The 461591-nt window shown below is 39.7% G+C and overlaps 4 protein-coding genes and 1 long non-coding RNA gene across 8 annotated transcripts in view; 2 read left to right on the forward strand and 3 right to left on the reverse strand.

The window, feature by feature from the left end:
- Positions 1–13554, forward strand: part of LOC121943589 (solute carrier family 25 member 36-A) — a 20355-nt gene extending 6801 nt beyond the window's left edge. Inside the window, exons 3-7 of the mRNA XM_042487150.2 lie at positions 165–242; positions 2141–2241; positions 6105–6171; positions 8264–8553; positions 9745–13554. Coding sequence (XP_042343084.1) covers positions 165–242; positions 2141–2241; positions 6105–6171; positions 8264–8553; positions 9745–9938 — 730 coding nt within the window. The 3' untranslated portion in view covers positions 9939–13554. The remainder of the gene's footprint in view (positions 1–164; positions 243–2140; positions 2242–6104; positions 6172–8263; positions 8554–9744) is intronic.
- An 11467-nt stretch (positions 13555–25021) lies between these two features.
- On the forward strand, positions 25022–88055 carry LOC121943083 (SPRY domain-containing SOCS box protein 4-like). 4 transcript variants are annotated; one of them, XM_042486465.2, is made up of 4 exons: positions 25022–25305; positions 44161–44253; positions 64537–65426; positions 86678–88055. In XM_042486465.2, the coding sequence occupies exons 3-4, from the start codon at positions 64718–64720 to the stop codon at positions 86803–86805; spliced, it is 837 nt and encodes a 278-aa protein (XP_042342399.1). In that variant the 5' UTR covers positions 25022–25305; positions 44161–44253; positions 64537–64717; the 3' UTR covers positions 86806–88055. The 4 variants fall into 4 exon arrangements, with proteins under 4 accessions (XP_042342399.1, XP_087934721.1, XP_087934720.1 ...); XM_088078595.1 differs by lacking the exon at positions 44161–44253; XM_088078594.1 differs by lacking the exons at positions 25022–25305; positions 44161–44253 and adding an exon at positions 55430–55578.
- An 18883-nt stretch (positions 88056–106938) lies between these two features.
- LOC121943375 (calsyntenin-2-like) lies at positions 106939–410027 on the reverse strand. The gene is made up of 17 exons (XM_088078593.1): positions 409577–410027; positions 308312–308434; positions 247557–247752; positions 233597–233805; positions 221856–222005; positions 200497–200682; positions 197453–197710; positions 195436–195557; positions 167373–167535; positions 160635–160801; positions 157836–157984; positions 149360–149571; positions 118958–119128; positions 118593–118738; positions 116722–116845; positions 110705–110889; positions 106939–110506 (listed from the first exon to the last, which is right to left on the reverse strand). The coding sequence occupies exons 1-17, from the start codon at positions 409638–409640 to the stop codon at positions 110285–110287; spliced, it is 2847 nt and encodes a 948-aa protein (XP_087934719.1). The 5' UTR covers positions 409641–410027; the 3' UTR covers positions 106939–110284.
- An 11236-nt stretch (positions 410028–421263) lies between these two features.
- LOC121943044 (lysophosphatidic acid receptor 4-like) lies at positions 421264–441434 on the reverse strand. Its single transcript, XM_042486415.2, has 2 exons — positions 441173–441434; positions 421264–423870 (listed from the first exon to the last, which is right to left on the reverse strand). The coding sequence occupies exons 1-2, from the start codon at positions 441200–441202 to the stop codon at positions 422986–422988; spliced, it is 915 nt and encodes a 304-aa protein (XP_042342349.2). The 5' UTR covers positions 441203–441434; the 3' UTR covers positions 421264–422985.
- A 7-nt stretch (positions 441435–441441) lies between these two features.
- LOC148189309 (uncharacterized) lies at positions 441442–448680 on the reverse strand. The gene is made up of 3 exons (XR_015776770.1): positions 448537–448680; positions 446495–446631; positions 441442–441557 (listed from the first exon to the last, which is right to left on the reverse strand). It is a non-coding gene; the product is annotated as an uncharacterized LOC148189309 (long non-coding RNA).
- Between the last annotated feature and the right edge of the window lie 12911 nt (positions 448681–461591).

Raw genomic sequence — 461591 nt, forward strand, 5'->3', positions numbered from 1 at the left:
TTGACTTGTTACCGCCACCTGTTGATAAATGGACTGTACTTAAAATCAACAGAAAATGGACAATAGAAAAAATGAGTATCCATGACCAATAATAACTTTAAAGCACGCAAGTTGTCTCTGTGTTAGACTCATAATGTACATGTTTGTGTGTGTTTTGTATTCAGGTTGATATTAGAAAAAGAAGGACCTCGCTCTCTCTTCAGGGGCCTGGGGCCAAACTTGGTGGGCGTGGCACCTTCCAGGTAAGCTGTCTCTTCCACCTGTTATTATCACAATGTCATCTTCATCATATTCTCAGCTATGGTTACCTCTGTTTCTCTGTTTGACTTGAAAGACTATGAAGCTACAAGAGCTGTCTTAAAGTAAAGACATTCCAAGTTCACTGATAGTAACAGTATCTCTTTGACTATGTAAATAATCAAATGTAAATCAGTCAAATTGTGTTTCCAGTGTTATTATTCCTCTGCAGATGAAATCCAGAAGGATTTCCTCTAGTGTTCAAAACTACATAATGGATTGGATTTTGGATAGATGAAAAAAAATACCGTATTTGATGGATTTTTCTTATGCCACCACACTGGTGCATGGCTGAAACAATTTCTACAACTCTTAAACAAAAAATGTAAAATATGTCATACTGTTTTCGGGGAAGACAGATTATTGGCCTGGTCGATTAATAGGGCCGATATTTGGCATTTTTCCAATTATCTGTATCACCATTTTAATTGTAACGGCTTTTAGCATTGATTAAACATTTGCGAAAGACATTTAAACAAAGTTTTGTGTTGGGTTTGTTATGTTCCAATTTCTAAATATTAACAGGAAGATTTTCATTTTTTATTGTAAATGCATGTCATAATCAATATTGGTTATCAGTCTTATTAACTACTAATAATCAGTATTGGTATGTAAATTATGCCATTTGGCAGAGTTTTGCTGTTGGGGAGAGGAGGGATATATAGACACTGGTTGAATGAAGGGAAGTCTACCACAGTCTATCTACTCATACTACCCACACGCATTTGATACAAAGCTGGTTCAACATTGGCAAAGTATCCCTTTAACATAAACAAACTGAGATTGATTTGATAAAAAGGATCTAAACCAGCAAAGTGCAGTTCCTATCAGCTGTTCTTATTCTTTGGTAGCTGATTTAGTGGCATTTTATGCAAGCTCACATGAGCACAGTATTTGTTTTTCACTGATACATGACTGTTAGATACTGTGGTATTACGTAACCACCACAGGGCTCTTTGAGGTTACTTGGTGATAAAGAAGCATTAGGGTTACATGGTCATTTAGGTCTCATTCATCTTCATGGCTTCCTCAGCAGCTTCTACACTGAAACATGGCAACGGCACATTTAAAAGTGTTTGGTCTGTGTCTTGGAAATACTGTAATTAACTGCAGTTAGGTAATAACAACATGATCATAATCATTTATCACCCTTACTTTTGATGATTGGAGCAAAGTGTGGGCTAATGGCAGAGGGCAGCAGCGAATGCTGCAGCGTGCAGGTGCCGGTGCTAAGCATATGTGGAGTGTTTTGTTAACATTTTCTCTGAATGAATGCTGAGGAGTGAGCAGTGGAGGTGAAGGCAACAAGGCTTCCTTAGCTGTGACGCACATTTAAAGAAGAACGTGTACACAAACACTGTCTCACAATGTGACTGATGAGCTTTCAGCATCATTAGCAGTCTGACTAAGCACATTTTATAAATGAGCCTGACTGCACATTGTGCTGTTAGAAAGAGAAAGCAGTTGTACAGTATTAACACATGAACATGATTGTTTTGACCTTTTTTTAATTAGTGAAAACAAGATAATTAGTGAAAATAAATGAGGACGTGCTTTTTATACTGAATAGCCTCTTTATCCAACTAGGCTGATTTGCTAAGACTGTTGGTTCTGCTCTCGGCTTTACACTTAATGAATTTTTAAAGCTCATTAAGCTGAACCTGACATGGAGACAGTTTTACTTGTTGATGTAGTGTAATTAATCAGCTGCATTGCTACCAGAGGCACACAGTTGACCAGAACTAATGAGCTTTACACTGAAAACATGGCATGTATAACTTGTTCTGCTATGTACTGGTGTAACATTCTTACCTTTTGTACCTTTTGTATTTTCTTTCGACAGAGCGATATACTTTGCTGCTTACTCCACTGCCAAAGAGAAACTGAATGCTGTGTTGGAACCCGACTCCACACAGGTACACATGGTGTCCGCTGGAATGGCAGGTAACTACGTATGTGCGGTAAAAGGTTGAGTTTTCTTGCGATGCAAAGCTTTATATGCCTCCACGCTGGCGATAGCGGTGGCCGGAGGTATTATGTTTTTGGGTTGTCCTTCTGTGTGTCCCATTCTTGTGAACCCAATATCTCAGGATTGCCTTGAGGGAATTTCTTCAGATTTAGCACAAACATTCACTTGGACTCAAGGATAAACAATAAGTAGATTGTTGCGGTCAAAGTTCAAAGCCACCGTAATCTCGTCTGCCTCATTCATGTGAACACAATATCTCACCTTAAGGGAATCTTTAAAAATGTGGCATGTGTTCTCTTGGATTCAACGATGAACTGATCATATTTTGGTGGTCAAAGGTCAAGGTCACTTTGTCCTTGTATACATCTCATTTATTTGAACGCAGTATCTCAAGAACCTCTTAAGGGACTTCCCTCATATTTGACACAAACATCTACTTAGACTTAACAATGAACTGATTAGAATTCAGTGGTCAAAGGTCAAGGTCACTGTGACCTCGCGTCTGTCTCATTCTTTTGAACGCAATATCTCAAGGAAGCCCTGAGGGAATTTCCTCAAATTTGGCACAAACGTCCACTTGGACTCTAAATAGAACTGATTAGAATTTGGTGGTCAAAGGTCAAGGTAACTGCAACCTTTTCTGTTTTATTCTTGGGAACAAGATGTCTCAAGAATACCATTAGGGAATTTTTGTCAAATTTGGCACAAAGGTTCACTTGGACTGAAGGATGAACTAATCTTGGGTCGTTTACATCTTCTGTACATAAAGATGGACAACATGACAGCTCCCCCAAAGTGCAGCTTTTCAGTCTGGACCGCCCCCTGGTGTTTAACTGCAGTATAGGTCATAAAGCCCGCCTCTCCATGTTAATGAATGGGAAATAGACCAAACTAAAAACTTAAAGTACATGCCAAATTCATTTTTCCAAAGATGGTTTCTGTCACTGAAGGTAGCTCTCATCATCCTAACGTTTGTTCTAATGAGTTATTAAATTCTACAAAAAGGGGATTTTCCGCCAAGTGATGGCTCTGTTTCTCAATGGAGTTGCTTGCGATTGACATCCATGTTTTCAACGACATGGTTGTTAACCATAAGTGCAACCTGACTGGTGCAGGGAATTCACTGCGTGGCTGTAATGGTCGTTAACATACTGTCACAGTGTGTACATTTCCAGCATGCTTGTCAGAAATGCTGAGTCACTTATGTACTATAGGGCTGCTGCTTTTCTCTCCATTGAATCTTCTGAAGTGAGTAAGCAGTGGTGAACTAGTTTTTGTTACTTGTTCTTTGACAGTCTAAGGACATGGCCCACTTTATGCACACGAAAGAAGTTTGGGGAAGGAAATCCCTTTGGTGCAGAAAGCCCTCTAGGCAACTTCTCGAAACAACCTCTGCTCGTGAGGACCCTGTGTATTTAAAAACAAGCTCATCATGTTTCTTTCACCTTTTGTCTAGATATACTGCCAACTCAGTGATCTTAAAACAGCTTAATTAAAATCATTACACGTTAAAAGGCCAGATTTAGATACAGTGTCATTATTCTCTGATGACTTCTCTGTCAAGGGAAGGTTATCTGCTCCGGTGTCACACTGATCCAGCAGGGAATGCCGAACCGTTACAATGTGGGTCAGTCACAGCTACAGTACACATGCCTGTGTGTGTACGTGGGTCAGTCTGACAGGTTCACCGAGGTGCCACTTTTAGCACACCATGACTCAGACTTTTCAACAGCCCGGTCAAGGTCAGCTTTATGAGTACATTTCTCTCCAGTGGCAATTCACATATTCTGCAGACCTGACTAAGCTGAACTGACAGGTGATGAGGAGTCGACAGCGCAAAGATTATTCTTTTCTGAATGATACATGATACCTACAGCATGGGTTAGCGCTGGCTGCCATGGATGCCAAATGGATGTCCACTTGGTAGAAAACGGTGAGGTTTTTGTTCTTTTTTTTCTTCAAAACAAGGTCATTTTTTTTCTGACCGCTCACACAACAAATAAAGACATCAACATATCATACTGTGACGTCACAGTGTCATTACAATAGTAGACCTGTTGCAGCTGTCGCAAATTTGCATCCCTGCTGTTATGACTGTTTTTGTTGTGCAGTATTTGCAGGCAGGTTTTTGCATTTTCATGATGTTTAGTCATGCCCTTGGTTTGTAAAGCCCTTTACCACTACATTCGAATTTTTCTCAGCAAACATCATTCTTGTCGCTCCTGTCCAAACTTTTAAATTTTCTAAAGTACTCTTTCTGCAAAAGAAATGTCCCCTTATAGATTAAACATATAACAACAACCCCCCCCACCCCCCTCAAAAATCCACTATTTCTTTGGGCTGTAATGTGCATACATGTCAGAAACAGGCCTTAAAACCTGTTGTCTCATGTCGTGCTTTGCATTTCTGAAGTTTTCACGAGGTTGGAATATGCTTTGTTAAATCCTTTGGGATTATGGCAGAAAGGGAAGTAAAATGGTTGCATGCCAATCATTTTGCCACACACAAGCCTTTGTCTGTTTTAGGCTTTAACTCTACTGTAGCACCTGCTCTCGCAAGGGCAGGAGACCCCCCATCTCCAGGGGTCTCTAGCTGCATCTGTGAGGAGTTACTTGGGGCTGCGTGAGTACTCACCACAGGTCTGTGCTTCTTTTTATAGCTGGTTCGTCTCTGTCTTTGTCTGCATTTCTGTTCTCTACATCTAGGTCAGTGGATAAGAAGTTCTTTTTTTTTTTTTCGGCATTCAGTTTCTCATTTACCGGCACACAGAGGATAGTCTATTGACAGGCTAGTTTGTTCCCACAAAGTTGCCTTTGTGACTTTACATTTCATTTTTATTTGTATTTTTAGAGAACATTATGACACTGTTTTACTGGGTTTCTACATATCATGAAAACCTGAAAAGTCATGGAATTTTACAGTCATGTTTTCCAGGCCTGGAAAAGAGTAAATTGGCTTGATATCTTTCAAAAAGGATAGAAGGCAATGAGCAACATATAAAGAAATTACCTCAAAATCTGCAAAAAAAAAAAGAAAAGAAAAAAAACAAGAAAATCTGCAAAAAAAAAAACATTGTTATAACTTAATCAAAATACAAATATGTACATATAATTATGATTTTATAATTTTATATATATTTTTCTCAGCTTTTTCCCTTGTTTTTTTGTTGTTGTTTTTTTAAATATTTTATAAATTCTTGCAATTTTTTTTCACAGTTCTCACTTCCTCTTTTCCTGTGTTTCTCAAAAGAGATCAAACCAGTTTGCTCAGTGCTCAAAATACCTGTGAAAGGTGTCTGAACGCAGTACAAGAAAATCCAGGTCGATGCCAGATCGATCCAGGTCTCAAGGGGTTAAAAATCACTGAAAGTTTTGGGAAAAGTCGTGGAAAATTGCTGTGTGTAACTGAATTGCCACAGTAATCTTTCATGTAAAGTTACATAATGGCACATTATTTTTTCTGTAGCTGTGGATATAATGTAGCTCTAATATGTGTGTGACACATATCAAGCCACCTTAAATTATGTTTGAATGTGATATGTTTGAAAAATGCTGAGCAAGTGGCGCAAGAACTTAATTTATCATGGATCCTTGAAAAGTCATGGAAAAGCTTTGAAATTTTGTCCATGAATATGTGTGGGAACCCTGGTTTTAATTTAAACACCATGAATGCAGCATAAAGAATACTACACCTTATGTGCTGTGTTACCTTGTTAATATTTGATTGTCCCACTGGCAGCTGGACACGTAGGCTGACAGTAGTATTTTTAGACTTTGAACAAAATGTAATTCTGTTGTTTTTCTGTTTTTTTTTTGGTTTTTTTTGTTTTCCTCCACAGGTTTTACAGCCATCACAGCAACCAATCCAATATGGCTCATAAAGACCCGTCTCCAGCTGGATGCTAGGTAAATATGACACCAGGGTGTGAGCTTCACAAAGTCCAGTTCCCAAGAGTGGGGACTAACAGTTGTTATAAACCCTTTGACGTGGTTTTGATTATTGCAAATGTCCATAGCTACCTTGTGTGCCAGGGTGTGTTCTGTCTCTTGCGACCGGGAAGTTGTTAAACAGCTTACAAAAGCTCCTATTTGTAGGATCTGAAATGGCTTTACAGACTCTGAGTGGTAGTATAAAGAAAGGCACTGTTTTCTATGAGCCAAAATGTTTCCAAGATGTAGAATTTATGTATACATTGCTATAATCACATAGAAATTCTTTGCATGAGAGCTTTTAAGTTGACAAGTTCCTGTTAGTGCTTTCGTTGGTAATTTTGTCCCTTGGGGCTTACTGTACTCAAGCCCTAAAGGACAACGTTACCAAACAGAGAAAACAGGGACCTGATAACACTGACTCTGATGTTATTTACATAAAGACTGCAGGGAAGTGACTGTAGATCATCAATTGTGTAAGACAGGCTGCTGTTATGTCCTTGTGTTTGTCCTTCTTCTACAAGAGCACAGCTTTTCATGCACACTCATGTTTTAAATGCAAACATTAACAGTGAGCAGGTGCAGAAACTAGTTTTGTGAGTGCTATGCATTTAGGTGTTACCTTAGGCTTCATGACTTTACATCTACATGCATTATTACACAATGGAGGGCATCATGCCTCGGGGCTGTGTGTCAGCAGCCAATCATGCAAACGAATGGACCCATCAGCCTGATGTTATTTTGTGCACATTTGTCATTGTAAGCTCAAGAACCTTTCGTGTTTGTGGTGATTCACTTTGGTCACATTTGTTGAAAAAAAAAACTGTCAAAATGTTTAATTGACTATTTTATAGTCATTGACTGTTCAATCCTCTAAAACCGACCAGTGGGAACTGAAAGTCGTCAACAAAATCACGTAGAAAAAGGCATTTACAGCAACAGGCTGAGCTAAAAACAAGCCTTATGCAAGTTTGGTCTCTTCTTGAAGCAGAGATCAGCAAATGAATTTCGTAGTCAATATTTACTTAAGTTAGGCTCAATACAAGGATTATACGTTTCTGTTGTCTTTGCCGCCATCTTGACTGTAGGGGAGCCAGGAGGGACAATTGAGTGAGATTCAGCTCTTCTTTGTTTGGGAGGGGAGGGGGAGGGCTTTTATTGGACATTTTGTCTGAGGATCGTCTCCATACAGCCAGTCTACCCCAGTTCCACCCTTTACATTGCATCTTCAAGGGGGAATTTCATACCGTTATTCTGCCTCGCCGCTCTATTTAAAAGGTACAGTCGCGGAATTGGGGGACAGAGTTGTCTGGTTTTCAATGCGGCATTGGAGGTAGCACCAAAATCAGGTTTGTAGAAACGGGACAGCTGGTTGCACAGGATCATGGGCAGAATGGGTGCAGCATTTTGACTGTTTGTCACGCGTGCGATCCAGCGCGGGGAGATTTAAAAAGCAACTGCTAGCAGTTAGCAGCAAACTCAAAGAAGAAGAACAGAAAAGCCCACAAATTTGGAACCAGTGAGATTCGGGAGCTCCCTGTCCTCTGAGCAGAAGACAAGATCAGCTGCCATTAGCAGAGAAGGTAAATGAGTGTTTTGACGTATTATACCATTGTTATAGTTTAGCCATGGCTGCAATATACAAATGCTATATGTCACACTAGTGGCCGACGCTGTGGTGTTACACGTCACGCCCGTCACTCCTTTTGCTTCTGGGTTTCTGGCACGTTGTCTGAAATGACACACTGGGTGGAATGATGCTGCCGTTGTTTAGGTTTGTGTAAGGCGGCATAAAGAAGGGACTTAGTAGTGGCCCTAAAGTGTGATCTCTGTGGATAAAGGTGTCTTGATAATGAAACCCGCATATTTTCTCACCTTCTATCCACTACTGCGATAAATCCACACTGAACGCACAGCCTGTCATTCACTCTGTCCCCACCCACATACCCCCAGAAACACTTGGTGGACATCTGCACTCAGTGCACACTTCTAGTCGCAATCATGTTTAGTTGTTTCTCTCTAGTCCTTTTAATTGTGGCTTTAAAAAATATTTCCTGTCTTTTCTCAGGAATCGGGGTGAGCGAAGGATGAGTGCGTTTGAGTGTGTGCGACGGGTGTATCAGACAGACGGCCTGCGAGGCTTCTACAGGGGTATGTCGGCATCCTACGCCGGCATCTCAGAGACTGTGATCCACTTTGTGATCTATGAAAACATCAAACGCCGCCTCTTGGAGGCCAAGGCACCGCAGAACATGGACGAGGAAGAGGAGACGTCCAAAGATGCTTCAGACTTCATCGGGATGATGCTTGCTGCTGCCACCTCCAAGACCTGTGCCACAACTATTGCTTACCCTCATGGTAAGAGTTTGTGCTTAGCAATTAGCTGATAGCAGCTGATTTTGGAGGATTATTAACACATGGATCCATGTGTGTTCTTTTGCAGCCTTCAGCTGCCGCGTTAGTTCAGTTTCGAAAGTTGCACAATAACACAACAACTAACCAAACAGAGACCATTTACCCCTTGTGCTCTGCAAGGAAAAAATGCAGTTTCAAAATAGTCTGGTGGCTGAGGACGGGGGCCGCAGCAAAACAGATATGAGCCGTCTGAAATAAAGGGCCACCTACAAAAATCAATATCAGTTTAATTGTACGCTGATCATTTTACCTTTAAATCTTGCCGTCAGGCAGCTCTTTCCAACGGAGAAATAAAGACATTGCATTACCTTTTTCAAAGCCACCAGACTCCATCGAACAGTAATGTCACCCTTAGTGCTTGGGTTTGCAGTGGGGTCCAAAAATCCACGTCTAGTCAAGATCCTCATTACAAATGATAAGATCACAGGGTTCCCACGGTCATAGAAATCCTGGAAAAGTCATGGAACTTCATGATCTCATTTTCCAGTCCTGGAAAAGTAAAGGAATTCTGTTGTGTGTAATGACATTGTAACAGTGGATAACCCTCCACATAATGTAACATGACAGAAAAAGTATTTTCCAAAGCTGTCCATGTGACAGAGCTCTGATATGCATCGATGTGTGATAGTTAACCATCTCATACGTTTCTTCATTTGCTCCCCACGTTCCCATTTCCCTCCATGTATGCCAGCCAGCTAAAACAATTTTTAAATCTGATATGTTTGAAAAACGCAGGGCAAGATGGAAAAGTTAAGAAATGTTCTCCATGAAAATGTGTGAAACCATGATATCAGCTTAGCAATTTGAGTTTTACATGAAAATATTAGAGATTTTCTTTGTGACCTCAGACTTTTTAACGCCAATGTTTTTGTAGCGACAGCATCATGCGGGAACCTACTATGTCAGGTCACATGGGAAAAAAAATTCAGAAAAGTATTTTGATGGTAAAACATACATACTTTGACCAAAACTTGAATTTTGTAACACTACTGGAGAGCTACAGAATGATAAAAATAATCATTATTGTAATACATCAATTGATTTTATTTCTTGATTTACAAATACATACATAAATAGATACATAAAAATAAAGGAGATAACCTCAATCCCTTGTTTTTCTTCTCGACTTTGCAGAAGTGATCCGCACCAGGCTACGCGAGGAGGGCACCAAGTATAAGTCTTTCTTCCAGACTCTAACAACAGTGCCCAAAGAGGAGGGCTACCGCGCCCTGTACCGCGGCCTCGCCACCCACCTCGTACGACAGATCCCCAACACCGCCATCATGATGTGCACCTACGAGCTGGTGGTCTACCTCCTGAACCGTTAGAGTCTTCCCCCGCCACACATAGACAGTATAATAACCCCGCCCCTGTTTGGAGACGGAGGAAAAGAGAGCTAACTGCACGGCAGCCAGCACAGCAACCTGCTCGCCAGAGGAGGACAGAGACAGCACCGTGACCTTTGTCTCAGAGTGGTTGTTAAAAATAAGTTTTGTTTTATAACCAAGGCATCTGGCACAGGGAGGAGGATTTTGAAGTTGCTCACATTGGTTTGGGGATCTGGGGTTTAGCAGTGGCGAAGAAATGGTTGCCCTAATTTCATTTTAATTCCATCCTTTTCTCCCTTTGGTTATATGCGTTGCTTCTGAAAGCTCTGATTCAGAGTGCTGAGGAAAGAGTTACAGTATATTCTGCCTCTAACAATACTAATGATGGATTAGAAGTGCAGTAATTCCAATCCGTACTACCTACTGGATATAAAACGCCCCCTGGCAGTTGCTGTCATACTGATGATCAGTTCTTAAAAAATATTTTGTCAGCAGTATTCCCTGCATCTATCAGAGCAGCAGTGCGGTATCTGACGAGGGGCTTTAGAGTTAGGGAAGAAGTCATCGGTGCGTGGAAAGAACAGAGGGAAAGATAGGGAGAGAGATGAATGGGAAACGTGCCTTGTGTGTAAACGTGATGTTCGACTTAGATGCACAACGGCTGTAAGGGGTTGATCTGTCACAACAGAGTCGTACACTGGTGTCGCGTGATTACAGGTGTCCTTAGTGAACCTTTTTCATATCGTGAACATAGACACACTCACCTAAAATTGGTCGCAAATGTATCTACAGCTCTTTACACTAAATACCTACAGGGTTGATATCTACTCGCTCAGTGCAAATGAAGTCTACGTAATGACGTCGACCTTTGTGTTTGTGTTAACAATGTGTGGAAGAAGAGCATTCACTAAGATGAGATGGAGGGTGAAACATCCCCAAACTTAACCACAAAATAATCACCATTCTAACCACTGGAATGTAAATAAACAGGAGGATTAACTTCACAAAAGGCAGGCAAGTAAAACACTGACCCCATGTTTTGAATTAAAAATAAATATGATTAACACATTTTAACAAACTGTAATATTGATTGAGATATAAAATTCCCTCATAGTAGGCTTGGGTGGTATCTACTTTTTCATACCTTCCTGACATTTAACTGGAGTATACAGTATATGACAGTAATTGTGTAAAAAAAAAAATGAGAAGCTGAGCTCCTGGTGATAAAAGTTTTGTATTATGGTAGAAAATAAGCGATATGGATTTTTTTGCCGATATCCGATATGCCAATATATAACAACTCATTTGGCTGATATCGATACCAATATCGATATATCCACATTTTTACCTCGCCTTATTTTAGTAATCGTCAAGTCTCTTCTGTAGTGAAATTTACATTATAGTATGCATACTCTTATTGTGATGGCCCACCAGCAGATGGAGACATAAAATACAATGCTTTCAATGTACAGAAATGTTAGCATTCATTGAGCAAAAGTAGAAGAAAATTTGACAAAAAAAAGGAAAATAAAGTCAAAACCAAAACAAATTAAAAACAACATAAAGGAAATGACCTAAAAAAAGTCCTTAAGAAATATAAATCCTGTAACATAATAAAGATATAAGTATAAATATATTTTTCTGTACATTTTTCTGTAGCTTCTTAAAACAATTAAATCTCCTCTCTTTTTTTGCAATTTGTGTGACATTTCTTGGCAAGTTACCTATTGTCTTTTCCCCTTTGTTTTCAAAAGAATTCAAACCCGTTTGCACATGGTACAAAGGTTTAAATACTTGTGAAATGTGTCTGAATGCAGCAGGCGAAAGTTATGTGTATCCAAGTTTCAAAGGGTTAATAGAAAGTAGAGCTGTGTTTTTGACAGTATTTAAAATGATACCTTAAGGAAGTCAAAATACCCTGGTATACCATTATATCTTGATACCACCCAAGCCTTCTTCATAAGGTGATCAAGTTGAATTTTTTTGCCCAGAAAAGGCAAATGCAAACATTTAGTGCTTTTTGTTTCTTTTTTTGAGGAGGAGGAGGAGGAGGAAAGGGGATTAGCCTGTTAGTTGTTACCTTTGTCCAAATCGCACTTTTTCTCTTATTTTTTTCACAGTTGCAGAATCCAGGCTAGTTTTACAGGCGAGGACAATCCTCTTGAGTTTACTCTGGAAACTTGTACAGTTCAGCCAGTGTGTGAAGGAAGCGGCCAGGATTATGTTCTTCATAAGTGCACATTAATTCAACACAGACCAGTACATTAAAAAAAGAATGGCCACTATTTTGTTGATTCCTTCCCCGTAGTCACTTGTTTTTGAAAAAAAACTGCATTTCAACCAGTGAAAAAAAAAAAAGAAACAGCTTTCTTTGTCCTTTTGTCAGTGTTTTATGTGCTCTTGGATGTCCCTGACATGGAATAGAAAGGTACTTAATCTCTTCTTTGGATGCATTTGGTTTTTGTGTCATGTTTCAAACTGTACAACAGACAAAAAACAGTATTTTGCTGTCACCTAATTTATCCTATTAACTAGAGAAGTAAATTCACCTTTCAAACACGTGACACAAGAACCTTGTCTGTTGATTAATGTGTGCATTTCCCCCCAAAACTGCAAACTTTAAGGGCACGGCTTAGCCCCAAAATACTAACACAAATGATCATCTCACTTTTAACTGCATCAGCCTTGCCGTCATCCTGCAGTGTATTTTATCTCACAGTGCTGGTGTGCAGCAGTGGAGCGTGCCCGGCTGCTGTGATGTGGAGGGGGCTGTTTTGGCGAAATATGCAGCTCAACTATGCTCTTTTTCTCATGAGGCACAGTTGCACTTGAGATTGCAGAAACAGCTTCAGTGTGTAACCCCCTAATCAGCCTCAGATGCTACTCTCCGCTGGAATTATTGATGTGATCCTCAATGTGAACAGTTTTCAGTTTTACAGCACACATGAAGGATACATTAGATTAGCCTCATTGTGCAATTTTATCAGAGATGTATTAACACGCAGTACCATCAACACACACCATCGATGCAGAGATGTAGAGGGCTGCTTTTAGTGAATTTAGTGGTTTTAAAACAAGATGGACTGACAGCCTGTGCAGATAGTGTGAGTTGATTGTTCTTAGCCGGTTAAAGGGTCATTTCAGTCAAATTCATCCCTAAATATGAATATTTGGTTGAAATGACCCGTCAACTGTGTGGTTAACTACATGTCTTTCACTTGTATCAGTGTCTGTCATATGATGCATTATTCCCTGCATCCCATGGTTATTTTTTTGCACCAACATGTTTGCATCGTGTGCCAGTAAGTGTGTGTGCGTGTGTGTATATTTGTTCCGCGTGTGCTTGCTTAAATGACAATCGTGTGTCATTGGGTGGTGTCTTGTGTGTAAGAGACCATAAGAGTATGTGTGTATTCAGAAAAATAGCTGCAAACAGTGTTGTTTTTATCTTTTTAAATAAATTGTTGCCTTTTCCTGACGCCCTTTGTTTTATTTTTGGTTTTTTTTTCTCCATGTTGTCATCGATGAGCCCGCTGTGAGTGTGGCTCGGCCTATGCATTCTCTTATACCTGTTTTTGTAAAACAAAAAGCCAATAAAATGGAAAGTGCAAGTATATTTACGTGTCAAGAACTCTTACTGAGAACACAAATTTTCGTTACTTGGTGGTTGATATCAGTGCGGCACAATCCTCAAATGAAACTTCTCTCAAAAACTGTTTCAAAAACTTTGTTTCCTGCATTCAGGTACTTATCAAAAGGTAAAATAACATAAGTACACTGCATCAGCATTTTGATGTTCAATACATTTTAAGTTTTTAGTTCATGACCCTAGCATGCATATGACTCATTACTTTTAAGTAATGGGTGTCAGATATTATTTGTTAGTTTCAATAATTTCATCAAAAATGGGGTGATTGTAAGTCAGTGTATGCATTTATTAACACAGTTACATAAAATGAAAAAAAATGAAAAAACGCAATATTGGAAGCGCTAACTTTTGAATTGTCCATGGTTACCATGGAAACTACCAGTGCATCTGTCAAACTTGATTGAGTCTGACACACGTGAAGACATCTGTTAACCTGCAGCAGATGATCAAACTTCATTCACATGTTAACGGTTAGAAAAAAACAATATTTCTTCAGCTGTTTCATTTGTATATGATAATATATAGTTTGGAAGAGTGTTTCATCAAGAAATCTCTAATCTGGACAAACAATCCAGGTTTGGCTGCTGGAGTTTGACTGGCAGATAGAGCACATTTCGGTATTATTGCTTATTCATTTCACTCTATAAAACTTATGTTGGTATTTAGAGAAATCCACTGATTAGTTCATTCGATGTGTGACAGGTTGTTTCAGGAAGTGGATGCCCTCCTTTCTCTGCAATAAAAGACTGTTTTATTTTTATTATATATATATAGCAACAAACAAAGTATTTCTCTTGTGGCCATTTTTGTCTCATCAATGTTGTCAAGGTCAAGGTTTTTTTTTCAAAATAAAAATGAATGTTTATTCATTTGTTTTATTGTTATTTCTGTTATTGCAGATGGAAGAGTACCTGTCAGAGGAGAGGAGTGACACAAGCAACAGGATGAGCTCATTGCCAGAGGTAAGTTACTTGACACTTTTAAGTGACTGTATAGAATTTGAAAATTTCCTAATTTTAATTCCCTCCATTGTAGTAAATGTAAAAGCAGAAAGTCACCGTAGCATAGCCTACAGTGAGATTAAAACACCGGATTATGCGACCCGCTTTCGGTTTGTCTCTCCGTTCGTATGTTCGTCCGTGCATCTGTCCATGCATGTGTCACATTCCCGTGAACGTGATATCTCAAGAACAACTTGAGGGAATTTCTTTAAATTTGGCACAAACATCCACTTAGACTCAAAGATGATTGGATCAGATTTCTGTGGCCAGAGGTCTGTCCATCTCATTCTTGTGAATGCAATCTAGAGTGCATGGACCTTAAAATGTCAAAGGTCATAATTCTACAAAAACCCTTTTTTTGCCATTCTTCATCGTGATAACTCAACAGAGGGGGAGACATTTGGTCAGGTACTGAATTACTAATCTTGAAACTTTTGGCTGTATCAATCTAATAGTGCTGTCAGGTTAAAGATGTGTGTGAAGCATCCATGTTTTAGAATATGTCCCTACTGTGCTGCACCATTAATATTTTAAGTATTCAGTTATTAATAACCTATGTTATAACTAAACGTAAGTTTAAGCTTGATCTTATAAACAGCTCCTGGTTGGGGGGAATCACTGTCTGACAGACGGACTGAATTCTGGCCAAAACTGAGCGGCCCACTGACTTATGCAGGGGTGACATGAAGTGTAAGTGCTGCTGCGGGCACATGCATTGGCATTGCCTTTTCTGCCTCTTTTGTTTTTAGTTTAGTTTAAAGATAAACGTAAATGTTATGTAATAGCTGATCGAGGCAGCAGTAGATCAACAACTCCATCGCTGGGTGGACTAAAATGGTTATTTTTCTCAACAGAGAGTGGTGTTTTTGATATTATGGCTTCAAATTGTAAGGTAAAGTGGCCAAAAAAATCTACATATAGCACATGCGTAAACGGATATTGATCTTTTAAGGTGGTCATTTTTTAAAGTGTCTCAAAACTAATCAGTTAATAAAAAAGGTTGCTCAGCATCATTTGATTATACGTACATGTGATGTAATAGTTTCTTAGTCAGAAGTTTATGTCAATAAAAATTGTGATTTGGTCCATAGCAGACTTAAAATGTGCTGTGTGTTTTTTTAAGGCACAATGTGTAGGATTTCAAAAATATCTACATATATTTCCTTATTCAGGCATCACCCTTAGACTAAATTTTACATTCTGTGTGATTGAGTCCAAATGCATTTTTTAGGTTTCATTACATAGAAGATAGTAGACTTGACAGAAGAAATCCCACATGTTTTGGGGGGGGTTTGTCTATCACGTCCAGCTTTTACTTGTACATCTCTTCCCATGTAATTAGAAATTAGGATTTGCCATTTTATATCCTTTTGTGACTGCACCCTCTTTGTCTGTCCATTCGTTTTTTTTCTTCATAGAGACCAACCTGCAAAAAGCCAGATGGACCTCATGGTGAGGGTGAGGAGAGCAGCAATGGAGAACAGCTGGATCAACATCAGCCCATCCACACAGTGCAGAAACCACACCGCTGTGAGCAGTGTCGGAGGAGTTACAGACATTTACACAGTTTGAAGTTTCACCTGTTTATCCACACAGGAGTTTGAGGCTATCACGTGTGTTGAAGTTTCATCATCATATCCACAGCGGAAAGAAGCCTCACATCTGTAGATATGTGGAAGAAGTTTCAGGCACTTACAGACGTTGACGGTACATCATCGTATCCACACCAGAGAAAAACCTTTCCACTGTGACCAGTGTGGGGAGAGTTTCAGATACTTGGAAACTTTGAAGCATCACGGGCATATCCACACACTGGAGAGAAGCCTCACCACTGTGACCAGTGTGGGGAGAGTTTCAGACACTTTGGCACGTGGAAGAGTCACCAGCGTATCCACACCCAAAAAGCACTGCCAGTGCACTAACACCGTTTAGAAAGTGTGGTAAAACACAGAAGAGTAAGGTACTACGTTTACATAGTGATACATGAGCATGCTGAAAGTAAATTAGTCTGCATCCAGAGACAGGCCACAAATACATCAAGAAGTATCTAGTAACCAGTTACATATATTTGCTCGTCAAATACATCAAAATAAAATATAAAATACTAATATGAGAAAAAATATTTAATTAAAATGCATAGGGCCCCTATGCACAGCAAGTGTAGTATCCCTGTCCTGCACACTGGACCTTTAACTTCAGAAATCCTTAATATACTCTGTTAAAAAGTGTAAGTATAAATGTCTGAGTCATTGTGTGCAGTGAAGCTCTACTTTATAATTTTAATTCATTTTGGTTTTTATGTTTTGAGTGAGTGCTTTTTGCTTTTGCTCTTTGCAGGACAGATAAACCGTTTTGCTTCTCTAATTGTTTCCAGAATCGTAACTGCGTACTGAACAAGCACTTGATGTACAGCAGCTAGATGTAAGTAGATTTCCAACCACCAGATGTCAGTGTTGCCCTGCTTAGCTCCAGTTTATGACTTCCTGCAGCACACAATCAGCTCGATGGAGCAGATACTGAAAGATGTCAGCTTACTGCCGCCTGATCCTCAAACCAGAAGATGGAAGAGTAAAACAAAAACAAAGTCCCACCACCAAATGTTTAAGTGATTTTTTCAGCTTTAAAAATACAGTTGTGACGAGTAGTGAGGCAAAAAAAGCTATATGTACAGTAAATTCTGCCAACTAAAGCTGTACTGATCACAAAAGAAAGAAAGATTGACAAAAAGATGCCAGCTAAACAATGACATAGCTTCAGCTGAAACACACTTAGCTAATTCACAGCTCGTTTCCTGGCACAAACAACACAATCACATGAGCTCCAGCAGGACCAGCCTGAGTCAGACACCATACGCATTTATTTTGTCAGACTGAGAGGAAGGAGTGTGTTCCCAAAACGTGCTCCACAATCTGCCAGCAATACCAGTGTTCCTGGGATGATACAAAATGCCATGGGGTGTTGGTTGTGCCTTGTGTTTAAATTAAGCATTGGGGACTCACTGGGGAATGACAGTAAAAACCCTGATGGAGCCGGCAGAGTGTTATGACTGACACCTTGTTTACCTCTGAACTGGAGTGGAAGGGAAAGGAAGGCAGAGGGAGATAGAAAAAATGTTGTTTTCCATTTCCTCTGACAGGCTTTTGGCTCTGTGCTGTGGTGCTTTCTGTTGCCTGGCTTTAAAAAGGGGAAACTGGGCACTAATCTGTATTTGGGTTATGTGTAAAGATTAAGGTTTCTCTCTGTCTTTACGTATATATCAGGCTTTTCATCTTCTTGCTTTTGGCTTCTTTTCTGTAGCCTACTGCTTTGGCATTCGTTTTCCAATTTCCACTTCCACTGAAGTGATTTCTCATTTCTGAGGTCCTACAGAGGGAGGCAGCATGTGTCTGTTCTTAAAGGGGCATTCCCACCATTTAGCACTACACTTTTATTTTGACACATAAGAGGCATATTAACAGTTGTCAAAACTGAAGCTTTCGAGGCCAAGATATCCTGACTTTTAGACCCAATATGGGCCAAGCTCCAAAAACACTGGATGCTGCATTTCCCAGCCAGGTAAATCCTCACATCTTTCAAAGTTCACTGTAAAGTTCTTAACACAGCCTGGTTATAAAATAGTTAAATTTGACATCTCCCAGCTGGTAGCAGGAGTCGGTAAGGCTTCAGAAGGAAGTTGAACTGTTATGCTATAAATTTTGGTGGGAATGTAATTTGGTTTGACAGTGTTTTAAATGTCTATGACATGTTGCGTGGACATGAACATTATGACATTTTTCAGACGTTGGGATTTGTTATCTATACTTTACAACTAAATGTCGTTATTCTCAGCCTGTTCTCATTCCTACTCATAAACTACTGACGCTTTGACAGTGCTTTCGGCTTAAAATCGCAGTGTGAAAAGCCAACATTTGTGTTTGTGCAGGAAATGCCAGACAGACTGTTCGTGTTGTTATTATACATCAGTGGATGGTCGGATGGCACCTGCTGCTTCCGCATGATACGTACACGGGCGGCGTCACTTGAGAAAGTGGCTGGATGGAACCTTTATTATTATAAACTTTATAACCTGTGTTGTCTAATTAAAATCACATGCCGTGTCGTCTCACCATGTGCATTTGTTGACATCATGGTAGCGCCATCATGGAACATCAACAGCAGATGCAAAAGGATATGTTAAACGAAATATGTAGTCGTGGAATCACAGTGCAAAGTGGCAACATGTGACGATTTGGGATTAGAAGGTTTTGTTATTCCACACCAAAATTATGTTGGATTTTGGTTAATTAACAATACAACATACATCTAACAAAATATTACCACCATCTGTTGTCACTTTTCTGCATTAAACTGACGTTGATATCACAATGTAAATTCAACCAAATTTCAACATCTAGCAATGTTGGTGGCCACCTACATTCTTCTTATTTTGTTATACTTTAAAGACACCGTGTGGGGCGCACAGTAGCTCATCTGCTAACAGCTGAGGTTAATCCTGGCCCTTTGCTCCATGTTGCCCACTCTCTCCCCCCTTTCACTCAAATACTCTGTTCTATCCTATTAAGCTAAAAATCCTAAAAAAAAAAACAAAAAAAACAAACTTGCGAAGACTCAGTGAATTAAATATGAGAAAACCTACTCTGAAAAACTGAATGCAACTATAGTGAATTCCAAACAAAAATTAAAAACAAAAATAACAATGAATGAAAAATACAAAATTGTAATAACTCTGGTCCTTTCTCACTCTTGCAGACTCTGTATGGCCACCCTGACTCTTGCACTGCTTCATTCTAACCCCACGCAGTAATTGGAGGCTCTCTGTGGTGGCGAGAGACAATTTCCTGCAGGTGAGTCACTGACTGGCTAAACACATGAACCTCAGACCGAGCCAGAGCCGTCTGTGCAGCGCACGACTGTCTGTCTGCTGCAGCTATAGCGGAGGCTGAAATAGTCAGTAGCTTGGATTCGTGAGCAGCTAGGCTCCAGACTCAGACCAACAATCCTTGTTGTTCTTGCTGCAGATATTTACCATGGCCCGAACTGTCAAAGTGGAAAACAGCAAATATAGCGTATGGCAGACATGCACAACACATTGCAGGCATGGATTAAGATTTCAGATTTCTCTTGAGCAAGATTTGATCACAATGTGAGCCAATCAGAGGCAAAAACAAGCACTTTTACTGAACGTAAATTGATGGTGCCCATGTGCCTGTATGGATCACATTGTAGACTGTTTTGACACTTTTTGCTGCTGCAGTTTCTCTCAATACTGGACCAGTTTGTTTGTACTGGATCTGTTGTGTTCATTAGTCACTAAGAGACAAAAACATGGGAGAATAGATTCCAAGTTTTAAAAAAATACAGACATTTCCCTTAAATGTAAGAGGAAAATTTGTAAATTGAATGCACATTTTACAAACTTGATCACAACCAGACACAGAAAGTATGAAAATCTGTCGGTCTGGTGACTTTGGACTAAAATTTGAATTCAAATGTATCCACAAAACACATGAGCACACTTAACTTTGGCTTTGTTGGAACCCTCCGCCCACTGTGGTCGGCTGTGAAAAGCACACTGGCTCGGGTGAATTCAGGGACATATCTCTGCGGCACACACACGCACAAACACACAGACAAATCACCTACATATGGGAGGCAAAGTGAAGAGAAGTTCAGCCAAGTTGGGACTAAGTACTCTCCTCTATTTCCAAACAAGCTGAAATCCTCATGGTGACTCGGTGACATTGACAGTCAGTACACAAAGAAATTATGACCTGTTCCACAACCGGTCTGGGCAGAGAGGGACCCACAGGATGAAGTCGTGACACCTTAGGGCTGGATAGAGACAGACAGCTGGGGAAATGGAGGAGAAAGAGAAGGAGAGAGAGAAGGGTAGATGCAGGATGTTGCGAGGCAGATGACATAATAAAAGACTGAGAATGAAAACATCTGATGCAAAGTGTCTGTCGGAGGACTTGGGGAGGATTCAGTGTGTGCTGGTGAGAACAGCCACGGCAGCTTTCTCTGAAGTCAGGCACTGAAAAGCAAGCAGACGGGCAGATACACACACTACAACACACACACACATCCTAACTGACACTCGCACAGCCTCGTTCACAGACAATAGATATGTACAAAACTCGCTCTTACACAACTCCAAATCCACTGCATACGCACTCACAGACACGTGCACGGCATGGGAGCTCTGAGTCATGGTTAGTTGGAAGCGTCTCTGTTTCACTGTGATCAACTTTCTGACTTTATGACTAACAGACATTTTACTTTCTGTGGTGACACTTAGAAAGATAGATGTGGTTTGATTGCTGTCAAAAACACTGGAATAAAGGCAATGGATGAGAAATGTTCCAGAAATCGGTAGATTTAGAAAATGTTTTTTTTTTTTTAGAAAAACTAAGGGAAAATGTCCAGGAAAAAAAAGTATATAGAGGAAAAACTATATTTATAATTAGCATAATGACATATTTGAAATTATGTTATGCCTACAGAATTATTATATCTTTTAAAACATGTTTTCCCAATATTGCGTGACTTTTCTTTTAATTATGTATTTCCTCATTTATGTATGTAGGTATGTATTTATGTATGTATGTATTTAGTTAGTTCGTTAGTAACCTTTTTTTATCTTTATTTTTTTTTTTTTAATTTTCAGGTTCTTTTCTTGTATTTTTCTTTACTTTCTTTCTTTACCAATTTCATGCTAATTTTTGAGCCATGTCTTCTTTTATTGCTTATTTCCTTCTACCCATATATTTTTTCTAGGAAATCAAGCCAACTTGCTCAGGTTTCAAAGGGTTAATAGAGATGGTCTATTGCTATTTTTGCTTATAGTGATGTCATTTTTTAAAATTTCTTCAAATGCCTCATATTTCTAAAGTCCATACAGTTGATAAATGCTGAGCTAAATCTGATTTTACAAAATACAAATCAAAACATATTGATCCAAAGTACTTTTAAATCTAGAAACACAAGGTAATATTTTTAACACTCCACAAGTAATTGCAATGATTATTTATTTTTTGAGATATAGTCATTTTCATGTGATGGATGATGGATTCATCATTCATTCCTCTGAAGCGTAGTTTTGCACTGCAGGAAACTTAGCCCAATGACGTTATTATGAGTGTACAACATAAAGAAACAGAAGCCTTAGCCTTACAGAGTGAATGCTCTAACTCTTGTGGTTTTTATTTTAGGTTGAAATATACAAGATTGTGCAAACAATGATCTCAAGAGGCCATTACAGGGAACTCCTGGGGAAATTGTGACACCATTCTGGTGAAAAACTGCATTCGCACCAAACTGCAGTTAAGGTAACTTGAGGTAATGACAAGATGACAGGGAAGAAAAAACCTAAGCTCTCTGCTGAAAAAGAATGAATGCTTTTGCTAGAATGGTTGTTATTTTAGAAATATTTAATCATTTGAAGCCTGGGCAAATTGGCTTGATATCTTTCAAAAATGTGGGAAGAAGAAAATGAGCTTATCAAGAAGAAATTCCCCAGAAATGAGCAATAAGCTAGTTTTAAAAAAATAAGTACAAGAAAATTACCTTAAGTTTTGCACAAAAAAATTCCTAAAACAAACTAACAAAAAATAGAATAATTTTAAATATATAATTATGATTATGAATTATAATTATGATTAATCTTAGGACATTTTTCACACACTTTTTATTTATTTGTTTTCTAAATAAGGTCTTTTTGTCATGTTTTTAAAGTAAATCAAATGGTCAAACAGAACTATGCAAACAATGACCTGTCCATTTTTAAAGGGTTCACTGATAAATGTGCAAAGCGTATTCTCTCATTGTTTATTTACTTTTGTTATTTGTCACCAACATTTATTATTTGTGCTGATTTCTCATTAGTTCTTGTTAATAATAAATACTATTTATTTTTTCTTTAAAATACTTTGAAATACTAGACTGTTAGCTTAGCATAAAGACTGGGAACAAAAGGAAAAAGCCAGGCTGTTCAGTTTGGAACAAATTCTGTTTAACAGCAACTCTAAAGTTTACTAATGAACATCCTGTTCGTTTCATTTACACAAAAACTGGAGTATAAAAACGACAAGTTTACTACAATTTGTTTTTATGTTTCAGTTTTTGTCTGGATAAGACAAATAAGACATAATGTGTTAATTTGAAGTGAGTGATTATTGATCTACTCCTCTAACTTCCGGCAAGACAGTGAATAAGCATATCTGGCAAAAAGTTCAACTATTCCCTCTATGACTCACCGCTCAGGAGCGAAGAAAATCAACCTGAGTGTTTCACACTGACAGGCAAGTGATCCCTGCTGTGTTAAACCCATCAACTTCAATTCTCATGTTCTCTTTGGAATTGATTTGAGGCCAGCTGCTCGGGGAGCCCATGGTCTAGTTTTCACAATGAGCCTAATTTCATCCAGGCCTTTGTAACCGGCCGAGGCTGTTTGCTCATAATCAAATCAGCTGATACAGGTGTGATGCAAATAGATGGAATTGGGCTGAGACAAAAGGCAAAGGAGTTTTTATCGAGAACCTTATAATACAAGAGGTTATCAGATCAATGTTCTGTTTGAAAAGACTCGCTATAAACTTGCACAACTGTGTACATTATGCTGTGGGTGGAGTGAAACCTCTGAGCACTAACCTCTTGAGCCCAAACAAACCTCAGTGTTAATCTCATGGTTGTGAGCTGGTTTTTGTTGCAGGTGGCTTTAGATGCAGGGAAATAAGCTTTTTTACGCATTAGCTTGGGTTTAATCCACAAACACAGCTGCACCCATTTAATGACAGCTTAAAGGTATTCGACTGAACATCAGTTATATTAAAAAGTGATGATTAAAATAAACCTCCCCCTCAGCATTCAGAAAATGTGAAAATAAAAACATGAAAGGAGCAAAGGACTTTTGTTTTGAGAAAATTAAAGACATCTACATTATAAATATATACAGAAAATGCACATAAACATTTGCCAGAATGCAGGAAATTAAGTGTTTGATGCTCAAAAATCTCTGGTGGAGGAACTCAAAACTCTAACTTTAATGTGTGAAATGTGTGCAATGAAGCCAATGTGCTTGTGTGGAAGTATAAAAACAAAAAACAAATGAATTCTGATAATTCAAGTACACATATCTCAAAAATATGCCTTCATATATTTCTTTTAAACAGGGTAAATACTGGTAAAGTGGCTCAATGGGTAATGCAGGACAGTTAAGCTTTACCATTTCTAGCTTTACATCTATATACTCCTACTTTTATAAATCAACAACCAGTTCATCATTAGCAAGAATGTAATTAAAAAATATAGGTTTGGTGGCTATGACATCACTTCTGGGGACATGGCACAAAATATTCAAAAATCTTACTGTGAAAACTAAAATGACATGATTAATCTGATTTACCTGCACCCCTTCTTAAAAAAGCATGTTTATTGGTATCTTCATTATTATCATTGTGTATATAATTAATTAGGTCCACACGGAAATAGCAACAGATTTTGTACAAAGTGTCAGTTTGCCAACAAAGAGTTATCCGTCCTGACTCTCATGTTTCTTTCTTTTTTCTTCTGTTTTCATATACTTTATACAGGGTGAATACTGGTATACTGTGAATACTGTGTGACAATGGGTAAAGTGGGACAGTTAAGCTTTAAAATGACATAGTGAATTTGCTGTACTTGCAGCCCACTCTTCTTTTGTTTTTGAAATTAATGTTTGTTGTTTTGTTTATTTGATTACTGTGTATTTAATTTATTAGGCCCAGAATTAAATAACAACAAAATCTGTCTGAAGTGTCCGTGTTTGCCACTAAAGGTGACCCACTTTGACAACAGGTCACCAGGCAGAGGCATGAAGAATAGTATGAAGGGCAACAACATTTTCATCATAATTCAAAAATATTGCGAAACGTAAATTGTCTCACTTTAACAGTATTCCTGCTAATATGGAAAAAAAATATGATTGTGTCTTGGCTAAGTATAAATTGAAAGTTGACCAATGAACTTGTTTCCAATTTCTGAAATAATATTTTGACTTATGCTTCAAGTGCGAGAAAATAAACAACAAGCAGAAGCAAACATGTTAATTATACTCTGAATAAAACTATGTATGGCACGAAGTAGCCTCCACCCTGCGTCAAGTTCCTTAATTTTAGAAATTGACAGGAAGTGTGGTAGTGATACATACAAAATAAAAGCATAGAATCAGCCACATTTAGGAGTAAAATATCTGTGAGCAGCCTAAAACACACGATCGCGCTCTGTGAAAACGTTTAATAAATCGTGACGCAGCATTTTCCTTTGTGCTAGATACAAAGCCACAGAATACAAAAATAGCTTTTTAAAAAATTTTGATTTGACCGGAAGCTGTGTTGTTATTCTGGCTAACTTTGCGTCAGTCACCTTTTCTTGATCCCGACTCTCCAGCCAATCAGCGGCTGTCAGAGACTCATGAACGGGCTAATATCCGCGGAACTGGCTGCAGGCAGCAGGAACAAAGAAAGCCGCCTGCTCAACGTGAAAACGTCTCCTCACTCCGTCTGCACGGACTAAAATCCTCTTTGCAGGAGCTGCTTTTTGCTCCACTTTAAACACTTTTAAACACGCTCCGTGTCGCGAGGCCGACTGGCTGTTTTTGCTGAGGAAAGAGGAAAGTTGGCGTCGTCGCGAGAGGTTTGCGGGTCGCCTTTCTCCAAACCTTGTTGCCTTGAATACGCAGGTACGTTAAGTTTGTTTGTTTTTTTCCGTAAGACTAAACAGAAATGTCTGTAGCCTAAATTAATCGCGACTGTGTTGTGTTGTCGCTTTACACTGTGGGGACGAAGAAAACTCCCGTTTCAAACTTTTCTCTTGTGTTTTTTTTCGGGGGAAACGATAGCGATGATAAATTCGCACCGCGCCAGGAAAACACAGCTTTCACCAAACTCTGTTAAATATTTTTGTTATTTTAGGGATTTATTCGTACTTGACAAACACACTTAGAGGGACTAGACGTTTATTATTTTCTGACTGTTTGGTGTCCGGACAGAATTTCGGCACAACTCTGTTAAAGGTAGTCGCGTATTTGATTTGTTTAAAACAGTTTAATTTGTTGAATTTATTTGTCACTCGCTGATCTTTAACAGCCGGGACTGGTGTTGTGTATCATCCGCTCATTCATTATCCAATTCCTTCTGGAAACAAACAAACAAACAAACAAACAAACAAGTGAGAAATTCGTTTGTTTGTTTTCTTGTAATAAACCAAATATTGAAAAAAAGACGTTTGTTTTCTCATTATCTTCTTGAAATGAAAAAATAAAAAATAAACGAGGAACTAAAAACAAAATAACTAGTCAGATTTACGTTGTTTATTTATCTTTATTTATTTACTTAATTCTGATTGTGTCATTCTGGTGCGGCTTCGCGCATGCGCCGTCAGAAGAGTGACGCTCAGAATTAAGGAAACGATGATGGAGAAGATTTCAAAAATATTTACTGTATTACCAGAGCCTTGGTCACCAACTTTGGGAACGCCTGGGTGTGACTTTTACGCACAGTTTGGAGCAGCCGTAAGCTTTAAAGTGAAACAGGTATCCATGGTAACGAAAGCAACACACATCCAAAAAAAGTGAAGAGGGTGGCAGCGCGTGTTTTGTATCTAACTAATTGAAAATGAATAAATTTCAAGTGTGGCTGTATGAGATGCTTATGTACAGTCAGTGTGTTACATAGGCTACAGTTGCTGTGGGCGCGCTCCTGGTTTGCAGAAACAGAGGAGGCGCGCACCCCACAGAGGTTATTTTGTTTTAGCCACTTACAAGAGGCCAACCTTAAAAAAATCAGTATCAGCCTAAGCGGATGTTACATTTAGAGTATTTTAACTACTTTAAACCCACCGTCTCACAGTGTTTTCCTTAGGCACTACATTTCTCATCCGCCGCCGGTGTCGTGCCAAAAAGTGATCGACTGCCAGAAACTGACTGCCGTCCGCGGGAGCGCGCACAGACTGTTAAAGAGTCAAACAGTCGTAGCATGTAAATACACATAACTTTGTGTCCGTGGTAAGAGCATAGGTATGTCTTTGTGAAACCCAATTTTCACGTGTTTGCGGTTTATATCTTGATTAGGCATGACATTTACGCGACTATAGACAATTTTGTTGTTCCTGTTGTTTGTATGAGTTTAATATTTCTAAAATCTTGTTTACATAAGTAGTCTATCATACTTAACAGATAGGTAATGTAAAAATAAAGGTATTATCTGCTCTGTGGCCGAGATTATAACCACTCCAGTCCTTTTTACCTGTTGAATTACCTTTTTGAAGAGCCAATAAAACTGCCAGAAAGCGATTGCAGCTCTTGTCTTGTCAGTAAAAGGTTGTTTCTGCCTCAGAATGACTTGATTTCATTCAGTGATATATGTATGACAGATTATAGCTCACCCAGATTTTACTTGTGTAAATACCTTTAAAGGGCCAATGCAATGCATAAAAATGCAATTTCTTACTTGCCAAAAAGTGATTGCAGCTTCTATCTTGCCACTTAAAGGCTGTTTCTGCCTCAAAATAAGTTGATTTCATTCATAGTGATTAGATTTGACAGATTCTAGGTCACCCAGTCCCCTTTTACCTGTGTAAATACCTTTTAAAAGGCCATTGCAACAAATGAAATACAATTTTCAACTTGCCAAAAAGTGATTGCAGCTGCTATTTTGCTACTAAAAGGTTGTTTCTGCCTCATAACCCCTCGATTTCATTCATAGTGAATATATTTGACAGACTGTAGCTCCTGCTGACGGCAATAGGTTTCTGGCAGACAATCACTTTTTGGCACGACACCGGTCAGCTGTTTGGGTCAGAAAGTGCTGTTTGTGGCTGTTACAGGATCTGAAACCAAACTTCAAGTTGAAAACACTCTCAATACAGCGTCATCTTAGACTGATATTGTATTTTTTAACTAGGCCTTTTTAAAGTAGCTGAAACACGTTTTGATGTCAACAAGACGCGCTGCCCTCCTCTTTTCACTTTTCTTGGTTGTCTGCTGCTTTTGTTACCATGGATACTTGGATACAGCCAGCCAACACACGCAAGCCTTCAGTCTAACTGGTCTAAAATAAAGAACAATGTAAATGTATTTTGTTCTTGTTTCCTTGTTTGATTTTTACTTTTAAGCAGATAATGAGAAAACTTTCCTCAATATTTGCTTTTTAGTTTTCGAGATGGAATTGAATAATGAATGAACGCATGATAAACGGACCGTGTTGCAGCAATATGCTGCTTGTTTGGAAGTCTCTCATGTGCCAAAACATCAAGAAGGCATATATAAAATCTACCATGTTGTGTTATAATGATTCAACGTGTAGGCTACAGATAATGTTAATAGAAAAATGTCAGGATTTAAAAGGAGTTGTTTATTTTTCCATTTTAAGAGAGAACAGTTTACACGAGGCATGTTTGCTGTTGCAAATCAGTTGGCTGCCTTCAAGGGAACACTTGTATTTATTCCTTATTCATGCATGAATCGAGTGATAGTTTTCCCAGGAATTCATTTCTCAGTGTGTGTGCTGGAGAAGTGAAAAACAGAGACATGATTCGGTTGCCAGCATTTTTAAGTTGCTTCTATTTTGTGGTGTTTTCAAGTTAACAGAGGCAGGCTGCTTCCTCTTCAGAGCTTTGCTGCTATGCAAAGGCTGACATTATCATAATCATTATCACCATCACCTTAATGCCCAAGAAGGCATAAAAAGTGGACTATTTGACTTCGTCCAGCGCCCATTTGATTTGAAGTGTGCCTGCTATTCAAAGGCTAAATACTTTGCCTGTAAGCACACCATCTGCTTTGCCCTCCTGGGCATTGGCAGGCTACTGTCCAGATAGTGTTATGAGAGATTTGTGTGGGTGGACCACAGCAGATGGTGAGATGGAGAACATGGCTGGCTGATGTGGTAGCTCGGCTCACTGTTGTGGTTGTTGGTCTCATTTTCAGTTGTGGTTGCTGCAGTAAACAGAAACCCAAAATCTTGTAACATGTGAGCAATTTTTCCAGGACAACTCCAGTCAGCGTGACCAATGGTTTGGGTGTTAATTAGCTTTCATGTCGTGTTGAAAGCCAGGTCATATGCTCCCATCAGAGGGGAACAGTTGACCTCTGCACTCTGGGGGTTGACCCTGTGACCACTGTAACATTAGTCGACCTCCCTGTTACCACAAGCTCGGGTGGCATAAATGTGCCCATGTTCACAGTTTTCAGAGGTCAGCAGTTTACTCTTCAATTCTGCAGTCTACCATGGAGAAAATAAAGGTACATTAGTCACTAGGTGGGTTTTCATTACAGATTTGCGCAAAAATTAACTGATATTTTCAAAATTTCGATAAAACACAATTACGCCATGACTGCGTCTCCATCGAGTGACGTTATGTGACTTTTCTCGCAATGTTAAGCACTTCTCCTCTCGCAATAACATTCCAAAAAGCATGCCGATGGATGTTCAAAACATTAGCAGGTTTATTTCTATTGCAGCCGTCATTATTTCCAGTGGAAATGTTGTGCGAGCGATAATGGAAGCCCCTCATGTGGGAGCGACCTCGTATTAGGGATTTCTGGGAGGTGATTTTTGCAAAAAATACCCTGTATATTGCAAAAAATAAATAATTAAAATGTGAGGAGAAAATGACCTAAGAATTTAGCTGGGTATGATTATGAAATATTATCAAAGAAGGAAAAAAATAATAAAATTATACATACAAATATTATAAAACAAGCATATTTTTAAATAGTTCTCTGTCTCTCTCTCTCTCTGTCACTCTCTTTTTTTGTGCATTTTTCGTGTTTCTTTTTTATTTTTTAAATTAATGTTTGTTATTATTATTAATCTTTTTGTAATTTGTTATTAAATTCTTGGTAATGTTTTGGCCCTTCCTTGTCAAGTTGTCTTCTCCTCATGCTTTTAAAAGAAATCAAGCCAATTTGCTGAGGTTTCAAAGGGGTGAAAATTGTCCTAAACCACAGATTGAAAACCATTGATTTATCGCCCAGCCCGAGTAGAAAGGCGCACTGAGCTGGGCTTTCCTCTTAAATTTAAATGCCTTCTGAATTGATGAGACAGGTCCCTCCTACTTAAGTCACTGCCGTTGCCTCATGTGACTTGCACAAAATACGAGATTGATCGTACATGGCTGAAGGCGAGCGCACTAATGACTTTTACACCAGGTAGGGAGTTGGCGCATTGTCTTCTATCTCCTACCCTCAGTCAGCTGCAGTAGCCTGACGGAGTCGCTGGTGGCACCTGTATGATCCGACTGTTATGCTCACATCGCTGTCAGGCTATTTGGTGAATTTATGTTGACAAATGAGGTGGGTAATGATTGCCGGGCCTCTCCGTCGTGCCTCTTGTGTCAAGTAGCAAATTAGTTGTAATGACAGCTGTGGGTGACACCCAGGTACCGACTGCTGACTCTCCTTCAGCCCCCTGCTGCTGCCACAAACCCGCTCCTAACTCTGAGCATGAAAATGAGGTTTCAGCGTGTTCTGCTTGTTTTATACACTTATTTGTCAAGTTTTTACACCCAAGATGCTGCAGTGTTTTTGATCACAGAATCTGGCTACTATGATGTTAGCTCCTGCTTAAGGCAGCACGTTGTTTATTAAAACAGTTATTAATTTTCTGTCCCTTGGATAAGCGATCGGTCACGTAACTGCTTCAGATCTGTGCTGCGTATCTTACTAAGAGGTTCGCATTGAAAGTCTTTCCCGTTTGGCCGCTCACATTTATGATGACTTATGACGTGAACGCAGCAGTAAAATGATCACAGAAGAATAGCTGAGCGTGAGATGGACACTTTTTTTAAAGAGATACTTAAGTGATTTTCAACTAGCTTCATATCAAATCACTGTGGGAAGCAGGGGTCGATAGATTATTGGAGCCGATATTTGGCATTTTGCAGATTATCTGTACCAGCGTTTTATTGTAATAATCACAGACAAAATTAATTTATGAAAAAATGCAAAGAAAGTGTCAGCATGGGAGGAATTTTTACTTTGTAAAACCTAATGATGTTGAAGGTTTCAGTTTTTATTACCAAACCTGTGTAACCACACAAAAATAGTTTTGATGGTTAATGTTTAACTGTCGACATCCCTACCTGCACACATGCCGCCAGCGCGGACACAAACAGAATGGAAGCAGCGCTTATCCCCCCAAATAAATAAAAGAAACAAAGCTCATTTGTCCCACAGTGAAATGCATCCAGGAAAGATTGACAGAAAGGGCAGTGTCCAGAAAAATGATGACGACAGAATGGCATTTAACTGCTGCTGAAGTCGTGAATTTCACTCAGCTGCATCACGTCAGGAGATGTTTTTCCTTCAGATAGAAATGTTCTGTGTGCTGTAGTTATTTCTCAAAAGGGATTCCACTACAGTCAAAGCATGTCTGATAACTGTCCAAACCTTCCAAACACCTCCCCACTGCACTCATTTTCCCTCACACACACACACACACACACACACTGGTACACACTTTCAGAGACGAGGCTGTTTCAGCGGAGGGGCACTGCAGCCAGCGTGCCCGATGCTGACTCAGTGGAATGTTAATGTTGTGAAATCCCATTAAGAGCAATCCGACGCTGAGCAGGGCAACGCCTGGGCTTTACAGGACAGCGGGTCATTTTAAAAGGCCAGCAGTGCCCTTGTGTTTGCACTGTGTAATAGAATCTAATCACTTGAGTGGCTCACACTAAATTGAATTGCTCTTTTTAAATCGCCGCCACTCATGTTTAGTTGCTCTTGAAGGCCATTTAAATGATTTTGGATGAGTGTCAGTGGTTGGAAATAATTGTTCTTAGAGCCACAGCTGTACTTTGGTGCCTGTGGTAAATACCACCTAGTTTTGCCCAATTGCTTCTGTCACTGCTGTGTTGGGAGATACAAAAAAATCCATCAGTTGTTTTCATTGCCCTGTCCAGATGATAAGGTTGATTGAACAGCGGGGACTGCATGCAAAGTAGCAGCATTTCCCAACGGGTTCAGCTGTGAGTGCCGGCTGGTATCAGATTTTGTGGGCTTTTTTAACTGGAAGGAAAGACAGTGCTAAGCTCTAACTGCCAGCCTGTCACCGGTATGTCTCCGATTGTCGCACATTGCCACTGGCTTCAGACTGTCACTATTGATTAGATAGGACATGAGACCTTACTTTCCAGCACAAGAGTTTCTATAATATGCTCACCCATTTGAAGCAAATCCTACCCATGGTTTCCCTGCTTTAGGCATGGTGTGCGTGATTATAACAGAATAGGTTACTGCACATGCCAGCCAGTGTTGGCTGTCGCTGCTGGGTGAGTGATGTGTGCTGAAGATTGGATTCTCATCCAGCTCTTCAGGCAGATGATGGATGTTCCTCCCTATAGACAGAAGTGGAGAGAGAGAGAGGATGTACTGCACAAGTTACTAAGGCTGTTTATCTTTCACATCTGAGAAGGATGTGGCGTAAAGCTCTCCTCCTGGAAGAAGCTTCCACCCACATGTTTCTATACTGGTACACCGAAGCGCCGCATTATATGCTGCATTGAGCTACAAAGTCCTGTGAATGAAAACTCCTCTTGACAGTGGTTTATGCTCACCACGTCTGCACTAAATGCACCATATACTCAACATGGCACTTGAAATTCAGACCTCAGTAGCACTCTGCTGTGTGTTAAAGGAGAGAAATACTGAGCAGAAATGAGCTAGCAGTGATTTAGAGCTGCCGCTGAGATTGTTTTCAAATGGAGCCTACTTGTTCTTGCATTTGCATGTCACTTTGGCACTGGAGTTTTGCTGATCGAGTGATGTACAACTTTGCCAGATCTTAGAATTTTAAATTCTAGAAGGGCCGTTGCAACAACGGCAATATTGCAATATAGTGCCATTGACAGATCAATAGCAGGAGATGGCAACTGCCACAAGTGCAATATTTGTGTTTTTTATTTTTTAAGGGAAGCACTATGTATATACATTATGCTACAGATGCTAGTAGCGTGACAAGGAACTGAGTGGCTATTTTGTGCTGCAGGTTGCTGTTTTTTTTTCTTGTCGCAGAGAGTTGAAAAATAGTCAGATTTGGGTAAAACGCTGCGCTGCACTTTTACTTTATGTGGCCGTCGAGTCCACAGTGGAGGAAGGGGGGACAAATAGCCTACCACAAAGACCAGTTGTCACATTGCTCAAAAACTACTGTAGATGAGAATTTATCACACTGATGTTTTTTTTTAATCCGTGGAAATTGTGTATAATAGCAACCAAAGGATCTCAGCTGATAAACGCTGAGCCCCTTGTTGCACCTCGTTGCCCTTCTGTGTTCTTCATTTAACAGTGAACAAGTTTTTAAGTTGTTTCAAAACTGTGATCTTTGATTAAAAAAGAAAAAAATAATAGTCTAATAAGTAAACTTAATTGCAAAACACTAAAATCAGGGTAAATTAATTAATTTGCAAAAAATAAAAAAAGGCAGTATCACACTTGGAAAAGAGCGCTATAGTTTAAACTTCCCACCAGTTTTATAAAGCAGGCTTTGCAACTGGGGATTATTGGCATATATGTCAAAAACTGTCTAGCCATTGTGGTACATTCAAGTGCAACTTTTTTTATAGAAAACAGTAGTTTATGCATCAGTTGGTCTTTGCGTGGGTTCTTGAGTGTTTGGTTTGTCTGATAAAGTAGGACTGACAGCAAACACAGAGACAGTTTTTGACAGTTCTGATATTGCTGTTTGCACACACAGGCATGCTGTCTTTACTCAACAACTGGTGTCATGTTGCATGTGTAGAGAAAAGTGCAAAGCTGTGGATGCTTTCCGTAAGTCTTTAAATGTTTATTGCTATATTCAATCACTGCACCGTAGCCAGTCTTTAACCCTGTTTGTGAATCTGGCTGTTCTGGACAGCTTTGCCAACATTGATGGATGATATGTCACATCAACCAGTTCTTTTCAAGCATAATTTGGCCCTCAGAGTGGCTTCGGAGGGTGGCCAGATACAGTGAGAGTCAAACGGCATGTAAGGACACACAAAGATTGAGGTGGTGGGGTGATGAATAGCTGAGGGATGAGGAGGGTTAGTGTAGTGATTGCCTTGATAAAGTCGCACTCTGTCAGACAGTAAAAGTTTTAGAAAGCCTCTTGTAACTGAAGCCAGTATTCCAAGCTCTTAGAAGCAGATAAGAGACACGGTTACAGTGCTAGTGGTAATGGAAACAGTGTGATGTCATTAATTTTGGTGAGAATTTAGAAAATTTGTCGAATCTGCATCAATTGGATGTGCTAATTTCATATTTTTTTATTCAACAAAGTTTTCCAGATCCACACAACATCTCATTATTGTTTTAATGCAGTAACAATGTGACGGCCAGACTGTAGACTCCAACATCTGGACTGATTATTAGTTCTTAAAATGTGAGCTATTCCCTATTCTGCCCAAAACATGCTTTTAAACCTTTAAAGCAGATATTTTAAATGGAAGCACCAAACAGGATAATTAATGACTGCACAGTTGTCTTAGTTTTTTTTTTTCATTTTTTGAGCAGAGTCCTGGTAGTTGTTCGCCTTTTGCTATTATCCACTTTACAAAGAAAACCTGGAGTTCTGTACATATTAGACCATAAACCACACATACCATAAAGCTCACAGCTCATCTTTGCTTTCAACCATGAGAGAAAGAGAAGCTTAAATCTGACCTGGAAGCAGGAAGTTTCCTCTTAAATGTTTTACTGCCAGACATCCTGCCCTTTCCTCTATGCCGTCTCCTCCTCATCATCTTTATTTTTCCTGCTATAACAATTCGCTATGCAAAACCGTGTACCCTAACCACGGGGTCATTGTAAGGGCAGAGTCCACATACACACAGCTGTGGTGAATCATCTCACCTCAGGTGACCTCCTGTGCAGTGTTGTTTATATGTTGGTGCAAAAATGCAGTCATACATGGTTCACCACTCTGCTGTCAGAGTGGTGAAGCTGAAATGGAGGATAAGAGGAGCGCGGCATATGCACATGTCAATATGCTGAAGCACAGTAGATAAGGAGTGTTTTCATAAGCCACGAGTTAAATGCTTCCATTTGGGATAAAGTAAAGCTTTGCAGTATTGTTTCAGTCAGTCTCTCTGCGTGTGTTTAAGGTGTAGGTGTGTGTATGATAAATCTCGTAAGAATAGAATATTGACTTTAAAGTTTGCGGCAGGTGAAAGACAGATGATCTGTGCAGTGTAAGTGTTTCCTCTTATCCAAGATGTGCTGCATCATTCCCATGTATGTATGTGTTTATGTATGTGTGTGTTTATGTATTTATTCATTCATTCAGTCGTTGTAATTGGTGGCAGCATCATATCATCCTGTTAAAGGGTGGGTGATACAGCCCTAAAATAATATCACTATGTTTAATGGTATTTTTGCAATAATATCTGTGATGATAAGACAAAAAAACAAGCAAAAATGTTTTTAATTAATTTCAAGAATATACAACTGCAACAAAATGAGTAAATTATTAAAAAGTCACAACATATTCTAATATCTTTCCCTTCCTTCCTCCTTTCTCTTTAAAAAAATTAAAACATTAAACAGTTTTTTTTTTTTTTGCACATTCACACATAGTGTGTTTCTTAAAACTTCATGTGGGCTTATATTTTGACAACAGCAACCAAATGAACCGTTAAATAAAAAAAACAAAGATAAATAAAGATAGCTCTCTGAGGTTTTACAAAATAATGCCGACCCTCTCTTTGCATGTATTTGTAGACTGCCTTTCCAGGTGTTGGCTGAGTTTAATATGCACAATTTTTCATCAATTAACTTTACTGGAAATCATTAAAATAAATTGCTCATACAGAAAATTGGCAAAATGCGGTATATTGGCTCTGATAAAAGTCCAAGCTGATAATCGATCGGCACCTGCTGCAGAGCCATTTGTCGCATCAGCGAATGCTGATTGTAAACTTTGACGGTAAATACTAAAGCTAGATGTGTGTTTGCAAGTTTTTTGTCCTGTGGGAAAGGGTTTACTCGAAGCAGCAAGTCACTAAAAGGGTCTGAGAAGTCTGGGGCTAATTTAAAAACGTTCTGGGCTGCAGGGCAGGCCTAACAATGCCACTGATGCCACGTTACGATCCTCCGTTGTGGAGCCAGCAGCCGTTTGCTTTCAGCCTTGCTTGTTGTTGCTGTGCATAACAGCATGACATCTTTGTGTTTACACCATAAAATATTGCAGCTGTCGTGATGCAGTTTCTTCATATTAAAAATGATACTACTATTATTGTAAACCACCTATGGCCCATCCCTAATCCTGTTTCATGCTTTCTCTGATGTGACTTGAACATGCTAATGCATACACCTCCAGTTTCAACCAGCCCATGAGCCTAGCCAATGTTTCACCACATTGCACTGACATGAATAATTGAGTTGTCCTACGTGCTCATAGATTTGCTCTCCTAGAATCCTATTGCTCCTCTGACGTTCAATAGCTTTGTTGCCTGCTGGGTCCCCCTGCAAGATGTCAGGATCTTTGTTCACAGCAGTCGGCTCCATCTGACGAACGCTTGTAATCTTTTTCTGTTTCTCTATATTTGTGCATGAACAGTTTAAAATTATGTAGGTCATGTATTCTGTTGAAGGTGTATACACAAAGTCAAAGATAATGTAGAAGTAGCAAATGACATCTATATTTGTTTTAGATGTTGGCTTGAAGATTTACCGCTCTATTGATTACCTATTTGTTCAGATAAGCTGCTGCGCCAAGGTGCACTTAACGAACCATCGTCCATTACTGTGTTGCAGAGTTCTCCTGAGGTTAGAACAAACTAATATGTCTTTGAGGCCGAGTGTTTCTGGGGCGTTGGGAAAGGAAGAGGTTAGATCAAAGCAGCACAAAAGCGGAACAGACACTTTTCACACCACTGTCTGCCCCCCCCCTTTCCAAATTTTGTGTAGCATTTTTAATTAGAACTCAAGTCAAGTGCTTTAGCACAGCAACCCACGGAGCCATCCAAGTACATGCTCACCGTGTTTGACTGTAACTAATGACTTTTTTTTTTTTTTTTTAGAGGGGTAGATGAGGCCACAAGCTCAACAATGGCACATTAAGCTAATTTAGCTGCCAAAGTGACATGGCACTTTTGATCTGCTAACATGCCTTTCAGTTAGGCTCCATGTCATCAGAGCCATCCTGTGGCCTACATGCAGAACATGTCAAGTCATTTTTGAGCATGGCCAGTTACACTGTTAAAATATGCTGCTAATTGGCTGCTTCAGTAGACAAAATATGTGAAGGAGTGAGGCAGATTCTGTCGTTCTTGCTCTGCAAAGATGTCAAAGACAGGGCTCCAGAACATTTACTTGCCATTTTTTACCTTTTTTTTTTTAGATGGGGAGTGAAATTTGCAATCAGGTTTACCAGAACTTGTCAATTTAAAAAAAAAAAATTATGACATACCTCTGACCAGGAAGAAGAGAGGGCATTGGTGTGTGTTTGTTTGAGAAAGGGGGAAACAACAAACAGCCTGGAGAACCAAAGAGGCAGAATGCAACTGCCTATATGCAAACTTAACAGACCTCTTTGATATTAACCCTTTGAAACCTGAAGCGACCTGAATCTCTTTTCTTGTGCTGCTTTCAGAAGCCTTTCAACAGTATTTAACCCTTTAAATCCTGATCAAACAGGTGCGAACTGTCAAAAACATTGGCGAAAAAAAAGCAATGAGCAACTTGGTTAAAAATGTCCCGCAAATTGCAAGAAATTATTTTTAAAAAGCTAGGGAGAAATAGCTATGGAAAAAAAATGCTACAGAATTACTACAGTTGTTGGCACCTGGTCATTTCCTTGTTTGTTTGTTTTCTTCTTTCTTTTTTTAATTAATGAATTAATTCATTTATTTATTTTTTACAAATGTTCAGGTACTTTTCCCGTTTTTTTTAAGAAATCAAGCCAATTGGCTCAGGCTTTTCTGCTTGTATTTATTGTTGTAACCATGTTCTTTGCTGCCCTCTTTGCCAGCTCGCTTTTGAAAAAGAGATTTTATATTTTGCCGAGTCTTTTCCCTAGTTAAATAAAGCATATGCTGTATGTAAACCAAACACTGGACCTTACTGATATATCAGATTTTACAAGTGGGATTACAGCTTGGATTTTGCACTTTGACGCCACCAGCACAGGTGGCCTTTTTACTTTGTCTACTTTTGTCATGATGGAAAATGCCAGTTCAGCTGGTTTGCATAAAATCTGACCAGTTTAAGCCCGTACACTAGATGGGACTGGCAAAACCAGAAATCACCCCAACTCTGATGCGGCCCAAAAGGAAATCTTGGCCCAGATAACCATTATCAAGATATTCGCAGGTCATGCTGGAACTCCCCAAATATTAGCCATTGCACCCAGAGGCTTAATCGTTGTAAAAGTCAATGGATTCTGACATTGATCCTGTACAGATACGTGCATAGGTACCTGCAGATTGTCTAGCCATTTTAATTTTTTTAGTAAGCTGGTAATTGGTTTTCAAATGAAAAGTTAGACCTTTCAAAGTCACAGCAGTCCAAAAGTACTAATAAGGGAAAAAAGACAAAAAAATGTTTTTCTGATATAAAGAATCGATTTTTCTCTTTCATGTTGCAGCCTGATTTACTAGCTGTCAGTTGAACAAAGGGCTGCACATCATGTTCAGGGAGGTTTTGGGGTGCACACATTCAGCAGTCTTGGGGCTGAGGTGTAGGTGTGCTTATCGTGAAGAAGTTGGAGTTTTATTTATGGTTTCTTCAGTGGCACTCAGGAAGGGATGATGGAGCGCCCGAGGGCTCCTAACAAGGTCATCCATCTTCACACCACGTGTGCACTCTGCACGTATCTTTATTGTACAATTTAACAGTCTCTTTGATGGCCACTATTTCAGCCCGGGCCCATATACAACTCTGAGTCAGACAATAGACGTGATTGGTCGCTTGAGAATGTTTTTGGATTGAAACACACAGGGCTGGAAGGAGAGAAGGTAGATGAGGCAGAAACGATTGAGGGCTGTAGTCTCCCAGGGGCCTCCTACTGATAAATGGTTCACCCCCTCTTCTCTCTAACCATCATTAAAACTGTCAAATCATTAAAAGCTGCAGTTCTCCATAATTCCCCTCAACACTGACGGCAGATATCTTCTGCCAGCTCAGCTGGCCCCTTCTTTCCTCTTGTGGAGCATGTCAAACTGCTCTCCCAAGTGTTTGTGAGCTAAATTGGAGTTATACCTCGGTTACTGTGCACTGATTGTCCTTTTTAATTATCAGTGCATGATAAAATTGCAGTAGAACAGATGCTAACAAATACCTGTGCACTCATTCAAATGCAGTAATTAGAATTACAGTACGAATATGTGTGCCAGCAATGGAGCAGTGATGGCCTGGCTTTTTAATGGAAGAGACCTGTGAAAGATTTGCTCCTCACGGGACAGAGGTGTGCTGGAGACTACGGTAGGACTATTGGACAAATATTTTGATGTTTGGCTGAGTACATTGCTGTTTATTTTTGCCATTTTTTTTCTTCTGCCTCCAAAGAATGACAGAGAGACGCTGCTCTGCCGTCACCTGAAAGAAAGTGGGGACATACAGAGTGTAGGTTTATTTCAACCAAACCAGTTTATTAGAGTTTGTGATTTTTGGGACAGTGGAATACCTAAACATGACAGTTTTAGTGCGTTTGTCTTGTTTTTGGAAACCCCCCTCCCCCCAGGAGAGATGACTACTGAGTTAGTGTTTTTGTCACCTAATGGTGTGTTTTGGCCGACAAAATAATAGCTTCTGGCTGTGTTGGCAATACACAGCTTCTAGGGACTGTAAGATATATTTGCTGTTATATAGTGTAACACTATAGTGTTTTTACGTTGTTTTTAGTAACACGGTGTACCAAGTTACTTCAGACGGCTTGGCAGGGGAGTTTTTGGGAGTTGAGAATTGGGATGAAATGCATCCTTGTACATATAGGCACTGCAATAACAACTGTGCAAAAATCCAGCTTCTCTGTCAGTGCAGCACCTACTAATGAATTTATTGTGTCATTTATTTGCCATCAATATCAAGTGGCAAAATTTCTCCTTCAAGGAAGCTTCACAGATAGGTTTGGTTCCTTCCTCAGACGTAATTGAATATTCTACGTCACTCAGAGCACCTTGACTTTTGTTTCCGCACCAGCTCGCTGGCTGTTAGTGGAGCTGTCTGTGGGCAGAGTGGGAGGAAACAGGTGGTGAGGAGTGAGGGGCATTGGAAAGAGGGCTACTGTGTAAGCCCCAGAAGCTATCCTGCTGTCTTGTTAGACCACATACTCCCCGGGCCTGGATCAGTTAGTTGTGTGTGTGTGTGTGTGTGTGTGTGTGTGTGTATGTGTATGTGTATGTGTGTGTGTGTGTGTGTGTGTTTACTTGTTTTTCTCTAGAATGTAATTCAGAAGAGATACACCCAAATGCCACCATATTAAATCAGTGGATCATTTCTGAAGCCATCATACCTGCAATTTAGCTTATTGAGACGATGTCTGTTGCTCGTCTGTCCGTCCTGAGAGAGGGATCCCTCCTCAGCCGCTCTTCCTGAGGTTTCTTCCATTTTTTCCCCCCGTTACAGTTTTTTTGGGGGGAGTTTTTCCTTAGGCAATGTGAGGGTCTAAGGGCAGAGGGATGTCGTATGCTGTAAAGCCCTCTGAGGCAAACTGTTTTGTGATAATGGGCTTTCTAAATAAATTAACTTGACTTAACTTGTTTGAACTTGTTGCCTTTGTAATTTTATCATGGTTGTACTCTGGGTGATAGATAAATGGCTAAACAGCAACGGAGTGAGTGGCTTTAGTCTTTGCTCATTGATCTAGTGTTCATTAAGTTTTCATTAGCTGATTAATTGATGCACTGTAATGTTTCTTTGAAGAGGGAAAGTTTCCTAATGAACTTGATACCTTAGGGAACCATGTAATGTTAAAAGGGGTGCTGGCCACAAGCTCCCAATACTAGCACATTCACAACTCTGGTGCTATCCAAACCCACTCTGCACCAATCCAGCAGCACTCCTTTCTTTGCCAAGCATTCCTTCCTTTGCTCGTTTGAATGCATAATTATCAAGATAACACCCCTTGCTGAGTTGTGTTTTTGTGCGTAAAAAGCAGTGAAAAAGGGAGCTAAGACTGGCAGTTAATTTTAATCAGTGATGATATGTGGATCACTATATTTACCACTCATTCTTGAGAATTGGAATAAATCCTCACTTTTTTTATTTTTATTTTTAACTCTTTGGTAATGCTGGGAAAATATAATTTAAAAGATCAGAGTCTTGGCTATTAAACCTTTAAGGGGGATTTCTTTTCTTCTCAAACAGCATTTTTTTAAACATTTTTTTGCAGCTCAATCAGTCACACCAAAACTCCTTTTTAATAAAAAAAAAACCAAAATGTTCATAACTCATTATGAACATTTAATGACCAAAACAGAAACAAATCTGGCTGACTTTTCTATTATGGAGTTGACAGCTAACAGACAATGTTGATGTCATAAAACATAAAATAGTGCAAAAACATAAAAAACAAAAAAGGGAAGCGGTGAGAAAGCCATTTCAAACATGATTTTCTCTTTTGGAGTGTATCAAATTGTAACAGAAATTGGTTATTACATCAAAACGTTAAAAATATGAGGTAATGGGAGACTTTGTGAGATACAGGAAACCAGGTAGGAGTGTAACAATACCTGCATTAGTGCTTATTCATTTACATTTTTGATTTAGTATGCTGTGTGACCCAAATAATTACTGTCAAGATTGTCTATTTATGTCTACTACTTGCAAACGCCTAGTCACCTGTAGCACACTAGTGATCTTAGCCTGGTTAGCCACTTTAGTCAAGCTATATGGACAACCCTTTTGGCCTAAAAGTATCCCAACATTGTACAGCTGTAGTTGGGTGTATTTGTGAAAACACAAAATATTTGATCTACGGTGGCATCGCCCATAATTCAAGTAGCAGAACGAGACAAAAACAGATTGGAAGGCGAGTCCTTCTCCCTATAATAAACAGTAGAATGAATGAATGTTTAAACTTTTCAAAATAGCCTAACTGCAAGATTTTTTTTTTTTTTTACCCTGGTGTACTGAAAACATACCAAACCTTTACCTCAACAATAATGTGAATTTTGTGGACCCTTTAAAACACTAAAACCAGAATGGTAGAAGTCCAGTAATATTTACTGGATTTCTATTGATGATAAAACCTGATACAAGAAACTTTTTGTCATTTACATGTTTCAGAAATTGGGTTACTAATTTGATTTCTTGAATACATATAAAAACACTGATTGCTGCCAATTTCCTCCAGTGGCCTAAGTTTGGCCGACAAATACTTGAAGACTCAGCGAACAGAATTACGACTTGAGCTACACTTGTTGAGGAAAAGCAGCCAGCTCTTAGAGTGCTTTGCTTAGCAGATGGAGGAGTAAAGTAGTGCTTGACCACAGGGAGTAATGTTGGCACTGACGCCGCAGCAGCTCTCCCCCCAGTCTGTCACATGGCTCACTGGGGTGCTTTGATTTGCATTGCAGCGTCTTCACATGAAAACCCTGATTCATGACTAGGAAGTAGTAACACATCATTTCTACTTCTCAAATGTGTGTGTGTGTGTGTGTGTGTGTGTGTGTGTGTGTGTGTGTGTGTGCACCCCACAGAATAGTTGCATCAGTATTTCCCTGGCCTGATCACCAACATAAACTGCCAATGGCAGGCAGGGGACACCAGTCCCTGTGCCTTCAATGTTTGAAGAGGAGTGGTCTTAAAGTTTGATGAACATTAATACTGTGCAGGCTCGTGAATATTCAAAAGAGCAGAGGTCCCCTCCCTCTTCCTTCTTGCTTATTTATTCCCTCCTTTCTTATCTTGCTTTGTCGCTGTCCTCTTATTTTGAATTGCTTCATCTTGCCCTGAATTTGAACCAGCCACAAACCAACAGAGGCTTTCTCAGGAGAACATCCTCTAGTGTTCTTGTGGCACTTGGTATAAAACATTATCTCAGACCATTGCCTATAATCCTTTAGTGTGCAGTGTGTGAGCTCATTAAGAGGCTCCTCAAACTATTGTTGACCGGACCGCAGCATGCGGTCGCAGCGCTCCACATGGGGTTCTCCATAAGGGAATGAGTGAGTTGGCACCGTTGGTCAGTGTGACTGAGGATGTGACGTAGCTGTTTCCCTTTTGGCAGTTGTTCTTTCAAATTAAATGGGCGAAGACATGGTGGACACGTTGACAGACACTAACAGTCTGTGTTACGGTCACGTTATTCCTCATTCTCTGTAAGCAATGCAACATGGCAGCATGATGGAAAAATAGCAAGCTAGACAGCTAACGAGCCATCTGCAGTCGTTCTGTCAGTTGTGGATGGAGAAGAGCAAGTTTGTTTGTTTCAGGAACTGTCGTTTCCATTAGACACGAACTTACATTTATTTAAAGTTATTAACTAATATGGGTCACATTGTCTGAAAGGGTGTCACTGCCGTTATAAAGAGAAAAAGAAAACAGACAAACTGAAGTGAATATTACATGTTACAGTGTTGGACCAAGTACCACCGTAAAGAGAGAGTGTCTAAATGAACAAACAGTCAAATATTCAGCGCTGGAAAGTGATTTCTTTAGACTTCCACAGACTGATTTGTTTTAGTTTCAGGTTTACTCAGACTTTGGATGGAATTGTTTAGAAACACCAGGACTCATCGCTCTGTGTCTCATCCAGCTGCTCACGCTGAGCTCTCAGGGGCAGATGAAGTCATTTGGGGGCCTGGGGCCACAGGCACATTGCCATATTTTCAACTTTTCTCACAATTTTTTGAAAATATAGCAGTTACAGCAGCAGGCAGCTCGGCAGCAGTACCGCAGCAACAAAGCTGTCAGTGTGACCACCACAAACATGCAAGCTACAGCCGTCAGGCGTAAATCCTACCGTTTGTAATGTTACTTTTTACACAGAAAACAAATTTTACGTTGTAATATTTACTGGAAATGACATGCAAAATATTAAATATCAAGCAGGTTGTTAATAGCAATGGCAGAAACACTCTGATCTCCCTCCAGTCAGCTGCCATCTTATTTAGGTTTTTGTACTGAAATAAGGCGGTATTGTATAGATAATTCCTCATTCGTCACCCCAAAAAAACCACCAATTTTTGTGCGCTGCTTGTACCCCTCCCCGCCTCTACTCATGTTCTCCTACTCATCGCTAGTTGGCTTTGGTTAGGCAGTATATTGGGCAGAGGCAGGCAGACATTAGCAGTTCTTATTGTCTCTGTTTATAAAAGGCCTATTACGTTAGTCACATTGTTTGTCACATATTGCTTAATTTTGTGCTTTGATATCGTCGGCACAGGGTGCTGATATAAACGAGTTTATAGTTCTCCAGAAAGCGTCATGGCAAATGTGGGTTCAGCTGGTTTGCACAGAATCAAACTGGTTGAAGCTTGTACACTGAACCAGACCAGCAAAACCTGGAATCGACCCAAATCTAGTAATAGAGCCTCCTGCCAAAGAACAAACACCTTCTCACGTTTCTTAGTATCACCCTAATCAAACCTTTGCATCTTTTCTCAACAGGAAAAAAACAGAGCTTGATAGTGTGTCCTGAGACCTGTGGACTTGGCAGAGATGCACTTTTCTCAGGACACCTGCACCCGGATGGATTAAGAGGTGAGCTCCCAATCTGACAACCAAGTCTGCTCATCCAACCTCATTACATATGTCAGCAGTCTTCATTGTCTTTTTAGCTGGTCAAAGCCATGCACTGTTAGATGATACTGATGGTGATGAAAGCAGCAAATGATGTTGGTGGAAAGTACCTAAGTAAATAACTTAAGCATTTAACTTATGTACAATTTTGAGGTTCTTGTACTTGAAGTGTTTCCATTAAATGCTATTTAATACTTAAATTCAACTGCAGAGCAAATATTATACTTAAAACTTTATTTGACAACTTTGTCTACCCTTACTTTTAAAACTTAGACATACATAACAAAAACAATAACCTTCTAAAATACATTAAATAGATAAACCCAGTGGTCCGCAACTTTTTTGTCTTGTGACATCTTAAAAGAAAACTGTCCATTTGGGATCCCCTGTCATGCGTTTGATGTCCGTGAGTTGTTAGTTCCACCCAGGAGACATTTTCCCTTTAAGCTTTTCAGACGGTTTCTTTTAAATAAGTTCGACTTATCCTGCATTTCAAAAGAAACAAAGACAAGAAATAAAGGTCAGAAAAATGAATGCAGATTTGTGTAGCAGAACTTAGTTTTTTTCCTCTTTCATCTCCCATTAATCACTGTGTAGGTTGAAACCACCTAAACTACCCATCTGTATGTAAACCAGGTAGAACTTCAACCTCAAGCAGCTGCAACAGTAAAATGTGACTTAACATATTGATGTTTCAGTATTAACATTGTTAAAATGTAATATATAATTGTAGAATGTTATGCAGTTAATTGTCCCCTGTGGTAAAGTGCCTTTATTTTGATACTTAAAGTATATTTTACTGATTATACTTTTGTACATTTACTTAGTAGGATTTTAAAAGCAATAACTCACATTAATGCATTGGTACTTTTACCTAAGTAGAGAATATGAATACTTCATCCACCATTGGCAGGTCTTTGTTTGCAAATGACATATTATCCCACTGGTACTGGGAAGTGTTTGATGTGAAGACGGATATATGTCACATTCTATAACCCAGCTGTGGAAACCTGACCTCACTGGTTTGGGCTTACCTGTAGGCAAAGGAAAACTGATCCAAGACAACTGCTAAATATTGTAACAGGTCCTAACCCAAAGGCAGCTGATACGTACTACAGGCTTAGAGAGTTTTGGCTAAGATTTCAGCCTGCAGAGGCCTATGTCACTAACCTAATTGCTACAGTACACCTCAAAGTTACAGCGCATCATGGGTGCAGCTGACCCATGTGTTTGTATTTGTGAGAGAACTAAAGCTACAAAATCAACTCTGTACTAAAACTTATTGTTGATAAAGAAACTGAAGTTACAATACCATAAAGGCATAGTTCTGTGTTTGCTCACATACATACATACATACACCAGGATGATAACAGCAACTTGTGACCCATGTAGCACAGCAGTAAACTGTACACCTAAGGCGAACTGGAATTTTTGAGACAAAGTGAACACCTTTGGAATGGCTGCTTTATAAAATGAACATGCCGTGAGGGATTGTGTTTCCTGCAGATTACACACAACATTTCATTGGGCGCGTCCATGAGCCAGCTATGGCTTATGAGCCATACTGGGTCAGAGCCACTTTCTCTGCGATTCCAGTTTCTACTTTTTTTGTCGTGATTTGTTTTGTCTACTGCAAAAATGTGTCATTTTTATGAGCTTAACACTACTGTGTAGCAACAACAGGTCCTGTCTCTGCATGCTTCCTCTATGTGAATATGGCAGCCATAAAACTGTGATTTCACTGTCAGGACTTAGTTGAGGTGAACTCAATGACTCTTGATTCAATCAGTCTCCTTATTATCCACACTGATGTCTACTGGATTAGAGCTGATACAATGGATCTTGAATGACTAGAGTTTTTGTAATTTATAATATGCAGCCTATGTTTTAATAATCTGTGTGTGAAGTGATTGTTTGTGGGATCATGTGTGTGTGTGTATAACTTTATAAAAACATGACAAAGATGTGACCCAATGCTGAAGCAACCAGTAGGTCATTGTCCCAGTTTTCCAGTTGAACTTCACAGCTATGTTCAAACAGTAGACTCTTATGGCCACACTAGACTAATAAAGACAAAGACAATTTGCCCTGTATGCCGTAACGGCTCTGACTGAAAGATAAATATCTACACAGCTTTTTTTTATGGCTCTGCCAGGGTCTTAAATTCAGTTTTGTTTTTGCTGTCTGCCACTGTGGCAAGCAATTACTTTTATTTTGGTCTGCCACTCAGAAATTTTCAGTTTTATTCTTCAATTCTTGAAATTTTAGACATAATTTAAGTTAAAAGAATTTTATTGCATGTTGGATGTAAAAACAACAACAACAAAACCAAAACAAAACATTACAATCATTGTAAATTGCAGTGTTTGAATTACGCAGTGGCTTTCGGGGGAGCTCTGTATCTAACGGGAGGGTCGGATGGGAGTATGCAGGTTCCAAATGACTAATACCCTGATGTGTAACTGAAAGTTTAAACTTAGATGAGTACAAGTTGATCTATAAGGATATACATAGTCCAGCATTATTCAGCTGGCACGATTGTGTGTGAAGGCTCGAATATATTTTCAGATAACTACCTACTGGTATTGGTCACCCTGACGTGCATGTAACTCTGTGAGTGCATGCGTGTTTTTGTGCGTGTGGAAAAGAGAGTAGGAGAAATGGAGAGCCGTTGATGATCCGAGCTGCGAGTCTGGTTTTTGGAGCCAAACTCCTCCTGTTTTCCTCTGGGTATCTTAATAATAAGCTTAAGAGACAAGTATTTCTGGTGGTGATTAGGGAGGGTTGAAACATTTAATCAGCTAGTCAACTTATCATGTACATCCCTTGGTGGGAGGGTGCTGTACATGGGCTTATAAATGTGCCTGCCTAAGTGAAAAATATTTAATCAATACATGTTGATTCATACAGACTACTTGACAACTTCTCTGTTAATTTCCCCTGTGCTCTGATAACCAACATCTGCTCTGACCGCATCCCCCTCTCTTTCTCTCTGTCTCAACCTCACACTTGCTATGCACTAAGCTATTCCTGCAGATGAAATTGATATGCGAATTAGTGAAGTTAATACAGTAACAAGAGGGCATGTATGCAGGTGTGTGCACATCCTGGTATTGATTGTTATTGGTTAGGATTTTGTGAATTTTGACAAGCATAACGAATACGGTTCTTCAGCCAATAGTTTTGCTATTGGCTACAGCAACTTTCAAATGTGTAGCTCTATCCAATAGTCTCTCTGTTTGGCACAGGCGTCCAAACTTTATGTAAAAATTACCTGGGGTCAGCTGCTTCTCGCATCAAGTTGATTATTTTAAAACAAATTCCATACAAATTAGACTAACGCAACTGTTCATGGTTCAGAGAAAAAAGTATTTCGTTTTCCATTATTCTTGAAAGTGGCGGTCCTCACTGTTGACTTTACTCTTCTTTGCTGTGGCCATATCTGCTACCTCGCAGGCAATGTCTTCTCTTAGGGGCTGTAGATATGCTGCGTCATTAACCACCTGGAAAACAGAAGGCCGGGCTCTGTGTGCTACTTCACTCTGTGCCAGCTTTCATGAGTGGGGAGGTAGGTTGCGTCCGAGGTTGCTAAGCGACCACAAAGAGCCCTTTATCATGGCCCTCTTAACAAAAATCCGAAGTGCAGAGCTGATCTCCTTCCAGCTGTTGCTTACGTGTGTCTTGGGCCTTAAAAATATTGTCTGTGGGAAAGATATAAAGCTAACTTTATGACTAACTTTTCCTCCACATTCATTAGAGACTGATATTTACGGGAGAAAGGACAGATATCTGCTGGTTGTGATTGTTGTTCCTCGTCACATGCCATGCGGTGCAAGCTACAGCATTCCAAAAGTTGAACTCTGTTCATCTCAGGGTGCAGCCGTTGCACCCTAAAAAATGGACGCTTGGGAAGGCATGCAAATCGCGACAGCGTCGGCGTAGCTTATGAGCGTGGCCGCGCTGCATCTCCATTGAAACAATAGAAATGAGAGGGCAAAAAATACAGCATGTGTGCGGCCCATTAGGTAACCATCTCATTTGCTTGTTTTCTGTCTATTTATGAAAACACATCAGTCTGCGTAGTTCCTACTTGTTGTATGTCTACAAACTCTATGATGGTCCTGCCATTGTGAGGTACATGGAAAAAATATTGTGGAAAGTCTCATATAGTTTATTTTGAAAGTCAAGCTGAGGACCACTAAAAATTGGTTTAAGGGCCACAGTTGGCCCCGGGGACAGACTTTGGACATGCTGGCTGTTTAGGGTTACTCCTGTCTGCCAAAGTGGCACCTGGCCTGACGATTTTACCTGAAACTGCCAAGAGTTTACCTCATTTGGCTAGTGCTAATCTCAGACTCTGCAGGCTGCAACCAAGTATAAACTGATTAATTCTATTGTGGATTAATCTGAAAATGATTGTTTTGGATTAGGGTTATACTGTATACTATAAAACAGTGAATTGGTCATTACAATGTCCTAGAGCCACAGGTGATGTTATTAGAGGTCTTGTTTGGCTAATCAACAGTCCAACCCCCCCAAAATGTTAATTTTTTTCTAATGTTGGACCAAGAAATTCAGTAAGTTCTCACATTCTCACAGTTTGCTCAAGAAATAATTTAAACTGATGAGAAAAAAGGGTTGAGAATTAATTTTGTCATTCTAGTAATGATTTATTGATCAACTAATTGCAGCAACTCTAATTTTGTAAAAATCGAGGCATGATTATCCTTCTTGCATCCAGCCTGTTTATGCAGTTAGTGGTGTACACTGTTGTTCACTGTTGAAGCTGTGAAAATCTCTCCTCCTTTTTTGCCTTCACATTAATAATCTTGTTTTTTTTCGGAGAGACTTAATCGCCTACGCACAGTTTAAATTACAATATGGATGCACCATGAGTCATATAAATCTATACTCTTTGCCTGTGAAGTCCTGTAAAGGTTCAAGAAAGGCTTTAGCATATTCTAGTCACCAAAGAAACACAAGTCTAAAAGCTTCTAGCGATTTAGAGTTTCTGTTCACAGCACCTGCTTGTCATTGGACTATGGGGCGAAACCTGCGTAATCTGAGAAAATCCACACAATCACAAGGAGAACACGCAAACTCCACACAGAGGGGCCCTGATGTGTGGTATGGGTTAAAGGGCTTAGCAACAAAGCCACCCAGTGCTGAGGTATTGAATCAAAAATATTGCCATATGTGAATGTAAATATCAGCAAGCTTCAATTTGTGGATTTTGGGTTGTGAGGTGAAAAAAATGTGCTAAGTTTACTTGCTGATCACACTTCACCATGAAAAGATTTCTGTCTTTTCTCCAACACTTGGGAGACATTACCATGGAGGCAGGTTTACCTTTTATGTCTCTGGTGTTTGGATTGTGGTCTTGTGTTTGTGGACACAAGAAAGAACTGGACTCTCAGAGAGGGTTAGCTTTGGCTCCTACTTCCAACACGTGGTTGCCAGTGGATTCTTCTCCAGGGTAAACGGAGACATGGAGACGGCTAACTGCTACTCATCCTCAGCTATCAGGTGCGTCTTTGTCTGAGGAGCAGGAAGTCATTTGGACAAATGGGTCTGTTATTGACTGGCAGACTACCTTGGCTGACTAGACTCTTCGATCTGCATATTGTTAAGTCGTCTTCTTTATGAGGGATGACATTAGAGTGATTTTAATTTTCTTAGTCTGTGTGCAGTTTTTATGGTTAATGCATATGTTTTTACTTCCTCTATTATCTGCTCTGTCCCACTTTTGTTTTAATCCATATCTCATTCTTTGACTTGACCTATCTTTATGACCCTATTGTTGTTTTCTTGACAATTTTCCCGGTTATTAGTTTGTTCCTGCTAGGCTTGCTGCAGTAGATGGCATTAAGGCCCTGACACACCAAGCCAATGATCGGCTGTCAGTTAGCGTTGGGCTGTTGGTGAGTGTCTGTCACCCTGGTCTATGTGTTTGTCCCGCACTGTTGGACCTCAAGTCAATTGTCAGCTTTTTTTTTCAGCTTTTTCAGCACGTAGACAAATTTCCGAGTGATTGGACAATTAAAATGTCTATTTTATTATTGCCACAGTTTTATTGGCATTGTAAATATGCTCTGTTCTTTCAACATTGGATTGGGTTGTTAATGTGCGAACTGGCTAACTAGTGTCATGATGATCTTCCAGTTTCCCTTTTTGAATAGGGATGGTACTGAAACCCGGTATTAAACAAGCACCAGTGTTGAAAATGATTTAGAGATCGTAGTATCAATAAGCTCTGGCATTTATGGTTCTGCTATCTGTTTTGGAGAAATAAAGAAAGCATTTTTCTAGTTTATTTATGTTACATAAATACTATGTTTTACAATTTTTATTTCACCAACTCTGACTCTGATTTGCAACAAGATGAAGACATTGGTCTATAATGCATTTTCCCTTTTCAATCTAGAGGATTGAACACACACAGGCACATGCACATGCACATGCACACGCACACAAAACACACACACACACACACACACATACAGGAACTCTGCTCTCAGTGAAACAGGCAGTTGATGCTGACCCTGGTCGTCACCACAAAAAACTGTTTTGTACGTAAGGTCGAAAACATGAGCAATCTTTGAAAACATTTAGCAAAAGTGCATCGAACACTCCCAATAAAACTGATAAGAGCACAGTTGAAATACCAGATCGATTAGCAGTATCAGTGAGAGCAGTAGTACCGTTAAGGATACTCGTCCCTATGTTTAAGTCATGAATCCGATTGTCCGCCCTCTGCTGGTGTGGAGAGTTATTTCCTCTCATGCAGGTGCAGAATATGCACGCTGGCTGGTCGTGGGCTGAAGTCTTTGTGGTGTCTTCACGTGCAACTTTTCAGTCGAGACGGAGGTGACATGAGGCGACACATTAGTGGGCTTTGTTGCCGTTAGTTCGGTGATGCCACTCTGATGTGTTTGGGCCTCTAGTCATTTAGTGGACGTTACAGTTATAAACTGAAGGTGTCAACTTCGTACAGCAGTAAAGTCGCAGCACAATACTAGCTGGAGACAGATTTTGGATAGCACTTAAAGGGAGTTGACCAACAAGAGGATGGTGGAGGAAACAAAACAGCAAAGCATCCATTTGACAATATTTCGTGTTTAAACCCAATGCTTATGAGGAAACCTGACAACATTGATTTTGTTTTGTTTAATCTTAGGAAGCTTTCTGTTTCACCTTGGCCGAGGGACGACAGATAAAAAATAGCCTTCTAACACTTGCATTTTTATTCCTTGTGTGTTTATTCATTTGCAATGTCCGTTTTCAAATAAACTTAACCTAGGATTCAATTACATTGCTAAGAAGTTGGAAGTTTGCAGCCTGTCGCCTGCGGCTCTTCATCTAACAGCTGACTGTGGCTGCTTCTGACTTTTCCAATACTCCCTGCAATATTTCAAATGGATCCTTTGTCAGCAAATGACAAAAATACCCCATATCTTGCTTTTTAGATGCAATTTCAAAGAGTTAAAGCAGTAGTGATAATCTCACATCACATCACAACAAACACATCACATTTGCTGTGACTACTTCATAATAAAAGTAATTATGTTCTGATAGTTAAATGATTTTAATTTGAAGCTGCAGCAGTAGCAGTTAATGCTAATGCAGTTTGTGTTCACAGTAATTTAAAACATCTCTCAACAGATATTGTGCGTCCTTGAGATTGCTGTTGTGACTAGTTTATTAACCTGTGAAAAAACACTCACAGTGGCCTCTTTAGTTCCTGCCATCAGCTGTCTACCCAGTTCTTTATGTTGCAGTCAGTGACACAACTAAAATGATTTGTGCCCGTAAATGACTGTACAAATCCTCAAACACATGGATGCCTATTAAATGTAGTTCTGGCCCACTCTCTCTAATACCTACTGGAGGTCATTCACCTTCTTGCTGCTCACATATCAATACACTAGACCAAATCAAAACAAGGTAATCCTGCGGCAAGCAGCAGCAGCCTTCAGCGTGGGCGGCTGTAGTTGAATCTGTTATGAATGTGGTGACTGTGCATTTTTTTTTTTTTTTGCACAGCAAAAGCTCCAGTGTGGATTTCTTGCTTGAGTTAATTTTGATCAAGTCATATTGCATTAATGTATGCAAAATTCAGCATAAGACGCTCTTCAGACGGAAGAGTTCAGGCATGCAGAGAGGAATGCTGTTGTGCATTTGCTGAGGGGGGTAACAAGTGAGAGGAGGGCTCTTTCATCTCCCAGGGGAGAAAGATGAGAGGGAGAGAAGCATGGATACATAGGTAGAGGGAGGGGGATGGTGTCAGAGCCAAGGAGAGAGGAAGAGAGAGAAAGTGGGTGGGGTACTTTGTCATAACTGAGATTATATTACACACACATCGTGATATCAAAAAGCAACATTGAATTTTTCTGTTGGGCCTAACTTTCTTATTTGAAGTCTAACCAAAACATATGTTTAAAGGCACCAGAGAATGTATGCCTGGTGCACACAAGAGGTTTTTCCAAATGTTGACTGTTTTTCAAAACTTGGGAGAACAAAGCCAGATGTAACAGATATTTAATATTTTAATCATAAGTATGTACACACCAGAGGATATCGAAAAGAAGCAGGACCACAAACTTGGCATTTACACTAAACCATTTAAGAGTGGCGATTTCAGGGATATCACAGAAACTTGTGTGTTTAAAATTGAGTTAAGAAAAAAAAGGATAGCTTGTTTCATTTATGTGTAAAATAAAAACAAAAAAAACAGGAGCTGTTGAGTTGGAAATAAAGGGTTATTTGTTACACCCAGTCAGCTAGCTCTTAATATACTATCCATCCAATATGCTTATGGCTGCACCCTAAAAGTCAGAGAAACTAATCGTCAGTCGAAGACCCCTCAGTCGACTAATAGAGCTTCAAGTTGAGCAGATGTTTTTGGGGTTTTTTGCTTGTCAGTGTGCTGTGCAGTGGGACATTTGGTATCCAGACCTTGCTGCAGAGTGAGTGCTTTTGACTGTCACGCTACTCTTTGGTAGAGGCTGCAGCAGACACAATGAAGCGGCACAAAGAGAGACTCTGCACTGTAAGGGTCCGAGATAACATTATCTTCTCTCTGCTGCTTAGAAGTGGTGAATTTACAGCTCACGGCAACTTAATATGACACAGTCTCCTGCTTTTGTGTGATACCACATGAATGCCACTGTCACACTGATTGTCCCGCTGAGCCCTGTTCCGACTGAAAAACTTAATACGGAGAAACAAAACGTATTAGGAGATTCTGATCTGGCTGATTTCTTTAAGATAATGTCTTAAAACCCTTCACACTAGGATCGTTTAGGCAAATATACTATTCAGATCAGCCAAGAATTGGGAACACATGACTGCATGATTGCTGGGACGAATCTGCCCATTTGTCCCCTTGTGTTGGGCCAGAATAAAAAAACAAAAAAAAAATTCTGAATGTTTAATTCAACCTTGGATGGATATTTGGATATGTTCTGGTGAGCATCACATCCCCATTAGGTCACCAGATTGACCATGTGTTTTAGTCTTTTTTTAATGAGATGTGGTTTTAAAAGGACAAATCAGGACTGAAACGAACAAGCAAATACTTAACCTTTTTATCAAATAGCCTTCAAAATAAATTAAAGAAAAAAGGTGCATAGATGTTAATGTCCTCCATTAAGATGAAAAGCAACCATCTGAACTACACAAACCCCGGATTCCACAGTAAATGCAGGATTTCCCACGCATTCGTTTGTTTGTGGCGAGCCACCACAATTAAAACGTCTGCCACCACAAATAGATTTTGGAGTCTAAACTGTTAATTAGGTGTGCTATTGGAATATATACATACATGCATGCATGCACATGTGAATACATACATGCATACATACATGCATACATACCGTTTTGTTACTTAAAGTGGAACTGAGGTTTAGACAGTACAGCAGAACGCCAGGCTCTTTGAAAGTGAAAGAGTTCATTCTGCTTGGTCTAAAAGTTTGCATTCACTTACAAGCAGCTGCTCCTCTCATCCATCAATATGATCCAATCAGCTGTGAAAAGATCGACATATCAGTTATCCACCCTGCAGGTGACAAACTGCTGCAGGGGAAAAATAATAGTCATGGAGAACTCCGTCTGTGCTCACGGATCCACAAAAAAACCCTCATTTAGAAATAGGACACAAAATGATACAAAGCTATACACTGTCATTTAAAAGATGCCAAAAACAAAGGAAAGTAAGTCCCATACAGAATCATACAATATAATAGTGAATGAGTTCACATAAAAGATGTAGAAATGGAAACGAAGAGGAGCAGATCCACACTAGATAACAAAATCAGGCAAAGGCGTATCCACTGAGGTTAAAAGTTTCAACAAACGCTAAATTTTCAGTTTTCCCCAAGTTATATTAGCCCACTTATGCACAGAATAAGGAGCAGACAGGGTCTCTGTCTCAAGGAAAATACACTGAGTTCCTGGTAAATATAGAAATCAGTCTGTCTGAGCTGTCATACGGAGTCTGCTTGTTGTCACAGTAAACTTCTATACAGTCAGCTTGGAAAAAATCAATGGGCGGTGGAAGATTTCTGAAGATCAATACAAGAAATAAACTGACTTTCTGTTTGAATGCAGCTTGCTCTTGGTATGGACAGCTGTCTTGAAGTGAAAAAACACAGTCTGAGTTCATCATCACTTCACAGCTCTGTTTAGTTGATACTGCATTTCATATTCTTTATTGAGCAATATTGTGCTATTATATATTATTCAAAATTCATAGTTTTTCTCCACAATCTAATGTTGGCAATATTTACAACATCTAGACATTGACTGTGAAAAAAAAGTATTCCAAAGGGCGTCTTCTTTTTCTCAGTACTCCTCTTGTCTCCTGCGTAGCTCCGCAGAGCAAAGTGGAAATGAGCTGCAAATGTGGAAATGTGGGAGTTCTGCGTGTGTTTGTCCACATTTCTCTCCACCGTTTCGTGGAGGCGCCCAGTCGGTGCATCTGTGAGAGAGTGGGTGGTTTTGCACTGCTTGGGAAACACTTTGAGCGTGCTCCACACTAAGCCCTCCCCTTCTCCCTCATTCTCTATCTTTCCCTCTCTTCCCTCCTCCCTCCAGCAGCTGTTTTCCTGTCTTAGCTTGGAACTGGAGCCAGGCTGTTTTTCCCCATTCTCGCGTCACAAGCAGGAACTCACCAACTTACCGACACACACGCAAGGGAACACACTCTTTTTGTCTGTCTCAGCCCTGTCCCACACTCATCTGGCTGTTGACTGTGCACTGACCTCATTTTGGACTTCAGACTGAGGAGCAAGTATTCTCTCTCTTATACTTGGCTGCTGTGATTGCGTGTTCACATTGCTGTGCGAGAGCCGGCTGACTGTTTGGAGAAATGCTTTCATGGTAGGATACCTCTTCACTTTGCGCAGGGCGCTTAAGTCGCTTGACCTCTTGTTGGTGCGTCTTTCAGTGACATTTTCTCGGGTTTCCCTCGTCTCTCTAAGGTTGTTGTTGGGCTTATCCCACGATGACAGTTTTAAAAGTCTTTGTGCCTGCGTGCTACATCATTCTCTGGATGACCGTCCGTCCCAGAAAAATCTTGAAATGAATGAAATAAGTAATAAAAGCTGTAGCATGTCTCAATTTAAATTCAGTGTAGCATTATTTCTTTCAGTGTGTGTTTAAAAAGATTAGTTTTTTGTCGGAGCTCCTGCTGTAAAGGTGTTTAAAGTTTGAGATGTCCTTATATGTGTCATGCTTATTGATACTGAAACAGTGGCTTCTTAATTTAGCTGAAGTCCAGTTTAATGTCTGCTTGTTACATCTGAACGAGTTAAATTTCCCATGTTTTGGTCTGCATGTTGAAAGGAAGATTTGTGTTTCCCGTTATGGGTCTAGCTGCTAGCACGTTACCTTCAGTGTCGCATTTCGGACATGTGAATGACTGAGAGGTGGAAACGTGTCAAATGATTGAAAACTTTCTGGATTGTGTCACTGCCGCAACACCAGGCCAGCTGAGTCCTGACTCATAATTACACCTGACATAACCTGAGTCTTGGCTGAGAAGGTGTATGTCTGATAGGAGTGATTAGACAGAAGATCAGGTCAGTTCAAACACTTTAATGGGGACTGTCACAGGTCTGTAGTTTGGCCTGTTGTAGTTAAATAAAGCACTCTTTTAGCCCATTAAAAAAGTTATTTGGATCAGGGTTCTCGTAAGTCTTGATGGTGAAAATATATCTTGGTACTGAGAATAGTGTCGGTCAGAGGAAATGAAGTTGTTTGCCATTTGTCACTCTCAACTAAATATAGTTTGTCTAGACATGGCTACCTTTTTTGACCTCACATAATCTCACCTAACTGACAGAAAACAATCTTTCAATTTCACTGCATGTCCCACCGTGTGAGATGGGTCTAGCAAGATCTTGGTGGCAATCTGAGACAGACTGTGCAATATCAACTTGGAGGCATGTCAGATGGTGTGATGAAAGCCCGGTGAATCACTGTGGTGATGCAAGCAGAGACATGTTCCTAACCCACGTCAGCCGTCAGAGGACTTGTGTCACAGTTGGATCAGTTTTTTTAGATTGACTGCTACATATTTAACAATATAATGTTTTTTTGGGACAGCCCAAATTCACACAGTTTCAGGGGGCTTTGAGTCAACCTCGAAGAAATAATGCAGGCAATGGCTGACTGATGAATGCTGTGTGTGTCCTCTCTGTGCCTTACAGCAGCACTTAAAACAGACTTAAAAGCGTTGACCTGCTGACCATTGGCGCGTACATCCTGCGCCTGTGTGAGACAAAACACATTAGTAGTCTATTTGTTGTCCAAAAAAGAGAATTTGAAGACCCAGCATTTCTGAAAAACAACCTTTTCACACAACTTCTATTTTCTTCATTTCTTCTTCATCTTATTACAGCTTTTACAGTTTTCTTCTACAAGTTGTTGTTCGACTTATGGTTCAAAACCCGGTGTGCAGACTATGGAACATGAGTAGAACACCTAGTCCAGTTCAGGTCCGGTTGAGGTGTATACATGAAAGAGTAAATCAACCTCCAACCGCATTATTTATTATTTATTTATGTGCAAGTCCGACTTTGAGAAATTTGATGTAGTACGATCTCAGTCTTTTTTCTTTGCAACAATCCCTAAATACTTTATTGTTATCATCTTGTCACCTAAGGTTGTGTTTTCTTTTTATGTTAATGAATTAATGTCACAATTAAATAAATAATGGACCCTGCAGAACACTTTAATATTTTAGGACTAGTATTTTCAGACTAGTGGAAATGCAAGTGGCATCTGAAAGAGCACAAACTCGCTGAAAGGGAGTGTAAAGGTCACACATATTTACATACACAAGAGTTTCCATCTGTAAACTCTGTCCATTTGTTTATGCCTGTAATGGATAGCGTAACAGTTTGTCATTGACAGAGTCTGGGGTTATGTACATATGTACCTTTTTACACACGTAATTGCCCCCAGCTGATTTTCCAACGCTGATGTGCTGATAACTGTGGGTGTGTGTGTGTTTCTGTGCGTCTGTGTGTGTGGGTGACACTTCAAAGTCCCTGCATTTGTGTGCCCTTAAGCCGTGTGTGTGTCTGCGTGTGGGGGCTCTTGTGTCAAGACTGGCTGTGCATGTTTGATATGCTAACAATGGCTGTCACGCTACCAGCGGCCCTCTTCATGTCACTGCCTCACTTACTCAAGATAACAAGTTTGTGCTGTACATTCTGGTCCAGTGTCTTCTTAAACAGTCCCAGTCCCTTTTCCCTGCATCCCATCTTTCCTACACAGATAGATAGATGGATAATCCCTTCCACTAAATTCAGCTCTCTTAATCATATGAGGTGTACGGTTAGACTGCACACCCAGTCTTTCAGGCACATTTTTCCCGCTTTCAGGGCTCCCACCATCACCCATCACTCACCTGTCCTATCAGTGTTTCCTCCTCTGTCATCAGACCTCTCATCTCTTCGCTGGTTTGTTACGTCATCTCCTTTGCTGACTCTCTTCATCAACTTTTGACCTTCCCCACAGCCAGCTTTTTATTCTGTCCTTTCAATAACCTTTTCAATATTAAACCAAATTTTTCCATATCTTCCTATCTTCAACTCCCTCTGCTGAACAGTTTCTAGATGCTCATGTTGATGGGTAACTGTAGACATTAAGGGTGCTGTCACTCATTTGGTCCGAACCCAGAGAGAGAGAGAGAGAGAGAGAGAGAGAGAGAGAGAGAAAAAAAAAAGATATATTGTGGCATTTTAGTTATGGTCTGGTTCCTATTCACACTGACTTTTTAGAAATGAACCAAGAGGAGTAAACATGAAGTTATACTGAGTGAAGGTAACTGGTTGATCGGACAGTCTTAGCAATTGTCATCCTGCATTATCATGACCCACATGAGGAAATCAAATTCTGGTGACTGACAGAAGTTTATGCAGCACTTTAATGCTTCTGATATATACATTTAAGTTATTAGGTGTCGCAAAGAGTTTACAAAGAAATAACTGATTATGAGGATTATTAGTATTATTAGACTGCAGATTGGTTGCATGTTCTGAGTAATGACTTGCAGGTAGAGATGGGATGAAAATAGCTGTCTTGCACAGTAATGATTTAGGGTGGAAATGCTGTCTTGCACTTTTTAATGACCTAACAAAGAACTAAAATCACACATCTTCCATCACAAACAAACTGCACCAAAGTCCACATGGATGCGGACCATGATGCACCTTTTCAAGTGTAATTTGTTAACCAGCCCGAACAAACTGGACTAAAAGCAAACTGATCTCAGTTTGTTTTAACAAAACCAACATACACCCTCGGTAAAAGCACGCTTAGTTGTCGAAGATTCTAGAGTTTGCTCTTTCACCTCTTCAGTCTGTCATTTTATGGTTCTGCTAACTTTAGTGTGACTCTAAAACTATGTTGTCTTTTTGTCACATCATGATTGGGGATGCACAGATTTGTCATCCAAGCATCGGTATATTCCTGTATTGGCCTTGTTGACTGCCATCTGCCTGTCAGAAAATAAGATGACACTTACCAATGACCTTTATTGTGAGAAACTTGAATAAATACTTTTGAAGAGGAAATGTGTTTTTTGTCATAACAATGACTCATAAAAAGTTTGGTTATTAATTTATATTTTTATAATGGAGATTGCGCAAAGCAGAGAATAAATTACAACAAAAACAAAATAAACATCATTATAAAACTATTTGTATCTGATGTCAGTTAAATTGTTACTTTAAACATTGTTATCGGTTTTGCCCAGAATTTCAGAATCTGTGTATCCCTGACTATGACCTTGACTCCCAATTTTCCCCAGATGTCTTTTGCCATTTTCTCAGCGCTCATTGAAACAGAACTACTGGTCGCTTTGTTGTGACTGCCAGTGTGACCACAGGGTCAGTAGTTTATTTTGAGCTCTCCCACTTGCAACTGCTGTTAGTTTTGTGGGAAACATTTTTTGTTTTCCTAGGAAAACCATCATTGCTGTTGTTTCATGACAGCAGCATGGCTTGCCAAATGTGCTGAGTTTTTCAGGAAATAATGAAATGTCTGTAGGGTTTACACAGCTGTTTGTTGGTTGTTATTGTTTCTGCAGCAGATTCAAGTGCTGAAATGATCTCGGTGTACCCTTTGTCGGTTCATCAAGCAATTATTAGCTAGCATGTCACAATACTAGGGTACATATTAGGGTTGCTAAATCAATTACAATCAGCTGTGTTTGTGTGTGAGCGTCAACTCTCTGCACAGCAGGGCACAGGCACTCCTGCCGGTCAAGCACAGGGGTGAAGTTGATATGAAGTTTGATATTCACCAGCTGGAAGTGTCTTTTTGATGTCAGCAGCTCCATGTGGATGACATCAAAAATTCCCAAAGGGTTTTTATAGAGAGGCTGACAGGAGCACTTCTCTGCCTCTGCCGTCTTGCTCTCCAAAAACACCCTCTGGCTGGAATCACAAATCCCTGATGCAGCCAGGATCCAGCCGAACAAAAAAAATTGAACTTGATAGTGTTTTGTAGACTCTGCAGGACAGACAAGCAGATAATAATTAAAGTTTTTCCATGGTTAAAACCAATTATTTCTATTGAAGTGCTGCTGTGATATTTCAGTCCTGCAGGACACTCAGGCAGACAAGTGTGGAGCATCTGATTTCCTCAGTGAATTTTATTCGACCAGTACTACCCATCACTATGACAAGCTTAAAATATGCTGATAAAAACTCGCACGTAATAAAAGACTGGGACCCAGGCTCAGTGCACTCTTGGATACATAACACCAGATTGAATGACTTCAGACGTGTGTACAAGCCAGGCTAGACTGCTGTGGATGAATGGCAGACATCGTTGTATGTCACTGTGAATATGGAGGACATCTAAACTGATTTTTTCCCTTTTTTTTCATCACATTTTCCCTCTCCTCCCCTTCTAATTCTTATAAATGATCTCCTAATTGTTTGGCTCAGTGTCCCCAGTGACAGTTAATGCTTGAGGGATTGCCAACAAAGTGTGTGTGCATTAGCAGTAGGGCTGCACAGTATGTTGTAATTTTTTCATCATTAGTATTGCACAAGGGGAGTTTTTGAGTTTGTTGAAAGGAAGAATAGGTAGAAAATTTCTTTCTAAAATTAGGGAGGTGCCAATTTTTGAAATTCTGGGCTTACACTGATTTTTTAAAATAACATGGCCTGTACAGATAATTTTTATATTGTTACTTATTTTGTTTTGTTGTTATATGTCACCTGTTTTCTGCCAAAAGGGGGGACAAAGAAATCCACACTATGAAAAAATAAGTGACTAATGACTGTTCATTAGGAGTGCTGTTTGCATATATGTACTGTTTGGGCATTCACTGCACCACGCTGGCAGAATACAGAACATACCGTGGGTGCAGACAGAGCAGCAGAACATCTGCCGCAGTGAAAAGGAAACTTAATAGTTAATTGTACTGGGTTAAAAAGTTTGCTTTCTTTTTTCTTCTTCTTTTTTTTATATTATTTTTAAGATTTAAAAAATCTGATTGGATCAATGGGTCAGTTATCCACCCTGTGCCTCAAACTTTACAAACTGCTGCAGAGGAAAAAGCAGAACTTATGCGTTCACTGACCTGCCAAAACATCTGAATTTAGAGGCAGAAAGATAAAAAAAGTGAAACACGGACAGAATATTAAAAAACAAACAAACAAAAAAAAACTAACAACTCAGGAAGTTTAATGCCATTTTTTTGGTGCATCCCTATTTAAAATGTAATTATTACTTTTTTAAAAATGTCACAAACACTTAATAATGTCAACTGAGTGGTCGATGGCCACTGTGATTACGATCTCGCTGTCTGTGACAGCATTATTCTGAGAGATACATTTTCTCATTTTTCCCAAAATAACTTCATGCATCATGTCTGATATAAATTAATTAATATGCATATGTAGAGTTTGTGACTTTTAATGGGCTGTGATCGTGAGATACTGTTGGAAATGACTGTTTGCCAGCCACACAGTAGCTGGATACGTCAGTCTTTGTGTTGTTGTTTAAGCTGTCGCCCATTTATCATCTTGCCGATTGACTTCTTTCTTGATCTTGCATGTCCTTTCACCTCAACAGTTCGATTTGCATTTACTTTGTGACATTTAAACAGACTGTAGAAACATAAGATAATGGTGTGAAAAAGTCATGCTCTTCTATGTGATCAGAGGCCAAAATAATGAGTGCATGCCTTTTGTTGGTTTGTTTGTTGCCTTTTGAAATGCAAGCAACATCGACATGTTGTGCATACTTGATGAACTCGGGATGTGGCTGCAGAACAAGCTGAAGTTGTTTCCATTTATTGCCTTTTAATTTGAAATGCAACTCGTTTTATTGTTGTCAATTGTCAAGATTTTAATGTGTAAATCTTATCTTGTTTTTGTTTCATTTGTTCATTTCAAAGTATCCTAGAGTACACACACCTGCATCTATGTGTGTGTGATTCCAGCTTCCCCTGGTGGGTCAGTACCGGTTACTGTTCTGTACTTTCCTTGGAAAAGTCATGCAGAGTCTTTTCCTGAGAAACTATAGGGGAGGGAGGAAAACATTTGAGGGAGTTCATATAGGACAAAATGTTAGGAGTGAAGACAAAGAGTCAGCACATTTGAAAGCACTTTTCTTGACGTGGCCATACAGGGAAATATGTTCGGAAATAGATTAGTTACGTCTGTTTACTTGCTGTGAAAGCTCAGCATGTACATGATACATTTTCTTCTAAAGAGTTATAAAATATGGATTGCATCTCATTTGTTTGCTTGGTGAGGGAGGGATTAGCTAAGACGAGGGAGTACATGGTGCATGACTATTACTCAGAGGAAGTTGGCAGCAAGTTTGCATAAATCCTCTCTGTGTCTCAGTTAATATTTCATTATCGGAGGGTTGCACATAAACTCACCTAAAAGGCACTAAACCCTAAAAACCGTTGTTCAATATGCATTGAATTAAGGTATAAACTACTGAGTGTGTGTTTCTTAGCCAGGGGGGTAATTTGTATCTGCATGCAGCAAAACACAGAGCTGATGGGGTGGTCTATGAAGGAGACCATATTTTATTGGTTGATGTTGGTAGGTGTCATCCTCTCAGCTTGTGTAATTGTGCAGTAGAGAGCCAGCTCACACGTTAGTCCTGCTGCAGTCTTGTTGTTTAGTGCATAGCTTCCAAACAACTGTCAAGGTATCAAGTGACAAAAAAAGAAAGAGATACATTCTTGCACAGACTAATGTGTTTGTCCACACTCAAGACTGGTAACTGAAGACAGGAAATGGTTTTCTAGTTGAATGCCAGAAGTGAAGAGAAGTTCATCCTTCACTTCTCCTTGGCTGTCAGTCCCCCTCCTCTCTGCAGCTCTGGCTGGAAGCCAGCGCTGTCGATGCCATATTTCTGCCTCTGTTTCTGCCAGTGTCTGTGTTTGAACTGCATACTTAAGAAAGAACAACTATTTTGCTCATCACGTCTTGCCCACCAGCTATGGCTGCAGAAAACAAACATTTTTCAGGGTCAAGTATTTGCCAAGTGTTTTTACAATTTAACAGATTAATAAATTAGTCCAGCCATGTCCAAAGTCTGGCCCGGGGATTGTGGCCCTCAAGCTACCTTTATATGGCCCTCGGATGGACTTTCAAAATATAATATATGTGGCCTGCCATGCAATATTTGTTAATAAAGCAAAATCATTTTTAATTTTCTCCCTCACCTCACATTTACAGGACTATCATACAGTTTATAGACATGCATCAAGTAGGAATTATGCCAGCAGAATTGATGTGTTTTCATTAATGCACGGTTAACAAGCAAACAGAACAGTTATCTAACAGCAGACATTTCCTTCTGGGTAGCAGACATGGCCACAGCAAAGAGACATTAGGTCCACAGTGACCACAGTGATCTACTTTCGGAAGCAGTGGAAACATTGTTTTACTGAACCAAGAAACAGTTGTATTTGTCTGATTTGAATGGGATTGTCTTTAATAGCCAATTTAATATGAGGAGCAGCTGGCCCTCAGGTTATTTTTCATAATATCTAATTTGGCCCCCACTCAGAAAATATTGGACACCCTTGGTTTAGTCCATAAAACATCAATTAAGTGAAGATTATAAATCAGTATCCAAGGTGACATCTTACAAATGGCTTGTTTTAGCCAACCAACACTCAAAATGCAATGATTCAGTTTTACAAAATTACTACAGTATTTGGTTTTGCTAGTAAGGCTAAATTGTGTGAACAGACTTGCATGATGCAAATATGGTAATTGTATTACAAGAAAAACCATAAAGTGTAATAATTTGTCCTTTAAGTTCATAATATTTAGAAGGTTTCTGGCTGTCATGGGTAAATAAGTATTGTAAGCATTATGAATGCAGGGTTTCCAACACATTTGTTTCTGTGGCAGCCTGCCATGGTTAAAATATCTGCTGCCACGTATTAATTTTATATTTTTTAAGCTTAGACTGTTTATTATATGCACTATTTGAATATATATATATATAATTATTATTTATTGAAAATGCAAGTGGTCTTCATTGATTTTAAACTTGCATTTGACAACTTAGCTTTGCACTGGAGTACTGTATGACATTGATACAAGTTCCAGTCGAGTCAAGAAAGCAGTGAAGCAGCTGCGTCCGGTCTGCTTAGCAATGACTGATTAGCCAAGAGTGACTGCTGTTAAACTGTTTAAGACTGTACATTAGCTACATAATGTTTTTATTGTGTGTGTGTTTTAGGAGTGTGGCTCCCCCTTGCTGAAGACAACGTGTGTGTCCAACAGTACCTTTCCACCCAGGACCCACTTTGATGCCTTTGCGCCCAATGAGGTAACGTCAGGACCTACCACCCCCTCATCACCACCCTCGGTCCATCCATTTCCCTCCCCTCAGTCCCTTCTTCCCTTGGACCAACCCAGCCATGGGCCAGAAGATCTCTGGCAGTATCAAGTCGGTGGATGTACGCGGGGAGCCCTCTTATCGGCCAGTGCGCCGAGAGCTGCGGGGCCCGGATTTCTGTCGGCCCCCCCGGCTCGACTTACTGCTGGACATGCCTGCCGCCAGCCCTGAAACGCAGCTCCGCCACGCCTGGAACCCCGACGACCGATCACTCAATGTCTTTGTCAAGGAGGATGACAAGCTGACGTTTCACAGACATCCAGTGGCACAGAGCACAGACTGTATCCGTGGGAAGGTGGGCTACACCAGGGGCCTCCATGTGTGGAGGATTCACTGGCCGGCCAGACAGAGAGGCACCCACGCAGTTGTGGGCGTGGCCACTGCTGAAGCATCTTTACACTCTGTGGGCTACACAGCTCTGGTGGGCTCGGACTGTGAGTCCTGGGGCTGGGACCTGGGTCGGAACAGACTCTACCATGATGGAAAGAACCGGCCTGTTTCCACGTCAGCACCCACGTATCCATGTTTCCTGGAGCCAGACGAGTCATTCGTGCTCCCAGACTCTCTGACAGTAATACTAGACATGGACGAAGGAACACTGAGCTTCATGGTAGACGGACAATATCTGGGAGTAGCTTTTAGAGGGCTTAAAGGCAAGAGACTGTATCCCATCGTCAGTGCTGTGTGGGGGCACTGTGAAGTATCTATTCGCTACGTCAATGGACTAGATCGTAAGTGGTACAACACTGACACACACAAACACACACACATTTTAAAAACTCAGTGACAGTTAAATATTTGACAAGCGGCTCAACAGGGATGGTGCCATTTGTGCAGATATTTTCTTGTTTCACTATTGTTGAGTTCTTAGAGCTGTTTATTGACAGGCAGTATGAGTAATGATGTTTTGAAATGCCCAATTTTGAGGCGTTTGTGTTGTGCTCCTGTCATTGGAGATGTCTGAGTCCTCACATAAAACTAAGCAGTTTTTGCCGTAAAAAATGTGCAAATACTTTGGAAATTGGTGCTGCATGACCAGAGAAAATGGAGAACAAGGGTGCTTTTGCTCAAGAGGTAGAAAACCTACAATTATAGGAATGTATCACGCCTTACCAGACTGGTAAGGTGATGTGATGTGGACAACAATTACAACCAGTGATCTCATATTACACTTAAACGGCTAGCTAAAACATGTTTCTGAAAACATTTGAGGTGAGAAATTGGCAACTCTGTAACAGAATATTGATTTACATTTGATCAGCACTATTAAGTTTTACTGTCTGATCTTTGTTTTTTTGGCCTCCATAGTATGGTGCTATGGCAGCCACTTCCTGTTCACAAATGCCCGCTATTAGAGCTTAACAGGGTTTTTAAATATATATATAGTTTGAGTAACAGCCCAAAGAGCCAGTGAAACTCATTTGGAGGAGTTTTGCTGTAGGGGGAGGAGGGATATCTAGGTACTGGTTAGATGTTAGGAAGTTTACCACAGTTCATCTATACATACTACCCACACTGTTTTGATTCAAAGCTGGTTGAAAATCGCCAAAATAAGCCTTTAATAGATCCATATCAGCTAAAATAATGCGCTTCAAAATGCTATCTTTTTTTTTTGGTTCACCTCAGCCTGTTAGCCTTGCTCTCCTTGATAATAGCCAGGTCCTACGGGCAGCATTTTGCAAGTAAAAATTAGTATGCAAATATTTTTAAATTAGTTGGCAACTAATTTAAAGTTGACAACTAACTGATCCATTGTTTCAGCTCCAGTCAGTATATCTTTGATTAGATTAAAATACATTTGAATCTAATCTATTCTAATCTAATCTATTCTGACTGGAGCTGAGATGATTAATCAATTAGTTGTTAACTTTAAATTAGTCACCAACTAATTTGACATTTGAATATATTTGGGCTGTGGACAAAACATTTCAGGACATCACTGTTGGCTTTGGGAAACACTGATTTTTTTTTCACCACTGTCCAACAAGTTAAAGAGCAAACAACTAATCAATTAATCGAGAAAATAATCCACAAATTAATCGATGATTGCAATAATTGTTAGTAGTTCTGACACTCACGTTGGGAAAACACACGTGGCTTTGCTCACCTTAAATGGTGATGAGTCTGCCGTCTTTCCCTGTCTTCTTTTTGAGCAAAGAGCAGCGAACAAAACATTAAGCTTTTTACTTTTGGCCAACGCAGCGCGCTGCTGGTACTCGTTATAATGACAAGCGTCTGTGACAGCAGGTCATATCAGCTGACACTAATTAATGTTAAATTCGTGAGTGCTTTGATGGCTAAAAAAAACTCTTGGCTGTTGTTGAGTTTGTGTGCTCTCTGCAAGCCGATGCCTGCATTAACAGAGTTTCTATAACTTTTATTCATATCATGTCAAACATTAAATTATTTCAACCTCATGATTTTGAATCAGCACCAGGACTCTGATCAGGATCAGGGCCAAAAACAACTTGATGGGACAACCCCTTTGTGTCACATTTCTTTAAACTGTCTTCAACATCCCCTACTCCTTCCTCCTGTTTCCTGGCAGCGCTCAGTGTTTGAGCGGTATGATTTATCCAAATGTGTTAAATGGCATCGTTTAGTACAGTAGCCTAGAGTTTTTTTTCCCTCTACGAGAAACAGTGCAGCTAAAAGGCTCAGATGTCTTCCAAAGCAAGACATCTTTGAGCTCTGCAGAATCCTTTGCACCCAGATATGTTTGATGTCAAAATGTATTAACCTTTTCAGCCTAATCTGCATTTAAGTTTTGTATACTCCCTTATTCATCAGAACCTTTCATCCAGCTTTTTAAGATATGTTCATTCATGCACTGTGTGTAATAACTTGTATTACATCAAATGCCAAAAACCCAGAGCCCTCCACTTACCTTCCAAGTATGAAAACTTGTGCTTGTTTTAGTATGACGATGATAGTTTACATTTTTGTCAGAAATCTGGAAATGTGGATGTGTTAGGTCATTTTTTATAGTGTAGTGATTTTCTTAGTTTATTATAGTCCAGATAGCTTTAGATCCACTTATCAAGACAGTGAAGACCCGGGGTGAGATTTGCGCTTGTAGACCGGTGACAGCACAGAGTAGGACAAGAAGAGCGAGACAGGAACCAATTCAAGGGAAGACGCCTATTCACTCATAAGTTATGTGTGTGTCTCGTTGCATGACAAAGTGCAATTGTTTTAAAGATAGACAGAGAAAGGAGTCTGAGTCAGGGAGCTGAGTCATTTTGACAGCCATCACTAAACTCCTAACCCTCTGCCAGAGTCCTAGTCCAACACTCCTTAGTGTGGCTCAAATGGTAGCTTTAAAGTGTAAGATTTATGTAATATTGGGGATTTTAAAAGTATTTTAAACTTTGTCCTCAGGGAGTACTGGTGCGGATAATTTCCAAATACTTACACCGGGTCTTGGCTCTCCAGAAATGTACAGAATTTAGGGGTTAAGGCAGGAAGGCTCTACTTGCATTTGTCATTTTTTTCCTTCAGAGAGGATGGATATGGAGCGCACATTTCTGTATGCACCCATCTATAAAAAGCCCACAATGAAAGGGACCGCTGCTTTGTTTACCAATAGAGAGCAGCTTAAACATCCTCTGTGTACTATTTCTAGTCTGCCTGTCTGTCGCTTTTCAGCACTCTCTCAGACAGTCTTCCTCCAACTTTCACAGACTCAAAACTGTATCCAACCCAATGGGAATATCAGTTTCACCACTGTCCTGAACTCACCACAAAGATGTGTGTGCGTCAGCTTGTCTTTTTCACAGTTTCTCTCTGCCCTGCTGCTGTTTGCTGTTAAATGTCACTGTTAAAACTAGTCATCTCAATCAAGTCTGCCCCTCAGATTGTGTAATAGGCCTCAGTCCTCCCTCCCGCTCCAGCCTGCATGTTGCACAAAGAGCCAAAGCGGGCTGGGGGCGTTGCCGACAGCGAGGCACGGACACCGTGTCCGTGGCTGCGAGCCATGTGTGTGTGCGTGCTGGCTGATGGCAGCCAGTAGAGGAGGAATTCTGGAAGATGTCCCAGTGTGCCTCTGAGCTCAGTGTCTGGCCTTGCATAGTGGGAAGCGTCTGGTTAGGTGTGTGTATATCTGTTAAGCAGCTTACGTGCACATAATGTAGACTGGCCCATATTCATGTTTCACGAAAATATGGTCCAGTCCAAAATCTGTCATGCATTTGGAAGATCATCATTATTGCCTGTGGTTTATGGAAATGTTCTCACTGTTTTGGGTCCAGTGTAAGATCAAGCCGGAGTCAAAAATATGTTCTCGAAGTACCAATATTTTGGAGACATTTGCAATTAATGAACATTGATGTGTCTGTCCATTAATCTTAAATTGCTTTGGGTATTTTTTTTTGTAATAGCCAAGAAATAACTGGCTTTGCCTTTAAGTGGAAAAATAGCTGCAGATAACATTGAGAATCAACATCCTCTCTACAGTACTTATTGTATTCTCAGCTCATTGTTTTGATTATGGATCCAGTGATTATGGATCATATAAAAGCTGCTGTACTCTACCTTCCCTATGCAATATCAGAGCGAGTTGAGGACATGCCTTAATTAAGCGATATCACACAAGAAGGACTGCTTTTGTACTGTATATCATCACGGCTGTGATTTTCTCCAGCACGAGGCCGCCAAATCAGCATGACCTCGAGTGTGATATGCTTTTATACAACAGTTTTACAAGCGTCATTTATTAGTAACAGTAATAAGCAACAACAGATTATGATTTGTTACTTTTTTTAATGATTTTGCTTTTTGCTTCGCAACTGACAGCTGTTGCCTAGCAACACATAAACATTTTCCCGCACACTAGCTTGATACTTTGGGTGATCTAGGTCTAGCTGTTATGCACAGACCTGCTGCTTACTATCATGAACATTTATCTCTGTGTTTCCAGTGAAATCAGATTCTGTTATCAGTCACTTTGGTGACCTCTGTGATTCAGATGAGTTCGTTTGATCAGACAGGACGTCGTGCTAGCATTTGCTCACTCACGGCTATGATCTCTGTCACCTTGACTCCCTTATCAGAGAGTTTCTGTATGGCGTTTGCTCTCAGGCTGTTGTTGATGTAAGACGAGTGTGCCCTTGCCTCAATGCACATCCTAGTAATATCTTTGACAGCTGGTTTCCTCCCAAGTAATGGCGATATACCAAAACCCGCTTTTGAATCAGGCAGAATTTTGCTTAGGTATTTTTCGAGCAGTCAGAAGGGGATTTCCACGCTCTTTAAACATTGCTACAATCTATGTTAGTGTTAGATAAGTAGCGTACCATTAATGTATGCCTACATACAGGTTTAGAAAACCTGTAAAGCAGATGAATACTTACATATTAAGTCCCAGTGATGTTGTACTGTATATTAAAGGTCATGGAATGCCTCTCGACCAACTAACTGTTGTGTGTTTGTGAACAAATTTAAACAAAAAAAGCAGCATATTTTCCTCCTGAGGTGGAAGGAAGAAAATATTTGCGAAACTGCTAAAACTTAAGTGAGCGTTCAGCCTACTCAGCCTTACAGCAGGTGGTAAAAAAGAAGACTCCAAAGCGATGCCCACATTGTGCCAGATGTGTTGGGATTTGTTTCTGTAAAGGGAAACTCCACTGGTTTTATGCATCAAAGTCTGTTTACAGGTCTTGGGGAGTGCTGCTGCATATGTGAAGAAAGTTGTATAAAGCCTTTTGTGTCTCCAGAGGGAAGCGCGTGAAGTGTGATAAATAGCCTCGAGTAATGTCACTTGTTGAAAAAAATGTGGGGGTGTGGAGTAAGAAAAAGACAGACAGCATAACACACCCAAATCTTTGACCAAACTGGAGGTGCGTGAGTTGCATTGTGGGTAAATTAGGTGGCTTTTTTTTTTTGACAGTGAGGATTGATGCATGGAATCAAAAGACAATCTCTCTGGTTCTGCTGCAATGATTTTGATTTGTGACAGCTGCTCACAGGACAGTAAAAAAAACACTCTAGGGGCCCTCAAGCTCCGCTAGATACTGCCACCACCAGTGCTATACATATTAGTGGTGTTGATAGGTTTTCAGTGTAGTGAGACCCTGGGACCCTCAGCTGGTCAGTTGGGTGGGTCCTCAACAGGGCTGGGTCAAATATAAATATGTCAATATCGTGATATTGAGACTAGATATCCTTTAAACGTAGGTTTTTGTAATATTGTATTGTTTTTTCCTGGTTTTAAAAGCTGCATTGCAGCAAAGAGACGTAATTTTCTGAACTTATCAGTAGTGGTCAAGATATTATCGTACTGGCCCGTTATCGGGGCCAATATTTGGCATTTTGCCGATTATCTGTATCTGCGTGTTTCTTTAATGGTTGCAGATAAAATTAATTCATGAAAAGTGTGAGTATTACACTCAACCAACACCAGGGAAGTCAGTCTGCAATACATGAAAAGAAAAAGTCAGCATGGGAGGAACTTTTGCTTTGTATTTTCGACAGAAATATTTCATTTTATTGTAAAGGCATATCAGTTCCAAAGAACAGTTATTGGTCTCATTAGGTACTAATAACTGGTATCAGTATCGGCCCTGATAAACCAGTATCGGTCGAGCCCTACTTACCAGACTGTTTTACTTGTTCTGTTATTTGCTTTTATCCACTTAGTAATTTTATCCACATTACTGATGATTACTTATGACAAACATTGCGTTAATATTTTAAAGCACCAATAGTCAATCCTACAATATTGTCTCTATCAATACCTCAATATTGAGGTTTAAGGTCAAAAATATTAAGAAATTTGAATAAGAATAACTATTTATAGTCAAGTCAAGTTTTGTGATATATAAAGTTATAAATTTTTTCTTCTGAATTAACAAAGAACTTGTTAAATTTAGTCCATAAAAGTTTGAGTAAGCTTCTGTGTCAATTTTATGGTTCAACATTTTTAGAAATATGTTTATTGTTGTTTTTCGTTTCACACATTGAGATGAACAAAATGGGATCTCGTCTTGCACAACATATATGTGGAGATGGGAAAAAAATGACGGCCACCGGTGAAAATATTTTTTCAACAAACCACGTCCCTCTTTTTTTGGATAACAATGTTTCTTTTATTAAGAAAAAGGTTATATAGTGAGTTTACTGCATTAGTTGAGATTTTAATATGTCACAGATGCAGGACTTAAGCTAAAAGGGCAGAGGTGATAAGTTATATATCGTTATTATCCTCTTAACTTGCTGTAGAATATCTGTGCAGTTTATGCATTCAGAGTGATGCCTGAGAAGTGCATGAATAGCTTGATCAGTCTGTTTTGCTTCTCCAAGCTTCATTAGTCTGGCAAAACAACGTTTGCTAATAGAAACGGATAATGATGCTGACTTATGAGCCTGAACTCACTTCAATTACTTGTTTTTGTTTATTTCTTTTCCTTTTGCTTCATTGTAGACATCAAAGATAATACCACTGATAGATCAGTCAAAAATGATATTCAAATTCTCTTGACTCATACATATATAGCCTTGTACAATATATGAGATCAGTTGAGTTTGGGAGCTGCGAGTTTTCAAAGAGTTTGTGCTCTGACAGAATGCACATGAGAGATCAGTGTATGATATCATGCATAAGGCACGTCTACGCGTCGTCGTAATAAAGAGATGAATGAAAGCATCAATATGTATGCTTGGAGATGGCGGTGCCTCCCTATTCCCAGATCTTGCTTTTGTACATCTTCCTATAGCGACTCAAAAGAGGATTCACTTTTTGTTCACTTTCTGGGTTCTCGCTTTTTCACTTGTCTTGTAGTCTATTCACGTCCTTTTTCACCCCTCTTCTCCCGCCTGTTTAGACTCTTTCATTCTCCATCTCTCACTCCCTGGGAAGTGAGAAGAGATAAGTATCCTTATACTTTACTCTCCTGACTGTATTGTCCCTTAATACCCTGCATTAATGCAGTTTTCTCATCCTTTCTGCATGTCAGTGAACACTTTAGTCCTTTGGCCCTTGGTCCCACAGACACTTGAAAGACAACTCTACTGAGACATGATTTCTTATCAGTGTTCACAACTCTGACTTCCTAGCGTCTCTTAAGTTTTTTTTTTAAAGAAAACGACAATGGGGTTGCTGGAGATTGCTGTCCTCGTCCTTCTGTTCCTAGAAAGCCATCATTTGAAGAGCCTCTTTTCACCTGGTATTAGCATACGTCTTGGGTGATCTGATCACAAGTGGACTGCTCTAAGTCTGGCAGCTCATACCTGCATTAGAATGTGTCTCCATGTATCTCACCTCCCCGCTCCTTATGCACATAAACATGTACATGACTTTCGTTTGCAAAGACCAAAACACCTTTTTAACCAGCTGGAGGTTTGTCCTGTGTGAATAGGGTTAGATATTTTTCGCACTGAACCAATTGGTAGCCATACATGGAATTCAGTACTGGTACCTAATGGTTCCTTTTTTCTTTCTCTGTAATAACAAAAATTAAATCTTTGAACAAACTGCAGGGGTGATGTGGACTGCATTCTGCTCCTGTGCTTTTTTTTTAAATCTCACATTGAGCTGATGCTTCTGTCTCTGTCTGTCTGCTCGGAAAAAAATAGACCAGTCATTTTGGCTCGCTGGGAAAGCTGATGGATTGGCCACAGAGACCTGTGGCCAGCTCTCCAGCTTCAGGGCTCCTCTGTTTCCCGTCTGAAGTTGAACCCAGCATCTCTGCGGAGCCTTGGAGCTCCATAGCTGGTTTTCAGGCTTCGGGACTATTTGCGGCCCTTCCACATTTTCTCTAAAGCCGGCATTCTGGGCTCTCGGGTACTAACATTTAACACCATTAGATTTAACATGAATGGGTACTCAGTATCCTTAAAAGTACCAAGTTCAGTACCCATCCCTTCTGCTGAGAGGCTGCCTCCACACGCACAGTGGCAGGGCTAACTTTTAGTATCGAAGTCATCAGTGTTTGATTATTAATGGGATTAATAACTTTACCCATTTTGATGTTGTGAGTTTGTAGAGACTGTTTAAGGGACTCATCAACGTATACACTTCTGAAAAGAATGAGGCCATATGAGGTCCCGACCACCTCTGAATGTGGTGATTAGATCTTAAGACACACCTGTCAATAATAAGGATGCACAATATAGATTTTTTTTTTTGCTGATATCCGATATGCCGATATGTAACAAATCATTTGGCTAATAACCAATAGTGATATCGATCTATCTGCTTTTTTCCCCATCTAACTTAAGTGATCATCAAGTCTCTTCTGTAGTATAATACCATCATATTATGCATACAATTATCATGATGACCCACCAGCAGATGGAGACATGAAATACAATGCTCTTCAATGTATGTAATATTAATTTATTGTCAAAAAAAGAAAAGAAAAATACTTCAACTGAGGGTTGATATTTTGTATGTACTCACTTTTTCAATTAAAATAAGAAATCAATAAAAACTCGCTATCTCATATTGTCAGAAATCTGCATGTTGGCTGATAAAGCAAACATTGGCCGTTATCAGTGGCATAATAATATCATTGTGCAATTCCTAATTAATATCAGGTGTAAACAGGAATAAAATCTGTATCCACCACGACAAACTTAATGACACCACAGTGGTCAGCCAAATGGCTTCGAGCCGATCCAAACTCATTAACACCCGAACAAGACAGAGCAGAGAGGAAGAAGCTTTTCACACATGCCACTGACATGCCTGCCCTTCCCTTTTGCAAATGAACCCTGTTTGACTCCAGTTCATTGTGTTTCATCTCCTCCCTCCCGCTTTCTTGTCTACTGTCTTCCTTGTTTCCCCCTCCTCATCCTTTTCAACACAAATCCTTCCTTTCAGTGTTTACAAACCAATTGTGGTGACAGGTTGCTGTGGAAACAGTTAAGCTGACTTTTTGGCAGATAGGTGGGTGGTTAATTGTTGACCAGGCAGCTTGCTCACTAGTTTGTTGGCTAAGGGCATGCCCTATGCAAATGAGATGTCTTCCTTCTGCCTGTCTGCAGTTCAGGGTTGTTAGCAACATTCACAGCACAGATGCAAGCTGTAATTTGAGTTTAGACCTTGCATAAATTAAGGTTGAATGTGGGAAATGCTTCACAGAAGGCTACTTTGGATTAATAATGAGCCAGTCAGTGTGGTGGGGATGTTGAAAACAACATGATGCATTTAATGGCATTTATTCACCAATAGTGACTAAAATGCAACATTGATTATGGATATGTGAGATAGCTTGATTCACAGTTAACTGCGTCACGATTCACAGTTAACTGTGTCACGATTCACACTCGAATGCGTCATGACTACGTGGCAAGGTAAACAATTGATGTGAACTTACTTCCAGATACAAATGATTTGTCCTTTTCTTAGAGGCGTGGTGAAAATGCTGTTATGATTGTGATTATAGGTGATAACTTGGGGCAACTTTTAAATCATTATTATCTGTTAGTGTAGTTGAAGGTTTCCCTTTTAGACATGCTGCCCTTTAGTTAATCTGAATGCAATTTAACATGCGGTTCTAAGGTCAGAAGAAGCACTTTTATGTACTAGTCTGTCTTAGGTAGGATTCACATGTGTGAATTGACCCTTTCTAAAGCCCTAAACACACTGGCTCTGTCACCCTCGCCGAACCTGTTTTTTTTTCTTTTTTTTCTCGGTGCCCGTGTTAACAAGTTAGAGCAGCCACACTGGCTGCATGAGCAGTGCATCTCAGCTGCCTGTCTGCCGCAGCACATCTAGAGAAACGGTGGCTCGCCAATTTTTTCTGCATGCTGCACATGGCTGTCTATACCACCTGTCTAAATCCTGACTCTATCCCACCTTTTACTTCAAGTTTAAAAGTCTTTCTCTGTCACAGAGATGAGGAAATACAAAGATGTTTTTTTTGGGGTTTTTTTTTAAAGTACAGAATCCCATCAGTTATTGACACAAGATATTTATTTTGAAATATTTGCAGGACCGTGTTGCTATAAACTCAGGAGCTGCATGACTTTAAAAATGAGTGGAATTTGTGCTTATATATGTGGAAATGCAGTACTCATAGAAGCAGGCAGCTGCCGAAGCGTCAAAACAACAAGCGTGCAGCGCTTGTTTGGCCAGGATGCCATTACGCATTGCTCATGCAGCCAGTGTGTTTCTGGTGTATGTCCCAGTCCTTTTCACTTGGTGCTCTAATAAAACTTATTTCCACTCGCACATCGATTGGGTCAAAAGAAGTTAGAAAAACCCTCTTACCACAGAAATAACTTCAACAGGTTCTTCCCATAGCTTCAATTGTCATTAATCCCAACTGCATGGATGACTATGTATCTGACTAAACACTATAAAGCTGGTGAGCAAAGAGGAATGAAGTGAGATTCCCAAATTAACATCCTGTCATCCTGTGCTTTCTGACTGTTGGATATTGTTGCAGGCCACAGAGTTCTCTCTCTCATAAGGTTAAATAATGAAACTGATGTGAAAATGTATCCGTGTATTCACTGTGAGAAGACGTGGCAGGCATCCATCACAGCGGTCATCAAGGTTTGAACAGCAAAATAGCTTTAAAAAAAAAAAATCCATCAGCGATGCAGCCTGTGAGAGAACTGAACAGTCCTCCTCTGTGTATTATATACACTGCTGTTCTCTCTCTCTCGCTGTCAGGGTATTTGTACTCAATACCTTTAATGTATCAACTATAATAAAACAGTGCCAAGTAATGGCAGAACTTCTCCAGTTACACAGGGTCCCCTGCAAATCCTTAAAAAGTCTTCAAAGGCACTAAATTAATCCATCTAAAAATAAGGCCTTATTTGGTCTTAAAATGCCTTTAATTAATTCATAAGTCTTAAAAATGCAGACATGAAAGGTTTTTCTGACATTGTATTGTTTAATCCCAAAATAATAGGTAACTTTAAAAAAGAAACAAAAATCACAGAATATGACTAGAATCACCTAAAATCAGTGAAATCAGTCTTACATTTCATTTTGAGTGTCATTGAAATAGTCTTAAAAAGTCTTAAATTCCACTTGCTGTAAGCTGTAGGAACCCTTGACACAGGATGCCTGTGTCCTATCCAAATTATATTTGAATGATTTTGCTCGCAGCCAATCACTGCAGCATTCTTTTGCAATGTGTGGTAGGCCCACTACCACAGCAGCTACAATCTGCACAGTCTGGATGGTGAAGTTGAAAGCACTGTTTTTGACAAAGTTGGCAGTTCATCATGCTGAGATGCTGCAAAAAACATTTTATATCACTCCTGTGAAAGAGAAAAAGCTATGAAATGAAATATTCTATTGGTACAGGTATCAATTTAAGGATACTGGTATTGGTACTGGTATTGTAATTAAAAAAAAAAAGATACCCAGCACTAGTCTACGGTCAAAACCATGACTTCCAAAAGGTTTGTAGTGAAACCTCCCAGCATGTACTGGGGCTTTAGACTCATGGACATCAGTCTTGTTGACCATGTCGACCGTGTTGTTGACCGTGTGTTTGTATGCATCATTTGAGCGTGTCTGCAGCAGCTGTTAACCCAGTGTTAATAACCTCAAATTTATTCTCTGCCTGGTTTCTTCAGAATTAAGAGTTCTTGCAAAACACATTATCTGACCCTGCAAATATTCTCCCAATGAAATGAAACCCTTCCAAAATATCTCTGACCTGTTGCCAATTCTAACTGAATGTCCAGTACATACGGTACAGTATGTACCTACTGCAAGTACTTTTAATGAAGTTCGGTGTTCAAATATATCCCCCAGACATTATGTCATAGTGGAATGTCATGTTGTCTTCATTGGTAAATAGTCAGGAAGTTTAGTTTACTATTGTTGGGTTTCTCTTTTAAAATCCGATTAACATTTTTCACTATTCTTGTAAAAAAGGAGTCGTGTATGTCGAAAGTTGGATAATATACAAGGTTCACATGAAGTCACGTTCACGATCTGACTAATTGTGAATATGTTTGTGCTTATTCACATTTGGCCCGCTGACTTGTTGCCCTGACAACAGCTCCAGATCATTTTGAAGTCACCTTTTAAGAACTGAAAAATCTTAAAATGAACAATGATTAAAGAAAGCTAACACAGTTATTGATGTTTTGGAGAACAGGTTTACAGGATGATTATGTTCAGTCACACAGACAGTGTGAGCCAAGCTTTTGAACAAATATCTTGATTTTTTTATGAGCATTTTATTCCTAGAAAAAAATTCATAGGTAGAAATGTGATGTTTCACCTGTTATTTATCACAGGAGCCACACCGATAGTCGCTGTTTTTTTCTGCACTCATTTGTCTGTGTTTATATTCAATGAGAGCCCTCTGTTGTTTGAACAAGGCTGGTCATTTATTCATTTTCTGTCAGAATTACAACCATTTTGTTGCACTAAATCGAACCCCGTTGAACCTTTTCTGGACACGTTTTTGGAACAGTGATAATAAAAATTCAGCACCAGCGAACAAAAAAATGGGGATTGAATGGAAAAAAAAAGGTTTATTGTCTGGATGTTTTGAGTGGTTTTCCATCTTATTTTTATAGCCCACTTGAATTTATTCTTTGCGATCTGTTACTGTGTAAACAGCTCTCTTCAGTCATGTTTTCTCTGTACATCATGTTCCAAAACTACTCTATGACCCCAAATCTTAAAGTTCTCTTTTCTAAAAACAAACCAGAAGTTGCCAAACTACATTTAGTGAGTAAAATAAAAAAGCAGCCAAGAAAAAAAGAGTTTAAGCAATATTTGGTTTGGAAAAACAAGAATAATTTTAAATATTTCGTTTATGTGAAGTCATAGTCAAATTGACAGATTGTCAAAGCCAGTGTGTTTGTGTGTGCATGTGGCTGTTGAGTGTAATTTGTGCAGTTTATCAATGCATGCCGGTATTCCAGCGCTCCTCTTTATTATCATGTCTGTAGACTCTATCCTCAGCAGAGTGAGAGCAGCAGGAGGAGTCAAATTGTCGGCAGTTTGGGCTCCTGTCTGGAACTCCTTACCTCGACGGTGTGAAGTAATAGGAAGTCAGATATCTCCAGTGGAAGGAGTCACTAGTTCAGTGAGCAATTGGTTTCCGCTCTGAGTGGACGATTCAATTTGGACACCTGCGTTTCCAATCACATACAGAGCGACGGTTTGCTCTGTTGCATCCTCCCTGCCGCTCGCTCTCACTTTTCTGCTCCAATTTTCTTTTTTTTTTCTTTTTTTTTTTTTTTTATCTCGTACGTCATTGATCTAATTCTGTCCGTCCCGAAATATATTCCTCCCTTTTCTCCCCTTTGACCCGTCGGTGAGAGTGGACTGGAAATCTTTTCGCACCTTAAGGGCTGTAAATTTACAACACCAGTCATCTTAACTAGGTCAGACAGCCCCAACAGTTTTAATCTATTAGATAAGCATGGCTGGAAGTGTGCCCTTTTGCCTGTTACCAAGGTACATCTGTCGTAACAAAGGGAGTGCAGGAGGAAGTGGGTGGAGTTAAATGAACGGTAAATTGGAGCACTCGCCAAAAAAGATGGACCCGTCTTACCCTTTATATCTAAGTGGGACATAACTGGGCCGTGTTGTGACTCATGGTGAGCTGATGTATATGCTGTGCGCACACATTCACAGGGCTGTGAGCAGGAGGGTGGAGGAAACTGGGGGAAACCATCAACCGGTCGCATTCTCGCTGTCTCACCTCAGTGAGGGCAGACTAAATGACGTGCCGCCGTACATCTCCTTCCTCCACTTTGTTCTCGATTAAGTGTTAGGTAGTTGTGTGCGCCATCCAGCCCGGGCCTCTGTAGTCCAACGGTGCATCAGGCGCTCAGTCGTCCTTAACCACACTTTCCCACACTCCATCTCCTCTTTAGTGTGCCATGAATTTGTCAGAAAGTAGTCTCTGGCTATTATGGGGGAAAAAAAGAAAGAAAAGGACTTGAATGGTTGAGAGGGAACAGGCAGTGTAGAGATGGACAGGAGGAAGGATGAAGAATGAGCTAAGAGCTCCAGATAATTAGTATGGATTAATTATTAAAGCTACCTGTTCATTCTGATTCAGATTGATTCAAGATGACATGCTGTATACTGTAGATAGTCACACACAGTCAGACTTTGGTTTCGAGGTTCGTCATGACTTGAAAGAACATGAAATGTAAATCTGAAGAAATGATATATGTCAAGTTAGTGTTACAGCTCCCTTTAAAGGGAAAAAATGCCCCTAAGATCTTTATGAACTTCAAGAAAAAGGCCAGATCACAGAGTAACATTTCTCTTATTATTTATAACATTGATTTGAGCCGATGTGTTCAATTCAAAGCTGCTACCTTTAAAGTTTTATAACTTTTTCAGCTGTTCAAAATACTATTCACAACTGGCAGATATTGACCTCCATTGTTACCTCCAGCAAATTTTAAAACCTCACAGCCAAACAGAATGGACATATAATTCTCTGGGTAACAGAAAAAGAGTGCTATTTTATTTTTTAGATGAACATGTAATGTAATTCATGAAGAGCAGCCATGAATCAGGGCAATTCTGAACCGCATTGTTTTATCATTTAACTAACTAGAACTAGTCTGAAATTGCTTTTTAATCACAACTTCACCACTTAGCATTGTTGCTGATCAATTTGATCATATACTGAACTGTGTGCACTTACCATTGACGCTCATCACCACTGTCTGACAGGACCACTTATCGCCCCAGGCAACCCTTACCATGGAGACCAGCTCATGCCAACAGGGATTGGCTGGTTTTCAATGAGTTTGTACCGACGTCATGTCATCACCTCCCTTAGGAGAGGACTGTCAGAGAGTAATGCTGCTGTGCTAGCATCAACCTTATTAGTGCAGTCATGTTTTATTTTTGACTTCTACTAAAAATGTTGCACTTCATAAGTAATAATTCACATTTTTTTTTTATTCTTAGAAGGATGATATGGGTTCTGAATGAAGTAAACGCATGGTAAATATGCTCACTACTAAAATTGTCTGAAAAATGAAACTAAAAGAGAGTTATTTTCCACAGAAGGCAAATTATTGACACATTTTAGCAGTAAAATGTTTTAACATGCTAATATTTGTCAAGATTTTATTTTCTTGATATAATTTGGTGGAAGCTGTCTTATTGTTTTGGGATCCTGTGTGATACAGCTAATTTTAGTCTCTCTATTATGCTGCCTGATTAAGGCGGGATATTGCGCCGTTTTGCTGCCTTCCCGCCTTGCCGTTCTGTATAAAAGGTATGTTAGCAGAATGGCGGCGGGCTGAGTTGTCTCGCCTTTAAACTTGCAGCAAAAGTAGTAGCAGCGCCAAATCGCGCTCTCGGCCCTTATATATAAAAACCATTGAATGCGACAGCCTGCAGACAGAAAAGGCCACTACGAAGCAGCGTACAGTGTATGTGGTATCTACAGCCTGTAATAAAACGTAAAGCACAATGGTACACAGTATCCAGCTTCTCAGCAACAAGGCCTGCGCTCTCACAGTATTCTCTTGAAAAAGCTTTAAAATTTGCTGCTCTGTCTACTTGGAATAATTTACAGGAGGACTTTAAACTCTCTGAGCTGATCACTGTGGGGTATGGAGAAAATAGCACTCTTGGTTAGTGTCATTGCTACTGAAATTCTCACTGAAATTGAAAATTTGCTCATATTAATGTATCTGACTGTTCTGTGTTGCATTTTAACTGCACGCTGTGCTCACTCTTTATAATGTGTGATAGTTGCATTTGTCTGCCTGTATTTATTGTTGTAACTATGGTTCATGCTGCCCTCTTGGCCAGGTCGCTGTTGGAAAAGAGATTTTAAATCTCAGTGAGTCTTTTTACCTGGTCAAAAAAATGCCAGCATGTTATCTAAAATCACACGGCAGTTCTGTGTAAAAACCTAAAGGCGGCATAAAGAAGGGACTTCGCAGTGGCCCTATAGTGTGATCTCTGTTTAAAAAGGCTGCATCCTGCAGGAAATCACTTCCATCTCATACTGTATTATGCTTCATACTGAACAGCAATATTTGGTTCAGCATTTTAAATGACAACAAAACAGGCAGCACTTTGAAATCCAGCCACAATGCATAGTGCGTCTGTGTCAGTACAATGACATCACACGACGGTGGTGTGAGGAGCTGGTTGCTATGGAAACTACCTATATGCGGGCGCTGCGCTGGTATCGGTAAGACTGATTGATAGGTGCTGTTAGGCCCAACGGGTAGTAAATCCATCTCTGGGGGGTCCTACATTCCACAGAGGTTCAGCGTGCGCTTGCAGTGTGTGATCTCAGAGAGCTTTATCTGTGAGAGCAGAGTTCAGCAGGTCACAAGGTGCTGGATGAATGGAGACGTGATTGTACTACCGGTTGTATAAGTCTTAGTTCCTAATCTTGTAAGCTGATGTGCTAAAGCGTGGACTTGCCTTTGCAGAAAAGGGTAATAAGATGTTGGAGGGATGTGATTGCTCTGCCAAGTACTTCTCTTGCCGCCGTGAGGATTTATCAGCTGCACAGTCTCATTGCACACATCACCGCACATTGTCTATGTTCTGTCCAAGTTCAACACTCTGATATGGGCGCTTGCCGTGTCGATGTGGCTACAAATGGATCCACACTTTGCCACTCGTCCCCAAGGTGCTCCTACAAAGGCTTTTCATTAAGCACATGGCAGTCAAATAAATCAGGATAGCGGCGCTCCGTTTCTTTACACACTGTCAGCCGCTGTTCACTGGTGGATTTCATTATTTCCCCTCGCTGCTGTTTGCAAAGGTCACTTACCAGACCAAAGCGGAGGAATTCAGTGAGAGCTTCCTGTAAAAGTTCACCGCCAGTTGCTAAAAACAGCACAAAGCACAGGGATTTTCTCAACAGATTTAACATTAGAAAGTTCATCATTATTCAAACCAAGACATTAAGTGAATATTTCTGTGCTTTTAATTAGGATCTCAATGTAAGATTAGTCGATTTTTATTTGATTTTGTCTAATCCTCTCTTCAGACAAGCTCACATTTCCTTTTAGCTGTGTGTTTGTGTGTTCACCAGCCAGCGGTCATGTAGCCACCAGGGCTGCAGTTCACGGCCACAGGAACGCCCGGGGTCTTTCTGCAGGCTCGGTGGCCTCCAGTTCCATGAATGCACTTCTGGCTGGTCACATATTTGCTTCTTATTTGTTTGGCAGGGGGCCTCAGGTTGTGGTAATGTGCACTTTAAATAGACTGTGGAGAGAAATGGCTCAATCAATCACTGAGGAGGCTTGTTTGAATTGGTGTGTTTTTCTGTGTATATAATGTAAGGTGTGTGTCTTGAAGCAACTCCATCTGGCGTAACACTTTTTTCAATAGTGCAAAATAGGGAAAGATTCAACATTTTAAAAAAAAAATCAGTGATTCAATTGGCAGTCACAGCCTTGATGCTGTCATCAATTGATACAGCATTTTCAAGGTTTTCGCCCAGACAAAGGGCTTTTTTGTCAAAACGATGGCGCCGTCTTTAAATCACATTATCAAGGCCACAGGCAAGCGTGTGATTGATGTCTTTTGAATTTCTATGCAAACAGTCACGTCGACTTTGCAGGTCAGGCTAGTTCACGGAAACAGCGACAAACTTTTCTTTTCAATCTCCAGCCTGTCGACGAGTGTGTGTAGTATGTTTGTATGCGAGTGTAAACGCCCCTGCTCATGTCCTTCACACGGTGTGTAAGTGGACTGTGAACAGCAGGAATTCAGCCCTACCAGATGGTGCTTCCAGGTGGAGCAGCTTGACATCCGTAAAGGGACAGCAGTTGAGAGTCTCTCTGTCTGACATACACCGACATCACTTGCCTCCAAAGTAGGAGGGAGGGAAGTTGCCATGTTCTGCTGGCATATTTTGAAGATAGTGATGACATGTCTATGCATAAATATTGATTTTTTTTCTGCTGCTGCTTCCCTTTCAACTGTTTTTTTATTAACACACATTCATAATACCGTTACTCTTCTATAGCATTATGGACAAGTAACGGTAAATTCAATCCAAAGATGAAAATAATTCTTGGACTGTGATTGCTTTCACTTTTTTTTAGTGTAGAGATGACAATAATATCAGCACCTCATCTGTTCAGGTGGATATCACACACTGATATCTGAGTTGACGGGTAGAAAAAACATCAACCCGAAATTGAAGAATTTTTCCTATTTTGCACAATGAATGTATATTACATACATTAAAAAGCGTTGTATTTTACTTCTCCATCTGCTGGTGGACCATCACAATAAGACGATGTAAATTCCACTATATAAGAGACTTGATTGATTATCACTAAATTTAGGTTTGGATAAAAAGTGGATTCATCAATACTGGCTATCGGCAAATTGGATATCAGCAAAAACTCCAATATTGTGCATCCCTAGTCCAGTGTGTGGGACTTAGGGGGATAATTTGGCAGAAATTGATTATAATATAATAAGTATGTTTTTGTTCGTGTATAACCTACCTGCTTGAAGGTTAGTCTTGAACATGATAATGCCTTGTCTTGACTGATGACGTTTTAAAGCAGCGAGCTGATCCACGGCTAAATGTCCCCCATTATTTTTGCTGCTAGTGGTTTTTCATCACACAGTACAGCAGGTAAAGAGGTTTACCTGTTGGAGATGATCTGTTTGCAGAGGTGCAGTATGAGCCTGTTGTCTGCAACTCTTCATCTAACATCTCACTGTGGCTGTTTCTGCTTCTTCTCTTCCTCCCTGTGGTATTAGGAGAAATTTTTTAAATTGAATAAAAGTTGCAAACTATGTTTCACTTTTTTAGTGATGAACACATTTAATTTCCTATGAATTCTTTACAATAAAAGTCCCCATTTTGTGATGTAAAGGCTTTTATTGTGAAGCAGCGAAATAAAGAAATGTTGGGTTTTCGTTCAAAATAACTTAACATGACTCCCATATGACTGAAAGCTAACACAAAACAGTAAAAAAAGAAAAAAAAAGTAAAATAAATAAACAGGGCGCAGGAGATAAACTTAACTCCAAACCAAAGTGATTCAGTTAGAAGCTACAAAAGTATTGAAAGCTTAACACACACAGGCTATTAAAAATATCTTTCTCTGTGGTCTCATGCACAGAGAGAGGTGAAGGGGAGTCTCGCCACTCGTTTGTTGTGGGAGGGGAAGGAGGTTGCCGAGGGTATACTGCGGTTGGCTTGATGCCACCACTACCTGTCATACTCTTCCTTTGACCCTACTCCAGAGAAGTTACATCTCTGGCGTGGCTTGGCGTTGTTTGGCATGACAAAACTGACAAAGGAAACACAAATCAGTGCAGGGATGGCAGTGAATAGAGAATTTTAACAAAAAAAATGCTTTGCTTTGTCAGAAAATGCAACCCAGTCTAACATCAGTGAAAATAAGTGGATTCCTTTGCCTTTTGTCATCTTGCTCCATGTTGTCTTCGCTATTGGTCAGCACTGATGTCACAGAAAATTTGTAGCCGAAGCTGACAGATCTGTCAAAAGATCCCTTTCAGACATGCACCTCGTTACGGAAATCTGATGGTGGATACCATGTCTGTCTCACATCCAAATAAGCACCTGCGTCACTTTTCTGTACAAGTCGCAACTTCAGTCTTCCTTGGGTGGAGCTGGTTACATTTCTGTATCACTTCTGAATTGCACTGGTCTGAATTTAATGCTGTCAGATTAATGTGCAGGCAGCAATAGCATAAAGTTAATTCCACAGAAACTGAATGCATGTTTGCTTCCCCTGATGAGGATCACTGCAGTACAGAATCATGACAGATTACTCTATAAATACAGACAATAAAAACCCTCGTACAACCACAATAATAATCAGACCAGCTGTCTTAGTGTTTTTCATGCCAATTCAATGAATATCCAGCAAAACACTTCACATGCAGCATGTTTGCAAAGAGGAACTAAACAAAAGCCACAATTTTATGTTCTTTATCCAATACTTAGCTACTATCAGGCTTTTGAATGTACAGGTAACATAAGTCTCTACCTAATGAAGGATAAAATTGCTGAGATACTGTAATTGTTTATTCACTGTGAACACTGGAAGAGAGAGCCCTCAGGCTCACAGTGTTCATTAAAAAGGCTTGGATTTTGGATGTCCAAATCACTGTTTTTAAATCACCGGATATGAGAAAAGTAAACACCCTTTTTCCCTCATGTCGATAAATTTTCAATTTACCACTGGCACTGATTGCTCCCCCTCTGGCACACCTGGTGCCAGATATGACACACACATTGTTGCTCTTTCCTTAAATGTCTCATCACATCTGAATGAAGCCATAAAGTCTGTTAACATGAAAACACGTATATCTGAATAGGGCTGCCCTTTTGAAAGTCGAAGATTCGAATCGTCAGTCGGGGGAGACTCCTCAGTCCACTGAGGTTGCTTCAAGTCAAGCAGCCTTTTTTTTTTTTTTTTTGCCTGTCAGTGTGCTGTGCTTCTGGGGGATGTTTTGGTCCCCAGATTTTGCTACGGAGTCAGTGCTCTTGACTCTCATGCCACTCTTCAGAAAAGAAAGCTGTGGACATGCAGGCCGCGACAGAGAGGAGGAGAGACCTGCTTGGAAGTGGTGAATTTACAGCTTACAGCAGCTCAATACAATACACTCTCTGGCACTTTTTTGATATTTGGTGTTTGAATTTAATGTTGTCCTACATTTGTGACGCCATTACCTTGTTTACTATATAATGCAAATGCTGTTGTTACACTGAATTTTCTCCGAAGCCTGCTCAAACTTTAAAACTTTGTATGAAAAAACAAAACGAAATATTCATATCAAGCAGCGAAATCTAATTCCACTGCCATAATTCTGAGTCAAGTAAAGCTCTATGTCTGAATGACAAAAAAAGACAGATGAAGCCAGCAAGATCACATATCCCATGTTTGAGAGCGACTATTTGAGGAGCAACAAAAGCAGGTCGATGCGCTCTGGTCATAGCTGCCACAACGCTGGAACACATGGTGTGTAAATCAAGTGTAAACAAGGTATGTGAGGTTTAGCAGGTCTGTTGTAGACTCTTAACATGTCCCTCCTGTCTCTTGTCCCTCACAGCTGAGCCCCTCCCCCTCATGGACCTGTGCAGACGAGTAGCTCGACTGGCTCTGGGCAGAGAGCGCATCCATCACATCGACACACTCCCACTGCCGCAGACGCTCAAGAACTACCTCCAGTACCAATGACCGCACACACACAAACACACACACACACACATGGGATAAAACTATGGCCCATTCGTTCTTACGGTAACCAGCGTCCAAACTGAACTTAATTATAACCATCAGACATCTGCTGTAGATGCGGACGATGACATTGACCATGAACAGGTGGTGAAGTTTGCGCTACAAGGGGTTTTGTTTACGACAGTTGGGGGTTTTCCATTTTGAATGTTTTTATCTTCTGGTTTCTGCTTTTTTTCCCCCTCTGGACAGACGACGAGAGGAGCTGATGAATGAAATGAAGGGAGCAAGAGATTAAAAGAGGATATGGCAATCCTTTTTTCCTGCTAATCATTTGTATACTGTCCTTTAGTTTGACAGTTTACACCCGACATCTTTTCTGCACAGACTCTGCGAAAGCCTCCTCGGAAACATGTTGGTATTTATATTTATATTCCCAACAACACAGCAGGCTCTGTGGAGACGCAACAATCCCTCCAAGCCACAGGCGAGAGAGAGAGAGCATGAGAGAGAGGGAGAGCGTCCATACACAGATCTATTTTTGTTAGTTTGTACACAGCACACATGGATTGCATATATACTCTGTGTGTGTGTGTGTGTATGTGTGTGTGTGTGTGTGTGATGAGTGTACAGAAACAAAGCCCAAACTGTCTGTAGTACTAAGACAACTCACTGACGAGCAGGCAGTTACCACCTACAGGCTAAAAATCACAACAACTGCAGTGTGGTTTGAACGTTTTCAATCCCCCTCCTCTCTCCTGCCAGCTTCTCTCTCTATCTTTCTGTGTCCCTTCATCACTCGCTCCAGTTTGATTTAAGCCTCCCATCATGTTTGGTAAACTCAAAGGACCGAGGGCATCGTTTGTCGGCTCTCCAGCTCCTGTAACGCTGATAGAGATTGATCTGAAGGTGAAGCCGTGTTTTCGACTGCTAATGTGCCTGCTCTGAGACAGAAACACGCGAAAAAAAAAGCACACCACAACATTTCTGTCATAACAGAAGACCCCCTCAAGTTTTAAATGCTGCTTTTACATCTATTTTTTTTTATTTTTCCATCTACCCATCATGTGGGTTTTATTCCTGATTTACTCTTGAAAATTATGGTCTTACAATGAGATTTTTTTCCTTTTTTTTCCATTACATGGATCTTGAGATTTGTCTGCGGGACAGGTTGTCTCGTGGTATAGGTAGAAAAATGTGCTGCCATGGGAATCTTTTAAATGTGAATAAGAATAAACACGGCTAAACTCGCACTGCTTGTTTTTCTGTGCTCTTTGTCATCAATTCCAACACCTCTAATTTTTTTGTCCTACCTTATACCGAGTTCACACTGTACAACTGTAACCCTGATTTTTCACTTGCCAACAGTTTTTGGAGCTTTACCGTTAAAAACACAGTTTATAAAATGCTTCGACAAACAAGTCAAAGCTGAGGCTGTAAGCCCCAGAGATTAAAACAATTAAAGTTACTCAATAATGCCAACGAAGGGCAGACAAGAGTGAGGGCAGAATTAAGTAGGGGATTCGAGGCAGAGGCATATTAAAATACAGTAACAAAAAAGCAGTTTAAGAGACAGCATTAAAAAGCTCAGAGAAATCGCTAGCAGACGTGGAATTAAAAATTTGGCGGTGGAGCGGTGTGCTGAGGTTAAAAGGCAGTTGGGTTTAAATCAGATTAAATAAAACAGTTTTGTGATCAGACACACAGATCTCCTTAATAACAAAATTGCCAGTGCTGAGACCAGTGTAAGTCAAGGGTGTGACTGTAGGAATGAGTGGGCTCGTGAAGTGCCTGAGTGTGATTAAAAGATTTCAAGGTATCCGTAAAATCAGTGGTGAAAGTCTGAGGAGGGCAGCAGACATGTAGGTTAAAATCTCCTAAAATAAGAATCTTATCATACTTGGATAAAAAAAAAATGGGATAAAAGATCAGAAAACTCCTGGATGAAAACATTGTTATGCCTGGGTGGTCTGGAGATTATTTAAAATGATCACAGGATCTTTGCGATTTAAGAAAAAAATGTTTGTTGTTTAATGTTGTTTTGTTGTTGTTAGATGTTTAAGTGATGTAAAAGAAGTATGTAAAATGGGAATGCATTTTAAAAACTTTTCTATAAATAAAAGCAATGCCCCCTCACTTCAGAGGGGGTTACACTTTTCTTCAGTTAGCCAAGACTCAGTGATAATAAAAAAAGTCCAAATTATAAAAATTGAAAATAATTTATCATTAAGGTATCTAATGTTTAAAAGGCCAAAATTTACGGACTGGTTGCGAGAGGTTGCAGAGGGATTTGAATTAAATTGTCACGACAGGCGGATGAGGTGTGAGCTATTGGGTGTGTAATATTACATTTTTTGTGGGAAATGATATAATATAATATGTTATAGCACAGATCTGTGTGGGAGGACTGGAAGGGGTGCAGTGGGAGTGGGTAGTGGTGGTGATTTAACATGGGAATCTTTGTGGGAGTGTGATGTTGAGTTAAATTACTGGAGGGACCTGTGGGGGGAGCTGTGACGAGGACCATGTTGATGTGGTTTTGACGTAGAGGAAGAGGGTTGGTCTGAATGCGAGGGAAAAACGCAAACAGTCATGCGGGAGTGATTGTACTGCGCGTACTGTTGGTTAGCTGACAGCGTCTGTCTGCCGTGTTTGTTTGGGTGGATGCTGTCTCCTCTGAAGAGAGAGGGCCGATTTCAGAACAGATTCAAATTGTCAATAAAACACATCTTGTAAGATTTGGTGGTGTAAACAGAGCCATGAATGAAGATAAATTAATCTGTTAAAACAATCCACCTAGGATTGGGATGGGGCCAGAAATAAAAACAGATTTGACAGATTTTTTTTTTTTTTTGTTTGTTTGCGGAGAGGCCGGCCAGGGATCGGAGACACCGGGGACAGAAGCAGCGAGTGTAGGAGATGTGTTTTGACTGTAGCAACAACGCTTTCGATCAGCTGATCCTTTTCCTGATCTCGGTCTTCCGGCGGTGGATGTCTTCTGCTAACTGTGAGTATTTCAATTTGCAGCCGCAGTCCATAATCCCACGATCGTAAAATTATAGCCTATTGTTAAAAACAAATTTTGCCGGGACGCGTAAAGTGGCGGCCTGTCATCTCGCTCTTCCGTGTTGCTCCAGCAGATACTAAATCCACGTCCGATGACTAAAGACCTTTATCCAGATCGAAGTGATTAAAACGGCCAAAATATGGACCTGAACTAAAAAGATATTTCCGATAGCTCGATAAAAAAGGATAAAAGTCAGATCAAATCAGAGTTTACGCACAGAATCCGACGCATGCGCAATGAGTGATCTAATCGCCGAGCGTGTTAGTTTTTTTTTTTTAAATTTCGGCGCCCATGTTATCAAGTCAGAGCATTAAATAACAATAATAAATATGACAATATTGCATTGCACCAGAGACACAGGGATTACACTATAAAATTGGCTGGATGTGGTGATGCTGCTGGTGTCTGCTGCTTGACCTGCAGCTGGATTCAAACAAACAGTAAATCCAGACTGTTACACCTCTGCATTAAGTCTGTTGTTTAATTCTACTTCATGTTAAGCAGGCACTGTACAAATTCACTTTATCTAATTTGATTTAGACCTGCATTTAGTTTGTAACAATATTTAACAGTTTGTTATTATTCAGTACCAACAACAATAACAGCAGTCTCTCAGAGACCACAAATAATTGGCTAAATTTACTCGCTTCAGAGAGATGTGTAAATTGCAGAGTAGAAGGCCCTTCTCCAGCAGCTGCTGGGAACTTCTGCAAAAGTTTCCAGAGTGCATCTGGACAGTTATAGAGTACATTAGCTGATTACTGCACAGGCAAAAACATGTACCTGCAGCATACAGTGTAGGACAAACACCTGCTGCAGTGCATTCATTATTGGGCAGACGAAAGACTCAGATCAGAGCCAAATTGGTGTTCAAGCTCTATGTGTGAACTGTTCAAAGACATTGGCCATGGGGTTGCATACAGTTGACATTTGAATCAATACTGTTGCCGCTACCTTGAATAATTTACCCAATAGTACCATTTTTTTTCATCATTTTACTCTTTTTGTAATAACAAGAATACAATTTTTGAACAAGCTGGAAGTCAATGAGCAATTCTTCTCCTCAGCTTGTTTCTAATCACACAGAGCTGAGTCTGTCTGTCTGTCTGCTTGTGTATGTGTGTGCTTGTCTGTCTGCTTATCTTTCTTGCTCTCTGTTTAACCAAAACTGACAAATATGTGGAGTAAGAATGTCATTTAAAGTGGACCACCACAAACAGCAATGATACTATGCTATTTCTAAAAGAAAACTGACAGGAAAACAGACCACATCAACCTAAAATTTTGGGGCTGCAGTACTAGTTTTTGCTAGCTTGGAAGCCAGCAGAGTTCGACAGCTTCGAAACACTCTGCGATGTTTCCACCTCCTGTTTGAACCCGGCATTTTTACCCAGGTGCGCTCTTAGGTACTGAAAGTTGGCACTGATAGATTTTAATTTGAGCCATTCCTTGATTGTACCTGTGAAATTTGTTTTTTATCATTAAAAGTCTCAAGTTTGGTACTCAACCCTAACATTGCTGGTGCTCCCAAGACATTTAGCAATCTAAATATTTGGAGCTGTCAGGGTTGTCAGAACGTTACAACCAATGAGACCGCAAGACATCGGAGACAAGTGGCACTGCAACTCTTGCCAAAGTGTGTTTGAGTGATAGGAAGAAAGGGTGGAAGGTGGAGTATTGCATGCAATGTGTCTAACTGAATATTTTAGTAGGAATGCTGCTTTGTCACTTTTTGACTTTTACATTTTATTGTAATAACCCCCTGACCTTTGAGTTGAGGTTCGACCCATGCGTCCCATGACATCATACCTATCAGGGATTACTCATAGTGAAAGATCTTGTCGTATATGATGCAGATCAATCATGTCGTGTGAAAACTAAAAGATTCCAAGACAGACAGTCGTGCAGTTTGAACAGTACAATGATCTGGCGTCTTTGAAAGAAGCCTGCTTGCTATCTATAGCTGATAAAATCGTCCGTCTTTGGCTGGAAATGAGAAGCTGATTTTGTTTACTTCTGTAAGAACTCGAAGGCCTGTCATTTCAGAAATGACCGTGACCTTGGATTAGTAAATCAGCCGCCATTATCCTTGTAAACGTGCAATGTGAGAACTGTTATTTAAGTGATGCAAACATTTGTAATGGATGTTACTTTACCAACACTGTTCATTTCAATAACACAACTCAACAGCACATCAAGCTTTGGAATGGAACAAGCGTAGCTGCTACAAAGGTCCACCGTGACAGAAAATCCTTTGCTGCTGTCAAAGCCCCAGATGCTGGTTTTGGTGTAGAGTCGAGATGAGCCAGTTCTAAACCCGATTCCCATCATCCCAGTGCAAGCTTTGAACACAGAACAAAGCCTGTTCTGTGATCAAAGTTCAGCTCAGCGTGGCTTTCCCTGGCACCACCAACAGAAAATCCATTAGTGTTTTGCAGCAGAGAGCAGCCTGTGTTGATAATATCATAATCACTCTGAGAGTCATCTCTCTCTCTGCTTTTAGACGGAGATGACCGGCACTAACGCAGGAGAATTGATGGACATGGACATTTAATGCTTTAATAATGATGACAAAGACGTGTCTATAGAGAGAGATAGACTTTAATAACAATAACTGGCTGAAGATCGAGCTCTAGCACACATGTTTTTTTGGGGATTTTGTAACGCTTTGACATCAAAATAAATGCAAAGTTACTGAAATCCAAGTCACTCCAGAGAGATGAGATCTGCTGTAACTTCCGGTCTGCTATTGATCCCCAACTGTAGCATTCATCTGTCTCAGCACATATAGCGCTGTTCAATAGTGCAGGGACCGGCCCTTTAAAAGGATTATTGAACGAGCCTGAAAGTTAAAGCTGATGACTTGTTTGATCTGTTTAAAAGTGACTTGGCTTTGCTAGATCCATATTTAGCTGCCTCTTGACAGTGAGGCTTCACTTCAATTCATCTCGCTGTCTCTTCCTCTACCTCCTCTCCTCCACCGCACGCTGCCAACCTTCTCCTCTGTCTCCGTCTTACATCGCTCTGCTCAGGCTATTTAAATCCCTCCATCTCTGTTTCCCTTTCTCAAAAGCATATTTTACATCACAGAGCTTTATCTTCTGCCTCGCCTGCTTTGACTGGAGGTAAACGGTGTGTTTCAGCTCTGAGAAAAGTGTCGGGGAGAATAATTGTCCATCACGCCACTTTTCTCTAGACTTCCTTTTCTTATCCTTTCCCTCTATGCATACATGTTATACATATGCATATATGGAGAGTGGCAGAGTGAGCTGAGGAAGAGATGGATGGTTGGAGGCCGGCTGTCTGCTTCAGAGACGGGCAGAGATCCATAATTTATGGAAGAAAAAATCCTTGGCCTGCTTTGCTTGGTAAGTCATGTAAAAGCTTACATTTCTCATTTCTCCTCGCTTTTTTGCTCTTGCCTCCTGATCACATATGGAGATATCTTCAGAGGGCAAAAATCCTCAAAGTAAAGGGTGTTTCTTTGGCCTGCTTGAGGAATTTGTGCACAGTCACAGATAAGGATGTGACTTTAACCGTGTTGAGGTTCAGTTCATGTTCAGCAGCTACATCAAAGGTGCATCTGTTCCAGTTTTTTTGGCTTTTGTGGTTGTAGTTTGGGATTCATCTCAAAGAGTTTCAGAAAGAGACTGAACATGACATTTGGACTTTATATGATATTTTTTCACAGCTTAAAATCAATCTGCTAAAGAGAAATAAGTGTTTTGCTGTTAAAGCTATAGTTTTTTTTAAGAATAACTTGTCATATTTTCTAAAACTTTCACTGTATTTACACATCACCATTGAAGAAAGAAAAATATTGAAATAAATTGAACAAATGATACACAGAACAGATTATTTTCCATGAGAATGGTGGTGTAAGAAAAACTAGAAAAATTGCAGCCCTACTTACATTATTTTTAGTTTCCTTTATCACCAAATGCCTGATACTTTCTGATGATGTTGTGTTTGCATCTTAGCTACAAATAACAATGTGCTTTACTGTCTTTGATTGATATTCAGTTAGCATATAAACTGTAAAATAAAGTACAGATTGTCTTTTGTTTTTACCATTTTTCTGCTCTGTGATGCCTGCAGGTGTTCCTGTCAGCTGCATCGTGCCCCGACAGCCTCCAGCAGTAAGGTAGGACTGCCTTATGTAGACGTGACCCAGGGCAAAAAGTCCCCAAAACACAAATTGTAACTGAAGGCAGCTCAGATGTCTGTGGCTACATTTATATAGTGCTTTTATCGAAAGGTTTTTACAAGGTTTATGCTGCTCTTTTACCTATCCACACACACTCGCTCACCGATGGCATGGAGCTTCAATGCAGTCTGACCATAGGTAGCATTTTAGGGTTCAGTGTCTTGCCCAATATTTTAAGAACTACAACTGTACTATGGCAGCAGGATAGTAAGAGCACAATGTTCAGAGATAGAGAATATTCGAAAAGATTGGTAGATCATCAAAAATGCTACTATTTGATTTCCTGTTTCTCAACTATTATTTGGCTTATCGCTTCAGTTTACTTAATATTAAACAATCGTGTGTCGTGCACAAGTCTGAACCTTTTCAAGTTCACTTTTTACTGGCACTTATATAACATCCTGCTGTAAGTAAGGACACATATTAGGTGAACTTTATTTCTGCCTTCAGCTTCCTTCATCGGTCACCACAGCAACAAAATGTATTTTAGCCACCAAAAAGGGCTCACCTTTAAAAAAAAAAATCAGTAACCGTTAAAGTGTATGCTGTAGTCCCACTGCTGTAACTTGCTGTCAGACATCGCTTTCCGGCAGGGAACTGAACATCGAGTGAAACTTCTCTATAATTGCTTCATACCAGACTCATTTGACCAAAACAGTCATTTAAGCTTGCTGGACACAGAGCTACTGTTTTACTGCCGCCTCTAGCAGTCAGTTTGTGTTTTCTGTGCGGCTTTGATGTTTTATAGGGTTAGGATGGATTCATCAGATTCACAAACTAACTGAGGCAGTGGTAGACAAGTAGCCTCTGTGTTCAACGAAATTAAGTAACTGCTTTTGTCAGTGGAGTCTGGTTGCTTTGATGAGAGCGATAGAAAAGCTCAGTTTCTCAGGCTCAGGGCTTTCTGTTGGCAAGGGTAAAGCCATGAAAAAAATCTAAATATAGCATACATTTAAAGTGATGTTTATTAGCCTGGACTGTTTTTGGGGTGGTTGAAATACATACTACATACTCCAGCCTGTTTCTCTACAGTCGGGAGCACTAACTATAGATAATACGCCTTTGATAAGAACAACATTCAACCTTACTTTAAAAATGTGAAAATTAAGCCCTTTAAGCTCCTTCCCTCCTATATTCTTTTATTCTGTTTTTTTTTTTTAAATCACCAACAAGCACCCAATGATTTCATATTTTTTTGCTGTAGATTAAACTTATATTGTAAAAGTCAGAAAATAGTAATAGTAATAGTAAATGGTAAAAAAAAGAAAGGCAAGCAGAATTTTCACCTGGCTTATTTTGTTGGTGAATGGTCCCAAACCCAAAGATTTCATTTTCATTTATTTTATTTGTAAGGAAAACACACATTAATCAACATTTCTGTAAAAGTACCAGCGTTAGCTGTCAGGCTAATTTTTACCTGTAGTAATTTAGAAAGCTGTTTTGAAACATAAAATGATAAAATGATAAGATTCACAGCAGCAAGACACGATAAAGACAGAAACAGCTACAACAAAGAGGAACTCCCAAGACAGAACACAAGCCATGCAAAGCAACAAGAAACAGCAGAAACACCAGAACAAAACAATAGCACAACAACATAAAGCATTTTAGCACCAATAGCCATGCACGCAGCATGAAGCAACGACACACATTAAGCATAAAATGCAGACATGCAGAGCAGCAATGGCATCAAGAAACAGCAACAGACAAAAGCAAAGATAAGACACAAGTGTCATAACGCAGACCTTAATATAATGTTAAAAGATACAGTTACGGGTTAACAATATGCTAGTATGCACTAAAACACAGGCAGGTTGTGAATAAAACAGATTCAGCAGGTTAGCCAATATAAGGTAAGATAATGAATCAAATATTGTCTTCATCATTCACATCAAAGATGAAACCAACAACTGCCTGCTAGTTTGGACTGAGAAGTAAACAATGCATCAATGATCAAAGCAATATACTAAATATGAAGTTTCTTTTGAGAAAATCTGCTGTTTGACTTATTGTTGCAGCACCAGATTCAGCCTTGAATTGAATATGTGTAACAGCAGTTCAGCCGCAGTGACAGCACACTCTGTCAGTCCAGAGCTTAAAAATCTCTTTAAATGCTCCCCGAACAGCTTGTTCCCACCGGCTGGAAAATAGCACTGATAACTGGAGGAAACACACACACACACACACACACACACACACACACACACACACACACACACACGCGTGAATAAAAACACACACAAATAAAAACAGGAACTGAGGAAACACTACCATAAGTGAGGAAACACCAGGTAGTATAAAACCTATAAATAGAAATATAAAAATAAATAAAATAAACTAATAATAGTAATGATAAAAGATAAATAAGCAAAATACTTAAATTGTAAATAAAAGGTAAATTAAAGGATAACAGCACAAAGTAAAATCATAAATACATGTGTTAAAAATAAAATGATACAGGAAGTAGTAAAATTGTGAAACAGACTAAAATGTATAATTCAATAGACAATAGATAAATAAAGTTCGTTAAGTAAAGTAAAAGCCAAACTAAAATGGTTGATCCTGAGTTTGCTTTTGCTTTTCCATCATTAACATAACGGCACAGACATTTTTTTTTTTACTGCCGAGTGCATGGAAGAAGGCTTCAGAGGAGTAAAAATAAAACACAGTGGCACAAACCTCATCTTAAGGGCTTTTCATATTTTGTAAACAGCAGCTTAATGAGCATATAAATGGTCAGGACATCGACTTCTAATTTGAGCAGCACCCATTTTGAACGTTACCTCGAGTCTATGTGAAGGTATGCGTGAGTCATACTCTTATCTCAGTGTCGCACAGATACACTCACAGTAGGGGAACTCAGTGTGAGGCCCAATAATAACAGTACGATGCCTTTTCTTATCCATCCTTCATCTTTTTTCCCGATAACTCCCCTGTACCATCAGTGTCTCCCTGTGTATGTCCTTAACTTTTTGATTTCTGGAAATTTCTGTTTTTTATTTCTGTGTATTTTCTGTTAAACATGGGGAATTCAAATATAAGTGTCACTTTTTTAATTTAAAAAGGTGTAAATGAGTAGTAGAACAAGCTGGTGTGGAGTTCCATTTGGGTGCGCTTGTTTATATTGTCAGAGAGATCCAGTCGGACCTCCTGCCTGTTATCTCAACCTTTTCAAATGTCACCCGCTAGCTATTAGGCAAAACAAACCACCATACTGCAAGGGTGCATCTAAAATTAGTGATAACATATCCCCGGGTGCACACACACGCACACCTAGGTTAATTACCGGCCACATCCTACGGGCAAAACAACCGAATCATCTGTGTGCTACATGTGTGTTATTAGATGTTGTGGTTTTGTGTGTGTGGGGGCTTAAGCAGTTTCATCAAACCACTCGACTGAGAGCATGACCTCGTAATCTCATCAGAGCAACACACGCAGCCACTGCTGCCACTGACTGTGTGCCAAAAGTTTTTTTTTAAACACTGCATATCTGCGCACACACTGTTTTTGACGTCAGTGCACAGTGTACAATGTCATCTGTGCCCACCGGCCTGTTCTGTTTCCTTCGCATTGTGCCCACTGCACCATATGTAAATATACAAGCAGCCAATAAGAGGCAGGATTTGGAGTTCAAGACCTGTAATACTGATATCGCGGTTTTGATGGATTTGTTGCAAATACAAGAACACTATGTCTCTGTATTTCAAAGTGAGCCCTCCCTGACGTTTGCTTTAGAGAAGAAAAGCCTCTTATTGACTGTGTCCTGATGGATTTTGGTAGTGTCAGGTCTCATTTTGATTTATTGAAAATGGATGACACTCAAAATATTTTTTTTTCTGCTGTCTGCATAAATGACCCCACATGTGGCCCTGACTCAGGATTGATAAACGATCAGGGTCAGTATTTGCTACATCACTGCTGCCACCCTTTGGTCATCTTCTCTTACTACAACATTGTGGTTGTGTGAAGCTGTGTGTGAGAGAGAATCAAACCTCCATCAAAAGGGAGTTTTAAAGGGCCATTCCAGTGATTTAGTACTGCACTTCAGTGTAACTGGGGGAATCACAAAAGATAGAATTTAAAAAATGGTAAACATAAGGGTTGCAACATGTTTTAGTTTCAGTTTATCCTCAAATTTGGGCGGTAAAGAAGTGAAGTAGTAAGCAGTGTTGCCTCACATCAAGTGGATTCCAGGTCTGAACTTCTGTGATGAGATTCGAATTTTTTAAATTTTTTATGGGTTCTCTTGGCTTCTCCCACAGTCCAAACACATACAGGTTTGGCTTATTACTGACTCCAAATTGCCCAAAGGTATAAGAAATTTGAGGAATAGGTGTTTAATTTATTACGTTTTAGAAAAAAAGAAGAAAAAAAATGGACCCAGTCCCTGGCAAGCTTCTAAAACTCTAGATCCTTCATTTTCCATAACGCTATGACTGGGCCCCAAAAAATCAGGCCTGACCACACATGAACTCACATAGTTTCTGTCTATGTCTGACCTGAACCTGAACAATGGAGGCGGTTATGGACCTGAGCGCGATTAAAAAACCCAAATTTCCACTGTAAAAAAAAAAAAAGCCCCGGCCCAAACCATGCAAGTCAAGTTGGAATAAGCCAAATCAGGTTTGGCCAGAGCATAAAAGCCCTATTTCCAAAGGTACAATAGAACCGTTTTATTAGCCTCTCCCTGCTGATTTCCCACTTCTCTCAAACTCAATGCCCCTGTTTTTTTTTTCAAGAAAATAAATTCTTTTTGCTCAGGTTTCAAAGGTTTAAATACGTGCTAAAGGTGTGTGAATGCTGCACGAGAAGTGTAAAAGGGCTGGAGTCTATTTTAATAACCTGTGAGCTGAACTGGATTGTTGTTAACTTTCACACAAAAGTAGCTTTTTCCTGTGTTGATTAGCTTCATTTTTTTTAGAGTGGCAAACTCATTTTCCAGACACCACTCTTATGGTGGCCTCACAATTAGAATTAAGTGGATTAAGTTTGTCCTTGACAGTGAAGTGGTGTGGTGCTGCTGGCCACTGGAGTGTGAGGAGCTGTAATTGTTTGACAGTATAAACCAGACACGTAATCCTATGTTGGTAAGAGGGTTTGTTTATGAGGTGATTATGAAAGGGATTTTGTAAGCTTAAAAGCTGTGAATGTACGTGAATATTCAGCTGTAGAGAACAAAGGAGAGACACACTCAAAGTAGTTAACAAGATGATTTTAACCGAAGGTTCAAATACTTGCTTGTTGTGGAGCTTTCGCCTATATCACCATGTATTTATCAGCTCATTGAGTTTGCTCAGCTGTCATGGAAATCATTTTTTAGTCCTGCCTTCACCAAGCACCACTTAATGTGAACATGCAACTGTGAAAATCATGTTGTATGGGTTTAACTGTGACTGGCCAGTTTGAATGTACTCTGTTGCTGGAGAATTAATATCAAGATTTCGTGACCACAAGAGAAGTTTTCTTGCCCAAAATGTTCATAAACAAGGCAGCAGAGCATGGCCTGTAAGTGAGTTGGAAAATAAATTGTGATATTTAGGAGGTTTATACTAAGCTGTTAGGTATTTACTTGGAGGGGTGTTCTTATTTCTTAACTGTTGTTTTGTGTGAAGTTTTCGTCTCTGGCCAGCCATGATGTTTTTTTTCCAGTGTTTTTTCATTTCCTCCTGTTTTCCTGGGCAGCTGACAGGACTTGTGTTGCTAGGAAGCATTTTTGGTGAGTGAAATAATGTTGTTGACGATTGTGCCTAACACACTGTTTGATTCCAGTTATCTGAGAGTGCTACCTCCTACAGGTTTCTGTGCCAGCAGAGTGTTTCTGGCAAGCAGTGAGTGTTTCAGACCGTTGACGTTTCTGGAGAAGTTGGGAAGTACCAAGACAATGGTGAGTAAGCGAGAACACCACATCCATGCACAAGCAGTTAGTACAGTTTTGGTAACAAACCTTTATGAAATTCTGTCTTCCTGGCTATCTTGGTAGGTAAGCAGTTAACTAAGCTAAGCGGCTTACTTGATAATTGCCAGGTAATGTTACAAAACCAAGGCTTCATTGTTATGAATGTATTTTCTTTTACAAAATAAAAGTTTGCCAATAGAATCAGGGCACAGTGACACATGCAAAATTAAGCTAACCATGACCTCCAAGTTGTATGGAGATAAGCAACATCCTATCACTGAGCTGAAAATGAATAATAATAATAATAATACATTTTATTTGTAGAGTGCTTTTCACAATACTCAAAGACGCTTAACAGAGACAATGTTTTCGTAATTTTAAAACATTCACCACTCATTCAGAGGGTGAGCTTGATTGTATCCCAGGTGTCCTTCTTCTTGAATGAGTCTTTTTTAAAGATGTTCTATCAAACAGAAATGCCTTTTTTGTTTTTTTTATACCTCAATGATAAATCTCTCCACAATGTCATCTGGCATGCTGAATGCCCTTTTTAGAGTCAGATGGATTTCAATTGGCTGTCAGTGTCCCCACGAACATCTGCCTTTTTAATGCAGTGGAAAAGTGTACCATCAGCAGTCAGACCCAGGCTTAATGACTTTGCAGTAGTCATGGGTATTTATCGCTTGCGCCTCAGATCGGCATTGATGAAAACACAACAACCGGGTGAACATGCTAATTTTAGCCCCTTTATCGGCAAGACGCAGAGATGCGCTGCCACTAAATACTGTCCACTGTCCACCATTAAGACTGACCATAGCATAAACTTGTAGGAGTGTTTCATTATCAGGGAGAGTCTGTGTGTTTCTATGTGACAAAAACATTGAAGTCATTGTTAAGGCTTGAGCGAGTACGTATTAAATTTTGTGAGCTCATAGAGAAAATGTTAAGAGACGGCAGAGGAGTAAAACTGATTGAGATGTTATCATTGTACACTCATGTGGATCTAACAAAAACAAGTTTTCTTTTTACTAAAATTAAATTATTCTTTGCATGATATTTTTTTTACAGATTATAATATAGCTTAAGAGAAGTATATTTCTGTTTTCAAAATACAGCAAATGTGATGCCACAAAAGTTCAGAGAATCCCACATTATTAAAAGCTCTGAAGCCTCAGTTTGCCCACCTTGTCTGCAGTTTGTCCACAGCCTGAAGGTGAGTCTCACCCCTTCTCTTCAATATGTGCAACACATAAAAACACATAATTCTGCTTGACATGCACACGGATGATTTCTACTGGTATACCAACTCTTTATTTTCCAGTGAAATGTTCTAAACCAATGCAGCAGTCCTCTGCTCAGCATTGGTATCATGCTTCAGGGCACTGGCAGGCTTAAAGGCCACGGTTTGCTGCTTTGGCTTCGGACTCTCCGGTGTGCACGGGCTCAGTGGTCGAACTTTTCAAATCCTTTACACACCAGCCACCACTGTGTGACCATCTGCTGTTACTTTCAAATATCACATGACTGGTTGTATTTTGTTGTGGGAAAGCAGCTCTGCTTCTATCTCTGCTTCACTGTCTTTGCACATCCATGCTCACTTCTCATGCTCACTTTTTCCAAAGAAATCACCATGAGCTTTGGCTTTCTGCCTGTGGGTGTGTAATCAAACTGTCCCTACCTCAGTTGGTTCTCAAGGTTACAGTTAAGGCTTAATCATCTTTCTCACTGCTTTCGAGTGTAAAGAAACATAATGAATAATTTTTAAGAGAATAAATGTATTCTATTTCTGTTTCAGGCATGTTGGACTTTATTATTTATATTCTGCTGCATCAACTTCCACTTGCTGGATGCATCTGTGATTGACGGGATGTCATAACCTTTGACGGTGACTACCATCATCCAAGCAACAATGAAAATAAAGAGGAACCACATGTCCATCTCTCTTCAGGCTGCAAATAAGGTAAAATGAATATGGAATGGGAATGATAATTCAGTGGGTGGATATTTATAGTAATGCTGCAGTATACACACTAGAGTAGTTGAAGGCTTTTGCGGAATCTATTTTTGTTTGTGAGTCAAGAGTGAAGGTGACTGCCTGGGGCTTCCCCTGCTCCACTCGACACCGGGAAAAAAAAGTGAATATATTAATTCTTGTATATTGAGTTGATTTGTTTCCGCCAGTTTATGCAAGCAGTAAGCCTCTTGGGCCATCTTTTTTAAACAGATTTTTTAGTAAGTTAAAGTAACACGAGGATCTCAAAAATCCTGCTAATACCTAGTTGGCTCAAGGCTGAAATCATAAATTAGATTGTTAATACTGCAGAGTGTTCTCCCAAAAAGTGTGAAAAGCACAGAGCGGGATGCAAGGAGCTGAGGTGTGACTGTAAAACTGCTCAAACGTAACACTCACAAGTGTATCAGGAGCGCTGAGGAAAGCCTAGGGCTGAAACACGTCCTTTTCCTTCTGCTGCTGTGCATCATTAAAATTATTATATACCTATTTGTGAGCTGAGGACGTCATTTACCTATTTTGTTTATGTAAAACTGACAGAATTTGCCACCGGCTTGAAAATTATAGTATGTAGTTGTGCAGTATAGTATATTATCCACTAGGTGGAGACAGTCTATCAGTCATGGACCCAAAATCCCAGCAATCTGTGTCAGATGGCGACAGTTAATGGTTTGTTTGTGCAGAAAGGAATAGAGTCACTTGTAAGCTATACATAAAAATGCATTTAACATGGCAACCGCTGCACTACACACAGAAACTGTATTAAACAGGTATTAAAATGTTTAGAAGTAGAAAAAAATATATAAGTAGCAGTACAGGGGGGAAATAAAAAGGAAAACTGTTATTTTAATAAGGAAGTTATACACTTATGTATTGTTGAATTTGTGAAGTGTAATGTGCAAGTTAAAGCGCAAAAAGGATTTCATGAAGTAGTGGGACTGATGATGGTGATTAACAGCAGAACATAAAATGATAAAGTAATGTGTGTTTATAAAAGCAAACCACCAACTAATAATATAGATTTAGTATTATTGAAATTTGAAAAGGCATTAAGTTGTACTATAATGTACTACTGAAAAACATTTGATAAAATGTCATCTTATTTCCTTAATTATTCTAATAATAGCTGTCTTGCAAGCTCATAGCAAAACACTTCATCTATTTCACAGTTAAAGATGCTCCAAAGGAACCAAAATCCTGATTACTTTAGGCAAAACAACCCTTAGTCTACTGTCTGGTACATCTGGTACGTGAACTAATGTGCAGTCAGGAAGTGGTCTCTCTGGTATTATTCAACTTACGGGCTGCAGTTCAGCATGTACAGAAGTGTCGTGGGCAGTGAGTACAAAAGGTGGTATCGGTCAAGTATTTGGGGGTTTCTCATACTAAACTTTTTCAGTAGTAAGCACATACAGCAAGCCACTATGGGAACATGTGTCAGTCAGGCAAAGTTTGAAGTTGAACTTTGTGAAAGTGCTTGTAAGACTGTAAATGCTTTCACTTCTATGGCATGCATTTACTTTAGCAAATTATGTTAAAACAGAGAAGGCAAGAGCTTTTATCAGTGGAGAGTGTAAGCATACCCACTACTAATTTAAAGAATTGTTACAAAAGAATTGTTCATTCATGTTTGCCAGCACTACTGAGCTCAATACAACCACTACATGCCTAATACCCTACCCCCATCATATTTTGTTTGTTTGTTTGTGACACAATTGTCTTCTTGTCTCCTGAATTGTCATATACTGAATACTGAATTTTCACTGCCAAGGAATTAGTTGATTATCAGCTTGACTCATATATCAGTCGAATCTTGGATAGACGTCATTGCCAATACTGAATTTTACAACCTTTAAAAGTCACCTGTCCCAAGCAAGACTCAATCTCACAACCTCTGAGACACCAACCAGCCATCTAATCCACTGAGCCAAACCTCCTAACACTTTGCCTATGTCGGATGGTCTCTGTCACACACTCCTCTGTCTTAAAATTACTGAATAAAGTTGAATCTCACAACCTGAAACACTGTTATAGCTAATCCAACTGACACTTAGACTATTTTCGGCGTACTTTTTCTCTGTGTGGTTTGGACAGCTTTTCCAAAATTCACCAAAAAAAATCACCTGACCTGCATGGGATTCGAACCAATGAGCTCATGGTTTGGAGGCAAGTATCCTAACCAACTGAGCTAAACCTCCAGTCACTATTGATACTGAATTTTGCTTTTCAACTCCATATTACCTTTATATCAGCATAGTGGACAGATAAATCAGCCTATATTTTATTTTATTTATGCAATAAAATATAATTTGGCTGTACATTTATACTGTTAAAAAACTGATTGTGATACTGAGAACACATTAAGGCACGTAAAGTTGAGTGATATATCATTTTGGCCTATAAATCAGGTGAAGTGGTCCCAAAACAGGTAAAACCAGTATCAGCAGATGCGTCTGTCGAAATCAAGAAATATCGGCCTGATTCATGTATCAGTCAAGTTTTCAACAGACGTCACTGCAGATACTGAATTTTGCGTTTCAACTCTATATGACCCGTATATCAGCAAAGCAGATGGATATATTAGCAAATATTTTATTTTATTTATGCGATAAAATATCATTAGACTGTACATTTATATAGTTTAGACACTGATTGTGATACTGAGAACAAATTTAAGGACGTAAAGTTAAGTGATATATTATTTTGGCGGATAAATCAGTTGAAGTGCTCCCAAAACAGGTAAAACCAGTATCAGCAGATAAGTCTGTCGAAATCAAGAAATATCGGCCTGATTCATGTATCAGTCAAGTTTTCAACAGACGTCACTGCAGATACTGAATTTTGCGTTTCAACTCTATATGACCCGTATATCAGCAAAGCAGATGGATATATTAGCAAATATTTTATTTTATTTATGCGATAAAATATCATTAGACTGTACATTTATATAGTTTAGACACTGATTGTGATACTGAGAACAAATTTAAGGACGTAAAGTTAAGTGATATATTATTTTGGCGGATAAATCAGTTGAAGTGCTCCCAAAACAGGTAAAACCAGTATCAGCAGATAAGTCTGTCGAAATTAAGGAATATCGGCCTGATTCATATATCAGTCTCGTTTTCAAGAGACATCACTGTTGATACTGAATTTTGCATTTCAACACCATCTGACCGTTATATCAGCAAAGTGGACAGACATATATCAGCCTATATTTTATTTTATTTATGCAATAAATATCTTTTGGCTGTACATTCATACAGTTTAGACACTGATTGTGATACTGAGAACAAATGCAGGGATGTAAAGTTGAGTGATACATTGTTTCGGCGGATAAATCTGGTGAGGTGGTACTGAAACAGGTAAAACCAATATCGTCAGATGCGTCTGTCAAAATCAAGGAATATCGGCCTGATCAGTCTAGTTTTCGGTAGACGTCACTGCCAATACTGAATTTTGTGTTCCAACACCATATGACCCTTATATCAGCAAAGCGGACAGATATATCAGCGGTTAGTTTATTTATGCCATAAATGTTTGGCTGTACATTCATACATAAGAATATCTATAACCAATAAAAATTTGACAGCCAAGAACTTAGTTGATTATTGGCCTGACTCATATATGAGTTGAGTTTTTGACAGATGTCATTGCCAATACTGAAATTTATTAACCTTTAATCCCACTGATTTGATCCCACAACCTCTGAGACATCAACCAGCCATCTAACCCACTGAGCCAAACCTCCTGACATATCTACTGTGTTCAACGTTCTCTGTCAAACTCCAGTTTGGTCTTTAAAATTCCTGGATATAAAGTTTACACTCACAACCTGAAACACTGTGAGTGCTAATCCAACTGACCCTTAGACTATTTTTGGCGTACATTTTCTCTCTGTGATTTGGACAGCTTTTCCAAAATTCCCCCCAAAAAAATCACCTGCCATGGGTGGGATTCAAACTGATAAGCTCACAGTATACAGGCAAGTGCTCTAACCAACTGAGCTAAACATTTAGGCATTTCAAATGTGTTTTAAGTTACACTTCAGATTCTTCTCTGGGAAGCGGCCTATAAAACTATATAAATATATCAGTGCTTATTAGACTCAACCAGTAAAATATCCATTTATAAATCTTACCAGCTCTTTTACTCAGCACAGGGCTCCATCTTTCCTGAGGGATCTCCTGCTGTGGATTTACCTCAATTTATATTAATAATAACCATCCCCCGGCTGATAGTGTGTGCATGTATATTTATAGAATAAATTCATGATTAGTCATATCACTGCAGACAAAATCACAAATGATTGAATGCCCCCTTTAGAAACAACACAGCACTGAAGCAGCTTGGTATATATGGGAAAAAATGCATACTTTTAAGCATATTTGTACAACATGCCTGCTGATTCTACCATGCTTGTTTGGTCTTTTCATAAAGTACTGAGTCTTTTATAAAAGAATAAAAATAATCCAGTGGGGATCAGTGCCGCACCTTCCCCCCACAGAGGATAAGTAGTTTTGAGAGTGGAAGGATGATTGAATTCAGTAAAATTAGCGTCTTTAGAGAGATTTTCAAAATTGCCTGTGGCTTTGAGTAAAATCCAATACTGTTGTAAACAGACTGTATAAAACAGAACATCAGTATTGATGTTTCTTTTTTGTGCATTTTGTTTTCAAATTTAAAGGGGACAACATTTTTGACATAATATTGACATGATATTTCCAGCTTCACTAATGTGCAAAATATAACCGTGGTTTCAGTAAGAATAACAGACATTAGGCTGCACACATTAATTCCCCATTGATCACAGTTTTTCCACTTTCATTACGAGATTCTGAACTTTCAAAATCAGATAAAGGACTGAAGATTAAATTGCAGCTAGACGAATAAGGCAACAATGACTGAAAAAAAATCTCGATCTCCCACCAAGACACAAATACGAGACCCACTGCTAGATTCCAAAACGAGTTTTTATTGGCCAATTTACAGAAAGTGCTGTAGTGACCATTCCAAAGAAAAACAGACCAAAGAGTCCAGAGAAAAAAATAGGAAAACTAAAAAAAAACAAACTTTTACACATTATACAAGGTTGCCATGTTAATTTCACCGTCCTCCTCTTCTAAAACAAACGTCAGGATAACATTAGGGCTCGGGCCGAGGCAAAATCCACCAAAGGTTCCAAGAGGGGAAAGAGGGGTGCAAGGAGGGAGGTGACGTCACAAGAACAGGTGTCACAGTAGATGAGGAAAACTCTTAAACAACATATGGGATCTTTACATGAACATAGAGCTACAGTATACACATACAACAGGTTCTCCCAGCTGTCAGAGGATCACTAGGTCAGAGGAGGAAACTTTCCAGTGTTTGTGACTTTGATTTATCTGTGGCAGACTTCAGCCACGACACATTACATGCAACAGAACTGTATGTTGTTTGTGGAGTCTTTGCTGTCAAACGTAACAGACTAGATTCAGGATGGCCACAGCCAGAGATTAATGCCCTTTCACTTCAAAGTGAGGAAACCATCGACAGGGGTTTGTGATTACGTCAAATGTGACACTGTGAAATGCATAGACCTCTCTGCCCCTACACTTACATTTCTGTCATTAATGCTGCATTTCACCCAAAGTTAGAGACTGGAAAAGTTTATTGCGGCAAGTAGTCTTTGTGCAAGTAACAAGAAAGGTTTTCTTTGCCTGGTATGTTCTTCCCACATGAAACGGCTAATTTTCTGTCGTCTGCATTAGTAAGTCTATACTAAGTGAAGTATAGACTCTATTATCATGGAAATTACACAAAGTGTGCTTGGTAGACTGGAGATTAAAGTAATGCTATGTAGCTATTAAAGCGCATGTTTTTGAGTTGTATTTCTGGCTACCCGATAAGTGTAAGCCTAATATTAACTCCCCTTTGAACTCTATTTAAAAAAAAAAAAAAAAGAAAGAAAAAAGATTCAGCTCCTTAGCTGCTAAATGCTCCTCTGTGTTCCCCAAAACTTTAGAGTTGGGTTTTATAAAATGAAAACTGTGCTAAAAGACATTGAAAAGCTCTGTGGAGCTCAAGGGAACTGCAGAGTTGGTGATAATTCTCTGTGGGTTCATCACTATGAGTGACTCCACATTTTACACATTGTCATCCATTGTTAGTATAAAAATATTGATTATTGCAGCTTTAATATTAATTCATTATAGTTCTACGTACTTTATAACAGTTATTAAATAAGAAAAAATAAATATAGGTTTTTACACATTTTAGCCTTACTTTTAACTTCAACATTTTATTCTAATTTCTAGTTTATTTCTGGACTATAATATGTTTCACTGAGTACATATTCTGTATTATATTATATTATATTATATTATATTATATTATATATTCTCTTTGAAAACCAAATTTACAGGACCCCTGATTAAAAAAACAACATACATTTATGATATATAATTTTACATAAAACAAACAACAAAAATTATATATTTCTATATTTTTTATTTTAAATAACAATATTGCCTCAAAAATCCAGTATTTTTCCGTTGAGTATTTATTCATGACTTGTCAATGCAGCATTAATGACTAGCAGAAGTGAGAGGGTTGCATTCATAGTCATCTTTTTGTCAGTGAGTACCAGCTGATTAGGACCTCACTGCTGTGACCACACCTGAGACTAAGGGCCCTGACACACCAAGCCAGACAGTCGGCCAATGTTGGGCCATCAGTGAGCTTCTGTTGCCCTAATAGTTTACAGTGTGTTCTGCATCACTCTAGTCAGCTATCATCTGAATTTTTTCTTTTAGCATGTTGAATTGGCGTTTGTGAATTAAAATTCTGATTGGCAGTTCAGGTCAGTGCACAAGGGGAACGAAAGTGAGGAAAGTAAACAAACAGCTTAAATCTGACATTGAAACAGTTTTTCTATGGTAAGATTCTTTGTTTTTTTCAGTCATTGAGCTCTTTAGCATAAGTGGTTCAGGATTGTTTGGGTTATTGTTCCACCCTGTCTGTCCTCCGGTTTACAGACTACTGCTGCCTGCTGGTATGGATAGTTATTTCCTCTAATGCAGATACATAATGTAGTTGGCGGTTGTCTGTAATATCTATGGTGTGTTCAGTGCAAATTTTTGGCCCCACCAAACAGCCTTTGTTGCCAATAGTGCTTTGATGTTGGGTCAGTGTGCCTGGGCCTTAAGATTTAATTTGGGCAACTCTTGTGGAGTATAGATGAGCAGTGAGGGGACTCTCTTCTCTGTCACGTGTGATTTAGATGTATAAGATCGCTGCCAATTCCCATCAACACCTTGCCTGGTGCACCTTTAAATGACCCAGTCACTATGAAGGCATTGGCACATCCATCCTAACAAACTCACAGTCAGCTGGAATGATCTGAACACTGAGCTAGAAACACATAGAGGACTGAGGGGTCAGTTCAGTGAAGACTCCTGCAGGCTAAGGGCTCAGGGTATGCATACATACATGACGAGGTGGCATGTGTGCTGTATACAGGTGGAGACTAGGGTTTCTGGGTGAAGAAATGTGTGTTAGGGAGTGGGGTGGGGGATCACCTACTATACTCACTATTTACAAGAAAGGAGCGTATAAAAATTTACAAGGAGACTCCTCTGTCTTTCCCAAAAACCCCTCAACTAGTTCACCATGACTACACACAGATCGTCTTTTTTTTTTCTTTTTTTTCTTGAGTACCATTGAAAATATGCTATTTCTGTAAAATCACCTGGCTTTGCCACGTAGGCTAGAATAAAGACTGATAAATAACATGAAGTATACAAAACAAAAATAGTCAGTTTCTTTACGTTTGCAACTCAGTTTTCTTAAATAAAGACTGTTTTGCATCTTCGTGGGACATCAGAAATCTCACTGTGGAACACATGTGACAAACTCAATGTATGGTGCAGGGTTTCATTGACAAAATGAAATTCAAACAACTCTATTTCCCTAATGATTGTAGTTGTGGTGCAGACTGTAATGGGACAGAGATAACTCGAAGAAACACAGCTGTAAATTTGGCAAACTGTACCTTTAAGACGGATGAAAGTCTTTTGATTGACGAGCAGTTTTAGTGTCGTATTAATTTTTACCGGCTGTATAAAATGGGAGTTTTTCTGATAAGGCTAAATCATTGCACTGTGTGCATTTCAGTGGTGTCTTCCAGTAGGGGGCGATATAACCTCATTTTTAGAGCATCAACATCATATAAAGTCTCTTTGTATCAACCATCTGATTTGAGGTTTCACAATGGACATGTTGCAGAGTGTGTATGCATGTGAGTGAGCGTGAATGTGTGTCTCAATACGATATCGTTGTTTTGTCCCAGTTTTGGCCCCTCTTGCTCGGACGATGCATCCTGGGTAGCTGGACGTCCACTTCCTCCTCACTGTCGTCTGACTCAGCACTGGTGATGTCATCCTCCTCCTCTTCATCTTCCTCCTCCTCCTCATCTTCTTCTTCGTCTTCCTCCTCCTCATCCTCACTAGCCTCCTCCTCTGCAGCCTGGGGCTCCTCCAGGTTCTGTGGTGAGAAATTCAGAGTGTTTCAGAAACTAAATAATCAGAAATTAGAAGTAAAAGCAAGAAATCATAATTAATTCTACATATCTATTTTTATCTTGTACATTATCCAGTCACTCATACTTTTTATTTATCTCCTAATACCTCATATTCCCCTCCCTCAACACCTCTCCAATACTCCAGTCCTCCGCTGGCCTACCTCCATTGGGTTGACCGTGATCGTCAGAGCAGAGTCATCCCAGGTCATGTCCGCCTCCTTCGCCGTCTCTGCCAGCTTGACCTCCTGTTGGTGGGTCAAGTGGATGCGATAGATGCCCAGCACCACAACCACCACCAGAGCAGCGATACACATCACAATTACCACGGTGGCGGCACTTGGCATGGCTGCGGACGAGACGAGATAAGAGAAAAAGGTAAGAGAAATGGAATCATCGATTTTTGAGAGAAGGAGCAGGAAAAAGCATTGCAGTCATCCCAAAGTTGCCTCAATAACTCACTATATAGCCAGAATTTAATATCATTTCTTTTTTTTTTTTTAAATCAGAGAAAGGACCCAGAATCCAACACTGTGTTGGAAAACGTGTTTGGATTTTAACTTTTTAAACATGTAGAGGTCCACTGTGAAGGGTTTTGGGGTACATATTGGCAGTAATGGAATAGAATATACAAACTATCTTTTCTTAGTGCCTGATCACCTGAAAATAATTATCTTCATGTATTTTTAACTTAAGAATGAGCCATTTGTGTCTATATAAGGAGCAAGGCCTCATCAATGCAGTGCTTTTTCCCTTTTTTGCATTTTTGTGTCGGCAAAACAACTCTGTAATGAGCCAAACAGCATCAGAAAACACTACTTTTTGACGTGACACTGCTTTATTCAGTGTTTATATCGGTTTAAAATGCCCGGTCTGTTTCTTTGAGAGAGGAAGAGATCTCTGCAGATAATTCAACTCCGAGTAAAAAAACAAACACAAAACTCCTGAATGTTTGGATCTTATGTTATCAGAGAAAAAAGGCTGGTGGGCTGTGTGTGCAGAGCTGAACAGCATCGGAGAAACACTTATTTTTATTTTTTTAACATGTAGCTGTTTTATTTTGAGTTTTTAATTGTTTAAATCATGGGAACAGCTTGCTCTGGAGAGAAAGAGACCTCTGTGGATAATTCAGCTCCCTGAGAAAATCTCCCTTACACTGAATACTGAAGATATTCTAACCAGAAGTTTCAGCTTTTTGCAATCTGCAAAGCTCACCACTAGCTGCCGCTAAATCCTGCACATTACTGATTTGGCCCTTAGGGTCCGCTTTAATATTACACACACTTGTATCGCTCTGCACACAAAATACGCTTTTAAAATCAGGCTTTCAAAAAAATATTATACATTTATATGATTTTCTGTTTTCATTGACTTTCATTGACAACCAACATTAGCTCTTATCCGAAATATCAAATATTCATAAATTTTCAGAATTTTAACCCTTTAAATGCCAGGTTTTTGTCATGATGCTACTATGTTTTTTAGATGAAAAAAAGCTTATTTTCAATATACTACATGCAAAGTAGATTTTTTTTCTTGATGATCACAGCCTGGAATATGTCAGCGATTTGCAGCAACATTGACTGTGACAGTGCACCTTATGGAAATAGCATGTATTTTCTCCATATGCCAAATATGGTAAACAGATGATATAATCAGGTGGAAAATAGTAAAATTACAATTCCAATTCAAAAATCACACCTAGGAAAACAAAACAAAACAAAACAATGCATGTTTTTATGCTTTGAGGGCTGTGGGATCATAAATTGCAGTTTGAGTGGGTTTCAGTGGTGTATATTTTGCACTTAACAGTATGAATGTAACAGTTCTGTCTCCACAGTGTATTTTAGACTTATTATAGGAGATTACCTGGAAAATCCAAGATTAAACAAAAATACACGGTCTCCTCAAAATTTATGCCATATGTATAAACACAGCTAAAATTATCAAAAAAGGTAAAATGTGCAGTCCCTACAGATTAAAGAGGGACATTGATGTAGTATTACACTTGAACCATAGGGCAGTTGGGGTATGTGCAAGAGGCAGATTTAAGAAAACAAACTCCCCACATAAGAGCAGCAAAGGCTGATGTCCTAAGTTATAGTCCCTGACAAGGAGCAAGCTCAAAATTGTTGCTACACATCCCATAGTGCATCTCAATAGCATCTTGTCCATAGACTCTGCCCACATTTTTCACCCTTTCAAACTCCTCTCCCAGAGTGATAACATAGGCATTTCAGCCTGGCTATAGATGAGTCATTGTTTGCTTTTCATGATGTTGTAGCAGAGGCCTCTTTATAACTGTTTCTTTGGTTATCTGGTACCTTGGATATTGATTGCCTTTTTTGATAGCCTATTGATTTCTTTTATTCTTTCTCAAGTTATTGTACAAGCGGCCTTTTTAAACTTTAAATATGGTGATTGTGATCTTTAATTATGGTTGTGACAGCTTATTGATTTTCTTACACCATAATGTCATTTTTTGGCCTGTTTTCAGTGTACTTTCATGCCTTCACTGATCAATACCTGCAGCATGGCTCTAGGGATGGAAAATGTCAGTCTGTCAGTGTGCTTGTCTGTCCATCACTTTGGTCCTGACTGAAATATCTCAACAACTATTGACTGATCGCTATGAAAGGTTGTTCAAACAGTTATGACCCACTCAGGATGAATTGTAATAACTTCTGTTATCCCCTTTCTCATCAGCTTCCTCCTGCGCTGTGATACAGTTGGCAGATGTAGTTCAGTCGAAAAAAAAAGTTCATTAAACTGCGCACAGGTCTGAGGATTACAATGAGTAACTGGGTTGTTATTTTTGAAAAGAGACATTACTGCTGAGTTTAAAAAAAAATCCAATACCAGTGCAAAAGCCATATTTTTATAATGTTACCGGCGCCTAATCAGCCGAGCCAATACTTTCTTTCAAAATAAAACACAAAATGACGGTCTATGACTTTAAGGAACAGCCTTTTTTTTTTTACTGAAAAGGCAAGAACTTGACATATATATATATATATATATATATATATATATATATATATATATATATATATATATATATATTATTTCTTAACAGTTTAAAATGTACGCTTAGATATATAAATATGAATTAATACAAAACACTACTTACAAATTCACGTAAAACATTCAAATAATCAAAACTAAACCAACGACAAGTTGGGATTAATTATCTTATTCGTTATCTGGTAAAGAATTACTACAGTGAGAATAGCTCGTCCACCGTAACGGTCCATCTTAAGGAAGCCTGGTCAGTTTCTAAAATGAGGCTAACTTCAGGGATAACCCTTCTTCACTGTACTCAGCTGGTGGCAAGAATGACATGGGAGCTTTGCTTGGATTGAGCATTTGTTCACTGACAAAAAGCCCAACTCTCTGCTCTGGTCACTGCAGCCTCATCCTCACCGTAACTGTCACTGGCACACACCAGCAGACACACGTGTTCTCTCTCTTTCTTTCTTGGCTGCACACTTGCTGTGCACACAATCTGGCATGGAAATGACGCACCAAAATCTGCGTCAGGATTCGGTACAGTAGGTACAGCTGGAGGAGGAGATAGGAACCAGAGCCACTTTGGCACAGGGTTTCGGTACCCAACCCTATTGATAAATAGCATCACAGGTAAAAGGACAAATATGTGGTTTTGAATATGGAGTGAGCTGTCCCTTTAAGTTCCCTTTAAGCACATTCATTTAAGCCTGTGTTACTTACAGATTTTTTTCAAAAAACCTTAAACGCATTTAATCAAGGTCCCAGCGCAGTACATGGCTGCAAAGATGTATCATAAGCCCTATTTAGCAGCATAACCACAACACACATTGAGGGATTTCTCTTGATCTAAAATGTTTCTCTCTTCTGCTCTGATCTCCAGCCTACTGAAATAACACGACTTCTCTGTGCTTGCCCTTTCTGCACTAGTCCCAGCTGGTGTGTGTGTGTGTGTGTGTGTGTGTGTGTGTGTGTGTGTGTGTGTGTGTGTGTGTGTGTGTGTGTGTGTGTGTGTGTGTGTGTTTAATGAGAGTGAGACTCACAGTGGACTCCTCAGATGATCATTTGATTCAGTCTAGTTCCCTAGATTTTCACACTAAATCCACGGCCTTTGATCTTCCTCGCAGTGAAGCTGCATGCAGCCCCTTGGAGTAACTTGGGTCAGTGTGTACACACACACACACACACACACACACACACACACACGGGCATTTTCCCTTTCACTTTGTACTCTACATACAGCATGATATCATCTGAAACATTCACATGTGCTACATGCATGCCAGGGCTGAAAATGCAACTGCAAATCTATGTTTTTTCACACACATGCACACATACATACACACGCATGTGTGTAAGTCTCAGGGCTGCGAACAGCATTGGCCACTGAACTCTCCAGGACTCTAAGTAGAATCCATTAGAGTCTCATGAATAATTAAATCTGGTGTGGTAGATTAAGACCAATGTCTCTCCTCCTTACCATGTTCTCTTTACTTCAGATCACTCATATGCACTGAGGGAGGGCGAAAAAGCCCACTGCATCATTTGAGAGGGGTCCTCTTTATACTGCTCTCTATCTGAGGACCGCTGTACGAGAGCAGTAGTCAGACGAATAGAACGATAAACAAACCAGAAAGCGAAACTGAGCGTTCCCTTGGATCTAGCCGTGTTTACCCCGGGATGGATAGCTGACATAAACACTCTTTCCAGGCTCATTTCTTTTACAGCTGTGGCTCAGTGGTTAGCGAGATGCTCCTGGGTCTGATTCTCAGCACTTCTCCGTCCGTGCGTGAAGGCGTTCAAGTGCCCATCAGTGTTTTGTGTAGTCATCTTCTACATTTTCTCACATTAAGGCTTGTAAAACCCACCAACATAATAACAGCCCACAAACGTAATAAACCACAAACGTCACACAAATTCTACATTTTATGTAGAATTTGTGTGACGTAACAGAGTAATCCCACAAACACAATACACATCCCACAAACGTAATAGGAGTTGCCAACTAGAAATGTAATGCGTCATTTTCTGCAAATGTAATAGTTATTACATTTGCACAGATTTGTTACATTTGTGGGAAGGTGAAATTTTTCAGCTTTCAAAAAAGGCAATAACTTTCCCATAAATGTAATGAAAACTGATCTTTGTGGTCATTGTTGTTGTTTATTTACCTATACAGCTGCCAGTGGGCTCAGTCAGCTCATTACTGGTTTGGGCAGAGCGGGTCAAAACGTGTCAAAGCAGCACTCTGAGTTAAGTTATAAATAAGTTACAGAAACATTGCACGCAGTATCGGCTGTGCATTAACAAGTTCACCTTGAACCTTACGTAATACGTAGAGTTTGATTACGTATTACATTGTTCATTGGTAGTAGGCAACTGCTATTACGTATGTGGGATTATTACATAAAAAGCTACAGATTTGTATTAGGTTTGTGGTTTTTTTACATTTGTGGCCTGTTATTATGTTGGCAGGCGATACAAGGCTTAATCCCAGTGCAACCTTGCTCCCACCACTTAGCCTGTGCTCCTCCATGTTGCGAGTTTGCGTATCTGCTACACTGTCCTAATTCTTGTTTTGATAGAAGGTCAGGGAAAAATGTTAGGGCTACACAGCCCATCCAAATTTTTTTCGAGCCTGGTCTCATCCCAAGTCATCACATATAGCCGTTTTGTCAGTGGGCTTTCACTTCTACATATTACAAAGTGGAAGATTTCAACCACTACCACTTGTAACTTTATTCCACGGGGCAAAGGGGTTCTTGAAAATGAGGGGTAAGGGTAAAAACAAGAAATAAGACTGGGCCTGGTGTTCCCCAAAAGTGTCTCAACCAATTGGCAACTTTTGTGCTGAAAAATGAAGCCAATGCAGAAGTTGCAAAAACTGCAGCTTCTTGAATAGCCACTTGAGACTGGCTCTAAAACTGAGAAAATCCCTGTTGACTCCCTTGTTAAAATGCCCAAATTAACAGCAGAAATAAACATGTTTACAGCCTTGTATAACCTCAGTGTAGCTCTGCTGGTAAAACTGTATCTCACGGTAATGTGATGTAATCTGACCTGACAGGATGGGATATTAATATGCCTGAAGATAAGAACGGGACAAATGAAACAAGAAAGGACAAAATCAATCTAATACATTTGTTTACAAAGGAATTAGGCAGTGTTTTCTTACCTGAGCTATGGCTGGGGTACAGGTCATGAATCATAGATGGATGGTGGACCACCTGCATGTACTGAGGCGGGGCTATCATGTGATTGACATGCTCCCCTGCTTCCGAACTGTGCAGCACGCTCACCTGGTTAGGGACAAATATAGCAATAGTGATGATTTGTTTGGAGTGGTTACAGTCAACATTTTACATTATTTATCATTCAGTCCAAGTTTCTCCCACCTGTATGCCTAAACTAGCTTTTACTCATTCAGATGATAAATTCTAGACAGGATAAAGTAAAGATTTTAGAGCGAGGCCAGGAGAAATGGGAATGTAATGTAATGTATTTATGCCTTTTGGGGGGACAGGGTCAGCTCAATACAGGAAATTAAATGTAAACTAGATTCACTGACACCCTCCAAGGTTCAAAAGGAGTCTGTTGAAACATTTTGTTCCCTCCAACAAACACCAGAGAATGTATGAATAAGTCAAACCGTGTTCAGACCAGGGACAGAAACAAACCATGGACACATTGAGCTGATATTGGCACATCATCAAGAACAGTATATAACAGATGGAGTGTGTGTGAATGTTTCTGCCTGTCAGAGGAGCCGGATTTACTGATCCTTTTAGGAGAAGGTGAACTGTTCAATGTTGCAGTGTGCCTGTTATTGATATGTTGAACCAGTCTATGTTGGTGTATCCAGCCACTGTTACTTGTGTGATGATTGTGCAGAATTTCAAGTGCCCCTTTTAACTGAAATGTGGTGGGAAAGGAGCCTGAGCTAGTGCGCAAGGTTGAGAAGTTCTCACTAGATATAGTTGGACCTCACCTCGACACATAGCATGGGCTCCGGAACCAGTCTTCCCGAGAGGGGTTAGACTCTCTTCCACTCTGGAGTTGCCACTGGTGAGAGGCGCTGGGCAGGGGTGGCAATACTTATTGCCGGAAAAAGGTGGAGTGCCCTCTCCAAGTCGGGGATGAGATCCTGCCCCAAGTGGAGGACTTTAAGTACCTTGGGGTCTTGTTCACGAGTGAGGGAAGGATGGAACGGGAGATCGACAGGCGGATCAGTGCAGCATCTGCAGTAATGCAGACTCTGCGATCTGTCATGGTGAAGAGGGAGCTGAGCTGAAAGGCAAAGCTCTTGATCTACCGGTCGATCTTCGTTCCTACCATCACTTATGGTCACGAGCTTTGGGTAGTGACCGAAAGAACAAGATTGCGGGTACAAGCGGTCGAAATGAGCTTACTCCGTGGGGTGGCTGGTGTCTCTCTTAGAGATAGGATGAGAAGCACGGTCATCTGGGAGGAGCTCGGAGTAGAGCTGCTGCTCCTCCGTGTTGAAGAGAACCAGATGAGGTGGCTTGGGCATCTAATTAGGTTGCCTACCGGACGCCTCCCTGGTGAGGTGTTCAGGGCACGTCCCACCGGTAGGAGGCCCCGGGGAAGACCCAGGCCACGCTGGAAAGACTATGTCTCTCAGCTGGCCTGGGAACACCTGGGCCGGGGAGAGGGAAGTCTGGGCTTCCCTGCTTAGGCTGCTGCCCCTGTGACCCGACTCCGGATAAGCAAAAGAAAATGGATGGATGGATGGATGATGCTCAAGGCCTCAAATACTCTTTAAAAGTCTCACTGTTTTTTCTTGATTTATCAGTGTTTATAAAATGTCAGAAATTAGTAATAAAAGGAATAAATTTTGAGACCCCTTCTTCAAAAAGCTTGCTTTTTCAACCAACATTCTGACCAAAACCCAAAGATATTTGGATAACTCATATTTGATAAAGAAATTTGGCCAGCTGGACACAGTGAATGTTTGGAGTTTTTGCTTGAATATAGATTGAAACTATTAATTTATGTCACATCAGTCAAGCTGTAGTTCCAACTAACCTCTAGGTTGAACTCGTTGCTGGTGTAGCGTCCGTTGAGCTCCGAGCACGTGAGGCGAAACCTTCTCTCTGTTAGCTGTCCGGGCTGCCAGTTATAGTAACGCACCTGTCGGATTACTTGTTCGTAGTTGGACATGGAGTCCACACCTGTAGGATGATGCAGCAGAGAGTTGTCATAGTAGTTGTTATGCAGAAAAAGATAAGGGGAGAGTTGGACAATAGAAACAAATTTTAGATATGCAGAAAGCTGAAATGAATCAATAGATTTTTCAAAGAGAGGAATTGTTGCAATAATAGCAGTGGACCAAATGATGTTATCATGAGCACACCACATGCCACTTTGGCGTGGTTGCCATAGTAACCTACCATATATTGACATGCCAGAGGTAGAGTTAGTGGCGTCCAGGTGTTTTCCAAGTAGAGCGCTGCGCTGCAGTTGGAGAGATTCCTGCTCCGGCCTCAGCTCCTCCCCCAAGACCAGGATATCACAGTAGTCCAAGTTATGAATAATCTCCTCCAGCAACCCAGGTCGACGTGCTATACACATACACACACTGCTGTAATTTTCTGTCTCTAATGCTTGTACCAGAGAATATCAGCATCGGTTTGCCCTCACTACATTTTCTTATTCTAGGCTTTTCGAGCATGATGAGCTGTAGGCAATACTATTCGAATTTGGGATCATTTTCTATTTTCAGGTTCAGATGATGTTATCATTTCTAATGAACTGTGCTGCAGTTTTCTTGGAAGCCCGTTTTTATGTATCCCAGTGTGGTAACTTGCATTATCATTTCACTAAAACAAAGCCAACTAAATAGAATTAATTAAACGTAGTGAACTGAACATGACTATCATGACCTTGTCATAACATTTGTGAAAGAAAACCCTGAACAACTTGAAGAGCCATAGTTTAGGACATAACACACCTGCTCCTATGCCCACACTCCAATTATTCGTCAACTTTTTGAATACAGACAGCGCCGTGAGCTGCTGCAGTAACAAGTCCCCTCAGACAGCTCCCATCACAGCGGTGCTGGGTGGCTGCTAGGGCTCTTCGACAGTTTGCTAAGCACTAGCTTCCACCTCTCACTGCTACCCAGCCTTCTCCCTCACTGTACTCTCCCCAGGGAAGGAACCGGACATGCCCATTTAACAGCTTCCCAGCAGGGAAAGAAAGATATGTGGTGTGTGTGTGTCTGGATGGGCGTCTCTGAGGGGAGGTGGAGATGAGGTGTAGAAATGGAGGAAAGCAAAAAAAAAGCGAGCAAAACAAGTAGAAAGAAAGTTGGATTCATGGAAAGAAGATACTTCTGTATTGTTTTTGTGTATGAAGGCATTTCTTGAAAGGTGGTCTTCGGTTTGGGGTTGCTGTTTTTGGTGGCGGCTGTGGCTTGGAGGTAGAGCAGGTTGTCCTCTATTTGGAAGGTCAATGGTTCAAACCCAGGCTTCTCCATTCGACATGTTGAATTATCCTTGGGCAAGATGCTGAACCCCAAATTGCTCCTGGTGGCTGTATCATTAGAGTGTGAATGTGTTTGAATGGTTAAAAACTAAGTAGCAGGTGGCTGAGGCACTGTGTACAGTAGCCTCAGCCAGCAGTGTATAAATGTGTCAATTGGAGATTTTGACTCTTGATGTGAAAGTGCTTTGAGTGGTCAAAATGACTAGAAGTCAATACAAGTGCAGATCAGTTTACAAATGCTTTCACTGAAGACAAGATGTAGCTTTATGGCAATTTTTATCAACTGTTAGCTCATAGTTTTGGTTGAGCGGCTAGCAAGTTTTTCTACAAAAAGCAGCACCAAGCAGTAAACAGACAATGTTAGCGAGTAGCTGTTGAACATAATAGAACATTAAGCTGCTACAGAGACAGATATTTTCCATAATGATGCAGTGTTTCCCACACATTCGCTTATTTGTGACGGCCCGCTATGATCAAAACATGAGCTACTTTAACATATAACATTTAGTTAACTCTATCACCACACCCTCGGAGCATGGAGCGCACTTTGGGCACTAACCGAGTATTAGAACGTTAGACTCAGTGAAAGTGAAACTTAATCTTAAATTGTGTTGGGTCTAGAAGTTTGATTTCACTCTGCACCGGCTGCTCCTCTCAATTATCCACTCTGACTAAACTCTGACTCATGAAGAGTTTCACCTGCACTGCGTTCACAGACTTGTAAAAATGTCCAAATTTTGAAATGGTACTGTTGTAGCTGTTATTGTTGAAATGGATGCTAACATTGCTCTATGTTTGTTTGATGTAGCCTGTAAGTAAGCAAATATTAACTAACATGATTGCAAAAAACACCTTGTAAGGTGATGATGGGGTAGAGGAGTGCGTTTTTCTTTCTTCTACTCTCAAGTAGCATATATTGATGATAATTATATTAATAATGGTTATCAGTAATAAAAAAAATCAACATACTGTAATGCAGCATTAAACCAGCCTTTTTCTGTTGCTGCTCATTGACACCAATGCGACATTTAAAAAAAACAAGGGAGAACAAATTCTTCTATTTTAAGTAAAAGTTGAACTTGTAAGCAATAAAACATAGTTACACAGTCAATACACTTTGATTTGGCTTAGTTAGTCCAGTGTGGACATTAGCTTATGGTGGCTAATATTAGCTCGTGTTAGCAAACTTTATTTTTCTGTGTTGTTGAGTCAGTTGTCTGATTTTATGACTCTCATTGTGCTTAGTAAACCTACATTTAAAACATTTCAGGGATTTTATCACAATAAAATCACAGAATTATTAGTTAGTAAAACAGCAAGAAGAAAAGAGAAACTAGAACATAAGCATTGTTGCTTCCAACAAGGGTGAACTTAGACTCTGTGGGGGCCCGGGCAAAGAGGCCGATTAAGGCACCCCACTCCCAAACAGCCAAACAGTTCACCATTGTCTGTTAAGGAGCAGCTGAGATTGTCAATGACAATAGCTGGGTTGAAGGGAGTTTAGAGTTGTTATTGTAAAATGTGCCAATATGTGGCCATAGGGGACCCCTTTCCCATATATTTGGGGGGGGGGGGCTCAATCATTTGACCTCTTTTTCTCTCCTGACAGTGCCCCTTTGGCCCCTTTAGGTTCTCGGGTAACCTAAAAGCTACTAACTAAAACGAAATGGAGGGAAATTAACCGTGCCATTACCCTGTAATTACAACTTGGAGCTATGGTGGACGCCATTCAGCAAAAGTCACACTGTCTCACTTTAAAACTTACCTTGTCAAAAAATGTAAGGCTTTGATTTACTTTGTCACATTTGCAGAAGACATGTTGTTACTTGTAAAGTTGCAGGTAGGAGAGATATTATTAAAGTTTTAAATGTGCTTTTTCAATTATTATGTTGATTTTTTTTAATCGTTTCCCAACAATTTATGGTTGCACTTAAGGCTCGTCATAGCTACTTCCTCAGTCTGGCGTGTGCATGCATGTGCATGCTCGCTGCTTTGACATCAATGGAGAACTAAAAGAAAGTACAAATGGTAACACAAGCTAGTACATTCTAATAGTACAGCCTGAGTGCAGGACTGTCCCAGGAACAGTTTGGGTGCGGCTGCAGCCTGATCTCAGAGCTACAGCGTGACTATTCTTGTCTTTGTCATTCTTTCCTAGAAGTACGGCTAGTTTATTACAAAGACAAGAAAAAATATGTAAAAAGACTTGGAGAAAAAATGGAAGCAAAAGAACATCTCTAAAGCACAGCAGAGGAGGAGAGAGAGAACAGACAATGACCATCAAAGCAAATTAGTCAAAAATGTTGAGCATTAAAGGAGAGTTTAAGAGAGAATTGATGACCTTGACTTTGAGTAAAGGCATCAGAATGAGCCTTAAAATGATACTGTAGAAAAAGATGGAGAGAGGAACAACGGCGTGCTGAGCACGCTCAATAAAAAGACAAATGAATGACAGAGAGAGACAAAGCATAGACGAGGGCAAGGGGGTGATTAACAGGGTCAAAAAGAAACTTACTGCATGCCCTGCAAAAAAAAAAAAATGTGATTTATCTGAAATCCTTTAAGCCCCAAGAGAACACAAAATATGTTCATTATGGAACTTGATCGTGCCTCCCTCTCCCACACACAGTCTCTCCTCATCTCTCTTTTTGCTTTCTTTCCATTTCTGTCTTTCTCTGGCTTCCAGCTAATCTCTTCCCCCCAGCTGCAGTCTCTATTTCACCAGCAGAAAGAGCTCCACCGACTCCTGAAAGCAATGCCACTTTCTGCTCTTCTTCCTTTGCCGCATTACACACAATGGAGGGCTAAAACCTCCCTCTCACTCTGCTTATCTGCTCCTAATTGGCCGCGAGCAGCGGGGGCCCAGGCCCGAGGCGGGCTGTTCCTGCCTCGGTGGTCAGATTGTTGGACGAGACTAGAGCCGTCGGGATTTAAATGTCATACTCATTTTGGCGTCGGTCGCAATGGTGCGACCCTGAGAATCAGTCTTGTGGTAGGTGCAAGTCTTACTCAGCAGGAGGGCGTCTGCAGTCACACAGGGACAGATAGGAAAGTGGAGGGACTGTGCAGCAGGAAATTGACTCAACACATTGTCGAGGCCAGCAGAGCTGCATGGAACAAAAGGCTCTAGCTTACACTCTAGATTACTGCTGACGAGAAGGGCACATGTCCTCAACTGTTTCTGAGGGAGTCTTTACAATATATAGCTGTCTGTGCAAACCAGTGGTACATTTAATCAAGTATTGTACTTGTTTAATTTTGAGGTACTTTTCGCTTCTACTCCAGTACATTTTACAGGCAATATTGTACTTAAATTATCTAAAAACTAGTAAGTAGAGACTTTATAAGATTGTACATAGAAAAGATGTGGTCATTCTGTTAAAAAACAAAAAACTAAATTATTCATTATAAAAGAATACACTGCTCATCTGTATAAAAAGTAGACAAAGTATATTATTAAAATACTGATTACCTGATTACTGATTGTTTTATGCTGTTTTCAGCTGTTTTTTGGCCGTCATATTTTGACATTTTTTCTCCATACTATAGTATGGCATTTTTGGTCATTTTTTAGACATACAATATTATGGTGTTTTGGTCCAGTTTTGCAACAGTCTATGCAATGGTGTGTCTTGGCATGCTGTTTTATGCAGTTTTCAGCTGTTTTTTGGCCATGTCATATTTTGACATGTTTCACCATACTATATAGCATGACACTTTTGGTAATTTTTTTTGACATGCTATACTATGGTGTTTTGGGGTGTTTATTCAACATTCTATGCTATAGCATGTCTCAGCACGCTGTTTTATGCTGTTTTCAGCAGTTTTTTGGCCATGTCATATTTTGCCATATTTTCTGTCTTGTTTTCAACATTATAATAATATTATATTATGGTGTTTTGGGCAATTTTTACAACAGTCTATGCTATGCTGTGTCTCATCAAACTAATTTATGCCATTTTCAGCTGTTTTTTGGCCATGTCACATTTTGACATTTTTTTCGCCATAGTATACTATGGCATTTTTGGTCTTTTTCCGACACATTATATAACAGTGTTTTTGGCAATTTTATCAACATTCTATGCTATGGTTTGTCTTGTCACACTGATACGGGCACATCATTTTTTTCACCATACTACAGTATGGCATTTTTGATAGTTTTTTTTAACATGCTCATCTATGCTGTTTTGTGGGATTTTTGCAACATTCTATGCTATAGCATGTTTCACCATGCTATTTTATGCTGTTTTCAGCTGTATGTTGGACATGTCAAAATCTGACATTTTTGGGAAAGGTCATTTTTTCAACATGCCAAAATCTGCATTTTTGGGCTGTTTTTGCAATATTCTTTACTATGGTGTGTCTCGGCATGCTTTTTAATGCAGGTTTCAATTGTTTTTAGCTGTTTTTGGGACGGGTCATTTTTTGACATTTTTGCCTTACTTTTTTGCCTTGCTTTTTCTGTCATTTTTTCAACATGCTAAATTTTGTATTTTGGGGCTGTTTTTGCAACATTCTTTACTATGGCGTGTCTCGGCACGTTCTTTAATGCAGTTTCCAACTGTTTTTGGCTGGTTTTGGGAAAGGCCATTTTTTGACATTTTTGCCTTACTATAGCCTTGCTTTTTCGGTCATTTTTTCAACATGCCAAAATCTGCATTTTTGGACTGTTTTTGCAATATTCTTTACTATGGCGTGTCTCGGCATGTTCTTTAATGCGGTTTCCAACTGTTTTTAGCTGTTTTTGGGATGGGTCATTTTTTTTTTTTTTGTAAATATGTTTTATTGATTTTCTGAAATTTTTTATCCCACAGGAATACAGCACATGTACATGTTATATCAATTTACACAGTCATCTTCAAAACACAGGGTGCACTGTTCTTCAATTACATTGACCCATTGAGTTCACCCTATCTTTCTTATCCCACCCCTTCCACCCATACACCCAACACCCCATTGGTCCCCACCCCCCACCCATAGGGTCACAGGTTACAGAACACACTTAAGGAATTGGACCTTGGATAAACAAACAAATGAACTAAGAACTTAAGAAAACAAGAGAAAGAAATAAAAATAAATAAATAAATAAATAAAATAAAATAAAATAAAATAAAATAAGATACAATAAAATAATATATATATATATATATGTACACATATACACATACATACATATACATACACATACACACATTCATAGATATAAATGAAATAAAATAAATAGACATATACAAATATGAAATAATGGGAGAGGGAGAGTTCCATCAATGCAAAAGGTCATGTATGTGTTCTAGCCTACTCATTATCAAGGGGTTCTTGTAAAGAGTCATAATAATCAAGAAAGGGCCTCCATACCTTGAGAAATGATTGGGAAGATCCTTTAAGTGTGTACTTGATTTTTTCTAACTTTAAAAAGTACATGACATCCCTGACCCAGTGAGAAAAGGATGGAGGTGTGTGTTGCTTCCATCTGAAAAGGATCAAGCGTCTTGCAAGGAGTGTAGTGAAAGCTATGACAACATAAGCTTTAGTCGGTAGGACAGCTCGGGATTCCTCAGATGTTACCCCAAAGAGGGCACAGATCGGGTCAGGACCCAATCGGGTTCCAAACATCTCACTGAAAGCTTTAAAAATACTTGTCCAAAAAATGGAAAGGCTCGGACATAGCCAGAACATGTGTATTAAGTCTGCAGGTTGGCCTCTACATCGGGGGCATAGTGGGTCAAGGTTTGGATAAATCTTTGCCAACCTAGCGTTAGTGAAGTGAACTCTGTGTACGACTTTCAGTTGGATTAGACCGTGTTTAGCAGACGAAGATGATGTATGTATCAAATCTAAGACGGACTTCCACTGATCATCTCTGAGAACTACTCCAAGGTCAGAATCCCAGGCCTTCTTTAATTTTTCAGTGGGGTGTGGGTCAACTTTCTGAATGAGGTCATAGATCTGGGCAATCAGTCCTCTACTGTCTGATTTCAATTCTAGAATACAGTCTATATATGATTTTGTGGGCTTATCTGGAAATGAGTGGAACGTCTTTTGTACGAAGCTTCTAACCTGCAAGTAACGGAAGAAATGGTTTTTAGGTAGATTGTAGGCTTGGGATAGCTGTGAGAAAGACGCAAATGTGTCTTCTATGTATAAATTACAAATTGATTTGATTCCTTTATCAAACCATTGGGTAAATGTAGGGTCTGTACAGGAAGGAGTAAACATGTGATTTAACTTAATAGGAGAGAGAATAGAAGGACCTTGTATTCCAAAATGTTTTCTAAATTGAGCCCAAATTCTTATAGAATGGTTAACTATTGTATTTGAAGTCAAGTTGTTACAGACAAGAGGCAAGGCTGCGCAAATCACTGAGCCTAAGTGATATCGGCATGATGAGAGTTCTAATTGCACCCAGTCTGCCCTTCCTGTGATTGGTTTATCTTCAAGCCAGTGGAATAATTTTTGAAAGTTGCATGCCCAATAATAAAAAAGGAAATTTGGCAGGGCTAGCCCTCCTAAGTGTTTTGGTCTTTGGAGGTGGATCTTGCTGATACGACTGGGTTTACTCCCCCATATGAAAGAAACAATGATTTTATCAAGTGTTTTAAAGAAAGATTTTTTAATCAAAATTGGGATGTTTTGGAAGAGATATAGAAATTTAGGTAATACTATCATTTTGATAATGTTAACACGTCCAGCTACTGATAGTGGTAGAGAGGCCCACCTATTCATGTCCTGTTTACAATTGTTGAGGAGAGCAGTAAAATTTTTTGTAAAAGTAGTAGATAAAGTGCGGGTAATCTCAATTCCCAGGTATTTAAAGCCATTTTGAATCCTTTTAAAGGGGGGAGGGCAAGAAGGGGGTGCATCTGTTTCGGCTCTTAAGGAAAACATTTCACTCTTTTGCAAATTCAGCTTGTATCCCGAAATTTTCCCAAATTGTTTCAGAATGTCTAGAATGGAAGGGAGTGATGAAGCTGGTTGGGATGGGTCATTTTTTGACATTTTTGCCTTACTATAGCCTTGCTTTTTCGGTCATTTTTTCAACATGCCAAAATCTGCATTTTGGGGCTGTTTTTGCAACATTCTTTACTAAGGCGTGTCTCGGCAGGCTCTTTAATGCGGTTTCCAACTGTTTTTAGCTGTTTTTGGGACGGGTCATTTTTTGACATTTTTGCCTTACTATAGCCTTTCTTTTTCAGTCACTTTTTCAACATGCTAAAATCTGCATTTTGGGGCTGTTTTTGCAACATTGTTTGGTATTGCGTGTCTCAGCACGTTCTTTAATGCAGGTTCCAGCTGTTTTTAGCTGTTTTTGGAACGGGTCATTTTTTGACATTTTTGCCTTACTATAGCCTTGCTTTTTCAGTCACTTTTTCAACATGCTAAAATCTGCATTTTGGGGCTGTTTTTGCAACATTGTTTGGTATTGCGTGTCTCAGCACGTTCTTTAATGCAGGTTCCAGCTGTTTTTAGCTGTTTTTGGAACGGGTCATTTTTTGACATTTTTGCCTTACTATAGCCTTGCTTTTTCGGTCATTTTTTCAATATGCCAAAATCTATCTCTTTGGACTGTTTTTGCAACATTCTTTACTATGGCGTGTCTCTGCACGCTTTTTAATGCGGATTTCAACTGTTTTTAGCTGTTTTTGGGACGGGTCATTTTTTAACAGTTTTGCCTTACTATAGCCTTGCTTTTTCGGTCACTTTTTCAACATGCCAAAATCTGCATTTTTGGGCTGTTTTTGCAACATTCTTTACAATGGCGTGTCTCGGCGGGGTCTTTAATGCAGTTTCCAACTGTTTTTGGCTGTTTTCGGGACGGGTCATTTTTTGACATTTTTGCCTTACTATAGCCTTGCTTTTTTGGTCATTTTTTCAACATGCCAAAATCTGCATTTTTGGGCTACTTTTGCAACATTCTTTACTATGGCGTGTCTCGGCACGTTCTTTAATGCGGTTTCCAACTGTTTTTGCCTGTTTTTGGGACGGGTCTTTTTTTGACATTTTTGCCTTACTATAGCCTTGCTTTTTCGGTCATTTTTTCAACATGCCAAAATCTATCTCTTTGGACTGTTTTTGCAACATTCTTTACTATGGCGTGTCTCTGCACGCTTTTTAATGCGGATTTCAACTGTTTTTAGCTGTTTTTGGGACGGGTCATTTTTTAACAGTTTTGCCTTACTATAGCCTTGCTTTTTCGGTCACTTTTTCAACATGCCAAAATCTGCATTTTTGGGCTGTTTTTGCAACATTCTTTACAATGGCATGTCTCGGCAGGCTCTTTAATGCAGTTTCCAACTGTTTTTGGCTGTTTTCGGACGGGTCATTTTTGACATTTTGCCTTACTATAGCCTTTCTTTTTCAGTCACTTTTTCAACATGCTAAAATCTGCATTTTGGGGCTGTTTTTGCAACATTGTTTGGTATTGCGTGTCTCAGCACGTTCTTTAATGCAGGTTCCAGCTGTTTTTAGCTGTTTTTGGAACGGGTCATTTTTTGACATTTTTGCCTTACTATAGCCTTGCTTTTTCGGTCATTTTTTCAATATGCCAAAATCTATCTCTTTGGACTGTTTTTGCAACATTCTTTACTATGGCGTGTCTCTGCACGCTTTTTAATGCGGATTTCAACTGTTTTTAGCTGTTTTTGGGACGGGTCATTTTTTAACAGTTTTGCCTTACTATAGCCTTGCTTTTTCGGTCACTTTTTCAACATGCCAAAATCTGCATTTTTGGGCTGTTTTTGCAACATTCTTTACTATGGCGTGTCTCTGCACGCTTTTTAATGCAGTTTCCAACTGTTTTTGGCTGTTTTCGGGACGGGTCATTTTTTGACATTTTTGCCTTACTATAGCCTTGCTTTTTTGGTCATTTTTTCAACATGCCAAAATCTGCATTTTTGGGCTACTTTTGCAACATTCTTTACTATGGCGTGTCTCGCACGTTCTTTAATCTGATTTCAACTGTTTTTGCCTGTTTTTGGGACGGGTCTTTTTTTGACATTTTTGCCTTACTATAGCCTTGCTTTTTCGGTCATTTTTTCAACATGCCAAAATCTATCTCTTTGGACTGTTTTTGCAACATTCTTTACTATGGCGTGTCTCTGCACGCTTTTTAATGCGGATTTCAACTGTTTTTAGCTGTTTTTGGGACGGGTCATTTTTTAACAGTTTTGCCTTACTATAGCCTTGCTTTTTCGGTCACTTTTTCAACATGCCAAAATCTGCATTTTTGGGCTGTTTTTGCAACATTCTTTACAATGGCATGTCTCGGCAGGCTCTTTAATGCAGTTTCCAACTGTTTTTGGCTGTTTTCGGGACGGGTCATTTTTTGACATTTTTGCCTTACTATAGCCTTTCTTTTTCAGTCACTTTTTCAACATGCTAAAATCTGCATTTTGGGGCTGTTTTTGCAACATTGTTTGGTATTGCGTGTCTCAGCACGTTCTTTAATGCAGGTTCCAGCTGTTTTTAGCTGTTTTTGGAACGGGTCATTTTTTGACATTTTTGCCTTACTATAGCCTTGCTTTTTCGGTCATTTTTTCAATATGCCAAAATCTATCTCTTTGGACTGTTTTTGCAACATTCTTTACTATGGCGTGTCTCTGCACGCTTTTTAATGCGGATTTCAACTGATTTTAGCTGTTTTTGGGACGGGTCATTTTTTAACAGTTTTGCCATACTATAGCCTTGCTTTTTCGGTCACTTTTTCAACATGCCAAAATCTGCATTTTTGGGCTGTTTTTGCAACATTCTTTACAATGGCGTGTCTCGGCGGGGTCTTTAATGCAGTTTCCAACTGTTTTTGGCTGTTTTCGGGACGGGTCATTTTTTGACATTTTTGCCTTACTATAGCCTTGCTTTTTTGGTCATTTTTTCAACATGCCAAAATCTGCATTTTTGGGCTACTTTTGCAACATTCTTTACTATGGCGTGTCTCGGCACGTTCTTTAATGCGGTTTCCAACTGTTTTTGCCTGTTTTTGGGACGGGTCTTTTTTTGACATTTTTGCCTTACTATAGCCTTGCTTTTTCGGTCATTTTTTCAACATGCCAAAATCTATCTCTTTGGACTGTTTTTGCAACATTCTTTACTATGGCGTGTCTCGGCACGTTCTTTAATGCGGTTTCCAACTGTTTTTGCCTGTTTTTGGGACGGGTCTTTTTTTGACATTTTTGCCTTACTATAGCCTTGCTTTTTCGGTCATTTTTTCAACATGCCAAAATCTATCTCTTTGGACTGTTTTTGCAACATTCTTTACTATGGCGTGTCTCGGCAGGCTCTTTTAAGCAGTTTCCAATTGTTTTTAGCTGTTTTTGGGACGGGTCATTTTTTGACATTTTTGCCTTACTATAGCCTTGCTTTTTCGGTCATTTTTTCAACATGCCAAAATCTGCATTTCTGGGCCATTTTTGCAACATTCTTTACTATGTCGTGTCTCGGCAGGCTCTTTAAAGCAGTTTCCAACTGTTTTTGGCTGTTTTTGGGACGGGTCTTTTTTTGACATTTTTGCCTTACTATAGCCTTGCTTTTTCGGTCCTTTTTTCAACATGCCAAAATCTGCATTTCTGGGCAATTTTTGCAACATTCTTTACTATGTCGTGTCTCGGCAGGCTCTTTAAAGCAGTTTCCAACTGTTTTTGCCTGTTTTTGGGACGGGTCATTTTTTGACATTTTTGCCTTACTATAGCCTTGCTTTTTTGGTCATTTTTTCAACATGCCAAAATCTGCATTTTTGGGCTGTTTTTGCAACATTCTTTGCTATGGCGTGTCTCGGCACGCTTTTTAATGCAGGTTTCAACTGTTTTTAGCTGTTTTTGGGACGGGTCATTTTTTGACATTTTTGCCTTACTATAGCCTTGCTTTTTCGGTCATTTTTTCAACATGCCAAAATCTGCATTTTTGGGCTGTTTTTGCAACAGTCTTTACTATGGTGTATGGCGTGTTGATAGTTTTTTTGACATGCTCATTCATGGTGTTTTGTGGGATTTTTTCAACATTCATTGCTATAGCATGTCTCGCCATGCTATTTTATGCTGTTTTCAGCTGTATGTTGGACATGTCAAAATTTGACCTTTTTTGCAACTGTTTTTCAAAATCACCAAACACCAAAATATAGCATGGTGAAAAATGTCACACTTTGACATTTTTCACCATTCATTTAGTAAGGCATTTTTGTTTTTTGAGGGTTTTTTTTTGTCCTGCTATATCATGATATCTTGGGCTGTTTTTGCAACATTCTACGCATTTGTGTCTGGTCACACTACAATATGTTGTTTTTACTTATTGTTTTGACATGTAAAATTTTACATTTTTCAGCATATAGTTTGGCCATTTTGTTGACTTGCTAAATTATGACGACAAATTTTGACATGTCAAGACTGAAAATGACATATAGCTTGAAGACACACGTCGTAATATACAATGTTGAAATAAAGGCCAAAAAGTTTTAATTTGGCATGTCAAAAAAATGGATGTAAACGTCAACTATATGTTGGGAGACCAGCCGAGAATGCAAACTCGCACCCAACCAGGCTGCTGCAGGGAGATGAACTCCTTCATGAAAATGCAAGGGGGCACACCCTGGTTCATGAATATGTTCAACATGTTTATGAATCATCATCATCATCACCAGCAGCAGCAGCAGCAGCCGTTTGAACAACTGTTGATCGGAAACCACATGTGGAGGGGTGGAAATTCCCCAGCTGCAGGAGGAGGAAGCTTCTACCCAAACAATTCACATCTGGGCCAGTGAATGAGAAGAGACTAAAAGTGGACATAGTGGAGAGAGTGATGGCGCAACGGACCTCCAGATAAAAAAGAACAACAGATCACTGTGGGCTTTTTTTGCTCTTGACACTTTTGATCCATTATATGTGTGCTGTTTTCCTTATGTCGTAGACTCTGTGTTAGACGGATTATGTGGCTACTTTCACAGGGAATGAGGAATTTGTTTTGATTATGCTTTTGATATTTTTATGCTTCAATAAAGCCTGCCTGGAGCAGTTTTAACCTTTTTCTAATAACCCTGGGTGATTGCCTTTTTATTAATCTGAGAAACTGGTGAGTGGCTAAAAAAGACAAAACAACACAAAGAAGAAACAGGTTGTTGGACAACAGCTTGCTGGTTGTCTTCAGCACGCCACGAGTAACCAAAACCTGACAAAGAACCAAGAGCTATATTATTAGAGCTCATTTTTTCAACATGCCATATCAAGGGTTTTTGGCTGTTTTTGCAACATTTATTACTATGACGTGTCTCTGCATGCTCTTTCATGTGATTTCCAAATGTTTTTAGCTGTTTTTGGGAAAGGTAATTTTTTGACATTTTTGCCTTACTATAGCCTTGCTTTTTCGGTCATTTTTTCAACATGCCAAAATCTGCATTTTGGGCTGTTTTTGCAATATTCTTTGCTATGGCGTGTCTCGGCACGCTTTTTAATGCAGGTTTCAACTGTTTTTAGCTGTTTTTGGGACGGGTCTTTTTTTGACATTTTTGCCTTACTATAGCCTTGCTTTTTTGGTCATTTTTTCAACATGCCAAAATCTCCATTTCTGGGCCGTTTTTGCAACATTCTTTACTATGGCGTGTCTCAGCAGGCTCTTTTAAGCAGTTTCCAATTGTTTTTAGCTGTTTTTGGGATGGGTCATTTTTTGACATTTTTGCCTTACTATAGCCTTGCTTTTTCAGTCACTTTTTCAACATGCTAAAATCTGCATTTTGGGGCTGTTTTTGCAACATTGTTTGGTATTGCGTGTCTCAGCACGTTCTTTAATGCAGGTTCCAGCTGTTTTTAGCTGTTTTTGGAACGGGTCATTTTTTGACATTTTTGCCTTACTATAGCCTTGCTTTTTCGGTCATTTTTTCAACATGCCAAAATCTGCATTTTTGGGATGTTTTTGCAATATTCTTTACGATGGCGTGTCTCGGCAGGCTCATAAAAGTAGTTTCCAATTGTTTTTAGCTGTTTTTGGGACGGGTCATTTTTTGACATTTTTGCCTTACTATAGCCTTGCTTTTTCGGTCATTTTTTCAACATGCCAAAAACTGCATTTTGGGGCTGTTTTTGAAACATTCTTTACTATGGCGTGTCTCGGCACGCTTTTTAATGCAGGTTTCAACTGTTTTTAGCTGTTTTTGGGACGGGTCATTTTTTGACATTTTTGCCTTACTATAGCCTTGCTTTTTCGGTCATTTTTTCAACATGCCAAAATCTGCATTTTTGGGCTGTTTTTGCAATATTCTTTGCTATGGCGTGTCTCGGCACGCTTTTTAATGCAGGTTTCAACTGTTTTTAGCTGTTTTTGGGACGGGTCTTTTTTTGACATTTTTGCCTTACTATAGCCTTGCTTTTTTGGTCATTTTTTCAACATGCCAAAATCTGCATTTTGGGGCTGTTTTTGCAGCATTCTTTGCTATGGCGTGTCTCGGCACGCTTTTTAATGCAGGTTTCAACTGTTTTTAGCTGTTTTTGGGATGGGTCATTTTTTGACATTTTTGCCTTACTATAGCCTTGCTTTTTCGGTCATTTTTTCAACATGCCAAAATCTGCATTTTGGGGCTGTTTTTGCAGCATTCTTTGCTATGGCGTGTCTCGGCACGCTTTTTAATGCAGGTTTCAACTGTTTTTAGCTGTTTTTGGGATGGGTCATTTTTTGACATTTTTGCCTTACTATAGCCTTGCTTTTTCAGTCACTTTTTCAACATGCTAAAATCTGCATTTTGGGGCTGTTTTTGCAACATTGTTTGGTATTGCGTGTCTCAGCACGTTCTTTAATGCAGGTTCCAGCTGTTTTTAGCTGTTTTTGGAACGGGTCATTTTTTGACATTTTTGCCTTACTATAGCCTTGCTTTTTCGGTCATTTTTTCAACATGCCAAAATCTGCATTTTTGGGATGTTTTTGCAATATTCTTTACGATGGCGTGTCTCGGCAGGCTCATAAAAGTAGTTTCCAATTGTTTTTAGCTGTTTTTGGACGGGTCATTTTTGACATTTTGCCTTACTATAGCCTTGCTTTTTCGGTCATTTTTTCAACATGCCAAAATCTGCATTTTGGGGCTGTTTTTGAAACATTCTTTACTATGGCGTGTCTCGGCACGCTTTTTAATGCAGGTTTCAACTGTTTTTAGCTGTTTTTGGGACGGGTCTTTTTTTGACATTTTTGCCTTACTATAGCCTTGCTTTTTCGGTCATTTTTTCAACATGCCAAAATCTGCATTTTTGGGCTGTTTTTGCAATATTCTTTGCTATGGCGTGTCTCGGCACGCTTTTTAATGCAGGTTTCAACTGTTTTTAGCTGTTTTTGGGACGGGTCTTTTTTTGACATTTTTGCCTTACTATAGCCTTGCTTTTTCGGTCATTTTTTCAACATGCCAAAATCTGCATTTTGGGGCTGTTTTTGCAGCATTCTTTGCTATGGCGTGTCTCGGCACGCTTTTTAATGCAGGTTTCAACTGTTTTTAGCTGTTTTTGGGATGGGTCATTTTTTGACATTTTTGCCTTACTATAGCCTTGCTTTTTCGGTCATTTTTTCAACATGCCAAAATCTGCATTTTGGGGCTGTTTTTGCAGCATTCTTTGCTATGGCGTGTCTCGGCACGCTTTTTAATGCAGGTTTCAACTGTTTTTAGCTGTTTTTGGGACGGGTCATTTTTTGACATTTTTGCCTTACTATAGCCTTGCTTTTTCGGTCATTTTTTCAACATGCCAAAATCTGCATTTTTGGGCTGTTTTTGCAACATTCTTTGCTATGGCGTGTCTCGGCAGGCTCTTTAAAGCAGTTTCCAACTGTTTTTGGCTGTTTTTGGGACGGGTCTTTTTTTGACATTTTTGCCTTACTATAGCCTTGCTTTTTTGGTCATTTTTTCAACATGCCAAAATCTGCATTTTTGGGCTACTTTTGTAACATTCTTTACTATGGCGTGTCTCGGCACGTTCTTTAATGCGGTTTGCAACTGTTTTTAGCTGTTTTTGGGAAGGGTCATTTTTTGACATTTTTGCCTTACTATAGCCTTGCTTTTTCGGTCATTTTTTCAACATGCCAAAATCTGCATTTTTGGGATGTTTTTGCAATATTCTTTACGATGGCGTGTCTCGGCAGGCTCTTAAAAGCAGTTTCCAATTGTTTTTAGCTGTTTTTGGGATGGGTCATTTTTTGACATTTTTGCCTTACTATAGCCTTGCTTTTTTGGTCATTTTTTCAACATGCCAAAATCTGCATTTTTGGGCTACTTTTGCAACATTCTTTATTATGGCGTGTCTCGGCACATTCTTTAATGCGGTTTCCAACTGTTTTTAGCTGTTTTTGGGACGGGTCTTTTTTTGACATTTTTGCCTTACTATAGCCTTGCTTTTTCGGTCATTTTTTCAACATGCCAAAATCTGCATTTTTGGGCTGTTTTTGCAATATTCTTTGCTATGGCGTGTCTCGGCACGCTTTTTAATGCAGGTTTCAACTGTTTTTAGCTGTTTTTGGGACGGGTCTTTTTTTGACATTTTTGCCTTACTATAGCCTTGCTTTTTCGGTCATTTTTTCAACATGCCAAAATCTGCATTTTGGGGCTGTTTTTGCAGCATTCTTTGCTATGGCGTGTCTCGGCACGCTTTTTAATGCAGGTTTCAACTGTTTTTAGCTGTTTTTGGGATGGGTCATTTTTTGACATTTTTGCCTTACTATAGCCTTGCTTTTTCCGTCATTTTTTCAACATGCCAAAATCTGCATTTTTGGGCTACTTTTGCAACACTCTTTATTATGGCGTGTCTCGGCACATTCTTTCATGCGGTTTCCAACTGTTTTTAGCTGTTTTTGGGACGGGTCTTTTTTTGACATTTTTGCCTTACTATAGCCTTGCTTTTTCGGTCATTTTTTCAACATGCCAAAATCTGCATTTTTGGGCTGTTTTTGCAATATTCTTTGCTATGGCATGTCTCGGCACGCTTTTTAATGCAGGTTTCAACTGTTTTTAGCTGTTTTTGGGACGGGTCTTTTTTTGACATTTTTGCCTTACTATAGCCTTGCTTTTTCGGTCATTTTTTCAACATGCCAAAATCTGCATTTTGGGGCTGTTTTTGCAGCATTCTTTGCTATGGCGTGTCTCGGCACGCTTTTTAATGCAGGTTTCAACTGTTTTTAGCTGTTTTTGGGACGGGTCATTTTTTGACATTTTTGCCTTACTATAGCCTTGCTTTTTCGGTCATTTTTTCAACATGCCAAAATCGGCATTTTTGGGCTGTTTTTGCAACATTCTTTGCTATGGCATGTCTCGGCAGGCTCTTTAAAGCAGTTTCCAACTGTTTTTGGCTGTTTTTGGGACGGGTCTTTTTTTGACATTTTTGCCTTACTATAGCCTTGCTTTTTTGGTCATTTTTTCAACATGCCAAAATCTGCATTTTTGGGCTACTTTTGTAACATTCTTTACTATGGCGTGTCTCGGCACGTTCTTTAATGCGGTTTGCAACTGTTTTTAGCTGTTTTTGGGACGGGTCTTTTTTTGACATTTTTGCCTTACTATAGCCTTGCTTTTTCGGTCCTTTTTTTCAACATGCCAAAATCTGCATTTTTGGGATGTTTTTGCAATATTCTTTACGATGGCGTGTCTCGGCAGGCTCTTAAAAGCAGTTTCCAATTGTTTTTAGCTGTTTTTGGGATGGGTCATTTTTTGACATTTTTGCCTTACTATAGCCTTGCTTTTTCGGTCATTTTTTCAACATGCCAAAATCTGCATTTTTGGGCTGTTTTTGCAATATTCTTTGCTATGGCGTGTCTCGGCAGGCTCTTTAAAGCAGTTTCCAACTGTTTTTGGCTGTTTTTGGGACGGGTCTTTTTTTGACATTTTTGCCTTACTATAGCCTTGCTTTTTTGGTCATTTTTTCAACATGCCAAAATCTCCATTTCTGGGCCGTTTTTGCAACATTCTTTACTATGGCGTGTCTCAGCAGGCTCTTTTAAGCAGTTTCCAATTGTTTTTAGCTGTTTTTGGGATGGGTCATTTTTTGACATTTTTGCCTTACTATAGCCTTGCTTTTTTGGTCATTTTTTCAACATGCCAAAATCTGCATTTTTGGGCTACTTTTGTAACATTCTTTACTATGGCGTGTCTCGGCACGTTCTTTAATGCAGTTTCCAACTGTTTTTGGCTGTTTTTGGGACGGGTCATTTTTTGACATTTTTGCCTTACTATAGCCTTGCTTTTTCGGTCATTTTTTCAACATGCCAAAATCTGCATTTTTGGGATGTTTTTGCAATATTCTTTACGATGGCATGTCTCGGCAGGCTCTTAAAAGCAGTTTCCAATTGTTTTTAGCTGTTTTTGGGATGGGTCATTTTTTGACATTTTTGCCTTACTATAGCCTTGCTTTTTCGGTCATTTTTTCAACATGCCAAAATCTGCATTTTTGGGCTACTTTTGTAACATTCTTTACTATGGCGTGTCTCGGCACGTTCTTTAATGCGGTTTGCAACTGTTTTTGGCTGTTTTTGGGACGGGTCATTTTTTGACATTTTTGCCTTACTATAGCCTTGCTTTTTCGGTCATTTTTTCAACATGCCAAAATCTGCATTTTGGGGCTGTCTTTGTAACATTCTTTGCTATGGCGTGTCTCGGCACGCTTTTTAATGCAGGTTTCAACTGTATTTAGCTGTTTTTGGGACGGGTCATTTTTTGACATTTTTGCCTTACTATAGCCTTGCTTTTTCGGTCATTTTTTCAACATGCCAAAATCTGCATTTTGGGGCTGTTTTTGCAACATTCTTTGCTATGGCGTGTCTCGGCACGTTCTTTAATGCGGTTTCCAACTGTTTTTGCCTGTTTTTAGGACGGGTCTTTTTTTGACATTTTTGCCTTACTATAGCCTTGCTTTTTCGGTCATTTTTTCAACATGCCAAAATCTGCATTTTGGGGCTGTTTTTGAAACATTCTTTACTATGGCGTGTCTCGGCAGGCTCTTTTAAGCAGGTTCCAATTGTTTTTAGCTGTTTTTGGGACGGGTCATTTTTTGACATTTTTGCCTTACTATAGCCTTGCTTTTTCGGTCATTTTTTCAACATGCCAAAATCTGCATTTTTGGGCTACTTTTGTAACATTCTTTACTATGGCGTGTCTCGGCATGTTCTTTAAAGCAGTTTCCAACTGTTTTTGGCTGTTTTTGGGACGGGTCTTTTTTTGACATTTTTGCCTTACTATAGCCTTGCTTTTTTGGTCATTTTTTCAACATGCCAAAATCTCCATTTCTGGGCCGTTTTTGCAACATTCTTTACTATGGCGTGTCTCAGCAGGCTCTTTTAAGCAGTTTCCAATTGTTTTTAGCTGTTTTTGGGATGGGTCATTTTTTGACATTTTTGCCTTACTATAGCCTTGCTTCTTTGGTCATTTTTTCAACATGCCAAAATCTGCATTTTTGGGCTACTTTTGTAACATTCTTTACTATGGCGTGTCTCAGCACATTCTTTAATGCGGTTTCCAACTGTTTTTGGCTGTTTTTGGGACGGGTCATTTTTTGACATTTTTGCCTTACTATAGCCTTGCTTTTTCGGTCATTTTTTCAACATGCCAAAATCTCCATTTCTGGGCCGTTTTTGCAACATTCTTTACTATGGCGTGTCTCGGCAGGCTCTTTAAAGCAGTTTCCAACTGTTTTTGCCTGTTTTTGGGACGGGTCTTTTTTGACATTTTTGCCTTACTATAGCCTTGCTTTTTCAGTCATTTTTTCAACATGCCAAAATCTGCATTTTTGGGCTACTTTTGCAATATTCTTTACTATGGCGTGTCTCGGCAGGCTCTTAAAAGCAGTTTCCAACTGTTTTTAGCTGTTTTTGGGACGGGTCTTTTTTTTGACATTTTTGCCTTACTATAGCCTTGCTTTTTCGGTCATTTTTTCAACATGCCAAAATCTCCATTTCTGGGCCGTTTTTGCAACATTCTTTACTATGGCGTGTCTCGGCAGGCTCTTTAAAGCAGTTTCCAACTGTTTTTGGCTGTTTTTGGGACGGGTCATTTTTTGACATTTTTGCCTTACTATAGCCTTGCTTTTTCGGCCATTTTTTCAACATGCCAAAATCTGCATTTTTGGGCTGTTTTTGCAATATTCTTTGCTATGGCGTGTCTCGGCACGCTTTTTAATGCAGGTTTCAACTGTTTTTAGCTGTTTTTGGGACGGGTCTTTTTTTGACATTTTTGCCTTACTATAGCCTTGCTTTTTCTGTCATTTTTTCAACATGCCAAAATCTGCATTTTGGAGCTGTTTTTGAAACATTCTTTACTATGGCGTGTCTTGGCAGGCTCTTTTAAGCAGGTTTCAACTGTTTTTAGCTGTTTTTGGGACGGGTCATTTTTTGACATTTTTGCCTTACTATAGCCTTGCTTTTTTGGTCATTTTTTCAACATGCCAAAATCTGCATTTTTGGGCTACTTTTGCAATATTCTTTACTATGGCGTGTCTCGGCAGGCTCTTAAAAGCAGTTTCCAACTGTTTTTGGCTGTTTTTGGGACGGGTCATTTTTTGACATTTTTGCCTTACTATAGCCTTGCTTTTTCGGTCATTTTTTCAACATGCCAAAATCTGCATTTTTGGGCTACTTTTGCAATATTCTTTACTATGGCGTGTCTCGGCAGGCTCTGAAAAGCAGTTTCCAACTGTTTTTAGCTGTTTTTGGGACGGGTCTTTTTTTTGACATTTTTGCCTTACTATAGCCTTGCTTTTTTGGTCATTTTTTCAACATGCCAAAATCTGCATTTTTGGGCTACTTTTGTAACATTCTTTACTATGGCGTGTCTCGGCACGTTCTTTAATGCAGTTTCCAACTGTTTTTGGCTGTTTTTGGGACGGGTCATTTTTTGACATTTTTGCCTTACTATAGCCTTGCTTTTTCGGTCATTTTTTCAACATGCCAAAATCTGCATTTTTGGGATGTTTTTGCAATATTCTTTACGATGGCATGTCTCGGCAGGCTCTTAAAAGCAGTTTCCAATTGTTTTTAGCTGTTTTTGGGATGGGTCATTTTTTGACATTTTTGCCTTACTATAGCCTTGCTTTTTCGGTCATTTTTTCAACATGCCAAAATCTGCATTTTTGGGCTACTTTTGTAACATTCTTTACTATGGCGTGTCTCGGCACGTTCTTTAATGCGGTTTGCAACTGTTTTTGGCTGTTTTTGGGACGGGTCATTTTTTGACATTTTTGCCTTACTATAGCCTTGCTTTTTCGGTCATTTTTTCAACATGCCAAAATCTGCATTTTGGGGCTGTCTTTGTAACATTCTTTGCTATGGCGTGTCTCGGCACGCTTTTTAATGCAGGTTTCAACTGTATTTAGCTGTTTTTGGGACGGGTCATTTTTTGACATTTTTGCCTTACTATAGCCTTGCTTTTTCGGTCATTTTTTCAACATGCCAAAATCTGCATTTTGGGGCTGTTTTTGCAACATTCTTTACTATGGCGTGTCTCGGCACGTTCTTTAATGCGGTTTCCAACTGTTTTTGCCTGTTTTTAGGACGGGTCTTTTTTTGACATTTTTGCCTTACTATAGCCTTGCTTTTTCGGTCATTTTTTCAACATGCCAAAATCTGCATTTTGGGGCTGTTTTTGAAACATTCTTTACTATGGCGTGTCTCGGCAGGCTCTTTTAAGCAGGTTCCAATTGTTTTTAGCTGTTTTTGGGACGGGTCATTTTTTGACAGTTTTGCCTTGCTATAGCCTTGCTTTTTCGGTCATTTTTTCAACATGCCAAAATCTGCATTTTTGGGATGTTTTTGCAATATTCTTTACGATGGCATGTCTCGGCAGGCTCTTAAAAGCAGTTTCCAATTGTTTTTAGCTGTTTTTGGGACGGGTCTTTTTTTGACATTTTTGCCTTACTATAGCCTTGCTTTTTCGGTCATTTTTTCAACATGCCAAAATCTGCATTTTTGGGCTACTTTTGTAACATTCTTTACTATGGCGTGTCTCGGCACGTTCTTTAATGCGGTTTGCAACTGTTTTTGGCTGTTTTTGGGACGGGTCATTTTTGACATTTTGCCTTACTATAGCCTTGCTTTTTCGGTCATTTTTTCAACATGCCAAAATCTGCATTTTGGGGCTGTCTTTGTAACATTCTTTGCTATGGCGTGTCTCGGCACGCTTTTTAATGCAGGTTTCAACTGTATTTAGCTGTTTTTGGGACGGGTCATTTTTTGACATTTTTGCCTTACTATAGCCTTGCTTTTTCGGTCATTTTTTCAACATGCCAAAATCTGCATTTTGGGGCTGTTTTTGCAACATTTTTTACTATGGCGTGTCTCGGCACGTTCTTTAATGCGGTTTCCAACTGTTTTTGCCTGTTTTTAGGACGGGTCTTTTTTTGACATTTTTGCCTTACTATAGCCTTGCTTTTTCGGTCATTTTTTCAACATGCCAAAATCTGCATTTTGGGGCTGTTTTTGAAACATTCTTTACTATGGCGTGTCTCGGCAGGCTCTTTTAAGCAGGTTCCAATTGTTTTTAGCTGTTTTTGGGACGGGTCATTTTTTGACATTTTTGCCTTGCTATAGCCTTGCTTTTTCGGTCATTTTTTCAACATGCCAAAATCTGCATTTTTGGGCTACTTTTGTAACATTCTTTACTATGGCGTGTCTCGGCATGTTCTTTAAAGCAGTTTCCAACTGTTTTTGGCTGTTTTTGGGACGGGTCTTTTTTTGACATTTTTGCCTTACTATAGCCTTGCTTCTTTGGTCATTTTTTCAACATGCCAAAATCTGCATTTTTGGGCTACTTTTGTAACATTCTTTACTATGGCGTGTCTCAGCACATTCTTTAATGCGGTTTCCAACTGTTTTTGGCTGTTTTTGGGACGGGTCATTTTTTGACATTTTTGCCTTACTATAGCCTTGCTTTTTCGGTCATTTTTTCAACATGCCAAAATCTGCATTTCTGGGCCGTTTTTGCAACATTCTTTACTATGGCGTGTCTCGGCAGGCTCTTTTAAGCAGTTTCCAATTGTTTTTAGCTGTTTTTGGGATGGGTCATTTTTTGACATTTTTGCCTTACTATAGCCTTGCTTTTTCGGTCATTTTTTCAACATGCCAAAATCTGCATTTTTGGGCTGTTTTTGCAACAGTCTTTGCTATGGCGTGTCTCGGCACGCTTTTTAATGCAGGTTTCAACTGTTTTTAGCTGTTTTTGGGACGGGTCATTTTTTGACATTTTTGCCTTACTATAGCCTTGCTTTTTCGGTCATTTTTTCAACATGCCAAAATCTGCATTTTGGGGCTGTTTTTGAAACATTCTTTACTATGGCGTGTCTCGGCACATTCTTTAATGCGGTTTGCAACTGTTTTTAGCTGTTTTTGGGATGGGTCTTTTTTTGACATTTTTGCCTTACTATAGCCTTGCTTTTTCGGTCATTTTTTCAACATGCCAAAATCTGCATTTTGGGGCTGTTTTTGCAACATTCTTTACTATGGCGTGTCTCGGCAGGCTCTTAAAAGCAGTTTCCAACTGTTTTTAGCTGTTTTTGGGACGGGTCTTTTTTTGACATTTTTGCCTTACTATAGCCTTGCTTTTTCGGTCATTTTTTCAACATGCCAAAATGTGCAATTTTGGGCTGTTTTTGCAACATTCTTTACTATGGCGTGTCTCGGCAGGCTCTTTAAAGCAGTTTCCAACTGTTTTTGCCTGTTTTTGGGACGGGTCTTTTTTTGACATTTTTGCCTTACTATAGCCTTGCTTTTTCTGTCATTTTTTCAACATGCCAAAATCTGCATTTTGGAGCTGTTTTTGAAACATTCTTTACTATGGCGTGTCTTGGCAGGCTCTTTTAAGCAGGTTTCAACTGTTTTTAGCTGTTTTTGGGACGGGTCATTTTTTGACATTTTTGCCTTACTATAGCCTTGCTTTTTTGGTCATTTTTTCAACATGCCAAAATCTGCATTTTTGGGCTACTTTTGCAATATTCTTTACTATGGCGTGTCTCGGCAGGCTCTTAAAAGCAGTTTCCAACTGTTTTTGGCTGTTTTTGGGACGGGTCATTTTTTGACATTTTTGCCTTACTATAGCCTTGCTTTTTCGGTCATTTTTTCAACATGCCAAAATCTGCATTTTTGGGCTACTTTTGCAATATTCTTTACTATGGCGTGTCTCGGCAGGCTCTTAAAAGCACTTTCCAACTGTTTTTAGCTGTTTTTGGGACGGGTCTTTTTTTTGACATTTTTGCCTTACTATAGCCTTGCTTTTTCGGCCATTTTTTCAACATGCCAAAATCTGCATTTTGGGGCTGTTTTTGCAACATTCTTTACTATGGCATGTCTCAGCACGTTCTTTGATGCGGTTTCCAACTGTTTTTAGCTGTTTTTGGGACGGGTCTTTTTTTGACATTTTTGCCTTACTATAGCCTTGCTTTTTCAGTCATTTTTTCAACATGCCAAAATCTGCATTTTTGGGCTACTTTTGCAATATTCTTTACTATGGCGTGTCTCGGCAGGCTCTTAAAAGCAGTTTCCAACTGTTTTTAGCTGTTTTTGGGACGGGTCTTTTTTTTGACATTTTTGCCTTACTATAGCCTTGCTTTTTTGGTCATTTTTTCAACATGCCAAAATCTCCATTTCTGGGCCGTTTTTGCAACAGTCTTTACTATGGCGTGTCTCAGCAGGCTCTTTTAAGCAGTTTCCAATTGTTTTTAGCTGTTTTTGGGATGGGACATTTTTTGACATTTTTGCCTTACTATAGCCTTGCTTTTTCGGTCATTTTTTCAACATGCCAAAATCTGCATTTTGGGGCTGTTTTTGAAACATTCTTTACTATGGCGTGTCTCGGCACATTCTTTAATGCGGTTTGCAACTGTTTTTAGCTGTTTTTGGGACGGGTCTTTTTTTGACATTTTTGCCTTACTATAGCCTTGCTTTTTCAGTCATTTTTTCAACATGCCAAAATGTGCAATTTTGGGCTGTTTTTGCAACATTCTTTACTATGGCGTGTCTCGGCAGGCTCTTTAAAGCAGTTTCCAACTGTTTTTGCCTGTTTTTGGGACGGGTCTTTTTTTGACATTTTTGCCTTACTATAGCCTTGCTTTTTCTGTCATTTTTTCAACATGCCAAAATCTGCATTTTGGAGCTGTTTTTGAAACATTCTTTACTATGGCGTGTCTTGGCAGGCTCTTTTAAGCAGGTTTCAACTGTTTTTAGCTGTTTTTGGGACGGGTCATTTTTTGACATTTTTGCCTTACTATAGCCTTGCTTTTTTGGTCATTTTTTCAACATGCCAAAATCTGCATTTTTGGGCTACTTTTGCAATATTCTTTACTATGGCGTGTCTCGGCAGGCTCTTAAAAGCAGTTTCCAACTGTTTTTGGCTGTTTTTGGGACGGGTCATTTTTTGACATTTTTGCCTTACTATAGCCTTGCTTTTTCGGTCATTTTTTCAACATGCCAAAATCTGCATTTTTGGGCTACTTTTGCAATATTCTTTACTATGGCGTGTCTCGGCAGGCTCTTAAAAGCAGTTTCCAACTGTTTTTAGCTGTTTTTGGGACGGGTCTTTTTTTTGACATTTTTGCCTTACTATAGCCTTGCTTTTTCGGCCATTTTTTCAACATGCCAAAATCTGCATTTTGGGGCTGTTTTTGCAACATTCTTTACTATGGCATGTCTCAGCACGTTCTTTGATGCGGTTTCCAACTGTTTTTAGCTGTTTTTGGGACGGGTCTTTTTTTGACATTTTTGCCTTACTATAGCCTTGCTTTTTCAGTCATTTTTTCAACATGCCAAAATCTGCATTTTTGGGCTACTTTTGCAATATTCTTTACTATGGCGTGTCTCGGCAGGCTCTTAAAAGCAGTTTCCAACTGTTTTTAGCTGTTTTTGGGACGGGTCTTTTTTTTGACATTTTTGCCTTACTATAGCCTTGCTTTTTTGGTCATTTTTTCAACATGCCAAAATCTCCATTTCTGGGCCGTTTTTGCAACAGTCTTTACTATGGCGTGTCTCAGCAGGCTCTTTTAAGCAGTTTCCAATTGTTTTTAGCTGTTTTTGGGATGGGTCATTTTTTGACATTTTTGCCTTACTATAGCCTTGCTTTTTCGGTCATTTTTTCAACATGCCAAAATCTGCATTTTGGGGCTGTTTTTGAAACATTCTTTACTATGGCGTGTCTCGGCACATTCTTTAATGCGGTTTGCAACTGTTTTTAGCTGTTTTTGGGATGGGTCTTTTTTTGACATTTTTGCCTTACTATAGCCTTGCTTTTTCGGTCATTTTTTCAACATGCCAAAATCTGCATTTTGGGGCTGTTTTTGCAACATTCTTTACTATGGCGTGTCTCGGCAGGCTCTTAAAAGCAGTTTCCAACTGTTTTTAGCTGTTTTTGGGACGGGTCTTTTTTTGACATTTTTGCCTTACTATAGCCTTGCTTTTTCGGTCATTTTTTCAACATGCCAAAATGTGCAATTTTGGGCTGTTTTTGCAACATTCTTTACTATGGCGTGTCTCGGCAGGCTCTTTAAAGCAGTTTCCAACTGTTTTTGCCTGTTTTTGGGACGGGTCTTTTTTTGACATTTTTGCCTTACTATAGCCTTGCTTTTTCGGCCATTTTTTCAACATGCCAAAATCTGCATTTTGGGGCTGTTTTTGAAACATTCTGTACTATGGCGTGTCTCGGCACATTCTTTAATGCGGTTTGCAACTGTTTTTAGCTGTTTTTGGGATGGGTCTTTTTTTGACATTTTTGCCTTACTATAGCCTTGCTTTTTCGGTCATTTTTTCAACATGCCAAAATCTGCATTTTGGGGCTGTTTTTGCAACATTCTTTACTATGGCGTGTCTCGGCAGGCTCTTAAAAGCGGTTTCCAACTGTTTTTAGCTGTTTTTGGGACGGGTCTTTTTTTGACATTTTTGCCTTACTATAGCCTTGCTTTTTCAGTCATTTTTTCAACATGCCAAAATCTGCATTTTTGGGCTACTTTTGCAATATTCTTTACTATGGCGTGTCTCGGCAGGCTCTTTTAAGCAGTTTCCAATTGTTTTTAGCTGTTTTTGGGACGGGTCATTTTTTGACATTTTTGCCTTACTATAGCCTTGCTTTTTCGGTCATTTTTTCAACATGCCAAAATGTGCAATTTTGGGCTGTTTTTGCAACATTCTTTACTATGGCGTGTCTCGGCACGTTCTTTAATGCGGCTTCCAACTGTTTTTGGCTGTTTCGAAAATTTGAGATTTTCCAGCCTACTATAGTCTAATTTTTTTGAAATGCTAAAGTATGACGTCAAATTTTGAAATTTTGGAATTTTGAAAACGACATATCATGGTTTGACAAGACACGTCACAATATACAGTACAATGACTCAACAAATGTCAAAAAAGTTTTAATTTATCTTGTCTCTGTGTTAAATGATTTATTTGGCTCCTTTGACAGAGAATGAGGGAAGTGTTATTTTTGATTCATGCTTTTTACATTTTTGTCCTTGAATAAATCCTGCCTTGAGCAGTTTTAAGCTTTTTCTACCAACCCTGGTTGATTGCCTTTTCATTCTTCTGAGAAACTGGAGAGTGGCTAAAAAAGACATACAAACCTATTATGGGCCAAAAAGCAAACTACCTGTTTGCTGCTTGGCTTCATTTTTAGCCATATTTATGACATGTCAAAAAATGGCTGAAAATCACTAATTATAGCTTGTGATGAAATGTCATAGTATAAAATGTTGAAATAAAGGCAGTTTCAGCATGACTTAGAATGTTCAAAAATCTGGCCAAAAACGCCATCCTATAGTATGTCAAAAAATGACAGATTTGGACGTGTCAAAAAAAATGACTGAAAATGACATATCGTAGTTTGAAAAGACAAGTCATAGTATACAATGTTGAAATAAAGGCCAAAAAGGTCATAATTTAGCATGTCGAAAAAATGGCCTAAAACGACACAGTATAGTATGTTGATAGAGGTCAAATTTTGACATGTCAAAGAAATGGCTGAAAATTACATATTGTAGCTCGTAGAGTAGACTGTAGAGTCATGTTATTGTATACAATGTTGAAAAAAAAACATAAAAAAATGTCCAGAAAGCCCATCCATAACGTGCTGAAAACTGACCAAAGAAGCAAGGCTATAGTATGGCAAAAAATGACAAAATATGACGTGTCCAACAACCTGCTGAAAAACATTTAATACAGCATGTAGAGTTATGTTACAGTATTCAATTTTGAAAAAAAAAAAAGAAAAGGCAGAGACCCCATAAAATAGCAAGTTGAAAAAATGACCAAAGAAGCAAGACTGTAGTATGGCAAAAAATGTCAAAATATGGCATGTCCAAAAAACAGCTGAAAACCAAATAGTATAGCATATCGAGACATGTCATGATTTAGTGTGTCGAAAAAACATCCACAAACATTATAATATAGCATGTCTGAAGAATTACCAATGATGTCAAGTGTGTCAAAGTATAGCATGTCAAAAACACAGCTGAAAACCACATAGTATAGCATGTTGAGACGCGTCATAGAATAGCATGTCAAAAAAATAGCCAAAAACATCGTAATACAGCACGTTGAAAACTGAGAACGTTATAGTATAGTATGTCAAAAAATGTGAAAGTATGACGTCCAAAAAACAGCTGGAACACACACAGTATTGCATGTCGCAATACGACATAGTATAGCATGTTGAAAAAACATCCAAAAGCATCATAATATAGCATATAGGAAAAGTGACCAAAAACATCATAGTATGGTATATTGAAAAAATATGATATGTCCAAAATAAAAACATTTGAAAACCACATAAAATAGCATGTCCAGACACATCATAGTATAGATTTTTGAAAAAACTGAAACAAACATGGTAATGTAGCATGTCTGAAAAATGACCAAAAACGTCATGGTATAGTATGTCCAAAAAACAGCTAAAAACCACATAGTATAGCAAATTGTTTTTCAAAGTGGGGATAGCAACCCGCAAACTTTGAGGGGAAAAAGGGGGAGATATAGAAAATTTTAAAAATCAACTAAAAACACTATTTGTGACAATAATTATTCAATCAGTGTTTCCCAATAATAACCAGGACTATGGCGGGGTGGCGTAGTCTAATTTGTTCGACTATAGTCTCAATGAATGGAGCTGGACTGTTAATTAGGAGTAGTATTAAAGTATGTACATGGTTGGGTTATGTATAGCACCGTAGCGGCAGAGAGGAGCAGCAGAATGTCCAGTGCGTTAAAAGTTACTTACAAAAATCTGCAAATATCTTCTCTAATCCATTGATCTGATCAGAGTGAATGTATCAACAGATCAATTATGCGCCCCACGACTGACATTCAATTACGAAGGAGATAAAAAGAACTGCATTCAGGTGCCAAAAATCGCATCAGAATTTCAGACTATAGCACAGGGTCCAAATTCACGTCAAAAACTTGTTGTATGGTATGTGGTTGAAAATCGCGTCATAAAGTCATACTTTAGTATGTGTTCCGAAATTGTGACAAAAGTCATATTATATTATGTGGTCCAAAATCCTGTCAAAAATGTCACACTATATCACAGGGTCCAAGTGTGTGTCAAAAACTCATCGTATAGTATGTGGTTCAAAATCGCCCAAAAAAGTCATACTATAGCATAGGGTCCTAAATTCACATTAAAAAACGTCATACTTTAGCATGTGGACCAAAATTGCATCAAAAAGTCATACTTAAGCATTTTAACAACCTGGTGAAAGACCAGGCAGGAGAGAATTTGGTGGTGTGAAAAGCACCACAACTTTTGTTTTGTTGAGTTCATGGTGCATGCAGATGTACCAGATAAAGAAATGCTCACTGCTGCTGATTCACAGTTTTGTGAGGCATTATGCAATGTTTAGCTTTCTCTGGAGGTCTGTTTTCATAGGGAGACAGGTGGCACTGCATGGCTATGGGACTTCATGAATGAGTGAACACATTATCAATATGAAAAACTGCTGAAATATTTAGTCAAGACAGGTTTCTACCTGCAGGGTTGTGTATGCATCTCCCATGGTGTGAGGTACACTCAGACTGCTGCCTTTTGGAGCAGGAGCTTCTCACAAGGAACATACCCTGTAAAAGTATTTTAAAATACCATTCCCTCTTGCTATAAGTTTTAAAAATTCCTCCTTTCTCTCCAGTTTTAATGCTGCAATAAAATACTGATCCCTAACTGGCTTCCCACCCCTTAATATTTGTGTCTGAAGGGTTGCAAATTTATTGAATGTTACCAAGAGCCAATGGACAAAACGTTTAAAGCTTTATGTAAAGATTATCTTTCACTGACTTTAAGCATGATGGAACCAACTTCTATCATATTGTTGCCCTTGATAGCACAGTTGCCGCCATGTAACAGTCCTTACCTGTGTGATGTGTGGTGGCGTCTGCCCTGGCGACTGTGCTGATGATGTGGAGGTCCTGGAACAGAATTGTGCCTCCCTGCGCTCTGAGGTCGGAGGCTGGCCGATTCAGTCTGTCCACTCCACTGATGGTTATCCTGGGCTCGCTGGGCTGCAAAACCATGACCACTGCATCGATGTCTGGGATAGTGATACAAGTGTCTTCACCAAAGCACCTAGAAAGGTGAAGAAGGACAGGAGCATGAGAGCTGGAAGACAAATTGAGGCGTGAAAATGTGAGGTGGCACTGTTGGCAGTGTTGTGATGTTTCTTCATACTTCATAGGGTGTCTTTAGCCATGACTCATTTAATGAGCAATAGGTTATTAAAGTTACAAACACCCCAACACATTCTGGACTAGCATCAGGTGCGGCTCTAATGTTACCAATCAGAGTCAGACAAAGCAGCCATGTAAAATGCCTACCTAAAATACAATGTAAAAAGCCTGGTTTAGGTGATTTCAGGTCAAAATAAGTTACATTTTGTGGAAAAGTGCAATGTTTTTAAATGTCAAGGTAAGATATAACAGTTTCGACAACAAATTGTAGCTAGGACTTACTTTAAATTAGTCATTAAAATAATAGTCATTAAAATGCTGGTGAAACAGGTTACAGAGATGACACAAATTGTCATTTTTATATTTTGCCTCTCGCACCAGTCTTTTTGCTGACAAGCTGATCACCTGCTGGTGATAGCTTCATATTTAGTGTAAGCCTACATATACGAGTGGTATCAATCTTAAAATCTTGGCTAAAAAGCAAAGAAGTGTATTTTCTAAAATCTTTAACTATTCCTTTAATATTAAAGGGGCAGCTTGCCCCCAAAATCCAAAATATTTGATTAAATTAAATAATTATTAAATTAAATAAAAATTTAAAGTTTAATTAAAGCTTTGGGCAAACATATTTAGCCTCTTACCTGTAGTGCTATTCATTAATCTATAGACTGTTTCAGTGTGAGTTGCCGCGTTATGAAGAGGTACTAATAAGATAATCCATAGACCTTGTTGTGAGCAGTTTCATGTAGGAACTATTTTCTGTCTGTCGAATTACACATAGCAACCATATCACTAGGCAGAAAGGAGGCATGCATCTATCTCCTACCTCTACAGTAAACATTAATGGTCCTCTTTTTGATAATCTCAATGAAGTTTCTGTCTCCTGTGGATGTGTATGGAAGTGTTATTCCAGTAGATGGCAAAAAGTTCTCTCATTGGTGACTAATGTTGCTGAAACAGAATTATTTTGCAATACCATGACAATGACCACAATCTTCCATAGACCTTATAAAAGTTGCCCTTCATGAAAGTATGACTGTGTCAACAAGTGCATTTCTCTATTTTCATCCTGATTTCTCTTAACATGGATGAACCCTGTTGAGAGAAGAGATGGTTTTATATGAGAACCACAGACAGCACTGAAGGGCGGAGGGCACAGAGGAGCACTCATAAAGACATCTCATAAAGTAGCTCTGTTGCCAACACAAGAAGCTATTCAGCACTGGAACATACCTCTGGAACAGTACAGCAGCTAATAAAGCTTATCAATACCAACAGGACTTCTTCACTTTACTAAAGATGATTAATAGCACAGTGAGTGCAGTTATTCTGGGGTAAAATGCTCTGTCGGTAATCGGGCAGCAGACACAGACCTGCAGCAGTGTGCCCGCTGTGATTTCATACGTGCCTGCTTGCCTCCCTGCCTTCCTGTCAGCGTGTGTTAGCATGTGTTTAAACGTGCAGCATCCACTGGCAACCTTTAACAGACAGACAGAAATCGGCTCTCTAGGACCCAAGCTAGCTGGCTGTGAGCTCACAACACAGCCACACAGGAGAGCGTGCGCGCACACGCACACGCACACACGCACACACACACACACACACACACACACACACACACACACACACACACACACACACACACACACACACAAGGCCATACTTACATAAATGAACATCATTCTGATGCCTTGGTTGATGCACACATACACACAGCATAAAGACTGCAGATTACACATCAATCAAATGGAAAATAAGAGACATTAAAATGAGAAAAGCACAGAGGTGGGGGCTGGGGGTGGAAACGGTGATGGCACAAGCCGTGAAAGCTGAACAAACAACCAGATTTTTGTTTTTACATTTCACTGAAAGCCTGTCAAGCACACAAACATCTGTCAGTGGGAGGGACATCAATGCATTCTCTCCTTTTTGTGGCTCTGTAAGCAGCTACAGCAAGAAACCATAACAAGCTTATTTCCTGCATTGGAGACCTGGTGTATATATGAGATTTCACCTCTCACATACATTCTGATGTAAACTATGCTGCAATGCATAAATCCATATAGTGAATTCCTACATATTTTCTCATCTCTAGCTGGGTAATTTGATATGAATTTTAACGGGTATAGAAAAAGCGAAAGGAAACAACAGTAAAAATGAGCTCCTTTGGCTGAACATGAAGGCAAAACACCTAAAAAGTGTCTTTGGATATTAGACGTGTCGGAGAAGTTTCTGTTATGTATTTGCTTTGCATGACATTATACACACTGTCCCAGCCATTTACATATGACCTTTGGTTTGTACTACTTTGGGGGTATTTTTAAGCATAAACGAACTGGGAGAAATAATTTTTAGTAACTTATTTCAGATGCTCAGTCTACCCTTAAATTGTCAAATTGATTGTCAGATTGATGTCCAATACATTAATAGTTTGAATTCTCATATTAAACGTAAAAAAGAAAAGAAAAGAAAAGAAAAGAAAAGAAAAGAAAAGAAAAGAAAAGAAAAGAAAAAACTTCAAGCTACAATTAACGAAACTTCCTGTTTTCATATTAAAATCCAGCCTGTAATGCTTAGACTGCAAGACTTTTAAATAAAACATACCTGGAGGAAGTTCCACATGTGGACCACAATAACCAGGGATCCAAGTGCAGATCAGATCTACAGATTAGTGGACGACTCACTCTATTTCCTTAGTGTAACTTTTCTGGCACCTCTTGCTTAAAATCCAAAATGTCTGAAGAATCGTGAGGCCCCGCTTTAACAGTCTGTATCATATTAATGATCAGGATCAAGCAAGCTTTTGCCCTTCTCTCCAAACTCAATACTGAATTGATCTGGGGCAACAGTTAAACATGGAGGAAGGTTTGAGTTTGCATTAACTGGAGGATGGCCTGTCTAGTCTGGTTCTCTGTGCTGCTGAGGTAAACAAAGAAATTTATTTAAAATTTTGCCTACTTTAATGATTTTAAATTTTACTTTTAAACACTCAATAGTGTACTCTGAGTAGTAAATATAGATTTCGGACACTCATGACCAATTGTCATTTTGTGGCATCACTTATGGCTGGAGAGTAAAGTAAAGCACAATTGTAATTTCTGCCCTCACCTGCATTATGAAATAGTTAGCATGAAGTACCGTGCATGCAATGGAGACTACTTTTTCCATTCAGTTAAGGGAATTTTTGAACACACTTTAAAATGGTGACCAGTGAATATACCAGAACCTCAGTCCAGAAATATCAGAGACTGGGAAATGGAAAAGTCAAAGTTGCTTCTGCAGATTCTAAAAGCTGTTTGAAGGGCAAGTAATAGGGCTTCATGGCTAAGTTAGTGTACATTTATGATATGCCATATTATATGTGTATGAATAGATGAACTGCTATAAATTGCAAAAAAGGCTGGGAGGCAGAGTGGGCGAGGGGATCGCTCTTTGCCCCACTTTCTTTTCTTTTCTGTACTTACATTTGTATATTTTGCATTATTGTATGATTATACCACCTTGTGAGGATGGTGTAGAAAATTAATGAAAAGTTGGTCACGAAAGACAGGAACCATATAGAGATATGAACTACCAGGTTTCATATCCCTTTCATACCCTGTTTTAAACTGAGATAAGAGTAAAAATAGGGATACTAGAGTATATGTAAAGTACTTATCAACAGATTGTGCTTTGCAAATGAGATGACAAGGACCAGAAGTTGAGTAAAATGTAATAAAGTTGAAATATCTTTACTTTTCCAAGTTATACATATTTGAACAGAAACATATTCACTCAGGGCATCAAAACAAATGTGGTACTACCACTGGCCGATGTATGACAATCTTTCCTTTCGTCCTTAGATAGCACAAACTTATTAACTTTTTTCATGGATGCGCTTTTGGCATAGTTTATTTCTGACTTTTACTCAGCTGTTGAAAAAAAAATTCACATTTTGTTTTTTAAACATTAAAGGACAAAAATCCCTAAAACTTTGCCTGACAGCTAGATGGAAACTTATCTGTTGTCTCTAATCCTCCACAGTGAGTTGTCTGAGGCCACAGTTTGAGACAAAAACAGGTTTGGGGGCATCATGTAATCTCTCCTTTCCTGTGGCCGCAGCTGGTGGTGTGTGTCAGTTGGCTGCTCGGGCACTAAGCCATTGTTGTGAGCGGTGGGAGATACAAATTCAGTGATGCAGGGAGACGGCTGCTGCGTGGGCCTGCCGAGCTGAGAAAAAAACAAAAAGAAACAAAAATCTGGAGCCAGTCCAACTTAATTATAAAGAAATATGACAAGGGAGCCTAAAAGGGCTGTTGCAAAGATTAGCGCCGGTTACTTTTATTTTCTCGTTGCCTGCAGTAATTGCAGTTATTAGTCGTCAGCACGAAACAAATTTAATCGCATTTGGAGGAATTAATTAACATCTCTGTTTATTTGAAAGGAGTGATACTGTCTGCGGCAGTCTGGAGGGAGTCTTTTTTTTTCTTCCAACACTTGCTGATTTGTTGTGTTGGGGGGCGGTATGTTTCAGGCTCTCAATGAAACTAACTCAGTTGATGAGAATCTTTTTACTGCTGTGTGTTCTGGACGAAGTGCTAAAACAACACATTGGAGGTTAAATCACCCGTGTTATCAACAAGACTACACATATAAATTTGTGTCTGTGTAAGCACAGTTTGCACACGGGTTACACACACCCTTTAGCCAATACACTCACACAACCATGACAACAGGAAGTTCATCCAGCTGTCTGAACTGAACTTAACAACCCTCACTCTGACCCTACATAAGCTTAGCAGTCATAAGCAAAGCTGGTTGAAATCTATCTTAAACTTGTGAGCAAAGCTGTAGCAAACATACAACTAAGAAAATAATTAAGAGTGAAAATCACTCTGAATGTTAAACTGTGTACTGTGACAGTTTTGGTGCAACTTTACACTTGCACATAACAGGTGGAATACAAATCCCTAAGGGGTCCACTGTTCTCTCAGACTTGACTGAATATATTTACCCTGCTAATCACACATTTTAATTTTGAATTCTCTTTTATCTAGTGCTGAGGTGCAAAGAGCCAAAAATATCATGTATACAAACCCTTGTGAATGCTGCTCGTAAAATGTTATCAGACAGATTTACTGTCTCTGCACCTGTGCTAATATGCAGATTTTTGTAATTTATTTATTTATTTATTTATTTATTTTTGTAGCAGCCAACTTGCTATAGTAAATTTATATCTAATGTGCAGTATTTGTCGGAGCAGGTAAAAGTGCCTGGCAGCAGGTTACACATTAAACACACCCTGATTAAAGAAACACAATTTGACAGTCAAGAAAACCAGCACAGTTTTATCAGATATTTTGACTTATGACAAGAAAACCAGAGGAAACACAGGTCATTAATGATGGCTCAGTTCCATTAAATATCCCTATTAGATACAACATTCACAACAGCAGAGATGCAACTCTAGATCACATTGATAGAATGCAGCATTCACAGATATAATTGTGAGACAATCTGAACAGGTCTTATTTCTGCAGGCAAGTTCATGAATGGTTATTTAAAAACAAACAAACATACAAAGAAGCTAAGATTTCACAGGCTTCATTGATAATTACTCCTTTATTCATAAAGGTTTCAAAAGAGGCTTAAGAATAATTATTTTGCTTCTTTGCAGACAGGTGAATTGTCACACAACTGTAATTTGTGCATCTATAATGGGATGCAATGCATTGTTGAATTATTAGCATTAAGTGGTGTCTTTTTTTTCTTCCATTATTACATTTGCATAAAGAGTTTACATTGTATGCTATGTATTTGTGTGTGTATATATCTATACTCTAAGCATCCAATAAAACTTCAGTTTATATCCCTGGCTTTTATTTGTTTTAATCACTGAACTCAACTGGCCTATACTTGGGACACGCATTAAAATGGGATAGGCTTCTAATTCCTTTTGCATGGAACTTGTGCTCAGTAAAGATGAGAAATGCTATCAAATTATTATTTTTTTGTTTTTAAAACAATATACATATTACTTGTATACAAATTAGGCTATCCAATAACATATCAGATATGAATCATTCATTTGATCTAACTCCATGAGACAGCAAATTAGAGAGAGAAAGAAGGATTCCCCTCATAAAAGAAATACATGCAGTCTTGGAAAGGATTAAAATTGAAAAAGTTAACTGCAGCAAGAAGAAACATAACAAAGAAAAATCATGGACACTATTATTTTATTTTGTAGCCAGCAAGGAGTGGAAACATGCAACATCTAACAACATGGTGAAGGAAGCAGAGAAAATATTGTCAGTTATGGTGCGGCCTTGTCTGTGAATCAAAGTTAGCAGACAGTTATACTTATAACTTGGATTCATTTTTAATAAAAAAAAACATTCTGATTCTTTTGATGGGTGGAAACCTCACAGACTAAAGGAATATAATTATTGAAAGAAGTGAAACATATTTGGTCTTTACTGCTTCACAGTCACCACATGTTTGCCAGAAAATCTGAATGAATTACACCTGGGTTCTCATGATTTATGTAAAATAAGCTGACTGAGATTTCAATGTGTAACATGTCCATTTTGACAAAAATTTAAACATTTATATTTGAGTGAACAATCTAAGCTGCTTAGAAATAGCTCAAATGAGTAGCTGATTTCCTGCTTAATGAGTTTTATACTGATGCAATACCTCTATAATAATGGACAGCAATGTAAATGGCAATCATAGCATCTAATTAAGACCTGTGAAAATGTGTAGCCACACCTGGCTTGTGAAAGGGACTCTTATTGAAGTTTTATGGTTATCTATGAAGCACTCTGCAAGTGAAAAGTGGAATAACATTGTCCATAATAGGAAATATTACAGCGGACTCCACATGGGTTGTTAATTAGCACTGTTTGCTTAATTATTTTCTACGCCTGCAGTAATCGCAGTTACTTGGCGTCAGCAAGAAACAAGTTTAATTGCATCGGCAGGAAATATTCAACATCTCTGAGCATTTGTGAGGAACGATACAGTCTGTAGCAGCGAGGGGAGTTTATTCAGAGCTGTGACAGCAGGCCACGTTTCAGGCTCTCAGCGTAACTAACTTAGTTGAGGGGATTATTTTCCACTGGTGTCTCTTCTGGGGGTGAGTATGAAAATAAATTGGAGGCTGAAAAACTACACTTCATCAATGAGTCTTAACATGTGTTCTTGAATGGACGCCCTTTCACACATTTGCCATACATATCTGCCTGTGAGTAGTGTTTCACGCTGTTCCCATCCCTTACACACAGACACACACACGCACGCACGCACGCACGGACACACACACATGCACACACACACACACACACACACACACACACAGGCATGCACATAGCTATGGCGACCAGTCAGCAGTCTGCGAGAGAAACTTAATTTAAACAACATTTAGCAGTGACGCAAGCTTAGCCATCATTAGCATAATGTATTCCTTGATAATCGGTGTGCCTCTAGCTACGATGACTCTGCTTCATCACCAGGCGCCTGTGCAGTGCACACACAAACACACACACACATGCTCACACACACGCTCACTTCTGCTGTGTTAGTTGAAGTTCTCTAGGCCCACGGCCGTGCGTCGAACCCAACAGGAGGGGCGGAGAGTGAACCCCCTGGGCTGAGCTGCAGGGGTCTACATATATTTAAAACAATCATGAATTTTAATAGTAACCCACCGAGGGAGTCTGTTTTACCAGCCAGACTCTCTCTCTCTCTCCTCCTCACACACACTCTCGTTCTCTCTCTCTGTATATCTCTTTCTCTCGTTCCTCTGGCAAAATCCAGGCAGAATTATTAATACATGACATGAAAATGTAAAAACTGGCCCCCGGTGGCGACAGCGAACAGAAAATGGTGTATTAAAGGGAAGGGAAAGTGACAGCAGAGGAAAGGAGAAACAGAGAGGGAGGAGTGAGAGAGGGAGGGGTTGGGATCAATGCGGGAGAAGGGAATTCTGTATCAAGTCAAGCTGTGATATCTATTGTGTTGTCTGAACACTTAACAGAAGTGTCAAGGTGGGCTAACACGCCTTGTATCTGACAGGGGAGAACACGAATAAAACAAATATAGGAATGTAGATAAAAAGTCTAAAAATGTAAATAGTGAGAAAGACAAAAAGGGGAAGGAGGAGAAAAGAATTGTACATACTGGACGGCAGTGGAGATGTGCAGACGTCGGATGCCTGGTGTTGGAAACTGACGAGAGTTTATGTAGGAAACTTTCCTCACAGCAGCGTTCATGTTTTCCAAGTCCTCTCCCTCCATTACTAAGATAGACTGGGCTGGGTTAAAGTGGAACTACGGAGAGAGGAAACAGAGATGTTAGATGGATAGAGACCTGAAGCAGTTCATGATATAATGTCAACACAAACAGAGCCTTTATAGCTATAGATGTGGTAGATTTGTATGGTGTTATTGAGGAAAAAGATTTGCTGTCTTTTACTCTGAAACCAGATTTTGACGCAGGGATCATATACAATGATATGAATGATGAACAATTCAATTTCTATCCACAGAAAGTGCTTACTGTTGCCACTCACAAGCTAATATGTTTACTTTAAGCATCTGACAGTTTATAGAGAGTATTCTTACAGAGATAAACTTTTTAAATATATTTTATTAAAGAGTAATATCCTCTTTATGTATTGTTTGACTAGAAAAAAACCTCCATATTGCTATTTTCCAAACCCACATGACTCCATTGAAATAAACAGTGATTTCATCATTGTAAAACACATACATCATTGTAAAATAAAACTCACAAATGCCATCTTGGTTTGTCTCTCAAATGTTCCAACCATCACCAACTCTGGTTTGGTTGACATAAGTTAGATATGAAATTATGTTGGCTTTATACATGCTTAAATGACTGTTTCTTTATTGGAGTCTGGTGGAATAGGCAAAAGCAATTTCGGGGCTGCTTCTCATAAAACAAAAAGGATCTCACTCTTTAACAAAAGGTAGATCTCTGCAGGGTCTTTTTCATAAACTGCCAAACAGAATAACAATCTGAGCCTGACAGTCGCGAAAAGAAATACTTTTAGTGGATGGAAATTGATGGTGCAAACATGTCCTTTTTGCAGCCTGTCTTGTGGCTGCCAGCTGTAGCACTTTGGCTCATTACTGGACCATTTTAATAAATTGTTGCTCCCATTAGTCACTTAGACTCCAAAAAATGTGGGAAAACGAGGTCAAGGTTGAAAAAGGCCCAACATATCCTTTAATATGGAATACATCTACCACAAAAAAACAAAACAAAACAAAACAAAAAAACTACATTTTGCATCAACAAGAAGTAAAGACATATGTCATTATTTGTAACAGGCTGTGCAATGGCAATGGTTAAAATGTCCAAATATGTAGCAGAGGCTTTTATTTCAACCAGAGTACCTACCACTCAGCCATTGATTTCTATTCATTTCACTGCACATTATTATGAACCTCAGCTTGCAGAGACTTGTTTGAATCGGGTAATCCATCAAAATGAACATCATGTTTGTTCTGCATTACTATGAAACACCAATGTCACTTTGACTAAAAGCAACATGTGCACTGTGATGGATCACCTGTTTTAAGTTACTTTCAGGTTTTTGCAAATAGAATTGTGTACTGTACACAGATCAGTATAAAGAAGTGACTACAAAGATGACAAAAAAGGAGCATAATAGGGAAAGGATTATGTGTGTACTTTGTAGTAAATGACCTAAAACATGTAGAGAAGACTGGTATGGCCCTTTAAATCAAGAGACTAAAAAACAGCCAAAGGACTCTCCTTGCAAGTATAGTTTGACAGGTGTGTGCTCCCCTGCAGAGTTTGATGGTAGGGATTTGAAGCCCTCCTTACTTTTAAGAGGGTTTAGTGGTCTCCTGCTAGAACTGAAGAGTGCACTGAGTGTCTCCCATTTCCTAAAACTGCCTCTCAGCAGCAGGGCGACAGTACTTCAGCACTCCATGGGGCTCTCCCTGCACTCCCTCTCCCCTGTCATTTTCCCCTTCACACCTTCCCTTCTCTTGCTGTCTCCTCTCATCTTCTGTTCTCTGTCGCTCTACTTGCCGTCTATCTGCCTCAACCTCCCACCGTCTCTCCTTCCCTCCCTGTTATTCTCCTCTGATTGTGCTGTGCCAGCCCTGCACCTGCTTGGCTAAACTGTCCTTAAGCTTCCCATGGACTTATGGGAGCCAGACGAGTGTGCGGCTAAGAAGAAAATGAAATAGCTTTCAAAAGATAAACCACACTGGCCCTAAAGAGGTTGTCCTGCTCTCCTCTCCTCTTCTCATCCCAGCTCGTCGACTCAAAAGGCTGGTAAGGATCTCTTTGTTGCAACACAGCAGAAGGAGCTCTGTGGACTGAGCAGCAGGGGTGAGGGAGCGAGAGAGAAGAGGGCTGAAGAGGGTGGGTAGGGGGAAGGCTTTGAGTCTGCACAAACCCCTATCCATCTTGTTTGCCCGCTATCTTCCATAGTGCAGGGAGATGGATTAGCTGAGCTGGTGAAAGTTGGGTGGCAGGGTGGGGGGTGTCTGAGGAGTTTAGAGGAAACCACGTGGTGATTTAGGAATCTATGTATCAGATCCTCACTCCTCCACAGCTCTGACAACAACGATGGCCAATAGGCTCCAAAACGGCAGTCCAAAAACCAAAAAGTGACATCAAGGTAGCTATGTCCATTATTCATACAGTCCATGGGAAATACAGTTGTTGTGCTTGATGTTTTGATGAGAGTTAGATAAGACTGATACCACTCTCATGCATGAAAGATAAATATTAACTTATGGACATTTAGCTTAGCTTGGCATTAAGACTGGAAACAGGGAAACAGTTTGCCTGAAGGGTAACAAAATCCACCTTCAAGCACTTCCAAGGCTCACATAGACTTCTAATGTCACTATGTTATATCATGTTTGTTTAATCCATACAAAAACAAAAGAGTAAAATTAAAAGAATGAATACCTTTATGTTCTTATCCAGACTTTCGAGAGAGTTAATGTCTAGTCCCTCTTTGCAGGCCTGCAGACAGGAAATGACTTTCTGACTCTCAATCTTCCCCGGTCGGATGGTCAGTCCAGACAGGCTGCCCCGGAAGTACTGAGTGAACCTCGGCTTGGTCACTTCTCCACCTAAACACAAAATCGTACACACACATATAGTAAAACTGTTCATGAAATGCTTGTCTGAAAATTTATTAAAATTAAGTTTGTTTAAGGTTTGTGGTGACACCACTGGCTAAGCTGTATTTGCTTTGGCATTTATGCACCCATACCACTTAAAACACAAGAACAAAATCTTCTGTACAAAAAGTACTAAGAAGATCTACCAGAACAAATGGCTCTACCCCCCACCTATCTGTACACTCATTACAATAGGTTAAAACCTCATGCGGATATTTGTTTTGTGGGTTAGGGTTAATTTACAGTAATAACTATGGTGTCATGCTCATCTCTGCTGGTGCGTTTAAGTCCCTTACACGCCTCAAGATCACCAAATTAACAGTGACCTTATCCTCTCTGTAATTATGAGTCCTGATGATCAAATTATGGCTATAATTGGCCTTAAGATACATGTTTTGTGTCTCTATCCTGTAACTAAGCAGCAGAGTGCTGCTATAAAAGTGCAAGTGTTACTCAGCCAGCCCATCCAGGCGAGGTAAAGGTAAGGAAAAAGTCAACACATTTAAAATGTGTTCTCTGAACTCCATAAAGGCCAGTACCAGCCACAGAAGTCTCCGAACCACTCATTAGCTGAAAGGTTACTAGCTCTGGGTAGCAAAACTTCAACTTAATTTCTGCACTACCTCTTTCTTTCTCACTGCTTTACCCCAACTCTGGCTGTAATCCAACCAAAGCACTGAGAGTACAGAGCAGTCCCTTCATCTTATGACAGTTGTCAAAAATAAATAAATAAATAAAAAAGAAGGATGAAGTAAAGCAAAGACTGATAGACAAATATATAGCTAAGGTTAGGTTTATACTAACAGTCTTTCTGTCTCTCTGCTCCCAAGTGAATTGTTGAGGGCAGGCAGCAAAGAATGACTTTGAATATTTCACTAATTTCACCATTGGGAATGTGTGTACAGGAGTCATTGCTTTTTGAGCAATCACTTAGCTTATTGGGGACTATAATTTCGAAGGCCAAATAGTCCAAAAAACGTTCCATTGGACCAGAAGCCCATTTGTCCCAGAGCCTGGTATTGTAAAAACAAATGCACTAGCTCCAAAGGGGCACATGGCTAAATGGTATATAGAAAGATGTCATCAGACCTTTTGGGGCATGATCTGCCCTACTGTGCCATGTTTGGCTAGTATTCGGAACCTTTGTTGGTTGGTTGGTTAGGAGTGAGTTTGTTCAGGTTTAGGGTAAGAATATCAGGATTAGACAATCGGAAGCACAGTAGGTCAGTGGAGTTAATCAGAGCAATGGGTGTTTTCTTTTTGGAATAACATGCTGTTGGACAAATGGCCTTTTGGTCCAATGGGACATTCTTGGACGAATGGGGGTTCAGAATTATGAGATATTGGAATAATGGCATGGCCCCAGTTTATTGCCCTATGCATGTCTGTCTTTTTACCATAAAGGAAAGTTTCTACTTCTTATTGTATCTTACCTTATGTTGTAATGCAATTCATAAGTAGATGGAGCAAATGAGGGAAGTGGTCCAATCATCTAACTTCAGCCTCACTGTTGTAAACAGTAAATTCCAACATGGAAGTGAGAACAGCAGCACCCAATAACTCCAGTGACAATGCATTTAGGACCTCTGCATTATGGGTACATTCTCTAAGGGTCGCTTACTCAGCTGGGATGCAAGAGTATAGAGGAACTGGAAAGCTCACATGCTTTTCTAAAATACCCTCTAACATTCATCCACACCTCACTGTATACACTTTTATTGACCCTCCTACTTGGCTTAAGCATAACCGCAATTTGGAAAATGTAACTATATGTCCTGGGTCCTTATTGTGCATTGAGTGGCCTCCCAAATCCATGCAGTTGCAGGGAGAAATAAGTTTAGTCCTTGAAGCAGGTAATCCAGTCAGTGGCTGAAGAAATACTGTTATATTCTACAGCAACTGGAGTTGGGGGAGTCCTCAATTCAAAACCCCTTGGCTACACTTCATCAGACATTCCCAAGCTCTACCCAGGTAATTCCTTGTGGATGATGCAGGCACATGTATCACTGCCCTAAGGGATGTATTCAGGGTCTGAAAAGCTCAGTTAGTGCAGGTGGAGACACAGCTGACCACTACTGGATACATTTTATTATGCTCTACTTTCCCAGTGAGAAGATATAAATTAGAATGATCCTTACGTTTGCTGAACTGGAGCTACATCGTGCAAAACGGCCAGTCGAACAGAACTCCCTTGTTGCTACTACAGCAGAGTCGAACTGGTTGTGCAATCTGCGCAGATCATATCAACCCACTGGTTTGTCACCTCTCATCTGACTAGCAACCAAATCGGCAGAATATTGGCATTGTATATTTCTGCAACCGTATATAGGTTACATTTCGCATTATTATAGTAGATACCGCGAAACTTTATACTTCTTTTAAACAATGCTGTGGTTGGCATGTGCTTTGATGGTTAAGCAAAAAAAAAAAAAATCAAACAAACAACAACAAATAACCTGTTGGTTATGGTTAGGTAAAAAAGCACTGACATGTCTAAGTAAAAATCAACTGCTTAATGAGAAAAAACATTACTGGTTTTAATGGCACTATCACTGGTGGAGACACATTGATGGATTATTACAAAGCGCCAATGTTTGGTGGCTAAAAAGCCACTGGGAATGCAGCAATGACTTGCGACAAATAACCGTTTTTTTTGTTTGTTGGTCTCGAACAGTGGTTCAAAGTGGTATGCAGCTGGCAGGCATCTTGCCCCGATAACACACAATCCACCATCCCGCCTAATGGCAAAGTCAGCTTAAGAAATGTAGATAAGATACGCATGAAATGTACAATGTAATGTATACATGGTTTACAGAAATGTGCAATGGCAATATTTTCTTGCTGACTGAGCCGTAAATAGGGAGATGAAAATTTGGTGGCAGCTGTAGGAATTCTCACACCTGAACTCTCCTTCGCTGTGCCTTCTCATCATCACTCTTTCTTTGTTCCTCACTTAGTGTTTTCATATTTCATTGATTTAGGTCTAGCCCTCTCAGCATGCTTGTGCATCACTATATGCTCTCATGCGCCTGCTCCCAAATTGCTGCCAGTGCTTTGGGGAAACTAAGCAAGCAGAAAAAAAAACAAACTTTTTGATGGTGTTTTTTATATTTAGTCTTTTTGGCTTGTCAATAATTCGACCATTCACCAAACCCGTGTCTTGTCAAACTTTGTACAGCTGCATTACTACCAAATAAAACCAAAAGACCACATTTGGAAACCAAACTATGCCAAACCCATTCTTTCTTCTTTCTGTGTGCTTAACCCACACTACCTCCTCAACTTAGTTACTCTTTTCCTCCCATTTCCCTTCCCTATCTCCAGATGTCCACCTATCCGCTTGTTCTTACCCTGACAGATGTTATCAATTTAGGCCCCGGCTAGAAAAACCGTTAAGGGTCCCAGACAGGGACGCAGAGGAGAGGGGATTAGCGAGACGCTGCGAAGCAAGAATGATATGGGTGATAAAACCGCTGATCATTCCACTTTATAGAGGCTGGTTTTACGTGGTGTCAGCTCTCTTTGCCTGCTCTGTGCAGCTCTCCTTGCACTATAGATCTTCACTCTGCTCTCTCCTCAGCTTTATTTGCGTAATTTCCAAAAGAGCAACAGATGAGACCAAAGAGGAATGGGATGAGTGGGAAAAATGATCATTACTTAAGCGCATGATAGTCTCTCACTTATTTTGTGATTTATTGGAGTGTACCTGTATCAGTGCCTGTGCACCCGTGCATAGTCATTAACTGTATATACACAGATATTTATGGTTCAATTTGTGCATGTGTGTAATCTTCAATACTTCTTCCTGCACGCTTGCTGCTGTGATGAGGGGAGCCAGAGAGGTAGCGCAGCAGCGTGTGATTACACAGTCGAGGGAAAAGAAAAATGAGGTGAGATGAATGTGTTGCTCTTCGCCGCTTGACTGTTACACACTTCTGAACATGAACACTCGGTGCTGGGTCAGAGGGTAAATATAGGCTGACTGTGTGGAAACTGCACAGCCAGCACTTACTCTCAGAGGTGAAGGAAGAAGGACAGATGGGGGCAACCCTTCTGTTTAGAGGATAGAAGAGAATGAAATTGTAAGAATGTAGACTTTACAGCTGGACAATTTAGTACTTTGTTGTTGCAGGGAGTCACACTAACAAATGTATCGCATAATTCTTAATTAACAATGAATGTTGTAGTTTACCCCAGATGTGTTGTCGAGTTTATTGTCGTGCAGACACAGCTGTCCTGAAGCAACACCCTCCATGCATTCACACATAACTGAGGGCTTTCCAAAAGACTGGCTGTGCACAACTTTAACAGCCAATGACATTTACAGATGGGGAGATACAAACACTTTGGATACTGAACTGATTTCTTATAGTTTTTAGATTCTTTGACCAATTAATACTGTTTAATGTACTCATGTATACCCGCTGCATTTTTTTACCCCCATGCTTAGATGTTCTTGTAATGAAAGTTGTATCAGCTGTATCTTGAGTGTAAGACATTGTAAATCATTTGAAGGTAGGCAAACTGATCAGACAAATCATTCCTTCAATATTGCTATGACAAAAAAATACAAAGGTATGCAAAAAATGCTGCCAATTGTTTATTTATAAGTCAGGTCTAAGTCCTGGTCAAAGGCATGAAAATGGTTTTAATGGTTTTGGATTCAATAGTAATTGAGGGTTTTAACATATGCTAAAACTACACATCTTCTCTTACACTGTCCTGTAGCTGATCAGCGTTACTTTCACACCACCAGCAAACCACACTCTTGGAAATCGCTCAGTTGTTTAGTCCGCACTAGCGTTTAATTGACAGCTTTCATGCCAGCCTAAACACACCAAATTGTCAAATATACCAGAGTGTGTTGGAACCAAACCAAACACACTGGGTGTGAAAGATAATGAAAGTCAGCCTCAAGGTAAATGTAGAGGCAGAAAGCATAATTTGAGATTTATGCTTAGTCATTGCTTACAGTGCATTGTTGTCATGTAACTGTCATTGTCACCCCCTTTCAGCCAGTAGCTTTAATGTGTTACGGTCTGACTAGACTGATAACCTTTACACTAACACTGGCAAGAGTCCATACTTTTCACAGTATTCAGTACATTTATATGTGATTCAGTTTGACCAAAAAAGCACAAAAAAAATCCATCTATATTTTATCAGGGCTAGCTTCTGAGAAGTATTTATTCCAGATCATCATGAGGCACTAAAACTGCCCCACTAATAAAAAATGATTCATGTGTGGTAGCCATTCGCATTGGTAGTCTGAGGTAGGTTTAATTACAGATTTTACAGAATGAAACCCTAAAATCCTGCCACACCACACTTAAATGCTTTCTTTGGATAAAAATCTGAAATGTGATCATTCTAAATTATGCTCATTTGCTGTGACCAGGACAGAATTTATTTTCATTAGACAATGCAGACTGACCACTTAAATGTTATGAACCGTAAAATTATATCATGAAATTTAATTAAATATGGACAAAAATATCACAGTTGTCTGCACCCATACTGTTTGGCAACAACAAATCTTTTTTTTTTTGTTACCCTGCCATCCATCTGCACACAATCATGTTGTCCTGTTTGTAATGCCATTTAGCAGCCCAATATGAAATAAGAGACAAACCCTTTTCAAGGATGTCCTACGAATTCACTCAGAGCTGAGGTTTCAGGAGCCAGTTAGATAATAGATGAGTTCATCTTTGCAACATGTTTGCAATCAACACGCTGGACACTTAAAGCATAGTGCTTTGAAAAGGCAATCCGCTGTGGTTAATGTTACAATCTCAGTATCACTTTCACAACTCCTTACTAAAGCTTAGCCCACAACTGGAAAAAAAAAGCTGAAATAGTCTCTGAACCCCCTTTACTATTCAAGGCCCTTTTAATCCTCCTAACGGCTTGCAGTGTTCAATGAAAGTACTTGGAGGGGAGAAGGAAGTCGACAAGGAGGAGGAGGGGTTCACTGCCGCAGATGAAAGCGACACAAGATGACCTGCTCCTGCTCCCGGACAAAAAGATATCTTGACTCTTTATCTGTGGCTAAGCATCACTGAGCAGTCTCATTTGGGCTATCAAATCAACGGTTAGCTGTTCTGTGTGAAAAAGTGCCCTCTCGTCTCCCCTTGTGTAATTAGTGGCAGCTATCAGTTTGGAGGACAGTTTAATTGTGCACCTTCATTCACACTGGTTCAATCATTTGTCAAAGCAGTCTAAGTGCTCTCCTTAATAACACTGTTCATTTAAGGCCAAAGAACATGTTCCACATGTAATTAATGATATTACTTCACAAAATAGTATTCATGTTGTTTAACTTGATCACTATTTTCAATTAGCACAACACCCAGTATATCTCATCTTTCATGTTAAATTTGTTTAGTCGAGGACTTTTCAGTGTCTCATTCACCGTCATCATAGCCCCTATTCCCATCATCATTATCATCATCATCATCATCATCATCATCATCATCATCACCATCATCACCATTACCACCATTCAGCTGTACCCACTCACCTTGCCAGCAGGCACCGACTGTGAGCTGCACGTCGATCTGTGAGGGATGGATGGGCCAGTCATCCGTCACCAGGTAGGGGTCGTAGGTCACTCCGTCCACATAGAGCGTCACCACTGGGAACTCTACGTTGATGACGTAGTAATGCCACTCCTTGTCACAGATCTGTCAGACAAACAAAAAGAGAGAGTGACAGTTTCATTCATGGATATGCTGATGGACAGCTTAGAAAGACATACAAGTTGTAAGTAATCATTAACATATCGTGTTACACTTAGCTGCAGCGGTTATCCATTCTCAAAAAACACTTAATACACTTAATACAAAGGAACAGCCATGGATAGATAATGAACAGGGTCTACGGGCATGGGCCTGGGGCCCAAAGTACCAATTACCCTAAGGAGCCTTAAAAGGGGGACAGAGACACAAAACAACCATAAAGCATTACAAAATTAGCTCAAAAAGATACAAAATGACTACAAAGAGAGACAAAATGACCGAAAATACACAAAATTACATCAAAGAGACACAAAACAACCACAAGAGGATACAGCAACCACAAGGAGGCAGAAACTAATATTAAGAGACACACAAACAAACACAGAACAAAACGAAACAAAAAAAATCAGAAAAGGCACAAAATTAACTCAAAAATACACAAAATGACTACAGGGAGACATAAAAAACTACCACAAAAGTCATAAGTAGATGAATGACCAAAGAGGTCATTTTTTAAACAAAGTTTTAAAAAACGAAATGTCATTGGTCCTTGATCCGTCTAGAAAAGCCTGTGTATCTCAGTCTTATAGGGGAGGTGGTGGGACATTTTGCATGTCTGTGCCCAGGGGCCTATTGTCTCATAATCTGCACGTGGCAACATCCAGCGGTTAATTCACTTAGCTTAGAATAAAGACTGAGACGGGCAGAAACGGATAGCTTGGCTCAGTCCAAAGGTAAAAAAATCCTTCTACCAGCACCTCTAATAATTTAAAATCCTTTTGTGATGTGGTGTCACTGCATAAAAGAAGAAACAATCAAGGTTCTCCTTGTGAAAGGAAGTTAAAACAGCCTTTATGCCATAAGCTTGCGCCAAAAAATGACAAAAAGGCTGACAATTCAGAAAACCATTTTGGCCACGGTCCTCCTCAGGGAATACAAAGCTCCCTGATCCTCCAAAAAACAATCTACCAATGTCATTCTTATGTGAATTGGAAGCACATACGGCATGAAGGAAACAGCAGACTGACTGACAGAAATTAATCACTGATGGTGATGTAACAGGCCTCCATTTGGGTATGCAGGGTTTTAAATAGGGCCGATGAACTGCGTTTGTTTGTGTGTGTGTGTGTGTATGGACGTGTCTGGATTATTCTTTGATGCAGCACTTTCTGTTGTCCCGTTTTTTTAAACCTCCATAAAAACAAAAGGTCTGTGTTGGGCATCTCTGTCATAACAGCGGTCCCACACTTGCACAAGTGGGAAAACACACACATGCATGCACTTTATCTGTGAAATGATGATTCTTAGCTCTGCTATTCCTCTTTTAGTCCGTCTCAATTCATCATGAAAATGTGTAAAATGTGTGCTTTATTTGTCAGACCACTTGTAACAATGATAGATAGTGCTTTCTATCATTTTGACTTTAAGTGTTATCCAGAATTCCTGCTGAGTGGCATTATTAAATCAAATGTCTTGTCCTCTTAATGCCACTGATGTGAATCTGTGTTAAACTGTCTGAGTTGGGAGGGTTGTTTTTTATTTTCTATTGCAGCTCCACCTTGTGATTTATTGTGAAACAACAGCAGTATCTTTAACATTCATTCTTGGCTTGTGAAGTTTTAAAGGCAGAACCGTTTCCGCTGTGCTTAGCACTCACTGAAATGCTTTTGTACATTACCTGTTTAACCTCTTCTGGAAAATGTGTGACTGTGCTACTCTTCAGCATGCTTGACCATTTACCTTGCCTTGCTGAGTATTTTAATTGATTGCACCAGCCCACTCGTGCCTGTCTGTGTGTCATCTCTCCTTCCTCTTTCTCTGCTTTAGGCTAAGCTTTACCTCAGCTGCCAACACTCATCGGGCCGTACTTCACCTCTCTCTCAGCTCCTCTGATACAACCTGGGACTGCCTTTGAACACTTAGCCTTGGGTAACCTCCTTCTCTAATGAAGAGCGTTCTGCAGCCTGCTTATTAACACCATGCTAGCGCAGCAGATGGGAGTTCTAATCAATCCTGTTCATTTTCGCTGCTATTGAGGTGCAAGATACAACATCTGGGCTATTGGTGATCATTCCACACAGCTGCTTAACACATATGCAGCATGTCGATGTGCTGAGTCGGTGCTCCGAATCAATGGGGGGATAATCTCATTGTAGATTTGATGGTGCCGCAGATGTGTGTTGTACTGATGGCTAGTTGGGATGTTAAGACAAGAAAAAGCAGATATATAGGGGAGCCATGCACCTGCGGTTCCTATGCATTGTGTATGATAGGATATAAATTAAATGTATCTCCAGGATACATACTGAAAACATGATGCCTTGTTCTCTTAATCTGTAACGTGACAGTCGCATTATCAACTGGATCACGTTTACTTTCTTTTCAGTCTTGTCACATCTCATTAATCATGTGCCAAGTGTGAAACATTTGCATGCACATGCAGTAATCCCTCTGACATTTACACATGCAGACTATCTCCACCCATGCTCTACCGCTTCTTCCCTGTTTTTGCTGTTCAGTATTTCAAAGAGAACTCGGGCCCAAATGGGATCTGACTGCCTAGTGGGTGACTTCCTCATGCAAGCTTCAAAGGGGAGACGGCAAGGCATTCTTGCCCTAGAGGAGGCTGCCTCTGCTGGGTTGGGATATCAGTTGGAGATCTCTCTTAGGGAGTCGAAGGAGGTTGAGAATTATGGAGCCACACATGTCAATATTACTTTGGAAAGCTGAGGAAGAACTTGTGACAAGGGTGACACTGACGTGGGTATTTAAATAGTAAAGTGGATACCAGTTTTCTTGTGTTAAGCTGCTGATGCATAATATTTTGTTTAAACTTAAAATAGAAATCTTACAAAAATACTAAAAAAATAACAATTTAACTGACTTGTCATATATCAAGAACACTTTCAGCTCAGCCACATGACAAGCAACAGACAGGAACAGAGCATGCTGACATGTTTTGGCTTGAGTTTAACATTTTAAGCCTGCAGGGTATTTTGTTCTAATTGGCGAACCATACTGCCAATGTTTATTATGTTCATTTTTGGAGAGTTTCCCATATCTGTCACTATCCTTCTCAAGGAAGAGATGTGCTTCCATCTTGAAAACACAGGTGGATACACTTTGTCTGATGCAGAAAAACTTCGGCACAGCTGACAGTATAGCTGTGGACAGGGACTACTGAACTGAGGTTAGAGTTGGTGTGAATTAAATACATGAATAGGAGTGTGTGGTTATTTTGGGGTTAGCCTCAGTTTAGGCTCAGCCATATAAATATAGATATTTATTTAAGGTTGTCTACACGTTGTCTTGCAACAATAACCAACTAAGCAATATCTAATGTTAGCTGTCATTTATGCACTACTGTTGTAAATATCTCTACCCTCCTGAGTAGACCATACCTAGTTTTAGGACTCAGAACCTTGCCTGCAAACATTTTTTAAAGTTAGGCAGAAGCATAGATTTTGTAATACCTTCGGGCCAGACACAATTTGCCTAGCCTGGTCTCATCTTTATTTCCACTAACTCATTAGCTTAATTTCAACCAGCAGCTGTTTCTCCAGCACTCTAAAAAAAACCCAAAGATGACTAAGAACTTCACTCAGACAACTCAGTGACTAACAGGTGGACAGAAACAGTTAACTTGTATACTACAATGAAAATTAGTTTTAGTTTAATTCAGTTGATGGAGTGGGCACAAAAGTTCGGCATCTTGTCAGGAAAATGATTAGATCTTGAGAGAACAGGTGCACTGCTATGCATGGGAAGACGCCAGCTGGACACAAGTAGGAAAACTTTGTTGCGTGTGTGTGTGTGTGTGTGTGTAGGAGGTGGAATCAGTGTCCATTACAAAACCTCACAACTGGAAATAACTCAAAGAACCATCCACTTTGGAACAAGCTCAAAACTGTACACTGCTGAAAAAAGCCACTGCGAGTGTGTGTACATGTGTATATGGGGGTGTGTTTGTGCAGGAATGAGCAAGACAGCGATTCCACAAGGATACACCACTTGTAATAACACCTACCCACAAACAGTCATGCATACGTGAATGCACAAACATCAATCCAGAACCATTAAGTGTCAACTTCAAAAACTTCAAAGTTCCAAAGTTAAAGTTTAGGAGAGCAGCTCTGGCTTGCCTTGCTTATGAAAGCAAAGCGAAAAGTTTTCTATTCCCCAAACCCTCTACTTTCCTGTGTCTCTGCCTGATGCAAATTGACAGACGGAAGGAATGAATGAAATAAATAACCACACAAACAAAGGAGAGGGAGGACGTGAAACAACCAGAGGACAAAGAAAAGAAAGCGAAAGAGCGAGCGAGAGAGGCAGAGAACGGAAACATCACACATCAAAGATCCTTCGTCATCTCTTGGGGCAGTCGATGGCGAGAAGAAAACAAAATTGCTATCTGCCTCCGTCTATCTCACTCTCCTTTTCTCTCCGCAGTTTATTTGGTCCCTTTCTCTTCTTCTCCTGTCTCTCCATTAGAACCTGACTGTGGGAGTCGTTGCCTCAAGTCCTTTGGAGTTGAAAGTCTTTAAGAGATCTGTCACCCAATCCAACCTTCTAACTTCAAACAAGAGATGGAGGAACGAGATAGGGAAGGTAGAAGAATGAGGAGAGATGAGGTGATCTGAGATCGCAAGGGCGCAGGGCAGAGGGATGATAGCAAGTGAGGGTGGAGATGAAAGGAGGAACGGGAGGAAAAGAGAAGGTGGATGAAAACAAAGGATGAAAAAAAGACCCAAAGAAGAGAGCGTTGCCTTACGGAGCCACGAGCAAAGCTGTAGATTGTTAGTGTTGTTTATTCACAAATTCACAAAGAGTGAGATGCAACATTGTCCTTTTGCTGTGAACCAAGATGGACATGATAAAGGTCATTGTGGAATCAGTTCAAGACTGTAAGCTTACCTTTTTGCTGAATTTGTTATTAGATTGTACAGGTATACCAATGAACTGGTATGTCATGTATTGGAAAGATCAGACAAAGACATCAAATGTGGTGTATCCATAAACATTAGGGTTATTCTTAGCTTGAGTCAGGCGTGGTGAACAGAAATGAGGAGAGAGAGGAAAAGATGGAAGAAAGGACGTTAAAAAGGTGGAGGGAGTTAAGGGAGGGGAGGAGGATCTACAGGCTTGCTGAAGAAAGGATCCTCAACAGAGATTGATGAGCATTGGAAACAAGGTGACTTTAAGGAGGGGTGGGGAGGAGGAGCCAGGGAAGGAATGAGAAAGTTACTGTGAAGTCAAAGTGAAAGCAGAAGTGTAAACTGAAGGGATTGGATTGGTTTGGGGGATTGGATAGAAGGGTACCAAAAGATCCTGGAAATGATCACATTACACCAGAAGAGAGGTAGAGGGACAACAAGTTTTGTATAATTTCAGTAAATTCATTGTTGTAATTCTTTGTTAAGAGCATTGATGCGATGATACTCTTCTGTATGTGAATGTTATAAACAAAAGTAAATTTTAACAATTTATATGTTCATGAAAGTAGCAGCTTTGTGAAAGGATGTCCTGGTGGGAGTTGTGTGTTGGGAGTTTGTGCGAGGTGCTCTACTTTCATTGCCCCCCAAAAGATATGAATAATAGGAGGTATACAGACGCTCTTGCCAATGTCCTTGACCAAGGCTCTGGCCTTGAAAGAGATTAAAATCACTCTGAGATGATCAATGATGTGATCTACAAATGCAAAAAGATGCACTCTAAATATGAAGTGCTAAAATGTTATCCTGAGCTGCACACATTTTTTAATGTTTCCAACTTAATGTGCAAATTTTTTAACAGCAAACACGTAATTGGCTGTCTTATATATGATGATAACAGATGATTTCAAAAGTCTTAACTCCACCCTAAAGACATATTTCTACAAAATACCCCTGCTCATTTTGTTGTGAGAGTTTGATGAGAAGACTGACACCACTATCATATCTTCCCATTAAATAAAAAAGACTACAATCAGTTAGCTTAGCTTGGCATTAAACAGGAAACAGGGAAAAACTCACCAATCCCTCACCAACACCTCTAAATTAGCTCACTAGCTTATTTAGATATAACACCAGCTGGTTACTGTTTCTTTAATCCATACAGAAAAAACTAAGTGTAAAAACAACAACAATCCTGGAAGCCACTGCGACGCAGCTTCTAGCTGTAGCATCATATCATGTATATATGAGACTGCAGTGTCGATCTTGGCAAGACAGAAAATAAGCACAACATAACTGTTGGTTCATGTTTTCAGTCACAGCAGTTAGATCAACAACATTCATGAAGAGAAACAGTGAGGGGCGGATTGATTTCTTTCACAGTATCAGTCCCTTACAGTTGATAATTGCACTGAACCTTTTGAACTATTGTAATTTTCATACCTTTTGCAAAATGTAGTAGTGTCAGTTTATCCAAGAAACTATCAATGCATTACCCATCATTTTGTATAATTTTACAATATTTTCATTTTAATTCATTGACTCAACATCCAACTTGTCTGTATCCAGGCTATGAAAGCTCAATACAATGTTCCAGAAGTATTACTGACCAACAATCTGACATGACAGTAGCAGACATCCTAATTGCATCTACAGCCTTGTGTTGCATCTATATGGTATCCAAACACTAGAAAATTTGTTCCCAATCACATTTCATGATCTGATCTGTTTCCTTTGCTCTGTTATTTAAAAGCTCTGAGTATAACACATCTTGGTTGTGTCCACGTTGTTTCCGTATTACAAATTACATGAGCACACCTGAGCTGCAAACAAGTATCCGAGGGACACTTGAATGCGCCTTTGGCCTGGGCTTGAAGGGGGCTAGTCTTGACTTATCACTTGTTAATTCTTGACGTTGAACCACTATGTAACAACATCTTAAAGACTGACATAACTCAGGCATTTAACAGGCACACCAGGCACCAAAAAGTTGATCAAAAATACTTCAATAATACTGTTTAGTTTGTCTGTTCCTAGAGAGAAGTCCTCCCATCTCATTTTATTTTTTTTCCACCCCACTCTTGCATCAAAGTCTGTTGTTTCCCTCCCACACAATCCCTTAAAATGGCACTGTGTGGTAACATAACCAACAGGTAGGAAATTACAAATATGTTCTGGTATGGTTGTGACCATATTCATACTAGACAAAGAGGGGCTGGAGAAGCAGATAAAGAGTTATCTAAACAATGGTAAAGCTGGGCATAAAGCCATCAAAAGTATTGTGCTTTTTATTGAGATATTTTGTATCACTTAGCACTGACAGACACTCCATAGGCTAATGTAGTTCTAACATCAGATGTAGGCCTAATGTTACAAATTGTTGTCTTAACAGCTCAATGAATATCGGTATCATTAAAGCTAAGGCTCTTATCCAGTATACGTTTGTCTAGCCTCAGAAATAGTTAGCCTCAACATTCATTAACAAAAGTGTTTTTTGCTAACGCATAATTGCCATGAATCATCGTCAGCTCAGTGTCAACATGGAAAACCATTATCATGTCAATTGTTGTAAGCATCCAAAATTGGGTGTCTGAAAGCCTATAATTACAAAAATAGAAGAAACAATTAAAAGCAAGTGATAGTGGAGGAACACTCAATGTGTGTGTGTACAGGATGTACTGTATTCATGTCTATGTGTGTGTGTGGGAGAAGTACTTGAAGGTGACTATGAATTACCGGCTGGCAAAAGTGACTAATTAGAGCAGCAATTATCCAGCAGCTCCCGGCAGAGACTGGGAGTCAACAGCCAAATGACCTCTCCACAAGCTCATTATGGGCCACATGCACGCATGCTCATGCAAACACACACACACACACACACATATGTACACACATTCATAAACACACATACACACACTAATATCCACAGGGTTTTTAGGCTACATGGTCGTTTCAGTGAGACTGATCACATTGGCTTTCTCACCCTGTTGAGTTTATATAGAGCAACAGAATGGTTACAGTGTAGAAAATACTGTGTAATGTAACAAATTTGGTGGCATCCCAGTGGTACAATGGTCTAAGGTGCATACAGCACCATGTGATATAACGTCCTTGGTCTGAATTAAGCCCTGGTCAGTTGATTCCTGTCCTGTTTTAGACTGATATTTTAGATAATCCATTGGAGTGTTTTGAAGACCTTCTTGTATCATCAGGTTCAGGGGCTTGACTGCAAGTCACATAGCACTTATCAACCCTTATTCATTCGTCCATCTGTCCCATACTTGTGAACCCAATATCTCAAGAACGCCCTAAAGGGGAATCATCTACTTTGACTCAAGGATGAAAACTGATTCATCTAAATGATTAGATATTGGTGGTCATAGGTCAAAGGTCAAGGTTAACTCATATCTCTCATTCTTGTGGAGGAGATCTCAAGAAAACCTTGTCGTAATTTCTTTAAATGGGCACAAACATCCAGTTTGACAGTTTGACAAAGTGATTAGAATTTGGTGGTCAAAAGTCAATGTCATTGTGACCTTGCATTTGACATTTTCTCATGAATGGGATATCTCAAGAACACCTCCAGGGAGTTTCTATAAATCTGGCACAAGCGTCCCATAGGACTCAATGATAACCCAAATAGAATCTGGAGGTCAAAGGTCACTGTGACCTCACAAAACATGCTTTTGGCCATAACTCGGTCCAACTAATTATAAAAAAAAACAGTCTACAAATGTCTAATAAGATACCATTATGAAGTGATGATATTATACATGTAAAAGGTTAAAGGTCAACTTCACTGTGACATAGTGTTCTGCAAAATCACCTTTTTGTTCATTATTCAGTGCCATATCTTGAGAACAGAAGGGGGGACATTTGGTGAGATACTGTTTGGTGATGCTAATTTTGGGTGGCCACCTTGAAACTGCTGATTGTATAGATCATCTGTGCTGCCAGGATTAAGATGTGTGCGAAGCATCCGTGTGTTCACAGACATGGATGTACACCGTAAATGCGTCTTGACATTTTCACATAGGCAAATAACTGTGATGCAGTAGTTCTAGTTCTGACAGGACGCCTTTTATTTTCTTACAGCACCAGTTTTCTTGACATTTAAGTAGCTTAGAAAGAAAATATGTTAAGCAACAATGCACTCTTCACACATTAAACTACCAGGGAGTTTTAAGATCTGTGACTCCAAACTGTGGTCCAGTTAATAATCAGTGTTGAGTGCTCACATTCAAATTATTTTCATACACTTCATGAGCTTTATGTTATCAGCAGAAGATTACTTTGGGCCCTTCAGTGGAGCATAATTTTCTGTAAGTAACCAATATAAACTCTGCTTCAATTTTCTGCATCAACCTGTCCTATGGTGATTTTAATCAGTTAATTTAAAACTGTTGATGGACAAAGTGGAACCTGGAAAATTGTTCAGGTTAAAGCGGAAGTGTTCAAACTGTGAGAGATATGAAGCAAAGAGGTTAAAGAGACAGGTGCATGCTGGTATTCTAAAATACAGGATGTTAGTTATTGTAATTTGGCCTAATGGCAAACTCATCAACATAGTCAGCAGTTGGAGCTGCAGGCTATGACACACGGAAACATGGAAACAACTGAGGAACTTTGAAACCCTTAGTGCCCACCTGCCACAATTTGCCCACCTGCCGCTAAAAATAACACTCCTTCTTGGAGTCCAAAGATCAGTGTATAGACAAAAAAGACACTTCTAATAACTTCAGAAGTTGCCTGAGTTATTGTGTTTGTTACCTTTCTTTACTATCAAATTAATTTAGTGATAGTTGTCTGTACATCCATGAGGACACTGCAAACAGGAATTCCTAATAGCAAATATAAACTTGCCAACTATGGAATGCTCTTACATCTACCTACTAAAATAATGTACCAGAATTTGTATATAACCCCTGTAATGGTAAGGTTGCAATCATATGATCAATGCGCTGACAGGAGTAAAGAATGAAGTAGTACAAAGAGCAAAACTCCACATAAGGAGGCAGGCTGGGCTGATGGATGGGTCAAACAAACACAGGATTTTCCCCCATGAGACGGGTAATCATGTGAACTTAAAGTTCCTCCTCATCGTGTTTCTTTCTCTAAACCTAACCTATGTAACTATACCTGCCTAGACCAAACATACATAACATTATGTTAAGTAAGCAACATGACTTTGTCCAACCATGCTTGTTTTCCTCAACCAAACTCACATAACTTTACTTTCCTAAACCTAATCGACATAACTATACAGTAAGTACATTACTTTACGTACAAAACGTGTTGCTGCCCAACCATGTTTGTTTTCCTAAACCTATCTGACCTAATTTTACTTGCCTAAACTGACCCTATGTAATATTACGTTAAGTATGTGTTAAGTAATGTGACATTGCCCAACCATGTTGTTTTCCTCGTTCTAACCTATGTAACTTCACTTTCCTAAACCTAATCTACAAAACATTACTTGCCTGAACCGAACCTACATAACTCAACATTGAGTACATATCTTTATTAAGTAAGTAATGTGACAAAACGCCATTCATGGGGCGATAATTTATTAGATATCAAAGAAACCGTTACATGAGGATTCATTGCGTAACTCACTGATCCCTCTGTCCCCTCAATTTTGTCTGACAAATGGCTCACAGAGTCAGACTTTGTGAACTGAAGATTCAAGCTTGCATGCTCCTATTAATTGTGGACACACAAACTCAGGTTGATGCAGATTCCTAATGCCCTGCACCAGACTCAGCAGAGGTGTTGATGTGTGAGACAGCAGCTAATTATCTTTCAGAAGTGTTCATAATTACTTTGAATGTTTCTTTTGGAATTTACTATGAATAGAACATGTCCTTTGCAAATCAAGAACAAAGGGAGGGAACAAAGAAAACAAACATACGCAGCAGATCAGACGTAAGAAAAAAAACTGACAAGGAATGTTTAAGACCCAGGAGGGGGACATTTTCAGACTACCATAAACAACGAAGTAAAACAAAAGATATTGATCATGCAATTACTGCAGAATAGTTTGACGTCCGGGGGGGTGAATCAAATAGGAAGCCATAATACTTCCCTCTTGTATGGTTAAACATCTTGCCCAATGTTTCCACTGTTTATCTGCTCTATAGGTAAACATAGTCACTTGTTTTCAGAGTATGTCATTGCCTGACAGTGTCACAAAAAGAGTAAATACAAAGTAAATTGCTGCTATGATTTGAAAAATTGATTTGTGCTTTTTGTTTTAAAATTGCAAGACAGGTAAAGACGGGACTTTGTTTAATGCTGGAAACAGGAAATGGATAATAGGGATCATTTCTAACCAAAAACATGACAATATTTGAATTTTTAACTGCTGTGGTTTATATATTATGTAACTAAACCCTACACCTTCAGTCTGTTAGCACATACAGTTCTTTTCCTTTAAATGTCTAGGTGCCTAAAAAGACATGTTTTCTTAGTGCTACTTTGGGAACATTTTTTCCCAAATATTATTTTTTGGATGCAAAGCTCCCTCAAGGTATTTTGCTTTTTAAACAGATAATATTCAGTTACAGAAACTGGGATAACCTTATTTCACCCCAGTTGATCCCCAGTAGGAGACTCAGCTAAGCATGGCATCTCTGCAGCTGCACCACAGAGTCTAGCTGTGTTGTAGCTTGAGCTGTGAAATACCACTGTCTGTATCAGTATCCGGTGTTTGAGCACAAATAGTGATATCTATGGACAAGTTATAAACAGGCGATATTTCAGACTGTTCAGTATTTCTAGATTTGCATTGTGGCTGGATAGCTGGAATGGAGGGTTTCTTCCCTCATATCAGAGGTAGATCGTATTAAATAAACTATGTGTGTCCAATAATTAGTCAAATATTTGTCTGTCCTTATTTGTCTGAGCCTCTCTTATTCACAAGCTTCTCCTTTTACTCTTCAGTCTGTTCTGAAATGGTATACAAATGCAAACATGCTACAGCACTATTTAATCCCAACCATACAGAAACCCTCTGATCTGAGTGTCATAGCCACTGGTTTGGAATAGGATAGATATAATAGAGATATAACAGATAGAATTGCACAAATACAGGCACCAGGGGATCAAGTGAGTGTGCAGTATGTGCTGGGGTTTAAGTAGGATTTGTCAGGAGGGAGAGCTGGAGCCTTGAGGGTTAAGAGCCTGGGGGGTGTCTTCAAAAGTAATCACACTTTTGGGCTACATTCAGAGAAAAACAATCAAGTTATGGCTAGGTTCTGGATAAATGGCTACAAAAGGCTGACCCACATTAAGCCATCCATTATATATGAATCCACATGAACTAATTGTCTTTGACCTCATCTTCTTCCCAAATGATTATATTTGTGTGATTTTTGAAAGAGTCGTGTTCATACCAAATGAGACCTACTTCTGATTGTCTTAACATAGATCCCCATCATTTATAGAGAGTAGTAGTAGTAAGGTAAGGTAAGGTAAGGTTAGGTAAGGTAAAGTAGATTTATTGGTCATTTTTTAAACAAAGTTTAAAAAACGAAACAGTAGTAGAAAATGGGCAACACCCACTTTGGTGCCAATGGTTGGAGAAAATCTATGATGTGCCACAGCAACAGGTACTGTTGACGTAGGCATACTGTTTTCACGTAGGTCATATATGGTCTCTATTTAAAGTTTTGATTATGATTTCACATAATGTCTGACATGGTTAGGTTAAAGCACAAGAGGCACATGGTAAGGTGTAGGAAAAAAAACACACACACATGCACACCGGAAGCAAACTTTGGACTCCCGCATGAAACTCATTATCTCCCCATCCACCCATCCTTCCTATAAGTGCACATCTGCTCCTCAGATTATGTGGTTACCAGCAGCAGTATTACCTAACGCTGTTCGCCTTCAGTGTTTTCATCCGCATGTAACCAGTTCCATCTAGATGCGTTCTCAAGTGACACCACTCGTGCGTTTTGCGGATGTGTCTGGTGCCATCTGGCTGTCCGTCGGCTTACAATAACAACACTACTGGTTCTGTCTGATTTCATTCTCATCTGATTATAAAAAACATAAGTCAACACTGTGTATACGTAATGTTTTTCAGGATCGTCGCACACTGATGTCATTCAAATATTTACGTCATGTTACATTACATAACGAATGTACTGATGTTAACCCAGAACATGATCTTATTTTTAAGTCTAACCAAGTCGTTTTTGTGTTTGTGTTTTTAGTGTTGCCAAAAACCTAACTGTGAACATTTCACAATGTCAACCATGTGGTATGGTGTGTTTCAGCTTTGCGTCACATAGAGACACTAAAGGGTTTCCTGTGTATCTATGAGACGCTAATGGCTGTCTGTCTTTAACGACCGCGAAATGAGAATGTGTTGGGTGTTTCTGTTGCTGAATCGTAGTGGTGGGCGGCAGCGAGATCAGGCATCGCACAGAAATATGTAAGAGATAAAAGTGCTGATTTCCTGTATGGCCTAAATCCATTAACTAATGTGTGCATGATGCTGGATTTGTTTGATGAATCAGTCTGGCTGACACGGTGAGTCACTGTCCTCTGGAGCCACTTGGTGACTACTCGACATCTGCATGTGTTACTTTAAATACAGCAGTAGATAACACAAATAGAGGAAAAGACTGACAGTTAGGGAAGGTGGATGTCTGAGTTAAGGGAGAGGAGTTGGGTACAGGGAGAGAAAAAGAAGAGATTGCGAAACAACAGCAGCCTCAGCAAGAGAGAAAAAAAGTAAAACATGGTCCCACAGGTTTAAACTGTCAGTACAAACCAAGCAGTGGTGAAAGTTGCCACAGACCTTTAGCAGAGCATTGGAAGGAGACAGACTGGGGGGAGAAACATTGTGGCATCTCGCCTACTGCCACACTACATCCATCACACGCCTCCTCTTGATTACCTTACCCCTGACAACATGTGCACCGCTGGTACTCCTACGCCAAATTTACCAGCCCTCTACCGGGCTCACTCATTCCTCCGCCTCTCCGTCTCTATCTCTTCTTCAATTCGTCTCTCTTTCTCATCCCTTTCTCCTACCACACTTAAGGTCAGGGTGGGATGTGAACAATAAATCTTCACTGCAGATTCTGACAGCCACCCTCAATCCAGGAAGTGCTTTAGCCATTTCGGAGGGAAGGGCTGCACTGCACATAAACCTTCTCTCTTAAAAACTATTTGGGTAGGCAGAAAGTCTGGGTGGAGAGTTTTGGGAGTGTTATTTGGCCAGAAAGTAAGACAAATTGTTGTGGAAAAAACAAAGAAAGTGAGAGGGAGGAAAGGGCGAAGGGTAAAGGGAGAGATACGCTAGAAGAAGAGGGGATTCAGCGAACCTATTTGGTCCAGATTAATATGATGAATGGCACAGACCAGCAGCTTTTACTGTGCTGTTATTTTCTTTTATTTGGCTTTTGTGCTTCCTTTAACCAGAAAGTGAAATCAAAGGTCTCCAGTTTCACAAAAAACTTATACACAAACACCTACGCACATACTGAGGGCAACGAAATGTGCAAACAAGTGTATGGCTGTACAATGCAAACACTGGCCTTCTGCGCCCATAATACACACAAAAAACACACTCAGTAACACAGGAACATATTGCAAATATAATTTCACACACATATCCTGTCATTTACTCACACATATACAGACATACACCAAATTCAGAATTACCAGACATGAGAGATGTAGACTTCGGGTAAGACTTAAGTAACACGATGCAGGACTCAAGGCTTGACTTGGACTTGATTGCGAAAGACATGACCTGACTTGAAAGTAAAAACCCTCAACACCCAACTACTAAGTTTTGTAACATCCTGAAACAATACAAAATTATAAGGGCAACAGGCCAGACTCACATACAGTAGCTGAACATGTTTAATTATTAGCTCTAAGCATTGAAACGACTTAACGTTAGTTATGTAAAAAGGATTATTAACCTTGTTTCGAATGTTGAATCGTCCATTCACGTAATTGTCTGCATTCAAGATATTTGAAGGACTTGCAGTTGACTTGCATTTGTCTTCTAAAGAATTTTGACTTGTCCTTGGAGACTTGAGACATGACTGTATTCCTCTTATAAAATGGCTTGTCTCAAATGACTTGGGACCTGACTTGGACATGCCATGAATACCAGGAGACTTGGACACTCAACAAATAACTCAGGACTTGGACACTTCACAAATGATTTAAGAGTTGACCTGGACATAAATTAATTGAGATTTGACTTTAATTTGTCATGAAGGATTTGATATGTGAGATTTTCACAAAGAACTGAGCTTGAGCTTGTCATGGATGATGTGAGACTTGACTTGACCTTGTCTCAAATAATTTGAGGCTTTACTAGGGCTTGTTTTTAGGGCATTAAGACATGACTTGATGTCTGTTACTGAAAGACTTATCTCAAATGACTTGAGACTTGACATGAACTCTTCACTAATAAGGTCAGATTTGATTTGAATTAGTTTCAAATGACTCAAGACTGGCCTTGGTACAAAGGACTTGGAATTTGACTTTAACTTTATGATTAACTAAAGACTATTTTTGAAGTTGTCACAAATGACTTAAAACTTGACTTGAACCAGTCAAAATTAAACTATTAAAAGATGTATATGCATATGTATGCAGAATCTGTCAACAATATTTGGGTATCAGAAGCATAATAGTTTCATTTGTCATCCATTTGTAGTCTGATTACAAGTTTGAGCAGCATGTAAAAGATTCATAATGGAGAGCAAAAGAGACAAAACACACCGGCCGAAATGCAGTCTTGGAACCCATCGGCTATTGTCTTAGCCAAAATGACCGGTGACAAGATAAAGTCTTGGCCCAGTAATCTGCTGGCTATGCCTGAAGCCCAAAAATATTGGCTGTTGCCCCCAGAAGCTTATTGTCATCAGAGCGACAAACAATGAGATTCAAGACTGAGTCACAAATAATTTTAAACTTGTCTTGGGACAGTCACAAATAACTTGAAATATACACTAAAGCCCCTTTCACACATGCACTGCAACCCTGAACTTATGCATACATTACCAGAAGGAGCTGTACGTGAGAAAGCAAATGTTCGTATCAGTTGGAGTGTATCACGACAGCTCCCTAGTATAGTCCAATGTAAAGTCCACGTTATGTCTGACCCATGTATAAATAGAGCAGCTCACTGAGCATTTTAATGATGTTTCCATCATGCAACTGACCTAAAACCAGAAGAATACTAACATGTGCAGGTGAAAAAGTAGGGTCATTTACCCAAAGGCACAAAAAATGTGAACTTCTATCTGTAAAAGCAGAAATTTTATGATAAAGTAAAGGATCAATAGAGACTACTATCTATGACCACAATACAACCACCTTCACGAACAAGCGCCACAATAGCCAGTGTAATTTTTGCATCATATCCTGACACAGACAATCTCATGCTGTGTGCTACATGTTTGAAAGGGCAACTAGTTCACAACAAAAAACAATGCACAAAACAAACACACATGCACACTTACAGCAGTCTCACACACAAAAAGACATTGTACTCACTAACACATTGCTAAGAAATGCCACACACCACTATTCAGGCGCACACAAACACACCTATATATAAAAGCACTCTGCACGTCACTGATACTGTGTCTCTCTCACACACACACACACACACACACACACACACACACACACACACACACACACACACACACACACACACACACACACACACACACACAGAGTCAGAGTCAGCAAGGTAATAAAAGCCATTGCTCCTCCACCCTGTCATTTAGTGGCCTCTCCAGCACGATTTCTGCCTATCTAAGACCTACAGTTCCCACTCTCATAAAGGGAAGGTAATATTATCCAGGGTAAGGTGGGATGTGAAAGAAATAAAAATGATGGAAAACTGCATGGAAAGTGCATTTGTAATAAATGCTGATTTCATTTGTGAAGCAGACTGTGATAGTGGAGGTTGAGAGACACCTCCGCAGAATATGATAAGAGAAGATAATGTTGTCTGTGATGAATGCGTGATATCATATTAAGAGGATTGCAATGACAGGGTCTGCCTGCTCCGATTACACTTACAAACCCAATTATTTTGCATAGTATTTTGGCTGCTTACACCCTGGGTGACTGTATCGATCTCATGCCTGTCGATCATCCTGCGTGTCTCGTTCACCAAATTGCAGAGAGATTGTGTTTGAGTGATAGCAGCAGTAGGACTGGTGTTGTTCTACTGTTTGTTGTCCATTGTCTGTTTCTATTTCTCCCAGCTACTCCCACCAATGTTATATATTGGCATGTGTTTGGTCCAGTGGGAAGCCAATTCTGACATTTCTTTCCTTTGTTGCCTCCATCTCCATTTTTCTTCTCTTCACCTATTTTTCTCTATCAATCTCTGTCCCCTGAGGTGGGTCTCTCTTTCACCTGCCATTTCCATCTTTTTTCTTGTTCCTTTACTTCCTCTGTCCTCTCTCTCTCTATCCTTTCATCTCTCTGTGGTTATTGATTTATGCTGTCAATAAGATCCTCCACTTGAATACAAACAAGGCCATTTGCATAACTGCCAATCCATATAAAAAAAAAAGGGATGGCTACTCTGGTGTTTGCAATAACTCCAGAGTTTAAATAGGAATATATGCTGTGTAAGTGCCAGAGAGGGGATGGACAGTCTGATGACTGGACCACAGGGGGATTTTGACACAGAAGAATTGTATGCTCCACTTGGTGCAATTTTACAGCAGTGGTATAGATGACTGTGTACAAAGGCTGAGGTAGTCCGCCAAACACACTTGAGGTGTAGCTTGACAGCGGTCACAGTATTTATGAGCAAAGCTGTGAGATGATAGCCTCAAGCTGGGTAAACAGTGAGATCTTAGTCCTGACCCAGAGCTAGATGATGGCTCAGGACACAGACACAGAAAAACATCCGTAGGAACTTAACGCCTCTTGAAATTGTTGGCAAGGGGCTCAGACGGACGGACAAGACAAGAATCTGGGTAGAAACTGGATGAGGCTAAAATATGCATGCACTTCACATAGACAGCCAGAGACCCTTCAAAAGGATGGATGTGTATGTGTGTGTATGTGTGTGTGTGTGTGTGTGTGTGTGTGTGTGTGCCCATCGTGCTCTTTGGAGCCAGTTGGTGCAGCAGAGCTCTAAATTTAGCAGACTCTTTAGTGGGAGTCATCTATCATTCAACAGGGCCCCTCCCATGAGGAGAGAGATGCTGTGTGGGACTGTGTGTGTTACTGGCAGACACAGATAAGGTAAGAAACAGAGATTTTTTGCATTTTCATTGATCAATACTAGACACAGACTGCAGGATTTGTCAAAAATATGAACATCTATATGTTTTTCAGCTGTAAGGTTCATGAATGGAGGAAAGAATGAACAACTTTCCTTTTTAAGCAGGCACCATGAGACTGTCCTTCCAAGAAAAATGACAGCATCAGTCATTTCTGAAAGTGTGCCAAAATGATGTATGTTGACTCTGAAGTGACAAAGCCCTCTAGCGGCTGTGGTAATTATGACCGGAGAAAAGGAGGAAGTCAGGTGAGGGTTACCGTGGTCTTACTCCCAGCTGGTCAAATACCGGTGCTTGACTTGTAAAACAATATATATATATTATATCATTATTTTTATTTATTTTTTCACCTATGTTGTAAGTTTGTTTTGAAAAGAGACCATGCATTTAACAAGCTGAAATCACATTTCCAGAGAAAGCCAAATGGCAGACTGAGAGGCTGTAAAATTAAGTCAATGCGGAAGTGCCACAACAAAAACTGCAGTTCATCACATGGCCACTTAAGGCTGGCTCTAATGTTAAAATGCCCAACATTACAGCAGAAATAAAAATGTTTACAGCCTGGTACAAAAATCAGTATTTTAACATTTGTGTCAAAAGAGGGGGGCGTACCTGGAGCATCACAGTTTGACCTGTTGGGCAACTGAGCAAGCATCAGTATTTGATGAGGTGGGAGTGAGACTGTGTTAGTGAGGGTCTTATAGAGTGACAAAAGGATGCGTAGGGAGGTTGGGTGGTGGATCAACAACACATTTTAACAAAGGAGCCTGCTTGCTCATTTCCTGTTTCTAACTGACAATAAACCTTTTTTTTCATCACTACGATCATTCCTACACCTTAACCACATAGTTATTTCTGTAACCATGGTAACATAGGTCCCATAACCACAACAAAGTAGTAATTCTAACCTGCCTTAACTAAGGACTTATTTTGACTCAAACTGTGAACTTTCCCTAAACTAAATAAGGCTGATTTTGTACCTTAACCTAACCAGAACTTAGCTATAGAGTTGTCACATCATAAAAATTGTTTCAACAGTGGTTTGACAGTTTTGGAAAACAGACAAATGATGTTGTCCTGCTGTTGGAGGCATCAGATCAGACGACACTATGTATCCTTTTTAACGGCATGAAGAAACAATGTAGTTTGTGGTTTAATTTGGAGGACTTGTTGGCACTGCTGTTGTTTGGTGTTTGTTTGGTGTGGAAAAAGGGATATGAAAAAAACAGATTACATTTTTAAAAAAACAAAATCCAGATTTTCATTCAGTTATTTAGTCACTGAAAATCCGTCTCAGCTAAATGACTAAAATTTAAAAATGTGTAATACCTGTTATTTCACTTACCTCTGTGATGCGATGTTTACGGATCAAAATTGCACCATCCTCATTTGCACTTTAATTTGGTGCAAAATGAGAGACAGCTGCAGGTGCTATTATGCAAGCCTGTGTTAATGGTTTGTGCTCCTCAAAGCAGGTCTGGGCCTGAGAGACAGCCAGTGTGTGTGAATACAGTGTGCCTTTTCTCTCTCCAAATCTCTTTTCTCTCAGAGCGAGACAGATTCTGTGTGGACCTTTACCATTTTCTTGCAAAACACATCTTTTTTTTCTCCACTTCACATTAAAAAAACAACATAATTTCATAACCTCATCAGGTAGTGCGGTCCCTAAACATACCATAATTTACTAACAAGGAGTTTTTGATGACAGCAGTCAACAGCAGCACATCAGCAATTTGAAAATGCCAGATGCTCGACGATGAAATTGTGCTCAAGAGATGTTTGTTTTGACAATAAGCTTGGACCAGTTAGGAGGCAACTGTGGGGGAAGATCATGCCAAGTGGTTGGCAAAAAAATATGCTGCTCTCCATCTTTTATTGTTACCATGACTGAGAATGCATTCAGCCATTGTTGATGTGCACAATGGATGTGAGCTCTCCCTGAAATACACATTTGCACCCACATGTGAAGATAAAAAAGGGAACATATAAATCAATAGTGAAAGACAAAGGCACTTGAATTGGTATCATAAGCCTGAATTTACTGTCATAACACATCCTAAAGTCCATTATATCTTCAGGTTTTGGGTAGGAGATGATGTACAGGGCTCCCATGATCATGAAAAACATAAGAAGGTCGTGGAATTTCACATTCACCTTTTCCAGGCCTGGGAAAGTGGAATTTGTAAAAAAGTATTGAAAGGTTTGGAGAAGTTCTGGAATTTTGTTACGTGTAATGAAATCAATTATTACAGTAACAATCATGGAAAACCTTCCAAGCTAATATGTGTTGGTGAATTACAACATTTTGTTTAACATCATGTACATTTTTTCATTTTCTCCTGGTCTTCCATCTCTCCCTTCATGTATGCCAGCTAGCTGGAATTATGAAGGAATTTGCTATATTTGAAAAATATCAGGCAAGTACAAAAAGAAAAAAATACATATTATGGTTCCTTGAAAAGTCATGGAAAATATTTTAAACTGTATCCATGAAAGTGTGGGAACCTGATTTTTCCTTAACTTTAAAGGCACACTGGTCAATATTTTTATATGAACAATGTGTCAAATGACTATGTACAATGTGAAAGGGATTTTTCATAGTGATGAATCCATACAGAATTATCACCCAACTTTGCAGTTTCCCACAGCTCTATGGAGCTTTTTAGCATCTTCCAGTTTATTGTTTTGGTCTTATATAACTTAACTTTACTGTTTTGGTTCAGGCTTAACACTCACTAGCATATAGCAAGCTGTTGTCAGCGAAAAAAGCTGATAAACCACTTAAAAACTGAGCAAGTAAATGGCCTAGATTAACAGGCAGTGCAGTGAGTATGAGACTAACCATTTAAACAGTTTGCTGCTGTCTCACTTGCTTCACCCTCCCTGAGTCCTTTTAGGACACACAGGCCTTTAAAACTGTCACAAGCACTCTGTATGGACAGCAATAGGTTACATTTCATATTTTCCACTGCTGTCCACTTATAAAATCAGAGCAAGTCCCCCCTGAGAGTTGCATGATTGCTTTTCTGCAAAAAAAAAAAATACGTGTTTTCCATGGTGTAGCTGACGCCTTCCACATTCAATTTAGACTCCTGGTAGAAATATCACTTAGATCTCAGTTATCTGAGTCTTTTCTTTTTATGGTTCTTTTCTTAGATAAAAAGCTTAAGGTGACTTCACATTGATTTTCCCCTCTTGCCAAAGTCCCTCTGTCCCCTTGGATGAGGACACAATGCAGGCTTTGTTTCAACTGTACAGTACATGCAGCATTTTCCATTCATCTCTCTGCGTGGGACACATTATCCAACTCCATGGAAACATGTAAGCATTGAAACACCACAGTAAACTATTATTCACCAACCTCAAACAAAAATTGTATGATTTATGGTCCTGATGGGTAACTGGTCAGCATTTCATAACCACTGTGATGCAGCTCAAAATGTGGGACATGACCCAAAAATAGCCTTTGAAATGATTTGCCAATTCTAGTGTGGTGAATTTGAGGTGTAAATGTTGTAAAACTGGTGGAAATTACCAGACCTTCATTTGTGCTTGCAAAAGCAAGCAAAAAATGTCCTCCATTCTCAGTTTTCTTATTGTGGCCATTCTGACTTTAGGTTATGCTAACTTTGCAACTCCCACCTCCATCATAAAGAACTGGAATAGCCGCCAAAACAGCCAATAGTCTTTCAGGCATGAAGAGTGAGTCTCCTGAAGTCTGAGAAAGAAAAATCAATTTTACACGAATCCCCCCCAAAAAATGTTCATCTCTGAGTCCACACCAAAGTAAACACAAAAATTAGCCCCATGGTTTAGCAATTTTTGTTACCTTTTAGGATTGCCAAGGTAACAAGCCAGATAACCAAGCTAGTTGTTAGTTGCTACTGATTGATCTGTAATAAGTACAAAAATGTATTAGACTACTTATTGTTATAGAACAACAGAGTTATAGACTTCAACAGAGGTTAACAGATATTACAAAAATGTCTCAATAGGCTTAACCGCTTCTCACACACACGAGTAGATTACTATGTAGCCACATGGACGTATAAAATGAAGTGGATATAAGCTCTTCCAAAAAAAACCCTCCACTGAAAAAAAAAAAAAACCTCTTCCGTATAAAACTACCCTGACCTACCATATTATTGGGCCCTTAGAGCAAGCGCAGTAGCAACTTGCCTGATAAGTGGCTGGCGTCTTCCAGCTGTTAACTTCCCGTTTAGCCCTTTGTGGACTCAAATTGAGATACTGAGATACTGGGTCATGCTAACTTTGCACTCGCCACCTGTGTGATTGCAAAGTTAGCATGACCCACATTCAGAATGGCCAGAAGTATAGAGAATAAACATCTTAAAATACTATAATTTCTCTCGAAGCTGAGAAGATTTAAGCAGCTGCTTTAAATAACAGAATATTTTCAAATGTGCTATTAAGTTTTCCAAAGAACTCATCCCTTACAACTTCCTATGTATCCTTCATATAAAATGTGGATGATCAAATCTGTTAAGATGCTATCAACAACTTAATTTAGCACCCTTTGAAAAAGGCTTGGCTGCTTTGATTCAACTAAGTTTGATTTCTTTGGATCAATGCAATAAAAAAAGCTTCACATGCTCTCAATACACTGTGGAAGAACTTAAGTCTGAGTGTGGGTGTGTTACTGAGTAACTCTTTCAGCCTTTGAATTTCCTGGACACCTGTGTGAGCCAGAGGCTATTTTTTGGACCGTGTAGACTTGATCCAATTTTCTACATAGTTATAACATATGCAGGGGCTCACTCAGTACTGGCTCATGCAGAAAACAGCTTCAAGATTGACAGTCTCCTTTGAAACGCTTGAATGCAAGTCTGCATTTAAAGAATATGAAACCGCACACAAAAGACACGTTCAATACAAGCTCAATGCAAAGCGCTTCAGTGAAGTCAATAAAAACCTCAGGCCATCTCTCTCAACAATGCACACAGCACAGATAGCAAGGCTTAAAATACCGAATCACACTGAGCACAATGGGTCTGGACACATAAAGCCAAATATTCTTTGCCTGTTATTAACAGATAGTACACTCGCTTTTTTAGCAGGTAAAACTAATATCTGCAACCATCTCTCTGCCTCCATTCCAGTCATTATGTAGCGACTTGCAATGCCTGATTGGATTGTATGAGAAATTAATTGGACTTCTGTGATAAACCAATGTAGGGAGAGGAGGAGATTCTTCTGAGGAAGAAGGGTTCTCTGGGCTGGAAGAATTCAGAAGTTCATTTTGTTTAAAATATATTAGCAGGTGAGGAAGAAGTGGCGAGGAGGCGAACGGAGATAGCAACTTAATGAAAGTTTCCTTTCATGCCCCGCGGTTTCAGAGACAACTATTAACAAGCGGGAGGGAGATGAGAGAAAGGACGTAAGAAAGAGAAAGAGACTCAGAAGGTGCTCAGGAAACTTTATAACTTTTAACAACTATTGTTCACCCTGTTTCATGCAGCCAGTAAAGTCTGTAGAAAGTTTCATCATGTAGAAGTAATAAAATAAATAAATTGAGATCAATTTAGACAAGGCCATAGAATTCACAAACTCTGTAAAGAATCTCTTTATTAATTTTAAAACTGTCACAATCCAGCCTAATCTGTCAATTTAATTTATGTGGTTGCAATGTAGCATATGAGGGGACCAATTTAAATGTGTGCAGAGATGTAATGTGTTTTATCATGAGTGAATTACACTTTATGACACTAGAATTACCACAAACAAACAAGCTCATCAAAGAGAAAATTACTCCCTCTAGCCTCTAAACAGCATTCAACCCTGCAGGTGCACGTTGCATTAGCTTGATTGTTTAACGGCACATAACAGGGAGAGGGAGCTGTTCTTTCACTGCAAAGTGACACATTGTAGAAATGTGAAAGGCTGACTGTAAAATGACTTTTAAAACATTTATCGCCCAGAAAAAAGAAAAGGAGAACACCTTTAGCAAAGTATTTCTTTGTGATGTGAAGCAGTGGGATTTAAGAGAGATGTCGCAATTTGATGTTTAAACAAGATTAGGAGTTGACAACAAGTTGTGATGCTGCACAGCAGTGCGTTAAGCTGAATGCTAATGTCACTGTATACTAACATACTCAAAATAACAATGCTGATGTATAATATTTACCATGTTAGCCATCTTAGTTTTGCAACGCCAGTAAGCAAACATTTGCTAATAAGCACTGAACACAAGGTACAGCTGAAGCTGATGCTTTGTTTTATAACACTGTATTGAGTGCTCGATCCTTCAGTGTCATAATCTATCTTTAGCCATCTGACTGAGCAACTCTAAGGGATCTCAAATTACTAGCACAGACAAATAGTGCACAGGCCTATGAAACAGGAAGTCATCAAGGGTGCACCACTAACACTGACATTTTTCCTATAATTAGATTTTTTTCAAAAAAATCACAATATATCAGGTTACAGTATCATAATATATTGCAATGTAATGAATCATAACCCCTAAACCATGATACATATTGCACTGACAGATTCTTGCACTTCTAAAAGTTATGAAAATCTATTTAATTGCTGTTGAGAAATGTCACTAAAACAACAACAACAACAACAACAACAACAAAAAGTCTACCACATGGTGGCAATACAGGAAAAGTCAGATGGTCACCAAACTTATTAGGATTCATCCTTTGGGGACCATGCATGTCTGCACCAATTTTTGTACCATTCCATTCAGGGGATACTGAAATATTTCACTGGATACATGAGACTTTAACCTGTAGCAACCAGATGAAAAGTTATTGGATAACAAAGTCAGTCAGAATTATCCTCTGGGGACCATGATGTCAGCATGAAATGGCCACATAGTCCATCCAGTAGTTGTTCACATATTTCAGTCTGAAACAAAGTGGTTGACCAACTCACAGACCGAACTCTCCATCCCTCAAGTCATGCCGCTATGGTGGCTAGTAAAAAATCAAATGTTTACAGGGCTGTATCAAGGATTTTGGAAATACTGAGGTCATGAGTCTAAATTCCCCAAACATAACCTTTACCCCACACTAAAAAACTCTCAAAAGACCAGACACCAAAAAGAACGTCTACAAACTATGTATATTTTACATTTTATAAATGACGATGTTTCCCCCACGTGAATATTTTCTCTAAATCTTAAGTTCTTAAATGTAAGTTTTATGTTTTTTCCATACTGCCAGAAACAAACTGATTTTCAAACTAGATTCTCAGTTCAATTTTAATTTGTGTAATGCAACTTTCTTTTCATCTTTGCAAAGAAGTCTTGAGAACAGGTCAAATACACACAATAAATATGTATTCTTGGGAACTGGCATTAATCCATAGAGATCAGTTTCCAAAAATACCACCAAGTTTTTTAAGTCTTCAGTGCAGCATGATGTTCATTTTGTAAATGATGGTCTCATTTGGAGTGAAACAGATGATAGGGTGGCCTGCTAAGGACACAGCTACCTTGTGATTAACAAACTGCTACCACAGCAACCAGACTGGGATCTCAGTCAGATCAAAAGCTCACTCCTCCACACTTCCACGCTCTGGTCCAAATAAGGTCACTTCTGGCCACTTTGGCAGTCACAGATGGTGATTGCCAAAATGCTGAACTTGAGGCTTCAAAACATTGTTCCACAAGCCTTATATAGACCGCAATGAGAACCCTGTACTAAAATCTCTCCAGATTACATCTCACGCATGTCATGTGTCATCAGGAAGCTGACGGATGACCTCTTTCATGCCCTCAACCCAATCAAGGTTAGAGATGCGTCAAATCAGCCCCTGGTGCTGCATCTGGAGGTCCAGGCTCAGCTGTGTGCCCCCCCCTTCCCTTAATCAAATGTCCTTGCTGAGCAAGGGCTAGGTTTTTCATGATGAGGTGACCTGACTTTAAAGACAGCTTCCTTGATCAGCAGACAGCTATCCACACACACACACACACACACACACACACACACACACACACACACACACACACACACACACACACACACACACACACACACACACACACACACACACACACACACACTCTTGGTGTGGACATGTTCCTGCCTTTGTTTGCTTTGCCTGTTTCTTCATGTATCACCTCAAAATATTTTGAAAATTCAATGATGCTTGCACTTAATGGATTAAGTGTTAAATAAGAATTGCTTGTAAAACTACTGACAAAATGACATACTTCAACCCACGGATCATTGAATTAAAGCAATGACATATTTTAGCTGTATTTTTCTAAAAAAAAAAAAAAAAATCCAGTCTTGCTTACCTATACCAACAATTCTGTACCCAAAGAAAAAGCCTCTCCAAACAATGTTCGTAATCATTCCAAATCTGATCCCATGTCAGGTAACACAGTGTTTTATCTCTGGAAATTGATTCCTGAGAGAAATGTTCATACCACATGCCATGCAATGGCTAAAGGGAGAAAGTTGAAAAAAAAAAAAAAAACAGTTCTGGCTATAATAAAATATCAACAGGAAACACTTCATATCCATGGCAAATATTTATTGCAGGGTCACTAAATCCATTAAAAAAAACTACACGGTTATTAAGTAGAGTGAGATGAGAGTTTTCCAAATTAATCAGGGTTAATTAAAGTTTAGGGTTTTTTTCTGGATTACACATGCAAGTGCTTGAATGTACTGACAAACACACACAAAACCATGAATATATTATTGGCTCCTTATGGGCAAACAGTCAGTAAGAATCTGTGGACTCACTCCCTTATGAACCAGGGGTCAGAGTCAGACGTTTTGGGCTCAGGCCAAATTTAGGGGGGTGCCTGGCCATGCCGCCCCAGGGAGATTTTTATTTTTTTTATTTTATTTTTTTTTTTGCCATTGTGCCATTTGCAGTTTTTTGAGTTTTTCAAGCCATTTGAGATACTAGAGTTGTAAAAAAATCATCCTGTATAGCCTACATCCTTTTTTGTATCTTTTTTTCTCCAACTACCTTCATAAATCATAACTATATATATATATAGTTATATGTACAGCCACCTAAAAAGAGGCAAAAATTGTCTGATGTAACTTTTTTTTAAAGTTATATGACTAGGAAGGAATTTGGCACAATAAGCATTACTCATCTTAAAACCTTTTCTTGGTATACTATGCTGGAATATTACAAAATAAATATTGACAAACTGACAAATCAGCCACATTTGAAACAATGCCATGACAAATTGGGCTACATTAATTGCAACTCAAGAATCCCCAACAATAACGAGTACATGTGGTCCTCAGTCCTCTTGTTTACTTAATTGTGTTAGATTTCTTAAGGGAATAGCATAATAGGATAAACAGCATGGGCATAAATTATCTGTATGATGCAAACAGGAAGCTATTTTCAAAACATAAAACATTTGGGACTGGAGCTCAGGAAGCTACCTCCTGCTCCACCTCCGTTATGAACTTTATGCCACACTCTGAATGTTCCTCAGGGTGTCTTCTAATATTATTGCAAAATACAGACCAACATGGATTAAGCAAAGAGAGGATGTTTAATACAGGTTTAATCCAGCCTAGAGGCTTCATTCCTGCCTCTGAGTTTAGCCCAAAACACACAAGTTCCCCTGTCTGACACATACATCCCAAAGCATCCCCGTGTCGTACCTGCTCCAGTTTCCAGTGGAACTCGGCCGGTCTGAAGGTGTCCACCTGGGTGAAGTCTCTCCTCAGCAGGAACACCAGGCGACAATTGTGGACATACAGCGAGTAGTGATGCCGGTTCATCTCTGTGGGCGGAAGAGAGGGTGGGAGAAAGCACCAGGGACCAGATCATCACACCTACTCACTGTCATGGAAACCAGACATTTAGCTTTATGAGACCTCACTAAACTGGGGCAGCGGCACCGCTTTGAAGGGGGCCAACTTTGTCAAGGTCATGTCACATAATTTTTCACTGAAAAGTTCAAAACAAAATCATCCCTTTGAGCAAAGCATGCTATGATGTTTCTGAATTTGTTATGCTGGATCATTACAGGGCTCCAAACCTTCTTTGGTCTAACAGTATTTGAACAGACCTTTTTCCCCAAATGCATCACTTACAAAATATAGTCTGTATAAAATAAGCCTAAACAAATGAGGAAGACAAAAACAAACAGCTAAACTATCACCATTATGATATCAATGTGGATAATAAGATATTAAGTTAAATTTCACTAGACGTGTTTATATATGTATACATTTTTCTAGGAACAATTATGCATAGTATCCATAATTACTGGCCTTTATTGCCTCAGTTGGTGTTTCCCAACCATTGTGTGTAGCTAGTGTATGATGTACAATGGCTACAATGTTAATTGGTGAATTGACCCCCAGACACACAGTGCCAAAATCATAAATCAGAGGTTTGATCAGTGCGTCATATCCGCTTGGTTGATTAACAATGACTACTCTCAAGATTTTTTAATTTTAAACCATTTCAGAGACACAGCATCTAGATGAGCATTTAACTGACTGTGGGTAGTGTTATGGCCAAAAACCAACCAGGAGATAGTCCATCTCTCAATACTGTTTGACTTCTACTCAATGCACTCTAACCTGCTTATAGAACTCAGTCAGAAAAGCATATATGATCCCACTAAATCAATTTTTCAAAAATAGGTAACAAATATGGAGTTTAATCTAAAATAAAGTTAGTCAGCTGTAGTTTTTTTCTTTGGGGACTACTTTCCGCTGCGGATTGATACACATCTGGTATTCTAACATTCTCATCCCAAGTCTTCACAAATTGCTACTTTGTCAGTGGACTTTCATGTCTATATATTATGCACTGGGCATTCTCCTCTGTCTGCTGTTGACGCTAGGATGTCAACAAAAGCATGCGGTTAGGATTAGTCAACAAAAGCACATGCTTAGGTTTATAAAAATTCATGGTTTGGCTCTACATATATTTGGTAAGTGAACACCAGGCTACCAGGTGAACATTCGGAGTTTGTTGGCCCATTCACCATCCAGGGGACTTTCCAGCTTATATTACATCGTTACCTGTAGCGTTTCAACCAGACGCCATCCAGCGGTGAATCATACCACTACAACAGGTGCTGTTTGACTCCATTATAAACTGATGCCATCCATCTGTGCATCACCAGTTGACTAGCAGTGTGTCATAACACCACAAAAGGTTCCGTCCAGCCGCGTGACAAAGTGACATTTCCCGGCAGCGTATCATGCAGAAGGTGGCTTTTAGGATTTGTGTCTGATGCCGAAATCAATCACAAAGCAATGGTATATGCCTGCTACAAAATGAGAACGGGATGGGTATTCCAGTGAGCATTCACTGGAGCAGGATGGTATATTTTTGTAGAATTAAACACAAATTTACTACAGTGCCCATGTTCATTATAATAAAGGAATTTGTCACCCAGTGCAACAGTGTGGCTCACTGATGTGTTTTTATAGTTTCTGGGCAACAAGGAAACTCTCTGGAATGAAGGAAGAGGATATAACAGGCTTCAGCTACACAGACGATAGTGGGATCAACTCATTGTTATTGGCTTTTCATGGGATTTGTAGACAGTGAAAAAAATATATTGTAAAATATTGCCAGCTTTTTATAATTACTATATAATGTGATTCAATAAAATATAGTTTTTCAATATCAGTGTCAGTCCTTTCTCACACTCACCAGTCTTGTCGGAGTTACAGAGTAGTGTCTCCTTCTCGGCTCTGAGCCCAGGACTCGGTCCATGCTTCATCCAAGTTGCTATGGTGAACTGATCTGTCAGATTCTGGGGAACCACCCAGTCTGGGATTTTAGCCGCCTGATGTCCGTCAAACCTGAAGATTAAGTCACTGTCCCGGCCGCTGTCAGTCACCAGAGAAGCAGTCCAGTTGGTGGCAGTGCTGGGGGCAGGCAGAAGGTCAGTGCTGCCCGAGGAGGCCCCTGAGGTCATCACCATGGGAACAAATAAGAGGTGTGACAGAAGATGTGTCAATAACAATCACTGCGGATATGCGGTGTATATTGGCCTAACCTTGGCTATGATTACTTATGAGTGAGGCAGATGGCAGGGCTTAATATGTAATCAATGGGCCGAGATGGATGGAGGATGTGGGTATTGATTCATGGCAAATGAAACTGACTTTCAAAAGGAAAGACATGTGAGTCACGGTTCTCAAACTCAGAATAAAGCTCAACACTAAAACATGCCTCTATGGTAACAGAGAGGACATATTGACCGAGTTCTACGGTGACAAAAAGAGTAGACACAGGACAAGGACCTGATGAGAAAGATGAAGAATCAGCCAATCACATGAATGGTTTACAGCTGAGACATCCTGACACACCGATCACGACTGCGCCGCATTGAGCCATCCTATTTCCTCTCTCCTTTCACTTTTAAAAGCAACTTAATCATTCTGATGTTCTTATGAAGGCAACCAGGCCAAAACTTTAGTGCACTTGTTTGAAATGATCAGAATAAATTGGTGAAATGAAGATTCGTCAACTTTTTTTCTAAAAATCTGTGTGTGTACTACCTTTTTTACATTTGGGTATTTAATGTTGGAGCTATGAGCTTTGGTAAAGGCCTAGTCAAGTTTTCTTAAGTGGGATTGCATTTGCAATTCTCTGCTGTGTAGGGCTTTGAACAAAACAAAATTTTAATATCTAAAAAGTCCTGTCTAAACAAGTTAATATCATTTCGTGTATGTTACATTGAGAGTATTTTCACTGCTTTACCCTGTCTGACAGTGATTTCTAAAGCTGTTACATTGCAAAGCCAGACTCCATTGAGAAAAAACGTAATTAAACCCTTCGAAATGGTCCGCCATGGACTATATGGGTTTTTTTGCTTTTGTTTTGTCACTTCTTGAAATATCTTCAAATGCTTCATATCACTATAATCTGTAAGCTAATAGGTAATACAAGTAAATAAACCATAATAATTGATTAAAGTATTGAATTTGCATCATTAAAAATAAACACAAAAATTTGATGTTTTTTATTATTTTTAAATAAAACAAAATTAAAAAAAATAATAAATAAAACATAATTTTAAATAAAACAAAACAAACACACTGTTCTGGTATATATTTAAATGTAGAAACATAAAGAAAATATTTCTTAACACTTGACAAGTTATTCACACTATCCATTTCACTAAATTTTTGAGATATGCTCATTTTTATGAACAGAGTGCAAAGGTGTGATGGAGTCATTATTCTGCTGTTTGCTTTTTTTCCTTTTTATTTATTTTTTTCAAATAATTATCTTATATCTTTTTGCTAATTTCTTGCTATTTGGGGGGCATTTTTGCCTGTCACCCTCCCATGCTTTTGAAAGAAATACAGCCAATTTGGTCAAATATCAAAGGCATGCTTTCAAAGACCAGTAAGTATGACTTCATAATTCCCTTGACACAATAACGTCAATATGTAGACTCCTCTCTTTATTTTCCAACTGTCACTTTGACAAACCTTTTTTTTTTTGCATGTCTTTCACCTTGCTCCACAATTTCTCTGTCATGCCCTTGCCGATCTATCTCTGCTTTGCTGTGTGGCAGTGAAAAATGCATTTCGTGCGTTTAAACCACATTTATAAATAATTTGTAACAGCTTATGCATGGTAATAAATCAAAGCCAAACGGGAACCATGCTGTTCCGAGGAAAAATTGGCAATATCAAAATTCACCATGTCTCCCTTGTCCGACAAATAATTGCAACATGCATCTGTTCGTTTCTCCTAATAACACAGCGTTAGCACATTAATTGATGGTTTTCCCCCCGTCTGTAAAGCTCTGTTTTTCTCCACCTCATACTCATGCCAGTGTCGACGTTCTGACTCCAGTAATTAGATTCCCTCAGTAAATAAATACGCATCGACTTCTCCAGCACCCAGCTGCAGCCTTCTCTTTGCCCGATGTCTTTGTACATTATCTCAAATTGATTGTGCTTTAAAAAAGCAATTACAATTTATTCTATTCGCTATCAGATAACGATTATGAGGTGCCTGAAAAGGACTCTTTAGTGGTAAACCATGCATGGACCGGGAGCCAGGGGAGGCAGGGAGGGGACGTTATGCATTCAGATGAGCTGGAATGGGGCTTGTGAAGGCCGTTAGTCAAAGATGATGACTCCAGCCCCCCTGCTGGCACTGCAGTGTGGATGGGGAGGGGGGAGCGGGTAGGCTCGGCTGCTTTGTTGGAGCTCTGGGCACCGACACGGCAGCTCGGCTGCTCATCAGTCACCGAAGAGAGAGCGTGGCTGCATCTGAGGCAGCTAATGCCCTCGCTCTGTCACATCATTAGTGACACAGCTTTAAGTTGCTATTCTTGTGCCTTCATTTAGCACAGAGGTTTACCAGGGACACAAGCAGAGATAAGAAAGCAACATGGACCGGGAACTTTCAGATGTTGATTTAAAAAGGGCAGAGAGTGGTGCCTCCGGCCCTGTCTGACCCTGGTACTCTGACTGTGGATCCCACTGATGCTTTTAGCAGCAGCTTACTTCACATTCATTGCACTAACTTTCAGTTTGCCGCCTCAGTCAGGAGTCATCTTTGATCAGCCATCTACAGTATTTTCTACATATCCACCACGATCCTAATAGCCACAGGTCCAACTCTCATGTGATTTACTGCCAGAAGTGCACACTCAGTCTGAGCTGCTCATCATTCTGTTCACACATTGTGATATTCAAAACAGAAATGTCTTTGTTTGCAGAACCAACCACAGAGTTTCTGTAGGGATTTCTCCGAGTAGGTCTCACGATCGCAGCCTTTCCCGATGTGGCTGGTCTGCAGCTCCACCGTGGTCCTCACCGAGGACAGCGGCCCGCCACAAGTCTCCAGGTGCATTTTCGGAAACAGCTGCTTACTTCCTGTCCCTGGCTCATAGTCCACTCGCTTACTCCAATCTGGGAAAAGAAAAAAAAGATAGGGAGAGACAGTGTTATGGATGGCAGAGAGGATAGAATAAAGTGCAGTCTGTCATTGAAACACCAACCCTGCTGCCGATGATTATCTGAAATTATATCTGATTTTCACAAGTCCACTTGTTGCTTTTTGTTATTGCACTGTTTTTGGGGTTTTTTTCCACCTCATTTTGTCCACTTAGGCTACCATCAAAACAAGACTCCATTTCCAATTTTTCACTGTCACTGATATTTCTGGCATCACAACTCAATATCCTCCTGGCAGAATGTGCCCAGCTAATGAAATTTCTGCATTGTTGTTGGAGTGCAGTGCAGCGCCAGCATTAGCGGGAGTAGTCATTACGCTGTCACTGTCTGTCCTGTCAGTGTGCGAATTGCATTTTCTGTCCAGGCAGGCTATTATTTTGTGCAACAGTGATGTTTCTGCTTTTCCCTTAATTTTTCCTCAGCCTTTGTGTTGTGAATTGGTGATTGTCTACACAGTCTCTTTCCAGAGATAACAAGAGAATGAAGTGCAAAATTATATTGCTTGTTTTGTGTGTAGATGAGTTTTATTTACCAAGAGCTCATCTCAATCATTATCAGAGTTGTAAACTGCGTACCCAGCAAATGCTGTCAACACAGATTCCTAACATTTGCTCAGTCAAAACCTGTCAGTCCGTTTCTCCTGTTATACGCCAGCAACACTGCATCATCACTGTGCTAAACTCGTTCTTTACGAGCAAACCACCTGCATACCATACACACCTAATGAGTTCCTATCCAGCCATCCGTCTATCCATCTGTCTATCTATCGAGCTTTCCTAGGGAGGAGCTGGAGGCATGAAGCCGAGCTGACGGGAGAAGAAGAAAGCCAGTGTCTCTTTGTTGCTCACTAGCCTGTTAAATCTGCCATGTTCGCTTCCTCATACACTCACCACCTCGTGCTCCAACACATACACACACTGCATCTGTTTTGTACTTGTTGTACCTCCTCGAGTCTGTGGGTGCTGTGGGCTGCTGCAGCACTGTTACTATGGGATTGTCAGCGGCTGTGATGAGAATAGGCACAAACAATGGTGCACGCTAAGCGAGAACAAAAACGCATGCTTGAGCACTAAACAAGGACACAAACATAAAAGGCTCTGCTGATTTATAAAATTCTGTATCTTTCTCTCACACACATTTCTTTTGCACACAATTACTGCATATATTGTATATGCCGCTATGTCCTCTTACTAGTTGATAATCTTGTATTGTACCTGATTCTGCAGTCCCTTTTGTAGATTCATGGCTTAAGGCTAATAAAGTATAGCTGGCTGACGATTCAGGCACCAATTCTTAGAATCATTAGCAATGACTAAGGACCCACAATTACAGGGTAACTAAACTTCCTAACCTTTTTCAGTTGAAAAGTAATAAACAGTATATGGCTATTTAAATGTGTTGCTGATTGATTCAGGTCCAACAGTTAATATTTGAGTGCAAAGTATTATAATTCTACATGTAGTGTATAACTATGCAGGGTGACCGTCCTCAAAAGGTCGCTGCCATCACTTTTTGTGTGTGCTATGGGCAGGGAGGTGCTGTGGATCAAGAGGTGGCATGATTGGGTGACAAGGCGGGCCTTAACCTCCCTCCTAGCCCCGCTCATTTCTGAGACTTTAGTTAAATTCCAGGGAGGAAAGTGTTACTCTTAGTTACTCTTTAAAGCTCACAAAAATAGCAGACTACCAAAAGCTGGCTTTGTATGATGGAGAAAATAGCTAACCTCGATGTGAGTGATTTAAAAACATCCTGGTTACTTTTACAGCAAAGGTTTATCAGTTATTCTTCCATTGTCTCTTTTCTCCTTCCACCAATAGCCAAAGAGTACTGCAGGGATGATGTTTATTTTTTTGATAAGCTGGGTTTACATTACTTATTTTATACTATAAAAAGGGGGGTTGACATCAGGCTCAAAAGCTAGTGTACCAATCAGTGGAGCTGTCCACAAGTAGTGGGACAGGTGTATGGGTGGGAACTTGATGTGCAGACTCTGGCTCCAAATGATGTCACCAGCACAAGATGGCAGCAGCCCTATCCAGGATATTTTGGCTTCATTTTTATATGAGAGATGTGTTGTCTATCTGTTTATATAGTCTATGGTCTGCCAGAAAAAAACAAAAAGCAAACTGTATAACAGCAACTTGTTTTTTTTACTCCAGTTTTTGTATAAAACAAATGATATATCAAATAAGCTTGATACTGAACATATAGAAACGTGTTTTATCCTCTAATGTAACTCTCTACAAGAGAAGTGAAGATTGCATTTCCAAAAAATGTTGCACTACTGCTTTAAGCAATACAGCATTTTCCCTGTAAAATCACATGTAACATCACATCACGTATGTAAACTGCAGAGCAGATTTCAGAAGAAGCTTCAGTTTTCTCACTAATATCTCTGTTGTAGTTGTTGTAACACAGCAAAGATGACTCGATACTAAAAGGCTGCAAACTCCTTCAGAGTGAGTTATGTGTTTGCTGAATTGGTTTTCTGGCCTTTGTTTTTGCTTTGCCATGCTGAGTGAAGGAATGACGCTGCACCTTTTTAGATTTAGGTTGCTGTGAGGGCGTAGCAGATGCTGTGGTAATAGCATACTCTGTTGACAACTGGGAGTCAAATAACCTGTCGAGGACTTGGCTTTAACACTGCCAAGCTGCTTCCACACATAAAGAGGGAGGGGAGGACAGGGCACACCCTGGTAAAGGATGCATGAGGAGTAAGAGAATGTGGAAGGATATAAGAGAAGTAATGGGTTGAGGATGTAATGTGCATATGTGAGGAAGGGTTGGGTTGCGTTTGGAAGTGGGAGATTAAGGTTTATGGGTTAGAGAGCATTGGACAAACATGAGGGATAAGGGAAAGTGCTGACTGAGGTGGTTTCACTCTCATCATCCCTTAATAGTTTTTAAGCACATGGAGTAAACGCCTGTAGGCAATTTGTTAGAGGGGGTAGTGACCAGCGTCCTCTCACTAATCCTGGTACCTTCTGATATTTTAAAGCATAAAAGGTCATCTGCTACCAAAGAGCAGAGCACGCAAATTACATTCATACTCTGGCTGGGCAGCTGTCTTTTTTTGTGTCGCTCTCAGGATGGCAATCATGGTTGACTGGTCAGTTAACCAGTTTGGTCCTTATGAAAATATCCCAGCATTTTTTTTCAACATATTGGCATTCAATTTTGAATGAAATACATTCATGCACCCAAGAGGGCAAATCCAAATGATACACAGCACCACAATCTGGTTAGTGTTGTCAATTTTTCATTGTAATACCTCCACATCTATAAGATAAACTGGCCCAAAAATATTCATGTTTCCCACAGGATGCATCCTAATGATTTTGTGATCCTATGACTTTTCTTTCAGCAGCAGACTGAAATTATTTGGTTTAGACTGAAATGTCTTGGCAACATGGATTGTTATGAAATTTCATACAGAAGTTCATGCTCCCTACAGTGTGGATTTTAAAAAGTTTGATAACCCACTAACTTTCATTTAGAGCTATCATCAGGCAAATATTTTACTTGTCCAAATGATCCAATTTTAAATGGTGGTTTTTACTAAATATCTGCAATACTAATGGCATTCCTATCAACCTCAGGCTGATAACTAGCATGGTTCGAGCAAGCTAAAATGCTAAATGAAGTTGGTAAACCTGGTTAACATTACCTGCAGAACATCAGCATTTTAACACTTTAATCGTGAGTGTTAGGATTTATCTCATTACAGCCTCACAAAGTCACTGTAGTGTGACTCATGGATGGAGTACAGGCCCAAGGGCCAAAGGCGACAGGGCCCCCCTCGCCTATCTGCAAAACTGCTATTATTATAGCATACCGACCACAAAATTCTCAAAATTACTACAAAGAGACTCAAGATAACCACAAAGAGACAAAATCAACAGAAAAACCCCCAAAATAAATTAACCTCAAACAGACTCCAAGCGATAGCAGAGACACAAAACCAAAAGACTAGGAGAGTATTATAAACGGCAGCTATTATAGCAGTGTGTAAGAAGACACAATGCATAATTATAGAACTCTTTAAAATTCCCTATTTGTGCATTTTTATCAAAAATGTTGCCACTTTTTTTTTTACATTTTTTTTTTATCTGCTGCCATAGACTGTCTTGAATGCCACAACTTGTGATACCGCACTGATGCTCATTACACACAAAGGTGTACTGTAAAACACTGGGTTATTGGCCCATGAGTGACCTCACTAAGACAGAAGCTAATGATGAATGTTAACAGAAGTGTTCAAGTGCATCACCCTCAAATATAATGAGGAATGGGCTCACTGGTGGAGACACAAATGAGCTAAGAGGAGCGTGGGAGTAGCACATCGTGAAAACATATCGCAAGACAAAGTACATTAGCAGATGTTCTCTCACACCAAAAGACACATTTCTTTTTAAGAAACATCTCCCCTCCATGCTAAGGTCTGAGGTGGGGGGGTGTTGAAACAGTGTGCAACTACTGAAGTAGACATATAAGCTTTTAAGGAAAAGACAAGAAAATGAACAGAGATACACTCTCACCACAAAGCAAAAACAGTTTACTCTTCATTTCATTGCCTCTGTTTAGATAAGACCCATACAAATAGCTTCATACCACTGATAAATATTTGGCAGGCGGCATTTATCTTTAATAATGGGAAACACTGCAGCAGTGAAATGAAAAACGGTCATTTGCCAAAAACCTACTGGACTGCACTGAGGTGTGTTTACGGTGACAAAAGAAAGAAACACATCTCTTTCTTGAATCTGTGCCCTTTTTAAATGCTTCACAATGGCACCCACTTCAATGCTTTGAAACACCAAATCTTAAACATAATCCTTCTCCATGCCAAAGGTTTTAATCACCAATGCGCTCCTTTCACAGGTGGTTTTAAACTAATTTAATACCAAATACTTTCCAAAGAAACCTTAAGTCAGTTCATGAAATAATATGACCTCTTGCTCTACAATATTGATACTCTGACACATGTTTTGATACTTTGTCACCGAGGAAGATTGTAACTTTCCTGAGCCATTTAAAATGAAATAAAGGCATTGAGAGATTGACATAATAATTTTCATCTGACATTGTAATGACCGCATAGTGTTTAAGTCTCTATGTGGGATTTTTAAAAAAGCTCAAACTGACAAGCACAAACTTTCTATAACAAGGTGAATAAATGCAGGATAAGGTTGATTTTTGCCAAGTTGTAATATAACCATATGCATTTACCCAAATGCTGTACATAATAGTAACTTCTGCGTTTTCCAACCTGGATCCTATTTTCCCGTTTTATTTTGTCTATGTGACTAACAAACAACTTTTGAATTGGTTCAGTATTGAGCAACACCATCTGCAGTGGGGTTAAAGGCTACAATGCAGTTCTTTGCAGTCGATAAGCACCATCAGTTTTGCCACTGATGGGCTCAGATTGCTATTATAAGTGTCTGACAACATTATGGGAAGGATCCTTACAGATATCGACCTTTTAGCAAAAGAGTAGGGTTCTTTATGTTTTCACTCTTCGATCACTTCACCTTCACTCTTATTTCACTCTTCCAAGTGACCCTTCCAAGGGTCCAAGTTGAAAAGTACCAAAGTTACCCTTTAAAGATATACTATGCAGGAACAGAAAAACGTAATCCCAGTCAACCATCACTTTTGACCCACTACAGATGTGTATTGGTGTATTTTTCTCCGGACACTCTCACATTTATTCCAGTACATTCTGTTTTACTATACCACATTATGTGACTACTGCTACTACTGTAGTCCTTGTTGATACTTTAAAGTATATTCTGCTGATAACAAAAGACTTTGAATGCAGGACCTTTACCCAGAGCAGAGTGCCCTTACAGTGTGCAGAATTGCTAGTTTTAGAAATAGATCTGATTAATTCCTCTGCTACTGAATTCTCAGTCTTACATTGTTACAGTGACATTTTCTTTATCATTACTGCAAATCTTGCATACTGTCAAATACAATTTTGAGCAAGGTCAACATTTTGTGATAGTATGTGAGTTAACCTTTGAAATCCAGTCCAATTCACCATCTCTACAGACAGGTTTGTACCTTTTTGTTTCAGTCAACTGAAACCATCACATATGTTATACACTGCCATTCTGAGCAAGGCTTTCTACATGCACGCTCAACCTTCATAAAATGGTTTATTTCAAGTCTGCCTGTGTATGAAGCAGTGGTTTCTGTAATCTTTCAGAGCCATTACTAAGCTGCATTTGTGTCCCTGATTAATAATTTAGTCCTATTTAAGAGTCTCTGATGGACTCTGCTGCTACTGATGCTATCCCCCACAGGTGCAGCATGAGCTCCCAAATACACCTACTGAGCAAACAGGGCCAACACATTTACACTTTTAGACATGCGTCCAAAAATCACACAGAAAGCACTTGCACTATGTGATTTGGATGCCTACATACAGACACACAGAACTACAGACACATTCAGTGCACATGCACTCAGTACTGATACACAGGCACAGTAAAATACAGACTCGCTCTAAAGCCCAACTGTCTTAAAAGCAGTGTGGGTTTAATAGGAAGCTATTTGGTCTCTATTGAGTAGTGTGCTCGCCTGCAGTACACTGCACAGAACTCTCACAGCAGACCCTAGAGTTTCTCTCTGAGAAGGTGAGAGGAAGAAGAGAAGCAGAGGAAGCAAGGCAGACATGACAATAACTGTGTGGAGGAAGAAACTCATGGCTTTGATCTTTAACCAAAAAAGCAACAACAACATAAAAACATGTATGTATGCAAGCAAAAGTCAGCTGTTTGTTTTTTTTTTAAATGTTTCATAGTAACCTGCGTATGAAAAGACCAGCCCGTTTTCATTCTGAAGTTGTCAAATACCTCCACTTTTGTAGTGCTTTGATGCCAAAAGCCAATTTTAGCATCTACATGACTGGATGTCATCTGAGAACACTGCCAGATAGAATCATTTGCGGTGTCATTACATGCTGGTGGACAGCTGGACAGTATGATGCGCAGACGGTCAGCGTCGATTGAGAATGTGACCAGAAGGAACCTGCCATGTCCGCATGACACAGTGCTGGAGAGCGTCAGGTTGAAATAATGCTGGTAATGACATAATATAAGCAGCACAAAGGTCCCTATATGGTGGGCCAGATGTGCTGTGGATGGGTCTAACAAACCCTAGACTTTCATGCAGGAGTTTGGTGTTCGCTTCTTGTCTGAATGAAGTTTTTTTGTTTTGTTTTGTTTTTCTGCACCTTATTATGTGCCTCTTTTGCCCAAACTTAACCACCTGTGCCAACATGCATTTTTTCGATGTCCTGGCATTAGTTTTCATGCTCTTTTGTATGCTAAATGTAACCAAATGCGGCGTAATCCTACCATTTGCATATGTTGGCATCAGGGTAGAGCATCCCAGGATGTCAACAACAGACATAGAAGGATACCTAGAGTGTAATATGAGATGCGGAAGTCAAATGCAAAGCAGCAATATGTGACAATATGGGATGAGAACATGTTGGTTTAAGAATCATGCTCTAAATATTAACTTTGAGTTAATGATCTTCAGTTGTCACTGCAGTATATATAGACATGGTGCTACATTATCAATATCAGAAGTGAATTAATAACCATGGATACATAATGTCAAACGAGACAAAGAACTGCTTAGGTTGTCAGTATGGACTTCATAACTGTTTTAAAATGCAAAATAATGGAATTGAAATCATGTTATTTAAAATGTGATTAATTGCGATTAACTATTGAATTTCTGAGTTAATCCCAATTTTAAAAAAATATTAGTTTGACAACCGTTATCCCTTTAAGACTACAATTCCTACAGTTATACTCAGAATACCAATTGACTAACCTGTACACAATGCAAAAACAAAGAAATATGCAAATCAGGAGGGAAACTTTTGTTGCATTTTCTAAAACTTTCTTTGCAGTGAAGGTATTTTGTCTTCCCGCTAGATTGAGACTCACCAGCTCATGCAACATTGCCACGCAGGTGTTCTGTTTGCTTGCAGACATTTAGACACACATATAGTGTCCAGTTACAGTACATAGACATATCCACTGCTGTGCATGTACCTACATACAGCTGAGGTAAGTTTCCAACCTCTTCTTTAAAATGAAGGGTGTGAAAAGCAGAGAGTGAGAGACGGTGAGGAAGGGAAGATGGATAGAGGTGCTTAAGAAAATGATGCATCATCACACTTTCACGCTGTTCCCCGTCTCTCGAGGGAAGGGAAGAATGTGTGTGTGTGTGTGTGTGTGTGTGTGTGTGTGTGTGTGTGTGGGTGTGTGTGTGTGTGTGTGTGTGTGTGTGCAAGTTGTCAGGAAGTTCTTGCATGCTTTGAAAGTGTATGTAGATGTGTGTAGGATGATGGTTATGTGAACATATTGTGTGTGCGTGTGTATGTGCATGTAAAAATGCTGACACTATGCTCAAGTAGTCAGAGGGGGTCGTCATTACTCGTCCCAGCCATCAGTGGAAGAGCCAATTTCCATTTTAAAGAACACTCTGCTCCACTTCCCCTTCCTTTCCTTTGCTCTCCACCTCTGTCCTCCTCCATCTCCCTCCTCCAGTGAGTGCCATCTTCCTGATTTCTCCTCTCCTTTCCTGGTCGCCCTTCTCCCTGTCTCTCTCTCATACCCTACAATGCCCCAAAGCATTCATTTTAATGCGTTCATGCATGCTCTTTGTGTGCAACACAAGATACTTTTATTTTTTTACTTTCTTGAGTGCATTGAGAGCACTTACTTGTTTTGATGGTGCACAAGGCTTGGGACAAGTAAAACGAGGGGCTTTTAAAGTGGTTGTGAAAAAAAGAAAAGTCAAAAAACTGAACAACAAAATGAAGAGTGGTGAAGAGTAAATAATATAATCTATTTATCTAGATGGAAGATGCATTGTTCTTTTTGAGGAGTGGCTCTTATGGACAGAAAGACGACTCCAAACTAGTGTGATTGATGCTCCATACTTTTTGCTATAAGTATGTCATATCAACTCAGAGGGTTCATGTCAATACATCACTGCTATCTACAGCTTGTTTCTTCTGATCTTAAATGGACAAAAATGAGTTTATCATAATGTCTTGCTGCCATGAAGAAAATAAATTGACAAAGAAAAACTTGTGAGAATCATCCCTTGATACCAGAATCAGAAACAGAGCGGGAGCTGCATAATCAGCCAAGATGTGTCCCCATTCCATACTGTATAACCATTCTCAGCAGCTTTTGAATATGTGGTGTCTTTCCCTAAAATGTAATCAGCATAATGCATATTAAAAATGATTGGATTTTTGATGAACACCACATTCCCACATTGTAACACATAAAGGTAGTGGAGGCTCTACTCAAGGCTATAAATTAAAATAGCAGAAGAATTAAATTTGTGGTGGCATTTATAAGAAGCAATTTGATTGAATAGTGCACATATGATATATTACCTGGTAGAATAACAGAGTCAAATATTTTTGATTTCTTGTATACTAACTGCAAAACTGTGTACTATTAAGATTTCTAGTTTTAAGTAGTTAGCACAGTATGTGATATGGAATTGGGTCACCGTCAAAATGTTAGAAGATGATGAGTCCAAAGAAAGTGTGAAAAATGCCATTTGAAAACATTTACACATGAATTTGAAAGAGGTTTTATCTGGGTTAGATTAAAGATTATTGATTTCAAGTGTTTCATATCCCTGAAAGGACAGTTTAAAAAGAGAAGTACAAAAAAAAAAATTGTGCAAGAATCTGCAAAGCCAATTGGGCTTGAACAATATGCTCACCTCCTGATTGCATACATCACAATATGTGGATATTGATTTGATCTGTAATATAATTTTCAAGTATTGCAATTTGATATTATGATCTATTGCAATTTTTGGGTACTTTTTTTTAACACTAGACCATCAGAAAATGTTTCAATTCACACTTCTACAGAGTGTAAATCATTAGGCAGCTTTCATAAGACAATGCACATCAAATGCCAGTCAGCTTTTATAACTTTTAGTATAGCTACAACATTACAGTGCAAAGAAATAAGGGACATTTACCAAGAAAAGCTTCTTTTATTTAAATAAATGATTCAAGTGAAGCACTTTGTGACTTTACTTTGTGGGAGGTGCTATATTAAAGTCACATTGTTAACTTACCTGGTAAAATGAACATGTACAATTGAATGACTAAAGAAAAGTATTTCTGAAGTAAAATTAAACTGCCAGAGTTAGCTGTCCCTGCAGTATTTTCCATACACTGATTATTTGGATTATTTGTGGTGGCTGCCACACTATCAACATTGACCGTCACAAATTTATTTTCTAGTATTTAAAATTGCTAAAATCTTACTCTATTGCATGCTCCATTTGCTCACCCCCTTGCCCTGCTCTCTCTCTCTCTGGTCACAAATGAGACAAGAACTAGCTAGCTCATGCACCTTGCAGTCCCTCTGCCTAACTCCTCACCACTAGCAGACATTTTGCTAGTAAGATAGCAGGCAAAAGGTCCAGAAGACAGACTTTCAGTAATAGCTGTAGAAACTTTAAATTAGCCAGCAAAATCTGTGTAACAGCAGCAACAGAAAGTTTGCTAATCTGCCGAGTAGTTTGAGCTGTCTGATATCAAGTTACTGTTCTAGAGGGTGAAAGTCTGTGTGCTCACACCCGCCACCATTTGTACCTGCTCCGGCTTTGCTTTACTGGAAACTGATGTGACGTCATGTTACCTGTAGATCATCACAATGAAAGCGGCAATGCATTTGCATTTTAGCGATTCAGGTATTTTAAAAAATCTATAAAACAATCTATTTGAAAAATAATCATCTGACTTAAATTAATCATTTTCCTCAACCCTAATATCCCAATTTATATGTTATTAAAAGTTTTTTTTCCCTATAAAACAAGCTTGAAACCATCATAAATATGATCAATATCACCTGTCAGCACTGTCTGTTCTGTGTGGTACCTGAGGTGACAGAAACTATTACACTAGTTTTTTCTAAAAGTCTCTAATGGGATAATTTCTAATGAAATTGCACTTTTTCTCATTCTGCTGGATTCCGCGGAAAGCCTCCTAAAAGACCCCAATTTCATGTCTAGTGTAACTCTAATTCTTTTGCCCCCTTCGCGGATTGAGTGAAAATGACAATTTAATCCTGGGTGTTTAGAGTGGAGACACTGAATTGGCAAAAGTGAGCCAAAAAGTGTTTTTCTGAGGCCCTCCACCTTCTCTTTTTGCCGCCTTGATTTTCATCCTGCTCATGATGGCAGCAGACTAAGCGGACTACTCGAGACAGCCCACGTCCTCTATCTTCTCAAGGGGGATCCCGAGGGAATCCGAGGCTAGTTGGGATATTCGCTGTAATCCCTGCAGCATGTCAGCCCCCGGGGTCTGCTCTTCCCACGGGGAGGTTTTCCAGCATGTTGCTCTTTAGTCACTATCCAAAGCTCATCGCCATGGGTGAGGGCCGGAACATAACTGTAGATCGACTGGTAAACTGACATCACAGCTGTCCGATATATGTCTACATGATTGCAGCACATGCCTGACAAGACACTAACACTTTAAGTCTTTCCCTTGGGCAAGACCTTTACCCTAGTATTTTTTTATCTTTCTCTATAACTCCTCTGCTTTTTTTCTCTCCCATTCAGTCACTCCCTGCTGTTATATCCCTCTCACATCTCCCTCCCCTTCACTCTTTTTGTCTTTATAATCATGATCGCTCAATGTCGCCTTGACACTTCACTCTCACTATAAAAGAAACTCCAATCTCAACAGGCAGAGAGACAAGGACTGGAGTGTAATCACTTTTACATAGGTGTGTGTTAGTGTGCATCATCAAGCGTTTATGCTATGTCTATTTCCTGTTGTGCATGCTTTGCTGCGTACATCCATGTGTCAAAGAGGTTTGATTTTCTTAGCAGGTGCATGAGATTTTTCTTACCCCGTCTTCTACACGTCACCTTACAAAAATACACACACACCGACACACGCTTCCTTTTTATCCGGCTGTTACTCTCATTGACACAATAAGGTGAAATCATGCTGTCAGGCCCTTCTCTATCTTTTTACCCCTGCCACCATTCATCCATCCCTCCTGCCTGACACCAGGGAGGAAGGCAAGGAGGGTTCACATAAGTTGATCCCTGTGACAGCGTGTGTGTGTGTGTGCGCGTGCTTGTGTGTGCTTGTGTGTATGTGTGTGTGTTATGGCATAATGCAATAACAGTGAAAAGTGGAGCAAGAGGAGAATCTAGTGACTGATTTACACAGAAGACTAGTAGATTCCCACTTCAAACTGGATCAGAGAAGAAAGACAGGTGGAGAAAATGAAAGAAACATGAACACTGGGCAACCTGATAAGCCAGGTGGAGAGATGAGAGGAAAGAAAACTAAAGGGGACAAAGTAAGAAATAATCAAGCCAACAAAGGGAAGAAGAAAGAAGAACAAGAACAAAGAACAAAGTAGGGGGGTGTGTGTGTGGGGGGTGCAGGGCACAGACAAACAGGCAAAAGGCAAAAAAGGAAACAGCGAAAGTAATAAGGGAAAACAAGCTAATACCAGTGAGGGAATGAAAAGTGCTAAAGCAGAAGCCAGACAGACTTAGTCTGAGATTAGAGAGGAGAGGAAGCAAGAAAGGGTTGGAGGTAGGAGGTTGGAGGAAAATGGGAAAGGGAAGTGCCGAGCCATTTATTTTTCTTCTTCCTCTCTTTAATTCATCCTCTTCCTACTCTTATCAGAGATCAGGACCATTGGCTGCCCCACACACACACACACACACACACACACACACACACACACACACACACACACACACACACACACACACACACACACACACACACACACACACACACACACACACACACTAGCACACAGGAGAGTGGAGCAGAAAATGCAGCTCTCCGCCTCAAAGAGAGAAAATGCCTGAGAGGCTGTGTTGATTTCAGATACTCTACCGGAGGTTTGGCTCTCAACTTTCCACCAACTTTACTGCTAACACGCTGCACTCTGTCACTGAGTCTCTGACACCCTTTTAAGAAACTACCACTGGATCATATCTTAAAAGCCATATTAGCTTGCAAGTTTTGTTTCTGTCGTTCTCTCACGATGCACAGCTATCTAAAGCTAGCTGATTTAACTCGCAGAAGACAAAATAAGAAAATCTTTATCTTACAAAGTGAAAATCATAAGTAACAAAATGCAGGCTTGCTCAATACTCCAAGGTTTAGCTACTACAGCATTACTTGGTCTGATATGACCAGTAACTTATGGTGGCTCATATGAGCAGACAGCTTTAGAGATGGGTGATGCATATTACTGAGTCAGTTGAGTCTGCTAACTCTGATTACCTTACTCTACTCTACTATACTATAATTCTTTCCTTTGTATTATTAATTTGGCATTGATGAAAGTTTAAGATTTGTCAGACCTTTCCAGAACGAGAAAAAAAGCAGAAGAGGGTGCTTACATGGATGTAAACCATACAGATTGTGGGTAGATGGATGGATATAACTGTGTCAATTCTGCAACCCAGATGATAAATTGGCATTATGCATTTCTGCACTCATGGATGTGTTATATTTGCAAAGTATTATGAAGCCGATATGTTGAAACTTCAAAGACACTGTGGTTAATGGGCAGTTAGGTTTAAGTGCAAAAAACACTTAGTTGTGTTTAGAAAAAGATCATGTTTTGGCTTAAAATACCTCCTTTTCAGCTCAGCAGGAAACCCACCAATGTCTCAGTAAAAAACAACTGCTTTTCATCACGCTACCCCGTTGGAAAAACAGTGACCTTTCATTGATAGAAGACTCCCATTTGGTGGCTAAAAAAGCCACCGGAAACACAGATGACTCGCAAAAGAACAACCCTTTTTTTAATCTTGAACAATGGTCTGCAGCTTGGCAAGCATCTAATAAGTATAATTTAGTATTCATTTTAGAAACACTAATATGATATGTATGGAACGTACAAATGTAACATATTAATGGTTTGCTGAAATGTACAATACCAACTTTTTCTTCTGGCAACTGGACTGACTAGGAAAAAAGATTAAACTTTTTATCAGAACTGTGCAACAGTGAAGTTAAGTCAAGTTTCTTTTTTATGTGTCTCTGTCCTCTAAAAAGTGCTCTTGGTTTACTTTCTCCCTCTGATATTTGCGTTAATTAAAACAAGTACTTCCACTTGTGTTAATTGGTCATTCTTTACAACAGCCTGTGACAGCCTGTTCTTTGCTCTCAATGTTCGTATCAAACTAAAGAGAGCAACAGCTGTTAAGTTAAATAGCCCGTGTGTAGAAGTAAATCGCAGCATCCATCTCTCTCCATGCCTCTGCATCTTAATCCTCACTTCAAGACTGAGGTTCCTTAATGTGCATTCAGCAATTCCACGGGGAAACCAACTTACGGAAAAATCTTCCTGATTCTGACTGAAAAAAACAATTTTTTAGGGTGTTACGGCTGTCAATGTAATGTTTTATGGATTATTGGCATGGTTTATGTTCTATACAATAAAAGCATTTCTTTTATATATTTACCCAGCAATACAGCAGCACAGCCTCCACCATAAGGGATTGGCATTCTCTATTTCTGCAAACCACAGATATGTAACATTGTTTATTTCATATGTATGACACAGATCAGAGAAGAGCAGATGTTTCTAACCAGAGTTTGCAATGTCAGACCTAACCAAGTGGTTTTTGTGCCTAACCTGACCACACATCAACCACAACATTGTCACATAAATAATCATAAATTTGAAAATTTAAAAGTAAACTTTCAACATATCTGCTACATATCAATCCATCCATTTTCATCCATTTATTCGGGGTCAGGTTGAGGGACAGCAAGTTGAGAAAAGTGTTCCAGATCCCTCTCCCCAACAACAGTGTGGGATCCCAAAGCGTTCCCGGGCCAGATGAGATGAGAAGAGATATATAATCCCTCCAGCGTGTTCTGGGTCTACCCTGAGGCCTCATACCAGTTGGATATGCCCGGGTCACCTTTAACTGGAGACATTTGGGAGGCATCCTGATCAGATGCCTGAACCACCTTAGCTGGCCCATTTCAAAAAAGGACAAAATCTACTCTGAGCTCAGTCACCCTCCAGAGCAAACCTATTTCGGCCACTACTCAAAGCTCATGACCATTGGTGAGGGTTGGGATGTAAATGGGCCTGTAAATCAAGAGATTTGGCTTTGGGCTCAGCTCTTTCTTCACCACTACATTCTGGTGCAGAGCCCACATCAATGCAGATGCCATGCCCAACCGCCTGTCCATCTTACGCCCTATTTTATCTCACTAGTGAACAAAACCCCGATATACTTGAATTCCTTTGCTTGGGGCAGTAACTCTATGCAAACTCAGAGGGGGTGACCCATCATTTTCTGGCAGAAACCCATGGGCTCAGACTTGGAGGTGCTGACTCACATCTGGACCAATTAACACTCAGCAGGAAACTGCCCCAGTGCATGCTGGAGGTCACGTTGTGATAGAGGCAACAGAACTACATCATCTGCAAAGAGCAAGAATGAAATTCTGAGGCCCTCATACCTGACCCCTTTCTCCCATGGCCGCGCCTTGAGATCCTGTCCATGAATATCGCAAACAGAATTGGTGAAAAGGGGCAATCCTGTAAAGGCCAACATCTGCTGCAAATGTGGGAGTTGGCCTACATATGAAATGTACAAATCACATATATGTGGTTTGCAGGAACAATGCAATGCCAACATTTATTCTGTGGACTGGGTCAAATACAGAAAGTCCACAGATTATATTCGCCTTGCAGACCATGGAAATGTTTACAGTTGTCACAGATTTATTCCAAACATAGATCCAACCATTGTTTCAAAAAATCCTCTTTTCTAACAAGTCAAATTGACGTGTGGCACATGCATTTTTAATAACTAGTCACATCTTCTTCACAGCACATTCCAAACTTACTAATTTTTTATTCAGCTCTTTTAACAACACATTTTTTTCCTCCAGCATCACCAATACAGTGTCTGTCAATGAACTTCCCTTTATTTAAATTTTGTAGAGAAATAGAGACATCAAACAAATACAGTATGGAATATTTTTATACAACAGCTTCACAAGTCTCATTCTGTAAAGTCTATGGACAAAAATTATATTTTTGTTCAACTTTCCCAATGATATTATTTTGATGCCATGAAACACTGCTGATGTCAAAGGTAAATATTCAAAAGCACTTATTTCCAAATAAGAAATAATGATGGTGTCTCATTAGAAAGAAAGTGACGGTGAAATGCAAACATCTAAAACGTAAACACATCCTGTATGCCATATTGCTCTAATTATTCCCTGATAGTTTCAAAACCTGGTCTGCAGGCTGACGTTCAGACTAATTGCCTCAACTGACAATATCCATGAGGTCACATTTAATTAGGGACTGTTTAAAAGGTAATTCAGCATGCATACTACAAACATATACACACAGACACAAGCACATGAACACAAGTACACAAGGCTGAGCAACCACATTCAACACACAAAGGATGAATATGAATATGCTGATTTATTTTTTTCATCAGTGAGGCAATCTGTCACTCAATGCTCGAGCTTAGCTGTGTTAGTGTGAATGGCTTTGTACATACTGTGTGTGTGTTTGAGAGAGAGTGAGCTTTACTGAAGGGGAGGAGGCAGCATCAGTATTGCACCAAATAAGAACTTCTTTTTTGAGTTGGACACTTAAAAACTTTACATGCTGAGGGATAATTGCAAGTCTATAAGAGTGCATGTGTGTGATTGTGTGCGTGAGTGTGTGCGTGAGGGTGTGGGTGTGCGTGTGTATGTGACTACACCACCTGTTTTAGAGGAAATACATGACAGAAATGGCTCTGGCTCGTATTTTATTGGTGAGGAGAGCTTGTTGAGATTTAATGGGACAATAAGTACACTGTTTACAGACATGTAGCATAAACCAGTGGTCCATAGGGCTCTTGATCATCACGAGAATCTCTGCAATGATTTTCTGACATTTTGAACTGCCAAAACTCCCCCCTTTAAGTTTAAAAGGAAATATTCCTTTTTTTAAATACATATATATCATTGTTACGTCGTAAATTTTGCCTGAATGCCATGCAATATTGGACGATGAAGTAGATAAACAGGGAAAAAAATCTCCCAACCTAAAAGGGAAACTTTTTGCATCTTAATTGATGCGTTCTCCATTACCCAGCAGATGGGCGTAGAGCTCAGGCGCAGGCAGCACAGGAGGAAGCCAAACTGTTAATCCTCCCGTACTGCCTACACTGTGATGACACAGAGCTGGTTGAAAGTTGAAGGTTTCTCGAAAGATAAAACATGACATCAGTTAAATCTTATATCAAGTTTACATTATATTCTAGGTTTCAATGCTGAATTTTTCTTGTAATGTTGACATATGAACTTAATAATACGGACATAGTATGTGTGTCTAAAGGATGTGTAATAATATCATATTGTTCCCTGATCTTTGAGGGTTTATGTATCTCATTTCGATAACCTGATTAAAATTCACATTTACTGCCTAGTTAAAGATGGTGTTGCATGGATATTTTAAAACCTCATCCAAAGACCCAAGGCAACAAAAAAACAGAAGGATGAAGTTTTTTTTCTCTAAGATTGACCATTAAAGCTTTCTGTCAAACTGTCAATCTGTGGTGTGCGAAACAAACTGTATCACACCAAATAAAATTGATAACTAATATAAAAAAAAGAAAAGGCTCCACAGCAGCCTGCTTACTCTCTCACTTATCTTCCCTTCTGTTCACCCATTCCATTATTAGTTTTACGTGTATGTGTATGTGTGTGTGTGTGTGTGTGTGTGTTCATGTGTGTGTGTTTCTGTGTGGAGAGCAGCAAGCAGGGAGATGTAGGGACAGATAGGAGATGGATGGAAATAGTTTGGAAAGTTTGAAATGATTTTGGATTAGCAAAAAAAATGTTGATTACATAGTGTCAGCCTTTCTCTCTGTTGGCTCCAATTTTGTGACCATCCCAAATCCATGATGTAGTTTCCATTGATTCAAATGCTGAAGTACAAGAGTTCACTAACTGACAGTAACAGTTGGTTGAGAGGATTGATGTCTGAGGAAATAAAGAGCCATCCACAACTAAAATATAGCTGGTAAGAGCCAATATTATTTAAGCATTAAAAGTGATTCTTGACCTTAGGAGCAATATAGTTGTTATATCCAAAATATACTTTTTTCACTATATCTTTTCAGTTGGGTAGTCATCAACAACCACAGCCTTATGTCTATTTATGAAGTTTTACAGGACAAATAAAGTGACCACTGTGCTCATTGAAAGAGCAGTGTCGTGACAGACATGGTCTGGCAGAATTTTACGACTTTGCTACAACAGAGAGGAGATAGGACAATAGGAGATGGTTTTCGACCCCAAGTCTTTTGGTGATCATTCACCAGCGGTCATCCATGTTCAGACCAACACAGGTGGACTCCAACAGGTACCTGGGCATCGGCACTGACAAAAATCTGGTGTGTAGGGCTCATGTAGAAGTCATCTGTTCCAAAGTACAGCAGAGGCTGCACTTCCTGAGGAGGCTGGGAACCTTTGGTGTGACCCAGGAAGTACAGCTCCTATTCTATCACGCCTTACTGGAAAGCCTCCTAGGCTATGGGATCTCTGCCTGGTTTGGTCACTTGACAGCCCAGTCAAAGGCCCAAATCCACAGATTAATATGAAGACAGCTATGAAGATTATGGGAGTCTGTCAAAATCCAAGTCTTCAAGATAACTTTCAACAAACCATAATCAGACAGGCACAAAAAAATCATCTCAGATCCAACCTATGTTCTTCACCCCAAATATCAGCTCCTCCCCTCAGGCAGATGGTACAGAGTCCCCCTAAGCAGACACAACCAGTTCAAAAACTGCATCATGAAAAATGATGCAACTCAAGTTCCTTAGAAAGAAAAAATTGATATGGTGATGCATACGCACACTTGTGTGAGTGTGTGTGTTCGTGCAAGTGAACAGGTACTGGCAGTCAGTAAAAAGACTTTCCACAAGACAAGTGAGGACATGTGATTGGTCACAAGAGACACACAGCTGAGCCCTGCTGTCCCGAGCCAGAGACCATAGCTAATTTGAACAGACAGATTACTGTTTTTCACCGGAAGAAGGCACATGTTTGACTGTGTGAGTATGTGTGTGTGTGTGTGTGTGTGTGTGTGTGTGTGTGTGTGTCTTTGACATTCCCACAGTAGCCTGCCTTTAATACAGCAACCAGTGGCCCTATTAAATATCCCCTGATCTGTGGCCATGGCATTTACTTCCCCTCTCCATCTTTCCCATTCATCCCTGCTGCCAAACAACACTCATAGGGATGACTGCCCTTTCATCAAGGGAGAGCGTATCTGTGCTTGTGTGTATTTGTGTGTATCCTCTCGCCATAATCGTGTGTTGAAAAACCTAATTTGAAAAATGCACTCGTGAAAAAAAAAATATTGCAAACAGGCTTCAAAGACAGGATTATCTCTGAGAGCCTAGAGAGGGAGTTAATGTCACTCTGTACACCCACAACAGCCCTGGCTGTGTATGTGAATGCATGTGTGCTCAGCGCAGACATAAAACTGGCATATACTCCCACAGTAACCGTGTATTTAGAATATGTGCATCTTAGAAGTTTGTGTGCTTTTGATGTAAGAAAATTTAAGATTTCAGTGCACAACTGTGTGTCTACGACTATGCAAATTTCTTTGTGTAACCTGCTCTCTGGTGTGTGTCTGTATGCTTTTGTTGTAGATCCTAAAGTCTGTGATTCTACTTGTTATCATCCTTTTTTGTAACTTTGCCCCTTGGCATTAGGAACAAAATCCCACTACCCAGCATGCTGTCAAGTGCTGCCACAGTGACTTTGTGCTGCTTCCATTTATTCATTTTGAAATCAAGAACAAAGGGTGAAACTTTTAGCCTTTTTTTTTTAACTTTTCTTTTTCGTTGTTTGATTCGGTGACCTTAATTCATGTGAATTTTAACATTAGTCCCCAGTCTGGTAGAGCTGTTACTGCAAAAAATACCCTTCTCAAGAAATTATTTAGGCTAGGCGGTTCCTTGAATCATTTATTTTCTTGATGCAAAATGAATTGATTCGGCTTTTTCAGACTTGTTTTAGGATCCCGACCTTGTGCTTCCTGCCTCAGATCAGAAACTTGTAAAATTATCTAAAACCACAGGCATGTGTTGCAACTTGTTTTGAGAAAACACAGATTGGAAGATTGAATATGAGCCAAACAACTTAACAGTTTTTTTGCAGGGTTCAGTGGCAGCCACTGAGCTGCTGCCAGGGTCCTCGTTTACCGCTGTTTATCACCAGCCCGTCCTGTGGGACGTTAAATGGCTGGACGCCAAAGAAATCCAGCACATGAATCACCTTGTTAATGACAGAACAACACAGATTGCACATGGTTACATGTGGCGCACCCTGCGTGTGTTCGTCTTTTATCACACGAGCTGCTGCCCTCTCTGACAAGTGTAAATTGCGTCTGCAGTTATCCCGAGCTCCATTTGTGTTGCTGTTGTAGCATTCAGTGCAGACACTTGTCTTTGCATTACTCTGGGCCTTGTTAAGGCTGCCATGACTGCTTTCTGATGTGCTAAGAGCCGTGTTGGCTGTGTCACGGTGCTCTTAGAAAAGTGCTGTTGATCACACCAGCTAAACTTGACAGGCCAATTCCTCAGGGAGGGAAGGAAAGACAGACGGAGAAAAAAAGAGGCCTTAAAGGGGAAAGACAAACAAAAAAGTGCAAATGACAGAAATATAGAATGGTATTCAGAGAGAAAGGAGAAACCAGTATGATGAGCACAAATAGACAAAAACAACGTACACAATAGCAAGTACCACACATTCAAAGGTAAGCACACGCCCTGAAGTAATGACATTCAAATAATCCCATCTGTACTCCTGTGAGCATAAAGAGAACACACGGAGCTCTTACTTCATGATCCATCCTTGTGCACATGCTGTACAATACAGCCAGGCACACATATTGAACAAACTTCAAGTAATCACACGCAAATAATTGCACCTGCATTTCAGAATGTATTAACATCATTCAGTCAGACCTGCCTGAAATCCCTACACACATATTCATGTGATGAGGACCCACCTTGCCAGCCAGGCTTGCAGACAGGCTTTACGTCAATGCGGACAGGGACGCTATGCAGAGCTCTCTTCTGGCCGCAGTCCCAGGCCGTCACCTGGATCTCGTACTGCTGCTGCCGGTCGTAGCTAAGCTTCTCCGTGTTCCGGATGTTACCTTGTGTGGAGAAATACAGTAGCTCAAGGTCAAATTCAACCCATAAAGCTTAATTTTCTTATTATAATTCGTCATAGAATAATACAGTTCTCCCATCATTTTGCATAATGAAAACATTTTATACTGAGCCATTGGGCTCACTGACAGCCACAAATTGCAATGTTTGAAGTTATAAGACCTCAAATCAGTTAATTTAATTAGGAAATTAAAGGTCTAGTATGTAGGATTTTGTAGCGTATGACTGCGGGGGTTGCAGATTGCAACCAAATGAATTGTCTCCAGTGTGCTAAGTTTGTAGAACTACAGAACCCAAAAATTGTGAAAAAGTAATTGTCAACATATTCTCATCCCAACTCATTAATATCGCTGCTTGGTCAGTTGTGTTCATGTTAACATATCATGTGCTAGGTATCATCCTACATTTGTTGCTGACATTCTGGGGCGACATGTCAATTTATGTCTCTTGAATGCATTGTGTAATTTCAAAATACAGTTCCATTTCCACAGTAAATGTACAGTTTCTGCATCTTACATGCATGCAGTCTTTTTCAAAATAAACGTATGTTGGTAAAACACCTTGTATTTATGTGTATTTCCTTGTGCAATAAAAGCATGTGCTTAGGTTTAGATATTAAAAGCACATGGTAAGGTGTAGAAAAAAATATGGTTTGGTTCAACATTCATAAGAGAAACAAACACCAGGCTCCTGGGTGAAAGTCTTGGGTTTGTTTCTAGAGCCACTGTTTGGTTTAACGACTCACTCCTGGTGCAGTAATCAACAGCCCATTCCAAGGTAACTGAAACCTAAGACCTTAGTGAAACCTTAGTCTCGGTGGTAATAAATGAATGAAAACATACATTTAATTCAATTTCTGCCAGTAAATCTCCCTAAATCCTACATTCTGGACCTTTAACAAAACAATCTTCTTATTGCGTGGCGGGAGTAGCAGTTCAGTTATTGGTGTGTCAAACTACCTCTCAATAAAGCATTTATTCTGTGCAGGTTTTTTTATAATTTAGTACTTGGTTTCAGCAGGAAGAAACAACACCTGACATTAATTTATGCAATTAAGGTAAATATGATTAGTCTCATTAGAGGGGTGAGTTGGATGGTACTTATCTGGGGTATTGGCCTTTTTCACAGAAGACATGTTGGCATGTCACAGAAAGGAAAGCACAGGTGCACATAATGAAATAAAAATTGACTGAGTCCCATTCAGCTGCTTTAGTTTTAGGGTCATAAGGTTGTATTTATAAAAAGTGACTCCTAACTGGCTGAGTCAGGAGAAACTCAAAAGAGAAACTAGTGTGTGTGCACCACAGGCGCAAGGTGGCCACCATTAATAATAATAATAATAATAATAATAATAATAATAATAATTATTATTATTATTATTATTATTATTATCTTACATGCACAGGTTTATTTACATAATTGGGGATCATCAGATTATTATTTCATTATTTAACTTTCCTCTAATGATCCATGAAGCATCCAGTTTACTATGGTCACTAAGAGTTGAGGCTTATTATTAATTAGTAATAATGAATTCCTAGGTTATGCATATTTTGCATTTCTAGAGTTTTAAGTTCAGCCATTAATTTTTCTTTTGTATGTAACTTTTTTCCACATAAAGGAATAACAAAAGATGCCACAATCAAAAATACACAAACCAAAACAAAAGACCACTGCCATAACAGTCTCCAATCCGCGAACAAAAAAAGAAACATGATGAGCACAGTTCTCTGCAAGATTAAGTCCTTTATAGGAGAAGGTAGCTAATTAAAGTCCACTTAGTTAGTGGCAGGGACAGCTTAACTGGGTCTACCAAGCCTAGCGCTAGAATATTAATAAATCAAAACCAGACCAGGCCACATAAACAAACCAACTTAAACAGTCCAGCACTGTGAATTAGCCTATTAAATTAAGAAAAAGTAACTTACATCAGTCTGTCAGTGCGCATTCTGACATGCCTTGCACTTAACCAAAGATTAGCAGGGTTTTCAGTTCTTAGGCGGCTTCTTCTGGGGTTTTAAAGATGTGTTTATTTCCATCAGTGGTGACAGCGAGCCTTGCTGGGTGCAGTATGCCATACCGGTGCTCTGTGTGTCCCGGGGCTTTTTCCTGGTGTCCGCATACTCCGCTCGTTTACGTTAGAGCTCCACAGGTCTTTAACGACCTTTTTGTCAGTGGCAAACAGGTCCTCCAGTTCACCTACTCGTGTGCCGGCATTGCTGAGCCTGTTTGACACAGCGCGAGGATCTTTTTTTCATACTTTTGATAGAATCATTTAACACATCAAATCTGGAGTCGAATGATTCTTTACTGTTGTGCAGTAAAACTGTCGAAAACTGTAGCGCCCAGGCAGGTGGTTCTCCATCCCCCATGATTTGTTTGTGGCGTGGTCTGTGTTCCTTTTTCTTTGTCCTGTCCCCTCGTAAATTGTTCCACCAGACATCCACGCGACAAAAAAAGTGGCCAAAAACTTTCAGTAGAACTTGCGATGTTTAAAGCGACTGTTTGTTTCAGAGGAGGCAGTATTTAAGTTAGTTAAAGTCTGAAGTTGCGACAGGGTACGAGTGCCATCTAAAGACAAAGTTACGACACGCTTCGGTCTCGCCGTCACGCCGTCACGTGGTCTATGGAGCCGCAGGTAGTTCCAGCAGCCACTATATCTTCAGCAATTTTCAGCCAATATTAGCGCATGATCTGCATTGATTACTACGTTCACTACATTCACAGTCAATATACATAATATCATTTTATGGGGAGCCTTGGAGAGACAGCGTTAATGCGTTTTTCTGTGCGTAATTTTAGAGGGAATGACATTTGTTCTCAAGACATTTAATGTAAGCATTTATATTTCTTTCGCTTCTATGGTCGTCATTACTCACAACCAGCGGTGTAAAGTAACTTAAAACTGTACTTAAAAGCTACATGGTTCTCACAGCACAGCCAGGATACAATAATGATTTTATAGTATATGATGCATTGCTGTAGATTAGACCATTACATAAAGGATATAAAATGAGCACAATGGTAAATACCTACAGCAATAAAATGCAACATACATATTAATGCAACAGGAAATCAATTCAAAGATATCAAATATAAAAAACTACTGACTTTAAGTAGGCTATGTTTTGCTCATAAGTGCATACTATCATAATATTATGATCACTAATGAATATAAGAGCATCACTGTATGGAGTGTATATAGGCCCACTGTCATATTAACCTTTTGTTTATGATTCCATCCATTTTATATTTATTTCAGCACACTTTGCACTGTGAACCAGTGCACTGCTGTATTACTGTTTGGATTTTTATTATGTCAGTTGTTCACTTACCTTTTTTTCTCATTTAAATTGGCCTTTTTTGACCTTTTGGCCTCAGGATCAGTGAAAATAAATGGGGCTCAGCGCTGGAACTATTGGGAGCTCCATGACCCCCGTGAGACTTCTGCATTTTTAAAATTACAATTAAGGCACTTGAGAGCACTAGCACGCCATTCCTCTCCTGTCACGTGATACTCAATGATCCTGCAGGTGCTCATTTGTCAGCCTTTTGTAAAAATACAACAATGATCAACCGCTAAAGACATATTTCGACAGTGGGGGAGTTAATAACACCACATGTAGCCTACACAGGATCCAGCTGCATCATGTTTCATCTGTGCTCCAGCTAAGTCATGGCTCTGTCGAAGTTTCAGTATCAATTGGAGATGTCTCAGAAACAGAGCTGCATCTCTACATTAGCCATGTTTATAATATAAGTGGGTTTTTTTGTGTTTTACAAGCATATATATATGATTGCAGTTCGTTAAAATGTGCTAACGGATGCTTTTTGGCTGTACAAGAGTATGACAACCTCTTGTTACTTTTACCCTCCCTGTGATCACTCAACTGGTCAAGATGTTTGATGAGCCATGATCCAATTTCATGCTCATTAAAATGAGATAAACTTTACTGGGAATTGCTGCTAAAACACAATATATGTGAACACAAAGAGTAAGAGGGAGAACCTCTCTCTCTCTCTAAATACAAACACAAAAAAAGTAGTTCGGCAGTGTTCGCGTGGAGACAGACACAGACATAAATAAAATGCATCATTACAAATTCCTTTTAAGTCAACCGTAAATACAGACATTTATATGCATATACCAGGGAATTTCACTGAGCTGTGTGCACATACTGTACAAACTATACAAACCAATCCTTTCTGACAGCTTTGATCCTGTGTATATTGGCCATAAGGATTTAATCAGCTCAACATTGAATGCAAACAATCCAATAACACAAGAAATTATGGTTTGTGCAACTCTCTCCTAATGAGTCACTGAGTAGAAGCTCAACTATTTCAACTCAAGTATTCTTCAACAACAAATTGTTTTATATTTTCTTATCATCTCAGTTTTTTTTACACATTCTAACTACTTTTAAAAACAGGCTAAAGACTTTTATGCTCACGAAGTCTTTTGATTGAAATGCACTTCTTTTGCATTTAATGTCTTTTTAAACTCTTTTTTTAAACTTTATAATCTCTCATTCCTTTTACCTGTGTCTTTCTTAACTTGTGCTATGCCCTTTTACTTCTCACACCTGTGTCTTTTTTAACTTCATTAAGTAAATAATCTTAAGTTGCCTGCATGAAATGCTGTATAAACAAACTTGCCTTGCCTTCATTAAGCATGGGTTGCATCAAATAATCATTAACTGCAGTGAATACAAGCATAAGGAGACTAAATCTGATTCCATGGCCAGCACAGCATTACTCTATAAAATTGGCATAGTATAAAGAAATATCCATCAAAGGAAAAAAAAAAGTTTTGTCAACTGGAAAATAAAATAATACAAAACAAACAGAAAAGGTCCAAGTATAAACATGCATATTGTCTTTGATGCCATAGAAAGTCTAATTCATAAGTCAGATATTTTACTTTGTTTCATATGAATTCTGTGATGCAGTTTCTAAAATGTCTAATGTCTAAATGTCTTAAATGTCTAAAATACATGTATGTGAAATCAACCCCTATGTATCTATTTATATATATTTTTATATATTTATGTATCACTGTATCTCCCATTCATTGGCACAGGTCAACCAGGCCCAATTTGTTGGATTATAACATTTAATGTGTAATTTGAAAAACAGTATATTTAGATAAATAATTTATCTGTCACTCTAGTCAAAGCTAATTTGATTGGATCAATGGAAGGAGCAGCCGTAACCACAGAGAGTGAAAGCAAACTTTATGACCAAGCACATTTAATGGTTAGGTTTCACTTTCACTGTGCCTGGTGTTCTGCTGCTCAATCTGTGCCCAGAGTATTCACTGCCCTCCAAGAGGTGCAATTTATAACAAAACGGTACTGTATATACAATCCCGAAGACCTCCTCATGAATGGTCCAGCTCAAAAAATCAATACGTGGAGGGAGATGTTTTAATCATGGTGGGCCGCCATAAATAAATGAATGTGTGAGTGACCCTGCTGTTAATTCAGAACATTCTGTACAGACGATGTACCATGGAATTTGTAAAGTTAATACAAAATGCATAATGTTTTTGCGAAACCTTTTATTATGTAATAAATACCACCAACCAAAATCTTTGACTGTAGTAACTCTGCCATGAAAGATTTGGAGATAGACTTTATGGAGTCATTAAACCGCTGTGTGAGCTTTTACAGCTAAATGAGTTTTATTTTATTGTAGACATAAGCAATGTGCAACAGATATTTTTCCAGATTATAGTCTATATAACTAAAGAAAGTTAAGTATGCACTTTAAATTGCCTTGAGGAAAGTGAGTAACCACAGTCTCATGTTTAGCCTCGTGTGTCTCTATGGTATATTTGAGTCATTAGATAACACAGAATGCTATTGCTGCTTAGACACACTCTCTCTCTCTCTCTCTCTCTCTGTGTGTGTGTGTGTGTGTGTGTGTGTGTGTGTGTGTGTGTGTGTGTTTGCTTAAAGGAGTAATGGAGATTTAATTTTAATTTTAAAGCATCACTATATATCATTGTCAAATTAACTGTGATGCCTTAATATAATCAGTGTAACAAATGAGATCATGGTTGGGATGACAGGTAGCCTCGATCTCTCACAAGTGCTTTGATTAGCGCTAATGTTGCTCAACATTAAGACCACATTTCCATTAGACCCCTGATGCTTCCAGATGCAATGAAGATATTGGTGCTTGTCCTCCTCTAACTTCCCAGTGTTGCTTTTCTAAAGGTAACAAATACTAAGTGACTGTCTCCCCACATTCTCTACCCCCTTTATCCCTTTATTTGTATCATAAGAAATCCCAGAAATGGGATGGCAATTAAAGTAAGGAGTCATAATCTAGATCTTACTGTGGTTTAGGAGGGAGTTTACTAAAATTACAAACCAGAGGAGTAAAGTTTGTCAGGGATGGAGTTGCATTATGAAAAGTGTGGGATCCAGTGTTTTGGAGTTAATATATCCAATATGAATGTTGCTGGAAAGGAGCTACACATTTTAAAATGATGTTTTTCTCACACACACATCTTCAACCTGGCAGCATGGAAGATCTATACAATCTGCACAGTTTCAAGGTGGAAACCCAAGATTAGTTTTATCACTTCAGTATTTGACCAAATGTCTCCCCATCTGTTCCTGAGTTATGGCATTCAAAAAAGTGTTTTTGTGGGACATTGTGATGTCCCAGTGAAGGTGACCTTAGACCTTTTGGATAGAAGATGTCATCACTACATCCTTTAGATATAACACATTTGTGTCAAATTTTGTCATAATGAGCATATGAATACTTGAGCTAAGGTCAAAAACACATTTTATGAATTTAAAGTGATCTTGATCTTTGACCACCAAAATCAAATCAGTTCACCTTTGAGTCACAGTTGACCTTTGTGCCAAATCTGAGAGAGATTCCCTTGCAATGTTTCTGAGATATTAGCTTCAGGAGATTACATATGAACAGACAACCCAAGAAAAGCGCAGAATGAAAAGTTTGCCACTTTAAGAAATAAGCGGTTCTATCTGTGGTCTGAGCAGTTTTGAGATACTGAGCTTTTTTTTGTTTTTGCACTCCAAATCGTAAAAATTATATGGTCCTTTTTGTTTTTTAAATTAAAAAAAGTCATTAAGTTAGAATATATGAATAACTCAGTTTTGACAAAAATACCAGATAGAACTTTATGATTCTAAGATGATAAGTTATATAAAGTGTCTTGTGGCTCCAGATGGAGTTGTGTGACATCTGATTAATTGCCTTAAGTGATGTCACTTGAGTCCTCATCAGTGGGGGCTGAAGATTACAAGTCTGAGAATAAAAACGGATAATAAAAGAAATCTGGGGGTTTGGATATGATCGTAACACATCCGAATCTATGACTTAAATGTTGGCAGTTTACATTATGGGTAATGTAGTGCAATCATTTCCCATTAAAAAGCCTATATTCTTCTACTTTTAGGTTAAGGTCAAGGTAGAAATCATGGGTCATTGTAGCAAGTCTGTCTTTTATCTGAAATAATCACATTCATGACCAAGTCAAACGTGATTTTAGACCTACTTTTTGTTTCGCACTTCTACTGAAACCAAGAGAGAGCCTTTAGTATATTTGAATGCGTGAAAATGAATGCAGCAATGATTTTGTGATGTTTAGAATGCTGTACACAGCACCTTAAAAGAAACAAATAAGCCACTCGTCTGTACAATACACATTCAGTGAGTGAGAATCTCCTGCCTTGTAGGAAACCGCGACCCATTTACCAAACCAGCGCCTTTTCTCATGCTGAGCAGAATGCATGAAGGGAGCTCTTGTGCTGCTAATGTGTATGTTAATATTTGATGAGTCTTCCACTACAGACGGATGACAATGCTGTACACGCAGCTAGGCCTAGGCAGGGAGGGGGCACCCTGACTGCAAACACTTGCGGGTGTCTAGAGCGTTGAAAAGACACACTTTTGGCCCTTATTGGCTGCGAGTTGAAACGTAGCTGGAATGAGTTATTGCGACTCATATTACAGCACGGATTCCTCTTGAGGTTTCTGTATTGTGGGGAGAGAGGTGCAGAGGGAGCTGAATGTTGATAATGTGGTGTATTTGAATATGAGTGTGTGAGTGGGAGGATTAGATGTAATTCATATGAGGGCGGCATTGTTCGGCTCCCCGTCCTCCTCATCGCCCATTCTCTGTCTCCCTCTCAGCTTGTTTAGAATTCCTTCCCTCCTCATTCTCCCCTTTCCAACCTTCCCACTCCATTTCAATACGCATCATTGTCTCACTGTTTTTGCAGCCTCATCCTGTTTTACTCTTTGCTGCCTAAGCTGTTGTGCAGCTCTCTCTCTCTCTTTTTTTTTTTTTTTTGCATGAATGGCATACACACTTACACACTCACACCTTTCTGCATGATGGAGGTTCCTTTTCCCGCTCCTTCAATTACTACATCAACTTATCTGTGTCAGCAGGCTGTGCGTGCTGTGACTACTGCCAAGAGTGGCCATCAGGTAAATGACTACTTAACCCTCCATCTTGTTCTCTCTATTTGCCTCTCTATCAAATGTGTGTAAACACACACACAAGAAAACCACCTCTGAATCTGTTTTTGTGAATTCCCTCTACTATCCCCCTCTAATTACTATTACCCCCCTGGTCTTTGTTTAAGGGAGAAAGCTGGCATTATTCTTTATTATTTCTATTGTCAACAAAAGCCCAAAAACTGCCACTGTGTTACGCCGTCTCTTAATACTTTCTGCTTTCCCTATCCTGTGTGTGGGTCGTTCCTGCTAAGGTCACAAATACATTTTTTAATGACTGTTTGCACAACTGTTTGCTCTCCCAACTCCACAATGGTGGAACACATCTTCCGTCACAGACAGAAAACTCATCTGTTCACACTGAACCTTGGCCCGTGAGTAATAATAAATGTAATTTTAAAAAACATAAGGCTTAGTAAAATTCCAAAACACCTGGGCACTGCAGTTTTTGGCAAATGTCACTCAAACAGGAGGAAAAAGGGCAACTCTTGGAAACTATTTCCAGTTGCAGATTACGACGCATTTGGTGTACTAAGGTCACAAATACATTTTTTTAATGACTATTTGCACAACTGTTTGGTGTCCCCGCTCCACAATGGGGAACACATCTTCCGTTACAGACAGAAAACTCATCTATTCAGACTGCACCTTGGCTCATAAGTAATAATGAATGTAATCTAAAGAAATAATAATAATAATAACGATAAAAGGCTTAGTAAAATTCCAAAACACCTGGGCACTCTAGTTTTTGGCAAATGTTATTCAAAAAGAAGGAAAAAGGGCAACTCTTGGGAACTATTTTCAGTTGTGGATTAATACACATTTGGTGTGCTAGAGTATTAACAGTATCAGAACCATTTATGTGGGATTGTCTTAAAATTAACAGTGGTCATGGTCATGGCAATGAACATGTCACACAGTGTCACCATATGGCTCATTGGGGTGTTTTTTAATAGTTTCAGTTAGTCAAGTTAGCAGCTATATAGACCTTTTCAAATTCCATAAACATTCAAAATGGATCTCTTTGTATTTCTTTGTTTCAGCAGAAGTTGATATAAAGGAAACAGGGACCAAAACTGCTGCCCTAACAACAGAAAACTATCTAAAAGGTTTATTAACAGTAGCTTCCAGGTAGAAAACCTTCACATCACGTACATAAAATTAAGCTTAACGTCATTATAAGTGTATGCTATATTTAGAATATTTTCAGTGCCTTTTCTGTCGTCAGAGAGTCCCTTCGATCGGGAAGCTGTTATCTCAAAGCCACCAGACAAAAACAGTAATTTTGCCTCCCAGGACACAGGAGTTGCTGTTGTTGTCTTTTTAGATGGCAAAAATAGGATTTGCTGCAGCCATTGTCTAACATGAAGTGTTGAATGAACATCTGGTTCAGTACATAAAATATTGCAGTAATAAGACAATATGTGGATTTAAAATAAACCCTAGTGTGTGTGTTGATGGTAATGAAGGAACATGTGAACAAGTGCAACAGAGTTGCTCACTGTTGTGTTTTAATAGTTTTTGGGCAACAATTCAATGAAGTTCTGTCGCACACAGAAATAAGATATACCAGACTTTGGCCACAGGAAGGAAATACTTTTATGTAGGTTTCATCCATTCTTGCTTTTGGCCTATTCATGGGATTTGTTGATGATGGACAAAATTTAGAATATCACCAGCTATATCCTTTTAGTTTAGTTCATTCCCGCTACAGTGTTCTGTATCCTTCTCTCATAGCAATTACTCTTGCATTCACAGTAAACCCCTCCTTTCCTCCTCCCATCCACTCCCTCTCTCCCTCGGGTGCTCTTAAGTTCAAGTGCTCTCAAAGCCTTTTCCTCAGCGGTCAATGGCTGAGCGAGACCCCTTCAAATGGAGAGAGAGAAGAAAGAGCACTCTGGCTGCAGCCTCCCCTCTGTATCATTCACTGCACAGTTTGGCCCTAACCTCATCCACACAGTCTTTTTTATTGCAGCACCTCAGCAGTGGGCAACGCTCGGCAGTCTGCATTAACAAAAACCTAAACAGTATCTACAGCATGTCTCCTAAAAACAGAAAAATAAAGTGTGTGAAAATTGTTTGGGAGAGCCTCGGGAGTAAGTGGCTTTTGAAATCAAGAATCAAGAAGTTTAAATCTAGAGTTAAAGTGTGCAATCAAGGAGTATCTTTTCTCCTACTTGACTTTGTGTAAATCACCCACCATGTGTTGATTGTTAAAAGAAGAGAGACAAAACTATGGACTTTTTAGGAATATGAATGTAATAATATTAAATGGCAGAGCTCAGGGTGCCTTTCATCAAACTAGGAGGTTTGATGGTCAAAGGTCAGTAGAGGGCAGAGCTGTGGGGGTATCTGTCACACACAAATAATTTCTGTATTTGGGTGTGTGTGAAACAATTACACAATCTTTATTTGTAATGTTCAAGAACTGAGTTTCCAAGCGCACATGGCAACTCAATGAAGTAAATTACATTTGTGAGGGTATCTGAGAATAGCCACTGATTTTTCTTAGCATTTATCTCTGTCTGTGTGTGTTTGTCTTGTTTGTTTTTTGCTCAGACGTCTGTGATCTGATTTGCTGTGACCAATGGCTCTCTGGGCAAAGCTTGACTTTGTCCTTGGAAAGAGCAAAGGACATGTTTTATCCAGAAGGAGAGGCATCTGTCAGAGTATGAAGTTTTGCCACCAGAGTGCATGCACGTATGTATGTGTGTGTGTGTGTGTGTGTGTGTGTGTGTGTGTGTGTGTGTGTGTGTGTGTGTAGTATGAGTGCTTGTGCATGTATCTCCTGTGGCTGTAAAGTACATGTGTGTGTATGGGATCGGATTTTTAAATCATGAGTGCCGCTGTGTTATGACAGATTTGTGTTTTTACACCTTCTTTCAATAAAATGGAGAGCACACAACACTTTATTGGTAAGATTTTCTTTGACATATGGGAAATCACTTTAATAGGTAAAGCAAAAGCAAAAGCGCTGTAGATCCCTTTAAAGTGGGTACACAAAAAAGTGATATCCTTTTGGCACACAATAAAACTTTAAATGTACTTTCTCTCTTCTACTTACCATTGCGATCTATAGCGAAGGGTGTGTTGCTGGTGGTGATCTGGTAGTTACAGATCTGGCTGTACTGTGGGGAGCAGTCCTGGTCAGTGGCCTCCACCTGCAGGATGCTGTCGTAAATTTTACCCTCCGTCACTGCAGCTCTGTACTGGGGCTCCCGAAACACTGGGGCGAACTCATTTACATCGTTGACCTGAATGTGCACCACCGCTCTGCATACAGAAAGGGGTAAAAAGACGGGAAAGCGGAGGTTAATGTAGAATAGTCCATCATCTGCATATAATGTAACTGCTTTTAAGACAGTTGATCCATTTTCCTTGTTACATAGGGGAAGTGAGTAAGAATTAAGTAAGAAGAAACTCATCTGGTGGATTAGATTTCACACAGAAATATTCCAATTAAACCACCATAAATTGTAGTAGAAGACCCATTTGAACTGTTACAGGATGAAGGTGGCTGTTATTTTTAGCCAAGCTAGTGCCATGGCTTTAGGGGTAGAATGTTGATAGGTACACACCTTTGGTCCAGATTGCAATATCTCAACAACTATTGGATGGATTGGCACACAATTTGGTACCGTCAGTCATGGTCCCTATGTGATGAATCCCAGTAGCTTTGATGTTACCCTGATTTTTGCTATTGTATCACCATGTCTCCTAAAAAATACATTTACCACTAAATTACAATGTGGTGACAACATAAACACTGCCTGGATTATGCTCAGATTATGTGTAGAATAGTCCATCATCTGCATATAGCATAACTGACAGTTATGCTATATGCAGATGACAAACAGTTGATCTATTTTCCTTGGTACACAGGAGAAATAAGACATAGCATTGTAGAAAGACTCATTTCAAGTGTTATGGTGAACAGGATGAAGATGGCATTTATTTACGGCCATGCAAGTATTATGGCTCTAGAGATAGTAATGTCAGTCGGTACACCCTTTTAGTCCAGAATGCAATATCTCAACAACTACTGGGTGGATTGGCACACAATTTTGTACCAATGAATCCTAATGACTTTGGTGATACCCTGACCTCTACTATTGTGTCTCCTAGAAATTAAATTTGTTGCTAAATTGCATTCATAATTAAATTGTGGTGCCAACATAAAAGCTGCCTTGATTATGTCCAGAGATAAAGCGTCTTAGAACTAATGACATACATTATTTATGAATCACACTGGAATCGCAGAGGTTGAATGGTAGACATAAAAAGTACAAGACTGTGACGCCAGAATTCTGGGTTTGTGTCCAGACTCCCATCTGTGACTAGGTTTAAGCGACAAAAGCCCTTCGGTTTAGATTAGGTAAAGATTGTGATTTCAGTTAAACATTAATAAAATAAGTAATAATTAAACAAATATATAAACAAATGACATTTCCTCATTAACGTAATAGCAATGATGTTCATTCGACATTACTTCACCTGTAAAAACATATTTCAATTTTCAAATAAGTTGTATATGCACATAATTTCCAGGAGGCTGAGCAGCACATTGATATTAACATTTGAGGTTTTGTGTGACACTCTGGATTCCAATAAAAATTTGCTACAAAGATGAATGTTCCCCACAGGATGGATTGTAATAATCATTGTGATCCTCTGACTTTTTCTCTAGAACTATCTGGTCAAAATATTAATTTGTCCAATATTTACCTGTAAAACAAATGGCAAACCTATCAAAATAATTATATAATTTGAAAAAGGCTGTGTATATTTGCAACTCTGTGTATCATTTTGCCAAATAACTCAACTGATTTATATGGCTAGATATGTGCTTCATGTCCACACATACAAGAGCAGGAGTTTAATCGTCTCCCTGACACTAGACTGGGAGCCTTGCTCAAAAGTGCAACTGTAGGAAGGGGTAATGTATCAGTTACTATTATTGATTATTATTAGGTTTGGATAGTAGAGGGCAGGAGTTCATTGCGGGAGATTAATTAGTTTGGTGACCATATTCACACCGTGTTTGCGTAATACACTGTCTGACCTGACCCAATGGATTTCTTTGATTGTGTTGCTAAATCAAAATAATCCCCTGAATATCTTCATCTACCATATGCACAATTCTCCAAGTGCACTGAACTGCAAATTAATCTTTCCATAAGTGATCTATCAGCAATAATTCATGTTAAGTCACACATCTGGAAAAAAAAAACAAAAAAACATTCATCATTTCAAAAAATGCTTTCATCAATACTCGCCGGCAGCCATATTAATCGCTCCTTCAGCTCATTGACTGACAACCAGTGATGGATGACAGTTGGACAGACTAATACAGTTTTAATCTTCAAATGGTGAATACAAAGTAATGCTATGCTTTAAGAGACAAAGAGGCAGATATGAGCATGTGGTTTGCAGGATTAGCTGGTAAGAATAGTGATGACGGTGAAATTATCCTATTAAAAGAGCTGTAAATATCTCTCCAACATGTGGTCGCGTGGAGACAGAGACTGTACTAAAAAAAAAGAGACGGTTGGGGAGCTGAGCCCATGCAGAATGAATTTCCACACTGCCTTATCTCTCCTTGTCACAAGTATAGAAACATAGGAGACCATTTGTTTTTGAGCTACTCTAAAGAAACAGATGCGCAGTTAAATATGTAATGAGAAATAAACTGGGGTAAAAAAAAATGCAAAAGGGACAAAAACAGTGAGAGGCAGTGGTGGAAGTAACTAGGTATGTATACTCAAGTAATGTAAAGAAAATTGCATTTGAGTGTTTTTATTCTACACTGCTACATTTTCAGTTCTCCTCATAATATTATCATGTACAAAGTTTTCCCACACACATTTCTTCATTTTGCTTTTCTTTCTTTTCTGCATCAGACTAGTGTATGTAATTAATTGTTTTTTATGTTTTCTAAAAGAAAAAAAAAGGTAAAATGAATTGAAGGGTTGTCAGACAAGTCAAAATTAAAACTTCTTTTTTTCCCTTTACCACCATCAGTAGATAAATAAAATTAAAACTTAGATTATTTAACCTATTCATCTTTGTCCAGCTTTTTAAAATTTTCATACTTCATTTTCAAACTGAAGCTATTTTCATTATTGTAAAATTACTCCAACCAATGCAGGCAAATTAATCATCCAAATGCTGTACTTCATACTGCTATATGATCACTGTATAAAATTTGTGATAGTTTAAGCATTTTAGCTGGCATGCTACATAACATGTAGTTATGACAATTATTCATAGTAAGAAGCTGCTCGAGAAAATACATTTCCAGGGCTTTTAAAGCCTGAGTTTGCCTAGATCTTTAACAGGTAGTCCAGGACCCTTAGGAGGTCTTCAGAGTTCCAGGAATTTTTAATTTAAATTTTAATTTGAGTATACTTTATTTATTTATTTTTTAAAAATAAGTATTTTTAAAAATACACAATAACATGAATACAGTATTAATTTATGTCATTTGCAAAGATAAATTATACTATTCAAAAAATAAATTAAATAAAAAATTAAAAAATAACACATTAGAGTAGGCTTCACAATATACATGATAGGCTAACTGTTACCCATGAATCCTCATCATGGACTGTGCAATTATGTGAGCTTGTTGGTGCTAGATCGCTGCAATGGTGAGATGCATTAGTAATGTATGTACTATTGGGACATATTGGCCAATTAGCTGTACTATTTTTCCAAGTGTAAGGACATTCTTGTGAGCAACAGTTGGTTGTTTTATGACTTTTTTAGCAAGAGACTCTGAAAAAACATCAATGTAAGAGAAAATAGTAAAAGTGAAGAGCGAGAGGCACCAAGCTATACAGCACAGTGCAAACAAGAGAAGACCCAAAAATATTCAGAGAATTATCTCAACTGCAACTCAATTTTATACATTAATTGTAGACGAGGGTCCCTGCTGTGTCTCTCTTTGAGCTAAGGGGTCCTTGACCTTCAAAAAAAAAAAAAGGTGTAGATCCCTGCTTTAAAGGATCTAAATGCTTCTTTTACCAATGGAAACAGGTACAGAATACACAAATGAACCCCCATAAGACAGAGATTAATCACTGGGCTTTAGGATCAGTGGGATGTTAACAGCGATGCTAACAGCAGCAAAGATGTGATAAGAAGCACTGACAGATGATGGCAGCACCAGTGTGTGTGCAGTAAATCCCTCAGCCAGCCTTGTTTTGTCATATTAATGACGCTCCCTCATAAACATTACCCTCCTGCTTTGCCGCACTCCCCAGTGGTGAGGGAGCAAACATATGTTCCACTCCTCTGGGGCTTGTATGGAGAGACTGCAGTGTGTGTGTGCGTGATTATGTATTCATGCACACAAGTGCATAATATATAACTAAATGCAATAATTGTGAATACGTCTCATTGTAAGTGTGCATGTGAGTGTGTGTTTCTCTGTTGATGGCTCACATCTGGCTGAAACAGACGCCTAGCTCTCTAGGGCTAGGATGTTTGTGTGTGTGTTTGAGTGTGTGTATGTGTGTGCTTTCAGTTTTCATGGAGCTGGAACATCGCCAAGCTGAGCTCATTCCCAGCCATTCCTTCATGTGATAGGTTTCAGCTCATAAGCAGGGGGTCCACAATGAGTCAGAGTACACAGAAAGACAGCATGGGGTTAAGTTACCCCATGGGTGAACGATCACAGCACCGCTTAAAGTGGATAAAAACCAGTGTCACGGGCATGGCTATTTAGTGAAAAAGTCAAAGGTTAAACAAACTACATGGCACCAGTGGATGAAGAAATCAAATCTGCAACCCTGTTTTTTTCCTCTGCACAAATACAAAATGACCACACTGTGATCAAATAGTGCTCTAAAACCATAACAATTCAAGCTTTAATAGCAAACAAACTGGTCAAGCCAGCTGTTAGCCACATACTGTAGTATCCATACAATGGATAATGAATACGTTTTCTCCTCAACCAGAGTTTTCCTCAATGCCAAATCATGTGTCACATGGGTGTTTCTGCATACAGCAGGACTTTAATACTCTTTAATGGCGTTGCCATTTAATATGGTTGCCATGTCACTTAAATGAAACACAACAGTAATTTTCATGCCTAATACTTGTGATAAGGGAAGGTAATGTTGTGCACCTCAAATTAAAAGTTTGGTTTCTCAACCTCTGTTGAAATACCAAACAAGTTCAGACATGTACAACCCTGGTCAAGAGGAGGGCTGTGAAAAAAATTTATGCTGATGCACTTTGACCCAAAGCACCTATGTTGATTTCTACATTACTGTGTTGACTTCAGTGGAGTATCTGTCTTCCTTTGTTTTGTTTTTTTTTTATCTTGTTTAAAGAATAATCAGTCAAATTAAACAATAAATACACTGTTAATGTCGATTTACTGCAATTAAAAAGAGCTTTATTAAAGGTAGGAAATGACCTGAGAATTTCAGTTAATTAGAGCTGTATTTGATACAATTGATAAAAGCATTGTAATTAAGGACTTGAGAAGGTGTGGCACTCCCTATTGTAGCGCAGACTTCTGTATTTTCCTCATTTGTGGCTCCTCAGGGAAATATTTATTGTCAGTATATCAATGAAGAGAACTGGCCATAATGTCCATAATGATGCATTGTAGGGATGGGTGTTAATAGTTGAATAGCTGCATTATAACTATATAGTCACAGATTATGGTTCTCTGTCTCTCTGACATCAATATTTGGATGGGTAATTTTATGAGCAAAATCTTAATGAGCAGGAAAAAGTTTCTACTTGTAGGATCACATGCAGAAACATCAACTGCAGTCAATGTGAGGTTGTCTGTCTGAACTGATTAAGACATTAGCTTCAGACCTGGGAGTTACTTTAGACTCTGACCTAGATTTTATTTTCCTAACAAACTTTTTTTTCATTGTTTTATACATACTTCATAAGAAGTGGCTCATATAATGGCAACTGTCTTTTTCCTTTGCTACCTTAAAAGTAAGAATATGAGCAAATATGTCTTCCATCCAATAAAAAAGGGATGAGTAGATGTTTGCAGTCACTTCTCAAGGATACAAATATCACATTAGGAAATAAAGTGTGTGGCAAGGGGTGGAGATGTATTTTCATGTGCAGGCACAATCAGATATTAGCTACGTGTTGAAGTCAGGTGATGCATGTTAATGCCAGGTTAGAATTGTTCCTGGCTTATTACATAGTCATCAAAGCTCATTATTTATCAAAAACACACCTACATGGGCTCAACCAACTGTCATTATTGAACATCTTCTGTGCGTACACACACACACAAATGCACACACATATCTGCACACCCAGCACAAAGGCAAAGGACTTAATTAATCTTTGTCAAGAATTAGCCGAGAGGTTGAATCATCAATTTCCTCATGTAAGACTAGGATGGAAATAAACAACCCTAACTATACCAATGGGACCAAATGGGATGGTTGCCTCATCAATATGCAGGGAAATCCCACCTCCACATCGACCAGCACCCGGAGGCACTAGCACAGATTTCCACGGGGGCCTGTGTAATCTCAATACAAGGCGATAATAATGCATTGTAATCCAGTTCAGTGTTTCACTTCATGCCCAGATCCTGCTTACTCCACACCAGATAATATAGATCAAATCACTGATGGATGACTTGGACTATCATGCCGAAGAAATAACACATACAGGAAGGAATGTCCAATTGCGTGATTCTGCTGACAAACTTCTAAGTGTCTGCTGACTTGCGGCAACGTCTGATTGTGGTTTGAATGTGGGATGCGAACGGGTGTCACTTTCTTTCGTCTTGTAACTGAAGCAGACAAGCACAGATGGTGCAGTTCCTGGCAGTGCATATTCATAATTGAAACACAGAGACTATACTTTCTTATTACATTATGTTAGCTGAAGATAAACAACATATTCCTACACTAGTTTTTTTTTTCTTTCTTCCTTGCCAGGAATAATAATCACGTCAACTAACAGGTTTTGACAGAATGAGGTTTCACTCATATTAGCATCAAGTGTGACAAGCGTGAAGTTAAGATTCTTGGTAGAATAAAGCTCAGACACATTGACAGGGCTGCACTATCTATGTGGAGTCCCCTGGTCTTCTCACGGCAGAAATTTATCATGACAGCTTATGCTAACAAGGCCCAGCTTTTGGCCCACTTATTCACTTGTAAGAAAGTGACTTTTTTTTGTTAATGTTGAGTGTGTTGAGTGTGTTTTTAGGTGGTTGTGTATGTGTATTAGAGTGTTTGTGTGTTATGCAAAATCAGCCTATCTATCCCCAGCTACCGTATTTGTCTTATTTATATGTAAATGTAGGTATATCAGTGTGAATTTGACTCAGCATTTAGGATATGTGCGTGTGTGTGTGTGTGTGTACGTGTGCGTGCATGCATGGCTGTCCTTCAGCTTGCTGTTCAGTAAGATAATTAGCCTCTCCAAACTGCAGCGAGGCTAGGACATACAGACCTCTAAGATTCCCTAATGATGACTTTAATAACGACTGCGTTGCCAAGCGCAGAGCATGTGTGTGTGAATGTGCGGCTATTGGACACGATATAACATCCGTGTGTCTCAATTACATCTACATGTTTTCTCTAGAACACAGACATTTAAAAACATACAATCTTAAGGACACTTAACCCTGTTATGAATGCATTACACCCCCAAAAGTGTCCCGGCACATTGGGCCGGTGTCAGATACACATGTTGTAGTTAGGAGATTGGTGAGGATTATGCATATGACATGATTTGCAAAGCAGTGAGATGTCCCTTATGCCTAATTACCCCGTAGCAGCAGGAGAAACCTGTGCAGAGCAAGGTGTGTGGGGAATGGCAAGGTACACAGTGTACAGAGAAACTTCTAGTCTTCAGATGCTAATTAGTGAGATTATATGGTTGTTTTTCAGCTGTACCCGACCCCAAAGGCTTTCAAAGGCTCAGTGCTCAAGTGTCTAGCTACACTGATGAGTTTTGAGGATTCTTCTCATAAAATGGCAAACATTTTGCCAGGGTCCAGACCTAGAAATCTGCCTCATTGACCGAGTTCAAGTTAACTGATTAGTCATCATGACATGAAAAAAGCAGTTTCTCTAAAAACTAAAACAAAATTCTACAATTCTAAAAAAAAAAAAAAAAAAATCAAACAAACAAATAAACAATCCAATGAGGACTCTGGGGATGCAATGTTCTGAATCCTAAACCTAACCCTTAATCCTTAACCTAACCCTAACCAGTTCCACTCCTCTCGCCTAAACCTAACCAATCCAACCAATGAAAGCAACAAGTCCGCTTACGCATCAGTGTGGACCTAAAATGATGTACGATACAGGCAGATACATTTCTCTCAAGTGATTGGTTACACTTAATTTTTTGCCATATGTTTCCAGGATTTCCCAAAAGTTCAAGTCTTGATGAATTGAAGATACAAGGGGCTGCCTTAAACAACAGCAAAACTACATCAAAACCTCTTTTTATTAACTCCTGCAGTTTAATCTATGTCTCATTTATCGGATGCATTTTTGCTAAAAACCTGACCAGACCTGTCCTCATAAACAGTCTCATGCACAGATGAGTAGTACACCTGGGTATGTGCGTACGTTGGATCAATCAATGTTATACACAAACGGTTCAGACGCACGTCCTTGCCAAAGTCTACTTCTTTTATGTTAATGTATTTCGAATATTAAAATATAAAAATGCATGTGTTTGCAAATAACTGAGCATGCAACACATTCTCAATCTAAACTAGTGAAATGGTGGCACACGGTCTGTGACCTTCCATGTCAACCTATGACGTTTTAGGTATCCTTGTGCGTCAGCTGTTCAGCTCCAGGATACCACGATGGTGATATCAACAAATGTAAGTGGTGGGATGACGTCATGATGTTATGACGCAGCCCATGACCAAAATATCAACAAATGCACACGTGGAAGGATGAAGCGGTGAAGCCCGGGCTGTCAAGGTGGTTGGGATCAGGCAGAAAAAGTCACACATGGATAGGTTTAGGCAAAAGAAGCACATGTTAAGGTGTAAAAAACACATGAACACACACACACACACACACACACCACACACGCACACACGCACACACAATGGAGAAGCTGCTCCAGACTACTACGAAAGTTAATTGTTTATGGGACCCATCCAACTCCCCACCCGCCCTATAAGTGCACATGTGCTCCTTATATTATGTGGTTACCAGCAGCATTATTACCTGACACTGTCCTTCAATGTTTCAGGTGCACACAACTGGTTTTGTCCGTCTGCGATATCACCTGACGCATCCGTGTGTGTTGCTTGTGGACACGAAGGTGATTTCTGGTGTCATACTCCAATGGTGACAGCACTGACCGAGCGTCACCATGTGACAAGTTCGGAGCTTGAACAGCTTGGAGCATTACCAAATAAATGAGATTTGGATTATGCTGCACAAATTGTGGGGAAATTTCTAAATGGATGTTTGAGTTTTTTAATTTGTCTCTTCCATTATCAAAAGCAAGGAAGTAGACTTTAAATGTCTAGGATCATAGAAAGTGCGTCAAAATCTGTTAAAACCAGTCATCCAATTGTTATATTTATCAAGACGAAGGGTCTACATCCATGCCGGCTGCTCTGTGATTCTGTACTTTGTACTTTTAGCTAAATGATAATGTCAGCATGCTAATGTAGTAGGTTGAAAATGCTACATGTATATTTTTTTATTGAAACAGACACCCCCCTAATTTTTTTGTTGAATATGTGAATTAATCTAACTCGGTTTATACAGTTTTGACATTGCGTCAATACTGCAATATGTCAGTAGATGGCACTGTAACGCCACTGTGGCTCCATTAGGAGACTCTTGCTCTGCGCATGCGCAGCTCAGTATTAAACGAGCACTGGCTGGAGCAAGACGCTAACTTTTGGTCCTCTCTCTTATTAATCCACAGGTCTGTTCAAACTTGCTTTTCTATGATCAGTTTTGCTTAACGCCTAATGCCAGTGCATTAAAACATGTTTGGTAGAGTTTTGATATGGTTTTGAGATGTATTTTGAGCACAGACGGGTTGTTTTTGTCAGTTTGTGTCCTGGCCGTGGCCGCCATCTTGTCTAATTACCTGCGTGAGTTTCTGTTTTCCACAGTATTTAAGTGTAAGTTACAGACATTAGCTTGAGATAACATAAGAAAACGTGTTGCAAACATTGTTTATAAGTTAAAGCCAGTTCACGGAGAGTAAATTCGGGAGTCGCCATATGCAAATTAGTTTCACTTCCGGTCGCTCGTTAACGGTCATCGTCGCGCCAAATTGTCAGACAGTTAAGTGCAAGGCTAAGACAATGTTATGGAAATGTTGCACAAAGGTTTTGTAGCCATTATATCAGTGTTGTATGAGTGTTATTGTATTGTATGTGTTAAAGTATGAGTGAGTATGGGTATTTAAGTAAATGTGTGTTTTTTTTAGTAGTATTATTTTTGTACAGTTTCATGTTTTAGTTGAGCCAATTCTTATTTATGTGAAATATAATTTAAATTGTTTTGAATTCATGTGTACATAATTTACTTTAGACCTTATGTTTATCTGGTTTATTGTCAATTGGATTTTTACATTGATTTTCTTTGTGTAACTTATTTTAGTGTGAATGTGAAAAATGAACTTTAAAGCAACATATTTCAGACAGCTGACATGACTGAGATGTAACTGAGTTTTATGCAGTTTATTCAGTATTAAACGAGCACTGGCTGGAGCAAGACGCTAACTTTTGGTCCTCTCTCTTATTAATCCACAGTCCAGGCTTTTGTTTTATGGGCTACACAGTGCGCCCTTGCCTGTGTAACCTTTGCTGCCGGTCCAGATTTCCCCTAGGTCTGGCGCCGGTAACACTAACATCCTCACATTAGCAATATAAACATGCTAAAGTTAAGCAGGTGAAATATTTACAATGTTCACCTTCCTGGCTTGTGACTAAGCATTTGCTAATTTAACACAATGTTCAGCTCATGATAATCTTGGTTATAATCAAAAGGGACATGAATGCATGTACAAAATTTCATGTCAATTCATCTGATAGTTAAGACATGTCAAGCTCATGTCTTTGGAGAATTTAGTAGCAATCCTTTCAATAGTTCTCGAGATATATATTTACAGTTTTAAAAAAAATAAATCTTGACTTTTTTTTCTTTTTTTCTTTCTTTAAGTAGCTTAAGGATGATTCATCTTATTCAACTCTGATTCACAGTGTGTTGTGCACAATGTTATTCCATAAAATGATAATAAGCCAATCTACATGCTTGCTGCCTTTTTTATACCTGCAAAATACAGCATGTTCACACCATCAGGTTTTTTTTTCTTTAAGTTTACACTTGGTTGTGATAATCGCATTTGCCGCGAACCAGATGAATTTTCACAGAAAGACCCTCAGTACTTGACACCAATTAAAATTTTTCATGAATCACTTTTGTGTTACATCAATATACGGACACAAAATGAACATTTATTACATTTATGGCTCTTTACGGCAAAGACTAAGTGCACTTCACAGTTCAGTACAAAATGTTCAATTGGCAGAGGTCAGCCCTCCAGTGTTGTAGATTAATTTGTGTTTCATTTAAAGCTGACCTGAGCAGAAACACTCTCAAGGAGTTTAAGGTGAATTCATTTGAGCTTTGCACTTTGCTGACAAGTGACTAAAGCTTCCACGGGCAGCCAAGAAGAATATATCTCATCGGGCAGAGCCAAGAGATGTGATTCAGAACTGGGAAGTGCTGTTATATCGGCGCTCTGACTCAGAACAAAGGCAGTCATTAACGTCAGTGTTTATGAAGCCGTCTGTTGCTGCGGAAAAGTCGCCACGAGTGGAAGAATATCACACTTTTACTGGCTTTGCTGGGTGATGCATTTAAAGCTTGACATGTCATTTTTAGGAGGAAACAACATTTCATTTGTGTCAGGGAAACAAAAAAACTGCATTTCTGTCAAGTTGAGAGACAGATTTGTACAGCCAGGGCAGAGAGCGCATCCATTTGTGAGCGTTGATGAAATATTCAAACATTGGAGTCTGTAACAAAGACAGAGGGACTGACAGAAAGAAGGACGGAGTCAGACAGTGGGAGCGAGCTGAGCTGTAGCCAGGAAGAAAAAAGAAGAAGAAGTAGGGCAGAAGCCAGTGGTAAGCAGAGAAGGGAGGAATAGAGGATAGAGGGTGAAGTTTAAACTCATCCCATGTCACTCCTGATCCTCTCCCCTGTCCTCTTTAGCTGCTAATTTTCTTGACTGCCTTCCCTCTCTGCTGTTGCCGTGTCATGTGTAATTTGAGTGCAGCCTTAGGCAAAGATTCGTCCTCCTCTTCCCTGTTAGCTTCTCTCTAAATCATAGAGAGCGGGCAGTACGGTGCGGCAAAAGGCCAGTCTCATCCTTTGAAAGTTGCCAGTGAAAGAGCGGGCCATTTAATGTGTCCCCAAATTCACTTCCCCTCCAGCGCCGGCCTGTCTGTATGTGCCAAAGTGGGTCTGTGTCACAGCGGGCGGCGAGTTATGTTGATAGAAAGTAATAGTATGTCATAACAGAATGCCCATGTGCTTAAAAGGGATATAAAACAAGATCAACAGCATGGAAATAGGAGCGCAAATCCATCACCCTTCCTTTTTAGCTTGCACGCACGCACGCACGCACGCACACACACATGCACACAAACACACACATACTAGTAAGCAAACAAGTTATAGTAAATACAAGTTACGCTCTACTGATTTAAAACTTTCACCGAGGCGAGAAACCCTGCTGCTATAATTCCAGGTTTACTGTGTATGTGTGAGCATCTATAAGCTAGACAAGATGATAGATTCCTGCACTTGGCTCCATTGCTGGTTGAGGTGAGGGGGTTGAGCGGTAAGACACAGAGGGGAGATGTGCAGCACGCAGCGGACAGAGGTGGTTGTCTGAGCAGAGAGCAATTTCAGACAGAAGCTGCTTTCAGGAGGGCCAACAAAGTGTGACAAATTGTTTTTATCAGTTGACCTCTTTAAAGTAGTCTACTGGTGCTTGTGGAGGTGGAGGTGGGTGTTGTGCTGCATCTGTGCTGGCGTGGATGTTTCTCAGAGCAATCTGGGATTAGATGCAGCCAAGTGGATGGCAGGAGGTGAAAGAGTTTGGAAACGTAATGTGTTATTTGAGTCATATTTAACTTGTTATCAAGAGTTTTATTTTTCTTCAAGTGCTTTGCAGAAGAAGAAGAATTTGGAAGGTGTCTAAGCCTTTCAAAATAAAGGACTATATGTATGAAGGTCTTGAATTGTGAGGTGAGGTGACGCTGTGAGGTCTTGAATTTGCATATAATTATCAATTTGGACAATTTGCAATGCTGCTAAATATCCTTTTGTTTAGAATTACTGAGTGGACCACCTCCAGATAGTTTTTTTATTAGACCATTCATAGACCTTGACTGAAAACATCTTCAACAAACGTTTGTGCTGCAGATTGTTGGTGCTCTGCTTGAACTAGCCGTTAGCCTCAAACACTTAACTTTCTTTCTGTCCTTAGTTGTCCCTGCTTTCATTTGCCCTCGCACACATCAGCTTTTCATGCTCAGGAATGTCTATTTACATTTATAAAGAGCCATCTCATTCTCGTAACAGAACAAACTGTCAAACTTTCTAAACCATCACTGATTTCTAGCATAGCTGATAATTTGATTGTATGTCAGCTGTTGTCTAAATGGATTATACAGGTGTTAAATGTTGTTTTATATAATTTAGCATTACAGCATTTTCTATTAATTTATTAAATTACATTTAAACAAAATATTAAAATGATTAAAACTTATTTTAAAAATCTTGTTCATTTAATTGCCTGTTCCCTTTTCCTTGGAGGTATCTCCTTTCTGGTCATTTTGTACAAGCACGCCAGGTCTATGCTGAAATCACACAAAACATAACGTCTAACCGAGGAATACCAATCTTTACCTAGAAATGGATATGTGAGGTATTCTGTATGTACCTGTATTCTGTCAGACTTTAAAAGCCCCTGTTACTGCTGCTGCTGTCTGTCTTACTCACTTGTGGGACTTTTTGCCCTCCGTGCCCTCGGGGCCAGAGCCGCAGTCGTGAGCCTGGATGATAAAGGTGTATTCCTTCTGCAGCTCGCAGTCCACCAGGCCGCGGGCCCTCAGCTGGCCCTCACCAGACGTACCGTTCAGCACCACTGCCTCGAACGGAGCCTCCAGCCCGTGGATGTTGAATGCACAGATCTCCCCTAGGGACCAGGAAGACAGGAAGGAGGGAGAGGATAGAGAGAGAGAGAGGAGAGGAGGGGTGATATCAGTGTTAATCACGGTCAATCAGGTGCAGCACTGCAGGAGAATAAATTATGTTTGTGTCAAGAGTAGATAAAGTCTCTAAAAACCATTACAGTGACACAGAGATGTTGGAGAAAAAGGAGAGAACATTTTTTAATGTCTATTTGACTTTTTTTTTAGTAAAGAAAACATTATTTTGAATGTAGATATATTATTTTCTTTATTCCATATATTTTTTTATTTTCACTTTATTTGTTTTATTAATTTAAATATTTTTTAAATAAAATTTATTTCAAATGTTTCTATTTTTAGATTATTTTTAAAAACAGAATTAATTATGATTTTATCAGTACACCTAAGTCAATATAAAGCCATGTGATTTCTTTGAAATTTGTTCTGTGTGTTCCTTTTTCCTGACATTGTTTAAGTTTACAGTGGACCAAATCTGCAATAATCAAAAATAATTGGGGCACGAGAAAAGTACAATCGATCCTTGAACTCGTGTTGATTAACCAAAGGCGTTTAAGTGACACATGAAGATATCTCGCCTCATTACCATATTAAATACAGAAACTGATTTTAAAAAAGAAATAAATGCATGGGGAAATGAATTAACAGAGAAATATGAAATCTGAAGAAAAGATAAGAATGACTTGGGAAATAATTAAATACAAAAATAAATGAATCCAGTAATAAATATACTGTCGAATGAATGAATACATTTTATGTATTTGTTTCTCTTTTTTGTGCATAATTATTTCTTTCTTTATTATTTCAAATATTTATCGAGTCATTTATCGATTTATTTTGTATGACAGATTTGGTCCTTCCTATGAGTTGTTGTACTACAGTTTCGAAGTGGGAGAGGGAGTGTGTCAGTCGCTGAGCCTGCACACTGAGGAAGGCGTCGGCCAAAAATGTCTGTTCTTGTTACTCTGACATTATAAATGCATAAAGATACAGCAAATGCAAACTCTCTCTCACCAAATTCCCAGGCAGTCCTGGAGGTTACACGAGCAACTTAAAGTTGCAAACATCTATCACCACTTGAATTCTGCTTACTTCGGGGGAAGCTGCAGAGCAGCGTCCATTCAGAAGTGTGTGAATGCTACAGGAGAGCTGGGCTGGCATAAAAAGGCTTTCTCTGAGTTTTTCCCCCGTTGGGTAATTGCTATTCCCATTTTAGATTTTCGTATTCAATGTTGAAAACAAACCATGATACAGACAGAAACAGAAACTCTCATGGAAGTTTATAAATAGATCATATTCCCAGCACTGCACCCTCTGTCTAATTGCTCTTGTGAAAAACACCAAGGGCATCCCTGCTGTTTGCCCCCCCAGCAAGACATTCTCTGTAGTTTACCAGAAAAACAGCAAACATCACAATTGAGTTACAGGAGGCCTCGAATAAAATGACAGCGTCTCAAAGTCACCCTCGCTGTGAGATACAGAGGAAAGGAAATCCATTTAAATCCAGAGTGAGTGGCTGACAAGAACAAAACAAAAGAGCCAAGAGGCGGCTGACATTTATTAGCAGGCCGTATGAAGAAGCGGCCCGTTTGTGGAGTTGGCGAGGGGAAGATTTTTTTTTTTTCCTCTTCTTCTTGGTGACTTGACGTCCCCTCACGCTTCCGCTAGTGGGATTTTGGGGAAATCACTTAACGCGTCCGGCTCACACTCTGACCTGTGACAGCTAATTGCGCTGATATCACTTAAACTAACAGCAAAGACTAAATTGGATTCTGGAGCAGCTTTGTGTGCACGTTGCTCCTGGCAAGTTTTGATAAGAGCAACTTTATTTTCTCCAGCCTTCCCCCTTTCTCTCACCCTTTCATCCTGTTTCTGTCATAATCCCCTACACCTCACCCTGCCATCGTTTACCCTCCCTTTGTATTGGGGTAGGGGCTCTGAAATATTTGCCCCCAGAAGAGCTATAGGCAAAATAATAAAGAAGAAAGAGAAGAAAAAGGAGAATAAGAGAATAGAGAGGGAGGTGTCGACACTGTCTGCATAAAGTCTCCCCCCTATGTATTGCCTGAATGACTTATCAGAGTTAAATGGGCCCCCACAATATGGAGAAGCATGGCGTGCAGAGGAGAGCAAAATCATAAAATGGCACTGAGCAAACGGTGTGCGACGGGGAGTGACAGAAGATGCAACAGTCTTGATGTGCTGCTTCTCTCAATGGTGCACCACTGTACAAAACAGGCAAATGGAAAATCCATCACCGGCAGAGCGAGAAATAAATCCAATATACACAGGCAAGTGCAGAGGCTTCCCATCAGGGTGAATATGCTGAGGATATGCTGATGGCGCACGCCCACGGCCGAGGCCGGGTGGCCCCCCGCATGCTCCTCGTGATTTAATAGTAGCTGATGGGGAAGTGGGGAGACGGGTCAAGGTGACCACAGGGGGGGGGGACCTCCCTCTTTTGGGACTCAAATGAACACTGAAATAGCTCTGGAGGGGGGCAACAGACCTGTGGCTTTTTGTTTCCTTTTTAAATAAATCCACCTATCAGTTTGCCCCAGACCTGATAAGTGTTCTGCCACCTGCAGAGAAGCAAAGATGGCTGGCGGAGGAGGGAGGGGATGAGGGAGGGAGCGCTGGCCCCGGCGGCAGCCGAGGAACAGATGTTGGGCGGCTGGCACTTGGCAGAGGCAGAGAGCTCACAAACGCTAATTACTGCGCTAAACTGTTAGCTAAATATGTGTCTCAGCGTCACATTAGGCTTTTAAGAGGTAGATTTATGTCAGAAGGAACTCTGTCTTCTTGAAGGAGGGTGGTTTAAAACTAATGGATGCAAACTAATGGATATGGGTGCTGCATTACTTTATTAGTTTATTTGCTGGCTTATCATCAGTGTTTAGCAAAAATGAATCATTTTTATGATCTTCCAAGTAGGATGTCTTTCTTTTTTTTAATCGCTATATGCTTTACACCAGTGATACTCAACTTACGGCCTGTGAGGCCAAATCTGGCCCGTGAAAGGGTACTAGGTGCCCTCCCAACCATTTTATGATTCATAATGAAATAATTTTTTTGTTGTACGTTTTACTGTAAATAAGGTGCTGAAGTGCATAAAAAGCATCAAAATAGAGCTTGTTTATAAAAAAAGTCCCACCTGAGCATCCCTCAGACCCATGAGACAGGTGTCTTCAAATCCTAGAAACTCCCCTACCTGCACTTGCAGGGCTGCTGCAACTGGCCCCTGACTTTCTGTGATTCTGCAGAAAATGCCCCTCTGGCAAAGCAAGTTGAGTAATCCCGCTATACAACTTTTATAGTTATTTGACTTTTTAGACACCCTCTTTTACTTTCCTCTACCTTATTCTCTGCTGCCGTGATTACTAACTTTCCCCCTTGGGCACCATTACATTTTCATTTAATCAAGTCTAAATATTAATGACTGTCTATTAGTGAGCGGGAGTGTGTGCTCAGGACTAAAGCTGCTGTCCTGTTGGTGTCAGAAGTCGTGTGGCGCACAGCACCTCAAGGGAATCTGGCACCCGTCCACACTCGACTATCTTTGAGGACACAGAGCTCATTATCAGTGAAGGCAGAGATGCTTTACTGGCAACGGTGGCCTGTGTTTGCAGAGCTGGAGGACTGTGACAAAGTATCGGGGGCCACAGCGCCTCGGGGCCCCCAAGTTATTATCAAGGCTGACAGAGCATCGCTGAAGCCTGCATCCAAATATACACACAAGCTGCTTTAGCTAAAAAGGCTCTCTCCCAAATAAGTGCATAGATATGCGCGGCAGCTGTTTACTGAGCGTTTGAGCGAGAGGTAGGAGTGGAGATATCAGGCGGGAAACAGTCGCAGCGCTGAGAGGAGGAAGGAGAAGAGAGAGATATGAGGGGAGATGAAAGGAGGAGCTGAGAAGGATGGGAACATGGCCACCGCCTTAGGGCAGCACCGATCTCCCTACTGGAGAGTGACCAAAGCACCGGCATGAATACACACGCACACGTTTACTCAGACTGTGCCAGTTGGGCAGCTCTAATCAGAGCTGACATGCCTTTCATCCTCCTACTGTTGGAACACACACCGCAGAGACAGCAAGTAAATCAGATTACTGGATATCACTGGTACTGAACACATCCTGGACCAGGCATCAGTTTGCTGGCGCTAAAATGTTTGCACCCACATTTTCTTAATATTTTCACTTGCCATTATTAGTAAATCAAGTCTATTTGCACAAGAGTTGCTGTCGACTTTGTGGTTTACACAGTTGTCATGATTTCAGCCGCTCTTCCAATTTGGATTTGGTGTCGAATTATCTCTTGTATTAGTCACCAGCATAACCCGCTAATTCTCCCTCTCGTTTTAGTCACAAAAACACAATTGCACGTCCACAAGCACTCTGGGATACATGGACACACACACAAACACACACCGACCCTCTTAGCTGCAGTGCAGAGATAGACTGTCAGCCTCATAACTCTGCAGAGGACCGAAATTGAAAATGCTGTAATTATGCTCTTCATGAAATTAGCCAGCCGAGGAAAAAACACAAATGAGAAGCTGTCCATTCTGGAGATAAGGATTAATACTAATCAAGGCTGCATGTTCTGACTGGAAACCAGGAGTGGTGTTTGTGTGCAGTGTGTGTGTGTGTGTGTGTGTGAGAGAGAGAGTGTCGAATGGGGGATTTTTAATTAAAGACACACTTTCTCAACAGGGTTTTAAAGGAGGAGGGAGTGTGTTTGTGTGTATGACTGTTGCGGAGGAGGGGTGTGGGGGTGGGAGATGATTTACTCGACCTCGCGGTTGCCACCCCTCGTCTCCTCACTGTTAATTACATTAAAGGCCCTTCTCACAGAGTTAATGACATCCTGCTGTCTTCTAACAGAGTGAACACCAACCCTGAGTGTGTGTGTGTGTGTGTGTGTGTGTGTGTGTGTGTGTGTGTGTGTGTGTGTTTGTGTGTGTGTGTGAGAGAGGGTAGTGTGAGAGTGCAGGGTGGAGGACTGAACCTGTCAATCTCTCACAGCAAGGCAGCAATAGGTGAGCTGTAGGGCACGGCTAGAACTTCTGGGCTGCCAGAAAACACCTCATGATGGCCAAAATGTCTACAATCCCTGGCATTATACATGACTGATGTTTTATTATTATTATTATTATTATTATTATTATTATTATTATTATTATTATTATTATTATGTTTCTGGACCCCTGTCAAGGTCTGGATTCCTTGAATCAATCTTGGCTTCTTTGCCCAATTTGGTGCATCTTGGTTGGCTCTTTTTATTTTTTTATATCTGCTTAATTTGATGGACAGTTTTCCTGCATAGAGAATTATGAGGCAGCCACCTCTGTCAAAATGAATGCTGCCTTCAGCTCTTAACAAAACTTTGCAAAGTGTCTTCATGAAAAAAAAAAGTATTTTCTAAAAAGTGTTAAACTTGGTGGATTTCTGTTATTAGTAACCACAGTGTCTGCAGTACATAAATGCAGTGGGGCTGCATTGTAATCAGCACAATGTAACAGGAAAAGAGGCAAAGCAAGGGTCAAACCCACAAAGGTGAAGGTCTGCCCATGACTGTCTGGTGTGATGAATAAGACTGACTGAATAAAACTGCACAATTCTGACAAACAAATGTTGGTGTGTCCTCAGTTGTTGCACTTTCAAAATGAGTTGGTGCACCATGCCATAGTGTTTCTGATGGTAGTGTCCACCACAGGAAAAACAAAATAAAAATAAACATAAAAACCTCCTTGCTTCCAGTTCAATATTTTAGACAGTTTTATATCACCAGTTGTGTTTATAAATGCATTTGCTGCTTCTTCATGCCTCTGTGTGTGCCTGAACCACAGACTGTGTAAAGATACAGATGCAGCTACCATGACGTCACCCACTGGTTTGTTGATCCCGTTCTGAAGCCTCAGCTGTGTGACATATGACATTCTGGCTGTCACTCTCTTTGTGGCTGTGGATCTCACTCAAGCTGTGGTGAGACTTTGCAGACAGCCTGTAACTCAAGTGACCACATCCTTAATTATGCCTAACTTTAAACTTTAACTAAACGCAAACAGGTGAATTATATAAAAATTCACCCCCATACAGTTGCCATGATTATAAGAATTAGCTATAGAGACCAAAAACATTTTTGTACCAGGCTTAAAACTTTTTTATTTCTGCTGTACAGGTGAGCATTTTAACATATTGGTCTATTAGGACTGACTCACTTTCAGAGCCAGCTTCAAGTGGCCATGAGAGGAACTGCAGTTTTTAGCACTCCAGTGCTGGCTGTTTTTGTTAGCTCCAGAGGTTTACGCTAGGCCTAAATACTATCTTGTATTGTGACTACTGTGTTTACACTGGTTAAATATATATGAAGTATATGCAATGTAGTTTTTTTAATGAACTTTTTCCCCACTTCATCAAATACAAAAGTTAAAACAGACATATGTAAATCATGATATTAGGTAATTACAAAACATCCAAGAACATTACACCCACGACAAAAGCAAATAATTTGATATTGGATGTAACATAATAAAATTAAATTATTTTAAAAATTGTATATCTTTTCCCTAATATAAAACCACACTTGACAGTGAGCAACAAAGTGAGCTGAATTAGAGTTTGTCTGATGTAGAGAAACTCCATTAGCAGCAGCTTTTAGGCCAAATCACCATGCCTGTACTTCTTAATCTCCTCTCTGCGGGCATTTCACTGGACAGCAGCATTCAGGATCCTGAAAACATCAATGTTATTTTGTCTTAGCAGCTTGAAAGGCCTGTTAGCTCTGCACTTGCTATACACCCACCTCCCCCTATATGTCAATAAAGTTAATCACAAACCCCAGCGGGCAACGTGTCAATTACTTTGCCGTAGACTTGGAGCAGAGCCAGAGTGCTACTGTGCAAACGTCAAACTATCAATGACAAACTGGCATCCAATGCAGCACCAGCGAGAGCATTACAGTAAACAAAAATGCCTTGATTTAATCACTTGGCTTGATGGTGTACTCAGAAACACTCACTCAAGCTTTTTAGTCAGTGACGGCTGCTGTTAATTTAAGAACACGTAGGACATGAAGTGTTCATTGTGAGGAAATTACATCTCGCAATATGGGAGTAAATTTTGTTAATATTTTTTTGTCACAGTCTCTGCTTACTGTTAATGCCTTCTTTGTAAAGTCTCTGTGAGATTCTGTGTAATTCATAATACTATAAGGCCACATTGTTGTTGCCTGTCACCACCGAAAAGTCCACTGTGCACAATGACTGGATTTAGGCCATTTACAGTAAGTCTAAGCCTGGATTACACATTCCCCCCTTCAATATTGTTGCTGGATTACATTTAGATTATGCACAATTATACGTCTAGTCTGATGCTGATAACTCACTCCCTTAGCCCTCCCACACCGAAATACACTGACACAAGTCTTTGCTCTTCATCTCAAACCAAAGTGTGAAAAATTAACATAATCTATATGTTCTGACTTCCAGACAGAGAAACCAAGTTAGGAAAAAAAAGCATGCTTACCATTAATAAAACACAGCCAAGGCAATCACATTAAACACAGTGAGAAATCAATAGTTTCTATTTTCCAATTCTGTTCATGGAAATGGCCCCGGGAGAGAGCATGTGTCCTTGTCTAAGCAAGGCCAGTTAGAGTTCAATGTGTTCAAATATCCGTATCAGAGTTTATGACCCCCATTAATGCCCCTGAGGACGTTCTCGGCACAGCTGAACTACACAATGAAACAAAGAGCATCGCCTCGCTGACACTCTCTTTGACCATGGATGGGTTTATTAGATCTAAGGTCAACAAAGCAGAACAAATCTAACAGCAACCACACAATAGAATATAAATACAATCTAACACAATGTGTATAGCCCTGTCCATATTCCTTTCTCTAATGGAATATAAAAAAGCCCTCAAGTTCTGTCGTACCATAAATCAAGTTTTATTTTGTTAAAGTGACTCTAGTTAACCTTATTTGTAGTCCAATGTCACATAAAAAGTTTTCATGGGCTTTACAGGTCAATAACTATAAACGTCATAAGTACATTATATAATCTGGATAAATTTATGCATGGATTATGAGAAGCTTGTTAAACACATTGGCTAACTCTCAAACTAAACAGATTCTGTGGCATAGAAGCTGTTTGCTAATGGTTTTCTTCATCAGTAAACTTGGCATCTTTGTATTAACAACAAAAAACAAAAAATGTGCACTTAGACTGCAGATCTCTGCCAGGAGACTGTGTTCTGGCTTTGGCTTTGGCCCCAGAAGCTGATCCCTGCCACTCTAGACAATGTGAGCATCGCAGCTGTGTAATTGTGCCTCACATATTTTGGTGACAAAAATAACATCAATGTATTTCCTCATGTCAAATTGTGCCTACCCTTAGGGGATCATAACAGACTGGGTATGGACTAGAGTGCCCCAGGGAGTCCTAAAATCTGGAAATCAGTTAGCATTTTAGCATCTTGGTTTCCTGTTTTCAAAGTCAATGTTGTTGTTTTTGTTTGTTTGTTTATTTTACATGAGTTTTTGGTTAGAAGGCTGAAATAAGGTCTGTGGTTGACACAAGTTTAAAAAAAAACTTGCGCGTTTTGTCCTGCTACATAAATCAATAAGAAATAAGAAAAATAACAAATGTGCAAAAAAAATATTAGGCTGGATGGTCCAGTAGTTTGTGAAATTAGCAATGGCCAGACAGATACACTCACAAGCACGCCCACGATCACTGCCATGATCTATGAATGATGCAAATGCATGATCTATAGTGAGGAGAAGTCTAAGGGTAGGCCCACACTGACTGGATAAATGTAAAAACATAATTTTCTCTACATTTTGCCCTGAATCCACAAGTGTTCTTCGCCCCAAAAACCAAGCTTTTCCAAAACGGCAGCTTGCTGTTTCAATGAGTACAGGGAAAGCTGAACCTTTGCAAAATGATGATATAAGCCCATCCTGTGAGGGCCAGGGGGCAGCAGTGTAGGAATAACTGCTGGTTAACAGGTGGCATTTAATATATCACCTTTTTATAATTGCTTCACTGTCTGGCAACAGAAACAGAAATAATATGCAAATAGAGACGATTAAATTGTGAATACAGCTGCATTAAACAGTATGGGTGACCACAGAGATCAGGAGGAGACTGAATGGAGGTTTAACAGGCTAAACAGACATCAGACGTGGACTGTACTGAGCATTTTTTTTGTTTGTTTGTTTGTTTTTAAATATGTGAAAAATTAAATGATATAAAATAATTCAATTAAATTACACTGAATTAAAGTAAAAACAAATTAAAAAGCATCAAATTAAATGATAAAATACATTGTTTGTCCATGATCTTTAGAATTACAAGCATTTTTTCATCTGATGCTACAGTTAGCAGGACCAAAATATCAGTCACTAAAAGAATCACATTTTTATTCCATATAAGATATAATCTTCTATTCTAAAGGCAGTGAGAGCAGATGAATCTTTTCTTCATTTGAATGGCAAGACTCAGTCACATGGTGTCAAAGGTTTATGTTCACAGCATGATTAGTGGAATAAGACCTGATCCACAGAATAGCCAGGCAAAGAATTAGTATTCAAAGTTAAAAATCCACTCATTTAAGAAGGATTCTTAATAATGAAAGATCTGCCTAATAATCTTTCCAGTCATACCGCAAGTCATCACCCACTGCCCTCCACAGAGCCCGGTGGAAAATTAGAAAGTCCCACTTTCAGATCTCTGTGATGAAATAATTACCTCCACTCCACATTATGTAGTGCCACACTGCCCAAACACCGGCTGAAATCCTGCCATTAAGCTATCGATCATCTCATCGCATGCCGGCGGCTCCGGCAGCCAGGCCCAGCTGTTCGCCATCATCACCACTGAGTGTTACAGGCTCGCCTCCAACCATACAATGGATATGGCTCCACTCAGCCTGCTTTAGTCTGCTCATGATTCAAAAAAACCTGGACCAAGGCCAGTATCGAGGTGTAAGGCTTTGACCAGTGCATCAAGAGCCAGAATCAAACAAGAATCGAGTCTGTGCTTGAATCTGAGGTAAAGATGAACCTCAAGGTTTATTTATTTATTCTTGTAAATGCTACAGAAAATGGTTTTAACAGGAAATACTTTACAGTACTTTCCTGGGCTCATTACAGAATCATAGAGGCATCATGTGCCCACTGACCAAGGCACAAAATGCTAATCTTGTTTACGCTCTACTAGGGATTTGAAAGGGAAACAAGATCAAAATGTTGATGCTGCATCTACGCAGACCCCATATCTCTGGTGTATTTTATATGTAAATTGCTATCAGTTTCATCATCCTGTTTTAAAGCTCATGCAGCCACAGTGTCTAAGAACCTATGCTTTGGAGTCTGGTAATGAGTGCATTAGGCTGATGGTGCAGTGAGAGTGCAGGATGGATGAGCTCGCTGCGAAGCGGTTGCTGCAGACTGTGAAAGACAATGGCCTCGGGTGACACTTCTACTACCGCTGCTGGCAGTGTTTACCTTCAGGGGAGAAGACAGGAAGAGCAAATCATGGACGGAGGAGAGGAAAGGGGGGGTTGGGGGGTAAGGGAGGAGTGAATACAGCAATGCCAGGCGTGTACAATACGTCTGAGAGTAGCCGCAGAGAAAATATTGTTCCTGTGTCTGTGGAACATCCCTGGAGATGACTCGGGGAAGATTATTCTGTACTTATTCCTCGGAGTACTACAAAAAGAGAAGACACTGCAATCATGGCAGTGAGATGAAACAGAAAGACAGATGTGATGGATGAGCTATCCTAACAGCAGCTATTGTGGAGAGATGATTTCTGCTTTTTAAGGAACAATATGCAATACCCTCTTTCATATTTCTGTTTAATTACATTGAGGTACAGTGTTTTGATTCTAAATGGGCTCCTCATCAGGTACATAGGAATCAAACAAATTGTTGAAACATTAGTTTGTTTACACTTTTAAAGGCTGTAAATTGATCAATGTGCAACTGTCTTTTCCTCTCTCTCGGAGAGTCTCTGTCCTTGAGCGAAGAGGCACCTAACTTGGCTGCATGCTGCTGGATGATGCACAGGGAACCCTGTTTCAACTTGACTCAGGTTTCTATTCATGGAATAAACAGTCATAGTCCCACTCATGGCAGTGGCTACAACCACAAAATCAGTGAGATTGTCCTCCCAAGGAAAACAACAGCATCGGCGATCTCAGCAAATGGCCAAAAAAAACATGCTTAAGTGTTAATTTGGAGAACAGAATGGTATCAGTACATCCACTCATCCACACATCCACACTCATAATATCAGTAGAACATAAACCAGACTAGGCTAATTATAGTATATTGCTCGACTACATATAAGACACTAGATGGCTTTTAATTTTAAAAAAAAAATGGCTTTTCATTTGAAACAAGAAGTGCCTACATTAACTAAGTCAAACACACACACTCACCTGGTTTCTCTGGAGCTTAACCAGGCCCCCACCCAGCTTTGCAGCCTATTTCTTCCCAGTGGCCACTTCCATTATTGCAGCTACAAAATTTCCTGCAGCCCAAAAAGCATCTGTCCCATAGACACCTTCAACAGCAAACAAGGTCATAACTGACCCCTTTCTAATATGACTTTTTGATCCATGGTTTCCTTCATGTTTGTAAAATTTAAAATAAACATTTTAAAAAATGACATCATCACAGGTCTACGAGCTGCGTGGGAACTTGCAGGAGGGCCAGCAGGAGAAACACTAGTGTGCATATACAGTTGGCACTGGGGAAGTAAACCCGGAGGCTAAAAACTCGTTTTAGCATATGCGTCATGCAAGCAGCTCCATTGGAATAACTTGGCGACATCTTGGCATCTGATATCTAGGTTTTATTATAAATCTATGGTCATCACAGTTCTGTCACCACCTATTCATTTCAAAAGACCAACAGCCAAGTGTGAAACACCAACACTAATGTCATCTGTAATAGTGTCACTTCATCCCTCTGTGGTCAAGTTGAAAAACTAAAATTTGTAACATGGGGAATTATGAAGAGCCATCTCAAAAGCTACACACACACACACACACACACACACACACACACACACACATACAAAATAACAAGATTTTTTGTTTTTTAAAAAAAGGGTACAATACAGTTTAAATTAGGTAAGGTCTTGAAAGTAGTTTAGATTCAGTGGTAGCACCAGAGTCCCTGGTCTCACAAGAGACATAATAATAATAACAATAAATTTCCCAAAATGTAACTTGCTAGCATGTTTTTGGTTTTTCCTCTTTTGGAATCTCCCAACATCATTTAAACTCAACATCCCAAGTTTGTTACACAGACTTTCTGTTGAGAAAGTATCCAGTGCTACCCAAGATGACATCACCAAGATTATTTTACCAGACTTTAGATTCTTTCCTCAGAGCCACAGATGACATCGTTGTTTCACAAGTTTGTACACTTCAGTAGTACACTTCATTATAAGTAAACATATCTTAATTTGTAAAATCCATCTACCATTTGCACTGTTACCCTGTATTTCATACAGGATTTTTAGCTGTTCCGCCGATTAAACTACGACAATATGTCCCCTCTGAAATGTGTGCAGTCTGTCCTAGGTGGGTATTTAAGATTTAGGCTTCAAATGAGAGTCCAGGCCCATGCTGACAAGAGTCAACCAAATATTCACCCAAGCTCAAGTTCAAAGAATATATTTCATCTTGTAAACTCTAAGGATGATTTTCAAAGGCACTGAAGTTAACAGTCAGTCACATTTCCCTTAACACAAACTGAAAATGCTTCGAGGCAAAATGTTTCTCCACCTCTCATTGGAGAGAAGTTTGTGTCAGGGCAAGTTGTGAAAAATGACTCAACTTTTTCTTTTTTTTTTTCACCTGGGTCTTCTGGCACCAGTGGGCCACCATCGCTCACTGATACTGTTCAAATTGGGCCAGGGACCTAGGAGTGTGAAGGTAGGGCAGCCTCTGCCAAAAATGTGTGTGTGTGTGAGTGTGAGTCTGGTTGGGTAGTGAGAAGGAAAGGAAGAGATTATGGGAGCAACAATACGCATCACAAAAATGCCCCATAGACTGCATTTCTTGCTGTCTACACCTGTTTTTCTATAGCTAGGTGCAAATGTGTGCATGTGCGTGTGTGTGTGTGTGTGTGTGTGTGTGTGTGTGTGTGTGTGTGTGTGTGTGTGTGTGTGTGTGTGTGTGTGTTTTAGTAGGGGAGAAAGCAGAGAGGGAGCAGGCGATCAGGTTGGAAACATTGATAACAGCTCGGCTGATTTGGCCTCTTGCTGTTCCTACACCTGTCTCCTCTCCTAACTAAAAACTGAAGGTGTGTGTGTGTGTGTGTGTGTGTGTGTGTGTGTGTGTGTGTCTATGTATGTGTGTGTGTGTCCCTGTGGTCTCTATTCTCTAGTGTGTGTCATTGCTGCTGCCTTCCACCTCTAAAAACCTGCATAGAATAAAAACACTCAGTGATTTGCTGGAGAACAGCTCTATCCCCGCTATCATTTATTCCTCTCATTCGCTCTCTCATTTATTCCTGTCGTTCACCCGCCGCCATTTCTCAAATTCAGCTTCTTATTAAGTGTCTGTCATCTACGCCATTTGTCCATGGCGCCACGTTCCTTCATTTGCCCTTCATACCGTTCTTTCCTCCTTTTTTCGTTTCACCTTGGTGGAGAAAAACTGCTGTTTATTTTCACTCTATCTCGTATTTAACTGGCTATGTTAACAAAGGACACATTCATGGCGGGTGGCTAGACTGGGACATTTATGAGTTCAATGTCCTGGGCATCAAAACAGTGTTCACGAATAAAACCTTCTAATAACAAGCCAAACTCAGTCTTCTTTCATATCCTTTTCAAATAAACCAGAAATTTAGACCTTGATGAGGTGCTGAGAGGACAGCATGTCTTAATACTAAAAAATGAAGCAGCAAAATAAAAGTTAAAACAACATTTCTAGTCATCTTCCACCACTAACTGCATAATTTTGTGAACCCAAAGTCTATCTCATTTCTGTTCCAAACCTGTTTTAATCAACTCAGTCTCATTCTGAAGTCAGCAAATTCTGCTACTTCCTCAGTGATTTTCTTGTCAAACATGAGCAAAAAAGCCATCCTTTCGCTGGGGTGTGATACGCTTTCAGGAAGTGTCTATTTGTAAAGCCACAGATGGCATCGGTTTGAAATGCCGCCAGACAACAATGAAACATAAAGAACTGGAAGATCTGTGTAGGGCGGGCTTGACGGGTGGTGGGTGGGTTCAAAAAACACTGGACCTACATGTGGGAGGCCACTTGCATTTTGTTGCCTAATCCTACCCCTGTGCATGTTACCAAAACCCAGGGCTTCATAATTGTGCTGAATCCTGCCAGAACAGGATGTGGCAACTTCCATGTTCAATCCGGTACCTCCTGTGTCACCATGAAAATATGTAAAACATTTTGTCTAATATTTAATGTTATTTATCACTGAAGTCCCAAAAAAGGAACCTGTTTGCCTATTTGAGAAGCATTTTAAATCTTTTTTTTTTTAAATTTTGAAAATAATGTGCGCCTCCTGTGAGTTATTGTTGTGATTTGACACTGCAGTTTGAATTAAGATAGCTTGCCTCGGTGCCAAGAAGGAAACTGGTAAAATAGCAAAAAGACAATCAAGTTCATTGATTTTCCTCAAACTAGCAACCCAGTCAGACCCTAAACAGGTCAAAGTCAGACCCTGGTGAGGTCAAAGATTGCAAAAGGACACAGAACTATCCAAGACACGAGGGGAAAGAAACATGCAGGGGGAAGGAGGCCAGGGGCTCTATGGATGTTTCATGGGCTGTTTAGACCAACATTAAGGTAGGAAGGAATTGTCATGGTTATTCTCTGCTGTGTCTGTGTGGTGATAATCTAATTAATTTAGTGTATGCTGTTATGTGGTTTAATGTTTATTTTGGTGTTAACATATTTTTGGAGTCTGATTACTGTACGCTAGCAGGTGGGCGTTTTTGTTGTTACATGGTGTAATTATCACACACTCCTGTGGCTTAAAGTTGGAGTGTTGGTGCGGAGCTGTCCGTGGTACTGAAACAGAATGGAGGTACACAGATTGACAAATATCATTTAGCCCGCTTGATCATTGTGATTCTAAATAGATAATTCAGCCTATTCCTAGTCCTTTTCCTATTTTTTCCTCTTTATAGAAACAGATGTTTCCGTGTGTCTCATTATGCTCATTTTGAGTGAAAATAATACTTAAAACTCTGATTAATAAATCTATATAAATATTAGCCCTAACAGCTAGCACCATTGCAGTCCAATATGTTGCATACACTGTGTACACTGTGGATTTTGGTGTTCTGCTATAACTAACCAGCTTTTTGTTACCTAAACCTTCACATGTGCATTTTGTTGCCTAAACCTTACCACCAGTTTTTTGGGGACTAAACCTGACTGCATGCTTTTGTTGCTTAAACCTAATCATGTGATTTGTTGCCTATAAGTAACCGTGAGCATTTGTTGCCAGAACCCAAACATTTGCATTTGTTTTTGTTTTCTAACCTCGTGTTTAAGTTGCCTGAATCGAACCACCTGCATTTCTAGCCATTGTACTTTTACTTTGAAAAAGATTGTTTGCATCTAACGAGCAGAAACTACACATTTCCTGTGAAAATGGAAGTGTATTTTAAAAAGTCAACAACAATTGCACCCAGGATACCTATCACATCATATGTAGAAATGAAAAGTCCACCAGTCAAGCGGCGGTTTTGTGACGAATTGGGAGAATGTGTTGTCTTAATGCTTTTTTAAATGTACCATTGAATCAAAAGGAAGACTTGTTAAATCTGCTGTTGAACTTCCTTCACATTGTCAAGGCTCACTGTGTTCTGGCTGTCGTTTCCATTTCACTCCCAAGTTAGTCATCTATCTATCTTTCCTGCTTCCTCTCTCCTGATCCTTGGCAGTAGATTCAAACTGGATCATTCAGTGGAAGCCCATGGGAGGTGGAAGTCACACTGTACTCTCCTGCTATTCAAAGCGCAGCCACTGTGAGTGAAAAGTGATTAAACCTGGCAAGATAAAGAGGGCCTTTTCCCTTACAGCTTTAAACTGAATCCTGATTAAAAAGCTTTCTTTTGGTAGATCGGGGGGTCACATATTCAACTGTGACACTTCTCATGCTACTGCGAGAAAGATGATTGTAGACAAAGACAGAGCAAATTTATGTCTTCGCTTAAAAGTGCTCATCTTGAATGCAACATATATATTCCTACAACACACACAGATTTACACAGATTTGTCGAAATGAATAATTTAAATTCTGAGGTTTGTCCCTGTACACCATAATGTTGACTAATGTTGCACTGACAGAATTGCTAATAAACCAAGTGGGTCTGGGCTTTGGGATTGGTTTGGTGAGCAGTCTTTTTCTCTGGCTGCTCATGTCTGTACAGAAATCTTACCAGTGGAATGTTTATTTTGACATGTCTTTGGAAGCTGACATTATTTAGTTATGAAGTAATAATGCAATAAAGATAATATAGTCGAATAGCCAAATACTTGACATTTATAATATGTCTGAAACTTGTTGCTGCTTGTACTATAATTTAGTTATTTCATGTAATAATCACCAGTAACAGCTTTTAAGGTTTTAGCCTTTTTGGACCATTAAGTCCCTATAATACAGAATGGATTGTGGGACTAGTTTTATCCTCATAATGCAACATTATCTTTTATTGGCTCAGTGCGTGACCTTTATATATACACTGCAGAAATTACATAGGATACACAGGCCCTGGCTAATGGACTGACAGGTGGGCCAATTAAAATTAACTACCATTACATTATTTCTATCATAAAGACTTTAAAAGTGTTCCTTTTAAAAACATCCTTACTATAAAGAAATGGGGCATTTAACTAACCACCTTTGATCAAGAAAGCAAGAAAAGGCCAGATATGGATTTTTGTTGTGCTACTGTGGGTCAATGTGATTGATTGAGGTCAGGACAGGAGGCCATTATACCTAACAGCAAACTTAAAGGTAAACTTTGGTATCTTTCAACCTAGACCCAAATTGTTTTGATGACTAAGTGACCCATTGTTGAAATGTTCACAGAAACAAAACAGGCTGCAATGTGATGTAGCAACATGTGCAACATGTGCGTCATCAATTTAGATCCATTACTAGTGCTTTTTGCCACTGACAGGCTCAGATTGTTATTATAAGTGTCTGTCAACATTACAGAAAGGATACTAAAGAGAAATTAAATGTTTTTCTATAACTTTTGCTGGTCTGTATGTCATTGTGACCAAGTCTTGCTGAAGGAGAACTTGTGTTCTGAAATCTCGTAAGAGGTGACATGTTGCAGGAAAACAATGATAAAAAGATAATGATAATGAGAGTTACTGAGAGGGGCTCCAAAAAAAAGTTTGTTGGGTTGGAGTACAGAAATCATAACTTCTTGTTAACTAAGATAAAGCAAGTAAAAGTAAAAGTACCAAAGTTTCCCTTTATTGTGTGATCTCAAATCTTTACACATACACACAAACTATATATGCATGACCTCAGTACAATATCCTTACACTGACATCCAAAGTTTATATCTAAACCTCAAAACATTGAAAGTTATTGGGGGGTTGCAAAATCACACGGGCATTTTTGAATGATTCAATGCTTCTGTTGAAGCATAGTTTGCGTTTATGCTTGACTGATCATTCAAGCATAAATGCACACAGATACTGCAGGAGGTCAGAGCCAGAACCGACTCTTTTTTGTTTAAATCTCTGGTAAGAGGAAATCTTTTATTCAAAAAATGAAATGCAAATTTCAAGATTTTTATGAGAACCAAACAGCATTATTTCTGTATGATTCACACACTGACTTCTTTTTCACATTCTAATGGGAATATGTGGGTCAAGTTGATATGTGAATAAAGCAGATGAAATTGTTTCATTGTAAGAGAAAGGTGAAAATACTGAAGTTAAATAGATAAAATCAAAATCAGGCTATGTAGGTCCAAAAAGTGATGCAGACTATTGAGAGCAAGTGGATGCATGAGGTTAGCTTTTATTCACGTATTTCCACTCACATTTCTCCCGCAACATTTTGAAGCCAAGTGGCCTTATCAGAGAGGTGGGCTGTATTACAAAGTGTGATCATGATAACGATAAGGATGTTGTTAAAATACCAAAGCAAGCTTTGATCTTTCTCCTTGACAATGTCATATTGCATCTGAAGCTAATCAATATTTGTGCAGAAGATGCACATATTCTTAACTCCACTCATCTGGTACTTGGCACCGGGTTACATGACACTTTTAACCTTCAGTCATTTCATCCTGACCACAGTTCGTTACTCCACTCTCTTTCAAAATCTCCTCCATCCATCTTCTTGTCTGTCCTTCGTCTCAACCGGTTCCACTCACCTGGTGTATCTCTGCCAGCAAGCTAATTAGCTTTAGCACTTTTACAACCCTTACATTATCTTTACTGCGGCGTCTCAGTACGCCGCATTAACTGCAGAATAGATGCTGTCAGCTGTTCTGGAAACAGCCATAGCTATAGCTGAGCCACAAGGCCTATGCCACTCAGCATTACTATAGACAGAGATAATGTCAAATAAAGCATAGTTCAATGGGATAAAGTCAAGAGCTAATTGTCCATTTAAGGTAATAATCACTGCAATGTCCAACATATAACAATTATGTAGTATATTCAAAAGTACATTAATGAATTATGATGGTTGTCTATTTCAAAATTAGTTTAAATCTGTGCAGGGTTTTTCTAAATGAGCAGACGTGATGTTAACATCCATCTTTGTCTCAGCAAAAGTCACTTTGTGTATCTTTAAGTCAACCGGCTGTAGAACAAACCTGTTGAATGGATTTCTTTACCAAAAGTACACCAAAAGTAAATCTGTTAAGTATAGAAAAGTTTAACTTTTCTATTTCCCCATCAGTCTTTTACTTTTCTTCCTGGCTTTTGTTAGTGACTATGTACTGCAAATACCAGTCCTCCTTTGTTTGACCTAGCCACCACCACTTCACCTTTAAGGGCTAATTTGACATCTGCAAAAGTTATACACAACTTTGTTGCTTTTTGTGTTACATCATGTCACTCCCTTATCTGTTTGTGTAAAAAAAATACTGCAGTCAGTAGAGGGTGGTACCTTACAATAAATGTATGTTTGGATCGTAACAAGCTGCTTGCACAGTTGGCCTATGTGGTCAAAACTACCAGGCAACATCATGGTCACACTGCACACACACCTGATTATACATGCAGCAGTCAGCAGAGCGGACTATATGGAGTATTGAAAGATTCAGAGCTAGTATTGCCAAGCTAGTTTATCATGTTAATCAGTGTTAGTGTTTGTAGCAAATGTACACATTTGCTTCACTTAAATGCATTTTTTTTCAAGCTAAAACTGGGTGTTGTTGTTTTTTGTTGCTTTTAAATAAAATATTTGAAATATATGTTTCCTAATAAAAGTTTACATTTCAAAATATATTCTTAGTGCCATACAGGCCAACAAGCAGTTATAAATGTTCAAAAGCTCTGCTCAGACTTAAGTTGTTAATATGATGGAGGTACTATGTATTTATTTTTAAAATGTCTATGTTTAATAAAAATATGTCTTAGAAAATACACTCCTACAGTAAACTTAGGAATAGCCGAACTATGAAATGTTGATATGGTAAATCTCTCGCATTTTACTAAAGGAAATATTGTAGCAGTGAAGTCAGGAAAAAAGCAATATAAAGTAGTCCTCCTTCAGTGCCTGAAGATATTTTTTTTCATTCACCTCTGTGAGCTAAGATAAAGACAGCAGAGGTCATGTTATGGAAGCTGTGATTGCTTCCTCTTGAAGGTGGCAGGCACAAAAACAGACAAATAAAAATAGAAACATAAATCAATTATTTCTTCAGAACTAAAAAGTATGGCAATAAATAGGAAACACATCCTATAATTCCCCTTAATTAATTTTAATAAGTTAAGTTTGAACATTGATTCATTAGTTAGTCATGAGGCTCTCTAAAGTATTTATGACAACAACAGCCCATGTGTCAAGAGGAGATTAATAATGCATTATTGCCTGCCTGCAGCAGATGATCGACAGTGGATGAAGTCTTAACTAAAAGCTTGCTGGACGCTCTTAATGCCCGATCAATATTGAAAAAGACAATGAGAAATGCTTCATGCATGCCAATGTGTCTTCATAGCAGCCATGTTGTCATATTTACAGGCTTGAAATCCATCTTTCTTTTGGAGTAGATAATATAATCACGGGGATGTAAATTATGAGCCAGGCTGCACAAATGTCACTCAGTAATTTTCCTCTGAGGGTATTATCACACCAGCCAATTTGGGCTTTAGATCTCTCGCTCACTCCGGCAGGGTGTTTGTTTGTGTGTATGTTCACTCCTGCCTCTATACTCTCTATACTGCATTGCACTGGAGATGTGCGCGTCCATGTGCGTGTACGCCTTGAGTGCATCTTATCCCCCTATTCACCGTGAGCTGGCTGAGCAAATTGATACCGCGCTGGGATTTTTGGCGATCGTAAGTCCGCTGTCACGGTGATGAGAGCAGCACAAAGACGCCGGCAGTGCGGTAAATGTCAGCATGTCAGCAAGGAGTGACACAGAAAATCTGAGCTTGGCACTTGGGGACCATCTGCCTCGACCCAGCACACACATGACAAGGCCAAACTCGTAGAAACATGGATAATCCCACATCATAAAGTGAACGGGAAATTACACGCGCACACAGTCATGTGTCCATCACTTAGGAGGACACGGCATTGACTCGCATTCATTTCCCCACATTCATCACCCTACCCCTAAGCTTAAACTTAAAAAAAACCTCAAAACCAAGTATTCACTCCAATATATTAATAATTGATGTTTGGTGTACTTTGGGGGCATTTTGTACCCTAAAGAAAGGGGAGTCCCCACAATGTTTAAATATATATATGTCCCCACAATGTCAGTAAATCACATCCAGACACACACACACACATACACACACAAGTACAAGACAGGCAGATTCACCAAGAGAGATGTTTAGACATGGGAATTTATACCCTGGTTTATCAACTGTTAATCAGTGAAACATCAGCCATACCTCATTCATAGTAGCTGAATTTTCGAAGTGAGTGTGACAAATTCATGTGAGTGAGTGTGTCTGCGTACGTGTGTGCATGTATACATGTTAGTACATCTGCTTAGGAGGAGTTTCCATTCCCATCACTCCATCTTTCACTCGTACATATACACAAGGGTAATGGAGTGTGTGTTTGTCAGTGATGCAGGGCCTTGTGGGGATATGCATCCTCACAGTTTTGAACAGACAAGAGCTTAAGTTTCACACATGCACAAACACACAAACATCAAGTGGGAAGAATTTGAGGATTGTATGTCTGGATAGGTGTACTGACTGCTACTTCTCTTAGGTTTTTAAGATGATGAAATTCCCTCTTGCCAATGACAGTATGTTGCTGTTTAGCCAACACTACATTTTACAACGTTCTAAATATACGCCATTACTTGGGACGTATAATTTTACCTGCACAGTTTATTAGTACTAACTTTCAGTTTTAAAACCTAAAGAATTGTTTTTATGATTATTCACAAATGTCTAAGAAGGTTAGCCTCTGCAAAGACAGATAGAAGCCATTATTAACATGACTTTGATTGGTGTTTTCCCTTGAGTGCACTACAAAAAAATAATTGATGAACTTATGCACATATACATTTTTACCCATGCTAGCAGCACAGCTCTAGGAATAGTAATGCTTGTCCACCACTGTGGTCTGTGGTCCAGGCGAAGTGGTTAAAACATCTATGATTCTTTAGGAGGAATCATAATATCTTAAGCAGGTGATTTTCTTAACATCTATTGGATGGGAAGAACAGTTCTGAGAAAATGTTTCTTAATGGTGATCCAGTGACTTTCATCCAGCACCATAATCATTGGATCAAACTTTCCATTTTTAGTGACCAAATACTTGACAAACTCATGACTTGTGATGAGATGATGAGTGATGAGATATGGTAAACATACCCTCTGCAGTTTAACAGGTATAGTCTAATAACAAACTGTGTTAGTATACAGGATCTGATTTTCAACCAACTCTGTGTCATTGCAGTGTGTGTGGATGAATGGTGTTTGTCTTCCCCCCATGCTGTAGGTACCAAAACTAAGGATGTCCTCACTCATTTGTTTGACTGTTGCTGACAGATGGAAACACACCACACTGCAATGGCACAGAGCTGGTTGAAAATCAGCAAAGGTTCCATTTGAGCACTGCTGTGCTTGAATATAGCCTGACAGAGCCGAAAACTGTTTTTAGACTCTTCTAGTATATAATTTGGGGATTTTTATCTGCAGACTGCATGGGAAAAATATACCTGCTAACATTATTGCATAAAGGCTACATATGCGCATCACATATTGTAGGCCTACCAAAAATCTAAAACTTACTGAAATAAACAGCGGACTATGCTGGGGATTTCCCTGTAATTAATTTACCCACATAGGGTCTGTAAAATTCCCAAATAAAATGAATCCACATGGGACTGGATTCACTGTTTTGCTCCACTAAATTTATATTACCAGTACTCCCCTGCTAATACTAATGCTTTCCGTGAAGAAGTATGATATTCAGAAAGAATGACTGTCCCTGTCCAGATGGTATTACTGTTAAATCCCGTCCGGACTTGCTCCAATTACCTTGTGTATTTTGAGTGACATCCCAGCGTTGTTTTAATCCAGGATCAGGATCAACGTCAAGTAGGCCTATTTCATCACTCTAATTTGGTCAGGTGATAGTTGCTGCAGCAGCTAAAGTCATTTGATTCTGCTATAAGGGAGAAGACAAAGTCACTATATTGGAAATACTAAATTCTACAATAAATCTTTGCTACAGCACACACAAATTTAAATGCAGGACATAATGAACATATTGCTTATTCCCTTATTTTCCCAACATCTGCATATGAGAAACTGTTTTACAATAATGCACAACCTGTCTCTGCCTCTGCACACAGACACATAAATACACACAAACACACACATTGTCACCAACCCCATAAGTTTCACTGCTGTTGCCACTGTCACATTCCTGCCCGAGCCTCCCCAACAGCCATTTAATGAAATGAGATCTGTTTCCTGCTCACTATGTTAAGCCTTGATACCAGTGATGGAACATGAAAACGTCTGTCTCTGTCGTGGCATGGGGAGGGTAAGAGGAGTAGGAAGAAGCAAAGAAATGGACTGTTTCATCCCCCAACAGTCAGTCAGACACACACACACTTAGCAAGACAGGAGATGGGATTCAGTGGTGGGAAGTTCAGAGTGGGAATCTGTCAGTGTCTCCCTCTTGGGGTGAGTGTGATTTATAAAAGAACAATTTGAGCTCTTAAGTAGTCTGGATTTAACACTTTTTTTGTAGAAGTAGTGTTAGACCAAGTGTTGTTAATGATGCCATATCAGGCTGTTATAGCAAATAAGTTTTTATTGATGAAAACATCTAAGCTAGTTTGACTCAACCACCTATTATATGTTTGTTCTGTGTTTGCTGTTTGCTCTATGACATGTTTATGGACTAATTTATGGTGTCCTGAGCTAATATCAAAGATTGGAAAAAGGCATGATCAAGTCACTTTTGGATTGATCGCCGTCTGCAACATGGCACTTGGTCCTGTTTAATTTCATTTTCTTAAGTGGTTTTTCCCTACCATAGTTGTCAGAGGTATGCCAACATTTCACACTTCCACTTAAAGCAGTCAGGCACATTTATATAACAGGAGTATAGTGACTCATTGTATGATGAATCATGATGAAGCAGTCTGATGAAGACAGAAGGTATGGTTGTAGTAATAAAGTGGTATGTAACTATGGACTTCATGTTTTTTGATCAATAAATTGTCCTTGCAGCATACTTTGTAGCTGTTAAGATCAAAGCCATGATAACAGAATGCTAATATGTTCACACTTACAATGTTAAAGTCCCACCTATTGTGTGATTGGCTGGAGCGCAAAACATTTTTTAGACAATCATAACACGATAAAAAGGTTGAAGAGCAATGACATTAAATGAAATGAAATGGGCAAAAAGAAAGGAAAAAAAAGACATGTCTACATACAGGTAAATGTGGACACTGAAAGAATGCCAACAGAGGGCCTTGGCAATGCGCACAGACCCTTCAACCCTTCCGCCCTGTCTGTGGTTCTCTGGTGGAGGAGCAGACCACAGTCTGGGTCAATGGGACTTGTTGGGGCCTGCATGGGGGCTGTGGGATAGAACTAAGTGGCTGAGAGTGAGAGCTTTACCAGGGCTGGAGAGGCAGTCATACTGGTGAGAGAATAGCCAGGGCTTGCAGAGCATGTTGGAGAACCAGAGGGAGGGTGGAAGGTCTGTGGGGTCCGTGCCCACAGCTGAGTGCCTGCTGTTGACTCTCCACACGCCCCTTGATGTGGAGGTTATGCAGGCCCTGGGTCGCTTCTAACCAACCATTACTGCCTTTCCAGCCCTGGTAAACCCTCCAGATTTTTACAAACAAAACATGAAGAGTTTAGAAAAAAATGTTATTTTGTGGTGAATTAAATGATCCACAATTATGATAGAAAAAGGACGCCTAACCAGTCTTACAGCTTGACTGCTCGGCGGGGATGTCTTGCCAAGAAAAGCAGCAGGATCCATAATATGATGTTCATCATCGTGGTTAGCATGCTAACGTTAACTGATCAGTATTGAACACAATACACATGCAAGGTTGATTCAAATTTGATCCTAAACCAAAATGTTGGCTGAATCAAAACTTTGATCTGATGGTGGCGCTATACAAAAAGTCAGGGAATCATTAAATTAATTAAGATTCATCTTCTGGGAACCATGAATTTCTGTATTTAATTACTTGTCAATCAATGAATATTTTAGTCCAGACCAAAGAGATGATTGACTGACAAAAAAAGGTAGAATGATTCATAGTTTTACACTATACTACATTAGAAATGCCATGTCTTTGCAGTGGAATGCTAAAAAAAAAAGAAGTAGAAGAAACAAACAAACAATAAAGTCCTGCCCCTGAAAGTAGCACTTCTTTACATTTCTTTACAATAAAATACCCAAGTCAAATCATTGGGTTTGGTTCGACAGCTCTGGCAACACACTGGGAAATATCAGAAAAGAAGAAGTCTTATGAAGCAGGACAAACAAATTGTTGTTTGGGTAAGTTTTTGAGCAAAACTTATCACCCTCCCTGAAATCTCTGTTCTTTTTTTTCCTAAGCAATTACAGCTAATTTATTGCAGGAAAACCTGCCTTGTGACACAGGACAGTCTGAACCATACTGTATGCAGTTTCTCAACTGGAAAATTCCAACAGCAGTTAGATTTATAAACTCATTTATTTAAACTACAGTGCAAAGTGTCCTGCTTAATGATGTATATTTCTACCCTCCATAAATAAAATAAAATTTAGAAAATGCATCTTTGAGTCCAAGTTTTATGGGGGGATTGCCTGTCAGATTAATTTAGGCTGATGCCTAGGGAGAATCGTAGTGAAAAGGCATCAAAAGGCATTGAAATTGACCAAAAACTTGTAGTGTATGCCCAACCAAAGACTAACTGACAATGTTAATAAAACTAGTGCACAGATAAGCAGAGAGCAGGGAGGAGAAAGAGAGCAGCAGAATCCCAATAATCTAGTGAGGGTGAGGTTGAAAGGGAGATGGGGAGCATGATTGATTGAGTTTGGGAGAATGATGGGGGACTTGACGAGCGAGACAGAGAGGGATGGTGCAGAGAGGGAGAGAGAGGAAGAGATGCAGGTGGATTACAGTCTAATCCATGCCTCTCTCAGTGTGCTCTTATTATATTAGAGCAGAGTGAGAAACACAGTGCCACAGGCTGACCTTCTCTATCTCAATTTCATTCCACTGGATCAGAGCAAATGATTTGATCTGAGCGGCGCTGCCCTGAGAGAGGAAACACATGCTACTGTACAAGCCACAATCACAAAACTGTCATCATTCAGCACAGATTAAATGCCACACATGATGGGAAAATGTCCACATAGGATACACAGAACAAGATGTTATAGCTAGTATTAACAATGACCTTTACCTTAAACTGTATTCTACTGCAATCCGCAATCCAATCAAAAGTTAATTCGTATTTGTTCTTTCCGGTAACTATGATGTGATATACACTGGTAACAAATGGATGATGGGAAACAAAAACACACAGTCAGCTACTTTTTAGTTTGAAGTTGCTTTTTGTAGGGAAATTGGAGTCAGTTATTTACATATAGTATCTCTATTTCTTTAGCTTTTTATGAGAAATGTTTGCAAAATGAAGACCACATTTGTCAGTTCGTCCTTGTGAAATACAGAATAGTGCAACATGTACTTTTGTTAACCCCTCACTAGGCTTTTGTTTATCAGTTTCACTCCCTTTGTAAAAAGGCTTTTTGGACTCTCATGCCATACATTGTTATTTTTAGGATGCGTCAGGTTATTCAGATATGCCCATAATTTGCATTAGCTCTAAAACGAATATGCACTTTGAAATTATTTGGGTTTATTGCCCGGGTGAATTGATAGAAGAGAATCAGTGTGCAATAAACATAATGGACAATGGAAGTGTTGATGGGACTTTCTGAATGATAATATTAAAACAAACGAACAAATAAACAAAAAAAAACACCAGCTGCATCGCTGGTCCACAACTACAAACAAATATGGGCCAGGGCCATAACAAGGGCAATTGCCCTTGCTCGGACCACACCAAACTTGGAAACCAGCCTTCATTGTGATCTCAACTACAAACCTGTAAAGTTTCATGACTGCATCTTGCATAATTATGACACTGTTGCAGTCACCAAATCTGTAGGGAGACATATAAACACCAAGCAAAACACTCACTTCGCCCTTTGTGGTAGTTCGGCTACGGTAGGTGTCACCAGGATCACATTTTGTATGAAACACACACACACACACTCAAAACAAAACCAGCCCCGCTGTTAATCTAATGGTGTAAAACGTATGGTTGAAACAAGTATCCGAGGTGGAGAGGGTAACTTTTTGGAAAATCCTCATTTGGGTAGATGTGTTCAATCTCTTACTCTTGTAAGCAAAAAGGATGTAAAGCAAAAAATTTAAGGTTGTTCTTTAAATATTTTTTTATTAACTAATAATTACAGCAACTTCTGATGATCGATCAGTTTCAGACTTAAAATCACAGCTTCTCGTCAGGTCAACCCCCTTCCTGTTTAAGCCACACCTGTTTCCTGTTTAAGCCACACCCACTCTGAGTCATAAACAGATACAAATAATTCATATAGTAGCAGATACAGATAATGGTGTACTGGCTTAATGCACATAAAAAAAGCTATTATTTATTAATTTCCTCACTCCTTTTTTATTTTTCATTGATATTTGGGATATCATTTATATGTTCACTCGATTTTGGGACCCATGTGATGAAAATAGGAAATGCAATGTTGCTGTGTCGTTTACTCTTGTTTCAAATCCTTATGCTAAGCTATCTGTCCCACTGAAGCTCCTTATTTAAGATTTTTAAGGAGATTCATGGATGTTAATGATCTGGAGTCACATTAGAAAACAAACTGAAACATGAAATGTAATCAAGCAGATCTCCTAACAGATCTGTGCCAGTGGGACATAAAGCAGCTGCAGAGGCTTCACATCCTCTTGGGAATTGCACTGTTTCATGTTTGAATTACAGCAGCAGGGTGTTTGGGTAAAAATATTGCAAATGGAACCTTTTGCATAAACAAATACTTCTCCTTTAACCTTCTTTGTCATGCTCCGCCTTTACTGCACATCTGAAGTATGACCTTATTTTCTAACTTTATCTATTTAATTAATCTGTTTACCTGCATTTTCATGATTTAGAGGCCACATCGAAAGGGCAGGGGCACCAGTGTATACTTCACTGCTGTCAGTTCCTACATGCCTCACAAGGGTCAATAGAGTTGTGTTTTGTAGGTATAATGTATGCATATGAAACTAATTCACATTCAACCAGCAACACAATGTTTTGTCTTACTTTTTTGTTGCTTCAGAGCCTGCCAGCTAGTATTGTCGATGCACTCTCCTCTTCACATTTCAAAAACCTCCTGCTGTTGCCTCACAATGATTTGAATTTTAAAGACTAATGGTGATATAAGCTTATAAAGACATTCTAAAATGTTGTTCACTGGCGTTAAAAGCCGCAAACTTACATCAACAGGGGCTCAAGTGTTTTGTTTTTTTTTTCCAGGAACAGGTCCTTCAGCTGATCCAGGATCATCAAAAGATCGCTCTGTGAGCCAATCAATGTGTCTGCAATTAGTGTCGCTCTAATTAGAAGCCATTGTTCTGTGCACCGGCTGAGGCAGTTCATTCATCAATATGAAATTAAGCAGCAGCCACTTAGCATGGGATTACTATCATGAGTTCATTTGTATTGGAATCAATTCATTTGCGGCGTTCACCGCAATCATGCCCTGAGGCTGCACGTGTGAGTGTGTGAGAGGCATCCATAAGGCTTGTCATATTTGAAATATAGAGAGAGAGAGAAGGAGAGAGAGAGAGTGAGAGAGAGAGAGAAAGAGAGAGAAACACAAAGAGGAAAAGACAGAAAAAGAGCACAAACTGTGAAATTACTACCGATTTCTTCCCAAGGAAAAGTCACTTATCGCAAATCAAACAGAGTAAATGAAAGGAGCAGTGCAAATCAAATAGCCCATCTTAACCACCTTGGCAATATCCAGCAGCTAATAAAACATCCCGTCTGAGACCCCATTTTCACATTCTGTCTTGTACAGCTCTGACACAGGCAGAGGCACTTCAAACTACGAGAGATGTCATCATCGCAAATGTATCATCACAAATGTATCATTAGGAAAGATGAGAGAGCCGCTGGATTTCCATGGTTATCTCTGTCCCTGTCTCTATCTTTGACACCTCCTTTCCGCTCTCTTTATCTCTCTTTCACACACACACACACACACACACACTCATTCATACATATTGTACACGTGGGAACATGCATGCACATGCGTGTCCTTACATACAAGTTCCTGCTCTCTTTCTCCCCGGGGATAATATAATGTAATTGTGTGCAGCGGTAGATTCCACGCCAGTGAGTTACTCTTTTTGGTAAATCATCAAAAAAATGCTTTATTTCCATCCACATCTACAAGTTTGACACCTTCAGTTTGAGCCTCACACAGAAACACACCGATTAGCAGAGCATTGACCATACAGTACAGTTGGACACAGCTGCACTGCTCATTAAACAGGAATTAACAACCATTTAACACATGGTAATAGAGTGGTAGCCACACTAAATTCCAGAGCAATGACCAGATCGGATCTTATCGCTTTATCATCTTTTTTTTTTCCTTCTAATTCACTGGGTCACAAATTGAGTTTACAACTTGGAACACATGTTCTCACAATCAACTACCAAGTGCAAATGTAACACTTGTAAGGCTCCAGCTTGAACCTAAGCAAAGGGTGAAACATCCAGATAACTAGAGACACCTGCATGGGTGTGCAGTCTTTTAAGTGTAGCTGGGTGCAACAGCAATGCCTTCACTTGGATGGATCATTAATATGAGCTCTATAAGAGTTCTTAACCATCAACAAATTCCCATCCCAACTTTTCAAATATCATTGCTCAGTCTGCTGCTGACGTTCTGGGATGGCATGTCAATTTACACCTGTTAAATACATTGTCCTTTTTCAAAATACACTCCCATTTTCACAGGTAATGTACAGTTTCTGCTTGTTACATGCATGCAGTCTTTTTCAAGATAAATTTAACACATCGGTAAAACACTTTCTGTTTATGTTCATCGGTTATGCAGCACAAGCATGTAATTATTGTTTAATGTTTAAATGTTTATGTTTTTTATGTTATGTTAAAACACAACAACAACAAAAAAAACAGCGGGCTCCCGGTTGAAAGTTTGTTGGACTCATCCAACTCACCTCCCACCCACCCCATAGGGACTTTTCAGCCTTATATATTATGTTGTTGCGTCTGGTGTTTAAAAGTGATGCCAATTGGCAGTATATCATACTACCAAGAAAGGTGCCATCCGGCCACATTATAAAATGATGAATCACTTAATAATCTGTGGTATTGGATGACTTGGGAATGAGAATGGGGCTGGAATTGCCATCCTCTTCAATGTTATTGCATTTTGTTGCTTCATTTGCTTCTTTATTGATAGAATGTGTTAATTTTGGATACAGGTTTAGTTATCACACTATCTGAAATCAAGTGTGTTTTGCTATGTGTTACCTGATGATGTTCTCTTAATTCAACATTGCCATTCAAATGATTTCAGCCACTTAGTGTGCCACTTTTATTCGGGTGGACAGAGGTTTCTGGGGTTGTCTGTAGCCATTTGTCTGTGACAACCTATGATTCACAACATGTCCCCTGGAGTTTATTCCAGGTACATAGGCAGTCACAAGACAGTTTTTTTTAAGACTTTATGACTTGTATGACAGTATGTGTCCTTCAAGTTTGGGCAAAAGCAACTAAAGGAACCTTTGAAATGGGACAAGTCTTGTCAGCCTGTAATGACATATTCGGTCTAGAAATGCGGGCTTGTGAGAATGCAGCCACTGAATTGGAACACAGACCCTGACACACCACTGCATCATTGCTGCAAGGTGACAACTTCAACCTGTGGAGGCTGAAATAAAAAATAAGGTGTAGAAAGTTATGGATGGGGCATCCATTTACCTTAGTTGAAAAACCAAGTCATGCAAAGGGTTTTCCTCTGTAAGTCAATCTTAAGTTAAAGCATTTCTTCTTCGACCTTGACATAAATCTTACACTGAACCTTACAAAAAGTTGTTTCAGCTTTGACTGGTATAGATGGTGGTGCTAAATCATGTTGCATAACCCACAATAGATCACATATCCCATTTGTTGTTGGAGAATTTAATGCTGACTTTTAGAATACTCATCCCAAAATATTGTGAGAACATTTCAAAGGCATATAATGAAGAAAAAATTAAACCCTTTGCGCAGGCATTTTGTGGGCTCGTTGATCTATCAAGCTAAATTTGATTTCTATTACAAGGGGCAGGGAGTGCTAGATGGCCCTTGGACACAGGGCTTAGAGAAATGACAAATTGAGTCGCTAAATGCCTGCTTTGAGCGATGGTACGATTTTGTGATCGACAGTCCACTAAGACCTAAGTCACCCTGAGAACAGTGGCTTTGGTTCCCTGGCTGACAAGCTCCTGTGAAAGGCAACAAAAGCCTGCCTAAAAGCCCTTCCCTTTTACACCGAGATCTGAACACATATACAGTACAAACTCACCCACACATGTACACATTCCCTCAAGAGCACAAAGTTAAAACTCCGAATATCTTTCTGCCTCAAATCCTGGTTGGGATTTCCTGCTCGGCACCTTCTCTGGGCCTTTTTTCTCTTGCCAAGGTCGACTGTACCTCAGTCTTCAAAACAAAAGCTTTTTTTGTTTTGAGTGTAGTGGCAACTTAGCATGCAGAGGGTCATGACTTCTATTTTTCTGTACTGCAAAAAGCTTTTACTCACATGTAATATTGACTTTGCATTTCCTCTCATATCAAACTTCATGTTAAAACTTCCTTAAGCTGCAAACTCACTTTGAGGCTTGAATAAATTATTGATACATAAATGACATGTTGACTAAAAAACAACATTAAGTAATAACAGACCCAATGCTTTGAATGATAATTAAAATTTCCAAATAAGCGTAGACTCATATGATTATACCCTGCTAATGTGTTCATTTCCCTTTTGTTGTTGTTATTGTTGCAGTCCTTTGCTGTCTCGCGTCTGACTCGCCAGATTCAAAGCCTGTCATTGCTCACGCAGACGCCCTTCTATAATCATATCCCCCGATTCTAATTACTATGGAGTCTTACACAAATTTGTTTGCAGCTAAATGATGCTTTTCATCCAGAAAATTACCAAAATTCCTTACAGCGTTATTAGTGATTCAGCACCACTCCCAAGGCGACCCCCATTCTTTGCTTTATTGTTTTTATCCTCTCCCTTGGCGCAAACACATGCTCCTCCATCCATGACAGCCATGGTGCATAGTTGGTGGTTTCTCAATTTTTGTAAAAGGCACAGTCTTTAAGCATGTCTATTTCAATGATCCAAAATAAGAGTGAACTCACATAAAAAAATCTTTCTATTTTAGAGGGCTGGGTGTTATAATGCTGTTCTGAATGAAGTGATGAAAGATGAAAAGAGTTTTTATGTGAAGTCCAGTAAAAGCTGGAATCTGGGAAGGAGTCCATAACCAGTTGTAGCACAATTCAGTATGTGCTTTTGACTGTGGTCACCGTAAACCTGACAGTGTTGCACACAAAAGAAAAGGGGGTTTATTCAGGACATGAAATGATGCTATGATTTTTTTTTGGGGGGGGGGGGTTGGACAAATTTGCCGTCTTATCTTCATAGCCAGCAGGGGTCTGATTGCTGATGAAAGTGGCAAATGTTTATCTCATGGAGACATTCATGTTACAACAACTTTTAATTGATCCTGCACTATTCAATTCCTTAAGATCTATAGATAGTTTACTTTTTGCTTGCTAGATCTTGTTTGTATATATCGAGCCAAAGACCATTCGTCACCTCAAATAAGATGGTTTACCACAAGTTATCCACATAAAAATGCATCTTAATGGATACTTATACACTTAATTATAAAGTGGATTGTCAGAGTGCAAATGCTTGAATACTTGAAGGCAAATTCCACTTTATTTTTTCAGTGTGAACATTATTTTGCCAGTGGTGGCCAGAAACTGGAACATCAGTAGTAGGACTGAGGATCATTAAAAAATTACAATACTAGTACAAATACTAGTACCTTTAAAGTGACATCGATACCAATAGAGTACTTCATTTTTATACCACTAATGTGCATGTAGTGGCTTGCAGTATATACTGTATACATAAAAACATTTTGGAGGCATCTCGGCACATTAAACTACCAACTCCGTCTATACACCACATTCCCATTTATCACGCCACAGACTGTATGGGTTGTAGCTGCTGCTGCGGGAGTGTGAGCTCCAGTGGCGTGCACGGGGGGGGCAGGGGGGGCGACCGCCCCCCCCTCGTGGCCCAATTGTTGAAAAACGCGTGCTAAAGTGCCCCCTGGGAGCCAAAACGCGCATTAAAGTGCCCTCTTGAGAGCCAAAACGCGTGCTAAAGTGCCCTCTTGAGAGCCAAAAGGCGCGCTAAAGTGCCCTCTTGAGAGCCAAAACGCGTGCTAAAGTGCCCTCTTGGGAGCCAAAGCTCACTAAAGTGTCCTATTGGGTGGCAAAAGCACACGCTAAAGTGTCCTCCTGGTTGGCAAAATACATGAAATTGCCCTCTTGGATGGAAAAAAAACACTCAACTGCCCTCTTGGGAACCAAAACGTGTGCTAAAGTGCCCTCTTGGAAGCCAAAATGCGTGCTAAAGTGCCCCCTGGGAGCCAAAACGCGCATTAAAGTGCCCTCTTGGGAGCCAAAACATGTCTAAAGTGCCCTCTTCAGTGGCGAGGACACGCTATATGTGCCCTTTTTTTCCTTTTCGCCCCTGCCCCTCAAAAGGTCTGTGCACGCCACTGGTGAGCTCCATGCAGGAGAAAGTTGGTGAGAGTATGCCTGCACACAAACAGTAAAGGGGCAAACTATTAGCATCACACAGCTAACGTTACCCTTCAGATTTAATGACAGAGTTGTGCCATTTCAGTGTGAGTTTGCTGGGACCTTTACCAGCTTAGCGCTGAATGTTAGTGCTGCTGCTGTGATAGCTTGTGTGAACCAGGCAGACTCACTGAGCACCAACACAAAGTTTCCTAATCCAGCTAGGACTGCGGATGGTCTTGGATCACACAACAGATGCAAAAAGGATCAAATGCAGCTAACATTTGATCCAAGACAGTTCAATACTTCTTTCTACTGATTTAGTTTGGTCAATACCTTAATGGTACCCAACCCTGGGGCGGGTGTGGCTCAGCAGGCAGAGTGGGTAATCAGTTTGATCCTCAGTTCCTCCAGTCAATAATACTTATATAATATATATAAGTATCCTTGGGCAACATACTGAGCTCAAAATTTCCTTCGATGGCTGTGTTGTTGGTGTGTGGTTGCGTATGAATGTTGAACTGAGTAGCAGGTGACACCTTGTACAGTATTCTCAGCCATCAGTGTATGAATGTGTGAGTAAATGGATAAATATATGACTGGTCAGAGGACTAGAAAAGTGCCATACAAGTGCAGATCCGTTCTTCCTATCAAAAATCTTGGGTCTGACTGACATCCAAACCCTAACATCTGTTATTCTATAATCTGTTAGTCTTTTGACCCACAATGGCACCCTTACCTTTTATAATCTGCAGTGCACAAAAGAGAGGTAGTTTTATCATTAGTACTGCAGGCACTCCCCTGACTGCTCTCACTGCCGTTACTCCAGCTGTGTCCTGGCCTGCCAGCTGCTGGCTCAGCTCCAGGCTGCCTGTCACAGGGTCAGCTCAGAGAGACGACCACTCACAGCCTGTAAAACACTGCTGATGGCTAAAACGCTCACACCATCCATCATGCAGGTGCAAAGACTGTACTTATCCCCAAAGGGGCTTCACACACCGGCGCGCACATGCGCACACAGCCACACGCACACATACGTGCCTTTGAGCCATCGTTTAGTGGAAGTTATCGATTAGCCCTCTGTAATTAACACAGACTCCGACAGGAAATAAATCAGCGCTGATGAATCACTTATTGTGATGGTTCTGGTGGTGGAGGTTAGCCTATGTGTGTATTTATGTGTGTGTGTGTGTGTGTACGAGATATTGAGTCATTAAGGTTGAAGGAGTGATAGTCAGGCCCTGGGGTGAGCTGAACTAAAACTGCCGTGGCAGACAGTATAAAACCGCTGCTGTACTATGATACTGTGGCTGAAGGCATCCACTGCGGATTGACAAGAGATGTCTGAAGAACACAAACCACAAAGACTAAAGTTCCCGCAGGACATGGACATAAAAACAAAGGCAGATAATAAATGAAAACCACTTCCAAACACATGGATCTACATCAAGTTTTATAGCCGAGACTCAGTAACTGGAATTCTTTAACAGTCATAGGCCTAGTTAAGCTAGAGCGATGCTGGACATAGTCCTGTTTTCCCAAAAATCACCAATGAAGAAAACCCTACGAGCTAGGTCAGGTAGGAGACTCAAGGCTGCTGCTAACTCTACAAAGATATACTCCATTCTTTGAATGGACAGAATGTGTTTTTGTTCTGCTCACTCCTTTACTCTGCTACTGCACTGCTTACCTGAAAGCTATATGCTGTAACAGCTGTATCTGCTTGTTATCACAGGTTCCACCACACCAGCCTGTGCAAATATAGTTGTCATGAGCCCCATCTTTACCCCAGCATCCACCTGTGGGCTCAGTTCCCTTGGGGAAATAATGAGTGTCACTCCCACAAATCCTTGCTGTACTTAGCTCAGTATGTTCTTCTAAGGAGTGACAAGGAATGCATCAGCACGTAATTCTATTCAAAGTGATTTGGCTGAATTATAATTATTGACACTAACTGAGATACCTTTTGCTTTTAGTCAACATTGATATGATTACTAGAGACATGGTCTGATACCATATCTGATACTGTGCATGTTATGGTGCCCATGAGAAAGGCTCTAAATAACCAAGATCTACACAAAGGTATTTCATATATGTTTTGTGCCAACTAGCACTAACACACTTTTTAGCAATGTCTGTCTTTTGGTTAATCCACCAATGCGGTACGGTATGCAATATCTCATCAACTGTTGACTGCCATGAAATTTGGTGCGAACAGATATTTATTAATGTATTCATTCATAAGGATTCCTATTATCTGATACCAATGTCTGTCTAAAATTTGTATGTGCATGTGTGTTTGCATGTGTGTGATGTACAATAGATTAATCACAAGAGAAGATGTGTACAACATCACATCTTCTCTACCTTAACTCCATCACATATGTACCTCAGTTTATGTTTCAAAAAGTGGTCATAGAAGTTAACTGACGCACAAATAGTGATACACATTCCATAACATTCACATAATTTGTCTCGCAATGAGTCCATGAATTAGCCAAAAAGACATCACTAAATTGTGTCACTTGTCCTTTTTGGCTGATCAGCTGCTTCAGTAACGCAATTGTAAATTATGTCTAAATAAGGATTTAATATTGGATTAACAATAGACCATCTGCATATGTATGCAGAACATGTTATTGTGAAAAGTGCTCTGGTTTCTCTCTGTAGTCCATTTGTAGTATGAGTAGTATTGGCCTATCATGCATTTACGGAATCACAATTTCAGAAACCACCGTTATCATCTGATGATGATTTAGCATTATATTAGCTTTTTTTTTTTTTTTTTTAGAGAAAATATGCATCCATGTGGAGATATCTTTTTACGGAGATTAGTAAAAATGGCAGGTGCATAGAAGAGGAAGTCCTGACGACAGGACAAATTGTATTTCTTTTGGTGAGCCTGTAACTTTTTAGCACCATCATTTCATGCTTATTAGCAAAGGTTAGCATTCTAACACGCTGAACGAAGATGGTGAACATGGTTAACATTACCTGTTCAACATCAGCATGTCTTTCATTTTAACCATGTTATTATGCTAATGTTAGCATTCAGCTCAAAGCACTGCTGTGCACAGCCATACAGAGCCACGAGTGTGGCTGTAGACTCCTTGTCTTGTGCCAGTCAGAATAAACTTTCTATGTATTGAGTCGCTGGTTCTGTTCATTTAGTCCCAGATCAAGGTCAACCTGCTTTGCTTGTGTCCCAGTTTCTCAGTTTTGATCCCAATTTCTCAGTTTTGAGATCAATAAAGTATATCTATCTATCTATCTATCTATCTATCTAGTCAAAAAATGTCACAAAAAAATGAAATGGAAATGTGGACTATCATCCTGACAGATTTGAACGGTGAACACCCAAACAAACGGCTGTATGGGTGGTGCCAGCACATTAGAAAAAAAAACCTCTGTGCCTCACTCTATTTGACGACTGCCCTGTGCTGTTCCTAATTTCTAATTCTGCCTGTCATTGCAACCCTCCTCCTGATTTCAGCTCTAGCAGGGGAGAAAAGAGCTGTGAAGAAACTAAATCTTGAGTCGACAATTTAATTATACCCAATCCAGTTTTATTTTATTGCACATGCAGGAATCCAATTACCTTAATTTAACCATCTGAGCTTTTATTAGCCAATTCATATATTTTTTTGGCCAAAAGGTTCTTACCTCACTGTCTCCCTGCTTGTCTCTGACAAATTGAAAATTCAACTGAAAAGAAAGCATGGGGCCCCTAATTTTTTTTTTTTTTTTGGTGTTCAGTTAAACAGGTCAAGTAGAAAATTGAGGTTGCATTTGATTTGCACTTCATTTTCATTTAGCTTGACCATTGTCTATCATCCTTAATGGTCCTAAGTGCTATTGTATTGATGAAATATATTTTTGACAGACAGCATAGTGGTCATCACTGGGATCTTCGTCCATGGGCCAGATTAGTAATGGCCGGGTTTGAGTTTTAAGTTTATTTAGTAATTTATCTATATGAGAAGAAGAGGTTGATTTGAATTAAACGAGCACAAATGCATGACAAAATATGACCTTGGAGGGCTAGGGAAACTAAAGCTATTGGCGCTGTGACGGTGAAATAGGTTTTTGTGAAAAATGCTGTTATTTGAAAAATAGAAGCTGTCAGATGTTAATTCAAGAGGTGTCATAGCAGGCCACAGAAATGGTGCCTTCAGTCAAGTTGTGGCCATGGAGAGACCTTTTTCCTTTCATTTTGTTACTTTTATTTTAGGGATAAATACACAACAGTTGCCTTTGTTTATGTCCCTCTTTTTGTCCTGCGGGTATCTAGTTTGATTTTGCAGAGGCTTTGACACAATAACACAGACCATAGAGAATGTTTTAGGTCTCCTTTTATCTCATTTACCTCTCCATATACCACACTGTGACTCAGCATGATCTATTTTAAAAAGATTTTTAAAATAGAAATTGACTTAGTTCTAATGCACTCCAAAAAAACAACCTGCACATTCAGTATTACCAAAAAGATATTGATCAATTCACAAAACTGGCGTGGGGATTTTTTTTTTTTTTTTGAGGAAGCTAAGACAAAATCTTTAATCTGTTTGCTTTTTTGGGGGTGGGGGGCAGAAATGAGTATGTTTCTGCTTGTATGTAGCTATTTCATGTAACTGAATGACCTATTCGAGCGCCCAGTATCATTTTAGCAGAATTTACACACGCCTGTTATCCAACGGACGCTTTGAACACCGACACACGCTCTTCCTTTCTCCTTCCCTCAGTCACTCACTCACACACACACACACTGTCCTCTTGACTTGACTTCTTATTAAGTTAGTAAACCACCCACTCAAATGCACTGAGCGCAAATCGTACTGTTGATCCGATCCTGGCACTTTTTGATGTCCACTGTCTTACTTTAAAGGACCTGAAAGAGTGGCTCTGTGAGGCCAAAAATGGACTGAAAGATCCTGAGCAGGAAGTAAAAATCCTCAAGTTTTTGCTTCAAGGCCACACTCTAAAATGGTCTCCTTGTCTCCATCCCGGCTCTGTCATTATCCTGTCCACTCATGCAGCTTGTTGCATCATACATCTGGCAAATGAGTTTATTTGCGGGACTGTAGTTCCCGATGGCTCTCATCACGACTGATGTAATGGCTTTTGCATCTCTATCCGAGTTGACATCATAAAAGCCAAGAAATGGTTCATACACACACACACAGCCTTTTTCATTAACATATCTGATTAGAATAATATCCACTTGTACAGCAATGAAAGTGCACTTGTTTATTTCTTTATCAGTCTCATCCTGGATAATGTAAGCTATGCCTTCAATGATGTCATTCTGGATGGTGTTTGACATACTGCTGAAGACTGTTGACGATCCCAAGTGCTCTGCAAGTGTGCTGTCAAACTCTGCAAATGCATGAGGGAACCAGTGTGATGCTAACTGGTTGGCCTACAAAAAAACGTCACCCCGTCACCACTCTATAAGTCTGATTAGAATATCCCAGTTCCTCTTCACCTGCATATTTTGCTTCTTTGTGCTAATTCTTCTTGCCAAGTCCAGAGCCTCATCAATCCTGACGCTCTCAAAAAGCCTCAGTTTCAGCAGCAGAGTCAATGTGATGTGGTGGTGTGGTGTAAGTAATGGTCATCACTCCCCATTCCCCTGAGTTTGGTGTATTTTTTTGAGGAGTTACAACTTCAGAGCCTAGACACCAAATATCAACTGTGTAAATACTGCACAGTCAGATATTAACACACCTTAGGTGAAGTAAACTTAATGAAACTAGTCAAGATACCTTTTGCTTATGTTCTCCAGGGAAATAATGATCGTCAAAGAACAACGCTGATTCAGAAACTGGCTTTTGTCGATTTAAGCTTTTTGCTGATGAAATAGAAACAATACAAATATGCATATTAAGCATTACTTAAAAGTAGGGTTGCAAATTGTAAGCTCTTTCCTCAACTGACTAATGGTAAAATTAACAACTGATTAATTGGTATTTGAAATATATATATATATATATACAGCATTGTGAAAAAGATGTTTAACATCATTATTAATGCTCTCGGCTGTATTGGGAGTATGGGAGTGAACAGGTGGATTGTACTGTATGCAACCAGGCAATTATTCAGGTATAGCTAGAGGAAAGACAGAGGATTAATAAGCTTGAAAACTCCAAACTCCAGATGTGGAGCTGAAGTTCTTAAAAGGGCTTTTGTTTTAATGTTGTTTTCTTTAATTTATAATATATTCAGTTCACAAATGAGGGCAAGTGAACATGAAAATGTCAAATAAAAAACAAAATCCGCACACCAAACAAAGGAAGAAAAAAACAAAAACATAATCTCTCAAGCATGGAAGATTAATCTCACAAACAAAAAAATCCTGACCAAAACTGCCCCTGTGCAACGCAGACCCGAAACCGAAACGAGCAGCAGAACATCTGTGATGATTTACGAGGAAAACATACGCCTGTTGTCAGTGCAGTGACAATGGGATCCCGCAGACTAAACCCAGAGCCGCTTTTGTTGATTACTGCATTTCCTTGGAGCTTTCTCAAGGCTAAATGAGCTATAGGATGAGTGCAGCTGGCAGAATGCCACACCGGAACAGCTCCATCCTTTAACACTCTGATTGATCACATTACAGTTAATTAAATATTGGCAAATTGTTCCCATCCAAGGTTGGGCCATTAAAGTTTACACTCCAGCCACATTTATCACTCTCCATGTCTCTTTTATCACTGCTGCTTGTCGCCTTTCCGGTGTGTCAAGTGGATGATGATAAACGCCTGAACCCTTCATTTCTCTCACTTCTACATTTTTACCTCCTTCTTCTTTTTTCCTTTTTTTTTTTTTTGGTTCAGCGTCTTACGCTTCCCACTGGCTTTTCATTTTAATGAAGTATGACAGCTCCAATGAAGGAGTGCGCTGCAGTGAGTCTTTACCATATTCCTCGGTCTGTGTGTAACCGTCAGTATCTCAAAAGGGATCAGGCAAGGGGAAAATGACAGGGAAGAGCTAGGAGCATGAAAATGACACTATCGGGCAACAGCAGAAATAAAACACAATTGTTCAGCTGTCAGCTAAGGTGCTATCCTAATAAACTACAATAATGCTGATGGGCAGGGTTATGCTGCATGTCTGACACACATATGGTATTAAGATGGCAGTCACCGTCTCTGACAGTAATGTATAAGCAGGTGCTCCCCTATTTTTAGCTATGAGTTGGTCTCTTCCAGAAATCCCTCAGGTCACACATAAGGGTGGTGGAAGCGACCGAGTAAGCAGATAGGGATGGACACAAATTGTTGTCCACTTGGGTATGGTTGCAGAGTGATTCATTACTAATGCATTCAGTTTACAGGCCTGAGGGGAAGTGAAGACAGCATATCAGCTCTGATAAGCCACAAGGCGCTCCTTGAAAATGAGCCCGTCCTTTTTATTTGGGGAGAGCTGAGAGGGAGAAGTGGATCTGGGCTGTAAAGCCCAAGCCTGTGATTAAATGCACAAGATAAAACCCTTAGACACTTGACGATTACTTATCAGGAGATCGACCACCCCTTTAAATGAGTCTGATTAAGGTTACAGTGTGGTTTTTGCATGTATATCACAAAGAATGGGGTTTATGGGTAACTGTAACTGACACAGCCTGTCAGAGGAATGAAAATGGACACCTAAAAAAATCTTAAATACACATATACTGTATGGTATCTGCAGTCTTTGTGAGGTAATTATTTGAGCAGCGAGGGGTACCTCACAGGTGGCAGTGTAGTTAATCATTATTTTCTTGTTTGTTTTTCATTTTTTTTACATTATAATATTTCCTGGCAATGTGGTTTGTCAAGTGACAGTGTGTTGGCAGACACATAAAGTATGTCTGCACAAAAGCATGTCACAGGCCTCGGCTAGTGGTCAGTTTACTGAAAATTAAATAGATTGCGCAGTGGGTTGTTGGTTATATATAAAGTGTTTACACATGTCTGTAAATACCATATCCGCAGGCAGTGCAAAAGGCCTGAAATCACAGAGAGGCTTGAACCACAATAAATACTCTCACTCCCAACAGTACAAATATGGCAGCTTGGTCTGTGGCCCTATGCATCAAACTATACTTCAAATTATAACCCCTCCTCCACTGGGCAAAAACCCCGCCACTAAAACCCACGAACATCATACACTGTAATGTACGTTTTTTTACACTTGAGGACAGCATGTCTGCCCTTTACAGTCATAGTGTCTCTTCAAAATAGCCTTCTAGAAATGTATATTCCAAAGATCATGGTTTGGGTTAAAATAAGTATGTTTTTTGCATAGTTTTACTCAACAAGTTAGTTAAGGACGATGTCATGTGACCTTTTTTGTAGCATAGTTAAAAAAAAACAACCAAAAGGTTTTACACGGGACATGGACAATGGTCTCCTAGGTAAGAATCGTTTGTTTGTTTGACCTCGCCTCTGTCCCGCCCACATTGGTCTTTCTAACAAGTACTATGTCAGCGGTGCTGATGGGCTCACATTGGAGTTAAATGAAAGCCTGGTACATCTCATACAGAAATGTAAGGGTGTCTTATGCATTGGAATCACACGCCAACGGCCAATGACCTACCTGTTGTATTAGATGCCCTAGGAAAAAACAACTGGCTGGTATGCTCAGACACTAACAGCATCTTGTCTTGTGTTTATCCAGTGTGCCTACTGAGGTGAAAATTGCATTCAGTAAATGAGGTGCAGATTCACATGAAAAAAAAAAAAATAATAATAACTTTTATTGGGATTTGGCCTGTGCTTTACCTCTTCCTCTAACCCCACTCCCTTCCTCTTTAACTGAGTGCTTCTCTTTCATATGTTAATGCCTGTTGTTCTGGCACAAATTCAGAAACATCTTTCAATAAAACTAAAAGATGGTCGACATCATCCCAGTGCCAGGTCGGGCTTTTTACTGTGGCCCCTTTGAGCTGATGCTTGCCAAGATATCACTGAGTGTCATCACTGAGGACCTGACCTAGCTGTAATAACATTAGTGGATTGTGTGGTCTCATAGTGACAGTCGAGAGTGACAACTGAGTTAATAATGTTGTGTCTCTATACTGACCATCAAGCTGGCTGCTTGCCACATAGATATTTTGCCGTACAGCAGACACACTGTGGATTACTCAGCAGTTTTTCAGTAAAGGGTTCCTGTGCTGTGTTTAAATGACAAAAAAAGCCACCAGAACAAGCTTGAATTCTATATTCTACTGACAACAGATTTTGGATGCCAACTGAGAGTGTAATAAACTGAAATGTCTGCCTGTTCTACAAAATATTTCAAAATATTTCTCTCTGTAAAATGTTTAGAAGCTCTTGCTCTTTCAGAGGTACTGACCCCGAGACCTTACGTTTACTGATGCCTTAGAAGTTTCTTCAATAAGCCGAGCTTGTAGCCGTTACCACTATCTCAATGCCATTCCATGTCAGAAATAAAGAAGTACACCACATAAAAACAAAGTGGATCTACACAATGTAACAGCTGTGGTTAACCATTGTCAGTCACACTACAATGTTGCTATACAAGGACACCTGTATTGGACAGTTCTACAACACTGCAGATAACATTCAGTAAGGGTTTTGGTTAGCAAAAACATTTTGGTCAAGTTTAATACAGATTTTAAAGACTTAGTTTTAGGGATTAATGGCTACATGCCACCACTCTGGCAAAGACATACAACATGTTCACTTTGAAGCATGTTGGTTTAAAAAATAAAAAATAAAAGAAAACTGGTCAATCTGTCAAGTTGTAGTTTACATCCATGTCCTTCCAGACTCATGTAGAAACGATAATAGAAAATGCTTCAAATATAGATGTTGCTGCAAAGAAGCAACAAGTTCTGAAATGTGGATGCTTCAAACACGTCTTCAACCTGGGAGCAGAAAAGAGCTAAACAATCAGCACAGTGTCAAGGTTTGAATTCAGTATGAGACATAGTCTCCCCTTCTGTTCCTGTCTTGTGGCGTCAGATGATGGCCTGTAAAGTGCTTTTGCAGAACATTACAATGTCACAATGTCACTTATATCTTTTGGATGTAAAGGTAATATCCTATAAGACATTTGTGGGAAATTTTGTCAGAATCATTGTATACATTCTCAAATTATAACTAAAAACATCTTTTGTGAGGTCACTGTGTTCTTGACCTTTGACCACTAAGTCCAAGTTTAGGAAGGAAGTTTCCTCAAGGTGTTCTTAAGATATCCCATTCACAAGACTGAGACAGACAAGGTGAAATTGGCTTTGACCTTTGACCACCAAATTCTGATCGGTATATTTTTAAGTCCAGTTAGACATTTGTGCCGAATGTCATAAAGTATCCTCCAGGCATTCCTGAGATATTATGTTCACCAGAATAGGACGGACATGATGGTGTCCTCAAGGTGTCCTTCAAATATCACATACACAAGAATGGCATGGATGGACAGATAGATAATCTGAAATCTAATGCCTCTGGCTACATCAGTCGCCAGCATGGAGGCAAAAAGAACATGTGACCAATTATTTTGTCCTCGGTTAAGGTCCCAGTTGAGCTTGTTCCCACTCCAGAACATTTCCATATTACAGACTATAATGTCACAGTTGATCAGGTTCTACCTGATACGGTTTTACACATGCAGAAGTCTGACAACATGAATGGATTCCTTTTGCTTCTCTGATCAAAGACCTGCAGATATTGAGAGAGATAACTCCAATAAAAACAACAAACTCCATTTCCTCAAAAGCATTGGACAAATATTTCCCAACTCTAAGACTGCAACCAGAATTTTTCAAACTGTCCTGGTGACTGTGGCATTGGTTGAGCACAGCTTTTCAGTGTTGAAACAAATCAAGAACTATTTGCAGTTGTGAGTATCGTAGCACAGCCTGTGTGGATTCTATCCATTGAAAGGATACTGCAGAAATGGAAATGAATTACACAGACCTTAATGCTGAGTTTACCAAGAAAACCAGAAAAACAATTTTCACGTCATTAATTCCATTTAAGCTGCGAGTCCATCTCACTTATTTACACAAGACAAGGTTTCTCACAGTGCTTCTGTCATATTAAAATATGCTAAAGTGAATCTCAGAAAACTTTTTAGGAGTTGTTACTCTTTAGTTGTAGCTGAAATGTCACTATTGTAGATATCATTGTTGGGAGTTCATAATACTGTTAAAGCTGTGCATAATACTGTTAGGTTGTAAATGAGTCAGTCATATTTGTTTCTTCTTAAACATTTAAAGAAAACAGAACTTGCAGATCTCCTAAATTCATCATTAGCAAAATCCTCTGTGTCATGATCAAGTTAAGTCATACTATCTCAGTTAACTGAAGCTGCTAGCACTTAGAAAGAAGAAGGTACTTTCACTTTTCATTTTTAAGTTGCACCAACTTCACAAAAATAAGTAAATGCAGCTAAATTTTAAGTAAACGTAATACTTCGATATAGAGTAAATTCATATTTATAGTTATATTTTCTTTCCTTTTCCAAGACAATCTGTTTCCAAGAGTATTCTAAGTAAGGTTAACTTGTCAGTTAAGTTACAGTTTATATATCTTAACAAACCAGTTTCAGCCACATTTTAACACTTCACACAGTCAGATGCAGGTACGGAGTAAGTGAAACACAGTTTAAATGCCCACCGCTGGGTTCTGACACACAGATACTGTATAAAGGCGAGAAGCATAAGCAGTGCTGGAGCTGATGCAAAAACAAAGAGAGACGGAGCGGAAAAGACAGACAAAAAAGTCTTAAGTGGCCTGCTCGTACAGCCTGAAGTCATTCCTTGTAATGCCTTGCATCTGTCTCTCACCTGACATATACCTTTACTTGTGCTGTACCTCCTGTTGCTTGTGCCTCCATGCATGCCTCCATAAGGCCATAACCATACACATGCCCCAGGCAAAGAAGGGAAAAAGAGTAAGATGAATAAAAGGGGAATCCGTACGGCACAATGGAGGGAGTTCACTGACTGAGGTTTAAAAAAAAAAAAAGTTCTATTTTTATTTTTGGTAATGGAGCATTTTACAACTATGATCCACACCCAAGCGGTCCATTTGTCTGGGAGATAAAATTTTTAAGATCTGCTAAATAGCAAAGTGTTTCAACAAACTGAAAGCACTGAAATCAAGAGGTGGTAAAGTTGGTGACTGAGGAGGACTTGCAGAGAGAAAGCAGAGACCTTAACTGGAGCAGGGGATGAAAGTATTAGAAGAGAAATATAGGAGTGGACAATAAAGGAGGACAGGCGTATTGGGGAATGAGCGTAAGGGATATGTACAACAATATCTAACAAAAGCAGCTCTCTCCCTTTTTTTCCCCACTCCTCCGTGGTGTATGAGTGTAGATCACCACTATCTCCTCCTGAGTTGCACCCCCATTTTATGCTCCAGCGGATGACAATAATTTAAGCCTCCCGATATGCAAATGTCCTTAATTGGACTGTCACAAGTTCCCAGGCATCGTCAACTTTACAAAATGACTGAGGCTGGGAGCAGATTGGATTTTGGTGGCCAATCTTGTACACTTAATTTTCAGTAATTTTGCAAGCGTCTCACCACGGGGTCCTGCAACATGCCACTTACAAGACTATCTATACCAGCTGGAAAAATAAATAAACTAAAGAACTCTGTCTTGTCATTTTCACTCGCTCCCACCTCTCTCTTTCACTCTCTATACCCAATTACTCCCATCTCAACCAGGCCTTTCAATACTCATGCGACTCATCTTGTTTGTACCTTTTAAAGCCTATGACTGGGAGGCTGGAGGCAGCAATTTCACCCCCCCGGAGGCTCCTGTTGTTCCCATTCTGTCAGATAACTATATTTTCTTCTGCACTCAAAAGTCTACCGTGTTTAGAAGAATACGTTTTCTCTGCCCAGCACAAATATAATGGCTTTGTTTCTAAGGACTGGGTGCACACATTCGTGAGTGAAGTCAGGAAAATATTGTAATTTGTGAGTATTAATATAATGCTCATAATGCATGAATATTCCACAGGGTTGTAGCGGCTGTGTTTTCTCCGAGGGAAGAGCAGCACCTTGTTGAACTGTAGAGGTGTACAGCCGGAAGCATCCATCTGCGTGTTTATTAGTTCAGGGACAGAAAACTAAAGCAGCTCATGCAATATAAACCTAATGCATTTAATGTATTCTCCTCTCAGGTAAATAACCTTGAAATGCAGCCTGCTGGATATTGTCTGTCATCTGGAGTGATCCGAAGCTATCAATTATCCCTGATGCTCTCTTTTCATGTCTTGGTATAATCTTTGTTTATTTAAAACATGCCTTTTTTTTTCTTTTTTTTTCTCCATGTTTGCCAGACGACCATCAATAAAAATGCAAAACAGTAAGGTGTCAGGTCTGTGTGCATTTTTCATTATAAAACAGAATAGAAAATCCCACCTTACATATAACTTCCGCCCCCGTGAGCCAATCCATTTAAAGGCGTATATTAACCCTGTGAAACCTTCGCAAATTGGCTTGAGTTCTTTTCAAACACAGAAGGCATGGGCAACAAAAAAATAAATTACCCCAAAAATAGATATAATGTAATTAAGAGAAAAAAATATCTCAAATTAGTTACAAAAAAAGAAAAAAGTTTTTTAAAAGAAAGGGAAAGTGCTTTAAAAAATAAAATAATAGCGTTAGATAATTTCAAATATGCAATTTTGATGATTAGTTGATTAGATGAGTTCTATCTCTTGCTTTTTTCGTTTTCCTTGACATTTTCTCTAGATGTTTTTTTCCTGTTTTTTTCTTAATATATTTTTTATTTAAATCTAGTAATTGGTGGAGCGTTTCTTACGAGGTTACTCATCGCACACTTTTTTTTAAAGAAATCGCTCCAATTAGCTCAGTGTTCAATGGTCTAATTACTTGTAAATTACTCGTAAAAGACGTCTGAAAGCAGCACAAGAAAAGTAATGTCCCCCAGGTTTCAAAAGGTTAAAGAAAAACAAATGTAAAAAGAAGTTGTCAGCACTCACAAATAAGCATTTAATACTGTTTATCGATACACAGCAGCAGACAGAAATGGACACATTTCAGCCGTCGGCTTCCTTCAGCGTAATGGTGTCACTGTGGGTGTGACTCTATCAGACAGAGACCTGGTAGTAATTGAACACCAGCTGGTATGAATCAACATGCTAATCTTAACAAACAATATAAGCTTTGAAAACAAATTCATAATATGAGAGTAGGCAACAAGAAACTAATCTTTGTTCTAAATCCATTAAGACAAATATAGATCATTATTATCTATATTTGCCACAACTCTATAGAACCCCTAAATATTATATACATATATATATAAAACACACAAACCCCCCTTAATTGCCATAAGCATGGTTCAAAAAAATGCATGTATCCTACATACAGTATGTACAACTTTACACGTCTCCTATAAGTCTACCTAGTATGATAGGCTACTTTGTCCTCCATCTAAATTCATAAAAAAACAGGACAACTGTAGTTCCTCATTCAACCCTGCAGGTTACTCAGTCTGAATAATGTATCCAGTAAGCCTCTCTCTGAAGACATTTCTTTTCTCCATCACCTCCTCTTAATAATGGCCTAACAACCTCGATGTCCATGAACCTTAGCGTACAAACTCAATGGCCAGCAGAATTAAAGTTTCTGGCTACAGGAGATTTTTCATCGCTATTTCTGATAATATTCTAGTGTTCTAGTGCAACTTCTTGAGCCATGCTTATGGCGGTTAAGGGGGTCGCTTACATAGTTATTTTTTTATTACCTGATTTTTGCTATTTATGTTATTCTTAATATTTTATCAAAAGGGATTTGTTTGATGTAACTGTTTTCTTCTTATTATTTATACAAGGAATTTAATATACAGGCTTATATAACTGCTGTTTGTATGTTTAAAATATTTAGGGGTTCTATAAGGTTGATGCAAATATAGAAAACAGTAAAGTATTTCCCTAATATTACTTATTAGATTGTTGTTGTTATCTGCAGTTGACTTTCATGTAAGTGTATTTTCCTCATCATATTTATGTGTAAAAATATGTTTTTTCCTGCAATTAGGTCCTATAATCCGTATTTGTCTTCATGGATTTAGAACAAAGATTAATTTCTTGTTGCCTACTCTAAACTTATGAATTTGTTTACAAAGCTTAAATTGTTTGTTAAGATTATCATGTTGATTGCTACCAGGTCTCTGTTTGGTAAGGGTCACACTCAGAATGACACAATAAAGCTGAAGAAAGCCAAGGGCTGAAATGTGTCCACTTCTGTCTGCTGCTGTGCATAAATGAACAGTAATAAATGCTTACCGGTGAGTGCTGACGACTTCTTTTTACAATTGTGATTTCTGAGTCGGCACCCAAAATACTTTAAAGGAGTGAGCACGCCATTTCTTTTGTTAAAGAAAAATAAAAACATTCTTTCACCATTTCACCAGTTATGAGGGATTGTTAAATCACATGACACTTTTTTAAAAGTTTTTTTTTGTGCAATTTATCATAATTTTGTGTATTTTTCCTTCAGCAATCATTTCCTTCCGTTCTCCACCCACCCAGCCTGAATTGAGTCTTTGATTTACATGCGAGCTAACGTGGAAATTATATAACCCATGATGACATGTGAAAAAAAGAAGATAAGATAAGAAGCTGAGTTTGATGAGGCTTAAGTGAGCTTCTGACTGCGATCATCACCATGACTCCCCAGCGTAGCTTGGGGTGCACAAATCCCCCAAATTCCTCATCTCAATTTGAAAAAATCTATGCTATTTATTAAATGTGAATGAATAACAGAGGAGGGAACGAGCAATTTTTGCGGCAATCTCGCCGTCAGGTGATTAAGGCCACGAAACGTTCAGTGGAATGATGTTCTAATAACCTCTACGCTCTGAAACACAGAGGGGAGGGAGCATCTGGAATTAACTACATGGATGTGGGTGAGGGATTAGTATTAAATTTAAAGCTCGGACTGTCTGTTTCTATCAAAAGTAGATTTTCCTTTGATTCCCACGTTCATTTCTCCATGCTCTCCTGGGTATTGTTTAATAATGGCAGTTCATTGCTTTTCTCACTCGGTGTGACAGACAATTTCTTGCCCTTGTGTGAAGACTGTACCCATTCAATAAAAATCAAGCAAGTGAAAGAGTAGAGGATTAATAAGTTAGTACCAAGGTAAATTGAGAAGCCGAGTGGTAAGTCACTGTGGGTTGCTATGGTGAATGCTTTGAATTTTCCACATTGCTTCAAAAAAATCAAAAGCTGTTGCGTCTGTCTACCAGGAACCTGTCATGGAAGAAGTGTTCTCATTTTTTACTTCAGTAAAAGCAGAAACACCACACTGTGAAAAAAGCAAAAGCGACACATTAAAAATCACATGTTGGATGTTTTCATACAGTTTTGCTGTTATTAGGTGGTCCCTGTTTATTTCAGTTAATAAAGAATGTTCACCTTTTTTGGATAATCCATCCATTTTGGAGACATGCAAGTAGTTTTCTTCACAAATTCAAGGTATTATATGTGCAGAGTTATTAATATGCAAATGGTCATTTTTCGAATGAAGTCCTTCAAGAATTAGGAGAATTTTCACTACATTTAATCCTTCATTTTATCAGAAAACTCAAATTCAGAATTACTTAATATGGAAATATAGTTTTCGATGGACAGAAAGGGTATGAAAAGCTGTCTGTTAAGTAGACTTTACTAAAGCTGTCAGACAAATGTAGTGGAGTAAAATGTACAATATTTGCCTCAGAGATGTGGTGGAGCAGAGGTAAAAAAGTTGCATTTTGCATGGAAAAACTTGAGTAAAGTACAAACACAGTAATTTTACTTTTTTACATTCCACCACAGATCTTGACAGATCAAACTGACGTTTACTTCAGAGCATTATGTCATCAATTTAGTCTGACCCACACACGCAAATACACACAATGTGGCTAAAACTTGTGTGTCTGCTCCGTATCTCTCCAGCTCCAAAGAGGAAGCAGAAAAACTAGGTAATGAAATGGTAACGGGAGAAAAAGTGGGGGTGGTGAGGAGTGGGGGTGGTTGGAGCTGTCAAATATCAAAGAGAAAGGGAGGTCCTGTTTCGGCAAACAGACAGAAAGAGGACTGGAAGTCAGATGGCATGCATGGAGATAGGACTGGGAGCCAGATCAGAGATAGTGAAATAAAAACACAAGTATCTGAGGGTAGAGCGGACCTTGAAATTTAAGTTGTATATCAAAAGCGGCGTCAAGCTCTTTGAAGCGCAGCAGTGATGTTCTGGCAAGTGATGAATGTGATATTGACAAACTGCTTAAACATGGATTGCTCTCACGGAGCGCTGCCTCAAAAGTTGAACTTCAGTGGGAAGTCTCTGAAACAACATCCATCCTCTCTCTCTATCAGACTGTGACGACTTGGAGCACACTTTTGATTCACTTTCTTGTATGTTTGTCTCCCAGGCGGAGCAATGGTTTGTTGACACTTTAATTAGAGGCTTGCAAGCTAATTGTAAACAAATATACCTGTGGCATATACATATTAACACGAATTTGCACCTGAAAAACTGAGGTCGTCTCAGCACATTTCGTAAATCACACACTTAATCACACAAGGTATTTCGATTTATTATTCAGAGCAATGGCGTGACAGATGTAGTGAACCACAGTGTTCACTGTATGTGTTATACAGTTTAACACCTTATGCTGCTGTTATTTTAAGATATACTGTAGCTCACTTCATAGAGACAATTTGAGCAACATTAATCAGATTTACTGGCCCCTCTGCAGTGGAAAGTACTTTCTGCATTAATACACAGGATAGAGGTGTGTCTCACAGATGCAGCATTCGAGCCACAGCGTGCCACTGTGACAATGACCCCTGGAAAACATAAAATGTCCTTTATCTCCCATAACATTAAGGCCAGGGTCAATTTTCTCATTTTTTGTCTCAAAAGATATGTCATGATTTAGCAAAACTACAAAATCAAACACGTGGCTGTCATCTGGTAAACATGCATTATACACTGAAAGCTGTGTGTTCAGTCAAAGATAGTTTGCTGAAGACAATACTATACTATTTAGATATAAAATGATAGTTAGGATTGTGTCTTTTTTCTGTTCAAAAACCATAACACAGTGATAAGTCAAGCACTAAACAAGCAAGCATATTTTCTTATGCCGCTGACGTTGTAGCTAGATAACAGTCAAGTACTCTTTGTGGGACCTCGCACATTCTGAGCCCTGGGCAAGCCTCCCCTGGCACGCTTCTTCTTGTTTTTGCAAAGCACCTCAGATGGCTTTTGCTTTTTATTTTCTCCTACTCTAAAGCTGCTCTCACACTGCTGCGCAGTAACCGTCCGACAACCACGCTGACAACCGCCTACATTCAAGAGCTTTCTCCAAAGGGTGCCTCAGTGAAAACATGCAGTAGTGTAAGCTAGTTTATAGCTGCATACTGTAGCAACATTTTTCCATACTCATACAATTAACCAGTCATCTGAAGTTTTGTAGAAATGTTATCCCAAGCCCAGTTTTTTGTTTTTTTTTTGGTTTTCCATTTAAGTTGCTAGCACTATAACTCCTGGTATACAGATACCAAAATGATCAGTTCCTCCAGCTTGTCTTCTTTCTACCTCTGTGATGCTTTGACCAAAGCTGGTTTGCAACCGCCAGAAGTTCAACACGATGAACTTAGCGCAGCAGAGCAAAATCTGTGTTATGTGCACATGGTCAGTAACCTCTTCATAATCCTGCCACCATGTTGGAAACTGCTACCCTTCTGCTACTTTACCCTTAGGACTGGGTGATAAGGCTAAAAAATATCACAATATTTATAGGCTATATTGCGATACACAATATATATCTAGATATGAAATCTCCTCAACTACTGTATAGTCTAAAACACAAAATTATGCAATGAACTACAGATACATTAATTTAAAGAAAGTTACTACTGTCATCGTAAAGTTTAGTAAAATACTGTTATTAAATTTAAATAAAGCATTGGTATAATTACATTAAAACCAAACCAATGGTGATTTTATTTTGAAGCATCTGGCACATCATGGTCCAGAAGTGATGATGTTTTTGCTGTTAGCCTGAAGCTTCTGGTCAACAGTTGTCTTTAGCAGTCAGTGTAAAGTTAACCTGATACAGCAACACCGTTAAACATGAGGATTCATTCAATGAGAGCTGTAAAACAAACTTTCCACATGCACTCCACCATTTCCGGATATATTTATTGTACAAAAAATGGGCTGCTGCCCATGTTACCTATAGGAAGATCCAGAACTGCAGTACTGACCTATAGCTAACATTAGTGGATATTTATGGTCAGAATCCGTCAGTTATACTTTTAGGAAAATCACATTAAAGGGATAATGAAAAATCAATTTTAAGTATTACATTGTAGCAAGCTATAATCACTAAATGTGAGCTACTATACAGCTCACATAACACCTCCGTGACAATTCTAATAAGGCTTTAAGTGGTTAAATCTTCAAGAACAAAGCTTTGATATGTTTCTAGTGTCAACAGGGCCACGATACCCTCCTTGAAAAGCAGAATATCAGAGTAAACAGAAGCAAATGTATCCACTTCAGACATGGAGCCTCACAAATCAGTTTCTGATTTCAATAGCAGTGATTGCCTCAGTTTGAAAGGAACCTCGTCACTCAAGTATCCCTGCCTCTCAGTGCAACAAGGAGGTAGTTGACTGGAAATTTGGCTAAATGGCATTCAAGAGAACCTAAAATGTGTTCCCCTTCGCTTCCTTTTGAAAGAACAAAGAAGTGAGTTGCAGCACTAACTCCATTTGCTCCCGTGCCCCCTCCCCTCGCCAGTTCTGTAACTCATCAAAAGACAAAAAGCTAAAAGCCTAGAAAAAAATCTCATTACAAAGACTATTTCCCTCATCTGTGTGGTTCAGTGAAGAAGCAGATTGCATTTCAGTACTTCATTAATAAATGAGTATGTGAACAATGGTGGAGTGATGGCTCCATTGTCTTGAAGCCAAAGTCTGAGGCACTCTGAAGGCCAGGAGCGAGATAGTCATTATGCTGCCTGTGCTTTTCAGCTCAAAAGTCTGCAGAAACAAGTATGAATAACAGTATCACTGAATAACACTGCTCGAGTTTGACTTTACAGCTTTGCTGTGTTAGCATTTAAGTCTTTATCTTGGACAAACTTTGTTCTGTCCATGTGTTTCTTATCAGCACCTTGTGTAAGTCAAAAATAGATCTAATTAGATGGAACCTTTTCAAAAAGAAAGAGCTGTCATCTGTGGGAAAATGGTGTGCTTGCTTTGGACAGTGCTGTGTCTCTTGGAGGATAAAGGGCACCACTCCAACCCCTGAATGCACTGGAGCTGGATGAAATCTGACAGGTGGAAATTATTTGAGAAAAGATGAAAAAAGAGTGTGATCGCACAAGAGGGAGGGAAGAAAGCGAGGCTTGTTCCAGGTCAAAATACAAGCAAAATGACTAAAGGAGGAAGGAGGAGCTGAACTGCGGTGGGAGGAAAGCCTGAGCAGAAAGCACGGGTGGATTAAAGGCATCTGACAGCCCTGTTGTGGAAAGGACTATCTCTCCACAAAATTATTTCAATCTGTTACTTTTTAATCATGGTTTTAAGCAACAGCTTTGAAGTCTGGGATTTTGAGGGAATTGACACAGCGGCACCTGCTGAGAAAAAAAAGTATGAAAAAAATCCATAAAAAACTGTTGCCTTATTAAAAGCAGCCCCCTGGCCTCTCCAAATGTTCACTCAGCTCATGAAATGAGCTTTAAAAAGCACAAAGGCTCTCTCATCAGTAAGCTTCTTTTTCAACTTCACATCTATATTTTTCAATCGCGATAGGCTTGGATAAAAGTAACTTGTAGTTTCCATTTATACACTTTGACAGAAGATGATTTCATTTTAGACTCCACATTTATGAGAACACCACAGGGCTTTTTGCATAATGTGTGACATTTTATCTCACAGAACTGATAAAAGTGTAGGACTCTAGCTAAAACAGTTTAACTAAAACAGGTGATTGACTCAAGCCTCATCCCAACTTGGTAGACATCGCCACTTAGTCAGTGCCATCCACATTTACATATTTCACACCAGGAGTCCTCCTGCATCTGTTGACGTTCTGAAAAACCGTGTCAATTTTCGCCTGTTGAATGCATAGTGTCCTTTCAAGATAGCATCCCTTTTTACAGGATAAACTCATCATCTGATCATCAGAAACATACTACCACATATTTATCTTAAAATAAATGTATTACATCTGTTAAAACACCTTTCATTTATGCTTACATGTGCAGCACAAGCACATGATTAGGTTCAAGCAACAAGATTAGATTTTGAAAAAAAAGCTCAACATTCATAGGGAAAGTGAACATTTGGGCTCCAGGGTGAAAGTCCAAGGTCTGATGAACTTATCTATTATCTCACCCGTCCACTATATAGGGACTTTCCAGCTCTCAATAGTATGTTGTTGCCAGCAGTATTTAGAACAACTAACGTTGTCTAGTTGTGTATCATACACAAATATGAATATCAGGAAAAGTTGGGTTTGGACTGAATGCAACAAACCACGAGAGGATCTCCACCAGTGGCATATGCCAAGCAGCCAGTCAGACCAGAGGGGAAAAATGAAACCAAAAGCACCGGACAAGAAGAGGGAGGAGAGCCTGCATCAGAGCGAGGCTTACCCAACTTGGACCAAGAGCTGTTCCTCTACCAAGCCTTTCCCTGGCTAATGTCCAGTCACAGGAGAATAAAGTTGATGAGATGTGAATGAGGCTCACTGAGCAACTGGAAATCAGAGACAGCTCTGCACACATCTTCACAGAGATATGGTTAACCACTAACATCCCAGATCGAGCTATTGCACTACATAGGCAGACCTTGTTCAGAGCCAACAGGACACAATATACTGGTGCAAATTTAAAAAATGCACTGCGGGAATACTGTGATGCCATCAGTGGCAATATGCACTATCAACTGGATGGAATCATAGTTGCTGGTGATTTTATTCAACTCATCCTTGAACTCCAAAGATGTAACAAGATCAAAGATAGATCTACCATGTACCTTGTAATAGCAGATGCATGCAACTAGTTTGTATCACATTTTGAACATACTTCCTTAAAAGAGCTCCACAATACAGACAGAAATAATGCAATCAAAAATTTAATAACCATCACTGGTCTCCCCTATGACACTCAGATAGTTTGATTTGCCTTGTCAATGTGGGCATATTTTATAAGCATTTAACAGTAAGGCATGGTCTTGTCTTCTACAAATAGATACAGTGACTGTTGCTCCAACATTTATCATCTCTACTCATGAAGTTATTTATCTCACTTTGACACATTTATCTCATCTGTGAACCACACAACATATTTCACCTTTTCAAACAAACCCCTCTCATTCTTCTCGTTAATAAACACGTCGCAATGTTCATGCTTATCCACCTACATACCGTACTGTGCTCACCACTACCGTGCTAATGAGATACTTTTCATAATTAGCTTGAGATCTGTTTCCCAATCAGACAGGCAGTGAGGGGCTAATTAATCACAGCACATTAGCCAGCCTGTATGTTTACTCATATCTGTTTACCTTGCTTTATGGCAGTGAATGGCGATATGATATTGCCCAATGTTTTTGCCGTAATGGGAGGCTGTTTGATTCTCTGAAGAAAGCCAAGGTCAGAGATAATTGATTTTTTAGCAGAGCCCTAGAGAGGTACAGTTGAGTAAAGCAGTAAAATTAGAATTCAGAGACATTGTTTGTTCAGACATTAGATGAGACAGCAGGAACAGGCAGATTCCTGCTGTCTGCCTGACTTCTTATTTGCAGCGAATTATTGCAGAACATGGGCAGAAATAAAAAAGTAAATCATCCCTTTGTCAGAGTTTGAGTAAAGGCAATGACATATGACATACCAGAGGCAACATAAAGGGTGAAACTGGTCTTATGAACCTGTCCAAAATGTCACTGCTGTTGACTGAGCAGCATGCATACATGGGTCAATGGTGAGAGATTAGCTGCGCGTTCAAGCAAAAGCCACAGGGCTCTGGGAGCCGGTAAAAGTAAAGGATTGACACATGAATATGCGATGTGCCGTGATGCCCACACCACAAGAATATGTGTGGTTGTCAGTGTTTGTGTGTGCTGTTGAAAGAAAACCAGACATGACTGACAGCAAGCTAACCTTTGTCAAATAATGACTCTCTATGCAGCTTTTCCCCATTAACCTTGTTAACCCAGCAGTTTAGAAGCCTAGTCAGTGCAGTGGTGGCAGTCTCCTAAAAAAGCCACTTCAGTTTAATAACCTAATGGACCACTGAGCTGGTCCCACTCATTATCCGGCACTATGGAGTTCAGAGTACACTTGAAAAGGCAGCAAAGTGAATATTTCAGAATGTACTTTGCATTTGTACATCAATAATGTTTAGCTGCTGCTGTCAGCCACAGTTAGCACAACCGAATAACTTTGAATTCACATATCATCGGTAGTAAATCCTGCACATTACATTACTTTGGCAGACACTTTTGTCCAAAGCAATATACCACACTTCAACACACCAACCTTACTTATGATTTGCAGATGCCCCACAGTATAATCTGAGCTGCAGCCATTAATAGTCAATACCTTTGATTCTGTTTCCACCACATTAAACCTCCCTTGAGTGATGTCATTCCATTAATCATATCAAGCAGATGCAAATGAATTCTCTGATGCTGGTTTGTAGCTTCCATCAAAATAAGTGCTGTGGCATTTTTCTTTAAACTTTGTGACAAACCCCTAGCTAACAAAGATGTATTCTGGATGGGACAAATGCACCAATCCAAGTCCAAAGGACTTTTTGATCCTCAAAAATGACACCTTTAATTAAAAGTTCTTACATGTACTGTATGTTCCAGACTAGGACTAAGTAATATGATAGGATAAACCATGATGCAACTAAAGAAATCTGTCCACAGGTAGATATTTGGCAATACCCTGTCTGAGGAGAGAGCTGTTCTTGGCGGGGTATACTTAGAAAATCAGGGCTCTTGTGATCTTCTGCTCTCATGATTCTCACATGATCTTATTAATCCAGGTGCTTTGCAAGGTGGTGCAATTTTGGCAGACATAGAGGAAGAGAGTAAAGTTGTAAATATTAAATCTGTAGCACTTATGTTGTAAGCTGCCTGATGGTTGATGGAGAAAGTAGCGTGCCCTTTACATATATGTAGAGAGGCAGAAACAAAATGAGACTAGTCTGTACAAGTCGTGCAAACATCTCAGAAGACAAAATGGTTGGTAGCTGTTTAATAGCCTAACTCAAAGAGTGACAGCACTCACTTTGACTCAAAGCTTGTTGGTTTTGGAAACCATTGTCAGAGTGATGTTAGGGGAAGGGTTCCTGACACTGAATATTTGACAAGCACTGGCCCAACATCCACACCTCATAAGGGTGTGGATGTTGGGCCAGTGGATGAGCATCACACACAGGGAACCCTGTTGCTTTACATTGCAGAACGTCAGTTCAGTGAAGCTCTTTTAAAACCATGACCATGGTGTTTGGAAAATCTTAACCGAGTGCCATTGCCATACATGGATAATGTAGAAATAACTTATTTTCGATAAACATTTGCACGACCATCCAGAAATCTAAATATAGCTGCTCTGAGGTTTTGCAGAAAATACCCAATATTCATACTCTGTCTGGTGACAGTACTTTTTTCTGCACCATATAAAGCCTAGGTTTACATCACTTTGGTACTTGACTTCTGTTGCACAGCTTCAACTACATCACTCCATGTAAAGCTGTCACTGGAATGGAATAATTCAAGTTGTCAACTGACTGAGTTTGCGTTGGCACTTGTCAGCTAATAAAATTGTGTGTTGTGACAGACTAGACAAAAGAAAATGCTCCAGACAAGTTTGCGCATACACATATGTAACTCAGTTCATGAATAAAAATTAGGCAGAAAGCTTAAAATGTACAACAAAGTGTATTTCCTTGATGGTGCAAAAAGTAGCTTACAGCTGTTTGTATCATCTCGTCTTTGTTTTTAAGGGTGAGACCTGCGCACATTGTCAGACGTACCCATGCATAAAACAACGAATCCATCTATTCTAGCCTGTTTCACTCTTCCTGACATGCTGTCTGTGTGATTTTGAGGCTTGTAGCTGCTGTAATGGCTGATGTCAGTCTTTACCAGCTTTCTGGCACAGCTCTGCCACTGTTCCTGTTGTTCCAGACCAGTAAGTGTGGTGACCGTTGCACCCTGGTCGGCAGTCAGGGGGACTGACTGAACAGGTTTTAAGCGATGTAAAATACTAGCAGGGAGTAGGTTTGTGCTGGCCTATGGGTTGTTTTCTATTGAATTAGAGTAGTGAGGCTCTTTTTAGGTGGCACAGATGGAAATTCATGTTTTTAAATGACATATTAACATTGATTCTGAATTCAAAATGTTTGCTTGGTGTAGATTAGTAAACAAAACCTAATTACAGCTTTGAAATGTGTACAGTGCATCACACATGGTGTGAATGTGCCGAAGCAGGTGGTGATTTTATGAGCTTATAAATGAAGGTGTTTTCTGTGTATTACAGTTCTTGCCATCACTAATTCAGCAGTCAGTCAGACGTTGCATGTCTGTGTCTTAGATATACTGTAATTAAAACCTGGCTGGCCAAATTAATGAGGCTTAACCGCTACCTGTGCACTTCCATGGCACTCTGCCCCGGCAATTTGTTGGAAGACATCAGGATTACTGGATAACTGTCTCTACCTTGAACTGCATCTGCCTCGATGGACACCGCTGCTTTAAGAGGCAGTGAAAAGAGGGTGACTGCTGCAGTGTGTGTTTGTATGTGGGTTTGTTTGGGTAGCTCAAAGGTGCATAGGGAGGGAGGTGTGATACAAAGAAATATGTGGGAAGTGGTGATGAGAGGAAACAAGAGAGAAATGAGAAGTGATAGAAATAGCAGGAAAAAGAGGAACAGTGCTGTAAGACAGACTGGTGATGTTAATGTTCTTGTTTATTAATAATTTAGTGAGAAATATCTTCTCACATATGAAATCTAGGAATGCCCATGCGCTCTGTCCGCTCTGTGTGTGTGTGTGTGTACTTGTGTGGCTGTCAGTCTATTGAGAGCCAGAGGACATATGCTGGTCAGCCAGCTACCCTCCCTACTGTCTCATCATTTCCTCTGTTTCTCCCTGTAGGGTGGCCATTACAGTGAGCCCCCTCAGGCCATGCCACAGCACATGCACACACTGTAGCAAACAATGAGAAAATGTTTTAGTAAGCATACACACATGCACGTTTGCACACCGACACTTCCTCTTCATCCATCCATCCAGCCCAGCTCGAGGGCCTTGGTGAGTGGGCTCCAGCCCCTCACAGCAGCCCCATGCTAGGGCCTTGGCCACATTAGCACCCTGGCGGGAGATAGGCTGGCTGTGGCTCGCCAAAAGCCTGCAGCTAACGTCCTCCCCCAAGAGCTGGCACCCTTTAGATGAGCTGGAATGGTCACAAAGTGGGAAGAATCTAATCCGGTTTGACTCTGTTTTTTCCCAGTGTCCTTAGCCACCATGGGGCTTATTTAGGCCACTTTCCACTCTAAATAAATATGAAATATGAGTCCTGTATATGATGTGTGCTCACTGGGAATTATTGGATTAAATGGTTGCAGGGTTAAGAAAAAAGAAGCTGTGATGCAGCAGTTATAGTACATGAAGCCAATTTAAGCCCCTTCACAGTGATATCACATGACAGCTTTATACGGGTTATATCCTTAGTGTAAGTATATCCTGCAGCTATGCTTCCCTGTGCAGATTAACACCTGAGTCATTGTTGACTGCTTCTGTTTGGTCTGAGTTAGCCCGCCTTCATCCCTGTTGCTTTGATCACCCTCCAGTTGACAGCCATTAGAGTTGAAATGTACCATACCTGCGTAGGGGATGGGGGCGTCTTTGTCCAGGGCCACCAGAGGAGGATCAAGCAGAACGATGTCAGTGTTTTCAGTGATCACCCCATGGTATGATGTCTCAATCCATGGCTTGTGTTTGTTTACTGTGGAGACAGAAAGCAAAGATGTCAGTGAAATCCCTCTGCTACCAGACTTAACATGCGGATATACGTCTTCAACTTAATTTTACAAATAAACAGCACTGTCCACAAATAACCAATTCAACTTTGAAATGCACACACAGACAAATAACTGCAGCGGGAATATATGCGGTATTTATTCTGTTCTTGCCTAAAATCCTCCAGCCTCAGCTTCTACGAGACATTCTAATTTTGCTAATCTCCCCCCGCAACCTCTTTACTCTCTTTTGTTCTTTTCTTCCTTCAGACATTCCCTGCAGGTTTCAAAGCACAGTGCCATGCTTGATCAATGACCACCACTGTGCTGCCAGCCAAAAACTGTATCCAAGGCCAAGTCAAAACAAAGTTCATGAGCTGAGGGCCTGATTAAGGGCCCATAATTGAGAAACAGCTCCCCAGGCTCTGTGCAGCACCATGCCGACCCACATGCCATTTGTTTACCATCTTATGGTCAAAAGAAGAAGAAAGGGATTGAAGAAAAGAACCGGAACCCTCAAGTCATTCTTGTGCTTTTTAGCTGGGCCAGAAAAAGCCACAAATTTCTCTTTTTTTCAGATTTAAGTTCAAGTTAAAGTTGGTGGACTGAAAATGACACAAAGCAGTGCTGTAATTTCAGTCCCCCTGAGAAACATTGCTTTAAAAATTTTTTAAAAAAGTGGTTTAATGGGGAATAAAGTGCAAAAGCAACAATTACACTCCACTCAGCGAAAAGGCAAACCAAAGAAAGTGGACTTTCTAAGTACTAATGAAGCAATCATTGCAGACTACTTCAATTATTCACTGAATGTCAGTAAAAGCCACTTGGCAGTGCTAAAATGTGTACTTTCCAAACAACCCAGACAGAAAATGTTGCCAGACATCATACTCTAATTTGAGTACAAAAACAAGACATCAAAACTGATTAAACAGCACTCCAGCCAGGGGATACTTATGCAATTGCCGGAGGTTATGTGGTGCAGATTTTGATTTGACTAAAAATATGTATCAATATATTTGGGTTTAGGAGAGAAATAAACATCTGAACAGAAACATCCATATTTGTATTATGATCTACAATAAATCAATTGTCATAATAATTTCACACAGACTCCGCCCTTTACCATACTCTATGGGTAATACTCTTCTCCAGTTATGAGAATGCATTCACCTACTAAATCCTGCATAAAATAGCCAACGAATCAAGATGTTCCTACCCAAATATATGTGGACCTGACAGCATATAGGGCAGATCACAATGCTATCCACCATCATGTTTTCTTCAGCAACTGTGAATTGTCCACTGCTCAGGTGTTCCTCACCTCAATTACTGTATCTAGCCCAGGGGCCACAAACTGCTGCTGAGGAAAAAACAGAACTAATAGAGAGCTCTATGTTCAAGGACCTGCAAAAACCGCAAAATTTAGAGAAGGGACACAGAATGATACAATGCAACACCTGCATTTAAAAGAAAAAAAACTTTGCTGTCATCATCTCTACCTAAGGGCCCCTTAGATGGCGGGCAGCATCATAAACTACCTCATATACTGTGGGGTTGGTTTGTATTCAGGTAGGCACATACTGACTGGCCAGCTAAGTTTAAGCAGTGGGTGAATCCATGCCAATAATGGGAGGAGACTATTATACATAAAACTCCAACAGTGCTAATAGAACAAGGGTTACGACATTGTTACCTTCGTTACCAGCTATATTACACTGTCTACACAGCACAAACCTCCCACAAACACACATTATACCCATGTTTCGCTTCTGAAGGTGCATGGAAACTAGCAGGCAAGCTTACAGAAGTCAAAGTAATTAGATATACTGAATGGATGCAAGGTTTTAAAATCATTAAAAGAACCTCATATGTTTTCCCTGGGAAAAAAAAATTGGTAGGTGGTATGACACAATAGAACACACTGCAACTACAACAAACTGCTTGTTAGGATACAAGATTAAGGACCAAATATAATTGATTTTAGCACAAGTTGTGCACTTCTGTTTTTGAGGACTCTGGGTAGCTGTGAAAAGCTAATAAGACCTGGGGAACATGCTAACACTACAGGGATGCATATTCATGAGTGTCAGCCCAGAAAGCACAGCTAACGCCTCGATACAGTCAGAGGAGATCATTTACAGGGGCAGAGAGATGGGAACACATTAGTCTATTAGGACATGATAAATATGCATGAGTTTGCTACAACGGTGAGGGGTAAAATGATATTGGATTACAACTTTAAATGTCATTTTAGAAATGGATAGCTCACTGACGCTGCTGGGCAGGAATTTCAAAGGGACATATGATTTGTGTAGGTCATGCTTGTCGCTGCCAAAGTTACTGCAAAGAGACACAAACCTGTTCTTTGTGGAATGTGTGATGCAGGTACAAACTAATTAGCACACAGGCACGGTATTTGTCAGATCTAGCTCAGGAGTTGTACAGCCAAATTCATACAAAGTCACCTCAGAAAGTGCGTTATCATAAGGGAAAAATTGAAAGTGAGAAATTTGGAGGAAAATGAAAAAAAGCTAATCTCGTCCTCCAACTTGAGACAAGTGCATAACCCCAATAAATGTGTAATACAGGCTATAGCGCTATTTGAGCACAATGCGTGACAGCTAATGAGGAGTCTGGAGAAATGAAGGGGCTCGTCTTCAACTTCATATTCAGTCCTCTCACAGCTTAGAAGCCCTTTTGACCTTTAAATCCTTGATGTTGAGGTTTGTGCCGCTCACCGTGACTACTTAGCAGTGTCGAGCTGACCTAAATGTTCTGTTATCAACATTGAGGAAATGTTCCATTGTGTGAGTACAAAGCAATCCGGCTGCAATGCTATGATACAGCAGTGAAAACGGAGGCCCTGTCTTGTTATGACATACATATAACGCAAGTGGCAGACAGCAGAACATGACAATTTCATCTGATGGTATCTCCACGCAGGTGACCTTTGTGATATCACTAGTACACAAGATGGAGTGCATCTTTCCATCAATCAGCCTTGCCTAACTGCACTGCCGCTGCAAGTTAATGATGTCTCAAAGCCTTACCGCTTCCAGTGTGTGTGTGGGATGGAATGGGTTTTCACCAGGAGTGATGAGGGCATTAAAGGAGCGTCCACCTCCAGTAATCGCAGCAGTACCTCGATTGGGTGCCACCTACATGTCAACCCCATCCCCCAACCCTCACGTGAAGCACATTCAGTCTGTGAAAAATACAATGCTGTCTTACTGGAATATGGTCTTTGTACTGACAGCACAAGACATGCCCCTGAGTCATTAACGCAAAGTGGATGGATGCACTCTTCTTGCAAATAATGCAGGCTACCAGAGGTGAAGAGGTTGTGGAGGAGAAGTGTGGAGAAATGAACAAGCCACACCATCAGTTCCACAGATTCCCAGGGGAAACATTGCAGACGCTTACTGCGATCGAACCCTCGGCTGCAAGCGCTAATGCCTTGACACTAAGTGATTAGCTACATACTCCTCCATGGCGACTTGAATCAAAACTAAACACTAGTTAATCCCTTAATCAATATGAAGGGAACATGACACTCTGCGCAGCCAAAATCATTTCACTCTGCAGGTAGAGTCGGAAAGACTCAGAGTTGCTCTCTTTGATAAAACTCTTCAAGCTTTTGAGCGCCACTGACACACACACCCATGAGAAAATGTGTCCTTTTGGCATTTTGATTGAACTGTGCGGCGCTCAACTACGACTCAGCCTTCAGGCTTCAGACAGCCTCTAATAGGATGTGTGCTTTAGAAAAAAATCAGCCAACACACACACACACATACACCTGGAGAGAAAAAGGTGCTCTCCAAGTGACCCCAATTTTTAAAAGCAAACACCTTCATTGGCTACTAAAAGCATTCAGTAAATGGCATGTAATAACCTCTGTTTGTGAATGGAGGGAGGTCGATTTGCTGGCGTCTTATGAAACCTCATGACTAAACATGACAAGCCAAGATGCAAGGGCTTTTTACATCCTCGGGACAGAATGGGAATCAAACGTGCCATTTTCTGTTTCATGTGTTAACTAACAGAGGAACTGCTCATACGAAAGTCATTGTTGTGTTTGCTTATTCAGACCTGAGCAGGGATTCAAAATACCATGACCTTTCACCACAGTGTCACACAGGGAAAAAGCAGCGGGGTGAATTCTGTTAACTGGCTTCAAGGCAGACGAGACAAAATCCTTTTACTTTTTATGTATTTACTTTGTATCTTTTGGAAAGCCTGTAATCTTATTTTTTAACCTTTAACTTTATATATACATACTGATTTTATGTAAACAAGAGTAGCTTTAGGTGTTTGACATACAGTGTTATAATGTGGCCATATATGTTAATGTTAAGATACCAGTGCAAAATGTAATGCAATACAGCATAACTTTCTTATCATCAAAAGTCAAAGAAAAGTCTTGTTAATCTTTAAAAATTGTTTGTTTTTTTAATTTTGTTTGACTTGATTGATTTTGTTCCATGTTAACCCTGTTCAATTGCCTTTGTTGTTACTGTTGTGTCTCTCTTCTGCATAGACTGCCTAATTTTAGTAAAAGACCATATTTCCAGCAGTGCCATACTACTTTAATTGTATGACTTACATGTCAATGATAACCATTTCTTATAATTTTGTGTTTTTACAAACGAGTGGAGTTAAAGGCCACAGAATTATTTTTGTTCCATATATCAATTCAATTACAGGGGTTGAGCGGTACAGTTATCAACCCCGTACAAGCTAATATAATCAGGATGTGTGACAGCTGAAAGGTGGACACCGGAGCTCGGTTGCCCTTTACTGCTGGCTGCTGGTCAGTGGGACTATCTCCCTCCTCCATTTCACTGCCAATTAAGCCCAGAGTCGTGGATTTGACTTGAGGCTCTAGTGCTATAACAGCTGATTAATCTCTGACCAGGCAATGGTGCACCACCAGATAACTGTGCTGGCGGGTCCCACCTCTTAACGGGTGGGCACTGCAATCCGAACAGACCCTGGGGGGACAGGGGGGAGGAAGAGAAACAGTTGTAATTAAAAAGAACTCTGTAGGAAATTAAACTCTGATTGATAAGGTCAACAAAAGGGGCTGTGATGAATACATCAGCATAATGAAAAGTAAACGTTGCAGAGACAGTTAGCCATTACTGCGACCAACAGGCAATTACAGCTACACAAGCTGGGAGCTCATGCCAGCTCGGAGAGGCTCAGAGATGCCCATCAACGGGTCACTGCAAATTATTGAGAAACATCCCCACTCTGCCAACATTGAGTAGGGGGTGGGGTGTGCGGTCTAAGCTTGCTTTTTCGTTCCCCTCAGCCACTCCATTGTAACAGTGATCCGTGTCTTCTTTGAACCTTGGAGATCTTTGCAAATTGTAATCTCCTCTTGCACTCAGTGCACTGGCTTTGTGCTTCACACAGCGAGCTGACAAGAACCATCTGCCAGGAAAGGACTTTATTAAATATAAAAGCTTCTAAATAGATTTCTCATCGAGATGCATTGAGTCCTCAAGTTCCTGAACACTGATTTTGACTTAAGATCAGTAGACCAAAGGGAAGTCTGAAAGCTTATTAAAGTGACTTAACAAAGTACATGGCCATTTTATTTCCCCTGCTAATTTATAAAGTATTAAAGCTGAAGTGAACATCATTTTTATCTATACAGATTTATGGATATTAAAGATGCATTTAGTAATTTAATATTGCACTTACATAGAGCTCTTGCATGAGTAAAGCTCAGAAAACACTGGATCCTACAATTCCCGTTATGCAACTCAGGATTTGTATGTGGGCCCTATGTTGGTAGTAAATGGGCTGAAAAATGGGCCTTACATGAGACTGACCACAGGTTCCACATTGGCCCCAAGGCAATTGTTGACGTGGGTGGGTTTTATCAAGTGAGCCCCAGATAAGATTGCCATTTTTGGGTCCCTTGCATATCTGTGCAAGGGACATAATCCATAATCCTCCCATGGTGGTATACAACTACAGTCACTATGGAGTGAGCAAGTTGTTCCCTCGCTCTCTCAGCTCTCTGATGGTCAATATGGCCAAGTTTACTTCAGTTTTTCAGAAAAATGGAATGACACTTATGATGGCAGAGAGGACAAATGCTGAGAAGTCAAGCCTTAAACTCCATGCCCTCAGTTTGTTTAATATTTGAAATTTCAAGCCCAATTCAATAGAACTCAGATGACATTATCCCTCAAATTACATAATATGACCATGGAATAACGAAATGTCATGAGTGTAATCAAGAACAAAGGAAAATGAAGAACACTTGAAACTATTAAGGAATAGCAGTGTCGGGTTATTTAATTTAAATCAGTGGATCACATAATAAATAAGAAAAACGGTTGGAACTTGAAAATAATCTACTTCCCTAAAGCTTGGTGCTGAAAACAGATGAGAAGTGAATCTCAGCTTATTTTCCCATTACACCAATGTTTGCAATGTTAAATACAACAACAGAACCAAAGCGAGGATCAAACTACAACAGCTGCCAAGCTCAACAAATAAATATGAGGAGGGCTTTGTGTGCTCGGGTAGAATACAGGTGAGTTCATTATCCAGTCACAGCGTACCACAAAGAAAGTATGTTCCTGCCAAAACACCTGGGTCACAGAGAGGCCGCCCCCTCCACAGTCCCCCCCAGACAGTGACACCCTGACCTCTGCTGTGCTCTTTACAGAGCTCCTTCTGCTGTTGTCTCAGCTCAGAACAGTGTCTGGAGGACATGCAGTGGAAACTAAACTTCACACTTTCACAGCATCTAAAAAAAAAAAATATCCTCCGGGATGAAATTGAAAATCTTGACTTGACCTGAAAATAATTCACCTGTTGCCCCCTGTTTGGCCTTTTGTGGCCGTTATGTTTGGATTTAGTTTCTTGAGATTATGAGCTGTTCTTAGCCCTGGGCTGCATGAGATGAAGCAGGATCACACGGTGCTTTTTTGAGGTTTTTTTTGAGAGTGGGATAACCTAACAATTCAGAGGCTGCCCTGTATTGCCCTAGGTGTGTGTGAATGTGTAGGTGTGTAAAATGTAGTATGTAAGCCTGTACATATCTGTGTATGTGTTTGTGGTGTGTTTGTGGCCTACGGCAGGTTGTGCATTCTGGCCATGATCCCAGCGCCTGGTGCTTGGTGTCTGTGCCAGTGCGTAGGTGTGTGTGTTTGTGTGTGGTAGCGCTCAGCAGGGCGTTGGGGGAGGTTCAGTGGCCGGCTGGAGAGCAGAGCAGCGTTGCAGTGGGATTCCACAAACTCCAAGTGCAGCAAGCGCTTTGCGAAAACCACCCAGTGAGCGCTCCGACCACGGTAAACAAAACACACAAACAGCCAAGCTCAAAGGTTTGTCAACAAGCAGAACAATTCAGAACACTGCATTTATAGTTCTGCACCGCACAGATGGAAGGACAACACGGAGAGGAGGCAAACGCCACCACACATATCAAAGTCTGGCTTTATTTGCACCTCAGTGAACAATGGCATTTTTTGTTTTGACATTTCTCTCTTTTCTAGCCTTCAACATTGTCCCTGCAACAAATGATAGAGCCCAGGCAAAGGTCAGGCTTTTATCATGAGCTTGTTTTCCATCCACCTTGGCTGAAGTGCAAAACCCCCCTCTGGAGTCAGGATACACAAGCAAAGAGGAGCTACAGAGGAGAATGGGAAAAGCGCTATACAAATTGTCAGAGTTTGCCTCTGTGCCGTAAGCGACTGCAGCGGCGATACTGTATGTGTTGCTCTACTTTCAGATGGGGACTTATTAACCTGCAGAGATAGGGGAAAGGCTGACTGCACAGTCACTCTGCTGCGCTGCTACCCCCCAGTGCCCCTGGGGAGGAGCAAGAAAAACAAAGAGAGAGAGAGAGAGATGTAGGAGTGTTACACATTGGTACATTGGTACATTGGTACATGGAAAAAGAAAGGGAAAAAAAAACTAAAAGCATCAATCCAAATGACCAAGAGTGGATGTATAGGAGCTGAAAATGCACTTTTGGTGCCATTACCCCCAGCTATCATGACCCCTCTTTATCAAATGGCTTCACAGCCACAAATGTTCTCTCTGTGCGTCATTTGAGGGCCATTATCCTGGTCCATTATTGTATGTGCAATTCGAGATATGGCATTTACAGATTCATGCTTTTGTCTCTCTATTTCACACACGCGCACAGTGAGCAATGACGGTACATTTACCTCAAAATACTGATATTTACAACTGTTTTGTGCAGCATACCTTAACTCTTTTCAAGATTTTTTCACCACAGTTCATCAACCAATATTATTACAAATGTGTGCTGTTAGAACGATGTGATTAGATACTAAATTTATTGGTGCAGGGAAGATGACATCCATTCTTATCCCTGCCTACCCCGGCTTTAGAAGCAGGATTGTAGCTTTTCCAACTGGGAAAACAGACATCAATTAGTTAGGGGTTAAAGAGACTAAGGCCCAGTTCCATGTTCCCCCCTGAGCCCAAAGCACTGATCCCTCAAAGACTTTAATCATCGTCATCTGTGACATCATCTTTTGATGGCACGGTGGTGTATAGACATCAGCAATGTCAACTCAGAGCAAGTGAGATCTGGGTTCAAACCAGCACTGCGTGCAAGTTTAAAAGAAAGGTTTCTGGACTGGATGCTCCACTTTAAAAAAAAAAAAAAAAGAAAGAAAGAAAAGAAAAAATGATGGTGTTCATGGGAAGGATTACGGAAAAAAAAAAAATCTTTTTTTTTTTTTAATAAACTTGAGGACAGCGTCCCTGGCAGCAGATGATATTTGGCAAACTCACCTGCAGGCATACATTAAAAAAACACATCAGCAGTGTTTATGTAACAATTCTCATTGCCAGAGGGAGGAGACAAAAGTACCACACATAGATAGAAACGTATATATGGGAAGGAATTTAGGATGTTGTAAATCTGGAATATAACATGGCCACGGTTAAACACTCCTGCTAAATCAAACCCATTCTACTTCCTCTTGCCACACAGTAAGACCCTCTTACGTGCAGATGGCCTGAAATGTAAGCTCTGTACGTGTATGTGTGTGAGAGAGAGTTTGTGTGAACAAGGACTTAGCTAAGAGACAAGTTCTCAGGTCTTTTTGATCCCTACAGAATTTTGTTCTGGCCAGTTTATGCGGCGCCTCAGGACAGCTGTGAAACAGGAGGTTGAAAACACATCGAGCAAATAAAAGTATCCGCGGTGTAATCCTTTTAGAATGGCTCCGCTTTTGAAGTGAAGGCCACCGTCTTATGGAACACGAGGTGTACTATGCACAGTAATCTGATTTAGGAATGTGTTTGAGTGTGTGTGTGTGTGTGTGTGATGTCAGCAAGCACCGCCGCAGAGACGCTAAGTCTTCACACCTACAGCAGTCTGACCTTGAGAACAATTTGTCCTCACGTCTGTTCTTATATTCATTTGATCGACTTTATACGTCCCTTTCCTTTCTGTTTTTATTGATCTCTGCTCTTTTTTTTGCCTTGAATTTCTTCTCCAAACCCTTTCATCACTGAAATAGGCCCAATAAAATGCTCACTTTTATCTGGTCAGTTGTTCTTTTCATCTTAAATGCCTACATACCATGGACACGTGCTCTTATTCTCCCACACACACACACTCTGCTCTCCACAGCACTTAGTTTCAGGCACTCCTAAGAGTGTGTTCATGTTTCCTCCTGGCAGTCCATTTCATTTTTCCGCTCTCTATCTTTCTCATATCACTCTAAAAAAATTGAAAGGCAAGTGGCCAAGGAGGTGCGATGAAGGAAAGGGAGTCTCCCTACTGGGACTCTCTTTGGACCTGTGCTTAACACACACACATGCGTGAACACACAGCTGTTGACTCATCTCATCCTGGGTGGAAGGAACCAAAGAGCCTGCAAACTAAAACTTTGATGATTGCTGATTCCTCTTTCTCCTGTGTCACTTAAAATTTGAGCAAATTCGGTTAACATTGTTGCTCATTAAACATTAACATGTTTTAACTAGTTTCTATACTTAAAAGGATAGGCAAGTTCCTCAAATTCAGTTCACGGCTTTTGTTTTTGGTGTGGAACCAAGACTTTTCAGTTGTCCTATCTTGAAACTCTTTGGAAAACTTTCTGGAAGCTCCACTGACCAGCGCTCGTTCCAATCTTAAGAGACTTGTATTACATTTTGCAGTCTTTTTAGAGAGCAAGGAATAATAACTGTACAGCACAACACGCAGCATGCATGTCACAATTGTCAACATTATAAATTTGAACTAACATTTACATTGACAAAATAAACTATTTGTTAGTGCACAGGCAGTCTTAAATTTTTACCTCAACCTCAACTTGTCTTCTCAAGTTCAGTCATCTCGAAAATTTAAGGCAGCCTGGACAATAATCTTTTTCAAGTTGAAATTGTTTTTTTTTTTTCTTACAGAGTGTAAAAAATACAACAACAAAAAAACACAGTTTTCCACCAAATGGTGTTGATCTTTAACAACACTGCCAGGCTCACAGCGGAGAGATGAATGGTCTTTTTCATTCAACACATGTTTCATTGTCTAAACTTGACCTCTGCATTCATCCACAATGCAGCTTGGCTGTGGACAGTTGGTTTAAAGATTTGGGCTGCTAGCCTGCAGCCAAGAGGATGAGCGGGCTACAGAGATCTACTAAGTTCACTTCTTTCTACATCCAAACATTTATTTTTGTTCATTTTCAAACTTGCAGTCTTCAGACCCAAATGGCATGGACTTTAGTGACATCACTTGAGGCAATATAGAATAAGATTTTGCGCTTTTGCAAAACTTTACACAACTTTTTTTTGGGGGGGTTTTTTTCCCCACATATGCAGTAGTACTCAGTATAAACAGACACTGATGTGTAAAATCGGGGGAATTACCCTCCACCTTGTAACTAACTATGGTGGAGCTGGTTCTTACTAAGCTGTAACTTAACCCCCACACTACATTCAAACTAAACTGAACTGATGAAACAGCCTACAGATACAGTAATCTGGCTTTAGCTGGCATAAAAATGGTACCGACCTTTATTATTTGTACACTGTTGGGTCATTAAATCTGTCAAAGCCCCGATGGACATCAGTAATGGAGAAAAAGTATCCAAGGACAATAGTAAATAACTTTCCCCAAAGTCAAAGAAAATCTATGGTCTAAGAGAAACTGGACTCTAGAGTTTATTTCTACGGAAAATCACACATACAATTAAAACAAAAATGCTGTGCTTTCTCCAGCCCTGGCTGCTTTATTGAGCACACGGTCACCTTTTTTTTTCCATCATCATTCTGCACTGAGTCTTTAAACCCAAACCTTGTGTTTCACCTTCACAACACAGCCTCTTTCTTTCCCATGGTTGAACCTAAAAAGCTACAGTGCATGACCATGAAGCCCCGGCTGTGAACTGTGAGAACAAAAAGGCCTGGAAGGCAGCAATGTACATGAAAGGGAAAAGGTGATCCGAACACATGTTAACCTCCACCATATCTGAGAAATATGTGCCCGATCACACAGTTAAAATGTCTCTCTCACACACAAGCACACATAAACACTGCAAGCAGCAGCCAATCTTGATTGGCTGTTTGATATGCTTTGGACATGTCTGACATAGTGACAGCTGCTTTCCTATCTGAGGGAGATGACGGCAGCAGGAGATATATCACCTCCCAGAAGACTGATCAAGGAGATGCATGTGTGTACGAGAGGATCTCTTCATGCTGCTTGTGTGCATGTTTAAAGACAACGGTACTCAAAGTTACTGCGGAGAAACCAAATTATTATTTTATCATATAATTAATGTTTGATTTTTTTTTCAAACATTAAATCTTTATGAAAATACACATTAACATGAATAGCCAAGATAAATCAGCCTGTTCATTTAAAAAAGAAAAAAGAAAAACAACATTAGAGTTAGCTAATGCTAAATCACTGTGTGGCACCTATCCAGAACAGCGAGGTTAACTAGTTACGTTCCATTAAAACATATTGGCCAGTTAGCTTTAATACTGTGTACGGTAAAGTGTACGGACTGTTTCTTGTGAAACAGATTGTATCGTTTTGTAATTTCTCAAGCAAGAGACTGAAATATCGTCAAAACATCAGCATAAGTGCAGATGGACAAGAACAAATGAGAGAAGACCAAACAATATTCTGAAAATTATTTCATTATCTTAACTCTTTTTATTTTTATCTATCTATTTTATTTTTTGACAATATAGAGGGGGTCCATTTTTCTTTATGCTAAGGGGTCATTGGCCTGGAAAACACTGAAGACCCTTGTTTTAGGGCAGACTACAAATAATAGACACCGTGGCAATACCCATTTGTTTGTGGACTGCCATTTGAAAGTTTCGAGTTCGGCATCTTGACCATTGTTATCTAGGCTTTTTGGAGCAACAGACAATATTTAGATGGGAGGTTGGAGCTGTGGAGGCGTGAAAGTGGATCTGATTGTAGCAAAGCAGCCCGCCCTTAAATATGCATAGCTTTGAGCCTGTATAAAATGTAAATAAATGCTGAAATTAGCTAACAACACTTTTTGTACCAGGCTGTAAACGTGTTTATTTCTGCTTTAAAGTTGGGCATTTTAACTTGGGGGTCTATGGGGACTGACTTGGTTTGAGTTTGATGAACTACAAGTCTATCTCCACCCTTTTACTGGACTCTTTGAATATAATGCCTTCATTTGTTCCTTGGAAATACGCAATTTACAAGTTACAGCACATAAACAGCCCCCCAAAGCCCTTATTACAAGTGGGAAATTGGGAAATTTTGATGATAGCGGAGTTGCCAAGTTGTGACATTTGTGTTACCTTTCAGGGAATCGGAAATGGTGGAAAGCATGGAAACAGTGTCAGCAATTGACAGTAAAGAATTGTATATTTTTTTATTTTGTTCCTTGTAGCTATCATTCACTTATAGTAGTTGCAAATTTGCACTTCTATTAGCTATAGCAAGCAAGCAAACTTTTAACTATTTAACATCCCAGCCAAGTATACTAACATTGATAACAACATTATTTTATAACACAAGTTGCCGACTTGATGTCATAAATTCATAAACATGCAAAAGTCAATGTTTTGTCTATGGTTAGAAACTTTTTTATTAATTCACGTATTAAATATCCATTTTTGATTACATGTTAAGTGTAATATATTAATGTTAACTGCTGTCCATGTAGAGTGACTTCGATGAAATGTAAAAATGTATACAAATATAACATATAAATATATAAAAAATAAAATATTTAAAAATTGGATAAACTGCAAAAGCTGTCAACCTCTTGTTTAAACACTCTTAGCGTTAAAAAGTAACTCATTCTCTGTGGCTTCCATGTTGTTCCCACTTTTCGACCTCAAAGCAGAACACAATGAAGATTTCTAAACTTCTAAACTCAGGATCTACAACCTACTGACATCACGTGAATGCAGCAAAACTCTGCTAATCACGAGCACGCATTCACACACTGAGAGAGCATAAATGTAGCCAGCAAATCAGGAGGTGCTTACCCGAATATGTGCGAACCCTACAGTTCACAGGAAGATGGATAACTAACGTCAGACATCCTTTTTCTCTTCAGCAATGACAAATTGCACACTGCGAATCAACCTCCCCAAAGTGTCTGGTATGGGATGGAGCCTGTGCTAATAGAGTTGGGGTTACGATATCGTAACCTTTGTTTTTTTTGGTACTACCTCATTGGCTTCATTTCTCAGGCTCAGAGGTTGATGCCTGTTTTTAAACTGTGAAATGATACAGTAGGTCTAATGCAAAGTATAGCGGTACTTAAATATTTAAGAAAGAAAATTGCAGTTCAGGTAAACAAAAGCACTAAAATAAACATGATAGTACCCATTCAGCACATACAGCCACATCATCTGCTTCTACTCTGCAGAGCACACTTATGTCCTCTGACAATTGTGCCATCCCACCCACTGACCAGCAAACTTCATTTTATGGTCTCTGTCTGCACCCTGAGTCCAACCCACTGTATGAGGCACTTGCAGAAGTGTGAAAGCAATCAGTTATTTAGAACAAAAAATTACAATATCCTCTCAACCTCTTCTTAACCCAGCCAAAGTTTAAGTGGCTCTTCATTATACTGAAGAGTGTGAGAGCGAGGGAGAGAAAAAAAAAAAAAAGCGCATTGTTTATTGCACATAATTTGATGAAAAGTTGCACTTTGTTGTTTTGTGCAGGAAATTAATTCAGGTGGAAAACACATGGGGGTTCAATGGATTAAGCCCGGCATCTGTTTGTGCTGTATTGTTCTGTAGGTGCTCTGAAAAGGCACCTGCCTTGTAATACAATGTAAAACAAAACTCCACTATTTCACATTACTAAGGCAAAACCATTGCTGTCTTATTTAGCCTTGAGATCTGTGTGTGTTTTTTTTTACCAGTGGAGCTAGTAAATAAAAAGCCAAATTGCCGGTAGCCAGAAATGGAACAGCGATAGCTGGTGAGTAATGGGGGGGGCTCGGCGGTATGTATGAGGGAAGTGATTTGGGCTGTTATTGTTGCTCTGCACAGTGGTAGCCTTGACTTGAAACAAAGAGCCGCATCAGCAGCCAGTGGAGGAACAATCCTCCTCACAGCTCTGACACACACACACACACACACACACACACACACACACACACACACACACACACCGAGAAAGCAACCCACACAGGCACAGAAACACAGAGACACACACAGATGAGGATAAACTCTATTTAAAACTGCTACCAACTGTCGGCACCTTCAGCCATTAAGATGAAAGACGTGACGGTTTCAGAAAGAGGAATGTAGCAATGAACTGGAGACAACCTTGGTGGGCTCATTCATTGGCTGTCTGACGCCATCTCTCTGGGGAACTGTTCTTCTCCTGGAGCTATGAGGCCAGACGTTCAAATACACCCACACAGAAATACTGTAAATACACACACATACAGAAATTCATTCATCCAGATCATGGCTGCAAAAACACATTTTATAGTGCGTTCTGTTCAGTCCAAACAGCACACCACAAACCTGTTCATTAACACTTCCAATGTTAGAGATTCATCATTCTGAAGAGGTAACACACTTCAATCAGTCAATCAAACATTTCAAACAGGTGAGTGCACTTCAAAGTCCTTTAGAGACAAGTGACAAATACACAGTGAAACAACGAGACACTAATACACACCAAAAATTAAAAAGGAGATAAAAGGAAATGTTAATGAAAATGATAAAAGAGGAAAAATAAATAAAAACACTTTAAAAAAAAAACATCAAATAGCAGCCATAAAACACTCTAATCAAAGGTTAAGTTTAAAGATAGCAACACTCCCAGCTACACATCCTTGGGCCGGATGTTTCAAATCACATCTGACTGTGAAAATAAATGAATGTCTAACATACTGATAATATTAAAGTGGAGTATTTCTAGGGGAGCTTTACTGATTAATTTGTAAATTTGTTCATCTATTTATTTTTTAATTAAATGTAGTACTTTGAAGATTTTTTATTAAGAGGAAAAAATGGTTTATTTCAACTTGGATTATATTTTGTAGTCATGGTCAGATATGATATGATATCATTGGAGTCAAAGTCATAACAAGCAGGACTCTCATCACTCAACAAGTTGGCATTTAAGCCAGATTTAGGTAAAGCAGTGGTTTCCAACCTGAGTCCAGGACCCCACCAGCGGTCACAAGAGAAATCTGAGAGGGTGCAAGACAAGAAATCAGAAAAAACACCCTTACTAAATCAAATTATATTGGTTTTGTCAGACTTGCCTTACATGCATTGCACAAAGCACAGCAGAAGTTAACTGTAGCAGCAAGATTGTGGATTGCATTGAACCCTTGCAAGCTTTGTTCTGTTATTATAGATATTTGTTTTTATCCAAAAAACAAGCTCGGGTCAGCTGTTAATGATAAGCAGAAAACCCAACTTTGCAACCTATAGAATATGACACTGATGTCATCATAATTTATACTTCAGGTCAAGAAAAACCTGCTTTCTTTTAGTTTCAGCAGGGAACAGCTTTGTAGGCTCCAAACCAATTTATTTTTGGTTGGGATGCCCACAATGGTTAAAAATTAGGTGCTGGAATCAGAACCAAACCCATCCATTGCTGATGGAAAAAGGGGTATCATTGATGTTTTGCACACAGGCGCAGTGAGTACATCTAAGTTGAACCAGGAAGACAGACAGCCAGGCTAACGTGGGAGTTTGTTAGACACTTGTATGATAAGCTTGTGATTTACCTCATCTGACTTCTTTGGACCAATGCCAGATCTCAGCACTTAGCTCAATGAGTGCCTGCTTGTAACCAATAAAATCGATAGCCAAAAATACAATAATATGACCCAAGGTGTCAGAAACCATCATAAAGATAAACAAGATTTTTTATGGACTGTAGCAATTTTTTGAGGGTACAGGAAGTTAAAGATCTAATCCTAATACATTTGGACTGTCTCCGAAACAAACCTGAGGAGCTGCAGCGTCTGCACTTTCATCATGATTTGACAGTTTTCAGTCAGAGAGAGGTTGTGCTGTGGATATGGAGGGCTTAGCGAGTGAAAGCACAGGGGCTTAGATGCTACTTATACTGCACTCTCTGAATAGTCCCACATATGGCATGTGGCTCTTTATCCCACATGACCAGTTGGCTGCGTCAAAGGCCAATCATTTCTGACCCACTGCTGCAGACGGCTCAGTGGGTGGGGCAGGCACGCTCGCACAAAAACAGAAATGAGTGGGGCTGTCAACCTTTGAGAGGATAACAGAATGCATCAGTATGTCTACGAAGAAACAACATTATTTACTTTCTCCAGAAAACACATCCAGACATAGCGCAGACAGATTCTGCCCGCAGGCCAAAGCCTCCTTCACTATTGTCCATCTATGAAGACAGTTTTTGAGAACAGCTTGCTCATGATCGACCTCAGCACTCTAATAGATATTTAGTGTCTATTGTATCCATTTGATGACTGTCTTTTAATAAATATGTCACAGATTTGTTTGGACTTTTTTCATAATTAAGTAATTGCCGTACTGGGCCTTTCACATACAAGTGTATTTCACCAAAAATGACAATTCATCTTATAGTGTAACCGCTAACAGCTATTGACAATTTGCTAAGCCCCTCCCCCTGAAGAGCAATTACAAATCCTGTAAAGCTTTGTGTTTTTCTGAAAACCATTGATTGGGAGGAAGCTCAACACATTCTCATTTCTAATTCATCAAATATCAACCATCAGTCAATAACTCTACACATCAAATTTTGACACTAAAGGGTCATTTTTAGATGCTCAAGGAGTCAATTTTTGCTTGTTACCTGCAGTGCCTCTTCAAAATCAAAATCCATTTTCACATTTCCAACATTTGTTTACTTTACTTTTCAGTTATCTTCTCCAGGTTTAGGCAACAAAAGTAAGTGGCAAGATTCACAAAAAAATATTTTTATAGTGTAGTGTGCCAGACACATAAGCATACTACACCACCTAGCTATTCAAATAGCTCAACTTCATCAGCCTCTGCTGCAGCACACTAGAGCCTACAGTGACTCACTATCGCCTCTTTGGCCAGGATGTATCGTCCCAGGCTGCTTAGCAGTGGATATCTCTGCAATATAATACATAAGCATCTTGGACATGAAGGTGTTACTTCTTCACACTCTTTTGATAGGGTTGAATATTTTAAACTTCAATTATGCCCAAATATTACATATAGCTCCTTTAAGTGCATATTTGGTGCTCCAAATTAGAGAGCTTGCCAAGTAAAGCAGTTAACAGTGACTTTGGGTGGGGGTGTCAGTTGGTTGACATAAAATATTATTTTTCTGTTGAACAGTGTCAAAACATTAAATGACAGTCTCTTGTAGAATGATGATAAACAAACAATAAAACTTAAAAAGTCCCAGTGGATGAACACTCATTCTGTGTATTAACAGCCCCATTCTCACAGTTTGGCCCTGTGTTGTTTATTGCTATTTCTCCAGTCTCTCTTTTCTTTCTTTTTTTTTCTCACTGAGATTCAGACCCACTCTTTGCTATTCACGACTCCAGATTACATCAAATCAATTGCCTGCGATGAAGTAAGAACTCTGCAATTCCATTACGCCCTCCTAGCGCCAATCCAAATAGCTTTGATTTAAATGGCTTCGCTTTAGGTTACACCCAACTCAACCTGGCTTCCATTATTTTGCAGAGGCAATGACAGGTCAACAAAGGCAATTACCTCCCCAAGCGGCTTTAGCGGGCTATTTCAAACACAGACAAAAAGGAGTAATTTCATTGAAATAGCTATGATTATTGAAATGTCCTTTACTGCCAGTTTGAACAGCTTAAATATTTTATAATTTGACAACCACTATTCATTTGCTTCCAAAGAAATCAAGAACCTATTCAGTGCCACACTTGAAGGGACAACCAGATAAGAAAAGAGAAATTCTAAAGAAATTATAAGAACTGCTTTAAAGAATACTTACACCCACAAACTTATCATTTGTATATCTATTAGTCATGCTCTGTTCCATCGAGTTCATGGAAGAGAAAATTGGTTTGTTTTATTTTCTTTTGGTTTGTTTTTTCTCTCGCATGACTACATGGAAAATGGTGAAGTTACTGATTTATTGATTGACTGGAGACCAAGTTTAACCCTTTAAACTCTGCAAAGAAATTATCCACCTACAGAAGCCTATTTTTGTTTATTGTGATGTCATTTTTTGGAGTATCTTTAAATGGTTCACATCCCTAAATTATGAACAACCGAAGCCAAAAGGTTACTTAAGTCAATAAGCCATAATAATTGATAAAATTATTGAAATTTGGACCACTGTGAAACTGATACAAAAATCGTGCAGGGAGTAATTACGATGAAATACTGTGTGTAAGGTAAGGTTACAGGAGGTAATGACATGATGACAAGAAAGACAGAAATCATCACTTACTGCTTTAAAAAGAATGAATGCTCTCACTATTATTTTAAATGTACACACACACACACACACACACACACACATATATTGTATAGATAGATAGATAGATAGATGGGATCGTGCAAACAGTATTCTCTTGTGGCCTTTACGGGGAAATAGTTATGGCTTATTATTTTATTTTGCAAAAATAATACATGATCTAGCTGTTGTGGTTCTTATTTTGGATCTATTTAAACAGAAACATGCAAACAATGACTTCCATGTACTTAAAGGGCCAACAATAGCAAAATTTTATCAAAACATCAGTTTACAAAGTCCCACACAGCTCATGGAGTATAATCCAAGTCTCACCCAGTCATATGCTCAGCACTTCAAAAACACATGCTTTCTCACTAAAACCTCAAGATTTGAAAACTGAACTAAAGGTGAAACTCATCTCTTACAGGCAGAATCTAAGATTGCATTACGGCGAAAATGCGGGAAGTACAGGGCACACAACTGGATAAATGAGACTTGGATTATACTGCAAGAATTGTGTGAGAGTTTATAAATGGATGTTGTAATATAGTTTTGTTGTTGTTTAACGTGGTCCGCAATCAATCAATGGATCAATATGTTTGCAGTGTTCCATGAAAGCGAGAAACAAAAAGTTTTCTTCGCAATTTCAAGGTAACACGGCATGACTAATTGATATACAAATGGTCATTTTGTGCACGAAGAATTCCTCTAAAGTGAACACTCTCTGAATATTAGATGAGTCTATAGATCCACCTTCCCGCACACACACGCACACACACACACACACACACACACACAAAGGAAACGAAAAAAAAACCATTGAAAATCAAAATCTCAAACTAAACATGAAGATTGATCACTCCAATGCATCTTTCTCGTGGCACAGCAGAGACAGCTCAGCATGTTCTTCATCATTCACAATCAATGGAAAATGCCAAAGCTTAGAGGCTGGATGTGCTGGTGTGGAATAGCACTGTGCTGGCCTCGACACTCGGGTTGACAGAGCGCTCAGAACATGTATTACTTACAAAAGCTACTGTCTAGTAATCATCTAGAAGAATGCTTGTGTTGTCAAGTGTGTGATAAATTGAAGCGAATACCACGAGGGAAAAGAAACCTATTGTGCTATAATCAGCCCAAATGATATTTGGTTATGAAAAATGGCTTTAATCTAGAGCCAGAGTCTGCATAATGGAGCACAGCCATGCGTAGCGCGAGGCTTTGGTTTGGTGAGGCTACCACCTGACATTGGCCATTTGCTAGTGTCATGGCTGCTGACGAAGATGAACGTTTTGCAGAAATAATTAAGCTTCTTCAGACAGCCAAATTCTAGATTTAGGGCACATTAGGCTCTTAGCCAGCACCATTTCAACACATTAGGGAACCTGTATGCATCATTGCATGACAGCTGTATTGTCCCGATGTGACCTGACCATGAACTTCAACACAAACCCCTGGGCGACCCCCATAACAATGTTTACAGTCAACCCTATAACAAGAGAGAGCAGGATAGTCCACGCTGATGACCTTCGAGGAAATAAAAGAAAGTCCTTGCACCTTGGGGTAGTATCCATCACATAACTGCAATGAAATGACATAACCCATTCTACTGGCTGCTCCGTAACCATTTTTACAGCCGGTGCCATAACACGGTTCACGTACTGTATCCCCTGGTCCAGGTCTGGCCCAGCTTGACACATCTGCTCCTGTCCACAGAGCGAAGAGCAGCGTCCATCAGTATTCTAGGTGAGGTCTGGTCCCTATGAATATTTGAGTTGCTCGCAGACTCGCCACCGAGGGCAGCATAAAGATGCTGGCTGCAGTTCAAAGGCCTCTTAGCATCAAAAGGAATACAGGGCTGAAGCAATTTCGGAGGAGAAGGGGGAGAACAAGGGTGCTCAACAGCAGGTTGCAGAGGGGGTAAGGTGCAGGAAAAGCCCAGTTAAAGATTAGTAACAGACTATTAAAATATAAGGGAAATGATAATCTTTACCTGTTTTTTTGCCTCTGATCTGAGGCTACATGAAAGCTCTCGCAGGTGTAAATAACAAACACGCTTTATTGGCAGGTGATAAAGATTTCCTCGAAGTCAGCACAGTCGTTTCTGAGCTTGCATACAGTGGTTGGTATTCATCAATCATCTTTCGAGCTCAAGCGGCAGTCTGCTGTCAGCTCAGGTCATTCAGGTTAATGTGAATACGATGATCAAAGTCAGTGAGTCGGTGATTTTGGCTCAGCACTCCTCATCTGAAAAACTGGATAAATATCAGCTAATGTGCTCATGGTTAGAGGCTAGCTGCTTAGGCTCATCAGAATTGTGTAGCAGTGCATCTTCTCATATCAAACGTGCACACAAACACACACGGAGCTGATTAGAGAAAGGTCAATCTGCCTTCTGTCTCCTCTGCTGTTTAGACTGCCACACACACACACAGTGAGATTTGAGGGGAATAAATTTTTGTGCAAATCCAAATATTGAATCAAATAATTCACAAGTGTTAAAGCAAGAAGGTGCGGGAGATTGTCGGGTGGCACTGGTGGCTCATGCATCAGCTGGGGGTTTTCTATAAATGTGTTGGGGTGGAGCTCCAGGTGTGAAAAAGCTTCATAGACCCTCTCACTAGTTTGTGTTGTCTGCTCACAGTTTTGTGAGCAGCAATGATTACTTTTTTTTTGTTGGTTTTTGCTCATTCTATCCAGCTATTCTCTGCAACAAGATTTAAAAAAAAAGGAGAAGAAGAAATGCTGTCCTTCAATCTTGTTACTGGCAAAATAAATATATTACAGCTACACATGATCAGACTGCAGTGAGGAAGAAAGAAGGGATAAGTGAAGGGAAAAGAAAGAAGTGAGAGAGAAACACACTCATCCATTTTTCATGGCTCCTCACTGCAGCTGAACCTGCTGGACCAGAGAGAGGGAGAGAGAGAGGTGAATAGGAGAAAAGGAGTTTTTTTTTCTTGATACAAGCTAATCTTCACTCTTTTTCCTTTGGTGTCCTCATATGTTTACTAAACTTCACTACGAAGGCCAGACGGAGGGTTTTTCTATTTCAATTGACACCCGCTGCTGCTCCTTCAAGGTTCCTCTGCTTGTTGTAAATTGATCAAGTCAACTGTCCGCTGAATTCACACCTCTGCATTTGACTACACTTGTTATTCTATGAATCACTGATCGCTCCAAAGAGACCTTGGTTGCTCAAGTGATCCAATGCCAAGAGCTGTGTAATGTGTGCATGTACCTGTCCACAACATCAGCACATGCATTTTCCATATGCATAATTCAGGCAACTCTGTGTGCAATGTCAAGCTGCTGTCAGTCATCCACCGACAAACAACCTGAGGGGGGTTTCCGAGGTCACGTCAGAAAGTCGGTCGTCAGCAGGACACTTAATGAAAGCAGAATAAGTGGACTGTAATCCAATCTCATAACTGCTGTTCATTAATTGCTCAAATAATCTGATTACAACAGTGGAGGCCACAAGACCTACAAAATTATACCATCCGATAAAAATCTTACGCATTAGTCGTACAACTATTCCCATATTTTATCATTAACAATATCTTGCCATCTTCCTTTCGGCGCTGGTGTGTGTGTGTGTGCCACTGGAAATCTGGATAACCTTTCAGATGATAATCTTTTTCCCCCATGACTCACACATTTCCCATGCTAGATTATGCAAATGCAACATTTGAGCCAGTCAATGAGAAGGAGACAGCAGGCACTATTTTTGTGAATCAGTGGTGCATGATGCAAAATGCAGTCTAGATAAACAATGACAAAGAGAACAGGGGGTGGTTACTATGTACAGTTTTATTTTTATAGTTGCAGCATGTAGCAAAGTTCTGTGGAGTATGAGGAGGAATATATTAACATTGAGAGTGTTGAGGATTGGCACCAGTCATGGCCAATCCAATCAGAACTTCTCTTTTTATCTCTGTAACCATCTGTATCCTCTGAAGGGTCACAGATGGGCTGGAGCCAATCCCAGCAGACATTAGGTGAGAGGCGGTCACAGCCTGGACAGGTCACTAGACCACCACATGACTGATTCAAAGAGACAGAAAATGATTCACCCTCACATCCAGACCTACAGGCAATTTAGTGCCAACAATTAATCTAACCTGCATGTCTATGGACTGTGGGAAGAAACTGGAAATCCCAGAGAAAACCTACACCAATACAGGGAGAACATGCAAACTCCACACAGAAAGGCCCAAAGCAGCCATGTTGGTTTAAATTCATAACCCTCTTACCCAGAGGTAAGCACTAACCACTGCACCACTGCCGCCAGAACTTCTAATCCCCTTTAAAAGTAAAGCATTGGTTTGTGACAATTGCTGACTCACATTGCTGGGACAGCAATGTGAGTCAGTCAGTCAGTCAGTCAGTCAGTCGATCACATTGGTCCAGGTTGAAAACAACAATTTCATGTATTCCTTTAAAAGAATATTTCTCTACGAGAATTTGGTAATCTTGTGACATTTCATCAGGTCAAAATTACAACCTGTCCAATACTTTGGTTTGTCACCAATGACCAAAACTAAGTGTGACTTACTATTGATAAATAAGTTGGGATTCCCTTTGATTTAGCAATAGCACCATAAAGTGCTTGTATTTGTAGTTCTATGATGCTCATTTTGGGTGCAAGAGGTCAGGAGTTCAAATCCAATCAAGCCCTCATCTTTGTTACGAATCTCACCCGAAAAAAAAGATCTACAAAATACTGGTTTTGTTGTCTGTGTTTGTAATTCAGTCAATTTCCTGTCCAGACAGATTGATCTTTACTGCAAACTGAGTGCATTACTTCAGGTGCAGCTTACACACAGGTCATGTTGAAACTAAGAAGAAAAGGCATGTAGCTCTTGTAGACAGAATCAGTGATAGCAGAACTCTATTAATAATTGTTAATTAATTGTTTAATAATGTAGAGCTGGAAGAAAATGTCTTCCTATCACACCTTAGATTAGATTTTAGACTAGTAGTCGCTATTTTTCTTAGCCCTGGTTTAGTCAGCTCATTCGTAAAAATATTATCTGGCCCTTGTTAGTTTGGAAGATAATCAAGATTCTTTTTCTAGCCAGTCATTTACTTTGCATTTAGACAGTCACATTTTTATTTCAAACTGAGTCATAGGTAGTTGAAAACTGCATAGAGCTTAAGAGTTTTGTGTTGATTCTCATTATGATTTACAGCTCCAGCAACCCTGAAATATCTGGGAGTCATGTCAAAAATATTCATTATAAACATTTACAAAAAGACCAACAACACCACACTTCATTTAAATGCAATACCCATTTCCTTGTCATACACTACCCACCCTTGTACTACGCCAGGTGTGCAGGGCACCAAAATACCAAAAGAACAGGCAGGTGTGTTTCAAGGTCACCATAATGCCAACATGCTTTCTATCTGCACTGTTTGTGCAGCGAAGAAACTGCAGCCTAGATATGTAAAGCAAGTAAAAGAGACACTACAGTCTATAGAACGCATATAACACGTATCTGCTGTTTGTAGTGTTTCACAGTACAACAGTGCGTGTCTGCACAGTGGGCCCATGCATAACCATGTAGGCCTATCTATCTGTGTGCATATGCACGCCCCTAAATGTGGATGAGAGACTAGTTTAATTAGAGTCTGATTACGCCTCAACATCTTCCCCTCAGCCCTGTCTTCCTCCTTCCACCACTTTCCATATTACAAGGCCTCTTGTTCCTTAATAATGAGATGCATTAAAATGGATAGAGTACTACCCCACCATCACCACTTCCTCTCCACCACCCCCACCACCTATATTTCTTCTCTTGAATTGTAAGGCATAGAGTTCATTCGCTGCCTGTTACTGACTGTGTATCCATATTGTCCTCTACTTCATATTCTACAGGCGTTTCAACTGCAATATCCACAGCACACTATGTTCGATCCCCCCCAAGGAGCCTGAATACCAGTTAATCACTGTTTAAGGAAAATAATTTGTGTGGAAGTTTAATGAATCATACACTCATGGTTTAAAGTATATGTACTATAATTGTTGCTCAAGTTTTAACCACAATGCAACGAGACAAAGTCAGTAGTGTTTCCCAAAGAAGTGGAATATGTATTTGGCAGCAACTGACAATAAGGCTGGGAAGGTCAAAAGAGAATTTTTTGTATTTTGTGTCCTCTTCAAATTCAGACATTTTCGCTCATCCATGAATGCAGTAAAGGCATCACGAGCTCTTTTTTCCCCTTAGCACCACTTTGGGGAGTTTGAGTCGCAGGATGGATAATTGATCTATCAATCCGATCAGAGCTGATCAGATTGATGGACGAGAGGAGCAGCTGCTACAAAACTCTTAGACCCAACTCAATCAACCATTAGGTTTCACTTTCACTGTGACTGGTGTCGGCTGCTCCATCTGTGCCCAGAGTATGCTCTGGGCTCCGAGAAGTGCATCCATAAATGACCAAATGGTATTCTCTAATAGCGCTCCTTTGTGACGGCACATCTTTTAATCGTGGTGGGCTGCCACAAATGAATGAACATGTGGGCAGTCCCGCAAACTCGACGTGAAGTGAGAAACTTGAAAATTCAGAGGGACTTTCAGTAAGATCAGAACAATGAGGAAGAACAGTGACCTATTTGGTGTAATTGAAACATTTTACCCTGACTAGACTGTAACAACCTTGAAAGTTTCAAGTCACAGAGAGCAGTTCATCAGCAGTTTTCTACTCTGTGTTGATTCACCCTTTCATTACATATCTTTACACCTCAGCTGCAATTTTAATCTCCCATAATCCCCGAACCCACTAATGAGTTTCACTGACATCACATGATAGGAAACCCTGTTAGTTTGCCTAAGTAGCTCCCATTTGAGAGAGTTGATCATTTCTCAAAATCTGTGTTTGCTATTAGTTCAGCTGCTAACACCCGCTAGCAAGCCACCTCATCAAATATGACTGTATTTACCTTAGATGAGACGAGGCAAGATGTGTGGATGATCAGCTTCCTGGCTGATTAGCTGCAATGTGATCTTACTTTTTAAATGAGCTAACTCTGGAGTATGTTGGGGGACCTTAAGATAAATGTGTATCTGTTTTATTTGAATTCAGCTGTATGTAAGAAAAGTTACTCAGGCGCCGGAGCGTCAAGGATTTCTGAAAGTCACGCAGAAATGCTTGCTTGCCAGTTTCTGAAGATGGTGTGGGAGATATGTTATGCTGTACAAAAAGACAGACTGCACCCAATGTTGTGATTGCAAGAAAAAGTCCCATCTTATCTGTAGGTATTTTTCTACGAAGGAAACAAACACCTCATCTTTTTTTTCCCTTTTTTTTATTTTTGCGATTAATCATTTCACTTGCTCTCCCCTCCTTGCCCCTCCTCATCTTTAATATCTCTCCCTTTCTCAGTAGCCGTTCCACGCTGTCAGCCAATTCCTGCCTATCTGCAGCCCAAAAGTGGCTGTGCTTGGCTGATTCTACTGATAAGAGACTGAATGCCTGCTGTCCACAAAAGCAGGGGGAGGAGAGGGGAGGGAGGGGATGGAAACAGAGAGAGATGGGGAAACTGAGAAAGGATAAGAATAACAATTACTGTTTGGGTATTATTTGTAAAAAGCCAGCTGGGTTGGTGTTTTGAGACCAAACTAGCAAGACAGTTACACACTTCTGGACTCACCTCAGGTGTATTCATTTTAAGTGATGTTCCAGTGATGTTTAAAAGAGAGCCCGTGAGATACTTGACTTGTCAGAAAGGAGAACTACTCCATAAAAAGCCTTTTTTTCACAGTCATGGGCTGCTGATACTATATCAGTGGAGGAAGATGAATCATTTGCATTTACATCAAATGGTGATGAGGGGAGTGGTAGAGGCAGTGTGGGAGAGAATGAGGGAGGGTTAAGGTCAAGTTGTACTTCATAGAGGAGACACTAATCCCCTCTGGGGGAGAGGAAGGAAGCTACCCTGGAAAGAGCAGAGCTGGAGGAGAGGGGAGGATGGGGGAAGATGAACATAGTGGAACCATATTTAACTGCTGGCAGCAGTGCTGCGCTGGAGAAGATGTGGGAGCAAAATGGGGATGGAAGCACACATGCAGCTACAAGTCTGTTTTTCATGCACTTGGCCCTGTGCAAACACACAGAGAGAGAGAGAGGGAGAGAAAGTAAAGTAAAGCTGGCTTAGGGTTACCGAACAGAAGTAAACCAAGAGGATGTATGAAAAGCTAGAAGTGATGATGAGATCAAGGTTGCACACACCACTCTAATGCGAAGTCCACACTAATATGGATCAATCTGAAAACACTATTTACATGTTAAACATTTCTTCTACTTTACAGCAACTTTATTTCTCACAGTGTTACTGCTATAACAGCTGGTACAAAAGTGATCCTAACCTTTTCAGCAGAGACATTATCAGCACTACTCATAACAGAATGAAGCTTTGTTTCCATCAGTTTCTCAGGATGCCGGTGACAGATTTCTGCCATGGACAGCTGATTCTGACTAGAACACAATTTACAAATGACATTTTACAGCAATATTCTAAATGTAATTTCAAATCAGTCATCATCAGCATACTTTTCCGTGATAGATATTGACACAGGTTTGAATTTGTATGTACTTTTGCATAATCGTGCTAGATGACAAGCATTTTCAGATGATTCATTCCAAAGAGGATTTTCAAGAGTCTCAGTTTTCCAGAAGTGAAAAACACCAACTTACTCTGGATGGAAAGTATAAATGCAGAGATAAAAAAAACAAACAAAAGAACATGATTTCCAAATTTATCCTCAGCATTGAGCACATGGTCAAAATCTTGAAGGAGATTGAACTTTCTGTTTGAACTGCAACCCTGAGTTTGCCTCCTGTGTGTTTATTGCTAACACCGGGCTTACCCGAGGTTTTTACACAACCTCTGGCGGAGCAAAGATCAAACACGCTCATACACGCACACACATAGAGCCAGACCAGTGTGCATGCTGTGAGCAGTCTGTGCTCTTTGCTGTAGGTTTCCTGCTGTGCTACACAGAGCTCAATGCTCTTTTCCCTCCCCATGTCCCCAACTGCTCACACAGTGATCTCTTTAATGACTGCCAAGAGATCAGATCTTTATTTATCAGACAGACTGCAGAATAAACAGCATCGACTGTCTTCACGGAGTGTTTGAGGATCAAAACGTCAGCCCACAGTGACACATTATCACACCCACTTAAAGGGTCCTATCAAACTGACCCTGCTGAGAAACGAGCAGTCTACGTGCAACAGTTAATGCTGACATAAGGAGGTGATATGTTGTATGTTGCTTTAGTGAGATGAATAGAAAAAATATATATATTATTTAATTTTCAGGCTGAAAGTGCAAATATTTCAGGCAAGTATATTCCTAGTGATCTTTATTTTATTTTTAATTCCATTATACCTTTACTTAATGAGATAAGTCAGTTGAGAGCCAAGTCTCATTTACAGTAATGAAAGACATAGATACAGCTAGTGCAATAAAACAGAGACAAAAATGAACAAAATTACAACATCCCAACAGATTCGGTATAGACAACAGCAGAGGTGTATATAGCATGAAACAAATTTTAAAATGGCGCACAGAAATACAGCCCAGCTCATCAGAAGATTGGGGAAAAAAGAAAAAAAATAATAAAAATTGAGGGAAAGTCCAGATCATTTTTCAAGCTACTGTAGGCTTTGACAGTGGCCCAGATATACAATCTTTCATCCTGGGATACATTGCCATTGTCATACATTCTTTTTGACCATAAATATTTATGTGAATGTGGGGTTGAAGTCTGTGAAATTTAATTAGAGGCTTGTCACACTGACATTTCCTATGTAGTGATCATTTCCACGTTATCGTTATGGAAACTTCACAAGCAGCATCATGCATAGACTTCCTCTTACTGCCAAAGCATGAGAACAGCGTGATCAGGATGTCTCCTGGGCCCTTCCCAGTTGGTAGGAGACCCAGGGGTAGACCCAAAACACACTTACGAGATTATATATGTTATCTAGTTTGACATGCCTCAAGAGTGGCTGAAAGACATTGCTGGAGAGGACTTTTGGAGTATCTTGCTTAGCCTGCTGCCACTGCTATACAACCCCAGTTAGCAGCAAAAAATGGATGGATGGATGTCTCCAGTGCTACAGAAGACGACTGAGGCTAAGTTACTTTCAAGTCCTCTCATTTTCATTAAGCTACTGCCTATCAGCCAATTAGGTTGTGACTAATCAATTAAAATCCAATCATTGTCAAGCGCCATAACCAATCAGCTTTATGATGGAAGGTCTAAACATCAGCACAATGTCTCTGCCTGTTTCTGTAGAGATAAAAGAAGAAGGAGGGCGAGGAAGGAGAGGAGAAAACAGAGAGGTCGCTCCCAAGGACTGGTAAAATCTAGCCTTGCTAATGACAGCAGATAAGAATCAAGGCTAAAAACAACCTTGATGAATATGGTAATGAAGGTACACACACAAGCAGTATCAAATTCTCTCTCAGATGCTCAATACACCATCTTCCAAATTACCTTTCCCACTCTCACCTTTTCCCCAGATGTAATGCTGCACAAATTTTTCAGTAACATACTTAATTAAGGGTGGGCTTATGGTTTTAGCGACAGCGTTAAAGATCAGAGGTTTAAGCAGGACACTGATCCCCAAAATGCCAGCTCGTACAAGACACTGAGGACCAGCTAAATGTCTGAAATGTAAAGTATAAAGAAAATGAAAAGACATGAAACACACAAAAGAAGTCGAGATGAAAAGAATTCAAAAAGAAACAACTTTGCTATTGTTCTCTGTTCACTGCACGGACGCCATCTCTGAGCCGGGCCGCTTTGATTGTTCTTAACAAGATTAACGTTTTGAGGAACCCTAACGAGACCGCGCTGTTAATGAAGGCAGATCAGATAAGAGCAATGCAGGGAAGATTAGAAAGGAGAAAAATAAGGAGGGGGGGGGGGTTGATGAATTCAATAAGAAAAGTTGGGTTCTGTAACTGAAATTCAGATCTGTCTAGGACCCAAAAATATGTATTTGACATTGATGATAATAAACCTGATGTTACACCTCAGGATGCTCTGGCTTGGCTTCTCTTAATTGTATTTTTTGAGGAACCATCAATGCGGCATGTGTAATAGTTAATGCAGAAATAAGGATTTTGTGTGTGCCTGTGTGTGTGTGCGTGTGTGCGTGTGTGTGTGTGTGTGTGTGTGTGTGTGTGTGTGTGTGTGTGTGTGTGCGCGTGTGTGTGTGTGTGGCATTAGACCTAGCGAGAGAGTCTATTAGGTAGGTAGGAGTTGTGAAGGTAATCCCCTTGATACCTCTGCTGCAGAACCAAATCACTTTCCCTCTCTTTCTGTCTCTCTCTCTCCTCATCCCTCTATCATTTTGTCTTATCACTGCAGCAGCCTAATGATGATGAAGCTGTGGACTCAGCAAAGGAGTCAGAAGAGCATTACCTATGTTGTGCACACACGTGCACACGCACACGTCTTGTGTAATGGTTCTGAGGCTGAAGTAGTGGGTTTCTGCCTCAGCTATCAGCACTGCCTAATAGTTCAGTTAGAGCAACAGTGATTGGTACAGTGTGTAATTCGTGTTTGGTCGTCTTTTGTGTGACGTGTGTCAGATGATTTCTGCCGCAATGGGCATTAAGGCCTAGTTGGCTAAGCCTCAATGCTTTTGTGATGGGTTAGACCTGGATTTAATGAAGTTAAGGGGCTGTAGCCAGACTAACACATTGATGTACTTCTAAGGCTCTATTCATCTCTTTGGACATAGAAGAAGAAACTTGAGTGGAGAAGGAAGAAGAGACAAATATGATGACAAGCAACCAGAGAGGCCTTTACGGAGAACCTCAGGAGGAGAGAGCAAAGAAAGGCTGACCATGAACAAGGTTTGTATGTCTGCTCTGTGTTTAACTTCACGTGCAAGCTGATGTGACAGAAGTTGGACAAAGGATTCTCTTTCATCACTTGATAACTGCACTCAAGGCCAGCTTCTTTCATTAATGCACAGAAAGAGTTACACTGTCAGCATGAAAAAGTGAAGAAACAAGAGCAAAGAGCCATACTGGAGGGTTATGAGTAAGATTTAATATTTAAGTATTTAACTTTATGATTAATTGGCATACTATTATGGCAAATGTACACAAAGCACACATAAGCACACTATGTGCAGGCAAAAAATGGAAAATTAAAAGTAATGGACACAGCCTGTGTGACATCACCTATGTGTTTGTGGACTGCTGTTTTGAAGCCTCAAGTTGGGCATTTGGGCCGTCACCATCTTGTTCTTTTTTGGACCATTTTTGGACAAGAGGGTGGAGCTGTCTCGCTGTCTAGCAGACAGCCTGTCACTCAAGGCAGCCCTTAATTATGCTTAAGTCTTAATAAAATGTAAATGGGTGAGTTATATAAAAATTCATCCCCTGTACAGCTGTCATCAATGGTAAAATAAGCAATAAAGACTAAAATGAAGGTTACAGTATTGTGAACCTAGTTCTATTAGCACAGGCAGAGCCCTAGTTTTTCTCTTCAGTATGCAAACGTGTGCTTGTGATTCAAGGAGTATTTACACAATTAGTCCAGTAAACTGTGGAACCTGAGTGAGATTTGGTGTTTTTTTTTTGTTTGTTTGTTTGTTTGTTTGTGGGGGTTTTTTTGTACCAGGCTGTAAACGTCTTTATTTCTGCTATAACGTTTGCCATTTTAACATTGGAATCTATGAAGATTAAGTCATTGTTGAAGCCTGACTCAAGTGGCCATTAAAAGTGCAGTTTTTGGCACATTTGCATTAGCTCTGGGGGTTACCGCTTGTATATATGCGGTAAACAAATGTACACATACAATGTCTACATACTGGTCAAAGGGTTCCCATAAACTGCAAAGTACAAGAGCAAAGAGTGGTGAAAAATTGCATCCATAATCTAATAAGTTATAGTTACATATGTAGTACAGTACATATACACTATACTGAGACTACCAACATAGTATGCATGTAAAATACAATTAGGTTACAAATAACAATAGTAAATATTTTTTGAGACACCTTTTCTCAATAATTTGTCAACTAGCTAATGTGTTGTAAAGTTGTTGGTTAATGGACTATGACCTAAATTATTCTGCTTCTTCACCATCTGTGCAGGTGTACACGTACACTGAAGTGTAAACAAAAAAGGAAAAAAAAGAAGGCATACAGGTTTCTTCTTTGCACAGTTCACTACACTGAGCCATTGAAAATATTCAGGAATCCTTTACAAATGCCAAAACACTGAGGTCAAGCACAACATTTATACTCCAGACCTTGTTGTGTATTAGAAGTCCTGGAATAAATATTGGGCCTGCTCACCCAATGATGCTCATTTGATTTGCATAGTGTGACAAAGTCCTGCTAAATCACTGTGTGCAACGAGCAATAGCATGTTAATGACTCTATAACTTAAAGGAGACCTGACACCCAGTTCCATACTACGCTTCTACCACCCATATACATATATTAATGCTTTCAATTATTTAGCTTTATTGTCATCCACCAAGGACAAAAGAAACTTCTTGGAACACTAAGAGAAGATAGGAAACACAGGTAGACAAACAGTTGGAAGAGAAGAAATCAGCCCATAAGGCACTCTAATGTTTGTGTCTGCTTTCCTCTATGTAATACCCAGTAGGTATGTATGCTGCTCACTGTGCATGTATCCCCGCAGCAGATGGATAAGTACGCATGAGCTCATGCAACAGCTAATGAAAACAGATTTAGACCAGACCGACACGACGCACATCCGATAAAGTCAAACACATAAGCAAGCGCAAGCCACATAAACCTGCACAGACACCACCATTGTCTCCCATTAAGAGCTATGAAATCTCATTAATGTGCATTAGTGTGTTTGAGTGGGGATTTGGGTGGTGAGAAGATTGAATTAGGACCAAGCTCAGCTCCCCTCAAAGCAATTATTTGTCTTCCATCAGCCTATTAAAAGGCAGCAGCCAGCAAAGATTACAGTGCGAGAAAAACACTGACGGCAGCATGTCACTATGTGTTTGTGGTCTTTAGGAAGACGACAGCTACAATAGTTGTCATCCTGTTGTCCCTTAATGAGTGGGAATGTGATGATCCATGGAAAAGTTTAGTGGGATCACGAGTCCGCAACACAAAAATTTACATTTAGGGAATAAAATCAGCAGTTCTGTCTTTGCTTTCTCTCTTTCTTTTGCTCCGTGTGCGTGAAAGTGTGTGTTCTCTGTACTCAGGTCTCTAGTGCTTGCAGTTAATTCAACTCTATCGTCCTAGGCCTGGGGGAGTTTTGCTCGGTCAAACTAAGCACTACATGTTTGTATATAGTTCTCTGCTCATGACAGAGGAGTGTATGAGTGTATAATCATATGTGTGCTTTTGGCCCAGAAAGACGGAAAAAAATATCTATATTCCAGGCTGCAGATATCACAGTGAGCAAATAATCAGGGACCACAGCACTGGATTCCTTTGAGTTTCAGCATGTATGTCTGCAAAAATATAAATATATATCTATGTGTATGAGTGCATGTCTGTGTGGATGTTAGGGCTGGGTATTGGTACTAAACATCTCTAAGGTATCAGCCAAAATAGTCTAATACCAAATGGTATCAAAACTTCTGCAGTCAAATGATACCTGCATTTAATGCTGGGTAACATGTAATATTTTTAAGCAATGCATTATATATATCTCAATATTTTGAATGTCCTCTAAAATAATGTAAACTTAAATACTAAACTATTAAATAAACTACAGTTAAAATGATGCTAAAGTACTGTTACAATAAAGTTAAATGAAGCACTGTTACAAAAAATGTTAAATAAAGTGTTAAAATAAAGTTAAATCACTGTAACAAAAAGGTTAAATAAAGTACCCTTATTATAATTTAAAGTACTGTTACAAGAAAAAGAAAAAAAGTTAAATAATATAGTTAAAATAAAGTCAAATAGCTGTTACAATAAAGTCAAATAAAGAGCTGTTACCATAAAGTTAAAGAAAGTACAGTTACAATAAAGTCAAATTAAGTACGGCTAGATTAAGTCAAATAAAGAACTTTGACAATAAAGTTAATGAGAGTACAGTTGCAATGAAGTTAAATGTTGTACTGTTACAAGAAAGTAAAAAAATGTACTTTTAAAATTAAGTCAAATTAAGTACAGTTACAATAAAGTTAATTAATGTACTGTTAAAATTAAGTCAAATAAAGAACTGTTAGTTCTATAAAGTTAAAGAAACAGTTACGATGAAGTTAAATTAAAAAAAAAACTGCTACAATAATGTTGAATAAAATATGGCTCCAGCTTTTCCACTTTTACATATTTTGACCTTATAAACAACTTGTTAGGGCATACATGTAAAAAAAACTCACGTTTACATGCAGCTTTTTTTTTTTTTTTTACATGTAAACTTAGTGAGCCACAGTCATAGCACACAACCCTCATCAAACATTACGATCTTCTGCCACACAAAGCAAACTCCAGCCATGGACAACACACAAACAAGAACACAAGCACACTAAAGAAATGGGTGATCTTGATGGTGAAAGCAGACAATGGAAAATAATGAATGGAGGCAAATCCAGAGAGGGGCCAGGAAAGAATGCTGGGTCAAACTAACCCAAAGGCTGAGTAGAAAATGTTCAAGATAAAGCAACAAGAGACGCAGACAGCTTGTGAAGACATTGAGCAGCACAGCAGGGGATGAAGAAAGTGGAGCTTTGAGATTAAAAAAAAAAAAAGAAATGGCTGAGAAGTGCTCACACTCAATCTCCATTCAACCTAATGTGAACAAATGTTTACATGTGCGCCCGCAGGCACGAATGCATCAGTTGCTTTCAGTGCAATTGGGATTTTTGAAATTGCAAAACAAAACATTAGACAGATTGTGCTGTTCACACAGGAAGCGAGCCATTAGCTCTGTGACCTCTGTTCATCTCAATACCCCATTGCTGAGCCATCTACAAGACAGGAAACGTTTGACAAATAATGTCAGGGAAACGTTCTTTCAGGTTTCCTTTATTACAGCCTTTCTACCTGGACAATGGTGCTGTAATAGCCCACTCTCAAACAGACGGAAACAAAGCAATCCAGCAAGCATGTGCATGTTGAAAAGATGTTAAACAGTGGTCTACGTCGAGGCTGAAAGCGCCCGGATCTGGACTGACTACCCTAATTGCTTCTCTGATAGCTGTGGTTTCAAAAGACGTCTTTTTTTTTTGTGCCTGACCTGCACAGCTTTCTCTCAAATGCAGGCTGGATTATTTTTATTCAGTTGTTTTCTGTATTGCGTGTGTAACAGAGTGTGTCATCATATGTTCGTGAGTTATGGGCAGATGTGTTTTGCAGATGTTACACTGCTGGATAAGTTGATTTACATTTCTATGGCAACAGGCAGTGAGTCGACTAATTTCAACCCTCATCTCAATTCACCAGTCAGCCTTGAACCAAGCTGAGATGCAAGTGTGTTAGTGTGTGTGTAGCAATGCATACCATTGAATTGCTACCCTCTTTCTCTCTGCCATGCTCTTACATTACTCCCACTTCAATTACCGATCATAATATTGATTCATTCGGCACAAATGAGGAAAATGAATCCAGTTGGGTATTATGAAGATACGCTGATTTGATTATGCCAATGTATCAAGAATATAATTAATGAAGATTTGCTCTTTTTTATGCATAGCTAATGACGGCACTAATTTCTATCTACAAGCACATACAAACAGAAGGAAGACAAAAGCAGAGGGAAATATATGAGTGCTAAGTGCTTTAAAAGAATATTTAGTAAAAGCATGAACAAAACGGTATTATCTCATCTTAAAAATGAAAAAAAAACATAGGCAAATTAAGTAAAGACAAAGGCATGATTGCTCGAGACTGCTGATAAAACATAAATCGATTCAGCCATTGGTGGATTCCAGACACAATTAGCGAAAATCACCCACAACAACACAATGACTTTTTGGCTGAAATGAGCATTTGCGCTTTTATGAGGCATATGATTTTGTGCCAGTGCATGTAATTATAGCTTCTCTTATGAGGCATAGACAGCTATTGTTATTCACACTCGCACACCGCATGTTCTACTGTACCCTCTCTGCATCACTGACTCGTGAAATCGACTCATCAGTAATAGGTAGGTACAGAGAGAAGAGAGCGGGAGAATGGAGGCGGCGAAGGAGAGAGAGGTAAAATAATGCGCAGAAAAGATAGAGAAGTGCAGAGACACAAAAGAAATAAAGGCAGAGCGAGAGGCCTGCCGATGAATTCCCGGTGAGCTGGATGTTAATACAGCTTATTATGATGCACACTTCTCTTTTGTGAAACCAAGCTGCGTTACAGGCTCCAGAATAAAGGCTGAGGTACAAAGAGAAAGAGAAGGCCATGCCTCAGACATTGCCGGGTTTATGAAGGATGGTATTGGAGGCCAGGTATTGATCGAGGTGTGCATCAGCTCAGCTCTAGAGAGTTGATCAGATGCCTTGGAAGAGATTCAACACACACACACTCAAACACCAAGCTGGCGAGAGTCAATAGTGAGGTATCAGTCAGTGTGCTAATGCAGTGTGGTCCTGGTGTGGGGATTAGGAGTGCCTTTTCTCGGCTAACAGAAATTGCGTGAAAAGGTGCCAAATTGTTAACATATACAGATCAGTGGATCTATTGTTAGATAAGTAAAGGTTTAATCCATCCACAAGAAATTTGACTGTTTGAAAAAAACATTATTTGACACTGATAAAACATCATGAACAGACTAATGGTTAATTGTAGGCAGTTAAAACAGCTCTGGCTCCCTGATTTCTGATCTTACTTCTTTCTCAATAACAATAAATATTCATGACTAAACCGGTAACACTGCTTGGGATGTGGTAGAAGTTTAATATTCAAAAACCAGCATAAGAACCATTTGCGGATGTTTTTGGTCACATTTGAGGAGATTTGAATCAAATGATGCTAATCTCATGTGATGCCACAAAATTTTTACCATTCATTTTCCAACTGAGCCCAGTCACCAAAAATGCAAACTAAGAAAAAACATATTAGTTAGTAAAGTTATTATTTAAAAAAAAAAAATGTTGTGTTCATGTAGAAACCCATTGGTCACACTAAAAAGTTCATTGAAAAAAAACAGGTTCTCAGAGGGTGCACAGGTGAACATCACTATTGGATGCAACAGAGCGAACTCCTTCTCACCACATCCTTCAGTAATACTGACTGTTTTCAGAAGTTAACAGGCCTGAAACGCAGCTTCTGACGATCTCAGAGAATACCATTTCATTGAGTGGATGTGATCACTCTTTCCCTGCCTTTCAGCATTATATTTCAAATACAGTACTTGAGGATGATTGATTCAATAATGTACAATTGCTAGTTTTTTAAAAAAGGAAGTCGTTTAAGCCAAGCCAAGTCTTTTTTAAGGGGAATGAATCATCAGTATGTCAAGATTTGATTACAGACTGTTAGTTAGTTGGAGTTTTTTTTTTATAACACTGCTTTAGCCGAAAATCTTACTATAAACATGTTGATTTCTTAATCTTTCTTAATTTCTTGCAAAAAAATTCTCTATTCTCTATTTTTCTCACAACTTTTTATATCAAGTCTTGACTGTGTTTGTCCTTTTTGTTTACCTTTCAAATTTCTCTCATACATTTATTTCAAAACATGGGGAGAAGGCAAGGAGCAACAAAAAAGAAATGACAAGAAAATTATTCACAAATACACAAAAAATAAATAAGAAAGTAAAAAAATATTAAAATGATAAATATAGTTTTTCTCTAGCTTTTATCCTTTTTCCCTAGACATTTCCCCCTAGCTTTTAACAGCTACCCTCTAAATCTACTTATTTCTTGCAGTTTATGGAACATGTCTTACCTATTTACTCATTTCCTTTTTTCCTAGTTTTTTTTGTGTGTGTGTTTTTCAAAAAGAAAACATATCTTTTGCTCAGCATTCACATGTTTAAATAATTGTGAGTTCCTGAAGGCATCATCAGGAAGGCGATGTCTCTCCAGGGTTCAAAGGGGTTAAACACAGTGGTCTCAATAGTAGCGTGTCCTTCTTTAGTAATGATGGAAGAACGGCAGCTGAGTCCAGTCCAGGTCTACAATTCCGTCTTTGTCCCTCTCATCTGCTTTAGTCAGGCTGAGCAGTTAGATGATAGAAACATATGAGGGGAGAAATGATTCATGCAAATTGTGCTTGTGTACATAAAGGCCAAAACGATGCTTTCAGCATGCTGTCATGCTGCCAGCGAGCACAAACACAATGCATGCACAAGCTGCTGATCGTATACTGAGAAGCTACAAATTAAATTCCTGCAGGATTCCTTCAAAGAAAATGTCAAATATGCATGACAATGCTTGCCTCAGGGGACTGACCAAGAGCCATGTCTGTGTTGTCCCGATTTATAGGTAACCGTGCGTGTATGTGTGTGTACAGTATGCATGTGTGCGAGTGTGTGTGGATGAGAAAGAGAGGATAGGTTAGAAAGTGGTCATCCATCAGCCCCAGGACAGTGCTGTGGATGGTGATTATAGCACGAAGGGATCAGTCCTCCTGATTGATCTACCTCTCTTCTTCCCAGGTCACAGTTCAAGAATGTCCATTTCACACTTTTCACTGGCAAAAGTCCACCCTCACAGCCATAAATCCATAGTGTGCTTGTGCGTGTTTATTAGTATTGTGCGTGTGTGTGTATTAGTGTGTCAGACTTAACTTCACCCAGATTTCCGGCGGTGCTAAATAATTCAGCAACACTGCTCTCTGCTCTGGAAATATTAGATGAAATATTGAAATGTTGAAATTGCAACGCAGAGCAGTGAAATCGTGGCACAAACAAGAGCGGGGCAGAAGGCGGGATGACACAAAATAGAGGAGAAGGGATGAGATAAGAGAAAATGATTTTAACAGTATGGATGTTCTCAAATGTCCTATCTTCACCTCTAAAAATGATGAAATACAATATGGTGGGGAATAAAGCATTGCTTGTTTTTGTACGAATACATTTGAATATCTAATACGCAATCATGTGCATGGTGTTCACCATTTGGCCTCATTTTGGGGACCCCGCGCAAATAAGACGGTTTATGTATGAATAAATTCTCCATGCACATAAATGAGTACATTGTGTTGGGGTAATTCAGCTGTAGACGTTAATGCAGTTAATTGGTTATTATGTTGTCTATAGTAAACCGTTATGGATGTGCGCTCTAGTATTACATTGGCCTTTGAGTTTAATTTCCCATGGATAACAAAGGAATAATAAATGCCATCATATTGTGTGTTATTGTATTATTATCCCTTCTGGGTCGTGGCCCATAGCAACATGCCGATGGGCGTTTTTGCACTGTAATACATGTCAAAACTCCTGTTTTGGCTTTGTTGGAGCTACGAGAGCCTTCAAAGCATCATAGGGGATTTCGGGGTGATTTGGGTGAAACTGTGAAGCTGCTCGGCCCTTTGATCTTCCTTTGCACTGTCCTCATCAGTCTCTTTGTTTATCCCCCTCTGAATCGGCCTCCAGTCTCTCTCTTGCTGCCTGCCTCTCATCTTCCAACCCTCCAGCCGTCTCATTCACGCTTTTTCATGTTGGCATCTTGGAGTGGGCACCGCTGGCTGCGGAAACTGCCAGATAGCCAGGCGGCCCCCCGGCCTCGCCTGGCATCATCACTCCTGCTTTTGACACATTCAACCTCAGGCAATAACATTCACTCTGTGCCACTCTCCACCCCTTAATCTCTGACTCCAAGCCTACCCAAATCTGTCTTTAACCCCCCCTGCTGACCTTCTTTATCTGTCTTCCTCACCTGCTTTTCTCCCCATTTGCTGCCAGATGTTGTCCCCGACTCTGCACTTTTGTCTTATCCTCCTCCTCTCACCCCCCGCAGAACTTTCTCCCTACCTATCAGTCCTTTTTATCTCCCTCCCCTGCAGCCCTGAAATAGACGAGTGCTTCACATTTACTTTACAATAACACTTATCTCCACCAGATCCCCCTCCACCTCCAACCTCCCCTCCTCTACCCCCCTCATACCCTCTGATCAATAGCGCTCACATGGCAAACAAACAACAGCAGCAGCCAAACATTTGTCAGGCTACAGTGCACGGTGGTGTTTTTCCTCACAGTCTAATGCAATGACTAATTGGATTTAGAAATTGATTTGGGGGTGGGTGGGTGGGGGGGATTGTCAAGCAGTTTGGAGACAAGGAGGAGAAAAGTGAGAGGGATAGAGATGGATGCCTAAGTGGAGCAGAGCCCTCGAGCCACTTCAGGCAGACAGCTCAAGCTGTGCTGCTGCGCTCGCTCATGACATACTGATCATACAGCGATTTTAAAACCCAACCTCCAAACCAACGATCACATGTAAACTCTGAGGTTCTCCAGGGGGAAATTTATTCTGGTCATTTCCCATTTTCTCCTGTGACAAGCTTGGTGACAGAGTCAGAGTTTGACGCTGCTTTGCCCAAATCCTTCTCGCATTGGCAATAGGAATCTAAAATCCCACCACACCTTTCTAACGTTGTTTCCGATACAACAATACGACAATAATGCCCACTTCACACAAGGATTGGCCAGGTGTTCAGACAAGAAAAGGTGATAACGACTTAATTTATATAAGCTGTCTAATAAAGATGAAAATACTTTTGAAATTGGTGCTAAATGACCCGAGAAAATCAAAAAAGGCTTTGCCATTTGCTTTTGCTCAAGAGGTAGAAAACATACAACTACCAGAATGCACTGTGCCACACCAGACCAATACACACTAAACAGTATGGCACCCACCTTCTGTTCACAAATTCTTGTATTACAGCTAAACAATGCACTGAAATATGTTTCTGAAAGCATTTGAGGGAAATACCATAACTAAATCTTGGTTTATTTTTGGCCAGCACTGCCTAGTTTTCCAGTTTGTTTGGAGACAGTCTGAGTTTGAGAGAGAGAGCCAAAACAATATAAAAGTTCCACAGACACAAAGCAGCAGCAAAGAAATAAATCAATGAAACGCTATTTGGAAAAGAAGTTTTTAGAAGTGATTTGAAAGAAGATACAGAGTTTACTTCTCTGATCTCATCAGGTAAGTCACTCCAAACTCCAGGAGCCAAGCTCTCTTATCTTTGTGTTTGAGTCTGAATATTAGGACCATGAGGAGGGAAGCATCTCAGGGAGTGAGGAGCAACGTAATGCACTAACTGGTCAGACAATAACTCAGCATAAAACCCTTAGAATTAATTAGTTAGATTTTGTAATCAATTTGATAAGCAACAGCCGGTGCAGGAATGCCAGGTTCTGTGAAATATGGTCTTGTTTCTTAGTTACAGTTAAAATCCCAGCAGCTAAGTTTTGAAGCAGCTGTAAACAGGATAGAGATTTTTTTTTGCAGATTCCAGAGAGCAAGGACTTTCTCTATTTCTCCCGCTGACGGGTGCTGAAAAGCGTGAATAACAATTTCCAGGTTTTTGGCAGATAAGAAAAGATCTAATCTTTGAAATGTTTCTAAAATGCAGAAAACAGGATTGAACCATAGATGTGATGTGTTTATCTCAGCTGAGGCTGCAGTCAAAGACTGTTTCTCAAGCTCTCTTTTTTTTCACACAACTACTTCTGTCACTTTTCACACGAGCAACAAGTGTGACATCACAAGCACTTTCGAGGAAAGATTGTCAGAAAGTGTGCTCTGTTATCTCCAATTTGAACTATTATAGTGTCTCTCACCTCTTTTTAAGGCACATATCATGTGACATCCAGAGCTGCTGCAGAGACTTTTGCTTTTGATTGTGGTTGGATGACAGGTCTTAACAGCTTGGATTTAGGCAAAGCCTTGCCTTAAAGGCCAAACTGAACTGAATGTCACACATGCTCAGTAAAAGTAAAAGTACTCATATCCTTTACTTAACGAGGACAAAGGCTTTTCCTTATTTTTTTGCTCAATATGTTACAATGTCTGATGTTTATACTAATAATGACCAAAATTTCAAATTATGAGATACCTGTGTAAAAGTAATCCCTGTGATCAAAAGCCTCGAGCTTCAGATCATTCTTAATAATCTGTTTCACTTTTTTCATGTATTTTTATACATATACACTTGCATGACACTGTAAAATACTCTAAATTATATCTGAATTTAAATATCTAAATTACAAGTAGAGTCCGACATTCAAAATCCTTTAGCAAAAGTACAGATATTATCATGATAATGTACATATCAAGAGCAAAAGTCCTTGTGTTATTGAAAATTGGCCCAACAAAATGAAAGCAAAAGCCTGACATGAAAGCAAAAAAAGCATTTTAATGCTGGAACTACTTCATATACTGTTATGTAGTAGAGCCCCCCCCTCCCACTTGTGGGGTCACAAAATATGTCTGAGGGGTTTTGAGATGATGAATGGGAGAGGAAGAGAGAGAGTTCCTATTAGGAACTGCTAAGGGGCCATAAGCCAAAAGGGAACCACTGCATTAATCTTCATAAATGCTTTGCATCGTCTAAGATGACCATCCAAGATGTTTTTCTTCTTAAAATCTTAAAATAACTGGTAGCTGTGTGAAAAATGTCATGGAGTACAGTACAATAATGTAATGAAGTACAGTACACTATTACCATGTTATTGAATGTATTAAGTGACTTTTCACCACTGCTGTTATGCATGAGCTGGCTGACTGAAATGATCGGTAGGCACATAAAGTGGGATCTAATTGAAATGTGAAGAAAGTTTTATGATAACGAACACAGGACACAATCAAGCCAATCACCTAGAGGCTAATATAGCGTGAATACCTCAGCATCTACACTCTCTGTGCGTGTCTGTGGGCGGATATGAGGTTATTGCCAAAGAGGATCAGTTTACAGGCAACCTTATTACACTGATGGGCCAAACGTGTGGACTTGGATCATAGATATTGTCAAGGAGAACAGTTTCCTCTTGGATAACATAATTCTACTAAAAATAGCCGCTGATTACACCCAACAGTTTTCTATGCAGAGGCCAAAGCCTTCTCTTTGTTATGTGAGCATGTGCGCCAGTGTGTGAAATGCAAATTGAGAAAAGGTAAGTCTTGCCTATAGGTTTTCAAAACCTGTGTTTGTGTCCCAGGTGAGGTGTGTGTGCGTATACAAGGCTAAGTAAAAATCCTGTGTGTCACCTGTTTGGTTTCCTGCAGGTTTTTAAATGTTACTGACAGAACAAGTACAAGATACATGACCTTTCACTATTGGTGAGAGTCAGGACCCGGGACTTAGAGGGGGTTGGTGGTGTCATCTGGCAGTTACTATGGTGATGATGTGCTGGTCATAGCTATCTATGGATGCCCAGATTCACACCGCCTGTTGAGGGGCAAGTGGCTTGGCGCAGCGTAGCCTTGTATCAGACCTGGCAGCGAAGCAGTCGAGTGGACATGGCATGCTGGGTGCTGCCAAACAGGCTTAAGCCGTGTGTTTGTTTGTGTGTGTGTGTGTGTGTGTGCACGTGTGTGTCTGTTTAAAGCTTGGAAGTGGTTTGTATGCCCAGAAGAGAAGAAAAAACTTGAGTATGCTAATTTGTGGGAAAAAAAAACAGACAATACTGAGATATGAAAACCGCTGCCTTTTCTGTACATTTCTATCTCACACAGGTGGAGCTCTCCGCTGGACTCTTTGGGTAATCGCTAATCACGAGAACGCATTCACACACTGAGAAAAGCATAAATTTAGCCAGCCAATCAGGACATGCCTGAATATGTGTGGAACCAACAGTGTACAGGGAGGCAGATTCCCACTGTCAGACATCCTTTTTCTCTTCAACAATGGCAAGTAGCACACTGAGCTGCTTCCTGCATGAATGAAGTCACTGCTTCAAGAAACGCCTTGGGAGATGACTTTATGAGTGCTTCTCCCAAGTCTACAAGCAATAGGAAACTCTTCCACTGTGGTCCGTGCATGCTCCACAGGTGGTGCATTCAACGGGGTGAGTTTCAAAAACTTACATATGTTTTGTGCAGCTTTGTGGTCTATGCCTTGCCCATTCAGATGATTCAGTCTCTTGGAACACGTCGGGTTCCTTTTCAGTTTTTGTGCTCGTTGTTTGGTTGTGTTGCACCTGATTCCCCTCTGGGCATAATACAGCAACATGTTTCCATGCTCCTTGATGACCCAGGAGATGTGGTATGCGCAGTGTTTTCTAGGGATGCGTGTTAATATTGATGCATCATCAGTATCAGCAGATACTTGCTTTTTTTTTATCAACAAAACATTAACCATTAGTTCAAGTATTTTTCTTATTTTGCGCAGTGAATGAAAATTACTTATTGAAAAGCATAGCATTTCTCTATCTGTTGGTCATCACTGTGAAGTATGCATAATATGATGTCAATGCCACTATAGAAGAGACTTGATAATCACTAAAATTAGACCTGGAAAAAAAAGTGTATATGTCAGTATCTGAATTATTACTCGTTTTTATATATTGACATATTAGATATCAGCAAAAAATCCAATATCATGCATAGATTCTATTGCTTATCCTTCAACCCCTGCAAGGTTAGGCCAAAGCTCCATGCTGCTAGGTTTCTTACCAAATTGCTTGGCAGAGGCCCTGTACTTCTCAGAAGAAGAGGTAGGCGAGCTGCAGCCACTAACCTTTAGCTCGTCAGGATCAGTTTGGCTCAGTCAATGTAATATCGCAACAGCGTGTTCATTCATTAGGCTTCACCCAATGTCCCCAAGGAGTCAAATAGAGAGCAGAACCTGAGATAGAACAAAGGTTGTGATATTGTAACCCTAGTTCTATAAGCACAGGCAGTTCCCTCTACCTATGGGCTCTATTGCTCCTACGCCACTCACTGAAGAGAGTGCAGGATGTCTGGTGGTGGGAATCTGCCTCCCTATATACGGTAAGGTCCACACGTATTAGGAAAGGCATGTCGTGATTGACAGGCTACATTTATGCTTTTCTCAGTGTGTGAATGCATGCTCGTGATTTGAGGAGTATTGTCCCTCCGCCTGTGCTAATAGAGTTAGGGTTACAATAGTGTACAATCTTAGTTTTTGTTTGTGATATTGTAAGAGAAAAGGAGTTGGATGATAGTAAAAGAATAAAAAAGAGTAATTTTAGATTCTACAAGCACAATCTGATTCCCAGTATGTGTTTCTCTGTGTGAACACTGTGCCATCAAAATAACATGTCTTAACAAATCTTGCCCATAGGCACTTTTCAGATGTTACAGATCCACCAGGTCTTTTTTTCTTTTCCTTTTCTTTACCGCGCTCGTTTATCTTATCTTGTTTTCTTCGCCATCTCTGTGCTCAGCAACCAAGAGCTGTCTCCATGTCTATCTGTGTAGGGTGAATGACTCGGTGATCTCCTGAAATCCATCTTCCAGGCGGCACTCTTGGCTCACCTATCGCTGCCTGCTGACTCAAGCCAAACCTAAAGTTCCATCTACTTGTCGCAACCCTTCCCATCTCGAACCACCGAGATACACTGCACAGGAATCCTCTCAGAAACAGACAAACACACACACACACACACACACACACACACAAATACACACAGGAAAGCATTTCTGGGAAACGGTATTTTCTGTATCCACCCATCCCTTAAGTGCACGCTTGAATACAACGCAATCTGAGCCAGATCACACACAAACAAGCTATCCATCTTTCTCACCTTTACAAGCAAAAATCTGCTTGCATTCATACGTACACAAACAAGAAACCATACATTTGCACAGTGACAGAGGGATAAATAAATGCCAAGTATTAAAAAATAAATAAATCGAAACGAACAACATGCTCAGATTGCAGATATGTTCAACACCTCGCTCCTTATCTCCCCCCTCGCCTGTAAAGAAACACATGGGCTGATTTGCAATTCTAAAAGGGGAGGTAGATGGGTAGAGGAAAATGAGGGAAAAAAAGGAACTGGGAGATAGGGAGATCCTGGTTGAGGGGTTCACGTAAGTTGTATTCACTCACTTGCCTTATCAGCTGCCATATTAAAGCTGCTGTTTTCCCCCCTTGTTCTCCCCTCCCTGCTTCCTCCTCCCTGGTGCTCGAGCAATCGCAGTCTTCTTGTCAGAGCAATATTGCAACCCGGAGATGAGATGCCAGATTAATGGGTGCGTCAGGAGTGTGTTGTCATCCACCCTTCCCTGTGCAGCCTATAATGAACAATGCAAGTGTGCAAGTTTTCTAGACCTGATGGGGAAAGCCGAGGTGATAATTATGAATGTTTGCAGGAGGAATTATGGGATCCGGTGGGAGAGCGCACAGAGATAACTGGAAACGGATTCTCAAGAGCTAAGAAGGCATAGCAACACCAGTGACATTTACATTCCCAGTTGATAAGGTTGGATTCATAGGTATACTGTAACCGTGAAATTATGATAATATTGACTGTCTGCGTTATCTACTGCTACAGCAGGGAGCAGACAAGTCTTAGCCATTCAATGTCAAGGACATCAAACATAAAAGCCTGTGATGTAAATTAATATCACCTGATACATAACTGCATCAAAAGATGAAGGCTTGTTAAATAATGTAGATCATAAAGTGATTTAAGGTCCTATTAACAGGCAAAGCCACTGCGGTTCACGGTGCTACCTCGCTGCTTTGATTCTCAGCAGGCCACTGGGGCCAGCCATCACTGTCATTTTCCTTATGAAGGGTAATGGGATCAACCGTTTGACCTTTTTCATATATTGTAACTTTATTAGCATCCATGGCATCCAGCCATACCCTCATACTTGGAAAAGACTGATCTTTTATACACAGTGGGATGGAATGAACTTACACTATGAGAGAGCTGCAGCTCTGATTTATCGAGCTGCTGCACCTGATATCACATAAGCACAAACTGGCAGAAGTGAACAAGTACTAGTTATTTCTTAAAGGTTTACTATGCGGGATTATCAGTTACTATTTGTTAGCACACTCACCAGTGAAAGTGAAAGAAAAAGCTAATCCCAGATTCACTCTCGATTGGCTTTTCGCCAATTGTTATGTTGTGTTTTTTTAAAAGCTGTTTCTCCTGGATGCCTGCTATTTATGGTCTGGTACCTCGGTGCCATCTTTTTATAAAGCACTCACCCGAGCATGGATTTACATGACCATAAATGTCCTGAACACAGAAAATAAGAAGAAAATAGGACAATACAGGCAGAGGGCTGCAGAAAAATACACCACCACTCACTCTGTTAATCTTTAATTGTCTGAACAGGTGTTGCTCTTTCCTGCTCTTCCTTGTGATATCCTGATTTGGGCAGTACTACCTTTAAAAGAAAAACTGTGTTTTTGCGCCCATCTCTTCAAGCCTCCCTTTTAAAACATCTAAGTGTGCTCTGACTTGTGAGCTTTACCCTGTCTTCTGTCTCTCAGTCTCTCTGCATTGTCACTGCAGCCAGAGGAATGAAGTATAATATACATGTATAATGGTAACTAGATATTGAATGCCAAGATGGTGCCTATTCATCCCAGTTGCTCACCCTATGCATACACCTACACCAGAACAGTTTCTAGCTAACCGGTTTACTTGCCTGAGGTTTTTGCTCACAGGGACTTGCCTACTTTTCTACACATTTCCCCCATTATTTGAAACTTTAGCCATGTTTTATAAGAAAATTCAACATTGTAACACATATAAATGACATAAATTAAGGAAGAGCATAATGGTTTCCCTTAAATGTAGCATGGCATATATACTTGTCAGTAGGAACGACAGGTTTTAGGCCTCAGTCAGCAGTCAGAGTTTTCAGCTTTATGATATGTTTTTGTGGGTGGAAGTTGAGAAAAGTAAACTTGATCAGTTTAGTTGCTGCTTGAGGGAAACATTATTCTCCAAGCCTGAGAAAATGTAGAGTGGGCTTGAAAATGAACTCAAACAATAAAACCTTCAATTAGACATGTCTTGTCCACAATTCTGGAGTTTCTTAATATACTCTTTGCCTTGAACAGGTGCACAGAGGCATTAATTAGGAATGTCTTAAATTACATTGCTTTGGGAGACCATCTCTACATCCTGAAAACATTCATAAATGTGATTTACTATTAACTCACCCTTAAGATGCCTTTAGGAAACAGGGCCCTGATCTTTAAACATATTTTTTATTTGATGTAAAATAGTATCTGTTTATATCTTAAGTGCAATTATGTATAAAAGTCAAAATGTAATATTCAGCTCAGCGATACAAATTTATATTCACCACTGAGGGAACTTGAGTCTCGTCTGAAATGATTCTGAACTCGTCTGCTGCACTCTCACCCTCACAGAGCCTTGATAGAGTGCAGCATGCGAATGTGTTGACACTCCCGTAGTCGTGCAGTGAAATCCCAATCACACCCAACATCAACACGCAGACGCTGCTGCAACACACGCCGACTCCTCATGACTACAAAAGCTTCACACTGAGCGACTGTCAACACCGCACTGTGGTCCGGGCCTGAACACACACACAGTGACACCAATTTACAAAGGCAGATTTGTCTGGGCACTGACAGACACAAGCAATCTTTCCAATACCTGACACATTGTAAACACTGACCGCAGGACATACAGTACGTATGGAGATGTAAAGCTTAAAATCGGCAGAAATGCAGCAGGGATCAGCATCAACGCTTATTCTGTTTTCTATGTACAAAACTTATACTACACATACTGCACTGTAACTACTACTGCTGAGGACACTGAGGTCATGACCTCTGGATTTTCATCCTGGAAACTGACAGTTTTAGTTTTGGAAAGAGCAGCACTTAACATTTGATAATTCAAAGTAAAACATGGTGGTGTTTTCGTAGGCTGCTAACTTATTTTTAAGATTTTAACCCTATAAAGAAATATTACACGATAAGAAATGTCTTCTTGCAGTGGAGAAAGCGTTTGGAAAACAGCATGATAGGACTGTCCTTAACCCTAATGGTGTCCAGGAGCCCCCTTTAACAGAAACAATCAATCTTAACATTGTATTATCAAAACAAATGTATACCTTGTTAATGAGCCTACAACATATAAAATATAATATATTTCCTAATTTGATGTGCAATGCAATGCATTATGGTCATTTTCCTTTTTCTTTACCCTTAGTTTTTAGGTAAATGAAAATGGACTTATTCAGTATTCAAGGGGAACAAAATAAAGGAATATTGATATTATTTGTACCTATGCAGCAGCGGATTCTGAGAAACCCAAAAGGGAAAAGAAGCCAGTGTCTACTAACATAAGGGTCAAATAAACAACAAATATCCCCAACATGCGTTTTAATGAATGAATTGGAAAATATAAATATAATAATAACAGAAAATATTCTGCCCACTTGAGGCCGTCTCCTAAATAAAGTAAGTGAGCTTGTGTGTACAAAGTAGCTTGTGTGACATGTCTGCAACGTGTTACAACCATCTTTGACTCAGATCCCTCCCCCGTTTCTCCACAGCTCCACCCTCTCTCCAAATATAGTCACTTCTGGCTCCAAAAAAACAAGATGGCTGAAATACCGATTATATACAGTCGTATATACGATATACAGTTTATAGTAATGCACTGCATACATCCTCAAGTTAACGCCCAACCATTGGTCGTCTGAATCATGAAATATGACATTTTGCAGTGCGAACAAAAATACACGCAACTACAGGACTACATCTATACTTGAACTCTCCCACTTGTCATTTGAGATGTATTTGCCTCTGATTCATGTAGCCCGACACATACCGCCTATAGATAGCTAATGGCACCAGACAGCCGAGGGTAAAGGAACCAGTAACCCTAAGAGTGCACACTGTGATGATGTCATCAAGACTTTAAATTGAACTTCACTTCGGTCTGTAGTGTAAAACCTTCAGGCTCTGGGGCAGAGTGAGAAAAGAAGACTCAGATGAGTGCTTCACATAAATCCTCACTGCAGTCGAGTGATCTAAATAGCCAACACACTATATATTAAAAATCACATTATCAGAAGTGTGGGCTGTACATTTTAATGCTTTTTCGAACTCTTTGTTACTTGACACCAATAGACACTGTTCTAACAAAGATTTTTAAAAAGGTGGGCACTTTAGGTCACTCTGAAAACGGTTTGCAGAGTGACTTTAGGTACCTCTATTACTTGCTTCGTGGTAAATGAAGTGTTATCACTGCTGGCCAGCTGCAGCTGTGGTCGCTTTACTACTATCCAAGAAGAGGGCAATTTATTTTAATGTCCAAATATGTGCAATTAAGAGCTTCTGTCATTCAGAGGGAGCACCAAGGAGACGGAGATTTCAGCCCTTTTTTTTTATCACAATATGAACACACACACACACTTACATGGACGCACACTAAAGCCAATGGGGGGACAATTCTAATTAGCGCTCAGACTGATGACCTGACTAAATAATAAGCTAAAGCTTGCCGTCGGCCTCCTGGCCATAAACAGCAGTGCCAGCTGGGGGTTAAAAACAAATCGACCGTCTTGTTATTTTCCTAACTGGGAACAATTGGCAGTGCTTTCTGAGGCCAGTCATCTTGGCGTGTGTTAAATTAGTCCTATTGACAGCGTGTTTACCCCTCTCGTTCCAATCACCGCAGGCATGACTTTGTAGCCGGGGCTTGTCGTTGTGATTACATACTGGGGAATAAAAGCAAAGAAACTAGGACTCGGGGGGTGGCACTACAGCAACAATGGTTTTACTTAACTGCAACTCCACTGAGATGGCGCCTGGCTTCTTTCTCAGTTAGAAAAAGATGCAAATCTCTCTTCTTATCTTGTTTTTTATGGCTAGAAGTACTGTTGGCTGCTGTATGCCAGAAACTGCTGCTCACTGCTCCGCTGAAAAATTCAAAATTAATTTGTTTTACACTTTTCAAACTGTTTAAGATAGTATCGGAGCAGATAAGATAATGGATTCTAATTAGGCCAAACAAGGATCATTTGTTCCTCCAAGACATGCAACAGTCACCTGCACTATCCAAAATGGCTGACTGTAACCAAACTAAAGACGGCTGCAGCGGCTAGCGCACCACTTTGCCAAGTGTGAACACTCCATTTCACGCCCCCAATCGGCGTGATTAACAAACCGCGGGTGGTCGACTTTGATAATGCTGCAATGCATGATGGGAGAGAGACCCTCTAACATGGTTAAAAGGCAGAAAGTGGAGAGGAAATAGAGACGAAAGTGGCAGGAGAGGGGAGGCTTCTAAAGCTAAATGGCAAGCTGTAAAAGCTGTTCTCAAGGCTTTTAGAGCCGTGTTATTTGGACTACTTAGCCCAAAATGCTCCACACGGGAGATGCTGACAGAAATTCCATCCACCGCAGCCGAAGAAAAGTAATGGGTGGCATTAACAAGGAAGGCCCTCAAGGTTTTCAAGATGGTTAGTATGAGAGGAGAGAGGCTATTGCTTTATATATCTCTGAGCATATGTATATGGGTATGGAAGAACCACTCTGGTCTCAGGTTGACCTTGAGGACATACAGTAAGTGTACTCAAACGCCATTCCCCTGCGGATTTGAATCATATATTCATGCACATGTACACACGCAGAGCTCAGATGCACATACATAAAAACGACGGCTCAGGCACTGAAAGCTCGGGATGTATCCGCATATGCTGCCTCACCAGCATTCCACCAGAGATTCTCATATTTTGAAGTGAATATCTGTTTGAGCTGGCACATCGCCAGACAACTGCATAATTTTTAGAGATGAAGAGAAAACATGACAGGAAGCGGTGTTAAAAAGCAGATGTCCTTTTTCCTCTTGCTTTCCTTTCCCTCCTGGTCGTTTAAGGCTGCTGGTATTTTTAGCTTGGCTTGTTTACAGCCTTCTAGGTGCATTCTCGCCCTGACACAATTCACATTTAGGCTGATACTCAAGCAGCCTTTCCGGTGTGTGAGCGTTTTCATGTGTCATGCTGTCAGGGCTCATCCTGATATGAGCTGAATGACAGGAAGAGACTGTGTTAGCTGCATGGCTATACCCAGGATTAATGGAAACTGTGCCCCTCTACAAACTAAATACATTTTGCCATGAAAAACTGTTTGATTAACTGAACTCTTGCCTTATATTTAGTGTATAATTGATTTCCCTTGCTAATGGTCCTAATGGAGTTCTCTCTTTCTCCAGGAATAAAATGTGAAACATTAATTATTGAGTTAAAAAAATGTATCAAGTCTATAAAATACACCCTAAAACTGGTTGCAAAACTGTCATTATGTAGAGATCAAATGTCTATAGTCTATTGTGGAACTGCAAGGTATTACTGTTTCTTTGCCAAATGAATTATCTGACAAAATAAAATGAAGAGTAAGGCAAGTAATATCATAGGATGTATAAAATAATGGATGTTGCAACAATGTAATCACCCATTGGTTTGTGAACTCTTAATTTGAAGCCTTCAGTTTAGCATTTCAGCCATCACCGTCTTGGTTTTTGTGGAGTCAGACTGTGGTGACACCTCACAGACCACCTGTCACTCAAAGTGGCCCGCCCTTTAGGCCTTCGCAAAGTGTAAAGGATTAAGTTACATTAAAATTCTCCAGTTGTCATGAAGGGATAAATTAGCTATAGAGACCAAAAAATGTTTTTCTAACAGGCTGTTAACATGTTATTTGTTGGGCATTTTATCATGGGAGTCTGTGGGGATTAACTAAGCCAACCTCAAGTGACCATTCACAAAACCGCAATTTATAGCATTTCCGCAATGGTTTCACTTTTTAGGCTCAAAGTCAAGGTCAAGGTCAAGAAATCCTTATTACAAATTTGTGTGCAGCCTGAAGGAGTACATTAAGTGCAAACAATAAATACAATTAAAACAATAATATTTTAAATTGCATCTAATCATTTAAAAGCCCAGCAGGGACAAATGAGTTTTTCAGTCTGTTAGTCCTGAATTTTGTCTTAATAAATCTATAGAATCTATATAGGAAAGAGAAAGACAAGCAAACTGACCTCATAAAAGAGAGACGAGAACTGAGAGAGGAGGGCGGGGGGCCCACAGAAACTGCATTTGCACAGGGCCCAGAATTTGGTGCTACGCCCCTGACCAGAAACCTGATAGTTTTGTTGGACAGAGAATATTTTGTAAGCACCAGATATGTTAGTTCCTTGTACCGACAGACTTTTTTTGTTTCTGGTGCCTACTAATAACTATTTAAAATTCTTAAGTTTCCTGTAAGTACAGGCTATGACTTAAGCCCTTGAAGTTAGCCTCAGCCTTGTTAAAATATTCTCACGTTTTTGTGGAGCGAAACTGTAAGTTTGAAGATAGTTCAAGCCACTGTATGACTCTGACAAACACACACACACACACACACACTCACATACAGGCACAATTATTATATAATCCTCATAATGACCCACAGGGTATCCTCTCTTAATCTTGTTACTTTTTTCTTCTTTCTTTTTCTTTCCAGTTTCATTGCTTCAGCCTCCGTAGAGTCATTATCTAAATAATCTTTTTCACAGCAAACAACAGTAGCTGCCAGCTCTCTCCTCTCATGGCTGTGTGACGAGCTCTCATAGGAGGAATATTCACACAGTGTATCACCTTATAACACCACATCATAAAATTATAAATACATACATAAATAAGCCACCCAGGGAGTAGTGCCGGCATTAGCATTAGATGAAGTAGAGTCTATTTCACTTCCCAGAAGGCGGGTGACACCGCCACTCATTTGTGTTGTCGGGAAGCGTGTTTACTAAAGCAGGGTAGGGGCACTTTACGATCACCTGCAACAGCATTATGTATTCATAAGTGTAGGCAACATGATGTGAGATGTTTTGGATTGTTTGAAGCATCTCGTCGACAGGATAATTGTGTGCTGAAAGCTGCTAAATCCCTTAGCGCAGGGACGCTCACACCAGGAAATGTACTCTTACAAATGGCAACACTTTTCTCTAAATAGATATACAGAGAGAGAGAGAGAATTAGAGCCACCTGAAGTTCAGCATCATGAAATGCATTTAAAAACAGCTCAATCTTCTCATTTTAACCCGCAGTAGATTGATAGTTTGTTCAATCTGATCAGATAAAGCTCATTTATCTTGACTGCCGGACGCCTCGCCATTCCTCAAATTTACAGCACTGCTTTCATTAGGTTTTATGAAAACCCAAAAAGAATATGAGTGATTCGCACAATAAAGTGTCACAGGCACTTAAGTTGGACTTCTTTGGGCTGCAGCCGCTCCTCCCTTCATCCTCTCACACATTGTTATTATGTTTCATGCCGTTCTCTCTCTCTCTGACCACACGTCTTCTTGTCCTTGAAGCAGCAAAATGATATGCAGTTTATTAAGCTTCTCTCCATTTTCAAAGCTGATACTGCTGAATGGGCCTCTGAATAAATGGTGAGTGCTTGTGCAATGCAAAGGGAAATTATAGGCGATGTGAATGACCACAGATGGGGTTTAATCATGACTTGTGTCACTGCTCTGGTGACAGGGCCATATTAACTCTAAAACATTTTAGTGCCTGTAATTACTTTATTAAATAACATGCTTTTTTTACAGAGTACAAATGAAATATGCCTGTCAAATGGTGTGCGGAGTTAACTGTTAAGGATGAAAAGACTAAAAACATTTGACACAACTACAATTCATTGTGTTTGGGGTCCCAAAGACCCAATAGCTATGTATGGTAAAATAATAATAATGCCTGTAAAATCAATCCATCGTCCTCCTTTACACTGACTATATACCGGGGTGTTTCTAGGTCCAGAGCCATCCCTCCCTGAGCTTTTTTTTTTTTTGATGGACAAGCTCTAATTAGATGCTTTTTGTGCTGGTTGCTAGTGGTTAGTATCGAGTACAGAATACTTTACAAATGCTGTCATTAAAAAAGTATTAACTAGAGTTGGAAAAATAAATAATTGTATGTATTAATGACGAAAGCTGGGGAATGTAACTGTCTATTCAAGTACAAGTAAGAACCACATGAGAGATTATTTTATCTGGGTTGTTTTAATAATTAGGCTCATTCTTTTTTTCTTTTTTTTTAATATATATAGCCTATATTTTTATCTTTATAAAACATTCAGGGCTGAAGCCTTGGATACCCTGGCCTAATGAGGCCACTGACTATTTGAATGTTTAAAAAAAAAGAGCACAATACTACTTGTATGTGAAAAGCATAGCTCATAGTGACGCGTACAGAGATAATTATCACTCAATACTGCAGTTCCCCTCAGCTCTGCAGAGCTCTGCAGCATCTTTCAACTCATTATTGTAGTTTTCTGGCTAACATCTGTTTACATTCACTCTCACAGCTCTCGTACTGTAGTGTCGTTTTCGGTCACAGTAAACAGCAGTTTTCAAAAGTTCCAAAATCCAACTTCACACTAAATGCTCAGCCACAAACAGCAAACAGACACATTCAGTAACTAAAGGCTTGGACATACTTTGCGTTTTGAACATACGCATGCACATGCAGTTCTATTCATAGTACAATTGACAGTCTGTGTCAGCCCAGCAGGAATGGAGGTGAGCTTAACATCCTCCTACTGCAAATATCAGATGAAGGTGAAACTAAACGATGCCGCTCGGTCTGGAGTAAATATCTGTCAAATATTCTACTTATATGTGACTACGCCGTGGTGGGGTGGCTTGAATCAAGCGCAATGGACTGAATGGGGGTTTGGAATAAGAAAATGGGGAATGCACAGTTGACATGCTTGCAGCGCCTACAGTCCAGGCAGTTGGGCAGAAATGGGCTGCATGTGGACATAGGGTGCGATCGACCTTTGTGTACATGGGTGTATGACAATATTTATGGCACACATACCAAAGTGGACCCTTGTTGACATGCAGAGAGTTTCTCTGGATTTTGTGGCTTTCTCCCAGGTTAGACTAATAGTGACTATGGACTCCATCCCCTATCACCCTGAGGGATAAGTGTTAAAAGATAATGGATGAATGAAAATGCACAGAAATATGCCACCAAATAAATACTAATATTGATCTGTTTCTGCTGCATTTGTAACTACGAAACTGTTTGCTTACAACTTAAATTTTCAAATTGATCGTCATTTTTTTGCAGGTTACATTTCTTTGTAGGCCTAATATGGATAAAGGTACTGAAGTGTTTTTTATTTAACCACAAAGTGGGCTGCACATTGGATTAAAGTGACAAGAAACTCAAATGACCACGTTAAATATGGAGCCCTTAAAGTCCCAAAAGGCATTATATTTTATTTTGTGTGCTCAACTTAGTTATCTTGTGGGAACAAGTTAATTATTGTGGGTGCACAAGTGGTGATGTTGTTCACGCAAGATAATAACTTGCGGGTATAAAATAGAAAAATGTCAACTGTCTGTTCTTTAGGGACCCCATAATTATTAAACCAAAAATAGATGCATTTAATATGTTAATTGTTTTAATTGCCAAAACGTCACTCATAGACAAAGAAATATTAACCTTCAGGAACAAAACTTAGAAACAGGAGAACAAATAATGAATCCAAATTGACAAATTGTGCTCTATAAAAAGTACTGTCAACACAGATATATTACACTACATAATATCCATTGTAGTTAACCATGTTTTGCAGCTGGGTTTTCTGAGATACCTCCTTAGAAACAGATGATGGAAGAAATATGTCACTGGTTCAAATTCAGTTCAATCAGTTCATGGTACCGTACATGGTGCCACCTGCATTTCAGTAACCATTCATACGCACTCACACTTTGATGGCACAGCATCTGGGGCAATTTGGGGTTCAGTATCTTGCCCAAGGATACTTCCACATGTCGACTGCAGGACAACCCACTCTGTTTTTAAACCACAGCTGCTAACAGAACATGGATAAATGAACAAATGACAATGCCTGCTCATGAGAAGTACATTTTTCTCTTAGATCTTTTGAGACATTTTTACTGTTTTTAAAAGGCATCACAACTTTTTGCCCACCTGAATGCACCCTCTGGTGCACAGAGACAGCCAGTGAAAATGATGCATTTAACACTATACATCAGGAAATGATATATCGGGGCATTTATCTGCAGATTTCACAGCAGTCAGCAATGTTTGAGGCAGAGATTAAGGGTCACATCCTCCAAGGACTTCAGCAAAATGAAGCTGTGCGCAGGGTTAACAACATACTGATGTGACTCATGTCTTCTTTACCCTTTGTTTCAGACGTCGTCTTTAGTGGGCCCAGATATGTCATCGTCATCACCCAAAGGCCCTTTGTGTCATACGAATAGAGGCTTCAGCGCTCTCTGTACACTCTCCACTTCACATAACAGACTGTGTCATCAAATAGAAAACAGCAAATCACGTGTGCGTGTACACAACACCTCTATCTACCACCCACAGCCTGGCAGGCTGGCAACGCATTGGCAAGGTCGTGTTCCCCTTCGCTGCACTCTTGTGAAAGATAAGGCGTCAAAACAAAACGGACTACACTGTAACAAACACAGAAATTTCCAGGAGCAGGGGATCAATGCCGACCCCGGCAAGAGGAGACGCAGAGTGGAGGGTAGGGTGAGATTGAATGCAGAGAGATGGAGAATAGGAGACGTCAGGATAATCCAGGAGCAGCTATAGCCAGTCTCCCAAGAGAAGGAGAGCAGGGAAGAGTGAAGTGGAGAAAGTCAAATAAACCTCTTTTTCTGTACTTTTCTTTTATCACCTGCCTCTCTGCCATCGCAGAGTCAATCCACAATGGAGAGAGTAAGCAGATTAGCTTGTTCGCCCATCAGAAAAGGGATTACATTTACCCATTTCCTCCGTCGGAGAAAGTTGAAGCTAGATGAAAATGTGTCTGGGAGCAAAAACTTTTTGACGAATCCATGAGTGATTGAGGTTCCACGAAAAGAGGCTTTTCTGTGTCCCTGTCAAATTTACTTGCTGCAGAGCCAGATTTGCTCATGGGGAACATCAAAACAAGCAGCATTTGATAACAAATATGATCCCAGAAAACTCCAAGATGTGTTTGGTGACCTTAACATTTTTTACGTGGCATTTTCAGAATGAAAGTGCATTTCTGAAAGAACAAGATCTGTAACCAAGTAACGGGCAGCTTCGGACAAAAACATAAAAACATAATTAGTTATCACTTTTTTTAATAGAAATGGAATGTGGCTACTGTGTTCTATTAAATAATAAAAGATAATAATAATAAGTAATGATACTTAAAGGAACGAAGTGTAAGATTTAAGGAGGTTTAGAGCCGTCAACCTTTGAACAGAGCAGACTGCAACCATTTGAAACTTCTTCCAGTTCAAATTCCTTCAGTGTTCAGGTTTTAACTGTCAGCTAAAATATCTGCAGAGGTCTCTTCCTCCCCCCAAAAAACGGACACAAGAATTTGAATGGTAAAAACACAGCATAAAGCAGTTTCAGGTTCTAAATCAGTGTTTCTCCGACACAGTTTGGCATGTCGGAGACAGCCGTGAGCCTAGCACTTGCTGATGTGTGTTCACCTTTCCTCTTTGATAACTTAAGCTCCAGATGTTCAGGAGGTTTTTACCTGGAGCTGAACTACTTACAGAGGTCCGTTCCTTTCCAAAACCACTGGACCAGGTGATTAAAACCAGTAAAAACACTGGATAAAACAGTTTTATGTTACAAATCCTTGTTTCTTTTATGCTGTTTGGCAAGTCACAGGAGGCCGCTCACCCAGCGCCTTCTGTTTGAGCTCACCTTTTTTCCCTGATAACTGAATGTGCACTGACCTTGTTTCTGATCCAAACATTCAGGAGGTTTTTTCAGTGAGCCAAATTATCTGCAGAGGTCTCTTCCTCTCCAAAATAAATTAATGTGCTTATTTAAACAGGTGAAAACACTAAATAAAGCAGTTTCATGCTAAAAGGAGTAATAAAAATCAATGTTTCTCCAATGCTGTTAAGCATATCAAAGAAAGCCGCTTGCCCTTCAATTGTTATTGTGTGCTCACCTATTTTTCTTTGATAATTTAAGATCCAGACGTTCAAGAGGGTTTTCATACACTGGTAGGTGTATGATCCCCACAGGTCCCTTCCTCTCCAAGACAAACAGACCTGTTAATTTAAACCAGTAAAAACAACGAAACCGTTTCATAAAAAAGAAGAAGAAAAAAAGGAAAGAAAATAAAAAAATAAGGGTTTTTCCTATGCTGCTTGAGGGCTTCTTCTTTTGTGGCTTCTTCTTACTATAGTAGCCAACATGAAAACCTGAAAAGTTAAATTACCCAATCTAGAGCCATTTTGGGCTACATGGCAGTGTAAAATGGCAATCTCCATAGACAAGGACCTCCTCCTTAGACAAGCTGCTCATTCAAAGATAATAAAAACACTACGAATCTTATTTTCAGGTGATTATAACTAAAGAAAACAGACCTATTATATTGTACTCCACTTTTGCCAATAAATCTCCCAAAATTCTACACACTGGACCTTTAAATTAATTAACCCAGTTACACTTCTGAGTAGAATTTAGACTGTAACGCATATGTTCACATGTTTTTTTCAGTCTATCCTCACTCCTCAGAAACACTCAGTCAATAGATTTTTGGTTAAAATTGTGCATTTAAATAGTCTCAAAGTAAGCCGATTCTCCTGTGAGTTCAGCACACTTTCTGCTTGAAAGTCAGCCTCTGGTCTTTTTCTGCCTTTGATGTTAACAAGCCTTGTTAATTGCCATGGTGAAAGAAGTTGGCTCCTGTGCCTACTACAATAATTATCCGACCCTTACCAAGATTGATTCCCGAAAAAACAGAGTACATTTCTGGGGAGGTCCCTTTGATGTAGCCGAGAAGTTGGAGTGGGTAATAAAGAGGTTTATTGGTGCTGTTTGCTATTTTTCGGATCGGAGCAACACTTACTTGAATAAAGCAGTTGTGTTGTGGTTTATTGATACTGCTAGGCTGTATGTGAGTGGAGTGTATGGTGGTGCTGCTGTTTGAATTTAAATGACTTGTAGCACAATTGGCCATAACGCTCTAACAAAGACTGAAATATGAAGGAAAATAACACTTGTTAAATACATCAAATTTGTAAAACCAACGTGCTGTACAGTGGTTATTTGCAAGAGGGATGCACAAAGACTTGAGATGACAAAAATGTGAATGATCCCTGCACAGAGACAGAATCAGTGAAGCAGAGATTATGTGCTATTTAAAAATAAGCTAAACAATGACACAATTAGGTTGGAGAAGTCACTGCAGTGTCCCGTATTGTTCCAACAACAATCCACATTTAAGTCTTTCCAATGCATAAGGGGCTGCAAACTCATTGGATTAGAGTGATCAGAAGAAACCAGGACGCCATGTTCAAAATTCTTTGTGTAAGCACCTATGTCTGCAGTCTTCATTTAATTCTTAACCATTTTTGATCATGTCTGTGGATCTATTAGTTGTGCTGTGCAAAATGTGTCCATTTGTCTGCAAAAGGTGATGTTTTCTGTGTTTTGTCTTCTGGTCAGGTGGATGTAATGGTACATTTGTCTTGTGTTTTATGTTTTTTGTGATGCCTGTTTGACGACTACAGATGAAATTGAGCTATTGTGCTAATTCTAACACTAATATGTTGCTGATACATTGATAAATTGCGAATTGTCCTAATTCAATACATTTAATTAAAAATATATATATGCAAACACCAGATCAAGAAGGCTCAAGACATCTTAAAAAGTGGTCTGTCCCATTGGATCACTGAATTACTTAATCATGATTGCGTAGGATATGTATGAAATTTGTTGCACTACTTTTCATAGGAAAACTTACGAACAGTAAACGAAAACACCATTACCCGGTAAGTTAAGGTGCTTCCCAGTGAAAACTGATAAACTGAAATCTCAGTGGAATAAAACTGCAGACTTGACTGTGTGTGCTAACTTAGCATAATAACCATGTATGCAGAAGCTAGAACACCTTTACTTGCACATAACACCAGCAATACAAAATTGCAGTGTTGCAATAAAGTTTTGTTGGACTAATTTTCTTAAATTTCAGACTTAAGGACAATGAAAAACATGTCAGTGATGCTGGTGACATGAGTCATTGTAGTCATCAGCAGGTTGTGGTAAAAGTCATTGTTACCTTCTACGGTCTCCATTTTTGCCGTCTGGTAAGTAGACTGAAGTAAATCTCTGCAGCCTTGGCTACTTCGGCTATCACAACACACGCCACGAAAAAGCCCTATATGAAGCAACAGCCAGCAGCTAGTTAACTTAAAGACTAAAAACGGGGAACAGCTAGCCTGGCTCTGTCCAATTGTTACAAAATGCACCTACCAGCACCTCCAAAGCTTACTATTTATCACAATATATCATGTTTGTTTAATGTGTAAAAAATAATAATAATCATTTTAAAATAAGTATAAAAGATGACAATTTAGTTTTATAAAGTTTAAAAAGACACAAGCATGCCACTGGAATACCAGACAGGAGTTCTTGATAACGTTGCTGCTGAAAATTTGAAGTTTCTTTCTATATTAAACTTTAACTCCAAGAGAAACTCCCATTGAACATTATTTGTTTTGCAGAGTGCATTCACACAGATGCAGCATCTACTGACATCAAAACCTAATGTCTCCCAACTGTGGGTACAAAGGCTTGAAATCCACAGATCTCTAGGACCAAACAACACATAATACAGGGAGATGAAGGGGAACAATGGGCCGCCACGGTAATAACACAAAGAATGAGGGGGGCAGGAACAAATGGAGACAGATGAGAGTGAGCTTCCCTTTATCATTACCCAGGCTGACACCATCACTAGCTGAAGGACAGCACCGACTCAAAGGTGAATTCAAATATCCTGGCTTTCTTTGAAATGTGACCTCTGCAAGAAGGGAGAAGCAGATTTGCACTATTTCATTCTCTAAACGTCATCTTACTTCAGTGATGAGCTAAAGACCCCTCTCTCCATTTTAACACCCAAGAAAGTAAGCAGGTTTGAATTCACCCCTTTCATCTTTCACATAGTTACTTCTGATACTTTTTGCATGTGTGCAACTTGTGCATCACTATGAACGTCCACAATGTACCACAATATCAGTTTGCTAGCTTAGCTGCTAAACCATTGGAGTGTTCACCAGTTAGTTACCATATAATAGTTACCATTCCTTAATTGCCATGCCCAGATATTGTAAAATGAACATGAAAACATGTCATTGATTTTACTGAATATAATCTGGAGTTGTGCAAAATTGCCCAGTATCAGCATTTTTCTGCCAATAGGAATTATAGAATTTTGGTTGACAGAGGACCAGATCTGGAGCACAAAGAATAAATCATTAGTAGAGGAATGCAGTGTCAGGAGGTGTTGGCCCAAAGGCCAATGACAATTGCTCCTGCTGCCCCCTTTAAACACAGCAAGGAAATTGAATGGTCCAGGAGGAGAGTCCCGCTCTGCTTCTTTGAGGAGGCGTAACTGGAGGTGCAATGTCACATGAAACAAATATACAGCACCCCAAGTATGCTTTCAGGGACACAAATGTCCCTTTTCAAGCTGAAAAGAAAGTGCATTTCTACAGTTAGTGCATTTCTACAGTTAGTAACCAGCTTAGCAGCAGCTGGTAGCTGGGACATTTTCACTGTACTGTAAACACTGGATTGCTCTGCTGCTGCTACTCCTCTTTGCACCTAGTGTCAGGAGAGCGCTCTCATTGCTCTGCAAGGGCGATGCTCTGAATAAGCTCACAAGAAAGTGTTCTGAATGTGTGAAAAATACAGTTCAGGGCCAAAGTGCACTCTGGGCTCCAATAACGACGGTTTATGTTCGGATTAGTTGCTCAGTGTATGTGCTTTGTGCTGCTGTTTTTACTGCGCCTAGCTGACTAACCAGCATGACACAGATTCTGCTGCTTTTTTAGTTGAGGTTAGAGAGGCTGCTGGGTTACTCACTGTTTGATAGTTTCTTTACCGCTCTGGTTTGTTGGGAATAACAGAAGCAGAGGTGGGTAGTCAGCATGAGAAACAATGGCCACCATGACTGAAAACACCCAGAAAAGAACTCCCCCTTGAGCAATCCCGTCAACAAGAAATGGAAGGAAAAAGTAATAAAGGCAAGAAAATAATACAAGTACAACGGCTTTATCAACATAAGCCTTTAAATTGGACTTCCAAAACGGTGGCCCTCATTGTAAGTCACTCAGAGTTGTAAGGACAAACAGGACCCAGGGCCAGTCAAATTACAGCCAACTCAGGATCAAACACTCCCAAAAATGAGGCAAAGTTTCATCTCTTAAAAGCGCCTGTCGATTGCAATCTTAATTAAAAAGCCTCCCTCTCTCTTTGCCTGTCTGAGCCTGTGTCTCCTTGTGTATACATGTCTCCCTCTCCCCGTCTGTAGGAGCGACGGCTGCATTTGAGGACAAGCTGGAGTGATTGATGGCTGAGATACTGGGAAATGAATTGCTGATAAAAGCTCTGGGCAGGAAAGGTTGGAGGAAAGTGTGTGTGTGTGTGTGTGTGTGTGTGTGTGTGTGTGTGTGTGTGTGTGTGTGTGTGTGTGTGTGTGTGTGTGTTTGTGTGTTTGTACGGAACGGCAGCTCAGACATCACGAGGCAATGACACGACGACACAAGCCTAGCATTATCTGTGGCACCGCAGATTCACACCTCTCGCATTGAAGCGTTGACACATTCTTACACACATCAGGCTCCGTCTGACGTCTCATGGTCCTGACGGGGGATAACATGACTGATCACAGTCTGATGAAATGTCACACACACACAAGTCATGTGAGTCCACCCACTCACGTGCCAAACTTCCACCAGGTGTGTGCTGGAATTTTTGCAAAAATAATCCTCAAATAACAGACTCACATGTGATTGGTTCTTTCTCTGAGCTGTCAGTGAGAATAAATCACTCAGGCTTTGGTGCTCATAAAATCACAGATATGCGAGCAGGAAAGCTTAGCTTACTTTTGATCCAGGCCACAGTTGCGTGTATTTAACCAGCAATAAAACGCAGAGGAGGTTATTGCCTATACCTGACAGAGCAGCCGGAGACTGTACTCCAGGAAATCAAGATTTAATATAACTTGGAATCTCTGTGTTTTTTTTTTCTGTTTGAGGAAGCATTAACTGGGTGACACGTTTAACACCCTTCAAATACGTGCCTCCGCACTTCCATCTTCTCTATTTGGACTGTAAGAATCCCATTTGTGCAGAATTGACTGAGTGCTTTGGGTAAGGCTGCCTCACACAGATGAGAGCAAGAGCAAAGAAAGAGATGGATAATACAAAAAATCACAGCCAAAAGAGCAGAAATGTGTGGGCATCACTGGCAGAAATTATTTACATCCCACTATTCTGGCACCTCTTTAAGTGTAAATAGGTTGCAGGCATCTTTTGTTACGGAGATGGTGGGAAGCAAAAGAAAAAAAAATGACTGAACAACCGTGCAGCTCCAGCAAAAGCAAGCATCAGCACAACTTTGGATGCTGGCTAACAAACAGCCATGAGGCTCCAAAACAAACACGCAATATACAACCTGTGCCTCTTTTTTTTTCAGTCCGAGAGCCATCGAGAGACGGGGAAATGAGCGAGAGTGATAGAATGGAGAGAAAATTAGAGAAGGAGTGAGAGATAACAAGGTGTTTATGGAAGACGCCTCTCTGCTATGTTCCCCCCAGCTCACATTAGGGTAAACAGAGCGCTGAGCTGAAAGGAGCGCACAGGGAAATGCTCCGCTGATAATGGCCGTGATGGGAGACGATGATAGCAATCACAGTAACCACAATAATCACGGCCAATTCTCCAGGGACTTTTAAAGCATCTCAGTAGCAGCGTGTGCGTGGAGGTGTGTGTTTTTGTACGCGTGTGTCCATAGTTTGGTACGTGTAATGGACCTGACAGAAGCACTGTTGCAGTAATGCCGCAGCGTTGACCTCCCAGGTGGCACAACACTGGGACTGTAGATGATACTAACACCTGACAAACTGATCAGCGATACTGCAGGTGAGCAGGAGAGGACAGACAGTCAAGCCTCTGGCTGGCTGTGTCACTAGATTCCTTCAAATTACTGCAAAATGGGAGAAACACTGTTGAAGAGTAGACTTAAAATGATAAAGCAAAGAATCACCGTTGCAGGCCTTTTAAATAATCATGCAACAAGAACAAGCCATGATGTATTATCCTTGAATGTTTTTTGTTCCCTGGGGGATTTGAAAGGATTTAGGGAGTGCCTAAAGAACCTGAGTTGCAATGAGAAACACTGATTGGGTGATTGGTTCAAAAGCTGTAGTCGTGTGACTTGTTTCCCTTAAAGCTGTAGTTGGTAACTAAAATAAAATAAAAGAGCGTTTTATCATATTGCCAAAACTGTCACTATCTACATATCCACACATTATTATGAGACAGGTAGTCCATGAAAAATGTGAATACCAAAGTCCAGTGACAGGTATAGGTAAAGTATGTAATGACTTATAATACTATGTGGATATAGTGACCATTTCAGCAAATATGACAAAAAGTATTTTCATAAAAGTTACGAGCTGTAGCCTTACTCTACAATCAACTTCTTTCATTGCAGTGAAAATGTCACCAATCCTAAGTGTCAATATTTTTGCAGTTTATAGTGTTTTTAAGAGAGTCTATTGTGAAAGTGCTGGGGCGATTTTGTTTTTTCAGACAAAAAACAGACTAAACTGTTTACGTAGTTGTTGAATACTCTTGAATTGCGTTTACATTTGTTCTACAATTTCAGTTGAAATGTCTGTACCCTCTGGGATATGGTACCCAAATATAGGCATAAAAATAACTAAAATGTTTTAATACTTTGAAGATGAGAAAGATCAAATATTAAAGATCAAATGAAAATACTGATTTATTCACTTCATTTACAGGACAGCTGTGGCTCAGGAGGCGGCAGAGCAGTTGTCTACTAATCAAAAGGTTGGTGGTTCGATCTCTGGCCCCTGCACTCTACTTGTCAAAGTACCTGCTGGCAAACACTGAACCACAATTGCTCCTGATGGTTGTGCTATCAGTGTGTGAATGTTTACCTGATTAGCAGGTGGCAGCTTATATAGTAGCCTTGAACACCAGTGCATGAATTTGTGCATGAATGGGTGCTTGTGTTGTAAAGTACTTCTAATGGTCCCTAAGACGAGAAAAGAGCTATATAAATGTATCTAATTACCTTACAAGGAATGTGCCCTAAAAGCTTGAAGCAAATGTTTAGCAAGCTTACACTGTTTAGACCACTTCTTTTTTACCCTGCGATCCGCAATGGCTCCATTCAAATGAATGAGGAACTTAAAACTGGCTGAACAAGGCCCAAGGCTGCTGTCATGGAATTGCATAAAATCTGTGTATAATTCAGATAAAGCTTAAGGCAGGATGTTTTTTTTTTTTGTCAAATGTATAATTTAAATAGACAAAATATTATTTCAAAGTCATCATACACCGCGTCTTTTTCAGTGATTTTAGCATATGACACTGATGCTAAAAGACACCTTTTGTAGCCGTATGATATGCTGCCAGGCAGCGTCAGTTTGAAACATGACTCGATTGATACCTTTTGCAGTGTTCTGATACACTACCAGTCTACTGGAAGGCACCTGGCGCAGAAGTATCATATGTAGAAGGGTGGCGTGAGTTGATAACACGATTGGACAGAACCTGTTGTGGCCGTATGATACCCCACTGGATTATGTAAGGTTAAAACACTCCTGGTACGTCGCGATATGAGGAGCTAGAAGATCACTATAGGGTGGAAGGGATGGTGGATGGGTCCAACATTCCTGTATGAATGTAGAGCCAAATCAGAACGTTTTTTTTTTTTTTCTAAACATAACAGTGTGCTTTTGTTGCATAGTCCCTGCTGTGTGCTTTTGTTGACATCGTTGCATTGCAGCAGGGGCCAAAAGATCCCTAGATGCCAAATGTCCACTGGCAAAGAAGCGATATGTGACAACTTGTAATGAGAATGTGTTGGATATTCTGGGGGATACAAACTGTAAACTGAAAAATTAACTAAGAAAGATGAATTCATTTTGGAGAAAAAGAGATGATTTTAGGTTATATAAGCTTTAATAAGTTTTTCACTTATCCCTATATCCAAAAAGAGGCCACAAAGAGTTCATAAGCGCTAAACTCTCTTGTGTGGGCATCATACGCACATTTAAAGACAGATAAGTTTGCCTCTAGCAGCAGCAATACACAGCAGGAAGTTGCTCCTCTGGGAGCAATATGCATTAAACGGCTGAATGTGCAAGTGATATAGGTCGGAGCCCATGTCATTCGCTTTCTATGGCTCTTTGTTGACTATCCCGCAAAGCAAAAAGGTGATAAAATAATAATAAAAACATATTTCTGCTCCAATAAAGCTAATGCCATCCCTTGAAGCGCTTTTACTGCATTACATCGATCTCAGTCACATTCACAAAACTCTCCACTATTGTTTGGTGGCAGTCCGTAGTGACATCTACATAAAAGAGCGATTGGGCACATTTCTCTGCTTTCCCATGCTGAACGGCCTCGTCCATCTTCTCCTCTTTTCTAATGACCCACCAGCCATCAGTAATCAAATAATTACACCTCAGTCAGGGGAGTATTAAAACACGTGGCTGGTTGATTCCAGAGCACTAATGTGGAGGACGTGTTTGATCTGATAAGACATCGGGCAGGCGTGTCCCTTGGCCCCACTGAGTGTCACCGACCCCGGCACAAAAGCCCTCATCAGTCCCCTGAGATAAATACCGCCCCGTCCTCCTCTCTTTTCAGTCACGTTGAAAAGACAAGAAGAGAGCAGAACGCCCAACAGACAGCCGCTATGAAGGGAGGGTCAAAGTCATAGCTCTGACAAAGAGGAAGGTTTTATCGCAGCAGTCAGGGCGCAAATCCCCTAGATTGATCTCCTGTGGCCACAGGTAATGGCTGACGGAAGTTAAGCAGCTTTAGACTGCTCTGGCTGGTACCTGCTCTGTGGAGTAATTTTGAGGTATATTTTAAAAAGCTTAATTAGCACAGATAATGCCTCTCAGAGCGTTCAAGGTGGGTGCTACGTAGAGTCTTCTGATTTAGTGGAAATGGATCTCACTCTAAGGACAGATTTCCAATCTTAAATGTCACGTTATATCACAGACTACTTCAATAAGGAACGACTGCAGCCCTACAGCAAAACCCTTTAATAAAGCCACCTGAAAGTCTGAATATGAAGTGGCACACTATTCACTTAATTAAAACAGCCATTAGATCTGATTTAATTCTGATTCTGAGCCCATCACAGCCATCAGCATTTAGTGACAGCTACGTACAAGGTTTGCTCACAAAGCAGCAGGCGACAATTCGACTATACGTGGAGCCTTTTTTTTTTTAATGACACCATCACTTCTCACCAACAAGCCCTCTGGAAAGGCGTAATCCAGATAATTGAGCGGAGTTGTAAACATGTCGGGTGCTGTCAAGTGTAGTCACATGGGAATACATGGGACAGGTTGTGTAAAAGCTGTCTGTGCTGCACGTAAAAAAAAGAAGTGAAAGTAGCTTTTTATAGGGCTGTCTGAAAAGTAACCTTGCACTTTTTTTTTTGGTAAGTCAAAGTGCACAGTAAACAAGAATGTCACATATAAAGGAACACAGCATATAAAGTGACATTCTCAGAGGAGTAATTAAATGATAGTCACTTTTTCAAACATCAGTGAGATTTCGGATGTAAGAAAAATAATGGCATTTTATGTTAAGCCAAGAAGAGGGTGGGCCAGCACTGCTCTGTTCTCGCAAACCAGAGCAGTTATGAAACCATAATATGTGTGTGTAGGCAAATTAATTAGAAATAACAATGCAAACACACACACATTATCTCCATGGCTCATAATTCCATCTCACGCCGAGACAGACTGTAAATCTCTGCCAGTAAATCCATCCTCTCATTACCATCTGGGGAGAATGAATGGACCCATGAACCCTTTTAGTTTAGTTCTGCTAACCATCTCCAGCATGATATTTGGATTATTTATACACTGCTTTCCATTACAAAAAGCATCTGCCTTGCTCACACACACACATGCCCAAGCTGACACTACAGCACTCCCTGGTCTTTGTTTGAAATGCTAAGCATCTCCTTCAACTGGGCGTTTTTGCAGTCCGCCCTGTGTCTTTCATGAGCACTTTGTCGCAACCACATCTAAAGCCTCTCTCCCACTGCACAAAAAAACCCTGCTAACACCCGCTAACATCTGGCGTTTTAAATGCAATGGGAAAGTGTACAAATGGCATTATACCTGTGTAAAATGACTCTGCAGTAGTCATGGGTATTTATCGTCTTATACACTTATGGAAACCAGTTTCGTATTGTACTTAGTTACAGTTCTTATATTTTTGTTTTGTTTTGTTTTGTTTTTTTGGAGTATGTGTACTTAACTTGAGTATTTATATTGCTATCAACTTTCACCTCTACTACATCTCCCTTAAGCATCTTAGTTACTTACTACAAAATAAGGAAGTAAGGGAGGAGAGAGGAAGGGATGGATGGACAAATAACTAGACAAAAAACTAGATTTTCTTCCTTAAATACTTTAAGTTATAAAAAAAAAATCTTCAAGAGTAATGTACGCTCCATTAATAAGGTGATGTATGTTACAAAGAAATAAATCCTCAAAATTCTGACTGCTTGCTATTATATTACCAGCATTTACTTGTACTTTTACTTTCAATACTTAACATTTAATGTAGTAAAGTTACTTTTGATACTTAAGTACTGTAAATATCAGATACCAAGACTTTTACTCAAGCGATATTCTAATAGGTGACTTTATCATCTACATCCGGGTGAATACGTCGTAGCCCCTTTACTGGCAAGATGTTAAGACACACTGCCACTAAATACTGTCTGTCTGCACCTGAGCAGCGCTAAAACATCAATTTAACTTTGCACCAAATTTGAAAGGGAGACTTAGTAAGTAAGAAATATATACAAAGAAGTAACCACTGTAAAGTTTTCAGAGACCTCATTCCCTTCTAATGTTTACCTGTTTCCCAGCCTGTCGTGACGTGGACTGGGATTCACCAAAACAACCACACATACACACACACACACAGAGATAGAGAAAGGGATACTAGACTGCTGCAGAGCTGTGTATCTGCTCTACTGGCAATGGGAAAGGACTCTGTGGCCTATTTTTAGCAGGTTTACTTGGTTTAAAAAACCTGCATACATCCGTTACTTTCTCTCCATCTACACATACAACAGTGTGTTGTGCTTGACTGTCATGAGGCCAAAGAAAATGCCATTAGAAACACTTGAAATGCATACATAGGAGAGAGGATGCTGCAAGTCAGTGAAGCCAGCAGCAGTAATGGCTGCATATTAAAGAGTTGTCATTTCAGGTGGCGGACTCCTTTATGGATTCTGTGTAATGACGCTTGTCTCTATAATATACTCTGTAAACAGTGCTCCGGTCCAGATGCTGAGGTTTAGCATGGTGGTACAGCCTGGCTGAGTGCCACTGTCTCTCTTCCCCTCATGAACAGGGTTACGGGTACTGTAATTTGTCAAGCACTAGCACTTTTGTTCAGCATTGCAGTGTGAACTTTGAATCCAGATAGCATTGTCACACTTTGGCGAACTTCTCCCTGACTTTATATCTTTTATGCAGCGGTACGGCAAATAGGCCGGATTACGCCGCTCTTTCTGAAACAAACACCACAGTGGGAAATGCCACATCCCACAAGAAGCAGCAGGCTGTCGGCCAAAAGTGGCGCACAATAATGCAGAGCAGGCTCAGACACTCACACACTCGCACAAACATTTCTTAAAAGCTCAGCAAAACAACACGACGTGCAGCTGTCTCACTCTAAACAGCGCTGACACCCATTGTGGAGTGCATCCCGGGAGATCACAATGCACTGACAAAAAAATCTTTATACACCTTCCTGTGAATTCTCTGTATGGCTTCTGATGCCGCTCTACTGTATGTCTCCAGCGGGAAACGGCAGGAAGAGGGAAGACAAGAAGTGGGAGAGTGATGGTGCTGCTCTGAGATGAAATGAAGCTCTTTTTTTTGTGGTGGCGGCACTTTCAGAGCGCTTCCTTTCATCAACTGATGCTGATCCCTCCTTCTTTTTTTAAAGCAGTAAAACAATAAAACCTTTTCATCACGGGGAGCAAGACGAGGCAGAAATCCCATCATAATTATGGCTGGTCCACATGGGAATAGTCTCACACTAAGCGCTCACTAAGTCTCACTCTGTAGGCCCTAATTACTGTAGACTACATATCACATTTCCTTAATTCTCAAACCGGGACATTTTCTATTTGTCCATTAGTTCCATTACAAAAGAGGGAGCTGATGTCTTTGTAGGTTCAGTTAAGGGAAAGGAGGAGAACCGCACGGTTTCACATTAACGCTCACAGCCGGCCAATTAGCCCAGTGGTCGTTTGCACAGTGGAGGCTTGCCCATTTGCTTCAGTACATTTTGGCTGTTTTGTCCCTCCCAAGAGATGACTGAGAGCAAGGACAGGACCCTTGTTTAACTGTATTTGATGAGTCCACTCCTTTCACAGAAAAATCTGCTACGGTGCAAGGACAATGAAGCAATTCAGCATGCCTCAGATTACACTCTTTCTTTGGTAGATACACAAAATAATAGACTGGTTTCAGGTTTCATGCTTATATCATCACAGAAACTGTCATTTCCTGGGGAAACTCTTGAACCTTAATCCGACATTAGTCACATCCCATGGTCATGCTGTCGAGGGAGAGAGATTCTCCATTTAGCCTCCAATCATTTTAAACGTTCTCGCTTCGGAGTATGAATTCCCCTTTGACTCAGCTTAATGTAGATGTTTCCTTGCTCTGACAGGTATTTCATCTTTAATGAAAGATTCTTTCTAATGTTCTGAGGATGTCAAAAAGAGGGCACGCAGCTGACAATGCGCTGTAATGGCGCGCTACCGGAGTGGAAATGACGTGATTGGCGACGTGTGGAGAGGGACAGGAAGCACGATAAATTGTGTCGTTTACATCAGACTGTCTCCGAAACCCAAACCTCCATTGTTCCCAAGAGTTTATGTCGCACAGTCACTGGTGTACATTATTAAAAATGACAAGAGCCTTGTTGGTTCAATTTATGACACGCCGATGTTGAAGCGTTCGCAAACACAATCAGACACACATCAGCGCGGCGTCTGCATAAGCGCCACTGGAAGAAAAGACGCAGTGGATCCAATTAATCTTTCTGATGTTAATCAAGAGCCATAAAACTTTAACCAACATCTGTACAGCCTTTCGAAAACAGCGCCACGGCAGATTTCTTTTCCTGTCGCTGATGACAGGAGACAGATGACATCATTACAGTCCCTCCAACTCACAGTAACCCACTTCCATTTGACTTTGAAGGCTGCATTAGCCCCAAATGGCGAGAGAGCCGAGAAAGAGCTACTATATATATATATATATATATATATATATATATATATATATAATAGGCTACAGTTTGTAACATGAAAGAATCTGTGAAGAGCACATTCACTGCCGATGTGTTCCTCCTCGTATTGCACAGACTTCCACTCTCCCTTTTCTGCCATACACTCCTTTTACATTATTCCATATCCCACTTTTATTCCCTTGCTGTCTTTTGTGTATATCCTCTGGCACTGTCAGTCAAGCTTTAAATAGCTATTGTACCTTCCCTCTTATGCCGTATGTCCTGCACAGTGCGGAGTAGACAAGTACAGACTATACAGCCCCACGGTGTATTTGTAGAGCAGAAGTATCGCTGCTTGAATGGATCTTAGCTTTATGGCTCCCTGGCTGATCAGCTGCCTTCATCTGTTTCATCTTCTTTTGTAGTAACGAGGCGCAGTAAGAAAGAGCCTTCCAGCTATTACTTGCGCATGAAATGTAAAGCAGATTAAGTCTATTAGTTGTAAAATACCTAGTATCTTAAGAGTTACATTTATGTTCCGCAGGTCATTGTTTATATCCAAGGACAAGATTTAGTACCAATTCAGGTAGCAGTGTGACCTTTATGTAAAGACAAAGGAAGTTAGTGTGAGGAAGTTGAAGTGGTGGATAGTAGTAGTAGCGCGTTTCACTTTTATGCGACTGGATCTCCAACTTGCAACTCCAGCTGGGGGGGTTTCAAGTCCCACTATGGACCAAACACAAGTGTGGACTGGAGGTTAGAGAGGTGCCAGTTCACTTCTTAGGCCCTGCTGAGGTGGCCTTGAGCAAGATACCAAACCCCCAACTATTCGGGGTTCCTCTCCATGGGCAGCCCCCCTCAAAGAAAAGAAAAATTATATATATATATATATTCCCTTGAGGGACTACTAAAGTATACTTAGTAAAGTATACTTAAATGTAAATGTATGAGCTTAATTATTTACACATCCAGCAGATGCAAATTAGTAACATTTATTTGGAGTTTTGTTTCTGTCCAATTATAACTCTCCCTTAAGCTCATTTTTGTTCTAAAAGTTGCTCTCATTTTTGTCTGCCTGTCATTTGGCGCTGGTCTGGTAGCACAGTGGGTTTGTAATGCAGACAAAAATGAATCAAAAATGAACCGTCTATATGACAACAACTTGGATGGAAGTTTTATGGAGTGTTTGTTTGTTTGTTTGTTTCGCATGAGATTGGAAATGACCTCATTTCCTGGCACTAAAGCTGAATTTGAAAACTCAAAGTGTGGCGCATGTAAAAAACCAAAACTGCTAATGTTAGAGGTCCATAATTCTATGATGTACAGTAGTGGTCGACAGATTATCGGCTTAGCTGATTACTGGGGCCGAAATTGGCATTTTGCCAATTATCTGTATTGCTAATAAATTTAATGAATAAAAAAGTGCAAAGAAAGTGTCAGCATGGGAGGGACTTTTACTCTGTAAAACCTCAGGAAGCTATTTTTTAAAATTCATTTTTTATTTTCATTTGACTTAATGCAAAAAACGTTGTTGGCAACTGTTTCTGTATGATGTTGAAAATTTTGATTAAACATTTGCAAAAGGCATTTAAACAAAGTTTTGTGTAAGAGTTTGTTATATTCTTAATTCAAATATTGACAGAAAGGTTTTCATTTTTATTGTAAATGCATTTCACTTCAAAATATCAGTTATGGGTCTCATTAACTACTATGATCGGTATTGGCCCTGAATAACTAGTATCGGTAGACACCTAATGTACAGTACATATTTCCAGCTGTTGTGTTTCTAAACACTTTTCTACAAAAATAACTTCTCTGTCTGTATACCTCTTGCCACATTCAATGCTTACTCCTACAATCTTACCTCATCCTCCCTCACTTCCTGTCTGTCTCTGCCTCCCTGTCAAACACACAAACACACACACACTGACTATCTCTGTCATCACCTCGCTTCTTCACTCTGTCATCAGCGGCCAGTCAAGGTCAGAGGTTTTTATTTTTAGTCGTCCAATAACAAAACAGCTTGTCCTGGCCGACATTGAAAGACACTTTGAGCGCGAGCGTCCGTCCCCGGGGCCCTGCAGCATTTAAACGGAGAGCACGGCTGCCATTCCCCAGGCGCCCTCACAATCCACATCACGTCACCGCTGCCACGGCCACGGTAGCCACGGAGATATAAACAACACAGCAGTGACCTAGCAGAGCATGCTATTCAAAAAACACAAGAAGCAACCTCCAACCGACTTGGACAAATAAGGAAAATATTTCCACTGCTTCACAAGCACACATGAGTTTTGATCATTTACAGTGAAACACCACACTATGAGCAAGTGATGGAGAGCTACACTGATCAAAGAAGTCACAGAGGAGCAGGATTTAGTTGTGACTTTGTACTGAATGAAAGTGACTTCAGAGTGAGTTCACCACAGGTATAATCACTCATTATCCTGGTAATAACATCAAATAGAGAACATCATGAGTGGCATTAGTGTGCATGGAAACTGCGAGAGAGGAACATTGAGCTGTTTCTCTATGCTGCTTAAATACCATGTCATTAAATCAATCAAACAGGCGGAGGTGAAGGAATGTACTACACTGAGTAATGAGCTTAGTTCACCTGAAACTCCTTTAGCGTTCTCTCTTTCAGACCAGTGATTCCAAACTATAGTGGGGTACATTCTGCAGGTGTTGCTTAGCTTCAACCAAATTGCTCGTCAAAATGTTTGAACAGCGTCTTTTTCAGGGGCACAGCAACAGGGTGGCTTTTGGCACTCCAGCCATGGATGTTTTCTCTAGTCCTGGATCTCTGTTTTTCTCAAAACAAAAAGAAAAAACTAATATAACTGAATAAATGTTCCTAATATTGTAAACAACATTTATTTGGCATTGTTGGGGATCCTTGATTTACAATTAGAGCTACCCAGGTAATTATGGCAAATTTGTCAGCAAAAAAATTAGTCTGTGACCTTGAGGATAGTATAAAAAAGGTTATGTATCTCCAAAATGACATGTTTTTACCATTTGATGTACCAATTTTTAGACTATCAGTTGTTTCAAAAATTTAGCTGACGTGAATGGAAAAAAATCTCCAGAGGTGCCGTAGGTCTGGGTTGAACCCTAAATGTTAATGTATAGCTCCACCCCTGCCCTCCCTTTACATGTACCAAATGTCAGAATTGGAATAACTGCTTAGGCTGCTGCCCCCGTGACACGACTCCGGATAAGCGGAAGAAGATGGATGGATGGGTGAATGGATGGATGGATGGATGGATGGATGGATGGATGGATGGCGTTCAACAAGTATTGTAACTTTCTGAAAGTAACAATTTCATTGTGTACTCTATACACCGCAATTTGCAAAGAGTCCAGTAGGGTGGAATATCAACCTCTGTCTCTTTCTTTTTTTTATTTTGAGTGCACACATTTGTGTGTGTGTGTGTGTGTGTGTGTGTGTGTGTGTGTTTAACCAACTGTTTAACACTATAAATGCCTTTGAGGGGAAATATCACATTAAAGTTGATCTAATAATCAAGTTTCCATTCAGTTAATCGCAAATTTAATCCCAAATTCCAGAAGTTAGCAAAAGAAAATGCAAATTAATGTTTCCATGCACTGCTAAAATTGGGCTCACTGAGATAAAAACAGTTGCTGGAGCTAATTCTTTATTGCACAAATTGAAAATGCACATAAATATAGGTGAATGGAAACACGTTATGATGGCCATATTTTCAACCTGCTTTTATATGTGATCATTTAACAGCTATAAACTATGAAAATTTTGCCTCCAGGTGTGTTTGTACGATGCATCAGAGAAACTAGTACATTTTGAGCACAGTAAGCTGGAAAGGCTGCAAGATTATCACAAACATGTTTGGGGTTTTTTTGTTTTTTTTACTATTGCAGAGTAAACTCTACATCATGTGGTAAAAGCTTTGCAAGTAGCCAAACTATTATTTGCAGGAAAGTATTAACATGGCATAAAGCCTGCTGGCTTGAGATTTCCTGTTCTTTATTATTTTCAGAAAAGATAATGTAGTTTTTCCTGAACTCGTTCACATTTCAAATTGGTAGATATTAAAATCAAACTGAACCAGTAAGGGGGCGGGGGTGGCACCATGTCCTTTCCCAAAAAAGAAAGCCTTTGCAGTTATGGTGGTGGGGGAATTGCATGTCCAAGTAAACATGGGATTTCCCCCATCGAGGATTTCATCCATATTGCACTTGTCAAGGGATTATTTTGTCTCTTAACCCTACCCATGAGCCAGGAGCTGAGAAAATCCCTTGTATTCCACACAATCTGCTGCAACTCATCCTTACTCTAACTGCAAATAATACCTCCATCGCAGGCTGAATCAGACAACTTGGACAAACAGCCCATAGCCAGTTGTCTGGGCCTAGAGCCAGGCTCACTTAAAACACTTCTCTTCTTCTTCTGCCTTCATTCACAACTGAAAAGATTTGACAAATTAAACAAAATATTTCCAAGATGTATCCTGTTGCCGCTATCACCGGATTGTAAAGAGAAGCAAAAGAGTTTGGAGAATCGCCCAATTTACAAGTGTTGTAGTCACTTTGGACAAGCCGTCACACAGAGCGAGAAAGGTTTTTGAATATTCATTAGCTGTTATATTTTCATGGCACCAACAGCGAGACAGCAGCTATATTTGTTTGCATTTTTTCACTGACTACAGAAGTGGCATTTCCTCACTGTTCGTCCTCACTAAAGACAGCACTAAAATTCGAGTCACTAAGCAAACAATCAAGGCTGCATCTATCCATAACAAAAGCTAAATTCTCTACCCTGCAGAGTAAAAGACCTGGTTTCAGTTAGTGCTTCTTTTTTTTCTGGTGGGAGTGAGGGGGAGCCCATAACCACTTAAGCCTTATCCCAGATGTTAAGATAGAGAGGGAGACAAGAGTCAGCTGCTAAAAGATTAATAAATGCTGCTGAAAAGCAGGATAGAAAATGCTTTTAGAGGTACTCGCCCCGATGGAGGTGGAAAGGCATTGATTTTTCTGTTGGAGTCATCGCTGTCGTTTGGCAAGATGGTGCTTTGTAAGTGAGGCAAGCTTTTCATGATAACAGCCCTGGCCTCTCCATGACCTGTGAAGTGTGCCTGTTAAGGAGGCACAAGATATTTAGCGACCTAGATCAAAAGCGTTTCCCTCTCCGCTTTGATTTCAGGTCATTTTTCTGGTCATTGGCCAGATTTCAGGTGGGCAGATCGATGGTGGAAAAGAGCGACACCTAAGTGATGGATCGATGATATAGGTGACGTCTCCAGGCAGCCAGCAGGAAAAGATTGTACGTTTGTCCGCATCTTATCCCATGACATTACCACACCAACGGGAGCATCACACCCTCCATTACGCAGATCAATAGAGATTTCAGTCTTGCAGGCTTTCAAAGTTTAACGGATGTCAGAGGAGGGAGTGATCCAGCACTCGCTCACAAAAAGATATCATACGAAGAGGCATCAGTGTGTCACATAGTGATTTATAGTATGATACACATACAGCGGGACAAGAGGACAGAAAGTGAGAAAAAAGCAGATGTAATCTAACCAGGAGGGATATGCTCATGGACAGACACCGATGGAGATTTACAGCACCCAGAGAGTGATATATAAAGTGTAAACAAGCGACAGATTGCCTGCCATCCACCCACACACACACGAACACACACATACACACTCGCACACACACGGCTGCACTCCAATCCCACGGAGCCGGCCCGTTGCCCCTGGCAGCCGGTGCTGGTAATGGCACTGCACTGGCTCAAAAGTAGTGCAGCATGGTGGTCGCCAAGCGATAAACCATGCATGCAGTTTAGCTGAATGTGGCAGAGCTGGGTGGCAAGGATAAGAAATTAGCGGTATGCAGTTGTGAAACCAATAACAAGGAACAATAACAGCTCAGGCTGCGAAGGACACATTTCCATCACAGTTATATGAGCGATGCAATATAACGTTGACCAGGACAACAAGTCAAAAAGCTAATATTCTCTGCAATTAGTACTTATGTTATAATGAATCACTTCTGCACATCCCACAAACACGAATATAAACTTATACATTTCACTGGCAGTTATCCTCTTTCAGTGAAGAGTTGTTTTGGTTTTTTTTTCATCACACTATATCTGCTTGCTTCTTTAGTAGCTTTCCACAGATATTTTATCACCTGAATCTGCAGCTCCCCTTCCCCAGAATTACAGTGAGTTTCAGCTCCATGTTTAGCTGTCTTTATCTCACAACTTAATTCTTCAGGTTTCCTCTCACAGTTCTCAGTTCTTTGCAAACAAAGCGGCAACTAAAAGCTGATTTATAGTTGTGTGTAGACTGTAGATAGAGCCTGTGCCATAGCCTTCAATATTGTTAGCATTTATACCTGTGTTTGGTGTGCCTGTGTTGCAATTACACCTCCAAAACACTTTGTGGCTGTGGGGTTTCTATGCCGCTATGTTGAGTTTCAGTGAAGTGCAGAAGAGTTTGACTGAATCGACTAACACACCTTAGACACCATAAAACAAGGCTTAATAGCGACAATAATAAATGAAAGGACAAAATTCGGCCCTATTATAACTAACAAGGTTTGCAGACAAAACAATTGTCTTTTGTTAAATACATTGTCCGCAAATACAACACACTAACATTACTAAGATAAGCCTATGACATTTCGCATTCCATAAATTAGCCTAGCGGCTATCAGAGTTTTTCTATATGAGGCTGGAAAACTAGCAACATTTAAAAAAGGTAACGTTACAAAATTTAGTTCTTTTGTAACTCAAAATTTCACCAACAAAGCAGTTCGTCCTATGACATTTAACCTTGGCCTAACCTACATAGATTAGCCCAGTGACTTGTACATTTTCTACTCATAAAGCCGAGATAACCCACACACAAGACTTAAAATGTTGTTTTGTAGGGCTTTTATTGTCCTCATAATTTATTGTTTATTGCCGGTGAAATAAAACTAAATAAAAGCTTTGCCTCCACTGAGGGAAATGGTTTTCAGTGTACAAAAATATAGTTCCCACAGGAGGTCTGCATCACTGCATCACGTAGTGATACTTCTGGGGAGAAACACCTAAGATTGAATACAGATGTCTGAACCCTACATGAGGAGCCAAATTTTCCCAAAAACAGAGCTAAAAGAGACTGAATATTGGAATAACATTCATCAACAGCAACAGAACTCCAAATAATTGATTATGTTGGTCTTTAACAACTGGATAGCAACTGTTTGTTTACAAGTTCACCATATTGACGAAAGGTGATATGTAAATGTTGCTATAACAGCTTGTTGCCACTGCCCCCAAGTGGCCAAAAAAAACAGTTACTGCAGTTACCTTTGACAAAAAGTAAAATTATTTTTCATTGGTCCAGACATTGTAATGCACAATTACTCCATATTAAGTGGCAATGACTGGCCAAAATGTTAAAACATGTTAAATATAATATAACTTTGAAGGGCATTCAGTATTGGCATGAGATATCTGTTGTCAGCAATCTCAGATAAAAAAGGACCCTTAGTATCAGCCTTGAAAAACCTGCATCTATGAACCCTAGGGCAAGCAAAATTACACTTATCATCCAGCTTCCCACACACACACTTCCATCCTGCATCTGTTCACCCATGTAACTTTATGGACAACTTCCTGTCCATAAACCCAGGAAATGGAATGGAGAGGACAGAGAACGACTCTGAAGAGAATTGCCCAGTAAAACACTGCACCCTAATCTCTTGCCACCAGCTCAAATCCTCTCTGCTATTAAATGCCCTCTCTCCTCCTCCCGGTGGCATTTTATTAACTGTATTTGTCCAATGAGACCTTGAATTCTCTCCTACTTTGGCCATGACATTGGGAGAGGAATGGAAAAGGTAAAAAAAGACAGAAATCATGACCCGTGTTGTGAAAGTGGGGATCGTATTAACTTTAATCCTCCAAATAAAGAGTTTCTTTTCTGTGGTAAACAATAAAGCACTGTGCTTACAGGGACTGGGTTAGAACCGAGATAGCTGACTGGGAAAGGACAGAGATACAGAGCAAAAACAGGACGACAAAGAGAAAGATCAGGGGAGAGGAAATTAAATTCTCACATGCAGACATGTTAAACTGTGTGTGTTTGCATATCTGGGTGTCAGACATTATAAGTACGATTATTCCTCCATTCCTTCTGCTGTACGACACTGTATGCGCCAATTGCCTTCACATCAAAAGGCATCTGCTTTCTACAGTGTCACAGAGCGAAGGTTTTAATCCTCCTCCCATTGCCTCCGCGTCTCGACACTGCTACCTCTGTATTTCATCATGCAGCTTCAGAGGCTCGAGAGAATACAGGACAGACAAAAACAAGTTTGAAAGTAAGAAGAGCTAACAAAGCCGGGGTTGTTACTGAAGGCTCAGTTGCAGCAGCTAGGAGTGGCATGGTGCACTTGAAAACAAAGGTAATCCAACTGCCCTCCCATTGGGGATGGAAACCTTGCTTTCACAATTGTACCAAACAGAAGAAAACAACCATGCCCTACTTTGTAATTTAACAGTATTTTATGTAACAAGACATTTTTAACATTTCATGTTTTGCTCTTCACCTTCAACATAAATTTCTTACGGATGTAGTTGGCCTTGTTCAAAGTGATGACTCGCAAGATCCTGGGGACTCATTATCAGCCTGGTGCATGCACAGTTTTTTCCGTAGCCATGTACACGCTCATTTCTATGCATCAAACATGATTTGTCAGTTCCTCTTTTGTTTGAGAATGTGAGCACCATTCCTGACCAAATAAGGCTTTAGCAACAGCACCCCTGAATGCAGATTTGAGCAAGGGTGTGATTTATTGCTTATGAATTCAACTTTACTTCTATAAGAGGAAGAATGACATTTTTTTCTCTCTTTTAAAGTTGCATAATTTTTAAGTTACGTAATCTCACTTTAAAACCATCCAACTGTCACAACTCTGAACTGTTAAGGCACCTTTACTTCTAATTGAAATGATTAGGCCACATGTGTTTCTGTCATAATGGAGCAATCAAAAAGCTAATTAAAAACAAATTCACAGCACATTGCAATGACACCATATGTACTCATAATTACTTATTTTGTGACAACAAATCAAGTGTGGAAATAGGGGAAAAGCATTGCCCCAGGGCATGCTGGGAAGCTTTTCCATATGCCTACTCCTGGGTCACATCAGTGCAGTATCTTAAACTCTGTCTGTCTGTCTGTCTGTGTTGATTTTCATCTATCTTTCTCTGTTGGTAAAAAGAGTAACGCGACATTTAGGCTACTTGGATTTACAGAACCATCCAGGACGCCATAAACCAAGCTGTTCTAGAAATCTTATTTGTATGTTAAACTGCTTTCTGAATCACATTGCGGTGACATTATCGCTGCCTGGATTATGTTTGGTGAGAACTTTTCTTTCTGGTAAAAAAAAACATCACATTCATGTATCACACAGATTTTGCAAAGAAGTGGTTGGAGAGGATGGAGGGTTTACAAAGCGCAGGACATTTGCACCAGAACCTCGGGTTCATGTGCAGACGTTTGTCTTAAGTTTAGGCAACAAATTTTGGAAAAAACATGATTTGAGTTTGATGTTAATACCAAGAATCACATGTTTGTATGCCTCTGCACAACATTCAAGTTGGTGTTTGTGAGATGTCACATTCACAAGAATGAGACAGATGCAATGTCATATTGATAGTGACCATCAAAATCTAAAGAGTTTACTGTTTAGTCCAAGTGGACATTTGAACCAAATTTGAGCAAATTCTCTCAACATGTTCTCGAGAAGTTGTGTTCACAAGAATGAGACGGACAAGGTCACAGTGATCTTGAACTTTGACCTATGACCACCAAAATACAGTAAGTTCATTATTGAGTTCAAGTGAACATTTGTGCCAAATCTGAAGAAATTCCACGTAAAGGGTGTGTGAAGGCTTACAAAAGGTAATTAAAAACTTATAAAATATTCTGTCTTACAGGATTGCCTGTTGTCAGCAAATATTTTAGTGATACTTTTAGTATCAACATTTTTGCAACTTCCCAGGCATGTTAAAGATGTACTATGTAACCCAGGTTGTCATATACAGATGCTTTCTGTTGGTAGTCTGAACCACCAATTCAAAGCATTGGTATTTGACAACCTGGGAATTAAACTCAATCACTTGCATTTCATAAAGACTTATATACAGAACTTTTAATTAGCAACATTTCCTCAATATGTAAATAGAAAATGTAATTTGCTTGGCATCACTTTTAGGGTTTCAAATTACTGTATATAAATGTAATACATAATTTCTGGGAGACAGGGCAGCATAAACACACCCACTGTAATTGGTGTGAAAACAGACAATTATAAAGCAGCATCCTATAATGTAAGAAGAGGCAAAAAAAAAAATTGCAATGCACAAGTCAAGGGGTCTGACGGGATCACATTTCACTGGATCAGTACCTTGTATTTAATAAATATATGATTGACTGATTGGATGTGGTTTACCATATACAGTATGTTTTTTCTGGTGCTGTATGTGCATGTAAATAAGCCTGAACTTCCACAAGGAGAACGCTTTAGAACTAGTGCGATGTGCTATTGTTCACTTCGAAAAAGATGAGTACAAAATACCAACTTTTTTGTTGGTATTTAAAACATTTAAAACTTCTTCTATGCTTGATTGTACAAAGAGGCCTGTGGCACACCAGTGAAGTCTTCTGACAGCTTCAGATGGTAAATGTCAAGAGAAAAAACAAGCATAAAGGGGAAACTGTTCTCCTGTTAATTCAAAACCAGCCAGAAACACATAATTGAAAACATTTATTTATATGAAAATGCAACAGATAGCATCTTTAAATATGATTCAACAAAATCTCCACCCAATTTGCTGAACTTCTCTCCGAGCTGTGCTTTCTCTCTCCCGTCTCTCTTTCTTCTGGCCTCAGTGTGTTCTTCCTATTTCAATTTCAACCTGTCAGTCAGTCGCTCACCTATTGTCTGCTTTGCCTCTCCTGCCCTCTAGCAACAGTCCGTCGCAGATTTTCATCTCTTTTTTTTCCAAGCATCTGCATATAAACCTGAGACCCTCCCGCCTGCCCTCCCAAGGTGCTGGAAATGGAGAGAAAGCGGCAAGGGCGTGATTACGATGTCAATTCATAAACACCGCACCCCGAGAGACTGCATGGATGAAAGCGCCAATGCCACTGGAAAATTACCCACCCAGCCGGGACAAGTCATTTGCTACACAGCGGAGCAAAACAACAAACACTCAGACACCCAGCATACACACAAAGCGAAAGATACAAACCGGAGGTAGGTAAATAAAAAGAAGTGAAGAGTGAAAATTGATGGGGGCAACTCAGAGGTGGAAGAAGTGCATCAAGACTTGAGATGTGTCTGCATGCCCATGTGTGTGTGAACGTGCGTGTTTGCGCTTCTCTACAGGTGTTCAGCCCTCTTGGCTGTCAGCAGCAGGGGAGAACTGTCACCATTCAAACAAATGGAGAGACGCTCACCAGGTATGAGAAGGACTGAGGGCAGAGAACAGCAAGGCCAGGTGTCTCACACACACATATATGCACAACACACGCATGTACACAAACTGCCATTTCATATGTTCTTGTGCATCAGGTGGCAGACACTCCAATGACTGAAAATACCACCTGGGAAATGCCACACAGCTAGATATAATCTATTTGTTTGGAGACCCACAGCATAGCATAAAAGGAGAGGACTCATTGATATTTAAATGATGCATGTGTGTGTGTGTGAGAGAGTGAGGGAGGAAGGCAGCAGCTGTGTGTATTCCAGGAACATAAAAGTTCGATTTTGAGATGTAGTGAAGGATTAGAAAGCTGATTTTTCTTTGTATTTATGTGGCAGAGATAGATTATTTCATATCTTCTCAATATATTCAAGCATGACTCATCATAGAAAAAAAATGGTGACAAAGAAAAGCTTGTGCAGATCAGTTTCAAGGGGAAAAAAGAGGTTTAAAATAATCAATAGCATCATCTTTCAGTGTTTGGGTGGGATGAACTCAGCAGATGGACAGGACAACAACATGCAAAGAACAACTACTAAATTACTGTTAATTATCTTATCTTGTAACTGATAGTGACAACCTTCACAAACAGAAAGGGGATAACTGAAGGAGTAGTAGTGGCAGAATTTGCAAAAATATGTGGATGATGTTTTCCATGTACTTTTGTTTTGGGGATGTTTTTTTATGGTTTGCAATTAAACCAAAAGCTTAATTCTACAGCATAACATTTTAGGCAGTAGCTTCCTTTCATAATTTGTGTCAACAGTTTGGGGAAAGCCACTTCTGCTTCAACATGAAAAACTTAAACTTTAAAAGAAAAAAAACGTTAAAAAGAATTCAAACTAAAAACCCACTTTGGTCTAATACTCTCAAACACTCCTCTATAACTATGCCATATAGTTATTGTTGTGCCCTTCCTGTCTCACTAGCTGATAAACTAACACCACTGTAATGCCTTCTTCCCATTACACTTTAGCCCAGATTTTCTGCGCCCAGTTTTTAGAGCTCCCCATCAAAAGACGCACATCAGAGACAAATTAGACAAGTATTGGCTAAGCATTCACAAATCAGTGCTTGAGCTCTATGTGCAAAAGATGTGAGCTGAGAGATAGGTTGGTGCATCGCAAATGCTTCCCGGATATCTAGCATGCTAAATATCTGGGTCTGTTGGGAACTATGATGGCAAGCTACATCCAATGAGAGAGCAAGACATGGATTGAGGACAGAGGCAAGCTGCGCTGCTTCACTTTTCAGAGTGTGTGTGTTCTACAAGGAGAGAGTGGCAGAGAGAGGCGAAGAGAAGGTGGAAGGTGGACTACTGCGTGTAATGACTCTGTATGTTCTTAGCCAAATAACTTACTCTGACCACTGCTTTGTCACTTTAACTTTGATATTTTCTAGTGAGCACCCCCTACCCTGAGTTGTGGGTTGGCCCATGCATCACATGACATACTCATCTGGGATTCCTTTTGGTGAAAGATGTGGAAATGTGTGTGTTGCCGGTCAGTCATATAGTGTGAGAACCACATGAATTCAAGATGTTAAATTACAAGACAGCAAGTTGCTAATGTGAACGGTACAGTGATTGACGACTTCGAACTCAGTGTAGTGTTAACTTAGCTTCAGGCAGCTGCATTTTACAGAGTCAACAATCGCCTTAACTCTGTCACATACTTGAGTCGTTTTTTACACACACACACAATGCAGACTACAAACACGCTCTACTTTAAAGATTCAGTAACTGCTGCAATCAAATCTGTGAAGCTGCTGAACACGGCCTGTCTAGACAATGCTTGTTACGCCACCAGACACACCACAATAACGCCTGTCAGAAACATCCCAGAAGCGGCTCTCCACTTTGCTCCATAAGTGACACAAAGTTTTTTGTCTTGTTTAAAGAGATTAAACAGCGCTTGACGGCACATATTTTGTCATTGTCCAGTTCTGGATAAGGTACTTGACAAAAACATGCAATTCAAATTTGTTAGAACCTGTTGAGGACCTGTTTGAACATCCTACACTGATGTTTCTAATGGCACCTTACTACTTAAGTAGTTTACTAAAAGACACTTTTTCTTTCACTCAAATATTTTCATGAGAAATTTTGATCTTACTTGAGTCAATATACATGTAAAGTAATGATGCTTTTAACACCGTTTTTTTTACTGTACTCACAACTGGTGTTAAGACCAAAATACGCTTTTTTAAATTTTTTATTTTTTTTATATTATTACTGAAAACAACAGGGCATGCAATGGGTCAGCATATTTCACAGTTGAAATGCTTCTCACTGCACTGAGAATTTTCTATTTGAATAGATGATTACAGCTAAAATAAACTGAATAAGGGTGCAATGATTTGTTAATAATTTCAACTTTAATTTCAAATTCTGAATTTTGAATAAAAAGGGTTAGGGTCATAGGGTAATAAAAAGCAAAAGCAAAGTCGAAATAATAAATTTCGATTAGTCATTCAATCTTGTAACTGATAATGACAACATTTCATACAGCACACAGAGCTCTGACCAGCCTACCTAAAACCTTTGATATCAATTGCAAAAACTGCCAGAAAGTTATTGTCTTTTTGTGGGAACCTTTCCCAGAAGAATGGAGGCTGTTCACGCAGCATATTAACTCACATGGCTTTGAAATGAGGTATTCAACAATCACATACGGGTGCCCACGTACACTCAACCATGTATTGAATTAACAGGATCACTTGAGAAAATAAGGCTTGAGAAACTCTGACTCTCCAGCGACCACCATTGTATCCTTGAGCAAGGCAGAAAATCCCCAAACGCTCCACAGCGCTTCACAGCAAGCAACAGTACAGCAGCGGTGAGAAGGGGAGGCTCTTAAACACACAGTAACTGTGTTCAGCATTATAAATATGAACCAGGGTGGTGTTGAAAAATAATGAATTCTTTACCCTTGATAAATAAAAGAAGAAAAAGAAATATACTAAAATCTTATCTTATTATATGTACAGAAAAACAAAAGATAAAATCAGGCTTAGATCTCACAAGACATCCAAGTGTTTCCCAGCACAGCCTTGTCATATTATTTTTATGTAATCCCTTTAAATATTAAAGGTTCTGTGTGAAGTAATTTGTTTTTTTCTAAGTTAAGACCACATATCTTATAAGCTCATGCTCCCCGTCGCAAAGACAATGTTGAAATGTGTCCCCGCTCACTGCTGGGAGTCCCTGTGGTTATTTTCTCCCTGTCTTTACTCAAGAGGACAAACATGTCGGGGATGGGAAGGATTTTATTTCATCAGACTTTCACTCTTTTCACCATCTGTGCTGTGGGAAGGTATGAAAGCTTTATCACCAGTTGCACGCCGTTCCTTTTTTCAAAGTCAGTCTCCTGTTAAAACTACAGCCTGAGGCAGATAGCAATATTGATACTAGAGAATAATAATAAAATAACAGGAATCCAAATGCGTCTGACTTATGCTCTTTTTTTTTCATAAGCACATAGCAGCGAAAGATGACTCGGAGGTTGTGCTGATCATTTTGAACAATAAAACTTCAAATAAACAGTTGAGCAAAAGCTGAAAAGCCAAATTCACCACAACTTCTGTTTACAAGCTGTTCTGGAGCTTTAACATGATCATTATTTTGGTTTAACAGAATAGAATAAAATGCCTTTATTGTCATTCTACATAGAAATCTACAATGAAATTATGAGTGAAAGAGCTCAGAGCCGCTGTGTCTACTTGCGCCACCATCTTTTCCACACCAGGAAGAATCTGTTTGCTTCCAACAGTAAATCCAGGCTTATTTTACTATGACCATTATTGTAGCTGAACTTAACCACGTGGTTATTATTGTAACCCTGAAAACAAAGGTCCCCTAACACTAACCCTGAATTTAACATAAAAAAATCCATTTACCCTAAAAAATTTATTTTGTACCTCAATCTTACCAAAATAACTATCTATGGAAGATGCTGTCTTTCAATAGGGGTATCAAACCAGAAAGTGCTTTTATGTGTCATTCTAAAGGGTATTTTAACATTTAACTTCAGAATCTGAATCAGTAAAGGATTCATTGCCAAGTAGGTTTTCACTGCTTTGGTTTGTGGTGCAACCATTGAACATCTAAAAATACGAAGAGGAATAAAAGTTAAAATAATAACAGAAATAAGTGAAAGTACTGCAACAACTTGGAGCACTTGTTGCTTTTAAGTCAACTTGCATTACTTGGAAAAAAAGACAACTGGACAAACTTCTATCTGCCAGAGAAGCATCAAAAGCACCAGAACAGCTCCTAAATGGACCCTGCTGTGAGTTTTTTCTCAAGTGCTGTTTTCCAAAGACAAGACTGAACTTTGAACCTCAAATGAACAATAAACTTTATTATGGAAGATGACAGGAGCAGCAGGGTGTCCATGAAGCCTTGTCGTTAAGATGCTTTATCAGGGATATTCAACTTGCTTTGCCTGGGGGCCACTTTTGCAAAATAATAGGAGGCCAGGAGCCAGTTAGTAAACTAACAATAATATTTATCAGTATATAATAAATTCATTGCCTGTTTTCAACGCTCTAATGTTTGCTGTCCTCACTCATCTTTGCCAAAAGGCAAAACCAGTCGAGGCCGACCTGTGCAGGTCAGGTGTGCGCAGCAGTGTTTCAAGGATTTCAGGGACACTTTTATTTATTTTTATGCACTCTGGCAGCTTATTTAGATTCCAAGTACAAAAATGTATTTTCATTAAGAATAAAATAGTTGGCATGCCATCCGGCACCCTATCACAGGCAGAAAGTTGAGTATCATTGTGCTGTATACTGTTACACATCCTGGTTCTGTTCCCAGTGTCATTCCTGCTTTATGTGCACAACTGTCCTCTGTACCTCCAAAATATTAAAAAAAAAATAGATGACAATAACATGGTTATCAGTATTAATGATAGTAAAAGCACACTTCACAAAACAATATTAGCAGTCTGCTAATTAAGTATGTTAAAGTTCTGCTATTCCTTTGTGTATATATTTATATTTACCAGCATCCGTGCCAATAACTATAGATTTGTGAGAATCCAATACAGGCCCGCCAATGTATCGGTATGGATTTAGTTAAAACTGAATGGACATCATACACAACTCCATGCAGCATACTGATGGACCTGTCTGTTTGCAGAGTGATGTTTAAATGCTACATGTAACAGAAGTAGACTCTTCTGTGGAGCGAGGTGCAGCGCTGTGGTTTGTTATGCAGCAGAAAGCGGTCTCTCCTCTGAGGGTGTTCCCTGGCTACAAGCTCGGCGTGGGGCCCCTCCACTCTCCAAGACAGATGTTAGGGCTGGGCTCGACCATCCACTCTCACCATAATGAGAACTCCAGGGGCCCGGACCAAGGCCCACACACACACACATACACTTGCATTGACACATACAACATCATACCTGCCACATACACACATGAAAAAACTATAACGATAACACACATAACCCGATCACAACCTGAGAACCAAACACTAAGCAGGAGTAGTGAGTGAGCCAGGGGTGAAGTCATGATTTAATAATGATGTGCTGATAAGAACAATGTGTGACCTTCTCACTCACACACACACACACACACACACACACGGGCATCCATGTTAACATACAGTATCTCTAAGTGACAAGATATTCAAATAGAGGGCAGGAGAGCAAAGGAGAGATGGGGGGCGGACAACAAGGGCATAAATAAGTGTGTGTGTGTGTGTGTGTGTGTGTGTGTGTGTGTGTGTGTGTGTGTGTGTGTGTGTGTGTCTCCTGCCAACAATTTTTGAGTGGTTAATGAATGAACATAGCATCTTAATTATTCGCCAACCTATTATTAGCTTTTTGCCATGATGTCCACACAAGTGTGCATGCATGTGAGGAGGAAGAATAAATCACGCTTTAAAATCATGTTTTCTGCATACTTGAACAGCTTAACATGTTTGGGTTTACATAAATGCATGTATTTATATATGTGTGTTACAGAGAAATGCATTATGGGTTTATATGTAATGTGTGTGTGTGCAACATACAAGGTTGTTTATGTATGTTAGCATGTTATTGCTCGACTCGCACAGTCTCTTCAGGGTACGTTTGGACCTAATAAAGCACAGCCAGCCTAATGAAGTCAACACTCACACCATACTCACAAGCTCCTCAGAGGGCACAACTTAAAGAGAAGTCAGATTAAAATATTAGCTTTTCAATGTCCTTAACCCAGTTCCTTTCCAAAAAGGAGAATCACCATGGGGTCCTGGTGGAAGAGACAGAAACTGAAAGAGGAAGAGGAAAGGGAGAGATGGATCCTGAGGGAAGGAGAGAACAGTGTGATAAGACCTGGCTAAGCCTAGCTGTCGGTAATTACCTCCACGCTAATGCTACATCACGAAATCCCAGCGGGAGCACAGGAAAAAGATGAGGATGAAAGACTGAAAAAAAAGGAGTGACTGAATTTGTGATATTATTTGCTCCAAGATTAGACAAAGGCAGACAAGGAAGAGACATGGAAAAAAGATGGAGGGAGATAGAACAGAGGATGAACAAGAGGGGAGTGAGAGGATGCAAAGCGGTGGGAGGAGTAGGTACACGGTGACCCAGATCCTCCTCCTGGTAACACAGGGGGAGCTGCTGCAGCCAGGCTGCTGTCTACTGCACGACCAAAGGATGAAGAGATACAGGACACAAATTTGAGCTAAAGCAGCAGCTGCAGTGTGACAGCTGGTCTAAAGCACAATAAACATGTGGGGACATGCAGGTTTGGAAAAACAATCAACAATTGTGTTTTTTTGCTAACAACTATAGCCTGTTGGGCTTGTATAGGAGCTGACAGGTACGCTCTGTGCTCTCTCTGTCCTTCTCTTTCTCTCTCTCCCCTCTTTCTTCCTGGGGAGGGAGATGGGAATACCATGGTGATTTCTCCGAAAACGCACAGGGACAAATGAGGCCCTGAGCGTCCCGTTAAAAAATGAAATAACCCAGCAGAGAGTTCACGTCCCTCAGGATTTGACCTAGAGGCAGGTAAACACACACACACATGCACAGATGTATACACACACATTTGGGAATGCAATTACTGAGCCTGTGCAACAGCCACAGGGAACTGGGGTGCACCTTTAGAGAGGGGAGAGGAGGAGCTTGCAGTGTGTGTGTGTGTGTGTGTGTGTGTGTGTGTGTGTGTGTGTGTGTGTGTGTGTGTGTGTGTGTGTGTGTGTGTGTGTGTGTGTGTGTGTGTGTGTGCGTGTCAGTGGCCCAGTTATAGCAGAAGAATAAAACTGCTGCATCCGTAACAGGCCCTTCAACACAAAGCTGGTCCCACCTGTTCAGTTCAAATGCTCCACCTGTGCATGTGTGTGTGTGTGTGTGTGTGTGTGTGTGTGTGTGTGTGTGTGTGTGTGAAAGAAAACAATCGCCAGAGATGTCTTGGAATAAAGGACTGTTATGTGCCAGGCAGGGGCACAGTGCTGTGTGTGTTTTTGTCCCCTGTTTTCTCCCTCCTCCCTTGTGTTTTTTCAAGGTGCTAATGACCTGAGTGTTTCCACTGTGCCACCTGTGCAGAGGCGCAGGATGCTCATTGGTTCCCTCCGCTCCGACCTGGCCAATCATCCGTTGGCATGGTTTTCAAAATGGATGCCCCACAGAGTGCCAGTCTCTCTTTTGTTCCTTTTTTGTTCTGCGCCTGAGCTGGCTGTGTGTTTTCGTGTCCTGTGACCAGAACAGTGTTTTTGCATTTGGTGAAAGGTATGTGATGAGAGGTTGTGGACGTACCCTTTACATTTTTCACACACTTAGGAAACCTCTGTTTAGATACACTAGGTTAGTGGTTGTTGCTACCCCCTGTTTTTGTTCGTGAAAGCTGTTGTTTCTTTAGAAAAGGGAGTTAGGTTTTTGTTTCTAGTTTGTTTTATGAAAAAGTGGTTTAGTTAGGCCCAGTTTTGTTCTATTCAGTTATTTTCTTTGGCACAACCACCTGGTCCCATCCTCTCTCACATTTTGAGGAAACCTTTGTTTGGTCACCAATAAATTACTTTAATTTCCACTTCTACTCTGGTTCTTCTTTCTTAAGAACCAGAGGACACTATATATCGCACAGATACATTTCAAGTCGTAAGCTAACACCTTTCATAAGTCAAAACAGACACACATATACACACCCATGCACACATGCACTCTTCTCCACAAAGTCATCACAAAGCCGAAGGGTTCATGGATCACTGTGCAGAGATTTCTATAGCTGATTTCTATAGCAGCTTGAAAATATGGCTGTGCAGCCAGCATGAGAGAATCGTTGGCCACAACTCAATACACTTCAGACTGTTGGAACAGTATTTATTTTTAGATGCTTTATGGTTCTTGGCTCTGTGGCCCAGATGCTGGAGAGAGTCACGGACACACACAAAAAGAGCACACAGTCACAATGGTATTTGGGTAATTTCAATTAGTGCTATAAAGTTTAAAGCTCCTGAAATATTCTGTGTTTTTCACTCAAACACATTTGTGTATCCTTGAGGTGTTTCATTCCTCATAAAACATTGGCAAAAAGTGATTTTATTAATATTTTAAATCATGCATTGTTTACATCCATGCTGCTGGTATGCGGTCTGTTTCGTTGCTTTTGTTGATGCATTCTTTGTGCATCACCACCTCCAACTGTCAGTCAGTCGTGTGAAACCTGAGACATGAAAGTTTAGCATGTCGCCTGATTTCTCACCAGAGTGCATCTCTATCCTAAAAACCTTCATCTGTAGCAGTGGTCAAAAACACAGGAAACAATTCAGTAATATTTGATGTGCATGATTACATAAGATGCATGATTACATGATGGAGCAGGACCAAAGATATCATCTTTTTCATTCTACATATTCTTCTTTTTTGTCCAAAACCCAGCACTTACATCACCCTTAATACAACTCAACCACCAAGTTCTGTCTGAAGTTTGGTTGTGTTATGATAATAGTACATAGCCTCGAGCCTCTAGCCTCCAGCAGAGATAAGGGCTGCAAAGTCCTAGTAAGCTCACTTCTTTCAAGCTCCACATTGCCAGATTTCTTTCATTTTTCAAACTTGTATTGTCCAACAACAACTGACACTGACTCGGGTGACATCGCACGAGGCAATTCACCACATTTTGCCTTGCTCCCTCTGAATCCAATGTGAAATAAAAAATGCACTAACTTCATCAGAAAAGGTTGTGTTCATACATGAGCCCATTATTCATATAAGAAGCTGACTGTGGAAACAAGTTAGTGAAAATAATTCACCATACAGTTTTGCATCACCATTGTGTCTCACTGAGGATTCATGTTAAAACAGTGTTGCTTATGCATCATCATTGAAATGCTGCACATTTCCTGGCCATTTTCACCCGTCCATCTGTCACTCATCAATCACTGCTCAGCCTTATCATAGCTGTGACAGGCTGTCAGGTCCCTGGTGTGTTCTCACATATCTCCGCCCCTCCAATATCCCCGCACACCCGTGTATGCAAATCCCCACTCACGCTGAGGCTCGAGCTGACGGAAAGACAAAAATTGTCCGATAAGTCTGCTTTCAGCACAATGGACAGCTCCATTGCTGCAGCTTCTTGCTGAGTTTCATTGGCTCATTTCAGGACCAAGGACAGCGCAGGCATTCACTTCATGTCTGCTCGTGTATGAAACTCCTCTGTTGTCTTGAAATTTTTCAGTGAGCTCGCAGTGTTTCTAACAGAGAATAAAAACAACTCTCTTCCATCAAAACAACATCAGTAAGGCAGCAATCAAAGCCTTTCTAGTAAGATGCAGGATGCAGCAGCAGATATTAAATACACAAAGGCTTAATGATACGCAAGATAAATGTTTGCCACCCAGCTCTTTTTGTTTTAGAAATACAGAATGAGTCATGTTTCAGTCAACAGGAAAAGAAAGCAGCAGCAGTTTGATAATAGCAGAGATGATGTAGGTAAACAGACACAAGCCAGGCAGACCTTGTCTCCAATCACTACCTATCATAAACAGCACAGAGGGGTGACAGACTTTGCAGCATCTGCTAGCAGGCTGGACTAAAGCCAGGGGTGCCGACACAAGTACTGTAACTCACAACTACCAGCACTAAATAACATGGCTTTTATCAGGGCCGACATATCTGTGGACCTCATGCTGATGGAGTTTTAACTGCCCGAAAAGCACTGAGTACAACGAGCCTGTGCATCTACAAGTGGAGAAGAAAATGTTTCCATATAAAGCCTCCATAGGAAAGCAACAGCATGTGTGTTTTTTTTGGTGTGTGTTTGTGCATTTACAAATGTTTGGGTGTATAGATATAAGCTCTGCCAGCTCCTGTTAAGCTGGTAAGTGGCTAACATATGGGATGACAACTGTTGCCTTCATGGGGAAATGGACGGATTAATTGAAATTGAGCACAGATAGGAGAACAGACATGCAAGTGATGAGCACTTAACACAATCATCAAGGCAAAATCACACAGGGACAGCTCGTGTAGTGTGTGTTTGTGTGTTGTGTGCTGGTGTGTTTGTGTTTGTGTCGAGCTTTGAGGGGATGTAGACTAATGAAGAAAATAAAAATTAAAGCTTGATTAATTTGTGCATGCAGGGCAGCCCGGTACCTGTGAATAATCACCAGCCTTGCAAACCATTAGGAAATACACAGTGCTAATGGGGTTTTGTGTGTAGACTAACAATGAAGAGGGTGTGTTGCTGCTGAAACAGGAAACCAGTGCTCAAGCACGGATGACCTGAATATGGAGTCGTCTTAAGCTGTGAAACTGCAGTAGCCTTACACTAGCTTTAGCACTGTAAGCAAGTGTAAGAATAACACCAAATCATGTGACACAATAGCCAGGGGTTTGAGTTAAGACTTATAATCTGGATCCATGCAGTCCAGTCATCAAATAGTTCCTACTTTTTGGGAAGTAGGGCTATTTCTTTTTCTGCCGAGAGTTAGAGTCCAAGCACCCCTGCAAGCCAGTACAACATAAAAATGTGTAGGTACTGTAACTATTGATATATTATTATTTTCATTAAAATCTGGAAACACACAGTATATAGTTTGTGGCGGCTGTGTCTCAGAGAACGGGTCGTCCGCTAATCGAAATGTCAGTGGTTCGATCCCCGGTTCCTCCAGTCAACATGTCGAAGTATCCTTGGGCAAGAAACTGAACCCCAAATTGCTCCTGATGCCTCGTCATCGGAATGTGAGCGTGTGTGAATGGCTACTGAGTAGCACCTTGTGTGATAGCCTCAGCCACCAGTGTGTGAATGAGACATTTAGTGTGAAAGCGCTTTGAGCGGTCAAAAAGACTAGAAAAGCGATATGCAAGTGCAGTCCATTTACAATTCACCATGCACACAAGACACACAAAGTGAACAGCGACACTGAAAGCAGAGAGTGGTCTGTTGGTTCCACAGCCTTGTCCTGTCTACATGTCCATTAAAGAAGTCTGCACTCCACTCAGAGTGCTCCACTCATCAACTGTGAAGATTCATGACTCATGGAGACAAAGATCTGCAACTTTCTCTCTGACCTTCCCTGCTCTCACTCATCCTCTAATTCTCTCCATCTTCTCCCTCTGATCATTTCCTCAGAGGTCAGCTACATCCAGCTGGCGGAGAGGGACAGGTCAGGCACAATCTGTCTGTGTAACCCTTCACTACTCATCGATGTGTGTGTGTGTATGTGCGTGTGTGTGTCTCACATGTCATCACCCCGCACTGAAAAATAGAAGAGAGTCTGCTGGTGAGATTGGACTGAAGGTAAGTGATTGGAAGGAAACAGGAGTGAATGGATGAGAGGAGGACTGAAGTAGCAGCAGCAGTCCTTTGAATACCCTGGAGAGCTCTTAGGTTTTATGTGTGTGTATAAGTGGTGTCTTTGCCATGTACTGTAGGCTATGAGAGCAAATCACCAAAGGAGCATGGTGAGTGCCTGGCAGGACACTTAAATGTCTAACAAACTTGATGATCCTGAAGAAGTGGGGAGTGAGTGTAGTACTCCACAGATACTCACACATAAATAATGAGTTCAATTTTAAAGCCTTTAACGCTTTCATGATTTTTTTACGTTAATGGTCTGCCCTTCCATTATCGCTCACATAACACGTAAACATGTTATCGCAAGAAGAGAAGTGCATAACATCACTCAATGTGTTTTATCGACATTTCAAAAATATTGGGAATTTATCTTGCTGCTGCTTAGGGCAAACACCCCTCAATTACAAAATCTCCCTGTAGAGTCTCACTGTTGAATCTTAATCATCACATATAATCTTTTAATCTGAACACCTCTAATCTGTATTAGACAATAACCTAAACTTTATTCACCCATCTCTCCTGATTGAAATTCTCTTAAAACTGAATGGGAGCAAATCTCTGCAACCAGTTTCCCAAAATCTGAGTGTGAAAGCAGCATACTATGCTTTTGGAATGAGATGTTTACATACAGTATGCATGTAGTGTTTAAGTGTCCACATACTTTTGTTCATGTAGTGTAGCACATCTGTCGTCTTCAAATGCAAAGTTGAACTCAAATGCAATAACATTCAGCCATGCTCAGTTCAAGACATTCACTTGTGTTGTGGCAACAGTGTTATTGAATCTGGAATGACCCGTAGTTTATGGCGGCTAATGTTAGCCAACATCAGCTAATTTAAGATAGACACAGGTGTGTAAAAAAATATACATTTTCCCTTCTTAATAACTCTCGTACTTGTGCTACTGTTCTACAGAGTTTAGCATTTACTATTATCAAATAATAACCTGTCAACACAGTGGTTATGCATTGTTCAGCAGGAGTAGACTCGCTAAAACGGGTGTTTTTAAGTTAACGGAGGTATGAAGTCCTTAAAGTTCACAATAAAAGTTCATATTTTGTCTACAATTCCATGGCAACTGGGTAAACTCCACCTCATAAAAATGAACCCTTTATTGAATGGACCTTTGTTTGTTTTTTTTAGCTGTTTCCATGGTCAAGAATTAACTCTTAACTATATTTCTTTTTCTCCAATTTTCTCCTTTGTCCTTTGATTTACCTTTCCTTTCTTGTTTTGCAAGTTTCTTTCTTTCCCTTTCTATTCATGTCCTCTCCGTCCAAACACACCTCAAAGAGATGCTGGAGATTCTGATTTAATTCTGCAAAATTATATTATTCTGGTCAAATCCTGTCTGTCTCTGTCTTCTTTATTTCCCTTTCTCTCTCACACACACACATGCACACACACACACACACTTTGTTGGGCAAATCAATGAGCCTTGGCTGTCTGAATATCTACTGCCAAGTATGGTCAGCCGTGACCACTCAAAGACACTTAAAAAAAAAAAGAAAGGAAAAAAGCTTGAGGAAGGCGAGACACCCACTCACTGCATGGTGCACCCAGTTCAGTCAGCTACTGAACTACATGCTCACACACACTGTGACTCCTCTCCAACCCCCCCTCCTCCCTCCTCCCTCCTCCTTCCACATCTAAAAAGACAATACAGCTGGAAAAGACAAAAATACAAGAGGCAGAACAAACAGAGTCAAACACTGTATACAGAGTAAAGATGGAGGAAGATGTAAGTGTACAGGCCACGGTGGGATGCCTCACTATGCTAAGATCTGATAATAGCTTTCAGGGACGAAACCCCTTTCATTTGTGACTTTCGGTGTAAGTTTAAAAAGAAACATCAAACACCCACTCACGCTCATTCCATACTTAACACTGAGGCAGAAAGGAAAGATTTTATTCCTCATTAGCAATAAAAATGGAATTTGCTTGCTGAGAGTTGAAGTTCAATATGGTGCAAAGCTTCATTTGATCTTGTATCAGTAATCACAGATTCACAGGAAAACGTATACTCCATCTTGTTTGAAGACAGTAGCTTCAACTCATCCACCCCGACTCATACTTCCCATAAGCCAAAATTACTACAAAGATTAACTAAATGACTCAAGTAGATAATATTTACCTCAAAGAGTCCGAAAACAACCACAAGGAGATACAAAATTACTGCAAGGAGATAAAGAGTGACTAGAAAGAGAGACAAAAAAACTAAAAAAAGACACAAAATTACCTCAAAGGGACACTAAATCAACACAAGGAGGCACAAAATGACAACAATGACAAAAAATAAATATTTACAATAAATAAAATAATTACAAGGATACACAAAGCAACCACAAGGAGACAGAGTGGCTACAAACAGACACAGAACGACTAAAAAAGACAAAAAGTTACCTCAAACAGACCTAAAACAACTAAAAAAAGACAAAAAATGATGACAAAGACACACAAAACAACTAATAAAGACACAAAATTGTTTTTTTTTTTTTAATAAACACTAAACAACCACAAGGAGACATAAAATGACCATAAAGAGACAAAAGTGCCCAGGGGCCTATTGTCTCATAATCCGTCCATGGCTGCATCATGAGTGTCACAGCCTTGTTGGAGGATTTATAGAGTGCTCCCATAATGCACTTTCTCTTTCCAAAGGGGGGACATAAATCTGCCTCTGTTTTTTTGTCACCCTCCTTTTTTATTTGCTAATGGACTCCTCAATTGACTATCCTCTTGGCTTTCTTTATCCCTTGCAAGCGCACACAAAAGCTTACACACCCAGGCATGCATGCACAAAACCTATACATAGAAAACCATAAATTATAAGACCTGTGTCAATTAATCCTCTGACTTCACAAGCAGGCATCAGACTGAGGCCACAGCTCAAAGCTTTTTACCAAGCGGCGTCCCTCCAAAGGCCGAATATTACAGTCAAACTGTTTGCATGTTTACAGACTGTAAAAACATGTACAGTGTGTTTATCTGGACATTATAAAGCAGCAAAAAAGGGTTCCACCAACAAAGAGTCACACAGTGGGTAGCTGAATTAAAATACACTGTGCTGGTAATGAGCTATCTAAATTCAGAGTTCATATTGCTTGGAATGACACAAAAGCGGGGCTCCGGGCCGCACTGGCAAAAAAAACTCTATAGCTCTTTCTGCTTCGCTGCCAGAAGATTCTCCCTGTCGAGCGGCGACACGGTCGGTCCTGAGGAAATCGTTTGAGCCACAGCATGTATCTGCGAATGCAATAATTCCTTTGTAAACGACATCACCTCCTCGCCCAATTTTTGCATACTTGGCGACTGTCAACATGTTGGCTGCACTCTATCACTCTCGCCAGCTTGTGCACGCGGGCAAACCCACGCACACACACCTACACACACACACACACACACACACACAGAGGGGTGTTAGTGCTTCAAGCTTTGATTACTGACAACTCTGAAACACATACTAAGTAGATGCACACACATGCACGCTGAGTCTGACTGCATGACTCGAGGGTGACGGTGATTAAAGGAAGTTGCACGTCCACGCTTTCCCAGAATGAAACGGTGGCTAAACACAAAATGACAGGAGTGGCGGCGCTTCAAAGTTATCTGGAAAACAGCTCCGCATACGGAGGCGGATCCTTCGCCACACTTGACACCAATGCACTATTTCAGTTGTCTTTTTTTTATTTTTTTTTAAAAAGTAAAATGGAGAAACAGATGCAGGGGGAAGAAATGGGAAACGATGTGCCTTTACGAGTTATGCTTCCTGCCCACTGTGACAGAAATGGGGGAAAGCCAGAGAGGGTCAGCGTAGCAACAGATCCTGGAGACAATACACTTTTATTGTCTCCTGGATTTAACTGCACTGTACAGTGGCCTGGGGGAATCAATTAGAATCATGGCGTGCTTGGTTTTTCCACCCCCATTGACTTGGCAGTAATTTGTTTACTTCACAGCCAAGCTCTGGATACAAAAAAAATAAAAAATAAATCCTTTCTTACACATGCACATTCCCAGTTTGCTCCTGTTTCCTGTCCTGCAGTATATGAAATTATGAAGTTAATACAAAATAACCCCAAATAGGCATGTGCATGCATACTCAAGCGTACATCCTCAACCACAGCCTGCAAGTAAAATCTAACTGAAAGTGCATATGAGGCAAAAGTATGACCTCCGGGCCGGGTCACGCCCTGCAACAGGTCTATTAGCATATGTTCTTCCACACAAGATTGCAGCTGCAGCCGACAAGCGGGGAGGCTCTTCCCTGTGTAAGGAGGCGAGGAAGTTGAACAGCTTATCACACTTCTGTTGTCTCCCCAAAACTGACAGGTGTCACCTTGTTATTTTTGCTGCATAAAAACCCTTTGTGTACAGGGAGTTGATTAGCACAAACCTGTTGCCGCATTTGCCCCGCTTTACCTGCGGCACATGCCAAAGCTCACTGGAGAATCAAGTGCAGTGGAGATACTGGTGGACCTAAAAATAGCTGAGCAGCGAAGATAAAACTGCCAACAGTATGGCACACATTTATGACATCTGGATGTCATCATTATGTATATGAGGCTTTGGGGATTATTTGTCATGGATTTTTTAATGAGCTAATTGTAGCTGTGGGTTATATTAGTGTGTTGATAAAGCTCTGCAATGCTTAATTTACATTATGCACATGATGCATATTATTTGAGACGGCTTGATCAGAGTTTGGGGAGATTTGCAAAAGCTGCTGCTGACAGGTGCAAAACTAAAAATATCCAAATGTCCCTGTAAAATAAATCTGGCTGCTGTCATGTTGCATGTAGATAAAGTCAATCATGCAGAACTTGCAGATTGGTTTCTTGGGGATATGGTCATCTTTACGATTATGGTTAGTTTTGGAATTGATTTCAAAGCTGTACATCCCTGCCCAGAAGTGTGTGAGGTGAATTCTGTTAAAAGTAGGTGCTAGGTAGTGTGTGCAATCATAAAACCACTGTTTTAATGCTATTTTGCACATTTTCAAACATGCTGGGAGCCTAAAAATGCTTCTTTTTTGCACATTTCCACACAAAACTTATCAAAAAAGACTTCACACATCATCTACTCCACTTTCCTCCTACCTGCCTTTAACCTATCCCTCACAAACAAACCTTAACAGGAAACACCCACAGTCTCACAACATCTAACAACAGAATCTTTCTCCTACATCCAGCCGCTCACAAGAAATATTAGTAACGTTGCAGCAAAGAAGAGGACTAACTGCAAATCCCCAAATCAATATTGAAGTGATGCTACAAGAGATTAACCCAAAACAAAATGCTATAATAAGGTCGTGGTAAATCTCCATTTAACTACTGTGGGGATGCCACAGAAGATAAAGCAAATACAATTAAGTGCTAATAGGGGCTGCACAGTTCTACAGTAATTATTAAGTGCCCATGTGTCCACATGTCCAAAGAGGAACACTGCGGGAGAAAAGCCTCAAACACACAAACAGGCTGTAGCAATCAGTTCTGTGTCAGATGGACATTTCTCTGCATCCACATTCCACACACAGCCTCTCCGCTCCGGCCACGTTCACCTACAATAAAAGCTGTAGCGCACTCGCAGATGCGCACCACACGGAGCGAGCAAGTTGCCCTTCACCTACCGTACCTTTGGTGTGAGCGGCGCTCAACCCCAGAGCCACTACAGCCAACACGCCGGCTATTCTCAGCATCTTCTCGGGTGGAGATGGAGCTCGAAGGAAGGAGAGCGACTACGGCGACTTCTCTCCTCTTTCTTTCTTTTTCCTCTCTCTCTGTCTCTCCTTCTCCTTTCCGCCCTCTCTCCCTTATTCAACGCCTCAGGTTCTCTCTTCTCTCTTGAAACAGTTCACTGGTAATTGTGGGACAAGACAAGGCAGCGCGGAGTAGAAGGAGAAGAAGGAGAAGAAGAAGAAGAAGAAGAAGAAGAAGAAGAAGGACACCGGGTGCCCGCAACGCACCACCGTAACGCGCGCGACGCACCGCAGGCTTGTGTGTGTGTGTGCGGCAGCAACTGGAGTGCTGAGACGGGACTGGAGAGCAGCAGCGCACCCCGGGACCAGACCGAGCGACGTCACAGGGTGGAGAGAGATGGATTCAGGCGCGCACCCCCCCTCCTGCTCTCTCTCTCCCTTCCTCTATCTCTCTCTCCCATCCTCCGCCCTCTCCTCCTCCTCCTCATATCTCCTGTCTCTGGAGCATCCCAGCCCACTCCAGCTCACAGCGAGTCTGCCACGCTGAGGAGGGAATGAAAACAATTGAAAAGCACTGACCATCTTGTTTTAATTGACTCCACAAACAAGCACCCCGAAGAAAACATTACTGCGGTCATATTTACAAACTATTTCAGAACAGAAATACTTAATCATAACGCTATTAGAATTGAAATTGCATTACCATAACTCACTAAAGAACACTAATTATGATGCAGGGATTTGAATGCGATACAGTTCAATCACTGCGAAGTCACAATGAGTGGCTACTGCACACTATGATTGATTCAAATGCTACATTATTCTTTTGTCGTTTTGCCTGACGATGCACTTTCATTATGAAACGGTTTTAATTGGCTACAGCAGAAATAGAATAATTATCAGCCCAATGTAGGCCAGCCTTGGCACAAGTCTGAACCTCTAATTTCTATCACTTTTAAAATTCACTTTTTTTCAGCCCCCCCAAAAAAATATAATTTCAGAATTTCTTGTACCTGCTTAGCTACAGTAATATTTCTGGATTAAAGGATCTCACTTTTGCCTTAGGATGAGATTTTAAGAAAAGGAGGGAAAGCCATATTGACAGACTTTAACGTCAAGAAATTTGCCCCAGTATTTTTCTTATCAGAGAAAACATTCAAAACTGCTGCCGAAATGTCAAATATTCTCATTTATGTCTTAAAAATATGCAATAAAATGAAAAAACACTGAGCGTCATGGCTCATTTTGCCAGAGAGAACATTATTCATGTTTTTTGGGGAGGGGGGGGGTAGTATTCTTTCTGTTTGTCTAAAGTGTGTGTGGGCATCTGTTGGCATGCACACACTCTTGTGTGCATGTGTATTAGTTTTTTCTATTGGTGCCGGGCAGTGGGATTAATAATAACTTTTTCAATTTTCCTGAGTAGCCTATCTCAAAAGGAACTTTTCTCTTGGACTATCTCCGCTGGTTAAGGATTATTCTGGGAGGCAGAGAAAATATTGCCGGCGTTATCTGAAGGGAAGAAAAAAATAATAATACAAACAGATGACAATGCACAGATTTGAATCCACACCATCCAGTGATGAAATTAAATTTGGTCTTCTTTTCACTGGGAAATGACCTAAGTGGTTTATAGCCAGCAAAAAGGCTTTCCTGAGCTTGTGTACAAAGAAATGACTGAGAAACCAAAGTGGTTCTCAAACTGAGGTGCTGAGTACCATCAGTAGCATCAGGAGTATTTGACCATATTTTTGTGATTATTACAATATTACTTCAATATCATCACCTATCATGGATACTTGTTTATTTGTTTTTTAAAGTGGACCATATTTCCCCCTGTTTTTGTGTCCAAATGACTAAAAGGAACAACCATTTTTTAAAACTGGTCCAGTATTGAGCGATTGGCGCTGTAGCCAATAGCCACAAAACAAGCTATGATGTATTTCATTTTGGGCAATAGTGCTCTATAACATGCACTAAAAGTGTTTTTTAGACTCAGATTGGTATTATTGGTGTCTGGCAGCATTATGGAAATGATCCCTACAGAGAAATAAAATGTTTTTCTTTAACTTAATTGCTTGATCCACTCTTACTGTCCTGCATCAACTCACCTCAAAAGACTTCAGATCAAGATTTCTTCTCGAGTAAGGCTTGACATTTGGTTAGACTCAATAACAAACACATTGGATCAAATGAAAGGTAAAGAAAAACAGGTGTAAAGAGGGAGCCAGCAGCCACTGTAAATGACCGGGGCAATAGTGCATCGTCAATGTTAATCAATTTAAAGTCTTTGTTTTTGCCACTGACAGGCTCAAGTTGTTAAGACTGAGTCTTGCTTAAGGAGAGTTTTTTTTTCTAAAGTCTCACAAGTTGAGTTTTTGCAGAAAGACAATAACAAACAGACCAGCGAACGATAAAGAAAAACCTTTTTTCTCTGTAGGGATCCTTTCCATAATCTTTTAGACACTTACAACAATCTGAGCCTGTCAATGGCAAAAACAACTTTTAGATGATGCACATTGACAGTATTCTGTTGCCCCAAACTATTTCATTGCAGCCTGTTTCGCCGGCTGCAGCACTTTGGCTCAATAATGGACCAATCTGAAAGTTGCTGTCTCCATTAGTCACTTAAGCCAGGCTCAGACTGCAGGAGTCTTAAAATCCTTACAGATTTTGAAATTGGGTTGTATCATGAACTTAAGGAAACTTCAAACCACAAAATTTGAAAATAATACATCACACAATACAGGATATAATGAAGATTATCTTGCCACAGGGAGCATGAATGCATCACCTTACATGATCTCATGGGGAAGCACGGGCACCTTCAATCTGAAAACTGCAGCATTTTGTTACAGTTTACAGGTTGAATGACATGTTTCCTCGAAACAGTGTGCAACAAGTTTCGAGGTACATTTTCTCTCGTTTAGTGGGTGTGACAGAGGTGTTACGCTGTCAGCAGTGTAAATAAAACAAATTTTAGTAGATCTTTACTTATTGTACATAGAATTTTTGATTTCACACTTGCTTTGCCAATATCCTGAATTAAAATCTACTGTATTAAAAGGCCTGTGTAACACAACAGGGTCTTCAACGCACCTTTGTTTCTGTTTAAATGTTTTACTACATTTTGCTACAAAGGGGTTGAACAACCTCAATGTAAACAAAAGAGTCCTTTTATTTGTCAACAGTAGCATGCATGTTACTGTCCCTTGGAAACATCAGCTGCTGAGTGCTGACGTAATCATAATCATCCAAATTTTAAATCCTAAATATCGAACATACACTGACTTATCGGGGCAGCCCCGATGAGCCTGTGAGCAGTTCGGGAGGCTTAAGACTAGATCTGTAAACCCCTCACATTACCAGATAATCTGGGCCAAACATCAGTACTGACCAAGGTCCCAGACCGGATATCTCTTCTGATTGTCTGAATACGTGAATCAGGGATAAATTGGCCCAAAACTCCTGTAGTCTGAGCCTGGCTTTAAATACAAAAACATGAGAAAATAGTGTCCAAGTTGAATATACCAAAGTTTCCTGTTAATATCTTGTTCCTTATATATTAAAAGCTGCTTCTTAAGTTTGAGAACATTTAAGGACATAACGGCTAATATATTCCTCAAGGCTTTACAGCACAGGCACAGATCTTCCCCAAATTACAGCCATTAATCAACAAAAACAAATATGGTAACACAGAAAAGCTGTGCGAGAAATAACTAATCTTAATCTAGCAAGGCAAGTCATCTGGGGGCTCAGCGGGGCAGGTTATTTTCTAAGTTTAATAAGACTTTCTGTATCAGTGACCTAGCTGCATCAGGCAAAATACTTTCATTTTTTCCATCAAGGCCATTTTCAAAATTAGAACCTGCTGCAAATGGCCAATTTTGTTCGAATTTCGCTCCTGCTCTCGAGTTTTTCTTGCCACTTTTTCATTATTGACACACATTATGCCCACTGGGCTACCATATCAACCACCCTGGGAATAGTGAATTGCAAGCTATAATACTAATGTGATATCACACACTGTCCGTCTGTCTGTGCAGAGTCCAGAAGAAAAAAGAAAAGTTTCTCTCATGCTGTGTGTATTAGGCAATCTAACCTGGCTGAGTAGTTTAATGTGCAATTCTATTTGTCTCCTGTAAGTATTTCACCTTTGGGAGATATCAGTGATATACATTACTGGCAGCCATTTCCTGTGTAGGTTGCTAAATGACGATGGAAACCATAAGAAGAAGATGAGGATATTATTTTCAATTTGATGACTACAGTGTAGTAATAAATATATAATGTACTGTGAGAGCTGTCGGAGTCCGCCCATCCCAAAACAAGTAAAGCACCAACACGGATTTAAATAAGATGGCTTTTAAAGCAGTGCTGCCTGCAGGGAAGGCAGCTCTTTTTGGTGTCGAGGCACAAGGACGCTCTGAGGTTACCCAAACTATTGACAACCTAAAAATGTCTCACAATGCTTTGTGTGCTTGCAAAACATCATCAGCAATCACAATGACCTGCGGGGCTGAAATTACATCAAATTTGCAAAGAAAGTTGGATTGTGAATTCATGGTGCTAGAATAATGGTGGTGTACTAATAATTTGGGTTTGTGTTGATTTTTTCATTCTTTTAAGCAAAATCTCAAGGCTGCCCTGGGCTCATTCCAAATCCATTTATGATACGCTGCCGCAGAGCACCGCCGCGCTAATGAGTCGCCCTCAGTGCACCTGGGTGACATTTCACATAGCGGGGCATATATTAGCTTTTGTCACTAAGCAGACTTACAGCCAGCAGTAACCTAATGTATGATATATTTCCGGCACTTTGCAGAGATTTATGAGTTACAGATAATGCAGCAGGAGGAGATTGGGGATTGTTGCACCACTTTTTGCTTTTTTTTCTCAGTTACTTGGAGAGTATTTGGACTGGACCAACCAGATCATTACATAATAAACTTACATCTGTCTTCTAATTACCTACACCATTTAAAGATCATTATATTTCCATAGTGTTCACAATATTTATATGAATGGATTTGACAACACAATACACATTTGGGTGAACCATACTTTGAAGGAGCACTTCACTAATATAAAGAGGGTCCTCGCATAAAAGGTGGTGTACGCAGTAGAGAGATGCAAATACTTTTAAAACTGATGCTACATTAGTAGAGAAAACAGACAACACGGACCGTGGCATTTGCTTTTGCTCAAGAGGTAGAAAAACTATAACTACCAGAATGCACTACGCCATACCAGACCCATTAATGTTCCTGCTGGTGGGTGACATAATGTTAACTTGCCTGTTTGACAAAATACCAGCCAGATGGTACCAGACAATCTCATGTTACAGTTTGACATCAATGTAAAATGTGTCTGAAATTATTTGGGGAAATATGCAACAAGAAATATGCAATTCAGTAACAGAATCTTGATTTATATTTGATCAGTGTTGCTTTGTTCAACCATTTGATCTAAGTGTTTTTTGGCCTCCGTTTTGACTGTGCAGGAAGCAGTATGACACCCAATATTTGTGCACAAACTCTCTATTACATCTTCACAGGGCATTAAAATATGTTACTGAAAACATTTTAGGTGAATTAACCCCACAATGACTTGTGCATGTATAAAAGAGCAGCAATACAGTTTTGTATTTGTGTAAACTACACTTTTATGTAGTGTATACTACAATGAATTGTGCATGTATGAATGTATTATATTACTACCTAATCTTTTTGTTTTTTAAAAAAAGCAATACAGATTTGTATTTGGGTAAACTATCCTATTATCTAACCAACTATACTTATTTATTTTGAAAAATACTGCAGTTTAGTCTGTTTTGATATGGCTGCTTAGCTTGGAAAAGAACAGCAACAACTTGTAACTGTCCTCACCCTGTTAGCCACAACAGTGCATCAAGCCTTCTCACCAAAAAAATGGCCATATGGGTCACCTGTGCAGCAGCTTTATTATGTCCAATACTTTTGTATATAGTAAAGCTGCATTCTATAGGTCATACTTATAATCACAGAAGCAGAGAAAGAACTGTCCGTGTAATGTTGAATAAAGATGGAATATGTTCGCGAAGTGTGTATGATGGACACAGGTTGTATAAGTAATCGACATAGCTGCTGTGACCTGATTTAACTCCTCAAGTTTAGAATTTCAGTTATCTTGAATTTTTGGACCTAATAGTGACCTAATAGTGACCATATTTGGATAAGACGTATTTCAAACATTAGGACAGTAATACATGTCGTTTTGGGGACAAACATATGTAATTTCAGTGGAAATCAAAAGCTTAACACATTGACCTTGACACATGCTGCATGTGCAGTATGAGTGCCATTACTCTAAAATGTTTCTGATTGGAGGAATAAGACTTGTTGCAACCATCCCCTGTCCCCAATATCACATCAATAATACAAGTACAGTAGTTGTGAATGTTTATCCATGCAGTCCTTTCACAAAATAACAATACCTATCACAATATACAATTCATGTTCATTCTTGTCTTGTCTCAAACATGGTATACATAAAAGTCAAATTCCCACATTTATCTTTCGGCCAGGGGGAACACACTCCCAAGAATGCTGTGGCACAGACACACACAGTGGGGGGGGGGGGTCTGGGAAGAGATCCCTCTGTGCACAGCGAGTGTGACAGATAGAATAGCACACTCATGCATCTTAATTTGATCATTTACCGAACACATGGAGAGAATAGAGAAGCCATCTTCTTCATTGCTGAAACCAATGGTCCAGAGTGCTGTTATTTGGTATATAATCATAGAGAGAAGAAGTGCATGCTTTATATGTGCATTTTTGAACATTAGTCTGTGCAGAATGTTTTTAGACATTCACATTAAAATCAAACCATTTTCTCTCAAGGAATATTTTTCAGCTTGAGACTGCAGAGCAGGTCAAAGCCAGATGGCGCCCTGCTGTTGCTCCTGTCATTCTCCTTCCTGTCCAATGCCTCTCCTGGACACGAGACAGCTTCTAAGCTGCATTTTGTGTCTTTTGAGCAATCAACCATAGCCATCCTCCTTCTCTTATCTGTCCCCCAAACGAGAGGTCATTTTGTCTCAACTATTCACCCTCCCATGTTTCGATTCGTCCCATCTTTCATCCCGTATCTCCTCTCGCACCCTCCCTTTGTTTCTCCTGATGCCTCCGTCCTCTCCTCAGCTCTATACATGCCCTAATCACTCCACTGTCACTAAAATCCACATCTCTCTATCCACCCCTCTCCACCCTGGCTCTCAGTTAGTGTGTGTGACGGAGTGCAGTGCCTCAGCACACTCCCACTGACAGCTGGCCTGGGCTGGAGGAGGAGGGGAGGCAGGGGAAGGGAGGGATGAGAGGAGGCAGAGAAAGGCAAAGAGATAGACCACCATCCCCCTGGCGTTTCCCCCCAGCTCTTTCTGAGGAAGTGTCGGTGGCGCTGCTTTGATGCCGCCTACATCATGCGGAGGTCTAAAGCTGTGAGAGTGCCTTCTGGCCCCGTTTTGCCTCGCCTCGCTGGCAGGAACTGGGCCAGAAGTTGTCAGCTGCTCAGAGCCTTGCACATCTCTCAATCCCATTACTGAAAACTATAAAAGTAAATATTAGTTCTTCTTCAGTGAGACAATGAAAATCATGTTCCAAAATTTCTGCATTTTTTAACCCATTTACTCAACCTAATTTTTCTCTTTTCCACAGAAAAATTAAAGGACTATATCAGTTGGGTTTGTAGTTTAACCCATTTATATTAGAAACTGGATATGTTGCATCACAGCTCAACATTTTGTAAGAGCATGCAGACGCATTTTAAGGGTGAGTAACAATCTTTACAAGTAAAGCACGAGTGCATTTTTTAAGGAACATGTAGCAGCAACCTTTGTTCACACTGATCTGACTGTGAGAAAGCGGGCTCACTTTGATCTCTAGCCTAGTACTTTTCATCTTCCTTTTTTTAAAAATGTACTTCTACTCTTCAGTTGAGTATATTTTGAGCCATTAATCTACTTCCACTGCTTATATACATTTATCATTCATGTTGTTAGGACTAATATGCTGTAGAGGATCGGGTGAAGAGAAGAAGAGTGTGAGAGGAGCATCTCTACTACAGATACAAAGTAATCTGCTGCCTGGAAGAAAAAGCAGCACCACTTGTCTTTTTGACCAAGATGTAACGATGACGGAGCAAAAACCAAAACAAAGAGCAGCTTCCAGTGAAAATCCCTAAACACACTGTTTATACCAAAACTCTAAAAAAGATAAGTTACATCATGAAGTGCTTGCCGTGCCTCCCAAAAAACACAGGTCTCTCTATAAAAGCTTGTCTCCTCACCTCTGTGAGCACATTGACATAAGTTGCACATACTATAGATGCAAGCATAGTTGGCTAAAGTTAGCTATGTTTATTTCCCATGTGTAATATTAAATTGTAATGTAATGATAAGGAAAAGAGGGGTATGGAGAAAGAGATTGATGACCTGCTCTAAAAAAAAACCATTTTATCTACAATCAGTTTTTTCATTCTTTTGCACTAGCCTACAAACTTTAAAAATATTTCAAAGGAAAGTAACTTTAACTTTGAGTAATTTATTAACCAGGTACTATTTTACTTTTACTTGACTTTAATGAAATGCAGGCTTTTCAAATTGTTTTCCTTCACTTAATCTGCATCAGTACACAAAGGTGTTATAATACTTAGTTAAACACGCATTCGGTAGAAATCACCCCTTAAACAAGTTTTACGGATGTAATTCATTTTCAGTTTTATATATTCTATCTGTATGATGGCAAAAATACGTCGAAAAAATAATAAACTTTTATAATGCAGTTAAAATATTCGGAAACAATATAAAGTGTCAATGACTTGAATTTAAGGATCAAATGTGCAAACATGCACGTTAGCTCCATTGAAGGGAGTAGTGTTACATTTTGCAAATATTATTCTGACAGTCCAGCTTGCTGTTTCTCCCTGTTCTCCGTCTTTATGCTAAAATAAGCGAACCAGCTTGTGGCTGTAGATTCATACTGGATGCAAAGTGAGAGTCTTTTCATGTAACTCTCTGCAAGAAAGTGGTAAGCATAATTTTTTATTTTTTTTAAATGTCACACTGTCCCTTTAAGGTCATCAAGATAAAACCAGATAAATCTGAGGGGTCGCCAAGCCAATGCTTATTTTGGAAAATTGTCCTACAAGCTATTAACATATAATGAGAAGAGAGTTTGGCTTACCTGGCTATTTGAGCAGTGGTTCCCAACATGGAGTCGGGTTCCCCCATGGGGTCACGAGATAAATCTGAGGGGTCATTTGTAAACAGATTTGGGTAACAGACGAAATATAGTTCTGCTGCACTAAATTGCTTTACAAGGTTCCTACTAATCAGTGTTTTACTCATGAGTTACTGGGTAATTTTACAAAATGAAACATAAATAAATAAAAAAAACATGCACTCTTTTGATTCAGAGGTTACGTCAGAGCGAAATCTGTAATACGTAATAAGTGGTAACAAGGTGACACAACTTCATTTTCAGCTGTTACAAGAGAAAAAGTTTGGGAATCACTGCTCAGGTGTTGGATAGATTTTGATTATATTATTGTTGATTATATGCAGTGAAAACAAAATAAATGTAAATACGTGTTGTGTGGGTAGCAGCTGTTTCATTACAAAAGGATTTAAGTATCATCATATTATCAGCTCTAAACTGGTTACAGCAGATTTTTAGGTTTTATCTCACGTGCAGTTTAGGCCTCTGGCATCATCAGTCTAATTGAAGCAACTGAGCAATGAGCTGGCGGGTATTTCTGAGTTTTTTCTGTCACCTCCGTGACCTTCTGCCTTTTATTGGCGTCACTCTACTCTTACAGGGTTCAAGGTTGTTATAATATGACTGAAGATTAATTTGACTCATCTAGGCAGCACTTTGTCTGAAGAAGGTTGAATCAAAATGCTGCGTTTTTGATTGAAAATGTTTCACTTTTCATTCCTTTTGCTTTTTGGATCAAAAGCAAGTCCAGTGATTGGGCTCCAGCCTTCTATCATTGTCGTTTTAACAGGAATTTTGTCCTGCACTCTCATGTCATATTGAGAAAAATTAAAATAAAGCGAGACGCCTTCTGCGCATTTCCATCTGTTCAAATGATCTTTGGGCTTCTCTCAAGGCTTCAAATACTGGAGGATTGTTGTGCTTCCTCTTTGGTGTCTCCTCTGTCCTTTCAGTAGCTCAGCATTTGTTTTTGTCTCTCCCGTTTTTTCTCTTTGCTCAGCTTTTTTTGGCTCTTTGTGCTGCCCGACTCTCCACAGTCACCAAAGCTGCTGCTGTCTTTGAATAGCCGTCCTCCTCTGGTCCAAGGCAGACTTGGCTACAGCTCAACAGGCTTGTTTGTGGGTCTTGGCAGCAATGCTTGCAGACCTGAATGTACCTGTACCGACTTTTTTTTTTTTCAACAAATGCTACTGTTAATGTTTGTGTGCGTGTGTGTGTGCTAGAGAAAGAGGAAATAGAGCAACACACACAGGATTTGTGTGTTTTTCCTGCTTCTGCCTTGGGGGGGTAGAGGGTCAGCTGACCATGACCAGCCCTAGCAGACACATTTAGTTAAACCCACCCGTCCCTCCAGATCCAGGATATCAGTCACTTACAGATGGAGAGCTCTGAGCAAACATGAGCTTGACCTTGATACACATTTGGAAAACACTCATATAAATAAAAAGGTAAATTTGTACAACCACACAGAAAGCTGCAGAGTCAGTTTTCCCATGAACACAAATCAAGGCAATTTCAGCAGCGTACAAAAACAATCTGCTTCACACCGAATAAAGGCTGTCAGACATATAGGCTGCTAAAATTAATTTGGCTTTTTATGGCCTCAGCAGGGTGAGGACAAGACTGAGCAAATAGCATCGGCGGTATTGTGCTGGATTATGGCTAAAACAAAATCAACACAGAGGTGAGGCTGTTTTTTCTGTTCAGCCTCTCAGCATTCACCTTCCTCCTGTAGAGGGCACACGCAAAGGTCACATTAAACATATATGGAGCTGCTCCAGGGAGGAGACCGCCTCCACACTGGCCTCCAATTTATGAAGGTACATGATGAAGAGAGATGTGGTCAGCAGCAGCCGTACAGATGACCTGACTGTATTAAGAAGGCACAATATTCAACACAAACAAATAAATATTTGTTGTAATTTGCAGTTGCTTATTAAAATTAACTCACATGTGTTACAGTGAAAGCTCAGAACACAAGGGACATTGGGTAAAATGTTATCTTGAGCATCAAAGTAGTTGCAAAGGATGAATACCGAGTACATGTGGTTTCCATGATTTGATCAGTGACCTGGTTAAGAAACGAGACGAATAACATTGCGTGTGAAAAGGAGTGTTGAGGTCAGGGTAGTATCTTGCCGTGTGGAGTGTTTGCCACCTGATGTCAAGCGTCCTCATTGTCAACAGCAAATCCCCAGAGTCTACGTCCAAACATTACATCTGGATTGTTTCAAATCTTAGATCCCTTTTTGGATCAATTTCCTACAGGCACATACAGATGCACCCTCCGTTTGGCAAAAGCTTACGGGACTTGAGAGCTGCTGGCTCTCGAACTGAGACACTGACAAAAAGCACAAAAGCCTCAGCTGCATCACAGGATTTATAACCAAAGACACATGAGACACTGCCAAATGATGTTTAAAAGCAATCAAAAGAAGAGCTAACAAGGATGAAGAAGGATTATGTCTCATCCCTAAACTGAAAGTTTACCATGAGCATTTTTTGATGCCACCTACTTATACATTCAGTATGTCTACATATAAGGCATAAAAGAGCGCATGAGATTTAAAAAATCTAGACCAGTGTAAGAAGCAAAATCAAATTTATACTTTGAATAGCCTTATGTTGCCCTCATTAGTATCCCAAATTTCTGCTTGTATCAAACGCATTTGGATTAATGTTAAGTTGGGTCAATTTAATTTAGCTTTTCAAGGTCAAAGCAAATCATGTTGTTGTTATTAGGTTTGTTAGACTATAAAAAAACAGCTTTAGGATCTAATCAATAATGCCAGAGTTGGAACGACATAAAAAAATCTGTGCCAATTGTGACCTTATTTTTTTAAGTTAAATCAGTGGATTCTTTTTAGACTGCATGTTATTAAATGTTTGTTTCCTCTGTTAGTGATGGAAACAATACAAACCATGATGACAGTTCATGGAAACTGTGACTGTGACAAAATATTAAGAGCTGGTTTTTTTTTCTTTTTCTTAATTTAACAAAAAATCATGAGACTTATTAAGTTTGCGTACATTTTCACAAAACATGACTTCATTTTGAACTCATTATTCAAGTTAACTTTAATCAACTTAGATTTCCAAGGCAACAGGGAGACATTTTCTAAGTTGAATCAGTTTTAAATTGTGAATAAATTGCATTACATCTGTCAAATGTGTCAGAAAGTGGGAGTAAAAGTATTTTGATTTTATTTTTAAGTTATATGACATTGACTGAATTGAAGCAGCTGTCATGTGTTGTTGAGTGTTATTTTCCCCATTAAAGCTCATGTAGCCAACCAGCCATATATGACACAGATCCAACATGTCAGTCAGATTTATTTATAATCATGGCAGCACAGAGAAGTTTGGTATGTTGTGTATGCAATACAAGTTGCCAAGATGCCTGGGGATTTTGTTCTTATTTTGGCAGCTCAGATGGAAACTGAAAAAAGATGTAGTTTGGCATGCGTAGCTTTGCCGAAATATCAGATCTGTGTCACACGTAAAGGGGAAAAAACACAACCACTGACAGTTAGTCGCACTGTGAAAATCTAAATTTATATCTCTTATTCAGGTCATAAAACATCAATCTACATTTTTAAAAAACAGTTATTTCTTTTTTCTATTGACCTTATGATTAATAAAGAGACTGTTATAATGTAAAAGTTTGGATTTTGTTCCTAAAATATACAATAATTCAATTTTTCACTTTCTGACCTTTCTGTCGCACATCCCCACACAACACACAAATAATGCTGTTTAACCCTTCAACACCTGGATCAACATCAGTTTTCTTGTGCTACATTTGACACGTTACAGAAAAAGCATATATATATATATACACCACTTCCCTCAGGTTATTTTTTTCCCTTTTTTTAAACTTTTTGTGTTTTTCTTTCCCTTTTTTTAAATTAATTTCAGGTAACTATAGGCTCTTTTTACTAATTATTTGTTAATTTTGGGGCCATTTCTTGTCAAGTTATGTTACTAATTGCTTTCTTGCCACGATTAGGAAATCAAGCCAATTTGCTCAGGTTTCAAAGGGTTAAGTAGTATTTACTGCAACCTGTCCTGTCTATTTTTATCAGCCACTATTCCCTTGCGACAGAAGTGTCCACATCCTCTTTTCTCTTCCAGAAACCATCAAAAGAAAAGTAATACAACAAAGGATCCAGACAGCAGTTTACACTTGCAAGACATATCAGTGGCGTGCGAGCAGGTCCCCAGCTTTTAAAGAAAACAAGGAGTGACACAGGCAAGAAAAAGATGATGAACATCATCAAGTTCATGGCAAAAATCAGCATGACATTCACCTTGTTCCTGATCCTTGCAGAGTCATTGAGATGTCTGCGCAGAGTCCAAGACACCAGAGCAGTGGACACGACATTGACTGCCAGCAAGGTGAGCACTAACACAGGCTGAAAATAAGCCAGTGCTGGTCTGTGCAGCTGCTTGTGACGAAATTCAAAACAGGTGGATACATTGTAACTTTTCAAAGATCTTGCAAAATCCAGACCCTCTGGGATGTTCACCACCAATACAAACAGCCAAACGAGTGCGACAGCTTTCGAGGCGTTGGAAGAGGTGCGAAGATGCCGTGACCTCAGAGGATAAACCACAGCCAGCAGCCGGTCCATGCTGATGAAGGTGATGAAGATGGAGCTGGAGCGGATGTTATTGCGAAAGAGCATCGTGATCCAGATGCATGCCATGTTGCCCAGAGGCCAAGTGCCTGTGGCATAAAAGTAGACCCTCATGGTCAGGGTGATTACAAGCAGCAGGTCGGAGATGGCCAGGTTGACCATGAAGATGTTGCTGGGAGATTTGAGGCTGTGGCTGCGCAACAGAATCCATAGCGACACAGCATTGAGAGGCAGACCCAGCATCGTAACAGATCCAAACACCAGAGCGTACGCTGTGTTTCTCAGATCCACCTCTGTTCCATTTTCGAATGTAATGTTGAACATGTTTTGCTTCTGTGAGAAAAAGCATAAGTGCAAGGCAAGTGAGTGTTACTGCAAAAGAGACCACAGTGAGCACGCCTTCTCGCAGTCAGATCAGTGTGTACAAAGGTTGCTGCTACATGTTAAAGTGTCTGAAAGCGCTAAAACAGGAAAGAACTTTAACAAGAGTTGAAATGTTGTGGTGTTCAAGTGAAACAGAAATAGTGTAGGAGTTTAAAGTCATGCAAAAGAAGCATCCTGTAAGATTTTTTTTTTTTCAAAACCACAACCATGCACAGTGTTTGTAAGCCAACGCATATTCTCACACAAGTGTTTCAAAAAGTCCCTCTGTTCAAGAGGTCCCATTTCTGCAAACTGTATAGACCAATACAAGAAGAGTCTATAGAAACACCATCTGCACTATACTTGAGGCTCCTGCATTTGAAATTCCATCTGAGCTGGCAAGCTACTAATTAAGCACTATATATACACTAATTACTGGCTCAGCAGGGAGGGAAAAATTACAGTGATGTAGTTTGTTTCCATTAACACATTTCCTATGGCATTTAGCCACATATGACACACGTATGGTGTTGTATGACTGACGTACTTGTGTTGTGTAATGTTGGGCATACATGTTTTGCACGATAGTATTTTTAGAAACTGTAAACTACCTAATTCCTCAGTTTATCTTAATTTTGTGCAGTCCAGCAGTCAATGCACTGAACCACACAATCAGTATTTAAGGGGAACTACATCCATTTTTAAAATGTATACATCTTATTCCTAGTACAGCTCTCTCCCAAATCCAAAAACTAAAATGCCAAAACTCAAATCTGTGATGTCATCAAGTAGAAGTCTGCAGCTGCTCCATATACTATGAATTGGGAAAGATCTTGTAGATGGTACTGAGGGGAGAGAGTACGTACATCTGTTTCAGAACTGATATAATAAAGCTCATTTGAGTATCAAAGGGAAAATAAACATTCTGTGGGTCCACAAAATCAGGCTCTGATTCATTGTCTATGGCGCAGCTCCTATACAGTCCCTCCAGGTTTTCACAGGCTCTTTCGGGATTGCTGTGGCCTGAAATGCCTGTTTTTAATCATAGCAGCTGTTCTACAACATGCAATACATGTTGAAATGTTTCAGGTGGGGTGTTTTTCTTTTTTGCAATAAAAACTGCAGGCCAGCAAGTAAAAAATTGCAGAGATAGAGTTGATGCCGTGTCATATTTGGTGTTTAACTTAGATTTAGAATCTATTTGTGATGGTGGAGGGGTGGAGTGGGGGCGCTGAAGGACCGTCTCCATGAGCAGCTCTCCTCCTGCACAAACCAACACAGTAGTATTCAACACCAAGCTGTTTAACAATCCAAGGACAGAGTTGAGCCATTTTGGTGTCAGTTGGTTAAAATGTGAAGAGGCAAAGTACATACTACTGTAACTTCTTTTAGGTATCTGAATAAGTTAATTTGGGTGCACATCACTGTACTTAACTTGGCCAGCATCAGTGACTGATACGAAGTTATTAGGACTCAAGGTCTCACAGATACAGCGGCCATGAAGCTGCACACACTCAATTCGGCAACTGAACTGTGGAGAGGCGGAAATAATTTTTAAAAACATTTCTGAGGATTTCAGAGCTATCAAGAGTGCAGTATGTAGCCTATTCCATCAGTATATGCTAATTAGCACTGAACAAAAAATACAGATGAGACTGACGGGAATGTTACATGTATGACCAAATAGCTGACTTGCCGAAGTATTGGAAAAATAAAAATTTTGACATAATGATGTTGACAGATGTAAAGTTATCAGAGAGGGGAACATGGTCTTTACCAAAATCAGTGGCAACCCATTCAATAATCCATCCAGTAGATGCTGAGATATTATATTTCAGTCAGAAAACCCTCAAGAGGCTTGACAAGTGAGGTCCCCCTCAAAACTGTGCATGCAGTTTTTTAACATTGACCAAAAACAATTATAAAATTGTTTTGAAAAATGTATATATGTGGGCTATAATATATATATATATATATATATATATATATATATATATATATATATATATATATATATATATATATATATATATATATATATATATATATATGAATAAGAAAGGACAGGCAGATAAGGACAGAAATAATTATCTAAAGCAAAAGAAGAGAAGAAACCTAAAAGGACACCTGGTCAACACTCCCAAATCAGGCCACCCCTGTGTATCATTTACCCCAGTGTGTACAGAAGAGCTTCTCTTGCCATTTGCTGGACTGTCTCCATAGCCATAGCTTATCTGCCTAACTGCTTGTTTGTGGTCTCTGTCTGCTAGTTCCGCTTATGAGACCACATCATGTTGATCACAAGAATTTGCATGTTCATGTCGTGAGAAATGTTATCAGTCTTGATATTGAAGCAATGAGCAAACAAGGGTAAGCAGATGCAAGACAACTTGTAGCTGCTTATCTGCTTTATAACAGTACAGCCACACTCAACATCAGTTAAGAATCACATGTACAAGGTTTTACCGACACTCAAACAGGTTGTTTACTGGACTTGGAGGATGGAGTCATATGTCACCTGAACAATACCTTTGTTTTTGTAGCGATGAAATAATGCATGACCTATAATGCTACACAAGTGAAACATAGAGGAAAACATGCAAAGCCTGCATGTGCAAAGAGTGTGCTGCAGGACAGGATGTGCCTGAAACTGCAAGATGAATATTAAGTCAGAAGACAATGAATGTGGCTGCACATGCCAACACCTATAGCAACGCATCTTGCTCAGCAAAAACTAGTGGTTTATCTTGTCAAACTACATGTACTTTTATTTTATAAAATAATGCGGACCATGTCAAATATGAGCACTACCCAAATGTAACGCCAACAGCTGGTTAGCTTAGCTTAGCTTACCATAAAGGCAGGAAACATTGGGAAAACAGCTTGCCTGGCTCTGTGCAAATGTAATCCACCAATAAAGCTCATTAGTTAACATCTGATTTCATACATATCAGAAAACAAATGTCCAGATCCACAAAGAATGGATTGTGCCCGCTGGTAGCACCATGACTTACACAGAATTAGCACTGGCAACTGCTCTGTTTTAGTAACCTGTAGCACATGCTGACTGCATTGCACATTGACATTATTTTTGCTCACAGTATGCAATGCATAATGGAAAAAGCAATCAAAATTACAAATTGCTTTTTCATATGTATGTGTTTATTATAAAATCTCGAAATACACGAGGACACCACCTGAGAAAGTGAGGAATCTGTGTGCAATAACATCACAGCAGCAACTTCCAAACTTCATACCGTTCTCCTTATCACTCAATCACCAATATACCACTTACAATGTTCCTTTCAAGCTCTCTCAGCCATAACCTTTTGAAGGATTGAAATCGAAATGGCTGCTGTAGTGACAGCAATTATGTGATTTTTTTTTTGCCCGGCTCGTACGCTTAAGTAAAAAGGTGCAGATTCTTTTCAGAGTATTATTCTGGCTGGCTCATCAATGCATTCAGGGCACAAAAGAGCCCAAATTGATTTCTCTAGTAAATGCAGGGATGCTTTTTTCTCTGGACCCTAATATTTAAGAAACTTGAGCGCCTCTCAATACTGTATATCTTTGTTATTAGTGTTGCAGGTAAAAACACTGCTTCAAAATGCTGGTGCTGGGCCTGCTGCTGGCAGAGACAGTGAGATGGACAGGGGAGGTAGTGGAACAAATGTGGGAAAGAGACAGGCATGAGGGTTTTTTATGTCAGTGTTTGTATGCAATAGGGTTTTCATAATAAAATAAAAAGAAGAAACAATAATAACCAAATAGAATAAAGGAGAAAAGGGAAATGATAATACTATGGCACAACCTATACAGTCTGATTCACCAATTTGTATGGCTGAGTCCCAGCAGCTCTAACTCTAGCAAATTAAACTGCATTCAGTTACCAGCAAACAAGCACAAGATGATAATACCATATCCTACCTGTTCAGCAAGAAATACCACAGAGCCAAAGTTAACGAGATACTGGTGGAAAAAAAAGTTGAAAATCTAGCAGGAAATATGTTATTTTTTAGGAGTTGGTGGACCAAACTTCCACCAATGAAACCCCATTAACTATTAGACTGACACTTAGCAGGTGGTCAGAAACACATATCTCAGAGAGGCTGAATTGGTGGCTTTCAACCCTTTAGTGGTGAAAAAATCACTCGGTACAAGGCTGACATTAGAATCATTACAAATTAGGGATGTAAGCTTAGAGCTGCATTCATCAATATTTTAATGTAAACAATGGCTCACAAATCCAAGCACGTTTTTAGAGTCTGGCATTGATTTTGGCACTGTGCAAAAATCAAATGGAACCAATGAAATGTCAAGACAAGTCAATCAAATCTAAAACTATATAAGGCATTTTAAAATGTAAAGTATATATGATTTGCATGGTGGTTAATTCACTATGATCAATTGTTTTGTATTAATAAAGGATCAAATGTCTATGTGCAATGTTAAAGGGGTCAGTCCTAGTCCTCCTGACTCTGTAGTTCCCTCCAGTTCTACAGTCATTTTAGCAACTTTCTGCTCATTGTGGTTTCTGAAACACCCAACTTCACACTTGTGGTTCAGTCTAACAGCTGTCATCAACCTTGTTTTTAGATGCAGCTGGTAGCTTTTTTCAGCAAACACAGCTCATATAAATCCACTGTACACTTGACTAGCACAAAATGTCAGACAGAAAAAATTAGCAACTAGTTACATAGTGGAGCATTCAGCAGCCAACAAATCAGATATTCTTTTAGGAGTTGGACAAGGCCAAAACAGAGCTTGAAGGAGAATAAATTCAGGGCATTTTTCAGGTGGCCAGACACAGCACAAAATTAAAAAAAAACATCTTGCAATGGAGTAAAGTGATCTGTGACCTAAAACAAATGTGGATCAGGGGCGTAAAGTGTGGGGGGCCTATGGCCACTTCCCTACTTCCTGTCCCTCGACTTCTGACCACACTCATCTTTGAACTCAGCCTTTGTTGGGATCTTAACTACACATGCAAGAGTTATGTGACTGCATCTTGCATAGTTGTAACAGTATCGCATTGACAGACAGACAAACATAAACCTGGTGAAAAACTGCTTTTGTGGTAGTTGCCACTGCACAGACTCACAAGGTAAAAACAACAAAGCTGACTTGATGTTGTCTTGGCTAGTAATAAATGCTATTGTGTCTGCTGGATGTGTAAAATAGGCAATTGTTTGCAACATGTGAGACATATCAAATTTGTTAAGCCACAATATGTTAAATACATACAGTAGTTTGTTGTGGAGTTCTGCTTCCAAGTGGAGAAAACAAACATGATTAGTGCTGTTTTTAAAAAGGGGCTCTATAAATTAGACAGTCACTTCACCCAGTCAAACTTCTACAAAGAAATAAGCCACCCACACCCTCTGGGCACCGGACAATATCTAAATAATACACAGATCTCAATGTCAAAAGCTTCACCAAAACTGCTTTCTGTAATAGTACCAATTAAAAAAACAGCCAGACCTGCGGATTATCCAGAGAGTTTCGGGAGAAAACATTGGTATTCACATCATAGTTTTCAAATTATTCGACCTTGTTCAATGTTTTAAAGGGCCTTCAGCTGCAGATGGCATTCTGGATATAGCTGCATCATTTGATGAAGGGCTGTATAAATAAAACCAAACTTTTAGTTTAACACGGTCAGTGGCGGTTCAGGTGGCTGTGCCAACTATTCACCATCGAACTTGTAGGCTTGTATTGCACCTCTCAAAAAGCTGACTTTTTTTTTAACAACACAAAGAAGGTGATGATTTCATTGATTAAAGAGCCAAAAGTAGGGTGACCTGTCCTGTCAAAAAAGAAGGGAAGTGGTTAAAAGCTTAGTGGGATTGAAATGAGGTCAATGAGTGTGTATTCACCCCTCCCCTAACATGGTATGGGCACAAGGAGGGCTGTGGTTGTTAGGAGAGAGGCTGGAGTTCTTGCCTCTATCTCTAATGAAATCACCCGTCCATTTTTGGCCAGCATGGATAAAGTGCCATTCTTCCACACCAGGAAGGGTGAGGAGACAACCACTGCTGCGCTCACTTCATTAAAATTTCCATTTCTGCGAAGGCTGGAGTCACAATGAGCCATGCACTCGTGGCCTGCAGAGCAAATGCGTGTGTGTGTGTGTGTGTGTGTGTGTGTGTGTGTGTGTGTGTGTGTGTGTGTGTGTGTTCATGCCAGCATCAGTATGCAGCTGGCAGTTTAGAACTGACTGAACAGTGACCCTGTAGATGTGTGTTTGTGTGTTTGCATGTGGCAGGAAAGCAAGTGTTTGACGAGTCCAGATCGTTATGAAAATGAGCAAATTATGTTTTTTTTCTCTCTCTCTTCCTCTGCCGTCTCAGTCAGGTAAATATCACTGTTGTAAACACAGCAAGTCAATACGGCTGGAAGGGTGCTTTGTGTCTGTCTGTCACTCTCTCTCTCTCTCTCTCCTGGCTGTTGAAGTCAGCACTGTGGAAGAGCCACGGATTTGAAAAGATTATATGCTTTAGACGATTTCTCTGCCATTACCAGCTGGGCCAAGGCAATTAACCCGCTTCATATGTTTCATCTGAGGCCAAAAAAAAACAAAACAAGTTAATCTGTCCCAAGCTGCAGGGACCTCACTTTATTAGTCCCACGCAAAGAGAGGAAGTTGGAAACTCAAACTCAAACGGTGCTTTATTGCCTTCCCTTTTCCAATTAGTGGCTGCCATCTTGAATCTTAACAGGTTCTGGAAGTATGGGCTGATTACCTATGCAAATGAGTGGAAAGCTATAATAAAGCTGTCAACAGAAATAAACGGTTTAACAGAGGAGAGCGCTGCAATCTTGAGCATTGCCCGCTGGGCTAAACAAAATGCAACAACGCACTTGAGATGCTTAAAGTTGGAATTGGACAAAGTGGCCAGCGTTAATGATTGTAGCTTTGGAACAGAATTTGGCCTGAAATGTAACCTTGTTTCCTCTTGTGGGTGCCGAGCAGGCGTGGAGCCCAGCTTTCCATTTGTTTTGTCTTAAACAGGTTATCTGAAGGAGGCTGACCTCTTTTGCTGAAAAGAAACAAGACATGGGGTTGTATTAATAAATAATATCAAGCAGTGCTTGGTGGCTCGATGGATAGAGTATGTACAGCGGCTGCAGGTTTGATCCCAGCCTCAGCCCCTTTACTGTGGGTCACCCCCTCTCTGTCTCCCCTTTTCACCCTAAGCTTTCCTATGAATTAAAGGCAGAAAAAGGCCAAAATAATCTTAAAAAAATCTATATATAATATCATAATCAATCCTTCACTCGTACAGGTACCACAACTAAGTGGACTGCAACTAATTACAATTAATAATTTTAGTAGTCAGTTTGCATTTTAGTGTATTATAATGTGACTATAATTACTCACGAGAAAAAATCATTTATAATTAGTAAAAAAATGCAAACATTTGCTTATTTACACATTTAGGAAAACTCACTGAAGTCCTGGGGGAACGCCAAGCTGCGCTTTCTGGTGACAATTCTTTACTATTAGCGAACTTAATATTGTCATATTTATCATTTGATACATTTCTATTCAAAATAAATAGGAAGAAGCAAAAGCAACTGTAATTATATTATATATATATATATATATATATATATATATATATATATATATATATATATATATATATATATATATATATATATATATATATATATATATATATATATATATATATATATTATAGCCAATGTTTTTATGTAAGTGTTAAATGTTAAATGAGATTATTTCTGGAAATATTTATTTCTTATTTAAATCAAAAGGCCATAAGCAACAATGAATGATCCGTCTTGCTCCATAAATGCTATCCACAGCAACAAATCTGTACACTGTGGTAACTGCAGTAATAATTTACTCATTTGTCATTAGAACTGAGACGTTCATGTGTCAAGCAGCAGTATATGTGAGTTATATTAAAGGTCCCTATTATTCATATAGGCTCACGTTTGATTTCTAAGCTTTGTCGATAAGAGCTGCAGTGATTAATCCATTAGTTATCAACTATTAAATTAATCAACAGCTAATTTGTTAAACAATAAGTGCATTTTTAACAGTCAAAACAGTCAAAATTCTCTACTTTAAAGCAAATAACCTTTTGTCATATTTGCTGAAACTGCCACTATATCCTGAGAGAAGTACAAAGATAGTTTGTGAAATAAATAAAAGAAAGCATCTCTCTCCTCTTCCCAGCGCCGCGGCGAACGGAAAACAACTCATCAGAGCCGAGGAGTCTCAAATGCAGCTGTCAATCACGTCAATCACTGTTCGTAAACTGCAGCCAAACTGTCAAATGAGCAGTGATTGACGTGATTGACAGCTACTCTGAAGACTCCCCGGCTCTGATTGGTTGTTTTGTTCACGCGCAGTAAGGCCATTAGAAGCGCTACAAGACAACAGATAAGGCAGAGGAATTTCATGTTTTTCACAGATTATCTTTCTCATTTTTCTGCTTTGGTTTGTGGACAAAACAAGACACTTCAGGAGTTGGACAAGCGCTTTGAAAAGCACTGATTACCATTTTCTAGCATTTTATAGACAAAACAACTGATTTGTTCGTCAAAGAAATAATCATCAGATTAATCCACATTGACAATCATACTTGTTTTGATAAATATGCTGAATTTTAGATTTGTCAGTATACAGATCGTTAATTCTTTTATTTCCAGCATTGAATGTAGACAAACCTGCACCTGTAAGGATTTGTATGTAAGCTATAGACTTAAATTTGAAATTATAGGACATCAATCTGTTCCTGTGATTCTTCGACCAAAAGTTGTAAAATACATACAAACAACATATTAGGCTCATCCGAGATGAGCCAATTCCTGTGCAGAATCGATTACTGGCAATCACCACACAATGCATGCCGGTTAAATCTGTGTCCATCTTGATGCAAATTTGCTCTGACATCATGCACAACTATAACATCACAGGATCATGGCGGCCGCAGCTTTAAGAGCCAGGCCCCGCAGCTGCTCTCCACTAACTGCAAGACCCAAGGCATGACGGCTTTCCCTAACGCCAGAGTGTAGACTATTAGTCTTATGTTGCATAATGAAAAGTTCAATCTGGTGACAAATATATCTTGTGTGACTGATAATTGTATTAATGCAATACATATCCTAAACCTGGATGATACAGTGTCTTTCCTGAAACTTAAAAAGGGACACCTGAACAGACTGATACCTCTGCCACCTGGCACACTCCAAAACCAAACAAATTCAGGTAAACAAATGCTTGTATCACAGGAAGAAATACAGCATCACCAGGGATAAAAACTAAATATCAGCCACTGTCTGATCTAGGTGTTAATGAGCCAGAGAGCAATTTTATGAATGGGTAGCAGGTAATAAAAAAGGATCTCATTCACAAGGGGAAAGATGAAATTAACAGTGGCATACAGAAGAAGCAGCACGAGGCACACAAGGACAAAGAATCTGTGTCAAAGGTGAAGGGACGTGATACCCTGCTTGTGGGAGACGCTGCTTTCAGTGCTTCTAAACAAGGATGATCACATTCAGAATCATCCCATTTAAAAAACATTCCCAGACTCAGAAGAATAATGTCAAAGCCAGACCTTTAAAGCCTCACGCACACTTTTATTTCCAGTAGATTACATTACTGCAACACTCTATCCACAGACAAGCTTTTCGGCAGCTCATTCAGAATGCTGCTGCAAGGGTCCTGACAAAAACTAGGAAATATGACCACATTACTCCAGTTAAATCCTTGTTAAATCCTTACACTTGCTAGCCGTCATTTAGAGAATTGATTTCAAAATCTCACAGCTTGTGTGTGAATCAATTGGCGGTTCTCCGCCCAAATATATCTCTGACATGCTTGTGACATATGAACCCCTGAGGACCTTAAGGACATCTGGGGTTGACCAACACTGACTGTCCCAAGAGTCAAAACTAAACATGGTGAAGCAGCATTTTGTTATCCTGCAACACAAATGTGGAACAACCTCCCAGATGAGCCCGGACACTAAACCACTTTTAAGTCAAAGCTAAAAAAAATCCTTTTTAACACTGCCTACACCACCTGGTAATGACTGTTCAAGTATTCTAAAACTTATATCTAAGTCATTTTAATATCATAGCAGTCACATGGGGCATTGTACTGCAAAACAAGTTCATTTACTTTTGATACTTTAACCAAAATGCACTGACAATACTTTTACTACTTTTAATACAACTTTTACTAAAGTAGGGTTTTGAATGCACATCACTTTTCTTGTGTGTCCTTCAGATGGCCTTCACATTTAAACCTTTAAATGCTGAGCAAATGGGCTTGGTGTCTTTCAAAAACATGGGAAAAAAGGCAAATAGTAAAAACAATGTTCCACAAATTGCAAACTGAAAAGCTGGGGAAAAACTTTATTCATAATTATCATAATTACATATTGTGTTACAGAATTATTATAATTTAAGCACTTTTTTGAAGGTCTTTTGTTTGTTTTTTTTCTTGTTTTTTTTTTTTTGTTTTGTTTTTGTTTTTTTTACTAATTTTCAGGAAATTTACTTGTGCTTTTACTTGTACTTCTTGTACTAATTTCTTGCTTATTTGGGGGTCATTTCTCCTTTTGTTGTCTTCGTAGTTTTAAATGGTTTAATAATCTTATCTTTGCACTTCTTGTCTGCACTTTTGTTATTTTAATGGTGATTTTAGTAAATCATTTAGTAATTCATTTTACATTTCATATCTTTTCTATTTACTCTTTTATTGTAAATCTGTATCCTTAATTGTGTTTTATATTGTATTGCTTTGTAAAGTCTTTTGAATTGCCCTGTTCTGTGAATATATATATAATAAATAAATAAAGTCGCCTTGCCCTCCTTGTATACGTGGTCTGCAAACTACAGGTAACCTGCAGATGGATCTAACAGGATGTAAACATTTCTCTGACTTCCTGTATATTCTCTGAAAGCAGCAGGAAACTGCCCAACACTGCATCTTTCTGTCACGCCCTGCTGCTGCCATCCGATCTCATTCACTTTACAGGGGAAGTTCAGTTCACCATCAGCGAGTCAAATGTTAGCTGTGGTCTTTTCATGAAATTTTTGTGACAACAACAATGCCTGGAGTTTACCCCACCATGCACTCCGTAAGAGGAGTCCTTGAAAGATCAAATCACAAAACTGTCTAAGTAAGGCAACTGTGCGCTTCTGTATTTTGTGTGTAATATGCAGTTTTACAATGAATGATGTTCATATTAGATTTGGCCATATTTTCAAAGAAGAGGGTGAACGTGCATACAATAGCAGTTACAGTAAAAAGAAGTGAAATATGTAAAAAGAAATTGCATCAAGATTACATAGGATTACAACATACAATTACAGTAAGAAAAAGGAAATCAATGTTACATTTACAACACTTAACCATAAGACATAAAATAATTAAAAATGCTCACATGCTCTGATTTTGCTTGAGCTAACCTTTAACACTTTTGTTAAAAATCTTAATGTCTTAATTAATTTTAATTAATAAAAGTTAATTTCATTTTGTTTGTAGCGTGTTCCACATTTTAGAGCCTTTCATGGAAAATGCTGACTGCCCCAAGGAGGTCTTATGATGTTCCTACCATTATTTTGCCTGCTGATAAATTTGCATAAAATATCCGGTGCTAAATTTTGAAGCCATTTAAATATCAGTTTGAAGGATGGGAATTTTATAAAATTACCAAAACTTGTATCGCTTTAGTATGTGACAGTCGAGCTATCTCATGGTTGTTGTGTTTTTTTATCGGTTATTATTATGTATCCATGTTGTTAATCGCTGAACATGTCCGGTTTTGTTCAGAAGCTGTTACTGGAGATTTTTCATGGAAGTGCCTCTCTACTATGTTACAGTCACTCCTCTGGCTGCAATGAGGGTGCAGAGCTGCCGGGATTTGAAAGACTTGGAAAAACCGACCAATCAGAATCAGAAAGTGAATACAGGTGTTCCAGCACAGACAGCATGAGGGAAAACATCGTTTTTTGACCATTAAAAGCATGACAACATGTTCTAGAAGAAACCTTAAATGACAGTATGATCCTAAAATATGAGCAGCACAGGTCATCTCTAAAATGTTACATATTGAAATAAAAGTGTGTTCCAACAGGATGTGCATCACTTGCAGGGCTTGTAGTTAAATTCAGATCCTTCCTGTCAGCATGGTGAAATGTCCTGAGCCAAGGCACTTAGACCAAGACTGCCTCATACAAGTACCTTGCATGGCAGCACTTTACAGTGTCTCACTTAATATGAGCCACTGTAAAGCAATTTGCACTGCTTTTATGTTAAGTCTTGTCCACATATTCGTCTTTTATGTGTTTTTTTCCACAACAAAAGGCTTAAATAGGTGGACTGCCCATTCGCTACTAAGAAAATAAATGATTTACTGTTGTGTAAATTACTTCCTTCAGTCAAGCTGAGCCAATCACAGACATTCAGAGGCATGTTGCGAGAACACGGGGGAGAAATATCGCTTCATATTCAGAAATCAAATAACCTTCTCCAGTATGCCAGGGGGCAAATCCTTTTACTTTGGTCTGAAAATTGAACTTATTCGATTAACATGTTTGCTTTCATCAGGAATTTCATTTCTTTCAAGTTCGTTGGTGTGTGCGAGAGCACTTATTTGTTGTCAGTGGGAGGCTCGTGTTCGCACGGCACATTCAAGCCCTAGAGGGAAGTGTTACGCTAAAAATCATATGTAGCTTATGCCTCCAAGACTGTAATAACTGTGCATCTATGAAGACGAGCCACACTGAGGCCAAACTGTAAGAAACACAACAAGAATGAGGAAGGAAGTCATCACTCACATGGATTTGTTATTATGGTTCCTGTAGGTTCTGCTGTAAGCTCTAATTTCACACTATATCACTTATGCTAATGGGGAACATAGCGGAACTTAATTCTCAACTGGGAAAAATGCAAATCATTGCATTTAAATGGGAATAGGCAATACACAACCCCTACCTATCTCCACCTGCTCAATATGCTTCATACAATTCCCAGAGACCACAGATAAGCACTGTACTGGGAGATAAAACCCTACGAGAGACACGGAGATTGAACACACGCTGTACGCCATGATGCTGAACAGCATGGTGCCAAAACAATGCACACTTAGCTGGATGGTTAGAAGCGTGATGAGTTGGATTCAAGAAAGGCAAAGGAGGGAGGGGAGGGAGGAAAAGCAGAATGGGAAAATTGGGAGTTGAGGCAGCGACAGTGTGAAAGAAGAAACAGGTGATGGGGAATATGTGCAAGCAATGAGAAAGCTGCTAAGTGAGGGGGGGTGAGAGAAACTGCAATGCATGGAATAACAAGTTTAAAAAAAGAAAAGTCAGAGTAGGTGAGAGGGAAGAAAGGTGCAAACGTAGAGTGAAGAGGAGCAGACAAGTGAGATGGAAAAAGAAAGAGAATCTAGTTAATCTACTTGACGTGTCCTCTTTGTCTCTCGGTGGTGTCCCCTGCTTTCAAATGAGGGCTGCAGAAAGTTAGACAGACTTGTGTGTTGAAGCTCAGGTTGTTTGTGGTAAATTTGAGAAACCCAATCAGATTTTTAGTTTTATGTTTTGGCAGCGCTGAGCATGAATTTGCATTTCATACATTTCATTTATACAGCACCTACAAAAAAATTAAATGTAATTTAAAGTGCTTCACAGTTTGATTGAAGAAACAAAAACAAGAACATATGAAAAAAGCAAAATTTGATCGTAAAAAATGTATCCTAAAAAATACAATTAGTAAAAAACACTAACATTTTGATAGTAAGACACTACATAAAAGCCAGACTAAAAAGATTTTTAGTTTATGCTTAAAAGCATTAATATTTTCAGTTCTTCTTAGATCCTCCAGCAGCAGCAGACTGTTCCAAAGCAAAAAAGCAGAATCACCAAATGTTTTAGTTCTACTCTGCAGAACAGCTAAAAAAGAGGAACCAGGTGATCTGATGCTGTTTGGTTTTAGAGGACAAAGTCCTACGAGCTGATTTAACTGGGTGACACATTGTTGATGGTAGCAGATAGCAAACTTTGCAAAATTGTTATTTTAAAAGCGCCATGAGGCAAGGTGACTGTGACCTACAAAAGACCTCTTATCTGCTGAGCAACAAAACGCTGTGGGCGACAGAAAAAACACTATGGAATTAAGAGGCTATTCTGGTACAACAAAACTATGGTCTTGCTTTGTCAAATAAAATGCTGCATTTTGAGGCACATTCCCACTACTCAAAGCACTTTTACACTACAAGCCACAGTGGTGATAATGGGTATCATCTGCTCATCAGTAATCATTAACATGTACTCACAACCAGTTTGTGGTTTGCTATGTTGCTTTGATATGCAAACTGGGGATCAAACTGCCGAGCTTCTAATCAGTGGATGACCCACTCTACACATGCATGGAGCTTTTAGCGAACTCCAGCCCGTCCACAGGATTACTTGTTGCTGACAACAACTGACATAGTACAAAAAGTGAGAAAGTCCAGGTTGGGAGGGAAGACATTTGCACCCAGTAGACCGCAGTTTGTGTCCTATCTGAAACAATGATGTTTTTAAGTATGCCAAGTTTTCATGCATTGATTCATGTGACATGTTGATATTATATTACGTTATTGTTACGTAAAAAAATATGTACTTATTTTAACCCAAAACATTATCTTTTCTAAACCCAACCAGGTAGTTTTTCTGCCCCAATCAAACTGTGACTGTTTCATAACATTAACTATGTGTTGCACTGAGTTTCAGCTGTACTTGCATCAAACGGCGATGCTAAAGGGTGGCAGTGCTTCGGTGGGTCTATTTAACGACCTGGGAATGAAAGGTGGTTGTCATGATCTACAGCCGCCTCTAACTTTCCTACTTTCTGCAGTTAACTCAGTTGGTGTGAACATAACTGAGATCTGGGAATGCTGCAACATTGCTGCAATAAAGTAAGTGCAAGAAACAAAGGCTGTCAGACAAGCTTTAAACAAACACAAAAACTCTACTTTAAGCCTGTTTTGACAAGTGCTTAAAAGTAATTAATAAAAGTACAAGTCAAAAGATTAGTGAGCAGGTAAACAAGCAAAAGCACACAAGGACAGATAAAGTCAAAAAAGGCATATTAATAAAATAAACAAATAAATTAACGTATTAGTATTATTATTATTATTATTATTACTAATAAAAGTAAGAAGAAGAAGTATTTCAAGAAGGAGACAAAAAGAAAAAAAGAGGATTCCTATTCAAGACAGCCATCTCTATTATGTGAAGGATATTTTAAATCAAAGTCAAATTACCACTTTGATCAATTTGGTCCCAAATAAATACAGAATAAGGCAGTTTTAAAAAAAAGTGAACAAAAATATTTTTTTAAGCACATTAACTTGTAACTTGTAATTTTGTTTACACAAAAAGACATGAAAATTTCAAAATGTAAATTAAATGAGTAATTTGTCCAATGCCTCGTTTCACAGGCAGCATTTGCTAGTACCAAACAAAACTATATAAAAACAAAACAACAGGGAGGATTCTAGTATTTACATTATGCACAGGTTTCTCATGTAAAGCCTTGTCTTTTTTTATGTATCCATCTCCACAATATATTGGTGAATTTTATGTTGCTGTAATCTGAGGGAATATGTGAATTTCTCCAAAGTATATATTTTATGAAATATGTCTATCCAGCCCTCAATAGAGGGGGCTTTAGCCACTTACGAGTTGTAGCTTTTTTACATGCGACCAGCAGAATTATCAACAGAGCTCTACTCCTGGAGTTTATCTCTTGTGAAATATTGTGAATTTTGATAGTTTTCAGTATTTGTTAATAAAATAAAGTTCTGGGAAAAGAGCAATTTTGATCAAATGATGGCGCTCAATGAAATTTCAAGGGAATCACCGAAACGTGATTTTTTTTTTTTCTTTTCTTGGAACAGTGGTACCACAAAAATGCTTGTATAAACCCACAAATTTTGTCTCACATAATCTCCAGTGAAAAGAAAACATATTCAGCCCTGAATGAGAAACACCAACCCCGGGCATTTTGTCCTCAGTTATTCACTTTCACTCTTCCTTCCCATCATTCACATCAACACCTATTTAGATGCCACCCACAATACTGAAACAAAACACCCTCACTGGCTTTAGCCCAGTGCCTCCTCGCCCCAGTGTCTCCCATCCTCGCTACTTTTATCAGTGACAGACCTGCTTCTTGTTAAAAGTGCAACACTGAAGGAAAAAAAAATGTCAAGGCTGCCTTGGCATTTTCTCCCCTTCACATTCTCCTTGCCAAGCTTATGCTCTGCCATTTCCATCCAAGCTGCCGACTCACAGTCCAGCCCACTACCATCTTTAGTGCCGGTCAGGAAAAGTAGATTACAGAGAGAAAATGTCATAAACTGTATGGAGAGGAAGCATAGGTTGTCAATTATACATGTGCCACTGAGCTGCTATCTCTGACTCTCTTTCTCCACCCACTCCAAACGACTTGGCCAAGGCTGGCCCGCTCTCCGCCTCTCCTCCTCTCCATGCTATCTCTGTCTATGTCTGACATCTGTCCTTTATCGCATTGCCACATGCACACTCAAAACATGCACCATCCCACATGGATGCCGAATGGCTGTCACAACCAAGCCCAAAATATTCTGAAAGGTTAGAATCCAGCATGGTTGAGAGGTGAGGTGAGTTGTGTTGCAGGAGATGGAAGCATATATGTCTACATGTATCTGAGTAGAAATAGACCCCCCCCCCCTCTTTATTTTACTTCTCTATCCAGCTTTGGTTTGCTTATCAGTGCAGTCATGAACAATATCATTTAAACCCAGGTGCACATTAAAATACAGAATGAGGGAAATCAGCAAGCTTCGTATGAGTGAGTGAAAAGGATGATTTTCATCACATTGTAAGGTATGCAGAAAATGTGTTCCTATAAAAAGCATGCAGCGTTGCCACTGTCACTCCAGCTGACAGCTAATTCAGCCCACTCTGGTGACATCTACAGTCAGCTAGCTTTAACATTTGAGCTAAGGTAATGAAGCTTGCTCGTTAAAAAGTAAGCATGTCACTGAGAAAAAAAATCACAATGGGAATTTGTTACAGTGGAAATGTTTGGTGACAGAATAATGTCGTTACGATATGTCAGAAAAAAATTAATTTGTCATTTTTACATATTGCTATCATTACAGAAGGACAGAAAACCAGCAAAGATACGACCAGAACGAGATGCAGTGTAACCCCAGAAACTCAGAGACATTATTCATGTAGAATCAGTGCAACTTACCTTTTTTTCCAGGTGTGAGAGGATCTGCATTGTCCGTCAAGGATAAACGTCCATAAATCCATTTAGAAATCCCATAAAGTGGTGCTCCTTCACTTCAGGCCCGTTTATAATCAACAGTTTTTTTTTCTGTGTCAAAAGTAATCCAGGTGATTGTTGTCTGTGCAGCGCAAACAGAAACTGCAGGCAGCAGACATCCCATGGTGCAGATTTGATTAAAGATAAATTAAATGGACTGAGTTTATGAGCTTAAAAAATGTGTGTGTGGGGGATCGGTGGTTCAGTAGATAGAGCTTGCACCCCATGTACAGCCGAGTCCACACCTCAGCAGTCGCAGGTTTGAGTCCGGCCTCGGCCCTTTGCTGCATACCGTCCCCTTTCACATATCCTATCAAATAAAGGTGAAAAAAAAACAAAAATATCTTTTAAAAAAACAACCAGGCAGAAACAAAACAACAGGTTGGCTCAGAAAACTAGTAACCTGACAGGGGAAAGAAGAGAAAATGGCCTTTCTGAGGGACCTGATTTGGGAATGAGGTGCAGCTGTGTTGGAAGCTGCAGATCATGTGGCTGGAGGAGCTGAGGACAACTGTTGGAAGGTGAGGAATTGGCCTAGAAAGTGTTCACATGCAACGGGCAAATAAAAATGAAAGCTGTATTATGAGGTGACAGAACATTTCAGACTTTTTATTCTTACCAGATTTGTTGAGAAGTGCTGATTTTTTGTTGCACAAGTGTTTTTGTTTGAACTCATACTGAATGTATCGTTTTTGTCAGACGTTTTAGTTATTTATGTGTTTGTCATGAGCACATCAAACCCACTTAATGTCTCAGCCTATTCCCATTACTCACACAGCCAATTTTATTTTTTCTGTATTTTGTGATTATACAATACAATGAGTGATGATAGCATGTTGTTTTGGCATTTTTCTCAATCAAAAACCCTGAAAAACAACTCTTCGTCTGGGATTCTTTTCATTGTACATACATAACATATATATGTAGATAGATAGATACATGGATAGATAGATAGAAAAGGAAAACATATATATATTTTTGATTAATATTTGTAAATGACTCCAATTATAAGTTTGTTTTTTGTATAATTTGTGAACATCTTAACAAATACATTTATGGAGAGACTAAATAGCAATACAAAACTATTACTAGTGGAATGAGACCATCTAGAGCATCGCCAGATTATCAAATATCAATACTTTGTTGCACCCCTAAGTGTCTGATAACAACACGCAGACCACCCTATAGCATCTCTATGTGATGCACAGCTGAAACACATTGTGACTCATGGTTAATATGACTCATGGTTTGGAAAAGGCAATTAAAAGAGGCCTACTTTGTTAAGTTCAGAAAAAATAAGATACAATAAAATTATAAGAAACTTAAAGTAAAGCAACATATTCTCATAGAATGGTTCATATGATACCCTAGGAAAATACACACACAACATATGATATTCTAAATGATGTTTATATGATATTCTACAAATTAGCATCCCACAAATAATGTTAGATTTTAACGTGAAGTTACATTACTAATGTAAAGCTCTGTGGTTGAGTTTAGAAAAAATAACTCCCTTGTTAATTCCTGTTGGTGCATTGGTCACATGATCACAGCCTTCCAAATTATTTGGGTTATGCACAAATATGTTGCTCATGATTATGTGGCCTGTGCACAAATTTGGGTGCATTACGTTTCATGGGAAAACATACAAATGGTTTATGAGAACAGCCCGGACTAAGTCACAGGTGACATCAACATCATGTTAAAACAATGTTGACTTTTATTTGGGACACAAACAGCATTCTCCTGGGTTAAAGTCCATCCACTTCCCCTCCTGGCTAACATGGATTTTTTTTCACTGTTTATACTACTTCAGTTGCTCTCAGCGTCAGTTGCGGCAGTTTACATGGAATTAGCTGAGAGCCCGCTGCACCTCATAACAATGCTAAAGGGTGCCTTTGGCATCAATATCACACTCCAAGGAGCGTTACAAAGAGCCAGTATTTGACAACCTGGTAATGAGACTGTCTTGGCTGTCTAGAGACAATTTTCAATACATTTAGGCATATGCTCATCTACTTTCAGTTTAAATCTAATTACAGATAAGCATACAGGTAGAAATAGCGGTATTTCTTGTGAAATTAGAATTAGTCACCAGATTTGCGATATACTCCAAGCAGTCACAATCTCCGACTGTGTCTAAATACCAACAAAATAGAAAAAAATACAATATCTGCCAAACACCTTCAAACTGCAGAATTCAAAAGGTATTTCTCTCTATTTCACCCCCACTCCACCTCACCCCCCAAAGGCACTTGGCATACAAATGAAGCAGTTTCACAACATCCCTCTTTGTCTCTCAGGAGTTATCAGAGAGGTCTGGTGATTAACACTGAGAAGTCTCTTCAACATGTTTCATAACAGCAGGCTACAGTGAATGTGATAATCACTCTGACACAAGTGTATCTATTGTTGGGAAGTGACACAGAATGTAGCTAATTGTAGGAGAAATACAAAAAAAAAGCTATGCTCTGAGATCATTAAGTACACAAGAAGCTTTTCCTCCTAGGTTTATAATACAGTATATTTTTTTGAAAACCATTTTTTAAGTTTTTTCTCTACATTAAGGCCAAAAAAGAGAACACCTCAATTTCAAATCCCACAGACATTCAAGGATACAGTATTTTTGGTAGATTAATTATTATCAAGGTTTTGCAGCGCTTCTGCTTTACAGGGCAAGGGTTAAGTTGTGAAATCCATCTGCCGCCCAATATGTGTACTCTAGTATAGAAGATTTCTGTCTGCTAGCAGCCATAAAGTCTGCACCATGACATCAGTGAACTGTATGTTTGGATTTTTCTGAATGGAACATTTGGTTCCTGGTCTGAGTGGAAACCTTTTTTCTGGGTCTTAAATTTATTACTTTCTGTGGACAGAGAAGTGTCTAAAATGCTCAAAAGGTATAAATCTATAAATGTTCAGCTTTAAAGGATTTCATGCAAGTCCATGAAATGCACCCTCCTTTTGTCATACTGGTCCATCAACTTTAAAGAGATATTCTAGCATTTTAGTAATGCACTTAAGTTATGATAATGGTCAAGATGAAAACAGCAGAAGCCAAATATTGTGACATGTAATTCCTGGTATGGGAGAAGCTACCAAAACAACAAATTTTAGATTTCCTATCATCCAAATAACATTGTTTGTGTTGGGGACTCTCTGCCTGGTCATTGGTCACATTTCCACAACTCCAGTTTGTCTACAGGCCCACTGTTAAAACAACCATATTGCAAGAAAATAACAAGGATTCTGAAAAATTGCGCTGATTTGATTTGTAGCACATCACACTCGTACACAGCGTCACGTGTCGGGCATCAGTTTGTGGCTTAAGTCAATTATTTCTATTAAAAATGACTTGTAGCGTGTTTGTAATTTGAACACAATATTAGGCTGCATCTTGATATATTTTCATTTTGCAACAGTGTTTCATTGCTTGGATCAATTATGAGATGAAACTGTTGCAAAGCAATCACAGTGACATTGTAGAGTGATACTGGCAGTATTTCCTGTAAAGCCTGTTTTGCCCATGGACTTATATGGCAAAAAAGATGTCTTTAAACCATTGGATTTTTTTTTTTTTTTGCGTCAGAACCTCCACGATTTTACCGATTCAGCCTGATAGCATTTGGAAAGTTCATTTTATTCCCTCTTCAAGTTAGTGGTATGCTAAATCTGAAGTATCTTGCCGGTGTGACGGAGGTTTCCAGTGTGCCTGCTCTGTGGGGAAGTGGTGCCATTTATCATGGTAGTTTTATACATGGCTGTTAAGATTTTAACTCCATGTGCCGATGAATACAGACTACAACTGGAAATTACAAACTGAAATGAGGTCAGTAGCATTCTCAAAAGTTTCTGTTTAGAGATTCAAATACACTGGAGAAGTGTGGACACTGTGTAAACTCAGCAAAAGTTGTGTTTAAATGTAATGTTTAAAATGTAAATGTATTAATGTTAATGTAGCCTTACAATTTGTCTCTTTTTCTTTTGGCAAAACTGTCTCATTTTAAAATTGAGGCTGGTTATTTTGAAGTCTTTAACCATGACATTATCACAGTTATTTTCTCAGATTTTACAAAGCCTTTCTGGAACCATCGAAGCCATTGCACAAAACGGAAAACTGTAGTGTTTTTAAAAAAGTCATTTTCTGCTGCTTGCTGTGCTTGTAGTGAAACTCTTTTCATGCTTAATGTCTTTGTTAGCAGCAAAGTGCAGAGGCTTAGATAGATCTCCATATATCAAATCAAATCAATCTTGGAAATAGCCTGCCCTTTATTCATCTATCCGTCCTTTCATCTGTCTGCCCACTTCAAGCTACTTTTATGGACCTCTCATTTTACATCACAATGTGCAGAAATATTGCCATTTGAGAGCCGGAAGAAGCTGAAAAAAGTGGATGGCACAGATGATGAAGACATAGATAAGAAGGGGGGAAAGGATAGATTGACAAGAGACAAACAAGAGCAGGTCTCTGCATGTAACTCATCAGTGTAGCCATCTCTCTATTTACAACATATTGTGAGTGCAGGATCCCAGCTGTCAGTTAGTGATAGCTTTGCTTTGCAAAAAAACTCCTGAGCTCTGCCAGTGAGCTGTCTTCTTTTCACATCGCTCCTAATCTCGCATCTTACCACTGAGTAAATGTCAGTGCAGTCATAGGAGCCATACAGTGTAGAAACAGACATTTTTGCTGAACTAACTTCTGCAGGGATACTCGATAGTGAGAGGTTTTCAAACGCTCATGTTTTACTGAACTCATCCAGTGATTTCACAGTAGAAGGAGCAAGATACCTGCTACAACATGAGGTGAATTGCTCATTATAGTTTGTGCTGGAGTGAATCACACACCTACCTATGTGTGTGTGTGAGTGTGCGTGCATCACAGTTTATTGGATCTATATCCTGTGTCTTCCCTGCAGCATGTACAACAGTCTAACGATCTGCCACTCCAAAGCTGGATCAGCCCGTTCTCTGGTCCGAGCACGCTGACACACTCATACAGATGATCTACTGTAGCTCGCCCTGCCAGCCGCACAAATACACACATGTACACACACTCACACACACTTAATAAATTGGACTACGACTACAGACACAAAGTCCCCAATGTGATAAGCATTGATCGTGGTGTTCGCCTCATATCACTAATAGATGTACTACTGCCCCGTGTCGTTGTTTTCAAATGATCTCCCTGGTTATGACACTAAAGGGCCAGTCCACTATGAAACCACAAAGATAAATCCTTACCCCGCTATCCGCTATTGGCCGTTGCCGGCATCATCCGTCATGTTGCTGCAGCTACGCCTCTATAATACCCTTCATAGCGTCTGGAATCATTCCAGTTCTTAAAATAGTGTCAGGGACTTGGAAGGAGGTACGGCACACTAAGAGAAAGGGAAACATAGGAGAAGACAAGAGAGAATATGAAAGGGAGGAAAAATGACTGCGGTAGTGCGGGTAAAGAGGGCTCCTATTAGGGCAACGGAGGGAGAAATATTGGCCAGTGTAGCCCCGTACCATTTGTCCTCGTCAGGATCTTAAATAGAATCAGGATCAATTATTCATAGGGTCTATAACTGGCAATAAATGTTAGCTGAGACAGTGCAGCCTGGGCCAGAGAGAGAGACAGAAAAGTGAGGTTAGAAGCAGTTACAGAGGGCCAAGTTTAAAAGTCTGGACAAAACAGCTGAATAACCAATTATAGTTTAAACCTGGAGGTGACATTTAAAAGCCCTTTTTGCTGTTAGATGTCTCACTGGTGATCTGTGAAAACAAAATGCAGCCTACACATGCAGCCAACTAACAACAAAATAAAAACATGAATAATAATTCTTGAAGTCGACAGTAGCACAAACACACTTCATAACTCATCCTTTAGCTCAGGAGTAGTGCATGATGCCAGATTAAGGTTGGTCTTTTGTGATTTTCTTGTTGTTTTATTGTTTTTTTGTTGGAGGAGGTTTGCAGCTTCAGTTACACTTAAAGCTGTGGTTAGAAACTTCTATTTAAAAAAAAAAGACTTTTAAAATATTTGCTTAAACTGTCACTATATTCACACAACTAATGAAAAAACAAATGGCCTTTCTGCATGCAGACAAAAACAACAGATCAGAGCCAAGTAGGTTTCCATTTCAATCACTGTTCATGAACTGTGATCAAACTGTCAAACTAGGGAGTGCTGAACAAATATCAATCAAAATCCTGTTTATGCATTGCCTATTTTTTTTTTTTTTTTTTTTTTACCTCAGATGTTTTTAAGAGCATAATTTAATGTACTGTTTAGCTGTAAAATGAGAAACACCGAGCACCACCCACCATTTAAATAAGTTCCATCTGGTGGACAGTTCTAATTGTATTCAACATGGCAGGCGGTTCACAAATGTTCTCATTTTACAGCTAAACAGTGCACTAATATATGTTTCTGAAAACATTTGAGATGAGAAAAAGGCAGTGCAGTAACGAATCATGATTATTATTTGATCAGCGCTGCCAAGTCTGACATTTGGACCGTGGTTCACAAGCAGCATCGACAGCTGCATTAGAGACTCCTCGGCTCTGACTGGGTATTTTTGGTGCATTGCAATGGATTTGAACAACTACAATTGTACAAACAGCAAAAGGGACATGTTTTATTTCATGGACAATCCATACTTCTTAAAGAATATAGCCAAAGTTTAAGCAAATATGACCTAAAGTTATTTTCATAAAAGTATCCCAAGGTTAGCTTTAAGTAAACGGAGAATAAGTGACTTGGTCAGGTTGGTACATTGCAATGAGGTCACTCATGAGTCCTTGATGATTTTGTAACACGCTCTATGTGACATTACCTAGTGCACATGAACTAACGTTGATGTCACTTACTGTAATTTGGGCTAGATCAGAAGATATAGTTTCGCTCAGGGAGGATAGATGTGACAAGGACAACGGTTTGGAAAGAAAAAAAGTTACAAGAATATATTTATTGGCAGGAAAGCCACTCTTCAATTTCAACAAATTAAATAGATCAGCTATGACTGACTGTGTACTTCTTGGTATTTCAAAAAAAAACAGTTATTACTCAGAATTCACCATCAATTTACCAATAACAACCTCAGTTGTAAATAACCACAGAACAAATTCACAATAAAGAGATATAATATTCAAAGTGCAAATAAAATAGAAAAATGGGCCCAAAATGGTAAATGAATAAGTCCAAAAACAGTCAAATGTCCAAATCAGTCAGTGTTCAGTTTGTCCAGAGTCAGTGTGTATCATTCATCTACCCAGGTAGTGTGATTTTTGTCTCTTACCTGTATGATGTGATATGATCTCTCCAGATGCTCGATGAAGCTGTCCCCGTCCTTACACCCTCCACGCATGTAAGTCGGGTCCCTGCTCCAGGTCTCGCTGGTCCGGGCTCTGACTTGCCATCAGAATCACTTATACATCCAAAAAAAAAACAACCTGCATAGAGCAGCAGTTTTTTAGATCCATTGTTTATCTCTTTCCAAACATTTTCTTAAATCAGCTGTACAGTATTTATTCTTTCTTTTCTTAAATCAATGAATGTGAACCACTCAAATTTGACAATGTATCATTTACAGCTATAAAATGAACTTTTAACAGCCAACACATACAAATGGTGTATATGAATTGTTTTTAACTATTTTTAGCTGTTTTAAGCCTTTACCACCACATAGTGCACATAAATCATGGACTGAATCACATCTAAATCATGTTTGAGAAACACGAATCATGTAACTGTCTGTCAGTAATACTCAGCTGCGCACTGCTGCGTGTTTTAGCTCACAACATCAGCTCCGCTAGCTTCGTAGCTTTAGCTAGCATTTTACAATAGCAACTGTTCAATTAGCACACTTTCTACACAGAAGTACAAAATAAACCCACATTCTCACATTTAACAAACTCTTATATATCTCCGGTTGGTTTCTACGAAACATAACAACATAACTAATGATATATTCATGTATTTAGTGAGTAACTAGCCATAGTCGGCAGCCGTTAGCATGCTATGCTAAACGCTAATAGCTTCTACTCACCGGAGTTTTCCCTCAGCAAAAACAGAATAAACGGCGATGTTCACAACCCAAAAACAAACTCCTCACGATGTGGATACTTCTCAGAATCGATACCTTACAACAAAAACAGCTTTTACCCACTTTCATTTAGTTTTTTTTTCTAACACTTATTGCTCGCTCTTGGCCGTAGCCTGTCTGTTCTCATCGGCGTCAGTGAAGGGAAGGAAAAGAAAAACAAGCAAAAAAACAAGGAAACTCAGACCGCGAGCGGCGCTGTGTGTGTGACTGATGTGTCCTCTGCTGGTGAAAATAACAAACTACAATTCTACAATTTCATCTAGCAGACGCTTTTATCCAAAGCGACGTACAACACAAGCAAGAATTTAGACTTAAGGAAAAAACCCTTAGTAAGTGCAAAAAGTGCTTCAGGTGTGATTGGTCACAGGTATTGCCGTCTGCATGCAGAAAGGCCATTTGTTTTTGTTTTTTTTTTGGAAACCAAAGTAATAACCAGTAGCGATCTCAGCATCTGAGACAACACAATACAAACATAAGCTCAACTGGTATAGTTTAACATGGTTAAACTGGAAAAATTGAGGATTACTCTGTGTGTGTAACTAAAGGGCGTTACATCTTACTGGATTATTAACATCAGTGTGCACAGAAGCAATCGACATAAAGGAGTGTAGGAGGTTCGTGAGTTGTGGACTTCAGGGACTACAGCAACCACATTTGCCAGAGGACCAAGGACACTTGTTACTATGGATACCATTCAACCATCATCATAATTGGTAACCTCAGCAAAGTACAGCTGGGGGACTCAACAATCAGGCAGCTACTGTGAAAATGCACTTGTCAACATGTACTTACAATCTGTACAGAGTTATATGACGTACAGAATATTCCTACAAATAAACCTTGGAGATATGTATGGTCTGATTACATAATCGTCAGTGTTTACAAGAGGAGTGAGAACTGTGAACTGGAACTTCAAACTTGGAAATATTCTAAAATGAACATATGCAGCTTTTTTGACATCATGTGACTAATGGAGCTTAGGTCATGTGACAACAGGTGGTCATATTTGTGAGGGAGGCCCCAGAGGAAATGCCAAATAGTGGAATTATATCTTCTGGGTCCGTCACGTCATAGCATTGAGCCTAAGAAGATGTTGACTCGTTTCAAAATACTCCTTTCACTATTGAGATTTGACTAATTCAGCCTGATAACATTATAGAAGAGCCACAAGATTAAATCATTTGATCTCCATTCAAGTTTGAGGAGGGCCAACGCATTCTCATCCCAAATCGCAACATATTGCCGCTTTGCTGCAATGGACTTCCACGTCTACATATTGCGCTCATGGTATCCTACATCTGTCAGACAGAAGCAGACACTGGACTCCTGCATGAAAGTCCACAATTTGTTGGATTCCTCCACTGCCCATCCCGCCTACTCCATAGGTGTCCTCGTGCTTCTTAGGTTACATTGTTACCAGCAGATTGTTTTAACCTGATGCTGTCCTACTGTGTACATATGGATGTGAAAGGTGACTTTTTGTGTTGAGATCTTACGCCAAAAGCACTTTCAAAGCAGCAGCATTTTATGAGTTTGGAATGAGAACAGGCAAGGTGGGCTAACCAAAAGTAAGCTGCCCAGCTTTGGAAAGTTTGTAGTATTTTTTCTCTATGGGTCCAAGGATGTGGAAGGTCCGGGTAATTTTTATGCCTGAAAAGTCCAAAATTTTTTGCTTCAAGCTAAGCAATTTTCAGAGGATTGAATGGGGTCCCACCAAATGCTGTATCCAGTTATCTTTTCACATTCATAGGGCGATTCTAAAGCCTGTCTACATTATGACACACGTATATAATCCCAACATCAAGAATGAATCTCCATGCTCAGATAAAATCCTTAAGATTTACAGTATGTCAAACCCCTTTTGATCCTAATTGTAGCTGGCAGTTTTTCAGCAATAGGCACTCAGTGTATTTGCATGTGATAATTATCTTAGACAAAAAACACAAGTTGGTGCATACACAGATTTCACTTCAATTCAATTAAGACTCTGGCAATACTCAGTTGGATGAAATTGTTCATAATTTTCTTCAGTCTTTTTGAAGCTCATTTACATCCAACCCTTTTCAGTGTTTAGCCTAGTTCCCTAACCTTAACTGAGTGCTTTGAATGCATAAACATGACGATAAAGAAATCTGGAAATTGCATATAAAAAGTGCATATTTTACTGATTCATTCAGTATCTACATTTTGTTACTTGCTAGAAACATTAATCAGTGTTTCCTCAGTATGTTTACAAAAGTGAAACATGATCCTGGTGGCATTATGTTTCCTCCAATAAACATTTGTTGTTGCAAAATATATAAATGTAATATCTAGGAGACAGGGGTTGGATGATCTTGTTGGCCCATTGTTTTTTGGCTGTGCTGTATACACAGATACCCACAAGTTGCTCTTCTGTTGCGTTCCTGACAGTGTAGCCATTCAAGGAGCATTTGCTCATTGTGTCATTCTGAATGAAACTCTTGGACTGCATAATTAAAATGTTGCCATCCCACAAATGTTGCCAAATCAACCAGGACTGAAATCTTAGGGATTATAATATTTTCAGGAACAGAATGAGAACATAGCCTACCTCATCTTTGCTGATATGTCTTTTAATGTGATTGTTTTACCAATGAAAATTTACAAGAATTATATACGAGAAAATAGGTGTATTGTTTTAAGATCTTTATGAAGCAAATAAAAAGGCAATAATCACCACGAAGTAGTTCAGAGAATAAACACTTTATGGTAAACTGCTGTGAGTTGAAGTCGTCCTCCCGCCAGATTTTAAAGTATGTTGGGAAAAAATAAAAAACCTAGTATTTAGTTAACATGGTTTTCCCACATAATAGTAAAAAAAATCTGACATGGTGCTGAAAGCACATCTAATCCTTCTCTTTCTCAATATTTTGCATCTGGCCTCTGATCCATCCACCATTACTGCTCACTGTAGATTTATTTTTTGCTTTCTGATTTCCCCACACTGCTTGTACTAAGTTGAAAGAGCAGTCTGCATCAAGATGGCTTGCATTCGCGTTACAGGAGAGATTCAGCTCTGTTGAAGGTGCATCAGGCAGCAATCTCCTGCAGGTAGCCCTTTACCTGTGCATAGACCCAGACTCAGATGAGGAACTTGTTTTGCGCCAAGATAGATGACTGGCGGATGTATCAGAATGGTAGTTAGCATCTTTTATGTGTTTATTTGGTTTGTAAGCTTTTTAGCTTGTAGGCCAATAGGCAGTAGCGGACACAGTATTAACAGTTGTGAAACATACAATAATAGCTGCTATATATGTTTTTTTTTGGTGGATAGTGAAATGAACATCCAGGGTCTGGTTTATGTCAACATATTCTCAGTCCCATGTCGTTGCATGTTCAATGGACTTTTGACAAATGATGTACTAGGTATCCCGGGTGCATCTGTTGTTGATGTTCTGGGTCACCGTGTCAATTTATGCCTGTTAACATGCATACACTCTTATACAAAATAAAAGTACAATGTTGGTAAAACACCTTTTATTTATGTTTACTTCCGTGTGCAACACAAGCAAGTGGTTAGGTTTAGAAAATAACTTAATTGTTTGGCTTGACATTCATACAGGATATGAACACCAGGCTCCCAGGTGAAAGTCTGGTGTTTGTTGGACCCATCCTCCGCCACACATGAGATAGCTTTTTATGTCAGTGTCTGAAGTGGAAATCAGTGACCAAGCGGCAGTATGTGATGACTACGGAAAGAAAACAAAAACTGCTGTCAAAACTTTTCCTATGCTAATGCAAACTCTCGCTATGTGATACTGACAAGTCCACTCTGTGCTGGAGGTTTCAGGTTTCTTTTGCAGCAAAGGCTGTTCTCTCGTCAATATGTGTTTCCAGTATTAAACAGTGATTCGCATTGCTAACATACTTAATCTATCTTGCCCAGAGAATGAATCTCAGATTTTAATTAAAGACGTGCACAGACCTTGCCCCCTTCAATAGAGGAACGTGAAATCACCTCTCTAGAGAGAAACTTTGCCCAGATACAAGTCACAATAGTCAAGGTCAGATATTTCACGGGACATAAACAGAAGAAAAACACATTTATAATTAAAGGGGGGGCTTTAATATAACAAGAAAAATTTCATACTAAACATCCATAGACAAATCCCCACAAAAAGGCAGATTGAAATGCCCCTGCACACACACAGTAAACCAACACATCTGTAAATAACTAATTTCTCTTCATTTTGTATGTTAATGTGTGTCTTTTAATAAAAAAAATGTAGGCTGTACAATTAAAGTATTAACTAACTCTGCCTTAGTCATTTAGATAATGCACTTCTATTGTATCACTCATGCTCAAGTGTGAGTATGGTGCATTGATGATTGAATACTAGTTTGAAATCTCTCCTCAAAACCTCCATCAAAATGTCCCTTGTATACCCATCCTGGCGCAGAGACACAAGCCCGAGGCGTGAATTATCACACAGAGACAGTTCTGTTGATAATTGACTGAAGGAATGCCAGGCACTTACTGATGAACATGGAAACACTCCACTGTGCATCTCCAAATGGCTTTAGCAAGCTAATGGTGGTGTGGGAAAAATGAGCTCACATAAGGCAGGGGAGGTAATGTAGCTTCCAGCTCAGCTCATTTTCTCCAAACGAAAGAGATAATCTGGACCCCCTGAAGGCCTCTGAGATTGAAAGCTTCACAAGCGGAAAGGCCAAATAACTAAGAGAAATTAGACATGAACCTGGGCCAAAGTTTTTCTCCCGCGTCTGACATCACGGGCCATACAGTGAGGAATAAATGTGAAGTTACAATCTACCTTTTCCTTTATATTCCTCCCTTTATCCCCTGTTTCCTTAATGTGTTCCCTTTTTCTCCCTTTCCCCCTCTGCCTTTCATCACTGTTTTTTTTTTTTACTCATTCCCGTCTTCTTCCTCTTTCCCCTTCCTCCCCATCAGTGTTTGTTATAGAGGGCGCACACAGAAATGCAGAATATTTGTGACAACTGGAGCACTTTCCATCCCTACCCAGATGGACTGGCAACCAACTGTTTCAACTGAACAGGCTTTCATTCCCACAGCTCCTCTCCACTCCACTCCTCGTTTCGACAAAACCTGCACAACCAGCCTGCCAGAGAAGGTTTGGAAAGCAGGAGCAAAGGCAGAATGATACCAATGTTTCATTAAGTATTTGTTGGGAGTTCTTAGGGAATACCTTAGATTTATATTAATTGAACCCAAGCTGAGGTAACCCTGATAAATCTTTAAGTAATAATGTAATATAACTACAGGGGAGCATGCACAGGCAACAAAAAATAATAAACAACTTGATTATATCATATCACATGACCGAAGATAAGGGCTAGGTATAGGTACTGGATACCTTTAAGGTATCAATCACAATAATCCAGTACCAAGTCATATCGAAACTTCCTTACTGTAACGCTGGATAATCAAATGTTCTTTTGCAAGAGCCACTCTCAGTTTAACATCTGCCCAGTTAGCATGAGCTAACACATAGCAGCGGCTAACATCCAACACCAAGCTGTTGAACGGTCCCAACAAACAGACACACCTTCACTAAAATGGCTTGACTGGAAATTCATTTAACATTGTAAGTAATGATAGCTGTGTGATGCTAATAGTTAGCCTCTGTGTCCGGCTGGATAAACTCTCACAACTGTCCCTGACATGAAGCTCACATTCACAGCAGTGGCTACAAATACAGTTTGTGGTGTGGTGTAGTCGAGTGGATGTATTGACATGAATGATGTATTGGCAGTTCAGCATGCTCAGATGCCTCTTAAATGTTCAAAAGTATAGCTATACTACACGCAACTCCATTTACATCATGGGCTTTCAAATGAGGTACTCTATATTGGTTTCATTTTAGGGGGACTGGTATTGGTACTGGTAAACAATACCCATGATCCACATATGGCCACATGATAAAGCCATCTTCATTCAGTGAAAAAAAAACATAATCCATTTTGGGAAGTTTTGGGAAAATAAGTTTTTAGTAGCAGTTGTGGAAAAGTAGCTTGAACTTTACATGATTTTAAAAGTAACTGCGCTACCTAAAGACTACTTTAGCGCCCTCTACATACAGTGTTGCTACTTCCCAACCTTGAACTTGTGATGTAGTTGAAGGTTTTTATTTTATTTCATTATTTTGTAGCAGACACATTGAAGCTTTACATTTCTCAACACTGGTTAGGAAAATATAATGCTTTGGCTTAAAACACCCCCATTTAGTGGCACAAAAGTCACTGGAAATACCATAATGTGACCTTAAAAAACAGCCAGGCTCAGTGCTACAAACACCAGTGGAGGCATTGGAAAGATTGCAAAAAAACTGGGTCATGCCATCCACCATCCCCTCTTCACCCCATGGTGACAAAAGTCAGCTAATATGTAATGGCATGTCTCTTTAGAAATGTTGATATGATACATATGAAAAGTACAAATGTAACAAAATCACATATTGCAGAAACATATATTGCAAACACTTTCTTCTAGCAACTGGACTGACCTTTATGCTTACAACCTATTTCTCACACAACATGAGAATATGTGTGGAAGGGAGCCACAAATTTAAAAAGCATGCCTCTATATAGGCCAAACTAACCTCAACCTTAACCAACCCACAACTCTAAAACTACCCTCCAGCAGGGGAAAATATGAGACTGCCTCCTTTTATCTACCTTTTCAATTTGAAGAAAGAAAACAAACTCCAGAATTGTGTCTTTTTAAAAGCAGCATGAAGCAGAATAATGGACAATAATTACAGCAGGAAAACAGACTTAGCAAATAAATCATGACATACATGAAAATTGCAGTCCACTGAAGAGTTGAAAAATGGTGACAGGAGAAAACAACAGATCTGAGTGAAGTTGGGAGACTGTAACCTTCCTCCACTTAATACAAAACACATAGATGCCATATTTCCAAATGTAGTCTCTATAAATAACTTGTGAACATTGGAAGAAGTAAAGATTCTCAGTAAAACAAATAATAACTATGCTTTCTGATCTAGACTGTTTGCCTTTTATCTCTGATGTATAAGAAAACCAGAGTAATCAAAATGTACTTAAAGTTATCTCTGCCACTTGCACAAAAACACAGGAGTGAGTACAGGGCAGAGTAATCTTTTTCCTCCATCTCCTTTACTTGATGGGCCCGGTCCTACACTGCAGAATGTGAATCTGGACACCCTTTCCCTGGCTGATCCCTCAGGACCCACAGCCCTTTCCAGCTCCACATAGGAAGCCCCATGCATTATGCATCACCATCCAGGCCTATTTCGGAGCAGAGACGCAAAAAATAGAGAGAAACACAGAGCTTCCCAGGCTCCCTCAATCAGTCCCACAGTTGCTCATGTTTCTGCGGAAAACGAGGTCTCGTTCCGTCCGTACGGAATTACCAAGAGGAAAACATGAAATATTTAGCATTGTCATCCCCTTCTTCCCCTCTCTATTTTCCAGCTCAAACTTCCTGAGAGAAAAAGAGTCACACACACACAAAAAAAAAAATAGTGAAAGCTTACAGTATGTTTTCTCCCTATGATTATCTGGACGCTCTTTTCTGGGAGAGGATGGGTGAGGAAGCACCATGAGGATTGGTGGAGGTCAGGAGATTTCCCCTCAGGGGACGGAGATGACACACGCAGAGGTGGAACATGGGATTTGATTAATGCTCTGTGGAAGCGGTGAGGAGAATGGGCTCGGGTACGGGCTGGTATAGGTCGGATCAAAGCAGACGTTGCTGGAGAGCAATGATGGTCGGGCACGGAGAGGCATTTAGCATGCATAAATGGACAAACAAGCAAAGGCAAACGCCTACAGTACATGCATACATTCATGACGGGGTACAAATGCATAGGACACTGTGTTTTCTTTTAGACCTGGGTATTTGTTTGAAGCGGCACACACACAGGGTGACCTTGATATGGCAGGTGTCTCCACAGGTACCTCGCTCTGAGAATGTGTCTGTGGCACCTGAATGGGCCCTTGTCTATTGACATCAAGGCTGTCCAACCTGCAGACTTATTATTTTCTGCTCCAAAGGACTGCACACAAGAAAATGGACTGGTACTCACCTAGTTTTTGCCCTCTGCCTGAGATTTTAAAGGTTTTGGAGTATGACAATGCAATTTTTTTGAGTATATGTGTGTGTGTGTATGTGCATACCTCCTGTATGTGGAATCTCCTCTAACATTGCTACTTTTCATCTTGCACGTGTAACTCCACCACTGCGCTTCTTTTTTTTTCTAAACAGCTTCCACAAGGAGGATAAAAGCAAAACTCATTCAATTGTGTGGGAACACTGGGACCCTTTCAATTCTCACTGGGACATCAAAGCACCCAGCACGAAGCTGCACTATTAGAGTCCATGGGTGGGATGAAAATACATTACAAATATATCTACTCTCTGCTGAAATTCATGACGAGGGTTTCATAACAAAGAGCAGCCTTTTCTCAATCAGTTGTCCCCTCGGAGGATTGTGATTAATCTAACCTTTGATGTTTCGAAACAACGGGGAGGAGGAAGAGATGGGGGAGAGATGAGGGGGCCGCAAGGGGAGCTGCATGTGGGGATGTAAAGACTTAGTAATGCACTGCTTTGAATGCCACGCTAATGAAGCAAATTGAATTGAATCAAGCAGGATTTTGAGACTGTATTGCGGGGAGTGACACAGCATGCAAGCACAATGCACTTCTCACTGTTGAAAGCGTATGTTGCGATAGAGAGATAAAAAACTCAACTCTCAGAGGGAGAGAGGAGAAATGGAGTCATAGGAAACAGGAGGGCAGGATTACTTGAAGCCCACTTTATATGATGTTTGCTTATAATGAGATGCTGTTGTAATGCACAAAAGATAGAGGGTGTGATCTGCAGCCAAGTTGTGCACAAACACACTCAACACTGACTTGCAGATACGTACAATCAACTCACAGACAAAACGACAGGCGTGTATGTGCGGGTGTGTGTTTGTGTGTGCCTCCAAGGTTATGGGGCTCAGGAAGCGCCATTAGGTGTGAATTAGGCAGAATTAAAAATGAATGCGCTGTCATGCATTATTAAAACTACCCTAATTGCATTTGCATAAGTCTATGAGATGCTGTGTACGTGTGTCAGCGTGCAAGCATCAATGTGCATGTGCAAGTGGATTCAGCCTGTCTTACTTACAAGATGTCATTTTCTGTATCCCAAGTCCAGTTTCAAATTCATATTCTCTTGTATTCTTGTTGACTGTGACATACTTATTGTCTCTCTCTAACCTGTTCTTACAACTTACAAATTCCTTCCAATTCTCCTAACGAAAGCAGCAACCCACAGAGAACAGATTTCCACTAAGTCGGCCCTCGGTTGGCAGATGGGTCTGTGTCATCTTAACTTTGATCACAGTAAAACATGTGGTACTGTTTTGCCCTGAGCACAAGGTATTGCTACCTCTTTTCATGGAAAGCTGTGACTTGTACGTAGCAACATTGCCCCTGTGTGGTGAAAGGGACAAAACAGTCAACCAACCCTGAATTTGAGTTGAGGTGAAGCTTGAGAAAAACAATCCCTGTATCAAAAATGTGTCTGTTTGTTTAACTAAACCCAGTCATTCTTCATGTCATGTAAAAATGTATGTGTAGAAGTGGGGTCAGTGTGTTTCTGTAGTGCAGATTCAGCATTGTATTTTAACATATAACATAAATACTAATAAATAAATAATATAATACATAATAATACTTTTAATTTAAGATGGCACACTGCCAACTCAGTCTTAAGACTTCTGATTATGGTTTGATCAGATTTGATCAAGGGTGGTCTGGCAACATATTCAATAACATGAATCAATATGTGAAATCACCTTTTTTAACCATTAAAAAATCTGTAAATTGGCTTAATGTCTTTTGAAAAAGATGGGGGGAAAAGGCAATTTGCAACAAAAGAAGAAATGACCCCAAAATTAGCAAGAAATTAGTAAAAAGTACAAGAAAATTCCTGAAAATTATAAAATAGAAAAAGAAACTTTCAAAGGTCCTTAAGAATTACAATAATTCTGTAACATAATTTTAAATATGTTATCATTATAATTATAAGTATAGTTTCTTTCCCTAGCTTTTCAATTTGCAATTTGTGGAACATTTCTTACCTATGCCCCTGGTGACTGCTATAATATGAATCCGGTCCAAGCTATTGAAAAGAGCACAGAGAAAATATGTTCCAACTTTGGCAGAAAACTGTGCATACGTAAAGTACCTGTCATGATTTTAAGTTGTTTTATATTGTTGACTTTCTTTTCTGGGTTTTCTGTTTGTGTTGTTCTTGTTTCTTGTTAGTCATGTTCTATTTCCTGTTTATTTTCTATTATCACTCCTCGTGTGTCATGTCTGGTTTTATCTCCTGTCTTTGTGTGTTTCCCTGTTTAGTTTCCCCTTTCTTTTATCTGTCTCGTTTGTCCTCCCCTGTTAGTCCTCCGTGCACACCTGTTCTGTTTTAGTCTCGTTTGCTCCACCCTTGTGTTTCCCTCCTTTCTCCTTTGTCCCCCTACCTCAGCTGTGTGTCCTTGTCTTGATTGGTTCCCTGTGTATATAAACTTGTTTGCCCTTTGTTCATGTCATTGTCTCTTATCTTCACTGTTTTCCCACTGATGAGACTCTGTGTTGTTTGCTCCTGTTTCCATCTGAGTTCTTCTAGTTTTTCATTTGTGTTTCATTTGGACTTTGTGGTTTGGATTCCTGCTTGCTTTTTGGACATTTCAGTTCATTTCAGTTTCAGGGCCAAAGTTTCTGTCTCTCTGTTGCACAGTATGAAGACCTTATTATCTCCTTTGCCCCAAGGGTTGCGATGACACTTAGTTTGAACCAAAATTATGCAGGATCATTTCATTCAGCTGAAGACTGACTGTATGCAGACTAAACAGACAATTCATTATGTCCAAATGTAGTATTATAACTTGTTGCTTTGACAAGTTTTGCAGTTTTGTTTTCAGCATTTTTTCATAATTTATGTGCTATAAACAAGTCCTCTTACCTATATGACCCTGTAAGATCCAGGTTCCCACCCCCTAAATACGACTCACAGGAGCATTTCCTAAATTAGCACACAAACCAGTGGCTGACAGAAGAGGTTGTTTTAAACTAGTGATTAACATTGTAAAATAGTCACAGTTGCACCTACATGATCAGGTTTGTAACACTCCTTGGTAAGGTTTAGACGAAAAGATCACAGTATGGCTGAAATTAATTACGTTTGTTACTTGACGTAACTTCAGGTGATGTATACATCATACATCACATAAAATATCTCACATGACAATGTCACCATGCAGACTTTGTTGTTCCCTATATTAATGCTACAACGCCTGACTTCCCCCTTTGCTCCTATGATAGTTATGACAGCCACTAGAAGACACTGCCTAATAAAAAAAAGTTTTAAAAAAAGGGGTCACAGTTTATGCTTGTAAAAATGGCATGCTCAAAAATGTTTTTTTTTTAAATGGTTTTATTTGATTTTCTAGCCACTTGCAGAAGGCTGAAAAACTGACACTGACATATTCCTACCTTATAAGTCATCACACGCAAGCAAACGGTGCACATCCATTACACACAGATCAACATTAGCATTTATTTGATGTCATGTTTCTGTCCACCTGACAAATGTTAATCCAGCATCCACTCTCCTTTGAACTCCATTTTGGTCTCCAACAATTCCTGATTTCAGCTCCACTATGTTCACTAGCAAGTTGCTTGCTTTGTCTGCTATTGTAGAGTTTTTTTCGCTAAAAAACATCTGCCAGCTGCTTTTGAAAACAAGATTGATGAGTGTGGACAAAAACGGTGATGTTGCGGCCATAAAGCCAAAAATTTAATTTGAATTTTGCTTTGAACTTCTAACAGTATCTTGGGGATTGCTTCTGCTTCTGCTCAGGTTGACCGTCTGTTAATCTGTCGCCACTGACATGGCAATGTTGAATGTTGTTTTTACTGTTTTATGTGACTGGTTGATTGTTAAACTGAATTGCCCTTTTGGGATAAATGAAGTTGTCTGAACCTGAATCTGAATCTTAATGCTGCATGGGTGACCGAGAGCATGAAAATGTTTTAAAATGATATGTGTTTGTTAGAAAATATGGAATATACACTACATATTTTATTGCAAACATAACAACTGCACAATGAGGTAAATCAGATAAATGAGTGCACACATCACAATCTGCCTATTGCCTATGGATAGGAGATAAGCGTTCGTGTACATCAATGCATCTTATCACCAC

This window comes from Plectropomus leopardus, chromosome 6 (genome assembly GCF_026936395.1).
Source record: "Plectropomus leopardus strain MGB_pleo_1.0 chromosome 6, ASM2693639v1, whole genome shotgun sequence".
NCBI classification, from domain to species: Eukaryota; Metazoa; Chordata; class Actinopteri; order Perciformes; family Serranidae; genus Plectropomus; species Plectropomus leopardus.

Bases quoted from the DNA above. Each gene is read 5' to 3' on its own strand.
- LOC121943044 (XM_042486415.2), bottom strand. From the start codon at position 441,202: ATGCAGATCCTCTCACACCTGGAAAAAAAG. The intron at 423,871-441,172 runs GTAAGTTGCACT...TTTTTCTCACAG, and splicing joins TCTCACACCTGGAAAAAAAG to AAGCAAAACATGTTCAACAT.
- LOC121943083 (XM_042486465.2), top strand. From the start codon at position 64,718: ATGGGCCAGAAGATCTCTGGCAGTATCAAGTCGGTGGATGTACGCGGG. The intron at 65,427-86,677 runs GTAAGTGGTACA...TGTCCCTCACAG, and splicing joins CTACGTCAATGGACTAGATC to CTGAGCCCCTCCCCCTCATG.
- LOC121943375 (XM_088078593.1), bottom strand. From the start codon at position 409,640: ATGCTGAGAATAGCCGGCGTGTTGGCTGTAGTGGCTCTGGGGTTGAGC. The intron at 119,129-149,359 runs GTAAGGACTGTT...GTATGTGTATAG, and splicing joins CGCCACCACACATCACACAG to CACGTCGACCTGGGTTGCTG. The intron at 110,890-116,721 runs GTAAGAAAACAC...TCTCGTCCGCAG, and splicing joins GTACCCCAGCCATAGCTCAG to CCATGCCAAGTGCCGCCACC.